Here is a 487,669-nt window from a genome sequence, read left to right as displayed (position 1 = left end):
TCAGTTGTCAAAATGCCGTCCAAGCAAGAAGAGCAGCGCATCAAAATTTTGCTCGCGCATCGCGAAAATCCGAGCTACTCGCACGCAAAGTTGGCAAAATCGCTAAAAGTTGCCAAATCAACCGTTACAAATGTAATTAAAGTGTTTGGGGAACGTTTGTCGACAGCCAGGAAGTCTGGATCGGGGAGAAATCGAAAACCGGAAGCCACTGAGACGACAAAGAGAGTTGCCGGTAGTTTCAAGCGAAACCCTAACCTCTCTCTCCGAGATGCCGCAAATAAGCTGGGTGTATCGTCTACAACCGTGCATCGAGCCAAAAAACGAGCCGGACTATCGACTTACAAGAAGGTAGTGACTCCAAATCGCGATGATAAACAAAATACGACGGCCAAAGCGCGATCCCGGAGGCTGTACACGACGATGCTGACGAAGTTTGACTGCGTGGTAATGGACGACGAAACCTACGTCAAAGCCGACTACAAGCAGATTCCGGGACAGGAGTTTTATACGGCAAAAGGAAGGGGAAAGGTAGCAGATGTTTTCAAGCACATGAAACTGTCAAAGTTCGCAAAGAAATATCTGGTTTGGCAAGCCATCTGTACCTGTGGCTTGAAAAGCAGCATTTTCATAGCTTCCGGGACTGTCAACCAAGAAATTTACGTGAAAGAGTGTTTGAATAAACGTCTGCTGCCTTTCCTGAAGAAACACGGTTGTTCCGTACTGTTTTGGCCGGATTTGGCATCTTGCCATTACGGTAAAAAGGCCATGGAGTGGTACGCCGCCAACAACGTGCAGGTGGTTCCCAAGGACAAGAACCCTCCCAACACGCCAGAGCTCCGCCCAATTGAGAAATACTGGGCTATTGTCAAGCGGAACCTAAAGAAGACCAAAAAAACTGCTAAGGGCGAGCAGCAGTTCAAGGCAAACTGGCTTTCTGCGGCGAAGAAGGTGGACAAGATGGCTGTACAAAATCTGATGGCAGGGGTCAAGCGTAAGCCCCGGCAATTCGGATTTGGAAAAGCGGAAGCCTAACTGAATATTTTTCCTGAATTTTATACTAATTGAACTTGAAAAAGAAATTTAATTTGATTTTTTAAATAAACGATTTCACCGATTTACACGCGTTTTCCCTTGACCAAATTTTGACCGTATCACCCTTTATAATATCTCGAGATCCTGAACAGCGAGAAATTTACTGTATTTGGTAAAGCTGTTAAGGAGATAAAGATCTTTTGGTTGATGAACAGTAGTTCAGATATTTCTCAAAACTTGGCCGTCAATTCTCGCATATAAAATATCATAAAATAAAAATACAATTTACATCAGCCTAAGTGGGATAAGACAAATATATTTTGGATTTATTTTACTAGTGTAGATTTTCATGCAGATTTGTGGATACATAAATTGGTGTGAGTCGTTCCACTTGTATACCTCTGATAAATTAGTGGTAAAACGTATCTCAGATGGAAAACATTATCTTAAAAGATCAATATCGCTGAAACTTCCACAAAATGAATGTTTAGAGTCTCCCTTTCATTTAAAGCTAATTTCAAAATGTCTTATCGGGGGGTCTAGAACAAAAAAAAATCCCTGTATTTACGTGTGCACGGACAACGAGACTAACACAGAGAGTGAGGTACTTTGGCTTAGTTGAATGGAGAAAAAAGTTTAAGGACATGCCCTAAAAACGTCCAATTTTCGTTATTGTTAGAACTTTTTAAAGATTTTGAATAAAAATACGAAGAGGCAAATTACTCAATATCATTTTCAAATTTAGTATACCAAAGGTTCACCCAAAGTTACACTATTTTTCAAAATTTACTCTGAAGCATCATGATTACTTTGACTATATGTTTAGTATTACTTCTGCGTGAAGTCAACGATTTACATAGTTGAAGATGCTAATTTCAAATAACAGAGGCTAAAGTGGTAATTTTTATACAATAGATGAGGAGATGAAAGTATAGAATTGGGTTCTTTAATTTTGAAAAATATATCGGTTTTTATATATCATCTGAAAGAGCTTCATTTTCTGAGCACAGCGATATTTTTTTCGAACCCACACACTTTCATCTCGATTTTTAAATCAAGATTTAAAGCAAAATAATAACTTCACTGTTTGACACTAGACTGACAAGCTGACAGCTCGCTCCCATACAAAGTGACACCGAGGGGCGCTAATAGGGTGATTTTTGCAAATGTAATCGTTCTTATTTGAAATAGTTCCAGTGTACCAAAATTGATGAAATTTTGGGTTTGGGTTCCATTTCTAATGCAGATTACGAATTTGAACTTACCTCAATACCCTTAAAGAACCCAATTGATAGTTCCGTTAGAATACGGCAGTGTGAAAATTGCATATAGAGAGTAGAAAGCGAGCAAGGACATCATTTAGGAAGGTACAAATCGGTTTGATCATCTCTCTTTACCAAACTCTCCCGTTGGAGAGGGATGGTGAGGAGTATTCCCCCCGCCACCACTGGCAAAAAGCGATGATCACCGACTCGCTCATGTACCGACGATGTGTTTGAAACAGTTCTATCGATTTTTACCGCACTCAAGTTGTTATCTGAAGGAAGGCATCCAGTCGTAGGTTTAGAAATTGCAGCTATTGTTACCTCTATCACGGTAGGTGCTCCTGTCATCGTCGACTTATGACATTTACGAATAAAAATTACCACTTTAGTCTGTTATTTGAAATTAACATCTTCAACTATGTTAATCGTTGACTTCACGCAGAAGTAATACTAAACATATAGTCAAATTACATAACTCTGGATGGGAGCATACCATCAATTACTGTCATTTTTTCTTTATGAAATGGAAGCGAAATAATTTATGAAGATCTTAGGTTTTCCACTGAAGTTATCAAAACATTCTTGAAGTTTGGAACTGCCCTTAAATTATCGGAACTAATTCTTCATTATCGTAAAACTTTCCAGAAAGTCTGGATATTCCTGAGGTTTAAGGTGATGAAGGATCTCTGAACTTTCGTAAAGTTCTCTAGAATTCCCTGAATTTCTCAGTATTGTTTTTCAATCTGTAATTTGAGTAGTTCCGCCTATTTTTACGAGTTTCAGTAACCAGTTTAGAAAGGATTTACTGTTCAGGGCATAAAAAGAGCAGTCCCAAACTTTCGAACATCAACCGAACTTCCATTTTTGATCCTTCCAGCCGGATTTCGTGTACCGTGATGTGAATCGAAAATGTGAATTGGTCAGGATTATAACGAATTCTGTTCGGAACTGTGTGGATGGATTTTCTACATCTATATAATAGATTACATGGGATGAATGCACTTTGTATGGTGAAGGAATTTACATACTTACATTATGTTACAGGAGTTAGTTTTTTTTACTAGGTTTTTAATTTACGAAAAAGTCGGTAAAATTCAAATGACCGTTATGCGTAAGGAATCAATGAAATTGATAACTTTTATTTTCTTTCATCAGAACCAGTGCTGAGATTTGTCATTGTCATTGACAGACTTTCACGCGATATTGACAAAATTGTTCGTCACATAGTCACTGACAGACTTGATCCTCAAAAAAACCTTCGTCAAAATCTCATTCATTTTTTCGTCAATGACAAAGATTCACCTGGTAACAAAAACTGTAATTTCGTACATTCTATGCCACATTATTGTTATCCAAGTAGGTCAGGTCATAAATGCTTGTTCACATTAAAGGCTCTATGTTATTGTGTTGCTCAAGTCATTTAATTTCGTTACAAATTTAGTTAATATAAAAATCTACACATGTTCGTCACTGACAGCATTGTCATTGACAATTGACATGATTTGCCTTGACTATGACTGTTAGCTCAAATGAGTGACCGAAGCAGAATTGTCAATATCACCGTATATTGTCGAGATTTTGCAGCACTGAATTCAGAACTAAGTCTGTTCAAATTCGGAATATATTTTCTGATTTTTAAATTTTCCATTTATTTTTATACTTTTACCGAACAGTTCCGCAATTCAAAACCCAGTAAAACCTTACGGACCCGCTTAGGCTGTGAACCATTTGCCGAGTTAAATTTAACTCGTGGTTAAAAGTGACATTTCGAAAGTTATTGTCCATGTTCGAAAAGCCCTGTGCTATCGATCGACCGGTTTTTTAGAAGAACTTAGCCAAGGTTGTCAAAATTTAACTTCTTGTCTGTCAGAAGTAACCACGCTATGAACCTTTTATAGTCTGTTGATACTGAGGGAGAGCCGATTGTAGACCGAACATTAGTAAAATGGCTGTCTGTTTCAAAATGGAAGTTTGGTTAATCTTGAGCAGTTCGGGACTGCTCGATTTATGCTAGATTTACCTCTCATACCCTTCAGCAGCTTTCTAATTGGAGCAGTTGCACGTCAACTGACGAATCTATTTTCCCTCTGAAACTTCACATAAATGCTGACTAAAAGTAAAGTAACGCCTATAGTGTTGGGAATCGAAAATCTTTGACAGTGGAATGTTTACACTTCTATACACTCTTAGCTACGATTACCTAAAATTATCGGTAAAAATTTATCGGTATTTTTTACCGATAAAAATCGTTACTTTTTACTTTAAGGCTGTGAACCATTTGCTGAGTTAAATTTAACTCGTGGTTAAAAGTGACACTTCGAAAGTTATTTTCCATGTTCGAAAATCCCCGTGCTATCGATCGACCGGTTTTCGAGCCACGGTTTCCAAAATTTAACTTCTTGTCTGTCAGAACTAACCATGCTCGGAGAGCAGGGTTAATCGATAACTTTTCATCTGTCAAATTTTAACCAAAAGTTAAAAAATTCGCCAAATGGTTCAGAGCCTAAATAGACTATTTTTTACTATAAATTAGGTAATTTTTAACGTTAATTATTGGTAATCCATGATTACCGATAATTTAGGTATGTGCACTTTCTTCGATTATCGGTAATTTCTACCGATATTTAGGTATTCTTTACCGACTTTAAGGTATGTGCATCTTAGCGTGTAGAGAACAACTGGTGCAAGTTTGATCAAAGTACACGGCGAATGAGAACAACCCAAATTTGAGTTTAGGTCACTCATAATCGCCAAAAGTGCAGGAACTCAGCGATGAGTAAATTTGCCTCATGTTTTCCCGAGGGGGACGACTCTATCTACGATGCAGGAAATATTGTGTTTTGATGTGGCTAGCTGCGCGTATCACGATTTTGAAGATTTCCTGCAAAAAGATGATGCTCGATGCAAGTAGATGCGAGAAATGAAAGAAGATTTTTCGAAGATTTATTCGCTAGTGTAAGATTTTTTGAGCATCTAGAATTGAGATTTAGATGTGTCGCCCCCCTCGTGTTTTCCCAGGTTTTTCAAGGATTTTCCAGGTAAAAATTCCCAAATTTGAGAAAAGTAAAGATTGGATTCACTCAGTCTATTGGTACTACTCCGAGACTGAATAAAATTTTCGTCAATTTCTTCATTTTCCGGCAGATTTTTTAGAATTTCCACAGAAAATCATGAGACAAATTTTACTCATCGCTGAGTTCCTGCACTTTTGGCGATTATGAGTGAACTAAACTCAAATTTGGGTCGTTCTCATTCGCCGTGTAGTAGATTGCGTTCAGAAATAACGTCAAATGGAACTCGAAAGAAGAAAAAATATTGTGCACAAACACCTGGAAAATCCGGAGTGGTCCGGTTCCAAGCTGGCTAAAGCGCTGAAGATGCCGAAAACAACAGTTTTTCGAGTGCTCAAAACCTACAAGGAAACCCTGAGTGTGGAAAGGAATCAGTGGACCTACGAAAAAACTGGAACTAGGGATCGTCAGCTGCGCAGCAAGGTGTTGAGGTGCGTTAAAGTCAACCCCGGTATTTCGATCCGAGATGTGGCCAGAAGGTACAACGCCAATTTTCAAACGGTGCGGAACATCCATGCCAGGGAAGGATATAAAGGCAGTAAACATCCGAACCGGCACATGAAGCAGAATTCCGTGGCCAAAAAGCGTGCAAGGCTCTTGTATGGCTGCAATTTGATCGATGACGAAACATACTTCAAACTCGATTTCAAGCAGCTTCCCGGTCAAAAGTTTTACATCGCGACTGGACGTGCAGTTGTGGCCTGAAAACGGAACCATTCGTCACATCCTCGACGATGACATCCCAAGTTTACATCGAAGAATGCCTGAAAAAGCGTGAATTGCCGTTCATCCGCAAGCAAAGGGGCAAAGTCATCTTTTGGTCCGATTTGGCCAGCAGCCACTACTCCAAGGTGGTTCTGGCAATAAAATCGATTTTGTCCCCAAGCTAATGAATCCTCCGGAATTTCGACAAATAGAAAAATACTGAGCAATTTCAAAGCAGCGACTTCGATGAAGCGGCGGGGCGGTCAAGGACATCCAGCAAATGCGGGCAAAATGGAAGAAATGCGCTGATTCCGTGTCCGTTTCCACTGTGCGGGCGCTGATGGGCTCCATCAAGAGGAAAGTTCGAGATTTCGTTCAAACTGGAGAAATGTAACCATCTAATGCTGTAACTTTGAAGTTTTAATAAAAGCACTGTAAAACAGCCATTAATAGACTTTTTAAACTTATTGTATCACGAATTGTCTTTTTGTGCGTACCAATTTACTTTTCGTCAGCCTTTCATTGTTCACTAACGGCAATGAACCAAGTTTGGGCTGGAATTCCACCATTTTGACTCCCGCCTAGTTTTTAAAATGGTGTATTCGATACTTTTCAATGAGTCATAGCACGAAAACGGCTAATCTAATCGAAATGACGTCTGAATCAAAGTTGTAGGAAACTAGAAAAAGAAATAAGAAATAAACATTGAAAAAAAAAATTATTATCAAAAAATAAAAGAAACTGTTGAAAAAATTTTGATATTGAAAAATGTACATGTTTAAGATTTTTAAGCTGTTTTCAATTCAATTTTCAATTTTATTTAAAAAAATGAATGTTTATCAAAATTGTCCAAAAATGATAAACCAAAACTTTTCGGAAATATTTTGAACCTATATTTTTCATTGTTTTTATTGTTTTTTTATGCAGAAACATATTTTTTATTCTCGCGTGCAAAAAAAATGTCACAAATTTTACAAATAGTGGATGTTGTTAAATTTTGGTCCATTTTGAAGTGTCCGTTGTGTTCATTTAAGAAAATTAAGCATTTTTGATAAACTTTCAAAGGAACATAAGTTAGAAAGTCTTAAAAATGTGCATTTTATGTTATTGCAGTTATTAACAGTGTTATATCCCAATATTTGGCGCAAATTTGTGATTCTCGTTTCGTTGCTTTTTTTTATAAAAAGGCAATCGTGTCAGACATCATTTTGGTTAGATGAGCCGTTTTCGTGCTATGATTTATAGAAAAATATCGAATACGTCATTTAAAAAAAATAGACGTTAGTAAAAATGTCCGAGTGGTTAGTTAACAATAATGCGAAGTTTCAGAGGGAATCATAGAATCGATTAGTCAGTTGGCGTGGAATTGCTCCAATGCGAAAGCGGCTGAAGAAAGTTGTTGAAGTTGAGTGTCAGCCACCCAATTAATAATTCGTGAGACCGTGAACCGTAAAAAAAATACGGTTATAATTTTTTGTTGGTGCATTTTTACATGAAGACAATACACCACACTTTCCCGAAAACAGCGTAGGTCGGTCGGTAGGCGTTGCGTAGGCCGTGTGATATTGTTCTTCCTCTGAATTTTGTTCTTGAACCACGTCATGGTCGTTTAGCATTCATGTTCATTCTTTTCATTGGGATTCGGTGAAATTTCTGATGATCAGAGTTCTAAGAATTTGTTTTTACAAACACTTTGGTAGAAATTAAAATTAAATGATGATATCTGTTCCACATTTCCAGTGGAAAAGGAAGCCACCCTCAATTAATTTATTAGCGCTTTTTCGACTGTATTCCTGGTAAAAACAGAAACTCACGCGGTGCACCGGTGCACCTATCCATGAAAATATCAAAAATGTCAACCACACACCTGTTATACACGTTTGGTTGGAATTATTCGTCAATTGAAAACTTCCGAGTAGCTACGTTCCGTTGCTAGGTGACCATAATAGTTTGATTAAAGGGAGCAGCAGAACTAAATAAACGCAAACAAATACTCCAACACATCCGTCTCCCTGGGCAGGTGAGATGATAGAACAAATGTTTCATCATCCATGACCATTTCGTAATTTGGTTTCGGAGAACATCCCAGCGTGGTTTTCGATTAAGTGAGGCGAGGAGGTGATGTGGAAAGCTTTTATCTGGGTGGACAGTGACAAGCCTCTCCCCGCTTGGTGAGACTTTGGGTTGAGTTTCATTCATAAATTTCTGAAGAGTTAAGGTCGTATAGAAGAGAAAGTAAGACGTTAGTGAGTGAGAGTAAGTGAGATTCAGTGTTTCATTGGAGATGATGATGATAATGATGGTTACTCGTGGTGAGACGCAGGAGAGACACAAACAAGATTGATGCCAGATTTAGCAAATTTTACAAGAAATTAATTTGAAACTTTTAATTAGAATTTAAAGGCCGTTCGGCCTAGTGACCTTCGACCTAATGCCTGGACAATGTAATAACAATGTATTCTATAGGAGGAAACAATAGTTTGCGCCTCAACCATTAGTTTTCGGTAAATAGTTTATTGGGGAGAGTTTTTCCATTAGTTTTAAAGTTGCAGATGCTAATTTCAAATAACAGACTAAAGTGACTGTGAAAATTGCATATAGAGAGTAGAAAGCGAGCAAGGACAACTTTGAGGAAGGTACGAATCGGGTTGATCATCTCTCTTTACCAAACTCCCCAGTTGGAGAGGGATGGTGAGGGATATTCCCCCCCGCCACCACTGGCAAAAAGAGATGATCGCCGACTCACCCATGTACCGACGATGTGTTTGAAACAGTTCTATCGATTAGTTTTAGCCAATTTTTTTATGTGAGTTAAGTTAGAGTGATTTCAATCGTTAGGGAATTCTAAATATAAACTTTTTAATTATTTCAGATAGACCGGCGCAATATTCCACAAAGTTGAAGAACAATTTATTTAAAGCAACTTTGCTGAGGACGTCATTTTTCTATCTCTAAGTCAGCGTGCCCATTGATGTGGTGGAGGTGTGGCATCTTTACCCAACCCTTCTATATTTAAAATTTTACCTAACCCTTTTATATTTTTAACAAATGGCAGTCGACGCTACGAAGTGCGATTCCCATGTAAATATTTGAAAAATCAAAGTAAATTTATTAATATTTTTTCTTGTTGAAATCAGTTGCACTAAAGCAGAACTGTAACTTCACCTATTTACGATTGAACTACGGGACTGATATGCGATTACTTTGCTTGATAGGACAAACTGACGTGACGTTGTTTTCACATTTTTCATGATCAAAGTCCGTAGTTTTATCACATCATATGAAAGTAGATATCAATTGATAGTGGATAGCGTTGTTATCTTAAAATTGATGAAAATCCATATGGGACTCATATGCAGGCCCTACAAGCCACCCTGGGAGGAGTCGGCCTTGGAATTGCAGATCCCACTGCTAGTTTTTTCTTCCGACTCCTGGACCAGTGTTCTCTGCGGAAGTGCGGCAATGCCATTACCATGCACGCCAGCAAACCTTTTGTATCTTTTCGGACTCTGCAAGTGTTCTAACAGTTTTCGAATCCCAGACATCCAGACATCCTGGACAACTGGAAGCTCCGTCGAACACTACCTTCCTATGGATCCCCGGGCATTGTGACATCCGGGGGAATTGTGAAGCAGACCATCTAGCGGCTACGGGTCGATCTGGAAGGCTCGCTACTAAAACCGTACCAGGACCTGATATCAAGACTTGGATGAAGTTCAAACTTCAGAATGCTTGAGCCCAGGAGTGGGCCAGCAAAAGGGAACCGTTCCTCCGTAAAATCAAAGGGGAAACCACCAAGTGGCAAGATTCCCCAAACCATCATGACCAACTGATTCTTTCGCGTCTCCGCTCAGGACATACTCGGACGACCCAAAATATGGGAAGTGCGACTTCGTTCCGAAAACACTGTGATATTTGCACAACGATGACGGCAGAGCACCTCTTAATGAATTGCCCAACTTTCCAGGGAATTAGGGATCTTTATGGGATCCCGACGAACATTAGAAACGCCTTGGCCAATGACCCTTCAACTGAAGCAGCTGTTATATGTTTCATCAAGGACGCCAACATGTATAAGAACATCTGACCTAAGTCACTGACAAGAACCAACCATAACCGAACCACTGCATCGAACCTCTATAACGTACTCTGAATACACCACCATAATTAGCCGAACAAATGCATCAAACCAGGAACATCTACTCACTACGACAGCAACACGACAGCCAACTCTAAAACAAATACTCTTGTCTGGACTGTCCACTCCTCTTAATTAGTGGGTTCCTTCTGGATACCCCACCTCATTAACTCTATAACTAGGGGGTCCCTTCTGGCTCTCCACCGCTATTTCAAACTCTGTCACTAGGGGGGTCCCCGTATGGATTCCCCAATATTCGTCAAGAGATGAACTAGCCTCTGGCTGAAAGTCGCGCTAATAAAGATAACCTAACCTAACCTACAAGCCACCCGTAAAAAACAACATCACAGGTTGCTATCAATGTAACCGGAATATTCGGCACAGACCCAAACAACGAAAACGGACTAACCATTGAAAATCTGGAATATGAAACTGTGAGTCTCTCAATTCCTTGTGAAATATTTTTAAATTAAAATTTTAAATTATAAAATTGGGCTGTAAATACAATGCCATTCCGTTTCTTCATATCATGGGCCATTTGTGAAAAAATTGTTGTGATTTCAAGAAATCTCTAACATATTCAAAAGATTTTAAAATGGCTTTTATGAAGAAAACTTGCAGACGGAATGAATTTAACTGAAGCCATTTTGGTTGATCCCGTTCAGATCTATGGCAGCATTTATGAAGGCAAAGTTGCCTGCAAAAATTTAAAGGTCAAAGTTTATTTATCTTTCGATAATTGCGCTGTACGATCCAGCATTCTTCCAGCCGATTTCCTTCCGATGGATTAGAAGCAGTTAAAGGCTGACGAAAAATATATTGGTACGCACAAAAAGACCTATAATTCGTGATTCAATAAGTTTAAAAAGATCATTAATGGTTGTTTTACAGTACTTTTATTAAAACTTCAAAGTTACAGATCAAATGGTTACATTTCTCCAGTTCGAATGAAATCTCGAACCTTCCCCTTGATGGAGTCCATCAGCGCCCGCACAGTGGAAACGGAAACGGAAATTTTGCCCGCATTCGCTGGATGTCCTTGACTGCCCCGCCGTTTCATCGAAGTCGCTGCTTTGAAATTGCCCAGTATTTTTCGATTGGTCGAAATTCCGGGCAATTCGGAGGATTCATTAGCTTGGGGACAAAATCGATCTTATTGGCAGCATACCACTCCAGAACCACCTTGGAGTAGTGGCAGCAGGCTAAAAGATGACTTTGCTCCTATGCTTGCGGATGAACGGCAATACACGATTTTTCAACGAGGATGTGACGAAAGGTTCCGTTTTCAGGCCACAACTGCAAATCGCTTGCCAAATCATGGTCTTCTTCGTGAACTTGTCGGCAAACACGAACTTGAATCTTCCCGGCACATCCCCACGTCCAGTCGCGATGTAAAACTTTTGACCGGGAAGCTGCTTGAAATCGAGTTTGACGTATGTTTCGTCATCGATCAAAGTGCACCCATTCAAGAGCCTTGCACGCTTTTTGGTCACGGAATTCTGCTTCATGTACCGGTTCGGATGTTTACTGGCTTTGAACGACTTGTATCCTTCCCTGGCAAGGATGTTCCGCACCGTTTGAATGTTGGCGTTGTACCTTCTGGCCACATCTCGGATCGAAATACCGGGGTTGACTTCAACGCACCTCAACACCTTGCTGCGCAGCTGACGATCCCTGGTTCCAGTTTTTTTCGTAGGTCCGCTGATTCCTTTCCACACTCAGTGTTTCCTTGTAGGTTTTAAGCACTCGACAAACTGTTGTTTTCGGCATCTTCAGCACTTTAGCCAGCTTGGAACCGGACCACTCCGGATGTTTCAGGTGTTTGTGCACAATGTTTTTCTTCTTGCGAGTTCCATTTGACGTTATTTCTGAACGCGATCGACTACTTTGATCAAACTTGCACCAGATGTACTCTACACGCTATTCTGGAGCTACTCATTTTTGAGTTGAAAGTCACTCAGTTCGGCCAAAAGGGAAGTTACCCAAAAATGGGTAAACATGTATTTACTGAAATCTGGGTAAACGTGCTTGCGGTGGAAACTGGGTAGAGCTTACTCAGATTTTGACGTTTGCTAACTGGGTAAAGCTTACTCATTTTTATAGAAATTAGTTACACATAAATGCTTACAAATAGTTTTCTTTTTACATGCATATGGATAACAATTGATGCAATCAATCAACATATATTTAAAAAAATAGTACTGTGCATTGAATAAATTAAAATTTTAGCTACTCCTTCACCGATGACTTGTAAGCATTGAAGTACCAATATCGATGAATGAGTCGCTGACTTGGTCGGAGGTCAAAAACTGCACTAGATTCCTGAAAAATTAAGTATTTAGAGGAAGTATAAAGTAAGAAAACTTTCAATATACTTACCAACAAGCTGCTGTCTTGTGTCACAATTCAAAAAGTTCCGTGGTTTCTGTTTTAAGCTGTATCACATCGAAACATTTAATTTTTACTCCGCGTAAAGGACATTTTTTCTTTGGGGCACCATTTTGAATTTTGGGAAACTATTATTATATCCATTTACTCAGAATATGGGTAGCTTTTACTCATCAGAACAAAAGTTATTTACTCAAATTTTGACAACTCCACACATGACGCAAGAATGAGTGGAGTCTACTCAGTTACTGGGTAGACTCAAAATAGCGTGTATAGAAGTTTAAGCAAGGGGCAAGACAGCTGTTCTCAGAGTAAATATATTTGCTGCCAGTAAATTTGTGTTGCTCATATTTACTCAAAAATTAACAAAGTACACACTAAGATTATTTTACCGAAATATGTGAAATTTTACCAAAATCTCAACAGCTGAACGTTCGGTAATCAGTTTGGTGATATTTCACAGAATATCTGTGAAAAATTACTGGAAAAATCACCGAACTGTTGACCGCACGTTTAGCTGTTGAGATTTCGGTAAAATTTCACAGATTTCGGTAAAATAATCTTAGTGTGTAGTCTCGTATTTTTCATCATAAGATGTTCTGGAAACAACCACCGTCTGACAGAATGTTTTGTTTAAATATTTTCAATTAAGAGACAATTTAGCATTTGGCGTCAGATTATCAACTTTAATATAGCATGATGTTCATGAAACGGCAATATTAAGTTATCATGTATTAAAATATCCAAATAACATTGCTGTTGTCAAGGCCAGGGGCCTTTTTTGCTTTCTAGCGATTGATGATCTTTGAAGTTTTTCGTGATGTGGTGGTCAATGGCATGCGCAGCCCTCTTCATTTGTGGGAGGGGGGGGGGGCGCCTACCAAAAGGGGGCGCTTCATAGCTTTGAGGGTGCCAATAATTTTGAAGAGTTAATGTTTACTTACCTACATTTTCCTTGCGCTTTCCAGATTTTCACGATTTTTTTTGAAAAAATTCGAGGTTTAACGAAATTTTTTAAAAATTGTTGTTTGTTAGACACATATCTTATTAAAAAATTAGTTTATGAAGTAAATAATTTAACACTGAGACGAAGATCTCTGTAAAATAATTCACCAACTGAAATATGATTTGAACTCCACGTCCAAGTACAAGAGATTTTAGATGCAGCGTTAAAACTTTCAATGCACCAAAAATTAAAAAAAAAAATCGGTGCATCAGATAGGGAAAATGTTGGCCTCGGCAATACCTTAACCTATTATCGTCAGGGGGGTAAACAAATTCCTAGAGCACTCAAATTTGGCCAATAGTTGCATTAATACATTCATATATTATGAATAGGAAAATTTAAAACATGTATTTCGTGATCTTAGATCGAAAATATCCTGGGTAAAACACATTCACTGTATTTACTTACTTGTGTTCTTCGAAGTATAGCACAATTAAACGCAATCGAATACACTAAACTCAAAACGACTGCTTCACAAAACTCTTGGTGAACAAAATTTATCACAAAGAAAACCATTTCTACTTTACTGCTTTGCTAGCAATCGTGAAAGTATCATTGAAACAGCGGTGCCAGATGTATTGCCTCTAGCAATGAATTTAAGTTTATTAACAATTAATTGCGAAGTCTGCCTCATTAACATAGATGAGTGGATGTATTTAATGGTGGATGAATATCAAAAACTGATTAAATAAAACATAAATGACCATTTTAGACATTTTAACGGTCCAATTAAAAAAGTCACAGAAGATTGAATTCAACACTAACAGGGTTGAAAGGCAGCAGTGCACGTAGCCTGGTATACACTTTCCCGCTCAGGGGTGTAAACAAACTTGCATACAGCGCAGTCTGGCAGTGCGAATGTTTTGTCTGCTACATTCTTATCCTCTAGATAGTGCGACATCACATTTGTTGTTGTATTAAAATGATGGAAGAAAAGAGATGGTTAAGTTTTCCTCTTCATACCAGTTGATATTTAGGAAAAATTGGTAGTTTTGGCGTGGGGAAATGCACTTCCAATGAATTTTACCAATACATCTAGAATATGATGCTCGAAGAATATTTCAAAAAGAAGAAGTAAACAAAATAATTACCCTTTGTAGAACCTTAAAATTAAAATAAGGACCGTTGCATAACCTGTAACAAACTAACCATTCCAATTTCAGGATGCAATCTAAACGCCATCAAAATAAAAACAAATTCATTTAAAGAACCTTGTGCCCCCTATTGTTTAAGTGACATTAAAACCAGCTGTTCCAATTTTATAAAACATAACAAACGCTTTTCAGTTGCATTAGTATCACCAAAGTTAAAGAAAAATATCAAATTCAATTTGCGCCCCCATGTTGCATCAAAGGTATTAAAAGTCACACTTCCAATTTCCTCATTTTCCAACCGCCTTGCAGTTTCATTAGTACATATCATTAAAGTAAAAAATTAAAGGGTTGTGTCCTAGGCACGACCGCAGTATGACGTAGAACCACGAAAAATTGATGTTTATCATGCATTTTTGACTAATATACTTATTATTATGAATGGAGCGGGGCAGAACGTTTCTTTTGTGCAGAATATGGAAAAAAGGATGCACTTTGGATGTTAATCTAATTGCATATATACACACTACTAAAAAGTCATGCTAATTTCGGTTCCCTCAGACCGACACATGTAAGCGGGCCTTTTGACATAAGAATCAGTTGAAAGAAACGTGAAAATCAATTCAATCAAACGTTCTCTTCGTCGACTAGCTGATGTTTCGGTTTGAGAACACATAATTTTACATGAAACGTTTGTTTACGTTCTATGATTTACGTCCAATATGGATAACGTCTCGTGTAAAAGTAGTTATTTCTAAGTGTGTAGAGGTACCTGATATGTTTTACAGTCAGTTGTTGGTAATTCATCGAATGTATGTCTCCTCTTAAGCATTTTTTTGATAATTTTGGATCTGCGTGTAAAAAATTGTTTTTAACTAAAAGGGGCTGTTCATAAACTACGTAGACAGAGTTTAAGAGGGGGGAGAGGGTTGGCAATTATCCACAGCCCATACAAATTAAAAAAAAATGAATGAAGAATTGTCTACGCAGGGGGAGAGGGGGGTCAAGAATCCCAAAAAAACTGTCTACGTAGTTAATAAATTGTGGTTTGCTTAAAATTTATTTCCCGGAAAAAAGTGAACGACAAAGTCCATCTCTTTTTCGGGTTGTTGTTAAGAGGGTGGAGAGGTTGTTGTTAAGAGGGGTAAGGGGTTATACATACATAATTTTCCAAGTCTCATTTCTAATTGTGGTGGTCATGATCACACGTTGTCCACCTTTAGCCGCTGACTTGGTCCTGCTTGCTGCAGGACCTAGTGCCACGTCGTCTGAAGCGGTAATGAGCATAGTAGTAGTAAAGTAGAAAACATTAACGTTTATTTTCTGGGTTTTTTTATGTTTCAACATTTGATTTAACATTTCAATTGGTTAGCCTTTGCCTCTTCATCTTTGTTCTAGTTAATTGGTTATTCTAATGTGATGATTGCGTTTAGCGCTAATTTACAGGATACCGTTTATAGGAAAGTTTGAACATACTGAGAGGTAAGCACATATCATCGGTAAGAGACGTGTGTGTGAGAAAATTTGCGAAAAAATCTAAGGGCACCGGTGGGATTGTTTTGGTTTGAATTTAAAAATTTGATTACCTACCTACTTGAGCACAAGAACCTACCTAACAACTTAAACTAGGTTGCCAAATCACGAATGATCTGGTGGTTTGATCGCAGACAGGCGACTCTGAACCTTTCCAGCGTGGACGTCTTTCGCTCCTCGAGTGTTTGAAGACCGGCCAGGAGGCGAATCTCAGAATTACGAGTTCGCGGTGGACTGTTAAGGATCATTCTGAGGATCTTGTTTTGGATCCTCTGAAGCTTTAGATGGTGGCACTTAGCAACTCTCCCAGATTGGCATACCATACTCAACAGACTTCCTGTTTATCAGAGGGTAGAGCGACCTGATCAAAATGTTACACTTGGTGGATGTCTTGTCTACATGGGATTGGAATAGCAATTTGCTATCGAGGGTGAGACCAAGGTAGACTACTTCACTCGACCATTCAATGGGAGTGCTATCAAGATGGATCTTGACGTTAGCAGGCGGAACAAGCCGTTGTGGATTCGAGTGTGGATACAAAATGGTTTGTGTTTTAGTATCAATGCAACAAATCTTCCAGCTCTTGAAATAGTCGGACAGAACATCCAGGCCTGATTGTAGTTTACTCGCCAGATCACGGATCACTCAACCCTTATAGATAATGGAGGTGTCATCTGCGAACATTGACTGACGTGAAAATGTTGAATAGGATAGGCCCAAGCAGGCTACCCTGAGGGACCCCTGCATCAACGTTAAACGTATCAGAGGGGACATTGTTCAAGTATACCAGGAATGATCTGCCCAACAAGTAGTTTTTGATGATCTTCACGAGGTAGATCGGAAAGTTGTATGGATGTACACTAGGCCATCATGTCAGACATTGTCGAACGCCTTCACGACATCCAACAATGCCATGGCAGATGTATTGGAAACGGACTTGTTCCGCTCAGTGATGCAAAATATCATGACACTCACGTGACACTCGTCTACGCATCAACCGACTATCGCTGCCAGAACGTTTTGTCACGCAGTGAGAGGTAGAGCCATGGCAAACAACAATCACCAGTAATGGTCGCTGCTCACAAGCAAAACGTTACACTCACTGCTGATGATGAAAAGCACAACGAAAACAGTGAAGACTTCCCAACAAACAATTTTAGCTGCAGTTTAGCTTATACAGGCAAAAATTAGCTGCATAAGGCAAATTTTGGCTGTATAAGCTAATCTGCAGCTAAAATTGTTTGTTGGGTTCTGCAGTACGATCATGAGAAAAAGCGAAAAAACAGAAGAAAATGAAAACAATGCCTACGCATTCCAAGTTCGTCTCGGCAGGCGCGACTGTGTGAGTTACAAACAAAGCAGGCAACATTAAACGGAAGCTGTTGGGCTCACTCACCAACACACTCACATAAGCAAGCAAAGCAGCAACTGCTTCAAAACGAGCACAGATGAGTGTCGTGATTGTCGGGAATGACCAGATCGGTGATGGATCACAACAAAAGACGACACTCACCAGTTGCTTTTTACTTCTTTCGTCAACTTGATGGATGCTCATGGAGAGAGCTTCGACGAGCACACTGATAGGAATGTACAAATCGTTACTACCATCAGCTGTTTGGCGATCGTGATTGCGATAGGTCGCAACTCTGGTTCCGCTTGATGATGTTAGTAACCCGTGCGAGTTGGTGGATGGTAGAGTGGCCTTTCCTAAACCAGAATTGCTCTTTGCGAAAGATTTTATTATTATTTGAAAACACCAGCAGACGGCTGAGTATCAATTTTTCGAATAGCTTCGAGATGGAGGACAAGAAGTTGATGGGGCGATAGCTTTTGGCACTGGTAGGATCTTTGCCAGGCTTGTGTATTGGAATCACTTTGGCTAACTTCCAGCATGCAGGGAAGTAGCCAAGCTCCAAACATTTGTTGACGATAACGGTAAGATGGTTGAAGAAGTAAATACTCAAGTTTTTCAACTCGAGGTTGACTACACCATCCATACCCGCAGCCTTCATGTTTTTAGTACTTCTAATTGCTGCTATCACCTCATCAGCCGATATTCTAATAACATCATGCACTACTACGGGGGTGTCAGCGACTCTAGTCTTTGCCTCCTGTACGGCAGGCCCATGGGGGCTCACCATGGTTTGACCAAGATTATGTGAAATTACAAAATGTTGGCCAAGAGCATTGGCCTTTTCAACTGGGGTTATGAGTAGGGATGGATCTAAGTTCAGGTCAACATAGGAAAGGGGAGGGATCGGTCTCGACTTATTTTTCAAAATTTTGGTCATCTTCCAAAATGGTTTTGCACAATCTGGGAGAGAGCGAATCTTGTTGGTAAAGTCGTTATTTGTGAGTTCCACCTGGCCTGGATAATTTGGGTTAGCCTATTGTCATTGGTCTTCAAGTGGGGCAGCCCAAAACGCTGGAACTGCCTACGAATGGTGTTACGGAGTCTGATTAGATCTTTATGGGCAGTCAAGGTTCAGAGTATGACTCACCTGTCTGGATGCTGGTACGTGTTGCTCCCTGGCACGGGATATCGCCTCTTCGATGGCTTGCAGACACTGATCGACTTCTTCGAACCTACTTGGGCCACCACCGGATAGTGGTCCAAGCTCAGTTCCTGATAGGCGATAGGTTGAGAGATGTTATCGCCAATGTTGCTGGTGAAGATGTCGATGGTGGCATGAGCTCCGGATCGACTCAACCGGGTGGGAGTGTCCGGACACAGAATGTTGTAGTGGGCTTCCTGTAGATCGTTGTACAAGATTGTGCCGTTCTGGTTTCGCCGACTATTGCCCCAGGCTTCATGCTTGGCGTTCAGGTCGCCAGCGATGACGAAATTTTGCCGCCGTCGTGTTAGCTTGATGATGTCTCTTTGGAGGTCTGCGGCCGAGCCGTCTCTGATATTGGTTTGCTTGGGGCAGTAGACCGTGATGATGGTGATTGGACCAAGTGATGTGCTCACCTCAACTCCGATGGCTTTGATAATTTTCAGCTGGAAGCTTGGTAGTAGCCGGCAGCTGATGTTCCGGCTCGCAGCAATGGCCACTCCCCCTCCCCTGGAGCTGGTGCGGTCAAGCCTTACGAGCAGATTACGATTTCTAGTTTGTCGTAAACTGTACATATCGTGATCTGTACAAACTACGACCAACGATTAGTCCTCTTCCACCTTGAAAATACATTATTGCGTAAGATAACAAATACATTGTTAGACTGAGTCAAGCTCAGAGAAGTGAGTTACCCTTTTCGCTCATTATATCCACAAATCGCAACATGTGCTTTTTTTCACGAGACGAGAGTGAGTGTCTCTCTGTGAGTAGCATTCTTTGGCAGTTTGGGGTTACAGAGCAATAGCGAATTCGTTTATTCCCAGGTTCGTACCAGTTCCAACCCAGTGCAAGCCCGAACTTTTTTTCAGCGCGAAAGTCGACCCGTGTCAGGTTATAAAAACAAACGATGAATCTGACGTTTGCTAGAAAACAAGCCGACCCTACTAACTTGATACCCAATCCAGGTTGGAACGGTATAGTAAACAAATTCGCTATAAGCAAGCATCAGCAGATAGGTGCTGACCATCGGTAGGGGAGAAAAGTCTATTATGCACCCCCGGGGTAAAATGACGCCGTGCGGGTTTTCGTTGCTTGCTTATTACTAATTCTGGAAATATCATGTGCGATGAACTAGCAATGCTGATTGTTAAATTCACGAATTGACAATCAGAAAGCTATGAAAAACAGCGCAGGGCCATTTTACCCCAGGGGTGCGATTTGATACATCCTACTCTAACTTTTAACACGAAGGCTGAAACGGGGCGATGTGCGGTTTCTATAGGTGAGGAGGATGCAAACAAGTCGACTCTTTCGTTCTCTCGGTTTTGAAAGCAGCAACAGATGTGACGTAACGTCTGTTGCTGTATTAGAACGCGATGAGAATGAAAGAGTTGACTAGTTTCCTTGCACCTCACTTTTGAATAGCGCCTATTTGGCTCTGAAGTTCATCGGATAGTTAAGTCAACACGGTGAACTGTTCCTTTCTTTTTCACTCCACCGAAAGGACCAATGCCACCAACGCAAATACATGCGTCTTTCCTAATTCACAGACTGAAAAGCAAAAAAAAAACAAAAAAAAAAAATCACGATCATTGTGGCAATGATCATGATCTGATCACGGTTGTTCATCAGTTGTACATAATCCGAACAATTTCTTGTCCTCAGCTGTACGCATTGAGATCTTTAGTTTGTAGCGTGCACTCACAACAAGCCTTGCGTAGTATAAGTAATGTATCGTGAGTGCACACAGCAATGATGTTGTTATCGTCTTGCTCTCTTGAGATCTTGGTAACTCACTGTTCGAAATGCTCATTGCGTATTAGTGTTAAGAGTCAGAGTTCATCGTTAGCTTATGATGATGCCAAAAAATCTTGTAGCAGGTGTGTGCGTATTCATTAATCGCTAGAAGCGATTTTTTGACATCACTGTTTACGAGCCGAAAATCGGGAAGGAAGACGTTCAGCTCAGGCTTCAAGTGAGTCTCGGTGATGACGGCTATGTCGATGTGCCGTTCGTTGAGAAAGTCAACAAACTCGATGTTTTTGCTTGTCAAGGAGCAAGCATTTCAATTTACGCTTCACGGTCCATACTTCGTGACAAGGGACAGGGCAGCATGTAGCTGTTCAGATCGAGTCTTGCAGGTGCGCATGATGATGATGACCTCGGCCACGAGCGTCACAAGTTCCTCCGAGGTGAACGGAGAATCGTCGACAGGTTCACCTGAGACAGCACCAGCGTATGATAAACCAGGGGCGGTGGATGAACCTGGAATTGGCTGGGCCGCAGCAGCAGCGAGACGATGCTGAACTGTCCGACTGTTGGGAACCATTTGGATACTCGCAGGGTTGGCTTGTTGGTTGTTCAGCGGAAGCGGGGCTAGGTTCGGAACACGTCGAAAGGGGCTAGAGAGCTGGGTACTGGACTTCCGTGAGTACAGGAGGCGAACGATGTTTACGGAGGCGACCGAGCTGATTGTTGATTGTAGCCTTCCGATGGATATTCATAAACTCCACTCGCTTGGGACATCCGCGATTGGCGGCTTGATGGTTTTCACCGCAGTTGACACACGTTGGCTCTATGTCATCAACTTGCTCACAGGACGCAGTTGAGTGAGTTCCAGCACACTTGCCGCAGTTTGTCTTCATGTGGCAGTTTTTGGTGCCATGGCCATAGGAGAGGCAGTTCATACACTGCGTAACATCACGATGTTGGGGTTTGTAATGCTCCCAACTGATGATAACCTGAAACAGGTCCCGGATTTTGGATCTCAGAGCCGCAAGACTGGTGGATCCCTTCGTGAAGGTCACCAGGAACAACTGCTCACGGAAGCTGGTGTTGTTATTGGAACGCCGCTTCATCGGGTACACTGCCTCAGGCTTGAGCCCAAGCCGCTCCAGCTCGGATTTCACCGCAACCGCCTCGAACGACGGTAATCCACGCAAAACCGCCTTCAGTGGCTTGCTCGATGGCAGCCCAAGTAACATTGCAAGTTTTATGGAGGTTTTAAAGCATACTACAAGTCTAAATCATGGTCTACAGAACCCTCATAAAACCGAAATTGTTACTGCGTGAAGAAGTCCACGTTGTTTTCCTTCAGGAAACATCCTATTTGTTTGTAGTCCTCCAGGTTGGAGCACATGATTTTGGTACCGATGCTGCAAAGCTTGAAATGAGGCAGCAGCTTGTGTTTTGCCAGTTCGGCACCTAGCTTGGCAACATCCTTCACCGGCGTAAAAAGCGGGGGAATTTGCTCTTTTCTTGTAATGGGAGCGGCGTCACCATCGCCATTTTCTTCCTGGAGTACTGCATACTGATTGGCTTGCAGTACTCGTTTTCCGGCGTCATTCTGCGACGCGCTGGGCTTGATTAGCACCTTCTTTGAATGGCCCGCTGCTGACTCATTGACACGTTTACGCACCATTTGGTTCGTGTTTACAAGTTCAATTAAACTTGCCAGAACGCGAGAAGGTGGCGACACTTCCACGGCGCAACGCGACAGCACAAAACGAAACAAAATCGAAACGAGATCTCGAGCGAAAAATACGTACTGAACAGCTCAACAGTCGAGCAAAGAATGATGATTAACAAAACGTCGGAGTGTACGTCAACTTTATTGAAATGTTTTAATTGTTTGAAAACGAATAAAGAACGAAAAATGAACTGGTCAACCATGCCTCATTTAGCTCGGAATGTTTGCTCTATAAAACACTTTTTGATCAGAAGAAAAGCAGCTTGCGTTTCAATAAATAGCAGCCAAGTTCCAGGAATGTGAATCAATTCGAATTTTTATATTTGAATATTGCGGGGTTGTCAACAAACTACGTAGCATTACGTCAGATTGTTGAGGAAAAACGTCCTCTTTTAGTTTTATTATCTGAAACTCATATTGTAGAAACTTAAGCTTTTGGTCAGTATAGTATTCCGGGATATATTGTTGCTGGCGGTGTTGCTATTTATGTCAAAGAATCAGTTCAATTCAACCTTCGTACCAACGAAGTTATTGATGGCAACTGGTTCTTGGGCATTACAGTTGTACGTGGCATGAAGATGGGTAATTATGGTGTTTTGTATCATTCTCCCAGTTCTAGTGACCAGCGTTTTGTTGAAGTTTTAGAGAACTGTCTTGAGGCATTCCTTGATTCTAGTAAATTAAATATATTGGCTGGTGATATTAATATTAATTGGCGTGATAACCATAATTCGAATCATTTGAAGCGTTTAGCTGAGTTTTTTTTTAATTTAAAGCAAACGGTAAATGAGTATACGCGTATTTCCAGGCACAGTAGAACTTTAATTGACAACGTTTATTCCAATTTTGATTCCATTTGTTCAGTTACGGATACTGATTTGAAAATAACCGATCATGAGACCTTAGTGATTAATGTCTTAGACCATGTTAACGATAACGATAATTTTGTAAAATTGAAGTGCTGGAGGAAATATTCGAAGCAAGCTGTTTCGAATCTTGTTGAGAGAAGCCTGGATTTTCCATTCGCGGCCGGTAACTAAGGTGAATCTACAGCTGTTCTTAATAACGCTTTGAAAACGTGTACCAATCAACTAGTTGAGCAAAAGTTTGTTTCTTTGAAAAACTCGAACAGCTGGTACAATTTGGATCTTTTGCGTCTTAAACGGAAAAGGGACAAATGGTACAAAAAGTTTTGTAGATCAAATAATGACAATCATTGGACTAGGTACACAATCGTGCGTAATAAGTATTCACAATCGATGAAGAAAACTCGTTGTGAATATGTGCAAAGGAAGATTGATCAGCATCAAAACAAAAGCAAAGAGTTATGGAAAATTTTGAAATCTTTATTAAAACGTAGTGATTGCAAACCGCGGTCCATAACTTTTAATGGCACATTAGAACAGGCAGAACAAGTTATTGCATCTAAGTTTAATGATTATTTTAACGGGGACCAACGGCTTTACTTCCCATCCGAAGGAAGGCGTGATCAGAGATGTTATGCCTCAGAACATCCCGGCGGCGCCGACTGGGATTGAACCCAGGCCTGCTGGGGTGAGAGGTAATCACGCTTACCACTACACCACCGGCGCCGTTAAAAAGGAATAAATGTTTTCAATTCGATGCCTAGACATATCAAACGTTCAGCAACACTTACAGATTTTAAAAGACACTGCATTTCACACGTTAAAACTGTCTTTTGAACAATTATCCAGTGATTTTTTTTTATGAATTGACAAATTATGTATCTTGACGAAGTTATCTCTAACGGATTATTTTATATGGATAGCTGTCATAACGACTTTTTAATATTATTGTAGCACTGCAAAAACTATTTCTGTTCGCCACGAGGGTGATGATACAAAGGTTTGAGCCTCGCGCCCGTATTACGGATATAGAGGACTGAATTTAACATTTGATAAAAAAATATGCAATTTTGAAGCTTAGTTGAAAGATACCTTGAGTTAGTAGTAAGTTTTCTGGCAAATGTTAGGGGTTCGTGAGCATTCCTTACATTGCTGAACATTATGATAGCATCAGATTGCGGGGTTGCTAGTGTAATAGGATGCTTTGTTGATTGTTCATTAACTCTTGATTGCTTGTAATACTTATGAATATTTTAGGTGGACAAAAAGGCGAACTAAGAGGTAGACTCCCCAGTCCGCATCGTGCTCTCTTGCCGTGCGGATCTATTTGCTTTTTGCTTAAGGAAGTGTTACTACTACCTAAAGCTACAACAAATTTAAACAGCACTTTTCAGTGCTCAACCTGTAAAAATTTTCTACCTTGTTCAACTCCTCTTATTCCTCTTCGATCCTTGTTTGGACCCTACCCGAGGTAATCCTTCTTGGATATCGATTTGGAAAATTCCTCTTCGATCCTTCAGATTCTTATAGTAATCTGCTTGGAAGTCGATTTGGATAAAAAATTTACTGCCGCCATGGCGCCTAAACGCAAAAGAAAGGGGCAAGCTCTTGACCCCCCTTCTGAAGAAATTAATTTGAGTAATCAATTTGATTTGCTCACGGATGATGAGAATGATCCATCATCCAAGAAAAATTCTAGTAAACTTTCCCGGCTTAATGCCAAGAAGGAAAAGATTCCCCCTATTGTGATAACCACTACCGATTTTCATGCTCTTCGCATGGAACTTTTGAATTTCGTGAAAGTTAAGTTTTCACTACAAATTGGACGTCGGGGTGAATGCCGTGTATTGGCTGAAACCTTGGACGGATTTAAATGTCTTCTCAAGTATCTTACTGAGAAGAAGCACAAATTTTTTACTTACGACACCAAAACTGAACGTGTGTTCAAGGTTGTCATGAAAGGACTGCCCAGTGGTGAATCCCTGGATCAGATCAAAGATGAACTGGCAAAATTACTTGGAGTTGTGCCACTCCAAGTAATCAAAATGAAAATGAAATCCCGTCCTGGCGATTCGCGCAACGGGATTTCTAATGATTTTTATTTAGTTCACTTCAAGTCTAGTGAACTAAACAACCTTAAGGCCTTAGAAAAAGCTAGCCTTATGCTCCATGTCCGAGTGAAGTGGGAACACTTCAGGAAGACTGGAGGAAATTTCCAAAACCTCACTCAGTGCCGTAAGTGCCAGGGATGGGGTCACGGAACTAAAAATTGCTACATGCCAGCTAAATGCATGAATTGTGGTGATTCCTCTCACGCAAAGGACGACTGTCCTGTGAAGGAAGATCCTAAGAAATTTAAATGTTCAAATTGTGGTGAAAACCACAAATCCAATTTTTGGGAATGTAAGACTCGCAAAGCGATCCTACAATCTCGTTCTAACCGACAGGTAGGAAACGCTCCACGTTTCCGACCAGGTACAAATTCCTCTGCTGTTAACAACGGTCAGCGAGGAACAAATTCTACATTCGTACCCGTAGGTCCAAATATCACCCCTGCTTCAAATGTTTCATCTGTACCTACTCCCCTCGCTGCTAACAATGTTCAGCGAGTTAATGGAGCTACCTATGCTGCTATTGCAGCGGGTAGAAATCAAAATACTAACCAACGTTCTAACGGAAATTTTGACAATTTTGACTTAGGAAGCATTACTGCCCCTAAAATGGAATTTTTACAGAATTCATTAATTGACATGATTTCTGATATGCTTAAATCTAACTCCATGTTTGATGCTATTCAAACTGGAGTAAAATTTGCTAATAATATTGTCATGACTTTAAAATTCAGTAATGGATTTTAAAGCATTAAACATTTTAAATTGGAATGCTCGATCTCTTAAAGATTATGAAGACGAGCTATTTAATTTTTTGAGAGTTCATAACGTGCATATTGCCGTTATAACTGAAACGTTCCTTAAACCTGACCATAAGGTTAAGAAGGACGCAAATTACTTGATTTATAGAAATGATCATCTTGATGGACCCTGTGGTGGCGTTGCCATCATTATTCATAGACGAATCAAGCATAAAATTCTTTCCTCATTTGAAACCAAAGTTTTTGAAACTTCTGGAGTTTCTGTTGAAACAAAATTTGGACAACTTACGTTTATAGCTGCCTATTTGCCATTCCAATGCGTAGGCCAGCAAAAGAATTTTCTCAAGGGTGACCTCCAGAAACTTACCCGTCATAGGTCTAAATTCTTTATTATTGGTGATTTTAATGCAAAACACCGTTCATGGAATAATGCTCAAAGCAATTCCAATGGTAATATTCTGTTTGATGATTGTTCTGCAGGTTATTACACTATTCAATATCCAAACAGCCCAACATGCTTTTCTTCTGCAAGAAATCCCTCAACTATTGATTTGGTCTTAACTGATTCATGTCATCTTTGTAGCCAATTGGTTACCCATGCTGACTTCGGTTCTGATCACCTTCCAGTAACTTTTGAAATATCCCAAGAAATAATTTCTAATCCCAACAGCTTTACTTTCAATTACCATAGGGCTGATTGGGAGCAATATCGAACATTTATGGAATATAACTTCGATCCAAACATTCCTTTGCAAACCAAAGATGAAATTAATTATGCTCTTGAATCTCTGACTACTTCTATAGTTGAAGCAAGAGCTGCCTCAGTACCAAAATGCGAGGTTAAATTCGATTCAATTATGATAGACGATGATCTTCAGCTCTTGATCCGTCTTAAAAATGTCCGTAGGAGACAATTTCAAAGAACACGCGATCCTGCCATGAAAGTTATCTGGCGGGATATGCAAAAACAAATTAAAAAGCGATTCTCTGCCCTGAGGAACAAAACTTTTGAAAATAATGTTTCTAAATTAGACCCGAGTTCCAAACCCTTTTGGAAACTCACAAAAATTTTGAAAAAACCTCAAAAGCCAATTCCAGCGCTTAAAGAAGGTGATAAAATTTTGATCACAAATTTGGAAAAAGCTCAGAAACTTGCTAAGCAATTCGAGAGTTCCCATAATTTCAGTTTAAGTCTTACTAGTCCTATTGAGAATCAGGTTGCTCGGGATTTTCTGAATATTTTCTCTCGGGAAAATATTTTTGATGATTCCTGGGGGACTGATTTGGACGAAGTAAGGTCTATAACTAAAAAATTTCAAAATATGAAAGCTCCAGGTGATGATGGAATTTTCTATATCCTCATCAAAAAACTCCCAGAGAGTACCTTGTCTTTCCTGGTAAAATTATTTAACAGATGTTTCCATTTGGCATACTTTCCTGATAAATGGAAAAATGCAAAAGTTGTTCCAATTTTGAAGCCGGATAAAAATCCAGCTGAAGTTTCTAGCTACCGTCCAATAAGTTTGCTTTCTTCAATAAGTAAACTTTTTGAAAAGATAATTTTGAACAGAATGATGCTTCACATCAATACGAACTCAATTTTTGCAGATGAGCAGTTTGGATTTCGCCATGGGCATGCAACTACTCATCAACTCTTGAGAGTTACCAATTTAATTCGTTCAAACAAATCTGAAGGCCACTCAACTGGAGTTGCTCTTCTAGACATAGAAAAAGCATTCGACAGTGTTTGGCATGAAGGTTTTATTGCTAAATTGAAAAAGTTTAATTTTCCACTTTACATTATGAAATTAGTTCAAAATTATTTAACTGACAGAACTCTGCAGGTAAATTATCAAAATTCCAAATCTAATCGACTACCTGTTAGAGCAGGAGTTCCTCAGGGTAGCATTCTTGGGCCTATATTGTATAACATTTTCACTTCGGACCTCCCTGATTTGCCTCAGGGTTGCCACAAATCTTTGTTCGCTGATGACACAGGCATTTCCGCTAAAGGAAGAAGTCTTCGTGTTATTTGCAGCAGACTTCAGAAAAGTTTAGATATTTTCTCTTCTTATTTACAAAAATGGAAGATTTCTCCCAACGCTTCCAAAACTCAACTTATAATATTTCCACATAAGCCCAGGGCTTCCTTTTTGAAACCTAGTAGTAGTCACATAGTCACTATGAACGGAGTTCCAATTTCCTGGTCAAACCAAGTGAAATATCTTGGATTAGTACTTGACCATAAATTAACTTTTAAAGATCACATTGAGGGCATTCAAGCCAAATGTAACAAATATATAAAATGTTTGTATCCTCTTATTAACAGGAAATCCAAACTTTGCCTGACGAATAAACTTCTAATATTTAAACAAGTTTTTAGACCGGCCATGCTTTACGCTGTGCCAATATGGTCTAGTTGTTGCACTACCAGGAAAAAAGCACTTCAAAGGATTCAGAACAAAATTCTGAAGATGATTTTGAAGTTGCCTCCCTGGTACAGTACTACCGAAGTACATAGAATTTCGAATGTTGAGACTTTAGCACAAATGTCCAACAAAATAATTAATAATTTCCGGCAAAAATCGTTACAATCCTCAATTGCAACGATTAATTCCCTTTATACTTAGATAAGATTTAGTTTTAGTTATTTAGTTTTAAGCTATCAATTGTTATACTGACATGCAGGTTTAAAAAACCTGTTTAAAATACTGAATGGCCAAGACAGGAACAATGTAAAAACACTTAGATATATATCATAACAATTAAGGCTGGTAAGTTACTGTAGTAACTGGAGCACCTAGGTTAAAAATGAAATGTAATTTATTTTGAATTTGGAACAAATAAAGAGTTAAAAAAAAAAAAAAAAAAAAAAAGAGGTAGACTCCTGAGCTTTTCCACATTTATATCGCTGTGATGCAACTGTAAACTCTAGAGGGAATTTATATCTGTAACTGAAACCAGTTCGATTTTGTTTGCCAACCTGGTTAAAATGTCATATTTAATTATCTTAAAGATAAATCGTCCAGCTCAAATCTTTGTAGGGGTAAGAGGTGGGACCATCATCATCATCATCAACAACATATTGACATCATTTTAATACATAATCTTTTAATAATCCTACTAACCAACACCAAATAACTTATAAAAACGAGACAGTACATTAAATAATTATGCCCAAATTTAAAAATCATACAAATCTTGTAACAAGCGGTTACAATCCACTTTGATGTGATATTAAAATTAATGTTTTACTGTGTATAGAAAGGTAAATGAATTTGGAAGGCATTTACGGTAGAATCACTCCAGTTTTGGGTTCAAATTCGATCGAAATAGAGAGGTTAAATGCGGATTGTGCTTAGTAGAACGGAAATTGGATTAAAAACCCTACTTTTATTTGGCATTGATTGGCAAAGGATTTCAAAATTGACATCATCCCAAAGAGCGTTTCAAAACTTTGCTGTCATCCCTACTCAAACTGTCTCTCGTCGTCCCGTACAGAGCTCTTCTCTCCCGAACGATTAAAAAATCTCTTGCCGAAACGAACGAACACGTGCTACTGTTTTTCCACCTTGCTCTCAATCCCAAACGACACCGAAATGATTTTCCCTCACTTCTCACCTGCTCATTCTCACCAAATTTCCACAACCGGCAACACAGACGAACAATCTCCGGTTAGTTGGTCCTGCGAATCCGTTCCTGACCGCAGCGAGACCAGCAAAGCTAAACAGCGCGCGGCCACGACAGACGGCTAGAGATGTGCATTCACAACTCCGAGGAAATCAGTCGACTGCCGACGCTCGTGGAAAACGGTTTAGCTTTCGCACTTTTCCCGCGCGCTCTTGCATCGGACGATTTGGCGGTTGATCTCGTCGCGAATTCCCGTGGAGTGATGATTTTCTACGTTTAACGAAACATTTAGATAAAGGTGTTCGGCTACGGCTTTGGGGAATCAGATGTTGTGCTGCAGAGTGGTTTTGACGGTGCGTGAATGTTGGAGCTGATCCGTTCTGTTGCTGTGTCGGGTGTAGGAGAGTGCGGGAGATAATCTCGATTGGCGGAGATCAGTTGGGTGGGATAATTTTTTGAACTGGATGTTTTGTGGTGTTCCTGTGCAGTGGAAGGCGAATTTGCGATAGCTAAATGTTTATCTTGCCGTAAGAAGAAACTGCGGGCTATTTTCGGGAAACTATTCGATAAGGATTTTGCCGATCCTTATTCTTTGTGGCAAGACTGGTTTCTGGTTGAGTGAATTTTAATTGGTGGTTAAATGTTTGCTGGTGTTGATTGACGAAAAGAGGCAAACTCGAAGCGAGGGCAGTTAGTTTTTGTTTATTGGGTGCGGAGAAGCCAGGTGTCTTGGAAGAGCGGTTCGCGGAAAGAGCTGTAATTTAATCTCGAATTTGCTAATGGGATTAAGTGAAATGTGAAAAGTGCAATTTAACTTCGAACAGTTACTAGCGGGATGGTTTATCGAGTTCGATTTGTGTAAGTTTCTTCACGATAACCGGGAGCGTGGATTAAAGAATCTACAGACAACACCGCAATTTTTGTAGGTAAGTTCTTCGTTTTAAATAGAACGCAATATTTTCGGAATTTAAACTTTGGTATGCATTTATTTAAAATTAGTTTAGTTTAACATTTATGTACGCGAAGAAATCCGTTTTATTTTTTTTTCTACACCGTGTTAATATTCAAATTTTCGATATCTTTACGCAAAACAAATGGCGTGAACTTCAAATGTAAGTGTGGTTTTCTTACATCCTCTGCATCTTACTACAAATGTAATGACCGTTCTTTCAGCGTACAAGCAAGTTTTTCGGGATGATTTTCTAGCAGCAGTGCATTTGGGGAAACAAACTTGTTCCGAAAAAAAACCACGGCATATAGACGCAGTGTGAAAATGACATAAATAGGTCCAGCCAAAATACATTACCTTATAACAAATTCATAAACAAACGTTTGAGAAGGAATCCGGCTTCAAATGTGCAATGAAATATAAACTGTATTGCGGTACCATTAATTTGATTTTATTTGAACCGCCTTATGCACATGCACTCCTGTATAGACACATGCAAATTTCAATCGGTGCCGTGGAAGATAAAAAATTGCTGCGGGGTCCAAATAAAATCAACTTGATATTACCGCACAACAGCTTACATTTTATGAGCGCAGAACATTTTTAGGGGCTAGTGATAAAAAAAAAAAGTTTGGAAAGATTCCACCGGCAAATGAAAAAGGTTTTGCTCCCATCAAATACTTATTTTAGAAAACTAGTCGAAACTTTTAGAAAAATCCTAAATTCAGCGAAAACGAAAGATTTTTTAACTAGTTCGTTTATTTGGGAGGCTCAATCGCGTTGGCTTTACTGAGCCGATAGTTCATTGATCTTTGTTTGTAACAAAATTCACTTAATTCTATATCTAGTAGGAGTTGGGCCGAATACTCGCGGCTTACTCGAGGTTAGAGAGGTACATTGTCGAAGGATAGGATCAGGGGAGGAGTTTGGGGGTAAGGTTTCGTTGTCTCATCAGAGCGTTGTCGCCAGTATGAATGGTAGTGCGGTTCTAGTTACGTCTGGAGTTCGACCGGCTATGGTGACCAGTGGGCGACGATGAGACTCATCAAGACGGGGGGACAAGACAAACAAAAACTATTAAAGAGAGACAAAAGACAAAGGAATTAAATTCTTATACTAGACATTGGAAGAAACACATAAACCGACTGCATATAGCAGATATCGCGAGTTCCCAACACGTCTCATTATCCGTACATTGCCAAACTGCGTGATCAATGTCATCGTAACCGTTTCCACACCGACAGATGTATCTGTCTACGAGGTTTATTCTATTGAGATGAGCATCTAGCGAGTAGTGGTTGGACATAAGTCTACTCATCACGCGAATGAAGTCACGACTTAAGTCCAAGCCTTTAAACCACGCTCTCGAAGAAACATTAGGAATAATTGAATGTAACCACCGTCCAAGATTTCCATTGTCCCAATCGGTTTGCCAACTTGAAAGGGTACTCTGACGCACTAAATGGTAAAATTCATCGTGTGAAATTTGCCTATCATAAAATTCGCCTTCCTGCACGCCCACCTTTGCGAGAGAGTCCGCCTTCTCATTGCCTGGGATTGAGCAATGTGAGGGGACCCATACAAAGGTAATAATATATGATCTTTCGACCAGCACACGCATCTGCTCCCTTACCTTTGAAAGGAAATAAGATGAGTGCCTACCTTGTTTCATCGACCGAATAGCCTCAATCGAACTGAGACTATCCGAGAAGATGAAGTAATGGTCTGCGGGCATGTTGGAAATCATCCCCAATGCGAAGTTGATTGCTGCCAGCTCAGCAACAAAAACGGAACAAGGTTCCTGGAGTTTGCGGAAGGCGCTAGAGTTTTCATTGAAGACACCGAAGCCAGTGGATCCACTGAGACGAGACCCCTCTGTAAAATATCTGTTCACGCAATTGACGTGTTGGTACTTTTCAGTAAAAATACGCGGGATAATAATAGTTCGAAGTTGATCTGGAATCCCGTTAATCACTTGTTTCATGGACAGATCATATTCAATTGAGGAACTGCGATTGGTGAAGTGAGCACGGTCTGGAGTATAACAAGGAAGACACATATCCGACGATATGTAGTGGTGGTAGATTCTCATAAATCGAGTTTGTGTGTTCAGCCCAAGAATTTCTTCAAAATTTGCAATTATAAGTGTGTTTGTCACTTCGCATTTGATTACAAACCTAAAGATGTCCAGGGGAGTTTAGAGAACCTTTAAACAAATTTCGGAAACATCGCAGAAGTTCCAAGAAAATTTACGGAAGTCCAGAGAAGTTTTGGGATCTTTATTACAATCCCACCAATTTCAGGGCAGTTTCGTGAACATCATCAGGAGAATTGTGAATACTTATGCGTGGCTCCAAAAACTTCACGGAAGCATCTATAGCTTCAAAGCAGTCTTATTAACTTCACGGAAATTTTTAGGAATCCAATAGAAGTTACGAGGATTGAAAGTAAAATCCGAGAATCTCAAAGAAGTTTCATCAACATACTACTGGAACATTGGGGAAGTTCAGAAAATTTGAGGTAGATTGTGGGAAGTTTACAGCCCTTTACGACTAGCTCAGGGTTAAGGCCGGCGCATAATGGATAAGTTTTCAGGTTTTTTGACAGTTATCCCATGCATTATCTGTAAAAAACGGATGGCTGCTTCTATCTCCTGCAATGATGGAGCTTCAGTGTTGACGCGAGTAACGCGCCTCACCCTTGGCGGATCATGCCAAGATGTTGATGGTTGGTTGACCGTTGAAACTTCGAGAAGTTGTTCAAAGAGCTCAAACCAACGTTTCAACTGGTCAGTGGGGTCGATGAGCAACTGTCCAGTCGCGTCTTTCACAGGCATCCTTCGGTTCATCCTTGCCCCGCTCAGGCGTCGTGAAACATCATAGAATAGGTGGATATCGCCAGTTGCTGCGGCTCTCTCCCCTTTATCAACCAGAGAGTCCACCCACGCTCGCTTGTCCCGTATATAGGAACGGTTAACTTTCCTCTCTAGAGCCGAATACCGCTGACGGGCCTCGTTCTTGGCTCCTCGGGTCCTTGCTCGCTCTATCGTGGTTTTTGCTTCTCTCCGCTCCTCGATCTTTCTCCAGGTTTCATCGGTGATCCACACATCGGTTCCAAGCAATGGCAAGCAGGGGCAGACCCGCCGGTCATCACCAGGCTGGTAACCTCCTTGGCGTCCGTTCCTCCACTCCACGACCGTGTGTAGTCACCGAAATGGCGAAGGGGACTCGGCTGACTACCTGCACCTGGGGTTGAATCCGAACGGATGACCAGGAGGGCGTCTATTCCCGCAAAAGGAGGCTTGCTTGACCTTAACCAAGTTCCTGTAGCCCGTCCGTCGATGGTGAGGCTCTTCGAGGTTGGAGTTCCCACGTGGTCCACTCAATGGAACGTCAACGGTCCGACCAAGGGCAACCTTGATCTCGACTTCTCTGGTCGATCTGCTTTCCGTCTGGTACATACGGTTCCGCCACGGTCCAGATAGTCCCACGTGGTCTTTTCGGCCAGACAAAGTTCCGGGCTTCACTGGCTCCTCCCACAGGTTGCTTCGGCCGACAAAGGCTTGCGGCTACACTGGCACTTCCCGCGTGGCAAAACTTCAGCCCAATCTGGGCTTGGCACTCCTCTTCCGGCTCCACGAACTTGGCTCAGCCGTCACGACCCGTTGGCCTTTTTCCGGACACTTCCACCTCAATCGACTCCGATCACACCACCCGGACGTTTGGTTTATTTTTTATTTTTTTTCCACTAATCAAACTTCTCCAAAAAGCGTCTCGTTCGTTTGATCGTCGCGTACTTTCTGCCGACCTCCGCTTTTCCTAGCCCATAGTCCTCTCCAGGCGGGTTTGTATTGGTGCGATTTGCGTGTGTTAGTGAAATGAATTTTTTTGTTAGCTGTGCGAATTTTTTTGTTTGCTGTAAGAACTGTCATTCTAAAGTAAAAATAAACAACAAAACGAAAACAAACCCTACGCTGCACGGTAACAGTCAACTACTATAGTTCGTGTGATCCTGCTTGGAGAACTCAATATCTCCTTCTTTCTGTCGTTTCACTCTCTCTCTCTTTCACTCTCACTTGCTGGTTGACAGGCGGAAATAGACAAACGTTCCGATTTCGCCCGTTGGAGATGTCAACTGTGCTTTGCGTTTGCGCACGGTGGGTTGATTAGTAGTGTTTTTTTGGTTTAAAATTTAGTGCCGACTTTGCCGTCTTTTGTTTTTATTTACAGTGAGCACAAAGGACAAATGACGCAAGCGCGGTTTATGCTTGTCCAATGGCTTTATTTTTGTACTTAATGCTTTTGACTACATGCAAAGCCTTACAAATAATTGTATACATTTGCTGGTCAACTAATTAACTGGGTTTAAATATTTATGTTAAACATAAATTAACAAACAAAAACAAGATAAACTGGCAAAAAGAATATAATACTAAACACAGAAACTTAACTAACCGATGAGCCTACCTTAAAGTTTTGAATTTATAACTAAACTAGCTACCTACAGTTAAATATCATATTCGCAAAAACTGTACATCGCCAATCGACTTCAAAGCCATTGTTGGCGGTGATTGACCGGTAACAGCCTAAGGAACTACCACTCACTGTAGCAAGAAAACTGTCGATAGACTGTGGATCAAGATTAATAACCTCTAATTGTACTCAACCTGCCATAGTATGAAGGGCCATAAACGGTTTGGGTGAATCCGTGCACAACATCGCCCACGTGCAACTACGGGATAGATGAGAATCTCCTTCCAACAACAGGATCATACAACTGGTCAAAAAACAGGCCATCCATCAGGAGGATGTCCCAATGAGTGGGGAGGAGAGTCCGCTCTCTATTCACGAAATGTTAAAGACAGGGAGTTGGCATTTCCACTCTCCCCAACCATTTCGCTTCAATCGGGTGCTTTTGTGGACCCTCTCGTACTCAGCATTTCCAGAACAACATGTGAAAAGGGCATACAAGCTTTTTGTAAACAAACATTTGTAGGCCCTTTTCTCACCAACCGAGGGTCGCCCACGCAAACCAGCAATATCATCGGGAAGGGGAAAGTGTCCCCTACCCGGTGATGTTAAAGGTTTGCGTTGGTGTCATATGGGTGGCGAGAAAAGGGCATAAGAAGGTTTGTTTACAAAAAGCTTGTATGCCCTTTTCACATGTTGTTCTGGATTTATTGTTTTATATTATAATGGAATGCAAGTTAGGAGAAAAAATAAAGGAAAGATCTTAACCGTGTGTGTGTGTGTGTGTGTGTTTAAATGTTGCAAAGGAATCCATGATATCCTGCTGATTTTAACGAGCTCGCCGGTATTTGTTTTACCGTAGATAAAAACAGCTCTCTCGCCGTTCCTTCGTCACACAGCAGTGGAAACCCCCAAACAACAACGAAACACATGTCCACTCTAGTTGCTCCGACTGAGGGATCACAGCAGAGATTACTTTTAATCTCCAATCACTCGCGACACAACGGCTTCAGTTCACCAGTACACCGTCTTGAAGGCACAGCGCCAGCCCCCCACCAGCCGAATCAACTCGCGACCGACGTTGAAAGCGACAACTCCACTGACCGAAAACAAACGCGTCTGTTCAGAGGACTTAGGGATCGTCCATTAATTATGTCACACTTTTAGGGGGAGGGGGGTTTTTGGAAACTGTGACGAGCCTTACAAAAAACAATTAAAGTCCATATAAAAAATGTTACAAAAGGGGGGAGGGGGGGGGGTTTAAAATGGGCAAAATTAGCGTGACATAATTAATGGACCTTCCCCTGTTATAGCACAAAAAATTCTTATTTGGTCGAAGCTTACTTTAGTAGGCTATTTTTTTGGAATTTTCAACATTCTGTGAGGAGTAAAGTGTTTAGGATTAGAGCATAACATTTTGATACTTAAAATTCTAGCTCTGGCAATAAGGGTACGTCTTCTCCAAAGCTCAACTTCACATCTGCATCTCCTGGTGGAAAATCTTGCTACGTCAATAACTTGGTGAATTAATCTAGACTTTCCATATATTATAGCATCAATGTTTACCATTCTGATGATTATGTTTGATAAAAATCTGTACAGCACCCGGTTCAGCAAACTGTGCATAATTTTCCACCAAACACCATATCAAGAGCAAATTTTCATTACGTCGAATGTAACAAAGGTAAACAAAGTCGAGCTATCAGTGTCAATCGATTCTCCTGCTATTACACTATATACTGTCCGAATATAGGATAAAATCCTATTTTTAAATTTATTTGCCAGTCAAATTACTTTTTGACGTAATCACCTTCCGATCAAAATAGTTTTCGATGTTACTTAAGTCACCCAATTTCTATGGAGATGCCGTTTGACTTAAGTAACAGCGCTGAGAAACCCGTGAAAAGTGTACGTTCGTCGTTTCGCTTTCTCATTATTAAAGTGAATAAATCGAACTGTTTGTTGCTAAGATGATTTCGGTAGTCCTAAAATGATGAATGGGCTGCACGTAAGGAGACGTAATTGATAATTCTCCCGAATATCCTGGTAAATACACTTTGACTTAAGTAACAATATGGGCCACCAAACGACGTATAATAACTTTTGACTCAAAAACCAGTATTTTTTAGCATGAAAGCTAGCGATTTGCATTTGTATGATTAAAAACCTGCTAAATATGTTAAACATTGCTATCACTATGAGATTATATGTGTTTACTTGGAAATAGGAATAACTTTTCGGTCATCAAAACAAAACTTTATTTTTCTCGGATTGGTGCGAATGTTACTTACGACATAATGAAAATTTGCTCTTGATATTAACTTCTCTCTCTCATTTCAACGCAATCCAACACCGAATCAACAAGTTCTCAACCCATCCGTGTCGATGAATATTTAATTGAATGGCATCGATTTGCGTATATCACGCTCGTTTCCTCTTCCATACTTTGGCGTCCTCTTTTTGTTGCCATTTCCGGAGATGTCGCTTCAATGTTTGGACTATAACCATAATTACAATTTGCATATAGAATATCCAAGCCACAAACCAACACAAACGCACACACACCCAGCACATGCTCGCACAAACTCGATCTTCGCGAGATTAGAAAATTCAATCACCGACCGCTTAATAATTTATTTCTCATTGAGTTGCATGGCAACAGGTGGAAATTCATTAAACATGTATCTTCCCAACTGCGGTCCTTATGGTTTGTATGAGTCGGATAGAAAACAAAAGACAGGAAATCTAACGCAATCAGCCAACTGTCACGTGCTGTGTGACCATATTTCGTGTTGACCTCACCACCGCACTTTCCCGATCATTCCCATTTTGTGGAGAATCTCGTTGAGCGTGCGGTGAATGTGGTTTGTTTGCACAATATTGCCGAGAGAAAAATATTGCACTTTGTCGGTCACAGCTGGGAGTGGATTTTCAGCGCAAGTGTGTAGATTATGCAAACGGAAAATTTGTTATGTAAACGTCTAGAACTATAGTTAAATTGGCTTCATTTTTCAATTTTAGCTTTTTTTTTCACAAGAGTGTTACATTAAAGTGATAGAGTTGCACACTTTTTCCACTTGAGTATTGAACCAATTGTTTATAACGACATCCCCCAAATAGCTTGTTGTTGAAGTTGATCAATTTTCATCGATAAAGCTGAAGATTTTTTTACCATAAAGGCTGACTAAAAGTAAATTGGTACGCACAAAATGGCCAGTAATTCGTGATTCAATAAATATAAAAGTTCATTAATGGATGCTTTACAGTACTTTTATTGAAACTTCAAAGTTACAGCATTAGAAGATTATATTTCTCCAGTTTGAACGAAATTTCGAAACTTTCTCTTGATGGAGAAAGCACAGTGAAAACGGACACGGAATCAGCGCATTTCTTCCATTTTGCCCGCATTTGTTGGATGTCCTTGACTTCCCCGCCGCTTCTTCAAAGTCGCTGCTTTGAGTTGCCCAGTATTTTTCGATTGGTTGAAATTCCGGGCAATTCGGAGGATTCATTAGCTTGAGGACAAAATTGATCTTGTTGGCAGCATACCACTCCAGAACCACCTTGGAGTAGTGGCAGCTGGCCAAATTGGGCCAAAAGATGACTTTGCCCCTAGGTTTGCGGATGAACGGCACAACACGATTTTTCAGGTATTCTTCGATGTAAACTTGGGATGTCATCACAGCTGTGAAGAATGGTTCCGTTTTCAGGCCATAATTGAAAATCGTTTGCCAAATCATGGCCTTCTTCGCGAACTTGTCGGCGAACACGAACTTGAATCTTCCCTTTTGACCAGGAAGCTGCTTAAAATCGAGTTTGACGTATGTTTCGTCATCGATCAAAGTGCAGCCATACAAGAGCCTAGCACGCTTTTTGGCCATGGAATTCTGCTTCATGTGCCGGTTTGGATGTTTACTGGCTTTGTACGACTTGTACCCTTCCCTGGCAAGGATGTTCCGCACCGTTTGAACGTTGGCGTTGTACCTTCTCGGATCGGAAGACCGGGGTTGGCTTTAACGCACCTCAACACCTTGCTGCGCAGCTGACGATCCCTGGTTCCAGTTTTTTCGTAGGTCCGCTGATTCCTTTCCACACTCAGTGTTTCCTTGTAGGTTTTAAGCACTCGACAAACTGTTGTTTTCGGCATCTTCAGCACTTTAGCCAGCTTGGAACCGGAGCACTCCGGATTTTTTGAGTTGAATGTTTGATGCATATTTGGAATTAAAATTAGATAGGAATATTTAGTTATGCATCTTGAAGAGTTTGTATTTCCTGCTTTTTCCTACGTAAACGAGTTGTTGTGACTGTCAAGCACACATCTGGTGAAAGAACGGTAATTATATCAATAAATTCTCAAGAATTGTGAACGTTTGAATAACAGCTATCAAGTGTTCAATTTATTTTGATTAAGTTTTTGATCTTGGTTTACAGATGCCTATAAATTACCAACTGGAAGTCATGGACCAACCAGCAATTGGAACAGGGCTTTCTTCTTTCTTTGATTTAAACGTCGGTCTTTGTTCCGCAATCTAGTGCCAATCACCGACGGACATCGATTGCCATCCATTGACGGCAATCGAATGTGCAGGAAGGCACCTTCCACACCTGCGTAGGTTATCGCACCCATTCAACACACATGGGCCGGGACCAACGGCTTTACTTCCCTTCCGAAGGAAGACGTGACCAGAGATTTTTATGACTCGAACAGGCTTTGAAATCGGTGAAAAATGGGACGCCTGTGAAATCAGCAGCTCTAAATAACTTAAAGTTAAAGTTAAGTTAAAGTTAAGTTAAAGTTAAGTTAAAGTTAAGTTAAAGTTAAGTTAAAGTTAAGTTAAAGTTAAGTTAAAGTTAAGTTAAAGTTAAGTTAAAGTTAAGTTAAAGTTAAGTTAAAGTTAAGTTAAAGTTAAGTTAAAGTTAAGTTAAAGTTAAGTTAAAGTTAAGTTAAAGTTAAGTTAAAGTTAAGTTAAAGTTAAGTTAAAGTTAAGTTAAAGTTAAGTTAAAGTTAAGTTAAAGTTAAGTTAAAGTTAAGTTAAAGTTAAGTTAAAGTTAAGTTAAAGTTAAGTTAAAGTTAAGTTAAAGTTAAGTTAAAGTTAAGTTAAAGTTAAGTTAAAGTTAAGTTAAAGTTAAGTTAAAGTTAAGTTAAAGTTAAGTTAAAGTTAAGTTAAAGTTAAGTTAAAGTTAAGTTAAAGTTAAGTTAAAGTTAAGTTAAAGTTAAGTTAAAGTTAAGTTAAAGTTAAGTTAAAGTTAAGTTAAAGTTAAGTTAAAGTTAAGTTAAAGTTAAGTTAAAGTTAAGTTAAAGTTAAGTTAAAGTTAAGTTAAAGTTAAGTTAAAGTTAAGTTAAAGTTAAGTTAAAGTTAAGTTAAAGTTAAGTTAAAGTTAAGTTAAAGTTAAGTTAAAGTTAAGTTAAAGTTAAGTTAAAGTTAAGTTAAAGTTAAGTTAAAGTTAAGTTAAAGTTAAGTTAAAGTTAAGTTAAAGTTAAGTTAAAGAGTTCTGCTAAAACAGGAATCTGGCCTTCCAATCGTAATATCTTTGACAACGATGCATTTGCTCTATCTGAGGTAACCGATCAACCTGCTGGTGCTCACGTAGAAGCACTGCCTAATCAGGGTCCAAAGGATGCCGCTTCTCCATCGATCCAGTTTGAAGATAAAGGAGTTCAAGTGGCTCTTGAAGACATCCTGGCCTGTTGTTCTGGAAATGACAATGATTAGCTAAACCGACGTTCAAAGTATTACCAGTAGCGATACTGCCGTTGCCTAAAATGGTAGCCCCGAGGGTCAGCAAACGAATACGTCAAGCAGAGATAGCAGCAGACATAACATCTGATCAATATGCCGTTATATTGAAAAATGCAAAAGCTTCCAAAGGCATCCATTTAAAAAGAGCGAAAGTGATTGTCGAAGATATCCATTCAAAAGCAATGCTGGACCACCAGTTTCTTTAATAGCCTGTGTGACATTTGGGGTTGCCAATTTTAGGATTCGAATGCAGGAACGCGATGGGAAAAGTGTTTGCAATGCTTCTCTTGGTTCCACACGGGATGCCTCGATGCCGCTACTCGAAAAACAAAACATATTCGTGAATGGTAACCGTGAACCATAGTTCATGGTCCGCGCGTAGAAGGAAATGTACACCGTGAATTATAGTTCACGGCTCTCGTTCACACATATGGGAACGGATTTTTTTTGCAAGTAGGGTAGAGAACTACTTCGGCCTAATCGCCCATTTTGGGCCTATCGAGCAGACAATTTCAAATAAATCCATGATTTCAGAGTTAACAAGTCAATTATGCGTTTGGTACGTTAATACACAAGTAACCACCAAGCCCGCTAACTACTCGATAATCGCTCTTTTGCGATATAAGGTAAATATAGGGTTTCCGAACTTTATATCAGTCGTATGGCAGCCTTATATTCCAAAAAGGGCGATAAACGGGCTTGTTGGTTACTTGGGTAGTGTAGTTAATAAGCTACCGAACGAAGTCAATGAGAATGCGTGATATGAAGCAAAAAACAAAAGAAGCGCTCCGACCGAATCAATTTTTATCTTCATCCGATAGTGAATTCATTGGCGTTTCAATGCGTTAGGCCGAGTTTAGAATCCTTAGGCCGAGTTTGGCGTCAAGAAGCAGTGTTAGACTTTTGACAATATCTCAACGATTGGTTTCAGTTTATCAAATCTTACGGTACGTACGAAAAGGTAAATAAATGTTGAAGCCATCAGTAATAATAACATTCCGTTTGGTGCTAAACTGCGCTAGATTAAGGTTGTGCTTAATAGGCCGGCAATAGAGTAGGTACCCTACTACAGTTTGCCGAAAATTGCCATGATTTTCTCATTGGAATATTTGTTTGTCAGATGAATTGCTTGTATATGTATTAAGTTTATGTTCATAAAATAGTTTATCTTAATTTATAAAAAAAAACTCTACTAATTTTATGCATCAATAAACGAGCTACAACTAAATAATGTCAAAATTGCGTCAACTATTTCACTTTCTACATCATTTCTGTGAGTGTCCATCTTATCCTCCAAATTGTCCGTCTTATCCATATCATGTGTCCGTCTTTCCCGAATTTTTCAGAACTGCCCGATAAAAGCATGTTTTTTTTTATTGAGAGCATGAGCATAAGCATGAGCATTGACGACCATACATTTCAGTAGTTGCTGCTCCGTGATTGACCAGATTCAGCGAAATTTGCACTAAGAACCATATGAATGCGGCTTGGGACTAGCAATCCATTCTCAGTGTATAACATCCGGAGAATTCTTATTTTTCAGGTCAATAACGGCGCCGGCCACGTCATTACGGTCATCCGAGAGGGAAAGGATCGTTATTTCAACAACCATTGTTGTTAGACACCGAGTATACCTTTGCATCTCCACGGTTGTCACGGGAAGGACATTTTTGTTAGTGGGAAGGGTAAGTTAGATCTGGATTCACATTGGGAAGTGGTGCGATCTTTTAAAGCCTGTTAAGCAAATGACGTGACCCTATCAACTCAGTAATGTAAAGGAGCTTGGGTTCTAACCCACGATCTTCTGCTCAGTAAGCAAAAACGGTCACTCTAAGGCCACCGTGCTCCTTACATATCAACAAGCTATGAACGACGATCGTTCATTATCGCTCACAAGAAGCTATTACAATGAAATGAAATCCTCCAAAGTAGTTACCAATGTCTTCCGAACCGGATCAGGCGTACGTCACATTAGTCTTAATATACTTATTACTTTTCTGAATCGTTCCTCCAATTTCTGTTACTAACAATTTTCTGCAATAGTAGATCAACTCAGTAATGTAATGAGGCTTGGATTTTAAACCATAAACTCATTCAGCAAAAACGGTTGCTCTATAGCCACCATGCCCCTTACATTACCACAATCTACGACCGACTTAAGTTATTCAAATGAAGCGACGTCTTTGAAAGCAGCCTACAATGTCTTCCAAACTAGATCACGAAAACACCCTTTCCAAAACTCATGGTTTAAAAAATTCAACTATTGGTTATTAACAGCGCTTTATGCTCTCGGAACCCAACAACGGCGATTTATTATGTTGTTGGAGAGCTTGGGATTAAACACATGCTATTCTGCTCATTTTAAGTAAAACCGATAAAGAAATACGCAATAATTCATATCGTTTCAGCGGCTGATGGTTAATTCTAAATATACTAACGGTACTGACTACGGCGACTACGATGGCGATTCCGACAGCGACTACGACGGCGACTACGATGGCACCTACGACGACGACAACAGCGAATTTGTAACTTACCATTTGTCTAGGATATAACACCTTTGCCCGGCACCTCCACTTGAACTTCATATCTGCTATCTGTCACTGTTTGCAAAAATATCTAATAGCAATTACCTTTGTTGTAATACTTCCTTCAACGAAAACAAAAAAATCTTTCATTACCATGATCATCTGGGAGGAGGTTCACGTCTAGTGCTTATCCCAGAAACCGTTCAGGGCCACCAGCTACTGCTCGTCCAGTCTTGGGCGTATCCAGCGAGGCATTCTTCAGCTTGCTCACAATCTCCGACACTGGCGAGAGACCAGCAGACTAGCACTTTTGCAAGTCGTAAACTGGCTGATTCACGACAACGTCGGCCACCAAATCACCACCAAAACTCGTGACGGACACATTATCAGCACTTTCCCCGGGTAATTTGCCGACCGGACCGTGTTCAAACTTGCACACGGTGACGAGACTCGATAGATCTACACGCCGAAACCGTAACATCCGAACACGGTGAACCGGCCTCCCGGGAGGCAATGAAAATCACAAGCAAACTTACACACCGCTGGTTACAAAAAACACTCCCGTGCAAAGAAACGGATCCAATAAACGTTACTCTCGTGAAAGCAAACCCGTCGTCGTCGAAAGGCAAAAAAAAAAAAATTACTCGGTGAGCAATTCTGTGATACGGAATTTCCACTGAAAATCAACCGGGAATGCACGAATTTCACCATACCCAACTGCGAAATACGTTCAAAAGCACTTTTGGTACAGTTTCGATACCAATTTCGGTCGAAAACACTTAATTTTTTTTTTGCAAAAAATAGTTGCGAGTGAACCAACATCAACACCGACCGTGTCGAGCTCTTTCACGCACCTTACAGCGCGTAAATAAACTGAAATTAAAAATTATCATTAGCGATGCCAGAAATGTTTGGTTCGGGAGAAAACAATCAAACAATAACAATTATGAATCACGTTTTCATTCTCGATTCTAAAACTTCCCGGAAAGCGAGAAAACCACCAATCACACACGTATAACCGTCCGGGAGGCAGAGTGCCAGCGCTAATCCGGCAAATGCAGCCGAAAACTATGAAACCGAACGCACGCACAAAACATGGAGCAAACTTAAAGCACAACCGTATCCGAAGGGGCACTCTGCACTCTCCACTCTGCACTCCTTTATTGATGATTAAAATATCAATTTTTTTGGAAACTGCTTTCCCCTAATCAGTATCTAGAGATGATAAAGAATAATATATTTGCATGCTCACTAGCTCCGCCTAGCGGCAGAATTAAGAGTTGATATGTCCACCTTCCAGCATTCTTTGGCCTCCTGGTCAACTTTTCTGAAGACAGTACCCTTCTATATAATCAGGGTCTTGAGATACAACAGCTCACCAGCACCTAGTAGCAAACTTGCTGTTAACCACCCAGCAGCCTGAGCATCTTTGCCGAAGACATAATCCTTCTATATAATCAGAATCTGGTCGTACAGAAGAACAGACTATTTGCATGTACACACCAAATTTAAATCGCTGGAATTCAGCAAAATTTTGCTGATTTTGGACTTGATGAAAGATCAGCAAATATTCCAGCATTCCGTATCGAGCGCTGAGCCAGTTAACAGCGTCCTGGTCTCTTCATACGACACTCGTTTTTTTACCGCGTTTCCATCGCTCTCGTGTTAAAAAAAGTGTTCAGGTGAATCGCGCACGGTTTTCGGAAGCAGCTATCGTAAGCTGAGTCTTACGTATAGACTGTCCATCTTTAACCCAGTGATTGATCATCATAAAATCATCACCATCATCATCGCACCATCTCCGTCAATAGCAGCAATAGTAGCAGCAGCAAACGGAATAAGTAGCTGCACCGGCTGATAGGTTGTTTACAAAACCGGCACAAGTATAGTACAATACATTTTGCAAGTCCATTGCCTCCCTATTGTAGTTTTGTTTTGCCTCGTGGCGCGTGGCTCTGTCTCTCACCCGTGGTAAGGGAGTATGGTTCATAGTGAGACAACTTGTTGCAACTAGATATAAGTTTTTTTTTCTCGATTTTTTTTCTCTTAAATTTGCTTGTACGCCGTGCAAAACATTTAATTAATAGTAATTGAAATTAATCAATTGGAGAAGGTTTTTATTTTTTTCCTTCTTAAGCGGTTGCGCACCGCTTTTGCGCAACACTTATGGCATCTTCCGATGCCAACGTTGCGCGAACCAGGTATTACCAACCACTTTCGAAAGGACCATGGGTTGTCTTTTTTCGGCCTAAAAATAAACCCTTGAAAACTCTCGATATTTCGAGAGACTTGCTGCGTAAGTATCCGGGAATCTTGGTACATAAGGAGAGATTCAACAAACTGCGTGTAGAAGCACCGAATTATGATGTAGCAAATAAAATTGCTGATCACGAGTTGTTTAGTGTTGAGTACAACATCTACATCCCTTCTCGAGATGTGGAGATAGAAGGCGTGGTATCCGACGCGAGTCTGTCTGTCGAGGACTTGAAACGTGCCTCGGGTTGTTTTAAAAACAGAAAAGTCACAAGCGAGCTTGTAAAGATACTGGATGTTAGGCAACTGCATTCAGTGTCTTTACAAGATGGCAAGAAAGTTTATCAGCATTCAGCATTGGATCTTGTGATACAGCAGTTCAGAATATGTGCATGTAGGATGCTCAGCAGCGCTGCCTAGTGACATAATTCCGAAATTTATCTGTTTACCCAACAGCCATTCACCTTCAGATCCACTCTACTTAAGACCTCACCCTTCTGGGGGTTCAAATACCAATGCAATAACTCTTTTAGGTTTTACTTTCTAAAAACCTAAAAGATCACGTTTTGTTCTTTTGTTATTTATTTGATATTTTACAAAATATTCCGCTCACTGAATAATATCGAAACAAGGTTTTATACCACAAGCATACCAAAATATGATACCTAATTTAGATATTCATATGTTATCGCTCAGTTATCCGTTCTTGCTCGGGTGGTACACGTATCGCTCATTACGTTTCCCGCGTTTCACGTCACCATCCATGTTTAGCTGTCGTTCGTACGTGATCCAGTCAGAGTGGTTCAGTTAAATTAGCTGTATATTATTTCCCTAGATTACTCTAATAGAGTTGAACTCCCTTCCGCACCCGAATATATTTAATTGGCACGGCTGACAAGGAAACGATGCCAATAAATTTCTTCGCCTGTTCCGGCGATGCACGGCGGCAGTCAGTGTGAGATATTCCTCTTCGCGACGTGTGTTTGGTACCCATCTGCGGCCACATTCCCACTCACATTTCTATCCGGACTATCTCGCTCGGCACGTTCCTAACGGCTCTAATAGTCGCTGAGAAGGAACCAGCCGTCTAAGTCGTCCAAGCCGACGATCGAATGGTCTCGATATAAACAGGAATTCATGAATGGACTAATCAAAATTCTCACACGCCAACGGCAATGACGCCGTCCGCCCTCGTCCGCCGCCGTCATTCTAACTCACTGAACTCGGAGTTGTGCTTGTTGGTCTGATGGATTATTTTTCCGCCTGTCGGTTTATTTTTATTGCTTTTCAAGAGTGATAACCAATTGGAATCGGTAAAATATACCTACTTGAAGCTAGAAAAAAACCAAACACATTTGTGCTGACCGTGAATAGAAAACTGGCTGATAGCATCATATGCCGCTGCTGCAGCAGGGCACCCCGGTTCCACTTGTTGAGTTGTTTACGGCCCCCGTTCGTCGTGGGCGTTTGTTGTGATTTGTGTCGATATTTTTAGAGTTATACGGTCTTGTGGACTGATTTTTAGTGTTCTGCTCGGTTGGACGAGTGTTTCTCTTTCACCGGCCGATCAAAAATGATGAACTAGGGGAGAACAGTCCATAATGTACCCCTGGTGTAAAATGGCCCCGCGTGGTTTTTTCTTTGCTTTTCCGTTACTAATTCTGGGTCTATAAATATGTGCCTTAACGCTTGTTCAAGTACTGAAATAACAATGCTGCTTGTTCATTTCACGAATTGACAATCTATAGAATGCTATGGAAAACAGCGTGGTGCCATTTTACCCTAAGGGCACAGTGGTTTAAAAGCGCTAAAACGTTCGTTTCCAATCTAATCTAATCTAATCTAATCTAACACCAACACAGCCAGTTCTTGAAAGCATCCTGGAAAATGATTGGTTTACCTCCATCAATTTTCTTATCTATTTGATATATGTTTCACATCGAAGATGCGTCACACATACCAAAACCGCCCAGGTCTACTGTGAAACATTTAAGGGGCAAGTTGGTTCAGAAAACATCGGGCCTGTTTAAATCTAAGATTTAAACACGATGCTTCTCACAGCAAAAAAATAATTTTGATATCACATCAAAGTGGATGCATTTCAATCGGGTCAAAAATATGGTGTTATATTACTTGCCAAAAAGACAAAATTATCATTAATATAGTGCATGCTTTTACTGCATTTGTTTATTTTTGTGGCCATGAAAATTACATGAGATTTTAGACATGATTGAAGTAATATTGTAAGGTACGTTCCGTTTTTGGTACTTATATGATTGGTTAGTCGTTGGAAGCATAGCTTAGGAAAGGTTAAGTGATGCTCCTAGCCTTTTATGGATTATGGCTAGAGCGCCATTACTCGTTTTCTGAAAAGAGAAGAGGGAAAGTAAAAAGGAGAAGGACAAGGACAGATGGGAAAACGAGTATTCATATACCTATACTCTATGGAAATAAACAATATTTTTGATTTTAAATAGACGGCAAGCAGTCCTATTGTTGTAACGCGAGAAGCGTTAGAAGCAAGGGGCTGTTCATAAACTACGTAGACAGTTTAGGGGGGGGGGGGGGTTGAGAATTATCCACGGCCCATACAAATTTTAAATTTTTTGTATGGATAATTGTCTACGCAGGGGGAGGGGGGGGGGTCAAGAATCCCAAAAAAACTGTCTACGTAGTTTATGAACAGACCCCAAGGGGTAATCAGCTCTGCACACTGTGCCGAAACACAGCATGGCACACTATTCGGTTCTTTAGGACAAACGTTGGCAAGTAGGATACAATCAACATAATATAAAACGGCATAATTCAGTGCCAACATTTCAAAGGGGCGTAATAGATTTTGTAAACAATGACTTTAGCCGTCGGTTTCTCGCAAATAAAAGCTCGTCCCTCCAAATCAACAAGCTAGCATTGACGCTAGAGGAAACATTCATCTACCTGTTGGTGTCATTAGTTTTCATGCGTGAGCTTTTATTCGCGAGAAATCGACGGCTGAAGCCATTGTTTACAAATACAATTACGCTCCTTTGAAATGTTGGCACGGAATTGTCGAGAGTTGACGTTTTGCCAATCTTTGCTAAGGATGATTTCCTTGTTTACTCCATTGGGCTTCACATTGGGTTTGGATTCCAAGGAAAAATGCTGTGAGTATTGCTTGCACCTGTCTGCACCATGAAACTACGTTTATCTCATCCGATTCGTAGCGAAAATCCCCGCCGCTCGAGGTTTCGTCCAGAATAGCTTCACGTCAACAGAGTTCTTCCACACCTTGTTCGGTCGAGAGGGTCGATACGACAGTCAAGATGACCAAAATGGGTTCCCTCCAGCAACGGTTGGTCAAATGCCTGTAAGATTGTCCAATACGGCGGTACGGTGCGGAATGTAATCGGTGAACTGAATGGACAGAAATCCTCTGAACGACGACAATATTGTGCTAGCTGCGGAAGAATTTTACAAGGTTGTTATGGAGAACAATCGATAAAGAAAAAAAAAACACATCATAGGGGGTGTTGGTGATGGGTTTTGTATTTCGGCCAGGTTTGAATCCTGGTCTTGCCAAGGGTCTTCCGGGATGAACATTTTATCGTTTTCTCCTTGCCAGTCATTTGTTTCAATTGGTATGGACTTCGATGCGAAATCCACAGGATTTTATAGGGACGTCCATACATGTCCCAGTACTTATTGGGGGTTGTCGATACGTATTAACCCCAAATATTCCATCAGGTTTGGAAGATTGCCTTATCGAAACAGTATAGGAGTTATAGGAAAAGATCAATGCAATCAAAAATGCAATTACATTCTATTCCGTGAGTACACCTCATCATCAATGAACCAATCTGCACTCTTCTGTTGCACTAGTTCGTCTCAAAACGATCCGGTGCGATGGGTGGCCTACCAATCAATCAGTTATAAGGCCTTGCTCAATCTTGAAAGTGCATCACGACACTTAGTAATTTGCAGCTCGGCAAGATCCCATGGGCGTGCAGATGAACAACAACAACCACAGGGTACAGTTGAACTGCAGATGCGAAGTTGATCTGGATCGTGCACCATTTCCGAGGTATGACAGATATGAAGGGGGGGGGGACTTTTGATGGTACATTGGCCATTGGTTTTGATTGGTGTTACCTTGTGAAAATTATCGCATCTGCAAAGGATCGTGAACGTGATAGGCTTGAACGTGTGTAATTGGGTGATGGTAGTAGACATCACAATCTACGATACGACAGGCTTGGATGATGTCTTCGAGGTTGCGTAGTTTTTAGTTGATCAGAACTGTTTCGAGGATGTTGTTTCTAGGGTGGGAGTGAACTTTCGTCCGTTCGAGTTCTGGGTTTGATTTTGTCGGGGAGCATTTTACTGGCAGCTGGTGAAAATGTCGTCCACCGTCCGTTACTTGTGGAAGGGTCGTATAGGTCCACTTCCTCTTCCACTGCCCAATCCGCTCTCATTCTAATGAGAATGAAGCTTAATATTTGCAATGAACCATGGTCATGAATTAGATAAATTTAAAATGTATACACAATCATAAATGTTGCCAAACTCATGGGATATTGACACCTTGATTGATACACTTCCGTCTACTTCGGAATGATCGGCACAATGGTTGGCACAATGGTTGGCACAGCTTTCGGCACTGTCAAAACTCTTGGCACAGATTAAGGTGTATAGAGTTGAAAACCCTTTGGTTAGAAGCCTATTGTTGTGTATGGAGGTCTCTTGATTACTGAAAAATTCTGTTCCCCATATTTGAAGTTGTCAGGACTAGGGTTCGGTGGAAGATCTTATATCAGTAACGCACCACGAAAAGGTAATCTACCAGCGTCACTGATTTGAAAAGATAACAATGGACAAAAAGGAACGAACTCATCAAGTTTATCCAATTGAACCTAAAGGAAGCTTGGAATGTGTTGATGTAGAATTCCAAATTGTAGACGGTCCGCTTGATGAAGACAAACATGACCTAGTCCGGTTTGTGGTAGAGCTTGCTCGGAATGTTTTCCTTCAAATTGAGATAAAAGATGTTCCGATGAAGTAGATATTTTATGTGCCTTGGCAAGCCTTTTCGTGGCCAATAGTCAGGTTCAGCGCTGTGACTCAACGACGAGACGAATGATGGGACGAGTACTGGGACGTCGAAGGTCCCATGGAGGTTCTATTTGGCTTCGGAACAGCTTGTCAACGGCAAATAACAGGGACGCAGAACTAGATAGAATGAAATGCAGCTCTCGCAGGACTTCTTCAGTCTCAGTGAACTCGCTGAGGAACTAGAAATCGAATCCTGGCCCTGGTTTTGACCAAATAAGCAACCGATTATCTAAAAGCGATTTCCAATGCAATTTTCTTATAGTTTTACAATAAGCATATAGGCAAAGAAAACGATTGACTTTATATCGATTGGGCAGTCTACTTTCAAATTCAATTTGTTTGATTTGCCCGTCTTCCAGTTGTTGATGTTAGAAAAATGCTATTTTTGGGTCAAAACCATGAATAGCTGAAAAATATAGAAGATAGACACTTGCCTGCAGGTGCGAAGACAAAATGGCAAATCTTTAATATACAAAAAAAAGTAAAACCGATAACGGGCAGTGCCAAATTTATGGAGGCCCTGGGCTGCTATCCTTGCGCTTGCATTTTTCCAACTACCATCTTGATATGAAAAAAAGAACTGTTTTTAAAAATATCAGATGAAAATCAAATAAAAATATGGAGTTTACATTTCACCACAAAAAAAAAAAACAATGAAAAAAAATTTAACTACTGGACTCTGGAGCAAATTGATCACCGAGACAAAATTGGTTGGGTGGTGATAGATATCAAGCAAAATTTTGGTATCATTTCATTATGAGGCTTCAATGGTAGTTATTTTTAGGGAACGGTTCGGACGTAAAAGTAATGAGTAACACGATTACTTTACTAGAGACGTTTTTATTCATCTATACAAAGAATGTCTCGCGAATGAAGAAGTAGGTAAACAAAGGTTAACGATCGCATTTGACAGCTAGCTCAAGGTTAATCAATTAAACAAGGTTTTCTTACTCTCGCGTGGCAAGTGTTGCCAATTTTATTACTCCTCCTCAACAGTTGCCACCACTGCCACAAACGTCCACTACACAAACTGGTGGTATCATCTTGGAAAATTTCTGGATCTTCGGTGTAGGGAGCGGTTTGTTGCAGGCAGTATATTGACGACGAAAATATTGATGAACATATTGATGCAAAATCAAAAAAGTTTGATTTGTTTCAATATTTCCCCTCCTTTTTACCTTCTGCTTGACTACTGACTTGGAATCCCCTCCGTCGGAATCTCCTTCTTCCGGATCACATGTAAACTTCAAGCATCTGAAAACGTCTGGAACCTCCTCCGTCGGAATCGTGTGGAATCTCTAACTTCAGATTCGCCTGGAAACTCTATGGACAACATCTAAAATCGCCTGGAGCCTCCTTCTTCGGGAACGTCAGCAAACTTCGTCGAAATCACCTGGAATCTTTATCGTATTTGACTGGATCCTTCGTTGGCAGCATCTGACATCTTTCCAGAAATCCGCCAAGAACGTAAGAAAACGCCATCGAAATTTTGATTTTGTTTGTTTGGGGCTTGTTCTTTGGCATTTTTTGACTTCACTCGGAATATGCCAGCAGCTACAACAATTTTAGTGAGGAGCAACTCTGTTTTGGGTACCCCCCGAACATATTGATGGAAATATTGACGAAACTTCTGTCGTGTAGGGCACCATGCTTTCCTGCCCTCCCTCAACGTAGCTAATACATACAAGCTATCTAGCCTTGACGTCCAGCTTTCTTCGCTTTTTATCGGAAACATGCACCTACGATTCGCAGCCAAACACACAAATCATAGAATAATCTGTATGCTTACCACCATCGTTCAAAAGGCGTACACTCAACAACAGACGACGGTGATATAAATATTCAAAAAGTAGTTTGCGGTCGAAACTAACAGATTGCCTCACCCCAAAACTGTTTGCTTAAGGTTCAATTTACTTTGATGCATTTTTTAAAAATTCAAAAGCGTCGAGCATTATTTTAGGTTGCAAAAAGCTCGCGTCATTTTGTGTAAAATATCAAAAGGAATCGAATAGTGCGAGCTTTTTGAAATCTGAAATAATGCGTCGGAAAAAACTGCTTTTGAAATTTTCCAAAAAGCATCAAAGTAAATTGAACCTTAAGCCTGATTCTGCCAGAAGACATCGCAGCATATCTCCAAGAGAACGGTTCTTCCTTTCCACCTTCCCATTCTGCTGGGGACTGCACGGAGCGGTTTGTTGCAGTATTCCGTTGTGAGCCAAAAACTTCTGCAGATGCTTCCCGGAGTATTTTCTTCATGCATCACAGCGTATCAGTTTTGGCGCATGTCTGAACTAGTTCCTCATCCTCCATCATCGACGTGTATTCAGCAATCTTCTCAGTACACTCAGAATTTCCCCGCAAAAGATAAACAACACAGTGCCGGCTGTAGTCATTCAGCAAGGTCATGATGTACCGGCTACCACGCGGCGTTGACACCTTCATCGGCCCGCACAGATCCGTACGGACGAATCTCGTTGTGATTCCCCACAGTCAACAATGCTTTCTGAGTGAACGGTTTCAGGTGATACAAATTTCCAATTCGTTCGCCGGAAAATACCACTACAGTCAAATCTCGTTGGGCTACACCCATAGCCCAATTAGTGAAAGACTTTCGTTAGTTGGGCTGAGCTGTCAAGCTGAAAATTGGATGAGGGATACACCGATTGTTTTTTATTATCACAATCCTTTAGTAACTATCCAAATTTTTCATACATGAGCCCCTCGAAAATGAATAAGTACTGTCAGAAATGACGTTTGACTTCGATTTAGGTTGGCTACAGCCCAACTAACGAGAGCCCAACTAAAACGTAGCCCACTTAAACATAGCCCAACGAGCGAAATTTGTCTGTACATCGTTCTTGCTAATAGTTCAGTCCGAATTGACCACTTTGTCAAGCAGTTTTGGCGTGACTTTTACCAGCGATTTCACAAATATGGACCAAATAATTTCTATTTTTTTTATGAAACGCACAAATGTTGGCTACTTTTCTCGAGGTTCTAGAAGAAAAAATCTCAAAATAATGTTTTATTTCAAAGTTCGAGTGGTAGTAAACGTCATTTTAAGTGCTCGAATAAAGTGGTTAATTGTAAAAATTTACACTGTATCCCTCATCTGTGATCTTACTCACCGATAGCATATTGTTGGTCAACTTTGGGATATGGAATATTTGTGTTATACTCACAGTTACAGTCGTAATTTTGTTCCCATCTGCCAATCCAATGCTCATCGACTTGTGGTCAATGCGATCCAGAAGCGAAGCATCACTGGGCAGATGCAACGTGGCTCCTGAGTGTAGGAAGTACACCACACCTCTTGAACCACAAGCCGCAAGTCAAGCAGCAAGACATACTTCATAACCACTAGATTCGCCTTTTGATTAGCGTTCACTTTCTTCCCGTCACTTCCATTGAAGTTCCCTAAGAACTCAATGAAAGTTCCCTGAGTTCTCGTAAAACGTCCCTCACAGTTCGTAGATTCCCGTCCCCTTCCACGAATTATCCTGAGAGCTACCCTCAAGTTGGTAGAAGTTTGTTGAAATCACCCTCAAATTCACAAAAGTTCCCTGGTGTTCAAACAACTTCCCTACACCTCGTGAAACAGAAACTGGAAGCTGGAACCACCGTTGGAAGTGTCATAATTCTCCGAGCAGCGAATACGGAACATCAGCAAACTTTGTTGAAATTATCTTGAACCTCTGTCGAAACCGTCAGGAATCTCCTCCGTCGGAATCGTCTGGACCAATCATTGGCAGCATTTGAAATCTCCACCAAAATCGTATGGAATCTCTTCGGTCGGGAACGTCGACAAGTTCCATCACAATTGTCTGGAAATCATGTCCAAATAGCTTGAAATCTCCATCTGTTGGAATCGTCTCGAACCTCCGCTGTCGGAATCGTCTGGTGGCCTTCGTTGGCAGCATCTGAAATCCTCCGTCGGGAATGTCAGCAAACTTTGTTAAAATTGTCTGGACTCTCCTCCTTTGGAATCGCATGGAAACTTTATTTTCAGCATTTGAAATCTCCACTGGAACCATGTAGAAATCATCTGGAATCTCCGTCTGTCGGAATCGCCTGGAACCTCAAGTTCGAAGAAGTTTGTTGAATTCACCCTCAAGTTCACAAAAATTCCCTGGAGTTCAAACAACTTCCCTACACCTCGTAAAACAGAAACTGGAAGCTGGAACCACCGTGAAATCGGCTGGAGGCATCTGAAATCCCCACCGCAATCGTCCGGAATATCAGCAAACTTTGTTGAAACCGTCAGGAATCTCCTCCGTCGGAATCGTCTGGACCCATCATTGGCAGTTTGTCCGGAGATGAACTAGCCATAGGCTAAAAATCTCCTTAATAAAGAACTATAAAAAAAACCATCATTGGCAGCATTTGAAATCTCCACCAAAATCGTATGGAATCTCTTCGGTCGGGAACGTCAGCAAACTCCGTTGCAATTGTCTGTAGATCATGTCCAAATCGCCTAGAATATCCGTCTGTTGGAATCGCATCAAACCTCCTCCGTCGGAATCGTCTGGTGACCTTCGTTGGCAGCATCTGAAATCCTCCGTCAGGAACGTCAGCAAACTTAGTTTAGATTGTCTGGAATCTATGTTGAAATTGTCGGAAATCTTCTCCTTTGGAATCGCATGGAAACTTTCTTTTCAGCATCTGAAATCTCCACTGAAATCCTCCATCGTGAACGACAGCAAACTCAGGCGAAATTGCCTGGCATCTTTGTTGCAGTCACCTTCGTCGGAATCGTCGGAACCTCCTCCGTCAGGATCGTCACTAAACTCCGTTGAAATTGACTGGAAACAACATTGGAATCCCCCCCGTCGGAATCTCCTCCTTCGGGATCACATGTAAACTTCAAGCATCTGAAAACGTCTGGAACCTCCTCCGTTGGAATCGTGTGGAATCTCTTCCTTCAGATTCACCTGGAAACTCTATGGACAACATCTGAAATCGCCTGGAGCCTCCTTCTTTGGGAATGTCAGCAAACTTCGTCGAAATCACCTGGAATCTTTGTCGTATTCTACTGAATCCTTCGTTGGCAGCATCTGACATCTTTCCAGCAATCCGACAAGAATGCAAGAAAACGGCATCGAAATTTTGATTTTTTGTTTATGGGCCATACTGTACATAATTCTCGAGAAAGAATCGATCAATGCAGATAGGACCTTTTGAAATGTTTATCTAGAATTGTAATTGTAATTTATTTAGGCTGGGTCCATTTGGTGAATTTTCACTTCAATTTGACACTTCGAAAATGAATTATAATGTTTGAAAATCCCTCTGTTGTTGATCTTCCGATTTTCGAGAAGGTGTTTTTCAAAATTGACTCCTGCACGGCCAATCATACCAATCGGGCACTCGTGTTTCTTTCAGTTACCATGTACGTCCCCATTTGTGATTAGCCCCGGTCCCGGCTTAAAATTTGAAATGACGTTTCACATTCATCTAGTGATGGCCGATTTTCATTCGAATAATCGATTAATCAATTAACGAATCGAAAAGTAAAACATTTGTAATCGGTTATATCATAGAGGTAACTCTAAGACCAGAAGGTCCCGAAATAACGTGCTCAACTTTTTGGCTCAGCTCTGGTACTATCTTCAGTCCCAAGCTAATCGAATCACCCCTCGAAACATAGGAAAAACCAATAACCCCTCATTTTATCTGTCAAACTTTCATAGCGAATCAAAACAAACATTGCATAGTACTAGAATTTCGACTAGAATAGGGTACGTTAATCGTTTGCTTGGGACCAATAGGCTACTAAAGTGGTGAGCCAATTTAAAATCGTTAGTTTCGTATTGATTGTTGGTTATATCATGCTGATAAAAGCATTAACTTCTCCAGAGGATCATCACCCATCGTTTCAAACATGCTGCACTCTCATTGGTGGAAAAATGACAGCACAACGAACAAAAAATAATCGATTAGATGTTAATCGAATAATTAAAAAAAAAACATTGCTGAGCACTCAAGTGACGACGTAACTCTAGCCAACAGTACATACTGCAAGCAGATAGTATTACCATAGAGGTAACTCAAAGACCAGAAGGTTCCGAAGATACGTGCTCAACTTTTTGGTTCAGCTCTGGTACTATCTTCGGTCCCAAGCTAACCTCGAAACATAGGAAAATCCATGAACCCCTCATTTTATCTGTCAAAGTTTCATAACAAATCAAAACAAAAATAGTGTAGTACTAGAATTTCGACTAGAATGGGATACGTTAATCGATTTGCTTGGGACCAATAGGCTAGTCAAGTAGTGAGCCAATTTAAAATCGTTAGTTTCGAATTGATTGTTGGTATTACGTCACTGCCAAGAGCTGTTTCGTGTAAAAAAAAAAACATTGCAATGGAATACGAACACTACTAAACATTTGCACATTTCACTAACACCAATCAGCCCTTTGGCCCAGACCTTGTATAAATGACATTGCTGCTATTGTTACAGACCTATTTCTGACAGACCACACGACCAATCATACCAACTCAGCGACTGAGATTAATTGACTAAGGCTGTGTTCCATTTGGTGAATTTTCACTTAAATTTGCCAGATGGAAAATTTTCTAATACACCTGCTATTGTACCAGACTTATTTCTGACCGACCAGAAATCAACTTTGACAAACACCTTCTCGAAAATAGGGAGATCATTACATCTCTGATTTTGGTGTGCTTGTTTTGATAAAAAAGAGCGCAAAATTTCATCTCTACCGAGGGGGCAGCAAAACCACAAAATTACTTTCCATACGGGGGGTATTCATTGGATGAAAGGGACCGTGAAAGAGGACACTAAAATAGAAAGGTTTTCTTCCGACTGTTTCATCTTAGTATTTTTCTTTGATCATACCAACTCAGCGACTGAGATTAATTGACTCAGAGAATTTTCTTTCAATACGAAATTTACTCAGATTTGGAATAAACTGCAGTTACTCATTGCTTGTGAGTAACTGTAGTTTTTTTTTCCAAATCTGAGTAAATTTCGTATGGAAAGAAAATTTCAAGGGGTGAGACAGCTTTACTCTGAGTTCCGTTTTGGCTGCGAGTAACTCGCGAGTAACTCAATGTACCTCAAAATTAAATCGACGTTCATCGATTTACTGTCTGTTTACTCCTCGGCTTAATCCGTTTACCGCCTTCATAACAAATTTTGTCTATTTGAAATCGTATATAAGTAGCCTGAACGACACGACGAGAGCGCGATTTTTGACTGTGCAGGGAAGATCGGTCACTTGAAGACGGAATAAAGTGATCCGAAGTTGCAATGAATAGATCCGGTCATCCAGTCACGTTTCCGTCCGTACGATCAAATCATATTCAACCTCCGCAACAGTCAAGAAAATCGAATCGATTTTAGTCCTCAGTCCACGCACGTTTTGATTTTTTTTTTTAATTCGTAGGCCTTTCGAAGAGCGAAGAGCTGGAAACCGAAGAAAATTTAGGACCGAAAGTTCAGAATCGCAATCATACTCGCCTGGAGTTGTAGGCCGAAGTCCTCGATTTTTGTTGTTTTTTTGCTTGACAACAGATTTTCGGCTTCGCACCTCCATATGTTGCTGTGATGCGAAAAGTGAGAAAGCAAATGACAGTGATCTTGCTCACTGAGTAATGTGAGTTACTCGAGGTGCCTCAAAAGCAGCTCTGAAATTGCTCATGATTAGGAGCTGTCTTGTCCCTTGGAAAATTCCCTGAGTCTTTCCCATTTGTGGCACAGACCTAACTGGTCCATATTTGATTTTCTGAGGCTGTGTTCCATTTGGTGAATTTACACTTAAATTTGACACTTCGAAAATAAATTAAGATGTTCGAAAATCCCTCTGTTGTTGATCTCCCTATTTTCGAGAAGGTGTTTGTCAAAGTTGATTTCTGGTCGGTCAGAAATAAGTCTGGTACAATAGCAGGTGTATTAGAAAATTTTCCATCTGGCAAATTTAAGTGAAAATTCACGAAATGGAACACAGCCTGAGTCAATTAATCTCAGTCGCTGAGTTGGTATGATTGGTCGTGTGGTCTGTCAGAAATAGGTCTGTAACAATAGCAGCAATGTCATTTATACAAGGTCTGGGCCAAAGGGCTGATTGGTGTTAGTGAAATGTGCAAATGTTTAGTAGTGTTCGTATTCCATTGCAATGTTTTTTTTTTACACGAAACAGCTGTTGGCAGTGACGTAATACCAACAATCAATTCGAAACTAACGATTTTAAATTGGCTCACTACTTGACTAGCCTATTGGTCCCAAGCAAATCGATTAACGTATCCCATTCTAGTCGAAATTCTAGTACTACACTATGTTTGTTTTGATTTGTTATGAAAGTTTGACAGATAAAATGAGGGGTTCATGGATTTTCCTATGTTTCGAGGTTAGCTTGGGACCGAAGATAGTACCAGAGCTGAGCCAAAAAGTTGAGCACGTATCTTCGGAACCTTCTGGTCTTTGAGTTACCTCTATGGTAATACTATCTGCTTGCAGTATGTACTGTTGGCTAGAGTTACGTCGTCACTTGAGTGCTCAGCAATGTTTCAATATTTTTGCTTCTAACACCAGCAAGCTACCAAGCTACCATTGCAATAGTAGGTCTATTTGAAAATTTTCCACACGCAGAAAAAAACATAGGTGAATTAAATAAAGTTCGTTTCACTTCAAACAAAATTTTGAATAGAATATGGATCAATAAAATTGACAGAGTAATTAAACAAAAACATTGAGTTGAAATAATTATACTAACTTTATTGAATTGATCATCGGTTATTATTGATACAAACAAAATGATTGCTTCGATCAAATTGAAGCATTTTTGAAGCAATGTACGTTTTTTGTTGTCTTGAAACATCATTTTAATTATTTAAGAATCGTTTTTATTTTCAATGCCCAGGATGTCTTTATTGAAAAAAATATTGCAAATAACATGTAAAGTAGTAAGAAGTACTAGAAGTATTTGTTCGATTGAGATAATTGAGCAGTTACTGTTTGTCACGTTCGCATAATTAAGTTGGCATACTCGTCATATTCGCAAGAGCCAGAGCCATTCTGGTGTTGATTCTGATGTTGTTGGCGTTAATGTTGACTATTTGTGTTGCTGGAAGCGAGTGCATCTGCTGTAAGTGCAGCGATGGTGGCTGATGGTGACGATGATGGTTCAACAAGAGATGGTTCTCTTAAATCTTCTGAGCCAGACGTTGTGGTTGGAAATTGGATGATTTTGCTCCTGGAAGTTTGGTGGAGCCATATTTTGGAGAAATAGTGAGGGCCACATATTCAACGGTGGAGGAATTTTAATCGGCATCGGTAGCCGTTGTTTGTCTCAGCTCCGATTGCTTGATGGAAGTTGGGCTTGTCCTAAATTTCGATGATGTTACATTACTTTTGAAGGTTCTCTTGCTGAATAGGAGGACTTGGCGTCAGCATCTGGATTGCTACAACTAGGCTTGTTGTTATGGTTTGTGTCCACTGAGCATATCCGCATCTGAAAATGTGAAATAATAGAAGATTCGTAAATGCTTATTTTGACAGTTTCACCTTTCACCTACCTGGTTCTCCTGGTCGAAACACATTTGAAAACATGTGGTGACGATCTTCATGAAATTCATGCCGACACAGACTGACAATTTGACACATGCAGTTCAAACAATTTTATCAGTTTGATTTAAATGGAGTGCTGCATTTATTTAAAACATTTTTATGAATTGAATCAAACATAAATATCGTATTAAAAAATAACAAAATGTTTTGTTAATTTACTCCTGAGTGTTTATTCTGCGTGCATCTGTCAAATTTAAGTGAAAATTCACCAACTGTAACACAGCTTGAGTGTACAAGAAATGATACAAGTGCACTGTGTGTCTAAATTAATCCATTGTCACGTAAATAATAAAACCACTGATCAGGGGTGCGTTTTACACCATCCTACCCCATATATACAAAAAATGTTTTTTTCTTATGCGGCTCTTTTCATCGAGCAATGGGGAAGCTGTAATTGAGCCGAACAAACATGCTTGCAAAATTAAATAAACAATGCGGTTGCGGTTAGGGCGAACATTTGTTTGCTTTCGTTTTGATGTTCTAATGAATCTCTGTTGAACTGGAATTTCATTCGCTTGTTGCGAACTGTGCTGTGAGCACAGTCCGTTTTTTTTTCTAATGTAAATTTATCATAATTTCACGAGTAATATTGACATCTGGTTGGATACGCCTGGCTATGCCTCTAATATACATATTAGAGGGATAGCCAGGCGTATCAAATCGGATGATATTTTTTCTCGTGAAATTATGATAAATTTACATTAGGAAAAACGGACTGTGCTCACCAGTGTCTGTTTTTATCATTTATCATCAGACGCAAGGAGTAGCGCTTGAACCCAATGTAGATGAATTGCGTTTGTGTTAAATATCTTCGCTGTAATGTTCGAGCCAAATGAACTAATGAGTTCATTACACATCAACGAATACGTGTTTGATGATATTCACCAGTGCCAAACCGAAATTGTCCAAATCAGAAGCGATACTGATAAGTAAAATAAGTAAATGATAATTCAGCATGAGAAATTTTCCATCGATCTGTATGTAAAAACCAAAACGACACGTTCTACAGCGCTATATTTCTGTAGAATTAAAATAATCATTTTGCAATTGATTCTCAGAATCATCCCCACCAAGATGAAGACAAATATTAATATTGACAACAACACTGGTGATAATGCAGATCAGGGATCCTTCCATTCATTTTGACTATAAAAATGTTTTATGAAATTATGGAATAATAAGATATTATTATAATATTTTGTTTGTGTAAGCAACAAGAAAAGATTGTGGAGTTTGTGTTTGACACATCATACCAGCCAATGTTGCTGCATGAGAGTGGCAATAAGCGATTTTGTCATTTATCTCACCCACTCTTCGCTCTTCACTCTTCGCGAAGAGGCGATCAGAAAATCGCTCATTGTGGCTCTGTCAAAGCTAAATTTGCAGGTTTTATGTGTCAAACACAAACTTTAAAATCTTTTCTTGTTCCTTACACATACAAAATACCACCATAATATCTTATTATTCCATAATTTTCTAAAACATTTTTTTAGTCAAAATAAATGGAAGGCACCCTGATGCAGATCCAGCCACGAATGGAGAAACATAAATGTTGACTTCCATGCTCAGAGGTTGCCTTGATCAAAAGAATTTTGTTTTGTCAAAATTCAAAGTCATACAGGTAGTTGGTCTATCTGTTATAGTTGTCTTCATTTTCAGCTAGGTTGAGTGTAGTAGATTTTTATCAGCACTGATGCATAGGGTACATGCCGCCGTTATTCAAAACTAATAAGACTAGAGTACCTTTCTATCGTTTGATGTTTCTCGACGGCTCAGCCTTTCTGTCCTCTGCCCTTGCTACAATTAATCTAAACTTTAAGAATTTATAATTGGATCGATTTTTCCGAGCCTCCGAACATTGCTATCTGTTTTGATTAAAAATAATTGCTTCCTTTATCAGCTTTCCCAGACGTTTTCCCATTTTCTATAGCACCCAGTTTCATGTGCAGTGCGAAAGCCAAAAGCCGAAAGCCTCTACCCAGAAAGCCTTGATAAGAGAATGAAAGTTTATGTCTTCCCTGTGATCACCGGCGACGTCAGGTTCGGTCAGTCTTGGAGCAAACTTTCTGCCTCTGTAGCGCAATAAACCCGACCGTCCCGTCTGACGGCTAATAAACTTTCCCACGGAGTGAGGCTAGACTCAGCAATGGCAAAATGAGGTGGTGTTCTGAAAATGAATCGAAGCCAATCTTACCGACAGAAAGAGGATTTTGGCTCGTCGTCCTCCGTTGATCTGACTGACAGTCGAAGCAAATGAAAAAAATAAATAAACGAAATTCAACAGAGTATATCATGGTGGAGTTCAGACCCAAGAGGATTTGAAGCTTTACGAACCGGTTGGAGTGGTTTCCTACCGGGTTTACTCAGCCTTTCTGGACCAAACCGAACTGACGCGGTAATATGGAGGAATATTTTCAAGTGCCAGAGTTTGCCGAAAATATCTCTTCTGGAGATTAGTTTAGTTGTTTTGACTTTTAACGATGTTCACGTGTACTCGTGGCGTAATAAGTTGATGGATTTGGTTGTTTTCGTTGATCGATATAAAATGAGATGAGACGACTTTCAGGTTAATTTTTGATGGTAGTAAAGTGGTTTAAAATAATAATTGTACGGTTCTGATGTGTGCTAACTTTATTTGCGCTATTTATATAAATGATGGCAGTTGAAAATAAGAGTATGAATGCCGAGAAATCCTCTGCATTTCCAAGAGAAATCGCTGGGATTTTGAATTCAAGACGGCGATAGACGGTTCTCAAAAAGGAATTAAAGTGGTGTGTTTAAGTTAAGAAAGAAAGCAACTAAGGACTTTTGAATGTGAAGGGGCCCGAGATTAATCCCAGCAAACATCAACAAGCTGAAGAAATTTTTCAAGATTCGATGGACCGGTTCGGAATTCTCAAGCTTAATGGAAGAAATTACGGAACCTGGAAGATCAAGGTCGAATTTCTGCTGATTCGAGACGGCCTGTGGCGGTATGTGACCGGAAGGAGACCGATGGCGAGCCCTGCGACTTCCGGATCGACTGCTCCAACCGCAGGCGCTACTGCAGCGGAAATCAAAGCGTGGGACACTGGAGACCAGCAAGCGCATTCCTCGATTGGGCTACTTCTGGACGACAGTCAATTGCATCTTATCAAGAAGGCGCTAACTTCCAAAGTATCATTACTGAAACAACTATGCGACAAGCGGCATGCTGATGGTGAGGACATCAGGCAGCACTTGTGCGAGATGGAAGACCTCTTCGAGCGACTGTCGTTGGCTATTTGAAGCTGGAGCTCGGTGGACCTGGCAAACTGCAAGCATACGTAGATGGTGACTGGGCCGGAGATCATTAAGACCGCAAATCAAACTCGGACTTTGTTTTCCATCGGGGCTGACCGATTTCCTGGGCTGCTCGGAAGCAACAGTGTGTGACCCTTTCGTCTACCGAGGCGGAATACGTTGCCATAGCCGAGGCCTGCCGGGAGTTGCTCTGGTTGCAGAAGCTAACGAAGGATGTTGGCTGCCGGGCCGATCGTTGTCCGCGAAGATAATCAGAGCTGCATAGCTATGCTGCGAGCTGAAGTCCTCCAACCAAGCACATGAAGAACCAAGCACATCGACACGCGGTTCAACTTCATCCGAGACTTGGTAAGCAACAACGTAATCCAGGTTATCCATGATCGCCGACGCCTTGACCAAGCCGCTGGCGAGAGTGAATCTAGAGACCTGCCGGAAGGAGATGGGACTTCAATCGACACAGCTTGAGGAGGAGTGAAGGAGTACAAGCATACCATGATTGAAGTTACACCTATCATTCGATCACAGTAGGCTGTATGTAGATAGATAAGAAATATATGTCATTAGTTTTCGCACTCTTGAACATATCGGTTCGTTTTACTGCCCGCTAATAACATGATGATACAGTTGGACATTTAAGATAGGGTCAATTAGAGGACCAATAGGGAGAAACACTGGTTCAAGAAATAACAGTTTGAAAAAAGGCACTTAAATATGAAGCGATTTCCTTAAATTGCTCAAAACTCATCCAGACTCACCCTAGCCAAAATATTTACCGATAAACTTTGAAAACATGATCAACCAGCATCTAAAATATCAGAAAGATGCACATACTGAAAAGTAACAGTAGACTGATTATTACTATTTTTCAACGGTGGCCCAGATTTGTTCCTTTAGGTGAGGCAACCATTCTTTGAAAGTTTCAGCTCATTTGAATGTAACTCGAGCTGGCGCTTTTAGCTTGACGTTTATACGGCAATTTTGGTTAAAATGTATGGAGCAGTTCCACGCCAAATGACGAATCGATCTGATGCAGCTGAGTTCAAGCTCAGCAGGATCGGCACCAAGGTGATGCTCCATACTAAAGCGGAGTATGAAGTGACATCCCCGGTGAGAAGTCCTTCAAGGTAGTTATCAGGAGCCTACCAAACTTTGACCCCAAGATGATCGAAGCCGAAATCAAGGATCGGTAAAAGCTGGCCCCAATCGCTGTCTTCCGGATGACGAGAAGAGACGAACGCGTGAAGGCGTGCCCGGATTGTCTTTTCCTGGTGTACTTCCAGAAAGGGACAGTGACGCTCAATGTGCTTCAAGCCATCTGCTCGATCTACTCCATCATCGTACGGTGGAACCCATATCGTGGCGGTCATCGTGAAGTAAAGCAACACGTCACTTCTGACTGCCGTGCGGATGGAGCCGTGGCGTTAAAATGCGCCAACTGTGATGGTGCTCATCAAAGTTCCCACAATCGCGAGGACTTCAAACGAATCCGAAAGCAGGCGGCAAACATCAATCAACCAGAACGCAAGAAGGATAGAACTCCGGCATTCGGGACGAAGGATTTCCCGCCTTTTCGTGCTCCTCAGTAGAATTCGTGGGTGCATCCCGCCCCCCCTCAAGAAACTTCCGGAAATTCTGCTGGACAAAGATCTTCACCCCCCTATATTCTGGAGACAACCATTCTGGAGCGTAAAACATCAACTCCGATCTGTTCTCAGCTGGATGGAAGCACAAACGAAGTGACAGACGACTAACTGGCGAAGAAATCCATTAAAATAATGTGGTTCACTGTAATAGAATTTTATTGGAAGCTTGTGCCATCATCCACCAGATGGGTTAGTTTTTTTGTTTTGATTTGAACAAAGTTGATTTTGTGTACAATGATTCTTTGACAGTGTGCAAAGAGTGCGTATCATTTTGTCATTTTTTTATGCATTTCAGTTTTGAGTAGAGTGAAAGAGATAGAACCAAAACATTCCAGTACATTTGGTGAAAATGCTAGTTCAATCTAGTAGTAGTGTTGCCATGTGGTACAATCCAGTAGTAGTGGTGTTGCCATGTGATACACTGAAAAATTGAAATAGCAGGTTAGTCACCAAAGTTTTCGAGCCGCTCCGTCTGTCACTTCGTTTGTGATGGAAGTCTTCGTCAACAGAACCGGTGCTTTTCGTAAGTGCCACAATAAGTCCGAGCAGATCCAAGTCCTCGGTAAGTTCCATGATCCAGTATGGCGTCTAAACCGCTAACTATCGTCACCTGGAATGCTTGCCGACATCCTCCACAAGCATAACATCGACGTGGGCCTTCTAACCGAAGCCCACCTAAAGTCCGGTGACAGCTTCTGGTTGCCTGACCACAACATTATCCGGCTTGATCGCACCAGCTTCAGGGGTGGTGGTGTTGCGGTCGTCATCAAGATAGGAATCAAGTTATGCACTCTGCCTCACATCCATACTTCTGTCATAGAGGTAACTCTAAGACTAATAGGTCCCGAAGAAACGTGCTCAACTTTTTGGCTCAGCTCTGGTACTATCTTCGGTCCCAAGCTAGTCGATTCACCCCTCGAAATATAGGAAAATCCAATAACCCCTCATTTCATCTGTCAAAATTTCATAGCAAATCAAAACAAACATTTTGTAGTACTAGAATTTCGACTCGAATGGGGTTCGTTAATCGATTTGCTTGGGACCAATAGGCTAGTCAAGTAGTGAGTCAATTCAAAATCGTTAGTTTCGTATTGATTGTTGCTTCTATCATCGAGGCTCTTAGTACAAACATAGTGACAGACGACTAACAGACGAAGAAATCAATTAAATTAATGCGGTTCGCTGTAATAGATTTTTTAAGAGATTGTGCCATCATCCACCAGATGGGCTAGTATTTTTGATTTGATCTGAATAAAGTTGACTTTGTGTGCAATGATATTTGACATTGTGCAAAGAGTGTACCATTTTGTCATTTTTTATGCATTTCAGTTTTGAGTAGAGTGAAAGAAGTAGAACCAAAACATTCTAGTACATTTGGTGAAAATGCTAGTACATCCAGTAGTAGTGTTGCCATGTCGTCCACTGAAAAATTGCAATAGCAGGTTCATCACCAAAGTTTTCGAGCCGCTCCGTCTGTCACTTCGTTTGTGCTCTTAGGCTCTGAACCATTTGGTGGATTATTTTAACTTGTAGTTAAAATTTGACAGATGGAAAGTTATCGATTAGCCCTGCCGAGTAAAGTTAAACTCGTGGTTAAAAGTGACATTTCGAAAGTTATTTTCTATGTTCGAAAATCCCTGTGCTGTCGATCGACCGGTTTTCGAGAAGAGCTCAGCCACGGTTGTCAAAATTTAACTTCTTGTCTGTCAGAAATAACCACGCTCGGATAGCAGGGTTAATCGATAACTTTCCATCAGTCAAATTTTAACCAAAAGTAAAAAAAATCCACCAAATGGTTCAGAGCCTTAGTGTGGAGCTGGATGTGGTAGATATGGTTTGGATTGACGATGACTGTTAGCTCAAATGCGTGACGAAAGCGGAATTTTGAATATCGTCATGTATTGTCGAGATGTTGCAGCACTGCTCCTGGATATATTTGGGAAACTCTGGGAGAGGATCATCCCAAACAGGCTGACGGATTGTTGGAGAGGCAGTTCGGATTCCGCAAAGGGAGATCAACGGTGGATGCAATTCGAACAGCGGTCGAGAGAGCCGAGAAAGCGTCCAAACAGAAGCGGAGAGGAGATCGATATAGTGATAACGATCGACGTCAAGAATGCGTTCAACAGCGCCAGCTGGGAGGCCATCCCGACTGCATAGAATAAGGGTCCTTGACTACCTGTGCAGGATCCTGAGGAACTACTTCCAGGACCTGGTTCTGGTCTACAAGACAGACATGCCACAGAGATCGATAAGTATCACAGCGGGAGTTCCACAGGGCTCCATCCTTGGTCCATCGCTTTGGAACGGGATGTACAACGGCGTACTAACGCTGAAGCTACCCAAAGGAGTTGAGATCGTTGGCTTTGCGGACGACGTCGTCTTGATGGTAATAGGCGATGTCGTGAACCAACGAAACCTTCGTGGCGGATAACACATCACACTAACGTTCACTTTTCCTTTTCTACACACCACATCACAATAGTAAATTTTGAATATCAATTACCAGACTGATTCAATCGTCCAAAAGGCGAAGCGCACAATCCAAGCTTCGGCTCGTTCCCATGCTTGTGTGAGTGTTGCGCTTTTTTTTTTTTTTTTTTTAACTCTTTATTTGTTCCAAATTCAAAATAAATTACATTTCATTTTAACCTAGGTGCTCCAGTTACTGCAGTAACGTACCAGCCTTAATTGTTATGATATATATCTAAGTGTTTTTACATTGTTCATGTCTTGGCAATTCAGTATTTTAAACAGGTTTTTTAACCTGCATGTCAGTATAACAATTGATATCTTTAAACTAAAAACTAAAACTAAATCTTATCTAAGTATAAAGGGAATTAATCGTTGCAATTGAGGATTGCAACGATTTTTGCCTGAAATTATTAATTATTTTGTTGGACATTTGTGCTAAAGTCTCAACATTCGAAATTCTATGTACTTCGGTTGTACTGTACCAGGGAGGCAACTTCAAAATCATTTTCAGAATTTTGTTCTGAATCCTTTGAAGTGCTTTTTTCCTGGTAGTGCAGCAACTAGACCATATTGGCACAGCGTAAAGCATGGCCGGTCTAAAAACTTGTTTAAATATTAGAAGTTTATTCGTCAGGCAAAGTTTGGATTTCCTGTTTATAAGAGGATACAAACATTTAATATATTTGTTACATTTGGCTTGAATGCCCTCAATGTGATCTTTAAAAGTTAATTTTTGGTCAAGTATTAATCCAAGATATTTCACTTGGTTTGACCAGGAAATTGGAACTCCGTTCATAGTGACTATGTGACTACTACTAGGTTTCAAAAACGAAGCTCTAGGCTTATGTGGAAATATTATAAGTTGAGTTTTGGAAGCGTTGGGAGAAATCTTCCATTTTTGTAAATAAGAAGAGAAAATATCTAAACTTTTCTGCAGTCTGCTGCAAATAACACGAAGACTTCTTCCTTTAGCGGAAATGCCTGTGTCATCAGCGAACAAAGATTTGTGGCAACCCTGAGGCAAATCAGGGAGGTCCGAAGTGAAAATGTTATACAATATAGGCCCAAGAATGCTACCCTGAGGAACTCCTGCCCTAACAGGTAGTCGATTAGATTTGGAATTTTGATAATTTACTTGAAGAGTTCTGTCAGTTAAATAATTTTGAACTAATTTCATAATATAAAGTGGAAAATTAAACTTTTTCAATTTAGCAATCAAACCTTCATGCCAAACACTGTCGAATGCTTTTTCTATGTCTAGAAGAGCAACTCCAGTTGAGTGGCCTTCAGATTTGTTTGAACGAATTAAATTGGTAACTCTCAAGAGTTGATGAGTAGTTGAATGCCCATGGCGAAATCCAAACTGCTCATTTGCAAAAATTGAGTTTGTATTGATGTGAAGCATCATTCTATTCAAAATTATCTTTTCAAAAAGTTTACTTATTGAAGAAAGCAAACTTATTGGACGGTAGCTAGAAGCTTCAGCTGGATTTTTATCCGGCTTCAAAATTGGAACAACTTTTGCATTTTTCCATTTATCAGGAAAGTATGCCAAATGGAAACATCTGTTAAATAATTTTACCAAGAAAGACAAGGTACTCTCTGGGAGTTTTTTGATGAGGATATAGAAAATTCCATCATCACCTGGAGCTTTCATATTTTGAAAATTTTTAGTTATAGACCTTACTTCGTCCAAATCAGTCCCCCAGGAATCATCAAAAATATTTTCCCGAGAGAAAATATTCAGAAAATCCCGAGCAACCTGATTCTCAATAGGACTAGTAAGACCCAAACTGAAATTATGGGAACTCTCGAATTGCTTAGCAAGTTTCTGAGCTTTTTCCAAATTTGTGATCAAAATTTTACCACCTTCTTTAAGCGCTGGAATAGGCTTTTGAGGTTTTTTCAAAATTTTTGTGAGTTTCCAAAAGGGTTTGGAACTCGGGTCTAATTTAGAAATATTATTTTCAAAAGTTTTGTTCCTCAGGACAGAGAATCGCTTTTTAATTTGTTTTTGCAAATCCCGCCAGATAACTTTCATGGCAGGATCGCGTGTTCTTTGATATTGTCTTCTACGGACATTTTTAAGACGGATCAAGAGCTGAAGATCATCGTCTATTATAATTGAATCGAATTTAACCTCGCATTTTGGTACTGAGACAGCTCTTGCTTCAACTATAGAAGTAGTCAGAGATTCAAGAGCATAATTAATTTCATCTTTGGTTTGCAAAGGAATGGTTGGATCGAAGTTATATTCCATAAATGTTCGATACTGCTCCCAATCAGCTCTATGGTAATTGAAAGTAGAGCTGTTGGGATTACAAATTATTTCTTGGGATATTTCAAAAGTTACTGGAAGGTGATCAGAACCGAAGTCAGCATGGGTAACCAATTGGCTACAAAGTTGACATGAATCAGTTAAGACCAAATCAATAGTGGAGGGATTTCTTGCAGAAGAAAAGCATGTTGGGCTGTTTGGATATTGAATAGTGTAATAACCTGCAGAACAATCATCAAACAGAATATTACCATTGGAATTGCTTTGAGCATTATTCCATGAGCGGTGTTTTGAATTAAAATCACCAATAATGAAGAATTTAGACCTATGACGGGTAAGTTTCTGGAGGTCACCCTTGAGAAAATTCTTTTTCTGGCCTACGCATTGGAATGGCAAATAGGCAGCTATAAACGTAAGTTGTCCAAATTTTGTTTCAACAGAAACTCCCAAAGTTTCAAAAACTTTGGTTTCAAATGAAGAAAGAATTTTATGTTTGATTCGTCTATGAATAATGATGGCAACGCCACCACAGGGTCCATCAAGACGATCATTTCTATAAATCAAGTAATTTGCGTCCTTCTTAACCTTATGGTCAGGTTTAAGGAACGTTTCAGTTATAACGGCAATATGCACGTTATGAACTCGCAAAAAGTTAAATAGCTCGTCTTCATTATCTTTAAGAGATCGAGCATTCCAATTTACAATATTTAATGCTTTAAAATCCATTACTGAATTTTAAAGTCATGACAATATTATTTGCAAATTTTACTCCAGTTTGAATAGCATCAAACATGGAGTTAGATTTAAGCATATCAGAAATCATGTCAATTAATGAATTCTGTAAAAATTCCATTTTGGGGGCAGTAATGCTTCCTAAGTCAAAATTGTCAAAATTTCCGTTAGAACGTTGGTTAGTATTTTGATTTCTACCCGCTGCAATAGCAGCATAGGTAGCTCCATTAACTCGCTGAACATTGTTAGCAGCGAGGGGAGTAGGTACAGATGAAACATTTGAAGCAGGGAAGATATTTGTACCTACGGGTACGAATGTAGAATTTGTTCCTCGCTGACCGTTGTTAACAGCAGAGGAATTTGTACCTGGTCGGAAACGTGGAGCGTTTCCTACCTGACGGTTAGAACGAGATTGTAGGATCGCTTTGCGAGTCTTACATTCCCAAAAATTGGATTTGTGGTTTTCACCACAATTTGAACATTTAAATTTCTTAGGATCTTCTTTCACAGGACAGTCGTCCTTTGCGTGAGAGGAATCACCACAATTCATGCATTTAGCTGGCATGTAGCAATTTTTAGTTCCGTGACCCCATCCCTGGCACTTACGGCACTGGGTGAGGTTTTGGAAATTTCCTCCAGTCTTCCTGAAGTGTTCCCACTTCACTCGGACATGGAGCATAAGGCTAGCTTTTTCTAAGGCCTTAAGGTTGTTTAGTTCACTAGACTTGAAGTGAACTAAATAAAAATCATTAGAAATCCCGTTGCGCGAATCGCCAGGACGGGATTTCATTTTCATTTTGATTACTTGGAGTGGCACAACTCCAAGTAATTTTGCCAGTTCATCTTTGATCTGATCCAGGGATTCACCACTGGGCAGTCCTTTCATGACAACCTTGAACACACGTTCAGTTTTGGTGTCGTAAGTAAAAAATTTGTGCTTCTTCTCAGTAAGATACTTGAGAAGACATTTAAATCCGTCCAAGGTTTCAGCCAATACACGGCATTCACCCCGACGTCCAATTTGTAGTGAAAACTTAACTTTCACGAAATTCAAAAGTTCCATGCGAAGAGCATGGAAATCGGTAGTGGTTATCACAATAGGGGGAATCTTTTCCTTCTTGGCATTAAGCCGGGAAAGTTTACTAGAATTTTTCTTGGATAATGGATCATTCTCATCATCCGTGAGCAAATCAAATTGATTACTCAAATTAATTTCATCAGAAGGGGGGTCAAGAGTTTGCCCCTTTCTTTTGCGTTTAGGCGCCATGGCGGCAGTAAATTTTTATCCAAATCGACTTCCAAGCAGATTACTATAAGAATCTGAAGGATCGAAGAGGAATTTTCCAAATCGATATCCAAGAAGGATTACCTCGGGTAGGGTCCAAACAAGGATCGAAGAGGAATAAGAGTTGAACAAGGTAGAAAATTTTTACAGGTTGAGCACTGAAAAGTGCTGTTTAAATTTGTTGTAGCTTTAGGTAGTAGTAACACTTCCTTCAGCAAAAAGCAAATAGATCCGCACGGCAAGAGAGCACGATGCGGACTGTGTGTTGCGCTTTTCATATCCGCCATGTGTGAGTGTACGTTTATTTAGGTCACACAGCACGCTGCTTTCGTTTCACTCAAGTTAGTTGTAGAATAGCTCTATTCACACCAACCATATCTACCACACTGGAGTCGTCAACTGGATACGTCCAGTTCATCGCCGTTTACTGTCCTCGACAGTGTGCCGCCAGCAGTGGACTAGCGGCTAAATTCAAGAATGATCTGTCCACCATCACCCGTACCGGTTCCCGCTTCGTTGTTGGAGGAGATCTGAATGCCATGAGGCCTGGCGGAACTACCAGCAGAACCAGAACGGTCGACTGCTGTTCGACCACTCGCAGCATGGGCTGTACTCGTTCTCGGACGAGCCAACATTCATCTCACCGGTGGGCAACCCATCGACACTAGACCTGTTCCTGACAAATACCGGCTTGTCCAAGCCGGTAGCCTTAAACGAATTCAGCTCCCACCACCAACCGGTGGTGGCTGAACTGGGCTGCAACGTGGCCCCTGCTCCAAACCTGCGCAAGGACTACCACCACGTAAACTGGGCCCAGTTTGGACGCGTGGTAGACCGACACATCATCGACAACCCGCTGCTTGACACCGTGGAGGACATCGACCGAGCGTTGGAGGGACTGCAATAGCCGTGGCTAACGAGGCGTGCGTCAGACAAGTTCCTGTAAGTTTATTGCCATTGCTTCCCTCACCCAACTCTGATTCGCCTGAGAAATATTCGTAGACGCCAGTTTCAAGAACCGGAGATCTAGCGAGGAAACGTGAAATGACCGATCTGAACAAGGAGATTGCTTCCAGAATGGTCTTACTCCGAAACGAAAGTTTCGGGCAGCTCGTTCAGAATCTGAATGACCGCTCCAGACCTTAGTGGAAGGCTGCCAAGGTACTAAAGATGCACCCCAAACCCATTCCTCCACTCAAAGATGAATATGATATGAATCGGCTCATAATCACCCCTCAGGAGAAAGCAAAAGCGATTGGTGAGCATTATTGCCAAATCGCACTTGCTTGGCTCCAACATCCAAAGTCCGCTCGAAATCCAGGTTGTGCAATGCGTACTCAACCTTGATTCCTCCCCTTGTGCTACCCATCCGGAGGATAGGATCTCAGTGGAACAGATTTGCTTAGCGTTGAAATGCACCAAAAACATGAAGGTCCTCGGGTTCGACAGAATATTTAACCTAGTGTTGAAAAACCTCAGCATGAAGGTTTACTCTCTGTTGGCCGCTGTCTTCAACAAATGCTTGGAACTGCACTACTTTCCATGCATCTGGAAGACAGCGAAAATCACTCGAAATGCACTCCACCGTAGATGGTACGCAACACCTTCCGTTCAAAAACACCACGAGCATAGTCCAGATCTCGTGGCCGTAGAGGACCACCGTAGAGGATCAGCGTCTTGTAGACAGTCAACTTCGTGTGGCGGCGAATTTTATTCGACCAGAGCGTCCTCCGGAGTCCAAAGCAGGCACGATTCCCTGCCATAATGCGTCTTTGAATTTCTCTGCTGGTATCATTTTCGGCGGTCACCAGTGAGCCCAAATACACGAACTCATCGACCACCTCGATTTCATCACCGTCAATTTGAACTCGGGGTGGGAGGCTAACAAAGTGAAACAAAGTTTTAAACTGAAAAATTGCAAAATTGGCAACACTGTAGAAAAAAATATGTTCACAAGATTTGATTGTACGATTAAAATGCTTCAAAAAGGATACCCAATGAGTGGGGGCGAAGTCCCCAGAGTCGGAGAGTTGGCCGATTGTTTAGTTTTGGCCTAAAATAAGTAGACCCACCTATTTTGGCTCAAATCGGAGATGGTCGATGCAATTGCTCGGTCTCTTGAGATGGATGATCCATATACATTTTTCAGAGGCATAAAATTCTGATGATCAAAGAAACAACATGCAATCCACTTTCATTTGGGAGGGGCCCACCAATGCTTGACTCAGTTTTCGTTTTTTTTTCTTCAATAAGCTCTTCATCGGAATCATCATCGATAGTGGCACAGTGGAGTGAATCTGGTTCGGGAAAATGGACATGTTTCTAATAGGTTCGGCTAGTATTTTGTCATATTGACATGATAGTCTTTGAATGGATAGTAGGATGAGGGAAATGGGATAAAGGATGAGAAAATAGTTGAGTTTTCGCTCATCTTTCAGTACTATGCAAACTAAATAGACTTTCAAGACTGTTAAAGGGAAAACCCTTGTTGAAAGGATGACGATGAAGTTGGAAGTTGATTACGTTCTTCCGCATAAAAGAACTTCAACAGAAGCATCTGCACCTTCCCACCCTTCTTGGACAGTTTGTCATCCGTAACGATTGAGTCGGCATTCATGCACCTGATATCAAATTAATCGGGAACAAATTTCACGAAACTAATGATGTGATGATTGGAATCCATCTTTGACATAAAGGATGAGACGTAAACAAACATGTCATGTAAAATTAAGTGCTCCGAGACTGAAAAGTTCGACAGTACGTTTGATTGAGCTGAATTTCGCGTCTTTTATGACTCAAGTTTATGTCAAAATTGACGCTTGTATATGTCAGTCTCAGATCACCTCAATTTACATCAATTTTTCTAAGTGTGATAGCTTACCAATGTTTGTGCTCCGGATAATTTTATTATATGAGTTTAGATGCTCGGATTCATATCAAAGAGGTTGGCTAAAATGTGGTGAAATATACGCGCTTACCTGTAGTCTATCTTCTTCACAATGCATTTCGGTGGTATTTAGAGCGAAAGCCAAACGCTTTGCGATTATGGTGAACGTGGCTCAAATCCCACACCAACCACACAGTTTGAATGCGGTGGCTGTTGGTGCTGTTGAATGAGCTAGATCATACGTACTGGCATTTTCGCCGCAGGATGGAAGCTGTTCGGGTTGTGGGAGTTTTCAGTCTGTAGTCGAGGAATCTAATAAACTCTCATCTGCTGCGTTGAGTTGGGTCTGTGGAAATTTCATTAACACGGATTTTGGTGGTGTGGATAATGGTGATGGATATACTTTTTTATCTTCTCTGGTGGTGGATGTGCTTCGCACGAACGATCATCCATTAGTTGGATGTTTTGGTGAGAAAAGTAGAAAGTTTACCGATCATTGTGTCGGTTGCGCTGTGAAATGTGTGTGCAATTCTTAGAATTTGATAATTCTCTTTATTTTCAGTTGAGAAAACAATTTTATAGAGCAGATTGGCAGATTCCATTCCAAAGACTTAATAATGCTCCTTTGAGTTCTGACTAAACTTGATATCATCTCTCGGGGTTTCTATGGAATCGAGCTTACCTTTGTATCTATCCCATTATTTTATTTGCTCACATTCAAGTGATATCAAACCATAAATTCGAGCTGTCCGGATCAAATAGTAAATATATTTTCTTGTTCTTTTCCCGCAATTTATCAGCCATTATAATAAGCTGTTTTTTTTCGTGAACCATCAACAAACGTCCCGATGGTGGATTCTGTATTCCGAAGCGTCGGAGAGAGGAATGACTTCTACTTTCCGTTCAGGAGGATGAGATAGCGGTAAATCCTCTTGTTGTTCGGCATGATTCTAGCAACTGCCATCATGGCCTTCACAGCCTTCTCGAAGAATCTCAGAATGTTGTGAATTTTTTTTCTAACAAGTAGAGTTTATGATTAGGCCAATGCTAATATTTTTCAAAGTTGTTGTTCTCATGTTGGGTCAGAACCCAAGGGGAGGTAAACTAAAAAAAAAAAAAACTCGCAAGATTGTTTTATGGCAGTAACGAGCGCATATTTTATGCAAAACATAACAAACACTCCATTGCTGTACACACAGTAAGATTTAGTTCGTTAACGAGGAAATGCTTTTGCTGAGGCATTTGAAATACTCTGGCTAATATCGTGAAAACTAGTCTGTGACCAGGTCTGAAAATAATGCAAAGATATGGGGTCGTAATAGCTACACTGAGATTATTAATCAAACGAATTTCTTAGAAATATCGTATGATTTTTTGCGACAAGATTTTATGTTGAATTTCATACGACCGAACTATGAACTGTCAGTTTTTGGTCAATCAGCCATCGTATGATTTTTCATGCACATTACTATGAATCTCAATATAAACGAATGATAGCTATCATTTGTCATTTCGTATGAAACTCATAAAGGATATGAATGAGAAATATAGTTTGAGTTGATTAATTACTATATTAGTGATGGTGGTGACTAGTACTGATTTGCTTAGTTTAACGGCTTTCTAAGTCTTAATGTCACTCTAACGACAAAGATTTAATCTGCCCGACGTTTCGGCCATGGACCATGAACTAAAACCTATGACCAAAGCGTCGGGCAGATTAAATCGTAGTCTTTAGAGTGAGATTAAGACTAAGAAAGCCGTTAAACCAAACAATTATTAATTATATTTATTATATTATATATATATATATATATTATATTGAGACTCCGAGGCAGCTCGTGTTTTCTGTAACTGTGGTAACTGTCGTCGACTCTCATGCTATTGGGAAAAGTGAAGCTGCAGCAATAGATACAGTTTTGCTAGCTGGAGTAGCAGCTTTACTTAAACCGTTTTCCAGTACGTCAATTTGTGGTAGCTGAGGATTGAAAATGAAACCGATTAGTTTTTTTTTTTTAGAAATTTTGTTGTTTGTTTTGCCCTACATTTTCCTCGGACTTCAGTGTGTTTTTTTTCTGCAGCACTTTAGCGTTATTTGCTGTCAACCCTGTTGCCTTCAACACAGCTGGAATAGAAGATTCCAGTTGAATTATTGAAGCTGTGGCACGAAGAAAAGCTGATTTGGATATTGGCTGGTGGTTCCAATTTCTGTAAACAAAAATTGTAAAGTTAGGTTAGGTTTTCTTTACTAGCGAGACTTTTAGCTCGGGGCTGGATCACCTTCGGTATTGTAAAAAAATAACGAACAAACTGAGAACTTTACTCGTGTCCAATTCCTGTTCAAAATTTTTTACTGTTGTATTAAATTATCAAAACAAAAACAAAAAATAAATCTCACACTTACCCGTCGGCAGCAGCTTGCTTAACTGTCTACAAATGTAAATAAAGTTGTAAACTACAATGAAACAATGCAAATTAAATTTACTTACAGGTTTACGGAGCCTTGCGCCACGTCTTGAAGCTGGATCCGCCATCTTGTGTTTTATTGTTGTTTTGATTTGCGCTGTCTAAATAAATTTCATACGATCATCGTATGATTTTTTGCCGTAAGCTGATCCAAAATAATTCATACGATGTGTTTATGAAATTTTAATGATTTTCGTACACAATTCCAAAATTTAGAGGGAAATTCCACAATAGAATTTTGCTTTTTACGGATCCCTTGATACTTGGGCTACGGTAATGTGGATACAATATGCGGTCAGCATCCTTATTCTTGGAGCTCAAGCGTCACGGTATCCGAAAAATGAATAGCTACAAAATTTCTATCCATGAATAAGCATTCGTGGCTGCAGGTAGTACTAAAGCCCTACAGTAAAAGTATGGACGTCTGTCAAAAGTTGTTCCAATCGAACCGTCAAAATGCACCGCTTTGCTCGATTGGAACAGTTTTTTTCAGTTTTGTGGTGACAGTCGTCCATACTTTTACTGTAGGGCTTTAGGTAGTACGTGTTCATGCAGATATGAATTCTCACAATAATAATTACTGGTTATGATACGATTGTAGAACGCAGGATAAGACTTTTTCCTTGATACATCACAGCTATCGCCTCATCCGTGATTTTGGAAGAGGAATGACCGTCATAACCGTATTTATGATCGAAATGAGATGACGATCAATTTATATGTCTATTTATTTTTCCTTGGTGATATGATGGTAACACATGGCAGGTGTTAATGATATTGCGAATGAGTGAGAAAAGCAAAACAACGATATCTCACGGTTGTTGTGTCATACTGGTGAGAATTTTTACGGTGAGAGGGTTCTCAGTTCCTTTGATTGTTAACCGTAGGAATCTCTTTTGTCAATCTAAAGGCTGTCAGTACCGTGATGCAACTCAGCACTGGATGCCTCTATCGATTTTTAATGTTTGCCATGCAAGGAGGATGATTGTGTGAAACAAACTATACAAGACTTCTTTTTGCAACAACTATTCAACAGTGCCAACCAAACCAAAAGTCTCGATGAGCTGTGGAAAATGGCTATGAGAATTTTTGAGCGATTGCCCCGGGATCCAGAAGTGATTGTCGATATTGAAAACCTCAAGTGGTGGAATTCGGTTCGAAGCGGTCGTATCACCGCGTCCGTTTTGAAGGACGTTTGTAATACTTCTCTCGTTAAACCATCTTTGCCTCTTGTTAAGAGAGTGTGCTATCTGGAGCAGATGAGTTTTTCTTCACCTTCTGTCTTAGGCATGAAGGAAGTGCAGTTGATAAGTTTTTTTTTTATCAGTTTCAGAAGTGCACCAAAACTTAACAAAGCATAAGACTGGATTGATAATATCACCAGATAATCCACAGTTGGGAGCATCTCCAGATGCTATTTTTCGTTGCTCTTGCCATGGATCCATAACAGTGGAGGTCAAATGTCCTTACTCTGCTAGAAACAACACAGATACGGTAGACGTGTTGCTTAATCGAAATGATCCATATATATTGAAGGATGAAAATTTAAAATATCTGCCTAAACACTAGGCATAAATGTTCATGTGGCATAAGCATCTTTCGGCTATTTTTACATCTGGACTCCAAATCAGACACTCATATTTGAGGTTAAAAGAAATAATGTTTTTTGGAATTACTGTGAAGACAAGGCGAATTTTTTTTTCAAATTTGTTATCATTCCGGAACTTTTGGGAAAGAAGATAACAGGGGGAAAAAATGATTAATCCACATTGCAACAATTGATTATAAAACTTATTTTGTTGTACATTTTTATTAAATAAAACTATTAAATTCTACCTCCGAAAGTGGGGGATACGAAGATTATACCTCCAGAAGGACTAATGCCTATGAGCACTTTGACGGTTTTATGACGTTTATAAAAAGAATAAACGTTCGCGTTTGCTCCCATGGCTTTTGGATCAGGTGATTCCATATACACTACAAATCAGTCGATAATCACTGTTACGTTGTCTTCATACCTTGTTTGAAATGTAAGTGGCGTATGCTTCTTCAAAACATTCCGCGGAGGGAAACGCACCAACTGCTTCATAAAAGGATACATAGCATTTATAGTTGCATTGAATCGCTCAGAAATCGTTGTCTGAGAATATTGATAAATGTAGCCCAGACTAGAGAATGTCTCGTTTAGCCTTAATTTTCGCAATACCATAATAAGTAACAGATCCTTCGGAAATTCGTGAAATTCTGGTAGATCTTGTTGCAGCGCAGATCAAATAAAAGTTTAAATACTCGTCCACAGCTTAGACCGGTATAGTAGCGACATTTCTTATCATCAAGGATCAACGAAGCCGCGGAGAAACGAGTGCCCTCTTTAGCGATGTCTGCATCATTCTGTAACCGTGTCATTTTTTTCAATGAAACTTCGTGCTTTTTCGCGAAATGGCATAGTTTGTGTTTTAAGTCCCGGATCTCTTTTTCAGCGTTACCATTGGCTTGCGTGCACACATCAGAATTTAATATCTGTTCCTTCATCTCAGCATCGAAATTAAATGACTGCTCCTTCATCTCAACATCGACTGCATCACTCGAAATCAAGTTCACGATCACGTTTTCAGCGTTGCCGTTGGTTTGCGTGCACACATCAGAATAAAATAAGTTCTTCTTCGTTTCAGCATCGCCTGACTCACTCGAAACACATCCTACGTAGGAATTGGTATGCTTTGTAATATTATAACCACGGCAGGGGTCTTCAGTAGATCTAGAATAGAATATTGATATTTTGGGTCAATAAATTGAATCAATTATTTTATTTTATTATTTGTCATCCCTGAAAAACATGCAACACTATATTTTCTATTCCATGATACTAGAAATATCCACTTTATCTTTTGGCAATAGTTCCGATCGTCAAGGAAGGATATTCGTTAAGCCTCAGCGGGAGATTTTTCGTTGGTATTCAATCGATGTTTTTGATATCATCTGAATTGGCTGGCTTTCCGGACACAAAGTGGCGGCCGCACACTCGATGATGCTGTCTTGGAACTGCCGGTAGCTGGCAATTTCGAACCCACTGTGAGTGGCGAATTTCCAAAAGGTTTTGGTGTGCCCCGGTGGCACGGACATTAATTTTTGGGATCCTGAAAAGTTGGTGGTTCTTGTTGCTCGCGTAAACAAGAATTCCTATAACGACGATTTTTTAAATGGTTTCGGTGAGTTTTGTCTCGAATGAAACAGACAATACTCGCTTCGTGAATGATCACAACGTTCACTTATTAAAAAAAGTTAAACACTTTGGGTCTTCACTTCGTCAGAGATGTGTTGACGTTGATTGAAAGCATGTTTGTACCCATTCTTTTTTGCAGAAGACATTTACACGGCGAATGAGAACGACTCAAATATTAGTTTAGTTCACTCATAATCGCCAAAAGTGCAGGAACTCAGCGATGAGTTAATTTGCCTCATGTTTTCCCAGGTTTTTCCAGGATTTTCCAGGGAAAAATTCCCGAATTTGAGAAAAGTAAAGATTGGATTCACTCAGTACTACTCCGAGACTGAATAAAATTTTCGTCAATTTCCTCATTTTCCGGCAGATTTTTTAGGTTTTCCACAGGAAACCATGAGACAAATTTTACTCATCGCTGAGTTCCTGCACTTTTGGCGATTATGAGTGAACTAAACTCAAATTTGAGTCGTTCTCATTCGCCGTGTACTCAAATGGGGAAAAAGTACCCGCTTTTCGTTTTTTGAAAATACTCATTTTTTGACAGATTTGAATAACTTCAAAAAATGAGTACAAGATACTCATTTAATGGATACTTTCGAGTTAGCGTGCGTACATTAATGTTTTGGATGGCGCATTCCACGTCTGACGTTGAAAATTCAAGCTCAACATTGCATTAGGTCCTAAGTAACATTGATCGATTCTCTTCATTGACTTTCTCTTTCGTTAATAGCTTGAGCACATAACCGTTTTTTGTTATGTTTGCCGTATTAGATGCTAGATAAAAGCTTCTTTTATCAATCTGTGTGCTGAAAATAGCTGGGAATGTTTTTACATGGCCGTGGGGATGCAAAGAGAAAGTCGACGAAGAGAATCTGTTAATGTTACTTAGGACCTAATGCAATTTTCAGCTTGAATTGTCATTATTTATGTCACATTAGTTTTGTTTTGCTTTTTATTAGCTGTGTTCAATATCAATCATAAAATACATAATATGGTTTATTATTTTATTGGTTCTCATTTTTACATTCTGGGTGCATTTCTCTCGAAAGAGTCCGAAAGGTTGATTAACTGGAATCAACATAAACAATGAAGTGTGAAATAGATTCAGTTGTGATAATTTCACTGATGAAGAGCAGCTACATGAAGCTGAACACGTTACGAACAATTTCATGGTGAACATGCGGATGCTGGATAAATCGAAGGATGCGGGTAACGTGGCTTAATGGTCTTCCTGCTTTCTGGAACACTTCTTTTTAGGCTCTAACTGTATTGTGGGCATATCCACCATCAGCTGTGATAGGCGCGAAATATTAAGCTTTTTTGCCTCTTCACTTCTTCTGCTTTTTTTCTTTTGGTCAACACTTGCTCTAAATCCATCGTTTTTTTTACTGAGTTTGCAGCAGATGAGCATGTTTAAATACGTTTCGGTTACTTTTAAGGTTCAATTTACTTTGATGCATTTTTTAAAAATTCAAAAGCAGTTTTTTTCGACGCATTATTGTAGATTGCAAAAAGCTCGCGTCATTTTGTGTAAAATATCAAAAGAAATCGAATAGTGCGAGCTTTTTGCAATCTGAAATAATGCGTTGGAAAAAACTGCTTTTGAAATTTTCCGAAAAGCATCAAAGTAAATTGAACCTTAATGCACATGGGATGCAGAGTATGTCCATGACGAGTTGCTCATCTACTTCCTGTATTTCTTCAGCTGTGTCATCAGTGGATACGGTGGGTTACTTGAAGAGTATCTGAATAAGGTCCAACAGTTTCTCTTTTACCCCTACTGTATCTGCTCCCAGCAAAATTTCGAAATGTTGTTCAAATACCTTACATACACCTTTACAGTATGTGAATATCTTGTCACCGGGTGTTTGAATTTTAACTCTATCATTGTATTTCTTATAACCAGCCAGAAATGTTTGTTCTTCTGGGATATTTTCACTTCCAGAGGTAATTCTACCGATGCATTCAGCATGATTCAGCTTACTACATGCCCAACCTGTAGTCCAGTGTATGCTTGAAAGTCGGTTCTCGTCGAATGATTCATCCTCAAGATCTTGTAGAGTTTCCACGTGTTTATCACAATCATTACGTGAATGTTGCTTCTGTATAACGTAGCTGTCGTAATTCGTCATTTGCAATGATATATTTGCTTATGTCAGCAAGCACGTTGCCAACCTTTTTAGGTACAAGTAGTTGGTTAATTACGACAGCTTTGTACGTCTAGTCTAGTCTAGTCTACACATACACAGCCAGTACTTGAAAGAATCCTGGAAATGATAGAAATACATCTATCATTTTCTTGTCATTATTAATGCCTGCTGCACATCAAGGATGTGAAACAAACAATAAAGCGGCCAGGCCTACTGTGTAGCGTTTAGTTAATTTTTGTGGAAGTGAATGTTTACCATGTCTACAGTGGTAGACAGTGGTTAACATTTAATCCACAGGTAATCAAAGAGCGGGGACATACCGTACCAACCGCTCCGTATGCAGGATTTGAAAATAGGCTATATAAATCGTTGGGAGTGACAGAGCTAAGAAAGTTAATGTACACTCCTTGGTTGTCCGATCTCCTGGGATGGAACACAGGTATTTACCCCTTGTGTTCGAGCGTACAGTCCTCCCTCCGTACAAGCGTGGACGGCACCGCCCACCCACTGCCATCCCTCAATCGATCCAGCCGACCTCAGTCGAAGGACAACAGAGAGCGGTGTGCGGACGTAACCCATACGGAGGGAATGCTGTATTCGCCTAGGTTATAGCGCCCTTGCTCGCTATTCGTTATTCGCTGTCTACAATGAGAAGAAACAATGCATGAAATTTATAGTGAGTAATTTTATAGAATATATATATATATATATTTGACTTACCCTTATAGAGAATACAATACTGCATTTTAAAGCCATATATAAAAAGAGGAGTACGTTGTGATTCTAGTTAGTGTTAAATTTGTGATAAATGTGTTAATCTTATACGTTTATTTTACAATATGTATAAATGTATAATAGAAGATGTTCATTTTTATAACTTGAGTATTAGTATTAGTTATATGTAAACAAACAAAACAAAAGAAGGGAAGAGGAAAGAAGAGCAGAAAAATAAAAAGGGGATAAAGTAGATAACAAAGAAAAGAAACGTAGGCAGATTATTAGAAAAGGCATTATCCGAGACCTCAATCAAATGTCACTTCTGCCGAGATCTCAGCGAAACCCTCTCCGCCGAGACCCGCACAGCCGAGCTCGGTAGAAAAAACTAAGTGTGTAGATAGATTAGTAGGAAAATAAATAAAACTACTTTATGACTCAAAGTGCAATGAATGAGCGTTAGTTTCGGGATCATTTCAGTGTTAGAGTTATGTTAGTTTTGATCCGTAATCTGCCCTGCCGACCCCTCCAACGTTAGTTGCAGGCAGTGGTTGTTAGATAATGCGGCACTGTAACTACTTCTATTTTAGAGGTATGATTCGTCAAGTTTATACAACTAAATGTTTCAATTGAGGCAAACTATCTATCTTACAATTACAAAAGCAAACCTAAACTTACAATTATATGCAAATGCAAAATGAAACTTGACAAATCATCGTCAATTCCCTTATTCCAGGGCAGGGCCTGACGATTTGAATCTAATTTTGATCAGTGAAAGGGCACCATATGGTACATTTTCTCACCATGAACCTATCATTTCCAGCCTATCTGAACTATTTAATAAATGGAAGCCATAACATGGGTTACGCTCCCCCTAAGCGGGCCCTCCGCATCCTGTCTCTGTCTTATCTCAAATACAAAATGCCAATGGTATGAATGTATCTATATATAACTTGGAAATGACGTACAATCAAATAAACTCGTAACCCACTCACTTGGTCAGGCTTCAGAATCGTCCAGTGGGCAGTGCGCTCTACACTCCAAGTTCTCTTTTTTCAAATTTACCGCAAATTTGATATTTTACCCATTGAGTGTTGATTAGTCACAATGAAACATTGTGACAGAAGTTTAGGTTACTAGTTTATTAAATAATCTAGGTTCTATTTAGGATTATATCTGAAAAATCTAAATCTGGCCAACGCCCATCCTAAACATAAACCTGTTCTAATCCACCTGAAATGACTAACGAATGGAAGACTTTGACTACCCAGCCATGCAATAGTCTCATTCCGTGCCTTATGGCAACTTGATGATTCTATTGCGCTCATCTTCTGGCACCACCCAGGGGAGACTTGGTCCTGTACCCAATGCTTAACTTATCTCCATTCCACTCAGCTACTCGCAATTTCTTGTGATATAGTGGGCGGAATATTATTATATGAGACAATTCAATGCAGACGTCTTTCCAAATTTGGCAGATCGACAGGTAATCGGTGAGTTACCACGATAGTTGCTATTCAACAACTCGACAACGTCCCATCGTCAACGCCTGCTATGAGAATTTCCCATTGCAGACGCCAACGAAATGCTATCGAGCTATCGATCAACTACCCTGGTTATCGCCTGGTACCTTATAGCACTATGCTAGGAGGCGAACCGGAAGAATTGATGAGCTACCTCCCCCATTAATTACGACAGCTTTGTACGTGGATGAAAACTGAGAGGAATCATGTTGTGTTTCCAGTTCCTCCCACAATAGTTTAATTGCTGAAATGTAAGAAAGCCATCCACCAATGAAGAACGGGGTTTTCGAATTCTTTGTTAACGGCGTGAATTTGTTTTCCTGGAAATAGGAGATTGATTTAATATATAATATTTTTAAATTTAAGTAAACATATTGTACCATTGCAAGATCCAAGCAGGCTTTCTCTACGAAGTATAGCTTACGCAGTTTTTCGGATACTGTATCCAAAAACGCCCAGTGTGGAGAGCCCGATTTCAGAGGTCGCTTGAGTTCCTGTTTAGTAAAAATTTAAGTAGGGTAAATGTCGGCTTCGGCACCCATTGACTGTTTTCGGCAACCAAAATTTAAACGTTAATTTCACTATGTTTTACCATCAACACACTTCCCTGAATATATCCAAACGATTCTTTAGTCTTTCAGCTTCAATCTGATTATATTTGTAGGACCGAGCAATCTTGTTTTGCCAGATTTTTCTTCAAATTAAGCATACGTACTACAAAATGGGGCTGATTTCGAGTTGCCGATAATAGAACAGCTGGTTAACACGCAGTTCTAATGGGAAGGTTGCCGAAGAAAAAGAAGCTGACGACAATAGTCACACTCACCTGAGAAGTTTAAAGCGTTGTAAAAACGCTTTCAAACAGTTTTGAAGAATTCTGTCGATTGGAATGGATAGAGAAGCAAGCAGCAGATGTATTGAAACAAACAGACACGTCAAATATGTGCGTGACGCTTTGAAAATGCTATTAGAAGTGCGGACGCTGCTTAGATTGACGAGAATACGTAAATTCCCCTAATTGGTTTTAGCTATAGAAATTGAAAATTTACTTTTTTCTCTTTAAGGCTCGAGCTGTTCGCGATATCGAACAACATATCGAAGTCTTCACAAAATTTAGCTGTGTTCAAAGCACGCTCTGATAGTTTTCCCGTTCGTACATAATCTTTAAGGCCAGCTACGACCGAGTGACTGAGGGCTTGTACAGCCAAGCCAACATTCATTTCGCTGAACTGTGATAGACGTACGTGTTCATACGATAATCCAGGAACGACTCGTGGCACGTGTTTCACATCTTCCCAGTAAAGATCGACAATATCATTGAAGCTACAGAGTTGGCCATCCCAAACCGCGTTGTTTTTAAGCAGGTTATTTCTGCACGACTTAATTAGATGTGGAGCGCCAAACATGCAGTATATGCGGTACGTTCCTTCTCTGACTCGCAACTCAAAATAAGGGGCCTCCATTGTAGCTCCGTATTCCTTAGAAAACATGTTCCGATTGACACTGTTCTGGTCGCATGTTATGACCTTTGGAATGAATCCGGCATCAACGATCAGTTCCAACGCATTGTCTACAATAGATTTCTGCTGGACTGCAGTGAGGCCAGTGCAGAAAAAATAGCCAATTGCCTGTTTGAATCCAGACCGGATGGTTTTTATCATAAGTGTCAGAGCAGATTTTGCTCTGACCTTTGTATTCGTCGTGTCCTGTCCAGGTAATTTTGTTGGAAATCCACTGAAATAGTCCGGTTTTGCTTGATAAAAGTACGTTAAATACTCTTTCAGATATCGCCATTTCATCCAGGAAAAGAGTAACAAGCTTCTCATCGTTTTTCATTGTGGATGCTTTCAGCTTTAGCAACTGGAATACCGCTGTCGAGAAGCCTTCTCGGATGTTTATACGCCCCAACCATTTGCGCACGGTACTCAAACCGGGCAATGCCATAAACTGTCGCATTTGCCGGTACGCCTTCGTTGAGCAGTACTGAAGTACGAGTGCCATGTTCTTCATGGCATCAGAATATCGAGCTCCACGGCACTTTCTATTCCTATTCTTTTGCAACTCAACAAGAATAGGATCCTGAAGTGGGTTGGTAAGAAATGCGGTTAATTTATCCTTAACTTTCTTCAATTCCAACCGTAGTTTGTGGATGACGGCATTCTTCTTGCACGTAGATTGTTTGTTCTTTCGAAGTTCTTGTTTTAGTTTTAAGTTTTCCGCCTCCAGTTCAACTAATCGATCTGCCATGAACACGTATCTTATTGGATCGAAACAATAACCGTGATCAATATGCTCGGAAACATTGCTGGGATTTTCACGGAGTCTGTGTGTCTGCAGATAAGAAAAGCTTATAATATATTATTCAGAATTAATAGACATCAATTATCGCTAACCCCTGAGTTTTGCAAAGCGGATTAATGAAGTCGTTATCCTGGAAGTGATCGCTACAAATAACTGATTCCTTCGAAAATTTCGTGACGTTCAGTTCAGACGTTAATCCATTTCTCCAAGTCTCTTGAGCTGGAACCCAAGATGTGATATTCAATAGTTCATCATAAAACAACAGCTAGAGAAATACCTGTTTTTCACTAGAACCTTGTGAAACGTTTTTGAACTTGGACCGGAAGCAGCACTCATACAATTTTGAAACTCGCACCGTCGAAACCCCCTTTCGGTTTCTGATATGAATCACTGCTGTTTCAGACAGAAATCGGTACTCAAAGTGTTCGTTCACGCAAATGCAGATATGCATGTTAATCACAAATAACTCTGCACGCTATGATTAAATAAGCCATATATAGATTATTTTACTCAAATTGGGCGTAAACTGGACGAACTAACATTTGGGTTTGTTCGCTTTGCGCCAATCAAGATTATTTCTTTGTCCAATCTGGGTAAATTGATCTTAGCGTGCAAAGTTATGAATGCGCAGGGAGAAAAAAATAGTTCACCCGTTGACCGCTATTCTCAGCCAGGCGCCACATTGTTGTTGCAAGTTTCTTTTCCGAAGTGGCAAATCTATGTTTTAATTATCTAAGATTATGAGTAGCTTCCCGGAAAATAAAGTTCTATAAATCCACTGGTCGAGGTGATACCCCTAGCAAGTTAAAATTCGTTTTTGCAAGACAGATTTTCGTGACAAACAAGACTATGGATTCCAAAATATACAAGCTGGTGCCTGCATTCGAATGAATTTTTATTTTTATATTTTTCTAGAATAGCATTTAAGCCCAAAATACTACCTGTTGGTGCAATAAAAAGTTGATCAACGTGTCTATTAATCGAAATAACGTGGTGGTGCGTATTACTCCACCATTTCCCCCTACAATCAGAATTTTTAAAACAATTCCTCCGTCTGCTCGGCCCGGCATGGAGAATCGGAATCCACCGGAGCTGGCAGGAAGCGGTTTGTCCCACCAGAAGGAAGCATGTGTCGGCGAGAGGAAATTGAATTTTCTGTCGAAAGTGCTCTTTGATGACCCCACCGGGAGAGGAGAGCGAATAGTTTTATCTGTCCCTCCCTGATTAATTCCAAATTGAATTTCCAATACAGTCGCATAGGAACACGATCGAATCGGTACGGTTTTCAAGACAAAGCTTTCTCACAAAACAATTGATTTTCTCTTTGTTCTAGTCTACATGTTTAGGTCTCGGCAAGATACCCAGCTACGAGATGAAGAATTGAAGATTAAAATTCAGCTACCAATGCAGCATCAGATGATAATCAGGCTAGAAAGTTTATCAACTGTAGGGTAAAGCACGGCATGGTCAGCATGGTAAGGACGTAAGAAATAAGTTCTATATTCTGACCATAGTTTCACCAGATGACTCATCGGAAAAACTCGACCTTCTCCAATTTGCTTGAAACTTTGCATAATTGATTGATAAGCCCGGAAAAAAATAACCATACAATTATCATAAAATAATATACAATTAACATATTTTTTAACATACCGTTATTACAATCGATTTTTCGTATGGTTAAGATACATAACCACCCCCTTGTTCAATTGTAAATTTCCATTTACCATAGATTCTATTGTGGAAATAATAAATTCTATGGTTATTTTATTGTTATAGACAGTACGATTTATTGTGATTACAATACATTCTATTGTATGGTTACAATACATTCCATTACACCTCTATGGTTCTTTTTTTTTACGGGTGGGCAATGATTTACATTTTTGTAAAATTTCGGCCACTTTGGATCTTGTAAATAATTTCAAAATGGGTCAAAGACGTTCAATAAATTTTAGTACGACAAAAGTGCGTTTGATTGAAATGTGGTCTGACACAAAGTTGTATACACAATAATGTCTTTTTGAGTAACTCTAACAAAACTCTAGCAAAATTATATGAACTACAATCTAGCTCTGTAATCTCCTGGAATCTCCTACAAAATTAAGAAAAGCTCTTGAAACATCAGGAAAGTTTAGCAAACGTTAAGAATGTTTTGCAAACCGCTTGGAAAATTTAGAAATGAATTGTAAACTTTTAGAAATATCTGAGAATTTCATGAAAAAAAAATATCAAATTCAGAGATGTTCTGCAAACTTCAAAGATGTTCTAAGAAGACCAGGAAAGTTTGAAAAACTTCAATTTGATTGTAGCTTCCATGAGCTGTCTTGTCGGATCGTCGGTGCAACAATTCCATGTCAGAGAAAACAGATATGATAGTGAGAATATTTTGCACTATAACTTTCACTTTTACCCTAGCATTATGCACGGTCGTTGAATCTGACCCATATTTGAGTTCCATTCACTCAAATTAGCAAAAACGTATGCCAGCAGGGGGTAAGTCACTCTGCCACTTTGTGTCAACACCCACTTTAGCACAGCAAAAACACACATTGACACACTCAAACACCCTTCTGCCACATGAAAAGATAAACCCCTGCCAGGATTGTTTATGTCTGAAATTTACATCCGTTTGTTGTTTATTAAATATCCGACCGACAACCACCGTTCGTGGTTTGGTGATTGTGGACTGGACTGGACGGGGCGAGCTAAATCGACGGGTTTTGCCAGTTGTGCGTTCGCAGACGATCCGCTCAGCTAGCTGCCGCTTACAAAAGAAGTTCGTTTTATTTTCGAAATTTAGATCCAGAGATAACTTCGAAAGGGGCGCGCTTTGCTCGGCTAGGTTATTTGGGGCTAATTGCGACTGGTGTTCGTTTGGGATATATTCTCTATTCTGACCGAGCATGTCCGTGTTGAAAATGTGATTGGAATAAATTTCGAAAATGCTACAAATTCTGTCATTCACTGCCGGCATACTTCTCGGAAATTTTCCATCGAATCGTTCGATCAACTATTCCAGCAAGTCCTGCATCTAGTCCAACATACTTTGTTCAATCCTGAGGGAGAGTCGCGAAGAGAGAAAAATGGAACGTCAAATACAGCCAGACGGCTGCTGTCACGAACTGTCAGTTGGAGCCAAGCAATTTTATGATGCTTTTCTTACAGTTGAACAAGAATGCACAAGGTGGTATTGAAATCTTGCGTAAAGTAATTTGTGACAAACTGTCGTTTCCAGCTATTTTATTCAATGGGACACCGTTTCTTTTTAATTCATTCAAAATACACACAACTCAATATTGAAAGATACCATTAGCTAAGGTTTTGTCAAAACATCTAGTGGCATAGATAAATACCATACAGCAAAGTACAGTTTCTCACTGCACACTGAACAATCTCAAACAATCACTACACGCTACAGCTGCTCTGGAGTCCTCCACTCATAAAATAAATCACATAACCAGTGGAAAATATCCATGTGAATTTCACATAACTTTCATGTGATCCCACAATTGGAAATTGCACCACTAAATCACATGAACGTTATGTGACAAATGAAATCTATATGATTTCTCATATAGAATTTCTAATGCTATGTGATATTCAGGTAAAAATCATTGTTTTTGTTTTTGGAAAAATGCTATGTGCGTTCCTAATAGAAACTAAGTGAATACTTTTTTCAGTGTCGGACCCGGTAGGCATTCCAGCAACACATCCAACTTGCTTCAAATCGAATCTAGCTGCTCTTTGGAACACTCTGGAGCAGTTCCAACATATCTCAAGTGCACTTCAACAGGGTGCTACGATTTTTCCCCATGGTAGGATACTGAAATGGGACAAGTAAAAATACACATTTTTTCCTCTATGGTTTTGTTACTGTGTCACTGTGAGTGTGGGTGTTTTTATAATTTAGATTTAAATTACAAGTCCAACCGGGATAGTTTTTTTTTAACTTTATTTAGGAGATTTTTAGCCATGGGCTAGTTCATCTCCGAAAGCCAGAATCCCTCTTTTCTCAGACTCAGTTTCGCACACATAAAAACAGGCGCTTGGAAACCGATAGGTTTGTTATGATTGACCTTCTGGAGAGTTCTTCTACAGTTCAAGCAACTATAGCTTTCATACCTTTTGGAAACTCTGTAAATTCGAGTTTGCCTCCCGGTCCGGGCCAGTAGTCATTTGGGAAAACAGATTTCGAAGAGACGTTCTATTCGAGGAAACAGAATTCGGGAAAAATGGCGTACAATCGTTTCGAAAGAGTACAAATCATACATTAACGATGTACTTTTAATGCAAAACAAATACTAAGGCCCTTATTACCGATGTCACTTCACGGTGAAGTGACAACTTATCACTCACGGTGAAGTGATTCCCACTTGATTTACATGGCAATCACTTCACCGTGAGTGACAACTGGTCACTTCACTTCGTTTTCACCGTGTAGTGACACCCGTAATAAGGGCCTGAATCACAGGTAAAAGGTACAATCCACACGGGAACAAATCAAAAGTCAGAAATGAAAAAAATGACTCATGATTTCATGAGTATAACGTATTTTCATGTTATGAAAATACACCAAGAATAATATTCATGATATCATGAGCTATGTTTGCGTAACGCACCCAAGATTCCCGAAATCATGAATCATCCGAGTTAAAATCATGAACTAAATTCATGAGGTCAACCAAAACAAATAAAAAAATTTAATAAAGCAACATACTGGATTCGAACCAAGTACCTTACGATCATTAAACCCATACTTTGACCACTGGACTATAAGTTCTTGTATAAGATGGAAGGCAAAAGGCGTATGAGAGATACCTATATAGTGCGGTGAACACGGGTTTCCAGGTAACGCTTGAAGCGGTCATGATTCCGCTGCATTATGAAATCATGAATTTCCATAACGAAATCAGGAACCATTGTTATGATTTCATGGGATGGCAAGTTTTTTTTTGATTTCATGATGTTTTATTCATGAAAATGAAATCGGATTTTTTTCCCGTGCACACACCAAGGCAGATCCCCATCAAGCTCATCGCGGTGGTAGCTGATATTGCACATGGATTTATTCCGACTGGATTAGCGGCAGCCAAACTGAACGCCGCAAAATTGGCTAAGTCATCGCCAGCGAGATTCGTTGACGGATTTCCTAAATTATATTCGACATATCCAAACTCTTGACCGCCCTTGATGCAACCGGAAGCGTCGGAATCGTGGATTTGGCGTGCCCATGAATTAAAGTCGTTGAAATCGTCCATGGCGGAGGCATCGGCGGACAGGTTCTGAACAGGTCATTCACAATTTCATTGCTTGACGGCTGATTACCGCTGAACGTGCTCTTTTCGGGGTCGGTGTTGCAGTGGGCCGACAAGTTTATGGCCAGATTGGCTGATTTGCTATCCTGATAGCCACCGTACTCACTGGAACCGCCACCATACTGCATTCCACCTGTCACATCCAACTTGTCCTTTCCGCCAGGTTTTCATCGCTTTATCGATCAGCTCACGAATCTTGTGCCACTCTGTGCTTCCTTGGTTTTTGCCGTTTTCATCCAATAAGGTCTAATTCTCCAACGACCGCAGATCGTAGATGTAATCATTTACTTTAATTTACGTTAATGGCTTGCAATAAAAAGTATCATCAATTTTAGTTTATAAACAAATAGGGATGTTATTGTTACCAGTAAGCAATTATTTTCGCTCAACGTTTTGACAGGTAGGTCGACATGCAGAAACACCCAGAAATACCTTCTGATATTGGCGTCTTGCAGTGAAACTTTTCCAAGCCTCCTACATTTCGAAGTGAGAACTACTAGAAGGAGGATAGTTTCCAAATTTTCCAAATAAACAGACGATTTTTGGGGCAAATCGGTCCATAAAGAAAAACTAATAATTTCTCGTGGAAACTTTTGCTTGAATCGTGTAAGAAAACGTGTTTGAAAACTAATTGTTATTATTTCGGTATGGATCGGAGAGGTTTTCATGGAAAATAATGCATAACAAGTTTGCACCCACAGCGAGAGGTTACCTCCTGCGCAGCTGCATTTTTCGGAAAATGGTGAATATGTGCGATTTCCAGTGAAAGTGGAAATTAAGTTAATTTACTTATGAAAGGTTGTATCATGCTGGTAGTAATGGAGAATTGGTTGTATAGGACGCCAATATTAAATAAATGTTCATTTTGGCCTTTTCTAAGCAAACATATTGATACTCACAATTTTCGACGGAAAACGCAACGGAACTGGCTTTACTCAACACGCACCATACTATAAAATGGTGCTAGATGGTCTTCAAAGTGATAACAAGATGACAAATCATCTTTATTTTGACTAATTGAGCAATTTACTTCTGTTTACATCATATTTACGATGCAGCATTGATGGAGCCGCGAAATGAAATGAATATATCTAATGAAAGTTCAACTGGAAAAGTCAAAGATGCACATCAGTCTGATCGTAAAAAAGTTTTCTTCTTCAATTCGAATGTTATATTGGAATATCAACAACCGCGTATTCGTTGATGTATAATGAACTCATTTGCTCGTTTCGCTCGTACTTCACAACGAAGATATTCAATACGAACGCAGTTCATCTACACTGGGTTGAAGCGCTACTCCTTACGTGTGATGCTAAATGATGAAAACAGACCTGCTGTCGAATTACGGATAATTTCCTTATGGTTGAATCCGTCGTCAACTCATGAGCATCCATATGACTGTCCTCCAAATAAAGGATGATATTTATATAAAAATTGGACATCATGGACACAAGAATTACTTCCCTCCACCACGAAATAGACAATAGATGGTCCTTATTATGATGATAAACTTTGCCGAACACACCAAGTCGCGGAAATCCTTCGTTTTGAAATTATTAATTTTTCTCCGCTAGATTGCATTCTTGGCCCAGTGTACAATGTTCGTACCACCTCTGATAGCGATGGCAATGATTCCACCTCGTTTGTCTGCTCAGAGCAGCAAATGACGTTCGATAGAATTATTTACATCATTGTTTTGAATAATTTGCGTTAAGGGACTGAAACAATACCAAATGCATTTCAATTTAAGATGACTAACATTCAGCAGAGAGTATTACCAACAATCAATACGAAACTAACGATTTTCAATTGGCTCACTACTTGACTAGCCTATTGGTCCCAAGCAAACGATTAACGTACCCTATTCTAGTTGAAATTCTATTACTACACTATGTTTGTTTTGATTCGCTACGTAAGTTTGACAGATAAAATGAGGGGTTAGTGGATTTTCGAGGGGTGAATCGATTAGCTTGGGACCGAATAGAGTACCAGAGCTGAGCCAAAAAGTTGAGCACGTTATTTCGGGACCTTCTAGTCTTAGAGTTACCTCTATGGTATTACGCATTCCAACTGAAAGCCCTCCTTCTCATAACAATGTTCATTCTGTATTTGAGAGTAAAATCATCTGATTTTAAAACAACCGTCATCCGGTTGCAGCTATCATTCGAAAAGGCGATTTCGATCTTTAGATTTGGGTATTTTCCATTTTTTTTTAGCTATATCAAGATGCCGCATCTCTATTATTAGGAGTCATCACCATTGTTTGACTAATAGCATTATCCCAGCAAGCCATTACACTTCAAATAAAGTGCACTGCCGTAGTGGGAGTGTTCCGAGTCTTCCTTTTCTATTAGCGAATTCGTTTATTATCGGGGTTGGAACCAGTTCCAACCCAGTGCGAAACCAAACTTTTTGTCAGTGCGAACCTCAACCTGAGCTGGGTTTTAAAAACAAACGATCAAACTGACGTTTGTCAGAAAACAAGCAGACCAAATCTTGATACCCGATCCAGGTTGGAACTGAATAATAAACGAATTCGCTATATGTCACAGAAGCGACAAACATCAACCTGAAGTTTTCTAATCAGCTTCGAGTGATAACGGCTCGGACAATGGCCTGCTATAAGCAAACCCCTGCAATGCGATCCAGTTCTTGAAACTGCCGAAAACATCAGCAGCGCTGGTGATCCATAATATATTTAAGCTCCAACCATGTAACATTAAAAACGGCAAGGTAGCAACAAATGCAAAGCCTTCATAACCATTCTTACTTTCCCGCAATGGATAGTTAAAAAATGATTTAGTTGTTTTCGAATTGACGAGCACAATTTGCGTGAATCCTGCTTTCCTGTAACGTTATCTAGAAAACTCTATCAATTTTCCGCAACGTGGCGCGACATGTACCAAGCTTAATCATAAAGGAAAAGGAGGAGCTTTCAAATTAGCACCAGACCACCACATACATTTGGCTTCACTCGAGTTGTTCGCAGATGACAGGCGTTGCAGTCCTGTGGTTATTAGTTATTGGGGGAAATCAACAAACATATGACCGATTCCACGTGAGTTTGAATATTTACTTCTCATTTCTGAAGAACGCTTGGACTTTTCTCGTGATACCGCCCATTAGATTCTGCACAATTTTCTTCTTAACCATTTGTTTTGCTGCAGACCAAATTTTCTTGAAGCAGTCAACAGAGCTTGCTTCTCTTCCATCTTTCTTAAGATGCTGTTTAATTATTGCCCAGTATCATTCGATAGGACGCAGTTCAAGCATAGAGGGAACTCTAAGGCCACGGCCAGGGTAGACGCGACACGCGACGCGACGCGATGCGACTCACGCAAGGAATAATAATAAATAATAAGATTCTTTTGAATTGGTCGCGTCGCGTCGCGAATCGCGTCTACCCTGGCCGTACCCTAAGACTAGAAGGTCCCGAAGTAACGTGCTCAACTTTTTGACTCTGCTCTGGTACTCTCTTCGGTCCCAAGCTAATCGATTCACCCCTTGAAACATAGGAAAAACCAATAACCCCTCATTTTATCTGTCAAACTTTCATAGCGAATCAAAACAAACATTGCGTAGTACTAGAATTTCGACTAGAATGGGGTACGTTAATCGTTAACTTGGGACCAATAGGCTAGTCAAGTAGTGAGCCAATTTAAAATCGTTAGTTTCGTATTGATTGTTGGTTCAAGGCAGTTTTGGAGGATTTTGGAATTTTTCGACAAAATCGACTTTTTCTTTTTTGAGCATCTCCAACGTAGCAGAAGCATATTGAGCAGATGCCAGATCGCTCATCATCAGGCACATCTGTTCTCTGCTCAGCGTTGAAAAATTGCGGCCCGGGAAGTGTACTGGTGTCCAATTTGACGAACGTCTCGTCGTCCATCAACATGCACCGGTTCGGCTTTTGAAAGAGAACGTCATACAAGATCCGTGACCGTATTTTCGAAGAAGCTTTCTGTGAATCCGTCCTTTTGGGTGCTTTTTGCTTCTTGCAGGTTCTGATATTGTTACGTTTTTTGATATTCTGCACAGTTCCGACGCTAATGTCCAATGTTTTGGCCATTTCACGAACGGACCACGGTTTATGCAATTTCAAAAGGCGTACTGCTGCCAGCTCGTTTTTCCGATCCGATGCCCCCTTTTTGCCCCCAGATTTCGGTAAATCTTTAAGAGAACACGTTTCTTTAAACTTTTTAACAACTCGAAACGACAACTTTGCGGAAAACCATTTGGGCAGAATTAATCTGCGAGGTGATAAGCTGATCCAACTCATCGTTCGAAATGTCTCATTTATTTTTTTTATTTTTCAGGTGTGTTGCCAAAATAAACAATGTTTTTACACACTGAGCGAAAATTCACAATTTTTCGTTACGTTTTAACCCTAAAGCATTGATAAACAGGGTTTCACTTTCTTTAATGAACAGTCCTTATATATGCTAAGATCTTGTTTAGAAAGATCCAGGATTTCGTGGGTCACAGAAATGTTTGGATTAATGAATCGCTTCGACTGCCTAGCAATGGAAGTGTTCTTCCAGTTTTCCTCCACTTTTGAAGAATTCCCACTCTTTTAGCTCCATTCTAAAAGATGTAGCCGATAAGCCACAATAGGGCTATGGCCCTGTGAACTTATGAGAAGATCGGAGTCTTTCATTTCCGTCAATCTCGCAATGACCAGGAACCCAATATAAGTTGTCTTGGTTATGACAAAACAATTTTTGAAGTGATTGAACACACTAGCAGACAAGTTTTGATGTACATGTCGCCGATTTTAAAGCATTTAGAGCAGCGTAACTGTCGGACATTATGCATATATTTGAACTCTTAAGGCCCACGCACGTTAGATCCGGATCGGACGCGTTGCGGCAAAGTGACAGCTTAATCTTTTGTCTAACTGTCAAATTTACGTCAACGCAACGCAAACGGATCTAATGTGGGTGGCCCTTTATAGTTTCTACGCACATATTTAGATAAAACACTCTAAAATTGCTTGGATTTCTGTTTGGAACACAGTCGATTTGAATGGTTTGAGGTTTCATTCGATCAGAGGACGGTGGTTTGGTACAGTGTTTAGCATCGACTGGTTACCGCGTGGTCTGCCAACAGTGAGCTCAGCGCTAGGGATGTCCATGGGTCCCAACATTGATCTATTTGAAAAGTGACGAGAGAGTAGAAGCTGGTTCAATATGCGCCTTGTGGTTTGGTAACTCATAAACAGCCGTTGACGTTTAAATTGCTGTTATGAGTTTCGTAAAACAGGAGCAGGGCCCAGCAAAGTCCCTTCAATCGAAAATCGTCAAGCGTCGACGAAGGTGTTAACCATCACTATCAATTGAAAGTCATTCGGTTTTCTTTTCGAGCAGATTCTCTTCAACATCAACAGAACCACTTTCGATCAGTTTCCATGCTGTTTGTTTTGGCTTTATTCTGTTTTTATCCTTTTGGTTTGTTTTCCGTCGATCTTGTTTTCCGTGCTTAGTACCAATAACTTTAACTTTAACATAACTTTAACTTTAAAATAACTTTACTTTAACATAAATTTAATAATGAATTAATTATAACTGACATTATCATAAAATTAACTTACCTTTAACTTTATAATAACTTTAATTTTAACATAACCTCTTAAGTATATAATATATATGGTATATATGGTATAAACCTTAACTTAACATAATTGAACTAAACATGAACTTAAATTGTTCTTAACTTTAACTCAATTTTAACTTAACTTGAACGATACTTTAATTTTAAATTAATTATAACTTAACATTATCATAACTTTAACGGCGCCGGTGGTGTAGTGGTAAGCGTGATTACCTCTCATCCCAGCAGGCCTGGGTTCAATCCCAGTCGGCGCCGCTCTTGGCTTGACTCGTGTTCATTTCGTCTTTCATTGTCAAACAAACTTGCTTTGGTATTGAAGCGAAGCTGTTCGATCCAATTTCGCACAGTTTTTCTGACTTTTGTTGATTGTTCACTCGGTTCATTTAAACGCATGCGCATAGATATGTGCACGTATATGTCAAATTCATAATTATATGGTGGTTTGTTTACCCATCAATGTGGTTATTTCAAAAGCTTCATCAAAAGGTTCAGTCATAATTTCGAAGACCCATACACTATTAAGCTATTATATACCACATATGTAAGGCCAATTCTGAAATACTGCTACCTAGTATGGAATCCATACATTTCCATACACGAAGAACGCATAGAATCTGTCCAAAAACAATTCCTTTTATATGCTTTACGTAAATTGAATTGGACTGCATTTCCATTACCATCTTATGAAGCGCGCTGCATGCTCATCAATTTACAAACACTTAAGGAGCGCCGCCAATTTGCAATGCTTTTCTTCATCAACGAAATTATTTCAATGCGCATAGATTCGGCAGAAATTCTCGCACAATTAAACTTTTACACACCTTGTCGATATCTTAGAACACGGAATTGATTTTCAGAAAAATCGTACAGAACAAACTATGCAAAAAATAGCCCAATCAATCGAATGATGCACCTATATAATTTGCATTGCGGAACTATTGACATCACTATGTCCAAGCAGCAAATAAAAACTAAGCTAAAACAGAATAGAATTAATGCATAGTATGTAAGTAAACATTGTAATAATCATTGTATGTAGTCTACACTGGCTTGACGAAAATTTTTAGAATCGGAGTTACGTCGTGCGTAATCGGGGTGACGTCTAGAGATTGGAAATAGATATGCGACGCCATTTTGAAATCCAAGATGGTGGCTTCCAGTCCGAGAAAGTGTAGGAAATACTGTCAAATACCCATCAATATGGGTATTTTTGGAATCGGGATGACATCTAGAGGCTGAAAACCAATATTCGACGCCATTTTAAAATTCTTGAAATTTTGAAAAAAGTGTGAAATTCTATCAAATACCCAAACATATGCTTTTTTTAGAATCAGGGTAAGGTCTAGAAGCCGGAAATAGATATCCGATGCCATTGTGAAATCCAAGACGGCGGCTTCGATGTCAGACGTCATATTTAAATCCAAAATGGTGACTTCTGGATTCAGAAAAAGTTGAAATAGTGTCAAAGACCCATCAATGCGAGTATTTTAGAAATTCCAGAAGCGTCTAGAGGCCAGAAACCGATGTTTGACGCCATATCTAAGATGGCGGTTTTTGTGAAATACTGTCAAATACTGATCAATGTGAGTATTTTTAGAATCGGGGTGACATATAGAGGCTGGAAATCAATGTCCAACGCCATCTTGAAATTCAAGATGGTAGCTTTTGATTTTAGAAGAAGTGTCAAATACCCTACAAATGGCCGCCATATTGGATTCCAAAATGGCGTCGGACATCGATTTTCGGCACCTTCGCGTTGTCACCGTTCCTAAAATACCAATGTTGTAGGATATTTGAGACTTTTCCTGAGTCCGATGGTCGCCATCTTGGACTCCAGAATGGCCTCGTTAGTTTAATATTTGTTTAATATAAAATAACATTTTGTTACTACATATAATCCGGATGCCATGCCTTTCGGCAACCGATATTGTGCGGATACTATCCGGTTACTATATGTTGATGCCTGACGACGCGACGTGTGACAAGCTGATTGAACCCCGAATTAAAGTGAAGGTGGCAAAAACGAAGGAAGCAGTCAATTTTTAAACCAATTGAAACAAGTTTTTGCTTCAAATGAAATGAACTGATGCACTTGACGAACGAAACAAGCGATAGTCAAGTTATGTTTGACAGGAGGAATGTTCATCGTGACTCAATAACAAGAAACACAATTAATTGCCCGAAAATGATATTGCTCGAAATGAAGCGATTCTTCTGAGAGTTCATCTTCATTTCTTTGTTTCGAAAATGTAGAACCCTAAACAGGAGTCACATAGTGGGAAGTGTTTATAAATGCAACCTAAATTTATACTCTCCGCAATAATAATGTACGGCTAGCACATAAAGGTATGCAATCTACATAACATCTAGGAAAAAGCATAACACTTGTGAGCTGGTGCATACTACCCTTGCCAGTGGCGTACACAGCAAAAAATAAAAACGTTATTTTGAGAAGATTTTGTGTAAACCTATTTTCTCGGTGATGAATGCATATTTTCGTATGATGTTTTCGGTAACATCATGAAGATTTTTCAGACTAATGCATGCGCTGAAATAGAATGTTTATTTTTGACTAAAATGTAGTGAAAATCTTACATAGGTGGCACGTATTACCCCACGTTCCCCTACCTTCCTACCAATCGAAAGCCATCAGAGTTTCGTAAACTATGTCGACGACTAACATAGTTTCCAACTTTAAGCGGTTGGGAAGTTTGCTGATCTATTTATGCTTTTAGCCGGAAACTCTTGTTCCATTCAGCTCGATTGGCTTTTCCCGTGTTATTAACTTCGTCTCAACTTCATCATCCAAACTTGTCGGTCTAACAAGCATATCAACTGTGGGAGATCATATTATCGGTCGAAGTAAACTTAGCCGCTTATAAAGCTTCGAATAGTTGAAATGCAGTTTTGATAGTTGAAATTTTAAAACCCTTCGCTTTGCATATCCCATCAGCTAAAGTGGTTTCAAACCCTGAAGGGTTGATGGTAATTTGTTTGTACCAATTTTTCACTGAAGCGGAATTTTGTGGTCACATGGAATGTTGAATGTCGAATTTCATCATGCTTTTGAACCATCAATCGGCTGGTTCGATGTTTAGCGCACCATGTTTTCCTTTATTCGCATCAGTTGTTTCGATCAAAAGCCACCACCGTGTCTTTTGAGATGACATCGTCTTGCGTTTAGAAGAAATTCGTTCAATAGAATTGAGTCGACCAACATTTTCCGGCTTCGAAAGAAACAGCTCCGTCCGAGCGAGAGAAAAAAAGCATCGCCTTTTGACTTTCGTTTCGTTTGAAGCGAGAAGATAGATACCGGTTAGAGGTCACGGAAGTGATTTTGAGGATCTCGTTGGTGCGAGGAAATGAGCAAAGTTGGGCCCTCCTAGATTGGAATTCAGGTACCAACGCTGAATATTATGGCTTTTCAAGTGCCTGACGTTGTGATGGGAAAGGCACGAGTGGAAAAGGTTCGACGTCAATCAAGGGAAAAGATGAACATAGATTACAATGCACAGTATTCAATTCTATTTTGGGATCACACGATCAAAACTAGAGGCGAACAAAATGGCATAACAGGAACATTCAATGTCAAATAAAAAAAATGCTTCAAAATGATTACCTTAAGGGATAGAATACCATGTTTCGTCTATGAAGAGCTTTGAGTGTGTTGGTTTATTTCCTTAAAATTCCGTTATAATTGCTAATCTTTTGACAAATACGCGTATTTTAACAGATTCGATTAGCTTGTTTAGATTTGAAATCCATTGGCTTTTGACAGAGTTATAAGTGGTAAAAACCTGACCACTTTTCGTCACGCGGTTGATTTTGGTTTTTTGAAATTACACCCTTAATATGTTGCCGAATGACATAATCCTACGACAAAATCTGGAAATATACGTGGACTGTCTGTGTATCTGGCAAGACGGATGAAAATCTGGAAAATCCAGATAAATCTGGGAATATTGGCAACGCTGGTCACATAATTCTTTAGGGAGTCTGACCACTTGCTCAGGGGTACCTACAACATGTCTGTATGTGAACAATTTAGTTTTGGATACTTACGACTACCATTAATCTTGAGAATTCAATGTGATATATTATAGTCAAGGAACTCGTTTTTGTTCAGTCTTCTGTAATGCACCAGCAAGTACAAGCTAAAATGCCGCCAGTGACTAAAAATACAGTTGCAAACCACCCTCCTGGACGACATGTTCATTATAGCAAGCGTGCCAGTTATGCCATTCCACAATTCACATTATCTAGGCACGTTCCAAAGCGGCAAAGAGTTTTGCACCAAGATTTGCAGCAACACTTTATAGCTGAAGCTATTGGGCTTTTTAATGATCAAAGTTTCCGCGAAGAAAATGTACCCCGAACTGCCGCCAAATGTTCTGGTTCTCACCCGACTTAAATTACATCCAATCTCAAATCTAAATTGAGAATCTTTTGGCGTAGCATTTTTTTTTTCGCTCGTAACCGCTTCGCTAGACACGAAAGTCAGCGTTTCGACGGAAGCTTCCGGTAGATGTAGTTGTGGCGGTGGTTCCGGTAGACATTTAACTGCCTTCCTGCATGTTGTACCAACGAAACTAGAATCCACCACCACTGCCGGTGGGTTCCAAATTTGTTTTCCTCTTTTGATAACATTGAAGAATCCGAGGAAAAATGAAGAACTCCGCCCGTTATTGGGTAGCAGTAATTTAGAATAAACACAAATTGTACCATTTTTGCTCGGGGTTTATAGCTTTCGGTATCTGCTTTGCCTCCCACTTTATTCTCACATCAGAAGTCTAGAAGATTGCTCGGTCCAAGTTGGCCGAATAGTAGCACTCCCTTTGCTGGCTGGTGTCGTGTTCTGCCAACGGAAATATTTATGCTAGTTGTTCTATGAAGCAGACAAGTGCAATTTCTTGTAGTCATCTTCTCGGTTTGATTTGCTTGCGAAAGAACTAAAGGATATACCCCCCCCCCCCCACTTCAACCCTTAGCAAAACTGAATTTCTGCTACAGCTGTGGAAGAGATGATAGCAAATTGCGTATTTTATTTTCACCGGGAATATTTCATCGTCGCATAGGGCATAGATGCTTGCTATGTAGCAGCTTGTCAGAAATGGGGGTGAAATAGTTGATAGAGAAAATGTTGTGAAGCATTGCGGAGCCAGGGAAAATTCCTTTGTGCTCGGAAGTGCGCTGTAGCCGTCTACTGCCAGCGATGACCGAGTTGGTAGAGTACATAACTTGCAAAAGTACAACAATTGATGGCTGTAGTTATTTCCACTACGGAGAGCTTACACCGTTTATCTTTCGGACTAGATCGTGGAACAGCAATCAGACCGCATAATGTTGGGAACCAGAGGCTGCATGATAGTTTCCGAAAACTGTTTGTTGAATGAAACCAATTAATTTTGCCAGAATATTTGGAAATTCGTAACATTTCCTAAAATTGGCTTAGGAGAATTTTATCTGATTTTCATATAGAAAAAATGTTAAGCGATTTCTAGGGATTGTTATTGTGGTTATTTTTAGCATTATTGCTGTAATTTGGTATTTGAACTATTGGTAGCTATTGTTCAAATGATTGTACAATCAATTGAATTTATTAATTGCTTCGAAAATAATTTTGGTAGGCTCAAATAATAATATTTACATTCTCTTTTTTCTTTTTTCATTACAGGTATTCCACATAGACACACATCAGTATGCGGCCTATAAATTTGTACTAAAATAGTATATACATTCTCAAAATGCAAGTATAATGAAAATAAAACATTCAGCTAAATTCGTGAAAAATGACAGGAAACCCGAGCAAAGTCTGAGATCAAATTGAAATCTAAATTTGATGTTGTGATTCTGCTGATAATGATTGCTCAGGTTGCTGCCGTTTTGGTCGTTTTAACGGTTAAAATATCAAAATTGAGAGCAAAAAAATCTTCCTGTGACATCACATTGAAAACTATTTCTGCTATCAGTGAGAGCAAACTGAAAACTCAATTTGATATCATTTTTTCCTGTTGATAACAAAACAAGTATTCAATTTGATGTTATGATAAGGCAATGAAAACAAACTCGCAACAACATATTTTTGACGAGCAAAATGAAAACAAAATTTATCAATTGCATAAACTGAAAACAAATAAGGATTTCAGTTTGATGTTGATATCAACCATATCCAGCATCAAAATGACAGCAAATTGAAATCAAGTTTTGATATCAACATCAAACTGAAATCATAATTTGATTTCAGTTTACGCAATGGACAAATTAGACATCAGCGAAATCACAACATCAAATTTAGATTTCAATTTGATCTCAGACTTTGCTCGGGTAAGGTTTTCAATCTAAAAATACGCAACACTGGCTAATCCAACTCAATGCTTTTAATGTTTGTATGTATTTGGAGGAATGTCGAAGAAAGCTCCTGCAGGAAGCTGATTTAAATATTTACTTATGATTAATCCTGAGGAATGCAATAAAGGCAAATACTACGTGTTGCCAAAATCGACACCTTACAGTAATTCAGAAATCCATTTTTAACTTCCATCGTCGATTTTTCCAAACTTCAACTACTCAATCATTCTTGATCGCAGAGAGCTATATGAGAGGGACTACAATTTCAGCCATTTTGTCAAAAACCGGCGCACGACTACATGATCTTATGGCCAAACGAAGGAGATTTCCAAGAGCATTTTCAATGGAATTCCACTCGTTTGAGCTGTATATCGGTTTTTCGCTGTTGTCAGTTACTTCGGATTCGGAAGTTTAGTGAGATTCAAGGAATCAAAAATATCTCCAAATGACAAAATGACAAGAGATCAACGAACCGAATAATAACGCTATGTCAGAAGTGAAAAGCAATATTGCGCATTTCACACCAAATTGGACTAATAAGCGCGTTTTCACTTATTAAAAAGTGTGATAAAATTGTCTAATCGTCTTGGTGTCTTCGGTGCACTTATTCCTTATGATGCAAGCAATAAGTGCTCCGAAAACATCAAAACGATTTGACGGAAACGTGCACTTTTATCACACTTTTTGCATTTTTGGGACAGTCCAGTTTCAGATGCAATCAGCAATAATGATATAATCTTCTTCGTTCTTTTTCATGACAAGCAGCCCGTGCGACACAACTAACTCGGGGCGGTAGAAGGAAACGAGCAAATTGTTGGCAAGCTGCTTCACGAAGTAAAGCCGAAGATGATACACGTGTGTTAATGGGATTTTTTTTGTTATGTCTTTTCTCGATTCATATCAAGCTGTGTCCTCATCCGTGTATATTGCAACAAAGCAGGCAAGCAATATATCATTATCCTTCTACCACTCGGATCGAGCTATGTTATAGAGCGAGTTTGTCATGGTAGTCGTAGCAACCGTTTTGTCTGTATCGTTGGTTGCTTTATGTGTTTGGATTCGCTGGTGAGATCGTAGTGTGCTGTGCTCGAAGAGCAACTCGGGGGTAACATGAAAACTCCAGTGTACCCCGACAATTTTTTTGGTACAGGTCGTTCTGTCAAATTCACAAATTTCAGAAGTGTTATCTGAATAGGGTGAATTCGGCAATGATGCACATATAGTAAATAATACCAGGATATATTGTAGTATTACGGTTTATTTCCAGATCAAGATTACTCCTCGAGATTTACACAACCATCCTCCTTTCCTACCGTCTTCCTCTTCCTCGTCGTTCTCCGCTCTCCCGCTTTCATTCTTCTGTCATGTGTACGCTCATCTGGAATTATATAAACTATGTTATAATTTACCTAAATTGTTAAATGTAATAATGTGTTATACCCTACATCCCTACCGTTCTTTAAATGAATCGTTCAATACGCCAAATAATCCTTGAGTCGTGAAGGCTCCATCCTAACTCTTTTTGACCTGGGTTCTACGCGAACTTTGTCTTCTTTAGCAGGATCTGCATTTTGTATAACTTCGCTTTCAGAGGTTTCTCCATCTAGATCCCGATTCTGCAGTGAAGCTCCAGCATTTCTCTGGTCTCGGGAAATCACCTTGAGATGAGCTGCGCTTCTGCGGAACTGTTTGCCCGATGAAGTAGAACGTATAGTGACATCGGTTCCTTCTTTTCTGAGTACATCGAACACCTCTGGTGAATAATCTGAGTTCAGTTTATGGTCTTTCTTCGGCATTTTAGCCAAAACCTGATCTCCAGCTTCAATATCGCTTGGCTTAGCTCGACGTTTTTTTATCCGCATAATGCTTACCTTTCTCCTTTTCGACTGTATCTCTATCCTTCACCTCTTCATATTCAGCCGAAATGCTTGGAACTACAGGAAGTTTTGTGCGCATCTTCCTGCCAAACATTAGTTCCATAGGTGCTTTTCCAGTCGTTGAGTGAGCGGCAGCATGATACATCATTAAGTATTTTCGAAGCTCAACCCGCCAATCTTGTCCCAGCTCTTGAGCTATACGTAGCCTTTTCAAAATTGAACGGTTTTGGCGCTCGACTTCACCGTTCATTTGAGGCCAATAAGGTATAGTACTCACTAGATTAATGCCATATTCTGTGCAGAATACTCGAAACTCTTCTGAACTGAATTTAGGGCCGTTGTCAGCACGAAGTGTTTCCGGGACACCATAACGAGAAAATACAGTCAATAACTCTCTAATGGTAGATTGTGTTGTGATGCTGTCCATTTCAACGACTTCTAGGTACCTGGTATAATAATCTACTATTACTAATAGATTTTCTCCTTCCGGTAATGGCCCTAAAAAATCGATTGCGATTTGTTGCCAAGGCTGAGTTGGGAGTTCTTTTCTATACATCGGTTCAGGCGGATTCGGCGCGGACACTAAAATGCAGACAAGCCTTCACGAAATTTTCCACTTGATTGTCCATTTTGGGCCACCAAACATGCGTACGCAAATGAGCTTTCATGATTCTAACTCCTGGATGCCGTTCATGGTCTATCTGAATCACACGATCCTGTAGCGTTTCTGGCACTACGATGCGATCACCTCTGAGTAGAACATCTTCTATTCTGCACAACTCGTTGAACGTGGACCTGTATACTAACGGTAGTTCATCGCTGCATCCAGTTTCGAGAGCATCAATTATGCTCTTTATCTGTTTGTCTCCCCGGCTAGCTGTTTTGAAGTCCTCCCATTTCAAAGCAACTGCAGTTGCAGCAGTCGTTGCGATCTCATGCACCAGTAGCTCCTCGCTTTTATCAAATGATTTGGGCTGGTGAGTTGAGAGTCGCGACAAGACATCAGCTATGTTTAGTTGACCAGATATGAACGCAATCCGGTACTGAAAACTTTGAAGCCGCAGGACCCACCTCTCAATACGGGCACACAGACGTGAAGTTGGCGTAAAAAGATAGGTTAGGGCCTTGCAATCAGTTACAAGATTGAAAACTCGTCCGATCAAGTATACTTGAAAACGTTCCACTCCCCATACTAGAGCTAGTGCTTCTTTTTCGGAGTGACATTACCTTCGCTCAGTATCGGTCAACGATTTAGAAGCAAATCCGATCACGCGTGACTCATTTTGGTTGTTGGTCTGTATGAGAACTGCTCCGAGAGCTAATAGTGAGGTTTTGTCTTCCAATCTGTAGAATCCTAGACAACTCGCTTTTGCTATTCTAGACTTTATCTCCAGAAACGCTGATTGTTCTGATTCTCCCCAAACAAACACGACTCCTTTTTGCGTTAATCTCCTGAGTGGTTAATCAATGGTAGCCAAATTGGGTATGAATTTTCCCATGTAATTGGCTAGCCCTAAAAACGATCGCACTTCGTTCTCGTTCTCAGGTGTTCTAAATCCCATTACTGTGTCTCGTTTTGAATCTGAAGGAAGAATACCTTGCTGGCTGATTTTGTATCCAAGAAAATCTAGCTGAATAACACGAAATTTGCATTTTTCTTGGTTTAAACTCACACCTTTCTCCGTAAATCTTTGTAGTACCTTGTTCAAACGAGCATCGTGCTCTTCATTGGTGCTTCCCTCAACAACCACGTCATCGAGGTACCAGTAACAACCTTCGCAATCTGCGAGGATTACGTCCATTGCTCGCTGAAAAATTTCGGGCGCTGAAACCAAACCGAAGGGCAAACGCTTGAACCGGTATAGGCCACGATGCGTGATGAAAGTCATTAGGTCTCGTGTTTCATCATCCAGCTCCAACAAAAAGAATGCATCCTTAATGTCCAATGCACTCCAGAGCTTCCCTTTACCAATTCTCATCAAAATGTCCTCGATAATGGGCATCGGGTGACGATCCTTGACCACTGCTTGGTTTACGCGTCGCCATTTGTCTTCTTGGCCACCACCAGTGGTGACACCCATGTAGCAGGTCCTTTCTTTGCTTCAATAATGCCCCTTTTCAACAACTCATCCAACTTCTTATTTACAGCAGATTCCATAGGAATAGGAATGCGACGCAACGGTTGAAAACAGGGAGTTATTTCCGGATTCATTTTGATGTGAACTCGTATATCAGCTATTTTCGAAAACGGCAAACTTGTATCGTCGAAATTCATCACCTGATTCACTTCGTTGCCCACCTTCAGAACACCGAGTTGCTTCGAAGTAGCATCACCCAACAAGTTGCGTTGTCCACTCGGTACTACGAAAGACTCCGCTTCGGCTGAACGAGATCCTACTTTTACAATGGCCTTGAACGTCCCCATAATCTCTAACGCAGTATCGCTGCCGTACGCCTTCAATATTCTGGTGCTTCATCTAGTGCATTCTCGAATGATAACTTTATTGTCCTTGAGAACATCCCACGTTTTAACAGTGATTAGATTCGCATCCGATCCCGAATCGACGAACATATCCATAGCAACACCTCCTATCTGACAATTTATCACATTCGTATCGTTTCCGGTGTAAAAGGTATAAATAGTACACCTTTTCCGAACAGTCGGTAGACGAGTCGTCCTCGCCGGGGCTTGATGGAGTGACATCGGTAACAGCTCGGATTTTGTTCGGTATCTGTGTAGTTGGAATGACTTGGCGTTTTCGGCAAAATGATTGGGTCTCTGGCACTTGTGGCAAATCTGTCCCTTTGCCGGACACGAGGAAGCGTTGGAAATATGACCATAACGTCCACAAGCAAAACACATCATGCTGTTTTCTTTACCACCACCGTTCGGGTCGGTCGAGCCAAAACGTTTGATGAAACGACTTTGCTTGCGAATTTTTTTCGCTTGACCTTGATCTCGAATCTTGTGAACTTCCAACGGATTACCTGGACCCGGTTGACTCCCATTATTCAGCTCTTTCTCTTGGCGAACACTTTCCAATAATTCACCCATAACTTCGATCTCTGAGAGGGACTGATCTCGTTCCAGTATCTTCCGGCGAAGCTCCGAAGAAGCGCACCCTTCGACAATTACATCGATTAGCATGGTCTCTTCCATTACCTTTTTAACCTCACTGGAGTATTTCTCCAGGCCACAATCCATCAATTGCTGCCGCAAACGCAAGACAAAATGGGCAAAACGTTCGGTAGCATCTTGCTTTATATTGCGCAATTTGTGTCTCTCGAGCACGTCTTGCTTGCGCGGTTTGAAATATGCGTCCAATCGCTCAACTGCCACATCGTACCAAGGTTTTTCAATTAGAACCATCGGAAACTCCTCCGTACCTTCTAGACTTCTGAAGACCTTCTGAAGTTGTGGTCCGCCTAGGTGCAGCATTTTGGCCCGCATAGTTTTTTGAACGGTAATTTCATACGAATCGAAGTAATACTGAAGAGACCCCTTCTATTCCTGCCATTCTTTAGCCAATTTTGCACTCTCAATCTGTTCACACCTGAACATTGGTAGAGGGCGACTTTCATCCATCTGAAAAACGAGATCATAATCAGATAAATGCCGTCTAAATTACGAAAAACACTGCCATTTTATTTTCTCTTCTTCAATTCCTACTAGGCACTTTAGCACTAGCACTAGCATATGCAATTCGAATCTAGATTCAACTTGTTTCTAACCACTCTAGCTCTAGATGATATTTCATATTTAGGCACTCTAGCACCAAATATTAGAAAGTTTGATTCTATGCGCTCTAGCACTAAAATCTAGCAACGATGATACACAACCAATTTTAAGGCACTCTAGCTCTATTTATTACGGCATATTTACTTAGGCACTCTAGCACTAGATCATATAATCTTGAATTAATGACACAATCTCTTCCTATGAGAAAACCAGCGAATTCACTTTGTTTATGTTTCCATGTGAAAATTTTAATTTCATTCGAGGCCTAACCAGCATAAAACATATAACCTCACAATTTATTCTCACACTCTAGTAGGGTAGGATGGTGCAAAATGCACCCTTTAAGCAAAATCGTCAATGGCTGGTGAATGGAAGCTAAAATCAAGAAGAAAGTAATGGCGTTTGGTTCATTACCATGTTTTCTACAAAGATCGAGTGATTTAGAACTACAAAAGGATGATTTTCCATGACTTTCAAGGTATTTTTTAAATTGCTTCCAAAATGATAGCGGGGTAAAACGCCTGATTCATGATGCAATATGCACCACAACATTGGGGCAAGACGCACGACAACAATGGCCAAAACGCACCACAACATTGGGGTAAAATGCACCCCATGGTAAACAAACCATAACCCCTGCAAGTAGATAATGCAAAGGGAAGCGGTATTTCAAATGATTATTTCTTTATGTTACATCAGAAATAAGGTCTTAAAATCTCAATAGAATGTTAAACTGTGATTCATCAAGTAAAATATCTAAAAAATATACGAAACGTAATTTTTTTAATTTTTTTTTTGTGATACATGATGATAAAAGCTTAATTTACAGTCGATGATTTTAACAACTGTGTCCTGTTTTGCACAAAATGCAATTTTTTTAGGAATCAGTAGGTCAATACATGATTTTATGATCAAGAATTATTTGTTAAACCTCCAGTTGAAAACAATCACAAACCGTTACCCGGAAAATGCATCTGAGGAAAAGTTATCGCTGTTTTTCTATAAGTGGGCATTTTACCCCAGGGGTGCATTATGGGCTGTTCTCCCTTACATACCGTCGATCTTAGTGCAAAGAACAATTAAATTAAATTTCACATTCACCTTCGTTGGTTCCGTTTTTCTCCTCCTCCTCGTCGTCAATTATAGTAAATAACACCGGGATATATTTTAGTATTACGGTTTATTTCCAGATCAAGATTACTCCTCGAGATTTACACAACCATCTTCCTTTCCTACCGTCTTCCTCTTCCTCGTCGTTCTCCGCTCTCCAGCTGTCGTTGTTCCAGTGATGCCAGACGATTTTTTCAAAAGTCTGTATGAGCGTCAAAAAATATGTCTGTATTTGTCTGTATTCTAGAAAAATCACCGAATTGCAGATATCGTATTTCCCACATGTATTTTGGCTATAAAATTACTCGCCACACACTAAACTAAACAAATAAGCATTTTTAAACTTAATAAAGTGCGTTTTTGCGGTTTTTTTTAAATTTTAGTACAAAAATACGAAGTCAAAATTTAAAAAGCATTTTGCTGTTTAAAATCACGAGATTAAAAAAAAAATAAAAATCCCGTTCAAGGTCCATGAACCGAACCATCGGAATTAAGTGTCAACGTAAAAAAGGAACATAGACCAATTTAGCTGACTCTTTGCACAGATGTTTGTTTTTGTGTTATGAACTGAACTAGGGGGTGGCCTATCAAAAATATCAATCTTTTTCCAGAATGAAACACCCTAATCCTCAAGCATGATGCTATTGGATGACAAAACATCATCCAAATGTTTTTGTACGCCAGTACCCATATAAACCTTTTTCACAGTAGTTTCTGGGTTGTAAAATTAACGAACCCAGGTCTTCAAGCTTCGTAATGTAGTCTGGTCTCATGAAATTACCGAGGATTTCCTTGAGCAAATGAACTAGCTCAGAATTTAGTCGGAATATTTAAGGCGCTTCCGATTGGAACAAGCGGTTTAGTTTGTTAACTTTTGGTAGAACAAATTCCAAAAACCTCAAGCAAAGCTCCGTCATGGGGTTCTCCAAGATACCGCTGATTTCTTTCATCTTTTTGGCATCAAGTCCACATTCGAATTAGTATAATGTAAGTATACTCTGAGAGCTGGAAGTCTTTCTAGCATCCGTTTCACCACCTGCTCTAATGACAACCAGCGTGTGGCAGCCGAGTGGAGCATTTTCAATGGTTTCAAGTCCACAATTGCTTGAAGCTGTTCAAATATGTTAAATTTCAGGAACCAATTGGTAAAAATCTATACAAAATCTGTATTAAGTTTCAAATATCTGTATAATGTCTGTAGTCTGTATTGGGTCTGTACGAAACTTCAAATATCTGTATAAATACAGACATATCTGTATATCTGGCACCGCTGCGTTGTTCTGTCAAGTGTACGCTCATCTGGAATTATATAAACTATGTTATAATTTACCTAAATTGTTGAATGTAATAATGTGTTATACCCTACAGTACAGTAAATAAAATTAATATTTAAAATTCATCTTATTGCCGCACACCCACCAAGAAATGTCGTTTTGATTTTCAGTAGTATGCACAATACAAAATTATTTTATGAAACTCTTTTTTTTATTTGGTGTAGCGCACACAACCAAAAGCTTAAACATATGATTTGTAAAACGAAATTATATGATTGTCATCGAATTAATTGGAACAAATGAGAATTGATCCAGGCTACTTTCGGTGTTTTCGATGCTATTATCGTCGATGATGAACAAAGAGAGAATGGTTTTGCAGCGTAGTAGTAGTAAAATTTACGTTTATTTTCTGGTTTTTTATGTTTCAACATTTGGTTTAACATTTCAATTGGTTAGCCTTTGGATCTTCATCTTTGTTCTAGTTAATTGGTTATTCTAATGTGATGATTGCGCTTAGCGCTAATTTACAGGATACCCTTTTATGGCATTGTTTTCGTTTGAATTTAAAAATTTAATAACCTACCTACTTGAGCACAAGAGCCTACCCAACTACTTAAACTAGGTTGCCAAATCACTAATGATCTGGTGGTTTGATCGCAGACAGGTGACTCTGAAGCTTTCCAGCGTGGAAGTTTTTCGCTCCTCGAGTGTTTGAAGACCGGCCAGGTGGTGAATCTCAGAATTACGAGTTCGCGGTGGACTGTGTTATTAACGGCTAGCTCAGTATAATGGGTTTCTGTTCAGGGTCGGCTACATTCACTTGCTTCGGGAGGACATCACATATACAACCAATCAACACGAGAATAATAGCTGGAACAATACAGGACACCAAGACAGTCTCTCAAGAAAAAAAAGGCACAAACACAGAAAATAAGCTTATTCATAATATAATTCTCGTTTTAAAAGATACATCATAAGAGGGTCGTTGCGGCCGATCAGGAAACGGTGGGGCCCATGCGTAGAGGGAGAGAGAGAAAGGGATTTTGTAGTTTGGTTACCTCTGATGATAGGGTGGTCAGCTACTCCAATCGGCACCCATGATCCTGGTCTCCATGGGGAGAACTCCGCCGATATGTTACCGAGGTCGTTGCGTAGATTCGTAGCTCGGCGTACCTTCTCGATGCTCCGACAAAGTAGGGTTTGAATAACCGACGTTCCACGCGCTCGCAGACGGGGCAGTAGCACCTTGGATTTTGGGCACTGGCAAGCGGGGGCGGACCCGCCAGACCTTACCAGACCCGTGTGTCGTAGCAATGGCGGATACTCGCTAGACACCAGCGCGGGACTCGCCGATCCCCAACTCACTTCTTCCTGGATCGTGGTTAGAGCGCACGTGGGAACTATGGTCACCGTCTCCGTTTGCGGGTATTTATAAGTGGGGGTCTCCTTGGTACCACTTTCCACACGGTTTCTCCAAGGCCAACACTCGTCGGAGGTCTCTGTGGGAGGAATTGAACCCAGGCTTCGGTCTTCCAATACTTTCCTTTCGGCCTCAGGTGGACAAGCACTCTCCTCAAACCACTTTTCTACTTCGTTCTTCGTTTTTCTTTCTATACTCTCGATCCAAACTCTTGGACGGTCTACTACTTTCTGCCGGCTTTAGCAAAACTCCTTCATCATCCCCCCTCTCTCTCCCTTTTCTTCCTTTCTCTCTCTCTTTCTTACTCTCCTCTTCTAATTTTCTGGTGATCCGTGATGCCAACATTGGAGATGCACAAATGACATGTAATCGAACGGATAAGGTGTGAGCCGTTGTCGAGGGGTTAGTAGATTTTAAACTAGGTAATATTAATGCGGACTTTGGCGTCTTTTGTTTATTATTTACATTTTTATTGTTTTTATTTATTTATGTATTTATTTATTTACAATTATCTGCATGCAAAGATTTACAAATATTAATATAGTGGGTTGGGTAACTAATTGAACGGTTTATATTTATGTTAGGTATAATTTATTTACAAATGAAAATGTGCCAAGGGAAAATTTGAATTCAAATAATTATTTCTATATAGGGGAATTTACGTATTCTCGTCAATCTAAGCAGCGTCTGCACTTCTACTAGCATTTTCTCAGCGTCACGCACATATATGATCTGTCTGTTTGTTTACATTCATCTGCTGCTTGCTTTTCTATCCATTCCAATCGACAGAATTTTTCAAAACGTTTTGAAAGCGTTTTTACAACGCTCCAAACTTGTCAGGTGAGTGTGACTATTGTCGGCAGCCTCTTTTTCTTCGGCAACCTTCCCATTAGAACTGCGTGTTAACCAGCTGTTCTATTATCGGCAACTCGAAATTAACCCCATTTTGTAGTGCGTATGCTTTATTTGAAGAAAAATGTAGCATTACTGGATTGCTCGATCGTTCAAATATAATCAGATTGAAGCTGAAAGGCTAAACAATCGTTTGGACACATTCAGGGAAGTGCGTTGATGGGAAAACATAGTGAAATTAATGTTTAAATTTTGGTTGCCGAAAACAGTCAATGGGTGCCGAAGCCAACATTAACCCTATATATACTAACAAATCTAAACTAATGAAAAAAAAAGGACCTAACCCTAACCTTAACTAATCTCCTTGTGTGCCTTGCCTTGAACCAGACTATTGTTCCCAAGTTGTTGGTAACAACTGTTAAGGATCATTCTGAGGATCTTGTTTTGGATCCTCTGAAGCTTTAAGTGGTGGTACGTAGCACAACTCTCCCAGATTAGCATACCATACTCAATAGCCGGCAGAATGATCTGCTTGTTTTTGAGGGACAGGGTGGACTTCCTGTTGATCAGAGGGTAGAGCGACCTGATCAAGATGTTACACTTGGTGGATGTCTTGTCCACATGGGATCGGAATAGCAATCTGCTATAGAGGGGGATACCAAGGTAGACTACTTCACTCGACCATTCAATGGGATAGCTATCAAGATGGATCTTGACGTTAGCAGGCGGAACAAGCCGAGGTGAATTCGAGTGTGGATACAAAATGGTTTGTGTTTTAGCTGCATTGATACAAATCTTCCAGCTCTTGAAATAGCTGGACAGAACATCCAGACCTGATTGTAGTTTACTCGCCAGAGCACGGATCACTCGACCCTTATAGATGATGGAGGTGTCATCTGCGAACATTGACAGGATACCATCACCCGGCAGGAGAGGAACGTCTGACGTGAAAATGTTGAATAGGATAGGCCCAAGCAGGCTACCCTGAGGGATCCCTGCATCAACGTTGAACGTATCAGAGGGGACATTGTTCAAGTAGACCTGGAATGATCTGCCCGACAAGTAGTTTTTGATGATCTTCACGAGGTAGATCGGAAAGTTGTATCGATGCCAACAATGCCATGGCAGATGTATTGGAAACGGACTTATTCCGCTTGATGATGTTAGTAGTCCGTGCGAGTTGGTGGATGGTAGAGTGGCCTTTCCTAAAACCCGAATTGCTCTTTGAGAAAGATGTTATTATCATTTGAAAACACCAGCAGACGGCTGAGTATCAACTTTTCAAATAGCTTCGAGATGGAGGACAAGAGGCTGATGGGGCGATAGCTTTTGGCACTGGTAGGATCTTTGCCAGGCTTGTGTATTGGAATCACTTCGGCTAACTTCCAGCATGCAGGGAAGTAGCCAAGCTCCAAACATTTGTTGAAGATAAGGGTAAGATGGTTGAAAAAGTCAATACTCAAGTTTTTCAACTCGAGGTTGACTACACCATCCATACCCGCAGCCTTCATGTTTTTAGTGCTTCTAATAGCTATCACCTCATCAGCCGATATTCTACTATCATTATGCACTACTAAGGAGGTGTCAGCGATTCTAGACATTGCCTCCAGTACGGCAGGCCCATGGGGGCTCACCATGGTTTGGCCATGATTATGTGAAATCACAAAATGTTGGCCAAGAGCATTGGCCTTTTCAACTGGGGTTATGAGTAGGGAGTTATGTCAACTGGGGTTATGAGTCTGATAAGATCTTTGGTTGGGGTGTCAAGGTTCAGATTATGACTCACCTGTCTGGATGCTGGTACGTGTTGCTCCCTGGCACGGGATATCGCCTCTTCGATGGTTTGCAGACACTGATAGACTTCTTCGAACCTACTTGGGCCACCAACGGATAGTGGTCCAAGCTCAGTTCCTGATAGGCGATAGATTGAGAGATGTTGCTGGTGAAGATGTCGATGGTGGCATGAGCTCCGGATCGACTCAACCGGGTGGGAGTGTCCGGACACAGGATGTTGTAGTGGGCTTCCTGCAGATCGTTGTATAAGATTGTGCCGTTCTGGTTTCGCCGACTATTGCCCCAGGCTTGATGCTTGGCGTTCAGGTCACCAGCGATGACGAAATTTTGCCGCCGTCGTGTTAGCTTGATGATGTCTCTTTGGAGGTCTGCGGCCGAGCCGTCCCTGATGTTGGTTTGCTTGGGGCAGTAGACCGCGATGATGGTGATTGGACCAAGCGATGTGCTCACCTCAACTCCGATGGCTTCGATAATTTTCAGCTGGAAGCTTGGTAGTAACCGGAAGCTGATGTTCCGTCTCGCAGCGATGGCCACTCCCCTCCCCCGGAGCTGATGCGGTCAAGCCTTACGAGCCGAAAGTCGGGAAGAAATACGTTCAGCTCGGGCAGGTGAGTCTCGATGATGACGGCTATGTCGATGTGCCGTTCGTTGAGAAAGTCAACAAACTCGATGGTTTTGCTCTTCAAGGAGCAAGCATTCCAATTTACGATCTTGATGGCTTCACGGTCCATACTTCGTGACAAGGGACAGGGCAGCCTGTAGCTGTTCAGATCGAGTCTTGCATGTGCGCATGATGATGATGACCTCGGCCACGAGCATCACAAGTTCCTCCGAGGTGAACGGGGAATCGTCGACAGGCTCACCTGAGACAGCACCAGCGTATGATAAAAAAGGGGGAGTGGATGAACCTGGAATTGGCTGGGCCGCTGCAGCAGCGAGACGATGCTGAACTGTCCGACTGTTGGGAACCATTTGGATACTCGCAGGATTGGCTTGTTGGTTGTTGAGCGGAAGCGGGGCTAGGTTTGGAACATGTCGACGGGGCTGGAGAGCTGGGTACTGGACTTCCGTGAGTACAGGAGGCGAACGATGATTACGGAGGCGACCGACCTGGTTGTTGATTGTAGCCTTCCGACGGATATTAATGAACTCGACTCGCTTGGGACATCCGCGATTGGAGGCTTGGTGGTTTCCACCGCAGTTGACACACGTTGGCTCGATGTCATCAACTTGCTCACAGGACGCAGTTGAGTGAGTTCCAGCACACTTGCCGCAGTTTGTCTTCATATGGCAGTTTTTGGTGCCATGGCCATAAGAGAGGCAGTTCATACACTGCGTAACATCACGATGTTGGGGTTTGTAATGCTCCCAACTGATGATTTTGGATCTCAGAGCCGCAAGACTGGTAGATCCCTTCGTGAAGTGCACCAGGAACAACTGGTCACGGAAGCTGGTATTGTTGTTGGAACGCCGGTTCATCTGGAACACGGCCTCAGGTTTGAGCCCAAGCCGCTCTAGCTCGGATTTCACCGCAGCCGCCTCGAACGACGGTAATCCACGCAAAACCACCTTCAGTGGCTTGCTCGATGGCAGATCATGCGTGAAGGTCCACGTTGTTGTCGTTCAGGAAACATCCTATTTGTTTGTACTCCTCCAGGCTGGAGCACATGATTTTGGTACCGATGCTGTAAAGCTTGAAGCGAGGCAGCAGTTTGTGTTTTGCCAGTTTGGCACCTAGCTTGGCAACATCCTTCACCGTTGTGAAAAGCTGGGGAATCCGCTCATTTCTTGCAATGGGAACAGCGTCACCATCGCCATTTTCTTCCGGGAGTACTGCATACTGGTTGGCTTGCAGTACCCGCTTTCCGGCGTCATCCTGCGACGCGCTGGGCTTGATTAGCACCTTCTTTGAAGGGCCCGCTGCTGTATCATTGGCACGTTTACGCACCATTTGTTTCGTGTTTGCAAGTTTAAGTAAACTTGCCAACGCGAGAAGCTGGCGACACTTCTACGGCGCAACGCGACAGCACAAAACGAAACAAAATCGAAACGAGATCTCGAGCGAAAATACGGACTGAACAGCTCAACAGTCGAGCAAAGAATCTGGTTTTGCAGCGAATAAGAGCGTACTATCATAGAGGTAACTCTAAGACTAGAAGGTCTGGAAGAAACGTGCTCAACTTTTTGGCTCAGCTCTGGTACTCTCTTCGGTCCCAAGCTAATCGCAAAGCAAATCCACGAACCCCTCATTTTATCTGTCAAACTTTTAGCAAATCAAAACAAACATTGTGTAGTACTAGAATTTCGACTAGAATGGGCTACGTTAATCAATTTTTTTGGGACCAATAGGCTAGTCAAGAAGTGAGCCAATTTATAATCGATATTTCGTATTGATTGTTGGGTACTATTTATACGCAGCTAGTACTGCAAAATGTATAATTTGACGTACAAGCTTAAAATAGTACAAGCAACAATCAATACGAAACTAACGATTTTAAATTGGCTCACCACTTTAGTAGCCTATTGGTCCCAAGCAAACGATTAACGTACCCTATTCTAGTTGAAATTCTATTACTACACTATGTTTGTTTTGATTCGCTATGAAAGTTTGACAGATAACATCAGGGGTGTGTGGATTCATGCAGAACATGCAGGGGTGAGTGAAATAGCTTGGGACTGCTTGGGACCGTTGTTCTGGTACTGAGTGAGCCAAAAATAATAATGATTTTCTTCGGGACCCAGTTCCGTCCGCTAGGTTCTTGCCCATCAAACGATAACTACGGGGAGTAGCCTAAGCAAAATCGGAAGTGGTTAAACTTTTCACACCATACTATGGTGCGGACCCGGATCTCGTAGCTTTTCACCTTTTAAATGTAGAACATGTTTATTCCAGAAGATAACAAATCTTCAAGGCTGGATACCATCGAAGCAAGATATCTTCTTGGAACCAAAGGTGGAGCGTGTTTGAAACATTTTTAGTTTTCAGCACAGCTCTCTTTTTAACTTTCCAGGAGGATATGGTTTATATCCTATATCGATTTTGAACTCTATACTCTCGTTGCAAGATCTGGTGATTAACTAATAGTTGGAGTATAATGGTCCAACGATAGCATGTCGGATTTAACTTTAAGGATTTCCTATGTAGAATAGAAACAAGCAATATAATGTTTAATTGTAATAGGTATTAGAATTTTAATAGAACATATTCGTTAATTGAGAAACTCGATAGTTGATAAACTTTATTTTTGCTTTCGATCAGACGTTTTGACCCTCCTGACCCATTCCTCCACTACCCATTCGCTTGGTCATCTTGGTTTCTTTAGGAATATTATGTGACATGATTTTTTCGGCATCTTGAGCTTGCTTTTAGTTCCTCAACTGCACTGCAAAAAAAAAACTACTTAGTCAGATGATTTGCTGCTAGGAAGGTAGGGGTAGTATCCATTTGTGGAAATAAATATTCCTCAGTAGGATCTTTGTCCGCCGAAGGGGTTTATGTAAGCCAATGAACAATCTGTGTTCTCTCGATCATTAGACACCTCATAATTTATACCTGGGTGCATCTCATGCCAACGATTGAAAATCATCGTTTTTTGTAGCTACGTCGATCTTGACCTTTGCATTTTAACATTTTGAATGGTTGAAAAATAGAAATTAGTAATACTATTTTATAGACATAATACAAATATCCACCCATTAACAAGAGTTTTCATATGAATTTGAATAAATACACGACGAACGACTCAATATAACAAAAAAATCAACAACAAACCTCTACACTAGCAACACGTTATAAAAACAAGTGTTACTACGATGAAAATATAATCTTAGTTAAAAATACTTAAAAATACTTACGATACTTACGAAGAATTTAAAAAATATTTAATGAATACTAGGTCTAAAGTTTAGAGTGAGATGCCCCTAGCAATTAACCATGTTTTGTTGTTTTTGACATCATCCACATCCAGAGGGCCAGTCACTTTTGAATGTATGGGAATGGTAGGAAACCATTTGGAAATGCATGAAAATTTTCAGTTTTTATTCATTATCGTCTTTATGAGCAGTCTTAGATGCACAAAAACTGCACGAGTACATTACTATGGTGATAAGGTAAAACCTCGTTAATTGGTTTCCTTCTGTGAGAGCATGTTTAGTCACAAATCGTAGATTTTATGATATTCTCCATACTGCATAAATGATTTTCCTACCAATGAAGGGGCGACATCTCTCGGATCTTCAGTATAGCTACTACTCAAATCATATAATTAATTTTAAGTACTCGCAACAAAGCGCTTGGATGGGTAGAAATTACTTAATGGTTGGAAGGAATTGACCTACGATGGTTTTGACGTATGATAGAGAAAGCTAGTAACTAGAGAAACGTGTAAAAATGGCCTATTTACCGAATGAAAACAATGACTTTAAACGTTGATTTCTCGTGAATATAGACTCAATCTGACAAACCGACACCAGCGAGAGATAATTTGCTCTATCAGATGATATAGTTAGTTTGAGTGGGCATGTTACAATTCTGACGTTTAAATGCATTGCTTAAACGCTGTCCAGACTGGAGAGTTATAACATGTTATAACGGTTGTCAACTAATTGCAACACAGAAACCACCATCAAGATAGCACTATAACATGTTATAACTCTGTAGTCTGAACAAGGCATTACATTTGGCTTGTATGCCTTTGCACATGTTGCTAGGGAACAAGGTACCCAACACGCTAACTTGAAAGTACCCATTAATAACTAAAGAAGTAGTAGTTTTTCACCCATTTATGAGTATCTGTTACCCATTTATAAGAAACTGTTACCCATTAATGGGTAACAGATACTCATTAAAAGGTAAAAAAATTGCTAATTTAATGAATGAAGCCTATTTTCTTTAAAATTGATATTTTTACCCAATAATGGGTACTTTAAAGTTAGTGTAAAAAATTTGTTCACTTTCACACATTATGTGGCTTCCATGAGGCTAGGTAAAATTAAATTGATGATGAAAACTAAATTTTGAAAAATCCTGATCAATTATCCATTGAGTGAAAATTATCTAACGATCAATCTAATGCAATAATGGAGCACCAACGAAGGCGATGGAGCACACACAAATGACAGCATGAAAGGCGCGCTGCTATGATTTTCATCCAAAAATAAGTTAAAAGTTCCCAACGGTGAAAACATGACGGTTGAGTACTTTTAACTGATAATCGAATTGCAACACAGAAACCTATATCAAGAGAGCGCTATAACATGTTATAACTCTGTAGTTTGAACGTACTATTAGCACCGGTTGGAAACTAACGATTTAAAATTGGCTCACTACTTGACTAGCCAATTGGTCCCAAGCAAATCGATAAACGTATCCTATTCTAGTCGAAATTCTAGTACTACACTATGTTTGTTTTGATTTGCCATGAAAGTTTGACAGATAAAATGAGGGGTTCGTGGATTTTCCTATGTTTCAAGGGGTGCATCGATTAGCTTGGGACCGAAGAGAGTACCAGAGCTGAGCCAAAAATTTGAGCACGTTTCTTCGGGACTTTCTAGTCTTAGAGTTATCTCTATTCTATTAAGGCCGGCGCACAATGGATAAGTTTTCAGGTTTTTTTTTACAGTTAGCCCATGCATTATCTGTAAAAAAAAAACCCGGAAACTTATGCATTGTGCGCCAGCCTTTACTTATGCGTCTTTTCAGAAACATATGAGAATTCCGGAAGTGAACCATATTGTTCATTTATAATATTTCAATTTATCTACGACCATTACCCATATGCAAACATCGTCATAACTCAACCACAAACTACCACTTCACTTATGTGATTACTACATTTTTTAGAGTTCTTCATGGTATTTCAGTTGTCATTGTCACTATGCCCATAACTGTGTAACTAAATAATAGAACATACAAACGTATGGACTCATCTGTTTCTTGAGGCTTCAAGTTTCGGCTTCTATTTGCCGTGCCGATCCATAGAATTTGGGACCAGCATCTTGGATTGAAAAGCACTATCTTAATTATTGGTCTGCCATCTTGGATTCCGGAATGTCCCTGATTCCAGATACTATCAGATATGTTCCAACAAAGATATTCAACTTTATATTTTTCCTAGATTTTTCAAATTAACGTGAGTCGTTTGCGCTTTTTTCAAACAGTGTGATTTTTTCAAAGATTTTTAATTACGCTCCCGCATCTGTTATGTAGAGTAATACTCAATGTTGGCTTTAAAATTGTAAATTCAAAGGGCGCTATCTATCTCAACCATAAATGCAAACTTGCCTAGGCGGGTATTAAAAATTTGCGATAGCTGTTTACTTATAAATAAAACAAGTCCATCCAGTAAAGCCCCGAGACAAACTGGATTTTTTTCCCTATAACATGAAAATCCATCCATAATTATTTGACTTTCTTGCGATCTCTATCACAAAACGTTTTCTAAATATATCTCAATAGAATTCCATCTGAGGAATGAAAGAGATAATCACTTTTTAGAGATCTCCACTGTGCCATTTTAGAAGCCATAAATCTATTTGAATGCTATTTGAATATTAATGACCTCCACAATCGTTTGCGTTGTGATATAAATCCTTCCGAATGAGCACTCTAGATAAATTCATTAATGAACAAGACACAGTGGCGCTCCGCTTGTTTAGCCTAAACACCATATCAAGCTGAACATTGCATTAGGTCCTAAGTAACATTGATCGATTCTCTTTGCCATCTTTCTCTTTCGTTAATAGCTTGAGAACATAACCGTTTCTTGTTGTGTTTGTCGAATTAGGTGCTAGATGCTTATTTTATTGATCTGTGTGCTGAAAATACATGGCCGTGGGGATACAAAGAGAAAGTCGACGAAGAGAATCTGTCAATGTTAATTGGGACCTAATGCAATGTTCAGCTTGATATCATACATTCCTAAAATTAGATGCGAATACCATGTTTGGAACCAACTTCATTAGCAATGGCACCACATTCGGCAAACATAATTAAATAGCAAGTCACCCCAGTATATCAACAAACGGGTAAAACTATTGCACTGAAATTAGGAATGCTGTAGGCGGAACTCATCCCTTTGGATTTCCCATACTAACTGTAGAACCACCAGCTCTATTCAATGTTTCGAAACAAAACTATCCCCGAAGGGGTTTGTGTTATGTTGCTATGTTGGCTAAATTCAGGGAGTATTAATGAAAAGAAATGCCCAAATAAATAGCAACTCCCCTGGCAAGTTGCTCTCACAATGGAGCGTATTCTCCGCTTTCTTATGGCCGCAATAACTGTTTGACAGTCGCTTCGGGTTGTCCTTTTTTATTTTCGCAACAATCCCCATGACTCCAAAGTGCTGTTCAACTTCCAATATCCGTATACAAAGACATTCATTCAACGATAGAAACGAGTTTTGCTACCATTCTCTGTCGCCATATTGCCACATCATTAGGGCGGATATTACCGACAGGAGAGTGGCAAATGCTTATTATGTCTAGTTAGTTGTAGCTTGTATTGATAGCGGACGACGAAGCCATCGCCACCGCATTTTGTTCGGTTTGGATGCAGTGGTTTTATTGGACCACCCTCTTACCACCACCATCACCACCAGCCGTCGGCTCCATCAAGGTCAACATATTAAATTGCAAGTTGCACCGGATATGTGCACATTATCAAACGCATCCCTCAAACACATTCAGCCGTCACACCGGATGGACTGTCCATGTGGCCCCCATAGCCGGTATCTGCTTACTAGAGAGTGGGTGCTGATGCATGACAGCTATTACCAGCTTCTGGTCGTTAAAGTTTTACGACCATCTGTTTGCAGAAGATTGGTTCGGAGGCGTGCACAGGCTTGCTCTTCGTGTTAATTGATGAACGCGCCGAGATGGAATGAGGGGAATGCAATTCAAATGTTTCGTTACCAAGTTGTATTGTATACAGATATGTAGGCTACACCGGGTACACAGGTACAATATCCATGGGGTGTGATAAGAGTGATACGGTGTTTGTCCAACAAAGAATCATCCTTGCCTCAGCATGCGTCATCATTACAAATACTTACTGAACAGAGTGGAGGAAAAATCGTCCCTAGCGTTCAGTTTTCTTCATCAACATGCCTGCACCGACTTTTTGAACCGCATGAGCTCTATGAAACTCATTAACATTAGGATCGATTTTGATCCACCAAACTCAATCGATTTCAAATCAGGTCCTTATAATTCTCCCAAAATTTGAGCTCATTTGTATACTGCTGGGATAGGACTACCATATCAAAAACTTGAAAAGGAGGACATTTCATTTGAGGTTTGGAGATAAAGGAGGACAAAGTTTCCTTTTCTTAACATTAAAGGAGGACAATGAGTTTTTATCAAACGTTTTAATAATATGTGCGCTATCACTAAATTAATGAGTTTGAAAAGTTCAATTGAGATAGTTCATAACTTGTAGTCGTTATCAATTCAATCTCGTTATACTTCTAAAAAATGCATCAAACTAGCCTTCATAATTTATTTTTAATGCTAGAAAATGATGTAGTATAGCTGTTTTGCATGAAAACTACAGCTTAACAGCCTTAAAATCATCCCAACTTTTATCATGTGCTAAAATAAGGATACATGTCATCGCTGATTGAAAGCAACATGAAAAAGGAACATCTAAGCAACCTGTTAATTTTCCCATTGATTCAGCATAGGACTCTAAAGCTATACCTAAAATCCCATAGAACCAGAACGTCAAAATCGGACACATGTTGGATTCAATGTAAGTCTGTGTTCCATTTGGTAAATTTTCACTTACATTTTAAATAGAACTGGTGGAGGATCGACTGTATCGTTGAATATTTTATTGAACGGCTACGCAGTCTTTGTTAAATTAAACGAGTTTTTATTTACCCGACGTTTCGACACGGGGATTGTGTCTTCTTCAGGGGGAACTGTAATTTTATGTATCAATATACTATGTTTTCCTTACATATTTATGTTATGGTGACTTGCAATAGTTTTTTCGTTTTTTGTCTTATGTTTTGTCTAACTTTAACTGTCTGGTCTCTAATGTGTTGGTACATGCTGTAAATTGAGTATTTGTTTGTTACTTATTGTTTTTAGTAATTTAAAATAAATTTAAAACTCCTTACACGTCGGATACACTATGCTATGAACTTGTAGTACTGGCAAATGGCGCAAAATTGTTTTTGGCAACCCCCTAATTATGAAACCCATTTTGTTTGGTAGCCGAAATGCCCTATCTTAAAAACCTATCTCTCATTTGTGGTCGATTGCTCTCTTCTGGTTTTGTTGCGTTTATCTGTATTCTTAATATTGTGCAATACTGCTGCGTATGTCGTACTAAGTCTGTCTATGTCTGTTCGTTTTTTTACTGTGTAGTTGGTGTTAGTGATATGGCACATTTCAAGGAATGGAAGTGTTGATGATTTGTAGCTATGGTCTATAATTTGTGTATTATCTAGATTGAATCTGTGGTTGGTTTCTATACAATGTTGGATCAGGGCGGTAGTGGTTTCTATGAGTGTTGCTGTGGCTGCTTCGGTAATGGTGTGGTTATCGTTCATCAGTTTTTTCTAACTTGTTCACATTTTTTCTGTGTCCTGCTAGTCTTCTGCGTAAATTGTTTCTCGTCATTCCTATGTAGCTGCTATCACAATTATTGCACGGAATTTTATAAATTACATTGCTAATTTCCTCTTTACTTACAGGGTATTTAACTTTAGTGTGGAGATCGTTGATAGTGCGGTGCTGTTTTATTGCGACTATTATGTTTGGGTACTCCTTGGACAGGATTTTCGTAATGCGTTGGGAAAGTGCTGGTACATACGGGATTGCTCTGTAAATTTTTCCTTCTCTTCCTATTGTAGGTTGGTCTGGCATCGTTTGGATATTGATCTGTTGGTCTACGTCATTGATGGATTTCTTGGTCGAATGATGATCGGTTATCGTTGGTGCTGCTTGTTGGTGATCGATATTAATTGCATCGTTTGGGTGAAGCATTGGTACGGACTGTATGTGCGGGATGGAAATAGCTGGCACCATGGTCGGCTGGGTGAGGGCTGCAATGATGGTTGGCTTCGCGTACATTCGACTGGGTTAGATCCAAGAGAGAGGCGCCAGCTAGCTCTGAAGCCGATCGCGTAAACGTCAATGCGAACCAGTCATGATCTGTCACTGCGAACCGAAATTTCAATAAAGTGGGGGAAGTATTGTTAATCGGAAAAAAATCTGCATTGTTTTTTTTTTTCAAGATAGTTTTTTTTGAAATGGCAGTTAATGACGGTGCAGAATACAAATGTTTTTGGACGTTCGGCGTTTCTGTTACTTATTGTGAAGCAGGGAGAGGGTGTTATTAGTAGTTTTCACGCAAAGGATTTATTTTCCATTGAAATAGAGACAACTTGTAGGGATTGAAGTGAACAATCGTTACGTAATTAAAAATTGATTATCGTCTTTCCACTAGAAGTATGAAAATCGGAGCAAGCAACAATCATTTTGATGCCGAAAAAGCTAGAAGTCGTACCTAATGCACAATGTTGCTCAAGTATTCGTACGCTACTACTCCGAGCTCCTAAAAAATAACCATTTTTTTGCACAATAAATTGACTATTTGGCGACTACTGTGAAGGAGTGGGTGGTCTTTTTCAGATTTCTGACTAAAATAATTGTTAATTTGTGAAATAAAGACATATTTATTGTGTTATCTCTTGATTCTTATTTGAAGTTTTTGTTTCAATTTAGCATACTTCGACTATCATATTTTCTCTTACGCGATTTCTTCGTACGATTTGACTTTGCTTTGAATCTCAAAAACCTTTTGATAATTTTGGTTTTTAGATTGTGGCAACCAGGAATTTCCAAAGGTAATGATTTTAAAGACTTTTCAAGAGAAGAGAATTGATGCTTGGTTAACTGGAGGTGATTTTCAAAATTCTGGTTGATGCTTTCTTCCATACAAATAAAAAATAAAATATGGATCGTGTAACAAAAACGAATGGCTTCTGACGAGCTCTGACGAGTTCTCCGTGGCGATAATGATTTCTTGATCCGCGTTTTCAATGTCATCAAATTGAAAATCCGGCGGGATTGCTTTGAAATCAGCGTATGTGTGATCCAGAAGCGACGGGCAGGAATAGAGTGGTAAGGATGTCGATAGGATCGCTGGGTACCCGCCGTCTTCGTCGTTTGTCTCGTCATCGTCATTGATCAAATAAGCACACAATGTAGGGATTGCAGTTTTGCTCAATCTGGTGCTTTTGCCAGCCTTAGCATAACAGATCGCATCAAAATGCATCTGCAAAACAGTAAATCATTTCTAATTTTTCACGTTTCATGATTATTTGCATATGTATTCTTTACGTACGTTGCATACTCTCATTGCATCTGTGACAATAAAATCAGCTCCTACATTACAAAACTCAACCCACCGTGCTTGAAGCAATGGATCGTTTGGAAACCGGTGAAACAACACATCCGGGTGGGTTTTCTTGTTCCGGCCGCAACGCTTCACTTGACAACGCATTTTACCTGCTGTGTATCACTTTTAACCTCCTCCTAATCACCAGAATTCACAAAATCAAACCCGTTTAATACGAACCCGATAGCTCTAAGCAATATGCAGTAAGATACTTGCTCACAACATACAGTTCACGACAAGTTTGAACACTCCGAAGGCAAAACTATATCAACAAACCGAGTGACAAACGCGCATCCTCGCTTGAATGATTCTTTCCATCAACAATTTTTTCAACAAAAAGGTAGAAGAAGAAGACAACCAAAACAAAGCATCTGTCATTTGAGCTGGCTCCTCTCTCTTGGGGTTAGATGTGGTTGGGTGCAGTGGGGGTGGGGTGAATGTATTATGGTGTGTTGGTTGGCTGGAATGGATGTTGGACGGATGATCTTGATATTTGTTCTTATGTAGATTTAGTAATCGGTTGACTAGTTGTTTGGGGTAGTTGTTCCTTAGTAGATGTTGGTGGATTGTTTTTGCTATTTCTTCCCTGGGTTTGTTGCGTGTGAGCGAGTGAACTCGGTGGATAAAGTTGGTCGCCACATTTATGTTGTGTTTTGGCTGATGAAATGATTTGTAGTTCAGCATTCTACCTGACGCAATCGGTTTAGCGTACCATTCGGTGGTCAGTGTTTGATCTGGATTCCGTATGACCGTCATGTCAAGGAATGCCAGTCTTCGGTCGTCCTCGATTTCTATAGTGAACTGTATTCTTGGTTCTATTTTGTTGAATGCGTCTAGGACCTGCTGTTCGGTGTTCCGTGGGATAGCCATGAAGATATCGTCCACGTATTTCCAAAATATGGTAGTCCCAAACGGTAGGGAACTCATAGCTGTATTGATGACCGAGTCTAGCACGATGTCCGCTACGATTGGCGATAGCGGGCTACCCATGGCCGTCCCAAATGTCTGTTTGTAGTACTGACCATCAAAACAGAAATAGCTGGCCTCCATACAGTATTCCACAATCTCTAGGAAAATATACAGATTGATTTGTCGATTTGTGTGTTAATTTCATTCCACCGTTGAATGATGTTCCTGATGACCAAGTGTCGTGGTACGTTCATAAACAACGACGTTACATCCAGTGATATCATAATGTAGCCTTCTGGAAGTTTGATGCTATTGACTTCGTTACATAAATTGAACGAGTTGGTTGTGCTGTACGGACTGTGGAGCGAGCTCTGGAGAATGTTGGCGATATACTTTGCTAGCTTGTATGTAGGTGTGGTTATGTTGGGAATGACTGGGCGGAGAGGTAGGTTTTGCTTATGGGCTTTTGGTTGGCCGTAAATCCTGGGACATGTTGCGTTATTCGTGGTTAGTTCGTTGGCTGTTCTATAGTCGATGAGTTTCAAATCTTTGAGTCTCTTGACTATGTTGTTGTTCCCCTTTTGATACCTGGACGTAGGGTCAGCCCGTACTTTTTCGTATGTTGTAGTATCATTCACCAATATTCGCATTTTCATATCGTAGTCGTCCCTCATCATGATAACGGTCCTGTTGCCTTTGTCTGCAGATAATACAGCTATCTCGGGATGTCAGCGTAGGTATCTTTTTGTTGTGTTTGTCGCCGTTTCACAGAATTTAGTTGTGCTGTCATGGGTCTCCACGATCGAATGGAATCCATGAATGAAGTTTTGCGTTACATTCACGATTTTGACCGATTTCTGTCCTGCACTTTTTTGTCTCCGTTAGTGAACAAAATGCGTTCTGTGTCTGCGAGTAGGTGGTAAAATGGGATTTGCGATAGCGAAGTGGTTGGTAGCGCGAATTTCGGACCGAGACTGATGAGCTGTAGGATGTTCGCTGGTATCTCCAAATCGGTTGCATTGAGGATTGCGCGATCGTTGTACGAGGGTTCACTTGCGTCGCTTTTGTTTAATACCTGTACGATGTTAGTGAGTTTTCTCGACGTATGCTTATCCTTCCTGCTTAACCAACTACTGTGTGCCGCTCACTGCGTGGCCACAAACTCTACGATCACGCTCTCGCTGGTCAGAGATCGAATTTTGCACTCCATCTCATTCAATTCCTTGGAGGTCCGTCTTATCTTGAAAAAGGTTTGCTTGATTTTCAGGTTCAAAATAGATCTTTTGAATCTTTTGATGGTTTTATCGATCTTGTTGATGTAGGGCCCATTTTCTGCTAGAAGCTCGTGTACGCATTTGAACGAGTTCACGATGTGTGCGGGAAATATACCTTGTCGTCTACACTTCATGAGAAATGATTTGCGATTTTCTAAACTTGCCAGTTTCATTTCATTTCAGACGTTTTCATTGCGTCTACTGTGTTGTGTCCGTAGTTTTCGTCTATGTACCGGAAGAATGAATGCTGTAAAGCTGCCATTGTGAATAGAACCGGTGGAGGATCGACTGTATCGTTGAATATTTTATTGAACGGCTACGCAGTCTTTGTTAAATTAAACGAGTTTTTATTTACCCGACGCAACAAAACAGCACCGCACTATCAATGATCTCCACACTAAAGTTAAATACCCTGTAAGTAAAGAGGAAATTAGCAATGTAATTTATAAAATTCCGTGCAATAATTGTGATAGCAGCTACATAGGAATGACGAGAAACAATTTACGCAGAAGACTAGCAGGACACAGAAAAAATGTGAACAAGTTAGAAAAACTGATGAACGATAACCACACCATTACCGAAGCAGCCACAGCAACACTCATAGAAACCACTACCGCCCTGATCCAACATTGTAAAGAAACCAACCACAGATTCAATCTAGATAATACACAAATTATAGACCATAGCTACAAATCATCAACACTTCCATTCCTTGAAATGTGCCATATCACTAACACCAACTACACAACAAACAAACGAACAGACATAGACAGACTTAGTACGACATACGCAGCAGTATTGCACAATATTAAGAATACAGATAAACGCAACAAAACCAGAAGAGAGCAATCGACCACAAATGAGAGATAGGTTTTTAAGATAGGGCATTTCGGCTACCAAACAAAATGGGTTTCATAATTAGGGGGTTGCCAAAAACAATTTTGCGCCATTTGCCAGCACTACAAGTTCATTGCATAGTGTATCCGACGTGTAAGGAGTTTTAAATTTATTTTAAATTACTAAAAACAATAAGTAACAAACAAATACTCAATTTACAGCATGTACCAACACATTAGAGACCAGACAGTTAAAGTTAGACAAAACATAAGACAAAAAACGAAAAAACTATTGTGAGTCACCATAACATAAATATGTAAGGAAAACATAGTATATTGATACATAAAATTACAGTTCCCCCTGAAGAAGACACAATCCCCGTGTCGAAACGTCGGGTAAATAAAAACTCGTTTAATTTAACAAAGACTGCGTAGCCGTTCAATAAAATACATTTTAAAAATGGGAAATTTTCAAATAGCCTTGGTATTGCATCAGACTTCTTTCTGACAGACAAGCAATCCATTTTGACAAACTCATTCTCGAAAATCGGCCAATCACATGAGAGGGATTTTCAAACATTTTAATATATCTTAGAGATTTCAACATTAGATGAAAATTCCCCAATTGGAACACAGTCTGCCCTATCAGGTAGAGGCCATTTTCCCATATTTGATGGCAGTGTTAGCATGCGTGGGCGAGCTACCAGTTACGCAATCAAATGCATTGTTTACAAAAGCTGATACGTCGCTTCCAAAACGTAATCGAGATTTGTTGGATTTTCACTTAAATTTGGCACATCGAAAATAAATTATAATGTAAGAAATTCTCTCTGTTGTTGATCATCAGAATTATGAGGAGTTGTTTGTCAAAATTGATCCCTGGTCTGTCAGAAATAAGTTTGGTAGAATAGCAGGTTTATATTAAAATTTTCCATCTGTCAAATTAAAATGAAAATTCACCAAATGAACCACAGCCTAAATGTAGGAGAGTTAACAGCTGTAGTATATTACTGATACAAGGGGTTGGTCATTCCGTACAGTGTGCCAAAAATACAGACGGACACACATGGGCACATTCATTGGCACCCATGGTGAGACATTTTCATGATATTTAAAGTTACTGGCAACACTGTACTATATCTGCGCCTGCTCTGTGCATGTGTCAAAATGATAATCATTGTTGTTGACACAATCCGATTTTTGATTTCACAACTTCAACCGTGAAGTTGCCGATCACAGCGGACATATTGTCAAAACATTAGGATGAGCGTGGTCATCAAAGCGATGACCTTTGCCAAGTACAACAGTAATATGGGGGTCTTACTGGAATTCTTTCGGATGGTGCTGGGGTCGCTAACGGAAGGCTTCGAGATCGGAGAACCTCCACTCAAGACGATCGAACTGTTCGAGGATCTGGTGCGGAAGGCTTTGGTGTTTCAGAACAGTTTGATCGAAGTTGGGAAGGAGGTGGCATCGTTCCGGAAGCTGATTGAAAAGATGACCATGAAGGCACTGCTACTGGTCATAATGCAGATTCAGAATGTGATTAGTGAGTTGGTTAGTAGGGAGAGCGAAACCTTGAAGGAGGAAGTGACAGGAACGTTGAAGATGTTGGTACTGTTGGTAGATCGATTTGTGGCGGGGAGATTTGTGACGGAGCTGAAATCACAGCCGAAGAAGGTTAAGTGGAATTGTAAAATGTTGATTGGTCAGTTGTTGGGCTTGAAGGTGAGCTCCTAAAAGTTGACATCGGTGAGCTTGAAATAGAATATTTAGGCTTGGTGGAAAAGAAGTCCCGGCGAAGTGTAAAGAGACTGGTGTTTTCCATGGTGCCAGCGATTGGAGCAGTTCGGTAAGCATTTCAACAACGCGATGTTTGCAATCATCCTCATAGAACTGATCCGAACGCAGCTTTTCGAACTCTATGAGGTACGAATTGATTATGGAATCCGAGCTGCACAGAAGGTCGTAAGGACAACAAAGACCACCATCTGTTTGTAGTAGTTTTATCAGTGGTCGTTTAGCATGTTTGATTCCGTAAGGCTTCACCACTTCGTTGATCAGCCCGAGGATCAGCCAACCAACATTCAGTTCCATGATTCGTTCCTCATCGTAACTGACATATGTAGATGTATTCGCCTTCGATGATCACCGGTGTTTGCTTTTCTACCATCGACAGCACCCCAACTTACATCATACTTTCCTCCATTTGTCCGATTGTTGGACTATTTAACCGTGTGGAAATATTAAACCCCACCTCCACCAGGGAAGTCTGATTTCGGTTGAAACTCCCACTAGAACGCTGGCGACTCATCTTAGATTGAGTCGATGGCTTTCGGGAGAAACTCCTCCCGGAAGCGTTCATCAGAATCTGAAGAGCATCTGGACCAGTTTCCTCTGATGATGCACGCTCGCTACGTCTACTTACCAGCGTCACCTGTGGTTCATCCGAGTCCTCATCATACTCCAGTCCAGTAGAAGTTATTGTCCTGTCGAAAATTGGAAGTGCCTCCCCCGGAGAACATTATCGCTCCAAGCTTGGATTCGGTGGCTGAGGCCGTTGATTATTAGGTTCAGTGTAGTCCTTTTACGATAGAATTTGGGAGCAACGAATCGAGAGTGACTCGACGACAGTTAGAATTAACCGGGTTGTCAAACATACCACAAACAAAAAAATCAGTCTGATGACACTCTCGGCACTGCCGGAACAGCTGCGGCAGACGTGAGGCATACTGAGAAAAAAGGTTGGTGCAAAATGCGTGTGTAGAGTGACCACCCCTTGTGCTGATCCCACTATCGAATGGCATTTGCTATATATTTAAGATGAGGTTACGACATAATTAAAAAAATATGCTCTGCAAACAACGCTCTTTGAAAACAATTTTATGAATATGTTACTGGAAAAAATGCAATAGGAGGACATTTTCGGGCAAAAGAAGGATGTAGAAAAATTGTTGAAAAAGGAGGACATGTCCTTCTTTAGGATACCATATGGTAACCCTATGCTGGGAGGACATCCCTATCACCTATCTGCGGCGAAACCGAAAGAACCAGTAGGGCTCTCCAGCTGACAGCCGTCAGCATGTGACAGACGTCAACATGGGATTCGGTGAACGACGATTACGTTTGTTGTTCACCGTTCTTAGGCTGTGTTCCATTTGGTGAATTTTCACTTAAATTTCACAGATGGAAAATTTTCAAATAAACCTGCATTGTACCAGACTTATTTCTGACAAACGACGAATGAATTTTGACAAACACCTTCTCGAAAATCAGACGATCATCAACAGAGGGATTTTCGAACATCTTAATTTATTTTCGAAGTGTCTAATTTAAGTGAAAATTTTCCAAGCCTAAGGCTGTGTTCCATTTGGTGAATTTTCACTTAAATTTGACAGATGGAAAATTTTCAAATAAACTTGTTATTCCAGCAAACTTATTTCTGACAGACAAGGAATCAATTTTGACAGACGCTTTCTCGAAAAATGGCCGATCAACAACAGAGCAGGGGGAACGACACTCATTTGGATGTATTTTTTCAGTCACACTTAGATTTTTTTTGCCGAGATGGGCACCACCGAGCAGCTTGGCATTTTATTTTGCTGGATATTAGTGAAAAACTTGCAGAGATGGCGAGGGGTGCGACACATCTAGATTATCTTCTTTCCATCACAAATCTCTAATTTCTTTTATTTATCTATTTACCGTACACTATCTGTTTTATATCTGTGTAATCTACTTTCATCACTCGCATCTACTCGCATCTTCTCGTGATCGAAGCAATCACCGAACGAACGAAAGCAGCGAGCGAGACAGCAAACCAGTGTTTTTGTTTACATTTTGCTGCGAGTTGTAGTTCGGATAGTTAGTTTGTGTGGTCGGAACATATCAATCGAAAAGCAAGAATTGCATATCAGGAGATGGTAAGTATGATAGATTACTTTCAGGAGTTTTTATTTTAACAAACAAATTTGCAATAACAGTGAAAGTGGTAATTCTTATCTTCTTGGCATATGTCGAATTGACGGGTTCACTAAGATGTCCTGCTTCGAGCGCGGGTTACCGGGGACCAATGCTTCATGAAAACCTTGGCTCTGATCAGTTTCTACAACAAGAAAGGTGACAGCAACAGTTCCACCTTGGCCGTCAATTCTGTTCCAGACACTCAGAAGGATTTGGAGGTGGATATTGTCGAACTGGACATCGACGAACTAGTTAAATTGAATCAGAATATGGCGTACTGCCACACAAACTGGATGATATTCTTTAGAAAGGAACGACTAGCAAAGACAGCATCGAGAAAAAAATACATGTTTGTTTAGGTTTTGCCATTCCGAGGGAAACGGTTTCTACTCGTCGAAGTTTGGTTTTGTATTTGTAGCATCGTTCCAATACGGTAATATGTTGTTTTAGTTTCAAACAAAAACAGTTTCTCTACGGTTATCTACCAGGATGACTGGTCAGACCGTGAACCACGTGCACTGTCACGCAAATTGACTATCGAGAACGTGTAGGTGTAAGTTACAACGTGTTATTGATGGCGGAGATGACTATAATACTCAATGCAAAACTGTAAGTTGAAAGTAATGTGTTTTAATGAAAATATTATCAAATTCAAATAAACTTAACATTATTTTAGATATTGACAACCTCAGCGTTCATGGTAACATCTTCTCTTCAGGTCATGCTTGAACTTCGGCTGGATCATCCGACGGTAGAGAAAGTAACATGATTGATTTTGTTCGAGAAATTGTGTCCAAGAATATGCAGTTGAAAATGTGCATTTCCGTACTCCAAGACATTCCAGACGAGTCGGAATCCGTTGACGCCCATATACCGCAGTCTACGGTTCACGAGTTCAAGTTGCCTATATTGGTGGAATTTCAAGCTAACTTTTGTCACCTCACCTCGCTCATGGCGAAGAATAAGGGAAATAATTGTTACTGGAAGAAACGTTCAAATAGTAAATGCTTTAATTAAAAAAAGCAGCTGCCAAATAAAACAGTAATGCACAATTGGACTGGAATTCCGACAACTTATAAACATTCCGATGCAACCGACAGGACATTAATACACATTATTGGGCTCTCACTATGTAAGTGATACTGAGATATGATCACTGCAACGCTAACAATAACAGTTGGTTGGTAATAACTGAACTAAAAAAGAATATAAAATGCGATAAACTTTTATGTTGCCCAAAAACTTTCGCTTATTAAATAATACATGTTTTAGAACATCATAATATTGTTATGACTTGTCCCGGAGGAGATTTGAACTCGTTATTTTGGCGAGAGAGGCATGCATGTTAACCACTATGCAGTGGCCGTCCCCTCATTTTTAATTATACTTTATGAGCTCAAGATAAACTAGATGCATTGATTTGTTTAGGAAACCAGATTAAATTTCATTTTACGTCTAGCTCCATATTATGCAGTTAGATCGTGTAGCAAGTGAGACCCGTCACATATTATTATTATTTTTCGATTAATATTAACATTATATTGGATAGATCAAGATGTAACGGATGAATTTGAGCTCAATTGTAATAAAAATATATGGTAGGTTAATTATATCATGGATTATTTTGGCTTTATAATTATAAGGTCAATATTTAATTGATTTGAAAATTGTTAGAGATGTAAAAGTGAACGATATGAACTTATAGAATATGACTCCTGAGTTAACTGGCTCCAAAAACTAAAAAAATTAAACAACATGAAATTATTTATTAGAGTATGTTCACGAAATTTGCACAGATCATAAGTTACAGAACAGACTACCTAATTGGAACATTATAGTTCAAATCTCATTTGTAGGCGAAATGGTAAGCAATAGTTGGTGGCGAATCTCAATAGTTGGTGGAATCCTTTTCTTCTTCTTCTGGGTCGAAAACAGCGCTGACACGCTAGCTCATGAGCTATAAACTTATCTCTGTAGTGAACATCAAACATTTGCAAAAGACCTAAAAATAATAAGGATTGATTCAACATACCAAATAGTCAAATGATTCTCAACGGGCGAAGTGAAATAGTTCTTAACATTTTCCATAATCTGCGCTGCGTGACCAATTTTGTTGGAATCAGTAGTACCTGTGATTGCAGATTGACTTCAGGCTGGAAAAGAAGCACCACTATCGAAGAGTATGGTCCCGAGCCGAGTTCTTTAGGTGCAGCCTATAAATGAACAAAACCGACGCGCTTCAGAATGAACAAAGGGATTTTAATTGAAACTCTCAGCCAGCAAAAAAAAAACAAAATTCCTTGATCCTTTTTATATAGTTCTAGATGGGGTCATATTATTACCGACTGCTATAGGTTGATTGCGATCTGGGCGACAATGCTGTTTTGGATGCCAACATTGCTCCAGTATTATGATAGCACCAAAACTGTTCGCAACCTAGGTCCAGAGCCTTGAAGAACGGGCAGATGAAGGTAAACATATCGGGAAGGTCCAGTGGGTTATAGTTCTGCAAAATCACTTCCATCTCCTGTTGCACTGAGTAAGATCCGGTTTCTAAAAAGCCAGAAATGCAATTATCAGAACTAAACACAGCATAAACTAGCAGCAACTTACCATTCTGTTTCCATCGGATCGAATATCTGTAGAAAACGATCAAACAGTACTAATCCAGAAAATAATTGCCCGTCTTATGGAAGTTTTGATTCTGCTAGAATAAGTGGAAGTAATAAAAATTTTTAATGATTTAGTTAAATATTCTTAAAAACACTATCACTATTCTCATTTGCAAACCTAAAGCAACGAAATAGCCGAAACAGCACAACACTGTAACCGTCCATCAGGATTTTTAGAAGCTAACATGTTTCACCGCACACTCATTTCCAAATTTATTTAACTCGATTTCGTACCGCTGTTTTGTCATCTACCGCAAAATATTCTCTAATCTTCTGCATCTTTTGCATCATCGAAAAAGTAGATGCAGCGAACGGAGGGTGCAAAATCTAGAAAAAGTACACTTGTCCGAAAAAGCAGCTTCATCTTGTACGCTATCTTCATGCAATTTTAGATGTGTCGCACCCCTCGAGAGATGGATGGATTGAAATTTTGTGCACGTTAAAAATTTGATGAGAGGTTTGGGTAAAAATTGGATAATCCTGAAGTGTCGTTCCCCCTGCAACAGAGGGATTTTCGAACATCTCAATTTATTTTCGTAGTGTCAAATCTTCGTCACAGCCTAAGGCTGTGTGTAAAATTTTCACTTAAATTGGACCCTTCGAAATTAAATTATAATGATGGCAAATCCCTCTGGTTTTGATCTTCCGATTTTCGAGAAAGTGTTTGTCAAAATTGATTCCTGGTCTGTCAGAAATAAATCTGGCACAATAACAGTATTAATAGATAAAAAAAATAAATAGGTCAAATTTAAGTGAACATTCATCAAATAGAATACCGCCTTAGGCTGTGTCCCGGTTGCCAAGTTTAATTTACCTCGTGGTTAAAAGTGACATTTCGAAAGATATTTTCAATGTTCGAAAATCCCGGTTTTCAAACAGAACTCAGCCACGGTTGTCAAAATTTAACTTCAAGTATGTCAGAAATAACCACGCTTGGATAACTTTCCATCTGTCACTTTTAACCACGAGTTAAATTTAACTTGTCAATTGGGACACAGCCTTAATATTCTTGTAATTACGTTTTTATATTGTTGGTTATAGTGAGTCGCGTAATTATAATATCAGGAATTGCAACAGTGGCTGTGAGGCGGTAGTGAAATAGTCCTAAAAAAGCGCGTTCATCCCGGTTAGAGTCGGTGTATAATGAGTGACACCAAGAGAAAAACAGTTGAACTCGCATCACGGTTTTCGAAAGATTCCCTTCCTTTTCACTTGGCAACAGAGGACTTCTACATCAACTTCAAATGACTGCTAGCGAGAAAAGGAAAATAGCGGCTGTAGTAAATCATTATATCAGTGATTTTGTCAAATTATCTTAACAAAAAAATAGTAGAGATTCTCATAACCAAACGTATCCCATGACAATTTAATGCTCACTGCGTGTTTATGATAATTTTTTCGATTATATTTTATATTTTATTGCAATACCTTTCGTGGACCTTTCATAGCATCGTAATGTTTGTTTACTTTGCACGATAGGTAGCCGGTTTGACAGTTCAATAGATAGACTTGGCTTTACTGTTGGCGCGACTCATTATACACCGACTCTAATCCCGGTAAATGCGTTTTTTTTTTCGTGCTGTGACAGCAGGAGGAAAATTTCCGCGATGTCAAGGGGAGGCGGAACATCACTGGCACCGCAGGTGAACAACATCATGGACATTTTTGTACAGATTTTCCGTAACCAGCAAGCGCTTACGGGTCAAATGTCGCAGGCGCCATCACGAATCTGTCCCGCGACCTGATCCCGTACCTCATCCCTTTCGAGTAACATGGTGGAATTTGTATTCAACAAACACATTTGACGCGTGATTTTCGACAGGGATGCCTCCAAACTATATGACGCTGCTAAGGCTGTGAACCTAGCCGGCGCCGGTGGTGTAGTGGTAAGCGTAACTGCTTTCTAACACCTCAATGGGTCTGGGTTCAATCCCAGCCGAGGTCGGTGGGATTTTTCTGAGGCATAAAAATCTCTGGTCACTTCGGAAGGGAGTAAAGCCGTTGGTTCCGGCCCATGTGTATTTGAATGGGTGCGATGTCCTACGCAGGTGTGGAAGCTGCCTTCCTGCACATTCGGTTGCCGTCAATGGATGGCAATCGATGTCCGTCGGTGATTGGCACTAGATTGCGGAACAGAGACCGACGTTAAATAAAGGAAAAGAAGAAGAAGGCTGTGAACCATTTGCTGAGGTACATTTAACTCATGGTTAAAAGTGACATTTCGAGAGTTATTTTTTGTGTTTGACCGGTTTTCAAGAAGAACTAAGCCACAGTTGTCAAATTTAACTTCTTGTCTTTCAGAAGTAACCACGCTCGGATAGCAGGGTTAATCGATAACTTTCCATCTATCAAATTTTAACCAAAAGTTAAAATAATCCACCAAATCAGGCATAACATTTGATAACGGCACAAAAGCATTTGTAAACAAACTTTCTAAGGCCCTTTACACGTGAATCAAAGTACGCCCACGCAAACCAACAACATCATCGGATAGGGGCAGCTATCACCTTTCCGAAAATGGTATTGGTTTGCTTGGGCGTACTTTGGTTCGCGTGTAAAGGGCCTTAGAAAGTTTGTTTACAAATGCTTTTGTGCCGTTTGTTTACAAAATGCTTTTGTTAAGAGAATCGATCAATGCAGATAGGACCTTTTGAAATTTTTATCTAGAAAAAAAATGTGCAGCGTTTTGCAAAGGGTTTCCCAGCGAATCCAAACACATAAAACAACCAACGATACAGACAAAACGCTTGCTACGACCCGAGCGAGCTGTGTTGCAGAAATTGTTTGTCATGTAGAAAAAGGAAGAAGATTATATCATTATTGCTTTCCATTTCAGATATAGCTTTATTGTTCGGCTCGTTGATCGCTTGTCATTTTGTCATTTCGAGATATTTTTGATTCCTTGCTCCTTCGTAAGCAATCCGCCTTGCCGCTAGACTGATGTTATCCTTGCGATTGCAGACCAAAAAGTTCAAGCTGCCAGTAATACCAACAATCAATTCGAAACTAACGATTTTAAATTGGCTCACTACTTGATTAGCCTATTGGTCCCAAACAAATCGATTAACGTACCCCATTCTAGTCGAAATTCTAGTACATATGTTTTGATTCGCTATGAAAGTTTGACAGATAAAATGAGGGGTTCATGGATTTTCCTATGTTTCGAGGGGTGAATCGATTAGCTTGGGACCGAAGAGAGTACCAGAGCTGAGCCAAAAAGTTGAGCACGTTTCTTCGGGACCTTCTAGTCTTAGAGTTACCTCTATGCTACTACTGGATTGTATCACATGGCAACACTAAACGTACTGGAATGTTTTGGTTCTATCTCTTTCATTCTACTCAAAACTGAAATGCATTAAAAAAATGACAAAATCAGGCATAACATTTGATAACGGCACAAAAGCATTTGTAAACAAACTTTCTAAGGCCCTTTACACGCGAACCAAAGTACGCCCAAGCAAACCAATACCATATAGTTGCTCCTATCCGATGATGTTGTTGGTTTGCGTGGGCGTATTTTGGTTCGCGTGTAAAGGGCCTTAGAAAGTTTGTTTACCAATGGTTTTTTGCCGTTATCAAATGTTATGCCTGGAATGATACACTCTTTGCACACTGTTAAAGATTATTACATACAAAATCAACTTTGTTAAAATCAAATCAAAAATACTAGCCCATCTGGTGGCTGATGGCACAAGCTTCTAAGAAAATTCTATTACAGCGAACCACATTATTTCAATTGATTTCTTCGCCAGTTAGTCGTCTGTCACTTCGTTTGTGGTAATACTAGGTAACCAAATATACTATAATATACGTATTTTACAATCGCAGCTTGTTCTACACAGAAAAAAAATTACCCTAAATTTAAGTTCTTTTTACTTAATTTTGGGTAATTTTGAGTTTTGCATCCCACTCTCACTTTTCGTTGTTGTCAAAAACGGAACGAGAGATTCGACTTTCTCATGACTAGCGTTCAATAAGCTACTAGTGAGTTTACGAGATATTCTCAAATTTGAGTAAATTGAACTTAATTTTGGGTAGTAAATACTCACGAGTAAGTAATTATTTTTGCCGTAGTCAAATGTAAACTACTATAAGCGGTTTACTGAAGATTAGCTTATTAAACGGAACATGGGAGAACTTAATTTTGGGTAACTTTTCGGTTCCGTGTATGACCGGCAAAATTGGCACCAGTGCTGTAAATTTTCATATCATTCGATTGACGATGAACCAATACAACCATTCAATCAATTCTGTGTAAACGAATTCTCACATGACCATAATTTGAAGAGCCCCTTTCTCATTCGAAGCTCATTGTCACTGTCAATTGAGTCACTCAGTATCATTTGATATACGACAGTGGAGTATGGAAGAAATCCAGCAAAATGGTCCCGAACAGACAAGTCGACCCGATGTCGGATCAATGTAAGGCTAATTTAAGGTCTATGTCGACTCAATGTCGTGTTCTTGTCGGGTCAATTTTGAGTTTATGTCGGGTCAATGTCGGGTCAACATCGGGTTGGGGTTTGATAGAAGTCAGGTTGGTGTCGGGTTGGCTTCGCTTTTTTGCCGGAATGTCGACCAGAGCTCCGTTTGTGTGTAGGTTACACTCAATTGAATGATATATAGTGTTTCTCAAATGATAATGATCCATGCCTTCGTCAAATGACTAAACAACTGATATCACCCATTTGGAGGAGGTCCCCTTTGATAGCGAATAGCTACTTTTCTCATTTCATCAAAAATGCTCAAATGATTTTGAGAATTTACAGCACTGATTGGCACACCAGTGGCATACTAAGAAAAAAGTTGACCTTAGATTGGTGTGTGGAATAACCTACCCCTTGAGTCAACCCTTCATATAACGATATTGAAATGACTATCGAGATTGGTGAAAATCAATATTCAGATCAATAAATCATCATTCTATTAACATAACGCATTAATAATGTCTGTTTGTTTATAGGCCTAAAAAACTAGGCCTTTCGTGGCCATATTGCATTGTTTTTAATCCTTATCATTACGATGATTGCAAAGATGGCCACTAGAGGCCATGTTTTTTTTGATGATATGATGCTGATTATGATTATGTGGACTGTCCTCGTTGTTCGACCTTAAATTGTACTCAACCTGCCATGGTATGAAGGGCCAACAACTGGATGGGTAAATCCGTGGGCATTATCGCCCACGTGCATCTATGGGATAGTTGAGAATGTCCTTCGAGCAACAGGATCATACAACCGGTGAAGAAACAAGCCATCCAACAGTAGGATGCCGCAATGAGTGGGAGAAGAGCCCGCCCTCCATTCCCGAAATGTTAAAGATAGGAAGTTAGCATTCCCACTCTCCCCATCCATTTAGCTTCAATTGGGACCCCTGGTGGACCCTCCCGTTCTCAGCATTCAATGGTTCATATAATGATGGAATGAAACTTAAGAGAAAAATAAAGGAAAGATTTCACCTGATATGTTGCAAAGAAATTCATAACATCACGATGATTTAGAAGAGATATGCTGCCGCTACTTCTTCAACCGGTGTTATAAATAGCACTCTTGCCTTTCCTTCCTCAAAACGCAGCGGAAACCCCCAACAACCACGAAACACATTCTAGTCTAGAGGGGTCTCATCAGAGAAAAAAAGGACTACAACCATTGTTCATCACCATCCACTCGCTACACAACCAGTACCAACCGCGCACCAACCGAATCAACTCTAGCGACCGAAAACAAACGCGTCTAATAGCGTTCACGGCACACTTTGATTGCATTTTTGCAACACAACCTCAACGCACAAACACGAGGACAACATGATTCGATAAGCGTCTTTCGCCCACGCAGCAAGCAAAGGGAAAAAAGTCACACACAGAGTATGAGCTGAATTCCTAACGTTGAATGCCAAACGCGAACTGGGCCGCGAGAGGCCATGTTTTACAGGCCTTTTCCATGTCCAAAACATGTCTACTTAAAGGCTGACTAAAAGTAAATTGGTACGCCCCTTGCGCGCTGCTAGCACGCCTTTAGTGTTGGGAATCGAAAATCTTTGACAGTGGTTTGTTTACACTTCTGTAGAGAACAACTGGTGCAAGTTTGATCAAAGTAGTCGATCGCGTTTAGAAATAACGTCAAATGGAACTCGAAAGAAGAGGAAATATTGTGCACAAACACCCGGAAATTCCGGATTGGTCCGGTTCCAAGCTGGTTAAAGTGCTGAAGATGCCGAAAACAACAGTTTGTCGAGTGCTCAAAACCTACACGGAAACCCTGAGTGTGAAAAGGAATCAGTGGACCTACGAAAAAACTGGAACCGGGGATCGTCAGCTGCGCAGCAAGGTGTTGAGGTGCGTTAAAGCCAACCCCGGTCTTTCGAGCCAAGATTTGGCCAGAAGATACAACGCCAACTTTAAAACGGTGCGAAACATTCTTGCCAGAGAAGGATACATGTCGTACGAAGCCAGTAAACATCCGAACCGGCACATGAAGCAGAATTCCGTGGTCAAAAAGTGTGCAAGGCTCTTGTACGACCGTGTTTTTGTGGGCAGCAAGCGCGCAGGAACCACAACGACCGAAACGAATAATCGGAGCGAAAAAGGAATCGGAGAACTGAATAAAAAGATGTAGGCGTAGTAAAAACAAAACACGTGTGTTTCGGTTAAAGTACACAGTTCGAAAGAGAAAAGGAAGTAGACACTTGCACGACCGCTGCTCATTCTAGTTCGGTAATGTTAGCAGCAGTTCGATGGTTGCGTTTCGGTAGATGGTGTGTGCGTGCGAGGTAGTCATTTCTAACTCCCCACACTCACTCCTCCTAAATGTATACCGAGTCATTATTTGCTCTATAAACCCAAGCTCTCCGAGAAACCCCAGAACTTCGTAGTGCCCAAGGGCTTCGTGAGCACGTCTGCAGTCATCTTCTCGGAAGGGCAGTACATCAGCTTCACTCCACCTTGATCGCATAGGTCCTTGATAAAATGCTGCTTAGTGTCATTGTGTTTGGACCGCTTGTTAGTTTTCTCCAGGTTCACGAAGCTTAGGCAACTTTGATTGTCTTCGTAAACTATCGTTGCTTCCTGTTGAGGTTCACCGAGATCCGCCATCAATCGACGAAGCCAGATCAACTCCTGGCAAGTCTCGCTCAATGCGAGGTACTCCGCTTCCATGGACGACAAACTCACACTGGTCTGCCGATGACTCACCCAGGCAATAGGACCTCGGCCGAAGAAGAACACAAAACCCGTAGTCGACTTCCTGCTCTCTTGGTCACCTGCCCAGTCCGCATCCGAAAAAGCAACCAATGACCATCCATCACAAGGTCCGAATGATAGCATAAGCTCCTTCGTACCCTTAAGGTACCTGACGGCTCGCTTTGCAGCCGTCCAATCCATCTCACTTGGGCCACTGACTCGGCGACCAAGCAACGACACACTCGCGGCTACGTCAGGCCGAGCGTTGACCGCGATGTAGAGAAGAGATCCTACCAGGCTTCTGTATCTGCTAACATCCTTGAACGGCTTGCTGTCGCCGTTTGACTTTGGGTATCCAAGCTCCATTGGCATCTTAGAAGGATTCCATTCACTAAGGCCAAACTTCTCGATCAGTGACTCGATGAAACAGGTCAATCGTAGACTGTAAACTCCTCCATCGTAGATAATCTCATATCCCCAAAAATTGCTTAACTGTTCCTAGGTCAGTGATATCCAAATCCTTCCGCAGCGCTTCATACACGTTCTTTGCAGTTGCTTCGTTCAAACAAGCGACCAAAATGTCGTCAACATAAACGAGTAGTAGAACTAGACCATCATCGTTACTTCGTACGTAGAGGCAACTATCAGACTTGCACTGCCTGAAGCCCAACTTCGCCAGCACGACATTTAGAGCACGGGTCCAGAAGCGTGCAGACTGCTTAAGCCCGTAAATGCTCTTTCTGATTCTGCAAACCTGTTCCTCATTTCCCCTGTCGACGTATCCTGGAGGTTGGCGCATGTATATTTCCTCCTGAACAGTACCATGCAAATATGCCGTACGGACATCCAGGTGTCGAAGACCAAATCCATGTTTTCCCGCCACTGTTAGCAACGCTCGAAGGGTTTCATGTCGGGTAACCGGTGCAAAACTGTCCAGGTAATCAATCCCGTATCGCTGGTTGAACCCCTGCGCCACCAGGCGCGCCTTATGCTTTACAACGTCTCCGTGCTCATCCCGTTTCAACTTGAAAACCCATCGTGAACCGATGGTTTTCTTCCCCTCCGGCAGTCGAACCAGTTCCCAAGTGGCATTCCTTTCGTGTGAATCCATCTCGGCATCCATAGCTGCCTTCCATGCCGGAACCTTCAGTGCACTACGGTAGTCCGATGGCTCCTCTGCCATTGTATGCACCAAGCCAACGACATAATCGTCGAGCTTCTTCAGATGGATTCCTCTCGTACTCCTTTGCTGCCGCTGCAGCTATGGCTCCTCCGGGTCGGCTACCGCCTCTTCATCCCCTGAGGAATTCTCCAACGCATCGTCCCATCGTCCGAATCAGGGTCTGAATCGACCGAATACAAATCGTCGACACCAGCAGCTTCACCCTGCACCTGCCCCAGGTCTTCATCATCCTTGAAAACAACATCGATCTCGTCGGATGCGCCTTCTACACCGTCAGGCTTCTCCGGTTGTGCAACTTGCTCTGATCCATAGCCAAGCTCGATAAACTTGGCATCCCGGCTGACTGTCACTCGGTTGGTGGAACGATCGAGGAATCGGTAGCCTTTACGATCCTCACAGTAGCCAACAAACGTTAACTTTACTGACTTCTGGTCCAACTTCAAACGCTTGGTTTCCGGAATCTGTCCATAATTCGTAGGGGGTCGTGCTAATCACTCTCGATGGCAACCGATTCTGGAGGTATGCAGCTGTCATTACTGCCTCTCCCAGTACAACTTGTCCATACCGGTGTCAGCCAGCATGCAAATCGCCATTTCTTGCAGCGAGCGATTCTTTCGCTCAACTATCCCGTTCTGTTGGGGTGAGTAGGGTATGGTGTACTGAGCTTTGATACCCTCCAACTTGTAGAAATCACTCAACTCCCGGTTGACGAACTCGCCACCGCCGTCCGAGCGAATCAAGCGTGGCTTTCTCCCGGAAATGTTCTTAACCTAACGAACGTAATCCTTTATTTTCCGCGCTGCCTCGTCCTTGACTATCAGAAGATACACGACTGTGAACCAGCTATAATCGTCTATAATCGTCATCAGATACCGGTTTCCGGAAGGTGTTTTCGTTTCCATTGGCCCACAGAGGTCTGTGTGGACCAAATCAACGGGCCGATCCGCCTTTCTCTCCGTCACCCGGGGGAAAGGCTTTCGCGCCAGCTTCCCTTTTAAACAGCACTCGCAGGTAATACGTGCTCCACAATCATTTAGATTAAATCCAGTTACCAGATCTTCAGTCTCAAGTCGCCGGATTACCTCTGGACCTCGGTGCCCCATACGCCGATGCCACGTATGCTGGCACCGTTCATGATGCTCGCAGCTTGCACGCAGCGACCGCTCCTGCAGCCGCAGCCGGTAAAGGCCACCGACCTTGTCGCCAACAACGACTGTAACACCCGCTGCATTCTTAATGTCACATTTACAGGCACCAAACACTACCACAAATCCTTTTGCAGCCAGCTGGCATACGGGAACCAAACCACCATCGAGCTCTGGCACAAAGAAAAGTACATCTTTCAGCGTAATTTCGACGCGTTTACCAAGTCCGTCTTGCCGGCGCCGGTGGTGTAGTGGTAAGCGTGACTGCTTTCTAACACCCCAATGGGTCTGGGTTCAATCCCAGCTGAGGTCGGTGGGATTTTTCTGAGGCATAAAAATCTCTGGTCACGTCTTCCTTCGGAAGGGAAGTAAAGCCGTTGGTCCCGGCCCATGTATGTTGAATGGGTGCGATATCCTACGCAGGTGTGGAAGCTGCCTTCCTGCACATTCGGTTGCCGTCAATGGATGGCAATCGATGTCCGTCGGTGATTGGCACTAGATTGCGGAACAGAGACCGACGTTAAATAAAGGAAAGAAGAAGACCAAGTCCGTCTTCTCCGAAAATTACACCTTCGCCAGTACCACACACTTTTGTGTTGTTTCCGTCAGCCAGCGTGACTTTCGAATCACCACTCGTATTTACCACCGCGAAAAATGAGCGGTCACTTGTCATGTGACGTGTCGCTCCACTATCGATCACCCAGCTATTCTTCAGCTTATCTCCGGCTACAAAACACACAGCACTGTTGTCACTTTTAGCCTGCTTCGCCTTGGCGTTATCATCTCGTGGCTTCTTCTGTTTCTTTCCATATCCACTTCCGCTTTTTAGCGAGAACCACTTCTTGCACTGCCTTTTAAAGTGTCCTGGTTTGTGACAAAAATAACAAACCGGCTCTTCGCTTTCCCTCTCAATTTCACTGGCGTTCAGTTTCATCGCTTTTACATCCTGGGACATCGATTCGTCCCGTTCTCGGCGCTGGTGATGCTCATCGAGCAGCCGTGTCTTCACCAATGTCACAGTCCAATCCGCATCCGCCCGGCTCTGAAGGCTTTGCACCAAGCTGCGGTACGAAGTTGGCACACTCCGGAAAATCATAGCGATTTGCAGTGATTCTTCCAGATTTTGACCAGCAGCACAGAGCTTATCAATCAGTTCCTCCATGCTGTTGAAATGCGTTTCCATGTTATCACCATCCTGCATTTGCGCACTACACAAGAGGTTCAAATAATGCACTATTGTTGACATCGATGCTTTTTCGTGGTGCTCTTTCAGAGCGTACCACATGCCACGAGCACTGTCCGCGTTTTTCACAAGCTTGAATTAGCTGTCCTCTAAGAAGAGACCAATATTCGCACGCGCTTTACGATCACGAATTTAACTTTCCACTCTTCCGTTACTGGCTCAGGTTTAGCCACACTTATCACTTCCCAGAGGTCTTCCTTTTCGAGCAGCCACTCCATACGCTGCTTCCATCAAGCCCAGTTGGCCTGGCCTAGCTTCGGAAACGAAACTTTTGCACTATCCGCCATCGATCACGTGAAAGCTGTGCATGATTCATGATTCGTCCCGGCACAACGATCAATCCGAAAATTTTCACGTTTTCCGCACTTTCCACTAATTCAGATCTGAGCCCATAACCTGTGGGCAGCAAGCGCGCAGGAGCCACAACGACCGAAACGAATAATCGGAGCGAAAAAGGAATCGGAGAACTGAATAAAAAGATGTAGGCGTAGTAAAAATAAAACAAGTGTATTTCGGTTAAAGTACACAGTTCGAATGAGAAAAGGAAGTAGACACTTGCACGACCACTGCTCGTTCTAGCTCGGTAATGTTGGCAGCAGTTCGATGGTTGCGTTTCGGTAGATGGTGTGTGCGTGCGAGGTAGTCATTTCTAACTCCCTACAGTTTTGACGAAACACAAGGGCTGTGCTTTGATCGATGATGAAACATACGTCAAACTCGATTTTAAGCAACTTCCCGGTCAAAAGTTTTATATCGCGACTGGACGTGGGGATGTGCCGGGGAGATTCAAGTTCGTGTTTGCCGACAAGTTTGCCAAGAAGGCCATGATTTGGTAAGCGATTTGCAGTTGTGGCCTGAAAACAGAACCATTCGTCACATCCTTGACGATGACATCCCAAGTTTACATCGAAGAGTGCCTGAAAAAGCGTGTATTGTCGTTCATCCGCAAGCATAGGGACAAAGTCATCTTTTGGCCCGATTTGGCCAGCTGTCACTATTCCAAGGTGGTTCTGGAGTGGTATGAGGCCAACAAGATCGATGTTGGCAGCATACCAAGCTAATGAATCCTCAGAATTGCCCGGAATTTCGACCAATCGAAAATACTGGGCAATTTCAAAGCAGCGACTTCGACGAAGCGGCGGGGCAATCAAGGACATCCAGAAAATGCGGGCAAAAGGGTAGACATTCGCTGATTCCGTGTCCGTTTCCACTGTGCGGGCGATGATGGGCTCCATCAAGAGGAAGGTTAGAGATTTCACTCGAACTGGAGAAATGTTACCATCTAATGCTGTTACTTTGATGTTTTAATAAAAGTACTGTAAAACAACCATTAATGGACTTTTTAAACTTATTGAATCACGAGTTAAAGGTCTTTTTGTGCGTACCAATTTACTTTTAGTCAGCCTTTACTAGTGGTTTAGCTTTGATTAGTGGCATTATTTGGATAGTGCTTTCTTGGAATCGTGTTCGAATCGTTTGGATGAAGGTCGAAATACACACTTCATTTACATTACAGCTTACTTCACCGGAGTCCTAGACACGCCCCTTTGTTTTGTGTTCAATATATTGACGTAGTCCATGGACGCCTAGGAAGCACTCTGTCATTAAAAAGAACACACATTGAGACTGCATTCCGGTAAATGTATGTAGTTCATTCGATCGAACAACAACAACAACAACGAATGAAACGTTCCATACCCGAACGGTAACGTGCCCGTCCATCCTCTTGACAATGTCAATCTGCCACCATACGGGAAGCCGGGAAGTGTCTCGTACCAATCGACTATTTTTATTACCTTTTGAATCGCTCAAGGCTATTCCATTTTTATTGCTTTATTGTATGAAGTCATTATGGCTTCCATCGCCGCCGTCCACCGGTCGGATTCTGTATGGTGTCCATTGGTGTGGAAAAGTGAAATCGGAATCGGAAACGAACGTTGAATTGATCGGTTGGGTGTGCGAAGGACTCTAACAGCCTGTAAGTATGTCGATGGGAACTTGAGTTGATAATCTCGGATTTATGCGAATAAATCGAATAGGGGGAAAAAAGTTTGACGAGGGTAGACTGGTGGGATGAGGATTACTCGGATAAAATTGCTTCTATTGAATACCATGCGCCTCCATAAATTTTCCTTCCACATCTCACTCACAAAAGAACTCGTCTCATTTGAAAATCCATTTACGGTAATAAAATAAAAGCTATAAAAGTGTCTGGTCCATCTCTTCACTTTGTGCTGCCCATGGCCAAGCTGTTACCGTTTGACTTTTTTACTATCTTGATTTGAGCATCATCTAAAGGCAGAAATAGCAACATGGATAAATCCTGCTCGTCTTTTGTTTTACGTCAGTGTTTTTTTAACCGCATTCCTATCATTTTTACCACTTAATATACGAGGAAAGCTTCTTACCATGACCACACGAATACACGATGATGATGATGCTTGTGAACCATTTTTTATGTGAGATTCGGAAGCTCCACAACATTTTTTTCCAGATGATGAAAATAGCACCCCTCATATCACAATTTGATGGCAGAAATGAACAATGCGATGGCTGCCTTCGTGGTATACACTTCGTTTTTGCTGCAATGGAAATGGAATGCGATTCAGATTGGTATCTGGCTGTGAATGACAGTTATATGACTTGGGTTTTGTGTAGTGGGAGTGTTGTTTAAAATGATCTTTAGATAAAAAATGTCTGATCTGACAACTCGAGTGGTCGTTGACTACTGTTATAACTTATTTTGCATTGTACTGCGAGCTGAATGGTGGGGTGCCGTTCGTAAATTTATAAAGGCTAGATCATTTAGAAATGGGTTACTTCATTTTGGCGATAGCGGCGCTCCCTGTGGTCGGATATGCAGGCTTTTTACAGCGTTTTGTGGTTTGTAAACAGTTCGGTCTATTTTATCACAGTTTTAAACTAACGTGGTTCCAAGATATTCATCATGCAGGGGGAGAAAAGAAAAATAATTGTGCACAGTTACCTCCAAAATTCATCAGCGACAGCTCGAGAGCTGGCAAAACTGCCGGATTATCCTAAAAGTACTGTGGCGCGAGTGATTGAAAAGTACAAGGAAACTCTCTTAATTGCCCGCAAAGTTCAAACCAAGCGCCGGAGTGGAACCGTTTATCGTCAACTGCGGTTGAAGGTCATTCGAAAAATCAAGGCTGATCCCAATTGCTCGGATTATGATTTGGCGAAAAAACTGAATGCTGGCCACTGTACTGTGCGGCGGATCCATCTCCGAGAAGGCTACACATGTTACCGAGCAAGTAAACAACCCGGCCGAAGCCTTCAACAACAAACAGTGTCCAGAACCCTGACCCGTAAGCTGTACGACCAGGTGCTGACGATACTCGATGGATGTGTCTTGATCGACGATGAAACCTATACATTGTATTGGTAATGGCGAACGCTATAGTTTATTTCGCAGTGCTGTGATAAATATTCAATTAATTAAGAGTGAAATTGTGCTTGTGCCGCGGTAGAATTGATTCTATGCGTGCCCCGTAGTGATAATTTATTGGATAAGTAGGAGAACGGTTGCTGCAGCCGCTGGTTCTCGTTAAATTTTTGTTTTTTCCTTCGCCCGGCAAGCTATTTGGTACCCTTTTAGTAAGCTACGGCATTGTAAATTTCTGCTTTCGTTCGTTTTTACTTGTGTCTCTGTAGTGTTGCATGTAAAGTTTATGTGTATGGGGATTTTGGTAAGTGATTTGCCGGTTATCTGTGTGGGTTAGTGTGCTCGTGTATTTCATTGCAAGTGCACTGCACTCACGCGGACTCAGGCAAAGCCTATCACAGATAATGCAAATGTTCTATTCAAGTGTAGTAATTGTCTGTCAGATCAGAGTTGTGACGAGCAGAATGTATCGGTTTCGGATACCAAAATGATGGGGGAAGCAATGAAGCAATTGTCTTCTGTTGCTGACTCTATCACTGGTATACGAAACAACGTTGCTGCTCAGATAGACAACGCGTTGAGAATTGGCATGGAAAAAATGCAACAAAATTTGAACGATTCTTTAAGTTGCTTTGAAAAATTAATTAGTGAGAAATGGAATACGATGACTAGTTCATGTTTTGAAATTAGTACGGAAATTTTTTTAGCTGCAACGAACGGTGCATCTAGGGCGGGTCATTCTGAATCGGACCGAAACCCCAGACGCAAAAAACGTAAATTTCAAAATAGTGACAACGATTCGACTGATGATGTTTTTCAAGAAAATGCGAGTTTTGCGGATGTTGTAAAAAGATCTAGTCGTGCAAGTAAAAGTAAAAATATTAGTAACAGTAACAGTAACATTAACAGTAACAGTAACATTAACAGTAACAGTAACAAACAGAGTAATCGTAGGACTCGTCCAGTCATTGTGATCAAACCAAAAGAGTCCAAACAAGCTTGCGAAGATACTCGTAAGTTTTTGAAAACTCAGTTGGATCCAAAAACCCACAAAATAAGTAATTTTAGGAATGGTAAAGATGGCTCTATTATTGTTGAGTGTGCAACAGGAGCTAATCTAAATGATGTAAAAACTGGTATTGAAAGCAATCTGGGTGAAAAATATAGTGCTGTTGTTCCCACTTCGGTGCCAAGATTGAAAATAGTGGGCATGAGCGATCAGTTTTCCTCCGATGTCTTCATTGACTACTTAAAAAGTCAAAATGAAGACATCGCTATAAATGATGTAAAAGTAGTGAACATGTTTGAAAATCCACGCTTCACTTATAACAAATTTAGTGTTGTAATTGAAGTCGATGTCGATACGTATAAATGTTTGATATGTGCGAAAAAAGTAAATGTAGGGTTTGATCAGTGCTCGATAGTTCCCGCGATTAATGTGTTGAGATGCTTCAAATGTGGAGAATTTGGGCACAAGAGCATGGATTGCAAAAATTGGGGGAGGTAGCTCATCGATTCTTCCGGTTCGCCTCTTAGCATCGTGCTATAAGGTACCAGGCGATAACCAGGGTAGTTGATCGATAGCTCGATGACGTCATTTCGTTGGCGTCTGCAATGGGAAATTCTCATAGCAGGCGTTGACGATGGGACGTTGTCGAGTTGTTGAATAGCAACTATCGTGGTAACTCACCGATTACCTGTCGATCTGCCAAATTTGGAAAGACGTCTGCATTGAATTGTCTCATATAATAATATTCCGCCCACTATATCACAAGAAATTGCGAGTAGCTGAGTGGAATGGAGATAAGTTAAGCATTGGGTACAGGACCAAGTCTCCTCTGGGTGGTGCCAAAAGATGAGCGCAATAGAATCATCAAGTTGCCATAAGGCACGGAATGAGACTATTGCATGGCTGGGTAGTCAAAGTCTTCCATTCGTTAGTCATTTCAGGTGGATTAGAACAGGTTTAGGTGGGCGTTGGCCAGATTTGGATTTTTCAGATGTAATCCTGGATAGGACCCTGTCATTGAACGTCGCGTGAAAGTGGAACTTAATGAAGGCCTAAGTACTTTTTCGTAGTTTTTAGTTTTCGGATTTGAAAGATCGTCGGTTACAGTGGCCTGCTTACTGAGCAGAAAAACGCGGTTCCAGGTCCTTACATATCAAAGAGATTTATGGAAACTCGTTGTTGTCGTTGGTTCCGGGTTTGAATGGATACACAAATTTGAGCAACGGTATTATGTGATATGAGGGGCTCGGTGGCCTTAGAGCAACCGTTTTTGCTTACTGAGCAGAACATCATGAGTCTAATCTCAGGCCCATCCACATTGAATCGTCAATCGTTTTATTTGTTAATATGACTACATGGTAATAACAGCAACTCGGTGATTAAAAAGGTGCTCGTCTGCCTAGTGGCAAACGTTTTTGCTTACTGAGCAGAAGACCGTGGGTTTAGTCCCAAGCTCCTTCGCGTTATATGATCGTTAGGACATCAATTCAGCTTATCGTTTACCAAAACGAACTCTGCTGCAAACCCAACCCTCTTATCCAACATCCCAGTGATTCCTCGTGGAAGTGCAGAGGTGTTCTCGGCTTCCGTCAAAGCGAGTGTCATGTCAACACAATCCTTCCCATTCCTTTCTTGACCTGTGTTCGGGCGCGGCCGGCGCTGGTATTGCCTAATTTAAGATCACCAGTTTTTACACATTGAGGATGATTGCTAGTCCCAAGCATCGTCTATTGGTTCACTGTGTAATTACAGCTGATCTGGCAGTAACAGAGTAGCAACCGTGGGCGGTCAATAAAGCTCAAGCTCAAGCTCACAAGAGCATGGATTGCAAAAATCTTGATAGATGCTCTAGGTGCAGCCAACAACACAAAACGTCGGAGTGTACGTCAACTGTATTGAAATGTATTAATTGTTTGAAAACGAATAAAGAACGAAAAATGAACTTGGACGTCAACAATGCCGCATTTAGCTCGGAATGTTTGCTCTATAAAAGACTTTTTGATCAGAAGAAAAGCAGCTTGCGTTTCAATAAATAGCAGCCAAGTTCCAGGAATGTGAATCAATTCGATTTTTTATACTTGTATATTGCGGGGTTGTCAACAAACTACGTAGCATTACGTCAGATTGTTGAGGAAAAACGTCCTCTTTTAGTTTTATTATCTGAAACTCATATTGTAGAAACTGAAGCTTTTGATCAGTATAGTATTCCGGGATATATTGTTTATCACATTCTAGACACACTGGCGGTGTTGCTATTTATGTTAAAGAATCAGTTCAATTCAACCTTCGTACCAACGAAGTTATTGATGGCAACTGGTTCTTGGGCATTACAGTTGTACGTGGCATGAAGATGGGTAATTATGGTGTTTTGTATCATTCTCCCAGTTCTAGTGACCAGCGTTTTGTTGAAGTTTTAGAGAACTGTCTTGAGGCATTCCTTGATTCTAGTAAATTAAATATATTGGCTGGTGATATTAATATTAATTGGCGTGATAACCATAATTCGAATCATTTGAAGCGTTTAGCTGAGTTTTTTTTTTAATTTAAAGCAAACGGTAAATGAATATACGCGTATTTCCAGGCACAGTAGAACCAACAATCAATACGAAACTAACGATTTTAAATTGGCTCACTACTTGACTAGCCTATTGGTCCCAAGCAAACGATTAATGTATCCCATTCTAGTCGAAATTCTAGTACTACACAATGTTTGTTTTGATTCGCTATGAAAGTTTGACAGATGAAATGAGGGGTTATTCGTTTTTCCTATGTTCCGAGGCGTGAATCGATTAGCTTGGGACCGAAGATAGTACCAGAGCTGAGCCAAAAAGTTGAGCACGTTATTTCGGGACCTTCCAGTCTTAGAGTTACCTCTATGGTAGAACTTTAATTGACCTCGTTTATTCCAATTTTGATTCCATTTGTTCAGTTACGGATACTGATTTGAAAATAACCGATCATGAGACCTTAGTGATTAATGTCTTAGACCATGTTAACGATAACGATAATTTTGTAAAATTGAAGTGCTGGAGGAAATATTCGAAGCAAGCTGTTTCGAATCTTGTTGAGAGGAGCGTGGATTTTCCATTCGCGGCCGGTAACATAGATGAATCTACAGCTGTTCTTAATAACGCTTTGAAAACGTGAACCAATCAACTAGTTGAGCAAAAGTTTGTTTCTTTGAAAAACTCGAACAGCTGGTACAATTTGGATCTTTTGCGTTTTAAACGGTACAAAAAGTTTTGTAGATCAAACAATGACCATCATTGGAATAGGTACACAATCGCGCGTAATAAGTATTCACAATCGATAAAGAAAACTCGTTGTGATTATGTTCAAAGGAAGATTGATCAGCATCAAAACAACAGCATAGAGTTATGGAAAATGTTTAAATCTTTTTTAAAACCTAGTAAGTGCAAACCACGGTCCATACATTTTAATGGCACATTAGAACAGTCCGAACAAGTAATTTCAACTAAGTTTAATGATTATTTTGTAGACAGTGTTTCATTGATTAATCAATCCATTGAATTGATCGATGAACCTGACGAAATAAAACAGCCAGTTAATAGTAGTTGTAGATTTGAAGTTTTTCACCCAATTACATTAGATGAACTTAGAGTTATTTGTTTTTCATTAGGAAAATCGGCTGGAGTAGATAATGTTAATGCTAGAGTTATTCAAGATTGCTTTCATGTCATTGGCCACATCTTGCTGGACCTTATTAATGAATCATTACAAACTGGACATGTGCCACAAATTTGGAAGGAATCCTTAGTGGTTCCTATTCAAAAAGTTGCTGGAACGATTAAAGCCGAAGAGTTTCGTCCCATCAACATGTTGCACACATTAGAGAAAATTTTAGAACTTGTTGTTAAAGGCCAGCTGTTGGAGTATTTAAATAGTAATAGTTAGTTGATACCAGAACAATCGGGATATCGGGAAGGTCATTCTTGTGAAACCGCGTTGAATTTGGTGTTAGCAAAGTGGAAAGACAACTTGGAGCGTTGCTGTTTTTTTGGGATCTGAAACGCGCTTTTGAAACAATTTCTAGGCCCTTACTGTTAAGTACAATCAAGCGCTTTGGAATTACGAGTACTGCATATAAATGGTTTGAAAGCTATTTGTCTGACAGAACTCAACGGACTGTTTTTAATGATTCTTTTTTCAGTCCCGTGGGGAACAACCTTGGAGTGCCCCAGGGAAGTGTATTAGGGCCCCTTCTATTTATTATGTATATTAATGACTTGCGACGTGTTTTACGATTTTGCTACATTCATCTTTTGGCAGATGATACTGTGTTATTCATTGCAGCTAAGGATTTACATGATACCGTTTTAAAGGGTGTCCACGATGAAATTGCCACACTATGAAATTGCTCTAACTTTTTAACCGTTGGGTAGAATTTAATGAAAATTTGGGTGGATTTAGTTCATAGTGCATTATTTACATCCTGCAAGTTTAGAAGTCCTGTGATCAAAACTCGCGGAAATGGAGTCGAAAGAACAGCTCATGCGTGATAAAATCTTGCGCATTCATCACGAGAACAAGGATCTCTCGCATCGTTCCATCGCTAAAACGTTGGGAATCGCGAATTCCATGGTGTCGCGAGTGATTAAGCGGTTCGAAGAACGGTTGACCACCGATCGGAAGCCCAGAAGTGAAGGAAAAAGTATTCCGTACAACACCAAAAATCACAACCGCGTAGTTGGGGCCTTCAACCGAAATCCGAACGCCTCCGTTAGGGATGTGGCTAAGAAGCTGCACCTAAGCCGAAGTTTTGTCCAGAAGGCCAAAACTAAGTCTGGGCTTCGAACGTTCAAGGTACAAAAGGCCCCTAATCGCGACGAGAAGCAGAACAAGTCCGCCAAAACCCGTTCCAGGAAGTTGTACCTCAACATGCTGACGAAAGTTGAATGCTGCATCATGGACGACGAAACATATGTGAAGGCCGACTTCAAACAGATCCCCGGCAACCCGTTTTTCACGGCCAAGGATAAGTTCAGCGTTCCGAAGCATGTCCGCACTCAGAAGATGTCCAAATTTGCGAAGAAATTCCTGGTTTGGCAAGCCATCTGCACGTGCGGGAAGCGGAGTGCACCTTTCGTGACCCAGGACACGATGAACGGACAGGTGTACATAAAAGAGTGCCTCCAGAAGCGGCTGCTTCCTCTCCTGAAGGCCCACAACGTCCCAACAATCTTCTGGCCGGATTTGGCCTCATGCCACTACTCCAAGGACGTGCTGAAGTGGTATGCGGACAATAAGGTCAATTTCGTGCCGAAAATGTTCAACCCTCCCAACACTCCGGAGCTCCGCCCCAACGAGAAGTACTGGGCGATTATGAAGCAGCACCTTCTTAAACGACCTAAGGTAGTGAAGACAGTCGAGGAACTGAAGAAAGTATGGGTTTACATGCAAAAAACGGTTGATTCACAGGTTGTGCAGAATCTTATGGCCGGGGTTAAGGCCAAGGTGCGGGCATTTGCGTATGGACTGTAAATAAAATACGAGTAAAATGGTTAAATGAAGTTTAATAGTTATTTCTCAATCCCTGAAAATTTGATGGCAATCGGATGAAAACTCGAATTTTGCGAATCAATTTTGTGTGTGGCAATTTCATCGTGGACACCCTTTACACTTGAATGGAGATTTGCGTTCTCTAAGTAGATGGTTGAAGTTAAAATTGAATATAAGTAAAACTAAATTTATGGTTATTTCGCGGAATCGAGTAAATGAGAACGTCTCTGTTGTAATTGATGATGAGACTATTGATCGCGTTCGTGAGATTAAATATCTTGGCGTGATTATTGATGACACACTTAAGTTCAACTCTCACATTGACAATGTCATCAAGAAAATTGCCAAGAAGTATAGAATTCTATGTCGACTGAAAAACGATTTAACTATTGCCAGTAAAATACAGCTTTACAAATCAATCATCTCTCCTCATCTAGACTTTTGCCCTTCCATTTTATTTTTGGCCAATGCAACACAAATATCGAGATTACAGCGCTTGCAGAATAAAATAATGCGTTTGATTTTGAGATGTAATAGATTCACTTCCTCAACTTTGATGCTAGACGCCTTACAATGGTTGTCGGTGAAGCAAAGAATTGTATATTTGACTATGGTGTTCATTTTTAAAGTAGTTAACGGTTTGCTGCCTCGATATTTGTGTGATCGAATTGAAAGAGGAAGTGACTTTCATAGATAATACTAGAAACGCGGTTGAAATAAGAACACCACATTTCTTGACTTGTGCTTCACAAAATTCATTATATTAGAAAGGAATAAATGTTTTCAATTCGATGCCTAGACATATCAAACGTTCAGCAACACTTACAGAATTTAAAAGACACTGCATTTCACACGTTAAAACTGTCTTTTGAACAGTTATCCAGTGATTTTTTTTTATGAATTGACAAATTATGTATCTTGACGAAGTTATCTCTAACGGATTATTTTATATGGACAGCTGTCATAACGACTTTTTAATAGTTATTGTAGCACTGCAAAAACTATTTCTGTTCGCCACGAGGGTGATGATGGATTTTTAATATTTGATTTACAAGTCTACAAAGGTTTGAGCCTCGCGCGTGTATTACGGATATAGAGGACTGAATTTATCATTCGATAAAAAAAAATGCAATTTTGAAGCTTATTTGAAAGATACCTTGAGTTAGTAGTAAGTTTTCTGGCAAATGTTAGGGGTTCGTGAGCATTCCTGACATTGCTGAAAATTATGATAGCATCAGATTGCGGGGTTGCTAGTGTAATAGGATGCTTTGTTGATTGTTCATTAACTCTTGATTGCTTGTAATACTTATGAATATTTTAGGTGAACAAAAAGGCGAACTAAGAGGTGGACGCCTGAGCTTTTCCACATTTATATCGCTGTGAAGCAACTGTAAACTCTAGAGGGAATTTATATCTGTAACTGAAACCAGTTCGATTTTGTTTGCCAACCTGGTTAAAATATTAAATTATCTTAAAGATAAATCGTCCAGCTCAAACCTTTGTAGGGGTATGAGGTGGGACCATCATCATCATCATCTATACAAAAGCCGATTTCAAACAAATCCCGTGGCTCAAATTCTACAAGCCTCCTGCTCGCGGCAAGTTTGTTTTGGCGGATAAGCTCGCGAAAAAAAAAAAATGATTTGGCAAGGGATGTTCCTGTGGAAGAAAAACCAGTGACTATGAATTCGGAAGTATATAAAAGAGAGTGCCTCACCAAACGGATTTAACCCTTCATTAAGTCCTATGATGGTCCAGTTACCAATCTAGCCATCTGCCATTACATCAAGGATGTGCTACAGTGGAGTCCGGTTCATCGCAAAAGAGCTGAATCCACCAAATTGTCCCCAGTTCCTTCCAATAGAGAAGTATTGAGCGATAATGAAGCGAAAACTGGAGTCACCAGCGACATTGGTCGGATGAAGAACAATAATTGACAGTGAGCATGCATAAGGGCGTATACGCGATGATCGATTCTCTTCATCGTTTTTCTCTTCGCATTGCTACAGCTAAGCCAAACAATTTTGTAGAATTTGTTCAATGTAGAGTTGTAATAGGTTGTATTGGCTTTCAAAAGCAACAACAAACGCACCGAGAAACGTTAAATCTAGCGAGTTATTAACAAAAGAGAAAATCGAAGAAGAGAATCGATCATCGCGTATACGCCCTTATGAATGCTCACTGTCGAATTATTGGTGGAATCAGCTATAGCCGGCGCACACCTTCTTCAGTCACGATCTTATCTATAGATAAGATCGTGACTGAAGAAGGTGTGTGCCAGCTAGCATTGGGCGATCTTGAGGCAAGAATCGATCTTACACGGTGTTTCGCAAAAACCCATTAATGGGTATAAAAACACCCATTTCCGCTAAAAGTGCCCCTCCTCATTTAATGGGTAAACTATGGTTTACTCATTAATGGGTAAATGGGGGATCTGTCAATAAATGGGTGTTTTTTACCCATCTTCTTAAATTTTGTTTTTCGTAATATGGGTAAAAAAATACCCATTTCTTCAAATGGAGGTTGCTGGTGCTGGGTTATTTGTCCTCGTTGATATAAAAAACTTTCTAATATTTGCATTAAAAATAAATGCAGATGTAGCGAAAAAAAAAATATTACGAGAGATATTATAATACTATTATGAATAAAACTGTATAGACTTATCCGTAAGTCTCTCCAATGTTTCGGAATCTAACCTTTTCCGGAGCTCGTCCATTTTTACTAAAAAAAAAGCGGACAGAAACTGTTTGCATTCCCAATGGTCGGTGACGGAATGAGAAGATAACATTTCCAAGTGTTTTTTCACCCATTAGTGGGTGAAAAATATACCCATTATGCAATTGGAAGATTGCACGAGAAAACGACATCTAGGCGGCGCTGCTGTGCTTGTGATGATCGAATCAAAATTTATGTCAAACCGCGAATAAATTTGTAAACAAGCATAAGAAAAACACTTTTTGGTAGTTAAATAGTGGAAATTGTTGTAAATGTCTTACTGAGAACGGTTAAAAAACGTTTTTTCGAAGCGATGGTAAGTAAATTAGTCAAACAAATGCAGTATAACTTTAATTTATTGGGTGTTATTTTTAGGAAGGATGGAAGCCTACTCGGTGTGCTGTTCCCGGTTGCAGGACACATGATGAGACCAGAATGTTTACTGCTCCCGGAAGGACTCACAAATTTTTTAAGAAGTGGTGCGATCTCATCAATCTCGGAGGGAATCGAGAAGAGAAAATTTGCAAGTTGCACTTCACCGAAAAGGATTTTATCATCAGTAGGTTTTTTCATCTATGAGTATGAATACAAATTGAAGTAATGTTTGTGTTTTAGATACTCGTAGAAGGGTACGCCGCGATGCCGTGCCATCGGTGAATTTACCTGAAGCAGATCCGTACCTAAAATCCGATGGAGTATGCTGTATTTCCACTTGCCGGAACCGGTCAATGAAAATGCTGACGGCTTTTCCTTCGGCCAAGCAGAAAAAGCAACACCAACGATGGAAGAAAGCACTGCGCTTGACAAGCGACGTGCCAAATGCTTGCTTGAGGGTGTGCCCGCGGCATTTTAAACCAAGCGATGTATTGACCGGTAAATATCCTGAACACTGACCAAGAGCTAAGTAATTAACTAGGTATTTTTTCTTGTTCTAGTAACATCACGATATTTAAAAACCAACGCCGTTCCAAACGTTCGAGTCAAGCGACTTGTTCGCTGCCCACGTCGGCAGATTCGAAGTCTGGAGGATACGCCAGAGCATTTGAAGGACCATACTTATTACCGTTCCATATTCAAGCCCCGGAGCAACAGGATTTGTTCTGTTTACGGTTGTTCTCAACGTACTGGAAACAACATACATCTACACAGTTTCCCGAGCAAGCAAGACGTCCGATATAAGGAGTGGATTAGAGTCCTCCGATATGGCAAAAAACTTCCGCTGAATGCTAAAGTCTGCAGCTCGCATTTCGTGACGGCTGATTTTATTAGAGGTACGTTACCAAGGTCTTTGCCCGGGTCTGTTCAATTGTCTCGTATTTGAGGAGGGAGTCTGGTAATTCTCAACGAGGGGATGGGAGCCCGTAACACGGGTAGATCTCCTCTCCATTATGCTCGTTTCAGGATCAGATTGCACCGAGGATAATCTTAAATGAGGGGGTCAAAAGGAAAGGAGTTTAAGTGATAAGGGGCTTTCCATATACCACGTGGATAGCTTAGTGGGGGAGGGGAAGTGGGGTAGGCAAATATCCACGGTCCATACAAAATATAATTATATGAATGCTTTTCCATGCAGGGGGAAGGGAGGGGTCAAAAACCTCTCGAAAACCGTCCACGTGGAATATGGACAGTAGGGTGGGCCTAGGGCCAAAGCACATGGTTAATAACTTTTTGCACAAAAGTCGGATCGGTTTTCAGTCTTCGGCAAAGTTGTTCTGTATAGTTTTCTTAATCTAAATCCCAGGTATGAGCAATATTGAGCAATGTTTGAATCTTTGACATGCGAATGACTAGATTTATTCCGTTCTCCATACATTTTTCCATACCAAATTTGAAATTCTCCCGCAAATCACGAGGTTAACTATATTCGCTCAAATTTTGCACAGTTTTTGGGAACCATTATACACTTCGAAAAAGCAGTAAGGAGCAGGGCAGTGGGTTGCAAAGTTGGCCCATCTTAATGGACAGCCCCTTATATGAGCCGTGTAAATTTAGCAGCATCCCCTCCCCTTTAGAGGTGTCTAAACAATATATGGGCAGCCCTAATTTTACATATTTTCAACAAGTATTTTGTCAATGGTAGGAAAGATACTACAGTTATCCACCATCTTCAGGTGTATTTGAGATAAATTGGTGAACAAACTATTTCAAAAACTTTGACTATATGTTTTAGTATTACTTCTACGTGAAGTCAACGATTTACATAGTTCAAGATGCTAATTTCAAATAACAGACTGTAGTGGTAATTGTTATACGATAGATGGAGTAGATGAAAGCATAGAGTTGATAGTTTCGTTAGAGTACGGCAGTGTGAAGATTGCATATAGATATTAGAATAGCGAGCTAGGACAACTTTTTAAGGAAGGTACAAATCGGTTTTTTCATCTCTCTTTACCAAACTTTGGAATTCCAGGATTCTCCAAGTTAAAATGAAATTCCCTGAGAATTCCCGGTTTTCCAGGGTTTTTTTCAGGTATTAGACGCCCAGTACAGTCAAGATTCCTATAGAACAGATTTGTTAATGCCGGATTCCTATAGCGCGGGTTCCACAAGATTCCGATATGGCGGTAAAACCGACATTAACGAATACACGTATCATATGGGATTTGAGCTAATTGGGGCCCAACTCTGATTATGAAGCAATTGGACTCCTGGTGTCTTTGGGAATGTTGTAGAGCAAGAAGATTGCCACCATCTGGCGAGCTTCCGCAAGGGCACCAGTTGGTCCTCTGAGTATGCCGGAAGATCCAGAACAACCGTAAAAGTGGTCAATTCATAAAATAGGTCCTAGAGACCTGCGGTTTTTTTTTCTTAAGCACTTCTACATGACTCATAAAATAGAATTTGGACTTGTGACCAGAAAATGGACCCTGGTGTCCACAGGGTGTCCTTCCGGAAGATCCGGAACAACCGTAAAAGTGGTCAATTCATAAAATATGTCCTAGAGACCTGCGGTTTTTTTTTCTAAAGTACTTCTTCAGGACTCATCAGATAGAATTTGGACTTGGGATCAGAAAATGGACCCTGGTACTGGGTGTCCTTTCGGAAGATCCGGAACAATCGTAAAAGTGGTCAATTCATGAAATTGGTCCTAGGCTCTGCGGTTTTTTTTCTAAAGCACTTCTACAGGACTCATCAGATAGAATGTGGAATTGTGACCAGAAAATGGACCCTTGTACCACAAACGAAGTGACAGACGACTAACTGGCGAAGAAATCAATTAAAATAATGTGGTTCGCTGTAGTAGAATTTTCTTAGAAGCTTCTGCCATCATCCACCAGATGGGATAGTATTTTTGTTTTGGTTTTGCACAAAGTTGATTTTGTGTACAATGATTCTTTGACAGTGTGCAAAGAGTGCGTATCATTTTGTCATTTTTTTATGCATTTCAGTTTTGAGTAGAGTGAAAGAGATAGAACCAAAACATTCTAGTACATTTGGTGAAAATGCTAGTGCAATCCAGTAGTAGCATAGATGTAACTCTAAGACCACTGGGTCCCGAAGAAAATCATTATTATTTTTGGCTCACTCAGTACCAGAACAACGGTCCCAAGCAGTCCCAAGCTATTTCACTCACCCCTGCATGTTCTGCATGAATCCACACACCCCTGATGTTATCTGTCAAACTTTCATAGCGAATCAAAACAAACATAGTGTAGTAATAGAATTTCAACTAGAATAGGGTACGTTAATCGTTTACTTGGGACCAATAGGCTACTAAAGTGGTGAGCCAATTTAAAATCGTTAGTTTCGTATTGATTGTTGGTAGTAGTGTTGCCATGTGGTACAATCCAGTAGTAGTGGTGTTGCCGTGTGGTACACTGAAAAATTGCAATAGCAGGTTAGTCACCAAAGTTTTCGAGCCGCTCCGTCTGTCACTTCGTTTGTGCTTGTACTAGGTGTCCTTCCGGAAGATCCGGAACAACCGTAAAAGTGGTCAATTCATGAAATTGGTCTTGCTTTGCTTGAAGTGTTTTAGAAAAAAAACCGCAGGTCTCTAGGATCAATTGCATGAATTGACCACTTTTACGGATGTTCCGGATCTTCCGGCACTCCCAGAGAACCAGCTGGTGCCCAAGTGGATGCTTTATGTCGCCAGATGGTGATCATCTTCCTGCTCTACAATTCCTTAAATTTAATTAATTAATTTATCTTTATTAGGGAGGCTTTCAGCCTTGGGCTGGTTCGCCTCCATCAATTCCTTAAAGACCAGGGCATTATCTTGTCAAATTGCTTCATAAACAGGGTTTGGCTCTAATTAACTTAAATCCCTTATGCTACGTGTACTCGTTAATGCCGATTCCTATAGCGCGGTCACTATTACCCGCGCTATTGGAATCTTGACTGTATTCAATTCTTAGTCTTGAAAAATATCCAAAGGAATTTGTGAAGATTTTTGATCAACTAATTGAATCTTTGTAATAACTCCTGGTAAGCGTGATATATTTAGAGACATGACAGATGGAGTTTTTCAGAATATTACCCGATCAACTAGAATAATTCTTGATCAGTCAGTCAGTACGAAATTTTACTTGATCAACTCAAGTATTGAAAAAAAAAATATCCAAGAAAATCTATGCAGATTTTTTATTAACTGATGGTCTTTGGAGTAATTCCTGGGCCTTGAGATATCTTGAGGGAATTTATGAGAGCCCAGAATTAAAATGTTGATGAAGAAATATTCATAGGAATACATCATATCTTAGATCAACTAAAACTCTTTGGAAAAATAAAAGGTCAAAATGATAACCTGCAAGAACATCTAAAAACAACTCTGTTGAAAACGCAAGAATGGCATAACAGAATGACAGAGAGACAAGATTTTAACTGTTGGAAAGTTGAATACAGGGTGCAGAAAAATTCAAGGAACTTCAGGAATCTTCAAAAAATTTCAGAACGGAACTTCATTTGTGTTCTATGGATTTCTCTTCAGTTCCCTAAACTTCTCTGAAGTTTCTTGTAATTTCCTGAAGCTCCTTGAAATTACCTGACGTTCCTTGGAATTCCCTGAAGTTCTTTGAAATCCTCTGATCCTCCTTTGATTTTCTCTAAAGTTCTTGAATTTCTTTGAAGCTCCTTGAACTTCTCTACAGCTCCTTGAAGTTCACTAAAATTCAGAGAAGTTCAGAGAACTTCAGAGATGTTCAGAGAACTTCAGAAAAGTTCAGAGAAATTTAAAGAACTTCAGAAAAGTACAGATAACTTCAGAGATGTTCAGAGAACTTCAGAGAAGTTCAGAGAAATTTAAAGAACTTCAGAAAAGTACAGATAACTTTAGAGAAGTACAGAGAACTTTAGAGAAGTTCAGAGAACTTCAGAAAAGTTCAGAGAACTTTAGGGAAGTTCAAAGAACTTCAGAGAAATTCAGAGAACTTCAGAGAAGTTCAGAGAAGTTCAGCGAAATGCAGAGAACTTCAGAAAAGTACAGATTACTTTAAAGAAGTACAGAGAACTTTAGAGAAGTTCAGAGAACTTCAGAAAAGTTCAGAGAACTTTAGGGAAGTTCAAAGAACTTCAGAGAAATTCAGAGAATTTCAGAGCAGTTCAGAGAAGTTCAGAGAACTTCAGATAAGTTCAGAGAACTTCAGAGAAGTTCAGAGAACTTCAGAGAAGTTCAGAGAACTTCAGAGAACTTCAGAAAAGTACAGATAACTTCAGAGAAGTTCAGAGAACTTCAGAAAAGTACATATAACTTTAGAGAGGTTCAGAGAACTTCAGAGAACTTGTAAGACTTTCCCGAATTTTGTAGAACTTGCATGAAGTTCGAAGGCCTTATCTGAAGGTTTTAGAAATAGAACTTTTTTTATTGAACATGTAAACAGGTACTTCAAAGTAGCTACGCGTCGGCACTGCTTAAATCTGCTATCAATTAAGCACAAATCAAACATGCAATTGATTCAAGAAAAAAATTAATTAAAAATAAATACAAAATATATTTACTAAATTCTCAGGGTAAATTTTGTTCATCAATGTATAGTTGTGTGAAAGATTTAGCTTGAACAAAATAGTTAGTTTTGACCTAAAAACTTCTTATAAAAAGAAACTTTGACATACATAAAATTTAAAACCTATTCAAATTATACAAACAAGAATATTTTCCTGGTAGACTTATGAAATTCCTGGTTTTTCCCGGTTTTTCCTGGTGAAAATAAATTCCCGACTTTTTCCCAGTTTTCCTGGTTCACTTGCCACTCTGAAATTCGTTCTGAAAGGGTTAATTAGCAACACTATTTGTTGGGATGTGTTTACCTGGAGTAGTTGTAGTTTATGTTAAAAATTTAAAATGCATCAAATTATTACCCATTTTTCTGTTTTTTTTTTTTAGGATCCTATCGGCTAAACTGTTTTGCGATACCGTCACAAAATCTTCCGAGAACATCGAACAAAAATGGCAGCGATTTTCTGGATTTTCGAACAGGCTTCATTGACGACAGTTTCGATCTATCATTATCGATGTTTACTGGCGATATTGACGATTCTGATGTAACCCAAGATCAAGACGTACTTGAAGTAGATTTTGGAAAGAAGACTCTGACACAAGACGAAAATAACAACTTACCGTCGGTTTCATTGACAGAATGCATGCCCTGTAATGTTACAAATGATACATCACACATCGAAAGCTGTGGTACTACAGTACTAATAGCAGGACCGAGTAAACCAGATCCACCATTGCCGAAACCTGATCAACCATCAAATGATTTAGAGACACCGTGTGAAAAGAAAAAAGTGCATCTCGTTTTGTCTGATTTGTTAGAGAGTAATGAAGACGTCATTACATGGACTGGAATACAAAGCATGGACTTACTGCAAGAGATATGCCTTGTTGCAAGGAAGCTTGAAAGCTCTGTATATTCAAAGAGCTTCAAAATGCACTGCTCTGATCGTGTTATTCTAGTCCTGGTCAAGTTGAAGCAAAATTTAACTTTTGCAGCACTTGGTACACTGTTCAGGATCAGTGCACCGACAGTTGGACGATATTTTGGATTTATGGTACAAATTCTACGCCAAATTTTGGAGAGATTTGTTTACATGCCACCGAAAGAAGAAATTCGACAGAACATCCCACTTTGCTTTAGAGGGAAATTTTCGAATGTTACTATGGTTTTGGACTGTACAGAGATTCCAGTGGCTACGCTGAAATGTTTAAACTGTCGCATTTCAACCTATTCACACTACAAAAGCAGACGAACCGTAAAATTTTTGATAGGCGTCACGCCAGCTGGATTAATATCTTTCTACAGCAGTGCATATTCTGGTAAAGCTTCTGACAAGTTCATATTTAACTCGGAGAAACTGATCGACCGCTTCGAAGCACATATGGATGAAATAATGGTAGACAAAGGGTTCAACATAGACAACGAAGTTACGGCAAAAGGTATCAAGCTGCATATACCACCGAGGCTTCAAAGCAATCAACTATCACCAGAGGAAGCAGTTTTGAACGAATCGATCGCCAAGGCTCGCGTGCATGTAGAACGCATAATGCAACGCATAAAAATATTTTCGGTGTTTCAGGATAGTATTGATGCCTGCATCCTTGGTCATATCGATGACATCATGGCTATTGTTTGTGGACTGGTAAATTTATCTAATCCAATCCTACGTGACGATAAATTTTAAAAGCTAATAATCTGGTAAGTCTGAATAAAGCAAAGCCCCATTAGATATTGGCCCCGGTGAGTGGTTGACATCCATATTGTCGCTAGAGTTGAAAACCGAAATGACCCACACGCGACAATTGATTTTTCTCTCGTTCTGTACGTTAAACATAACGTCGTATCTAGTGCGCATTATAGCGCATCATTCTACGAATACAGTGTACTAGATGCGACGTTATGGTAAACGTACAGAACGAGAGTAAAATCGATTGTCGCGAGTGGGTTATTTCGGTTTCTAACTCTACAGTCTTGCTACGCAAATAAGACCCCTCCCCCTGCATCCACTTATTAGATATTTCTGGTCTTATATGTGGATCCTGTTGGGGGTCTTATATGTGCTACATAGAACCGACTTTACTTATAATACCTGGGTCTAGTTGGTGGATGGAAAAATGATGTGCTTCATTTAAGACCCCGGGTCTTATTTGCGTAGGAAGAATGTAGTGACAATATCTCTAACGTCAAAGGCACAAGATCAAATACAGTAATGACCCGATTTTTTTACACACACACCCCCCCCCCCTCCCCCATATTTGAAATTCTGCGAAACCTATGCAGTCTTCAGTGTTTTTTTTTAGAAGGATTGGAAATCATGGTTAAGTGTTTTTGTTCGACTCTCTTCATCGACTTTTTCTTTTGATAATTACGGCTTATACAAATTTTGCGCTATTTCTGCCTCAAAGTTTGACAAAGAAGGTTCTCATATAGCATCCATAACGGCAAACGCATCAAGAAATGTGTTTACAGCTGAATTATTAAAGAAAGAGAAAGATGATAAGGATAATCGATCAAAGTCACTTACACCCCTTTCCTTCTAACGCTCTCAAATATGACGCCACCACTTTTCCGAATTTCTCAACACCCTTCCCTCTTGTGTCACACATTTTCCCATACCTGTTACACGTACTGTCACGAATTCTTAGACCCCCTCCCCCTCAACAGTGGACGTCATATTTGAATGACCCCTAAAACACCGATGCGTAATCTGGTCATTACTGTACCATCAAAAAACAGCTAGGAATGGTGGGCAAACTATTTTTCCAAAAACTAATTTAGCTTTATATTGTTGAAATTGTTAGGAAAAATGCTTACGCTTTTTTTTATCTATTTACAGATGATGGCACAGGGCAAAATTGGTCCCACTGCAATCTGCCTAGACAGCTGATACGGAGACGTTTCTTGTTATTTTTTTCCTGCAACAATGAACCATGAATGAATGACCGTTTTATTTAAGTTTTTATTCGTTAACCTTACATTTTTTTGATGATGCTGGCAAATAAATCAATGTTTTAATAATTAATTACTTTTAGGCAACAAATGTATCAGCATTTTAGAAAAATACAATCCTTTTAAACCGTTCACAACATTTTCTACAAACTCCAAGTCATACGAAACTTCAATCAACAAAAAAACGTCATCCTTCATTGAATACAATATAAAGTCACATTTTGGAGCACCTAAAACCCACATACACATTTGTACTTGACAATAATAATGATGTTTCTCGTTTAGTCTCCAAACTCCGCGTTCAGTACAATATTTTATGTATTTTTTCACTGTTCCGCAATTCTGAATATCTTCCACTGAGCCTGTTTCACCAATCGTTGGGCATTTAATCTCAAGTATCACGTTTCCCAATGGGTCGACACCGTCGGGTGATGCTGCAAACCAACACTCCTCTGGTTTAATAATCAAGCCACATTTCTTCACACACGGATTTCGTTTATTTTTATAGCACAGAAACGCTTTTGCTTCAGTAGATTTTCCATACTTAATGGCTGCTGTGTTTATGTTCCGCATACTCCAATATTTTGAAATTTTTCTATTCCAATCAGCATTCTCATTGAATAAATAGGTATACAGTCCATAGCAGCAACTTGCAGTGATACGTACAGTTCTTTGGATTTTCCAGTAGTTAGTGGACTGGTCCTTAGTATCCATGGCGACTTGTAATATCTTGTCCATGTTCATATATACGTTCTCTTTGTAGTACAATTGTTCAGGAAGTGACTCAAAGTCAGCATCAGCTATCACTGTATTTGAAGTTTCTTGCAATAGCATAAATTTGAGCTCATCTTCTGAACAGTATTCTACGGTTTCTCGTTCCAAAGCTCGTGATTGTACTGCTCGATTGATAGACACTATTGAGTCGTTCAGATGACGGCCATTCCTATGCTTACTGATAGCAGAATGGTTAGCAGCTAGAAATAGGAAGAAAGTTTTATCTTTAGATAAACGTTTAAAAAGGTAGGCGAAGTGCACCAGTATTGACCATTTGGCCATCTCAGTATCCAACCAAAAAATCACTGTATAACAGGTTCAATAATATTTATTATTGGCATACCGAGCAAAATCCGGCTGAACGACTCTGCTAATATCTGCTCCCTTGTAGCTTCATCTGTAGGCTCCAATTTTGGTGGATGGCTAACACAACATAGCTCCTTGATTCGTCTAGCTCCCCATGGAGCTTGTTTCTCGGCCTTAGAGATGCCCCATGCCTGGACATTGTCCGTACAAGTGAGATATTCTGCACAGCCAGATCTAAAACAAAAAATAAACATTACGAAATGCAGGACGGATTGAGGAGTATAAATAATACCGATTAAGATGCAATAAACATGCGTCAATGTGTTTACAGCGACCAGTTCCGGCCTTACAAGAACAATCGCATTGCCAGCATGAAACATGAGGTGTAATCTTCAAGTTGATTCGATGTGGAACCTGGCCTGGATGCGAAGATTGACGAACAAATCCGGTGAAACTTATTGCGATATCAGTTTTTTCAGTGTAACCGATGCAAATCACATGTCCGGCATCGAAAACGCAGCTACCCTCGCGGATTGGTCGGACGGAATCAGCTACATAGTCCAGTATGTCCACTAGAGGAATGCTGGTTTTGATTTCCTCCCGGCCATCAGCTGAAATTCAAAACAAACATCACATAACCCCACTTCGACCAGCAAACATTTTTTGAAGTCATTATAAGAAGTAAAATCCTGAGTAAATCGCCTCAACAATGTGTTTCACTTGTGACAATATTGAACTCTTACCTGTGGATGCCATTGTTTTATTCGGGAAATGATTTTAATTTACTGTAAATTCAAGTTTCGTTTTGCGGACCATAGAAACTAATGCGAGAATCGAAGAAACATCCTCTGTTCACTAGTTCTTATTTCCACACACAGAGTTCGCATGAGCTGTCATAGTTTTGCTGCAGGACGCCAATAGTGAACTGATTCTTCAAATGGGCATTCTTTCTCCCATTTTATGATTTCCAAATTCCCCCATTTTTTGACAGCTGCATACATGGTTTGAAAATGGGTATTTTTTTTACCCATAAATGGGTTTTCACGAAACACCGTGTAGTGAATCGATTCATTTTTTTGAAAATAATCGATTCATCGATTTGATCAATCATTTTGAATCGATTCATTTTTCAAAATAGCACAAAAATGTTTCAAATATAACGGAGCATAGGAAAGTTGGTGCAAATTAAGCCAAGTTTAGGCTAGAGTTGATATTACGTTACATAAGCTATCTTGTTATGACATTTCATCTATAATAGTCATTTAGTGTGATGATTGATATCATTTAGGAATAAATTGTGTTGATTTGTGGGATATCTTGTTAATTAGATATCTTTGACTGAACGGTGGCTGGGACCCGCTTGATCTGATGTTGGATTTGTAACGGGAGGGCGCTGGTTTAGTTGAAGCGGTGCTAGGTTCGGGACCATACGACGAGCCGGAAGTACAAGAAACGTGTCCTTGTTGACAATAGGAGCACGATTATTGCGGTGGCGACCAGTTCCTCGTGGAAGCCTGTTGTCGGATCTGGATGAAGGCCGCTCGCTTGGGACATCTCCTATCGCTGCCCAGATGGTTGGAATCACAGTTCACGCACTTATGTAAGTTCAGCTTCTTCTTCCTTCTTGCAGGCGGTAGTATCAACAATCAATACGAAACTAACGATTTTAAATTGGCTCACCACTTTAGTAGCCTATTGGTTCGAAGCAAACGATTAACGTACCCTATTCTAGTTGAAATTCTATTACTACACTATTTTTGTTTTGATTCGCTATGGAAGTTTGGCATATAACATCAGGGGTGTGTGGATTCATGCAGAACATGCAGGGGTGAGTGAAATAGCTTGGGACTGCTTGGGACCGTTGTTCTGGTACTGAGTGAGCCAAAAATAATAATGATTTTCTTCGGGACCCAGTGGTCTTAGAGTTACCTCTATGGTAGTATCATAGAGGTAACTCTAAGACCAGAAGGTTCCGAAGAAACGAGCTCTCACCATTTTCAGTGGTTTTCTTCTAGGGACGTCGTGAGTGTAGAACTCAAACCGGTTCAGCTGAAGAAAAGTGCCAACAGCGTTGTAGTTCGCCAGCGTCAAGCACAAGACTTTGATCCCCGTGCTGCACAGCTTGAACAGCGGATGGATTTGATTTTTAGCCAGCTCATTCCTGAGCAACGCAAGTTTCTTCGTCCAGATGAACAGTAGGGGCACTTTTTCCCGTTTCTCAACTGGATCTACATCTGCTTCTTCGGGGAGTGCCGAGAATGGATTACTATGAAGCAACCTTTCCGTGTGAGCATCTTGATCGAATGCGGTTGCATCCACACTTTGGCGACCCATCACCTTTTGGTTTTTCAACGGGTGAGTGGAGTCATTCAATTGTTGCTCCACTATCGCCGATTTAGCGACTGCCACAAGAGAGGCGAGAACTGACGACACGTTGCTATCCAAAGCGACACCGAACGACTCGAGAGAGCGAACGAAAAGAAATCGAACTGTACAGCTTGATGGTCAAGTAGAGAATGGTGTCTACGACATGTTGGAAGGCTGTAGAATATCAGTGTCCATCCAGCTGAAGCTCGTCTCCTTTTTAGTTTTTCTCATTGAGCTCCTTCTCTTAACAGGTTGGTAAATCTTAGCCTTTGGCCGAGCCTTTAGCAGAAAGACGCTTAATACTTTTTCGGCGAATTTATGATCCTGTTTCAAGTCATATGGTCATATGGTATAGTGACCCTCTTGCAGGTCTTCATTCAGGATGGTGTTGTTTCGATTGCTCCGACCGTTGCCCCAAGCTTGGTGTTTTGCGTTTAGCTCGTCAGCGAAGATGAAGATCCCGCTGCTCCGGGTGAGTTTGATGTTGTCTTTCCGGAGGGCACTTGACAACCCGTCCCTGATGTTGGTTTGCTTGGGGCAGTAGGCCACGATGATGATGATTGGGCCAAGTGATGTGCTCACCTCCACTCCGATGGCTTCAATTGTTTTCAGTTGGAAGCTTGGTAGTAGCCGGCACCTGATGTTCCGTCTTGCAGCGATGGCCACTCCCTCACCCCCGGAGCAGGTGCGGTCAAGTCTGACGAGCCGGAAGTCGGGAAGGAATACGTTCAGTTCGGGCTTCAAGTGCGTCTCGGTGATGATAGCAATGTCGACCTCTTTGGTGTTGAGGAAATCGAGTAGCTCTCTATGCTTGTTCGTCAGTGAGCAGGCGTTCCAATTTGCAATTATTATAGCTTCACGGTCCATACTTGGTGACGAGTGAAAAGGCAGCATGTAGCTGTTCAGATCGAGTCTTGCAGGTTCGCAGGATGACGATCACCTCTGCAACCAGCGTTACTAGTTCTTCCGGTGTGAAAGGAGATTCCTCAACTGAATCGCTTGAGGCAACACGGGCATACGATAGTCCAGGCGCCGAGGCAGAAACATGATCTGGCAGGGCCGCTGCGGCACCCATGCATGGTACTGGTAGTTGGGTTTTTGTCTAAAAATATACCATAGTGTTAGTATCATCATGAAGGTGTCAAACAGGTTCGGTAGCCTTTTTAACATTATTTTTTAGTGTAACAAAAATGGAGAAAAAAGTGGTGGACAGCTACCCAAGAAAACCATAGTTACACCAATTTACGGTACTTTTAACTGGTTTAAATCTTAAAATATACCGTGCATATGATCATATCACCGTTCTAGAAGTGACAAAACATCTTTTGTAGCAGTTTTAGGACTATTTTACGGTGTAACAAAAAGGAGAAAAAAGTGGTGAAAAGTTTCCCTCATAATTCAAAGTTACACCCATTTACGGTACTGGTAATTGGTTTGAAGACTGGAAATTTACCATGTATATGGTTATAGTGCCGTTTTATGGGTTTAAAAATACCCTTCGTAACAGTTTTAGGACTATTTTTCAGTGTAACAAAAAGGAGAAAAAAGTGGTGAAAAGTTTCCCTCATAATTCAAAGTTACACCCATGTACGGTACCGGTAATTGGTTTTAGTCTGAACATATTCCATGCATATGGTCATAGTACCATTATAGAAGTATTAAAATTACATCTGAAATAGTAAACAACGTAAAAATTGTTTTGGCCAGCTAGATTGATCAAATACCCCTCCGTGCGGGGGCTGGTTCGCCTCTGATTTCTGAGCAGTTGCTTCTAGCAACACACTTAGAAATAACTAATTTAACACGTGGCGGAATCCATGTTTTTATGTCAATCAGTTGAGGCGTTATCAAACATGTTTGATGAAACTATGTTTCGCGTCTGTTATGGCTAAAATTTAAGTCAAAATTGACGCTCGCATATGTCACTCTCAGAGCACCTAAATTTACGTGAATTTTCTTCTGGAGATTTCTTCCGATTTCCATTGAAACATTCTTCAGATATCCCCCGGAACTTTCACCCAACTTTTCCTGATAGGTTTTTTCTGACTTCACCTGAATGTGTTTTCCGAAAACTCCTGGATTTTTTGGATGTTTGTTTGTATGGTTTTGAGGTGCTTCTGACTTTCACAGATTTACACCGGAAAATTTCTGCAACTTCTCCTAAAATATTATTCCAGCAATCCCCAGAAGTGCTGCTGGCTTTCTTCTGAAAGTTCTTACTACTTCAGGAAGTGTCATGAGGCATCTCCAGATTTTTTTTCATCTTGCCTTGATTTCTTCTATCTTTTTTTAGGAGTTGCTTCTAACTACCTCCCAATAATTTCATCTGATTTCCATTAAAAAGATCTTCAGACATCCTCCGAAAGTTTCTTCCGACCTCTCTTGAGTGTGTCATCTGACTACTCCCGGAATTATTTTATTGTTTTGTATGACTTTGAGGTTCTTTTGACTTCCACTGGAACTTTCTTCAGATTTCCACCGGAAGATTCCTGTGACTTCTCCTAGAAGATTATTTCATTATTCTCCAGAAGTTCGTCTGGCTTCTTTCTGAAGGTTCTTCGGACTTACTAAATCAGGAAGTGTCATGAGGCATCTCCAAAATGTTTTTTCCCAGCTTTCTCCGATTTCTTCTATCATTTTTAGGAGTTATTATTACTATTGTCTTTATTAAAGACTTTCAGCCGTGGGTTAGTTCATCTCCGGTTTTTCAGGAGTTGCTTCTAACTACCTCTGGAGATTTCTGGAGATTTATACTGAAAAAATTTCCAGACATCCCCCGGAAGTTGCTTCCGACTTCTCCTCAAATGTGTCTTCCGACTACTCCCAGATTTGTTTTGTGTTTGGAAGGACTTTGAGGTTCTTCTGACTTCCACTGGAACTTTCTTCAGATTTCCACCAGAAAATGCCTAAAGCTTCTCCTAGAAGATTATTCCAGCATTCCCCTGCAGTGCTTCTGGCTTCCTTCTGAAGGTTCTTCTGACATCATCTGGGAGTTTAATTTTTGTCGATACTCAATTTATTTCAAAACCTCTCTAAAAGGTTTTCATAAGCTGAAAATATACACACAGCAAATTTACCGGTAAATTCTATCAATAATGTTCATAGTTTAGCTATCTTTCCGCTTAACTTGTTTCTGAAACGAAAACCGATGGGTTGAGGATGGTAAAAAAAAAGTCAAAAACCTGCTCAGCTAGCTATTCACAATTTCCACATTATAGACGCGGTTGAAAAAGGGATTAAATTCCAAAGCTAAATGCTGCTCATTGTCATTGCCATACCATTGATGTGCAAGTTTTCTCCCCGATGGTGGCGCCGAAGGTGATGCTCAAAACAGAATATGAAAAAAATGCTCGGTTCAATTTTCCTCTGCATATTGAGTTTTCTTCTGCTCCTTCGTGGAATTTGAGCTTTTCCCAATCGAGTGCGGTTACGTCGGTGGCGAAGCTTGAAAAAAAAATCGCAAGCTTGGAAAATCGTCAATCCTTTTTGGTTTCTTTTTTTGTGATTTTCAATTTCCGTTTGCTGAGCCGAGTTCAATGCGATCTTGTATGTTTTTCAAACTAAAGCAATAAACAACAAAACTCTCATACAATGGCTGGTTTTGGCAGAGCTTGGGGCCTCGCGTTAGTCTAGTCAGCAAAGGCACACGTCCGGAGGTTGCAGGTTCGATTCCAGATCCGGCCGTCTAGCAAATTCTAGAGCTGGAATTTGTGTCGACTTTCCTGAGTTTGGGGAAAAATGGACTAGGAAAGCCTTCGATTAAACTGCTCAGAGAACACTTAGTTGAGGGCAGACGAAAAGTTTCTGAGTTGGGACGTAATAGCTGTGAAGAAGTAGAACATTTAATTCATATATTTACTCTGTCACGTTGCTGAGCGCCTGTTGATTGTATTTTATTATCATATTTTTCGGGACATGTTCTATTGGAACGGAAAATAAATAAATACTTGTTGCTAGCCTCATCGTGACCGTGAGAAATTATGACAAACAATGATTGTGACCAGAAATTTTCTGCTGGATTGCCTTGAATGTGGGTGAAAATGAATTTGATTGACTAACAGGAGTGGCATGAAAATAATCCGAAATAAAACACCTCCTTTCGACCTGATTCGCTCTGGGCTGTGAAATATGTCCGTTGATCCGAGAATAGATTTATTATTGATTTATTCAAAAGAAGGTGTACCTGAGTGAAAGTTATTTGAATTCATGAATTTCAATCATCTCCATTATTGCCAAAGCGACAGAAAATTTCATTCTGATTTTCCTTTCACTTCGTAGCCTTTTCCAATACACCCACGGAACTGCAAACATCTTTTGAGCTCTCAGATCTCTTACCACGGTGGGTCTGTGCTCAATTCGAACCGAGGGCGTTTGGATTTTCCGAGGTGAGAACTCTCTGGTCACGTCTCTCCCCGGAAGGAAAGTAAAGCCGTTGCTCAAGTGTTGATGTGATCGAATGGTATGGTCCCGGTGTGAAGTTGCTTCCCTGGCACATACCAAACATAGACCGACGGCAGACAAACAAGGAAAACATAGTTCTGTAGCAAATGTAAATACACACGTACCGTACTGCATCAATCCATTTTCCCATCGCCCTACGGCATTTTTCCGAACATAACTCACTGAACTGTTGCTTACCATTGGATTTTTAAAACACCCACGATACTGGCAAAATAAGGTCAGCTTCGAAGAAATTTCATCCCACAGAGCTGGGTTGGAATAGTGGTGACTTACAAAGAGCAAATGAATAAAACATCCAATGCTTAAGGCAAGGCTAATAGAATACAAAAATGGCCGCTGTCATGGCTGATTTGCTTTGTGGCCATTTGTAGCCTCTATCAATCTTTCCCCTTAATGATTTTTCGTAGATGTCAAGCATGCTTTTGTTCTCTGATTAACATTGCAATTCCAGAAGTGATATTATAGCTTCTTATTAGAAGTATTTTGAAACTTTAAGCTCCTTGGGAAAGCAACACCAATCACCTTTGCAGCTCAATTTGAATGGGAGGATACATGCATGCGAAGAAAACTGACATTCAAAGCAGTGATGCAAGGGCGTAGCCTGGTTTTGAAATAGGAGAAGGGCCATTTTTGGTGTAGGATTACGTCTTTCGGCAACATATTGGGAGTGCAATTTCAAAAAAACCAAAATCAACCGCGTTACGGAAAGTGGTTAGTTTTTGACCACTTATAACTCTGTTAATAGCATAGGGATTTTAATTCTTAACAAGCCAATCGATTGGAAATTTTTCTACGGATCACTTTATCAATTTTCGATAGGTCACTATTGAAAATTACACAAATGTCCGACTGTTGCAATGGTGATCAAAATTATCACCGATTACCTGCAAAAAGTGCTTTCCCTAACACAGATTTCAAAATCGAATACCATCGCCGAACGGGTCTTATTCAATTACTTCACCATGTCCGGTGGTGTCCGGTCGGACGTCATCATCAACAGCAGCAGCAGCAGTGCTTTCGGTGCGTGGCGTTGAACTGTGTTTTAAAGAACACAACGAAAGGCTGCCCGCAAGCAGCGAGCTACAGCCCACATGAGCGTCTATTCACCGAAGAAGGAGATCGGATTCAGAAGCTCTTCGTGAGTCGCTGTGGGCCATCTATACCAAGTGCGTCACTCACGTTCCAAACAACATACAGTTCGCCTGTGTTGAACACCCTAATATTTTTTTGTTAATTACTTTATTTGTACTGGCTCAATCGAATAAACTTTACAGAGCCAAGTTATCATTTTCTTTATACATTCTAAATGTCTTAAATCTAAAATTAAAGGATTTGAACCGATTACTCGCGGTCTTCTCGAGGTTAGTGGATGACAATTGTTTGGATCGGGAGAGGGAAAAGGAGATTTGGAATATGATTTATTATTCAAAAATTTCACTATTTCTAAAACATATACTTTATCCCATCGACGTTATATCAACTCTGTAATTATACAATTATTACAGAAACAAATCTACAAAAAAAAAACACACACAAACACACATACAAAATACAAACTAAACACAAGGTTAATCAAACTTACAATCTATGGTTAATATTCTTCAAGAAAACATATATGAGTTGCATAAACTCCAGATCGCGTCTAGCCAAAATATCCCGAACTGGAACATTAGGTTGTCTACCTCGAGCCCGAAGGGAATCGTACAACTCGGATCTGACTCCACGGTGCTCAGCACATGACCAAATAATGTGATCTGCGTCCTGGTAACCTTGTCCACATTCACAGAGATTACTGTCCCCCAGTCCAACACGGAACAAGTGAGCGCTTAGTGAATAGTGATTGGACATGAGGCGAGACATCACACGAATGAAGTCTCGACCCACCTCCAAACCTTTGAACCAAGGACACTTCGACACCTTAGGGATAATTGAATATAACCATCGTCCCAAACTCCCTTCACTCCATTTATTTTGCCAGCTGGCGAGTGACTGTTGACGATAAATGAAGAAAAATTCGTCGTAGGCGATTTGTCGATCGTAAATATCGCCTTCCATAGTGCCCACCTTTGCAAGCGAGTCCGCCTTCTCATTGCCCGGAATCGAGCAATGAGATGGGACCTATGCAAAGGTGATGACAAAAGATCTTAAAGATAAAGCGCTTAGAAGCTCTCGTATTTTCATAAGAAAAAACGAGGAGTGCTTTACCGGCCTCATAGAGCGAATAGCCTCGACAGAACTGAGACTATCCGTAAAAATAAAATAATGATCTGGTGCAAGTGAGGCGATCGTTTCTAGCGTATAGTATATTGCCGCCAGTTCAGCAACATATACGGAACAAGGAGCATGAAGCATTCGAGAGGCGCTATGAAATTCGTTATAAATACCAAAACCAGCGGACGCCTCTATTAGTGATCCATCTGTGAAGAACGATCTTGCGGAATCAACTTGGCCAAACTTTGCAGCGAAAATTGACGGAGCAAACATGGAACGATGATGCTCTGGGATTCCGCGAATCTCTTGCGTCATTTATAAATCAAAATGAACAGAACTGTCGAAGTCGGAGAAGCAAACACAATAGGGATTATGCTGCGAAGGGCTGACATCCTGTGTTATGTACACGTAGTACAATGACATAAAACGAGTTTGAGGGTTTAGCTCAAGAAGCTTCTCAAAGTTTGCAATCACCAGTGGGTTCATAATTTCACAACGGGTGAGGAGCCCGTTCCAGTTTGATGATGTGCGTTTTAGCCGCCGACTGGAAGCAAAAACTACCGTATTCTAAAACCGATGAAATCGTTGTCCGGTACAACGTTAGAAGATCTTGCGGAGGGGCTCCCCACCACGTTCCGGTAATTGTTCGGAGAAAATTGCTCCTTTGTTGGCATTTCCGCTTCAGATACTCAATGTGGGATCTCCAGGTGCATTTTGAATCGAACCAGACCCCAAGATATTTGAAAGACATGGAATGAGTGATCGGCTTACCCAAAAGTTGAAGCTTCGGTTGTGTTGGGCTATGCTTCCTAGAAAAAACGACCAACTCAGTTTTCTCTGTGGAGAATTCGATACCTAGCTGGATAGCCCAAGTAGACAAATTGTCTAAGGTATCCTGTAAGGGTCCTTGCAGGTCGGCCTCTCTGGGCCCTGTCATAGACACTACTCCGTCATCTGCAAGTTGTCTCAACGTGCAGTTGTCACTTAGACAATTGTCAATTTCTCTGACGTAGAAATTATACAGAAGGTGGCTTAAACATGAGCCCCATGTAGCTAAATCGTGAAGCTGTAGAGTTTCCATGAGAAAAGCTCATATGTTTCTCTGAAAGCAAATTGTACAAAAAGTTATTAATTTATGGAGCCCCCTTAATATCCAAGAAGACAGAAGTCATTTGCTCTTTTTTAGCAAAAGCCAACTGAATTTCAGTGGAAAGCAACGCGAGACAGTTGTTCATCCGGAACAATTTTAAGCTCCAGGAACTGACTAAACTAGTTCAACATGCGCCTCTTAGCGACGTCTGGGAGGTTCTTCAACAAGTTGAACTTGATTCTATCAGCCCCCGGAGCCGAATTGCCACACGAAAGGAGCGCGAGTGAGAGCTCCAGCATTGAAAAAGGCTGGCTGATCTCGTCTACCGAATTCGTCGTTTCGCGAGGAATCATCTGTGCCGGCACAGAATCAGGACATACTTTTCGCGCGAACTTGAGAATCCAACTATCCGAGTACTCCTCGCTCTTGTTGTTTGTAGACCGGTTACGCATCCTTCGCGCCGCATTCCAAAGTGTATTCATCGACGTTTCGCGCGATGGCTCTTGAGTTCGCGTTCAAGAGCCGAGTACGCTTCGAAATGTACGGGTGTTCCACGTTTCCGGAAAAGCTTAAACGCGTCGGACTTTTTACGATAAACCTCAGTGCATTGCTGCTCCCACCAAGGGGAAGGAGGTTTCCTACGGAAAGACGTTCCTGGAACCGGCCGAGTTTGAGCTTGAAGCGTGCTGTCCAAGATCGGATTGGAGAGGAAGTTATATTCCTCCAACGGTGGAAGCCCTTCTACCGACGACACGGCTTCCTCTATCGCGGTCTTGAAAGTTGTCCAATCGATATTACGGGTAAGATCGTACGCGACGTTAACTGGCAACTGAAACTTTGATCGGCAAGTGATCACTACCATGGGGATCTTGGATCACATTCCACGTGCAATCCAACGATAATGAGTTAGAGCAAAGTGTGAGGTCTAATCTACTTCCATTCGAGGATGGGCCAGCCAAACGTGTTACTTCTCCATTGTTAAGAATTGTCATATTGAAGCTGTCGCAGAGGTCATATATCAAAGTAGAACGGTTGTCATCATACAGTTCCCCCCAGCCTGTACCGTGGGAATTCAAATCTCCAATAATCAACCGTGGAGCAGGAAGTACCGAACAGATATCTGAAAGTTGTTTGCGATTAATAACGGCTCTAGGAGGAATACAAACAGAAGCAAAACAAAGGCTCTTACCTTTAATATATTATAATATATTATAATATATTATAATAGCCTGACATGCAACAACTTCAATACCTGGAAATTGTGGAAGATTCACTCTATAGAAGGAATGGCACTTTTTGATCCCCAAAAGTACTCCTCCTCCACGCGAATCCTCACGATCCAGTCGAATAATGTTAAAATCATAAAAAGGAAGATCGATATCTGAAGAGAGCCAAGTTTCACAAACAGCAAATGCATCACAATCATTATTGTGAACTAAAAACTTAAAAGAATCTAATTTAGGAATGAGACTTCGACAATTCCACTGTAGAACAGTGATCAAATCCCCGACCTCGTTTGGAAAATTATCCATCGAAGGAAATGATTGCTGCAATGAGGGGCCACTTCAATGTCAATTGCTTCAAGAGGGTCTTCACAGAAGGAAGCATTGCCAGAACAATGCTTTTGAGAGGATCAGAAATATTGAGGTAATTGAGAATATCGTCCACAATTTTATCAAATGAGAACAACCCGGATGAAGAAGGGGCTTCTGTTCTTAAAAATGGGCCATCAGGGTTTTTTGATGTCCCCGGGAGCGATGGAAAATTCTGGTTATAGTCAGTTCTGCGGAAACTAGGAGGAGTTGAAAGTTCCTTTTTTCCATCACTTCTTGATTTGGGCAAGCTGATTTGGGGTTCCTTATCTGCAACTTTCCGCGAACGGATGCGCTTTCGTTTCCGTGCAGAACCTTGCGGAAAACTGAAAGAAACTCCCTCCTCAGCCAAGTCAGAGTCAGACTCGTCATCAGACAAAACAGCAAAGGGATTTTTTTCGTTGGTTGATGGTGTGGCTGTTTTTAGCATTGCTGCAAAAGACTGCCTGGAACGCTCCTTAAGAGAGCGTTCTAGTTTTTCCCCGCGTTGTTTGTACGCCGGGCACGATGAGAGACCATGAGGAGTTCCCTTACAGTACACGCATTTTGGGGCAGTGACTGTGCAGGCGCCACCCTTGTGCTTCTCCCCGCATTTGGAACAGCGTGCCTTACTGCCACAGTGAGAGGCCGTATGTCCCAACTGTTTGCAGTTTTGGCAGTTCATGACCCGAGGAACAAACAAACGCACAGGTAGCCGAAGTTTTCCCAACTCGATGTAGTGAGGAAGGGCTGAACCAGAAAAGGTCATCCGAAACGAGTCTGTGGGGGTAAAGCTCTTTTTACCCTCGCTGAAAGATACTGAGTTCAGCTTCTGGACTTCCAGTATCTCAACCGTGGGAAGCAAGGGGTTCTTGAAACGGCCAACCGCTTGCTTCACCAAGATCTCTGGGGTCAGACTCGCTTCGGTGACCACACCTTCGATCTCCACATTACGAGCTGGGATGTATACTCTATACTCGAGTATAAAGAGCTGGGAGGCAGCAATCTCGTTAGCTTGTTTCAGGTTAGAGACGACAACGAGAAGTTTATTGTACCTCACCTTCGAGATTTCGGTCACGGCCGAGAACCGCTTCGTCAGATCATTAGTAATTTGCATTACATTCAAAGGTTTCTTTTTGGGCTGAAAGTAAACAACCCATGGGCCAGTCGAGTCTTCTGGGTAGGCTCACGATCGGGGGCTTATCTGTCCCTGTCCATTACCAGACTGAGATGATGAAGCAGGGATGGCATCATCTGATTTCTGGGATGACAGACGTTGACCCTTCTTGCTATCGCGTGGCAAAGTGGTGTCATCCTCCGACAAAACGTCCATTTCGTCTTCCGACAAAATGCCCATTTTGCCGTACTAGTGGGAGCGAAAAACGCTCTACCACTGCAACGATAATCAAAATTACTCGGACACAATACACAACAAAAAAATACTAACACAGAAACACAAACTTTAAATTTAACTGATGGGAGTTGCACGGTGTTTCGTGCAGTGAGTCAAACATTATTCCAGATGGAAGCCGAGAGGAGAGTAAAAATTCTGCACACCCACGTTGATAATCCAACGTGGTCCGCAATAAAAATCGCAAAAACGTTGAAAATCGCCAAATCAACCGTGTATGATGTGCTCAAACGTTTCAGGGAGCGAAAGAGCGTGGATCGAGTGCCTCAAGGTAAGCGTCGTGGTGGAACATATGACCGCAAGCTGAACCAGAAGGTGTTGAGAACCGTCAGAGCAAACCCTGGACTATCAGATAATGAAATCGCACAAAAATACGCTGCTGTTCGCAGTACCGTTTGAAGAATTCGTTTGTGAGCAGGATATCGTTCTTATCGAGCCAGCAACCAACCAAACAGAACGTTGAAGCAAAGTTTCGTCATCAAAACTCGAGCTCGGAGATTATACCAGCAGGTTTTGACGAAGTACCAAGGATGCCTGCTCATCGACGATGAAACCTACGTCAAAATGGATTTCGGACAGCTTCCTGGCCAAAAATTCTACATGGCGACGGCACGAAGGGATGTTCGTGACGAATAAGACGATGGACTCGAAGCTGTACAAGGAAGAATGCCTCAAAAACAGCATACTACCTTTCATTAAAGCCCATAAAGATCCCGTGAAGTTTTGGCCAGATTTGGCGAGTTGCCACTACAGCCGGGAAGTCATCCAGTGGTACCGCGATTATAACGTAGATTTCATCGATAAAAACATACCCACCCAACTGCCCGCAGTTCCGGCCCATCGAGAGATTTTGGGCAATAACGACTCGAGACGCGATTCAGATGACCAAAATGTGGAACAAATGTGCCAAGAAAGTTGACGTAGGTGTGCAGCCTTTGATGGGAGGAATAAAGAAGAAAGTGCGAATTTTTATTAGAAACGAAGAGAAATGATTTGTATTGATATTTTTTTTCCCCCTAAAGGTACAGTGAATTACCTTTGTTTTGATGTATTAACCTTATTTGTACGTGAATCCGTTACCGAGATACAGATGATTTTATTATTCCGGATTCTAAATGGACATAGCTTTATCATCGTGGCAGCAGACGCATCAAACACTGGGATAGGTGCCGTCATCTTTCATAAGTTTTCCAATGGCAAAATGACGGCTGTGCAACACGCTTCAAGAGCGCTTGCACCTGCGGAACACAATTATGGACAACCTGAAACACTTGCGTTAGTTTATGCAGTGACGACAAATATTTGCTCGGACGCCATTTCACGCTGCTGAGCGTCCACAAGCTACTACTGTCCATCTTCGGTTCTAAGAAGGGCATACCGCTACACACTGCGAACAGGCTGCAACGCTGGCTCTTACAATGCTTAACTACGACTTCGAGATTCAGCATGTACCTACGAACGATTTCGGATGTGCAGATTTGTTGTCCCGGCTGCTCAACCAAACCAACTAGAGGAAGAGTTTGTAATCGCAGCACTCACCTTGGAAGAAGATTTATCAAGTACTCTTTCCGACACAATAGAAAAGTTTCCAGTTTCTTTTGCAGCACTACAGAAGGCTACATCTACAAACGAAGATGTTGAAGTTTTGTTTACTGGCCTGGTATCGATAACGAAATTAAGGATTACGTCAAACACTGCACACCGTGTTCAACAGCTGGCAGAACACCAACCAAGACGACTTTGGAATCGTGGCCCATTCCTTCTAAACCATGGTCCAGGATTCACATTGACTACGCAGGTCCAGTAGATAGAATCTACTTCCCGGTAATGGTAGACCCCTACTTCAAATGGCCTGAGGTGCACGCAACCAAATCGAAATCCACAATCAAGCTGCTGAATCAATCCTTCACAACGTTCGACGTTCCAGAGGTAATCGTGTCTCACAACGGCACCCAGTTTTCAAGTCATGAATTTCAAGATTTTTGCACCAATCAAGGGATCCGCCATATTTGCATTGCTCGTGGACACATTGAAGAGAAGCCTCCGGAAAATTCGTTCGGTCACACTAAACACTTTCCTGCAAGTATATCGCTCTACACCAAATGGCAATCTGGATGGCAAATCCCCAGCAGAGATGATGTTTAGAAGACCACTTCGTACCATATCATCAATGTTCAAACCGAACAAACATGGCATATCCAGAAACAGGAACAAACCGAATGACGCTTTCAACCAAAAGCACGGCGCAGTCCAGAGAGGCTCGTGTTCTAGAAAGCAGTCCAATAGTTCATCCGACACCGCTTTCGATATTGTTCGATGGCTTCGGCCTAACAACTCCAATAGTAGTTCCAACTTGCGATATACCTCAAGAGGATCCTACAGTTCCACATGACGAAGCACTGCTGTTTGAAGAACCATTTCCGAACAATCCAGATCCAATTAAATCCAATGAAACCTGACGGATGACTTGTCGGAAAATGAAGGTACCAATAATGAGGAATCCGAAGATGAACAGGAACCAATGACAACTGAAGTTGAAGAACCAGTCCAAACGGTTACACCAATCCTAAAAAGAGGTCGACGTATGATCCAACATCCGGCCCGGTTCATGCCTTATTGTATGACGAAATCTTAAGGTGAAAGTTAATGCTTTTCCGTTGAATTCAAAATGCACCAATACCAACAAGCATGGCAAATAAGCAAAATGGGAAGTATTGAAATTTTGACCATATTCGTAAATACATTACCCTAGTAACATTGCAAGTTTTATCGAGGTTTTAAAGCATTCTTCAAGTCTAAATCATGGTCTACAGAACCCTCATAAAACCACAATTGTTACTAGGGTACTATTATATTGTATGATTTTAATAATTCTACTACTGAAATGACAACTTCAATTCCAAGATTCCAAGTTCAGACAAGGCCTGCCGAAGGACAGGGAAATCTTACTGAAGTTCAGGGAAGTCTTGCCGTAGTTAAGGGAAGGCCTGCCAAATATCAGGGAAGTCCTGATGAAGTGCAGGTAAGTCCTGCCGTAAGATCTGCCGAATTTCAGAGAAGTATTGCCAAAGTTCAGGGAAGTCATGAAGAAGTTCAGGAAAGTCCTTCCAAAGTTCAGTGAAGGCTTGCAGATGTTCAGGGAAGTCCTGTTGACCTTCAGGGAAACATTGCTGAAGTTCAGGAAAGTCTTACTGAACTTCAGGGAAGTCCTACTGAAGTTCAAAGAAGTTGTCGAAGTTCAGGGAAGTCCTGACGAAGTCCAGGGAATTTTTTCCGAAGTTCAGGGAAGTTCTGCCGAAGTTCACAGTAGTTTTGCCGAGCTTCAGGCAAGTCCTACCAATATTCAGGGAACGCCTGCCAAACTTCGGGAAAGTCCTGCCGTAGTTCACGAAAGTCCTGCCGTATTTCAGGGAAGTTCAGGGAAGTCCTGCCATTTCAATTCTTGGAAATCAGGGAAAGCTTACCAAAGTTCAGAGAAGGCCTGCCAAACCTCAGGGAAGTCCCGATGAAGATCAGGGAACTCCTGCCGATGTTCAGGAAAGACTTACCGAACCTCAGGAAAGTCCTGACGAAGGTCAATGAAGTCCTACCGAAAGTTCTGTCGAATTTCAGGGAAGTCCAGCCAAAGTTCAGAGAAGTCCTGTCGAAGTTCAGGAAAGTCCTTCCGAAGTTCTTGCTTTGAGGTGTCCAATAATTATCCCTAGATCTCATTTGTAATCAAATTCGAGATTTCTAAAACAATTTCTTAATTCAATCTTTAACTATTTACAATTTGGTCTAATGACCCGTTCAGTCCGATAGCGGTGTCATGTTTTCAAAGCCCTGCAGCAGGAGCTTCGGTCAGCTACTGTATGGACGAAAGCAACAATTAAGGGCATATCAGCTAAAGTTCCTCCTCTTTTAACGATTTTGTCGCTTGTCAATCGGACATGGAAAAATAATTGTTCATCTGCTGTGCATTTCTACACTAAATTATGCGTTGTATAGAAACAGCCGGTAAAATATCAGTTTCCACCCAGCTAAAGCTCCTCCCCTTTTTAGTTTTTCCCGTTAAACTCCTTCTCTCAACAAGTTGGTAAATCTTAGCCTTTAGCAAAAAGACGCTTAACACTTTTTTCGGCGAATGTATGATTCTTTTTCACGTTTGTTCAGATAAATTAATACTCTTCAGTGTTGAAAAATATCAAAAAATCAAATATCACCAATGCCCAAGATCACGCTTGATTTTCGTAGACTTAAATCAAAAATCAAACAACCGTGGTTGATTTTGTAAGCTGTGATATTGCAGCTTGGAATATCAAGCTATCAAAACTCACCAGCTGCAAATTTCACCAAACTGTGGTGAGATTGGGTTTCATGATTTTTGCTTTACACCCGAACGCAGCGGAAACTTCAATATCGGCTGGCAGCAGTCACTTCGTGTCTGCCATCGGTGAACAGTAAAAAGAGATAGCAAACTATACTTTCTCTTTCTAAGAAAACGATGTGCAACGGAATCATTTTTGTGTCAGCTTGATTTTTGCACGTTGTGAATAGTCTCGCAATATCAAAGGAGCTTGTAAAATCAATATCAAGCATGATATTTTGTTCCAATATCACACGTGATATTGAGAGCGTATGAGAGTGGAAAAATTTCGATTGATTGATGATTTTGCCAACACTGGTACTTTTATTTATGTCAGTCCGCTTTGAGAAGCGTCCGAGAACGATTGTGTGTTTTTGCTCCGCTGCGTGCTTTTTTTTTAGAGCTCGGGCTATCTTTGTGCTGCCGTGTAGTTTTTCGGTGCTCGCATTTGAATAGTTTTGTGTCCCGGACGCGATAACTCGATTTAGAATGATTTGTGCTGATGTTTTTCCCCTGTTGCTTTGGTGCCTGGAGTGCTCTCGCTCCCTTTGTTGACGGTGTGACTCGACCGCGCTGATCTATTATTAGGTTTTTGCGGTGTGCATTGCTTTTGTGCACAGAGTGACATGAAGAAGAAAAGTGTTATTTAGTTATTGTGTGGTTGGATTCGCTGGATGAGGAATTGTTTAAAAATGACTAGAGAAAATTAAGCACCGAGAATGCGCTCCCGGATATATTGATTTGGTGAGTACGTTCCAGTTGAAGACTGTTCTCTCTAAATATCCCTTTTTTGAATACATTTCATTTATCAAACATTATTATATGCTGGGTTTAGGGGGGGGGGGGGCAGCCTAAGGGTTTCAAAGGGTTTGTAGACTGGTCAAGGGTTCGTGGATTTGCCAGTCCCTTGTCACGTGTTGATAGACGTACATCTTGTCGTTTGTCTTCCAAAGGTCTTCAATGAAGTTGATTCACCCTGCTGCAACAAACCATCAGGCAGAACTTTACAACCAGTGAAGTATCTGCAGTCATAGGTAATCCTTGCACTGATGGTGGGTTCTATTCACATCACATCACACTGGTACTTTTATTTATGTTAGCGCAGTAAAGGTAAATCAAACGAGTAGAAATAAGAAGGGATGTCGGTTACCCGCTTGAATAATTGAAAATTCAATAATATATACAATAATATTTAAGCGCTCCTTGCCTAAATGATAACTACACATCTCGATTACTTTTTCGAAAGGAACACCACTATATCAGATAGGGGAAAATTTCCTCTATCTGATGGTAGTGTTGGCATGCGTGGGTGTGCTACCAGTTACGCCAAATCGACGATCAACATTCTTACAAAAGCTGATACGTTCCTTCGAAAAAGTAATCGAGAAATTGTTCTTGGGCTGTGTACCAATTGCCGAGTTAAATTTAACTCGTGGTTAAACGTGACATTTCGAAAGTTATTTTCAATGTTCGAAAATGCCGGAAATTGATCAGTTTTCAAACAGAACTCAGCTACGGTTACCAAAATGTAACTTCTTGTCGGTCCGAAATAACCACGCTCGTATAGCAGGGTTATTCGATAACTCATCTGTCACTTTTAACCACGAGTTGAATTTAACTCGTCCATTGGGACACAGCTTGGAATTAAAATTAGGGTCCATCTTTAAATTACGTCCTACCGAACTCATAAGTTAATTCTACTGTATTTTAAATCAATATCTAGAAAAATGCACGAGAATTTCACACACAGCATAATGTAGTCTACGTCAACCATGCGGTTCTCAGAACTCCCGTGGAATGAGGTCCTTAAAAATTATAAAAAATCCCAAGAGCCTTAAAAACTGTACTGTGCTAGGAATTTGACTTTTTACATTATGTGGGAAATATGCATATTTAAAAAAATCATTCGAAGCCCCTGAAATTTTAAAATGTTTTTGATACTGGATATCAATCCATTCTTAATCTGTAAAGTTCAATGTGTGAATGATAATAATTAGGAATATGAAATGTTTTTATTTTAAAATGCATTTGGTTTTGGAGAATTCCCGGTTTTTCATGTTTTTCCAGATAGTAGATACTTGGAGGCATAGCCACTTTCTATTGAATCTTTCCCTTTAAAGGTTCCGATCGTAAATATTTAAGTGTTTATGAGATTCTAATTGAATAAGTCTAAAATATCAAACATTTATTTGGGATGCCATCAGAACGACTAATTTTCTTCCCTTAGGTCACTTTTCAGCCACTTTTTTGCAACTATAGGTCACTATTTGATCACTTATTTCTTCAACATGGTCACTAAAATCACTATTTTGACAGCATTTATTGCTACCAGCCCTCACTGTGAGTGGTCTTGAAAGTATGCAATTTCGAATCTATTTTATATTCAGTTCCCTCAGCTTCATGAAAAAGATCAGTTATGAATAGTTTTCGATAATACATAGGTTATTTTTGTACGATAGATGTACCCTAATATCGCTGATATGTACACAGATTATCCCAATACAACTGGCAGATATCCATCAGAAGAATGCACTTAGAGATGAAACAATATTGATCTTATTTTAGCATGGAAATGGAATCACATCAACTCAAATTCATTATCATTTAGATCGTTTTTTCTATACCGAGGGTAGAAACCATTCTGTCCATTTCCACGCTACCACGTAGGAGGTTGTACTTCCATTGAACTCTTTGAGTTGTGCTCTACCCTTTACCCAAGGATCCTCAATCAAATTCAAGGACAACTAATTGAGACTTTTCCATTTTGACGATGACGCAAGGAGCGATGAAAACTTTTCACGTTTACTTTTTCCCAACTTATAAAAGCATTTAATCACGGTAATGATCGGATGATAGAGTGCAGGCGGTCCGCTGTCAGTGTCAGATGTCACATATTTGAGTGTAGCAAGGATGAGCGCAAATCATATCTGGGGTGTGCAGCCGCAAATTCCATATGTTTGACGACGACATCATTTCCATATTTCACAAGCGTAAACATCGGCAGTCAAGGGCCACCACAATGGGTCCGCCTACGTTTGCGGAAATTTGATAGTTAACCCATGAGTTATCTGTCAAATGTACGTCAATGCAACGCAAACGGATCCATTGTGCGAGGCCCTTCAGGACGATAGAAATTTCTTTGCCGCTATTCAGGCGGTGCTGGAGATTTTTTTTCCGTTGTGGTGTGAGAGCGGAATTTTGCGTGGAAAACCAAATTCAAATTAAGCGTGAAATTCGAGATGCTTCCTTTCGACTCTGCTTAGCTTCAATTTATGCAAATTAACGAACCGTGAGTAATGAGTTGCTCAACGGAAGTCGACAGAGGTTAAGTTATCGCTTGGCTAACTGGTAGATAAAGCACTTTTAAAAGCCAAATAAGTTGTGCTTTGGTGGAAGGCTAAAAGTTTTCAAAATAATTGAAAGCAAATCGATCCACGTCATAAATGCCGACAGCTGCCGTTATAACTCAAATTCAGCTTCACTTTGTGCCCCTGGTGGAATTGCTTCCCAGTTTGACAAATTGAAAAATTCTCTTTCAGCGATGCCAAGTTTCGTGTGAGTGTGAGTAAACTGGATACACACGTTTCACCCGAAGGTAGTAAACAATTTGCCAAATGACCTGGATACGTGCCAACGAATCCCTTGACTCCAATCAACAGGAAGGAATACTTTGTAACCACTTTACTTCTCCTTTAAATTTTCAGACGCGTCGGTTCCAACGATGGAGCTGCGGCGCCTGCTAAACAACGGAAGCGGAACGGAATCGGTTACGGTGGACTTTGAGCAGATTCTGGGCTTCCCGGTGTCGTCGACGGTGGAGGACATTTTCGGAACAAATCGAATACAGAAATCCGTTCGCATGCTGGAATCAACCGAGACCACGCTGCCCTTCGATGTGTCCATTGACCACGTGGACGATTACGAACCGTACGAGGAGCGGTTGGAGACCTACGTGGTCCCGGTGGTGTTTGCCATCATCTTCATCGTGGGAATCCTAGGGAACGGAACGTTGGTGATAATCTTCTTGCGGCACCGAGCCATGCGGAACATTCCAAATACGTAAGTTGAAATTGATTACCGCTGCGTGGATTGGTAGTTAAATTATCGTATCATTCCGGAGGACTTGCTATAGCTTGTTATGTTATGCTTTGTTATGGAGACGGGTGAAATCAAACAGGCTAATTGAATTCCCCCCCCCCCCCAAGAAAAGGTTATCGCTATGACGAGCTCCGCGGATGATGCACACACTGCTGCTTCTAGTGAATGGGAATTCCACTCCAAATGGAGCAACGATTTGTTCCGCACCGGCTTTTAAAAAATAACTTCCACATACCTTCGTTGTCCATGAGGTTGAATGCCTTCCCTCCTCTAATTCGGTAACAAGAGATTCACAATTCACAATTTTAAATTAAAGTTAAAAATCATTAACAATGGAGACCATTTGGGTGTTGATTTGGTCACTAGGCCTATTTTTTTATAGTGAGAGGATGAACTTGGAAACAACATTTGAAATTGTTAAAAAATAAATCTATGTAGAATTATTCTCGGATCTCGGATTAAGACAATTTATGCACATTATTGTTTTCAAGATTCGGAGGTTTAAAAAATTAAGTTTTAGAGACTGAGGCTTTTAAAGTATTTTGAGATTTGTTATTTTTTGTTTGAGTACCTAGACTTACGAAAAAATATGCTTACGAGAATTAATCATTTTGTTCGACCATTTTCCACAGAGATGGCGCTGTTCCTCTGGTAGGAAGTGATAAAAATCCCCATATAGAAATTGAGAGAAGTGGGAATAATTCGCTTTCGGTGCATATTCAGGTGAAAAAAAGTGAACGACAACCTAAAGAAGTTAATCAGGGACTTTGTAGTTCAGTTTTTCCCCGGAAATTATTGTTAAATAAGCTACAATTAATTAAAAATTAATTTACCCTGCTTTACTACCATTTCCCAGAGAGCCAAAAAATTCAAATTTGAGAGAGAAAATTTGCTCTCACAACCTCAATCACTCAACATGCCATGTATTTTGTTGACGCTCGATTTGTGATTTCCCGTTCACAGATTACAAACTAGAGTACCTGCAGACCCCCTTCACTCTTTGGATTTTTTTAGAGACAGATAACAGCGCCAAACGGTTTGTGACGAGACAACGCTGAACTGCAGCGTTGGATGAAAACACGCACACCAACATCTATACATGTACGAACAAACCCACACAACTGAGTGGACGGTACAGCGCAAATCAAAACACGAAGCGGTGTCATCATTCATCGTCTTCATTCAGCTTCTTCTACTTCCGTTTGCGTTTGCTTTCACTTCCTATGTTATAAAATAGGAAACTAATGATTATTCCAATGTAATTTTTGAATAGAATGTGTGCTGCGTTGGCCAAAGAAGACGGCATATTTTATTACGTTTAGCAATGATTTCGATACGTTGCATTTCCAGTGACTGGGGTGTTGGAATAGTTCTTTAGAACGAGTAAATGATTTTCCCATGTTTACTTCTATGCTCCAGCTCCGCAAATCATCAATTACTATTAGAGATTTGCATCTTACTGATACCGGTGGTATATTGGAAACTCTTTCGCTCGAAAGCAAAACATATTACAAGCACATCATGATGCACGCTTGGATGTGTGATTGTTTTCTCAAGTGTTTCTGTTGCATATAAAGTGGTAATGATTGAAAATCGGAACAATCACAAACAAGTAAAAATCTTGCTATCGCAAAATAATGATGATGACTTCGAGAATGATATCGTCCTCTTTCCTCGGCTGATCATCAACGTCCGCATTGACTCCCAACAGTTTCAATGTACACTCAACAGATGGCACTGCGATCACATACGGGTGGTAATTATATGGCTTGTATGAGGAATTGATTAGTGGGATATCTTGTTGATTAGATATCTTTGGTACCTGCCACTACAAAAGATGTCTGGTACCATTTACTTTAACATTTGAAATCCCTCCTTTTTTAAATATTCTGTGCAAAAGATACTTTATGCTCCGCCCCATACATAAAATTCGGCGGGAAATTCTGTGAGGGGTGAGCTATTTTGTGTACAGAATGTGTAAAAAAGGAGGGACTTCGAATAATAATCTAAATGCATATATAGAGGTACCAGACATGTTTTGCACTGCAGTGTCCTCTGTGAACACTTATAGGAAAACAGATTGTGAGTAGTTTCCAATAGATGTCACCGCAAACAACAGCTGTGATATCTGATGGAACATGAATGCAGAAGCTTGACAAAATGATCAATTGATCAAAAATTTGAGAACAGAAATACAGTAAACATTGTGACTAACAGAAATACAGTAAACATGAGGGTGTGAAAATTGTTTGTTGACAATCGTTTACTGTTTTCTGTTCGATACTTTCAAACGTTTTATTGAATATAAATAGTGTTTTTATTCGTGAAACGTGTTTCGTTCATTTGTTTATATGTTCTATTTCATCACACCGTTGGAGTCTCGTCAGTTTTTTTGACTCGGAAGTGTAGAGTTGGGTTTATATGTTGGTGTACTGAATACGTCCCTGGACCTTGATATTATTATGGTAATGGTGAACGATAGACGCACGGGCGTGGTTGAGCGAAAAGTCGTGCACGGCGAATGAGAACGACTCAAATTTGAGTTTAGATCACTCATAATCGCCAAAAGTGCAGGAACGCAGCGATGAGTTAAATTTGTCTCATGGTTTCCTGTGGAAAACCTAAAAAATCTGCCGGAAAATGAGGAAATTGACGAAAATTTTATTCAGTCTCGGAGTAGTACCAATAGACTGAGTGAATCCAATCTTTACTTTTCTCAAATTCGGGATTTTTTCCCTGGAAAAACTTGGGAAAACATGAGGCAAAATTACTCATCGCTGAGTTCCTGCACTTTTGACGATTATGAGTGAACTAAACTCAAATTTGAGTCGTTCTCATTCGCCGTGTGATTAAAGAGGATTCGTGAAGTAACCGGCAATCCGGCAAGGCGAACGCAAGCAAGTGGACTGCAACACCAGGACTCTGGACCCTACAATTGGCGCAGACGGTACGATAATTTTGTTTCTTTTTTGCTTCCTGAAATCTCGTGAGCACAGAGAAGAGACAGTGTGCTTTGCGCTACCTAATTTCGTACCCCTCTCAGTTATGGTGAGCTGTGTGAAGTAAACGAACGAGGCACAAGGGAAATGAGCGAGCCTTGTATCAATACATGCGAGTTTCTGTTGCGACGTGCATAGCGATGTCTCGTCTCTTGCCGGGTCGAGCGGGGAGCATGGGCTGCGTGTACATGAAACAGCTCGTGTGCATTTTCTCGTGAGCTCGTCTCGCGTACTTTTCTCGTGCTGGAAGATTGATTGTTTACGCAGTACGGTGTATTTTTATTAAGAAAGATAGAAGGATTAGTAATGTCAATTTAAAACCACTATCTTATTTGCTTATCCTTGACAGAAGTCTGCACATTGTAGACAAAATACGCGTATCTGTCAAGGATAAGCAAATAAGGTAGTGGAATTAAATGAAAATTACTAATCCTTCCCGCATAAACAATAACCATAAAAAGCGCCTAAACACCAATTCGGGATATCATCCCTAGTTTATTTGGTATGGTCGTACTATTTATGATATCGGTAAAGTATGGTACCCGTTTATTATGGTTCTCTTTTTCTTTATACAGGAATTCCACTAATATGCCCACATTCGGCAAATTTTTTTGTTTTTATTTTATTTTATTTTATTTTTTGGCAGTACGTTTCGCATATGGACAAATTTACTTCACCAAAAACTGTTTTTTTCTGACACATTTTGATTTTTTTTATATTGGAAATCCAAGCGAATCAGTTTTTCCTTATAAGGATTAGATAGATTCCTGAAAAAAAATTACATACACGCACTTAGAGTAAACCACACTATCCCAATCCAACTTTTTTTTTTCATCTTTCATGATGAGATATAAACAATATTTTTGCACACTTAGATTTTTTGCAAAAATGGGCCGAGCAGCTCGGCTTTTTATATTACTGGATCTCAGTGAAAAACTTGCCGAGATTCAGCTAACAAACATAAATGATATCCAGCAAAATAAAATGCCGAGCTGCTCGGCCCATTTTGGCAAAAATTAATTAATTAATTTAGCTTTATTTAGGAGGCTTTCAGCCTTAGGCTGGTTCGCCTCCGAATATTTTGGCAAAAAATCTAAGTGTGCAAAAATATTGTTTATATCTCATCATGAAAGATGAAGAAAAAAAAAGTTGGATTGGGATAATGTGGTTTACTCTTGGGTTTACTTCTTTGCACGTCGATAGAAGCTTTTGGTTTATTATTTGCAAGGTTATTTGTGCGATTTAATTTCAAAATATCATTAAAATAATTTTAAAAGATCGAAAAAAGGAAAACAAACTGTGAAATATTCAGCTTAGTAACAGATTTCCCTATTTTTACACCATGCGTTAACCAACCTGCCACAATACAATTGAAGAGTTGGATTTTTTTTCCCTAATTTCTCAGATCATAATTTTTTTATTCTATTTAGGGAGCTTTAATATATCCGACGAGTTTAATGATTTTCTTGATTATTAAAAACGTTAGTCTGAGATTTTAAAATGTTCTAACCAATCGTTATCTTGATTTTTTGTAAATCACATAATAATGAACTGCTTTATGTCTAGTGTCTGTGACTTGTTACATATTTTCTATATATAGTTTATATAATCACATAAAGCATTGCATTCTAACTAAAAAAGCAACAAACCGAACAATTGTGGTTGCTCAACAAATTTACATTTTGTACAGTAATTTAAATTGGTTACTCTCATTCAACTTTGTGATATTAGTAGGAGAGGTGCATTTATCTAATAAGTGCTCTGAAGACACAAGACGGAAACCGCACCTTTATCACACTTTGTTAAAACGCGCCTATTTGTTTGGTGTGAAATGCGAAATATATGTTCAAACTAGAATATACTCACACTAGCCATTTAGATCTTAGCTAGCGGGTTTTTTTCACATTGACACTTTGCATCAAAAATTCAACAAAAGCAGACCTAAATTTCACCAGCTCAGAAACTATGAAGACTTGAAATCCTCTCTGCAGAAATCATAGACTCTAAAGACATGAAGAACACTGGAACTCTTTTCCTGTCCTTTGTTGGATGAAGAGTGATGTGGCACATATTGAGCGGTCAGATTTGATTTGCAATATCAGAAAATCTTACGTAAGTACTTTTAATACCAAAGAGTTGGAGGTAAAAGCCTTCATGACAAGCATTTGCTGCCCTTAGGTCCGTATTACTGTAGAACCCCACGCACGATTCACTCAGAACCTGTATCTCTGAAGTGCACCAGAAGCCACCATCATAGCGGTAGTCATTTGATGTCTGAAAGCATTACATCAGAATACGTCATCGAACTTTCAACGAGTCATCGAAAGTCTTTGTTAACAAGCTCATAATTTACAACATTGTTGGAGCAACATTAGAGCATTTTAAATCAAACCGTTCTAAAGCCCTTTCCTCACAAATCGAATGCCACCCACGCAAACTATCAGCATCATCGAGTAGGGGAAAGTTTCCCCTTAACGATTATGCTGTTGGTTTGCGTGGGCAGCTTTTGCTTTGTGAAGAAATGGTTTTACAACGGTACTATTGTTGCTCCAGATTGTTAGTATTGGAACCATGAAAATAGATGTGTCTTCCCAAAATTATGCTGGATATATAATTATGTACCGTACTGAATCTAAATCCACACACCTCATATGTTTTCCATAAGTTGTACGGATTTCGGTCCCACACGGTAAGTTGATTCGGCCATGTCCGATTGTCCCTTATGTTTTGCAAATAAATGAAACTGGGTTATCCAATTGAATATTATTCAAGCTTGCCATTTTTGAAAGCAAAATTCATTTATTCATGTTTAGTAGAAAAAGAAACAGTTCTTAAAAAAAAAACTTAAAAATTAAAGAAATCAAGTATAAAATTCACATTTTCTTTTTAGGTCTTATTAAAATCCACTTTCTGCAGAAGCTCCTGGTTAAGACGAATGAACAAGATATTCCGTAGATTTTCCTCGCTTAGTAGTGTCCGGTGTTTAGTAAGAATCAACGCCAATACGCTGAACGAACGTTCCACGCTGACCTGTGTACAAGGTATCGCCAAAAGTGCAGAAACCAAGTTATACAACTCCGGTTTTGTGCTTCTGAAACGATACCACCATTCTAAAATAGAATTCTCTTTATTCTCCGGTAGTTTCAGCCGTGGCATTCTAGAGAGATCGCTGAGCTCATTCATAATGTGTATGTCCTCCAATGTATTGTTCGACTCATCGAGGGTATTGAGATATGCCTCAAAAGGGTCTTCGGGCTGTGTATTTGGTTGCTCATTACCAGTCGAAGACGAAGCAGCAGTGTTACCAATTTGGCAGCGACCTGCAATAGCTTGGATGGTTTCCCACGTTTGCTTGATGAACTCCTGAAAAAGGGAAATTTATTGGTTACATAAACACAACAAACGAAAAAAAAAGGTGGCATTACCAATGCTACGATTCTCTCTTCATCTGTTATGAACGGACTGTTTCGAAAATTGATTCGCTGATCGACAAATATTGCAGCCAAGAAAGATCTGTTACTCATCAGAACGACACGCCTTTTGTCCATCTTTTCAGCGATAACCTTAGATATTTCGTTATTTGCACTTCTCACATGGAATGTACATTTTTCCCAGATTAAGAAAAAGTCGCCAAAAGTTATCTGAGAGTTTTGGAGCTGTAACGTAGCATCTGCTACTGGTTTGAAAGCGTGGATGAAACACTCTAAAAAGTTCCACATATTATCGCCAATGATCTGCTCCTCTCCATCTGCTAACGTCAAAATAAAATCCTTTTCTTTGGTGAGAGATTGTACCATCGTGTATGTACTATTCCATCTCGTAGGACAGTCTAGCTTTGGCTTACTCCGCTTGCTCACAGCAAATAGCTTTTTATACGGTAACTTCCGCAGAGTTTTCACAACTTTCCGAATATCCAGAAGTTGTTCCTTCATTTTAGTCTCCTTTAGAGTATCACTCACGGCTAGCTGTAGTGTATGTTCTGCGCATCGCACTCCTTCAAGAATAGGCTCTATCAGTTGCATTTTCCGATCAACACATTCATCCTCTTGATTTTCCACACCACAATTTTCCTCTTCATCGTCTTCCTCTTCCTCGATGTTTGCGTCATCTAAAAATCCAGAGCCGTTAAGTTCCAGTTCCTGTGTCATCTTCAAACGGTTTATTGTAGCACGCATGTTCTGAGCATTATCTGTCGTAACCGTTAGTAGTCGGCGGATATCGATCCCATACGGCGTCAGGGTTTTAAGCACTTCTTCCGTGAGGTTTGCTGCAGTGTGTCTATCATGAAGCTCAATTATTTTGAGAGTACGTATCCTAATAGTTTTTTTGTCAACAAACTGGATATTTATTCCCAAAAACTCCCGGTCCATTCGGGTAGCTGCATCCATCTTGAGACAAACCATTTTACAGGCAATTTCATTTGTGATCATAAGTTGGATTTGATCTGCCACCTTTGACAATACCTTACGTATTGAATCCGGGTCCAAGTGTTTTGTCAACTTAAGTCCCTCCTCAATTGGCCTTACGATGTTTTGAAACGCAGGATATTTGAGCATATTCAAGGGAAGACCATTTACGGTTACAAGTTCGACCATTGATGAAATATAGGTTTTATGGTCGATTCGTACCTCAATCTTTGAAATTTTTCTCGAAGGACCAGCGTCACCTTGATCGTCATCATCCAGCAGCCCTCGTTGTCGTGCGAAATCTTTGTGAAGAGTTTTGTAGTGTCGATGGTAACTGAATTTCCTCAGGTCAGTTAACTTTTTGTTGCATAACAAACAAATCGCCTCTTTTGCGGCGATATTTATATTGAACAGTTCTTCATCACTGACAATTCTACGCGCCATCTTTCAGAGAAAAAAAACTGACACGAAAAGCACAACTTCTTCCGACAGCACAAAATATTATTTTGTGGCGAAAAGGTACACGAGAAAATCTCACGAGCTCTAACGCGCGAGCTGTCTCAAGTACATGCAGCACAAATACCTCTCTCGTGTCGGAAAGCGACGAGACATTCTCAAACACCTCACAATTATTTACGAATGAGAAGCAAAAGAGCAAAAACCAACTCGTATGTGATATGCCCGGGCGCAACGTTAATAGAGAGAAAAGTGGAGAGAGAGAGTCAAAATGTTCTCGTCACTTGAAACTGATGCGCGTGTGCAGGAAGTCTTTTTTGTATTTTTTGTGCTGAGGAGTGGTGACGAACAATTTGGAAAGAATGAACATCAAACAATTTTTGGACGAGGTAAGTGAAGTTGATATCGATTATAAATACGATTTATATGGCAGAGAAGGTCCCTGAAAAGATGGATAAGCTAGACCAGTCAGCTGAAGCCAGGTGCTAGTCCAGTTACCGGCTGAAGAGCATCTTGAAGAATGGCACCCTGCGAGTTGGACCTGAATTCAGCATTGGAAAATTGGTGTGAGACCGAAAAACAAAATCGAAGGACACACATATATACATGAAATTAGCTAGTCCAGTTGTACAGCTAAAGATAGAGAGAAACATACTCACACAAATGCTAGGCCAGCTTTAAGCTGAAGGGCATTAGAAGACCGAAAATGAAAAATTGAAGCACGCACACATTAACTTGCTAGTCCAGCTGTATAGCTGAAGAGCACGAGAGAGTCCGGTGAAGTGAACCGAAGCTCAGAAATTGAAATGCTGAGTGATGAAGAGGCGAGCCCGGTTGCGTAAACTGAAGCGCACCAATAGAAACGCTAGACCAGCTGCGAGCTGTAGAGCGAGAAACAAGAGCAAGCTCGGTTGGAAACCGAAGTCCACCACTACATGCAGCATTGGTACGCTAGGCCAGCTGAGAGCTGTAGGGCGATATCAAAAAGTGGGACCGGTTAAATACCGAAGCACACACACTGCTGCTGAAGAATGCGATGCGAGCTATACAGGGTTTTAGCCGTCGGGTGTATGAAAAGCAAAGATATTGATTATTAAAAATATTAGCATGCCTGGATTAAAATACGGTAAACGAAGCGCATATGTGCATTTGTTTTAAAAACTAAAATGAGTTATGATTTGCTGTTGACCCCATTTGGCCCATGATCCTCATTTGTTGTAGTTGTGAGTATCGGTTTTGATTGCGGAAGTTTGAAGGCGTCTGTAATATTCATGGCGATGGAATACATTTGGAAGTGACACAGGTCTACGACAATTCCTGATTCAGAAGGAAGGATGGAGGAAGACTAAGTGTATGGCCAAAATACACTGTAACGGTTCTAGTTTCGTTTATACCAGGTTTCAGAATGGTTGAATAAAACAGGGTTTACGTATAGTGTTCAGCAACAGGCATTTTATGTTATTAAGAATTATGCTGTGTATGAAGATTGGAAGGAATGAAGGAAGTTTGTTTCCGATGTTGATGTTGGTGATCGATGTTTGCAGACTTGATTCGCTCACTTGTGCGCTTGCTTGATGAGTTAATTTTATGGCTTGCATGTCCGATGGTAAATGTATGCACTGCATGTCCAGTGGCCATCACAAAGGAGGCACAAATGATGCTATTTCTAAAGTTAACTGATAATTTGGGTTTGTCTGAGAACAGCGTTATCAATGGGATAATGGATGGCGATCAATGAGGATTTGTAGAATTGTAATGTTTTTTTTTTATATAATTACTTTATTTGTACAGGCTCAATCGAATAAACTTTACCGAGCCGAGTTATCCTTTGCGTTATACATTATTACTGTCTTAAATTTAAAGTTAAAGGAACTGGACCGAGTACTCGCGGTTGTCTCGAGGTTAGTGGAGATTTACAATTTTTCGGATGGGAAAAGGGAAGAAGGAGGTTTGAAATGTGGTTTACGATACAACTATTTAATTAATCCTAAAGCATGAAATTATTTCTATTCATCTTGAAAACAAACATTGAAAAAAAAAACCCACACGTACAAAATACAAACTAAGCACAAGGTTAATCAAACTTACAATCTAAGGTTAATATCCTTAAAGTAAACATATATGAGTTTCATAAACTCCAGATCGCGTCTAGCCAAAATATCCCGAACTGGAACATTAGGTTGTCTACCTCGAGCCCGAAGGGAATCATAAAAATGTGATCTGACTCCACGATACTCCGCACAAGACCAAAGGATGTGATCAGCGTCCTGGTAACCTTGTCCACATTCACAGAGATTGCTGTCTCCCAACCCCACACGGAACAAGTGAGCGCTTAGACAATAGTGATTGGACATGAGACGAGACATCACGCGTATGAAGTCTCGACTCAAGTCCAACCCTTTGAACCATGCAAACTTCGACACCTTAGGGATAATTGAATGTAGCCATCGTCCCAAGCTCCCTTCGCTCCATTGATGTTGCCAGCTAACGAGCGACTGCTGACGATAAATAGAGAAAAATTCACTATAGGCGATCTGTCGATCATAAATGTCGCCTTCCATAGCGCCCACCCTCGCAAGTGAATCCGCCTTCTCATTGCCCAAAATTGAGCAATGCGAAGGGACCCACGCGAAGGTGATGATGAAAGAGCGCACGGATAAAGTACTAAGCAGTTCTCGTATTTTCAAGAGAAAATACGAGAAGTGCTTTACCGGCCTAATGGAACGGATAGCCTCGACAGAACTGAGACTATCCGTAAAAATAAAGTAGTGGGCTGGAAGAAGTGAAGCAATAGTTTCCAAAGTGTAGTGAATTGCTGCCAGTTCAGCCACATACACAGAACAAGGAGCTTCAAGTTTTCGAGAGGCGCTATGAAATTCATTAAATACACCAAAACCAGCGGACTCCTCTATTAGAGATCCATCTGTGAAAAACGTTCTTGCAGAATCAACATGGCCAAACTTTGCAGCGTATAATGACGGAGCAATCATAGGACGATGATGCTCTGGAATTCCGCGGATTTCCTGCGTCATAGATAAATCAAAATTCACTGAATTGCCGAAATCGGAGAAGACTACACGATTGGGAATATTTCTTGAAGGGCTGCTGACATCCTGTGTTAAATAAAGGTAGTACAAAGTCATAAAACATGTTTGAGGATTTAGCTCCAGAAGCTTCTCAAAGTTTTCGATCACCAGTGGGTTCATTACTTCGCAACGGGTGAGGAGCCTCAGAGATAACTCTGAAAATCGGACGGATAGTGGCAACATGCCCGCCAGCACTTCGAGACTCATAGTATGAGTCGAGTGCATGCATCCTAACGCGATACGAAGACAACGATACTGGATCCGTTCCAGCTTGATGATGTGCGTTTTAGCTGCCGACTGGAAGCAAAAACTACCGTACTCTAAAACCGATAAAATCGTTGTCCGGTACAACGTCAGATCTTGTGGATGGGCTCCCCACCACGTTCCGGTAATTGATCGAAGGAAATTGATCCTTAGTTGGCATTTTCGTCTCAGATACTCAATGTGGGATCTCCAGGTGCATTTGGAATCGAACCAGACCCCGAGATATTTAAAAGACATGGAATGAGTGATCGGTTTACCCAAAAGTTGAAGCTTCGGTTGTGCTGGGCTATGCTTCCTAGAAAAAACGACCAACTCAGTTTTCTCCGTGGAGAATTCGATACCTAGCTGAATAGCCCAAGTAGACAAATTGTCCAAGGTATCCTGTAAGGGTCCTTGCAGGTCAACCTCTTTTGGCCCTGTGATAGACACTGCGCCATCATCTGCAAGTTGTCTCAACGTGCAATTGTCACTAAGACAATTGTCAATTTCTCTAACGTAGAAATTGTACAAAAGGGGGCTTAAACATGAGCCTTGGGGGAGACCCATGTAGCTAAATCGAAAAGCTGTAGAGTTTCCATGAGAAAAGCTCATATGTTTTTCTGACAGCAAATTGTACAAAAAATTATTCATTAATGGAGACAATCCACAAGCGTGGAGTTTCTCTGAAAGAACTTCAACGGATACTGAATCAAAAGCCCCCTTGATATCCAAGAACACAGAAGCCATTTGCTCTTTCTTAGCAAAAGCCAACTGAATTTCCGAGGAAAGCAACGCGAGACAGTCGTTCGTTCCCTTACCCCTACGGAAACCAAATTGAGTATCTGAAAGAAGGTGGTTCGTCTCAACCCATTTGTCGAGGCGAAAAAGGATCATTTTCTCCATCAATTTTCGAATACACGACAGCATCGCGATGGGCCGATACGAATTGTGATCCGACGCGGGTTTATCAGGCTTTTTAATGGCTATCACCCTTACTCGTCTCCAGTCGTCGGGAACAATATTGAGCTCCAAGAACTGATTGTACAAGTTCAACATGCGCCTCTTAGCGACGTCTGGGAGGTTTTTCAGCAAGTTGAACTTGATTCTATCAGATCCCGGGGCAGAATTGCCACACGAAAGGAGAGCGAGTGAAAGTTCCACCATTGAAAAAGGCTGACTGATTTCGTCTACCGAATTCGCGGTTTCGCGAGGAGTCAACTGCGACGGCACGGAATCCGGACACACTTTTCGCGCGAATTTAAGAATCCATTGATCCGAGCATTCCTCGCTTTCGTTGTTAGTAGACCGGTTACGCATTCTTCGCGCCGTACTCCAAAGCGTATTCATAGACGTTTCGCGTGACAATCCGTCTACAAACTGCCGCCAGTAACCCCGTTTTTTGGCCTTGATGAGGCTCTTGAGTTCGCGTTCGAGAGATGTGTATGCGTTGAAATGCTCGCGTGTTCCACGTTTCCGAAAAAGTTTAAACGCGTCGGACTTTTTACGGTAAACCTCCGTGCATTGTTGATCCCACCAGAGCGATGGTGTTTTCTTACGAATAGACGATCGCGGCACCGGTCGTGTTTGAGCTTGAAGTGCGCTGTCGACGATGAGATTAGAGAGGAAATTATATTCCTCCAACGGCGGAAGCTCTTCCACTGACGATACTGTATCGTCTATCGCGGATTGGAACTTAGTCCAATCGATGTTACGGGTTAGATCATACGCGACGTTAACGGATTCTGACGAGTTGAACCCACTGGCAATCGAAATTTTGATCGGCAAATGATCACTACCGTGCGGATCCTGGATTACATGCCAAGTGCAATCCAACGATAGTGAATTGGAGCAAAAGGTGAGGTCTAATCTGCTACCATTCGAGGATGGACCAGCCAAACGTGTTACTTCTCCATTGTTAAGTATTGTCATGTTGAAGTTGTCGCAGAGATCATAAATCAAAGTAGAACGGTTATCATCGTACAGCTCCCCCCAGCCTGTACCGTGGGAGTTAAAATCTCCCATGATCAACCATGGAGCGGGAAGTACCGCACATATGTCGAAAAGTTGTTTGCGATTAACAGAGACTCTAGGAGCAATATATACAGAAGCAATACAAAGGCTCTTACCTTTAATGGTAGCCTGACATGCGACAACTTCAATACCGGGGAATTCGGGAAGATTCACTCTATAGAAGGAATGGCACTTTTTGATCCCCAAAAGTACCCCTCCTCCACGTGAATCCTCACGATCCAATCGAATAATGTTAAAATCAAAAAAAGGGAGATCAATTTCTGAAGAGAGCCATGTTTCACAGAGGGCAAATGCATCGCAATTATTGTTGTGGACTAAATACTTGAACGAATCTAATTTCGGAATAAGACTTCGACAATTCCACTGTAGAACAGTGATCAAATCCCCGACCTCGTTTGGAAAATTATCCATCGAAGGAGATGATAGCTGCAAGAAGGGGTACCATTTTGAAGTCAATTGCTTCAAGAAGGATTTCACAGTCGGAAGCAATGTGAGGACAATGCTTTTCAGAGGATCAGAAATGTTGAGGTATTTGAGAATACCGTCCACAATGTCATCAAATGAGAACAGCCCAGATGAAGTAGGGGTTTCTGTTCTTAAAATTGGGGCATCAGGGGTTTTGGATGTCCCCGGAAGAGGTGGAAAATCCTGGGTATAATCAGTTCTGCGGAATCCAGGAGGAGTAGAAGTCTCCTTTTTTCCACCACTCCTTGATTTGGGCAAGCTGATTTGGGGTTCTTGATCTGCAACTTTCCGCGAACGGATGCGTTTTCGTTTCCGGGCAGAACCTTCCGGAAAACTGAAAGAAACTCCCTCCTCAGCCAAGTCAGAGCCAGACTCGTCATCTGACAAAAGAGCGAAGGGATTTGTTTCGTTGGTCGATGGCTTGGCTGTCTTAAGCATTTCTGCAAAAGACCGCCTGGAACGTTCCTTAAGGGAGCGTTTCATTTTGTCCCCGAGCTGTTTGTACGCCGGGCACGACGAGAGAGCATGAGGAGGAGTTCCGTTGCAGTACACGCATTTTGGTGCAGTAGCTGCGCAGGCGCCATCCTCATGCTTCTCCCCGCATTTGGAGCAGCGTGCCTTGTTGCCGCAGTGGGAGGCCGTATGTCCCAACCGCTTACAATTCTGGCAGTTCATGACCCGAGGTACAAACAACCGCACAGGAAGACGAAGTTTTCCCAGCTCGATGTATTGAGGAAGGGCAGATCCAGAAAAGGTCACCCGAAACGAGTCTGTGGGGGTAAAACTCTTTTTACCCTCGCTGAGCGATACTGACTTCATTCTATGAACGGCCAGTATCTTTACCGGAGGAAGCAAGGGGTTCTTGAATCGGCCAACCGCTTGCTTCTCCAGTATCTCGGGGTTCAGGCTCGCCTCAGTGACCACGCCTTCGATCTCCACATCAGAGGCTGGAATGTACACCCTATATTCCAGTGTGAAAAACTGGGAAACAGCAATTTCATTAGCCTGTTTCAGGTTAGCGACGGTCACACGAAGTTTGTTGTGCCTAACCTTCGTTATTTCGGTCACGGCAGAGAATCGCTTTGTCAGATCATCAGATATCTGAACAACATTCAAGGGTTTGTTTTTGGGCTGAAAATAGACAACCCATGGGCCAGTCGAGTCATTCGGGTAGGCCCGCAATCTGGAGCTTTTCTCATCCTGCCCATTGACAGACTGAGACGACGAACCAGGGATGACATCATCATTATTCTGAGATGAATGGTCATCCATGTCGTCTTCTGACAAAACATCCATTTTGTTCAACTAGTGGGAGCGCAAAACGCTCTCCCACTGAACGCACAGACACAATACACAGAAAACACTACAAACACAGAAATACAAAATGAAAATTTAACTAATGGGGGAGGAAAAGAAACAAGAAAAAAACAAAAACTTATCTGATAATCCTATACTTCTACCACCGAGCTATATGTGTAGGCGTTTACACAGATGGCTGGAAGAGACGCGCTGCGTGGATGACCTTCGCTGTGGTGCACTTGATCGAGGCTCGGTACTCAGCGCACACAGGCGCACGATGATTGCTGAACGATGTAGATGTAGAAACGGGTGCTCACACTCGATGATGATGATACGTAAGCGGGTATGCGTGAGCGCGTATGCGTGACCACGCAACGATGATGCCCAAATCGGTTTGCGAATTACCAATAGCACGGATTAATCGTTCCGAAAATGACACTTTCTACTACAAAAACAACTCACTTTTCGATCAATTTACCGGGAACTATGCCAGGAGTCACTTAGTGAGAAAAAACTGATAATTTATATCAAGCGAATACCGAGAAAACTTCCAAAACAACGGAGCGCGAAACAAGTCGACCGTACTTCTTGCTAGGACGCAGTGGTATGAATTGTAATGTTGTAAGGTTAATTTTTCAAATCTCGGCTACATCGCTCCACCAGAATTTTGGTAGGTTTATTAGAAGAGAAAATGGGAGAGCGGCAATTACAGATTGCGCAGATAGATTGTCCGGCTGAGAAAGCTCGATTTATATTGATTCAGTTGTTTGTACAAAAGTACACACGGCCAGGCAACTGTGCGTCGCTCATGTAGCGTTAGGTTTACTCGATCCTTATGCGAGATAGCTTTGTGACGTTTTCCTAGACGCGGTTGTTCCTGTCAACATGCAAATTTCGTGCAAAGACGTGTTTTATAAAAATCGGTGAATCAAATTGACGGAATCGGATCTAATACAATACTAGATCATTAAAATGCACATGTTCTGTTTTTTTTGTGATGCAGATTTGAGGTGGGATTGTTCTTGATTAATGAGTAGATGAGCGTGATGTGGACGGTCAACTGTTATGGGATTTACTGTTCTACAATATGAAGTATGAGAGGTACATAATTGAGGTGTGAATGAGCCTCCCTAGGTCCCTGATTTATGTAAACTTATTACAAGCACAATGTGCTACGTGGGTCTCAGATATCCAAGTTATTTAGGCACGGTATTTCAAAGTCGGAGGGTTCGATAACCAGTTCGGCATAGAAATACCTTTGAGATGGACATTTTCTCGACTTTCCTTGACAAATAATATCATTGTGCTTGATCCATTGTTTACAAACACAAAGAAAATACCCTATCAAAGTGTTTCAAAGTACACTAAGTTTAGAGCAGACATAAGCTCATGTAAGAGTGTCAAATCCAAGAGGAAGAGACTCAACACAACATTGTACAAAGACTATCGAGGTACTCGTTCGGGAGAGGACTACTATGAGGGTAGGCTTAGATTCTAGTTTAGTGTAGTCATTTAAGATCAAGGAAATCATACGTAATCATTTTGTATGTTCTTGCTAGGATCATTTGAACAGAGATGGCTTACGGATTTAATAATGACTTTAGATGTAAGCTCCGACAAACGACATGCCACTCTGTTTTCATGTTTGGCAAAAGTTTTGTAGCTATAAATTTGAATTAACAGGATTCACTTCAGGTATTTTGCACATAGTCCATTCTATACGCAAAAGTACTGAAGGTCCGAAAGTGAAGATAACAAACTTCGCAAAGGGATTACCCAATTGAGCATGTTATAAAAGTCGGAAAGGCCAATGACGTGCACCTGATAGGACGGTACCTTGTCTTACATGATTTAAAAATGCAAGTGCATTTGTGTCATACGTTCAATATCCAACTGAAGAAGTGATAAAATCACACTGTTGTTCGAATGAATATTGGTATGTGTTCCAACTAAAACCATAAGAAAGAAGAAAATAAAATAAAATATATGTATAAATTAGGTCCATTCAAAAGACAAATGGGTTCATGAAGGCAACTTAAACAGCTAGTATCAGCTGTTTAAGGCTCGTGGAGTACCAGAGGATTTTAATCAAAGTAGCTTATAAACTATTAAATGTACTTTAAATAAGTGGTAACATTGGTGGATGATGTCTTATGATATTTAATTAGCTACTTGACGTGAAGAAGCACGATACTCTAAGTAGCAGTGTATTTCTAGAAAGTGTTTGTAAGTCTGAAAGTAATTTATTAAGTCAGTTTTGGTGAGACTGTGAGATGGCTAGGTTTGGCAATGATTTTCAATGTTAGCTGAAGAGCACATTTTCAATTTGAAGAAAAAAAAACAAGATTCATGGCATTTTAAAGTTCATGACAGGCTACGGATTCGCAGTATTTTTAATTGTAGCATTTCCGTTTTAACCTCATTTCAATAATCATGTCGACATTCTTGATCGATGGTAGCTTTTAATTTCAACCAATTCAAGTAAACTCAAATTTCAGCACTATTTGATTTATTTCCATGGAGAGAAGAAGGGATGTAGAGTTGGGTTTATATGTTGGTGTACTGAATACGTCCCTGGACATGGATATTATTATGGTATTGGTGAACGATAGACGCACGGACGTGGTTGAGCGAAAAGTCGTGATTAACGAGGATTCGTGAAGTAACCGGCAATCCGGCAAGGCGAACGCAAGCAAGTGGACGACAACCCTACAGGAAGAGTGTCAGTCGTCCTGGCCCTGTGTGTGAGTTGAAAAGTTGGTCTTCCAGTCTGTTACGTCTGACAAGTATGATCTATTTGTCGACCAGTACCACTCCTGATTCGTTCATTGGTTCCAGTGGCGGCTCCAGGGTTCCAGCATTATCAGTCATCAATCATCCGTCACCTACCGGTCGCCTAAGAACTCTGGGACGCATTGAAGTTGGCACTACGGAAGCCCCTTCTTATCCCGCCACAGTCGAGTTAATCCAGTCATCGTCCTACAGTCGTCCTGGACCTGTGTGTGGGCTTGGAGAAGGGGTATTCCAACCCGCAACTCAAGGCAAGTATGTTCGTGTCATCGCTAGTTCCGCTCCAGATTCGTCCGTTGCTTCCAGCGCCTCACCGCTTCAAGAGTAACAACCGGCTGATTTGACTGAACATCGGATCTGGGTGTACTACCAAAATGTACGAGGTATTCGGACAAAAATTGATGATCTATTCTTGGCTGCTGCTGATTGCGAGTATGACGTTATCATCTTGATTGAAACCGGACTTGGCGATAGCATCAATTCGACTCACATTTTTGGACCTGGCTACACTGTGATCGCAACTTAAGCAAGAATGTCAGACACGATACTAGACTGGAACAAGTCTGTGTATCGCTGGACTTACGTGGCTATAGACTATATTTATGCGATGTGTACATCCCACCCGACCGAAGTCGCGACGTCGAAGTTATGGAAGCGCATATTGCCTCAGTCAAAGAGTTGTGCGGCAAGGCATCTTGTGATGATACGATTCTTGTTTGTGGCGATTATAATCAGTCTCGTCTACAGTGGGGAATCGTATTGCTGACCGCTGCAAGTATTTCTCTCGTTAATGGAATGGATTTCGTTAATCTCAGTCAACACAATACAGTCCAAAATGAACTTGGCCGCACGCTGGATTTAATATTTTGCAACGGTGAAAATGATTTCGATATCGACGAATCCGCTGTGCCGCTTTTACCTGTTGATGTTCACCATCCTTTCCACAATTCTGTCGCTACCTGCTCCACTTGACTGGCCATCTCACCCAGCTTGCAACGTGGATGATAGAGCAGGGCTACTATACTTAAAGAAAATTGATTATGTCTCATTAGTGCAGTATCTTTTTGATCAAGACTGGGCCGATGTGTTTGAATGCACTGATGTTGACGAGATGACTGTGCGTTTCTGTAGCATCTCAAAAGACGACCAATTTCCCCACCTTGGAGTACTTCTCGGCTTAGAGTGCTGTAGCGTGAACGTCGTCACAAAACAGCTGACACGAAGCGTGATTTCGAGCGTTCCAGTATCTATTTATTTATTTGTCGTCAATCAGTGTAGACCGTTTTACAATAGTGCTGTTGCCTTACATGCTATTTTAAAACATACGTTTTATTTGAAATTGTCAGCAAATGTAGACTGCATATACAAATATCTAAAAAATAAAAATTGTTTTAAACTTAACGAGATGAAATCCTAGCAGTTAGTGTTCTCCTTACTGTATCTTTAGACATCGTTAGATCTATATGCTCACAATAATTATTATACACTCTCATCATTCTATTAATTGGTCCATTTTTACCATAATTCGTTCTGTGAGGTGACAGTTGAAATACATTTCGAGTTCTTAACATGCGTGATGGTACGTAAAAATTTAATCTTGCTAATATTTTTTCTGAATTTACGCGTTGTGAGATAATATCATTGACAAAGGAAATCATGGAAATTTCTCTTCGTTTCTTAAGTGTTTCAATGTTTATCAACATGCAACGGGACTCATAAGAAGGAAGGGGAAAAGAGGTCCAGCCTAGTTTCCTAAGAGCAAATAACAAAAACTGTTTTTGAACTGATTCCATACGATTTATATAAGTTTCATGGTATGGAGCCCAAACCACACTGCAGTATTCGAGAATTGATCTCACGTAAGCTATATAAAGTGTTTTGATGGTATATGGGTCTTTAAAATGATAACTAAATCTTTTTATGAATCCCAACATATTATTTGCTTTGTGAATTGTGGTATTCACATGATCTACAAATGTCAACTTCGAGTCAAGAATTACTCCTAAGTCCCTAATTTTATCGCACCTTACAACCAGCTGGTTTCCTAGAGTACATGTAAAATCATGTGGAACTCCCGAGGTAACATTAACTGGCGAAGATATTTTTCCTTTAAAGCGGACCATCTGTGTTCTTTCTGTCAAGTATGATCCAATCCATTTTAAAAGTGTACTTGTCATACCTAAACGTTTTAATTTAAAAAGAAGTAAGGGAATGTCTACTCTGTCAAAAGCCTTACTAAAGTCAGTGTATAAGGTTTCAACGGTATTACCTCTATCCATTGCTTCAATAGAAAAGTTTACAAATTCCAACAGATTAGTAGACGTTGACCGACCTTTAAAAAAAACCATGTTGATTATTTGAAATGCGATGCTTAACCTGGTTAAATATTTTCTGGTTAACAATTGCTTCAAACATTTTAGGAATGCATGACATAATTGCAATACCTCTATAGTTTTTAATATCTGACCGTTTGCCAGATTTAAATATTGGAACTAAAAATGATTTCTTCCAAATTTTTGGAAAATCACCTGTTTTGAGAGATAAATTGTAAAGCCAAAACAATGGTTTAACAAAACTTGTTGCTATTTTTTTCAATAAAAATGGAGGTATTTCATCAGGACCAGGTCCTTTGCCAGCATCGAGACTTTCAAAAGTCATAAAAATTTCTTTAACAGTGATATTTTTAACTGATACGTCATTTTCCCCTTCAAGTAGGTAAGAAAAATAGTTCAAATCGAGAGCATTACTGGATTTCTTATATGTGTTTTGGAAAAAACGAGCAAATAGGTTACAAATATCCTCACTATCAGTGCTATCACACTCTTCAAACTGCATGCGTGATGGGAATGTACATGACTTCATTTTTTCATTCGCGAAGTTAAAGAACGTTCTGGGATCTGATTTTATATTGTTCTCTACTCTTGAATTGTAATTCTCATATGCTGACGATATTTCTGCCTCAAGTGCTCCGCAAATTTCAACGTATTTTTCTAAATTTTGTGACGTTTTAAACTTTTTATACGCCTTGTGTGCTTTTTGCTTCCTGTTTTTAATATTTCTGATTTCTTGTGTATACCACACAGGATATTTGGTGCTGTTCACTATTCTCTTTTGTCTTTTAGGAACGAATTCTTCAATAATATTGTATAAGTTAGTATAAAATATGTCAACAGCCTTGTCCATGTTGTTTTCATCTTTTAAAAGGTTTTGCCAACTTATGTTATTCAGTCTGTTGTTAAATTCAGGAACATTTGCATTTTTAAAATCATAAACTAATTCAAAATCAACAACGCTTGGGCGTGACCGATGCGAGTCTGTGAACACTGAGTATTCAATAGCCGTATGAAATTTTTCATTCTTCCATAATGGAACTGCTGCTTCTACAATACAAAAATCTTCTGTACAATTAGTAAACATAAGATCCAAATAGGAATTGAGCTGGTTACGAACATGGTTAATTTGATCAAGTCCCAAGTGGCTGCTTTTATCAAAGATGAATTGCAAAGTATCGTTTTCTCCTACAATTGGTAACAACAGAGAATCATTATCACTATCCTGTATAAAATTAACAGTATTCTGGTTAAAATCTCCATAAATATGAATTTTGGTTCTTGGATCTTCTCTTTGAATTTTCAGTTCTGCAGCAGTGAAAAACTTTTCGTAAGCTGGTTTTTGGCAGACTAGCTTATACAGGCAAACATCAACTGTATAACGGCTGACTAACAGTAAATTGGTACGCACAAAAATACATGTGATCCGTGATTCAATAAGTTTAAAAAGTCCATTAAGGCTTGCTTTACACTACTTTTACTAAAACATCAAAGTTACAGCATTCGATGGTTACATTTCTCCAGCTCGAACGAAATCTCGAACCATCTTCTTGATGGAGCCCATCAGCACCCATTTTGCCCGCATTTGCTGGATGTTCTTGACTGCCCCGCCGCTTCGTCGAAGGCGCTGCTTTGAAATTGCCTAGTATTTTTCGATTGGTCGAAATTCCGGGCGTTTTGGAGGATTTATTAGCTTGGGGACAACATCTATATTGTTGGCAGCATACCACTCCAGAACCACTTTGGAGTAGTGGCAGCTGACCGAATCGGACCAAAAGATGACTTGCCCCTATGCTTGCGGATGAACGGCAATACACGCTTTTCAGGCATTCTTAGATGTCATCGTCAAGGTGTCAAGGTGAAACTTGGGAAGTCATCGTCAAGGTGTGAGAAATGTCGGCCAACACGAACTTTAATCTTCCCGGCACATCCCCACGTCCAGTCGCGATGTGAAATTTTTGACCGGGAAGCCGCTTAAAATCGAGTTTGACGTATGTTTCGTCATCGATCATGTGCAGCCCTTGAGTTCCGTCAAAACACGGTCGTACAAGAGCCTTATACGCTTTTTGGCCACGGAATTCTACTTCATGTGCTGGTTCGGATGTTTACTGGCTTTATACGATTTGTATCCTTCCCTGGCAAGGATGTTCCGCACCGTTTGAAAGTTGGCGTTGTATCTTCTGGCCACATTTCGGATCGAAAGACCGGGGTTGGCATTAACGCACCTCAACACCTTGCTGTGTAGCTGATGATCCCCGGCTTCAGCTTTTTCGTAGGTCCGCTGATTCCTTTCCACACTTAGAATTTCTTTGTTAGTTTTGAGCACTCGACAAACTGTTGTTTTCGGCATATTCAGCACTTTAGCCAGCTTGGAACCGGACCACTCCGGATTTTCTAGGTGTTTGTGCACAATATTTCATCTTCTTTCGAGTTCCATTTGACGTTATTTCTGAACGCGATCGACTACTTTGATCAAACTTGCACCAGTTGTTCTCTATAGAAATGTAAACAAACCACTGTGAAAGGTTTTCGATTCTCAGCACTAGAGGCGTGCTAGTGGCGTGCGAGGGGCGTACCAATTTACTTTTAGTCAATCTTTAAGCCAATTTTTGACTGTATTAAAAATATGTGTTGGGTGTACATCAAAACTTTAGATGATTCGGCATGGATTTCTCCAGACGATTTGAACATGCTCTCTGGTCTATATTTCGCGCACGAGAGCTCATATTTGCCAGGAACCAATACGTAAAGCGAATACACGGCAAATCTGTACAAACACATTTCTAGACGCTGCTTAAATTCTATGTTGGCTCCGATGTTGAAGTTGGAAGTGGAGGATTCGGTTTGATTTTATTTATTTTTGAATAAGCTACTGAAAGGCGTGCAGTGGCTGCTCGTCACGCTGATATGTATAAGTATATACTTAATAAAGTCTGTTTTGGCACATGGCTTTCTCGCTATGCTGTTCCGTCTCAAGGCAAAAATTCTCCCCCAAAGGGTCGTTATACAAAATTGAAATTATGTTGGGTTGATGCGGAACTGCTCTTCCTATCCATTACGATTTATCTTGTTATTAGCCGCTTTTTGCTGGCGTTCATCAGGGGAGAGATTTCACTAATTCACCATTAGACGATCGTTATAGCACTTCCAAATCCATTTTAACTGAGCTTATCTGTGAAGTGCATCTCTGGTAAGAATGGGATGGGGATATTTTGAGAAATGTAAAGTATCGCTTTAAATGTCATGAGTGTTGAAAGCTTGTACAAACGCTAAATTAAGAATTCAGTAGTGAACAACTATAAGATCATACATAATTAGTTTAAATTCCAGAAAAGAAAATAAGTTTAAATTAGCATTTCCACTCTGGTAGCGCAAATATTGTTCGTAGTAATTTTATCCTTCGAGCTTCAAAAGAATATAAACCGCACAAATCTCGTAACAATGTGCAGCATAAGCTCCTTGTCTTGCACTCAATAAACCTTGTTCCAGAGAAAAATCCTCTGGCATCAACTTTGTCCATCCGATTACGGACTAACTCTGTTGAAATGAACATTTTTCTTCCCATCGTACATCCAGACAGGCACGGTCTGAAAGGATGGGATTTTCATGAAGGCAAAAGGCTGCAGTGTCCAACGTGGAATTCACTTTCCCATGATGCCTTGACTTCCATCAAGGAACGAAAAAATGATGCAGGGCATGGAACCTTCCTTTGGAGTCAAATTAAATTCTACTTTACATTTAAAAAGCTTCCTGTGATGCAGTTCTTCATGACTCGGATCCATTGCCATGTATATGCACATCGTGATGCTCGGAGAGTCGGTGTGTTTCCGTAAATAATATGAATAAGTATGACCTATGGTTATGGGAATGGAGCTTGCAAAGTACTGACAATAACAACGTTGTATCTGTCTTCTCTTGCCGAATGAAGCTATGCAACAGCCATTGAACAGGCCTGCATCTATACCTACTTGGAGTTTCCAAATGGCTTCGTCCTTATTGATCATTTCAACTGTTGTTAGTTAGTGGTAACAGCTGCAACTGTAGCATATCTGTAGAGCATCTGTTGTACTGATTTCTTGTCGCGTCCCGTTTGAACTCGTAGATTGTGATTGTGTGATTTTTTTTGTATTATAAGTAATATTATCAATATCTAATATAGGTAGTTTAGAACTTTCAATTTTTCAGTTTTTCTTCGAACTGATTCCTTGATTATAATTTTAAATTTTAGGTTATGTCGTTTTCGTTTTTGCGGTGTAGCACCGGTGTAGTGTAAGCAGGAATAAGCGCGAGTCTTTGACAGCTCAACATCATTTGTTTGTAAACAAAGGTGCATCCTATATCTACACCCTAAAATATTTCGGTGTACGGCAGTGTAGCACCGGTGTAGCTACACCGCAAAAACGAAAACGACATTAGGTAGATACACTTTCGATCATAAGTTTGGGGTCACACTCAAAACAACATGCAAATGAAAAACGCAGTAGGCTCTGCCCATGAACGGTTTGTTTTGTTTTCGCTGTCGCTGATTTCGATTGTTTTCCGCGAATTTTTCAATTGTTCCAAGTAAAAACAATATTCGTTTTTTTGTGTGGATAAGTGTAAATTAAGATCCATTAAGAAGTTTTTTGAGTGGTATTGTAATAAACGGGAAAACTCTGGGACAAGAATGTGTTTCGAGTAGTTGTGTTCCTGTGGCGTTGCGGCGGTCAGTTTTTCTTTTAGCCTCCCTCCCATTCCCAAGAATTTACCGGGTCTTGTTTTGGTTTCTTGGTGCTGGCGTTCTGCCTTCCGGAGGATGTACGCGAATGAGGTGGCAACAATTATGTGCAAATCAAATACTTCGCTTATGATTCAAAATGTTGTGTTCGGTGGTAAAAAAGTGGAAGATTTTTTAGATTACCGCAAGTGAGCAAACCGGTGCTTTTTTGGAGGCAGAATTTGGTGAGCTCTATCTGATTATACATCAATTTCGGTAGATTTCGAAACTTCACGTTTCCGTTTCCGTCCACACCAGGGGGTGAGTCACTCAGCACATTGTGCCGAAATTAGAATCGACACAGTTTGGGCACATCCATCGGCACACTTTCGGCACAATCTCATTGGTATTGTATTGTTGTAATTAAAATGGGAGCATTGCTGGACAACTCCGGAGTGATTTGAGATTTGTGCGTAATTGCATTTGTAAACAATCACGTCAATCACCGATTTCTCGCGAATGAAAGCTCTATCTCAAAAACTAATAACGCTTTCAGGTAGAGGAATGAGCCCTCTATCATTTGGTATTGTTTGTTTGTGAGATTGAGCTTTAATTCAAGAGAAATCGGCAATTGACGTCTTTGTTTACAAAAGCAATTACGCCCAAATCTCAAATCACTCCGGAACTGTCATTGAAGTTGTTCACAACATTACGTGCTGTATATTCAGGAACATCCCCTAGAGCTTTTTGACGTTTAATCGCTACACATATACGGCACACGACGGGAACGGCTTTTACCATTTAAAACAGGTGAAGCGTTGTGGTGAGGTTGGACGATGTAACGAGGGGTGCTTCGCGCACACACTCGCTCGCTCGTAGGCCTAGAGAGAGCCTGATGCCTGAGCAAAATGTTCTATCCAACGTTCTCCGAGACAATAACTTCTACTGGATTGGAGTATGATGAGCAGTGCTGTAAATTCTCAAAATCATTTGAGCATTTTTGATGAAAATGAGAAAAGTAGTTAAGGTTGATGCATATACTACTGTACCATTTAAAGCGAACGAGTACGAGCAAGAGGGAAACAGATTAGTCCATGTGTGCTAGATAGAGAAAGATGATTGAACTTCAAAAAGGTCTCTTATTGAATATACCAGAGGCACTCAGACCACCAGTTCTTTTATGGATCTAACTACGAAATGTAGTGGGCTAAAGAGAAAGAGCAGTTACTCAGACCCATTAGTACCCTTAATTCAAATAATGCTGCAACTCACACAAAAAAAAACAGAAATCTATTCTTCATACTCTATAGTTGGTCTCCAACAATGTTCTCCACCGGTTCCAACTCTTTCCGGCCGCTGATGGACCGTTGCTTTTCACATCACGAAAGGCTACACCCAACCGGGGGATGTAAGATTCGCTTACAATTATGTGTGATTCATCATCAGAGGATCAGTGTTTACTCGGCTGTCGACAAAAGCAGACAACTCTCGATGTGTGCCCCGCGATCGCCTGTTCTCTCGGCAGCAACCATTGTGTGGTCCTCCTCATTGTTCTTCATCAGCAGTTCTGTCGGTCGATGCGCCGTTGACTTTGGAAAGCAACCGTTTCGTGATGAGTGTGTGAGTGTTGACTACGTTTGACTACGAAGTGCTTTGCCCAACGATGGCGTAACTGCCATACAATGAAACCTCTGGAAGCGGCTCCAGTTCTGATGGAGGAGGCTTTTTGGATAGCGGAAGATAAAGTGTTTATTGTGTTGTACCTTTTGACTATAGCTTTAAGATGTATTGTATAGTGACCATGAATCCTCGGCTCTGTTAAGTTAATTCGGTTGAGCCTTATCAAATAAATAAACGAAAAAAAAAAAAAATCATCAGAGGATGTTAGTGGAGACCGCATGAACCGAGGATGCGATATACCTAGCTGCGGTCCGATGTAAGAAAATTGGAGACTGAAAAATGTGGAGTGTATTAGTGAGTGAAATTAATTATGTAGAAAAAAAAAAATAGAAAAAAGGTTGCCGACTGGACTCGAACCACGGACGTTGCGATTATCAGACCTGTGCTTTCTCCACTGCCCTCTCCATGCTTCTGAATATGGTTAGCCTAAAAGCAAACATGAAGCGCTCATTTTCTCGCATGCTCGACTTCGTATGCTTTTTCTGCTGGAGAGATTCGAGACAAGTGTGTGCGTCGTTCTACAATGTTCTACAATGTGCGTCGTTCTACAAGCTTACTGGTATAGTCGAAAACGTACAAGGTGCGTGACGAATTTTTGCAGTAAATTTCAAATAGTAATTTCTCATGCTTGTGCATCATGATTTAGATATATTTGGCAGCACTGGATAGCTTATACTGTTAGGTGTAAGATTTAAACAAACAATGTTGAGTAAACGAAAACATGTCGAAACAAGAGAGCAATCTGTCAGCCGTTGTCGCTTTGTAGCGCGCCGGAGTATGCGTGAAAGAAATAATTCGGTCGGTAAATGTGTCTGAAAGAACAGTGTATAATATTAAAAAAGGCTTGGGAAAGTGATAAGACGGAGCACCTGCTCATACTGCTAATAAAGCACAGAAATGGCTTACGGAAAATATTTCGTAAATTTGGGAGGAAGAAATTTGGCCCCCAAGCAGTCCCGATATCAATCCGTTGGATTATTTTGTATAGGGCGTCGTCCAACGGGAAACCAATAGAACTCCTCGCACCACACTTAAGTCGCTAAAAGCTAAAATCAAGGCAGTGATGACATCTGTGGATCGAAACATTTTAAAACGTGCATACTGCAGTTTCCGGAAGCGTCTAACTACAGTCGTCGAAAGGGAAGGCAATTTTTTGAATAAATTTACTTACAACTTCCATATGTTGCGAAAGAAAATAAATCGCACAAAATTCATTGCTAGAATACCTAACTGGTGTATTTTTTCTCAAATATGCCATTTACTGCAAAAATTCGTCACGCACCCTGTAGATGGAACACAAAATAAAAATAGACAAAAAACCATTACATCGCCTGCATGGTCAATTTCTATCATTCGTTGCGATGTTCATGAACAGAGGATGATAGGAAACGGAACTAACATTCATTGTAATAGATTTTTGGTTTGCGTGTAGGTTTCTGGTCTGCCTTTGAGGGCAATAACCCTTAAACACAGAACTATCCTTTGAACACAAAACTCCAAAATTTCGCGCACCCGCCACTTCCCGCATGATCCTCAATCCGATTTACCCTTGCGATTTCAAACCAAAAAATTCAAGGTGTCAGAAATACCGGGCTGCCGGGATGGGTATTTTACAAAAAAACGCAGCTTGCTCTATGACCGGCACACTGACAAAAAAGATGACCCAAGATTGGTGTGCGGAGTGACCTTCCCCTTGGTCCACACACTTATTTTGCGCCAACTTTTTTCTCAGTGTGCCTTAGCTGTGCCGGCAGTGCCAAGAGTGTCATTAGACTGAATTTTTTGTTTGAATAATGGTATGTTTGGCAACCCGGGGGAGAGGTAGCTCATCGATTCTTCCGGTTCGCCTCCTAGCATCGTGCTATAAGGTACCAGGCGATAACCAGGGTAGTTGATCGATAGCTCGATGACGTCATTTCGTTGGCGTCTGCAATGGGAAATTCTCATAGCAGGCGTTGACGATGGGACGTTGTCGAGTTGTTGAATAGCAACTATCGTGGTAACTCACCGATTACCTGTCGATCTGCCAAATTTGGAAAGACGTCTGCATTGAATTGTCTCATATAATAATATTCCGCCCACTATATCACAAGAAATTGCGAGTAGCTGAGTGGAATGGAGATAAGTTAAGCATTGGGTACAGGACCAAGTCTCCCCTGGGTGGTGCAAAAAGATGAGCGCAATAGAATCATCAAGTTGCCATAAGGCACGGAATGAGACTATTGCATGGCTGGGTAGTCAAAGTCTTCCATTCGGTAGTCATTTCAGGTGGATTAGAACAGGTTTAGGTTTAGGGTGGGCGTTGGCCAGATTTGGATTTTTCAGATGTAATCCTGGATAAGTCCCTGTCATTGAACGCAGCGTGAAAGTGGAACTTAATGAAGGCCTAAGTACTTTTTCGTAGTTTTTAGTTTTCGGATTTGAAAGATCGCCGGTTACAGTGGCCTGCTTACTGACCAGAAAAACGCGGTCCCAGGTCCTTACATATCAAAGAGATTTATGGTAAAATCGCTTGTGTATCGTGTATTTTGCGAAACTCGTTGTTGTCATTGGTTCCGGGCTTGAATGGATACACAAATTTGAGCAACGGTATTATGTGATATGAAGGCTCGGTGGCCTTAGAGCAACCGTTTTTGCTTACTGAGCAGAACATCATGAGTCGATTGTCGGGATTTTTTGCGATAATCTTCTGTCAGCGTTTTGGCTGGTGGCGCTACGCCATCCGGAAGAATTTTCGTTTGAATTATTTCCAAATGTATAGTCCAGTTCAGTTTTTACGTATTTAGTAACCGTGTTGTGCCAGTGTTAGTGATTTAGACCGTGAAATCAGCATGGAAAGAAAAGATTCCCATTGGTTAAACCCTGTTAAGCCGTGCCGTTCTTTTCTGGATACTAATTTGGTGAGCTCGTTCCTTAATTTTTGTGGTAATTCTATCGTAAATATTTTTTTTTAAATCATTAAATACGCGTCAATCAAATTTTGCGCTACTGTTTTATAGAAAGTTTCAGTACATTATCAGCATCGATACTGTACCGGAGCGGGGCTTATTGTAAGCAAAATCTTCGGAAGCATGCGATCTTGAAATGGGCTAATGGGTATACGGTAAAGCTATCACCTTCGAACTCCAGAGTTCAAACTTTTTGCAGTCATAAAAAATGGTTACAGGTAGATTTTATGGCCAATTGTTTTGTTCTTAAGTTTCAATAGTTGGTCTAGGCAATGATCCAATTTTATCAGAACATAGTTTTGTCATAGAAAAAGGTTGTGTTAGATCATGTTCGTAAAACAAATTCATGAAAGAAGGATACATATCTCGATGAACATTTCAAATGGTCCTATCTGCTTTGATCGATTATCTTCATCGACTTTCTCTTTCGTTAATAACTAAGCTGCAAAACCTTTCCCTGTTGTATTTGACGTTTTGTCACTAGATAAGAACCTCCTTTATCAAACTATGTGGTAGAATTAGCGCGAAATCTGTTTGCATGGCAGTGGTTATGAAAAGAGAAAGTCGATGAAGAGAGTCGATCAAGGCAGATGGGACCATTTGAAATGTTCATCGAGATATGTGGTAATATAGTAACAGGTTTCCTAATGACTACTGACTACTGATATTAGGCAGAATATAATTTTTCAACAAACACGTGTCGGTCGAATTAGGATTTATCCCAGGCTACTATTGTAGAAAAACGTAATTGATAGATATTGGGCGGAACGCGTCGGAATGTTTAGAAAAATAGGGCGCACGCTTGATCCGGTTTAAGATACATTGTTGACTGCTTTCGGGAACGTGATTTCATTTTAATAACTTGTTTACTTGTTTAACCATTGAACGTCGCGTGAAAGTGGAACTTAATGAAGGCATCAGTGCTTTTTCGTAACTTTTAGTTTTCGGATTAGAAAAATCATCGGTTGCAGGACAGTGTTACCGATTTATATTGGATAATCCAAAGCTATGTTGATCATTATAACATTAAATTTTGAATAACAAATGATAAGACAATCTTATTCAAAAGTCGTAATAATACCTCTGTCCAAGGAAAAATGATTTATATAGTTTTCATAAAAGTTGACGATACAAATACTAATGAGGAAAGGAATTCCGCATTTCCTTTTCCCAAGTCCTTTTCCTCTCCTTCCCTTCCCTTCTTCTCTTTTCAGAAAGCGAGTAATGGCGCTATAACCATATGCCATATAGGGCTAGGACAAGAGTTAGTGCTCAGGTCCCAACCGCTAGAAGAAAATGGTAGCGAGCAAGGGCGCTATAACCTAGGCGAATACAGCATTCCCTCCGTATAGGTTACGTCCGCACACCGCTCTCTGTTGTCCTTCGACTGAGGTCGGCTGGATCGATTGAGGGATCGCAGTGGGTTGGCGGTGCCGTCCACGCTTGTACGGAGGGAGGACTGTACGCTCGAACACAAGGGGTAAATACCTGTGTTCCATCCCAGGAGATCGGACAACCAAGGAGTGTACATTAACTTTCTTAGCTCTGTCACTCCCAACGATTTATATAGCCTATTTTCAAATCCTGCATACGGAGCGGTTGGTACGGTATGTCCCCGCTCTTTGATTACCTGTGGATTAAATGTTAACCACTGTCTATACTTATTAAGTAGACATGGTAAACATTCACTTCCACAAAAATTAACTAAACGCTACACAGTAGGCCTGGCCGCTTTATTGTTTGTTTCACATCCTTGATGTGCAGCAGGCATTAATAATGACAAGAAAAATGATAGATGTATCATTTTCCAGGATTCTTTCAAGTACTGGCTGTGTATGTGTAGACTAGACTAGACTAGACTAGACTAGAATAATGGTATGTTTGGCAACCCGGTTAATTTGACAGTTCACATGTTTTGTTTTGAAGAAACAAAACAACAATCAGTGGAATCCTATCCCAGATCCTAACTGTCCTGATTATCGGTTCGTTGCTCCACTGAATCTAATAAGCAACGGCCTCGGCCACCGAATCAAAGCTTCGAGCAAGAACGTTCGCCGAAACAATAACTTCTACTGGAATGGAGTATGATGAGGACTCTTATGAATCATAGGTGACGGTGCTCTTCAGATTCTGATGACCGAAAGCCATCGACTCAGTCAAAGATGCGTCACTAGCGTTCTAGTTGGATTTTCAATCGGAATCAGACTTCCCTGGTGGAGGTGGGGTTTAATATGTCCACACGGTCAGAGCCTGCGATGAAACGATATAATCACAGACAAACAGACATAACTTATTGAATATTTCTCACTGTAAAACATCGTCACTAAAAACCATTACCGCCATCTGTTGAGTACACTGTGGTGGGCACTACGGTGAACAGATGGCGGTAGTGTGTAAACGTCAAACACAAGGGAATTGACTATGCGCGCCACAGGTAGCGGTACTACCAACTACGTTACTTTCAAATTGACCGTTAAATGCTTGTTCGATGAACAACTTGCGAGTGTTATGTCTGTTTGTCTGTGATATAATGTTACATTTGTGGATTCTCAACGTTAGCATGTACCGGCTTCACCGATCAGCAAAACTATTCAGCAGCACCCGATACCTTTAATGATCATGTATATTTTAACGTCATCAGCGTAAAACACACGGCAGCCAGATGGTAGTACGGGGGAAAGCTCGTTGATGAAGAGTGAGAATAACAAAGGACCCAGGTTGCTACCCTGTGGAATGCCAGATATGTTTGAAAATTGTTCCGAAGATTCAAATCCGATATTAACGGTGAGGTTCCGATCTGTAAGGTATGATCCAAACTAGATTGGGTATAGTATCTACGAACTGTCAAAGCTAGAGCAAATCGAGCACCGCCTATATTGATTGCATTGGCAGTGTTGCTAAAAACCATATAAGCATAGGTTGCCAAGGCAGTTTGTTTTGACTCTGCTTCTCGCTTATACTAGACCCAGAGACGATGTTATATAAGAGACGAGCGGAGAGAATAAAAGTAAATCTGGTTGCACGGCCAACTAGGTTATTTTTCTCCAAGGTTTGGCCACCCGCAATTTTGTGTTTTTCGAGTGACTTTTAATTTGAGCGACTGTCGTAAGCGTCACAATGAATATGTACTTTTTTAATCGTATCGGTAGTATCGCTATTCAATCGAAGTATTTGAAGGCTCAATTTTGGACAACTCTGAGTGAAACCAACTATACCACATTGTAGGGAATATTTTACAGAGCGTTGCACAATATTATTCAATTTACGATTGTTGCTTCCTATTATGTATAAGTGAAATCTCACTTTTGAAGTATTCCACAAATTTTACTATCTTGATATATTACACCGGAAACGCCTTGATCTTTGTTACAGAGCCTGTGTAGATGTTTTTCGTTGTGCTCGAGCGAATATTTCGTGAGAACATAACGAGAATATAGCTGGCGAATAACAATAATATTCCCTGTCCAATTTAACATTTCATACGCAAACTTAATTATAATTATTTAAATCGCAACAATTAACCAGCGTCTGGCTGAAAATCTTCTTAATAAAGACAAACAACCAACCAACTAACCCCAACAATTAAATTCAACCCCGTTTGACGGTTCGATTTGAACTTTTGGCTTCAGTCTTCGCGCGTCTCTTATTTAACATCGTCTCTGACTAGACCCTCTCTAATCCAAACCGCAAATACACCAATTCTTCCTAGACGTTTCAGTAATCAGCTGATTTGCAAAACGAAGCAAATTGGACGAGATGTGTAGATGTTGATCTTTTGGGGTAGAAACCGTCCTGATCCGTAGAAATGTAATTCTTGCAGGAGTCGAAATGTACATCATTTATTATGATTTCGAAAACCTTTGAACAAGCTCACAACGAAGTTATTCCTCAGTAATTCTCGATGTTCTGTCGATCCCTTTTTTTTAAACACGGAGAACATGACTGGCGTTTTCCAGCTTGTGGGAAAACTACTCTTCCCTATTGATATGTTGAAAAGTGTCATACAACTCATCGCCGCATTTTTTCAGGATGCATGACGGTATGCCATCTGGACTGGACACAGAGTATTTCCATTTGTTTATTGCAGAGTCCACCTGATTTAACGTGATCGCAAAGCTTCTCAGAGAACAGACACCACTAGATGTATCTCTACAAGCTTCTGGGATTTGACGTGCACTGCAGATGACGGAGAATCATTGAATGCTCTTCTAAAGTGAGTAGCAAACAAATTGCACTTTTACGAAGCTGAAGACTTCATTGCTCAGAAACAAAAATGTACAGATAACGGTGACAATTGTTACTAGCACGTGCGAAATGTTGCTTGGCAAAAGGACAACGAGACCGGCAGTAGGAGTTCTTTGATTCGCCCTAAATGTGTATTTCCCCAAGATGGTTCCGAAGATGGACTTCGCAGTGGAACAAAATCAACCAAGTAACTCTTCAACACACAGGTGAAGTACCTGCTGTACAGCAAATTCAAGAAAATTCAGCGGATTCAAGAATGTGCCAGTCAGTGTGGCGAAGCGCTTCAAGTATTCCTTCAAAATCAGCGCGGTGGCCAGTCAAGTCCAGGTTCGTCTGGGAAACTCTCAAATTCAGTAGGCTGTTAGAGACTAATAGTTACTTCAATAGCGGGATGATTGTCATCAAGAATAGAAAGTGGTTCTACAGCTTCTTCAATATGGCATCGAGAGAGCGTTGCTTCATTCACCAAAGCGGAATCCAAGATTCGCATGTTCTGATTAGTAATATAGTTAACTTGAGACATACCATGCAGATTGAAGCCATCTAGTAAAAAGGCGCAAGCAACAGAGATGTGAGAATGCAATGCACCTACGGAAGGACGATCGTTGCTTGGTGTGTTCACCAAGCAGAATAGCATGATCATTATTCCCAAGTTGTGAATGAATGGCTTCTATAGACTCGATATGGTTATTCACGCCAAGTAAATCATTCTTGCGATCAGGTGGAAGGTAAAATACACCAATACTAACAGAACAGTGTTGCAGTTTCATATTAACCCAGAGCTGTTCTAGAGATATATTTTTTTTTTCAATTCAAATGATCTTTATTTCTTGTATTTGTTTGGTTTACATGTATGGATTATCAAGTGACACAGATGCGTCTTTTCAACTTTAGTACATTTGAAATTTTTAATTATTATTTACAGTTCCTAGTCCTATCAGGCCTGTTATTAGAGTATGACCACCTTGGTGGGATTGGTTTGTTTTGAATTTGAAAAAGGAGACTACTTATAACTACTAGTTACAACTACAATTAACCTGTAACTACTATATACACCTAACCTACTATATACAAATTGCTTATCAAAGCATGTTCTGATGTAATGCATTTCTGCATAAACCTAGTCATCAATTTTGAAATCTAATTTTGGAATGTTCGCCTCTTGGTGGAGGTCTGAAATTCTTGTGTCAAAGGGACGATCAAGGATCATCCTAAGCACTCTGTTCTGAGCAACCTGGATTTTGTTCCTGTCAGTCTGAGCACATGATTCCCACACCGGAGCTGCATAGAGGATCGCAGGTGCTATGATTTGTTTGTAGACAGCCAGTTTGTTCACCCTTGAGAGGTGGGATCTACGGCAAATCAGCGGATACAGAGACCTAACCAAGGTGGAACACTTGATTACGGTTTTCTCCACATGCGAGCGGAATAGGAGCTTTTCGTCAAACAACATCCCGAGATAGGTTACTTCGGCGGATCACTCAACCCTTGTGCCATCCATGATTACAGTACAAGAGGGAGCTGGTTTTAGTTTGGGTGATTGCCGATGGAGGAACATTATTGTTTGGGTTTTGGAAGCATTGATTTTGATTTTCCATGTGGTGGCATAATCAGCAAAGGCGTCAAGGCATCGTTGAAGCTTGTTTGTTATTTCACGAGGCATCCTTCCCTTGACGGTTATAGCAGTATCATCTGCGAACAGAAATAACACGCAACCGTTACCCAAGGGAGGAATGTCGGAAGTGTAGATGCTGTATAGCAAAGGGCCCAACAGACTTCCTTGCGGAACACCTGCTGGGATGGAAAATGTCTTGAATTGCAACCGTTCAACAATACCCTGAACGACCTTTGCTGAAGGTAGTTACGGGTGATTTTAACAAGATGCAAAGGAAAGTTGAAGTTAGAAAGCTTGTATACAAGCCCATTGTGCCAGACATTATCAAATCACAGACAAACAGACGTAACTCTTCATTGTGTAGCTTCGTTCATGCATTTAACGGTTGATTTGAATATTATCAGTTCCGCGAACTACTCGCCGCAGCGCTGGCATCGGATCACTTTGACGTTTCTATATATTCTATAGAACTTTTATGCAATATTGTTTACGAGTTAACGAGCAAGCTTGTTTTCCGCGAGAAGCCAGAGAGATGTCGTTACTGAGGTTATATGTTTTGAGATACTATGTTTTCAAGAACAAGTTTTTCAAAGAGTTACGTCTGTTTGTCTGTGATCAAATGCTTTCTCAACGTCTAACAATGCCATGGCTGTAGACTTGGATACAGCCTTGTTACTTCGGATGTTATTCATCACCCGTACTAGCTGATAATTTGTGGAGTGCCCCTTCCTGAACCCGAACTGTTCCGGTAGGAGAATGTTGTGTTCCTCGACAAACTTGAGCAAACGATTGAGAATAAGTTTCTCGAACAATTTGCTCAGCGCTGAAAGGAGGCTGATTGGTCTGTAGCTTGAAGCTAGCGTTGGGTCCTTCCCGGGTTTGCGGATAGGTATGATTTTCGCTGTCTTCCAGATACTTGGAAAGTAGTGCAGTTCCAAGCATCTGTTGAAGACAGCAACCAGCAGAGAGTGAACCTTCATGCTGAGATTTTTCAACACTAGGTTGAATATTCCGTCAAACCCGGGGGCCTTCATGTTTTTGATGCATTTCAGCGTTGAGCAAATCTGTTCCACTGTGATTCTATCCTCGGCAGGGATGGCACAAGGGGAGGAATCAAGGTTGAGTACGCATTGCTCAACCTGAACTTCGAGCGGACTTTGGATGTTGAAGCCAAGCAAGTGCGATTTGGCAATATGCTCACCAATCGCATTTGATTTCTCCTGAGGGGTGATTATGAGCCGATCGTCATCATTTTCATCTTTGAGTGGAGGAATGGGTTTGGGGTGCGTCTTTAGGACCTTAGCTACCTTCCAGAATGGTCTGGAGCGGTCGTGAGACCATTCTGGAAGCAATCTCCTTGTTCAGATCGGCCATTTCACGTCTCCTCGCTAGATCTCCGGTTCTCTAGAACTGGCGTCTACGCACATTTCTCAAGCGAATCAGTAATTGGGTGTGGGAATCAATGGCAATAAACTTACCCCTCACAGGAACTCGTCGGACGCACGCCTCGTCAGCCACGGTTATGGCTTGGTGGAGTCCCTCCAACGCTCGGTCGATGTCCTCCACGGTGTCAAGCGACGGGTTGTCGATGATGTGCCTGTCTACCACGCGTCCAAACTGGGCCCAGTTTACGCGATGGTAGTCCTTGCGCAGGCTTGAAGCAGGAGCCACGTTGCAGCCCAGTTCAGCCACCACCGGTTGGTGGTCGGAGCTGAGTTCGTTCAATGCTACCGGCTTGGACAAGCCGATATTTGTCAGGAACAGGTCTAGCGTCGATGGGTTGCCAGCCGGTGAGATAAATGTTGGCTCATCCGAAAACCAAACGGAGTACAGCCCATGCTGTGAGTGGTCGAACAGCAGACGACCGTTCTGGTTCTGCTGGTAGTTCCGCCAGGCCTCATGGCGAGCGTTTAGATCTCCTCCTACTACGAAGCGGGAACCGTTACAGGTGATGGTGGACAGGTCCTTCTTGAATTTGGCCGCTAGTCCACTGTTGGCGGCACACTGTCGAGGGCAGTAGACGGCGTTGAACTGGACGTATCCAGTCGACGACTCCACCTCCACACCAAGGGCCTCGATGATAGAGGTGCGGATATGAGACAGAGTGTGGTATTTTATTCCTTTCTTGACGACGACCGCAACACCACCCCCCTGGAGCTGGTGCGATCAAGCCCAATAATGTTGTGGTCAGGCAACCAGAAGCTGTCGCCGGACTTTAGATGGGTCTCTGATAGGAGGCCCACGTCGATACTATGCTTGCGGAGGAAGTCAGCAAGCTCGAACTTTTTGGCTCGTACAGAGCAAGCGTTCCACGTCTAGAGATATTTTCACCAGAGTGGGATCAATGTACATCACCACTCCACTAACATTGCTGTGACCTGTTCTGTAAACGGTGTAAGAATCTCCGATAAGCTGTGGCGAAAATATTTTGTCATCATGCCATGTCTCCGTAAGTACTTTAACGTCATAATGACAAGACGAAACAACCAAGAAAACGTCGTCAATTTTCGTGCGCCTCCTCGAACATTCTGGTAGTACACCCTTAACTTGTTGTTAGCATCTGTGACCGGTTCGTTGCAAGCAAGCGTAACTGGAGTTGACACACAAGAATCGTTCTGGAAATTCGATCTACTTGATTGTCGTGTAGTACTTGCCTTGGTGAGCAAGTAGGAAGACACCCTCACCAGCTCCGAACACAGGAACGGAACGCCTTGGATGGCAGGAATAGTCAGAAGAAAAGCAGCGGTGCTCGACTGTGTCGGGTGGCTTACGGGCTTCCATCATGCTGTTTAACGTGCATTCCGTTATCTGCAAACTTTGATGACTAGATGATGGTGAATTGTTTGTTGACGACATTTGGCTATAAACGTATCGAGTATCAGGTACGTAATGGTATGCAAAGGAACTGTACTTGTCTGTAGCGACGGACTGGAAGACCCCGTTTCCATACCCAAACACAGGTCCGGGACGATTGCTGAGCGCTGGCGGGAAAGACACGACTGTGATGGGGGAATAAGGGGCTTCCAAATGGCTTAGGCTGATGCGTCACGGGCTGGAAGAGTATAACTCAAATCCATAACAGGCGTGATTGGGGATGGCAAAGCTTTCAGTGGAACCCGAAATTTTTGAGATTCGTAGTCCTCAAATTCCCGAAACAGCAATCCCTCCGGCCATGTTGATGGGTCCAGTGCTTTTCCTTTAAGCGAGGGGTCGAGCCCAATTTTGAAGGACACGAAAGAAAAGGAATCCAATTCCTTGCCTTTCGGGATGAACTTCACGGCAAGATCACTGTTAAGCTCCAGATTGGCTTTGATCATAGCAGATACGGATTCTACGGTAACATCAGGGCGAATTCTCGACAGGTATAGCCAGAACTTTTAATCTGTGTCATTGCTACAAATTAGAACCGCAACAACGTTTCCAGTGCCTCTTTACTTCCTACTCGGCCCATGCAGCAACCTCGAACTCACGAGGTCGCGTAGTAGCTCTACATTGGTCAACCGCAGGCCAACGAATGTTTGCAGCTGGTGAAAACCGGGCTACGGGCTTTCAGTTCATTTGCTTTATCTTGGGTCGCAGTTCAGTAATCGCAGTAGTAAGCGTGCAAAGAGGAGATTTATCATCGACCTGATACGAGATCGCACGAACGCTCCATCAATTCCATCATTGTCCGATGGGAGCCATACCGTGGTGGCCGTCACGACGTCACCCAGTGTCAGCGTTGCCTGAATTTCGGGCACGGCACCCGAAACTGCTATATCAAGCCGCGCTGTGGCAAATGCGCCCAAAATCATGTCTCCTCCGAGTGCGTTGTCGACGAGTCGGACACGTGCAAATGCGCCAACTGTGGTGGAGCTCATCAAGGGTCCGACAAACAGTGCCCCAAACGCGAGGATTTCAAGCGGATCCGAAAGCAGGCGTCCACAAGAAGTCAACCAGGACGGAAGAAGGAAAACATTCCGGCATTCAGGGTGGAGGACTTCCCACCTCTTCGTGATACGCAACACGGTCAAGCAAATCCACGGGTGCAATCCGGCCCCCGTCAAGAAACGTCTGGTGCCTCAGCTGGACAAAGCTCTCCATCCGCCCCTGGATTCTGGAGACAACCACCAGCACAAAACGCCAATCCTGATCTCTTTTCTGCGGATGAGCTGATGAAGATTTTCGTCGACATGACCGGTGCTCTTCGTCAGTGCCGCAGCAAGCCCGAACAGATCCAAGTGCTCGGTAAGTTTATTATTCAGTATGGTGTCTAAACCGATAACTGTCGTCACATGGAACGCATGCTCTGTAAGAGCAAAAAGACTCGAGCTTGCTGACTTTCTCCGCAAGCAAAGTATCGACGTGGGCCTCCTAACAGAGACCCACCTTAAATCCGGTGACAGTTTTTGGCTACCTGATCACCACATTATCCGGCTTGATCGTATCGACTCCAGGGGGGGGTGGTGTTGCGATCATCATCAAGAAAGGAATAAAGTTCTACACGCTGCCGCATATCCGCACTTCTATCATCGAGGCCCTTAGTGTGGAGGTGGAATCATCAACCGGAAACGTCCGGTTCATCGCCGTATACTGCCCTCGTCAGTGTGCTGCCAGCAGCGGACTAAGGATGAAATTCAAGAACGACCTCACCGCTATCACTCGCACGAGCTCACGATTCGTCATTGGGGGCGATCTAAATGCCCGCCACGAAGCATGGCGGAACTATCAGCGGAATCAGAATGGACGTCTGCTCTTCGACCACTCGCAGCATGGGCTGTATACAGTGCAATTTCCGGATGAACCGACATTCATCTCTCCGGCGGGAAACCCTTCCACGCTGGACTTCTTCCTGACGAACTTCGGGCTATCCAAGCCGGTGGCAATTAACGACTTAAGCTCCGATCACCAACCGGTGGTGGCTGAGGTCGGCATCAACATAGCTCCTGCTCCAATCCTACGAAAAGACTACCACCACGTAAACTGGGTCCAGTTTGGACGTGTGGTAGACCTGAACATCAACGAAAATCCGCCGCTTGACACCGTAGAGGACATCGACCGGGCTCTGGAAGGACTCCACCAGGCCATATCCGTGGCTGACGAGACATGCGTTCGACAAGTTCCTGTGAGGGGTAAGTTTGTTGCTATTGATTCCCACACCCAGTTACTGATTCGCTTGAGAAATGTGCGTAGACGCCAGTTTCAGAGGACTGGAGATCTGAGCAAAAAACATGAAATGGCCGATCTGAACAGGCAGATTGCTTCCAGAATGGACTCACTCCGAAATGAAAGTTTCGGGCGTGTTGTCCAGAATCTGGATGACCGCTTCCGTCCATTCTGGAAGGTAGCCAAGGTGCTGAAAACTCATCCCAAACCCATTCCTCCTCTCAGAGTCGGAAATGATGACAATCGGCTCATTACCCCACAAGAGAAAGCAAATGCGATTGGCAATCATATTGCATCGCATTTGCTTGGCTCAACTATCCAAAGTCCGCTCGAAAATCAGGTGACGCAATGCGTTCAAAACTTGGATGCCTCCGCTTGTGTCGTCCCTCCGGCAGAAAATATTACAGTGGAACAGATTTGCTCAACGCTGAAATGCACCAAAAACATGAAGGCCCCCGGGTTTGACGGAATATTCAACCTAGTATTGAAAAATCTCAGCATGAAGGTTCACTCTCTGCTGGCTGCTGTCTTCAACAGATGCTTGGAACTGCACTACTTTCCAAGTATCTGGAAGACAGCGAAAATCATACCTATCCGCAAACCCGGGAAGGACCCAACGCTAGCTTCAAGCTACAGACCAATCAGCCTCCTTTCAGCGCTGAGCAAATTGTTCGAGAAACTAATTCTCAATCGTTTGCTCAAGTTTGTCGAGGAGAACAACATTCTCCTACCTGAACAGTTTGGGTTTAGGAAAGGGCATTCCACAAATCACCAGCTAGTTCGGGTGATGAATAACATTCGAAGTAACAAAGCTGTATCCAAGTCCACAGCCATGGCATTGCTAGACGTTGAAAAGGCAATTTTTGACAATGTTTGGCATGACGGACTTGTGTACAAGCTTTGTAACTTCAACTTTCCACCACATCTTGTAAAAATCACCCGTAACTACCTCCAGCAAAGGTCGTTTAAGGTATCGTTGAATGGTTGCAATTCAAACACCTTTTCCATCCCAGCAGGTGTTCCGCAAGGCAGCCTGTTGGGCCCTTTGCTATACAGCATATACACTTCCGACATTCCTCCCTTGGGCAACGGTTGCGTGTTCTTCCTGTTCGCAGATGATACCGCTATAACCGTCAAGGGAAGGAGGCCTCGTGAAATAACAAACAAACTTCAACGATGCCTTGACGCCTTTGCTGATTATGCCAACACGTGGAAAATCAAAATCAATGCCTCCAAAACCCAATCAATAATGTTCCTCCATCGACAATCTCCCAAACTAAAACCGGCTCCCTCTTGTACTGTAATAATGGATGGCACAAGGGTTGAGTGGTCCACCGAAGTAACATATCTTGGTATGTTATTTGACGAAAAGCTCCTTTTCCGCTCGCACATAGATAGGGCAGTAGTTAAGTGTTCCAATCTAGTTAGGTGCTTGTATCCACTTATTTGCCGCAGATCTCGTCTCTCTAGGCTGAACAAACTGGCTGTCTACAAACAAATCATTGCGCCTGCGATCTTCTACGCAGCTCCGGTGTGGGAATCATGTGCACAAACTCACAGGAACAAAATACAGGTAGCGCAGATAAGGGTATTGAGGATGATCCTAGATCGTCCTTTCGATACCCGCATTTCCGACCTTCATCAAGAGGCTAACATGCCGAAAGTAGATTTTCAAATTAACGAAACTAGGAACAAATTTGTACAGAAATGCAATACATCAGAACATGCTTTGATAAGCAATTTGTATATAGTAGGTTAGGTGTATATAGTAGTTGTAGATTAGTTGTAGCTGTAAATAGTAGTTTTAAGTAGTCTCCTTTTTCCAATTCAAAACAAACCAATCCCACTAAGGTGGTCATACTTTAACAGGCCTGATAGGACTAGGAACAGTAAATAATAATTAAAAATTTCAAAATAACTAAAGTTGAAAAGACGCATCTGTGTCACTTGAAAATTCATACATGTAAACCAAACAAATACAAGAAATATAGATCATTCAAAGTTTCCAAGAGATCGCACGAAAATGAGAGTTTTCGAATTACTAGCTCATTTGTCGTACATCCAGAAAAGGTTTTTTTTTCTGGTGGACGTGAAGTGATACTCCTGAACAAGCGTTCTCATGAAACTTTGCTCCACATTAGCCACGGCAGACTACGACATTAATGTTGAAATTCAATTTTCATTTATAGTATAGATTCTATTCTTTTACTCGAGTTGTCTCTTTCACAATTCGCAGATTCAATATTCTCTCACTAGAGCCTTTTCGCTCTCGCTAGCTCAGGTCTCTCTTATGTGTTTCCGAAGCTGAATGAGCCTAGCGTAATCTCTCTATTAGTTATCGATAGATCAACTTGTTATCAGATATTTAGGCTGTGAACCATTTGCCGAGTTAAATTTAACTCGCGGTTAAAAGTGGCATTTTGAAATTTATTTCTTATGTTCGAAAATCCCTGTCATTCCGATCGATCGGTTTTCGAGCAGAACACAGCCACGGTTGTCAACATTTAACTTCTTGTCTGTCAGAAACAACCACGCTCGGATAGCAGTGTTAATCGATAACTTTCCATCTGTCAAATTTTAACCAAAAGTTAAATCAATGTACCCTTTATGCAGTACTGAATTCTTATTGAATAAATAGTTTTATTGATGTTCTAAGAATTCTGTGTACGTTTTTGGTTTTTGAGAGGAAATGTTTATCTTCGAAAATTGCATGAGAGAAACCCTTTTTGATTCTTCAGCTGGGTTGAAGGAAGTCTCCGGCTTATCTGACTCTTTCCTCGTCCACTCTGGTTGGCTGTCATGCTTGGAGAAAGTTTTTCCTCAAGTACTTTAACGGCATTCCACTTGCGTTCGAACTTCCAACAATTAATGCCCGTCATTGCATCAGACCACTTAGCGCAGTGTTTCGCCATGGTAATGCGCCTTTGCGTAGACCGTATGATATGCTTGCAAGTTGATCGATGAGATGGTGCTTCAGACGGATAGCGTGACAGTAGTACAGTAGAAACAATCACTATGAGCAAAACAAAAATGTATGACTAAACAATGATAAACTGATTTTCACACGGGATCACAGAATAATAAATTTACGGATGGCTTTTGAGCGAAAAAAGCTGCATGTTTATCAACAATAAAATAAAGCATTCGCGTCAAATTCCCGTTCTCTTTGGCTCATTTGATAGGTATTGAATGGAACTTTCTTCGTAGGTTAACGGCTCAATATAATTTTCAAATTGTGCACACTAAAAGTTTACCCAAAGTTACAAAAGTTTTCAAAATATATTCTGCCAATTGGCCGGGTTGGTCAAATTTTGAAATGAAAGTAGTAGTAGTAATATTTTATACTCAACTGGCCACTTTTGTGAAAATTTGGTGGAAAAACTTATAAAATATTTAATTTATAAGAATATTTATTCAAAAGTTTGAGGTCACCCCACAGTATGGTGTTTCACTGTTGTAAGTTACTTCCAACATATCTAACATTGGACAGAAAATAGCAAAGATATTGTCAAAAAACAATTTCAGGTTTTGTTTTGAGAGTGACACCAAACTTTTCATATCATATATTTTCATGATTCATATATTTTCTAAATTGTTCCACCAAATTGTCTCAAAAGGATCCTATTGGGTATTAAATAAAAGTTCTACCACCAGTTTTATTTCTAAATTTGGCCGTCCCAATTCTAAGAAAAATCAGTCATGATTATTAGATGTAAATTTGTTGTTGTTGTTTATTAATTTATTTGATAAGGCTCAAACGAATTAACTTTACAGAGCGGGATCCGTCAGAACGGGATCCGCTTCCAATGGTTTCATTATATAGCAGTATCGCCAACGGGGGGCAGAGCGCTTCCATTGCAAAACGTGGTCATCACTCACACACTCATCACTAAACGGTCGACCGAAAGAACTGCTGATGAAGAACAATGAGGAGGACCACACAATAGTTGCTGCCGAGAAAACAGACGATCGCGTGGCACACATCAAGAGTGGTCTGCTTTTGTCGACAGCCGAGTGAATCGTATTTTTTTTTAATTTTGTAACTTTAGGTGAATTTTTAGTAAAAAAATCAGAAAAATATAATGAGCCAATGAAGAAAGTTTCATTCAATACTTTTCAAATGACCTAACGAGAACAAAAATTAAACGAAAATTGACAGAGATATGAATATTTGCATGTTTTTTTTGGGGATGACCCCAAACTTATGATCGGGAGTGTATTTCTAAGAAGAAATTCAATGAGTAGATTTTAATCAAATAATCGCTTTAACAATTTACTTACCACAGATTCTTTTAACAACGATTTCAATTTTACAAATCTTTTAGTTTTGAACTCAACCCGAAAGTATCAGCGGAACTTGTTTTCCTGTCCAAATTATTTATAATGGAATTTTCTTCAACTTCGAAATGATATTCCTCAGTCAAACGCAACGACGTGTGATATGTAAAGCATCGGCAAATATGTCACCCACGCTTGCTCCCCCACATTGAAAATCGAATCTTGATATGTTTGCTATAGAGATGACATTTCCTGTGTTCTATGTTGGCATGGTGGATGTATTTTCTCATCCACCTACGTAGTGCATTCCCATTCGTCAACATTCAAAGAAAGCATTGCTCTTCAGTGAGAAAGCAGTCGGAATGATTGATTGAACTTTGACACCAATTGCTGTGTGCTCAGGAGGAAAATGTTGTCGCGTTTAAATAAATTTATGGATTCAAAGCTGTACCCGGCCCTTTAGATCAACACAATTTTGAGTTCAGTTTACAGGGTGATTCAGAATAACTGTCACCGATTTCACAAATGTGCAATTCTCAATGGGTAAAATAGGTATATGTTCAAGTATTGTTGTTTTAAAGTGTGTACAAATATCAGCTTGTATTGATAGCAGGATTTGAAATTTCATTCGTTTTCGATTTCAAGCAGCCACGGACGTTAGAATGAAGCATGTCATAAATCTGTATAAATTCGTGTGCTATCTTTTAGAAACTAAAATCTCTTCGAAAGAGACACACCATTGCCGTTCTCTGGCGGGCAAAGTGCTCTGGTCGATTACCCCGAATCTGTGCGGCAGCGACCACTATCCGGTACAGATTCGGTTATCCTTCACATCGTCCCCAGAGAACACCCGAAGGCCGCGGTGGCGCTACGGGGAAGCTGATTGGGAGGGTTTTCAGCACACGTACCGAGCCCTCGCGCAGAACCAGGAACCCACGAACATCCCAAGCATCACGGAAATCATCTTTAAAGCCGCTAGCATCAGTATACCCAAATCTGGCTGCATCCCCGGGTGGAAGGCACTCCGCTGGTGGAACGACGAAACCAAAAGGGCAGTAAAAGCCAGGCGAAAAGCACTCCGGAAGCTCAAACGCACCTCTCCAAACGCAGCAAGAGAAGAGGTCCTCGCGAACTATCACCAGCAGCACAATAAATGCTGACAGGAGATCCGGACGGCGAAGCAAAGCACGGTAATCGCAAAATACCCAATAATGACTACAAAGTAAGCATTTTCAAGGGAGGCTGGGACTACCCATTCAATGAGTAAATATATTACCTATTTATGAGTATTTGCTACTCAAAAATGAATTCTTACTACATGTTTTGTATTTGTAATTACTCATAAATGGGTAAAATTTTACTCATTTAATGGGTAGTCCCAGTTTCCCTCGAAAATGCTTACTTTGTAGTCATTATTGGGTATTTTGCGGTTACCGTGTGGTCTGACTTCCTGGAGAGTATCAACGCCGAACAATCGTCGCATTAACGCCTTTAGCGGCAAGCGGAGATCATATCCGCTTCAGATTCGAACAGACACCGTCACCATCACTGATCCAACCGTCGTAGCAGACGAACTGGGCAAATACTTCGCCAAACTATCCGGCATCTCGGAGTACAGCGAAAGCTTCCGAAAGCGAGTCGGCCCCTCTCTGTCCTCTGTGTCTGCCTTCGGAATTCCTCCAGACAACGACGACCTACCGATCAACAACCTACTCTCCTGGGCAAGCATTGACGAGTGCACGGATGGATTTTAGTTCACTCACTCGACAAAAAGTGACACATATGACACATATGTGTTCATTTTTAGTAAACAGGGCCCCGCTGTTGTGTCACTTTTTGTCGAGTGAGTGAACTTAAATCCATCCGTGCACTCGTCAATGGGAACATTCATTCACTCGCGCGAGCACCACAGAATCAAAATAGCCATCCTCACCTACAAACAGATTGCCGAACGAGTGTAAATTCTTCCTACCAAGTGACTCTGCAGCTCGACTCAGAACTGACAGCAGTAGAAGGAAAGAATGATAAACGGAAAGGCAGCCGAAAAATTTTCTCTAGCGAGGGAGAACCAGATTGAATAGAGATTTTCACGTCCGGTTGTATTGGTGCGATATGTGAGAGCGTGTTAGTGAATATCCGAGGAAAATACATAACAAATCGATGTCAAACTCATTTTGACAGATCTACTTTAATACATTTTTTAGGTTAGCCAGAGGAAAATAATAAACAACTTTACACGGCGTTGCTCCCGCTAGTGTGCGTGCGTTAAACGTCACTAATCTCTATAGGGGAATTTACGTATTCTCGTCAATCTAAGCAGCTTCCGCACTTCTATTAGCATTTTCTCAGTGTCACGCACACATATGACGTGTCTGTTTGTTTACATTCATCTGCTGCTAGCTATTCTATCCATTCCAATCAACAAAACTGTCCAAAACGGTTTGAAAACGTTTTTAAGGCGCTCCAAACTTCTCAGGTGAGTGTGACTATTGTCGGCAGTCTCTTTTACTTCGGCAACCTTTCCGTTTAAACTGCGTGTAAACCAGCTGTTCTATTTATCGGCAACTCGAAATCAGCCGTATTTTGATGTGCTTATGTTTCTTTTGAAGAAACACCTGGCACAACAGGTTTGCTCAGTCGTAAAAATGTATTAGGATGGAAGTTGAAAGACTAAGGAATCGTTTAAATACATTCAGCGAAGTGTTTTAGTAAGAAAATTACATCGAAATTAACGTTTAAATTGTGGTTGCCGAAAACAGTCGATGGCTGCCGAAGCCATCATTTACCCTACGTAAAATCCGAATGCTAACGATTTATAAAACCGAGTCAGATAGTTTTTGGCTCACTGAATTAAATCAGTTGAATTGGCCACAGCAGTTTTAAGTTATTTGCGTGACGCTTATGTTTATGTGTTACAGTATAACAGTTTTCTCGATATTAATTGCGATTTAAATGTGTTTAAAGCTAGAAAATAAAAAGTGATTCTTTCTGCAAAATTCTCATTCAGCTCACTCAGCAGAATGCAATCGCAAAAAGCTCAGCATGGAAAAAATAATAAGAGAGGAATCATCCACACTACTACCACAAACGAAGTGACAGACGACTAATTGGCGAAGAAATCAATTAAAATAATGTGGTTCGCCGAATAGAATTTTCTTAGAAGCTTGTGCCATCATCCACCAGATGGGATAGTATTTTTGTTTTGGTTTTGCACAAAGTTGATTTTGTGTACAATGATTCTTTGACAGTGTGCAAAGAGTGCGTATCATTTTGTCATTTTTTATGCATTTCAGTTTTGAGTAGAGTGAAAGAGATAGAACCAAAACATTCTAGTACATTTGGTGAAAATGCTAGTTCAATTCAGTAGTAGCATAGAGGTAACTCTTGTTATGTACAACTCTTTATTGATTAGAATGCTTTTAGAGTGTAACGCACTAACGAACGTGCCCCGATCGCTGTCAAGAAACAGAGCGACAACATAGTAGGAAAAAGATACGATGATCGATACTCGAGAGTCGAGAATAAGAAATAAAACTGAGACTGGGTCTGATTATAGTTTTGGACATCGTAGAAACCAGTTGTATTTTATCTGACGGTCAACCTAAGGAAAAACCCCCCCAGCAAACATAAAAGTGACGACGCAGGATTAAAAGGATTTCGCGGAAATCTCGGCTACACGGATTTGAACTAGGATTTTTGCAACAGATTAGGACACGGATTCCGGACTACTCGAACAGGATAATTAACAGTGAAGGTTTGATCGGGAAAAACATATTTTTCCACGGGTAAAGGTAATCTTTCCGTTCAAGCGCGGTGGAGTAAAACCAAGGTGTTAATTTTCATCGTACGTTTGCTTGCAATATCAAGCCTTTCTCTGTACTGGTACCCGGTCGGCGTGGTTCGTTGGAAAAAACAACCGGAAGCGAGTCAGACTCGGGATTAAGAACGCTTTTCTACAAGACGCCGAAAAAGTGACACGCCGCAAACAGGAATTGCACATTGATCGATAATCAAACATTCGGTGTGGTGCACGGAAGGCGCAGCTCCCAAAAACCAGCGACGGCGGTAAACCTTTACTGCTGATTACTTTTTGGAGGTAGCGTGAAGCGGAGACTGGTGAGTCAAAAGTTTTGATTCTTTTTATTCTAACCTAATCGAGATACTTTCGATTTTGTTTCCTGCACACTAATCGAGTCAGTACGGTTTTGCCGAGTTTTTGAATTGCGGAACTGTTCGGTAAAAGTTTAAAAATCTGTGGAAAACTTATTAATGAGAAAATTTGTTCTGAACTTGTACATACTTAGTTCTGTTAACCCCATTTAATGATAGAAAATTAAATTGGTCGATTTCATTAATTCCTTACGGATAACGGTCATTTGAATTTTTACCGACTTTTTCAGTAATTCGAAAACCCAGTAAAAAAATACTGACTCCTGTAAAAAAATCTTAGTGTGTGTGTTATTTTGGATAATTGATTGGGATTTGTGTCAAATATCAATTGGAACGCTAGTTCATACACATCATATTGCTTGTAATTCTTTTCAAACCTATTCTGTACCAATGGCCGGCCCAAGTATGGCGGTTACTATTGAGCCATACCGGAAAGGTGGTTCATTCGCCGATTGGGTGGAACGATTAGAATATTCTTTTGTGATCAATGATGTGTCTGAGGACAACAAAAAACCTTACTTAATTGCTTTAAGTGGGCCTGTAATTTTCTCCGAACTGCGGCTACTATATCCCCGAGAAAGCTTGACCGCTGTTAAATACCCGGATATGGTAGCTAAGTTGAAGGCTCGTTTAGACAAGACCGAATCAGATTTGGTTCAACGCATGAAGTTCAACTGCAGAATACAACAGCCAGACGAAACGGCTGAGGACTTCGTGCTTTCGTTAAAATTACAAGCAGAATTTTGTTCTTTTGGAGAATTTAAACAAGTGGCAATTAGGGACCGTATTTTGGCTGGGTTGAGAGACACAGCTTTAAGGCAACGATTGCTAAATGAAGAAAGTTTAACTTTGCAGAGCGCTGAAAAACTAATTGCTACATGGGAAATGGCAGGGGAAAATGCTAGAAACCTGGGCTCTAATAATAATTATGGATTAATCGCATCACTTAAGGATCGTAGTCCAAATAACACTGGGAAAAGTTTTGATAAATTGGTAAAAGTATACGATGCGGCTAATCGTAATCGTAGATATGATGGTTTTGAAGAGGGAGAACATTCAAATCGCGGACCAGTCAAACATCGACTGGGTTATAGGCATCGGGGACAATTTGATTACAAATTCCGCAATAGAGGTCAACAGGATAATGTGCGTACGAGAGACTGGCGTAGAGACGATGGAAGGCAACCTTCGAGATATGCAGACTTGACTTGTGAATTTTGTGGTATCAAAGGTCACATAAAACGAAAGTGCTTCAAACTGAAACATCTAGCGAGGGGAGATAGACACCTCAGTGAGCTCCTGGATAGAATGAATACTAAGGATTCGGACAGCGATAGTGATGATGAAGGTAATTATGAATGTAAGCTCGTAACGTCCGTTAACAAGATAAGCAATCCCTGTTTGGTAGATGTGACTATAGAGAATACAACTGTAAAAATGGAAATTGACTGCGGTTCATCGGTGTCAGTCATTAATAAGGATCAATACTTTTCTAGATTTGAAAACGAATTAAAAAACTGTTCCAAACAATTAATTGTAGTTAATGGAGCAAAACTTAAAATAGAGGGAGAAGCTGTTGTATTGGTCAAATACAAGGGAGTTGAGAGTAAATGCAAATTACTAGTGTTAAACTGCGACAATCAGTTTACTCCCTTGCTAGGTCGCGACTGGCTTGATATATTTCATCCAAATTGGAGGCACTATTTTACCAATACTCTTATGGTAAACAATTTAATTGATGAACGAAGCATTGGTTATGTGAATGAAGTTAAAGAACGTTTTGCAAAAGTATTCACCAAAGATTTTTCATCTCCCATATTGGGTTATGAAGCCGATTTAGTTTTAAAAAATGACGTGCCGATTTTTAAAAAAGCATATAGTGTTCCTTATCGGTTAAAAGACAGAGTAATTGATTATTTAACGAAATTGGAGAATGAAAATGTCATTACTCCAGTCAAAACGAGTGAGTGGGCATCGCCAGTAATTGTTGTGATAAAAAAAAATGATGAAATACGTTTAGTCATAGACTGTAAAGTTTCTATCAATAAATGTTTAATACCTAATACGTATCCGTTACCTGTGGCCCAGGATCTATTCGCCGGTTTGGCGGGGTCTAAAATATTTTGCGCATTAGATTTGGAGGGTGCCTACACACAGTTAGCTTTATCGGAAAGATCAAAGGAATTCATGGTAATAAACACAATCAAAGGATTGTACAAGTATAACAGATTGCCTCAAGGCGCTTCATCCAGTGCGTCCATTTTTCAACAAGTGATGGACCAAGTTTTAGAAGGTATTGAACATGTATATGTTTATTTGGACGATGTTTTGATTGCTGGAGACGATTTGGATGATTGTAAAAGGAAATTGTTTATTGTTTTAGACAGATTGGATAAAGCTAACATTAAGGTAAACTGGGAAAAGTGTAAATTTTTTGTTGAAGAACTGGTTTATCTGGGTCACGTCATAAGCAATAGGGGTCTTTTGCCTTGTCAGGATAAAATAGATACAATTAAGAATGCGAAAAGTCCTACTAATGTGGCGGAACTTAAATCGTTTTTGGGGTTAATAAATTATTACAATAAATTTATTCCTCATTTATCCTCAAAGTTGTACCACCTATACAATCTGTTGAGGAACAATGTAAAATTTGTGTGGGATATAATCTGTCAGACAGCCTTTGAAAAAAGCAAAAATTCGTTGATTGAAACTGATTTTCTTGAATTTTACGACCCTTGTAAGCCGATTGTGATAGTTAGTGACGCTTCCAGTTATGGCTTAGGTGGAGTGATTGCTCATAACATTGATGGAGTTGAAAAGCCAATAAGTTTCACTTCTTTTACTTTGAATGACGCCCAAAAATCATATCCAATTTTACATCTTGAAGCGTTGGCCTTAGTATGCACTATAAAAAAATTTCACAAGTTTTTGTACGGACAAAAGTTTCAAGTTTTCACCGATCACAAACCATTGGTAGGAATTTTTGGGGGATCCGGTAGGAATTCAATATATGTTACCCGTTTACAAAGATTTGTTCTGGAGTTATCTATATATGATTTTGATATTCAATACAGACCGTCTTCCAAAATGGGCAACGCGGATTTTTGTTCTAGATTTCCGTTGAATGAGGTAATCCCAAATGAATATGATCATGATTTAGTTCGCAGTATTAATTTTGGGAAAGAGTTGCCTATTGACTGTGCGGTGATTGCCGAAACTACTAAGAGTGACAAGTTTCTTCAAGAAATCATAGGATATTTAAAGAATGGCTGGCCTGTCAAGGTGGAAAGAAGCTTTGTTGATGTGTTTTCAAATCAACACGATTTGGACATGGTTGACGGATGCCTTTTGTACCAGGACAGGGTGGTAGTACCACATCAGTTACAAGGGCACATTTTGAAGTTGATGCATGCTAATCACTCGGGAATGGTCAAAATGAAACAGTTGGCAAGGCGATCAGTTTATTGGTTTGGGATAAACTCTGCCATAGAGAAATTTGTTGCTGGATGTGATGTTTGCAGTAGCATGGCGGTAGTAAAGAAACCAAACATTGAGTCAAAATGGATTCCTACCACAAGACCGTTCAGTAGAATCCACATGGCCTTTTTCCATTTTTCTCATCATACCTTTCTATTAATTGTTGACAGTTACTCAAAATGGATAGAAGTGATCTGGATGAAAAAAGGAACGGATGCTGGTCAGGTTTTAAAACAGTTGGTTGCATTTTTTGCTCGATTCGGACTACCAGATGTGGTAGTTTCAGACGGAGGTCCTCCTTTTAATTCATATACCTTTGCAAGTTTCTTAGAAAAACAGGGAATAAAAGTTTTTAAAAGTCCGCCTTATAACCCCTCCAGTAATGGCCAAGCAGAGAGGCTTGTGCGGACGGTAAAAGATGTTCTGAAGAAGTTTTTGATTGACCCAGAAGTGGCATATATGAATTTGGAGGACCAGATTAACCTATTCCTGATAAATTATAGAAATACTTGTGTGACTGGAGATGAAAAATTTCCAACGGAAAAGATTTTTACATATAGGCCAAAAACACTGATTGATCTGATGAATCCTACTAAACATTATAAAAAACAGTTGGTAACCCAATCTAATGAGGAGCATACAGAGCCAAATAGCGTGGGAAGCGTCCCAAAACGATCTTTTGATCCGCTGGATACTCTGACTGAAGGAGATAGCCTGTGGTATAAAAATAATAACCCACATAACCATCTTCGCTGGATCAAAGTATTGTTTATTAAAAAGTATTCTCTAAACACCTTCCAGGTTCAAATTGGAAACGCTGTAATCCTGGCCCATCGCAGCCAGTTGAAAGCATGTAAGAAGGTTGACGAGTTGTCAAGACCCAGCATCCTGCTACGACATCCCATCCCAAACACGAGCAGAAATGTTGAGAGACCACATGACGTCAGGGAGATCGAAGAGGAGGGGATTATACCCCAAGCGAGTCAAGCGAATTCGTCAGATCAAGCAAGCCAATCATACCCCCAAGCGGACCACTCGAATCCGCTATCGAATCAACCAAGAAGTGTGAAAAGGAAACATCAAGAGTCGGCGATGGTGTCGAATCCCCAACTAAGGAGATCGAAACGCATGCGGGTTCAGAAAAAGGATAGCGATTTTGTGTATACGTGAAGAAAATGGAAGCCAGTTTTTCTTATCAAATGTATTATTAGTCACTGAAATTATTGAAAATAAGTTTGCAAAAAACTGTCGAAATTTGTACTTAAAGTTAGGAATTTTTGGATTATATAAATCAATCGATGTTTAATAAGTTATATTACTTGCTTAAGGATGGAGGAGTTGTTATGTACAACTCTTTATTGATTAGAATGCTTTTAGAGTGTAACGCACTAACGAACGTGCCCCGATCGCTGTCAAGAAACAGAGCGACAACATAGTAGGAAAAAGATACGATGATCGATACTCGAGAGTCGAGAATAAGAAATAAAACTGAGACTGGGTCTGATTATAGTTTTGGACATCGTAGAAACCAGTTGTATTTTATCTGACGGTCAACCTAAGGAAAAACCCCCCCAGCAAACATAAAAACTCTAAGACTAGAAGGTCCCGAAATAATGTGCTCAACTTTTTGGCTCAGCTCTGGTACTCTCTTTGGTCCCAAGCTAATCGATTCACCCCTCGAAACATAGGAAAAACCAATAACCCCTCATTTTATCTGTTAAACTTTCAAGGCGAATCATAACAAACATTGCGTTGTACTAGAATTTCGACTAGAAAGGGATACGTTAATCGTTTGCTTGGGACCAATAGGCTAGTCAAGTAGTGAGCCAATTTATAATCGTTAGTTTCGTATTGATTGTTGGTAGTAGTGTTGCCATGTGGTATAATCCAGTAGTAGTGGTGTTGCCATGTGGTACACTGAAAAATTGCAAAAGCAGGTTGATCACCAAAGTCACTTCGTTTATGCTACTACACTCAGAATCATTCATGTTACGCTCAGCTGTCTGTTTTGCTCAATTCTGCGTTCATCGAAGAAAATAGAAGCAATGCGAATACGAACGAAATCAGTGCGGCTCGCACAAGCTGCTGTTCGTTTCTGATGTTGTATGCGTGTGAGTGAGTAGTAAATGCAAAATGGAACGATTTTTCCCATGCTTGCTCCTGGGAAGAACTCGTGTTCACTCTCAGTCGGAGCAACGGGAACTCGGCCGGACCGGACGAAATCGGCTACCCGCTGCTAAAGCACCTTCCACCCGAAGGCAAAACGAAACTTCTTGACCTCTACAACCAACTCTGGACCGCTGCAGAATACCCGGAAAACTGGAGAGAAAACCAATGTCGGGACCAAGTACATCACTGGGTTCCGTCCCATTGCACAGGAGGCTGAAGCAATATTTTGAGGTCAAGGGGCTGCTTGACCATCGGCACCTCTACCTACTTCGCCACTCTTGGGGAAGTCCTGAAGGAGGCACAGGACCAAGGTCATCACGCGGAGATAGTCTCGCTGTACATCTCCAAAGCGTTCAACCGAACATGGGCACCAGCTATATTGAAGAAGTTTGCTGATTGGGGCCTGAAAGGACACATCCTTCACTTCGTCCGGAACTTTCTGACTGACCGATATTTTCGGTATTCGGTCGGAAACGTGCAATCCGGAAGTTTCAATGAGAAAACCGGAGTGCCACAGGGTTCGGTGATCGCGGTACCCTCTCCTGGTGACCATGAATGGGGTCTTTGACCAACTACCCAAGAACGTTTACATCTTCGTCTACGCGGATGACGTCCTCATTGTAACGGTGGGTCCCACCCTGCAGAGGACGAAACTGAGAGCGCAAGCGGCAGTCTCTTCGGTGGTCAGATGGGCTGACTCTGTAGGTTTCCAGCTTTCCGCCGGCAAGAGCGTGCGCTGCCATATATGTACCACCAGGCATCGCAACAACGGACAGCCTATCATGATTAAACAACAAGCAATACCGACCAAAAAACACCGTGAGGGTCTTGGGAGTGCTCCTCGATCGGAATTTATTCAACCTGATTAAGACCATCTCCCGCCCCCACCGATCCAACAATGGTGAAATCCGCTTCCGCGTAGCTCGAGCCATCATCGACAGTCGTTTACTGTACGGTGTAAAGATTACATGCCTTGCCGCCGAGGAAGCCGTCCAGATTCTGGAACCGGTGTACAACGGCTACGTTCGAACAGTCTCCGGTCTCCTGCCCTCTACCCCGGTCGACGCTCCGACCTTTTCGGCTCGTTTTCACCGACGCTACTGCTACCAAAGCCGCTGCCTTTCTGGCTAAAACGTCGGGAAACAACAGGATCGTTCTCCTCGACGAGGCAAACCGACTCCTCCGCACGGCTGCCGACGTCGATCTCCCACCAGTGGCCAGGGTCCACTGGCACGGAGATAAAAGTTGGCAATCGCACAAGTACAACATTGACAGCCGAATCAAGGACCGCTTCAGGGCAGGAGACAACTCGCTGGCTTTACGCCGGAAAGTTGTCGTAACTCTCGGGGCGCACTACCATGGTTATGAAGTTAGGTACACCGACGGCTCTCTCTCCAGGAGCGTAGTGGGAATGGGGGTCTTGTAACCGTCCGTCGAATTCGCTTGAAGAGAAGGTTTTTACAATGCAGTAGCTTATGCGCCACTCTCGAGATCGAGAGACTACTGGTCGTGTTTAATTGCCCGAGAGCAAATATTGAGTTCTCAGGGGAGTCTTCGAACGGTTGATTCTTACGCCGACAGAGCTTTCTAAAATTTAACAAAAAAGTCACGTTTCCAGTCGGTCATACGCCCCTAAAGGTGTGAAGGTACTAGGAGAACGAAAAGCGAGGTGAACGTAAACGAAAGTGAATCGAAGTGAACGGAAAGCTTTTACCTAGGGAATGGTTCGTAACATATATCAGAACAAAAGGTAATTTCATTGGAATGAACTTTAATTCATTTTAATTCATCTTTTCTAATTCGGGTTGAACTCTATGTGTGTGGCGTGTAAATGTTTTAGTGTAATGGCCATATTGATGACGTACCTGCGCAGGGTTTATGCTGGCGTTGACTTCTCGGCAGGTACGGGAACGGTCGAGGGGTCCATCGAACCGCGGCGATGTTTTGCTGACAAGGTGGTGTAGGGTGGGTATTCACCAACCTCGGAGGGCTCGTATGCATTCAAAGAGGGCCGAACTAAAGGTGCGGAGGTGGCGCGGCTGGACGAAAGCTTTCGATTTCCCGCAAGAAGGCCAACGTGCCCCGCCGAGTGACCCTCGCGAACTACCACTACTCGATCACTACGGGACGAAATGAAACCTTCCCACAAGACCCCCAAGCACTCGGACGTTACCTTAAGATGATGGGAAACCAGCACTCCGTTTAACTACCAATCACGGCGGGCCGAAATGAGCATACGAGCGATGACGGTCAACACGTGAGTGTGTGGTGTCGTGCCAGGAATCAAGCCTGTATATTTATAAAGCGCTCGTTGGACGAACGCTGCTTGTCCAACGCGAATCACTAATTTTAGTACAAATAATTTAAAAGAATTCAATGTCTAAAATTACCTTTGTTATTTTCAATACTTACCACTTTACTAAATTTTTAAGTCACACCTTAATTGAAACTAAAACGGAGATCACTAAGAAGAATTTTTCAATTAGACATCTGCTTACCAGCCGCTATGAACTTTAAGTGAACGAGAAGAATCCTAAATGCTACTAAAGACCTCGTTTTTTAGAGGAAATGGCCAATGTCGACTGCTAATGACATTTGACATTTCTATCACATTCTAGAATGTTCGTTTTTGCACTAATGCCATCTTACATTTCGTTCGAAAAACAACATTATTCTATAACTTGGTAACCTAGTGTTAATATATATTTGAAGTTGCATTGGAAAAGTGGCATTGAAATTTAAATATTATACCATTTTATAGCAATTTATTAAATAAACGAACCATGCTATAGATTCAATATATTGCATTGGAGATGGATATACCTTTAATTGGAAACCTATCCTAAACAAATAAACCGCATTCGTATGGAAAACTAATCGAAATAGATGAACAACGTTACAGCCTTCCGACCCAATGCTCGGTGTTCTCAGCTGAGGCAGCGGCCATTCTCCACGCGGTTAAGTTACCGGCCAACCGGCCGATATTAGTCGTAACTGACTCACACAGCGTGATATTGGCCCTAACAACAGAAACACCGAAGCATCCGTGGATCCAAGGGACGGTAAAGCATGCGTCGCCCAACACTTCGGAGGAACACCGTTCTGGAGGACCTGCGACACCAGCGGAGTGTCAATCACCGTGGAGCACATCCTCGTGAACTGCGCGGAGCTGGAGGACCTTCGGCTTGGAGTCAATCAGCATTCAGAACCTGTTGGGCGACGAGTCCCACCATGCGTGGGAAATCCGTTCAATATCAGAGCATCGCCAGGACTCAAAAAGTGCTGGAACTAAAGCGTGCGTGCCAGCTATGGTTCATTTTCGTGACAAATGTTGCTGATAATTAAAGATAAAGGGAGAAAGATTTTAATAATTATTATGTCAGAACGGTGACCAAGGACGATCTACGGAAGGAAATTGCCGGTGAAGTGCGGAATGAAATTACGAAGCGTTAGAGAAAAAAAAAACTAGGGATTCCAGAAGAAGCAATCAATGGCGGCAGACCAGCGGAACATGGTGAGACCGAGCAAGTTATTATTTATAAATTAAACATCAAAATTAAACTAAATACGCGCTAGGTTTGAAAAGAATATTTTCGAACCTGAAAGTGTGTATGTAATACTAATATTCAATTGATAGAGGTAATAAATATATGTGGGGCTTATTGTAAGTGAAAGTAACCTCGGAATGGGCGTGATTCTCCAGGCATTCTGAAATGTGTTGCTGGATCTGGAAAACCTCAAAAATCTTCCGGAAAAATGGGAAAATGACGAACATTTCTGTCAGTCTAGGAGTATTACCAATAGACTGAGCGAATCCAATCTTTACTTTTTTTCATATTCGGGATTTACTCAACGCGATTTATGAGTAAAGTAATCTCAAATTTGGGTTGATCTCATTGGCCGTGTAGAGAGTCATGCGAAATTGGCGTTAACGGCGACTCTTTATCTCTTTACTCCACTTGGAAAATCCATAAGCAAACGTCAGACTGTGCGTGAAACATGGCGGACTTCGTACTATCCTTTCACTCCACTGAAAATTTCCGTATAAAACTGGCAATCTTTGCTAGAAGAAACGATTTTTCGGCGGTGCCGTCAACGCCAATATCTACAACTGGATAAACAACCACAATGTCATGTTCATGAGTTACTGATGAAGTGTGTTTACTTCGTTTGCCTGGCCGATTGTCGATAGCTGATAATGTTAGATGTCCATGAAAAACAAGCGGAGAATAATTCATGGAAAAGAAAGAAACTTTTAATTCGTTTTAATTTGGCTCGGTTCGTTATAATCGGATCAGATGGGATGGAAGAAAGCGGAATGTGAAATGTGAGTTTTCTGGGCAAAATGTGGTTCGTGGTGGGTGGTGCGTGATGAGCAGCTTCTCTAAGGATACCCAACGGAGTAATTTTATCCATCCTCAGTTTGGGCCATTCATTTTATTGCAGCATGTTGACATACGTCAAAGTAAATTGCTATAATTAATAAGCCAAGGGATTTTGGCGGGAGGTCTATCTCTCATTCTAACTAATGTGTTCAACCTTGGGGACGGTCCCGGCGTAGTGGTTAACATCCATACCTCTCACGCCAAAGTCACGAGTTCAAATCTCATCCCCGGACAAGTCACGAATGGACCAAGGGTGTTAAAGTGACTATAATTAAACATTATTGAACCATAGTGTCAGTAGGAAGCCTCACACCGTAATAATGAGCTTTCCACATTGTACCATCTCGAAAAATGATTCCAAATTTATCTCTGTTGCATTTGCGGTCACGTCACGATGTCATGCTACAGGAGATCTTTGGGATTATTCGTGAAAAAGTGAGACCACTTCGAACGAAACCGGAAAGTATCCTACGGATAATGCGATCAAAATGATGTAAAGTGTCACGGCTTACATATACCAGGCTAGCTACTCCACTTCTGTCATTTTGTGTGTGACGTCATCAGAAACGGCGAAGTAATCAAACAAGTTTTTCAATATCAATATGCATTAATTTTCAAACTGTTCCAGTCAAAATCTTTCATTTGTGGTCTAATATTCAGATAAAGTTTATTTTAACAACATTTACCGTAATGTAAACTATAAAATCGATCCACTTTCACTGACAGGGACATCAAAAAGCAACTTTAACATCGATGAAAATTCTGCCTTCAACCGTTTGTGCATTGTTGATTTTCAAAGCCTCTAACAAATTAATCTCGAAAAACAGCTTTCCCACCTCTTTTTCGCACTACCGGCTGGGGCCGGCTCCGAATCTCGATCTTGAGTTCGATGTCAAGGAGCTGCTTCCGGAACAGTTATCAAGTGAGTTATCGGGATCCTCTTCCAATTTTTGAAGTCGGCTAAAGTTCTATGCCACCACATATCATAACCCGTGTCAAATTCAAATCCCTTCGGAAGGGAAGTAAAGCCGTTGGTCTCGGCCCATGTGTGTTAAATGGGTGCGATATCCTAGATTGCGAAACAAAGACCGACGTTAAATAATGGAAAGAAGAAAAAAGAAGAACAATATATACTGATGTTTGACAGGTACTGACCGCCGGAACACTGGCAACACTAGTATCAACGTTCTGCTCGATTGACGGCCTCTTCAGATTCCATCAGTGTCAGAGGCATCGTTGCCAGATATACCGATTTATCGGTATTTGTACTGATCTTCGAACTTGATACCGTTTAACAGGTAAGGTTCCTCAGAATACCGATTTTTGAGAGTTTATACCGATTTATACCGATTTTTAAATAATCGAAATGATAATCATGCATGCTTTCAATGAATACCTAGGATTCCTAGGCTACGAATCGATGAACAGCTAATCGCTCATCCCGGTAATTCCTGGGAATAGGGAAATACTTTTATTTTGTATGTGACTAAAAATGTCCTTCCGTTTGTACATATTTCAACTTTCTTCAAATGTATTTAATAGGATTAAATCAATCGCATGTAACACACATCATGTAATGGTATATAATGCTCTACAAACTATTCTGGAGACACGATCAAGGCTCAATACAGTCTTGAACAATGTTCTGGACACCTTTATGAGTCCGTGAAGCTCAATTATGAGCCTCTTGACAACATGCACATCAGGAAATGGTATCCACAAGATATTATAGGCTTATTAAACTATTCTGTTTTTAAGTTCTTGAAGACCTCCTACCTCAACGCAGTCTGTAGCGATGTCCTGTAAAACGTTATTAGTCATTGAATCACAAGGGAGCCTCATGATAACATGTATATCATGGAATAGTATCAATTCTCTCAGCACAGACAGTCCGGTACTTAGTAGATGACGCCATTTGCCACCAAACAAAACCAAAGGGGCGGAAAATCGCTCTAATGATCCCTTATCTTTGCTTCTTGGAAATTTTCTAAACATGTACAAAACTCTATTAAAGGGTGATACGGTCAAAATTTGGTCAATATCAACTTGACGTATTTCTTTCAATTTTGCATTTAAAAAACCTGAACACCCCTCATTTTGAAGGTGTGTGTGTGTAGAATGTTGCTCCTATTTTGATTTTGGAATTCACTCTTCAGTTGTCAAAATGCCGTCCAAGCAAGAAGAGCAGCGTATCAAAATTTTGCTCGCGCATCGCGAAAATCCGAGCTACTCGCACGCAAAGTTGGCAAAATCGCTAAAAGTTGCCAAATCAACCGTTACAAATGTAATTAAAGTGTTTGGGGAACGTTTGTCGACAGCCAGGAAGTCTGGATCGGGGGGAAATCGAAAACCGGAAGCCGCTGAGACGACAAAGAGAGTTGCCGGTAGTTTCAAGCGAAACCCTAACCTCTCTCTCCGAGATGCCGCAAATAAGCTGGGTGTATCGTCTACAACCATGCATCGAGCCAAAAAACGAGCCGGACTATCGACTTACAAGAAGGTAGTGACTCCAAATCGCGATGATAAACAAAATACGACGGCCAAAGCGCGATCCCGGAGGCTGTACACGACGATGCTGACGAAGTTTGACTGCGTGGTAATGGACGACGAAACCTACGTCAAAGCCGACTACAAGCAGCTTCCGGGACAGGAGTTTTATACGGCAAAAGGAAGGGGAAAGGTAGCAGATGTTTTCAAGCACATGAAACTGTCAAAGTTCGCAAAGAAATATCTGGTTTGGCAAGCCATCTGTACCTGTGGCTTGAAAAGCAGCATTTTCATAGCTTCCGGGACTGTCAACCAAGAAATTTACGTGAAAGAGTGTTTGAATAAACGTCTGCTGCCTTTCCTGAAGAAACACGGTTGTTCCGTACTGTTTTGGCCGGATTTGGCATCTTGCCATTACGGTAAAAAGGCCATGGAGTGGTACGCCGCCAACAATGTGCAGGTGGTTCCCAAGGACAAGAACCCTCCCAACACGCCAGAGCTCCGCCCAATTGAGAAATACTGGGCTATTGTCAAGCGGAACCTAAAGAAGACCAAAAAAACTGCTAAGGGCGAGCAGCAGTTCAAGGCAAACTGGCTTTCTGCGGCGAAGAAGGTGGACAAGGTGGCTGTACAAAATCTGATGGCAGGGGTCAAGCGTAAGGCCCGGCAATTCGGATTTGGAAAAGTGGAAGCCTAACTGAATATTTTTCCTGAATTTTATACTAATTGAACTTGAAAAAGAAATTTAATTTGATTTTTTAAATAAACGATTTCACCGATTTACACGCGTTTTCCCTTGACCAAATTTTGACCGTATCACCCTTTAACTTCTTCCAAGTCTCATTTTTCGCGAGTTCTTTCAATTGGATCAAGATGTCCATGGCCTACCCAAAACTTCAGGAAAGATCTTGAACTTTATCTACAAATTAACTTACACATCTGGGCGAAATAAAGTTCCCAAAACATCCAGTAAGTTGCCAAATAAATCCCTTAAGTTCAAAAAGGTACTTCTACAATATTCTGAGCATCTATGAAATTATCTGAACATCTTCGTACTTCACTGAACTTCTTTAACGTTGACTTAACTTACATGAATTTCCTTGCACTAGTTAAAAAAAATCTCAGCTTTTTTATGAAGTTTTACGAAGTTCCTCGAATTGCTACGTAAGTGGCTTAACTTCTACAAAGTTCTCAGAATTAATATGAAGTTAGTTACCCTTTCTACAAAGTTCCTTGAAGTTTTACAAAGTTTGCTTAATTTCTATGTGATTTCCTTATCTATCCCAAGTTCATTAACGAATTACCCTGAAGCAAAAAAAAGGTGTGAAGTTTCTTAAAATTGAACATATTTTCCTAGACTGCACCGATGTTTCTCAAACTTATGCAAGGTTCAACATTTTAGGGAGTTTTCCCGATTTTTTACAAAGCACCCTGAACTTCTTCGAAATTATACGCGGGGTAAATAAATAAATAAATGAATGAATGAATGACTGAATGAATGCATGAATGAATAATGAATGAATGAATGAATAAATAAATGAATGAATGAATGAATGAATAAATAAATAAATAAATAAATAAATAAATAAATAAATAAATAAATAAATAAATAAATAAATAAATAAAAAAAATAAAAAATAAATAAATCAATAAATCAAGGAATGAATGAGTGAATGAATGAATGAATGAATGAATGAATGAATGAATGAATGAATGAATGAATGAATGAATGAATGAATGAATGAATGAATGAATGAATGAATGAATGAATGAATGAATGAATGAATGAATGAATGAATGAATGAATGAATGAATGAATGAATGAATGAATGAATGAATGAATGAATGAATGAATGAATGAATGAATGAATGAATGAATGAATGAATGAATGAATGAATGAATGAATGAATGAATGAATGAATGAATGAATGAATGAATGAATGAATGAATGAATGAATGAATGAATGAATGAATGAATGAATGAATGAATGAATGAATGAATGAATGAATGAATGAATGAATGAATGAATGAATGAATGAATGAATGAATGAATGAATGAATGAATGAATGAATGAATGAATGAATGAATGAATGAATGAATGAATGAATGAATGAATGAATGAATGAATGAATGAATGAATGAATGAATGAATGAATGAATGAATGAATGAATGAATGAATGAATGAATGAATGAATGAATGAATGAATGAATGAATGAATGAATGAATGAATGAATGAATGAATGAATGAATGAATGAATGAATGAATGAATGAATGAATGAATGAATGAATGAATGAATGAATGAATGAATGAATGAATGAATGAATTAATGAATGAATGAATGAATGAATGAATGAATGAATGAATGAATGAATGAATGAATTAATGAATTAATGAATTAATGAATTAATGAATGAATGAATGAATGAATGAATGAATGAATGAATGAATGATCTAAATAAAATAAATAAATAAATAAATAAATAAATAAATAAATAAATCCCATCCTTCTACTAGAATCTGTTTGTTTTGCCAAAAAATAAACAAATAAATAAAACAATATAAAATAAAAAAAAAATATATGAATTAAACTTTATTTCTTGGCACGCAAAATATACAAAATCACTAAACAAATAATCAGGACACCATTCCAGGGAAATTTACTCTCTGCAGAACTATCAATAAATTAGAAAAAAAAAGGCTGATGGAAACTTTTTAGAGTCGTTGTAAGAAATTTTTGAAGCAAGTCGGAAGAAACTTCAAGACAATGTTTAATGAAACTCCCAGAGGAAGTCGGCAAACACTTCCGGGTAAGTCAGCAGGATTAAGACATGTAAGAAGGGCACCTAAGTTTTCGTTTTTGGGGGATTCTTCAGCGATACTGATTTTTGTATAATAATATTATAGTACCAAAGACACTGTGGGGAATGTCAATAAAAATCTCAATATCAACATCGCGTCTAACAAAGCTAACTTTCCTCTGTTGTGGCTAATTAAGCTGACAATTTGAGATAGAACTACACCAATTTTTAATTATGTGTGTACAAAACATTTAATTTACTCTTACCCCTACAGGGAAGTAAAATACCTAGATTGTTCTCAGAATTGCAAATAATTACGGACAGCTTTACCTCCCGAGGGCAAATTTCCGGTTTAAAGTTGTAGCTTCCCATCGATGAGCAACAAACATTTACCCACCTTCTATTTCTCAAACAAACACCCACTTCTCTACCACCATCGGATGGAAGGAATTCCATTCTTTATAACAAATTTATTTCCCGGAATCTTGCACGCACACACTTACTCATCCCCACGTTAGTAGAAGATTTCCCATCCTTTGCTTTCTATTTCTTTGCAGATACATCTTCTCCCTTGCCCTAGCCGATCTGCTGGTAATCTTCGTCTGCGTCCCACTGGCTTCCATCATCTATACCGTGGAAACGTGGCCGTGGGGCGTAACGCTGTGCCGCGTGACCGAGTGCTTTCGCGAAATCAGCATCGGCGTATCGGTGTTCACCTTGACGGCACTGGCCGCAGATCGATACTGCGCCATCGTTAACCCGCTCCGGAAGCTTCAGGTATGCTCTAGACGCGATTATGCTTTTGATGTGCTGCAACTAGCAATGGATTTTTCCCAACTCTTTCTCGTTAAAGACCCGTCCAATCACGGTTATAGTGGCGGTGCTCATATGGCTGCTTGCGATTGCCTTTGCCATCCCATCGGCGGTCATCTCCGATGTTGTGGTAATCAAACTCGCCAACAAAACCATCGAATATTGCTCACCATGGGGCCAGCGGACCAACGAATCCTTGGTATATTCCCAGTAAGTCTTAATCCAAACATCCACCCCGTAGTAGCTATTGATTGGTGGTCATTAACACGGATTTCCTTTCGTCTCCCCTTTTTGCAGATACAAAACCGTAATCAATTCGGCCATTTACTACTTCCTTCCGCTGGCCGTCATCGGTATCCTGTACATCTTGATGGCGTATCGGTTGCATGCCAGCGCTCGGGATATGCCGGGGGAGAATGCCGGTCCGCAGAGTCGCTCGCAGGCCCGGGCCCGGCGGCACGTGGCACGGATGGTGATTACCTTCGTGGTCGTGTTCATCATCTGCTTCCTGCCGCACCACGTGTTCCAGCTTTGGTTCCACTTGAATCCGAACACCGAGCACGAGTATGACGACTTTTGGCACATTCTGCGGATAACCGGTTTCTGTTTGAGGTAATTGGCAATAATGATCACCTTTTCGGGTGGTGGTTGTGGGTGGAGTCAATTATGGCAAACCGCAACCACGTGGAAGATGAGCAGGATAATAGGAGTTGAGTAAATTTGCCATCGGTCTTTCAAATGAATCGACGACACGGGGTGGGACTGGTGTTATGAATGAAACTCAGTTGCTGGAAATGTTTCGAGAGTTCTATATTTTGTTCAATTGGAAGATAGCGGTTTACAGTTGGTTTCACTGAACATGGCCAATTGGTGATTGTGGGAATAATCGTAGGGTGGAATGTAGATTATTAAACAAATTAAACGGAGTAAACTGAAATGCTAAATATGCTTCTGTGAAGAAGTGATGAACTACTTTAGTATATACTTTGTTGTTTGGATATGCTGTAGTGATTACAGATGAGCACTTGTAGCCTTCGCTCCATTGAATTAGACATAAATAATCCATACGCCAAAATCTATGCCAGTAGCGAAACGACACTAGCTGATTTACGTTAAAATTGGAATGCCTCGAGAGTAACGCCACTCGACCTTGCGTAGTTTCTCCCAAGGCCGAGTCCAGGGAAACCTTCGGGAAAGTTGGGGAAAGAGAGAGTGTGGCTACACCCGACTTTGAACGAAGGGCCAACGATCAGAATAATCTCTCGCATTACCGATCTCATTCGAAGAATGTCGCGGGAAAATCGAACTTCCGTTAAGTTCGGCCGAGGTCACCTTCCCTAATCTGAGGGTCACGGTTACGCTTCACTTTCGTCCGAACCGCAGTTTACAGTGGAAGTGTGTCGTTTTGTTCGCGTTAATGTAACGTGGTTTTACTTGTACTTAAATTCTAATTTATCGTTGATTGTTTAGTTATAGCAAATCAAGCTAAATGTAATGTGCGGCATAGGTTAGATTTTGTGTGCATAGAAACACAATCTACGCCAGGTAGTGTGCTCGTCCAACAACATCTGTGCTTTGTGCTTAATATTAATTTCAACAGCCGACGACTACATCCAACTTCCGACGACATCACCTGCTTTCCCGGGGCGAAAGATCCCGGCAACCGTTACCTTGTTCGGTGGAAAGCGATTCAATTTCTCATCGCGTATCGGGGCTTGGTGGATACCAACTGCCATTGTTGGAGAGATCACCGTCCACCCACGTGGAAATCGTTGGCCGTCCAACGGTCGAACATCACCGTCGCTGCCGATAACAGCAACGCAGCAAATAATAGCAGCAAAAACCAACTGGTGAGTCCGTTCGAATTTCTTTGTTGAGTGTGGCGTCCGGCGAGGGCGCAACGGAGGACCTTTTTTTGCCGACCATAAGGTCGAAGAGCATATTTTGCTAATATGTGGACAAGTCCAATGATTTAATGGTTGGCTGTAGGCATATAAATCGTGCGCACGTATCGTCAAATATGGACGCTCACCCAACCCATTAATAATAGACACCCGGGTGCCAAGCTTCGTCGTTTCCCGCTTGCTGCATCGTCGTGGGATTAACCGAGAAGACAGAGAAGAGCACAGCACATATAGGAGGTAGTTGTACCGAACGCACACAAGTCTAGGGCTAGAAGTATAGAGAAGTAGAATACAAACAATCACACAAATCCGCAAAAGCATGCTTTAGTTTAATACAATAAAAATCAACTTACGTTTTCCGTTCGTAAATAAATGTTTTGATTTGAAATCGATGTAATGTTGTTGATCAGTCCTATCAAATATTAGAATGAGAGGAAGAAAGTTTTGTTCGTTGTTTCGGGTCCGGGTAATTATGTTGTTGTCTTCCGCGTGGTCGGAATTTGACTGTTATGTTGCGTACCTCTTTTGCTGCGGCTGCGCCTCTAGCGGAATTTAAGTGAAGCTACCGATGAGGAGAACTTGACGTGGAACGTTGTTTAGGGTTTATGTATTCTCTTACCGGGAGCTTTTCAGAACTATTTCGATGTTGTGAGAGATTATGCTGTTTCGCAATAGGGGTTTCTACTCGATCAAATTCGGTAGTAGTCAAGCTGGCTCGATCTCTTCTTTCTATGAAGATTTTCAATTGGACTCGCCCTGAGGCAGTCTCATCCGGGCAAACTCAACGTGGCCTGCGGTCTCCTTTACCGGAGTGGCGCTTAAGCCGCAAGCTTCACATAGATCGGCCAGTGTCGGCTACACACTATTGTATGAAAATACCGGAACGAAGCAAATAATCTGCTCGACGTTGGCTGTGTTGATCGCCATTCTGAAAGAAGCCCACTTGTATGACCAAATCTAGCCCCCTCGTCAGTGGCTACACTGATCATGTGTTCCTCACGTTTTTATTTTTTCTGCCGTCGGGGTTTCTCCGCCGGACCGGGCACTGTCTCCTACGGTGGAGTTCTACCTTGATTGCGCACCCAGTCCTCACCACAGCCCCGATCTAATCCTCACCTTACATTAAGTTTTTTAAATGTTGTCTGTCTCATTCGTTGGGTAATCAGAGCCGGTTGTACGTCACGTTCATATCAAATTGAAACCTATTTTTTAGGCATGATCTAGCCTGACCATCTGCTGTATAACATGATGAACTAGCCTCCGGCTAAAAATCACGGTAATGAAGGAAAAAAAAAATGAAGTTGCAGAAGATATGGCTGTTTGGTAGTCCTGCCTGAATCCAGTTCTCTGCCAATTCTTCAACTCTGAAGAAATCCAGAAACCAATTTTTCTTGAAGACAAGCTTTGAACACCTCAGCAAAGCTATCAAGTACCTATAAAGAGCCGCTTAGAGCACCTGCACCAATGCGTTGATAAAGATATTTTAGCAACCTCCACCATAACGCAGCAACTGCCTCTCGGTGAACAGCGGGTTGACAAATATAACAGCGCGATAGCAGGCGACCCAAGCGTTGCTATCTGTGAAATGTCAGTTGTTTTTTTTTCATTTGAAAATAGAGTCTGGAACAAAAATGTAAACCCAAGGGACAGTAGAGCGGTCCTCTTGAAGACCCGGAACATCCGTAAATGTGGGAAATAAGAAAAAAAGAATCTAGATTTTTTGAATCTACTAGTTGGGATGCTGCATGAATGAATATGGATTTGCAACCAGTATGTTCACTCTGGTGGCCACGGGATGGTCCTCTGGAAGATCCGGAACATCCGTACAGGTGGTCAATTCGTAGAAAAGATCCTTGAGCAATTTCATCACTTATTTTGATACTACATTAATGAATTTAGTTCTGGGATCAGCATGCGCACTCTGCTGCCCACGGACCGGTCTTTCGGGAAATCCATGGTCCATGCGTAAAAGTGATCAATTCGTAAAAAAGATCCAAGAGCTCCAAGGTTTTTTTTTAAATCACTTATTTTTAAGCTACATGTATGAATTAGGATCTAGGTCTAGCATAGGCAACCAGGTAGCGGAGTGGTTCTCTGGAAAATCTTGAACATCCACAAAAGTAGTCAATTCCCATAAAAGATTCTAGAGCTCCACGATTTTTATTTAAATCTATAGAAAAACAGATCCAGTTGACAAAGATCACTCACTTTAAACTACGTATGGATGTTAAAGGCTTTTAATATATGATTTTAAAATAAAAATACGAACAGTAGGAATATTACCGGATGAAACCCCTCATTGGAACCGCCCAAAAGATCTCTGTGCTTCCCTTAAGTTTCTAAGTATTTTTTTTTAAACTACCCGCAATTTTACTGAAGTTAATTTAATTACCTTCACTTCGGAAATTATCTAGCCAAAGGCTAAAAATCTCCCTAATAAGGAATTAAAAAAATGAAATAACTTCAAGTTCCTTGATCTTCATTAAGCTCACGGCACTTCGTCAAAAATCTCTCATTCTCCCTGAACTTCTTTGGACTTCCTTGTGGTTTTGAATCTTTCCTGAAGTTCACTAGTTCTTCTATCGTTTCGGAATTTTCAGTCATATTCATAAAATTTCCTGAAGATCTTGCATTGTTCCTGAAGTATCGCAAAATTCGAGAAATTCTTGTGATATTCCATAATTTCTATGAACTCCTTGAAAGATCCTGCATTTTTCCATAAGTTAATGAAACTGATATGAAGATCTCTGATCACATGAGAAGTTCTTAGAGCTCCCAAAATTATAATGAATCTACCAAAAAATCTATGTAACTTCTTTGAAAGTCTCTAGACGTCCTAGAAGATTTCTGATCATTTTAAAAGATGTCGCGATTTCATGAACTTAATCTAATCGTCCCTGAAGCTCCTGCTTTTTTTGCAGTTATTTAAACTGTAATGAAAACCATGGAACTCCTTTACATTTTCCTGACGCTCTTATGTTTCTGACATTTAAATAAAGGTCTTGGTACTTTGATGAAGTTTCGGAAATTCCCTGAGTTTCTCGGAACTTCTTTAACATTGTTTCAATTTTCTTGACAGTAGTTGAACTATCCTTAGTTTCTCTGCTCTTGAAGTTCTGAAGTTCTTGGTACTACCCTAAACTAAATAGAACTGTCCTAAAAATCCTTAAAGTTCATTGAAGTTCCCGAAATATTTCTGAAATTTCCTCAAGTTCTCTGAACTTCCTCAAAATTTTCTGAAACTCTCCACAGAAAAACTCTGAAGTTCTCCTCAGAACTACTCTGAAATTTTCCTCAGAATTAATCTGAAGTTCTCCTCAGAACTACTTTGAAGTTCTCCTCAGAGCTACTTTGAAGTTCTACCGTATGAGTGATAATGTTTGCACCATCTTACAAATAAGGATCCCGTTTCACCTGTGCATACAATGCCTTGATTTTCTTTGCATGCACGTAACTTATAGCTCATACCGTAGTAGGCTGTGTATAAAAGAAAATGATTTACTTAGTTTGACAGTTGTATCATGACGAAGTGGCAGGGTATTCGTGATTTGTCCCACGCGTAAATGTCGCAAAAAGACATATAAATCGCCGTGGGAGTGTCCCGGTGGACCGTCAAAAGGGTTTTAGACCGAGAAAAGAAAGGACAACTATCCGCGAAGGTGGCCACAGGTCGTCCGAGGTCAGCTCGGGTTCCGAGGGCTATCGCTGCTATCAAAAGGAAGATTCGGGTGAATCCAGTGCATTCAATAAGGAAAATGGCAAAGGAATACGGGATAAGTGACTTTACGGCACGGAAGATCGTAAAGGAAGATTGCGGGGCGAAGTCAAGGGCACGGAATAAAACTCACATGATTACCAACCGCATCCGGGAGCTACGAGTCGAACGATGCAAGAAAATCTTGAACTTCCTTTAGCGAAAAAATCCGGTAATCCTGTTCACCGACGAGAGCATGTTTACCGTCGATCCCGTATCAAATTCCAGAACCGACCGGTATATTAGTTCTCTTCCGGTAAAAGACGTGGCCGACGAGCACAAGAACGTGTGTCTGACCTAGCATCCTGCTAGCGTTATGGTGTTTGGATTGGAGTCCTTCCAACGTCCGGTCGATGTCATCTACGGTGTTGAGCAGTGGATTTTCATCAATGTTGCTGTCCACCATTCGTCCGTACTGCACCCAGTTGACATGGTGGTAATCTTTACGCAGGCAGCTTCTAGCAGGAACCACGTTGACACCGACTTCAGTCACCACCGGTTGGTGGTCGGAGCTGAGATCGCCTCCAGCTTGGATAGTCCGATGTTTGACAGGAAAAAGTCCAGCGTGGAGGGATTTCCCGCTGGAGAGATGAAAGTTGGTTCGTCTGGAAATTGCACAGTGTACAGTCCATGTTGTGCGTGGTCGAACAATAGACATCCGTTCCGGTTCCTCTGGTAGTTCCTCCAAGGTTCATGGCGGGCGTTCAGGTCGCCCCCAACGATGAATCGGGAGTAAGTACGGGTGATGGCTGTCAGGTCCTTCTTGAATTGGATTCCTAATCCGTTGCTTGCGGTACACTGGCGTGGGCAGTAAACAGCGATGAACCGGATGTTTCCAGTTGGTGATTCCACCTCCACACTAATGGCCTCGATGATAGAAGTGCGGATGTGGGGCAGAGTGCAAAACTTGATTTCCTTTCTGACGATGACCGCTACACCACCACCCCTGGAGCTGGTGCGATCAAGCCGGATAATGTTGTGGTCTGGCAACCAGATGCTGTCACCGGACTTTAGGTGGGTTTCGGTTAGAAGAACCACATCGATGCTATGCTTGCGGAGGAAGTCGGCAAGCTCAATCTGTTTAGCTCTTACAGAGCAAGCGTTCCAGGTAGCGATGGTTAGCGGTTTAGACACCATATTGGATGATGAACTTACCGAGCACTTGGATCTGTTCGGGCTTATTGCGGCACTTACGTAGAGCACCGGTCATGTTGACGAAAATTTCCATCAGTACATCCGCTGAAAACAGATCGGGGTTGTTGTTTTGCGCTGGTGGTTGTCTCCAGAATCCAGGGGGGGATGGAGAGCTTTGGCCAGCAGAATCACCAGAAGTTGCTTGAGCGGAATGCACCCGCGAATTCGCTTGCCTTTGCTGAGGAGCACGAAGAGGCGGGAAATCCTCCGTCCGAAATACCGGGGCTCCCAGCGAACGATGATGCAATTAATGGAGCGGATGGCTTTCAGCGCGTTGAGCGTCACCGTTCCCTTCTGAAAGTGTACCAGGAAAAGACAATCCGGATACGCCTTCACATTTTCGTCTCTTCTTGTCATCCGATAGACGGCACTTGGGGCCAGCTTGTACCGGTCCCTGATTTCAGCTTCGATAAACTTCGGGTCGAAGTTTGGTAGGCCCCTGATGACGACCTTGAATGGTTTCTCACCGGGAATGTCGTGGGTGAAGAATTCCTCCTTGGAAGTCCTCAGGTGGGTGACGACCAAGTCATACTCCGCTTTGGTACGGAGCACAACCTTGGTGCCGACTCTGCCCAACTTGTATTCGACTTTAACGCCCAGCGTCGCTAGATCCGCGATGAGCTCATTAAGATGAGCATTTTTCACTACCAATGGAGGTAGCTTCACTTTTGCCGCACTCGGGCCAGCAGAATTTTTGTTGTCGATGGCGTCGCCGAAATCACCGATGTCGCTGGCGTTCGTTGCTGTGACGTCATCACGTCCACTCGCACCATTGGACTGGCCTTGGTTTTTCTTCCTCTTCTTGGATCGCTTCACCGTGGCGGAGGTGGTATTTCCAACATCGCTTTCTCACGGAGCCTGCTCCGGGAGCGCAGTCTTCCCATCACACGATGCGACCGACACTACTGACGACGCGAATAAACGTTTGGAATAAACTATCGAACAACTCGACAGAGCGAGCAAATACCGGACTGTACTGCTTGACGAACAAGCAGAGAATGAATGATGAGTTGATGCTAGACAGAAGCGCTTTTTTATAAAGCAGAATGATGTGCAACCAAGTGGTATAAAAGCTACAAAGACTCCTCCCATTATGAGTAGTTTGCTATCAAGTAGCGACACTGGCTCCTTTCCTTTTGCGTAGTTTGCCAATGGCAACACTATGAAAGTTAGCGGCGCCGGTGGTGTAGTGGTAAGCGTGATAACCTCTTACCCCAGCAGGCCTGGGATCAATCTTAGTCAGCGCCACGGGCATGTTCTAAGGCATAACATAATTATCTCGAATTAACATCTCTGATCACGCCTTCCTTCGGGAAGTAAAGCCGTTGGTCCCCGGTTGAGTTGATGGGTCGATAGGTAGGGTCCAGGTGTGGGAGCCACCAAGTTCATTTAAAGAGTTAGAGTAGAATTTTTAAAGAACTACAAAAATAGTTTTCACCATTAAGTCAAGGCTATTTTTTCTCATTGATGGCGCTGTTCCATTGATAGTAAGTTAGAAATTTGGAAAAGTGGATGCATATTATGGTCAAAATAAGTCAAAAGAAATCATTCATTATCGTTCAGTTTTTTCCTAGAAATTTTTGATAAATAGTATTTTCTTGCAGGCTTTCTTATTAAAAGGGAGGGAATTTTTATGTATTTTTTATGCAGAATATGCAAAATGGGAGGGACTTCAAATGTTAATCCTCCCTCCCTCACCAAATGTTACAGAGTGTAATCAAAATACATGGAATGTTGAGATATTGAGATCGTGAGAGTGAATTTTCTCTTTCAAATTTTAATGTTTTGGCTCTCTGGGGAACGGTTAAAAAATGTATGGGAAAAAACCTTTTTTAATTAATTTTAGCTTATTTAACAAAAAATTCCAGGAAAAAACTGAACGACAAAGTCCATAAACGATTTCTTTAGGTTGTCGTCAACTTTTTTTTTGGAAAGCTATGTGAAATTCACATGGATTTCATGCATTACGTATGTGATATATTTTTTGAGTGTATCCCGTGTTTCCAAGTTTGGTTACAATACTACAACTCTGGAGAGCATTTTGTGTGGTCGTTGGGAGCGTGTGGTTCTGAATATGGCGATGAGTGTGCAAAATGTTACGCAATTCCATCCTCCCTATTCGCACACGCCCGAGGATCGGAGGCGAATGCCACTTCGATTTGTTTCGTCTACTTACTACTCTCTGACGACTGTGCTGGGGAAGCAGCATATGCATGTAGGTAATTGGTGGATTTGTTAGTTAATTCGACGCTTTTGGACAATGCTGGATATTTACCAGTTTTTCAATAGTTTCTTGTTGAAAATCAACATTATTGAAATCGGACCAGGGGCAGCTGAGTTATTAACGTTCAAAATCTTTCTTAATTTGTTACATGTTCCATTTTCGGTTTTCACAAAGTGTACCCCCATATAGAAATCAACGTCAAAAACACATAAATAGTTCAAATGTCATATTAATCATAACATAAATCTCGATTACTTTTTCGAAGGGACGTATCAGTTTTAGTAAACAATGCATTTGATCGTCGATTTGGCGTAACTGATAGCCTACGCATTCTAACACCACTGTAAGGAAGGGGGAAATCTCCCCAATCTGATGGTAGTGTTAGCATGCGTGGGCGAGCAACCAGTTACGCCAAATCGACGTTCAAATGCATTGTTTACCAAAACTGATACGTCCCTTCGAAAAAGTAATCGAGAAATAGAACTGTAGAATAATAAAACAACGACTGACACTGGGTTTAATTGGGAAATAAGCAGGGTCTCATTTGAAGCCCTTGAAAAAACACAGCTAATATTTACCTGTAGAAGGAGGCATTTGATTCGCGATTCGTTTCCAGGCAGCATTTAAAGCGTTTAAGTTCGAGTGTAAAGCATGTTGCTTATGCCAAATTAGTTTTTCACTTTTCATCAATTCGGCCAGCCACTGTTTTTCTTCAGTGTGCTTTAATTTCCGCTGTTTCTTTCTTGATTTGTGTTTGGTTGCCGGTGAATCGCGACGTCTTTTGCGGTTTTCTTTACCATTTTGCCCCGAGAGGTCTCCTTCTTCATCGTCCACAAAAGGAACCGATGATTCATCAATTATGAATTGATTGAAATAAATACTATTATCACTATTGAAATCCGTCTCTTCGTCTTCAAAAACTTGGCCGAAATCCATTTTTAAAACATTTGTCGGAACAGATCCACAAATCCAGAAACACTACAACAAATTGAAACCAACTGATATATTCAAACAACCCATATCGAACATGAAACGTCAAATTTTCGCTACCTGGTGCGGTTTTCACTAGTGCGGACCGCGTGAAAAAAGTGCACGTAAGCGAAATAAATAGGATCCACAATCTTTGATTTCGCTGGATGGTGTTTGTTTACAGTTCCAAGCGAAGTGAAATTTTTGTGGATTACATTTTTCGCGCTGGTGAAAAATCGATTATTTTATATGAGATTTCGCTTCGTTTCGATCTCTATACAGGCCTATACTAGAAAAATTAAACCAACAGCCTACATTGATCGGTTGACGTATCATTGCTTCCGGCTTCACCGCAAGCTCCACGTGTCATCGATGGAGCCATTTTTCCCTTCTACAGTGACCTTAATTTAAGGCATCCGTTTAACTGCTTACCTTCTCTTGCCTCTCTCTCCCCCGACCAGCTTTCTCAACTCGTGCATCAACCCAGTGGCCCTGTACTGCGTATCCGGTGTCTTCCGGCAGCATTTTCACCGGTACCTCTGCTGCCGGCAAATGTCCGTTCAGCGACGCATCGGCATGTCCTCGGTTGGGAACGCTTGCGAAACGAGCTTTGTGTCCACGATTCGCCGTTCGCAGCACAACCACAGCATCCGGAAGTCGCTGTCCGTCCACTCGGTGCAGAGTACGAAAAGGTGAGACAGCGTTCGGCTCATGGTCTACTTCCAGGGCAGTGGCCCGCCTGGAGGTGGATTGAACGGAGCTGCTACTGGAAGAGGAGGACCCAAGCGGAAGTAACCAAAGGCGCTGGCGACGGCGACGACGATGACGGTGGTGGTCAATACGGCAGGTAGGGAAACTGGAGCGGATGTAATGTGATTCTGTACAGACAAAGGAAAGTGAAGCTCAAAATTAATGTGTATTAGGTGAGTGTAAGCCGAATCATCTCAAATGAAAATCCCTTTCAATTGTCATGGACAAGAACCAAGTAGGAAATGTAGTGTGTAAATTGCTGTACAATGAATCGAATTTACCTAACAAAGTGGCATAAAATGAAAAGCTTGTACCCTTCGATGATTTATCCCTTCGCATCCATCGATGAAACTCAAACGTGGTGAGATGGAAAACTGAAATTCAATTCACCACTTAATTGAAAAGTCACTTTCAGCGCTTGGACTCCCATTGTTCTGTCTGTATGTTTAAAAAAAAAAGTAAACTTTCGGCAGGTGGGGGAATTGAGTCACATCAATTCAGCCCAATACCGCCGGAGTGAAACGTATTATGTACAAATGGAAAGAATAAAAAGTATTTAAAAGCTATTTATATACCTATCGACTCGCAGAAAAAGACAGCATCACAATTTGGACGGCGATTTATTATACTAGAATCTTAATAGAAAATTAAACCTTCGTAGAGTATTATTGTTAAGCAAGGAGGCGATCGAATCTTCATGTCGACGAAACCGAAAAGATATTTATGGAAACTTTGTAAGTGATCAAAATACAAATATTTTTATTGAATGGAAATAAACAAATTGAAACTAGATTGTCCTGTACACGAAGTGTTGAGGTGGATTTTTAGTTTCAAGGATTTGAAAGAAAATTTCCAAAATGCAATACAGTAATGACCCGATTAAATATCTATCTTGAAATGAATGGGAAAGATTTGGAATTTATGTGAAATTGTTGAAAGGTAAAGGTCTAATGTCCTGACAAAATTGGGTCATTACTGTAATTGAAGTCTCAAACCCAAATTTGATTGAATGGCTGTACCGAGAATCGAACCCCTCACCATTTTTAATAACCATTCGACTATCGGGCACACTGCCGCCCATACATAACAGAAAATGCCCACGCCAGCTGTTCAAGAAACAGCGTAGAAAGAGGAAACGAACAAAAACAACTGCTGCAGCATGTTCCTTCCTTCAGTATCCTTATTAACCCGAATAGACTGGAGAGAGAAAGGTAGGTAAACAGGCAGAATTAAAAAAAACCCGATGAGCCAAATGTGCAAGCTGAAAGAGGCAGATCTTGGACGACGATGATTATGATGGCAATGCCTACCGAAAGCATCAACATCAAGAAGCAATCGAAAATATTGAACACCCGGCGTTTGGAGAGGTTCAAGCTTCGTCGTGAATCGTTTTAGTTTGCAATACGTCAAAAAAAAATGATGCCAACCAAACAATGCGCTACTAGCAATTGATAGTGGAATCAACTCAGGGATTAAAACTCACTGATATTCCTGCCTACGACTGATTGAAGCTATAATAATATGCAAACAACAATCATATGCGAGCAGCTGCTGGTTTTCCATACATTTTCCATTTGCAAAATTGCCTACCCCCATCCACTCGTTCCCGTCGCTCGCTGGATTTGTTCACCGCATCGCATCAATTAAAACACATCGGAGACCGGGCGCGTGTGGCTGGCAGCAGGCTTCGATTTCTCTTTCTCATCGTCCTTTGTGTTGTTATGCTTCCTCGGGTTCGGGCAGTGGCTGCTACTACTAGCATACAACATAGTAGGAGGTGTTGGCAAGGGATAGAATCATACCGGTTGCCATGCGTGCTGCACTCATTTGTATGAATAACCTCTATCTATAGGGGAGGAAGAGGCAAGGCAAAACCGAGAGCATATGTTTATTTCCGATCCGGTTGGCGCGCGCGAGTGCAGGATGGCTAGGCTACCCTGCACGTCTGAACTCATTTCGGTGAGCATGTTGAGCGATCGGAAGTTTGAACCTCTAGGGATTCGGTTGGGTAAGGTGCGACGCGAAGGAGTGGCACCGAGAGGTTCAAATGAAGGTGGTTGCCAGTTTGCAGGAAGATTGTTGGCGGATTTCGCCAATGCAGTGCTACGTTCTCACTACGCTTTATAACAAGTGATATAGCGAGATGATATCTATATCAAGTGGACGTGTTCACATGATGTTTGTGCCAGATCATAAACAAAAACAAACATGCATCAGATTAATTTGAACCAAATGTTTAATTAAATAAATTTAAACTTTTACGTATTAGGCCGGAACAAATATCAAGTTTTTCTTTTGTCATCCCCCCCCCCCCCTTCAAAATTTTAGAATATCACCAAGGGGAAAATAAAATAAAACTTTCAGTGTATATTTATTTTTCGCACATTCATTTGGGTCTGGATACTCGCTTTGCTAGATTTTATTATGTTGTTGTTGTTGTTGTTGAAAACGGATTTTATCGAACTCATTCCTAATCTTGTTTGGCAACTCACTAGGTAAGCCGCCTTCAATCTGATTGATACCCCTTGTTCCCTGCGCACATTTTCGTCTTGTTCCAGTTGGGTCGCTATCAAGAACCATTTTCATTGGATCGTTATCCGACATTGTTACGATGTGCTCAGCCCACCGTAGTCACCCGATTTTCGCATTCGATCTAAATTTTGTAACTTACAAATGTGCTGCAATGCTACTTAATGATTCACTTCTTTTCTACAGTGATTCAACAATTTCCGAGCTAAATTAAATCTTTTTAAAATTGGTTTAAAATTTTTAGAAGTGAGATCAAATCAGAAACAATTAAAGAAATTCTTAATTGAGGTGACATTTTTGAACGTAGATTCAAAACTGAGTCGAATAAGTCATCAGCACTTTTCTAACTGAGTTTAAACTTTTCTGTTATGCGATTCAATCCTTTTTAAAGATGTCAAAGCTTTCTTGAAGTGATCCAACATATCCCGCACCTAGGCTTTAAAGAATTGGTTTCACATATTTTGGAGTGAGGCCACATTAGCTGATTTAATCTCTTTCCTAAATGAATCCAAGGTTTCCTGCATTGATTAAACTTTTTCCGAACTGAAACCAAGCTAGTCAGAACGGGCTTGATATTTTCCTAAGTGAGCTCCAGATTTTTGTTAACTGCTTTGGCATTTGGCAAGGACACAATCTTGCTTAGTGAAAGTGTAGAAAGTGAACCGACAATTTTTTGAGCTTATATTTTCCAAATGGTGTCCAATATTTTCTGAAGTGGTTCAAAACCTTCCTTAGGGAGTCCAAACTTTTCTGTTGAGTGATTGAATTATATTGAATGTTAGTCTGAGCTTTCCTGAAGTGATTTACCTAACTTTTAACGTAGATTCCACTCGCTTAGATCCCTTCCTCGTTCTTGTGAGATTCACATCCTTTGAAAATTAGGCTGAGATTTTAAAGAATGGACCTTCGTGTACACTGCCTCAGGCTTGAGCCCAAGCCGCTCCAGTTCGGATTTCACCGCAACCGCCTCGACGGTAATCCACACAAAACCACGTTCAGTGGCTTGCTCGATGGCAGATCATGCGTGAAGAAGTCCGTGTTGTTATCCTTCAAGAAACATCCTATTTGTTTGAACTCCTCCAGGCTGGAGCACATCCCGAGTAGCACACTTTCATCACAATAAGTTATAGCAACTTGTTTATGACTGAAATAAGTCGTATATAAGTTTCTACCATTGATTTGTGACAAGCGGGCTACAAGGGATGATTTTGGTACCGATACTGCAAAAGCTTGAAGCGAGGCAGCAGCTTGTGTTTTGCCAGCTTGGCAACATCCTTCACCGGCGTGAAAAGCGGGGGAATCTGCTCTCTTCTTGCAATGGGAACGGCGTCACCATCGCCATTTTCTTCCGGGAGTACTGCATACTGGTTGGCTTGCAGTACTCGTTTTCCGGCGTCATCCTGCGACGCGCTGGGCTTCTTTGAGGGGCCCGCTGCTGGCTCATTGGCACGTTTACGCACCATTTTTTTCGTGTTTTCAAGTTCAAGTAAACTTGCCAGAACGCGAGAAGGTGACTACACTTCCACGGCGCAACGCGACAGCACAAAACGAAACAAAATCTGAGTTGAGGCTAGACAGCAGCGTTTTTTTTTATAGCTTTTCAGGTTAAAGCAGAATGATGTGCAACCAAGTGGTACTCGATTATAACGACTGGGTTAGGGAAGAACGTTTATTTCATGAAAACAGTGATAAAATTATCATCTTTTTATTTGTACACTAGCTGAGAGTGCCCGGCCTTGCTCGGGATTCAATATTAGCTTGAGTTTATGCGCCAATTAAAAACAGCATGCTATATTGTACGTAGCCCTCTCCCCTTTATCTAAGGGGCTACCCCCTATGACCTCCACATGCCAGATTTGGTTCCATTTGCTTGATTAGTTCTCGAGTTATGCAGAAATTTCTGTTTCATTTGTATGGGAGCCCCTCTTTACAGAGGAGGGAGGGGTCTCGAACTATCATAAGAACCTTTCCCTGCCCCAAAAACCCCTGCATACAACAGACAGACAGACAGACAGACAGACAGACAGACAGACAGACAGACAGACAGACAGACAGACAGACAGACAGACAGACAGACAGACAGACAGACAGACAGACAGACAGACAGACAGACAGACAGACAGACAGACAGACAGACAGACAGACAGACAGACAGACAGACAGACAGACAGACAGACAGACAGACAGACAGACAGACAGACAGACAGACAGACAGACAGACAGACAGACAGACAGACAGACAGACAGACAGACAGACAGACAGACAGACAGACAGACAGACAGACAGACAGACAGACAGACAGACAGACAGACAGACAGACAGACAGACAGACAGACAGACAGACAGACAGACAGACAGACAGACAGACAGACAGACAGACAGACAGACAGACAGACAGACAGACAGACAGACAGACAGACAGACAGACAGACAGACAGACAGACAGACAGACAGACAGACAGACAGACAGACAGACAGACAGACAGACAGACAGACAGACAGACAGACAGACAGACAGACAGACAGACAGACAGACAGACAGACAGACAGACAGACAGACAGACAGACAGACAGACAGACAGACAGACAGACAGACAGACAGACAGACAGACAGACAGACAGACAGACAGACAGACAGACAGACAGACAGACAGACAGACAGACAGACAGACAGACAGACAGACAGACAGACAGACAGACAGACAGACAGACAGACAGACAGACAGACAGACAGACAGACAGACAGACAGACAGACAGACAGACAGACAGACAGACAGACAGACAGACAGACAGACAGACAGACAGACAGACAGACAGACAGACAGACAGACAGACAGACAGACAGACAGACAGACAGACAGACAGACAGACAGACAGACAGACAGACAGACAGACAGACAGACAGACAGACAGACAGACAGACAGACAGACAGACAGACAGACAGACAGACAGACAGACAGACAGACAGACAGACAGACAGACAGACAGACAGACAGACAGACAGACAGACAGACAGACAGACAGACAGACAGACAGACAGACAGACAGACAGACAGACAGACAGACAGACAGACAGACAGACAGACAGACAGACAGACAGACAGACAGACAGACAGACAGACAGACAGACAGACAGACAGACAGACAGACAGACAGACAGACAGACAGACAGACAGACAGACAGACAGACAGACAGACAGACAGACAGACAGACAGACAGACAGACAGACAGACAGACAGACAGACAGACAGACAGACAGACAGACAGACAGACAGACAGACAGACAGACAGACAGACAGACAGACAGACAGACAGACAGACAGACAGACAGACAGACAGACAGACAGACAGACAGACAGACAGACAGACAGACAGACAGACAGACAGACAGACAGACAGACAGACAGACAGACAGACAGACAGACAGACAGACAGACAGACAGACAGACAGACAGACAGACAGACAGACAGACAGACAGACAGACAGACAGACAGACAGACAGACAGACAGACAGACAGACAGACAGACAGACAGACAGACAGACAGACAGACAGACAGACAGACAGACAGACAGACAGACAGACAGACAGACAGACAGACAGACAGACAGACAGACAGACAGACAGACAGACAGACAGACAGACAGACAGACAGACAGACAGACAGACAGACAGACAGACAGACAGACAGACAGACAGACAGACAGACAGACAGACAGACAGACAGACAGACAGACAGACAGACAGACAGACAGACAGACAGACAGACAGACAGACAGACAGACAGACAGACAGACAGACAGACAGACAGACAGACAGACAGACAGACAGACAGACAGACAGACAGACAGACAGACAGACAGACAGACAGACAGACAGACAGACAGACAGACAGACAGACAGACAGACAGACAGACAGACAGACAGACAGACAGACAGACAGACAGACAGACAGACAGACAGACAGACAGACAGACAGACAGACAGACAGACAGACAGACAGACAGACAGACAGACAGACAGACAGACAGACAGACAGACTCGGCGAGCCGCATGTGGCCCGCGGACCAGTGAATAAGCACCATTGGATTAAACCGAGGGGGGCGACACATCTAAACCTCAATTTTAGATGCTCAAAAAATCTCACACAATCTACTTGCATCGCGCATCATCTTTTTGCAGGAAATCTTCAGAATCGTCATCAATCTTCTTCCTATCTACTCAGCGTGCGAACAGCTAGCCACAGCACAACACAATCTTTCCTGCAGCGTAGATAGAGTCACCCCCCTCGGGTTAAACAAATAAAAAATAATGATGGTTTACTGAAAAACTCTGTTGAAACTTCAATTGCAAGAAATACACATTTTAATACATGTGAGCTTTTAATTTGTGAATACTTATCAAAAATGTTCACTTCTCTGATATTGGACACAATGGACACTTAAAAGTTGACATTAATCGTAGAACATCAACTTTTAGTAAAAGTTTTAACATATTTTTCCCCCAAGGAAGTCGCGAAAATTTCCAACACGAATGATTTTCTAGCTTCATCTTGGCAATAATAGGTCTGTTCCCGTACTTGCTTTTCTGTACCCTCAAAAAATTCCACACGTCATCATTATGTATCTCACACTTAATTTTGCACTTATTGTGAAACACATCCATTTCGTGTGTAAATCTTGGATTAAAATTGTGAAACACTTGGATTCTATGTGCCTCATTTGGTGATATCAACAGCTTTGCACATCATAGTTCAATATTCTACAGTATGCTACTTTATCGACTTCTACTTTACCGACTCTAAAAATTAATCGACAAATATATGAACAAAAATGCCAGAGGCCAGAGCTTTCATTTATAATTTTAATGGGTCTGATTTAGGATTCGATAATGCACTGTTGGGGTGTGCTGCTGCCGGAGTCTTCGTTCGATCTCACTGTGCCACGGTTGTTCTCATATATGAGGCGGGTTGATAGGAAGTCACAAGTTAGTCTTGTTTTCGATGTTTACCTTTCTGAGTAAGCAATTCACATCGCATTGAAATGCAAAACACTTTAAATCCATCTGTTTTGAACAGTAGTGTGATTCAATGTGCAATACACTTGAATAGATAGTGAAAGATTTTCAACATTTCAAAATTTGAAACACTGTAAATTAACGTGTAAATGTGACTGTGCATTTAAAAAATCAATTGTTTAAACACTTCGATCAAACGTGTGGAATTTTTTGAGTGTATACAGAAAATAGCAAAAGCATGCTCCCGTACTTGCTGTACACTCAAAAAATATTATCACATATCGAATGGATGAAAACCATGTGAATTTCACATAGCTTTTATGTGATCACATAGCTAAAAATCCCACCACAAAATCACATGAATATTATGAGGTCAATGAAATTCATATGAAAAATCATATAAAACTAACGTGATCGCATAAATATTATGTGAAATTCAGATGAATTCCATTAATTTTTTTTATGGATGAAAAGCATTTGCGTTTCCAATGGAAGCTACATGAAAACTATTTTCAGTGTACCATATTACGTTCTTATGTACATCAACTTACAGAAAGCTGCAGCAACCTTCAGCAAAAAAGCAAGCTCGGTAATAGACCTAATGACTTTCTACTGACTACACATTTTGAATTGTAATTGTGATGTAAAGATTAATTTCTGTAAACTTGTATTTCATTTCACTCAAACCAGTAGATTGCTTACAAACATGGGCTTTTGTATAGAATATTTGCATGATTTCATGATATGTGACACTCCGAATATTTGCCTGTCAAGTGATAAATTACTACACCATTTTGTATGAATATAGTTTCGTCCAGCTAGCTGGCAGCTCTGCCTCCGCACCTCCCTTATTATGCTCCTGTGGCACCATGCAAGGGACAAAGAAACATATGCTCAATTTTTCCATTCATTCTCTATGCCCTTTCCCCTCCGTTTATCGTAACGCATCGTAGCACCTTGTATCCGTGATCAACATGCATGTTTATATTTTATTCCCTACCCTCCAGCTGAAAAGCAAAACATAAAAACTGAAACGCAAGCCGGAGGACGCCTGGCACACGCCGCCGGAGCTGCTGGGTCGTAAAAACATGCGGCAGGTTTGATTCTCTGCAGCCGGCAGTCGACCGATCATTTCAGGTAGTGCCGTTCGCGAGGCAACACGTGCATTTTTCCTTGTTTCTGATCGAGTATTTCCAAAAAAATAATTAAGAACAATTTGAACTGAGTTTGAGCTGAACAAGCGATCAAAGTGTTGACGGCGACCATGTAACGGTTTTAATCCATTCCAAAGTGCTGGTTACCAAATAAAAATCAAGTTCCAAGTATGCCAAAAACTGTCCCAAAGAGTACGAAGAACAATGATCTCGCAGAGTCTCGCCGCCTCGACCACCAACACCATCACCAAAGGCAACATCCGGGCGGTGGCGGGGGCGAGCGATCCAAAGTGAAACGTAGACATAGTGAGCTGGAACCAAACGAAGATTCTGGTGAGCCTTCCAAGCGACCGAATCGAACAGATCCGGATCAAATAGCGAACCAACTGCCGGAGCAACCGGTACCTGCCTCCCCGGGAGGGTCGGACTTTCTGCTACAAGCCTTGCGGCGCATTCAGGAACTACAGGATGAGATCGATTTCCTGGAGAATGATCCGTACGCGGAGGATGCCGACAGTTCCGAAAATGATGACGACGGATATCCGCCGATGGATGGAGCCGTCGTAGTGGGTCACCAAGCGGAAGCGTTGGGATTTGCCGTTTGTGCTCGGGAAACGATGGCTTTCCTGGAGCGTGAAGGCGTCCCGGTGGATAGTCCGATAATGGTGAGCCTGAGGAGCCGTCTCGTCGGAAGGTGCGAGCAGAATATGTCCTGTTGAAGGGAGCTGTGGGAGAAGTGATTCTAGTCATGAGGGAATTCAGGGTGTATTTTAAGAAGTACTTGCGGTGATGTTTCGTTGCTGTGAGGAATCTTCTAGTCACGTAGGTTTAAGGAGAATTAAAACGATTAGCTTTGTAAGGAACCAAAGTGTATGAATTGAAAGCCAAAAATAAAATCTAAGAATGGATTTGCGGTTAAACCAAGATTGATGTTGAGAAAGCCTGGACTTCCCATCCTTAAACTGTACATAGTGTTGCATATATATGTGCCACCTGCTCCTTTCTGTCTAATGCAGTGCTATAAACAGCAACGGATGTGCGCATAATGTATCATACGGGCAACAACAGCATCATCGTCGCTGTCAAGAAAATGTGGGATTGCCTGCAGTACCGTTGGGAGCACCACATTCTGTCTTTTCCAGGAAACACTACATTTAGGTACGAGACATTTTGTCAAGTCAAAAACGCTTCCGGTTCAATTTTGCAACACGTGAAATATTAATTCCAGTAATCCAATCTGTCACCTGCTCCGATGGCTGGGAGTCCTTATGCACATATCCTTTATGCACGTTGCCAAGCTGAAAAGCGCTTGGGGAAGATAGTGCTAACTTGTGTCTCTAAGCTGGCACCGTCACTGCCGTCTTCCCATATGGGTGTTACAAAACCAACTTTAGGTTGGCTTTTAGCTCTACTGCTGTAATGATACCAAAACGACCGGGTGAAGAAGCGTGTGCGGTTGGATGATGACAAAAGTGAACATGAGAAAGCACCTGCTCGCTAGCGGAAAAAGGATTCGTTAAGTATCCAGAACACACAATGATAATTGAGACTGAAGTGCAATATCTCTGATACAGTTGATGAAAGAGCATTAAGCTTGCGTTAAACTTATGTAGGGGCCCTCCGGGTGCACCAAAGTAGATTTTCTTAGTAATTAATTTAACTCTTTATTTGTGTCTTATGGTTAATATGGCCCAAGACAATTGTTGAAATCTGGATTATATTCATCGAAACGAATTTTTGCATGCTAAAGGCTTCTCTCAGCTTTATTTTTGAGGAACTAATATACTGCCGCTCTTCGCATGTCGGTCCCATAGTCGTTTTTGTCAAAACTGAGTTTTTCAATGCAAATGGTAGCCATACCCATATTTCCATAATACTGGATGAACTAATCAACTTTGTTCTGAAAAGGTTTGGAAAAACAGTTACATTGGTTGTCCCATCACATAAGATGCAATGGTACGAAGCAAACATAAAACGCGATTTTATCGGCTTGTCGATGTTTGCTATGGGACGGACATGTGAAGAGCGGCAGTATAGCCATTAGCAAAACGATATAGTGGTTCTCAGAATTTCGTAAAAAACTGTAGTTTTGTTCCGTATCGCAAAATATTAGATTTTGTTATAAGGGTGACCATTTCCATGTTAGAGTGGTCCAAAAAATCGACATTAAAAATACTTTTTTTTTAATTAATAACTTTTGAGCCATTTCAAAGATCAAAATTATAAGCGACAGCCCAATAGGGTTGTACGAACAGTTGGCGTAGGACTACGCTCACAAATGTTAACTATTTTGAACGAACGTTATTTAAAATTCCCGATATTATTATGACATCCGTGAATTTCTTCCGAAGTGTAGTAATTGGGCAGTGTCCATTTTCCGTTTAATAGTAATAAGATTCTTTTTTCAGTTCATGTGTAATTATTCTTGTGTTAGAAAATATTCCAAACTAACTTTTTCTTTGAAAATTGTGGGGGCCCTGAAAAGGGCCGTTTTGATGGTTTGTGGCTCTGAAAAGAGTCGTTTTGATGTTGCATGGCCCTCAAAAGGACTTTTGACTTTAAATGATCTTTATTTCTTGTGTTTGTGTGATTTACATGTATGAATTTTCAAGTGACACAGATGCGTCTTTTCAGCTTTAGTTCCTTTTTAATTTAAATTATTATTCATTACAGTTCCTAGTCCTATCAGGCCTGTTTTAAGAATGACCACCTTGGTGGGATTGGTTTGTTTAAAATTTGAAAAAAGGAGACTATTTACAACTACAACTAACCTACAACTACTATATACACCTAATCTACTATATACAAATTGCTTATCAAAGCATGTTCTGATAAATTACATTTTTCTGCAAATTTAGTTTTAATTTCGTTAATTCTGGAATCTATTTTCGCAATGCCTGCCTCTTCGTGTAAATTTGTTATTCTAGTGTCGAAAGGACGATCAAGAACCATCCTCAGCACTCTATTCTGTGCGACCTGAATTTTGTTCCTGTGAGTCTGTGCACATGATTCCCACATCGGAGCTGCGTAGAGGACCGCAGGTGCTATGATTTGTTTGTAGACGGCCAGTTTGTTTACCCTTGAGAGGCGAGATCTGCGGCAAATCAGCGGAAACAGACACCTAACCAAGGTAGAACACTTGACTACTGTTTTCTCTACATGCGAACGGAAGAGGAGCTTTTCATCGAACAACATCCCGAGATAGGTTACTTCGGCGGACCACTCAACCCTTGTGCCATCCATGATTACAGTACAAGATGGAGCCGGTTTCAGTTTGGGCGATTGCCGATGTAGGAACATGATCGCTTGTGTTTTGGAGGCATTGATTTTGATTTTCCACGTGGTGGCATAATCAGCAAAGGCGTTAAGGCATCGTTGAAGTTTGTTCGTTATTTCGCGAGGCATCCTTTCTTTGACGGCTATTGCGGTATCATCTGCGAACAGGAAGAACACGCAACCGTCTCCGAGGGGAGGAATGTCGGAAGTGTAAATGCTGTAAAGCAAGGGGCCCAGCAAACTGCCTTGCGGGACACCTGCTGGGATGGAAAACGTGTCTGAAAGACAACCATTCAACGATACCTTAAACGACCTTTGCTGGAGGTAGTTACGGGTGATTTTAATAAGATGTAAAGGAAAGTTGAAGTTACAAAGCTTGTACACAAGTCCATCATGCCAAACATTGTCAAACGCCTTTTCAACGTCTAACAAGGCCATGGCTGTGGACTTGGATACAGCTTTGTTACTTCGGATGTTATTCATCACCCGTACTAGCTGGTGATTGGTGGAGTGCCCCTCTCTGAACCCAAACTGTTCCGGAAGAAGAATGTTATTTTCCTCGACAAACTTGAGCAAATGATTGAGAATGATTTCTCGAACAATTTGCTCAGCGCTGAAAGGAGGCTGATTGGTCTGTAGCTTGAAGACAATGTTGGATCCTTTCCAGGTTTGCGGATTGGTATGATTTTTGCTACTTTCCAGATGCTTGGAAAGTAGTGCAGTTCCAAACATCTGTTGAAGATAGCGGTTACAAGAGACTGCACTTTCATGCTGAGTCTCTTCAAGATCAAGTTGAATATACCGTCAAACCCGGGGGCCTTCATGTTCTTGGTGCATTTCAGCGCTGAGCAAATTTGTTGTACTGTAATCATATCCGCCGGAGGCACGACACAACGGGAGGCATCTAGGTTTTGAACGCTTTGCGCAACCTGATCATCGAGCGGACTTTGGATAGTCGAGCCAAACAAATGCGATGAAGCGACATGCTTGCCGATCGCATTTGCTTTCTCCTGTGGGGTGATTAAAAGCCGATCGTCATCATTATCGACTCTGAGAGGTGGAACGGGTTTGGGATGAGTTTTCAGGACCTTGGATACCTTCCAGAATGGTCTGGAGCGGTCGTCCAGATTCTGGACAACACGCCCGAAACTTTCATTTCGGAGTGAGTCCATTCTGGAAGCAATCTGCCTGTTCAGATCGGCCATTTCACGTTTTTTGCCCAGATCTCCAGTCCTCTGAAACTGGCGTCTACGAACATTTCTCAGGCGAATCAAAAGTTGGGTGTGGGAATCAATGGCAATAAACTTACCCCTCACAGGCACTCGTCGGACGCACGCCTCGTCAGCCACGGTTATGGCTTGGTGGAGTCCCTCCAACACTCGGTCGATGTCCGCCACGGTGTCGAGCAGTGGATTTTCATCGATGTTGCTGTCCACCATTCGTCCGTACTGCACCCAGTTGACATGGTGGTAGTCTTTACGCAGGCAGCTTCTAGCAGGAACCACGTTGACACCGACTTCAGTCACCACCGGTTGGTGGTCGGAGCTGAGATCGTTGTGCGCCTCCGGCTTGGATAGTACGATGTTTGACAGGAAAAAGTCCAGGGTGGACGGATTTCCCGCCGGAGAGATAAAAGTTGGTTCGTCCGGAAACTGCACAGTGTACAGTCTATGTTGTGCGTGGTCTAACAATAGACATCCATTCCGGTTACGCTGGTAGTTCCGCCAAGCTTCATTGTCTCCAGAATCCAGGGGAGATGGAGAGCTTTGGCCAGCAGAATCACCGGAAGCTACTTGAGGTGGGGGGGTGGTTTGCACCCGTGAATTCGCTTGCCTTTGCTGGGGAGCACGAAGAGGCGGAAAATCCTCCGTCCTGAATGCTGGGGTTTTGTCCTTCTTGCGTCCTGGTTGATTGTTGCTTGACGCCTGCTTTCGGATGCGTTTGAAGTCCTCGCGTTTGGAGCACTGTCTGTCGAAACCTTGATGTGCACCACCACAGTTAGCGCATTTTATCGCCACGGCTCCATCCGCAGGGCAGTTGGAAGTGGCGTGTTCGTGAGCGCAGTTGCTGCAGCGTGGCTTGATGTTGCAGTTGCGGGTACCGTGGCCGCCACGGTATGACTCCCACCATACGATGATGGAGTAGATCGATCGGATGGCTTGCTGCGCATTGAGCGTCACCGTCCCTTTCTGGAAGTGTACCAGGAAAAGACAATCCGGGTAAGTCTTCACGTTTTCGCTTCTCCTTGTCATTCGGAAGACAGCGATTGGGGCTAGCTTGTACCGGTTGATTTCGGCTTCGACCATCTTGGGGTCGAAGTTTGGTAGACCCCTGATGACTACCTTGAAGGACTTCTCACCGGGGATGTCGTGCGTGAAGAATTCCGCCTTGGTATCCTTCAGATATTTCACGGCCACTTCGTACTCCGCTTTCGTTCGGAGCATCACCTTGGTGCCGATCCTGCCGAGCTTAAACTCAGCTGCAACGCCCAGCGATGAGAGATCGCCAATCAGCGTGTTGAGTGGGACTTGCTTCACCACCAGTGGAGGAAGCTTCATTTTTGCTGCACTCTGGCTTGGGAAATCACCAATGACGCTGACATTCGTCGCGGTGGCATCGTCCCGTCCACTCGCACCATCGGATTAGCCTTGATTTTTCTTCCTCTTCTTTGACCGCTTCACCGTGGCTGAGGTGGTATTCCCTACATATCGGTGGGAAGATTAGCGTACTTTTTCGAAATAGGTACACTCAAGCTACCCTCACTGCTGTTCTTCTTCTCCGTTTTCTCTCGGAGCCTGCTCCGGGAGCGCTGACTTCTCATCACACAAAGCGACCGACACTACTGACGACGCGATTAAACTGCGAATGTTTGGAACAAACTAGAAACTTTAGAACAACTCGACAGAGCGAGCAAAGACCGAACTGTACTGCTTGACGTTCAAGCAGAGAATCGCCCTCAAAAGGACTTATTTAGTTTAGTTAGTTTAAATGATCTTTATTTCAGTTTAACTTGGATGATTACCATATACATTTTACTAAGTGATTTAATTGCTTTCTTCATCTTTAGGTATGGGCAAAATTCAAAATTTGTTTTACAGAATTAGTCCTAGACTTAGTACACGGTCGACCACCTTGGTGGGATTGGTTTGTTTTGGACAGTTCCGCCCTCAAAAGGACCGTTTCTGGTTCCACTATATATGCATTTCGATCTTCATCCGAAGTCCCTCCTTTTTTACATATTCTGCACAAAGTATGCTGTACAGAATTTGTAAAAAGGAAGGGACTTTGGATGTAGTTTTTGTGCAGAAAATGTAAAAAGGGAGGGACTTCGAATGTTAACCTAAATGCATATATGGAGGTTCCAGACAATTTTTGCAATGCACTGTCCTCTGTGAACTAGGATTGGGCGATCTTCTGAGAAAGATCGATGTTGACGGATCGATCTTATATTTGGCTCTAAAATTCATCCACTGATTTAATCGGTACCAATGAATCGATCTTTGGTAGATCGATCTTTTGATTTTTTCAACACGCTTGTTTACGATGGTAAGAAATTATTTCCTGTATAATTCTCGATGAACATTTCAAATGGTCCTATCTGCTTTGATCGATTCTCTTCATCGACTTTCTCTTTCGTTAATAACTCAGCTGCAAAACCTTTCCCTGTTGTATTTGACGTTTTGGACGCTAGATAAGAACCTCCTTTATCAAACTATGTGGTAGAATTAGCGCGAAATCTGTTTGCATAGCAGTGGTTATGAAAAGAGAAAGTCGATGAAGAGAATCGATCAAAGCAGATAGGACCATTTGAAATGTTCATCGAGAATTGTTCAATTAAATGTTGTCGTATCATTCAAAAATATTACAAAAATAACCTATTTTATTTTTATGTTCTCGGCTTGAACAAAAGGTTTTATTGTATACTAGCTGAGAGTGCCCAGCTTTGCTCGGGATTCAATATTAGCTTGAGTTTATGCGCCAATTCAAAAAAGCATGCTATATTGTACGTAGCCCCCTCCCCTTTATCTAAGGGGCTACCCCCTATGATTATCTCCTTATAGCCCCACACTCGCCCCCACATACCTAATTTGGTTCCATTTGCTTGATTAGTTCTCGAGTTATGCAGAAATTTCTGTTTCATTTGTATGGGAGCCCCCCCTTACAGAAGGGGGAGGGGTCTCGAACCATCATAAGAACCTTCCACGGCCCCAAAAACCTCTGTATACAAATTTTCACGCCAATCGGTTCAGTAGTTTCCGAGTCTATAAGGGTCAGACAGACAGACAGACAGACAGAAATTCATTTTTATATATATAGATAGATAGATTGAAAGCAGTATTTGAGAAATACTCTAGATGGGGCAACAAAACACATTGCAACCTTAAGAAAAAAAATTCTATTATTGCAAAGAGTACTGGACTAATCGAAATTAAATGTAGTACGAAATATTGAAAATGTATGGAATCGAACGAAATTGCATAATAAAACAAACAATCAACAACTGGTACTTGCCAAAACTCGAAACTGATTCATCATTACTTATTCAAAACTACACAAAAATGGTTAAAATTTATTCTTCATTATGAGTTCTTCCGTTTTTCTCGAAAATGATTCAACTTTACTCAATAATGTATCATTCTGTTTCTCTGTGTAGACAAAATGTGACGACAAGGAGCAATGAGCACAGGAGGGAGGTAGCGCAAACCTTCAAATGTTGCTGTATTCGTAAATATCGTGTACTATTTATCTATTTATTTTTTTGAAGATCGAAAAGATCTATTATTTCGATCTTTTTAAGGACCAAAAATCGATCAGAAAAATTAGAAATCGGGATGAAAAAGATCGATCTTCCAAAGATCGATCGAAGATCGCCCAATCCTGCTGTGAACGATTAACGGAGAGAACAATTGCGTAGTTTCAAACAACAGCAGCGACATACACACTTAATCTAGCTCGGTAAAATATCCAACAGCCGATTACCTCGGCATGTACTTTTGCTGATATCTCAGCAAATAGTTATTTGTTAGCTGAGTCTCGGCAATTGTTTTACTGAATCTCAGCAAAATAAATTGCAGAACTACTCGGCTGTTGGAATCTCGGCGAAAAAAAATTAAGTGTGTATGATGGAAAATGAATGCAGAAGCTTGACAAAATGGTTAATTATGAAAATCAACTCTTTGGTGGTAAAATTAATATTGGCGCCCCGAAAAAGACGGTTTTGTCGTCGTCTGTCGAATTGCAAGCAAATTACCCGGCTGTTTGCCGATGAACAACACGCACTACACACTTAAAATTTTTCGCCGAGATTCCAACAGACGACTAATTCTGCAATTTATTTTGCTGAGATCCAGTAAAACAATTGCCGAGACTCAGCTAACAAATAACATTTTGCTGAGACATCAGCTAACAAACAGATATTTGGCAGAGATATCAGCAAAAGTAAATGCCGAGGTAATCAGCTGTTGGAGATTTTACCGAGCTAGATTAAGTGTGTATATCGTGACGCCACTTATCACAGGTTCGTATTCTTCTGGACGCGGCAAGTTTGATGCACATTACCGGGTTGTTCGATCTTTGTCGTGGTTGGAGAATTCTGAGACATCCACGGATACGGTGAGCTAGTTTGAGCTTGGGTGAGCTTCGACAAGACGATAACGTGCTTAATGACGGTGGCCCACAATGCTTTCTCACGATGAGCAACTGTACCCAAACAGTGACAGTGTGGCTTCATCACTGCTACTCTGTCTAGAGCGCTCTTGCAGACTAATGAGGCGAAGCAATCGGTTAAGTTGTGTGAGTAAAACCCCTGTACGATACAAGCAATTAGTGACGTCACTAATTGCGTTTACGTTGATTTTTGACGTAGAACTACGTCTGTGATTTCTATATGGGGGTACACTTTGTGAAAACCGAAAATGGAACATGTAACAAATTAAGAAAGATTTTGAACGTTAATAACTCAGCTGCCCCTGGTCCAATTTCAATAATTTTATCACCAATCGATCAGAAATATGACTACGACATAATGCTTCCGAATGTTGATTTTCAACAAGAAACTATTGAAAAACTAGTCAATGTCCAGCATTGTCCAAAAGCGTCGAATTAACTAACAAATCCACCAATTACCTACATGCATATGCTGCTTCCCCAGCACAGTCGTCAGAGAGTAGTAAGTAGACGAAACAAGTTGAAGTGGCATTCGCCTCCGATAATCGGCCGCGTGCGAATAGGGAGGATGAAATTGCGTAACATTTTGCACACTCATCGCCATATTCAGAACCACACGCTCCCAACGACCACACAAAATGCTCTCCAGAGTTGTAGTATTGTAACCAAACTTGGAAACAGGGGATACACTCAAAAAATATATCACATACGTAATGCATGAAATCCATGTGAATTTCACATAGCTTTCCAAAAAAAAAGTTGACGACAACCTAAAGAAATCGTTTATGGACTTTGTCGTTCAGACTTTTCCAGGAATTTTTTGTTAAATAAGCTAAAATTAATTAAAAAAGGTTTTTTCCCATACATTTTTTAACCGTTCCCCAGAGAGCCAAAACATTCAAATTTGAAAGAGAAAATTCACTCTCACGATCTCAATATCTCAACATTCCATGTATTTTGATGACACTCTGTAACATTTGGTGGGGGAGGGAGGATTAACATTTGAAGTCCCTCCCATTTTGCATATTCTGCATAAAAAATACATAAAAATTCCCTTTCTTTTAACATGTTCTGCAAGAAAATACTATTTAACACAAATTTCTAGGAAAAAAACTGAACGATAATGAATGATTTCTTTTGACTTATTTTGACCATAATATGCATCCATATGCATATGCATTCCATTCACTTTTCCAAATTTCTAACTTACTATCAATGACTTAATGGTGAAAACTATTTTTGTAGTTCTTTAAAAATTCTACTATAACTCGATGAGAGCAGCTCACACAAGTCATAGATGATAGATGATAAAAATAAGAGGACCGAGAACACTGCCTTGTGGTACGCCAGATGGAGTGTCGAAAATCCTGGAGCGTACGGAATTTACCACCACGAAAACATTGCGGTCAGACAGGTACGAGTTGAGCCATTCCGTGATCCAGGTGGGGAATCCAATATTATCCATTTTGCTAATGATGAGGTTGTGCGGAACTGTATTGAAAGCTTTCGCAAAATCGACGTAAACCGAATCCACTTGCTGTTTTGATGCTATATCACGTGATATCGCTGACACGTAACACATTAGGTTTGATGTCGTTGAGCGGTGATTCATAAAACCGTGCTGGCTGTTCGAGATGATCGGGGCAGTAACTCTGCAGAGAGCTGCGTGGATCAGTTTCTTCAACATCTTACTGAGAGTGCAAAGTATGCACACTACTAAAAAGTCATGTAAATTTCGGTTCCCTAAGACCGACACATGTAAGCGAGCCTTTTGACATAAGAATCAGTTGAAAGAAACGTGAAAATCAATTCAATCAAACGTTCTATTCGTCGTTTAGCTGATGTTTCGGTTTGAGAACACTTAATTTTACATGAAATGTTTGTTTACGTTCTATGATTTACGTCCAATATGGATTACGTCTCGTGTATAAGTAGTTATTTCTAAGTGTGTACCTGGCTCTTCATCTTTGTTTAATTTGATATTATAATTTAATATTTGCGTTTTTCAACTAGTTAACAGAATATCCCTTTGGGGATGTGTTTTATTTGAATTGAAAAAAGTGAAAGCCTACCTAACTACGGGTATAACTTAACTTAACGTGCTAAATCACGTATGATCTGATGATTTGATCTCAGACAGGTGTCTCTGAACCTTTCCAAGATGAATACTCTCCGTTCTTCTAATGTCTGAATTACGGCCAGGAAGTGGATCTCAGAATTTCTAGTCCGCAGGGGACTGTTTAGGACCATCCTAAGGATCTTGTTCTGGATCCTTTGGAGTTTGAGGTGATGGCATTTTGCGCAACTCTCCCAGATTGGCATACCGTACTCGATTACAGGAAGGATGATTTGTTTGTAGACAGCAAGCTTATTTTTCATGGACAGGGTTGACTTCCTGTTGATAAGTGGATCAAGATGTTGCACTTGGTTTTTGTTTTGTCAACGTGCTCCCTGAAAAGAAGCTTGCTGTCTAGTGTTAGCCCAAGGTACACGACCTCTTTGGACCATTCCACCACTGTGCCGTTCAGGCAGATCTTGTTATTCTCCGACGGAACAAGTCTAGGAGATTTAGAGTGTGGAAAGATAATGACCTGGGTCTTTGTCGCGTTGATACGGATCTTCCAGCTGTTGAAATATTCAGAACGGACGTCCAGGACTCCATGAAGTTTCACAGTCAGAGCTCCGATGACCCTACCCTTGTAGACGATGGATGTGTCATCTGCGAACAGAGACAACGATCCACCATCAGGGAGAGCCGGCATATCGGAGGTGAACAGGTTGAATAGGATGGGGCCAAGGATGCTTCCTTGTGGAACCCCGGCACCGATGTTGAAAGCATCCGATGTGATGCCATTCAGAGAGACTCGGAACGTCCTGTCTGATAGATAGTTGTTTATTATCTTCACTAGGAAGATTGGAAGACCGTACTGCTGCAATTTGAACACCAGGCCATCATGCCAGACATTGTCGAATGCTTTTTCAACGTCCAACAACGCCATGGCAGATGTTTTCGAAACAGACTTGTTCCGTCTGAGAATGTTTGTTACTCGAGTCAGCTGGTGAACGGTCGAACGACCTTTCCGAAAACCAAACTGTTCCTCGAGTAACAAGTTGTTTTCATCGGCAGATGTTAGGAGCCGGTGGTACAGTGCTCTTTCGAACAGTTTTGATAACCCTGAGAGAAGGCTGATTGGTCGATAACTTGAAGGAGAGGACGGATCCTTCCCAGGTTTCCGGATGGGTATGACTTTAGCTGACTTCCAACACGAGGGGAAGTAGCCAAGTCTGAGGCACTGATTAAAAATCAGTGCCAGATGGTTGTAGAATCTGGAACTCAAGTGTTTGAGTTCCAGATTCAGGATGTTGTCGAAACCTGGGGCCTTCATGTTTTTAGATGATTTGATATAGGCCAACAGTTTGTCAGCCGTAATCTCGGATTCCTCTGGAAAATGTTAGGAATCTGATGAAGATTGGTCGCATTTTCAGCAACCTCAGATTCATGAGGGCTGACGATGTTTTGTCCGAGATTATGGGAGCTGACGAAGTGTTGACCTATCGCGGCAGCCTTCTCTTCAGGAGTTATCAGATGAACCACTGGGTCGCCGAGACGATCCAGCGGGGTCAGTGGGGGAATGGGCCTAGGCTTGTTTTTAAGAATTTTTGTAAGTTTCCAGAAGGGCTTAGCACAATCTGGGAGAGAGCGGATCTTACTAGCAAAATCGTTATTTCTGAGATCCACCATCCTGGCCTGAATGATCTTTGTTAATCGATTACAATTGGTCTTCAAGTTAGGCAGGCCAGTACGCTGGTACTGCCTACGAATGGTGTTACGGAGTCTAATGAGATCTTTAGAAGGGCTGTCAAGGTTCAGAGTATTGCTCACCTGTCTGGATACTGGCACGTGTTGTTCCCTGGCCCGGGAAATCGCCTCCTCGATGGTTTGTAGACACCGGTCAATATCTTCGGACGTCCCCGGTTGGACATCGTAGTCGATGGTTGTGTCGACGCAGTGTTCGTATTGCGCCCAGTTGACTCGATGGTAGTTGCGCCGGGAAGCTTCGAATCGGTTTACCGAGGATCCAACTTCGGCCACCACCGGGTAGTGGTCCGAGCTCAGCTCCTGGAGTGCCACAGGTTGCGAGACGTTGTGTCCCATGTTGCTTACGAAGATGTCGATGGTCGCATGGACCCCAGACCGACAGATCCGGGTGGGAGAGTCCAGGGCCAAGATAGTATAGTGGCCCTCTTGCAGGTCTTCATTGAGGATGATGCCGTTTCTATTGCTCCGACCGTTGCCCCAAGCTTGGTGTTTTGCGTTCAGATCGCCAGCGATAATGAAGTTCCCCCTCCTCCGGGTGAGTTTGATGATGTCTTTGCGGAGGGCCACTGACGACCCGTACCTGATGTTGGTTTGCTTAGGGCAGTAGGCCACGATGATGGTGATTGGGCCAAGTAATATGCTCACCTCCACTCCGATGGCTTCAATTGTTTTCAGCTGGAAGTTTGGTAGCAGCCGGCAACTGATGTTCCGTCTTGCAGCGATGGCCACTCCTCCACCTTCAGAGCAGGTGCGATCAAGTCTGACGAGCCGGAAGTTGTAAGTAGCGGCTAGCTCGAACCGGGTACTCTTACCTCTATCTCAAGGCCGGCTTCCTGTTCGGTGGACTCACAACCCACTTAATAATCGAAGGGGACAACAACAACACAGTCGGTCTACATGCAGGGACTTCCTATTGAGGGATAGTGGCACAAACACAACAAATTAACTCAATTACATTTTTTTTTATTTCTTTAAAGTTACATTTTGTGAAAAGGGGTTCGTTGCGGCCATTGCATGCATGCTGAGAGAGAGAGAGAGAGTGTGTGGTTCGTGGTTACCTTAGGTGCTGTTGGGCTTCAGGACTTTGGGACGGGGAACTGGTCCGATGCTTCCACTGCGGTCGACGTTCCTCGTGCTCGCTGCCGGGGCGGTAGCTCATCGGATATTGGGCACTAGCAAGCGGGGGCGAACCCACCTGACCTCGCTAGACCCTCACCTCCAAGGCTTCGGCTACCACTCACCCGGCGCGTGTGGTACGGCAATGGCACGACGCTCGTCCACCACCAGCACGGGACTCGCCGATTTCTCGTTCCTCCCTTGTCTCCACAGCGGATCGACTTGACTTCGTGGTTAGGGGCTGGTTCAACTCCACGTGGTTTCCGTACCTTCGGTCCGACGTCCCTAGTGCTCGCTAACGGGGCGGTAACGTATCGGATATTGAGTCCGACCAGCGGGGGTGAACCCACACGGACCTGGCCAAACCCTCACCTCCAGAACGTTTGTTACCACTCACCCGTAGCGTGTGGTGCGGCAATGGCACAACGCTCGTCAGCCACCAGCACTGGGCTCGCCGAACAACCGTCGACAATCACTACACCGGGGATCCACTCAACAGGTATGGTTCGATGATGTCCGTAACACACGTCTCGTATAACACGTCTCGAACTGAGAGACCCCGGGCTGACCAATCACTCGCGGGGGAAACCACTTTTCGAAGAAACCGTACTTCCAGTCACTTCTCTTCCTTCTGCTTCAGTCCTTTTTTCTTAATCGTTTTCCTTGTGATCCGTCTTCTGTGGTGGTTGGAAACTGTCTCCTCGTTTTTTCAGCAACTAGCTCTCGTCTCCCTTTTTGTGTTTCACCCTCTCTCTCCCTCGATCTACTTTTCTTCCTTCTCTCTCTCTCTCTTGTCCGGATATTTATATGCCAAAATAAACTGACAGGTCAATTTCGCCTGCTGATGTGTAGGCAGAGATGTAAGCCGTATTTATGGGGTGTTTGTACCTATTTTTGTTTCCTTTCTTTTTACTTTAATTTTAGCTCCTAATCTAATGTGCCACTAGTTTAATTTATTAATAACTAATCTAATATAATTATTTTATTTTATTGAGTTGACTATGTCCACCTGGATGTAGCATTTGACTGCAAGGAAATGTTACCAGTGTATTGGTAACAAAGTCGGGAAGCAATACGTTCAGTTCGGGCTTCAAATGCGTCTCGGTGATGATAGCAATGTCGACCTCCTTGGTGTTGAGGAAATCGAGTAGCTCTCTATGCTTGTTCGTCAGTGAGCAAGCGTTCCAATTTGCAATTTTTATAGCTTCACGGTCCATACTTGGTGAGGAGTGACAAGGCAGCATGAAGCTGTTCAGATCGAGTCTTGCACCTTCGTCAACTGAGTCACCTGAGGCAACACGGGCATACGATAGTTCAGGCGCCGAGACAGAAGCTTGATTTGGCAGAGCTGCAGCAGCAGTGAGGCGATACTGAGCTGAGGGGGTGGCTCGTTGACTGTTGTTGAGAGGTAGCGGTGGAAGATTTGGGACCAGACGACGAGGATGGATTGCCGGGTATTGTTCGTCCGTGATGGCTGGTGGTGCACGTTTATTTCGATGCTGGCCTGGCTGGTTGCTAGTAGCCACCTTCTTCCTCATGGTAATGAATTCCGTTCGCTTGGGACAGTCCCGAGTAGTGGCACGGTGAGTTCCGCCGCAATTCACGCACTTCGGGTCGGTGTCATCAGCTTGAGCACAGGTCGCCGTCAAGTGGGCCATAGCACACTTGTCGCAGCGTGGTTTCTTATGACAGTTCTTCGTGCCATTGCCGAAGGAGAGGCAACTTGTGCATTGGGTCACATCACGGTGTTGCGGCTTGTAGTATTCCCAGTCGATAATGACCTGAAACAGGTCACGTATGTTGATGAGCGGAAGAACGACAGCAGTGCTTTTATATAGCTTCACAGGTTCAATCAAAACGATGCGCAACCGAATTGTACTTGATTATGAGGACTGGGTTTAGGGAGAACGTTTATTTCATGAAAACAGTGATAAAAATATCACTTCTTATATGTCCATTTTTAAAACAATTTTTTTTATGAAAAATTGAAAAAAAGTTTATTTCAACAGCTTATGAAAGGTATTTCCTATCGATTGGTGTATTCGGATTTTAATTTCATCTATAAATGACAAAGCTTATAGCGTTCAAAAAATTACACCTTTTCGTGACGGTCGCAATTTTAGATTTTCGATTTACCCCCAGTACCTTCCCGTAAGACGTAGTCTACGTCAAAAAAAAGTAAGGAACAACTATGTAGAATACACTTTTTGTTAAAAATTTCAATTTCAGACTCAAAACATATCCTTCCAGCTAAATCTGGTTTATCAAAAACAGCACGAATGCTATTTATTCAGATCACACTACGATTGTAACCAAACCAACCAAACAATCTGTGTGACCTAATTCAGTGTCCAAACATTAGCTGGCAGATATGTCGAGTTCAGTTCACAACCCCAATACAATTATGTCCATCCGTATTAAAGCCGAATAATTTGATGAGAGCACATAAATCCGTTTCTGATTAGTATCCGACAGAACCGATCTGCCTAAGCCCTAGACCTATAACAATGATGCTGCTGTTAATACCGTTTTGACGACATCGTCTCCGGATTATGATTATTCAGCCATCAACTCCACCCGACCCCAATGCCATGCCGATTGCGTGATTTATCGTTCATGAATATCGAATTCCAATTCCGAGTACATCAATCACTCTGGGAAAACGATGACGACAACGCCAGGCATTCCGGTTTGGATTGGATTTGGACTGGAATTGGATTCCAGCGTCTCGGACATTTGCGCTTTCATCTCCTCCCGTGTCCGGTAGGCTGCGTGACGACAACAGGATATATCCTAGCCGAGCAACTGATGACAACTGAGAAAATGTGTTGCTCTTGTTTTCAGTGCTTCCTTTTAACGGACCATTAATCCGAATGGAGTCCCCTTGGTTGATGGCTGTTCGAATTGCGAATACCACAAGTCGCTTTTCGACGAGGACGACTTCCGGTTTCCTTCTGATTGATTGCATTTTCCCAAAGGGAATTCGATTAATGCCATTGTTTTCACAAGAATCCTCCTAGTAAAGCTCAGCTCAAGTCCCATGGATTAGCCACGTTTCAAGCCATTTTATTAATGATGTCTACATTTGTCGGATTACGGATAAGTACTCAGAATGAACGTAAAGTGCACATGTGGCACGCTTGTGCATCGTACCCTTTTTCGGGGCAGCGTTTTCCGCACATTTTGCTATATACATATATGAATTCAACGAGCGGTAACAGCACAACATGTTGGTGGAGTATGAAATAGTCATAACATGTACATAAGTGCTGCCTCGCAAGCCGACCGCCAGGATGTTGAGGAGTAGAGCTGCTGTAGACTCTTCAGGAAGCCACGAAAATATAAGTCGATACAAGGAAGAACCCCACCCAGGCGACATATTTTTGGTTCTATGTAGTGTGCAACGGTTTCGGTTGACTGAATTGTAGAATATTATTGCATTAGAGGAAATGGATGTAATGTCGGCCTAAATGCCCCTAATTTGGGTCCATGCATAAATTCAGCAATCGACTAAATTTTCAATAGCGACCAAATATATCCGTTAGTACCATCCCAATGACGCGTTCATCTGGATAAAATTGATAAATAGCAGATTTTTAGAAATGGGCCCAATCTTAGATCCATAGGCCAACATTAGAGCCATTTCCCCTATTGTCTTCATCATCTTTTAGATTTTTCAATCATTTTAAAATACTTTAAAGTTGACCCTACACGATAGCTTTTATTGACAATATTTGCAAAGTGATCACGGACCGTGCAATCGACCTACTGCAATTTTAACCGCAGTAATTGAACTATACTCATTTTGGGCCAAAATATTCAAAATCTATTTGATTGTGTGGTTGGGCTGTTCTGTTGATCAGGCGCCCACCCCATTCAAAAAATGCTTTTTCCAAACGTCGATTTCTTCATGCCACATTGAGCTACAGAAAATCTTAGCGGCTGTTTTTAGCTTGGAGTTTTGCAAGGAATCTTAAAACAAAGTTGTCAATTTTTGGCAGTGTTGCCAAATATGTTATCAAGCTTACCACGTTAACATATTTGGTTGGGAATAAAATTGCATTGTTGCGAAGTGTATCCACCAATAGAAAGATAAAAATAGTCGTCATTTTCATAGTATATATGTACACTACCTGTCATAAGTGACGAATCGCGTGGAAAAGTCGCTTGACTATTGCATCACCCCCAAAAAAGTTTAGCATCACCCAAGAATAGTTTATATTTGAACAAATTAACTGTATCACTGTTAAATTATTGTAGTAAGCAACCAGAAAGCTCATAACCCTGCCATTTTGTTGCTGAGTTACCAATCGATCTGAAACCAACGATTATTCCTAAAAAAAACTTGTTTTGATCTAAACAAGCTAAACTTTTATTACAGTAAACACCTAAAACATGCGGATAATAGGGAAAATGTACATGGAAACCAGGTAAACTGTGACCATACTACGTGGGATTTGACTTAATTGATTACAACATGGAATATATCGAAGTCCTGACCAGGCATGGAAAATCATTTGCATTCATTTCGTGCATTCATTTACATTCATTTGTCCCTAACTTATTTCATCAACAGAATTCCACAAAATGATGTATTGAATTTGTGTAGGCTTTGTTATTGGCTACAACTTTTGTTAACTACTCAAATCCGTATCTCTTATGCATGACGAACCAAAGCGAACAGAAGCCACTACTGTTTTTCAGTGAATGTATTTTACATTCACTGAAAAACAGTAGCAAGTTCTGCTCACTCTAGTTCGTGATGCATAATAGATACAGGTTTGAGTTATTACCAAAAGTTATAGCTAATAACAAAACCTACAAAAACTCTATACATTATTTTGCGGAATGCTGGTGATGAAAAAAGTTAGAGGCAAATGAATGTAAATGAATGCATGAAATGAATGTAAATGATTTTCCATGCCTGGTCCTGACCAGATAGAAAGGTACTGTCTTCGGCATAGTTGTTCAGGAGATCAAGGCTTTTTCGCAGGTGGACAGTAGCTCAGAGTTTTTTTCACTTTCCGGCGCTACTATACATGTGAAACTCTTGCATATAAAATATCTAGAGATTCTGACCAAATATAAAGATACTGTCTTTGGCAAAGTTGTTCAGGAGGTCAAGGTCTTTTGGCTGGAGAACAGTAGTTCAGAATTTTTTGACTGCGCTGCGCTAGTATACACGTGCAATCCTCATATATGCTACAGCTCGAGATCCCGAACAGCTAGAAAATTACTGTCTTCGGCAAAGTTGTTTAGGAGATCAAAGCTTTTTGCTGGTGAACAGTAAATAGTTCAGAATATTTTCGGTATGCGGCGCTAGTGTGCGAGTAAAATATTTGTATATGCTATAGCTTAAGGTCAGGAAGTAACTGTCATCTTCAAAGTTGTACATGCGGCAAAGTTCTTCCAGATGGTGAACATGCAAATGTGTTTTGTTCAAAGCTCTCTCATTTGACGTCCAATTTTTGATCTCCTTAGGTTATTTGAATGGTATGAATGGTATAGCATAAGGGTTCTACTACTACCTTTAATTTCAATTTTTTTTCCAAGAAAATTCTGAGAAAATTAATCATGATTACATAGTTGAATGTAATGGTGAAGTGGTAATTTTTATACGATAGAGTGAGGAGATGAAAGTATAGAATTGATAGTTTCGTTTAGAGTACGGCAGTGTGAAAATTGCATATAGAGGAGTAGACAGCGAGCTAGGACAACTTTTAGGAAGGTACAAATCGGTTTTATCAACTCTCTTTACCAAACTCCCCCTTTCGAGAGGTATGGTGAGGGGTGTCCCCCCTCCCCCGGCACCACTGGAAAAAAGAGATGATCGCCAACCGCTCAAATACCAACGATTTGTTTGAAACAGTTCTACCAATTTTTACCGCACTCCAGTTGTTATTTGAAGGAAGGCATCCAGTCGTAGGTTAAATATGTAAGCCGAATGAAAGACCACTCCCAAACCAACGGTCCAATTAAATATTGTAACCCAGTCACACCAACAACACATAACACAGAACACATAATGGGAAGGAGTAAGGATGAAGGTGGGCGTTGGAAACAGGAGAAGGATATGGACAAGGGGTGGTGGAAAAGTGGGAGGGAGGTGGAAATGGGCTTAGGTCAAGGGGGAAGCTACTGGGTCAAACTGAAGAGAAGGTGCTCTTTCACTTCAGCCATTGCGCGAGATAGTTCGATCTGCCAAGTTTGCTTTAAGTTTTGAAAAATAGTGAAGAGTTACCAACAAATACCGGTTAATACCACCGAATACGAAGCCAGGACCCATTAATTACGGGCTAAACCACGAGGGCGTCCATTAGCACGCCAACACCCGTGTAGCAAGCGTCCATCGGTAATACACCGACCACCACTGGGAGATCACCGTCGATCACCCGATCGAGCCCCAGTGCCACATTCGTCGTGCCACACGGTGACAACCTTTGAGCACCGGCATCCACTGTGAACAGTCCGTTCATCCGCCGCCGAAAAACCCCACCCGCTGCAGAATCCCGTCATCGCTGGCCAGCAATCTACACACCCACACTACAGACAAAACAAGTGAGTGAAAGAATAAAGAGTAAAAGTGATAAAAAGGTGTTTTGTTCTTCTGATCAGTGTCGACAAGCCAGGAGCCGACCTTGAAGCTCTAGGGTTTCAAGCTCGAGCTAGCCAACAAAAGAGGCGAGTGTAGACCACCCCAGACGATGTCCGTGGCTAGACCAGAGGTTAGGGGAATCCCTTTAAACTAGCCCATCTGGCTAGAAATTAACAGCTGCTACTGCTCACCATCCCTCTTCAAAGGGGGAGTTTGGTAAAGAGAGTTGATAAAACCGATTTGTACCTTCCTAAAAGTTGTCGTAGCTCGCTGTCTACTATATGCAATTTTCACACTGCCGTACTCTAAACGGAACTATCAATTCTATACTTTCATCTCCTCACTCTACCGTATAAAAATTACCACTTCAGTCTGTTATTTGAAATTGGCATCTTCAACTATGTAAATCGTTGACTTCACGCAGAAGTAATACTAAACATATAGTCAAAGTAATCATGATTCTTCAGAGTAAATTTTGAAAAATAGAATAACTTTGGGTGAACCTTTGATGTACAAAATTTGAAAATGATATTGAGAAATTTGCCTCTTCGTATTTTTATTTAAAATCTTTAAGAAGTTCTAAAAATAACGAAAATTGGACGATTTTAGGGCGTTTCCTTAAACTTTTGATCGGGAGTGTACGGTTTTATAAATTTCTCCATTCAGCTAAGCAAAAGTGCCTCACTCTCTGTGTTAGTCTCTTTGTCCGTGCACACGTAAATACAAGAATTTTTTTTTGTTCTAGACCCCTCGATAAGACATTTTGAAATTAGCCTTAAATGAAAGGGAGACTCTCGTGCTTTCATCCCACTGCGACCTAGCAAGAAGTACAGTCGACTTGTTTCGCGCTCCGGTATTTCGGAAGTTTTCTCGGTATTCGGTTGGTTTGAATTATCAGTTTTTTCTCGCTTAGTGATTACTGGCATAGTACCCGGCTAAACAATTATCTGAAAGTGAGTTTTTCTGAGAAGAAAGTGTGGTTTTCGGCGTCATCGGAAAGAAAATTGTTCACTTGCAATTGGATATTCGCAAACCAATTTGCGCTTCATCGGTGCGTGATCACGCATACCTGCACACAGATCATCGTCATCGAGTGTCAGCATCTGCCTCCGCATTTATACCGGTCATCCATCATCGTGTGTCCAGCTGAGTGCCGAGCCTCATACAAGCAGACCACTACAAAGATCGCCCGCACACGCGCATCGAAGGTCACCCACTAATCACTCGGTGGTAGTAGTATAGCAGATAAGTTTTTTTTCCTGTTTCTTTCTCTCGCCCATCAGTTAAATTTAATTTTGTGTTTCTGTGTTTGTAGTTTTTTTCTGTTTATTGTGTCTGTGTGGTTTTAAGCATCGTTTCAGTGGTAGAGCGTTTACCGCTCCCACTGGTACGGCAAAATGGACGTCTCGTCAGAAGACGATATGGACATTTTGTCGGAAGATGACACCAGTTTGCCACTCGATGGCAAGAAAAGACGAAAACGTCCTGTCATTCATGGTTCGTCTCAGAAAAGCCCCCGATCGCGAGCCTATCCAGATGATTCGACTGGGCCATGGGTTGTCTACTTTCAGCCCAAAAACAAACCTTTGAACTTGATGCAAATTTCCACTGATCTGACGAAGCGATACTCGGCCGTGACCGAAATCACGAAGGTTAGGCATAATAAACTTCGTGTTGTCGTTTCTAACCTGAAGCAGGCTAACGAGATTGCTGCCTCCCAGCTCTTTACGATTGAGTACAGGGTTTACATACCAGCTCGTGATGTGGAGATCGAAGGTGTGGTCACCGAAGCGAGTCTGACCCCCGAGATCTTGAAGAAGCAGGCGGTTGGCCGTTTCAAGAACCCCTTGCTCCCCCCGGTGAAGATACTGGATGTCCAAAAACTGGGCTCAGTATCTGTCAGCGAGGGTAAAAAGAGTTTTACCCCCACAGACTCGTTTCGCGTGACCTTTTCTGGTTCAGCCCTTCCTCAGAATATCGAGCTGGGAAAACTTCGACTACCCGTGCGCTTGTTCGTTCCCCGGGTCATGAACTGCCAAAACTGTAAGCAGTTGGGACATACGGCGTCCCACTGTGGCAGCAAGACACGCTGTTCCAAATGCGGGGAGAAGCACGAGGATGGCGCCTGCACAGTCACGGCACCAAAATGCGTGTACTGCAAAGGATCTCCTCCTCATGGTCTCTCGTCGTGTCCGGTGTACAAACAACGCGGGGAAAAACTAGAGCGCTCTCTTAAAGAACGTTCCAGGCGGTCTTTTGCAGAAATGCTTAAGACAGCCAAGCCATCGACCAACGAAACAAATCCCTTCGCTCTTTTGTCAGATGACGAGTCTGGCTCTGACTTGGCTGAGGAGGGAGTTTCTTTCAGTTTTCCGGAAGGTTCTGCCCGCAAACAAAAACGCATCCGTTCGCGGAAAGTTGCAGATCAAGAACCCCAAATCAGCTTGCCCAAATCAAGGAGTGGTGGAAAAAAGGAGACTTCTACTTCTCCTGGATTCCGCAGAACTGATTATACCCAGGATTTTCCACCTCTCTCGGGGACATCCAAAACCCCCGATGCCCCAATTTTCAGAACACAAGCCCCTTCTTCATCTGGGTTGTTCTCATTTGATAACATTGTGGACAGTATCCTCAATTACCTCGATATTTCTGATCCTCTGAAAAGCATTGTTCTGGCAATGCTTCCTACTGTGAAAACCCTCTTGAAGCAGTTGACATTGAAGTGGCCCCTCCTTGCAGCAATCATCTCCTTCGATGGATAATTTTCCAAACGAGGTCGGGGATTTGATCACTGTTCTACAGTGCCATTGTCGAAGTCTTATTCCTAAGATAGAATCGTTTAAGTTTTTGGTTCACAATAATGATTGGGATGCATTTGCTCTGTGTGAAACTTAGCTCTCTTCAGATATCGATCTTCCTTTTCATGATTTTAACATTATTCGACTGGATCGTGAGGATTCGCGTGGAGGAGGAGTACTTTTGGGGATCAAAAAGTGCCATTCCTTCTATAGAGTGAATCTTCCACAATTTCCAGGTATTGAAGTTGTCGCATGTCAGGCTTTTGTTAAAGGCAAGAGCCTTTGTATTGCTTCTGTGTATATTCCTCCCCGAGTTTCGATTAGTCAAAAACAACTTTCAGATATCTGTTCAGTTCTTCCTACTCCACGGTTGATTATGGGAGATTTTAATTCCCACGGTACAGGCTGGGGGGAACTGTATGATGACAACCGTTCTACTTTGATATATGACCTCTGTGATAACTTCAATATAACAATTCTTAACAATGGAGAAGTAACACGTCTGGCTGGTCCATCCTCAAATGGAAGTAGATTAGACCTCACACTTTGCTCTAATTCATTATCGTTGGATTGCACGTGGAATGTGATCCAGGATCCCCACGGTAGTGATCACTTGCCGATCGGCATTTCGATTGCCAGTGGGTTCAATTCGTCGGAATCCGTTAACGTCGCGTACGACCTCACCCGTAATATCGATTGGACAACGTTCAAGACCGCGATAGATGAAGCCGTGTCGTCGGTAGAAGAGCTTCCACCGTTGGAGGAATATAACTTCCTCTCCAATCTGATCTTGGACAGCGCGCTTCGAGCTCAAACTCGGCCGGTTCCAGGAACGTCTTTTCGTAGGAAACCTCCTTCCCCTTGGTGGGACCAGCAATGCACTGAGGTTTATCGTAAAAAATCCGACGCGTTTAAGCTTTTCCGGAAACGCGGAACACCCGAGTATTTCGAAGCGTACTCGACTCTTGAACACGAACTCAAGAGCCTCATCAAAGCCAAGAACGCGGATACTGGCGGCAATTCGTGGACGGTTTATCGCGCGAAACGTCGATGAATACGCTTTGGAACACGGCGCGAAGGATGCGTAACCGGTCTTCAAACAACGAGAGCGAGGAGTACTCGGATCGGTGGATTCTCAAGTTCGCGCGAAAAGTATGTCCTGATTCCGTGCCGGCACAGATGATTCCTCGCGAAACGACGAATTCGGTAGACGAGATCAGCCAGCCTTTTTCAATGCTGGAGCTCTCACTCGCGCTCCTTTCGTGTCGCAATTCGGCTCCGGGGGCTGATAGGATCAAGTTCGACTTGTTGAAGAACCTCCCAGACGTCGCTAAGAGGCGCATGTTGAACTTGTTTTGTCAGTTCCTGGAGTTCAATATTGTTCCAGATGATTGGAGGCGAGTGAGAGTTATAGCCATTAAAAAGCCTGGAAAACCCGCGTCAGATCATAACTCGTATCGTCCCATCGCGATGTTATCGTGCATTCGAAAATTGTTGGAGAAAATGATCCTTTTTCGCCTCGACAAATGGGTTGAGACGAACCACCTACTCTCAGATACTCAATTTGGTTTCCGTAGGGGTAAGGGAACGAACGACTGTCTCGCGTTGCTTTCCACAGAAATCCAGTTAGCTTTTGCTAAAAAAGAGCAAATGGCTTCTGTGTTCTTGGATATTAAGGGGGCTTTTGATTCAGTATCGGTTGAAGTCCTTTCAGACAAACTCCACGCTTGTGGCCTTTCCCCATTAATTAATAACTTTTTGTACAATTTGCTGTCAGAGAAACATATGAGCTTTTCTCATGGAAACTCTACAGCTTCTCGATTTAGTTACATGGGTCTCCCCCAGAGCTCATGTTTAAGCCCCCTTTTGTACAATTTCTATGTCAGAGAAATTGACAATTGTCTAAGTGACAACTGCACGTTGAGACAACTTGCAGATGATGGCGTAGTGTCTATGACAGGGCCCAAAGGAGTCAACCTGCAAGGACCCTTACAGGATACCTTAGACAATTTGTCTACTTGGGCTATCCAGCTAGGTATCGAATTCTCCACGGAGAAAACTGAGTTGGTCGTTTTTTCTAGGAAGCATAGCCCAGCACAACCAAAGCTTCAACTTTTGGGTAAACCGATCACTCATTCCATGTCTTTCAAATATCTTGGGGTCTGGTTCGATTCCAAATGCACCTGGAGATCCCACATTGAGTATCTGAGACGAAAATGCCAACAAAGGATCAATTTTCTCCGAACAATTACCGGAACGTGGTGGGGAGCTCATCCGCAAGATCTTCTAACGTTGTACCGGACAACGATTTTATCGGTTTTAGAGTACGGTAGTTTTTGCTTCCAGTCGGCGGCTAAAAGTCACATCATCAAACTGGAACGTATCCAGTATCGTTGTCTTCGTATCGCGTTAGGATGCATGCACTCGACTCATACGATGAGTCTCGAAGTGTTGGCGGGCATGTTGCCACTTTCGGATCGGTTTTCGGAATTGTCCCTCAGGCTCCTCACCCGTTGTGAAGTTATGAACCCACTGGTAATCGAAAACTTTGAGAAGCTTCTTGAGCTAAACCCTCAAACTCGTTTTATGTCATTGTACTACGTGTACATAACTCAGGATGTCAGCCCTTCACAGCATAATCCCCATCGTGTATGCTTCTCCGACCTCGGCAATTCAGTTAGATTTGATTTATCTATGACGCGAGAGATTCGTGGAATCCCAGAACATCATCGTTCCATGATTGTTCCGTCAATTTACGCTGCAAAGTTTGGCCAAGTTGATTCCGCAAGATCGTTCTTCACAGATGGATCACTAATAGAGTCGTCCGCTGGTTTTGGTATTTTTAACGAATTTCATAGCGCCTCTCGAATGCTTCAAGCTCCTTGTTCCGTATATGTTGCTGAACTGGCGGCAATATACTATACGCTAGAAACGATCGCCTCACTTGCACCAGATCACTATTTTATATTTACGGATAGTCTCAGTTCTGTCGAGGCTATTCGCTCTATGAGGCCGGTAAAGCACTCCTCGTATTTTCTCATGAAAATACGAGAGGTTCTAAGTGCTTTATCTTTAAGATCTTTTGTCATCACCTTTGCATGGGTCCCATCTCATTGCTCGATTCCGGGCAATGAGAAGGCGGACTCGCTTGCAAAGGTGGGCGCTATGGAAGGCGATATTTACGATCGACAAATCGCCTACGACGAATTTTTCTTCATTTATCGTCAACAGTCACTCGCCAGCTGGCAAAATAAATGGAGTGAAGGGAGTTTGGGACGATGGTTATATTCAATCATCCCTAAGGTGTCGAAGTGTCCTTGGTTCAAGGGGTTGGATGTGGGTCCAGACTTCATTCGTATGATGTCTCGCCTCATGTCCAATCACTATTCGTTAAACGCTCACTTGTTTCGTGTTGGGCTGGGAGACAGCAATCTCTGTGAATGTGGACAAGGTTACCAAGACGCCGATCACATCCTTTGGTCTTGTGCTGAGCATCGTGGAGTCAGATCTGAGCTGTGCGATTCCCTTCGGGCTCGAGGTAAACAACCTAATGTTCCAGTTCGGGATATTTTGGCTAGATGTGATCTGGAGTTTATGAAACTCATATATGTTTACTTTAAGAATACTAACCTTAGATTGTAAGTTTGATTAACCTTGTGTTTAGTTTGTGTATTGTGCGTGCAGTTTTTTTTTAATGTTTGTTTTCAAGATGAATAGAAATAAGTTCATGTTTTAGGATTAATTAAATATTTGTATAATAAATCATATTTCAAACCTCCTTCTCCCTTTCCCCATCCAAAAAATTGTAAATCTCCACTAACCTCGAGACGACCGCGAGTAATCGGTTCAATTCCTTTAACTCTAGATTTAAGACATTATTCATGTATAATGCAAATGATAACTCGGCTCTGTAAAGTTTATTCGATTTAGCCTGTACAAATAAATTAATATAAAAAAAAAAAGAAAGGGAGACTCTAAACATTCATTTGGTGGTAGTTTCAGCGATATTGATCTTTTAAGATAATGTTTTCCATCTGAGATACTTGTTACCACTAATTTATCAGAGGTGTACAAGTGAAACGACTCACACCAATTTATGTACCCACATATCTGCAGGAAAATCTTCACCAGTAAAAGAAACCCAGAAAATATTTGTCTTATCCCACTTAGGCTGATGTAAACTGTATTGTTATTTTATGATATTTGATATGCGAGAATTGCCCGCCAAGTTTTGAGAAATATCTGAACTACTGTTCATCAGCCAAAAGATCTATATCTCCTTAACAGCTTTGCCAAGTACAGTAAATTTCTAGCTGTTCAGGATCTCGAGATATTATACTTGTGAAGATTTCACGTATATCCTAGCGCCGAGTCGTGAGCAAATTCTGTACTGTCGACCAACGAAAAAGTTTTGATCTCCTGGATAACTTTGCCGATGACAGTTTAGCAGGTCTCGAAATACATCTAATGCGAGAATTGCACGAGTATACAAGCGCAATGATGTGAAAAAAATAATTGAATTTCTGTCCACCAGCCAAAAGGCCTTGGCTCCCTGAACAACTTTGCCGAAGACAGTAACATTCTATTTGGTCAGGATCTCGTGATATTTTATATGTGAAAATTTCATGTGTATACTAGCGCCGCTTAGTAAATTCTTAACTATTGCTTTCCAAGCAATAGGCTTTGACCTCCTCAACAACTTTGTCGAAGGCAGTAACTTTCTATCTGGTCAGGATCTCGCAACAAATCACATGCGAGAATTGCACTACGTAGTGAGGAAATTTTGAACTACTGTCCACTAGTGAAATCTACCTGATCAGAATCTCGAGATATTTTACATGCGAGAATTTCACGTGTATACTAACGCCACGTAGTGTGAAAATTCTGAACTGTTGTGCACCAAGCAATAGGCATTCACCTCATGAACAACTTTTTTTTCGAATTCAGTAATTTTTTACCTGCTCAAAATCTAGAGCTATAGCATACGCGAGAATTGTACACGTTTACCAGCGCTACGTGGTGAAAAAATTCTGATCTACTGTCCACCAGCCAAAAACTCTTGACCTCCTGAACAAGTTTGCCGAAAACAGTAACTTTCTATCTGCTCAGGATCTCGAGCTATTGTATATGCGGGAATTGCATGTGTATACTAGCACCGAGTAGAGAGAAAATTCTGAACAACTGTCCACCAACGAAAAGATTTTGAATTCCTGAACAACTTTGCCAAAGACATTTACTCTCTATCTGGTCAGGATCTAGTGATGTATCACGTGCGAGAACTTAACATGTATACGAGCACTACCTAGTGAGAAGATTCTGAACTACTGCTCACCAGCAAAAAGGCTATAATCTCCTGAACAGCTTTGCGTAAGACAGTAACTTTTTATCTGGTCAGGATCTCGAGATATTTTATATGAGAATTTCACGTTTATACTAGCGCTACGTAGTGAGAAACTTCTGAACTAATATCCACCTGCCAAAAATACTTGACCCTCTGAACAAGTTTGCCGAAGACAGTAACTGTATATGAGAAAATTGCACGTATATTGTACTAGCGCCGCGTAGTGAGAATTTTCTGAACTACTCCACAAACGAAAATATCTGACTTCCTAAAAAACTTTGCCGAAGACAGTAACTTTCTATCTGGTCAGAATCTCGAGATATTTCATATTAGAATTTCACGTGTATACTAGCGCCACGTATTGAGAAAATGTTGAACTGTTGTGCACCAAGAAATAGCTATCTTTTTATCAGGTCATGATCTCGAGATATATCACATGCGATAATTTCACATGTACTCTACCGCCACGTAGTGAGAAAATTCTGAACTACTCTTCATCAGTGAAAAGGTTATGATCTCTAAAACAACTTTGCCCAGGACAGTAATATTCTATCTGGTCAGGATCTCGAGATTTTCCATGTTGTAACCAATTAAGTCAAATCCCACGTAGTAGGGACACCGTTTTACGCGGTTTCCATTCACATTTTCTCTGTTTTCCGCATTTTTTGGGGTTAACTGTGATAAAAGTTTAGCTTGTTTAGTTAAAAACAAGTTTTGAAGGATGTAACGCTGTGCGGTTTTCTTCTTTTTTTTCCTGTAAATATTTTATCGATTAAGTTCAACTAAATTTGAAATAAAATTCATTTCATTATTTAAATTTTCATTTAGATTTCATTCAGTAGTGAAATATTTCGTGCGTTTCATATCGAAGTTACGCGTTATTTATGGTTAGGTGTCCTGGATAAACCTTTTGCTATAAAAAGCTCATCTTTATAGATAGTAGCTTTTTTTGCACATGCTTTCGGAAGGCGCCATGAAATACTTCGCCATTCGATTAGTTTGGCGAAATTTTTGAATAAAAGAATCGTTTTTTAAAAGACAACCTTAATTTCTAAAGAAGAATCTCGTCCTTTTCGCTTTCGAATCGGCTGGTGAACAGAAGTGCGCGAATTAAGTTCTCGTTAAAAGTCGTTTGTGCATTTCGAATTGCCTTAAAAGGTAGTTAAACTTTAGTGAGTGGGTTTTATTTTCAGAAGTTTTACTAAGACGTTTCCTTTCTTTGTACAGTGTAGCTAAGGTAGTTTTAAATTCCGCGTAGTCTGTTCGTTTTGTTTCAGTGAATTTTGTACAAACAAGGTAATAATTGATTTTAGTCTATATTGTAATTATTTAATTAATGTGAGTTCGCGTTGGATTTCCAGCGCTTTTCGCTTTTTTTGTACGGGCTGGATTTTTAACTTTTCCGACGGTCGCAAATCAACCGTCGACGAGGTCGTTTTTCCGCTACAACCCCTTGTGGACCATTCTTTCCGAGAGCGCGGACCGTTTGAGTGCGTAGCCAAGAGCGTACTACGGTCCGGATTCAATCCTTGGAGAAGGGTGGGTTTCATTCCATCCCGGGCGGTCATAGCGGAAGCTTAGTACGCGAAGCCGTGCGGCGTTAAGTTGGCCCTCTTTTCTCTGAGGGGCGAATCTCCCGGGAAAGCACGACTACGGTCGATGCTCAGCTCTCGACGTATTAAATCGGAAGCCTTCCGTCCAGCCGCCACTCTCTCCGCAACTCTAGTTCGGCCATACTGCGCACGGGTCACCTTCATCGCTGCTCGCCATACTGCAGCTCATGTGCGGCGCCATCACGCCTCGCCGCCATCGCCACGCAAACTGGAAGGTCGCCTTCCGTCGCCATCATCGAGCCGTCGTTCTTCGTGTCGAAAAACCTGCGCAGGTATGTTAGAGCATGTTTTTATTCATGGCCATGATTTGCTCTTTTTCCGTACACTCATCCAGAAGTCCAACCCGAATAAACGAACTCAATAATAGTGTTTAATGAAAATTGAAGATTAGTTTTTTATGCTTTAGAATGTTTTTTTCCCTGGAATAAAAGACACTCGCTATCTTACGTTCAGTTTTTCCTTCGATTACCGCTCAGTTGAGCAAGAATTCCTTCTTTCTCTTTCCGTTTCGTTCATGTTCTGGGTAAGTCAGAGTAATTCTTTCGTTCCGATAATATCTGCGGTTCTACAGGACTTGGCGTTTTACTTTTGATATTAAAGCTAGTTGTGCCATTAGTAATCGGAAACCGTTCAAGAGGTTCTCTGAGATAAGGTCTCATAAATCGGGCAAAATTCGAACATGACCAGTGGTCTCTCCTAATCGAGAGTGGCGCTTAAGCCACTGAGTTCTACGAAAACCTCAACGAAAATTCGTGAACGGTTACAAGGAATACCCGTTGGTTTCATCTCGATTGGTAGCTCGGCTGCAAAATGGCAATGGAAAACACAGTACAAAGTATAACGCGCGAGTACTCGTGTTACAAAAGTTGGCGCGAGTAACGGAGGGTTAACAGTGATACAGTAAATTTGTTCAAATTTTAGTGAAAAAACTTTTCTGGGGAATGGAAACCTTATCCTTATGAGTAATCTTAAAAATAATTGCGCATATTTAGTAAAAAAAAGCGTTTTTGTACTAGTTGTACAAAAAAACATAGTTGGCAACACTGCCGAAAATGTACAATTTTTTTTCAGATTTCTTGCAAAACTCCAAGTCAGGGGCCTCCCTTAGCTCAGTCGGTAAAGGCGCAGCTACAAAGCAAGACCATGCTGGAGGTGGCTGGGTTCAATTCCCGGTCCGGTCTAGGAATTTTTCGGGTTGGAAAATTTCTCGACTTCCCTGGGCATAGAGTATGATTGGACTTGCCACACAATTATACTAATGCAAAAATGATACAAGCATCGACAGCTCTCAATTAATAACTGTGGAAGTGCATCTAGAACACTAAGTTGAGAGCACGCAATAAGCTAATATGCGATATGCAATAAGCTTGAAATGCGAATAAGAAGAAGAAGCAAAACTCCAAGTATGTTTTTGAAAATTATGAAAAAGAGGAATGGGGGATCAACTAACCAGCACAATCAAATGATTTTTTTTTTAATATTTTGACACAATATGAGTTTATTCTATTCATTTTGGATCAAATACAAAAACTACCACTACTTCTTCTTCTCATTCTTCTTCTTTGCATTTCAAGCTTATTGCTTATCGCATATTAGCTTATTGCATGCTCTCAACTTAGTGTTCTAGATGCACTTCCACAGTTATTAATTGAGAGCTGTCGATGCTTGTATCATTTTTGCATTAGTATAATTGTGTGGCAAGTACAATCATACTCTATCCTCAGGGAAGACGAGAAATTTTCCAACCCGAAAAAATCCTAGACCGTACCGAGAATCGAACCCAGCCATCTTCAGCATGGTCTTGCTATGAATTCTGTATTCACATCATCAATACTGTTGTCCATAATTCCCCTTCGCGTCAATGCATTGATACGTGTGGGGTTCGCTTAAGGTGACACATTGAAAATGATCTACGTTTACGACAGGTGCATAACGTTCCTCCCACCAAATAATGATGTATATGCAAGTCTTCCACCCTAGTCGAATGCAGCAGGCGCATATCCTAAAGAGCTGAGCATGGCAACGAGTTGATGCTGAGGGAAGCCAACCGGCAGCTGTTTGCGTAAAATGAATCCGCAGTCGCTTTCTCTGGAATTTTGCTTTTATTCGCTGCCGGGTGCTGTAGCACAGTTGCCATAGATATTATCATTTTGAAATACGAACCGGATGGTAAGTTTTACTGAGAACATTTCCAAATGCAGTGTGCTTAATTTTAAAGCTCATGGGGAAAATTAGAATACACTTAAGCGCCCCAACATGTAAGTAGGATGGAAAATTAATTTAATGATAGACCGAGTCCAAATACTACGCCTTCAGACTCAAATGAATTGAAGCGTTCAATTACCTTCCAGGAAGTAAAATCCTCTTGATTCCAGTCCAAACCATTTACTCAAAGTTGCCAGAAATGCAAGGCAGTGAGTGTTTTTTTTGTGATCTGAGTCTTAGGAAGAGGGGCTTGGGCATTTTCAATTACAGTCTGTAAATTTTTGATAACCATAACTAGGGTTGTTTAATCGGCTTTAGCGAATATGGTATTACTGAAACCAGGAGGTGAACCAGCCCCAGACTGAAAGCCTCCCTAATAAAGAAAAATTAACTTAACTTTACTGAAACAAATTTTTCCATGGGTTAAATCTTCCTAAAGCTAGTAATTTTGGTATTTCTTACTGTCCAATGGTTGAAGTTCAATTCAGTGCTGTGTAAGCATTAAAAAAGCTAGTTTATTGCTATTGACTTTATTTTTGACCAATATTTTTGACATTTAATGATCTTTATTTCTTTAATTTATGTGGTTTACATGTATGAATTATTGAGTGACACAGATGCTTTAGTTCATTTGAAATTTATAAATTATTATTTAAAGTTCCTAGTCCTATCAGGCCTGTTTTAAGAATGACCACCTTGGTGGGATTGGTTTGTTTTGAATTTGAAAAAAGGAGACTACCCGAAAAAAAATTACAGTGAAATTTTCAGTGGAAACAATGCTCTAACATTAACATTTATTGTTCACAATCAAAATTATAGTTATAATGTTGTACCCTTCCGAAAACGGCAAAACTGCTACCTAGCTTTACAATGAATGTACATAATAAAATGTTGTTACATCGTATTTTTCATTTATTTTATTGTTAACATGATTCGATCATGAACAATAATGAACAACTATATTACAATGAAAATTGTGGTTACATTAAATATTGGTGTGTTGTCATTGTGGGTTACTTCACGAACAATAAAAATAAATCTGATTGAAGCATGCAGACTATGAGCGGGTCAGCAAAACTGCTAATGTAATCAAGGTAGGCGCTGCTCGTATGGCTCTGGCTTTGACAACCATGCCGTTGGCTCAAAACCAGCCAGTCCACGTCCGCTCATCTCTTATCCTAGACCCTCTCTAAAGCTGGGCTTAGACAGGGCAATTGATCAACTTAGTTGAATTCAACTGACTTGAACGCGAATTGAATGTGTAAACCATGCCATTCAACTGACTTGATCAACTCACTTGAATTGAAAAAAGTTGAACCATGCTCAACTTTTCAAGCCAATTGAATTCAACTGAGTTGATCACTTGACTTGCCTAGTCTAAACCCAGCTTAAAGCTGGGTTAAGATAATTCAGCGTTCAACTCACTTGAACTGCGAAATGAACGTCCAGAAATCTGACCAATATCGGACTTGCTCTATTCGTTGCCAAGTCAATTGAACGCCTACGACCAGATCGGTTTGAGTTGAATTCAACTCACCTGCCTCATCTAAATCCCGCTTAATGCAGACCTTTTCCGTGCAGTCAATAATCATACAATAAAAAAATCCACCACCTGAAGATGTCAGGAAGGAACTCTCAGGTGGAAGCATATTTCATGGGCGATTCTCTCCAGTCGAATGCGTTAACTTACCAACGACGCTCAACCACCAAGGAGACGTGACCTAGGGAGATCGAGTGCAGGCGAGTTGGCCTGCATTTCTCACAAGTTCCGGAGAATCTCAATCCATAACAAGTAAAAAAACCCGAATTTATCCACCTATGGTGTGATCAGACCCTTCTTACTTATTCAAGTTTATTTATTTTATTGTCATTATCAGTGACCAAGCCCCCCACCCCCGTGTCATCCAGTGACGCTACGCCACTGCCTGGGGGTACCCGGAATATATCCGGGTGTAGTCTATTTGGTGAGGCTACCAATCACCTTATCATCGTATTTTAATGTGATTTAATGGGTTTTAATTCAATTCATATTCAAGCAACTTCCCCGGGGTACCCGGAACATGTCCAAGTGTGTCCAATGTGGTCTGGAACACTTAACACGACTTGCATTGATCTTATTTTTGAATTCTGTAGTAATTTGATGTGTCGCATGATGGTTTTGATACGTTTTCCGTTAAATCCAGCGTGAAGGCCCATATTCACCGGATCTTATTCCGGCCATATCTCCAGAACCGGTTCACCGATTCCAAAACCGTTCAATAGCGTTCAATGGGACCCCAAGACCTATCATTTGGCGCCGAGTTTGTCCAAATCGGTTGAGCGGTTGCTGAGAAACGTGAGCGCATTCATTTCGTTACATACACACACACATACACCCATACACAGACATGTTCCGATCTCGTCGAGCTGAGTCGAATGGTATATGACACTCAGCCCTCCGGGCCTCGGATCGATAGTCGGTTTTTCAAGTGATATCTATACCCTTCTTTGTAAGAAGGGTAAAAAGGACTCATCCGTAGCAAGGTTGCAAAGACTCATTTCAGCTAAAATAATGTTTTTCGGAATAATAAAACCAAAAGATGGTATAATGGCATGTTTTACTTGTAACTTACAAGAAGAGGTTACAAAGTATGCGTTGGAAACATAAAACCTGTAAATTTTGCTTTCTATGAGTCACAATCAGCGATTTGCTGATCGCTGAGTGAGTGAGTGAGTTTGTGAAAAATCGCTGATTGTGACTCTCATGAAGTGAAATAAACAGGTTTAATATGTCAAACACATTCTTTGCAACCTTTTCTTGTATCCTACCAATTCAAAATTTGATCATGGCATCCAATTATTTCATAATTTAGAAAAACATTGTTTTAGCTGAAATGAGTCTTTGCAACCTTGATCCGTAGCAGACATATATACCATACCAACCCCTTCCCTTCCGGGGCGACGTATTTTTTTTCGATTTCTTTTTAAAGTCGATAAAGTACCCGAAAAGAAAAAAATAACAACAAAAATACCACTACAGTCTGTTATTTGAAATTAGCATCTTCAACTATGTAAATCGTTGACTTCACGTAGAAGTAATACTAAAAACATATAGTCAAAGTACATAACTCTGGATGGGAGCATACCATCAATTACTGTCAATGGTCGAAAGGTACAGTAGCAGCACCTACCCCACCCGTGTCCCCTCGAGATCGTCAAGTCGACGATGACAGGAGCACATATCGTGGTAGGGGTAAACAATAGTTGCAATTTCCAAACCTACGACTGGATGCCTTCCTTCAAATAACAATTGAAGTGCGGTAAAAATCGGTAGAACTGTTTCAAACACACAGTTGGTACTTGAACGGGTCGGTTTTCATCTCTTTTTGCCAGTGGTGGCGGGGGGGGGGACACCCCTCACCATCCCTCTCCAAAGGGGGAGTTTGGTAAAGAGAGATGAAAAAACCGATTTGTACCTTCCTTAAAAGTTGTCCTAGTTCGCTATTCTAATATCTATATACAATCTTCACACTGCCGTACTCTAACGGAACTATCAACTCTATGCTTTCATCTACTCTATCTATCGTATAAAAATTACCACTACAGTCTGTTATTTGAAATTAGCATCTGCAACTATGTAAATCGTTGACTTCACGTAGAAGTAATACTAAAAACATATAGTCAAAGAACAAAAATAAATTAAAAAACAATGTAACAATGTGCTTGATTCACATCAAGCGTGCGCATTTTACATGTCCATTCGCGAGGAACTGCCAGCTGTCAAATTACCAAACAAGTCACTATTTCTCGATTACTTTTTCGAAAGGACGTATCAGCTTTTGTTAACAATGCATTTGATCGTCAATTTGACGTAGCTGATAGCTCGTTCACGCACACTAACACCACTAGATCAGATAGGGGAAAGTATCCCCTATCTAATGGTAGTGTTAACATGCGTGGGCGGGCTACCAGTTACGTCAAATCGACGATCAAATGCATTGTTTACTGATGTGTATTAGTAACCGGCGCATTTGATATACGAAATGAAATTGTAAGCGTGCGCATTCGATGAGTAAATGGGATCTGTCATCTCTTTGTACGATGTTTTCTACACGATAGGCTTCAAGCCACATACGAATAAACGGATCGAGTGAGTCGAATTCGAGACCTGAAACAGAGCAGTTGAACTTACCTTTTATCTCCCTGTGTCACCGTCATTCTACCGTTATACCTCTATGCAGTTTGGTTTCACCCAGTGTCGGTGATCATAAAAGTGACGGCGTGGAAAAGTTATCGCGTGTAAAAAGTGAAGTAAATCTCCCTCTCGGACTAACCCACAGTAGCATCGCCTTGCAAGGAACTGGCGGCGGCTCGCTTTGTAAGGTATGTACTTGTTGAAGTTTCTGCTCAGTAATTAGTGAGTTGTAAGTAGAGTGGTGCTAAAGTGTGGCTCGAAAACTAGTGTTAGCGGTTAACTACATTTCACTAACTCCAATAACCATTTTAACCGACGGCGTCATTTTTTTTCATCTCGTTTTCTATTGAAAACGAAAAGGGCAGCCATTGCTGTGATAGTGGTTCCCTTTCTTCGCTTTGTTACAGAAGATTGAAATTTGTGCCGAAGTTTTGGATTTTCTTTTACGTTCTTTTATCAAATTATTAAGAGAGTTTTCTTTTCTTCCAACGTAAAAAGCAGATCGGTCGATTATACCTGAGGAATTTTGGAGTGATTTTATCACGCTGTGGTGGCGATTTTCGGCTTGGAGGTCGATTTCTCATAAGACGACGGCTACGTCACCGCGTGGCTAATACCATCTATAGTTGAAATAATAATTCGTAAGCACATTGGAGTGATCCCCTACAAAATCGTTGGCAAAGGTCAAAAGGAGTACTGGTGAGTGAACTATTTCATTTTTCCCTTTATTTTCTCAAACAAAAAGTGAACCTTTTATAATTAAACAATTGATTGTGTCCTTTTTGCCTTGCTTTGTTCTATTTTTTACTTATTCAATTGTGGAATCCATCTTGCTTTGTTGAAAAAATTTGAACTGCCTATTGAAATATTGGTTTTTTATACGTTTGCAACACAATTACATAATTTTATTTCTGGGATCAATATCTGCTAAAGCTGTATTTTGTAAAAACAAAGCTACTGGTGATCAAAATCTGAGACGAAATAAGCATGAGTACGTCCAGCATTGCGTGCACCATGGATCCATACCGTAGAGGTACCAGTTTCAATGACTGGTACACCCGGTTAAAATATTTTTTTCTTAGTTAATAAAGTAAAGGACGAGGACAAAATGGCTTATTTCGTTACCCTCAGTGGGCCTGTCATGTTTGAGGAGATCAAACTATTGTACCCTGCGGGAAATTTTGAAGAAGCGTCTTTTGGCGATTTAATTGCGAAACTGAAAAATAGATTAGACAAGATTGACCCGGACTTAGTCCAGAGCATTTCTAGCTCAAATCGTTAAAAAAAATGTCAATTTTGTCTCGACCCCTTCTGATTTGAATGAAACATTGCTCACGTGTTCGCTGCTACTAATGGTTGCATTTTTCATTTAAATATGATTTTTTCCTCCAGAGTAACTTTTGAAAAGGGCGTATAAAAAATGGATTATTTTTTTTTTCAAAAAATCATAACTTGAAAACTATTGATCTGATCAAAACGGCATATGAGAAGAAGTTTTAGGTAGTTAAATTATCTTTGCGGAAAAAATACACTGAAAGAAAAAACTTCGTAAATTAGAATTTAAAAAACGTAAAACGATGATTATCTCAAAACACCCCCCCTTCGATCTGCATAATTTTTTTTTTCAAGAAATTTGATGGAATACCCTTGAATTTCGTAAAAAGTGTATGCTGGTAACTTCCTTAAAAAGAAATCTATAATTTTTTTAATTTTTGTTGATTTTTACAAGTTGATGAAAATGCATATTTTTTTGAAAAATAATAATTTATTTGGATTTTACGCATAATTTTCGATAACTTTGCATATAAAAACTTTTTTCCTAAGTCCAGCCGTTCTCAAGTTAATGCGAATTAAAAAAAATATAATTATAACAATTTTCAACATTTTAGGCCATTTTCAAATGTTCGTCGAGATGTCTAGCAACGAGATTTTATTTCATGATTGTATATTAAAAAACAAACAATTCATTCTCAGATATGGTAGCTGTCAGACTTACCCGTTTCTATCTAGAGGCAGCGGAAGAGAAGCACGTTGATGTGGTCAAATGAAAGATTTGTTGAGATAAAAAACAGTATATATTTATTATTTTATTTTACAACTCATATTATTTGAATACATTGAATAATTTGGGTGTATCGTTTGAATTAGAGAATATTTTTACTGCAATTTGGTTGTTTGAAACTGGAATATAGCAATGATATTTTCGAGTTCCAGGAATTGGTTTCACTTTCTTAAAAATTGGATCAAATTCCGTGTCAGCCTTTTTGTATTCTTCCGTAGAAACATAACAAAATGACATTTTTGTTTGAAGATCTTCTTTACGACTATTTGCCCAGTCGTACAGTTGTTTAGGGTTCGTTATAGGGTGCTCGTGTTGCTTAGCTAAACTTGCTCTGGTTGCCATTCTCTTAAGGGTACCGCCAATCGCATCACAAGGACCTTTGCAGTGTGAAGTTGCAAAAAAATGCCATTCAATTTCTACATCTACATCTACATCTGACATAAAAATACACTTTTGGACTGTTATTTGCAACTTTAAAAATTCTAATAATTTTGAGATAAACAACTGAACTGCTACTGTGTCATGCTTTGAAATTGATTTAGGTAGAGGTTTACAACACTTGAAATTGTTATCCATCGTAAAAAACTACTTGCTTTTTAACTTGAAACGCTAAGAGAGATGAACTGAATGGAACAGGTGAAGATCGTCCCAATATATATGTATATGTAGCAGAATAATTACAATGTTCACATTATACCTATCTTCATTAGGTACAATTGATTATAGCAAACTTTTTTAGGTGTGAGTGTAAGAAGCCTCCACGGGGTGCTTTTTTATGTAGTTGTGATATCGCGGGATGAGCTCTTAAGGCACAATATGGTATACGTCAGAGAAGTACCTAGATAATTTACCTCAATTACAGGTTTAATAACATATTTGTTTACCTGTTTATGTTTTGAGCCTCTGTTATGACATACACAATTCTATCCAGGTAAACAACTAATAGAGGACAGAAAAAAGGCACATGAGTGGGTTTGTTGATTATTTGGGTATATTTGAGAGTATTTACTTATAAACTTGTTTCTTTTCCGCTGCGTCTAAATAGAAACGGGTAAGTCTGACAGCTACCATATTTGAGAATGAATTGTCTGTTTTTCAATATATATTCATGGAAAAACATCTCGTTGCTGGACATCACGACTAACATTTGAAAATGGCCCAAAATGTAGAAAATTATCATAATTATTTTTTTTAAATTGCATTAACTTGAGAACGGCTGGACTTAAGAAAAAAGTTTCTCTATACAAAGTTTTTAAAAATTATGCGTAGAATCCAAAAAAATTAATATTTTACTAAAAAATATGCAATTTCACCAACTTGTAAAAACCAACAAAAATTTCAAAAATTATAATTTTTTTTTTTAAGAAAGTTACCAGCATACACTCTTTACCAAATATTAGGGCATTTTTTCAGTTTTTTTGAAAAAAAAAATTATGAAGATCGAAGGGGGGGTGTTTTGAGATAATCATCGTTTTACGTTTTTTAAATACTAATTTACTAAGTTTTTCTTTCAGTGTATTTTTTTCCGCAAAGATAATTTAACTACCTAAAACTTTTTCTCATATGCCATTTTGATCAGATCAATAATTTTTCAAGTTATGATTTTTTGAAAAAAAAATAATCAATTTTTTTATACGCCTTTTTCAAAAGTTACTCTGGAGAAAAAAATCTAATTTAAATGAAAAATGCAACCATTAGTAGCAGCGAACACGTGAGAAATGTTTCATTCAAATCGGAAACACTCATGACCAACCGGTTTGCGTTTTGGGCTGGAAATGCTCTCCAACGATATAAATTCAGCACAAGAGTTCAAAACCCCGATGAAACGACGGAGGATTTCATTTTGGCTTTAAAGCTGCAGGCAGAGTTTTGTGCTTTTGCAAACTTTAAAGATGTTGCTATTTTGGACCGCATTATTACGGGTTTACGAGATAAAAATCTAAGACAACGGCTTCTTAGCGAGGAAAAACTTTCCTTGGCCAATGCCGAGAGAATAATTGCAACCTGGGAAGTAGCAAGGGCAAATGCAGGTACAACAAATGAGCAACAAAATGGTAATTCAGGACTAGTAGCCGCAATTGGCAATGGCCCGGGTTCAGCATTGGGAAAGTTGATCAACACATATAAACTAGCTGCGCGTTACCAAGCGGATGCTCGAGCGGATGAGGTCAACACGGAAGCAGGAAGCAGTCGCGGTCCGGTCCAGACCAGGCTAGGTTTTAGGCCCTACGATAGAGAGTATGCTAGCAGGGACGGACAAAGGAGCTACGGAACAAGATCGGTCAACTTTAGACAAGGAAATGGTGGCAGGATGGAGCGTCATAAACCAGATTACTCGCGCATGTTCTGCAACTTCTGTGGTATGAAGGGACATAAAGGGTGATACGGTCAAAATTTGGTCAATATCAACATGACGTATTTCTTTCAATTTTGCATTTAAAAAACCTGAACACCCCTCATTTTGAAGGTGTGTGTGTGTAGAATGTTGCTCCTATTTTGATTTTGGAATTCACTCTTCAGTTGTCAAAATGCCGTCCAAGCAAGAAGAGCAGCGTATCAAAATTTTGCTCGCGCATCGCGAAAATCCGAGCTACTCGCACGCAAAGTTGGCAAAATCGCTAAAAGTTGCCAAATCAACCGTTACAAATGTAATTAAAGTGTTTGGGGAACGTTTGTCGACAGCCAGGAAGTCTGGATCGGGGGGAAATCGAAAACCGGAAGCCGCTGAGACGACAAAGAGAGTTGCCGGTAGTTTCAAGCGAAACCCTAACCTCTCTCTCCGAGATGCCGCAAATAAGCTGGGTGTATCGTCTACAACCGTACATCGAGCCAAAAAACGAGCCGGACTATCGACTTACAAGAAGGTAGTGACTCCAAATCGCGATGATAAACAAAATACGACGGCCAAAGCGCGATCCCGGAGGCTGTACACGACTATGCTGACGAAGTTTGACTGCGTGGTAATGGACGACGAAACCTACGTCAAAGCCGACTACAAGCAGCTTCCGGGACAGGAGTTTTATACGGCAAAAGGAAGGGGAAAGGTAGCAGATGTTTTCAAGCACATGAAACTGTCAAAGTTCGCAAAGAAATATCTGGTTTGGCAAGCCATCTGTACCTGTGGCTTGAAAAGCAGCATTTTCATAGCTTCCGGGACTGTCAACCAAGAAATTTACGTGAAAGAGTGTTTGAATAAACGTCTGCTGCCTTTCCTGAAGAAACACGGTTGTTCCGTACTGTTTTGGCCGGATTTGGCATCTTGCCATTACGGTAAAAAGGCCATGGAGTGGTACGCCGCCAAAAACGTGCAGGTGGTTCCCAAGGACAAGAACCCTCCCAACACGCCAGAGCTCCGCCCAATTGAGAAATACTGGGCTATTGTCAAGCGGAACCTAAAGAAGACTAAAAAAACTGCTAAGGGCGAGCAGCAGTTCAAGGCAAACTGGCTTTCTGCGGCGAAGAAGGTGGACAAGGTGGCTGTACAAAATCTGATGGCAGGGGTCAAGCGTAAGGCCCGGCAATTCTGATTTGGAAAAGCGGAAGCCTAACTGAATATTTTTCCTGAATTTTATACTAATTGAACTTGAAAAAGAAATTTAATTTGATTTTTTAAATAAACGATTTCACCGATTTACACGCGTTTTCCCTTGACCAAATTTTGACCGTATCACCCTTTATTAAAAAGAAATGCTTTAAGCTTAAAAATATGCATCGGGATACAGTAAACTTGGTTGATTCTTACAGACCAGGTCCTTCGGCCGACAGACACATAAATGAGTTGATGGAAAGGATGCGTACCAATGATTCGGAGGAGGAAGATAGTGACTCAGGTGATTTGGAATGTATGTTAGTTGCGTCCATTAATAATATAAGTAATCCCTGCTTGATTCACGTAAATATCAAAGAAAAAATGTTGGAAATGGAGATAGACTGTGGTTCGTCCGTCTCTGTCATTAGTAAAAATAAATATTTGTCTAACTGTGACAACCCTTTGCGAAAATACAGTAAACAATTGATTGTGGTAAATGGGGCAAAATTAAAAATTGAAGGTGAGGCAACGGTCCTAGTAAAATTTAATGGCAAGACGGAACTGATGCAACTTTTAGTGCTTGACTGTGATAATGAATTTTATCCTTTAGTGGGCCGTACTTGGCTAGACGTATTTTATCCTGATTGGAGACAATTTTTTACAAATTCCTTAATAGTGAACAATTTGAAAAATGAGTCCAGCGAAAATGCTGTGGAAAATTAAAAAAAAATGCTACAGCAATGTTTTTAAAAAAGATTTCAGCCAAACAATTTATGGTTTTAAAGCAGAATTAGTTCTGAAAGATGAGACGCCAATATTTAAAAAGGCTTATGATGTTCCGTATAGGTTAAAGGATAAAGTTTTTAACTATTTAGATAAATTGGAAAAGGAAAAGGTAATAACACCAATTGACACGAGTGAATGGGCATCACCAATAATAATTGTGATAAAGAAAAACAATGAAATAAGGCTTGTTATTGATTGCAAAGTTTCGATAAACAAATCAATCATACCCAATACTTACCCTTTACCTACGGCAAATGACATTTTTGCAAATTTAGCGGATTGTAAGGTTTTCTGCGCCCTTGATTTGGAAGGCGCGTACACTCAGTTAGAACTAACAGAAAGGTCTAAAGAGTTTGTGGTTATTAATACCATGAAAGGGTTATACACTTACAACAGACTTCCGCAAGGTGCTTCCTCAAGTGCTGCTATTTTTCAGCAGGTAATGGATAAGGTGTTGGAGGGAATTGCTAATGTTTCATGTTATTTGGATGATGTTTTGATTGCTGGGAAAACCCTAGAAGAGTGCAAGAATAAGCTTTTATTGGTATTAGAAAGGTTAGCCAACGCTAACATTAAAGTTAATTTCGAGAAATGCAAGTTTTTTGTAACAGAGCTGACTTATTTGGGGCATATAATTAATGAGAAGGGGCTGATGCCTTGCCCAGATAAAATTTCGACTATTGAGAGAGCAAATGCTCCGAAAAATGAGTCGGAATTGAAATCATTTTTAGGGTTGATAAATTATTATCATAAATTTATACCACGTTTATCCTCAAAATTATTTCATTTGTATAATTTGCTCAAGAACAATGCGAAATATGTTTGGGACAATAATTGCCAAAGAGCATTTGAAGAGAGCAAACGTTTGCTAATAAACACAAATTTTTTAGAATTTTATGATCCAAAGAAGCCGATAGTTGTTATTTCAGACGCTTCAAGTTATGGTCTTGGTGGTTTAATAGCGCATGTGGTAGATAATGTGGAGAAACCGATAAGTTTTACATCTTTTTCATTGAATTCAGCACAGAGGAAGTATCCAATTTTACATTTAGAAGCTTTAGCACTGGTGTGTACAATCAAGAAATTTCATAAATACCTTTATGGGCAACATTTTACAATTTATACGGATCATAAGCCTTTAGTGGGTATGTTTGGCAAAGAGGGCAAAAACTCAATATTTGTGACGAGACTGCAACGGTTTATTTTAGATTTAGCTATTTATGAGTTTGATATCATTTATAGACCGTCAACTAAACTCGCGAATGCGGATTTTTGTTCAAGATTTCCACTGCAACAGGAGGTGCCTGAAGATTTAGGCGATGAATCCATAAAGAGTATAAATTTTAGCAAAGATTTACCAATTGACTCGAATAGAATTGCTAAAGATACGAAGGATGATGAATTTTTGCAGAAAATCATAGCTTTCATGCGCAGTGGTTGGCCGGAAAGAGTGAGTAAAGACTTTGTTGATGTTTACGCAAACCAGCAGGATCTAGAAATTGTAGACGATTGTCTATTATATAAAAACAGAGTGGTGGTCCCAAGTTCATTAAAAAAGGAGGTTTTGAAGCTTTTGCATGGTAATCATGCAGGAATAGTAAAAATGAAACAATTTGCAAGACACACGGTATACTGGTTTGGGATAAACACGGATATAGAAAAATATGTGACTTTTTGTCAAGCTTGTAATAGTATGATGATTCCTTATAAACCAAAAGAGTTATCCGAATGGACGCCAACAGTTAGGCCGTTTAGTAGAATCCACATCGATTTTTTCTTCTTTGAGCATCGCACCTTTTTGATAATAGTGGACAGTTTCTCCAAATGGATTGAAGTGGAATGGATGAAACAAGGAACAGACGCAACTAAGGTTCTCAAAAAGTTGGTAGAATTTTTTGCACGTTTTGGTTTACCAGATGTTTTAGTGTCGGACAATGGTCCTCCTTTCAACTCTTACCAGTTTGTAAACTTTCTTGAGAGGCAAGGTATTAAGGTACTTAAAAGTCCACCATACAATCCATCTAGCAATGAACAAGCTGAAAGATTAGTCAGAACAGTCAAGGAAGTTTTGAAGAGTTTCCTAATGGAACCAGACATGGCAGAGTTGGATCTGGAAGACCAAATAAATTTGTTCTTATTTAATTTTAGAAATAATAATATGACAGTAGACGGCCATTTTCCGTCAGAAAGGATATTTTCCTACGAACCAAAAACTTTACTAGATTTGATCAACCCAAAAAAAAAATTACAAACATCAATTGATGGAATTACCAGCTAATGAAGACCAGAAAGCACTGGGGGCAGTGGAGAAAACCCCTAGCAAGCAGGAAATTGAAACGCTAGATAATCTGATGGCTGGTGATGAAGTGTGGTATAGGAACCATAACCCTCACCTCCAAGCACGCTGGTTAAGAGCTACCTACTTAAAAAGGTTTTCTAAAAATGTTTTCCAGGTACTTATTGGAAACGCAAGCGCGATGGCGCATAGATCGCAACTGCGAGTGTCGAAGGACCGTCAATGGCAGCCGTTAGTGGTTCTCAACAGGATCGATTCGAAAGTAAGGGAGATTAGGTTGAATGATCGCGCAGAGATGATAGCAATCGAGGATCCATCAAGTGAATTTGTTACAACAAGTAGAAAAAGAAGACATAACGATGTCCAAGGGGACAAAGAAGACTCGGTTTTCGAACCAAGAAGATCGAAACGTGTTAAGAAGATGAATAGACTTGCCGAATTCTACTACGATTAGGTTTGGATAGCTAAATCATTTCGGATTGATATTTATCGTTTTTGAGGTTGATGTTTTGAATTAAAGATATGGTATATTTGTGAATTTTTATAGTTACATTGACAAGGTCAAGATCAGAACTTTCTTTTCAAAAGGGGAAGAATTGATGTGTATTAGTAACCGGCGCATTTGATATACGAAATGAAATTGTAAGCGTGCGCATTCGATGAGTAAATGGGATCTGTCATCTCTTTGTACGATGTTTTCTACACGATAGGCTTCAAGCCACATACGAATAAACGGATCGAGTGAGTCGAATTCGAGACCTGAAACAGAGCAGTTGAACTTACCTTTTATCTCCCTGTGTCACCGTCATTCTACCGTTATACCTCTATGCAGTTTGGTTTCACCCAGTGTCGGTGATCATAAAATTTACAAAAGCTGATACATCCCTACGAAAAAGTAATCGAGATTTATTGATTTCAATCGAAAACACTCCGGCTAAAATGGTCTACAAAAGGTGTGAAGTACGCGAATGTAAAAATGTTTCAACGGGACCATGCTCGAAATCATTTTTCAAAATATTATTGAAAAACAGGTACACTTTGGTTTCGATTACAGAATGAATACGTTTCGAAGATTTTGTCTCTTCCAGCGGCACGCAAACCAACAACATCATCGGGTAGGGTTAATTCTCCCCTTTTAGATAGTGGTGCTGGTTTGTATGGGCGCTCTTCGGTTCGCGTGGAGTTTTACTTACAAAAACTTTTGTGTCGTTTTCAAATGCTACGCTAGACATATCCAATTCTTATCCACGTTGATTTATATTAACTGACTAAAATTTATCCGGTTTATCCACACACATTTGAACGCTATGATAGAACTTAAATCACATGTTGAAAACTCGACTTACGTATTATGACCCTGATAAATATTTGGGAGCTCAAACGCCAATATCAAACAAAACTACCAGTGGGCTCAGTGCTTAATTTTCTTCTCTTGGATCTAAACATCTAGGGCAGGACTCGGCAACTGTTGCTTTCTGGTACTTTGAGAGTGTTCTTCAGTGGTTTATGTTTCAAACGCATACTATGTAACCATGCCATGATACCATCTTTTGGTTTTATTATTCCGAAAAACATTATTTTAGCTGCAATGAGTATTTGCAACCTTGGTCCAAGCTTATCCGGCTTGCAACGCCATTTATTGTTAATAAACTTAAGCATTCGGAATAGCATTAAAAATATAATAACATCACCTAAATGTATCAAACTTTACAACTGTTACAGAAACCAATAGAGAAAGATCACGGACTGATATTACGGCAACGACTTTTAGCGCAAAACAACGGACAAGAATTGGAACATGGAATGTACTAACGCTAGCCCAACAGGGGAAGCTGGCACAACTCGCCAGCGAGGCTCGACGCATGAAGCTCGAAATCCTGGGACTAAGCGAAGTCCGTTGGCCAAACTTTGGAGAACACAAGCTGCCGTCGGGACAGGTACTACTCTATTCTGGTATTCGAGGTGAAAACGCTCCCCGCCACCGTGGAGTTGGTTTCCTGCTTAGCGCCCAAGCAAATGCGGCGCTCATCAAGTGGGAACCTATCAATGAGAGGATAATCGTTGCCAGATTCAGAACGCGGGTTCGTAACCTAACCATAATTCAATGTTATGCGCCAACCGATGCTGCCGAGTTACAGGACAAAGAGAACTTTTACAGTCAACTGAATGCAGTCGTGGATAAAATTCCGAGAGGTGACATCAAGATCTACATCGGCGACTTCAATGCGAAGATCGGCTCCGACAACACGGATTATGAGCGTGTCATGGGGCGCCATGGTCTTGGCGAAATGAGCGAAAACGGTGAGCTGTTGGCAGAGTTTTGTGGCAATAACGACATGGTGATCGGGGGTTCGCTCTTCCCCCATCGACCAGTGCACAAAGTCACGTGGGTTTCCCGTGATGGACATACCGAAAATCAAATCGACCACATCTGCATCAGCCGAAAATGGAGAAGGAGCCTTCTTGACGTTCGGAACAAACGCAGTGCCGACATCGCGTCTGACCACCATCTCCTCGTTGGAGAGATCCGCCTTCGTATCGCGCGGGTCCAGCGGCGGGAGGAGCGGCTCGGACGGCGATTCAACACACGCCGATTGGAAGATCCAGCAGTAAAAAGGTCATTCGTCGAGGAACTGGAGACCAGAGCTGCGGATATTCCTGATGGTGGCAGCGTAGAAGAGCAATGGACGGCGATCAAGGATGCCTTTACTGAAACGAGTGAAAACAACCTGGGCGAGCTGCGCGCTCAGAGAAAGGAGTGGATCACGGATGACACCTGGAGGAAGATAGAGGACCGGAGAAATGCAAAAGCCGCGATAGAGCGGGCGAGAACCAGAGGAGCGAAGAACCAGGCCCGCCAACTGTATTCGGCTCTCGAGAAGGAAGTGAAGCGCTCGTGTAGGCGGGATAAGCGAGCGTGGGTGGACTCCCTAGCCGATGAAGGTGAGAAAGCCGCAGCAACAGGCGATATCCGTCTCCTCTACGATATCTCACGACGCCTGAGTGGAGCAAGGATGAATCCTAGGATGCCAGTGAAGGACGCGACTGGTCAGTTGCTCACCGACCCCACTGATCAGCTGAAACGCTGGTTTGAACACTTCGAACAGCTTCTACAAGTTTCGTCGGTCAACCAGCCATCAACATCTCGGCATGAACCGCCAAGAGTGCGACGCATCACTCGCGTCAATTCTGAGGCGCCATCCCTACCGGAGATCGAAGCTGCTATCCGAACCATGAAATCCAACAAGGCTCCCGGGGTCGATCGCATATCAGCAGAGATGCTCAAAGCTGACCCCATGCTATCTGCACAAATGTTGCATCAACTATTCTGCAATATCTGGGACACCGCGACTTTTCCGGCTGACTGGATGCAGGGCGTCTTAGTGAAGGTCCCAAAGAAGGGGGACCCAACTGTATGCGATAACTGGCGTGGCATTATGTTACTGTGTTGTGTTCTCAAAGTTCTATGCAAAGTTATCCTCAACCGGATACAGGAGAAGATCGACGCGACTCTCCGACGGCAGCAGGCGGGATTCCGTGCTGGAAGATCCTGTGTGGACCATATTGTCTCGCTTCGCATAATCTTGGAGCAGGTCAACGAATTCCAAGAGTCCCTTTACTTGGTTTTCATTGACTACGAAAAAGCTTTCGACCGACTCAACCACGAAAACCTGTGGGGCGCCCTAAGGCGCAAGGGAGTTCCGGATAAAATCGTCAACCTCATCGAAGCTCAGTATGAGGCTTTCACGTGCAGGGTGCTGCACAACGGAGCCCTATCTGACCCTATTCGGGTAGTCGCTGGAGTGAGGCAAGGATGTATTCTATCACCGCTACTGTTCCTCATCGTAATCGACGAGATAATGGTTGGTGCGATCGACCGTGTGCCGAACCGTGGGTTGCTCTGGCAGCCTATTACAATGGAGCATCTAAACGACCTAGATTTGGCGGATGACGTTGCTTTAGTATCACAACGGCGTTCTGACATGCAGAGTAAGCTCGACGATCTCGCCGAACGCTCCTCAGCGGCAGGTCTCAACATCAACGTCAGCAAGACTAAATCGTTGGATATCAACACGGGAAATCCATCCAATTTTACGGTAGCTGGTCAGGAAGTGGAGAAGGTTGAAAGTTTCCAATATCTTGGCAGCCAGATAGCGTCGGACGGCGGAACCAAGAGTGACATAGGTGCACGGATCAAGAAGGCAAGGGCTGCTTTCGCGAGTTTACGAAACATCTGGAAGTCAAATCAGATTAGTCTCCGCACGAAGATCCGAATTTTCAACTCTAACGTGAAATCTGTACTGCTGTACGCTAGCGAAACATGGTGCGTATCAGCGGAGATCACACAGAAGCTGCAGGTGTTCATCAACCGATGCCTGCGGTATATAATTCGTGCTTGGTGGCCTCACAACTGGATTTCGAATGCCGAGCTCCATCGACGGTGTCACCAGAAGCCGATATCGACAGAAATTCGGGAACGTAAGTGGAGGTGGGTTGGCCACACTCTACGGAAGAGCGGAAATGAAATCTGCAAACAAGCGCTGGATTGGAATCCAGCCGGACATCGCAGCAGAGGCAGACCCAGGGGCTCATGGCGGCGAAGCCTAAACAAGGAGATTAAGCAAGTCGACCGGAATTTGACCTGGGCCCAGGTCAAGGCGAAAGCAAACAATCGCCCAGGATGGAGATCTTTCACGTTGGCCCTTTGCGCCAGGGATGGCGCTCAGGACACTTAAGTAAGTAAGTAAATGTATCAATAATTACCATCAACAACCAGTGCCAACATTTAAAAGGGGCGTAATTGCATTAGCTAACAATGGCTTTAGCCGTCGATTTCTCGCAAATAAAAGCTCACTCATGAAATATAATTACACCAACAGGTAGAGGAATGGTTCCTCTACCAGCTAGCATTGTTAATTTGGAGGAGGAAGACAGCGATTGGGGCCAGCTTGTACCGGTCCTTGATATCGGCTTCGATCATCTTGAGGTCGAAGTTTGGTAGACCCCTGATGACCACCTTGAAGGGCTTCTCACTAGGAATGTCAAGCGTGAAGAATTCCGCCTTGGATTCCTTTAAGTAGTTTATGGTCACCTCATAATACGCTTTCGTTCGGAGCATCCTTGGTGCCGATCCTCATCCGAACTCAGCTGCGAAGTCCAGCGATGTGACATCGCCAATGAACGTGTTGAGTGGCACCTTCTTCAGTGGTGGAAGCTTCACTTTTGCCGCACTCGGGCCGGCAGAATTTTCACCGATGTCGCTGGTGTTCGGCGCGGTAAAATTGTCACGACCACTTGCACCATCGTACTGGCGCTGATTTTTCTTCCACTTCTTCGTGACGGAGGTGGAAAGAGGAGTAGCGTACCTATTGGAAATAGGTACACTCGAACTACCCTCACTTTCGACACTACTGACGACGCGATTAATGGGGTGTTTACACTTATGCGGTTTCACTAGCGCTAATGAGCCAGCTGCTAGCAAAAAAGCTCACCAGTATAATGTAAACAGGGCATCAGCGTCTACCAGCATGAGATTTCAGGAGCAAATCCACACAGATGTAAAAACCTCATAAACGTGCAGTGAAGCCATAGAAGTAACTCTAAGACCAGAAGGTCCCGAAGAAACGTGATCAACTTTTTGGCTCATCTCTGGTACTATCTTCGGTCCCAAGCTAATCGATGCACCCCTCAAAACATAGGAAAATCCACGAACCCTTCATTTTATCTGTCAAAATTTCATAGCAAATCAAAACAAATATAGTTTAGTACTATAATTTGGACTGGGACCAACAGGCTAGTCAAGTAGTAAGCCAAATAAAAACCGCTAGTTTCCACTATAGACACTGTATCCATAGAATAGAATCTATCTATACAGTGTCTATAGTTTCCACCGATTGGTAAAGCTGTGAACGTTTGGAACAAACTAGAAATTTTTCGACAACTTGCCAGAGCGAGCAAAAACCGAACTGTACTGCTTGACGGTCAAGCAGGGAATGGATCTCTTTTTCGTTTGCATGTAACAGTATTTGTTATTACTAACCATATCAAATATATGATGCACCGAGCATTCATTCCGGGTGGTTAGTAAACCTGAAGAAGAAGAAGATGACTATACTGTATGAGTGGTACCATAGGGCCCCTTCTCGGAACAAGTGTGTTGTTAATGGACCTGGTCTACGATTCAAGGTTGGTTTCTGTGATGATTGGTATCAATGTCCTTTATACAAGGTCTGAGCCAAAGGGCTTATTGTTGTTGGTGAAATGTGCAAATGTTTAGTGGTGTTTGTATTTCATTGCAATGTTTATCTTTTTACACGAAACAGCTGTTGGCAGTGACGTTATACCAACAATCAATACGAAACTAACGATTTTAAATTGGCTCACTACTTGACTAGCCTATTGGTCCCAAGCAAATCGATTAATATACCCCATTCTAGTCAAAATTCTAGTACTACACAATGTTTATTTTGATTCGCTATGAAAGTTTGACAGATAAAATGAGGGGTTATTGGATTTCCTATGTTTCGAGGGGTGAATAGATTAGCTTGGGACCGAAGAGAGTACCAGAGCTGAGCCAAAAAGTTGAGCAGGTTTCTTCGGGACCTACTAGTCTTAGAGTTACCTCTATGGTAATACTATCTGTTTGCAGTATGTAATGTTGGCTAGAGTGACGTCGTCACTTGAGTGCTCAGCAATGTTTACAATATTTTTGCTGCTAACTAAACTGCCTGTTGTAATTATATTTCCGTCATTGGATTGGTATCACATAAAAAGGTAAAATAGATAGCACCATCTTCATCGAAATGTTTGTGATTGATAATAATCATAACTAGATGAAATGTAAATTTATATGATAGGTAACTGGATCAACGATATTTAAACATGCGCATTCAAGTTCTGCATGTCAACAGCTTTGACTCTCCTTTTTCTTATCCTTGACCTATAAAATCAACTAAAAATCAACTTAACCCTCATTTATTTTCGGCACATTTCAATTGACTCGCATATTTTTTTAGACGTTATGCTTGTGATTATCTGACTATTATATTACATAATACTATATATCAAAAATTCAGGATGAGGAGGGACCATCAGGCATCCCAATTGAAGCGATTTTGATGGGGAGAGTGAAGATGTAAACTCCCTGTTGCTAACATTTCGTAAATATAGGGCGGGCTCTTCTCCCCATTCAGCGGGGCATCTTCCTGTTGGATAGCTCGTTTTCTGACCAATTGGCCATCATTCTCTGCTTGAACGTCAAGCAGTTCAGTTCGGTCTTTGCTCACTTTGTCGAGTTGTTCGATAAATCTATAGTTTGTTACAAACGTTCGCAGATATACTGCACGTCGCGTCGTCAGTAGTGTCGGTCGCATCGCGTGATGGGAAGACAGCGCTCTCGGAGCCGACTTCGTGACCAAGCGGAGAAGAAGAACAGTGGTGAGGGTAGCTCGGTACCTTCCTCAAATAGGTACGCTACTCTGCCCATCGATGTTGGAAATACCAACCCAGTCCCGGTGAAGCGGACGAAAAAGAGGAAGAAGAACCAAGGACAGTCCGATGGTACGAGCGGACGCGACGATGTTACCGCGACGAACGCCAGCAACATCGGTGATTTCGGCGACGCCGTCGAAACCGAGAATTCTGCCGGCCCGAGTGCGGTGAAAGTCAAGCTTCCTCCACTGGTGGTGAAGGTAGTGCCACTCAAGACGCTCATTGGCGATTTCGCATCGCTGGGCATCGCAGCTGAGTACAAGATCAGCAGGATCGGCACTAAGGTGATGCTCCGGACGAAAGCGGAATACGAAATCGCAGTCAAATTCCTGAAGGATTCCAATGCGGAATACTTCACGCACGACATTCCCGGTGAAAAGCCCTTCAAGGTAGTCATCAGGGGTCTACCGGATGTTGATCCCAAGGCGATCGAAGAAGAACTCAAGGACCGGTACAAGCTGGCCCCAATCGCTGTTTTTCGGATGACGAGGCGAGACGAAAACGTGAAGACGTACCCGGATTGTCTTTTCCTGGTGCACTTCCAGAAGGGAACGGTGACGCTGAATGCGCTGCAGGCAATCCGCTCAATCTACTCCATAATCGTACGATGGGAGCCGTACCGTGGAGGCCATCGCGATGTGACCCAGTGCCAACGGTGTCTGAACTTTGGACACGGCACCCGCAACTGCAACATCAAGCCACGCTGCAGCAACTGCGCTCACGAACACGCCACTTCCAACTGCCCTGCGGATGGAGCCGTGGCGATAAAATGCGCTAACTGTGGTGGTGCTCATCAAGGTTCCGACAGACAGTGCTCCAAACGCGAGGACTTCAAACGCATCCGAAAACAGGCGGCAACTAACAACCAACCAGGACGCAAGAAGGACAAAGTCCCGGCATTTCGGACGGAGGATTTCCCGCCCCTTCGTGCTCCTCAGCAAAGGCAAGTGAATTCGCGGGTGCATTCCACTCAAGCAACTTCCGGTGATTCTGCTGGCTAAAGCTCTCCATCCCCCCCGGGATTCTGGAGACAACCAACAGCGCAAAACAACAACCCCGATCTGTTCTCAGCGGATGAACTGATGGAAATCTTCGTCAACATGTCCGGTGCTCTTCGTAAGTGCCGCAATAAGCCCGAACAGATCCAAGTGCTCGGTAAGTTCATCATCCAGTATGGCGTCTAAACCGCTAAGTATCGTCACCTGGAATGCTTGCTCTGTAAGAGCAAAAGAGATTGAGCTTGCCGACTTCCTCCGCAAGCACAGCATCGACGTGGGCCTTCTAACCGAGACCCATCTAAAGTCCGGTGACAGCTTCTGGTTGCCTGACCACAACATTATCCGGCTTGATCGCACCAGCTCCAGGGGGGGTGGTGTTGCGGTCGTCGTCAAGAAAGGAATAAAATACCACACTCTGTCCCATATCCGCACCACTATCATCGAGGCCCTTGGTGTGGAGGTGGAGTCGTCGACTGGATACGTCCAGTTCATCGCTGTCTACTACCCTCGACAGTGTGCCGCCAGCAGTGGACTAGCGGCTAAATTCAAGAAGGACCTTTCCACCATCACCCGTAACGGTTCCCACTTCGTAGTAGGAGGAGATCTAAACGCTCGCCATGAGGCCTGGCTTAACTACAGGCAGAACCAGAACGGTCGTCTGCTGTTCGACCACTCACAGCATGGGCTGTACTCCGTTTGGTTTTCGGATGAGCCAACATTTATCTCACCGGCGGGCAACCCATCGACGCTAGACCTGTTCCTGACAAATATCGGCTTGTCTAAGCCGGTAGCCTTGAACGAACTCAGCTCCGACCACCAACCGGTGGTGTCTGAGCTGGGCTGCAACGTGGCTCCTGCTTCAAGCCTGCGCAAGGACTATCATCGCGTAAACTGGGCCCAGTTTGGACGCGTGGTAGACAGGCACATCATCGACAACCCGCCGCTTGACACCGTGGAGGACATCGACCGTGCGTTGGAGGGACTCCACCAAGCCATAACCGTGGCTGACGAGGCATGCGTCCGACGAGTTCCTGTGAGGGGTAAGTTTATTGCTATTGATTCCCACACCCAACTCTTAATTCGCCTGAGAAATGTTCGTAGACGCCAGTTTCAGAGGACTGGAGATCAAGCGAGGAAACGTGAAATGGCCGATCTGAACAAGGAGATTGCTTCCAGAATGGTCTCACTCCGGAACGAAAGTTTCGGGCGGCTAGTCCAGAATCTGGACGACCGCTAAAGACCATTCTGGAAAGTTGCCAAGGTCTTAAAGATGCACCCTAAACCCATTCCGCCACTAAAAGATGAAAATGATGACGATCGGCTCATAATCAGCCCTCAGGAGAAAGCAAATGCGATTGGTGAGCATATTGCCAAATCGCACTTGCTTGGCTCCAACATCCAAAGTCCGCTCGAAGTTCAGGTTGAGCAATGCGTACTCAACCTTGATTCCTCCCCTTGTGCCATCCCTCTGGAGGATAGAATCACAGTGGAACAGATTTGCTCAGCGCTGAAATGCACCAAAAACATGAAGGCCCCCGGGTTTGACGGAATATTCAACCTAGTGTTGAAAAATCTCAGCATGAAGGTTCACTCTCTGCTGGCTGCTGTCTTCAACAGATGCTTGGAACTGCACTACTTTCCAAGTATCTGGAAGACAGCGAAAATCATACCTATCCGCAAACCCGGGAAGGACCCAACGCTAGCTTCAAGCTACAGACCAATCAGCCTCCTTTCAGCGCTGAGCAAATTGTTCGAGCAACTCATTCTCAATCGTTTGCTCAAGTTTGTCGAGGAAAATAACATTCTCCTTCCGGAACAGTTTGGGTTCAGAAAGGGGCACTCCACCAATCACCAGCTAGTGCGGGTGATGAATAACATCCGAAGTAACGAAGCTGTATCCAAGTCCACAGCCATGGCATTGTTAGACGTTGAGAAAGCGTTTGATAATGTCTGGCACAATGGGCTTGTATACAAGCTTTGTAACTTCAACTTTCCATTACATCTGGTTAAAATCACCCGTAACTACCTTCAGCAAAGGTCGTTTAAGGTATCGTTGAATGGTTGTCTTTCAGACACGTTTTCCATCCCAGTAGGAGTCCCGCAAGGCAGTCTGCTGGGCCCCTTGCTTTACAGCATTTACACTTCCGACATTCCTCCCTTGGGTAACGGTTGCGTGTTATTTCTGTTCGCATATGATACTGCTATAACCGTCAAGGGAAGGATGCCTCGTGAAATAACAAACAAGCTTCAACGATGCCTTAACGCCTTTGCTGATTATGCCACCACGTGGAAAATCAAAATCAATGCTTCCAAAACACAAACAATCATGTTCCTCCATCGGCAATCACCCAAACTAAAACCGGCTCCCTCTTGTACTGTAATAATGAATGACACAAGGGTTGAGTGGTCCGCCGAAGTAACCTATCTCGGGATGTTGTTTGACGAAAAGCTCCTATTCCGCTCGCATGTGGAGAAAACCGTAGTCAAGTGTTCCGCCTTGGTTAGGTGTCTATATCCGCTGATTTGCCGCAGATCTCGCCTCTCAAGGGTGAACAAACTGGCCGTCTACAAACAAATCATAGCACCTGCGATCCTCTACGCAGCTCCGGTGTGGGAATCATGTGCACAGACTCACAGGAACAAAATTCAGGTCGCTCAGAATAGAGTGCTGAGGATGGTTCTTGATCGTCCTTTCGACACTAGAATAACAAATTTACATGAAGAGGCAGGCATTGCCAAAATAGATTCCAAAATTAACGAAATTAAGACTAAATTTGCACAAAAATGTAATTTATCAGAACATGCTTTGATAAGCAATTTGTTTATAGTAGGTTAGGTGTACATAGTAGTTGTAGGTTAGTTGTAGTTGTAAATAGTAGTTATAAGTAGTCTCATTTTTCCAATTCAAATCAAACCAATCCCACCAAGGTGGTCATACTTTAAAATAGGCCTGATAGGACTAGGAACTGTAAATAATAATTAAAATCTCAAATGTACTAAAGTTGAAAAGACGCATCTGTGTCACTTAAAAAATTCATACATGTAAACCACACAATCACAAGAAATAAAGATCATTTAAATGGCAAAAAAAAAATTTCTGACCAATTGGCTGATCAAGTTGTTGGATGGAGATTCTTAACTGTCCCAAGGAAATAAATATGCGAATTGCCTATAATCCATATAAATACAGCGCACACTGGGCAAAAATTGACAAAACCGCTACTAAAATATGGTGTAAATACACCATATACATCCTCAAAGAATCTTTACTGGCCTTTAGGATCCGTAATGACCAATAAAGTGGCCACATTATAAACAATGTGCTAGAACCTTGTGATTCTTTCTATGTTGTTCAGAATCAAAAGGCAAAGCGTATTTAATATGGAAACTATATTTTGGGGTATAGTGGCCATATTCTGGTCCTCCGGATAATCTGGATTGACCGATAAATTGGCCTCATTATAGAAATTGTCCTAGAACCTTGTGTTTATTCTATATTGTTCAGAATCAATTTTTATAATGTGGCCACTTTATCGTTCAACCAGATTATCCGGAGAACCAGAATATGGCCACTATACCCCAACATATATTTTCCATATTAAATACGCTTTGATCTTTTGATTCTGAACAACATAGAAAAAATCACAAGGTTCTAGCACATTTTTTATAATGTGGCCACTTTATTGGTCATTTCGGATCCTCCTTTAGGCCAGTATAGTTTCCCTGAGGGCGTATATGGTGTATTTACATCATATATACAGGGGTTACACTCAAAATAACTAGGATAGGCAAATTTTTGGTCAGCTTTGGAGTATTGTAACTTCGCCAAATATGATCCGATTTTAAATCTTATAAGAGCACTTGACTGGAAAACTAATATTGTTTTACGGTGTAGCCACGAAAATATTTCTGGTCACCGAATACCGGAGATATTCCGGGTTTCCGGAGGGCTTGTCTAACTTGCTAAATTGTTGGTGAAATTTTATTTATGATGCAGGTTAAATATATATATTTTTAGTAAATAAAACGAAAGAAAAACCATTTTTAAAGCGAATCATATGCCAAGAACTAAAATCGCCTTATAATCAACCGAGATATGGCCATTTCCCTGGAATCGGTTCTGGTGGAGGGTTCTGAATGCGGGCAGATCATTTAATCACTCAAAACATGCCGTGCGACAGCTCTTTCTTCATGGTTTCTCGTCAATAGACTTTCGATAAACTTTAAATGCATCATTGACCACATTGGCCACTCTCGGAACATCCAGTATGCTCCCGGGGGAACCTGGAGCAGGGGACAATTGCATTTTTACACCAAAACATGCCGTGTAACAGCTCATTCTTCATGGTTTTTCAAGAATAGGCATTCATTAAACTTCAAATGGATCAGTGACCACATTGGCAGCTCTCGGAATCACGGGATACCCCCGGGGGAACCTGTAGTAGGGGGCAATTGCGTTTTTACTCAAAAACATGCCGTGCGACAGCTCATTCTTCATGGTTTTTTCAAGAATAGGCTTTCCATAAACTTCAAATTAATCATTGACCACATTGGCCGCTCTTGGAATTACGGGATACCCCCGAGGGATCCTGTAGCAGGTGTCAATTGCGTTTTTACACCAGTACATGCCGTGCGACAGCTTTTTCTGCAAGCTTTTAGAACAATATTAGTTTTTCAGTGAAATGCTCTTGGAAGATTTAAAATCGGATCATATTTGACGAAGTTACAACACTCCAAAGTTGACCGAAAATTTGCCTATCCTAGTTATTTTGAGTAACCCTTGTAGTTAGTACTATCAATTTCCAGTAATATACGTTAGGTAAAGTGGAATTTCCTACTTTACCGGGAACTCGAGTTGATCCAGGCCCTCTATCTCGGTACGCAATGAGACCACCACCAATCGATTCAGCAGAGTTTTTCCTTTGAGAATATGTATAACATGTTGCTTGAAACCGTTTGGCAGCCGAGATATTCAATTTAGTCGCGGTTTTGTCAATTTTTGCCCAGTGTGCAATGAGTGGTACACCACTATCCTCATAATCATCATCATCATCATTCATAACGGTGACCCACCCTAATGTTCATGATTGTATGCTATTTAGAAAACAACAGGTCTCTAGTTCTACTTTCAGGAATTGACCGTTTTGCCGGTAATTCCGGATATCCAGACGACAGTTTCCTGGTCACCCGGTAGCAGAATCTATATGGTGATGGCATATTTTCTTCATGCTCATGATTGTATGCGATTTACAGAAAATCGCGGATCTCTGGGTCTACTTTCAGGATTTGACCATTTTCCAGGTGAACTCGAATTTCCGTAGAGCCATGTTTCCCATTCCAACTAGCCAACCGCAAGTCCAATCGGTTCCCTGTCTGTTTCGTTCGAAAGTAGATAGACATAGCTTTCAAAAAGTGACTTAATCTTAAAATTTGGTAACCAAATTGCCGAGAAACACTCTTGTCAACATGAATCGCCACGCATTTTGCTCGGGACTTTTCCGGGTTTTCCGTTTTGACTGGAATACTCGCGGCTTACTCGAGGTTACGGGCCCCAATATATCAACAGGTTAAGAGGGGATCAAGGAAAAGTTAGACAAGGATGCGATTGGTATATTTAGCTCTATTTACATTTATTTGGTTTTCGACTCTTGTTTATAATAAGCTGCTAAAACGTTATTTCGCGTATATTCTCCGACGTTTCGATGGTTTATTCCATCTTCTTCAAGGATTCGGTTAGGTTAGCTAAAGACTGACTAAAGGTAAATCGGTACGCCGCTTGCGCACCGCTAGCACGCCTCTAGTGTTGGGAATCGAAAGTCTTTGACAGTGGTTTGTTTACACTTCTAAAGAGAACAACTGGTGCAAGTTTGATCAAAGTAGTCGATCGCGTTCAGAAATAACGTCAAATGGAACACGACAGAAGAAGAAATATTGTGCACAAACACCTATAAATTCCGGATTGGTCCGGTTTCAACCTGCCTAAAGTGCTGAATATACCAAAAACAACAGCTTGTCAAGTGTTCAATACCTACAAGGAAACCCTGAGTGTGGAAAGGAATCAGCGAACCTACGAAAAAACCAGAACCAGGGATCGTCAGCGGCGCAGCAAAGTGTTGAGGTGCGTTAAAGCCAACACCGGTCTTTCGATCCGAGATGTGGTCAGAAGGTACAATGCCAACTTTAAAACGATGCGAAACATCCTTGCCAGGGAAGGATACAAGTCGTACAAAGCCAGTAAACATCCGAACCGGCACATGAAGCAGAATTCCGTGGCCAAAAAGCGTGCAATTCTCTTGTACGACCGTGTTTTGACGAAACACAATGGCTCCACTTTGATCGATGACGAAACATACGTCAAACTCGATTTTAAGCAGCTTCCCGGTCAAAACTTTTACATCGCGACTGGACGTGGGGATGTGCCGGGAAGTTCGTGTTTGCCGATAAGTTCGCGAAGAAGGCCATGATTTGGCAAGCAATTTGCAGTTGTGGCCTGAAAACGGAACCATTCGTCACATCCTTGACGATGACATCCCAAGCTTACATCGAAGAATGCCTGGAAAAGCGTGTATTGCCGTTCATCCACAAGCATAGGGGCAAAGTCATATTTTGACGCGATTTGGCCAGCTGCCACTACTCTAAGGTGGTTCTGGAGTGGTATGCTGCCAAAAAAGAACGTTTTTATCCCCAAACTAATAAATCTTCCGAATTGCCAGAAATTTCGACCAATACTGGGCAATTTCAAAGCAGCGACTTCGACGAAGCGGCGGGGCAGTCAAGGTCATCCAGCAAATGCGGGCAAAATGGAAGAAATGCGCTGATTCCGTGTCCGTTTCCACTGTGCGGGCGCTGATGGGCTCCATCAAGAGGAAGATTCGAGATTTCGTTCGAACTGGAGAAATGTAACCATCTAATGCTGTAACTTTGAAGTTTTAATAAGAGTTTTGTCACGCAACCATTAATGGACTTTTTAAACTTATTGGATCGCGAATTACAGGTCTCTTTGTGCGTACCAATTTACTTTTAGTCAGCCATTATATTAATGAGATATTCAATACGGGTAACAAATTCTGCCAGGGTGAAGTTGCTTTTTTTAACTTTGTTAGAACGTAAAGTTTTAGGTTATATTTTTATTCGAAAAGGGCAAAGGGACATAGTTTGAATTTTTCCATACTTTCCACACGCTCGGGATCAGAAAAACTTTAAGTTATGATGCTTTCATTTGAAAACTCATAGTTGCTTAATGAATGCTTAATATGAGATAAGATCAGAAAAGTCGATTTGCTTTAATGTTGTTAACCGACTTTGCTCGGGTACCTAATGTCAATAGTTTTGTTCCCGTAGGTACTTGCTTTTTTCCTTTGCTGTAAGTTGCTGTAAGAAAATAATGCAGGCATCCCAGATTTGCACGGTCGGTGGTGCCATCTATCTACCGCTGTTTCTCAGCAATCTTTCAACCAATTGAACTAATTTTTTTGTGTATTATTAGGGCCTGCAACAAACATGCCACTCACAAAAAGTCAGCTCAATTGGTTGAAAGGCCGTTTAGAAATGGCGGTGGGTAGATGGCACCACTCACCGTACAAATCTGCGATGCCTGTATTATTTTCTTACAGCAACTTACAGAAAAAGCAAACCTAATATTGATTTCCATTGTGAAGCATTCAAGAATATGAACAGTCATAGTCAACACCTTTCATAGCTCGACTTCGAGTGTTTGATTTTAAAGCTCTTCCGGATAGGTAACCTCAACCATTAGCCAGTTTTCGGAGATATTCGATCCTGCTGGCGCTTTGTCCGTCTTCCTTCCTGCCTAGCTTAGCATAACTTTTCAGTGCATGTTTGAAATTCGTTGTTGATGTAATTCCTTTCTCCCTCGCAGCTCAAATTCCATCCGAAGTGCACATTACTGTTCACCCTCGTGCATTCGTGCGTTGCGCTCCCTAGGCATATTTTTTTTCTACGTTACCATCGTCGCCATTCGCATTTAAAAGCCTCTATTTCCCATTTCAATCCCTCTGTGCTTCTCTGTTGCCTTGCCACGACCATGTGTCAACAGTATGCTCCGTTCGTTCGGTAGGAGGCTTTTTAGAATTAAAGACTCACATACCTAGAGGGTAAAGGACAGAGAAAAAGGACACACAAAAAATGAACCCATATCGTTCGCCAAGCAACCAAAGAATGCCTCCGACGATGGACGGTCGCTTCGACATTCAACTAACGGTGCCCTTGCCGGCAGTTCTATTTCGGTCCCCAAAGTGATAAAGTCGTTGCACCCAGTCTGGGCGCAGATAATCAGCTGATTCTTAGCAACCAGGAGCAAAAACTTAAAGTTTAACGAGTCGCCCAGCCGAAGGGATTGAATTTCATCATTAATCGTTGTCTATAATCGAAAATTCGCCCATCCAGAATGATACCCCCATCGACGGCGGCTTTCGCTAGTGAACGTGAGCACGATCCCATGTTACTGGCCCATCAGATGTACGACCGACTGCGGCGGATGTCCGACGAACGCAAATTGAATCTTTCGGCGGAGGACGTTTTAATTAGTGCCTATCTCGGGTGCAATTTGGTGTATCGCCGGAACGACACCACCGAAGAACAACCCAACGACGACGAAAGAGATGATAATCACCGACAAGTCAGCCAAGTCGTTACGACTGCCTAACTGTAGGCGGATTGGGAAATGGAGCCCGTCGAGACGTCCGCGTGATCGCTCAGATGTGGTGGCGGTGTTCAATGAAAGGAGAAAAAATTACTAGGAAAAGTGATTTTTTTTTTTTGCTTTTGCACGAGTTTTCTTCTTCGGAACTGTTACGGAATGGGAGAAGTTTCTGTGACAGTTTGTGACACCAAACGGTATGAGATTATTTGTTTCTTCTAGTCAAGGAAGGAGTGGGTTGTCGGCGGAGGAGTGAAATTGATAGAATATGTCATATCAAAACCAAAGAGTCGTGAGCTTGCTTTTTCTATGAAACGAATTGTCTTGAATGTAGATTTTTCGGCAGTCATGGAAACTATACATTTTCTGGAACGAGTTTCAGTTTTAATAGTGCAATTATTTTGCGAGCATTTTTGAAAGTATTTTAACGATATTCATCAATTAATTGACCAAAGTTATTTTTAAGAAATGGAATATTATCTCAAAGGTCTCCTTGCATACAAGAATCACAATAAATAAAAGCTTATTCGAAATAGTATATATTTTAAGTATTTGTTTTTATTCGATCGAAGCATCCTTATTCATTTGCATTCTGACTAATTTACTATGGATATTAAATCCCAATTGAAGCCACGCGCCTGCTCACGTCCTATTTTTTTTTTTTTTTTATAATCCATTTATTTGCCAAGGCTCAAATGCGTTAGCTTTGCGGAGCCGAATATTTTTTACATTATTGTGTGTGAATATTATTTTCTTACATCTAATGTTAGTAGAACGGGGGCCGATTACTCGCGGTTACTCGAGATTAGGGATTACATTTATTGATCATTTGGAGGGAGGACAAGGGAAAGCATTTTGAACTAATTTAAAACTTAAACGTAAAGGATGACTAAAACACAAAACATTAAACACATACATAAGAAAGTCGTAAATTAGCTTCATAATTTCGATATCACGGCAAGCCAAGACGTCTCTAATTGGCTTAAAGGGTTGTTTTCCTCGGACCCTAAGGGAATCACACAGAACGGATCTCGCCTCATGATGCAAAGAGCAGGAACAAACAACATGCTCGATGTCGTGATAACCGTTTCCACAGGTGCACAAGTTGCTGTCGGCAAGCGTAATACGGAAGAGGTGGGCGTTTAACGAACAGTGATTGGACTTGAGCCTGGACATTACACGACTCATATCCAACCCTTTGAACCAGGATTTGATCGACACCTGTGGGACAATAGAATGTAGCCATCTTCCCAGATCACCATCATTCCACTTTTGTTGCCAGTTGGCGAGGTAGGCGTGGTAGGCGATTTGTCGCTCGTAAAAATCGCCTTCCATAGCGCCCACCTTGGCCAACGAGTCCGCTTTCTCATTGCCTGGGATAGAGCAATGAGAAGGGACCCATACCAAGGTGATGATATGCGAGCTGTTTGATAAAGCACTCAATGACGATCGTATTTCCTGGAGGAAATACGCCGAGTGCTTCATCGGCCTCATTGAACGCACAGCCTCCAGCGAGCTTAGGCTATCCGTAAAAATGAAATAATGGTCAGGTGGAAGTGAGGCAATACGCTCTAACGTGTACGATATAGCTGCTAGTTCAGCAATGTATACCGAACACGGCTTTTGAAGCTTGTATGAAGATCGTGGAATACTCCAAAACCAGTGGAAGCATTTATCACCGACCCATCTGTGAAAAATCTCTTCTTGGTGGGGACGTGGCGGTATTTGTTCGCAAAAATAGTTGGGACAATCAGGGAACGGTGAGGCTCTGGAATTCCTTGAATCTCCTGCCTCATTGTGAGATCGAATCTCACGGAAGAACAACTGAAATGATGGGAGACAGCGCGATTGGGGTTGAACGACGAGGGGCCGATGGCCAGAGTCATGTACTCGTAGTACAAGCTCATGAATCGTGTTTGAGGATTCCGCTCTAGCAGCTTCTCAAAGTTTTCGATCACCAGCGGGTTCATGACTTCACAGCGGATGAGGAACCGGAACGATAAATCCGCAAAACGATTTGTTAAGAGGAGGACGGCCGAAGCTGTATACGCTTGCTTATCATGTGAAGTAACTTTTAATTAGACACTTATATACATTTATTAAACGATTATTCAAACTGCGGAAAATTAACACGAAAATGACGCTTCACAGCCCATCCTAACAGCGAATCAATCATTGCAGCATGTTTCTCTTAAGCATCAAAAGAGAAATGACCCTCAAGTGCTATTAGTGCTTTGAAATACATAGATGCGCCTAAATTTATGTTTGTTCATTTTCACCACATGTTCAACCAATTCTGTGGTGAGCAGCTTCGGTTTGTAGGGATGATCAATATTTTGTTAATTTTCGCATAAAATAACTGCTGTTTTCCACGGCACAATTCCACGGCGATCGATGTAACTGCTGTTAGTCGTTCCCTCGCTGGAAGAATGCAGTGGAGCGTCAATTCGGACCTGGTGCAACTCTATGCCGCCGCTATACCGGCAGCAACCCGAGCAAAGCTGAACATCAAATTGAAATCAAAATTTGCTGTTATGATGTAACTTATTTTGAATACTCCAGTTGATCTCATTTTGGTTGACTTAACGGTTAACACAGCAAAAATGAGACCAAAATTTTACACTGTTGAAGCAAACGGAAAACTAATCCTGCTTTCAATGAAATCAATTTGATTACTGATTTTGCATTCATAATGTTTAACTGAATACGGGCCTAGAGTAAATGGTTACCATTCATGTTTCTCAAGCTGAAAGACTTAGGCTCCAATCTCACCGCGGGCAAGTCACGAATGACCTAAAATGTGTTAAACAAATCAGATAAACGATAATCATTAGTTCAAAGATTTTTATTCGTAGGCAAGTATTAACTTCACTGGGAATAGAGGAGAAACTACCGGACCGTATAATGAAAATAGACTAGTTTGCTTTAAGCTCACGAGTCAACTGACCCTTCCGTATATTTTGTTTATCTTTTTATGCTGCCAGCAGTGCTGCCAGTTGGGCGTAAACAAAACATCGCACCGTCACTTGACAGCTTGACGCTGTGCTAAATGCGCCGGTATGCCACAAACGACAGATGAATTTCAATTAAATTTTAAACAAGACGTAAACAGCAGAACTTCAAGTTAAGTTGCTTTCATTTAAAACGTCTTGACTGCATAATGAAAGCACAATATGATATCAGACTTAGGGTTACGGTATGTAATGTGGGTCTAGTCCTTTCATTCGGCCTATCACGCAAATAAATAATTAATTAAGGAATATTACACAAAAAATAAGGAAAATATTGATCACTGATGGTTGATAAATGTGTACCACACACAAATCAATTTATATCACAACATTTCAATACATTTTCAGCTCTCGTAAGTAATAAAACTGGTTGAGAATATCACAATGTTCGGAGTTTTTAGCCGCCATGACTTATAAGGTTAAGATGGGAAGGTTGACTGACGATCATCAAATGGCCTGATTATGGCATTTATTGATTGGAATTACCTGATAATACACACTAGACGTAAAACTTACAGTTGCTGTTTGAATATTTTATGTTTATTTTAATTGTTTAACAACGTTTTCACAAGTAAAACATGGACCCAACTTTAGGGACACATTTCTTTTCTATGTTCCTAACTATGGCCCATGAAATTCATTTGACAGCATATAGCAATAAGAGTAACGTCAACAATGTTGTTTTGCATTTGGATGATAAGGAACGAACAGGAAGGGAGATTTTTTCTGCCAAACCTGTATAATGAACATCACAATGTTCTGATTTAGATATTCTGCGGTCAAAAGACGATAAGCGAAATTTTTAATTTTTAATTTTTAAATTGAGTGATTTAATGTAGTTTTCGTAAAATTTTCTCTAAGAAATGTTTTGAGGAATGAAGAGCATTAAGTTAACAGTGATAGTGATAAAAAAAAATACATCAGAAAACGTTACCAAGAGCGTTTTTTTGAGGATCAAACAAGATAGGACGAAGTTGCATCCATAAATAGACCCAATTTGGGGACAATAGACCCATATTACATACATTTCCCTCGTGAGTTATTGTCTTAAAAAAAGTAAGTTTTTCAACTTTTCGTGGTTTCTGATAGCAAACGACATGATAAGCATATCTAAGCATACCATTTAGCAGTAGAATACCGTTTGCAGGTAAATTCATTGATGAGTTATGATTAAAAACGTAATCGATGGCTGCATATTAGACCGAGGTTAGGGACGTATACCCTATGTCGCAACATTTGAAATCAAAATGAGTTTTCATTATGATAGGAACTGCACACTTTAATATCGATTTGCTTTCATTTTGTTAAACGACTTTGCTCGGGAACGCGGAGACCTCGGTGGCGCTATGACCAAGCCGATTGAGAGAGTTACGGTGAAACCTTCCAGTCGCTCCTTCAACAACGTAACCCTAACAGTATCTAGAATTTCACTGAAGCAATAAACGCGTCAGCAACCATCCCGAAACCTGCACCTATCGAGAACGGCACAACCAGTGTCGCCAATTGGTCCGAGATGCCAAACGATCCAGTTGGACGGACTTCCTCGAAAGCATAAATGTCTAACAGTCTTCGGCGGAGCTCTGGGGTAAGGTCAACGCCCTCAGTAGCAAGCGCCGTACGGCCACACTGCATATACAGGTAGACGGTGATGCAGTCTCCGACCCCGCAATCGTTGCAGATAAGCTTGGTGACTATTTCGCTGACCTCTCTGTGATTTCCAAGTACGAGGCGACCTTTCAACGGCTAGCAAACCCATCGACTTCGTCCGTAAGCAGGTTTCGTGTTTCTCCGGACACGAACAACCTGAGTATCAACCACGATTTCACCTGGCTGGAGCTTCAGTTCGCTCTTAGTAGAAGCAACGGGAAATCAGCCGACCCAGACGAGATTGGCTACCCGCTGCTCAAGAACCTGCCTACCCCGGGTAAAGTAAAAATGCTGGAACTCTTCAACCAGCTTTGAAAGACAGACTCGTATCCAGAGCATTGATTGTCCCCATACCTAAAGCAAACGAGCCGACAAGGGACGTGGCGAAGTTTCGACCCATTGCGCTCACCTACTGCATGGCAAAGTTGTTCGAGCGAATGGTCAACCGACGCCTGAAGCAGTTTCTCGAGTCTGGCGGCCTCCTAGACCATCGCCAACACGTATTCCGGCAAGGCCACGGTACATCCACGTATTTTGCGTCGCTAGGAGAGCTCCTCAAGGATGCGAAAGATAATGGTCTCCATACGGAGTTGTTTTCCCTGGACATTGCGACAGCCTTCAATTGTACATGGACGCCCGAGGTACTGAAGCAACTCGTCAGCTGGGGCCTTAGCGGCCATATCATCCAATTCGTCCAAAATTTCCTGACTGGCAGATCCTTCCGAGTCCCGGAAGGCAAAGGGCGAACACGAAATTATTGCGACACCGAAAATGTCATGCCAATTTTCTTATAATGTTTAGAATCAAACCAAAATTTTAGGGTAGTTTTATACATATATTTACTTCAAAAATCAAAAGAAAAGTTAATCGATGGAGCCTTGAGTGTAAAATTGAACGCATTTTCGCTTGATGCCCTCCATCAAAGTCTTTACAGTGTCATCCGGTACCAGTTTCTCATATTTTTTTTTCCATTTTCTTAACATGTCCTTCTCGTCTTTGACTGTCTTCTTGCTCTTCCGAAGTTCCCGCTTCATTATTTCCCAGTACTGCTCCACCGGGCGCAGCTCCGGACAGTTTGGCGGATTCATGTCCTTTAGAACAAAATGGACAGAATTGGCCTCATACCACTCCAGGACACTTTTAGAATAGTGGCATGATGCCAAATCTGGCCAAAATAGCGGAGCTTCGTCGTGCTGCTGCAAGAACGGCAAAAGGCGCTTCTCGAGGCACTCAGATTTGTAGATCTCGCCATTTACTGTGCCCTTTGTCACGAAAGGCTCAGTCCTCAGTCCGCAAGAGCAGATGGCCTGCCAAATGAGATATTTGGAGGCGAACTTCGACATTTTCTTCTTCTTAAATTTGTCGTCCACATCGAACTTGCTCTTGCCGGTGAAAAACTCCAACCCCGGAATTTGCTTAAAATTGGCTTTTATATACGTTTCGTCGTCCATCACACAACAGCCATATTTTGTCAGCATCTTCTCGTAGAGCTTCCGTTCCCGAGTTTTAGCCGTCGATTGTTGCCGCTCATCGCGGTTTGGGAAGTTCTGTACCTTGTATGTATGTAGTCCAGCTCTCTTCTTTGCATTCTGGACGTAGCTCTGCGACATGCCGATCTTTTTAGCCAAATCACGGGTTGAGACGTTGGGATTTGCTTTAATCATCCGCTTCACCTTTCCCTCCGTCTTTTTGTTCTCCGGTCCCGGTTTTCTTCCAGCTCCTTTGCCGTGGTCCAACGTCAACCGCTCCTGGAACCGCTTCAACACTCTGGAGACGGTTGAATGGTGAATGTTCAACATTTTTCCCAACTGCCGGTGCGACAGGTCAGGAAATTCCAGGTGTTTGGAAAGAATTTGTTCTCTCAACTCGCGTTGGTTCACCTCCATTTTCGTTGAATCGAAAAACACGACTTCGAGTTTGACAGCATGTACACAATACACATCAATGAGAAAGTGTGCAAAATTTGGTTGATTTTTACCCAATGGTAAAAAAGTTATGCCCTGTTGAATGTGTCGCAATAATTTCGTGTTCGCCCTTTAATACCAAACCCCGCACTTTCTGCGAGGAAAGTAGCGTTCCCCAAGGTTCAGTGATCGCTGTCACTTTGTTCCTGGTAGCCATGAACAGTGTCTTCGAGCGGTTACCAGCGAACATCTACATTTCCGTGTACGCAGACGACGTGCTAATCGTAGAACAGGTTAAACTTCGGGACGAACGAGGATTAGAGTCCAAGCAGGTGTTTCCGCCGTAGCCAGATGGGCCGCTCCGAAAGGTTTTCAACTGGAAAGAGCGCTAGGTGCCACGTTTGCCAGTACCGACATCGGGTCTGCGGACCTTCCATAAAGATCGGCAATCAAGCTATCACATTGAAGAAAACTGTGAAACTGCTGGGGGTTGTCATTGACCGGTCGCTGAGTTTTGACCAGCACCTTCAAGGGGTCAAGGCTAGCGATCGCAGCAGGATCAACCTCATCCGCACAATCTCCCGTCCCCACCGGTCCAACAACAGAGAAGTACGTTTCCGTGTTGCCCGGGCCATCGTAGACAGCCGGCTGATGTATGGACTCGAGCAGACCTGCATCGCCACCGACAAGGCAATACATATACTCGCTCCGGTGTACAATAGCTACACGCGCATCATCTCCGGTCTCCTTCCCTCGACGCCAGCCGATGCCAGCTGTGTCGAAGCCGGCACTCTCCCTTTCCGGTACCACATCTACGCAGCCATTGCCAACAAAGCCGCTGCATTTTCTGCAAATACCGCTGCAAACGACAGAATCTGCCTCCTCAGCGAGGGGCAGCTCCCCCAGGGGCCAAGATTCACCGGTACGGAGATAAGAGTTGGCAATCTCCCGCACCAAACATCGACATCCGGATAAAGGAGAAGTTCCATAGCACTTAGGAGATCGGTAGCAGAGCTGACCGGATTGTACCCAAACTACATGCATCGTTACATGGACGGGTCCAGATCGAGAGCTGGAGTCGGAATGGGAATCGCTGGTGACATTTTCCCAACGAGTAGAAGTCTGTCAAAACAATGTTCGGTGTTCTCGGCACAAGCAGCGGCTATTCTTAATGCCGTCATGGTTCCTGCGGATCGCCCAATTCTGATCCTGTCGGACTCCCACAGTGTTATTCAGGCCCTTTCGTCGGAGGTCCCGGTCCACCCCTGGATCCAGGGCATCCTGAAGGTTGAACCACCAAACACTACCTACGCATGGATTCTCGGACACTGCGGGATCCCAGGGAACGTCGAGGCGGACAACTTAGCCAGGTCAGGCCCATCTGGTTCTCGGTACTCGCACAAGGTGCCGTTGCAGGACGTGAAGAGATGGATCACTTGCACAATGCGGACAGCGTGGGCAACGGAATGGTCCAGTGCCAGACTTTCGTTTATTAGAAAATATTAAAGGCGACATCGGAAAGTGGACGGACCTTGCAAACCTGCGATAGGACACTCCCTAATCTCACGGGATTTCAGCGGGTGACCCTTGAGGAAGACCTGTGAATTCTGCAATATTCCTTCGACGGTGGAGCACGTGTTATGCGTATGTCCACAATTGCGTTGTGGTAGCGTTCCGCACGGGCTTCTATGTGCACTCTCACTATCATAGCATGCTGCCTATCTTATCTGCAAGCAGAAGTGCCTTCTACCGTATGCGTGATAATGTTTGCACCATCGTACAAATAAAGTTCCCGTTTCACCTGTGCATACAATGCCTTGGTTTTCTTTGCATGCACGTAACCTATAGCTCATACCTTAGTAGGCTGTGTATAGAAGAAAGTTATTTACTTAGTTTGACAGTTGCACCATGACGAAGTGGCAGTGTATTCGTGATTTGTCCCACACGCAAATGTCGCAAAAAGACATTTCAATTGCCGTGGGAGTATCCCGGTGGACCGTCAAACCGGTGTTCGACCGAGAAAAGAAAAGACAACTATCCGCGAAGGTGGCCACAGGTCGTCCGAGGTCAGCTCGGGTTCCGAGGGTTATCGCTGCTATCAAAAGGAAGATTCGGGTGAATCCAGTGCGTTCAATAAAGAAAATGGCAAAGGAACACGGGATCAGTGACTTTACGGCACGGAAGATCATAAAGGAAGCAGCATGTTTACCGTCGATCCCGTATCAAATTCCAGAACCGACCGGTATATTAGTTCTCTTCGGGTAAAAAACGTGGCCGACGAGCACAAGAACGTGTATCTGACCAAGCATCCTGCTAGCGTTATAGTGTTTGGATTGGTGGCTTCCGATGGCAAAAAAAATGGACCCGGTGTTCATTCCAGAAGGCGACAAGGTCAACACGGAGGTCTACATCGGGATTTTAAGTAAATATGTTCTTCCGTGGATCAAAGAACAGTACGGTCCGAAGCAAAATGTTGTATTTCAACAAGATGGGGCTCCGTGCCACACCTCTAACCGCACTCAGAAGTGGTTGCAGGAACATCTTCCGTTCTGGGCGAAGAATATGTGGCCACCATCCAGCTCCGGTCTTAATCCGCTGAATTACTCAATATGGCGCGTCATGAAGGCCAAGGCCTGTTCTAAACGCCACCAAGCCTCAGACAAACATTGACCCGTACCTGGAGAGAAATGGATCCAGACTACATTATTAGAAGCTGTCGTGCATTCCGAAAGCATGTGGATCGATGATTAACATAGTTTAAGACTATGAGAATAAAAAAATAAAAAAAAAATAAAAAAAACTTGAAAACGAAATTTTTGAGAATTTTTTAAATTTTGACATTGCTCAATGGTGCAAACATTATCACGCATACGGTACCGCTAGTGTTCTCCAATGAAGAGTGGAGCCACTTTCTGATGCGAAGTTCCACTTCTGTTCTGTACTTCGGTGATAGATCCTAATACCAGTAACGCATCACGAAAAGATAATCTACCAAGTGTTACTGGGTTTGTTCAAATCATTTGCGGGACCTCTAAACATTCATCAATCATTACCGTTTTTGGCACAGACTCATATTTTAGGGTTATGAATCAAACTGAAGGGGTGGCTTAACAGCATGCAAATACTTTTCTCAAAATGATGTACCCTACTCACCCTAATTGATGGAATGTATAATTCAAGCATCAATTTCACCGAACAGTCGGATTGTATGTGACTCAGCTATCAATTTTCTTCATTTTGTTCAGGAAATTTAATGATCCGATTGAATCCTACAATCCACTTTACCCAATCATGCGTTCTTCAGTTCGGATAGAACGTGACGTATTAGAATTCTATTTTCAACTCTTTCCGAAATCCAAAAGCTGCTACGAGACGACACAAATGTGAAAAATCACAATTACGTTCACCAGACAGGAACACTATGTTCACACGAACAAGCAGACATCGCATTTGTCATATCGTTCATGAACAGTTCTCCAATTTGCACGAAGCTTTCCATCATTGTTTAATATGGTAAATCTTTCTCATTGATGCCTGTGAATCAGCGACTGCCGGTTCGAATCCCGAAATGCAAAGGTAATTTTTGGACTTATAATAACAATATTAATATATAAAACCAATTAGTCAGCACCTAGTTGCAGTCCCATAAAAATTTATAAGATATGAAGAGGTCTTCCATTTTAATATTTTTCTAAATAAAACTAGAAGGCTTCACAAGGGTTGGAGAAGACTGTTATTTAATGTCTTAAAAAGATTATAATCTATATAACTATTAAGCTTTTGGCAGATTTAGATGTTTAAAAGCTGAACAAAAGTTAACGTGGTCTATGTACATCAATTATTCAATCAAAGGTTGGAATAGAATCAATTGAACAACATTTGTTAATCATCAAATTGTTACCTGAGTTTTTAACACAATGCAGACATAATTGCGCGATTTATTTCGATGCTCATGTGGAAGCTATTTAAGTGTCATAATTGAGTTATATTTTTGGAATTCTGTCTGAAAATTCAGTGCAATATAGCAGTCTAAACACAGAAATACAAATGTTAATACTTCCGACGTCGTCGCAGCCCACTTCTACCTGTAGCTATTCCTAGAAAGCTCCTCTACCTTGTCTCTACTGCTGCCGCTGCTTGAGATTAGAAAGGTAGGCAGTGAATTTAGAAGAACTAAAATGCCGGAACTACCACGAATGACACTAACTACAAGTAACAAATCAGGCTATCAAAATATGTATCAAATGTAGTCAGTTAACCAATTAGGCTATCAAAATATTTGAAGCGCATTGCTGATTTGTGGAGTAGTGTTAAGCTTAAATAAGGCTTGTTCAATCTTTAGATCAGCTAACTTATTGAGGTTGAATTATGGGGATACAAGTAGCTTCATGCACTACTAATCAACTATATATTCAGCCTACTGCTAAAGGGTGATCGGTCAAAATTTGGTCAAGGGAAAACGCGTGTAAATCGGTGAAATCGTTTATTTAAAAAATCAAATTAAATTTCTTTTTCATGTTCAATTAGTATAAAATTCAGGAAAAATATTCAGTTAGGCTTCCGCTTTTCCAAATCCGAATTGCCGGGCCTTACGCTTGACCCCTGCCATCAGATTTTGTACAGCCACCTTGTCCACCTTCTTCGCCGCAGAAAGCCAGTTTGCCTTGAACTGCTGCTCGCCCTTAGCAGTTTTTTTGGTCTTCTTTAGGTTCCGCTTGACAATAGCCCAGTATTTCTCAATTGGGCGGAGCTCTGGCGTGTAGGGAGGGTTCTTGTCCCTGGGAACCACCTGCACGTTGTTGGCGGCGTACCACTCCATGGCCTTTTTACCGTAATGGCAAGATGCCAAATCCGGCCAAAACAGTACGGAACAACCGTGTTTCTTCAGGAAAGGCAGCCGACGTTTATTCAAACACTCTTTCACGTAAATTTCTTGGTTGACAGTCCCGGAAGCTATGAAAATGCTGCTTTTCAAGCCACAGGTACAGATGGCTTGCCAAACCAGATATTTCTTTGCGAACTTTGACAGTTTCATGTGCTTGAAAACATCTGCTACCTTTCCCCTTCCTTTTGCCGTATAAAACTCCTGTCCCGGAAGCTGCTTGTAGTCGGCTTTGACGTAGGTTTCGTCGTCCATTACCACGCAGTCAAACTTCGTCAGCATCGTCGTGTACAGCCTCCGGGATCGCGCTTTGGCCGTCGTATTTTGTTTATCATCGCGATTTGGAGTCACTACCTTCTTGTAAGTCGATAGTCCGGCTCGTTTTTTGGCTCGATGCACGGTTGTAGACGATACACCCAGCTTATTTGCGGCATCTCGGAGAGAGAGGTTAGGGTTTCGCTTGAAACTACCGGCAACTCTCTTTGTCGTCTCAGCGGCTTCCGGTTTTCGATTTCCCCCCGATCCAGACTTCCTGGCTGTCGACAAACGTTCCCCAAACACTTTAATTACATTTGTAACGGTTGATTTGGCAACTTTTAGCGATTTTGCCAACTTTGCGTGCGAGTAGCTCGGATTTTCGCGATGCGCGAGCAAAATTTTGATACGCTGCTCTTCTTGCTTGGACGGCATTTTGACAACTGAAGAGTGAATTCCAAAATCAAAATAGGAGCAACATTCTACACACACACATCTTCAAAATGAGGGGTGTTCAGGTTTTTTAAATGCAAAATTGAAAGAAATACGTCAAGTTGATATTGACCAAATTTTGACCGTATCACCCTTTAATCAGCTTTGTACACCTTAAATCAACCATTAATCAGCTTCTGTTCTTACTGTTCAGCTTGAATTGTTACTTGGGAATCTTCAAGATAAAATCTCAATGCATGATCTGGACCGGGAATTACTTTATAACTTTCCAAAACAGTGACAAAATTATCGTTTTTTATTTACATGTACATTAGGATGGGACATCATTATCATTTTTCAGAACAATGTTTTTTTGGATCCATTTGGGGTCTCAAACAACTGTGCGAAATTTGGGGACGATTCGTTGTAACCCAGCTTTCCACATTGCGTTTGAAATTTGTATGGAAATTAGTATGGGAAAATCTACTATTTTGCATCTTTATTACTAGATACCACAATTTTGCACAAACCACGCATCTAAATACGATAAAGTATAGCCCAGGAGGAGCCTAACAACATTTCTCAAGAATCTATTGAGCTAGAATGCCCCTAAAAAAGTTATAGCTGTTCAAAAATCAATGTTTCGAATTAAATGCCAAAAATCCCTTTTTCTGCCAACACTGCCGGTGTACAAATGAAAGTCAGACTCAGTGTTGGGAAAATATCATATACCAAATATAATTTGGTGCTGGTGGTTCTGTCAAACTCACAGGTTTCAGAAGTGTTATCTGAATAGGGCGAATGCAGAAATGATGTACAGTAAATAAAAGGTTTAAAATTCATCTTATTGTCGCGCGCCCCCCAAACTGGAACGCGCATGTGGTCCACGTTAAGTCCGACGTCAAAACTAACATTAGTGACATAGGAATAGCAGTGATGCCAGCGAGAAATGTCATTTTGATTTTCTCAATTCATAATCAGTTCATGAAACTTTTTTTATGTAGTTTCGTATGTCTTTGAGCAGAACAGAACCAAATGCTTAAACATATGATTTGTAAAACGAAAATATGTGATTGTCATCGAATTAATCGAAACAAATGAGAATTGAGCGCGAATAATTTCGGTGATAGCCATCCTATTGCTATTATTGCTACTGTGGCCAGATTAGTGAAGTTAGGTGAGGTTGATCCGATATTCTGACTGTCCAATCAATACAAAATAATGTTACCAACCTAACACTATAAAAAATCTCCATAAGAGACCGTGATGTCGGAATATCGAGTCGTCGGATTAACGAGACCCGGAGTGGGGGATACTGTGTACGCAACTAGTACTGCAAAATGTACAATTTGAGGTACTTGCTTAAAATAGAACAACGTTAGTACAACCAACAATCAATACGAAACTAACAATTTTAAATTGGCTCACTTCTTGACTAGCCTATTGGTCCCAAGCAAACGATTAACGTACCCCATTCTAGTCGAAATTCTAGTACTACACAATGTTTGTTTTGATTCGCTATGAAAGATTGACAGATACAATGAGGGGTTATTGGTTTTTCCTATGTTTCGAGGGGTGAATCGATTAGCTTGGGACCGAAGAGAGTACCAGAGCTAAGCCAAAAAGTTGAGCACGTTATTTCGGGACCTTCTAGTCTTAGAGTTACCTCTATGGTACAACGGTGTACTTTGTACGTCTATCCAAGACATTAAATGCATTTAAGCTAAAAATGTTGTATTATATTCAATATGACTAATTTTCAATTTCAGCCTCTCAAACTTTTTAATTTATTTACCCCATAAGAAAAACACGGGCAAGTAAACATTCGGTCAGTGGCAAGCCTTCATCGCACAGCTATGCTAGAAGCAATAATCTGAAGGCTGATCAAATTCAAGAGCAAAAAACAACTGAAGAAACCAAAGTATTTGTATTGCCATTCGATGATAAAATAAGATGAATCGGTTTAATCTGTATGGATTTATTTCATTTCACTACGAAAATCATATATTCGCTCTTTTCATATGGCATTCTTGCCTGTTGTATGCCGTCCACACATGGTGAAGCAAAAATTTGGTTTCCCATAGAGAAATACCGTTGCGGTGGTGAAGGACAATCCCTCTGTTTACGTTGTGTGGCGACATCTACGATTTGCAAGTGGGTACGTGAAACTAAGGTTATCTGTCACCTTGCCGGGGACTTGAGTGCCACCAACCCCTGAGTATCTAGACAGAAAACCTTAGTTTCACGTACCCACTTACAAATCAAGAGCAAATTTTCATTACGTCGAAAGTAACAAAGGTAAACAAAGTCGAGCTATCAGTGTCAATCGATTCTCCTGCTATTACACTATATACTGTCCGAATATAGGATCACATCCCATTTTTAAATTTATTTACCAGTCAAATTGCTTTTTGACGTAATCACCTTCCGATCAAAATAGTTTTCGATGTTACTTAAGTCAACCGATTTCTATGGAGATGCCGTTTGACTTAAGTAACAGCGCTGAGAAACCCGTGAAAAGTGTACGTTCGTCGTTTCGCTTTCTCATTATTAAAGTGAATAAATCGAACTGTTTGTTGCTAAGATGATTTCGGTGGTCCTAAAATGATGAATGGGCTGCACGTAAGGAGACGTAATTGATAATACTCCCGAATATCCTGGTAAATACACTTTGACTTAAGTAACAATAGGGGCCACCAAACGACGTATAATAACTTTTGACTCAAAAACCAGTATTTTTAGCATGAAAGCTAGCATTTGTATGATTAAAATCCTGCTAAATATGTTAAACATTGCTATCACTATGAGATTATATGAGTTTAATTGGAAATAGGAATAACTTTTCGGTCATCAAAACAAAACTTTATTTTTCTCGGATTGGTGCGAATGTTACTTACGACATAATGAAAATTTGCTCTTGAATTTTTCTCGGATTGGTGCGAATGTTACTTACGACATAATGAAAATTTGCTCTTGAAATTGTAGATGTCTCCACCGTACGTAAACAATGGGGTCAGCCATCGTTGGTGGCACAACTTTTCTCACATCAGAAAATATGTTTTTGTTTCACTTCATGTGGACGTCGAACTCAAGCCAAGAATAAATTATCAGTGAGACGTATTACTGATGTTGCATTGTTTTCCTCATATAGATCCTTATATAAGATTGCAATTTAATCGATTTGATGAAAATTTGAAAAATTCATTATTTGGCATGATGTCACATGATAGGTTTTATTCCTTACCGGTCAAATTTAGTATCATGGTTCACATTTTCCGGAACATGTTCCTACCACATTTTCGGCACCAGTTGACCAATTCTGAATCTGTTCAATGATGTTCTATAGGTGAGGCTATGGGATCATGATACTTTTCGTTTGGTGGTTGAGGCGAGCAATTCGCATTAGTGGTTACCGATAAATATGACTTAGTTCCCAAAATACATGTTTTTCGGAACTTGTGCCGCCCATATCTCAAAAAATAGTTGACCGATTCTAAATGTGTTAAACATTATTCAATGTGATCATAATACCTTTTATTTGCTGGTTGTTTCGTTTAATTCGGTTATGTGGTTACCGAGAACACCACTTAGATACCGAATTCCGTGGTTTTCGAATCTTTCCGTCCAAATCACCGGAACCAGTTAATCGATTAAAAATCCGTTTATTAAAATTGTATAAAATCATGGTACCTTTCATTTGGTGGTTGTTGCATTCAATTCGGTAGAGTGGTTGCCGAGAAATACGTTTAAGAAAATTATGGTTACGCGCTCTCATACACACATACATAGACAGACACTTTCGGATCCCGTCCAGCTATTAAAATTGGAAGATTATTTAAAAAATATCAATGTTTTTACAAAAGTAGAAAAAACAACAAAAACTAAAAAACGTGAAAAAATGAGTTAATAAAAAATAAGACCAATTGTAAATTTACTCCACCATTATTCGATTTGACAGAACCAGAGTACCAGAATTTTCGGGGTTCATAGACATTAGAGTCGGTGTATAATGAGTCACGCCAAGAGTGAAGCCAAGTCTACCTATTGAACTGTCAAACCGGCTACCTATCGTGCAAAGTAAATAAACATTACGATGCTATGAAAGGTCCACGAAAGGTATTGCAATAAAATATAAAATATAATCGAAGAAATTAGCATAAACACGCAGTGAGCGTTATATTGTCATGGGATACGCCCGGTAATGATTAGTAATGAGAATTTCTACTATTTTTTGTTAAGATAATTTGACAAAATCACTGATGTAATGATTTACTACAGCCGCAATATTTTTTCTCTCGCTAGAAGTCATTTGAAGTTGTTGTAGAAGTTCTCTGTTGCCAAGTGAAAAGAATGGGAATCTTTCGAAAACCGTGATGCGAGTTCAACTGTTTTTCTCTTGGCGTGACTCATTATACACCGACTCTAATAGACATTACACTAGAGCTGTCAAATTGCTCCCGGGGTGAGTGCCACAGGCGGACATAAACGTTCCCCGGAGGAAGCAACCATCTCAGCCGAGTCTGAAGATTGGATTGTCCAACGGTAAAACCATCAACCACCACCTAGACATCGCATCATACGGCATCAAAAGGTCATCACCCGTGTACACCGTACAACGAAGCAGCAGAACTGCAGATACGGTCTATCCAGACCGGACGGTGCCCTTTGTGCTAAGCCACGTGCTGCAACAATAGAGCGATCATCTCTGCTTCATCGCACAGTGGAGTTTGTAAACGCGCCATCCCGGCATATAGAGATAAGTTAATTTTTTTCTCAGCCTATTTTTTGTTTTTTTTTTGTAAATATTTTTTTTTGTTTGGTTTTTGATTTGCTAATATTAAGTAATCCCCCTGCAGCGTTGAATTTCTTTTCTTACTAATTATTATTTTTATTATTATTCATTATCTTATTTAGTTTTTTTTTTGCGCATATTTTATTTTATTTTTATTTTTTTTAACACTGAGCAATTCACTCACAGTGTTGACTTCCTTTTCTTGTTGTTTCCTTTCCAATTTCAATCCATACATTTGAAATTTGTGGAAAATATAAACATTTAATAGCTAAGATTGCAACCAATTCCGTTGCGGTGGTATCTTAAGTCACCGCAATGGATGATACAAATAAAGGCGGGGGTCTGTCGCTTGACATCTCTGATGATGAGTCAATAAAGTCTCCCTCATTTGAAAAGCTTGATAGCTCTGAGGAAATGGATACCCTCGAAGAGCACCTTGATCAAACCACCAGCAAGAACACTGGAGCCTATCCAAAAGTGAAATCTCTACCACAGCCCCCTTCTCCTCCATCGCCGCCTTGTCCTCCATCGCCGCCTTGTCCTTCTGTGCCCCCTACTCCACTCCTTCCCCCGAAAATATCAGCGACCCCCCACCACAAGGCTTACCCTGATGACTCGAAAGGTCCGTGGGTTGTTTTCTTCCGGCCCAAACAAAAACCTTTGAATATTTCTCGGATTTCGAAGGATCTGACAAAACATTTTTCGGCCTTAACCGATATCTTTAAGGTGACGCCAAACAAACTGCGCGTTACCGTTGATAACCTGAAACAGGCAAACCGAATTGTTGCCTGTGAGCTTTTTTCGATCGAATATCGAGTCTACGTCCCCAGTTGTGACGTAGAAATTGAAGGAGTGGTCACCGATTCGAGTCTGACTTGTGAGGATTTCCTGCAAGTCGAATCTTTCGGCATTTTCAAAAACCGTGCCCTCCCGAAAGTCAAGATACTGGACTGCATTCAACTGCAGTCAGTGTCGCACATAGGCACAAATAAAAAGTATACCCTCTCAGATTCGTTTCGTGTGACCTTTTCAGGATCGGCATTACCTGACTACGTCACAATTGGGAAGGTTCGACTACCTGTACGCTTGTTTGTACCGAGGGTAATGAATTGCTTGAAATGCAAACAACTAGGTCACACCGCGGACTTTTGTTCCAACAAACCGCGGTGCGATCAATGTGGGGAGGAGCATACGGAGGGTCCTTGTCATGCTACCCCAAAATGCGTTTACTGTAAGGATGCTCCGCATGCTCTGAGTGATTGCCCGAAGTACAAACAGCAGGGAGAAAAACTAAAGCGGTCCTTGCAAGCTCGCTCTTAGCGCTCGTTAGCAGAAATTTTGAAAACGACCGCTTCATCTTCCCAAACCACCCCAAAAAGCAACAACACATTCCACCTCCTGCCAGATGATGATCAGGGCTCTGACTCAGAGGTTGGTGAGAGTAGTCCTTTTGTCTTTAACGGCAACACGAGGAAGCGGTCGAAAACAAACGTCACCCAAAAACCTCGTAAGGCCTCTCATACGGACTCTCAACCTACCTTGACAAATTTAAGAGGTAGCGGAAATGTAGCAAAACCCCCACCACCGGGATTTAAAGTTTGTAATTTTAACAAAGACTTTCCGCCACTTCCGGGATCATCTAAAACCCCAGATATCCCAGTTTTTCAGCCAGAAAAACAGCTGAATAACCAGCAAGAACATGATGCCATGTTCACGTTTTCTGGAATTGTGGAGAGCATCTTCAATATATTCAACGTCTCTGACTCAACTAGGAACATTATTAATTTAGTGCTTTTATTTGTGAAAACTCTTTTGAAGCAACTAGCTTCTAGGTGGTCCTTCCTTGCATCGATCATATCTTTTGATGGATAATTTTCCGAATGAGGTCGGAGATATGATCTCTCTTCTTCAGTGGAACTGTAGAAGTCTTATACCGAAACTTGACGCATTCAAATTTTTAGTTCACAACTCACTTTGTGACGCATTTGCTCTTTGTGAAACATGGTTTTCTTCAGACACCGATCTCCCTTTCCACGATTTTAACATTATTCGTCTTGATCGAGCAGATTCGTATGGAGGGGTGCTTCTAGGGATTAATAAGCTCCATTCCTTTTATAGAATCGATCTGCCTTCCGTGACAGGCATTGAAGTTGTCGCGTGTCAGGTAAATATTCGAGGTAAACGCCTCAGTATTGCCTCAGTATATTTTCCTCCGAGAACTGCGATTTCTCGCCAAGGTCTCTCAGATATCTGCTCAGTTTTATCTGAGCCTCGGTTGATCTTAGGAGATTTTAACTCTCACGGTACAGGCTGGGGGGAACTGTACGATGACAACCGCTCAACCTTGATATACGACATGTGCGACATCTTCAAAATGACAATTTTGAACACCGGGGAAGCAACACGAGTAGCCAAACCTCCAGCAAGAGTAAGCAGATTAGACCTCTCACTTTGCTCGAGTTCACGATAGTTGGATTGCTCGTGGAAAGTAATCCAAGATCCCTACGGTAGTGATCATTTGCCAATCAAAATTTCTATTACCAATGGTTCATCTTCCACTCGCTCGGTTGACATCGCGTACGACCTCACGAAAAACATCGACTGGAAAAAATTTGCGTCCACGGTTCTCGGTGGCATTGAATCGGTTGAGATACTCCCTCCGCTGGATGAGTACTACTTTTTATCGCGACTTATCGTTGACTGCGCTCTTCAAGCACAGACGAAACGCGTTCCGGGTGTTTCCATTCGCAAACGACCTCTCACTCCGTGGTGGGATAAGGATTGCACCAACGCGAACAGCGAGAAGTCCGCCGCGTTTAAACGCTTCCGCAAACACGGTAAGGTCGGGGATTTCGAGCGGTACACCGACCTCGAGAAAACTTTCAAGGGCTTGATTAAAGCCAAGAAACGCGGTTACTGGCGTCGGTTCGTCGATGGTTTGTCGCGAGAGACTTCCATGAGAACACTCTGGAATGTCGGCAGGAGAATGCGAAACGCGTCATCACCGGTCAACGAAGACAAGGAGTACTCAGACAGTTGGATATTCAGCTTCGCGCGGAAAGTTTGCCCGGATCCGGTGCCGGTTCAAACCAACGTTCGTGATCGTCCGTCGGGTAATAACGAAATAGATTCCCCGTTTTCGATGGTGGAATTCTCACTTGCGCTCCTCTCATGTAACAGCTCAGCTCCAGGAATGGATAGAATCAAGTTTAACTTGCTCAAAAATCTCCCAGACGTCGCACGGAGGGGTATTTGTTCTACGCTAGCTGGCCAAAAGTCGATTTCCCAAAATAAGCCAAAACAGATTCTGAATACATGCATTGTATACTTCAGAGGTAGGGTAACAATGCCCTGTACCCATAATTTCTTTTTCTAAACTTACCGCGTTGTGGCATCAGTTCAAACTAGCCTGTTGTTGAATCGTGTTAGTTTGTTAGAAAAAAACGTTCCGCAGTGCTATTGTTAACGTGTCTCTACTTGTTGTTGGGATAATCACAATAATTTGCAAAAATGAATAGTGATCAAGCAGGTATTGAAATATTAATTCCAGATGACATCAGCTGATTTCACTTAGTTTTGACTTTGTAGAAGCAGTTTATGAAAATCTTGTCTTCAAGTGCTATTTAAACTATAACAAAGATATATCGTGATAAAAAAGTTGACTTATCCTGTAACATCCTGTAAAGCCGTATATGAGGCATTATATGTACATGTGTATAGAAGATTATAGCAAAAAATCAGCTGCGATTATTTGCGATCTTTCGAGAAATTGGAAAATGAAGATGGAGTGTCCATATAGGTGAATTTATCAAAAAATGTACACAAATGCAGTTATTGACATTTTCATTAATTATATGGCAGTAACCTATTAGGACAAGGCCTTGTTTTGGAAGGGGGAAGGGGGGGGGGGGATGGTTTCCTCTCAGGTATATTTTTAAGCACTTTTTTTGTTATGTTTAATAATTCCATCAGGTGCGCATGGATATGGATTCTTCGATACGAGTGTGTTCCAAAGTTCATTTGTACCGTTTGTGGATCCAATGCAAAAATAGTTTGGCAAAACCCAACTCCATCTTCACCTCGCTATTCTCGCCCAATCCGCATTAGGTTTATCAAGGAATCATCTTAGGTAACTAATGAAGAGATGCAATTAATTCGCAACGGCCGACAAAAGTTGCATTAAATGGCAAGCAGATCACTATTAGACATACTTTTAAGCTCACTATGGTTGATGGTAAAGTGTGTAATGCTGCAGCTGAAACGACATCAACGATGAGATGTTTTATATGTGGCGCAATTTCAAAGGAATTTAATAATCTTGGTGTTAAAAAAGAAATCAACGCAGATTCCCTTAAATCCGGATTATCCATTTTTCATGCCAGGATTCGAATTTTACATCTTTCTTACAAGTTGCCGATCAAAAAATGGCGGTTAACTGGCAATGAAAAGCAAATCGTCAAAGAAACAAAAGAACACATTCAAGAAAACTTCGGAAAATTGGGACTCCTTGTGGGTTTTCCAAAACCAGGCTTTAGAAATTCGAAACGCTAGTGAGCATTTCCAGCCCAAAACGCAAACCGGTTGGACATGAGTGTTTTCGATTTGAATGAAACATTTCTCACGTGTTCGCTGCTACTAATGGTTGCATTTTTCATTTAAATATGATTTTTCCTCCAGAGTAACTTTTGAAAAGGGCGTATAAAAAATGGATTATTTTTTTTCAAAAAATCATTGAAAACTATTGATCTGATCAAAATGGCATATAAGCAGAGTTATGCCGGACCAAAGAGATTATGCCTTTGTAGTGACGGGTGGTGTACGCCAGGTAATACAAAAACGTCTACTAACAATGTCGCTCAAAGAAACATACTTGCATTTTACGGAAACCCATAAAGATATCAATATTAGCTTTAGCTCATTTGCATCCTTATGGCCAAGAAATTGTAAACTTCTTAGTAAATCAGGATCTCATAATGTTTGTGTATGTACGATTCACGAAAATGTTAATCTAATGTTGAACAGCCTGAAAAAAGATCGCATATTGTGTGATCGCACTATCTAAATATATGGAACAACTTCTTTGCGATTTACAATCTAGAACAGACTTTTGCCATCTTCGAACGTGCATGAATTGTTACGATACGTCATTATTAGAAATATTGGAAGAGAAACAAATATTAGAAGTGTCATTTGAACAGTGGACTACGACAGATAGGTGTAATATTGAGTTGAAAACTTTGCCTTCCGAAGATTTTTCATTTTTCTTTACGGAAAAGTTTGACAAATTAATATATCACGATTTTATAAAAAATAAGCAGGCAGTATTCTTAAAAACAAAAAAACAAACACTAGAAGATGGCGAAGTCGTTGTTATTTGCAACTTTTCTGAAAACTACACATTTGTTCTGCAAGATGAGGTTCAAAGCTATCATTGGAATAATTCTCAATGTACAATTCATCCATTTGTCGTTTATTTTAATGATAATGGTACACTAAACCATTTAAGTTTTGTGGTTATTTCGGACATTTCAAAGCATGACACAGTAGCAGTTCAGTTGTTTATCTCAAAATTATTAGAATTTTTAAAGTCGCAAATAACAGTCCAAAAGTGTATTTTTATGTCAGATGGAGCAGCATCACAATACAAAAACATAAAAAAAAATTGCTAGCCTTTGTGGATTTAGAGATAACCATAATGTAGAAATTGAATGGCATTTTTTTTGCAACTTCACACGGCAAAGGTCCTTGTGATGCGATTGGCGGTACCCTTAAGAGAATGGCAACCAGAGCAAGTTTAGCTAAGCAACACGAGCACCCTATAACGAACCCTAAACAACTGTACGACTGGGCAAATAGTCGTAAAGAAGATCTTCAAACAAAAATGTCATTTTGTTATGTTTCTACGGAAGAATACAAAAAGGCTGACACGGAATTTGATCCAATTTTTAAGAAAGTGAAACCAATTCCTGGAACTCGAAAATATCATTGCTATATTCCAGTTTCAAACAACCAAATTGCAGTAAAAATATTCTCTAATTCAAACGATACACCCAATGTATTCAAATAATATGAGTTGTAAAATAAAATAATAAATATATACTGTTTCTTATCTCAACAAATCTTTCATTTGACCACATCAACGTGCTTCTCTTCCGCTGCCTCTAGATAGAAACGGGTAAGTCTGACAGCTACCATATCTGAGAATGAATTGTTTGTTTTTTAATATACAATCATGAAAAAAAATCTCGTTGCTGGACATCTCGACGAACATTTGAAAATGGCCTAAAATGTTGAAAATTGTTATAATTATATTTTTTTAAATTCGCATTTACTTGAGAACGGCTGGACTTAAGAAAAAAGTTTCTATAAGCAAAGTTATCGAAAATTATTCGTAAAATCCAAATAAATGATTATTTTACTAAAAAATATGCATTTTCATCAACTTGTAAAAATCAAAAAAAAAAATTTAAAAAATTATAGATTTATTTTTAAGAAAGTTACCAGCATAAATTTTTCACGAAATTTAAGGGTATTCCATCAATTTTCTTGAAAAAAAAAATATAAAGATCGAAAGGTGCGTGTTTTGAGATAATCATCGTTTTACGTTTTTAAATACTAATTCACGAAGTTTTTTCTTTCGGTGTATTTTTTCCGCAAAGATAATTTAATTACCTAAAACTTTTTCTCATATGCCATTTTCATCAGATCAATTGTTTTCAAGTCATGATTTTTTGCAAAAAATTAATCCATTTTTTTATACGCCCTTTTCAAAAGTTACTCAGGAGGAAAAAATCATATTTAAATGAAAAATGCAACCATTAGTACCGTGCGGGACCGAAATCCGTACACCTAAGCACGAGAGAATCATTAACGGTCAATTCTAAATAATGCTATCACATTATGCTCTGTATCACATCTTTTTCCTTTACATTTATCTTTATTTTTCCAATATTTGCAAACACCAGGTCTTAAAATTGCCTTTAATTATTAGAAAAAAGGATTTAAATTGCACATATCTTGAATCAAAATCCGTACAGCGTTTTACGATTGAATCAAAATCCGTACAGTTTTGAATCGAAATCCGTACACTGTGTTGAGGATGAATCAAAATCCGTACAGTCATGAATCAAAATCCGTACATGAATGTAAATCGATCCAAATCAATGAAAAAAAAAACGTGTTGCTATCTTGAATAAAGTATTTTTTTTGTAGTTGCATGGCTAAGAGTCCAAAACAGCTATATTCGTTTAAATCCACTAGTTTACAGCATAGTTGAACTTTGTACGCTGATGATCATTTCCCATGTAAAATCGTGCGCTGAATTCAAAAATGTAGTCCAAAAAAATCTCGGTAGGATAGTTTTGGAGATATAGGGGTAAGAGAGGCATAGTGAACAGGTGGGGCATAGTGAGCATCGCGCGTGCTCCAGCTTGGACTTCCGGCCGTTCAGAACAAATTTGTTGGCTGTAGGATCAATATCTTAATGATGACGTGGATGACGAAAGATCTTCGCTCGTTGAAAAGAACTAAGAAGGCTGCTCTCAGAAGATTTACTAAACTCCGCACACTGCCACTGAAATGCTACTATGTCAGACTCAACCACGAGTATAAGCGGTTAAGTCGTCTCTGTTTTCAACGCTATCAAAGGAGGATTCAACGGCGGCTAAAATCACACCCGAAATCCTTCTGGAACTTCGTAAATGAGCAACGCAGGGAAGTCGGCTTACCCTCTTCCATGATTTTTAATGGTGAAACTGCTGGAAATCAACAAGACATTTGCAACCTGTTCTCAGCCAAATTTGCTAGTGTGTTTGTAGCCGAGCAACTCTCCGCTAATATCATTACTTCCGCGGCCAGTAATGTTCCTTTGATCAACCAAACGCTCAGCATGGTCGAAGCCACTACAGATACGATTTCTAGAGCAGCATCTAAACTTAAGACTTCAACTAAGGCTGGACCCGATGGTGTTCCGTCGATTATTCTTAAAAAGAACATCACTTGTCTTTTAGATCCACTGCGCCGCATATTCCAGCTCTCTCTTTCCAGCGGCATCTTTCCGTCTTGCTGGAAGACTGCGGATATGTTTCCTGTTCATAAAAAGGGAAGCAAACGCGACGTAAACAACTACCGAGGAATCACATCGCTGAGTGCTGTATCAAAACTTTTTGAATTGGTTGTCATAGAGTCCCTAAATGCGCATTGCAGACAATATCTAAGTACAGATCAACACGGATTCATAACTGGGCGTTCCACAACTACGAACCTGCTGTGCCTAACGTCTTACATCACAGACAGTTTGATTGCTCGGACCCAAACGGACGTTATCTACACAGATCTCACGGCAGCCTTCGATAGGCTGAACCACGAAATTGCGATCGCTAAGCTTGATAGGCTAGGGATCGGTGGAAATCTTTTGAGATGGTTTCGTTCATACCTCACGGAGCGCCAATTGACAGTAACTTTGGGTACTTGTCGCTCAGCAAGCTTCTGCGCAAAGTCCGGTATACCTCAGGGCAGCCATCTGGGACCATTGGCATTTCTCCTCTACTTCGACGATGTTCACCATGTTATCACAGAGCCACGATTATCGTTTGCAGACGATCTGAAAGTTTTTCTGCGCATCCGCTCACTCGCCGACTACCGTTCTCTCCAAAATCAGATTGACATCTTTGCTGACTGGTGTAGTCTAAACCGACTGGTGGTCAACCCAGCTAAGTGTACAGTTATTACTTTCTCACGCAAGAAACAACCGATTATGTTCAACTACAAACTACTAGGCACGACTATCGAACGGGTGCACTGCGTGAAAGACTTAGGCGTTTTTCTAGACTCAAAGCTGACATACTCACACCATATATCGTATGTCGTCGACAAAGCGTCCAGAACGCTTGGCTTTGTCTTCAAGATTACTAAGAACTTCACGGACATTTACTGCTTGAAATCGCTCTATTGCTCTCTCGTACGATCTACGTTGGAATACTGCTCTGCTGTCTGGAGCCCGAACTACAATAATGGGGCCGAGCGAATTGAATCTGTTCAACGACGTTTTCTTCGCTTCGCGCTCCGTAAGCTGCCTTGGAGATACCCACTTCGTCTTCCAAGCTACGAGAATCGCTGCCAATTGATCAATATCGAGCCCTTACGTATCCGAAGAGATGTTTTCAGAGCCTTAACCGTCGCCGATACTCTGCAAGGAAGAATTGACTGCGAAGCAATTCTGCAACAAGTGAACATTAATGTTCAACCTCGATCACTACGCAACAGTCTTATGCTGAGACTTCCACTTCTTCGAACTAATTATAGCATAGGGAGCGCTATTTACGGCTTGCAGCTAGTGTTCAACCGAGTAGCGTCGATGTTCGATTTCCACTTGACACGGAATATGCTTCGCCGAAGATTCTCTGCCTTTTTTGCTGACCGAAGGCGCTTGATACCCAACAGCTAAGTGTAAAATTTAAGACTTATAAATTTTTAGTAACTTGACAATGCTTTCCAAGTTATTTTCGTTTGTAACTGTAGTAACTGTAGTATATGTATGTCGTCTGTATAATCTGTACTTTTTTACAACACATCATTGGGACTATTTCTAGTCTGTTGATGCAATCATAACAAATAAACAAATAAACAAATATTGATCCTACTACCAGTTGATTTGTTTCATGCAGTTGGAGATCCAGAGCCAAAGTACGGGATGCTCACTATGCCCCGCCTGTTCACTATGCCCCTCCTTCCCCTAGCTAAAAAATGAAATCTCACGTTAAAAAAACTAAAACACAAATATCTCTGACTGCAATGAAGTGATATTAATTATTTTAACGCCAAATTAAACGTGATAAAATTTTATTTCGATCGTTAGAACACTATTTCTCCGTGAGAGTAATGGTAGAACCACCATAAACATTTTAATTTACATTGCTTAAAAACTTAGCAGAAATTCAATTTTTCTTAGGAAAACTTAAAAAAAAAACAAACTATTAACTAACAACAATAACATCAATCTCACTGACAATTGATGTTCAATTGATCGAACGAAAAAAAATCTTACCTCTAATTTAGCGTTAAAATAATTGATATAATCTCATTACAACCGGAGATATTTGTATTATAGTAATCAAACTTGTTTAAAGTGAATTTTCATTTTCAGCTGTATCTCAAAAACTATCCTACTGACATTTTTTCGACTACATTGTTGAATTCAGTGCACGATTTTACATAGGAATCATTCGTCAAAGGTTCAAGTTCATTTTTTTTACTTTTACTTTTTTTTACTAATGATATCAGCCAATAGATGCTCCAATCGATTCAAAGGAGAGGTAACTGAATTCTTTTTATTTAAGAAGGTAACTGTTCTGGATTTTTATGCTAACTAATATCATGTTTAAGGATTAATTTCTTCCAAATTTTATTCTATACCAGAGCTTTGGGTTAAATATTCTTACTGGAGTTTTCCTCCGATCACAACTTCGAGGTTTTTGAAATTTGACTTGTGATAACGTGCAAGGTGCGCCATACTTTGGAACTCCACCAACCCACTGGCATCAAGCGATAAATTAACCGGTTCCTAAGATGGTAGCCCTATAATGGCGGATAAGTAAAAGAAAAATACAACCATCTTAGAAACCAACAAAAAAAGACAATGAACTGACATCAAGGATTAGTTTTTCGTTTTGTGCATGAAAATTAAAATTGGTAAAATAACGACTATAACTTAATTTAATTTCATACGTCAAGAGAGTAATAATCATAAAAATACAGATCTTTCATTGCTTCTTTTCCACAGCTTTCTTCTGCTTCTTCTCCATTGTTACCATTGCCTTTTCAAGTTATAATGCTTTCTTGCTTCCAACCCTAATAAAAATAACCATAATAGAGAGTTTAACGACGTGTTCGGGGTATCATTCAAACCATTTGTGGGAAAGTTTACCCATCCGTGATAAAGTTCGTTCATGGTATTTGTTTATTAGGGAACTTTCTTTGCTCTTCTTCCTTTTCTTCCTCCTCTTCCTCTCTCGCTCAACCTTTTTCTTTTGTCGTTCCTCAATCCTTTGTTTCTTTGCGTTCTCTTTATCAATTTTCGCCCGCACTACTTTCATGTGTAGTTCCGGTCGTTCCTCGCTGGTAGCTACTGCTGGGAATGCTCTCTGGCCCATTTCTGTCTGCTCTCTGTAAGGGAGCATCCAAAAATGACGTAGCATATTTTTAATCAATTTTATACTCCTCCCCCCCCCCCCTCGTAGCGTATTTGGCTATATCCAATACATGGCCGGTCACAAATTCTGAAACCCTCATCTCCCCCCTCAAATGCTACGTCATTTATGCATGGTCCCTAATTTGTATATGCGTGTTGATGATATCCTGTAGGGGAGCTGCGTTGTTTTACTTTTCGGCTGGTTCTTGACGCTCTTCATTAAAAGATATTAATAATATAACGTTTACAATACGAATAAAATAAGAGAGTAGCGATTCAATACGGCATCTCTTATGGTGGTGAATTTAACGGCAAAATCCCTGGATGCTTCTCGGTAAGATTTCTCTGCATGCATCATTGCCACAGTCTTCTCCAAATCCTCCGACGTGTATTTAGTTTCCATGATCTGCTGAAAAACATTGGATAAAGTAGAATCGTCATTAGTGATGCACAAGTGTACGGATTTAGAATCAGCTGTTATATATGGATCGAAATCCGTACAGTACTAATTTTGATAAATAAATACCATATGAACGATCCATTGCTTAGAATTGAGATATAAAACGATAAACACTAACCTTTTCGATCGACCTCCAGGAAACTACTTGCAAACATCACTGAAATACGCTTAACAAACTGAAGTAAATCCGAGAGATTTTCTTAGAAAATCGTTAAGAACGCAACCGATTGACAGAAATTCCCGACACGTGTTAAGGTTTTTATTTTTCTTATTTTAATTGCATGACATTCTGCTTAATTGTTGACGTAAACATTAAGCTAATGCATGAATGAACATGAATATGTATTCATGTATAATATTAACATTGTTATGATGCATATAAATAAACAAATTCAACAGGGTGTACGGATTTCGGTGCTGTACGGATTTCGGTCCCGCACGGTAGCAGCGAACACGTGAGCAATGTTTCATTCAAATCAGAAGGGGTCGAGACAAAATTGACATTTTTTTTAACGATTTGAGCTGGAAATGCTCTAAGTCAAAGATTCTTTGCTGATCCGAAAACCGCTGCTCAAATAACAAGTGTTGATTTTAATTTGATCTACCGGGTTAAAGTTATATTGGAAACACTAGCTAGGGGTTTTAAAATTGATACGAAAAAGGTTGGGAAATTTACTCAAGAATCAGCGGAGATATACGTTCCACTGTGTCCGTGGAATCCGATGATTCCAACTCTGCGTACAATTTTAATTTACACTACCATTGTTATAGAACATGCACTGCTTTCAATAGGGCAGTTGTAAGAAGAAGCTATAGAATCAAGAAACAAATAGGGGAATTTACGTATTCTCGGCAACCTAAGCATCGACCTTCTTTCTATAGCCTTTTTCTCTAAGGAACGCACACATATGCAGTATTGGTTTGTTTACAATCTTTTGCTGCCAGCTGCTCTAACAATTCCAGTCGAAAGAATTGTCAAAAACTGTTTTGAAACGCTTTTACAAGGCGCTTTTACAATCTTCTCTAGTGAGAGCGAGTATTGTCGGCAACCAGTTTTTCTTCGGCAACCGTTCCATTTGAACTGCATGTAAATCTGCTGTTCTATTATCGGCAACTCGAAATCAGCTACAATTTGTAGTGCGTGTGTTTCATTTCAAGAAAACCTTGCTAGATTGCTTTTTCTCAGTGGTAAAAATATAGTCAAATTGAAGCTGAAAGCATAAAGAATCGTTTGCATGAATTCAGCGAAGCGTTTTCGTAAGAAAATCCAGTGAAAATAGTGTTTCAATTTGGGTTGCCGAAAATAGTCTGGCATGCCGAAGCCGTCATTTCCCCTATTTAAGATTACACCGCCATTTCCAGAAAGTTCTCAAGACAGGCTTGCAACATGGATGTACTGAATAGACTGCTGCTTAGTTCTGATCCTCCACAGGTAAACAGCGTAATGATTATCATACAAGAAAGTAAATAAATATTCTTTTAGGGTTTAGAAAAATCCCGCGAAAAAAGTAAAAGGCATTGACGATAGAAAAATTGTAATTGTTACTCCCACAGGACCTCATCCAAGAAAGCGAAGATCGTCTGGAAAAATTAGAGATGCAAGAAACATATAAAACAGACAAATAACAAAATGTCTTCTCAAATACGGATTGTTTTTTTTCCTTTTAATTTCATTTGTTTGTTTTTTACTTGTTGTTTTGTTTTTGTTTTTGAATTGTTAAATTTGTTGTTGCTGTGTAATACTTGGTGTAATATAATTATTATCTTAAGGTAAAAGTTGATGGAATGCACAAATGGCTGCTATTTTGTTTATTTTTCCTTACCACTTCTAATTCTTGGCGGCACGAATCTTAGAAACTACAAAGTTTCCGTGCATGAAATTGTAATGACATGTATGGTGCAGTGCAGCATAAGATTGATTATAATTTGGCACGCGAAATCCTTTTAGTTTCTAAGAATCGTGCCGCCAAAAATTCGAAGTGGTAAGGAAAAATAAACAAAATAGCAGCCATTTGTGCATTCCATCAACTTTAACCTTAAATATCAAAATCTAAATATAATTATCTTGTTCTCTTTTAGCTGAACTTATTTTACAATGACTACAATCAACGTCAAAAAAATCTTTAATTTTTTACATTCTCATAAATTTTTACACCTGCGGCCAAGAAAATAGCACCATAGGCGGATTTTCATATAAATTAGCCAACTTTTATGTAAATTTGTTTGTTATGATTGACTAATTGAAATTGTTATGCAGAACGAAAGTATTGTGAACTTTGCGTGTACGAAAACAAATTTAAAATAAGTATCTTGAAATATTTGGAATTTCAAAAATGCTTTTATTTTAAACGTTTTTAACCATATCGCCAATTTCCGGCAGGAGTTTCAAAAAGTTTGGCCTTTTGTTCACGCAAAACTCAGCATATTTGTGGTTCAGCAATTGATCATTACAGAACAAATTTACAGCATGTCAAATGTGGCTAGTTTGTAAACCAAATTCGGCTTTTGGTGCTTTTTTATTGACCGCAGGTGTAATTGTATTTTTATATTTTTTATTTAAAGTATTACTAGTTCCCAATATTTCATCCTTTGACGGTAACTATATCCGAAGAATACTTAACGACTTACAAATTAAAAAAAAAACACATCATTATAACATGACCCCCTCCCCCTCCAAATCATGACTACGCCCTTTTTTTTACAATAAAATATTATTATCCTTGAATAATAAGATGTATGTGACAAGTTAGAGTGGTTAAATATTTTTGGCCAGCTAGAATTAATAAATACCCCACTGTGCGTCGCGAAGAGACGCTTGTTGAACTTATTCAATCAATTTCTGGAGCACAACATTGTTCCAGATGACTGGAGGCAAGTAAGAGTTATCGCAGCAAATGGGTTCAGTTTTCTTGGACATTAAGGGGGCTTTTGATTCTGTTTGTATCGATGTCCTTTCGGATAAACTCCACGATAGTGGGCTTTCACCAATTATGAACAACTATTTGAGCAACTTGTTGTCTGAGAAATATATGAGCTTTTCTCATGGAAACTCGACAACTTCACGAATTAGTTACATGGGTCTCCCCCAGGGCTCATGTTTAAGCCCCCTTCTTTATAATTTTTATGTCAAAGACATTGATGGTTGTCTTGATGAAAATTGCTCGCTAAGGCAGCTTGCAGATGACGGCGTTGTGTCCGTTATAGGGCCAACTGCACCGGACCTGCAAGGACCATTGCAAGATACCTTAGACAACTTGTCTACTTGGGCTTTGAAGCTGGGTATCGAATTCTCTTCGGAGAAAACTGAGTTGGTTGTTTTTTCTAGGAAGCACCATCCTGCACAGTTACAGCTTCAGCTAATGGGTGAAACAATCACTCAAAGTATTTCTTTTAAGTATTTAGGTGTCTGGTTCGATTCCAAATGCACATGGGGAAAACATATTGCGTATCTAAAACAAAAATGCCAACAAAGAATCAATTTTCTTCGTACAATTACTGGAGCTTGGTGGGGAGCACACCCGGAAGATCTGATCAGGTTCTATCGAACAACCATCTTGTCGGTTCTAGAGTACGGTAGCTTCTGCTTTCAATCCGCGGCAAAAACACACATTCTGAAGCTACCACGGGTTCAATACCGTTGCCTCCGAATCGCGCTTGGCTGTATGCACTCGACGCATACGATGAGCCTCGAAGTACTCGTGGGTGTTCTCCCACTGACAGATCGTTTCGCGGAGCTGTCCTTCCGGTTTCTTATCCGTTGTGAAGTAATGAACCCATTGGTAATAGAAAATTTTGAGAAGCTACTCGACAGAAATCCTCAAACAAGATTCATGAGTTTGTACTATGAGTACATGACGCTGGAGGTTGGCCCTTCTTCATTAATCTCCAATCGTGATTGCTTTCAAGCCTTCTATAGTTCCTCTGTAAATTTTGATCTGACCATGATGCAAGAAATCCATGGAATACCAGATCACCATCGGTCGATGGTTGTTCCCTCAATTTTTGCAATCAAGTACCACCATGTAAGTAACGATAAAAGATTTTTCACAGATGGGTCAACCATAAATGCTTCCACTGGATTTGGTGTATTTAATCAATTTCATAGCGCCTCTTTTAAACTGCAGAAACCATGCTCAGTATACGTTGCGGAACTCGCAGCTATATTTTACGCAGTAGAGCGAATTGCCTCACTACCTTCTGACCATTATTTCATTTTTACGGATAGTCTTAGCTCATTGGAGGCTATTCGTTCAATGAGGCCGATGAAGCACTCCTCGTATTTCCTGCCTGAAATACGAACTAAACTGAGTGCTTTATCTAAGTGCTCATATACTATCACCTTAGCTTGGGTTGCTCAATTCCGGGTAATGAGAAAGCGGACTCATTGGCTAAGGTGGGCGCTATGGAAGGCGATATTTTTGAGCGACAAATCGCCTTCAACGAATTTTTCTCCATTGCTCGCCAGCAAGTCCTCATCAGTTGGCAACAAAAATGGAATGATGGTGAATTGGGAAGATGGTTACATTCTATTCTCCCACAGGTGTCGAACAAACCATGGTTCAAAGGGTTGGACATGAGCCGCGACTTTATACGCGTTATATCAAGGCTTATATCCAATCACTGCACGTTAGACTCGCATTTCTATCGAATTGGGCTCTCAGGCAGCAATTTATGTGCGTGTGGCAGTGGTTATCACGATATCGAGCACGTTGTTTGGTCATTACCTTACACCGTGTTGCCAGATCTGAGTTATCCATATCCCTCAGGGCCCGAGGAAAACAACCCGCGATACCCGTTAGAGATGTCTTGGCGAGCCGAGACCTCGACTATTTGAATTTAATTTATGTGTTTTTAAAACGGAAACGGTTTTTAAACGGGGCCTCCCTTAGCTCAGTCGGTAGAGACGCAGCTACAAAGCAAGACCATGCTGGAGGTGGCTGGGTTCAATTCCCGGTCCGGTCTAGGAATTTTTCGGGTTGGAAAATTTCTCGACTTCCCTGGGCATAGAAGTATGATTGGACTTGCCACACAATTATACCAATGCAAAAATGGTACAGGCATCGAAAGCTCTTAATTAATAACTGTGGAAGTGCGTCTAGAACACTAAGTTGAGAGAACGCAATAAGCTAATATGCGATATGCAATAAGCTTGAAATGCGAAGAAGAAGAAGAAGAAGATTTGAGGATTTAGTAGTTAGTGTCATCTTGTGTTCTCCCAAGTTGTTAGTTGACCATCGGTGTACCCCCATGTTTGTCTTTTTCATCAGTTGGTCGCTTAGTTCGAGATCAAGAGCACATTGCTCTCCAAACCTTGTGTTCTCAATCCCTACCCTGCCATCCATTTGTTACAATTTGTTACCCCTAACCTCGAGATAGCCGCGAGTAATCGGCCTCCGCTTTACTAACGTTAGTTTTAAGTAATTTTATTATTTAAACAATGAATATCGGCTCCGCAAAGCTACAGCAAATGAGCCTGGAAAAATAAACGAATTATAAAAAAAAAAAAGCGAAATCCGAATTTACCTGTGTCTGAGACGAAACTGGTGAAGACTGTTTTCGTTTTCTCCTGTTGTTGGTTTTTGACGTACGACTACTTCTGTGTTTCCTATATGCGGTAGCGAATGGCAGTTTAATATTTCAAACAAAAGCTTTATAAGGAAATAATATAGCAGTTGGATTAATAATTCAAACAACATCTCCTCACTAACAAATGAACGAACAAGTGGATATTAAATATTTACACTACAACAATTTTCGTTTTAAAACCTGCATATAGTAAGCCCCCACCCCCGCTCTCTAACTACGCTTATAAGATTGAGCAAATGTTTTTGAAGAATTCATCTGAACATACCAAATCGGCAAGATAAGAAACTCCAAAATATTTCATTTGGAATCTGAATCCCATTGGAACACTGGCAGTGTTGGCAGAAAATGGAATTTTTTGTGTTTAATTCAAACCATATATATTTGAATAGTTGTAACTTTTTTTGGATACATTCTAACATTGTACTTTCTTTGGCAAAGTTGTTAGGCACTTCCTGCATTATATTTGTACATACTTGGTTTGGGCAAAATTGTGGTCTCGAGGGATAAAAATGCAAAAAAGTAGGTTTTCCCATACTAATTTCCACACAAATTTCAAACGCAATGCGGAAAGCCGAGTTACAACCAATCGTCTCCAAATTTTGCACAGTTGTTTGAGACCCCAAATCAATCCAAAAAAAAAACATTGTTCTGAAAAAAAAAGATCATGATGACCCATCCTAATGTACATGTAAATAAGAAGCGATAATTTTGTCACTGTTTTGAAAAGTTATAAAGTAATTCCCGGTTCAGATCATGCATTGAGATTTTGTCTTGAAGATTCCCAAGTAACAATTCAAACTGAACAGTAAGAACAAAAGCTGATTATTGGTTGATTTTTGCACAGTTGTTTGGGACTCCAAATGGATCCAGAAAAGGGTTGTTCTCGATTGGTGAGGTAAAGTTTGCGTTTTTCCATATAACGATGACCCATTCTTATGTACATAGGCGAGATGGATGTAATGTCGGCCTAAATGCCCCTAATTTGGGCTCATAAAATAAATTCAGCAATGTACTAAATTTTAAATAGCGACCAAAAATTTCCGTTGGTACCGTCCCAATGACGCGTTCATCTAGATAAAATTGATAAATAGCAGATTCTTAGCGATGGGCCCAATCTTAGATCTATAGACCAACATTAGAGCCATTTCCCCTATTTAAAGTTTTTTTTATGGAAAATCGAAAAAAGTATGTATTTCAGCAGATTTGTAGAGTTATACCAATCAACAATCAACAACAATCAATTATAACAATCAATACGAAACTAACGATTTTAAATTGGCTCACCACTTTAGTAGCCTATTGGTCCCAAGCAAAGGATTAACGTACCCTATTCTAGTTGAAATTCTATTACTACACTATGTTTGTTTTGATTCGCTATGAAAGTTTGACAGATAACATCAGGGGTGTGTGGATTCATGCAGAACATGCAGGGGTGAGTGAAATAGCTTGGGACTGCTTGGGACCGTTGTTCTGGTACTGAGTGAGCCAAAAATAATAATGATTTTCTTCGGGACCCAGTGGTCTTAGAGTTACCTCTATGGTTATACCCTATTGATTAGTGTATTTGGATTTTAATTTATTTTATGGATGACAAAGTTACAAGCGATCAAAACCTAACACCTTTTCATGACGGTTGCAATTCTAGTTTTTTATTAGTCTACATAAAAAAAATCGCAGTCTCATGTCTGTTTGTCTGTGCTATTCGGTTGCGGTGCATTTCAAGAATGCAGTGAAGCTCATAAACGCGGAGGTAATTTTTTGCACTCTTTATCAGCAAATTTTCATTCTAATGAATCTGAACAAAAAATCGAACTCAATTTAATGCCATGCTGCTCGCTCTTCGAGCGAATAGGAATGACACCGGAGCATCCATCCTTCACTCCATGATACCTGGCTGCTACCCGTCCCGTCTATAAATCAAGTCAAGCTCCCGTCAAGGCGGAAATCCAGCCAGTGATAGCGAAAGAATCCGGCTGCTGATTGACAGATTCCATTGTTAACCCGTCGGAGACTGAATGTGTTATCGCCGCGTAAATTCCACTTCGAGGCCCTCTCTAATAACCCATCAGGGCTGTGTGGTCTCCGATGGACAGACACCTATCTCTCGTTCCTCTCGTCGGCGCAAAGTGGATGGTTTATTGCTTGGGTATCTTATCAGTAACTGACTGACTAAAGAACATGATGTTTATGATTGTTAGATGTCTGTTTTTTTCGCGCCGGACCTTATCGGGATTCGACAATGGACAAATAGTCGGTGGTCATTTTGGCATGTTAAAATTTCGAACTGAGACAAGCCGTTGCACCTAAAAGTTTGCTCACAATATTCGACAGTTTACCATTTATCACGTTCGTGAAACTTCCGGTTTCTGTACAGATTGTTCTCCTAAACGAAAACTGAGCGAACATTTTCCCGCAAACAACTCGATAGTAATTCATCTTCCGTGCTGGGATGTGGGATGAAACTTTTAGGTTTTTACCGAAACTCGGTGGTAAGCACACGGAATAAAGTTTATTGTTTCTCAATCAAAATCGCTGGGAGAAATTTTTCTATTATCCAGGAAACTGTTGTAGCCTTGAGGTGCATGTTCAGGTTGGATAATTTAATTTGATTGTTCGGCACGGAATGAAAAGGAAGCAAATCTGTGTTAGCCGGTTTGGGTGTAGGAGAGTAGAGATCTTGAATGAGGAATGGGTTGTTATTTTTTTGGTGTTGCGACCAACTTTTTTAAAGTTTTGATTGAAATTTTGTCGAAAACATATGTCTGAGAATGGAATGGCATATAATGGTTTGGAAAGCAACTGAATGGATTTTGAATCAATAAATTTATTTTTTATTTATTTATTTATTGTTGTTTCGTCTTCGATTGAATCTTACAGACTACTCTAGATATTCTTAATTCTATTTTTAAAAACATTCTTAGAAATAGTAAAATCGTAATGAACACCAACGTCGTTGAAGGCTTTCAAGCAGGAATTTAGTGGATTGTTCTGACCATAGACGGTTCTATGTGCCGGTACAGCAATGAGAGGAGATCTCCTTGAGGACAATCGATGTTTCCGCCAAGTAGGTCGAAAACGAATAGTTGCTGAATCATTTTACGCCTTTCATTTAACGTTTCTAAGTTTATCAATGCACAACGAGCGGTGTAGTCAGGTAGGTGCATGGGATCACGCCATGCCAGATTTCGTAGTGTGAATCTGATGAACAGCCTCTGTATTCGTTCAACTTTTAAAACGAATGAGGTATGGAGCGGAGCCCAGATGGGAGCTGCATATTCTAGGAGGCTCCTTACTAGAGTACAGTACAGCGTCTTCTGGGCGTAGATATCCGTGATCTGCCAAGTGTACCCAGTGATGCAACATTTTTCAATTTTCAATCTGTATTTTCATCGCAAATTTTTTTTTAATCTGTATCTGACTGACAAAAATCTGTAAACAAATCTGTAAACAAATCTGTAAAATTTCAATATTTTGGTCTTAGTGCAGCTTTACGTAAATCTCCATTGAGTTAATTCATAGTTTAGAAGGACTTTGTTCAAAGTTTAGATTCTTGAAAAATTACTAATCACAGTCATGCTTTCTAAAGAATTTGTCTATTTGAAAAATCCCCAAATCCTACAAAATTTTTGTTAAGTGATGTGTATCTTTTCTATAGATTGAAAATATAAAACATTAAGTTCCAGTTGTGAGAGGCGAATCTGTTTCCGGCTGAAGATTTTCTTAATGAAGTAACTACCACAATTTCTAGAATTTTATTTTTTGTATGTCTGTAATTATGACAACCTTTATCTGGACATTTGTTTTTTTTTCAACTCCGTAATTTTTCAATAAGTTTTAACACAAAACTTTTACTGAAAGTTTAGTCGAATTGTATGCAATATTCCAATGGGTGTTCAACTCTGCACACCTTAATTCGTGCAGAGTTATAAGTTGTGTCAAAAGCTGTGCCAAGCGCTCTGCCGCACGTACCTATCAAGGACAATTAAAGTATGCTTATCAAGGTGTTTGGCAACCCTGAAAGTTATGAATTTTATATTTTTGTTAACATTCTCAATTTCTCTGATGGATCATGGTAGACATTCACCTCCATTCTCATTAGATCATTAGCGGGTCGGGAGGTGAAAGAGGAACTGCAAACCATAAAACCAAGCATAGTTAAATCCCACGCTTGGAGCAACATCGTCGAACCAGTTTTAAATCATCTGATCGACTCAGAAGTGCGTGTCCTAAAAGATATAACCCAAGCCTATCGTATCGCTGATTATGATGCTTTCCCCTGAAGAACTGTCATAAGTTGAAATTAGGATTGTCAGCCACCACAGACTTCAGCGGAAGTGCTTTTTCAGGCGCCTTAGATCTGTATAGAACTCGAAAAGATTCCGCCCAATCCAGTCAGCTCCACACAGATGACAAACGTGGGCAATTGGTGATTCAAGAGCATATAGCATTACAGATACACCTTTCAATATTCTATGGACATCGCTTTAAATTCCTGTGGTTGTCCTATCAAAGACCACACCAATAAAGACTAATGACTGACAAGAATACCCGAGGAAAAATTCAGGAGAAAATGTGAAAATTTCCGTCCCGAAGGTACTCGGCAAGACCGGGAGCCAAATCTGGCCGCCCCTAACTTGTTTTCTTCTTTAGTGTTCAATATGTATTACAAAATGGTTGATGTACCTCAACTCTCGCAGAAGATATTGTTCTGATCCTTCGTTGTACGCTTCGAGATTGGATACACACGACAGTTTCAAATGATATGTTCAAAAATAAGAAGTGTGTTCTGGAATAAAGCCTCCAGTGGGACAGCATGTGGGCTAGAATGTGAACAGCATTGGAAAAAATTTCACGATATTTCACGAAGTTCATCAAGGAAATAGTTCGTGAGTCCTAGTGCGTTTTGGTGAACTTTTCCAATAGTGAATATGAAGATTCATCAAACTATAGATGCCCGATGCTCATCGTTCCACAATTAAATCCGATCTTCGCAGGATGCATGGTACTCTTATTTTCATACGAATGACAGAATAGTGCAGGTGTTCTGCCATCCCTGTTGTATAGTTGGGATCCATTTGCATGATATTGATAAAATTGTCGGTGTGGCCGTTCGAATTTATCATCAAAGACAACCATTGGGCATTTTTCACAATGATTTCATCCTCAATCGAAAACGAATGGTCTCTAGAGGAAACCCGTTTCAACCGTCTTGACTGCCATATCGACAAGACGCTCTGGACCGGCCATGGTGTACATAGATGAACTCGACTGAAGTGAGGCCCTGATAAAAGCTGTTCTAGATGAAAACACGATCCACTGTGATTTTTGCTGTGGGAATCGGAAGAGACGGACATAGTTTTGCTAGGTTTGAAGAGATTCACGATTCAGACAATACTTACAGATTTTTTCGAATGATCCCCAACACCAGTGGGTATCCGTTTGTCGTTTACAACTTCTTGATTGAATCCTTGTATCACCAGTTTTATGTATGACATGATCCCACTAGCTTTGTTTGTGAGTAAACAAAGTATTGACCCGAGTAGTAAACCTTAGAAACGATTGACAAAATGTCAACAATCAACAGTGGTGCCGTTTTATATTATATTGTTTGTGTCTTCCTTGTCAAAGTGTTCCTTAATGTGCCGAACAATGTGTCATGCTGTGTTTCGGCACAGTGTGCAGATTTGATTGCCCCTTGCAATATTCTTTATTTCTGCAATTTTGTTAATCAAATATCAATATACCCAGTTGACTCTTCGACAAATAGAAAGAGAAACTACTATTTCTTCCAACGAGAAATCAGAGCATCAGAACATCAGAAGTCCATTCAAAAGATTCCAAGTCCGTTCGAAGCTAAAACAATGATAATTTATTTAATGAAAAAGACGATTTGGGTTTGATGCTCAGATTGAATTCAAGCTCCTCAAAAGTAAGAAAAGATTATTATTCGGAATTAAAAAATATAAAAAATAGTATAACATATTTTCCCCTCATTTGAACAATCTGAAAAATCTGTATATTTTTGAAAAATCTGTATATTTTTGAAAAATCTGTAATCTGTATATACAGATATCTGTATCAAAATAAAGACAAAAATCTGTATGATTACAGATAAATCTGTATATGTGGCATCACTGAATGTACCGCCGAATGAAACGATTCCGAACGAGTAGAGTTAAACGACACGAAAGCATTACGATTCGTCAGGAAAGACCGAATCCAGTCAACCATCCAATCGGAGAGTCCTATAGCTTTCAGATTTTCACAAGCACGCGCGTGTGGTACCGTGTCAGGAGGAGGACAGATCATTCTCTGCTTGATCGTCAAGCGTTCAGTTCGGTGTTAGCTCGCTCTATCGAGTTGTTTGAAAAGTTCGTGGCGATAGTGTTCGCGCTCTCTCTTTCGTGGTTTGTCGTGCGTGTGTGTGTGCCCCGTAATGGGGAAGCTCCGGTGTGCCTACCTCGAACAGGTTTGCTGTTCTCCCATGGATGGGAATATCCAGCCAGCTGTGTTGGAAAAACGCAGCAAGAAGAGGAAGAAGAATCGAAGCCAGTCCGATGGCACGATTTGTCGAGACGATGCCTCTGCGATGAACGGAGATTTCGGTGACGCTGCCGATAAAGAAAATGCTGCCGACATGAGCGCGGCAAGAGTGAAGCTACCTCCGCTGGTAGTGAAAAATGCCCGTCTCAACGAGCTCATCGCGGATCTGGCGTCGCTGGGCGTCAAAGCCGAATTCAAATTGGGCAGAGTCGGCACCAAGGTGGTGCTCCGTACCAAAGCGGAGTATGACTTGGTCATCGCCCACCTGAGGACTTCTAAGATGGAATTCTTCACCCACGACATCCCCGGTGAAAAACCGTTAAAGATCGTCATCAGGGGCCTACCAAATTTCGACCCGAAGTTTTCCGAACATGAAATCAGAGACCGGTACAAGCTGGCCCCAAGTGCCGTGTATCGAATGACAAGAAGAGACGAGAATGTGAAGGCGTATCCGGATAGCCTTTTCCTGGTACACTTCCAGAAGGGAACGGTGACGCTCAACGCACTGAAAGCCATCCGGTCCATCAATTCCATCATCGTTCGCTGGGAGCCATACCGTGGCGGCCATCGCGATGTGACTCAGTGCCAGCGGTGTCTGAACTTCGGACACGGTACCCGCAACTGCAACATTAAGCCACGCTGCGGAAATTGCGCTCAAGACCATGCCACCTCCGAATGTGCTGCGAATGAAGCTGTAGCGTTCAAATGCGCCAACTGTGGTGGTGCTCACCAAGGATCCAACAAGCAATGCCCTAAACGCGAGGATTTCAAGCGCATCCGAAATCAAGCGTCCACCAATAATCAACCAGCACGAAGGAAGGATAAGGCCCCGGCTTTCAGGACGGAGGGCTTTCCGCCTCTTCATGGACAAGCGAATCCAAGGGTGCGATCCGCGCCCCCTCAACAAACGTCTGAATCTTCTGCTGGACAAAGTTCTCCATCCCCCCTGGATTCTGGAGGCAACCAACAGCTCAAACAAATAATCCCGATCTGTTCTCAGCAGATGAACTGATGGAGATTTTTATCAACATGACCGATGTTCTACGTAAGTGCCGCAATAAGCCCGAACAGATCCAAGTGCTCGGTAAGTTCATCATCCAATATGGTATCTAAACCGCTAACCAACGCTACCTGGAACGCTTGCTCTGTAAGAGCAAAACATATTGAGCTTGCCGACTTCCTCCGCAAGCATAGCATCGACGTGGTTCTTCTAACCGATACCCACCTAAAGTCCGGTGACAGCTTCTGGTTGCCTGACCACAACATTATCCGGCTTGATCGCACCAGCTCCAGCTCAAGCATCCGCACTTCTATCATCGAGGCCGTTAGTGTGGAGGTGGAATCACCAACTGGAAACGTCCGGTTTATCGCTGTTTACTGCCCACGCCAGTGCACCGCCAACAATGGACTAGGAATCCAATTCAAAAAGGACCTGACCGCCATCACTCGTACTAGCTCCCGATTCATCGTTGGGGGTGGAACTACCAGCGGAACCGGAACGGATGTCTATTGTTCGACCACGCACAACATGGACTGTACACTGTGCAATTTCCGGACGAACCAACTTTCATCTCTCCGACGGGAAATCCCTCCACGTTGGACTTCTTCCTGTCAAACATCGGACTATCCAAGCCGGAGGCGCACAACGAACTCAGCTCAGACCACCAACCGGTGGTGACTGAAGTCGGTGTCAACGTGGTTCCTGCTAGAAGCTGCCTGCGTAAAGACTACCACCATATCAACTGGGTGCAATACGGACGAATGGTGGACAGCAACATCGATGAAAATCCACTGCTCGACACCGTAGATGACATCGACCGGGCGTTGGAAGGACTCCAACAGGCCATATCCGAGGCTGACGAGACATGCGTTCGACAAGTTCCTGTGAGGGGTGAGTTTGTTGCTATTGATTCCCACACCCAATTATTGATTCGATTGAGAAATGTGCGTAGACGCCAGTTTCAGAGGACTGGAGACCTGGGCAAAAAACGTTATATGGCCGATCTGAACCGGTAGATTTCTTCCAGAATGGACTCACTCCGAAATGAAAGTTTCGGGCGTGTTGTCCAGAATCTGGACGACCGCTCCAGACCATTCTGGAAGGTAGCCAAGGTCCTGAAAACTCATCCCAAACCCGTTCCACCTCTCAGAGTCGAAAATGATGACGATCGGCTTTTAATCACCCCACACGAGAAAGCAAATGCGATTGGCAAGCATGTCGCTTCATCGCATTTGCTTGGCTCGAATATCCAAAGTCCGCTCGAAGATCAGGTTGCGCAATGCGTTCAAAACCTAGATGCCTCCCCTTGTGTCGTGTACAACAAATTTGCTCAGTGCTGAAATGCACCAAGAACATGAAGGCCCCCGGGTTTGACGGTATATTCAACTTGATCTTGAAGAGACTCAGCATGAAAGTGCAGTCTCTCCTAACCGCTATCTTCAACAGATGTTTGGAACTGCACTACTTTCCAAACATCTGGAAAGTAGCAAAAATCATACCAATCCGCAAACCCGGTAAGGATCCAACATTGCCTTCAAGCTACAGACCAATCAGCCTCCTTTCAGCGCTGAGCAAATTGTTCGAGAAACTCATTCTCAATCGATTGCTCAAGTTTGTCGAGGAAAATAGCATTCTCCTTCCGGAACAGTTTGGGTTCAGAAAGGAGCACTCCACCAATCACCAGCTAGTACGGGTGATGAATAACATCTGAAGTAACAAAGCTGTATCCAAGTCCACAGCCATGGCCTTGCTAGACGTTGAAAAGGCGTTTGACAATGTTTGGCATGATGGACTTGTGTACAAGCTTTGTAACTTCAACTTTCCATTACATCTGGTTAAAATCACCCGTAACTACCTCCAGCAAAGGTCGTTTAAGGTATCGTTGAATGGTTGTCTTTCCGACACGTTTTCCATCCCAGCAGGAGTCCCACAAGGCAGTCTGCTGGGCCCCTTGCTTTACAGCATTTATACTTCCGACATTCCTCCCCTTGGAGACGGTTGCGTGTTTTTCCTGTTCGCAGATGATACCGCAATAGCCGTCAAGGAAGGATGCCTCGCGAAACAACGAACAAACTTCAACGATGCCTTAACGCCTTTGCTGATTATGCCACCACGTGGAAAATCAAAATCAATGCCTCCAAAACACAAGCTATCATGTTCCTCCATCGGCAATCGCCGAAACTGAAACCGGCTCCATCTTGTACTGTAATCATGGATGGCACAAGGGTAGAGTGGTCCGCCGAAGTAACCTATCTCGGGATGTTGTTCGATGAAAAGCTCCTCTTCCGTTCGCATGTAGAGAAAACTGTAGTCAAGTGTTCTACCTTGGTTAGGCTGTATCCGCTGATTTGCCGCAGATCCCGCCTCTCAAGGGTGAACAAACTGGCCGTCAACAAACAAATCATAGCACCTGCGATTCTCTACGCAGCTCCGGTGTGGGAATCGTGTGCACAGACTCACAGGAACAAAATTCAGGTAGCTCAGAATAGAGTGCTGAGGATGGTTCTTGATCGTCCTTTCGACACTAGAATAACAAATTTACACGAAGATTGCAGGCATTGCCAAAATAGATTAAAAAATTAACGAAGTTAGCACTAAATTTACACAAAAATGTATTTTATCAGAACATGCATTGATAAGCAATTTGTATATAGTAGATTAGGTGTATATAGTAGTTGTATGTTAGTTGTTGTTGTAAATAGTATTATAACTACTATTTACAAGTCCCCTTTTTCAAATTTAAAGCAAACCAATCCCACCAAGGTGGTCACTCTTAAAACAGGCCTGATAGGACTAGGAACAGTAATTAATAATAATTGAAATATCTAAAGAACTAAAGTTGAAAAGACACATCTGTGTCACTTGATAAGTAATACATGTAAACCACACAAATACAAGAAATAAAGATCATTTAAAGTAAAAAAAAAAAAGTGTCAAACGCTTTTGAAAAATCAATGTAGACCGAGTCAATCTGATTGCGAAGTTCGACCTCGCGGAACCGTGTGTTAGTATAGCACATCAGATTCGTGGATGTAGAACGATGTTGAACAAACCCATGTTGATACTCCGATAATAAAGGCTGAACAACACTGTAAAGTGCTCCGTGCACTAGGGTTTCGAAAGTCTTGCTAATGCAGCATAGAAGCGAAATACCACGATAATTGTCAATGAGGTTACGGCTACCGGATTTGTGTATTGGTACGATAGCAGCAGTTTTCCATAAGCTGAGGAACGTCCTCTCGGACAGCGAACGGTTGAATATACAGCAAATCGGTAAAGCCAGCGAGCAAGCGCAGTATTTCAGGAAATTCGGAGGAATTCCGTCATATCCGGGGCTTTTTGATGCATTAAGATTGGTCAAAACTGTATGGACATCATCTGGCGTGAAGCGTAGTAAGGGGAAATTTAAGTCATATTCATGTCGATCGTTGACGCTGTAAGCGGGGAGGCAAGCTTGCATTGCATCATAAACACATTGAAAAAACGTAGCGGTTACGCTGTCTAGAACAACTGTGTTGGGTAGGTTTTGTCTCAGGTTTGACTGTGTTCGTTGAACATGTTCTTCGTAGCTAGCGGCGAAGAGTATTTCGGTTGTCCTCGGATTTAGAGATGAAAAACCGTTTGCGGACCTTGCGGAGGTTACGCAGCTCTGTATTCCACCAGGGTTTCCACGCAGAGTAGCCGGAGAAAGGTCTACGAAGAGGAACACACTCGTGGTGCAGTGCAGTTTTTCGTAGAACTGGTTTGTTATGACGTCAACTGAATCACCGTTCAGAACAAGGGACCAATTAACTGCTGTAAGTATGTGATCTAGGGTGGTTAGGTCACAGTTTTTAAGATCAATTACTGCTGGGGCATCATGACGATCAGGTAGATTGAAGTGCGCATCGAGGTTCAGAATGAATGGCCTGTGATGGATGTCAACATTAAGCTGTGGAACCGCTGGTTCAAGGAGATCAAAAACGTCTGGATTGGTAGTGAATGCCAAATCAAGCAGCTTTCCATTTGTGTTTATAAATGGGTTAACCTGAATTAGACCATTAGCAAGCATTTCTTCGGTAAGAGCCACTTCCTACTCCGTCGATGAGTTTGAAGGCAGATACCCGTTCATGTCCTCGTCGAAATTCCAGAGTAAATGAGGGAGATTATAATCACCCAGCACCATGATGATATCATCGCTCAAGGACGTCTCTGTAATATTCCGTATAGCTACGGCATGTAACTTGTAGAGCTCAGGACCTGACAAAGGGCGAACGTAGATTCCGGAGATGAACAGTGAGCGGTTCTCCAAACTAATTCGGACAATGACCTGCTCGAGCTGGTTATCGGTAGCATTTGAAGATGTGTGGATTTCTTTATTGAATCAGTTTTTATATTCAGAGCACGGATCTCAAGATACACAATGTTTGAGTATGACACTACAGTGAACATTTTTTTTAGATTGCAATTCTTTTTTTTTTATACATTGCTGAAGGTACCAACCATTGGACAAACATTTTTAGAGTAACAGTTTTCTGTCGAGTCTTAATTTTGAAAAGGGCCTATAGAAAAATGATAAGCTATGCTTATCCTTTTTCTATAGGCCCTTTTCAAAATTAAGACTCGATTTAATATGGTGATCTGAAGATGTGTCCGTTACCAAGTGGTGTAGTGGTAAACGTGATTGCCTCTCACCGCAAGGGCATGGGTTCAATTTATGACCTTGGGAAGGGCAGTAAAGCCGTTGGTCCCCGGTGCATGAGGCAAGAAAAACTATTAAATCAAAATCTTCGTGTGTTTGGTGAGCGATATGTATTTCACGGAATGCTGTTGATGAAAAAAATTAGAGGCAAATGAATGTAAATGAATGCATGAAATGAATGTAAATGATTTTCCATGCCTGGTTAGGGTGTCTATTAAAAAACACTTGTTTTGCTCTAGCTTTCTTATTTCAAATTTCTCAGCAAAGAAGTCTGACTAGTTTTGCTGCACAAAGCTTGTCAATATCTTTCGCCGATTAAGAGTTATTGACGTTTTTCTACTAAAAATATGCCCTTTTCAAATGTTAATATCTCTGGCTGGGGCAAACAAAATAAAAGTTTTTTTACGGCATTTGAAAGGGCGTATGTTATTTTCAATAATATGAAAAAAATGGAGGTCTGTTATTATTTGTACTCGTAAAAATCAATTTGAATTTATTCATATTTTTTACCTATATTTGGGTATATATTTTTTATTAGAAGAGCATTTTGTGTAGCAAAAATGTTCGCCTTCTAAAGATCTAAAAGTTATTTGAAGACACCTTTGCTGAGAAATTTTAAATAATAAAACTAGAGCAAAACAACTGTTTTTTAGAGACACCCTAACTCAATTCAAGAAAATAGCTTAAATCGGTCAATTTAAAAGATATAAAATAGTTTTTTTTACAAAGGTGCTTCAAAAATAGCTCAGCTATAATTTTGCGCAAAACAAAAAAGATAGATTTTTTATTTAAATGATAATAAGAACCACCCTAGAATTCATCGTCATAAAAATGAGGGCCTCACTATAAGAAACAACTTTGTAGAAGAGGCTTTTTGTCTAAAGTTTCAATTTCAGGCTCAAAACATATCATTCCACCTAAATCTGCATTCTGGACCACTGTGCAATGACACAGGCTTGTTGGTCTAACCCAGTAGAACAACTTTGTCGAAAACAGTATAACAGTCTTCCTTTTCAAATTCTACCTTGTAAATAAGCTCTCTGAACGTAAAAAAAATTGAGGTTAAATCATTCCGTGCAATGATCTATTAGGGATGAACGCTAGAATTGTCGATTCAGACCAGGGTTGTTAATGACGTTATTAACAACCCTGATTCAAACCATAGTGCATTGTCCATCGTAAGGGTGCGTATCAGCTGCATACGAAGATTCCGTTGATTTTGATGATCACGATCACGTTTTCGCTGGATCCCACTTCTTGCATGGAATAAGTATCAATATCCATAATTCCTGCCATCCGGATTTTGACTATTTTTCTGTTGGACACGTGTCTTGAGAGCAGAAATGGCTGACCCATTATGTGGCACCACAAATCACACGAACCATTCAATGACAGCGTTATCAAGTGCACAGAATTACATTGGTCACTCCCATATATGTTCCGGTTGCTACCTGGGAAAATGTTCAGAGTTGAACTTGAGCCACAAGCAGATATCCAAGCTCACATTGTCATTTTTCTGAATCCAAAATGAGTGTCTTTTCTTCCTGAACATGGTCCACAGTGATTTAGGGGCTGTTAATAAACTATGTAGACAGTTTTTTGGGATTCTTGACCCCCCCCCTGCGTAGACAATTGTCCATACAAAAAAAAAATTGTATGGGCCGTGGATAATTGCCAACCCCCCCCCCCCCCTAAACTGTCTACGTAGTTTATGGACAGCCCCTTATTTCCTCGTTCAGGTTTAGAATACACTTTTGCCTAACTTTGTGTGTTCTTTCATCAAAGCAAACTGCAACACAACCACCAAGATAGGAAACACGCGGTCCGACCTTGAAAGCATCCACCACTTTTCCGATTTTATTCCGCTAGGAAGAGGGACGACGGCGATTATGCATCCAATTTGGCCGTGCTTTGAAGCATGATATCACATTCCTCGCCGATAGCTTGAAGTAGCCGGACGTAGTTTGTTCGTGTCTCCGTTGCGGGTATTGGTTTCGTAGCCGGTGGAGTTTTTTTTTCCCACCATAGTGGTTTTTTTATATCGCACGTTTTACCTACCGTGGACGAAGTTCAGTGCCCAAGGCAACCGCAGTCAGCAGAGGAAGTAGCCACCTTTAGCGACGCTATAGGTGGACTATCATCTCACCGTCATCGTCTCATCACCACTCCAAAGCAGCAAGCAACAACAACAAAGCAGCAAACGGAGTGGCTGCACCAGCTCACACAGCCGGCACCGGCCGGTGTTAAGTATACCATACAATAGTCTTCTCTAGCCCATTGCCGCGCTTTTGTTATAGAATTTTGCGCGTGGCTTTGCCCTCTCCCCTGATAGGGTTGTGAGGGCTATAGTGGTGCAACCTCTTGCAACAAGTAAAAAGTTTTTTTTTTTTTGATAATTTTGTTTTTGTTTTGCTTGGTTGTTCATACACTGGGCAACAAAATATCAACAACTAGTAGTTAAGTAGATTAATTGGTGAAGGTTTTTTGAAGTATTTTTTTTTTCCTTTTTAAGCGGTTGTGCACCGCGTTTGCGCAACACTTATGGCGTCTTCAGATACCTACGTTGCGCGAACTAGATACTATCAACCGTCTTCAAAAGGACCATGGGTTGTCTTTTTTCGGCCTAAAAATAAACCTTTGAAAACTCTCGACATTTCGAGAGACTTGCTGCGTAAGTATCCGGGAATCTTGGTACATAAAGAGAGATTCAATAAACTGCGTGTAGAAGCACCGACTTATGATGTGGCAAATAAAATTGCTGAACATGAGCTGTTTAGTGTTGAGTACAACATCTACATCCCTTCTCGAGATGTGGAGATAGAAGGTGTGGTCTCCGACGCGAGTCTGAGTGTCGCGGACTTAAAACGAGCATCGGGTTGCTTCAAAAACTCGAAAATCGGAGATCAGGTACAGATACTGGATGTCAGGCAACTGCATTCAGTATCTTTGCAAGATGGCAAAAAAGTTTATCAGCATTCAGACTCGTTTCGGGTGACTTTCGCTGGTTCAGTTCTCCCAAACTTTGTTAAAGTTGATGGTGCTTTTTTTCCGGTGCGGTTGTTTGTACAGAGGGTATATAATTGTACCAACTGCAAAAGGCTGGGACACTCGGCCAGCCATTGCGGCAACACAACTCGTTGTGGCAAATGTGGTGAAAACCACAAAGAGGATTCTTGCCACAAAGAATCAGTAAAATGCGCTTATTGTGGCGAGAATCCTCACCCCTTGCAGGAGTGCCCGATGTACAAGCAGCACTCCGATAAAGTGCAGCGTTCAATCTCTGGACGCTCCAAGCAGTCATATGCACAAATGGTGAAGGCTGCATCAGCCGTCCAAGATGAAAATCAATTTTCGATTTTGTCAGCTGAAGAATCGGACTCTGACTCATCCGATGAGGGTGACTCTACGGTGGTACACGCACCTTTGAAAACGAACGGATCCTCAAAACGAAAATGCTCCTCCCCGAAAGTACGCCGTAAGAAAACTAAAGTCACTCCCAGAGGATTGCAAAATTCCCAGAGTAATGGGGATGAAAAAATTAAATCGAAGGCTCCTACTGCTCCACTTCCTGGCTGCAGTAAGGATTTTCCGCCATTACCCAACAAAGAAAAGAAAAACAAAAAAGCTGCTCCTCAAACTTCTCAAAAGAAATCCAAGTCCGAACGAGGTTTGCTAGCTTTTTCGGACATTGTGGAATTCATATTAAATATGTTCAACATACAAGACCCTCTTAGAAGCTTAGTTTCTGCCTTGCTTCCAACACTAGAATCATATCTTAAGCAATTGACTGTTTCATGGCCCCTCCTTGCATCTATCATATCTTTCGATGGATAATTCGTCGAACGAGGTTGAAGATATGATCACTGTGCTACAGTGGAACTGCCGTAGTCTAGTGCCTAAACTAGACTCGTTCAAATTTTTACTTCACAATTCTGATTATGATATATTTGCTCTCTGTGAAACATGGCTTTCTTCCGATAAAGAACTAAACTTCCACGATTTTAACATTATTCGAGTGGATAGAGACGATTCTTATGGAGGAGTACTTTTAGGGATCAAAAAGTGCTACCCTTTCTACAAAATTTCCCTTCCTGCTCTATCAGGCGTCGAAATCGTCGCTTGCCAAATAAATGTGAAAAACAAAAATCTTTGCATAGCTTCAGTATATGTTCCACCAAGAACCTCCGTTAGCCGTAGTCAACTCTGGAATCTAGTTTCGATTCTTCCATCCCCAGTATTATTTCTGGGTGATATGAACTCCCATGGTACTGGGTGGGGCGATCTATATGATGACAATAGAGCGGATATTTTTTACGATTTATGCGACGATTTCAACTTGACTATTTTGAACACTGGTGAAGCGACACGTATAGCAAAACCTCCGGCTCGAGAAAGCCGACTCGACTTATCTTTGTGTTCAAGATCGCTATCATTGGATTGTCTGTGGAAGGTTATCAATGATCCCCATGGTAGCGATCATTTGCCAATCATCATTTCAATTAAGTGTGCCCCTCACTCTGCAGAACCATCTCGAGTTCCATTTGATCTTACAAGGAACATAGATTGGTATAAATATGCAACGGCGGTGACAATCGGTGCCGAATCAATAGATACGCTTCCACCATTGGAAGAATATCGATTCCTCGCCGATTTGATATACAAAAGCTCACTGGAAGCACAAAAAAGAAAAGTTCCAAGTGCGCCCTTCAAAAGGAGACCAGCCACACCTGGATGGGACGAAGAATGCACAAAATTGTATGTAGAAAAATCTGATGCCCTCAAAGCTTTTCGTAGACACAAAACCTCCACATACTTCGAGGAATATTCAAAGCTTGAGACAAAGCTGAAACAATTAGTCAAAGAAAAGAAACGCAGTTATTGGCGCAATTTCGTCGAGGGACTCTCACGAGAAACCTCAATGAACACCTTGTGGAGGGTGGCTCGGAACATGCATAACCGCTCATCTTCTAATGAGAGTGAAGAATACTCCAACCGATGGATATTCGATTTCGCTAAAAAGGTCTGTCCGGACTCAGCTCCAGCACAACACATTCTTCGAGAAGCGTCTCCGAGCGGCAGCTCACTGGATAGACCATTCACAATGCTGGAATTCTCTATGGCTCTTCTTTCATCGAACAACTCCTCACCGGGAAGCGATATGATTAAATTCAATCTTCTGAAAAATCTCCCAGATATCGCTAAAAGACGCTTGCTAGACTTATTCAATTCCTTACTAGAAAACAACATTATACCGCCTGAATGGAGACAGGTCAAAGTAATAGCCATTCGAAAACCTGGCAAACCAGCGTCTGACCATAACTCATACCGTCCGATTGCGATGCTTTCGTGCATTAGGAAATTGTTGGAGAAAATGATCCTTCGGAGACTCGATCACTGGGTCGTATCAAATAACTTGCTATCAAATACACAGTTTGGGTTCCGCAAGAGCAAAGGAACAAACGATTGTCTAGCGCTGCTTTCCACAGATATTCAACTGGCCTTTGCACACAAGGAGCAATTGGCTTCAGTATTCTTGGACATTAAGGGGGCTTTTGATTCAGTTTCCATTGAAATTCTGTAAGACAATCTGCACAGATGTGGACTTTCTGGAATTTTAAATAATTTCTTGTACAATTTGTTGTCAGAAAAGCAAATGAACTTTTCCCTTGGACAACTGACAACTTCCAGAATTAGCTACATGGGTCTGCCCCAAGGCTCATGTCTCAGCCCTCTTCTTTATAACTTTTATGTCAAAGATATCGACAACTGTTTGGCAGAACAATGCACGCTAAGACAACTTGCAGATGACGGTGTGGTTTCCGTAAGAGGTCCACATGCCGTGGACTTGCAAGGACCATTGAAAAGTTCCTTAGATAACTTGTCTTCTTGGGCTAGGAATCTAGGGATCAAATTCTCGCCGCAGAAAACTGAACTGGTAGTGTTTACTCGAAAGCGGTACCCAGCCCAAATGCAGCTTAATCTTTTGGGCAGAAACATTACTCAATCATTGTCTTTCAAGTACCTTGGGGTCTGGTTTGATTCAAAGTGCTCTTGGAATACCCATATTACGTATTTGAAGCAAAAATGTCAGCAGAGGATCAACTTTCTCCGTTCAATTTGCGGCACATGGTGGGGTGCTCATCCGGGAGACCTCATAACGCTTTATAAAACAACAATTCTCTCTGTTCTAGAGTACGGCTCTTTCTGTTTTCTCTCGGCAAGAAAAAGTCACCTAATAAAATTGGAACGAATTCAATATCGTTGTCTGCGTATTGCTCTTGGCTGTATGCACTCAACGCATAACATGAGTCTCGAGGTTCTGGCAGGAGTAAAACCCCTCCAGAACCGTTTCTGGGAGCTCTCTCTCAGAATACTAATCAAATGCCATTTTTTGCCATTTAAATGATCTTTATTTCTTGTGATTGTGTGGTTTACATGTATGAATTTGTTAAGTGACACAGATGCGTCTTTTCAACTTTAGTACATTTGAGATTTTAATTATTATTTACAGTTCCTAGTCCTATCAGGCCTATTTTAAAGTATGACCACCTTGGTGGGATTGGTTTGATTTGAATTGGAAAAAGGAGACTACTTATAACTACTATTTACAACTACAACTAACCTACAACTACTATATACACCTAACCTACTATATACAAATTGCTTATCAAAGCATGTTCTGATAAATTACATTTTTGTGTAAATTTAGTCTTAATTTCGTTAATTTTGGAATCTATTTTGGCAATGCCTGCCTCTTCATGTAAATTTGTTATTCTAGTGTCGAAAGGACGATCAAGAACCATCCTCAGCACTCTATTCTGAGCGACCTGAATTTTGTTCCTGTGAGTCTGTGCACATGATTCCCACACCGGAGCTGCGTAGAGGATCGCAGGTGCTATGATTTGTTTGCAGACGGCCAGTTTGTTCACCCTTGAGAGGCGGGATCTGCGGCAAATCAGCGGATACAGACACCTAACCAAGGCGGAACACTTGACTACGGTTTTCTCCACATGCGAGCGGAATAGGAGCTTTTCGTCAAACAACATCCCGAGATAGGTTACTTCGGCGGACCACTCAACCCTTGTGCCATCCATGATTACAGTACAAGAGGGAGCCGGTTTCAGTTTGGGCGATTGCCGATGGAGGAACATGATTGTTTGTGTTTTGGAAGCATTGATTTTGATTTTCCACGTGGTGGCATAATCAGTAAAGGCGTTAAGGCATCGTTGAAGTTTGTTCGTTATTTCGCGAGGCATCCTTCCTTTGACGGCTATTGCGGTATCATCTGCGAACAGGAAAAACACGCAACCGTCTCCAAGGGGAGGAATGTCGGAAGTGTAAATGCTGTAAAGCAAGGGTCCCAGCAGACTGCCTTGCGGGACTCCTGCTGGGATGGAAAACGTGTCGGAAAGACAACCATTCAACGATACCTTAAACGACCTTTGCTGGAGGTAGCTACGGATGATTTTAACCAGATGTAATGGAAAGTTGAAGTTACAAAGCTTGAATACAAGCCCATTGTGCCAGACATTATCAAACGCTTTCTCAACGTCTAACAAGGCCATGGCTGTGGACTTGGATACAGCTTTGTTACTTCGGATGTTATTCATCACCCGCACTAGCTGGTGATTGGTGGAGTGCTCCTTTCTGAACCCAAACTGTTCCGGAAGGAGAATGTTATTTTCCTCTACAAACTTGAGCAAACGATTGAGAATGAGTTTCTCGAACAATTTGCTCAGCGCTGAAAGGAGGCTGATTGGTCTGTAGCTTGAAGCTAGCGTTGGGTCCTTCCCGGGTTTGCGGATAGGTATGATTTTCGCTGTCTTCCAGATACTTGGAAAGTAGTGCAGTTCCAAGCATCTGTTGAAGACAGCAGCCAGCAGAGAGTGAACCTTCATGCTGAGATTTTTCAACACTGGGTTGAATATTCCGTCAAACCCGGGGGCCTTCATGTTTTTGGTGCATTTCAGCGCTGAGCAAATCTGTTCCACTGTGATTCTATCCTCCTGAGGGATGGCACAAGGAGAGGAATCAAGGTTGAGTACGCATTGCTCAACCTGAACTTCGAGCGGACTTTGGATGTTGGAGCCAAGTAAGTGCGATTTGGCAATATGCTCACCAATCGCATTTGCTTTCTCCTGAGGGGTGATTATGAGCCGATCGTCATCATTTTCATCTTTGAGTGGTGGAATGGGTTTAGGGTGCGTCTTTAAGACCTTGGCAACTTTCCAGAATGGTCTGGAGCGGTCGTCCAGATTCTGGACAAGCCGCCCGAAACTTTCGTTCCGGAGTGAGACCATTCTGTTCAGATTGGCCATTTCACGTTTCCTCGCTAGATCTCCAGTCCTCTGAAACTGGCGTCTACGAACATTTCTCAGGCGAATTAAGAGTTGGGTGTGGGAATCAATGGCAATAAACTTACCCCTTACAGGAACTCGTTGGACGCACGCCTCGTCAGCAACGGTTATGGCTTGGTGGAGTCCTTCCAACGCTCGGTCGATGTCCTCCACGGTATCAAGCGACGGGTTGTCGATGATGTGCCTGTCTACCACGCGTCCAAACTGGGCCCAGTTTACGCGATGGTAGTCCTTGCGCAGGCTTGGAGCAGGAGCTACGTTGTATCTCAGTTCAGCCACCACCGGTTGATGGTCGGAGCTGAGTTCGTTTAAGGCTACCGGCTTGGACAAGCCGGTATTTGAAAGAAACAGGTCTAGCGTCGATGGGTTGCCTGTCGGTGAGATGAATGTTGGCTCGTCCGAGAACCAAACGGAGTACATCCCATGCTGCGAATGGTCGAACAGCAGACGACCGTTCTGGTTCTGCTGGTAGTTCCGCCAGGCCTCATGGCGAGAATTCAGATCTCCTCCAACAACGAAGTGGGAACCGGTACGGGTGATGGTGGACAGGTCTTTCTTGAATTTAGCCGCTAGTCCGCTGCTGGCGGCACACTGTCGAGGGCAGTAGACGGCGATGAACTGGACGTATCCAGTCGACGACTCTACCTCCACACCAAGGGCCTCGATGATAGAGGTGCGGATATGGGACAGAGTGTGGTATTTTATTCCTTTCTTGACGACGACCGCAACACCACCCCCCCTGGAGCTGGTGCGATCAAGCCGAATAATGTTGTGGTCAGGCAACCAGAAGCTGTCGCCGGACTTTAGATGGGTCTCGGTTAGAAGGCCCACGTCGATGCTGTGCTTGCGGAGGAAGTCGGCAAGCTCAATCTCTTTTGCTCTTACAGAGCAAGCATTCCAGGTGACGATAGTTAGCGGTTTAGACGCCATACTGGATGATGAACTTACCGAGCACCTGGATCTGTTCGGGCTTATTGCGGCACTTACGAAGAGCACCGGACATGTTGACGAAAATTTCCATCAGTTCATCCGCTGAGAACAGATCGGGGTTGTTGTTTTGCGCTGTTGGTTGTCTCCAGAATCCAGGGGGGGATGGAGAGCTTTGGCCAGCAGAATCACCGGAAGCTTCTTGAGGGGGGCGGGTTGCACCCGCGAATTCGCTTGCCTTTGCTGAGGAGCACGAAGAGGCGGAAAATCCTCCGTCCTGAATGCTGGGGTTTTGTCCTTCTTGCGTCCTGGTTGATTGTTGCTTGACGCCTGCTTTCGGATGCGTTTGAAGTCCTCGCGTTTGGAGCACTGTCTGTCGGAACCTTGATGTGCACCACCACAGTTAGCGCATTTTATCGCCACGGCTCCATCCGCAGGGCAGTTGGAAGTGGCGTGTTCTTGAGCGCAGTTGCTGCAGCGTGGCTTGATGTTGCAGTTGCGGGTACCGTGTCCAAAATTGAGGCACCTCATGCACTGCGTTACGTCACGATGGCCGCCACGGTATGGCTCCCACCGTACGATGATGGAGTAGATCGATCGGATGGCTTGTAGCGCATTGAGCGTCACCGTCCCTTTCTGGAAGTGCACCAGGAAAAGACAATCCGGGTACGTCTTCACGTTTTCGTCTCTCCTTGTCATTCGGAAGACAGCGATTGGGGCAAGCTTGTACCGGTTGATTTCAGCTTCGACCATCTTGGGGTCGAAGTTTGGTAGACCCCTGATGACTACCTTGAAGGGCTTCTCACCGGGGATGTCGTGCGTGAAGAATTCCGCCTTGGTATCCTTCAGATATTTCACGGCCACTTCGTACTCCGCTTTTGTTCGGAGCATCACCTTGGTGCCGATCCTGCCGAGCTTAAACTCAGCTGCAACGCCCAGCGATGAAAGATCGCCAATCAGCGTGTTGAGTGGGACTTGCTTCACCACCAGTGGAGGAAGCTTCATTTTTGCTGCACTCGGGCTGGCAGCAGTTTCGTTGTCGACGGCGTCGCCGAAATCACCAATGATGCTGACGTTCGTCGCGGTGGCATCGTCCCGTCCACTCGCACCATCGGACTGGGCTTGATTTTTCTTCCTCTTCTTTGACTGCTTCACCGTGGCTGAGGTGGTATTCCCTACATCGGTGGGAAGAGTAGCGTACCTATTCGAAATAGGTACACTCAAGCTACCCTCACCGCTGTTCTTCTTCTCCGTTTTCTCTTGGAGTCTGCTCCGGGAGCGCTGTCTTCCCATCACAAGAAGCGACCGACACTACTGACGACGCGATTAAACTGCGAATGTTTGGAACAAACTAGAAACTTTAGAACAACTCGACAGAGCGAGCAAAGACCGAACTGTACTGCTTGCTACTAATCAAATGCGGAGTGACGAACACACTTATAATTGCAAATTTTGAAGAAATTCTTGGGCTGAACACACAATCTCGATTTATGAGAATCTACCACCACTACATATCCTCGGATATGTGTCTTCCTTGTTATACTCCAGACCGTGCTCACTTCACCAATCGCAGTTCCTCGATTGAATATGATCTGTCCATGAAACAAGTGATTCACGGGATTGCAGATCAACTTCGAACTATTATTATCCCACGTATTTTTACTGAAAAGTACCAACACGTCAATTGCGTGAAAATATATTTTACAGACGGGTCACGTCTCAATGGATCCACTGGCTTCGGTGTCTTCAATGAAAACTCTAGCGCCTTCCGCAAACTTCAGGAACCTTGTTCCGTTTATGTTGCTGAGCTGGCAGCAATCAACTTCGCTTTGGGGATGATTTCCAACATGCCCGCAGACCATTACTTCATCTTCTCGGATAGTCTCAGTTCTATTGAGGCTATTCGGTCGATGAAACCAAGTAGGCACTCATCTTATTTCCTTTCAAAGGTAAGGGAGCAGATGAGTGTGCTGGTCGAAAGATCATATATGATTACCTTTGTATGGGTCCCCTCACATTGCTCAATCCCAGGCAATGAGAAGGCGGACTCTCTCGCAAAGGTGGGCGCGCAGGAAGGCGAATTTTATGACAGGCAAATTTCACACGATGAATTTTACCATTTACCATTTACCTTTCGAGTTGGCAAACCGATTGGGACAATGGAAATCTTGGACGGTGGTTACATTCAATTATTCCTAATGTTTCTTCGAGAGCGTGGTTTAAAGGCTTGGGCTTAAGTCGTGACTTTATTCGCGTGATGAGTAGACTTATGTCCAACCACTACTCGCTAGATGGGCATCTCAATAGAATAAACCTCGTGGACAGCAACATATGTCGGTGTGGAAACGGTTACGACGACATCGATCACGTAGTTTGGCAATGTACGGATAATGACGCCGCCAGAGAGCGACTTTTGAATACCCTCGAGGCCCAAGGAAGACAACCCTATATTCCTATCAGAGACGTGTTGGGTACCCGCGATCTCTGCTATATGCAGTCGATTTATGTGTTTCTGCAAATGTCTAGTATAAGAATTTAATTCGTTTGTCTTTTGTATCTCTTTATTAGTTTTTGTTTGTCTTGTCCCCCGTCTCGATGAGTCTCATCGTCGCCCACTGGTCACCATAGCCGGTCGAACTCCAGACGAATCTAGAACCACACTACCGTTCATACTGGCGACATCACTCTGATGAGACAACGAAACCCTACCCAAGCTCCTCCCATTTTCCTATCCTTCGACAATGTACCCCTCTAACCTCGAGTAAGCCGCGAGTAATCGGCCCGACTCCTACTAGACATAGAATTAAGTGAATTTTGTTACAAACAAAGAACAATGAATTATCGGCTCCGTAAAGCTAACGCGATTGAGCCTTACAAATAAACGAACTAGATAAAAAAAAAGAAGCATGATATCCCGAACCGGTTGGGTGGTTGTATTTCTTCAAGCTAAGCAAAAAAGAACAAACCATCGACGTGGGCCACGTTCAAACAGATACAGATCATCACTCTGCTAGCACCAACCAACTGTCGGTACCTACCTACTATCAGTCTCCGCCGAAGCCCACTGAAAATGTTCATGCTGATGCTGGCTAGCTCGAATTGCCTCCGACCAGACTCGACTCGGTAGTATCGTTTGAAGCGCGATCGCGTCCACATTCCTCCTCATCGTCGTCCGGTGCAGTGTGGTTCGGACTTGACTGGTGGCAGTCGGACAGGTGGTTATTTTCGGGTGGAAGGAGTTTGCTTTTTTTTTTCGCGCGTTCAACGCATTCGCCAAAACGTGACATAAGTTCTAGTTCCCGACGACCGTGAATGTACACGTCGGTCGCTGTTTGTTGCCGATACTCGCATGTTGTTGTAAGTGTGTCACATTTCTGCTGAGATAGATCAAGGGTGGCTATCACTGATGCGGCTCAATTGGGCTTTATTGTCCGGTGAAAGATGCGGCTTTTGCTTTCAACTCGTAAAGTGAACTGTACCTCTCTGCTCTGTAACCGCGGTGAAGTGTATGAACTGTTTTTGAACTCGACAAAAGTGTCTTTGTTGTTGTTTTTTTTTCTACTGTACACATACCACCATTCAGGAAGGTGGATTATTGAAGCCTTCATCATTTTGTTTGCGTTGCTGCAACACGAACGGGTGCAATTACGATAAGTGGCGCGTTTTGAAACAATTTTATGTTCGTCTGGCAAAGATGGATCAATATGCACCTTTGCAATGCAATAATCTAAACAGTTGTTATCCCAATCATTACTGTTTCCTAAAAACAATAACGTCATTTTTCAGTTTAAAAAAAAATAGCATGTCACCTTCCTTTCCTCTGGAGCAAAAAGCGAGGGAAATTCCAGTGAGATAATAAAACATTGTTGTGCTCAGTTCATCTGTCTAGTTGGAGCGCGTGAGCACGTGGTTATCAACCTTTTTTTTTGTGTGACGACGATCATTGGATGGTAATTAACTTGCATGCGGTCTCTACACAGTGACTCTGATGGGCATCATGTGTTATGAGTGCGAGGGAATAGTAGTAAGCAATTCAATGGCTTACGCTAAGTGGGTTGGAATCCGAAAATATAAAGGGGACGACGGGGTGGACGGCCACCCTTTGCATTATTGGAACAGTCAACGTTTGAAAAAATAAAAATTATGTGGAGGTTAGTTCTGTGCGCTGCCGGCACTTTTTCACACGCCGCTAACGCCGAGGATTTTTAGTCGGCGCACCGCCGTGATTTTTTTTTTACTTTTTATTTGTTTCAAATTCAAAATAAATTACATTTCATTTTAACCTAGGTGCTCCAGTTACTACAGTAATTTACCAGCCTTAATTTTTTTTTATTTCCATTTCGTCAAGCCAGTGTAGACTACATACAATGATTATTACAATGTTTACTTACATACTATGCATTAATTCTATTCTGTTTTAGCTTAGTTTGTATTTGCTGCTTGGACATAGTGATGTCAATAGATCCGCAATGCAAATTATATAGGCGCATCATTCGATTGATTGGGCTATTTTTTGCATAGTTTGTTCTGTACGATGTTTCTGAAAATAAATTCCGTGTTCTAAGATATCGACAAGGTGTGTAAAAATTTAATTGTGCGAGAATTTCTGCCGAATCTATGCGCATTGAAATAATGTCGTTGATGAAGAAAAGCATTGCAAATTGGCGGCGCTCCTTAAGTGTTTGTATATTGATGAGCATGCAGCGCGCTTTATAAGATGGTAATGGAAATGCAGTCCAATTCAATTTACGTAAAGCATATAAAAGGTAGAGTCGGTGTATAATGAGTCACGCCAAGAGAAAAACAGTTGAACTCGCATCACGGTTTTCGAAAGATTCCCTTTCTTTTCACTTGGCAACAGAGGACTTTTACATCAACTTCAAATGACTTCTAGCGAGAAAAAAAAAATAGCGGCTGTAGTAAATCCTTATATCAGTAATTTTGTCAAATTATCTTATCAAAAAATAGTAGAAATTCTCATTACTGATCATTGCCAAACATATCCCATGACAATTTAATGCTCAGTGCGTAATTATGATAATTTTTCCAATTATATTTTATATTTTATTGCATTACCTTTCGTGGACCTTTCATAGCATCGTAATGTTTGTTTTCTTTGCACGATAGGTAGCCGGTTTGACAGTTCAATAGGTAGACTTGGCTTCACTCTTGGCGTGACTCATTACACACCGACTCTAATAAAAGGAATTGTTTTTGGACAGATTCTAAGCGTTCTTCGTGTATGGAAATGTATGGATTCCATACTAGGTGGCAGTATTCCAGAATTGGCCTTACATATGTGGTATATAATAGCTTAATAGTGTTTGGGTCTTCGAAATTATGACTGAACCTTTTGATGAAGCCTAGCATTCTGTTTGCTTTACTAATGATAGTATTATAATGTTCTATAAAAGTTAGTTTGGAGTCTAGGATTACACCTAGATCTCTTACAATTTTGCTTTTTTCTACTATTTGGTTGCCTAATGATATTTCAATATGCGGTGTTTCAATTTTTCTGCTAAATGCTATTGCAGTACATTTTTTTACGTTCAGTTGAAGTAGACTTTTACTACACCAGGTGTGGAATATATTGATTTCATTCTGGAATTCTTCTGCATCGCTAGAATTACTTATTTCCATAAAGAGCTTCATGTCGTCTGCAATTTTATTTTTTTAAGTATGTAGGAAATGTCGTTTATGTACAAAATAAAAAGAAGTGGGCCTAAATGAGAACCCTGGGGTACCCCAGAGGTGACTGAAATTGGTTCTGAAAGTTTATTTTGAAAGCGAACTATTTTTTTACGATGTGTTAGGTATGATTGAAGCCAATTCAAAAGTCCAGGCTCCATTCCTATTTTCTGCAATTTGAGGATTAATAATGGTATGTCGATGCGGTCAAATGCTTTACTGAAGTCGGTGTATAGCGCTTCAACGTGCTTGCCACTGTCCAACGCTTTAATAATGAAAGAAACATATTCTAGAAGATTAGAGGTAGTTGAGCGACCTTTAAAAAAGCCGTGCTGTTTACTTGTAATTAGATTTTTCACCTGCTGAAAAATATTGCCGTTTACGATTGATTCAAAAAGTTTTGGAATGCAAGAAATAATAGCAATTCCACGATAATTTCGAATGTCTGATTTTGCACCTGATTTGAAAATAGGTACCAAATAAGATGATTTCCAAATTTCAGGGAATTTTCCATTTTTCAGAGACATGTTGAAAAGACGCTCTAGAGGAAATGCGAGTTCTTCAGAAAGGTTTTTCAAAAATATGGGTGCGATGCCGTCAGGTCCAGACCCTTTCGACGCGTTTAAGTTTTTAAGTGCATTGAGGACTTCATGTTGAGAAAGTTGGTTGACAGAGATGTTTTTAGAAATTTCAGGAATGAATGAAAAGAAATCACGGTCACGATCTTCTTCGGAAAATGTGGTGTATACTTCTTGGAAGAAATTCGCAAAGAGATTGCAAATTTCAGAAGAATTCTCACCTACATTTGCATCCAAATTCATTCGCGAAGGAAAATTGCTGCTTTTTAATTTCGTGTTTACATAATTAAAAAAGTTCTTAGGACATGATTTGAATTCATTTTCGACTTTGCGGTTATAGTCCTCATATGCAGAGTTGATGGCTGTATTTAATTGGTTGCATAAGTTGTGGTAGTTTCGCAAATTGGTTTCAGTTTTTTCTTTTTTGTATAGTTTATGAGCTTTCTGTTTTTTATTCTTTACATTTTTCAGTTGTGGATTGAACCATGCGGGTAGTTTATTGTTTTGTGTTCGTCTTCTTTTTTTGATGGTACAGTTTCTAAAATTAGGCTTTGAAGAATTGAGTGAAATTTTTCTACTTCAGTATCGACATTTCCTTCAATACTTATTAAATTTTGCCAATTTATTGTACATAGTCTACGTTTGGCTTCTTCGTAATTTACTTTATGGTAATTGTTATGATATATAGCTAAGTGTTTTTACATTGTTCCTGTCTTGGCAATTCAGTATTTTAAACAGGTTTTTTAAACCTGCATGTCAGTATTACAATTGATATCTTAAAACTAAAAACTAAAACTAAATCTTATCTAAGTATAAAGGGAATTAATCGTTGCAATTGAGGATTGCAACGATTTTTGCCTGACATTATTATTTATTTTGTTGGACATTTGTTCTAAAGTCTCAACATTCGAAATTCTATGTACTTCGGTAGTACTGTACTAGGGAGGCAACTTCAAAATCATTTTCAGAACTTTGTTCTGAATCCTTTGAAGTGCTATTTTCCTGGTAGTGCAACAACAAGACCATATTGGCACAGCGTAAAGCATGGCCGGTCTAAAAACTTGTTTAAATATTAGAAGTTTATTCGTCAGGCAAAGTTTGGATTTCCTGTTTATAAGAGGATACAAACATTTTATGTATTTATTACATTTGGCTTGAATGCCCTCAATGTGATCTTTAAAAGTTAAGTTTTGGTCAAGTATTAATCCAAGATCATCAGCGAACAAAGATTTGTGGCAACCCTGAGGCAAATCAGGGAGGTCCGAAGTGAAAATGTTATACAATACAGACCCAAGAATGCTACCCTGAAGAACTCCTGCTCTAACAGGTAGTCGATTTGATTTGGAATTTTGATAGTTTACCTGCAGAGTTCTGTCAGTTAAATAATTTTGAACTAATTTCATAATATAAAGTGGAAAATTAAACTTTTTCAATTTAGCAATCAAACCTTCATGCCAAACACTGTCGAATGCTTTTTCTATGTCTAGAAGAGCAACTCCAGTTGAGTGGCCTTCAGATTTGTTTGAACGAATTAAATTGGTAACTCTTAAGAGTTGATGAGTAGTTGAATGTCCATGGCGAAATCCAAACTGCTCATCTGCAAAAATTGAGTTCGTATTGATGTGAAGCATCATTCTATTCAAAATTATCTTTTCAAAAAGTTTACTTATTGAAGGAAGCAAACTTATTGGACGGTAGCTAGAAGCTTCTGCTGGATTTTTATCCGGCTTCAAAATTGGAACAACTTTAGCATTTTTCCATTTATCAGGAAAGTATGCCAAATGGAAACATCTGTTAAATAATTTTACCAAGAAAGACAAGGTACTCTCTGGGAGTTTTTTGATGAGGATATAGAAAATTCCATCATCACCTGGAGCTTTCAAATTTTGAAAAATTTTAGTTATAGACCTTACTTCGTCCAAATCAGTCCCCCAGGAATCATCAAAAATATTTTCCCGAGAGAAAATATTCAGAAAATCCCGAGCAACCTGATTCTCAATAGGACTAGTAAGACCCAAACTGAAATTATGGGAACTCTCGAATTGCTTAGCAAGTTTCTGAGCTTTTTCCAAATTTGTGATCAAAATTTTACCACCTTTTTTAAGCGCTGGAATAGGCTTTTGAGGTTTTTTCAAAATTTTTGTGAGTTTCCAAAAGGGTTTGGAACTCGGGTCTAATTTAGAAACATTATTTTCAAAAGTTTTGTTCCTCAGGGCAGAGAATCGCTTTTTAATTTGTTTTTGCAAATCCCGCCAGATAACTTTCATGGCAGGATCGCGTGTTCTTTGATATTGTCTCCTACGGACATTTTTAAGACGGATCAAGAGCTGAAGATCATCGTCTATTATAATTGAATCGAATTTAACCTCGCATTTTGGTACTGAGGCAGCTCTTGCTTCAACTATAGAAGTAGTCAGAGATTCAAGAGCATAATTAATTTCATCTTTGGTTTGCAAAGGAATGTTTGGATCGAAGTTATATTCCATAAATGTTCGATATTGCTCCCAATCAGCTCTATGGTAATTGAAAGTAGAGCTGTTGGGATTACAAATTATTTCTTGGGATATTTCAAAAGTTACTGGAAGGTGATCAGAACCGAAGTCAGCATGAGTAACCAATTGGCTACAAAGTCGACGTGAATCAGTTAAGACCAAATCAATAGTGGAGGCATTTCTTACAGAAGAAAAGCATGTTGGGCTGTTTGGATATTGAATAGTGTAATAACCTGCAGAACAATCATCAAACAGAATATTACCATTGGAATTGCTTTGAGCATTATTCCATGAGCGGTGTTTTGCATTAAAATCACCAATAATAAAGAATTTAGACCTATGACGGGTAAGTTTCTGAAGGTCACCCTTGAGAAAATTCTTTTGCTGGCCTACGCATTGGAATGGCAAATAGGCAGCTATAAAGTTGTCCAAATTTTGTTTCAACAGAAACACCCAAAGTTTCAAAAGCTTTGGTTTCAAATAAAGAAAGAATTTTATGTTTGATTCGTCTATGAACAATGATGGCAACGCAACCACTGGGTCCATCAAGACGATCATTTCTATAAATCAAATAATTTGCGTCCTTCTTAACGTTATGGTCAGGTTTAAGGAACGTTTCAGTTATAACGGAAATATGCACGTTATGAACTCTCAAAAAGTTAAATAGCTCGTCTTCATTATCTTTAAGAGATCGAGCATTCCAATTTAAAATATTTAATACTTTAAAATCCATTACTGAATTTTAAACTCATGACAATATTATTTGCAAATTTTACCCCAGTTTGAATAGCATCAAACATGGAGTTAGATTTAAGCATATCAGAAATCACGTCAATTAATGATTTCTGTAAAAATTCCATTTTGGGGCAGTAATGCTTCCTAAGTCAAAATTGTCAAAAATTTCCGTTAGAACGTTGGTTAGTATTTTGATTTCTACCCGCTGCTATTGCAGCATAGGTAGCTCCATTAGCTCGCTGAACAGTGTTAGCAGCGAGGGGAGTGTTCCCACTTCACTTGGACATGGAGCATAAGGCTAGCTTTTTCTAAGGCCTTAAGGTTGTTTAATTCACTAGACTTGAAGTGAACTAAATAAAAATCATTAGAAATCCCGTTGCGCGAATCGCCAGGACGGGATTTCATTTTTATTTTGATTACTTGGAGTACTGGGCAGTCCTTTCATGACAACCTTGTTTTGGTGTCGTAAGTAAAAAATTTATGCTGCTTCTCAGTAAGATACTTGAGAAGACATTTAAATCCGTCCAAGGTTTCAGCCAATACACGGCATTCACCCCGACGTCCAATTTGTAGTGAAAACTTAAATTTCACGAAATTCAAAAGTTCCATGCGAAGAGCATGGAAATCGGAAGTGGTTATCACAATAGGGGGAATCTTTTCCTTCTTGGCATTAAGCCGGGAAAGTTTACTAGAATTTTTCTTGGATGATGGATCATTCTCACCATCCGTGAGCAAATCAAATTGATTACTCAAATTAATTTCATCAGAAGGGGGGTCAAGAGTTTGCCCCTTTCTTTTGCGTTTAGGTGCTATGGCGGCAGTAAATTTTTACCCAAATCGACTTCTAAGCAGATTACTATAAGAATCTGAAGGATCGAAGAGGAATTTTCCAAATCGATATCAAAGAAACATTACCTCGGGTAGGCTCCAAACAAGGATCGAAGAGGAATAAGAGTTGAACAAGGTAGAAATTTTTTTACAGGTTGAGCACTGAAAAGTGCTGTTTAAATTTGTTGTAGCTTTAGGTAGTAGTAACACTTCCTTCAGCAAAAAGTAAATAGATCCGCATGGCAAGAGAGCACGATGCGGACTGTGCCGCCGTGATAAGTATTGATACGCTGCCATTATAATTTTTGAGACGCCGTCAATTTAATATTTTTGAAACTTTTAAAATTTGAAAGAAGTGTTTCTCGCCAACCGTTGCACTTAATGATACACAAAAAGGTCAAAGTTTCAAAAAATAATACCATGCACTTCCAATAATCTGACGTCGTGCAAATTAAAAAATAGCTTAAACGACATTTGGTAGAAAGAATGGAGAAAAGCGAAATGAAACAATGTGAACGCCAAATCAAAACAAAACAGCAATTAAGCCTACCAGAAACTCCCTTTTCTGATGGTATTAGGGCTACTGGAACTTCAAATTAAAATTGATCTCCGGTAATATATACGAAGTGTCGTTCATGTTAACGGAAGTCCACGGTACATGAAAAGGACATACAATGAAATATATTGAGTAAATACAATAGAGTTTATTGTATTTACAATAAATCGTTTTCTACACAACGAAAAAAATAACAAAAGAATGTATTGTTTCCTCAATAGAATCTATGTTAAATGGGGAAATATACAATAGAACAAGGGAGTTGATTTGTATCTTAACCATACGAAAAATCAGTATTTCCCGAACAAACTTGAGTCATTTACCATTAATTGTATTGTAGTTCTATTGTTGAAAACTCTTACTATATGGGATGTATTGTATATCTATTGTAATAACAATGTGTTAAAATTTCTTATACAAGAAAGCCGATTGTTGTGAATAGATTTGGATGTAATTGTATTTTATTTTATGGTGATTGTATGGTTATTGTTTTTCTGAAAACCCGTTCCTGATTATCTAAAGTTCAATGAATACATATCATACATTGTTAGATTTATGTTTTTTTGCAGACACATGATTTATTTTATCTGTTGAAGAAATTTACCAAAAAGCTTGTTTTGATGCTCAAAATCAATCAATCAATCATTCATATCGTCCAACCTTTTTCCACAGAGATGGCGCTGTTCCGCTGGTAGGAAGTGATAAAAATTCGTATATAGAAATTGAGATAAGTGGGAATAATTCGCTTTCGGTGCATATACAGGTCGAAAAAAGTGAACGACAACCTAAATAAATTAGTGAGGTGCTTTGTCGTACAGTTTTTTCCCGGAAATTATTGTTAAACAAGCTACAATTAAATAAAGGTGATTTTTCCTCATACAGTTTAACCTGCTTTACTACCAGTACCCAGAGAGCCGAAAATTCAAATTTGAGAGAAAAAAATTCCCTCTCACCAGCTCAATCTCTCAACATGCCATGTATTGTATAGCCGGCGCCGGTGGTGTAGTGGTAAGCGGGACTGCTTTCTAACACCCCAATGAGTCTGGGTTCAATCCCAGCCGAGGTCGGTGGGATTTTTCTGAGGCAAAAAAATCTCTGGTCACGTCTTCCTTCGGAAGGGAAGTAAAGCCGTTGGTCCCGGCCCATGTGTGTTTGAATGGGTGTGTTATCCTACGCAGGTGTGGAAGCTGCCTTCCTGCACATTCGATTGCCGTCAATGGATGGCAATCGATGTCCGTCGGTGATTGGCACTAGATTGCGGAACACACGCTATTTCGGGGCTACTCATTTTTGAGTCAAAAACCACTCAGTCCAGTCAAAAGGGAAGTTACCCAAAAATGAGTAAACATGCTTTTACTCAAATCTGAGTAAACGTGCCTATGGAGAAAACTGAGTAACGTTTACTCAGATGATGACATTTGTCAACTGAGTAAACGTTACCCATTTCTACAGAAGCGAATGAATGCGCCATTAATGCCTTATATTTAAATTATTTCATCCAGGAATAATATAAAAAAGAATACGAGAACGATAATTCTGTATTTATTGATACCGCAACACCAAATCATTTCGTAATAAAAAAAAATCAGAAAATACATATAATCAAATTGATTCTGCCTGAATGGCCTCCATCAAATTTGAACAGACATCGTTCACACATTTTCGTGAACTATTTGTTAGTGTTCTATAAATCAAAATGTAAAAAACGTCTTGATACATCTGCAGCTTGCTTGGGACTTTTTGACCGAAGACATGGAAACTCTTCCAAAATAGATCTAGCGTATCGATAAAAGAGTCGCTGGTCCAAAGTACCACCTCGTTGAACACAATGTTGTAGGATCCCGATTTGAATGTGTCCGCTACACAGACGATATGTGGTTCATCGTTCGAGACTTCAATGTGATGTTTGAGGCCCTTTAAATTTAAATAATTGATTTTCGGATGAATTGAAAACAAACAAAAATATTTTAATTACCAATGGTGCAACCAAAATTTCCTCTGGAAGCATTGAACTACTGGGACCTGCATGATTTGTTGTCGCATTTTGCACACCTTTTCTGTGTAATTTCGCAAAAATCCGTAAAGCTCCTTTGACATGCACTAAATAATGAGAAGAAAAAAAAAACAAGATCTGAACAACTGCTTCTTTAAATTAAGATTTTAATTATTACCATCATCTACTTCCTTGAGAATTCCTGGTGCCAACAGAAGTCCCCTTCCCAAAATTGATGTAATCTCGAACTGCTGTGGTACTTGGAGATTTAGGTGATAAAATGCGTCATGTATCTGTAATTGAAAAGTGAACAATGTGAATTAATGTTACTACATGTAAAACCAGTATAACATTGTAGTAATTTTCAGTTTTACCATTGCGCCGTTATATGATGCCAAATGTGGAAGTGTGAGAAGCATTTCTTTCACTCTTTTTTTCTCTCTTAACAGGAGTTGGTGGATAGGGAAACATTCTTCCATTTCTAACATAATTTCGGTAATGTTGTCTGAATTCGCAATTAGTTCTGCCAGATCTGCAGCTCGTTTTACAAGTGAAGAAGGAATAGAATGACGTAGGGGAAATGACGGCTTCGGCATGCCAGACTATTTTCGGCAACCCAAATTGAAACACTATTTTCACTGGATTTTCTTACGAAAACACTTCGCTGAATGCATGCAAACGATTCTTTATGCTTTCAGCTTCAATTTGACTATATTTTTACCACTGAGAAAAAGCAATCTAGCAAGGTTTTCTTGAAATGAAACACACGCACTACAAATTGTAGCTGATTTCGAGTTGCCGATAATAGAACAGCAGATTTACATGCAGTTCAAATGGAACGGTTGCCGAAGAAAAATTGGTTGCCGACAATACTCGCTCTCACTAGAGAAGATTGGAGCTTTGTAAAAGCGTTTGAAAACAGTTTCTGACAATTCTTTCGACTGAAATTGTTAGAGCAGCTGGCAGCAAAAGATTGTAAACAAACCAATACTGCATATGTGTGCGTTCCTTATAGAAAAAGGCTATAGAAAGAAGGTCGCTGCTTAGGTTGCCGAGAATACGTAAATTCCCCTACTTTGTTGATAAGATCAGGTCGACTGTACTTTTTGATTTCTTTGGGCAAACCTTTTATGATGTTACGCACTTTATGATAGATATAACCGCCGTGATCACCCTTAGAATTTCCGTTGTGCCACCAGAAAAATGCCGACTGCAAAATTAAACAAAAACATAAAATGTGATTCTCTCACCCAATTAATCAACTTGAGCTATTAGTTTACCTCTTCTGGTGCATTTTCGTTCGCCCGTGTGCTTTTCAACTAAGGAAATGTTCGAATAATATGTTTCGCCAATATCCTTTGATCATTGGAGGAAGGATAGCTGAAATAAATTAAGGAATATTAAACAGGACGTTTTACGATGTTTGGCGTGATTTGAAATGCGATAATTTACCCTTTATTGTCGTAAATCGATTTTTCGAACTGATGACGACACAAGATACTACACATCTCACGCAGATGTTTTTCACTGGGTACTTTGTTCTGATCCAGCTCATTGTAAACAACAAATCGGAACTTTGCGTCGTCGAGAAGGACAGCTCTCAGCTTCTAAAATAATAAAATGAATCAAAAAACCATTAAACTTGTCGTGCATGTACAGATGTAAGTTCCTCTTCAGGAGTTTTTTCGATTTCAACCGGGGGCGGCTGTGAAGCACGGAGATTTACAATTGAAGAATTGGCTGTGATTCCTATATCGATTAGATCTGCGTCCTCAAACATCAGTAGAGCCCGATCGGTTACCTTGTTAGCTGGAAGCAAAATATGTATGTACTAAGTGTCTTTAATGCATCAAGTTTAAAAACAATCTTTTAGAAGCTGTTCATAAACCACGTCGACCGTTTTTTTCTCTGCGTGAAAAAACGCACCGTGCACTTGTCGAACAACGTAGGGGTAAGAGGAGCGTAATGAGCATCACGTACTCCAGCTTCCAACCGTTCAAAACAAATTAATTGGTAGAAGGTTCAATGTCATAATGATTTTAAACCTACTGTACGAATTACAGCTACCTACTATCAATTTATTTGTTTCGAACTACTAGCAATCCAAATCCAAAGTACAGGATGCTCACTATACCCCACCTGTTTACTATGCAATTTACATCCACAATCCACATTGACTGTTTACTATGCCTCTCTTTCTCCTACATCGTGGTTTCGTGGTTTAGGGACAGATTAAATAGTCAAAAAAAATATGTTTTACATTATTGCGTATTCACGAACACCCATGCATTTGCTATACCATTAACTAACCTGTTCTATGTTTCTTTGAATTGAAGTGATTTGATGTTCACTTTTTAATCGTCGTAATATTTTAGACTAATGTATAAGCAAAGTTCATCTACTCCTGATCGTTTCCATAAACTGTAGGACTTTCGCGAACAAATCTTTAAGCTTGAAACTCTGGCTAATTCATTGCTGCGTTTTACTTCCAAGCTGTACATATCCTTACTAAATTTGGACACGATTAGCTTTTGAATTACAAATGTAAATTCTTCGCCACGGCCTACTATTAATTCTATAATACCGTATTGTTTGTTATCACACACTTCATATTTTACTATCATTCCTGGACGAAAACTAGTGCTGTCGATTATTAAATGGTTGATGCTAGTGATGCTGGGAGGAAAATCAAAAAGGATTATTGAAAATTGCAAACAAGACTTCTCTATTTCTTGAGTCTTCATGACGGTGTGAACTTTTGAAGCATAATTATGCTTAATAATAGAGTGGGTTTGTTTTAGATTCATTCTGGTCGCGATGCTGTAAGTAAGATTTTTAAAATTGTTACAAGTTTTGCTTTGTCCTTTGGAAATTTTAAATTTGGCCTCAAATGCAAAACAATTGGGTAATGATCCGTTCATTAGGATAAGCTCAGGGTAATGCGATAAATGGTGTATTTTATTTATTGGATTTTTATCAGGGAAGCATACTTTGAACAACTGATGGAATTGATGAATTGCAAGCTCGAATTCGTGAATCTGGTCTAAACGAAATTTGTTAGAAAATGAGTAAAAGTTGATCTTGAGTAGAACACCTATTATTTTTACAACATTTTGATCGATAGAAATGAATGTATGAAACATGTACGGGAAAGCACGCAACAGAAGCCAACATTGTGATGCTGATTGAGGAATTGAGTTAGCTCGGGACTTGAGGATAGTTACAGAAAAATTTGCTGAAGGTTTGTTCTCTATTTCACATAAGCCATAATCAAAATCTTCAATAGTTTGATTAACTTGTTCAGATGTTAGAATTTTTCGAACAGTTACCAGATTTCGCAGTATTAGCTTGATGATCATCATATTAACACCTTCACATAAGTCGTGCATAGGGTCCATAGACCTGTCCTTACCATAATTGAAATAGCCTATAGTATTCAAACAGCATTCCTCAATCAGTCCACATTGACTTTTTGTTTTGCTGAAATCACGAATTGATTGCAAATCAGTGTGAATAGATTCTGGTGTTCTATGAGGAAAACAATCTCCAAAATGTCCATCCCTGAAATCATCACGAGAAATATAGCAAACCCTACAAAATAATTTAGATTGAGGGCCCATAATGTTAAAAATTTCGTGCAAAGCAGCAGTATCACCGACCACATTTACCAATACAGCGTGTAAATTGTAGTAAATCCCACCTATCTTTAATTGAATGCCTGTCTCTAGAGCTTTGAGATCATCAAGTAAAGGTTGTAAAACTTGAGAATACCCATACTTTTTCAATACACTAGATTGAACAGTGAGAGTTAAATATACACGATCAAGATTAGAGTTCACAATATGATCAAAGTTCTGAATTTTAAAGCTTATATTTGTCAATTTCTTTTTTCCTTTTCGTGAGGCCAACGGGTTCAAATACTCATCTTCATCTGAATGCAATAATAGTCTCAGCACACATGGATAGTCTTTAAATATATCATGACTCTTAAAAAGCGAACCATCTTTGAAACCACTTATCAATTCATCATGTGCCGTTTCTGCTAGCACACAAGCTCTTGCTTCCGGACTTCTCATAACAAGCTCAAGGATCTTGTTAACCGGTATGTAATGTGCTACATCCTTTACATTTCTTGATTTACGTATCAATGTCGTCCGCCCATACTTCAAATGAGCTGAGCGATGAGGAACTAGTTTAGTAACCTTTCGGCTGCCAAACACGATCTCTCGGACTGTTGGTACCGAACCATTCGACTTATAGGCCAAGTAGGACAAATTGTTTTGTGGTGTTCTGACATCAGCAAACGGGTCCTCGAGTCTCAACGAATTTACAAGATCAACTAAATCTTCGTCTTTTTCATTGATATCCTTCTTTATCGTAAACTGCTTCAAATTAGCCAGTACGAAACGTTGGTAAGTATTGAGAAAACTTGTCGTTGCATCCATCATAGTTGCCAGCTTGCTCTCCGGTAAACTAACGTCGCAGCGTAACTTCGTTATCAGTTCAACAGCCTGATTTTTTATTTCGGTTATTTCTACGGCATCGCAGAAATACATGGAATTAACAATATCCCCGACTATGTTTTGTGCATCATCATCTGTTTCTGAGGCGATGTTCAACTGAACTGGACCGGACTCCACATCCGCTGCAGCTTCTTCTTTTATCATAACCTCACCAGTCGCTGTTAGTTCTTGATGTTTTTTTAATGATATGTTTCCGATAATTTGTATAAAAATAAAACACAGCATGGCAATTCTCACAGGCAATGGGGATGTTATTTTTTTTACTGCACCGTATATTGTGATGCGATTTTAAATGTTTTTTGTAAATTTGTTCGTCACCAACAACAAACACTTGACAGCCCGGAATGCGGCATTGAATGCCTGAATAATTCAAAGTTGAGACTAAATTCAAAATCAAGAAACATACAAAATACTTACCAACTAGCTGGTGATAACTTTCGCCATCCAGACTGCTACGTAGTTGCTCCATGTTTCTGCTTAACTTCGTATAACTTATTTTTGACTAACTGCATGCACAAAAGTCTTCTGTTCACTTTGAAGTTGTGCGCCATTTTGAACATTGGAAAAATTGCTATCAGAATCATTTACCCAGAATCTGGGTGGATTCCACTCATCGGATCAAAACCAGTTTACCCATTTTTTGACAACTCCATACATTATGCAAAAATGAGTGCGATCTACCCAGTCACTGAGTAGCCTCAAAATAGCGTGCAGAGACCGACGTTAGATAAAGGAATGAAGATGCCATGTATTGACGCTCGATTTGTGATTTTCCTTTCACAGATTACAATATACCCAACAAACAATTGAGAGCTCTTATAAAACACCTGAGTTGATCAAACGTTGAATAATAGCTTCCAGAGTTGAACAAGAATGTAGTTGTATTGCCATTTGATTAAAAGTTTTAAAAGCTGTTGGAGCACTCTTAAATGATTGTTTACGTTCGGTTTAACTAAATGCTTTATAAGACCTACGATAACTTTTATAGCACCTTAGTTAAACTGATTCACAAGAGCTATACAGAACGTGGAATAAACGCATCAAAACAAACAATTGGGAGCTCTTATAAAACACCTGAGTTGATCAAACGTTGAATAATAGCTTCCAAAGTTGTACTAGAATGTAGTTGTATTGCCTTTTTGGTTAAACGCTTCAAAAGATGCTTGGAGCACTCTTAAATGATTGTTTACGTTCGGTTTACCTATATGCTTTATAAGACCTACGATAACTTTTATAGCACCTTAGTTAAACCGATTGACAAGAGCTATATAGAACGTGAAATAAACGCATCAAAACAAACCATTGGCAGCTCTTATACAACACCTGAGTTGATCAAACGTTGAATAATAGCTTCCAGAGTTGTACAAGAATGTAGTTGTATTACCATTTGGTTAAAAGCTTCAAAAACTGCTTGGAGCACTCTTAAATGATTGTTTACGTTCGGTTAAACTGTTTGACAGGAGCCATATAGGATGTGGAATAAACGCATCAAAACAAACCATTGGGAGCTCTTATATAACACCTGAGTTGACCAAACGTTGAATAATAGCTTCCAGAGTTGTACAAGAATGTAGTTGTATTGCCATTTGGTTAAAAGCTTCAAAAACTGCTTGGAGCACTCTTAAATGATTGTTTACGTTCGACCAACCACAATTTTGTTGCTAAAAATAGCACAAGTGATAGGCATGTTTATATAATCATAAGGCAATGATTATTCGACTGCAAGAGAAGTTACTCAAGAGGAGCTTGATATACTTCTCTCATATGATCAAAATATGTATTCAAGAATAGAGCAGATGGAAACAGAAGCAGCTGGCAATCCGGGATCATGAGTTCGAATCTTGCTTCGAGAAACCTTTGGTGGAGTAGAGGTAAATTATATATAGGTGTTATTAATAAATGCAAACATTAATTTAAGACATATATCATATAATCAACGATAACATTTCTAGATAAATTCTCTCAATTAATGATTAGAGAGATTAATTGAAAGAATATCAATCAAAGATTAAACAGATGCTTGTTACTACTTCCTCCATGATCACAGAATGTGAATTATGGCATAATTACATATTTTTTCAATGTGCACAAATAAATTAAATTAATAAAAACTGTACAAGCAATTATTTTGGCGTACCACGACAATTGTTAAACTAATTTTAATCTGTGAATATTGTGAGTACTTACACAACGGTTATTAAGGAGTCATTAAAAAGTGCTATAAACGCTTTTCACCGCTTGCTGTTCAATTAATATTTAGGAGTCATAAAAGAGTGTAACAAACGCCTCTCAGGTTCAATCTCTAATACATTTCAATGCAGCTGTCAAGAAGTGTCTACAAACGTTGTATACGAGCTTTCACCAAAATAATAAAGCTTGAGTTTAAATATGTATCTATAAACGTTGTATAAAAGTTGCTTCTATCCGGTTGTTAAGGAGTCATTGAAAAGTGTTATAAACGCTTTTCACCGCTTGCTGTTCAATTAATATTTAGGAGTCATAAAAGAGTGTAACAAACGCCTCTCAGGTTTCCTCTCTACTAAATTTCAAAGCAGCTGTCAGGAAGTGTCTACAAACGTTGTATAAGAGCTTTCACCAAAACAATAAAGCTTGACTTTAAATATGTATCTATAAACGTTGTATAAAAGTTGCTTCTATCCGGTTGTTAAGGAGTCATTGAAAAGTGTTATAAACGCTTTTCACCGCTTGCTGTTCAATTAATATTTAGGAGTCATAAAAGAGTGTAACAAACGCCTCTCAGGTTTCCTCTCTACTAAATTTCAAAGCAGCTGTCAGGAAGTGTCTACAAACGTTGTATAAGAGCTTTCACCAAAACAATAAAGCTTGACTTTAAATATGTATCTATAAACGTTGTATAAAAGTTGCTTCTACTCCTATACCGCGTATACATATAATGCTGTAGTTGAACAGGTTCTCCAAACCAGTGTAAACAAGAGTTTTACAGAAGTTGTAATAAACAAATTGTACAGTTATTATTCAGCATGCAGTTGAATAAAATCACAATGGAAGCGTTTCTTAAACAAGAAATTGATTTTGGATAAACGTTTTACTGAATACGTTAGACAACACCTTTGTGTTGCAGTTGTATAGGTTCTCCAAACCAGTGTAAACAAGGGTTTTATAAAAGTTGTGGTGAACACATTGTGCAATTATTATTCAACATGCAGCTGAACAAAATCAAAACGAAAGCGTTTCTTCAACTGGAAATTGTTACTTGGGTAGAGTACCGTTCACTACAAAACATGTCTAGTACCTCTATATATGCATTTAGTTTAACATTTGAAGTCCCTCCATTTTTAGATATTCTACACAAAAGATACTTTCTGCCCAGCCCCATACATAAAAATCTGCGGGAAATTATGTGAGGGGTGAGCTATTTTGTGTGCAGAATATTGGTTGGTTGAATAAATCGCCGATTCAGTTGAGATGGATCGGGATGGTTATAATTACTGAAAATATCACCTTAGGAAGTAGTTCCGATACTGTACCTAAATTTTTTGATGATGTTTTTGGTAACAAATTCAAAATGGCGTTATCTGTTGCAATTCAAATATACTACAAAATGCTGAATATCACTAGCCAGCTGATTTCAGTATCAGTTCACACAGTTAGAATATCAATTTCATTCGCTTCAATGTCAGTGCGCAAATAACATTGACATCGTAAAGGGGCCACTGATATTCAAAGTTCAGCCGCAAATGTTTCTTACATACGATCGAGTACCGATCTTCACAAAAATCATCAATAATATATTAAAAAAATGCAACAATTATACAAAAAAGGTAGGTTTATTGAGATAAAAGTGAGATTTTCAGTTTTTCCCAAGTGATATTCATATGGATATCATGCTCACTAAATATCAGTGTGGAAGTGAAATACAGTGCTAGACCAATATCTTACGTCAATTGACATTGATGGCAGCACGCAGCACCAGGCATGGAAAATCATTTGCATTCATTTCGTACATTCATTTACATTCATTTGCCTCTAACTTTTTTCATCAACAGAAGCCACTACTGTTTTTCAGTGAATGTATTTTACAATCACTGAGAAACAGTAACGACTTCTGCCCGCTCTAATTCGTGATGCATAAGAGATACAGATTTGAGTTTTTTACAAAAGTTGTAGCTAATAACAAAACCCACAAAAACTCCATGCATCATTTTGCGGAATGCTGCTGATAAAAAAAGTTAGAGGCAAATGAATGTAAATGCATGCATGAAATGAATGTAAATGATTTTCCATGCCTGCGCCTGCCATGCAACGCCTGACATAAGAAGTGATACGCCGATAAGGCATAAACTGTTTCCATGCCGCCGCCGCCGATGAAAGGACATCAGGTCTAGTAGAGTTCTTTTTTATAGTAAAGTTGATGTTCTAAAACACAAAAGGTAAAACGTCAAAATGCACAACAAAAACAACCATTGTGTATGGCGGCGGCTGGCACTTGCTCTTTTGTGCTTGCGAAATTAAATGTTTTAGAGCTATTATATCATTGATCATGTAACTATTAGGAAAATAGAAGTGTGCTCGATATTCTAACAGAGAAAAAATAGATAGTTTAGAAAAAATAAATCCATGAAAGCTTTAAAACGCAGGATCACAAGGAAATGCCAAAGGATAGTAGAGGAATAATTCTAGCGATGCTGTCGAGGGAAGGGAAATGGAATCCAATTCCAGAACTTCTTGAGGGGCCCAGTAGCTCCGAATGAACCGGTTTACAATGACAGCACAGCTGACTGAAAAGAGTGAAGTAAATTCAGTTCACGAAACGCTGGACGCCGTCAAATTAGATCCTTAAAATTGATGGAACTACCCAAAATATTGTCAATGGCGTTTGCGTCACGTTCTGAATAAAAACAGACCAGTCTTCTCCACAAATTGCGTTTCGATGATGATCCAAATAACATGCATCAGTGCCAAGCAGGGACTGCGGAAAACTGCTAACAGGAAGCTTCAGAAACTGTCAGTCAACTGGCTATTGGCTAACTTCCTAACCATAGCAGCGGTTTGATTCGGCGAAAGGGTCAACTGTTCCAAAAAAAATCCAAGCAAGCGCACATAAACTTCATCGCATCATCGGGAGAAAGAAAACTTTTCGGGAACGGTTGTGCTTCCACCTGTTCCAAGTTATGTAGATACACTTCCTGATAAACTGCTTCCAATGGATGTTAATCGCCCTTATCGAGGATGCCACGCAACTTGTTGATCCAACGCTGGAGTAGAAGCTCGATGCAATGATCGAACAACAAAACTATCGAAAGATAAAGTCTGTCCAAAAGAGTTGCGAACAGATAGGAACCACCAATGAACCGACATGCCACTGGAACTTTTCGTTTACCCGCAATTCAATTTGTCAACAATCATCCAATTTGATTACTTGGACTGGCTCAACTCCCAAACATGTTGTCCATTCATCTTTGATCTGATCCAGGGATTCACCACTGGGCAGACCTTTCAAGACAACCTTGAACAGACGTTCAGATTTGGTGTCGCAAATGAAAAATATGTCTTCCCAGCAGTGTTGGGAAAATATCGAAAAATCAAATCTCACCAACGCCCAAGATCACGCTTGATTTTCGTAGAAAAAATCAACAAGCAAACTACTGCGGTTGATTTTGCAAGCTGTGATATTGCAGCTCGGAATATCAAGCTAACAAACCTCACCAGCTGCAAATCTCACCAAACTGTGGTGAGATTGAGTTTAATGATTTTTGCTTTAGGTACACCCGAATGCAACCGAAACTTCCATAATGGCTTGCAGCAGTCCCTTCGCGTCTGCCATAGGTGAAGATTAAAAAGAGATAGCAAACTATGCTTGCTCTTTCTAAAAAAACGATGTGCAACGGATTTTTATGTCGAGTCAACTCTCAGCTTGATTTTTGCACGTTGTGAATAGCCTCGCAATATCAAATGAGCTTGTAAAATCAATCTAAAGCATGATATTTTGTTCCAATATCACGCGTGATATTGCGGAAAAATATCAATTGATTTCTGATTTTGCCGACATTGCTTCCCAGTAAAATGATTGAGAAGACGTTTGAATCCGTTCAAGGTTTCAGCCTATCCACGGCATTCACCACGGCGGCCAATTTGACGTAAAAACTTGAATTTAAAGAAGTTCAAAAGTTCCGTGCGCAGAGCATGGACATCGGAAGTGGTTTCCACAATAGGGCGGACCTTTTCCATCTTGGCATTAAGCCGGGAAAGTTTACTGGAATTTTGCCTAGATGATGGATCAAGCATATCATATTCATTGCTCAATCAAATTTCATCAGAAGGGGGAGATTGCCCTTTTCTTTTGCGTTTAGGCATCATGGCGGCAGTAAAACGTTTCTCCAATTCGACTTCCAAGCAAATTACTATAAGAATCGACGGAGAATTTTAAAATCCAAGCAGGATTATAACGGGTAGAGTCCAAACAAATATCGAAGAGGAATAAGAGTCGAACAAGGTAGCCAATTTGCAGGTAATATTGAGCACTGAGAAGTGCTGTTTAAATTTGTTGTAGCTTTAGGTAGCACTAACACTTTCTTCAACAAAAAGCAAATAGATCCGCGGACTCGTAGTCCTATTTAACTCTCCGTTACTCGCACCAGCTTCTGTAACACGTGTACTCGCGCGTTGTACTTTGTACAACAGTGTGAGTTTTCCATTGCCATTTTGCAGCCAAGCTACCAATCGATATGAAACCAACGGGTGTTCCTTAAAAAACTTGTTTTTAACTAAACAAGCTATACTTTTGTCACAGTTAACCGCCAAAAAAATGCAGATAATAGAGCAAATTTGAATGGAAACCGCGTAAACGGTGTCCGTACTACGTGGGATTTGACTTCATTGGTTACAACATGGAAAATCTCGAGATCCTTACCAGACAGAAAGTTACTGTCTTCGGCAAAGTTGTTCTAGAGATCATAACCTTTTTTGCTGGTAGAGAGTAGTTCAGAATTGTCTCACTACGTAGCGCTATACATGTGAAATTATCGATATACATGTAAAATGATCGCATGTGATATATCTCGAGATCATGACCAGATAGAAAGTTACTGTTGTCGACAAAGTTGTTGATGAGATCAAAGCCTATTTCTTGGTGCACAGCAGTTCAAAATTTTCTAAATACGCGGCGCTAGAATACACGTGAAAATCTCATAAAAAATATCTCGAGATTCTGACCAGATAGAAACTTACTGTCTTCGGCAAAGTTTTTCAGAAAGTCAAGATCTTTTCGTTGGTGGAGTAGTTCAGAAAATAATCACTACGTGGCGCTAGTATAAACGTGCAATTTTTGAATATACAATAACTCGAGATCCTGAGCAGATAGAAACTTACTGTCTTCGGCAAACCTGTTCAGGGGGTCAAGTATTTTTGGCTGGTGGACAGTAGTTCAGAATTTTCTCACTTTACGGTGCTAGTATACACGTGAAATTCTCACATAAAATATCTCGAGATCCTGACCAGATAAAAAGTTACTGTCTTAGCCAAAGCTGTTCAGGAGATTATAGCCTTTTTGCTGGTGAGCAGTAGTTCAGAATCTTCTCACTAGGTAGTGCTCGTATACATGTTAAGTTCTCGCATGTGATACATCACTAGATCCTGACCAGATAGAGAGTAAATGTCTTTGGCAAAGTTGTTCAGGAATTCAAGATCTTTTCGTTGGTGGACAGTTGTTCAGAATTTTCTCTCTACTCGGTGCTAGTATACACATGCAATTCCCGCATATACAATAGCTCGAGATCCTGAGCAGATAGAAAGTTACTGTTTTCGGCAAACTTGTTCAGGGGGTCAAGACTTTTTGGCTGGTGGACAGAAGCCCAGAATTTTCTCATCACGTGGCGCTGGTAAACGTGTACAATTCTCGCGTATGCTATAGCTCGAGATTCTGAACAGGTAGAAAAATACTGTCTACGAAAAAGTTGTTCATGTGGTCAATGTCTATTGCTTGGTGCAGAACAGTTCAGAATTTTCACACTACGTGGCGTTAGTATACACGCAAAATTCTCGCATGTAAAATATCTCGAGATTCTGATCAGATAGATTTCGCTAGTCGACAGTAGTTCAACATTTTTCTCACTACGTAGCGCTAGAATACACGTGAAATTCTCGCATGTGGTTTGTTTCGAGATCCTGACCAGATAGAAAGTTACTGCCTTCGACAAAGTTGTTCAGGAGGTCAAAGCCTATTGCTTGGTTTACAATAGTTGAAAATTTCCTAAGCATCACGCTAATATTCACGTGAACTATTCACATATAAAATATCACGAGATTCTGACCAAATAGAATGTTACTGTCTTCGGCAAAGTTGTTCAGGGAGCCAAGGCCTTTTGGCTGGTGGACAGAAATTCCATTTTTTTTTCACATCATTGCGCTTGTATACTCGTGCAATTCTCGCATTAGATGTATTTCGAGACCTGCTAAACTGTCATCGGCAAAGTTTTCCAGGAGATCAAAACTTTTTCGTTGGTCGACAGTACAGAATTTTCTCACTACGCGGCGCTAGGATATACGTGAAATCTTCGCATATATAATATATTGAGATCCTGAACAGCTAGAAATTTACTGTATTTGGCAATACTGTTAAGGAGATAAAGATCTTTTGGTTGATGAACAGTAGTTCAGATATTTCTCAAAACTTGGCCGTCAATTATCGCATATCAAATATCATAAAATAGAAATACAATTTACATCAGCCTAAGTGGGATAAGACAAATATATTTTGGATTTATTTTACTGGTGAAGATTTTCATGCAGATTTGTGGATACATAAGTTTGGGAGAGTCGTTCCACTTGTATACCTCTGATAAATTAGTGGTAACACGTATCTCAGATGAAAAACATTATCTTTAAAGATCAATATCGCTGAAACTTCCACCTAATAAAGGATTAGAGTCTCCCTTTCATTTTAGGCTAATTTTAAAATGTCTTATCGAGGGGTCTAGAACAACAACAAAAATCCCTGTATTTACGTGTGCACGGACAACGAGACTAACTCAGAATGTGAGGCACTCAGTTGAATGTAGAAATCATAAGTTTAATGACATCCCTAAAAACGTCAAATTTTCGATCTTTTTAGAATATTTGTATCGGGGGCGACCCCGGCGTAGTGGCATCCATACCTCTCACGCCAAAGTCAAGAGTTCAAATTTCACCCCCGAACAAGTCACGAATGACCCAAGAGTGTTAAAGTGACTATAATAAAAAAAAAAAAAAAAAAAAAAAAAAAGAATATTTGTAATATTTTGAATGGAAATACTAAGAGGCAAATTGCTCAATGCTCACCATCTGGAAGAACTTTGCCGCATGTACAACTTTGAAGATGACAGTTACTTCCTGACCTTAAGCTATAGCATATACAAATATTTTACTCGCACACTAGCGCCGCGTACCGAAAACATTCTGAACTATTTACTGTTCACCAGCAAAAAGCTTTGATCTCCTAAACAACTTTGCCGAAAACAATAATTTTCTAGCTGTTCGGGATCTCGAGCTGTAGCATATATGAGGATTGTACGTGTATACTAGCGCACCGCAGTGAGAAAATTCTGAACTACTGTTCACCAGCCAAAAGACCTTGACCTTCTGAACAACTTTGCCGAAGACAGTAACTTTCTATTTGGTCAGGATCTAGAGATATTTTATACGTGAAAATTTCAGGTGTATACTGCAACATTGTGCATCAAAAAATAAGCGTTAACCTCCTGAACAACTTTGTTCAAGACAGTAACTTTCTATCTGGTCAGGATCTTGAGATTTATCACAGGCGAAAATATCACATTTGACTAGCGTGGTGTCTCATAGCCTAGTCAGTAAAGGCACGGTATTACCAAGCCAGAGGCGGTGGGTTCGATTCCCGGTCCGGTCGAGGGAATCTATCGGGTTGAAAATTTTCTCGACTTCCCTGGGCATAGAGTATCTTTGTGCTTGCCACACAATATACAAATTCAAGCATTGGTAATGCATTGAGGCGAATCTAGGAACCTAATTAAACGTGCCACACAAGGAAGAAGTGTAAGTTTGTGATGTCCGTGCGAGAGAATATAGATTCATCCCATGCGTTCGTGATTCTGATTAGTACGCGACATATTCATATTTTATTTGTTAAATTTCTTAATTGTTCAATTGTTCTATTTTCACTATTTGTACTATACATACATCAAAAAACTACAAGGGACAGCCCTATGGGGTTGTACGCAATGGTGACGTAGAACTACGTGGTCTTATATGAAAAATCTTATTTGTTAACTGCAGAAGGAGATTTTTAACAAATTTATGGTGGTCCAGAAAAGGACCGTTTTGTCGTGATGGTTGAGTAATGCTGAGCTACTATTAGGGTGTTCAACACTGATGAAGCTAACGAGCTGTATGTTGTTTGGAACGAGGTTGACGCACTTGGCATAGATGTCCCACAGCGGCTCACGACGCGCAACTGAATCCGATCAGCAGCGGTGCAGCTTCTTCCTCTTTCTTCGGTAAATCCAGGGCTCTTGTGGGCAGCCTTGATAGCTAGCTGCTTGCGGGCAGCCTTTCATTATGTACTGGAAAACGCCACGCGCCGAAAGCACTGCTGCTGCTAATGACGATCGGACACCACCATTCACCACGCACAGTGATTGAGTAAACACCGTTCAGCGAGACAGAAGGGAATTCGATTTTTAAATCTGTGTTAAGGAATGCGCTTTTTGCAGGCAATCGGTGATAATTTTGATCACCATCGCAACAGTTGCACATTCGTGCAATTTTCAATAGTGACCTTCTGTAAATTGATAGTCTTATTCTCATTTGTAGAAAAATTTACAATCGATTGGCGTTTACGAATTAAAATCCATCATCTCTGGATCAAAATCAAATAACTTTCATGCCACGACCAACTTTGGTTTTTGTTATTGTGGGTTGTCTTAAAAATACATGGTATGTTAGATTGAAACTTATGGGAACTGATATCCGATTAATGACCTTGAGAAATGTCCAGAAAAAAAACTTTTTAACAAATTTATGGTGGTCCTGAAAAGGAACGTTTTGTCGTAATGGTTGAGTAATGCTGAGCTACTATTAGGGTGTTCAATACAGATAAAGCTGGTGAGCTGTATGTTGTTTGGAACGAGGGTGATGCACTTGAAATAGATGGCCCACTGTGGCGCACGACGCGCAACTGAATCCGATCAGTAGCGGTGCGGCTTCGTCCTCTTTCTTCGTAGAATCGAATGCTGAATCGAGAGCTGCATGCCGGCAGGTTTTCATTATGTACTGGAGAACGCCAAGCGCCGAAAGCACAGCTGCTGCTGCTGATGACGACCGAACACCACCACTCACCACACGCATTGATTGAATAAACACCGTTTGGCAAGACCGGAGTGAAATCAATTTTTAAATCTGTGTTAGGAAAAGCGCTTTTCACTGGCAATCGGTGATATTTTAAATTATGATAGCAACAGTTGCACATTCGTGCAATTTTCAATTGTGACCTATTGACAATTGATAAAGTGTGCATTTTAACAGATTTGTAGATGACTTTCCAATCGATTGGCTTGTTTAGAATTAAAATCCATCCGATATGGACAGAGGTATAACTGTTCAAAATCTTTCATAATTTTGTTACATGTTCCATTTTGGGTTTTCACAATAGAGATCACAGACGTAGTCCTACGTCAAAATTGCTGGATGTTTTTTTCCGTCGAATGAAATATTTCCCAGTATGTATTGGTTTATTTCTCCATTTATAAACTTTTCGTTACATGCCTCCCATGCCTGAAATAATAAAAATCTGAGATAGAGGAGATAGCTTTGCTATCGATCACGCAAACGTCATCGAGATCCAGTCATGAACTGTCACTGCAAACTAGGCCCAACATTAGAAATGGGGCTATCATCCTTTTGAAAACAACTGTTTTCGTGCGGGCTCAGGCTTGCCTTCGCAAACCAACAACACGATTGGGTAGGGGAGAAAAAAAGAAGACAAAGAAAACAAACCATCCGTCATTGAGCTGGCTTCGCTCTCTAGGATAAAAATGATGTTTATTCAAGAAGTCGGCTATGGCGTATTCGGCCCCAACCTAGATACCAGAAGAGGCCTTCCTAAGCCTACATCGACCTTCTCGGCTGAGGCAGCTGCCATCTTCTCAGCCGCTACGGAGTCCAGTTTTTCCTGGAAAGCCATCATTACCGATTCGGCCAGTGTGCTGAAGGCCCTTGAGAGTCCGAAGATCCGACACCCGTTGGTGCAAGCAATAAGAATGGCTTCGAACAGTAACACCGTATATGTCTGGGTTCCCAGCCACTGCAACATCAGTGGAAACGAGGTTGCGGACAAGCTGGCAGCGATCGGCGGATCGAAAACCCCAGTGGAACCGGAAGTCCCTGCAGCGGACTTAAAAATCTGGATCAAAACGATCATCGCTTCGGCATGGGACAAGGAATGGGCTAATACCCGAGACCCTTTCTTACGCAAAATAAAAGGAGATACGAAATGCTGGTCCGACACCAAAAACTGGAAGGACCAGAGAGTACTGTCCAGATTACACTGCGGCTACAACAGATTCTCACACGATCTCGGATCCCGTGATGGATTCCACAAACAATATATGGGGTGCTCAACCAAAATGTCAGTTGAGCATCTCATAATAAATTGCCCTGCACATCAAAACCTCCGAGACCAATGCGGAAACGGTCTCAGCATCAGAGACGCATTATCCAATGACCCAGACAGGGAAAGATCACTTCTCAACTTCACAGGCTATTATCAATATACGTAGAACCCCGCAACGAACAATGACACGACAACGGACGAACGACGGCACTTGGACAACACCAGCTCTCTAAATGACATGTCAAACGGAAGAACAACGATGACAACCCCGCAGGCTACGGACATTGACTCTCTCTCTCGGAAATTAACCACAACTTCGTTCACCTTCCTTACTGTTAAAATAATCGACACAGAACTCTGAGATACTTAAACTCTGTAACAAACACTATGTAATTTATTTATTTTCTCTCTCCGGGACCCCCTCAGGAGCCCCAATCCTTCAATGAGACGAACCAATTACAGGCTGAAAGTCTCTATAATAAAGCAAAAAATAAAATCCTGATGAATGTGGGCGTCTTAGTGGAATACCTGTATAATGAGAGAGAGAAGGATTAGTATTTTCCATTTAATTCCACTACTTTATTTGCTTATCCTTGACAGATACGCGTATTTCGTCTACAATGTGCAGACTTCTTCAGTGTCTTGTACTAATACTCGAAGTCGAGTATTAGTACAAGACACTGAAGAAGTCTGCACATTGTAGACGAAATACGCGTATCTGTGAAGGATAAGCAAATAAAGTAGTGGAATTAAATGGAAAATACTAATCCTTCTATATAATATATATACATACATATATATAAAGAATCTTCCAACCGGGGATCATTACGTAACTACTACAATGATGTCCATTATGCTAATTTCAGTTTATACCTTCGGCCATTTTTTACCTATCCAATCCCAGAAATCCTTACGTGCTCCAGTTTTACATCTGCTTCTTGAGCTACAACCGAAAGATCTTATTCTTAGCCCATCCACCCACCTAGTCTCATCAATCTATCATTTGCGGCATTCCCCGATCGGTAAATGACATACCAGTTTCAACGTCACAATGATGATGCCACCACGCACAGACATCCGGCAACCCATTGTCACATGATATGACGACGACGACGACGACGTCGAACATGCCTCTTTCCTTTCCTTTCACCGGGTGGGTTGGAGCGGTTGCGAACTATTGCTGAATTACAGCGAGATGCCGTTGTTTGCGGATGGAGTTTTGGTCGGTTTTCTTTTTTTTCTGGATTCCTTGATACCTGGATTCTGGTAATAAAGGTACCATTTGCGGTCAGTATTCTTACTACTAAATATCGGGCAGCTAGGAATTACGAAAAAGGCTAAAACTCCATCCGCAAGCAAAGGTACCTCTCTGTAGATGGCAATTCCTAAATGAGTTTTATTTATAGTCGATCCACTTTCATTGTTTTCCGACCGACGCACACTGGGGCAGATCAGTGATTTTCTCGGAAAAAATTAATAACTTTTGAACAAAGCATCCAATCAGAATACTGTCTTCGGTAAAGTTGTTTGTATTAGTTAAGCGCTTCTTTTGAATAAATTTATTAGTTCGCAACTTGGTCGTAGAGATGGCGCGCGAATCTAACTTTTGAATAAAGCATCCTAGACGTATGGTGTTTTCAACAAAGTTTTTTATCTATTAAAATGAAGGAAAGTTGCAAAAGACATAAAACTTCCATAACCTTTAGTTTCGGAGATATAGGGTGTATTGAAAAATATGATGCCAAAATTCTTATTTGTAATTTTTTTGTATATTTTCATATGTTTGCTCTGGTTTCTACATTTATTCCAACGAAAACAAACTAGGTGCAAGTTTTCATCGCACTATTTGTGGAATTTATAGTGGTTTTAGTGAAATATTCTCGAAAAACATGATATTTTGCCTCTATTTTAGGTGGGTGGGATTCTCGTAGGGGCAGCTAAGGGCAGCTGGACTTTGTCTCTTTTGCTAGCTCATGTCATTGTCTAACATATACCAGAAAACTGAAGACATGATATTCGATGATTTTTTTTAATTTCACCTTTTGTAAACCGTTACAAGTATCTCTACGAATAAGGAAACCTGTCAGTTATGTATAATTTTTATTCGTTAAACTTTTTAAATTGCAGAAGCAGTAATGGTTTAAAGATTAAACTATCTCTTAAGTTGAAGTATTTAGAAATCAGTTGTCCTTAATTGTCACTATTTGTCAAATGAATCCGATGGTTGTAATAATGCCAATACCTCGCTTTTTTTTTTTTTATTAATTGGGCTGAATTTTTCTTTGGTTTTTTTCGCAGACTTGTAATTAATGGATCTGGTTGTAAAAATAGTTTGATGTGCTTGTGTGATCTATTATCTTTACTAAAATTAATTTTGAGACACCACTAAACGAAATGCATGTTGAGCATATGGCATAGAATAAACAACTGTTGAAAATTTACATTGAAGGTTAATCCATTATAGCAACTTTGTGGATTATTGCTTAACACCGGAAATTGATCACTGAACTGAGACGAGAAAAAAAATTCACGCTTATGGATACCAACTACTGAAACATTGACGCACATTAATAATTTTCATGAATCTCGAAGACATGTATCAGCTTTGTAAACAATGCATTTGATCGTCGGTTTGGCGTAACTGGTAGCTCGCTCACGTATACTAACACTACCATCAGATAGGGGAAATTTTCTCCTGCATGATAGTGGTGTTAGTATGCGTGGATGAGCTACCAGTTACACCAAACCGACGATCAAATGCATTGTTTACAAAAGCTGATACGTCTCTTCGAAAAAGTAATCGATAATTGTACGTTGTACACGATCACGTTGGCACGGCAGCACACAGCTTGTACGATGATGTCACATATACAACTTTTGCCAGAGTCAAAAGCAGATGATAGCATCAAAAACATGGCCGCCAGCCAGGCCCCTGGTTTGCTGGCAGCTCATAATAAGTAAACAATCTCAAAATTCAGCACAGCATTAAAAAATGGTGACATGTCAAAAATTTATATAATGATTTTCATTATGTGAAACCGTTCATTTCAATGTAAAGGATGTTTTTATCGGTATATATAAAGTGAAATTAAAAAAAAACATCGAATATCATGTCTTCAGTTTTCTGGTATATGTTAGACAATGATATGAGCTAGCAAAAGAGACAAAGTCCAGCTGCCCTTAGCTGCCCTTTCGAGAATCCCACCCACCTAAAATAGAGGCAGAATATCATGTTTTTCGAGAATATTTCACTAAAACCACTATAAATTCCACAAATAGTGCAATGAAAATTTGCACCTAGTTTGTTTTCGTTGGAATAAATGCAGAAACCAGAGCAAACATATGAAAATATACAAAAAAAAAATTACAAATAAGAATTTTGGCATCATATTTTCCAATACACCCTATATCTCCGAAACTAAAGGTTATGGAAGTTTTATGTCTTCTACAACTTTCCTTCATTTTAATAGATAAAAAACTTTGTTGAAAACACCATACGTCTAGGGTGCTTTATTCAAAAGTTAGATTCGCGCGCCATCTCTACGACCAAGTTGCGAACTAATTAATTTATTCAGAAGAAGCGCTTAACTAATACAAACAACTTTACCCAAGACAGTATTCTGATTGGATGCTTTGTTCAAAAGTTATTAATTTTTTCCGAGAAAATCACTGATCTGCCCCAGTGTGCGACGACAACGGCGGAGGTGTCTCTGACAAGTCTGGCCTGATGACTAAAGTGGTGGCGTGCGCTCTGGGAATTGACGGTCGACTATTTTCGGTTGCATTACAACTGCCATCGGGGCGGGCTGCTTGGAATTTCGTTTACCGCTCGTCGGTGAGTGGGTTGGAATGGAAGAACGTTTTCTTTTTCTTTTTCAAGGAACAAAGTTTGAGAAAGGGCCATCAGTTTTCTGATAAGCGACTTTTTATGTTCTTTCGGAGGAATGAAGCAGATGAAGGAAGGGTTGACGTTTGCGGTGATAGCGGTGCGAGGCTTGAAGTGACACATTTTTGAGATAGTTTCAACAGCTTGAAGAATGTTAATGCAGTTGAGTAGTGAAGAGCGGTAGGTTCAATTAGCAGTTGCCGAAGAGAGCTGATTTACTACTGGTCTCAAAGGGAGCTCAACTTGCAGTAAGTGTAATGTGACGCCGGTGGGTTGGATTCTCGGTTTAGTGTAGAGGATATTTTTGAGTGAAAATATCTTTAAACGCTGGGAATGTTGAGGAAACTCCAGGCGAAATTCCTAAGTTGAAACTCGTTAAGCTCGTCCCTTACAAGCAAAACAAATGGCTGATGCAAAATTTAAAATCTAATTAGCCTTTCAATATTTAAACTAGTCTGATGAGGAACTGACTGTGTAGAAACCAGTTGAAATTTGTATGGGAATTACTATGGGAAAAGCAATCATTTTGATCCTTGCCTTCTACCCCTTTTCTTCGCCGTAATGGGCTATGCCGGTGTTTTCGGTGATTTCAGGGCTATTCTATCATTAAACATCGTGATTTTTTCAGGCCGCATTGGGGATTTAAAAGATATTTTTTGCATTTTGGAATTGGAATTTACTGGGCGGTTTTTAGAACCATTTAGACCACCCGCATGTAAGGTGCTATTTAGGCTGGTAGTTTGACAACTTTAGCCGTTGCTATTTTAGTTCGCTGTTCCTGGTCCCAGATTCAAACTTATGCATTTATCATTGCAAGTGATTCTAACAATTTTCAAACGAAAATGAAATTTCGCAAATAGCAACGCTTGAGTCAGTCGCTATCGCGTTACCAAATGTGATAACTCGTTGTTCATCGAGAGGCAGATTGTTATTTTCCGCACTTGAATAGCAACCCCCTGTGCGTTTGCTGCGTTATGGTGGAGGTTGCTAAAATAGCTTTAGCAACGCATCGGTGCGTGTAGTCTTAGAGCTATTTTAGCAACCTCCACCATAACGCAGTAACCTGCTGAACAGTTGATTGATTATAATCATAAGACACCAGTGACTTGAATCAATAATAATTTTCGTTCCTTACATTTGATCGAAAAGTGTTCTTCAACAAAGTTGTATCTGAGAAAATTTTCAACAAGCTAAGCTAATTTATGGTTTCCCCATAGTAATTTCCATATAAACTTCAAATGGCTTGTGCCAAGTCAGGTTCACACTAAAGGAGTTCAAATTTTGGGAGGATAATAAGGACACAATTCGGAACAGTTTGAGCACTGTGGTGCGAAAATTTCAATTTTTGCATCAGTCTAATGCGCATTCTGCTGGCCACGAACCGGTCTTTGGGGAGGTCCGGACCATGCGTAAAGGGTGTCCACGATGAAATTGCGACACACAAAATTGATTCGCAAAATTCGAGTTTTCATCCGATTGCCATCAAATTTTCAGGGATTGAGAAATAACTATTAAACTTCATTTTACCATTTTACTCGTATTTTATTTACAGTCCATACGCAAATGCCCGCACCTTGGCCTTAACCCCGGCCATAAGATTCTGCACAACCTGTGAATCAACCGTTTTTTGCATGTAAACCCATACTTTCTTCAGTTCCTCGACTGTCTTCACTACCTTAGGTCGTTTAAGAAGGTGCTGCTTCATAATCGCCCAGTACTTCTCGATGGGGCGGAGCTCCGGAGTGTTGGGAGGGTTGAACATTTTCGGCACGAAATTGACCTTATTGTCCGCATACCACTTCAGCACGTCCTTGGAGTAGTGGCATGAGGCCAAATCCGGCCAGAAGATTGTTGGGACGTTGTGGGCCTTCAGGAGAGGAAGCAGCCGCTTCTGGAGGCACTCTTTTATGTACACCTGTCCGTTCATCGTGTCCTGGGTCACGAAAGGTGCACTCCGCTTCCCGCACGTGCAGATGGCTTGCTAAACCAGGAATTTCTTCGCAAATTTGGACATCTTCTGAGTGCGGACATGCTCCGGAACGCTGAACTTATCCTTGGCCATGAAAAACAGGTTGCCGGGGATCTGTTTGAAGTCGGCCTTCACATATGTTTCGTCGTCCATGATGCAGCATTCAACTTTCGTCAGCATATTGAGGTACAACTTCCTGGCACGGGTTTTGGCGGACTTGTTCTGCTTCTCGTCGCGATTAGGGGCCTTTTGTACCTTGAACGTTCGAAGCCCAGCCTTAGTTTTGGCCTTCTGGACAAAACTTCGGCTTAGGTGCAGCTTCTTAGCCACATCCCTAACGGAGGCGTTCGGATTTCGGTTGAAGGCCCCAACTACGCGGTTGTGATTTTTGGTGTTGTACGGAATACTTTTTCCTTCACTTCTGGGCTTCCGATCGGTGGTCAACCGTTCCTCGAACCGGTTAATCACTCGCGACACCGTGGAATTCGCGATTCCCAACGTTTTAGCGATGGAACGATGCGAGAGATCCTTGTTCTCGTGATGAATGCGCAAGATTTTATCACGCACGAGCTGTTCTTTCGACTCCATTTCCGCGAGTTTTGATCACAGGACTTTAAAACTTGCAGGATGTAAATAATGCACTATGAACTAAATCCACCCAAATTTTCATTAAATTCTACCCAACGGTTAAAAAGTTAGAGCAATTTCATAGTGTGGCAATTTCATCGTGGACACCCTTTAAAAGTGATCAATTCGTGAAAAATGATTCAAGAGCTCCCCGTTGTAGGCTTTTTAAAGTTTCTAATTATCTTTTTTAACCTTCCCGCAATTATACTGAAGTTAATTGAAATACCGTGAAGTTCATTGATCTTCCTTTAGGTTCCTAAAATTTTCCTGAAGTTTTTAAAACTTCATTCAATCTCACGGCACTTCGTCAATAATCTCTCTCTCATTCTCCCTGAACTTCTTTGGACTTCTCTGAGGTTTTGAATCTTTCCTGAAGTTCACTAATTTTTCTATTGTTCTGAAGCATTGCAAATTTCATGAAATTCTTGAAATATCCCATAATGCCTTTGAACTCCTTGAAACATTCTACAAATTCCCTTGAATAAAGGAAACTGATATGAGGATCTCTAATCATCTACGAAGTTCCGAGAACTTCCCAAAATATAATGAAACTATCAAAAAACTATATACTTCTCTGATGGTCTCATTGGTCTCTAGACGTTCTTGAAGATTTCTGAACATTTAAAAAGATCTCGCGATTTTCTTGAACATCATCTGATCGTTGCTGAAGTTTCTGATTTTTTTGCAGTTCTGCACCATGGAACTTCCTTAAAATGGTCTCACATTTTCCTGATGCTCATGTAACATTTCTTATGTTTCTGAAATTTAAATAAAGGTCTTGGTACTTTGATGAAGTTTCGGATATTCCCTGAGTTTCTTGGAACTTCTTAAACATTCTTCAATTTCCTTGAAATTAGTTGAACTGCTCTTAGTTTCTCAGATCATTCCTTCTGCTCTCGAAGCATTCCTGAAGTACTCTCAATTCTATTGAAGTTCTTGGTACTACCCTACTACCCTAAAAAAAATTCTCGCATACAAATCTTCAAACTTCCCTGAAAGTCTGGAACTTCTTGAATTTCTCGAAGCTATGAAGTTATTGGAAGTGCCGGACTTAAGCGAAGGGACTTCCCGGATACGTTTAAAAAAAAAGAAAGAACCGCACTGGTTAATTGCTTGAAGAGAACTGATTAAAATTTTATTTCATATGTAATACAGAGGCCTCACACTCCTAACTGAACTCCTGACTAAGCATTATATTGTTACTAAGTGGATGCCACTACTCGTGTCGGTGCCGGTGCTTGTTGACTCTGCATTCTTGGTGCCGGTGCTGACGATGGTAATGCATTCCAGGTTGGGTGTGTTTTATGTCCGTTAAGCTGTTGCCAAAACGTTTGTGCTGACTGACTCTAATGATGCCAATGCTGCTGCTACTTGTTGTTGTTGTTGTTGTTGTACTACTTCGAGTCTTTTGTCGCTGGTGAAGAAAGATGTTTGACTCCGGTAATATCTCGAAAATTCCCTAAAGCTCTCTAGTCTAACTTCTGTTAAGAACATGGAAGTTCTTTAAAATTTCAATTTTCTCAAGTTATCTCAACATCTCCACATCTCTGAAATTATTTTGACTTCCCTTATGTTCTCTAGATATCCCTGAATTGCTCAGATTTTCTTAAAAATTCCTGCAGTTTCCTGGAGCTTTTAACTTTGAAATTCCTGAAGTTTGCCTGAAGTTCACAAAAATTTCCAGAAGTTTTCGGAACTTCCCTTTTGCTCCCGCAGTTTGCCTATGAAACTTCCCTGAAATTCTCAGTACTTCTTTTCATTCCTCAGACTCTTCTGAAGATCTCTAATGCTTCCTAAAGTTTAGGAACTTCCCTTATGTTCGTCTGGTTGTTCTGATGATGTTCCTGGAGTAATCCAGAAATTAATGGAACTGCCCAGAAGATCTTTAAACTTCCCTTTAAACATGGAACTTCTGTGTAGCTTTCTTATATTTTTTTAAGTTTATTCCCTGAAGTTTTTTACTATCCTTAAATGTTCGGAACTTCTTGATGGTTCCCTCTATTTGCTGAAATAAATGGAACTTCCATAAAGTTGTCGAAACTAATCTAATTTTTTAGGAACGTCCCTAAATTTCTCACAGTTTTTCTGATATTCATGGAACTGCCCTAACATATTCAGAACTTACCCGAAGTTCACGTAACTTACTCATTAAATTTTCCTGAATTTAATGGAACTGTCCTGAATCGCTTGATCTTCACTGAAGTAAATTTTCTGAAATTTCCTGATTGCCTTGGAGCTGTCGAAACTTACTCTTAAAGATCTTTTAACTTCTCCAAATTTCAATCAATCAGAACTTCTTGAAGGTTCCAACATTTTTTCTGATGTTAATAAATCTTCCGTATTTAATTAGACCAACCGAGATTTATACGTTCACAAGCTAAAATATGTAATCTAGTGGTGCGCAACTTTTAAAAGAGGAGCATACGAAGATTGATATTTTAATTATTTTTACGAATTGACCACTGTTATGGATGTTCCGGATCTTTCAGAGGACAGTTCTGTGACCACCAGTGTGCGCAGATTCAAATTAATGATTGTGCATCACAACAAGCGATTTAACAAAAAATCGCTGGGCTATGGATCTTTTTTTTTTTTGCGAATTGATAACCTTTACGGACGTTTCGGATCTTCCGGAGGGCCGTTTCTTGAGTATTTGTGTCTGTAGTTGGATCTTAACCCTCAATATTCAGTGTTCATGGTTAGTTATATCAATATCATAAAAAAAAACAATCACGAAACTCTGTGATCAATGTCAGTTCGAAAATCGACGATAAGTTTAGCAACTATCGGTGCGAAAGCCGAAAAAGTAAATTCACAATCGTGATGGTAACGACCGGTGCGTGAACAAGTTGCTAACTAAAATAGCAATGGCTTAAGTTGTCAAACTAGCAGCCCGAATAGCAACGCATTGGTGCGAGACCGCCAGTTTGAAAATGAGCTAAATGCTGAAAATAAAACATAGTGTGCATTGACAAACTTGAAGGACTTTTGCTGGTGGTTCATTGAAGCCTTGTTTATTTAACAGCTGCGGTGTATCTTCTAAAATCCCTGTCACAAAACAAATTGCCCCCTGGCTACACATATGTAAACATATGACATTTCCTCGTTTTAAAATACAGTAAGCATAGAAATGAAATGCCTTCTGGCATTGAATTGAAATTAAATTAACAAATTTGATTCCACAACATTGGTTCGCATGCATTACACGACGACGCCATGGTGCAAATTACTCCTATTCAAAGGATGCAATTCCAATTCCCAAAAACCCCATCATTAGGGCTTGATGACGCTTGCAATCAGTAGATAGAGTGCCATCGAAAAGGGTTCCCACTGCTCTTTCGACATCCACAGAATATAAATCCCCTGAAACCACAATTCACTGGTCTGTCACGGCCCTTAATTAGAATTTGTAATGCCTGTGTTCAGTGGCATAATTTAAGTTGATTACATAGCAATTAGCAGGTAAGGCTTTGTTCCTCCGCCGCTACAATTTGTGTAAATTAACTGATCAACATCATTGTAGTGAGAGATTGAGAGAGAGAGAGAGAGAGAGAGATGAAGCTATACCAACCAAATGGAAGATGACATTCGCCTAAATCGTACAATTCTATAAAATCTCCTCCAGCATTCTTATCAGAGTGATAACAGTTATCCATTGTATTCTGGTTAAGCTGTCTAAGCGCGATAAAAGCAACAATTTAATCATCTGACCATCACTTTGCCATCATTCGTTTGAGTGAGCTTTCTGCGAACGTGTCATGGATATGGGTGCTGATGTGCTCGTTATCAGCATCAGGCGGTTCAAGAGTGGCTATCTGCAGATTTACTTGAGGATGGGATCGGGAGCGATGGTTGAAGAGGGTTAATTGCATTGGAATTAAATTGTATTGAAACCACCGACAAACCGACATGACACTTTATTCTGACTTATGCTCGAAAATCGTAAACGGCCGATTTCAATGTGTAGTGATCCGACCTGTAAAAAACTAGAAATAGTAAGAGGGAGAGATGGGCGGAGAGAATGTTTTGAGCCAAATGAACTGTCAAAATCTGAGCCAATCGAACATTCCAATTAGATTTTTTCCGAGGATTTCTTATTCTTACTAGAATAAATTTGAGAGTAATGCAATCGAACAGAAATTCAATCACCTTTATGTTTTGTGTGCTTCTCAAATTCAACCGAGGGGGGCGACACATCTAAATCTCAATACTAGATGCTCAAAAAAATTTACATTAGCGAATCAATTTTCGAAAACTCTTCTTTCAGTTCTCGCATCTACTTGCATCTTTTTGCAGGAAATCTTCAGAATCGTCATTATTCTTCTTTCTATCTATTCAGCGTGCACGCAACTAGCCACAGCAAAACACAATCTTTCCTGCAACGTAGATAGAGTCGTCCCCCTCGAATTCAACTAGTTTTTGGAACCAAAAACAATATTCTAATTCTATTGACTAATTGATCTTCGTTGGTTAATAAATGGCACCAAGAAATGTGCAAAATATTGCAATGCAATCAATTATTATTTTTCACGTAAAACGAATCAAAAATAAAAGTAATTTGAAATGCTAGCTTCTAGCAAGGGTTGCAAGATAATTAAGGAACAAATCCCTGCTGCCGAATTGTATTTTGTTTTCTCCGCCTATCTCTCCCTCGGAGTATTTCTAGTCAAAACCATAGGATTTTTTATCTAGAAAAAAATAATGTGTTCAGAATAGATCAGACACGAACCAATTTATAACTTTTACTTGCGGGTTCATGGCTTAACTAAATATTTCCCGTTAACACGGAGCCAGATGTCAGTAGTGTGCTTTCTAATCTAATCTAATCTAATCTAACACCAACACAGCCAGTTCATGAAAGCATCCTGGAAAATGATAGATTTACCTCCATCCTTTTTCTTGTCTATTTGGTATATTGTGTGTGGCAGGATAATTTCTCAAAATGGGTTTATACCATCTGTTCTTTTCTTTTATGGCCGTACGACTGCGCCCATTGATTTAACATACGGCGGCTCTTTATCCAGGATTCACTCCTCAAGCCGCTGCCATAAAATACTATCTAAGTTATACACCTGTGTAGAATCCTAATGAGCGGGGTTACAGCCAAGGGGGGGAGGTGGCTGTCAAATACGAACAATCTTCGCCTACCTCGCATAACTGGTTCCAAACGTAAACAAGCCATAAGAAACCTACAGCGTTTGTTTACGTTTGGAACCAGTTTCATACAAGATGATCAGTAGGCTGATTTGACAGCACGTCCCCCCCCCCAGGTTACAGCGCGCTTCGACCGTCATCGAATGAGAATTTAACATACACCGATACACCTCTATTCCCGTTTTCGTTCGAATCGTTCGTTCGTACGAACGACTCGATTCGAACGAGTTCGAAAACGGCATTCTGGTTTTCGTACGAACCCGTTCGAACGAAAGCTTTTTCGAAAATAAACAGTGTTAGTGGTACCAGATGCACTTTGACATTTCCTAACAATTCTAAGCATAGACCGCGCACGAAATTGACATTATTCGGTCAAGTGGACTGTCAAACGATGTCAACAAAACAATAACATTGTTGAAATTTTTTAGTTGAACATTTGAAAATCTTACTGATTTGAAAAGATAACTTCCTGATGTCTTCTGAGAAGTTGTTAAGCAGAAAGTTGGCCACCTTTTGGGACGATTCAGTTTCCGGTAGGATACAAGTCTGATCCTGTGGATGATCCGGAATATCCTTAAAAGTGGTCAATTCATGAATCTGATCCTAGAACTCCGCGTTTTTTAGAAACCACTCATAAACGTCTTATCAGAATGAATTCGGAGTTGTGACCGAAATATGGACACTGGAGACTACAGGATGGTCCACTAAAAGAACCGGAACATCCGTAAAAGTGGTCAATTCATGAAACTGATCCTAGAGCTCCGCGGTTTTTTCAAACCACTTATAGACGTCTTATCAGAATGTATTCGGAGTTGTGACCTTAATTTGGACTCTGGGGACTACAGAATGGTCCACCGAAAGATCCGGAACATCCCTAAAAGTGCTCAATTCATGAAATTGATCCTTGAGCTCCACGATTTTTTAGAAAGCACTCATAGACATCTTATCACAATAAAAACGGAGTTTTGACCAGACAGTTTATACTGGGGACCACGAGATGGTCCATTAAAAGATCCGGAAGATCATTGCAAGTGTTTAATTCATGAAACTGATCCTAGAGCTCCACGGTTGTTTTTTTTTCAAAACCACTCATAAATTAATATTAATAATAACTCAATAAGACGATGTTTTCAAATGGCTTATTGAACAAATTTTGATATGATGAATTAAAAATATAAACTTTGAAGCTAGTCCCTCGTTATCTTGTAACTCCAATGAAACATCTCCAAGAAGTCAAAGGAAATAAGTCCATGAAATCCAAGGAATAATATTCAAAAATTCCGATAAAAGTGACTAAAAGTTATTAATTATTTAAATACCACTTAGAAATCATCCATGATAATAAATAAAAAAAATGTGTCTATGAGCAGTTCTAAAAAACCATAGAGTGCTTAGATCAGTTTTCTTGACTTTAATGGATGTTCCGGATATTCCGAAGGACCATCCAATGGACCCTGGGGTCCATTTTCCAGTCACAACTCCGAGTTCATTCTGATGAGTTGTCTATTATTTTCCAGAGAAGCGTTCATGGTCTCCAGGGTCTGTTTTCCGATCATAACTCCGAATTCATAATTATAAGACGTCTATGAGAGTATACGAAAAAAAAAACGGAGTTCTTGGATCAGTTCCATGGATTGAGCCTTTTTACGGATGTTTCGGATCTTTCGGAGGACCATCCACTGCACAATGGTCCTCGCAATGGTCCCAAAGCCGTATTTAGGAAGACAAAAATGTTTGCGCCCATACCGTCAGTTTTAGGTATATAGTGTCTTCGGGAAAGATTCTTCATATTGTTTGGCCGATCTTTTTATGTTAGTGAAATTAGGGTGGTCCACAAAATTGGAGATTTTAAAATACATACTTTTTTTAATTATTTGCGATAGACCAATGCAATTTTCTAAAAGTTGTAGAACAATCAATTCGAAGCAATTTTGCTCAAGACACCACATTTTTATCTCTTAAGGTTCATGAGTTATGATTTTTTAAACAAGCAGGTTAGAATGGCCCATAAAAAAACAGATTTCTTCGAATATCTTTTCATAAGTTCATTTCTCGTAAAAACCTTGTTTCGGTTACATTTAGAACTTATGATGACGCATATTTTTGCTGAAGCAACCAGGCTGCTATCTTTTTTTATTATTAGAAAATTAATGAAGATTTTCTTCGAAAAAATGATTCTATTAAAATGACAATGTCTCTAAACGGAGCAAACCGATTTTCAAACTTTCGATTTCATTTAAAAGATCGTGTTTTTTCAGTATTTGTGGGAAAACTGTGAGAGCATTTTTTGTTTAAAGTATTAAATTTTATTTAAAAAAAATCTTTTTTTTTTATCGAAAACTAGCCATAAATTAACCATAATGAGATTCAAATTAGTGACTTCTGCAAAAATATGCGTCATAAAAAGTTCTAAAAGTATTTGGAATAATGTTTTTACGAGAGGTTAGGGTGGCCCCTAGAAAATCGGGTTTCTTTAAATATTGTTTATACGTTGATCACCAATAAAAATATTTAAAGAAAGATTTTCTAGGGGCCACTCCAACCTACTTGTTTAAAATAACCATAAGTCATGAACCATAAGAGCTAAAAATGTGATGCCATGAGCAAAGTTGGTTCAAATTGATTGTTCTACAACTTTAAAAAAAAAACTGCATTAGTCTATCTCAAGTAATAAAAAAGGTTGAATTTTCAATTCACCAATTTTAAGCACCACCCTAATTTCAAATCGGCTAAAAAATACGAATAAGCTTTCCCGAAGACACCATATACCTAAAAGTTATGGTTTTGGTGCTAATATTTTTGTCTTCATAAATACGGCTTTTTATGGATGTTCAGGATCTTTCTGGTGAACCATCTCGTGGTCCCAAAGGTCCATTTTCCGTCTAAGCGTTCATATTCCGGTCACAACTCCAAATTCATTCTGATAAAACGTTTATGAGTGGTTTCGCAAACTCATGGAGCTCTAGGATCAGTCTCATGAATTTACAACTTTTGCGGATGTTCCGGATCTTTCGGTGGATCATCCTGTAGTCCCCAGAGTCCAAATTCTAGTCAAAACTCCGAATTAATTGTAGTAAGACGTTTATGAAAGGTTTAAACAAAAACATGGAGCTCTAGGATCAGTTGCATGAGTTGACCACTTTTACGGATGTTCCGGATCTTCTTTTGAACCATCCTGTGGTCCCCACAATCAAATATTCAGGTAACAACTCTGAATTCATTCTGATAAGACGTGTATGAGTGTTTTCGGAAAGTTCACGGAGTTCTAGGATCAGTTTCATAACTTAACCACTTTTACGGATGTTTCGGATCTTCCCGTGGACCATCTTGTAGTCCCCAGAGTCCATATTCCAGTCAAAACTCCGAATTAATTGTGATAAGACGTCTATGAGCGGTTTCGAAAAAAAACACGAAGCTCTAGGATCAGTTTCATGAATTAACCACTTTTCAGGATGTTCCGGATCTTCCGGTGAACCATTCCATGGTCCCCAGAGTACATTTTCCGAACACAACTCCGAATTTATTGTGATAAGACGTCTATGAGTGGTTTCAAAAAATCCGTGGAGCTCTAGGCTCAGTGTCATGAATTGACCACTTTAACGGATGTTCTGGATATTATAATGGATCATTCCGTAGTCCCCAGGGTCAATTTTTTGGTCATGACTCCGAACTCATTCTGATAAGACGTCTATGAGTGGTTTCAAAAAATCCGCGGAGCTCTAGGATCAGTTTCGTGAATTGACCACATTTACGGATGTTCCGGATCTTCCGGTGAACTATCCCGTGGTCCCCAGGGCCCATATTCCGGTCACAACTCCAAATTCATTCTAATAAGACGTTTATGAGTGGTTTCGAAAAATCCGCGGAGCTCTAGGATCAGTTTCATGAATTGGCCACTTTTACGGATATTCCGGATCTTCCACAGGATCAGACTTGTGTCCTACCGGAAACTGAATCGTCCCAAAAGGTGGCCAACTTTCTGCTTAACAACTTCTCAAAAGACATCAGGAAGTTATCTCTTCAAATTGCCGTACAATCAGTGTTTGGTCCCAATTAGCTCTAATCCCATATGGGGCTGTTCATAAACAACGTAGACAGTTTAGGGGGAGGGGGGTTGACAATTATCCATGGCCCATACAAATTTAAAAACATTTGTATGGAAAATTGTCTACGCAGGGGGAGGGGGGGGGGGGGTCAAGAATTTCAAAAAAAAACTGTCTACGTAGTTTATGAACAGCCCCTATGCTACGTGTATTCGTTAATGCCGGATCGACCGTACTATAGGAATCCAGTAGATTCAGTACTATAGCAATCCGGCAAGAACGAATCCGCACTATAGGAATCTTGACTGTATATGGCTATGGCAATGTTTTGGAGTCATAATTAAATAGGGTATACGTCCCTAACCTCGGTCTAATATGCAGCCATAGATTACGTTTTTAATCATAACTCATCAATTAATTTACCTGCAAACGATATTCTACTGCTAAATGGTATGCTTAGATATGCTTATCATGTCGTTTGCTATCAGGAACCGCAAAAAGTTGAAAAACTTACTTTTTTTAAGACAAAAACTCACCAGGGAAATGTATGTAATATCGGTCTATTGTCCCCAAATTGGGTCTATTTATGGATGCAACTTCGTCCTATCCTGTTTGATTCTCAAAAAAAACGCTCTTGGTAACGTTTTCTTATGTATTTTTTTTTATCACTATCACTGTTAACTTAATACTCTTCATTCCTCAAAACATTTCTTAGAGAAAATTTTACGAAAACTACATTAAATCACTCAAGTTAAAAATTAAAAATTAAAAATTTCGCTTATCGTCTTTCGACCGCAGAATATCTAAATCAAAACATTGTGATGTTCATTATACAGATTTGGCAGAAAAAATCTCCCTTCCTGTTCGTTCCTTATCATCCAAATGCAAACCACATTGTTGACGTTACTCTTATTGCTATATGCTGTCAAATGAATTTCATGGGCCAAAGTTAGGAACATAGAAAAGAAATGTGTCCTTAAAGTTGGGTCCATGATTTACTTGTGAAAACGTTGTTAAACAATTAAAATAAACATAAAATATTCAAACAGTAACTGTGAGTTTTACGTCTAGTGTGTATTATCAGGTAATTCCATTCAATAAATGCCATAATCAGGCCATTTGATGATCGTCAGTGCAACCTTCCCATCTTAACCTTAGAAGTCATGGCGGCTAAAAACTCCGAACAGAGTGATATTCTCAACCAGTTTTATTACTTACGAGAGCTGAAAATGTATTGAAATGTTGTGATATAAATTGATTTGTGTGTGGTACACATTTATCAACCATCAGTGATCAATATTTTCCTTATTTTTTGTGTAATATTCCTTAATTAATTATTTATTTGCGTGATAGGCCGAATGAAAGGACTAGACCCACATTACATACCGTAACCCTACATAAATATTTGTTATGTAAGCTGTTACAGAAATGCCTTTGTCCAAAATTTTCTAGTTGTTTCGATCCTTTTTTTAATCTAAAATCTATATTTTTATTGCATGATTTTTCAATCAATTTCCATATGAGATCTTTAACTTCACGTAATTTTAAGTAAAATTATTACTATCGAACACCAACAATTTGGTTGTAGATTTGTTTGTACACTCAGGCCATCTTTTATAAAAAATACCATACACGAACGATAACCCAAATGATTGAACTATTCCACAAATAGTTTGGATGATACCCCGAACACGTTGGAGGCGAACCAGCCTCAGGCTGAAAGTCTCATTAATAAAGATAAATCAATCAATCAACCCCGAACACGTCGTTAAGCAAATTAACCATAACATTTATATTAGGGATTACAAAAAAAATTCAAAGTTTTTATCCCTTGGCTGTCTCGCGATTCGCGAGTTTGGAGTGACGTTTGGAAAGCGGACAAAAAAACGCATTCGTACGAAAATGGGAATAGCAACATCGTTCGAACGAACGATGTTCGAAAGTTAGAATTGCTTCGAACGAAAACGGGAATGGGAAATTGCTTTTGTTTCGAACGAATCCTGTTCGTACGAAAACGGGAATAGAGGTGATAAGCGCGACAATATTTTATACATCAGAGATGCGCAAAATATATCAAAACCGAGGGGGGCGACACATCTAAATCTCGATTCTAGATGCTCGAAAAATCATCTTTCATTTCTCGCATCTACTTGCATCGCGCTTCATCTTTTTGCAGGAAATCTTCAAAATCGACATAAATCTTCCTTCTATCTACTCAGCGCGCGTGCAGCTAGCCATAGCAAAACACAATCTTTTCTGAATCGTAGATAGAGTCGTCCCCCTCGATCAAAACGGCCAGGCCAACTGTGCAGCATTTAAGGGGCAAGATGATTCAGAAACATCAGGCCTGTTTAAATCAACATCCTCGAAACACGATGCTTCAGAATCCAATAAATGGATGAAACGTGGACATCTCGTACCGTACGTTCCGTTGTTATAAATGATTGGTCGTTGGGAGCATCTAATCTAACAAAGTTAAATGATGATGATACATTTTCCTCGAGTGGCTGGGACATGAGCACTAACTCTTGTCTTAGCCCTATATGGCTTATGGTTATAGCGCCATTACTCGCTTTCTGAAAAGAAAATGTGTATAAACTAAAAAAAAACGGGTCTCTAATCAATCTACATGAAAAGTTCGCTAAAACTCACAATGACTCGCAAAATTTTTTCTTTTGTGTGTCTATATTTACCGTAACTAGGGATAGGAAAGTAAATGTTGATGTAGTACTTACTCAACGAGAGGCCACCGAACTATTGACACCCTCATAAGTACTACGGAGTTGGGGTACGGTATTAGGTCAGGATACGCCTCAACCAGGCGATACAACCAAAAGCATATGATTGTTTTTTTTTTAGGAATTTGCTAATAAACCCACGATCTTATGCACAGTAAGCAAACGCAGCAGCTGCTAAGCTAGCCGAGTTCTTGAATTTGTTTTCTTAGTACTGTATTAGTGAAATGTATATGGAACATAATGTTACGAGCTAAATAAATAAAAAGGAAGGATCTCACCCGAATAATCCTTGAAGCTCCCGAATACAGTTCAGAAAAGTTTCTTGGATCTTGATTTTGGAAAACCACTACTCGTTGCCAGCCCTCGGAAAGAGATGCATCAAATGCAACAGTCTGGCATCTCTCGGTATCACTAAAAGCCTGCTGGATGCTGGGATATTCGTTACCTATCAGCTAAGACAGCTCCCAACAAACATCGCTCCTGGATCTTCCTTTTTCACTTATCACCCGCCATGGTCTGATCTATTTCGATCCCTTCCATGAGATTTTGAACAATTGAACAATCGGAAGTTTTTTAACATGATTAAAATGGTTAAAATTACCAAATGAGAATCAGCAGCAAAATGTGTCAACATTCCAGCGCGACCTACTTCGATCATCTTTATAGTCTCCTATTTGGGAGTAGCGACAATCTAAAGATCCAGATGTCAGTAGTGTGCTTTGGTTTGAAATTTTTGTCGGTATGTCGGTGTTGAAACTTCCTAGCGGATTTATTTAACTTATTCGGCACCCCCAACTTGAAGAACTTCATTATCTTTAGTTCCAGTTATAAAAAGTTCCATTTATAAAAACTTCTCATATTTATTTGATACGAATTTGACTGATACCTGAAATGTATTGCTGAAATTCTGCAAGCCGATGTATTGCATCTTGTGACACAATTCTTAAACTTAAAGTTTTATAGGTAGAGTGAAGTAGTAGGTATGTAAACAAATGACAAACGATTTTGAGGATTGAAGAAAATTTTAACAAGGCTGTTGACGTCTTCTACATAGTATTATTTGAAGTAATGCTTGATGAAGTACCATTAAAAAGAAGAAGGCATCAGGGCAACTCAAAGCATCCAGTTTGGTTCAATAGACACTTCAAAAATTTAATAAACCAAAAACAGAAAGCACATAAAATTTAAAAAAGGTATAATAACAATAATAATCAACTAAACATGGCATGATGGCATGATCAATAGAAAATTGATATTTTTCCACTCTCCACTATGATGCTTGCTATTGATTTTACAAGCTCCTTTGATATTGCGGGACTATTCACAACGTGTAATGTAGAAGCCTCGATTGAAGCTGAGAGCTATCGCTTTTGACGTAGGATTACGTCTTTCGGCAACATATTGGGGGTGCAATTTCAAAAAAACCAAAATGGACCGCGGGACGAAAATAGGTCAGGTTTTGACCACATATACCTCTGTCAATAGCAAATTAATTTTAATTCTAAACAAGCCAAAGAATTGGGAATTTATCTACCAATCTGCTAAATTGAACACTTTATTAATTTTCAATAGGTCACTATTGAAAAATACACAAATGTCCAACTGTTGCAATGGTGATCAAAATTATCACCGATTACCTGCAAACAGCGCAGTCCCTAACACAGATTTAAAAATCAACTGAACGGTGCTCATTCAATCACCGTGTGTGGTGGTGACCGGTCGTTAACGTCAGCAGCAGCAGCATCAGCAGCAGCAGTGATTAGCGTGTGGCGTTAACATTGGTTTCCAGTACCTCACGAAAGGCAGCCTGCAAGCAGTGAGCTGCAGAGCCCACATGAGCACCCATAGAAGGAGGAAGAAGCCGCGCGCTGGATCGAAATCAGTTTCCTCATGAGTAGCTGTGGGTCATCTATGCCAAGCGTGTCAACCTTGCTCCAAAAAATCAACAGCTCGCCAACCACACCCCAAAAGCTCAGCATTACTCAACCATCACGACTAAACGGTCCTTTTCAGGACCACCACAAATTTGTTAAAGAGTATGTTTTGGATATTGTAAAGGTTATCAATCGGAGTTCCCGCAAGCAGCTAACTATCAAAGCTCAACCTGGTCTATAGAAGGTGTGGAATTATAGGCCTGAATGTATTGGTGCAATTCGTTTTTCACTCGGTTTTCATTTCGATTCGCACGATTCGTTTACTCAGTCACCCTTGTAGTGACGTCATAATGTTTGTTTCGATCGGCATAGGAAATTAATATGAATTATAGAATTTGTGTATGTTACCAAAATTTATGAATGGTCTGCCACTGAATGCTTAGATAATTAATTGATTATTGAATATCACACTGTGTATACCATGAAAAAGCAGCCTGTTTGTGAGTTCCATATAACATTCAGCTCGCCAGCCTTATCCGTGTTGAACACCCTAATAGATCAGCATTGCTCAACCATCACGAGAAAACGGTCCATTTCAGGACCATCATAAATTTGGTAAACAGTATTTTTTTTACGTAGGATTAGAAAATCAAATTCGACGCATTACGAAAAGAGGTCAGGTGTTGATCACATACATATAACTCTGTCAACAGCAGATGGATTTTAATTCTAAACAAGTCTAACGATTGGAAATTTATCTGGCAAATTGCTACAATGAACACTTTATTAATATTCAATAAGTCACTATTGAAAAATACACAATGTCCAACTGTTGCAATGGTGATAAAAATTATCACCGATTACCTGCAAACAGCGCATTCCCTAACACAGATTTAAAAATCGAATTCGATCCTGTCTCACTAACGGTGCTCATTTAATCACCGTGTGTGGTGGTGTCCAGTCGACGGTGTCCACAGCAGCAGCAGCAGTGCTTTCGGCGTGTGGCGTTGAACATCGTTATCCAGTACACCACGAAAGGCATCCTGAAAGCAGCGAGCATCCATAGAAGGAAGAAGAAGCCGAACCGCGATCGAAGTCAGTTTCCTCGTGAGTAGCTGTGGGTCATTAATGCCTAGCGCGTCAACCTTGCTCCAAACAATTAACAGATCGCCACGGTTGAGGTTGAACACCCTAATAGCTCAGCATTACTCAACCATCACGACTAAACGGTCCTTTTCAGGACCACCACAAATTTGTTAAAGAGTATTATTTGGACATTGGTCAAGCTCATCAGTTCCCGCAACCAGCTAGCTATCAAGGCTCAACCTGTCTATAGAAGGTGTGGAATTGTAGGTATTGGTATTGGTGAGATTAATCATATCGTCCGGCCATTTTCCAGAGACGGCGCTGTTCCGCTGGTAGGAAGTGATAAAAATCCACATATAGAATTTGAAAGAAGTGGAAATAATTCGTAAAAAAGTGAACGACAAGTTAAATTAATTAGTCAGGGACAATCATTTGTTTTCCCGGAAAAGACTGTTTAATATAAATGATTTTTCTTCATACAATTTAACCTGCTTTACTACCAATCCTTAGAAAGCTAAAAAAAATCAAATTTGTGAGAAAATTAGCTCTTACGAGCTCAATCTCTCACCTAACACCCAATTTGTGATTTCCTTTCATAGATTACAAAATAGAGTTGGGCCTATCGAGCAGAAAACTTCAAATAAATCCATGATTTCAGAGTTAACAAGTCAATTAGGCGTTTTGTACGATAATTTAGTTAATAAGCTACCGAATAAAGTCAATGAAAACGCGTGATATGAAGGTTTGCACCCATAATTCCCACAAACAAAACAAGTTCTCCGACCGATTCAATTTTTTTCTTTATCCGATAGGCCGAAGTGAATTCATTGGCGGTTTCAATGTGTAAGGCCGAGTTTAGAATCCGTAGGCCGAGTTTGTCGTCAACAAGCAGTGTTAGACTTATAACAATATCTAAACAATTTGTTTCTCTATATCAAATCTTACGGTACGTACAGAAAGGTAAATAAATTTGAAAGCCATTAGTAATAATAACATTCCGTTTGGTGCTAAACTGCGCTAGATTAAGAAAGACTAAGTGCGGGTTGTGCTTAATAAGCCGGAAATGGGGTAGTTAACCCTATCTGACTGTACAAAACATGTCTGGTACCGCATTTAGATTAACATTCTAAGTCCCTCCTTTTTTACATATTCTGCTCAAACGATACTTTCTGCCCCGCCCCATTCATACAATTCGGAAGGAAATCCTGTGAGGGGTGAACTATTTTGAGTGCAGAATGTGTAAAGAAGGAGGGACTTCAGTTGTTAATCTAAATGCATATATAGAGGTACCAGACATGTTTTGCACTGCAGTGTCCTCTGTGAACAGTTATTGGAAAACAAATTATGTGTAGTTTCCGATCGATGCCACCGCCAACAACAGCAGTGACATCTGATGGAACATGAAAGCAGAAGCTTGACAAAATGATTAATCCGTTTTTCCCTCTGCTTTCATTCCGCTTTGCACGATTCGTTTTTTACTCAATCAACCTTGTAGTGACGTCAAAATGTTTGTTTCGATCGGCGCTTACATAGGAAATTTAATATGGATTATAGAATTTTTTGTAGGGGAATTGGCTCTAATGTTGGCCTATGGATCTAAGATTGGGCTCATCGCCAAAAATCTGCTACTTATCAATTTTATCCAGATAAACGCGTCATTGGGACGGTACTAATGGATATTTTTGGTTGCTTTTTAAAATTTTGTCGATTGCTGAATTTATGTATGAGCCAAAATTAGGGGCATAATGTTGAGGTAATTAATTGATTATTGAATTAGCACTCTATATACCATGAAAAAGCAGCCTGTTTGTGAGTTTTTGCCTGTTTTCAAGTAAGGAGTTATCATAAAAAAAGCAATTCGCCAGCTGGTATTTCCCTGCAACTTTACAAATAAATACAATCAAACAAAATCATCATGCAGAACTAGAATTTGTTTCACTTCATATTTCACAAAATTGCTTTCGAGTGTTATGACATCGTCTCCCGCAAAGTTTACATTTTGACATAGGATTATATGGGGGATGCAATTAAAAAAACAAAATCGACCATGTTACCAAAAGTGGTCAGGTTTTGACCACTTATAACTCTGTCAATAGTAGATGGATTTTAATACTAAACCAATCGATTGGTAATTTTTCTTCAAAGATGTTAAATTGAATACTTCATCAATTTTCAATAGGTCACTATTGAAAATTACACAAATGTCCAACTGTTGAAATGTTTATCAAAATTATCACCGATTGTCTGCAAAAAGTGGTTTCCCTAACATAGTCGCCAAATATTGATACCGAGCACGTAATCCTACGTCAAATCTACGGTCGAGTCTTGGATACAACCTCTTACTTTTTATTACTTGAGATAGACTAATTATGGACGAGCTGTTTTCCCGCTATGGAGCACCAGTCACTGTTGCATCAGATAACGGTCCGCAATTCACGGCTGCGGAGTTCAGAGTGTTTTTGTAGAAAAGTGAAGTCAAGTACCCTAAGCTATCGGCACACTACCATCCTGCAACGAACGGCCAAGCGGTACGTTCAGACAACGAAGGATGCACTGAAGGCAATGGGAACCACAGTGTCGACGTTACATTCAAACCTGAATGATTTCTTGCAGTAGTATCGCTTAGCTCCACATGCAACCACCGGAGAATCGCCGTCCAAATTGTTCCTTGGACGGAACCTCAGAACACGTTTAGATCTCCTCAAGCCTGAAAACGTTCACCTGTGAATTCAGCTCGGGACAACATATCTATTTCCTCTCCGGTAATTCCCGTATGGACAAGTGGATTCCTGGTGTAATTGCAGCTCGACTTGGATATCTCCACTACGAAATCGACTACGTTGGAAAACGGTTCAAGCGTCACGTCGATGAAATTCGTTCGAGGCTCGGTACGAACGATCACCGAACTGTGCAGTTCTACGACAACGGTGTGACAGTTCCTAGAGTACCATCAACTCTCGTGAACCTTGACGGGATGATCTAGCCTACGGTTAAAAATCACGGTAATAAAGAATCAAAAACTCTCGTGAACCCTAGAGGGTTTCCTAATGAACTAGCTTCTCCAGAGTTCCATACGCCATCTGCTAGCCCGGTTCTTCAGAATGCGAATCTCTGTCCATTCATCGTGCGTCGTTCAACAAGAGAACGCCGCCCTCCCCGCAAGTACTCTCCGTAGACGATTCATTCCGAAAGGAAAGAAGAAATGTTTTGTATGTAAAATTATTTACTTTCTGGCATCACTGCCGTTCAGTTATCTAATGTAAAATTAAAATATAGTATCGCTTTTTCGTCGGTAATAGTTTTATTCGTTTTAGTCGGTTCCCCGGGGCACCGGAACATGCCTGGCAAAGCTAGTGTTACCGTGGACTCTCAATAAGGTAATTTCCGGCCAAAATTTGTAAAATCATGAAGTTTGATATGTTACACGATGGGTTTTGGTTCTTGTCGCGAATTGGCCACTTCCCCGGGGGCACCGGAACATGCCCGGAAGGGATAATGTGATCGTGGACCATCGGTATAGCTGCCATTGGTCCAATTACATCATTTGAGAGAAAAAAAAAACATGATGTTAATCGTGTGTATACTTATTACAGAACAGTAAAGCCGAATGCCGACTAAAAGTGACCCCAATGGGAACAAGAATAGCTCCGGAACTATGTATTGATCCACATGATCAGATGAATTCAAAAACTTCAATAGATTCCCGACAAAATGCAATTTGTTGTAAAGAAAAAGATTGAGAAATTATGTTTTTGAATTTTGAAATCTATGCAAATTTAGACGTTAAGCACGCAAAGGCTAAAACCACAGACAAACAGACATACATTATGTCTGTTTGTCTGTGCTAAAACCATTCTTCTTTGCTTTAGACTAGTGAAACTAGAAGATTTAAGTCTGCTCTAACCAAAACACATCTCACAACGCACGCTATGTCTGAAGGCACTTTTTTTTGCAACATTCATGTACCTCAGATTTTCCTTCACAGGATGTTAGTATTGATCCTAACAGTCAAATCTGTGATGGTTTTAAAATATTTCCCCTTGGGTTTTTTGAGAAAAAGTGTTTTGAAGTTTGCAAAGCCGATTATGAAGGCGTATATGGACTATTGACAATACAAAACTATCACGAATTGAACAAATGCAGTTAAACAAGGTTCAAAAGTTGATTGAATAAATCCAAATGGCATTAAAGAGTTCTTTTTGACTCTCAAGTAAAATCCGTATTGATTAAGTCGACTTTGTGCAAAATCAATCAACATTTGTTGCTAGAACAACTTATTATTTAATTTCTCTTCCCTCATAAGAGTGTAAGAGACAGAAACGAGCAGGGCAGTCCGAGACAGCTACGTAATCATAGTAGGCATTGATTTTTGTCCTATTTCGAGTGTTTTTTTATTGGAAGTATCGTGAAAAAAGAGAGTATCTTGTGCTCTGAAAAAGCGACTCTGTAAAAAAAATCAAGCTACTTTAGTAGCGACGATTGTTGAAAGATTTTTACCGGAGTTCAATCAAAGAGATAGTAGGAACCGAAAGTTTTGTGTAACGTACTCAGCAGGTGGCAAGGGTGGCATTTGCCACCAAAACATCCTGAGGCTTGAAAAATGTGCTTGGATTAAAAAAAATTGATATGTTTGACTCAACGGCGAGATCGAAAATAAATTCTGGCAACCATGACGAATTGGTTTGAAAATCGTTTAACCGATAATGCCTTTTAATACAGGAATGAAACTCACATGAGGTTAGCTACTCTTGCCCAGTGAGTTCAGGTAGTCCTCACCTTGAATTACTACAGAATTGATAGAGCTTCATTGCAATTCCCATATTTTGTCTAAGGAAATTTTCAGGAAGGTTCAGCGACTTTCTAGGAAATTCTGCGAACTATAGGGAACTGTAGTGAATTTTAGGAAAGTTCTGCAAACTTTAAATAAGTTTCTCCTAAGAAGAAGATAAATTCAACAACTTTCAGAGAAGTTTATTGAGCTTCAGGGAAGTTCTACAAACTTCAGGGAAGTTCTACAAACTTCAGGGAAGTTCAACAAACTTTAAAGATGTGCGTCGATCTTCAGAGAAGTTCTCTAAACTTCAGGAAAATTCTGCCAACTTCAGGGACATTTTGTGAGCTAAAGAGGTGTTCAATGTCCTCCTGGTAAGGGGCTGTTCATAAACTACGTATACTTTGGGGGGGGGGGTTGACAAATGTCTACGGTTCATACAAATTTCCAAAAAAATTGTAGAGAGTTCTGTGAAAAATACCAACATTATATGAATTTCAATGATACTCTGCAAAAAGTTCTTTAAACGTGAGGAAATTTTTGCAAACTTTATGATAGTCTGTAAAATTTAATAACATTAGGAAAGTACTGTGAACTTTAAAAAAATAACTAAGATTTTCGGGAAAACAATGCCAAACTCAGAAGAATTTCATCGAAGTTCAACGAAATCAAGGAAAAATGTATGAACAGGGATTTGAATTTGAATGTTACTTCTATAAGCTGTCTCATCGGGTTGTTGGTGGAACAACTCCCACTCCATGTCTTAGAAAACAGGTATACACTGAAACCTCCGTTTACGAAGTCTTTTTTTACGCAGTATTCAATTTACGTCCCTCTTTTTACGAAGTAAATCCCAAATAACGAGGTTTCGTTTTACGAAGTAAATCCCAAATAACGAGGTTTTTTTTTACGAAGTAAATCCCAAATAACGAGTTTTCTTTTTACGAAGTAAATTCCAAATAACGAGTTTGTTTTGCGATTATGGGAATCTGGGAAAAACTATGAAATATCCCACATTATGGGTATCTTTGGAATCGGAGTGAGATGTAGGAACCGGAAACTCATGTCTGACGCCATTTGGAAATCCAAGATGGCGGCATCCGGTTCATGAAAAACTGAAAGATACTTTCAATACCCCACAATATGGGTATATTTGGAATCAGGGTGACGTGTAGGAACTGGAATTCTATGTTTGACGTCATCTTGAAATCCAAGATGGTGGCTTCCGGTTACAGAAAAACTTGGAAATTCTGTCATATACCCAACAATATGGGTATTTTGGAATCGGAGTGACGTGTAGGGACCGGAAATCGATATCTGACGCCATTTTGAAATCCAAGATGGCGACTTCCGGTTACAGAAAAACTTGGAAATTCTGCCAAATACCCCACAATATGGGTATTTTTGGAATCGGAGTGACGTGTAGGGACCGGAAATCGATGTCTAACGCCATTTTGAAATCCAAGATGGTGGCTTCCGCTAACAAAAATACTTCGAATTTCCCTGTGTTTCTGTAACCGGATGTCACCATCTTGGATTTCTAAATGGCGTCAGACATGGATTCTCGGTTCTCACTGGTTACTCCGATTCTAAAAATATACATTTTGTTGTGTATTTAACGGTATTTTTCTGTTTTCTTGTAACCGGAAGCCGCCATCTTGGATTAAAAAATTGCGTCGCACATTGATTTCCGGTCCCTACACGTCACTTCGATTCCAAAAATACCCATGTTGTGGGCTATTTGACAGAATTTCCAAGTTTTTCTGTAATCGGAAGTCGCCATCTTGGATTTAGAAATGGCGTCAGACATCGATATCCGGTCCCTACACGTCACTCCGATTCCAAAAATACACATATTGTGGGGTATTTGACAGAATTCCCAAGTTTTTATGTAACCGGAAGCCACCATCTTGGATTTCAAAATGAAGTCAGACATAGATTTCTGGTTCCTGCACATCACCCTGATTCCAAGAATACCCATATTGTGGTGTATATGACAGAATTTCCAAGTTTTTCTGTAACCGGAAGCCGCCATCTTGGATTTCAAAATGGAGTCAGACATAGATTTCTGGTCCCTGCACATCACCCTGATTCCAAAAATACCCATATTGTGGGGTATTTGGCAGAATTTCCAAGTTTTTCTGTAATCGGAAGTCGCCATCTTGGATTTCAAAATGGCGTCAGACATCGATATCCGGTCCCTACACGTCACTCCGATTCCAAAAATACCCATATTGTGGAGTATTTGGCAGAATTTCCAAGTTTTTCTGTAACCGGAAGCCCTCATCTTGGATTTTAAAATGGCGTCAGACATCGATTTCCGGTCCCTACACGTTACTCCGATTCCAAAAATACCCATATAGTGGAGTATTTGGCAGAATTTCCAAGTTTTTCTGTAACCGGAAGCCGCCATCTTGGATTTCAAAATGGCGTCAGACATCGATTTCCGGTCCCTACACGTCATTCCGATTCCAAAAATACCCATATTGTGGGGTATTTGACAATATTTTCAAAAACCTCTTTTTACGAAGTAAATCCCAAATAACGAGTTTTCTTTTTACGAAGTAAATCCCAAATAACGAGGTTTTTTTTTACGAACTAATTCGATTTACGAACCCCCGTTTTGGTTCGTAAATGGAGGTTCCAGTGTAATAGTAAGAATTTGTTGCGATATCTCTTTCTCATTTCTCATTCGAGTTCGGGACATCGTTGTTGTCTATAGCAACCGCGTACGCGCTCGGAATATTGTTGTGTTTTGGTGGTATTTCGCGATCGATTGATTCAAAAACGCCACCCGCAGCTAGTGGCTAGTGTTAACTAGTGACAAACATTCAAATCCGATCATTATCGGTGAAAATTTGGGTGATAATAGTGCGATAAAAGTGTCTCACCGCGTGGTTACAGTGGAAACAACAAACGGCCATCGACGGTTGTGTAGTGTGGTCCATTGAGGTTTCTTTGCTGTGTGACCCGAGTGGCAAGAGGTACACAAGAGTGAACAAATCGATTTTTTCGGTTTTTGGTGAAAAGTTTTTCACTGAAAAGGGAAGTGACGGGAGTCACTTTTTTTATGATTTCGCTTTGTAGGCGTAACATTGAAGGAGCGTAAGGTAGGAAAATCTTATGTTTTTCTTTATTTTACCGTCTCTGGGGTAAACAACGGGTGACCGTTGTTACTTTTTACCTTTTTCCAACGTCCGCCGTGTAAGCGCGAGAAAGTGGTAGAGTAGTGTAAGGCGGTAATGACGGCCGCTAGTAGCGGCGACCCTGGAGGGTCAAGGGAACAATGGCCAAGGTTAGGAAATTCAACGCGGTTCACTGTCATACCTTCTGTTAACCAGTAAGGATACAGAAAAACCTTTAAAGTCGGATCCTTTAATTGTTGGAAAGTCGGTAGAAGATGCTGCAGGAGGGTCAATTGAAGGAGCATCGACAGAAGCTCAAGGAACTCGATACACGCTCAGAGTAAGAAATCAAGTCCAGGTTAATAAGCTACTTAAGTAGTCCACTCTTTTGGATGGTACTGAGGTCGTCGTTCAGCTGCATCCCAACTTGAATGAGAGCCGTTGCGTTATTTCGTGCTTTGAGGCGATCCGCATGGAGGAGAAGGACGTCCTACTTGGTCTCATTAGCCAGGGGGTCATCCGAGTCCAGCGAATCACTCGCAAAGAGCACGGTAAACCAGTCAACACGTCAGCCCTGATCCTTACGTTTAACAGGAGCAACTTCCCGTCGCATGTTAAAATTGGTGTCCTCCGTGTCGCTACCCGTCCGTACTACCCTAATCCTCTCTTGTGCTATGGTTGTGTCCGATACGGCCATCCCCGTGTCCGATGTCCTGGTCCGAAACGTTGCCTTAACTGTTCTGCCGATCATGAACTGGCGGAGGATGAACAGTGTGCAGCAGCTGCCCACTGCATCAATTGTGGTGGACCTCATCGTCCGAACAACCGTCAATGCCCGGTTTATAAGAAGGAAGTGGAAGTGATCCGTCTAAAAGTGGATCATAATCTGACGTACCCTGAAGCACGCAAGCGAGTCGAAACAGGGACAGGAAGTTACGCCGCAGCTGCAGCCCAGCAGACTGCTGACCGGAAAAAATTGGAGGAACTGGAGAAGAAAATGGAGGAGAAAGACGCCCAAATTGCTCAACTTCTTGAAGTGATGAAGAAGAAGGACGAAAAGATCGACAAATTAATGGGACACATTAAACTGATTCGAACACCGCAAGTTCAACAAACCCCGCTAGCTCAGCCGAGTAAACCGATCCATCCTTCTGAAAGTCAATCGAACCAAGCAATCGATTCGAACCTGCATTCTCAACTCATGAGAAAATCCGGAGAATCGCAGATAGGCACACCGTCGATGCATCTCAGAAGTAGATCGCCAGCGACAACGTAATCTAAACACAACAAGAAGAAGAAAAGGCATGACAGGAGCAACAACACCTCACCCGGCCGACAAAGCCCACCGCTGAAGAAGCCCGTTGAAAAAACACCGACATCCAACCAGGAAACGATAAGCGTCGACGAGGATGAGATCGAAGAGACGCCCCCTAGTCAGCATCTTCGATAAGATTCATTCCTCCAAACGTTTACCGACCAGCAATACTTACCGGACAAGCGAAACGGACAACGACATCGATCGACTTGAAGGGAGGGAAAGTGTAGTACCCCCTTCACTCTCACAGGAGAGAGCGCAGCAGGCTGGAGGATCCATCCGGGACGTCTTACCCCAACCCGTTGATGGAGAATCCCCCTCTGCGGTCGATTATGAAACATTAGAGCAACATACCACTTACCTACCTACCATAATACCACCTCGATATCACTCGCTTACATCCAATACACCCATATGGCCATTTTCCAACGAAAGCAGCCGTCGGCATGTAGTGCCAATCAAAAATCCACCGTCAGCCAACACTAGCTACCACAACAATGTGAGTGCCACCGGCACTATTATTCCTAGTAACCGGTTCAGGAATTTTTCCGCCGGTGAAGTTCGTCGTCAACAGCAAAGTCGAGATTCATCTCCACCGTCAGCATTACTGCAACAGACAGTATTCCGAAATCGGTGTGGGGAGGGAGAGCGTGAAGCAACCTCCCCCCTTCCCAGGAGGGAAGTGGATGTTCAGGGGGACGAGAGTGGGACCAGTCACGAGTGTCTTGCCCCCTCTGTTTCCTCCTGGAATCCGGCCGATATGTCAAGTCCAACGCGTAGACCGTCAGCATCATCTTCGTCATCAGCAACAGTCAGCAGTAGTCATCCCATGAAATGTATTGCCCTCCAGTGGAACATACGTGGTCTACGTGCCAACATCAGCGAGCTCAAATTGCTCATCAGCCAGCATGAACCGTCCGTTATAGCGCTGCAAGAGACGAAAGTGGATAATCGTGTGGTCGCGCCAGACTTTGCCGGCAAGAACTACACCCTGCTTCTTCAAACCGGTAGTCGTCGATACTGGCAGCAAGGAGTGGGCCTTGCCATCCGTGAAGGGGTTCCATTCGAGCCCATCGATATCAATTGTGATATTCAAGCCATTGCAGTTCGCATCCATCTTCCGACTCCAATGACGGTAGTGTCGATCTACATATCTCCGAACTCCCAGCAACAGTGCCAAACAGAACTAAATGATTTCTTGGAGCGTCTGCCCCCGCCAATTTTGGTACTTGGCGACTTCAATGCGCACCATCCCGCCTGGGGTTCTACGGCATCGAATGCGCTTGGCCGCTACATCGCTGAAAAGACACTGACGGAGCATCTGATAATCCTGAATGACGGATCACACACGCGGGTGGATCCAGCAAACGGTTCGTTTTCTGCCATAGATCTTTCGATCTGTTCAGAGGTGCTATCTCCCAGATTTATCTGGTGAACACTTCCGGATACCCACAGCAGCGACCACTTTCCAATCACCGTCTCTTCACCTGAATTCTCACAGATCGCCACGAAGCGAAGAAGATGGCTCTACGACCAAGCAGATTGGACATTGTTCGAACGACTGACTTCCAGCAGCATCAAACCGGATGACGAGATTGGCGTTGATGAGTTCGTAGATCGGATATTATCAGCAGCAACCGCTAGCATTCCTCGAACATCAGGACGAGTTGGTTCCAAATCGGTACTATGGTGGTGCCCGGAAGTGAAAACGACGATTAAGCAGCGTCGAAAACTTCTGAGAGCACTGAAGCGCAGCAGAATAGCAGGATCAGACACAACGGATGTTTTGAAGCAGTTCCAGGAAGCGAAGGCAGCGGCTAAGAAGGCAGTGAAGGAAGCTAAGGAACATTCGTGGGAGGACTTTGTCAGAAAAAATATCACCTAGCAGCACAACGGCAGAAATGTGGCGGACGATGAACACCCTGAGAGGCAAACGACAATACAGCAAGGCGGTACTGTGAGAGATCAGCGACCTCAAGCTATCCCCAACTGTTTCAAACAGCGAAGGAAAGAGCGGAACGGGATCGCGTGGATTTTCTTCCGGACAACGACGAGATATATAACGCGGACTTCACCCTGGATGAGCTTCTGTGGGCACTCGACAAAGGACGTAGTGTCTCTACAGGTCCTGACTCGGTAGGGTATCCGATGATCTGACGTCTGCCTGTATCCGTCAAAATCGCGCTGTTGCAGCTTCTAAACAGAATCTGGCGTAGTGGCGTTTACCCTATCAGCTAGCGAACCGGAATAATAGTGCCGATTCCGAAGCCAAACTGTTCTGAATCTGGACCTGCTGCTTTCCGACCTATCACTTTGACCAACGGCATCGCAAAGGTGTTCGAACGTATCGTGAACCGCAGATTGACGACTGAGTTGGAGTCGAATGGACGACTGGATAAGAGGCAGCACGCCTTTAGAGCTGGAAGAGGCGTCGACACATACTTGGCGGAGTTGGATAGGTCATTGCCAAATCGGGACGAACACTGCTTGATTGCATCGCTTGATTTGTCGAAAGCGTATGACACCACTTGGCGGTACGGTATCTTGCGTACTCTGCGTAAGTGGCAGATGGGTGGGCGCATGTTCAACGTACTGAACAGTTTCCTCACCGACAGATCTTTCCGGGTGAACGTGGAAGAACATTTATCGGATGAAATGCCATTGGAGAACGGAGTCCCCCAAGGATCAGTGTTGTCTGTCACGTTATTCCTTATAGCGATGCAGCCGATTTTCAGAGTGGTGCCGCATACTGTTGCCGTGCTTCTCTATGCGGACGATATTTTGCTGGTGGTACGGAGGAGTAAGGAGCGTCCTCTGTATAGAGATCTACAGGCTGCAGTGAAAGCTGTCGACAAATGGGCGAAAAGCGTCGGCTTCACAATTTCCGCGACAAAATCAAAAAATTTCTACGGCAGTCCCAACGCCCGTCGAGAACCCAGCAACGATATATTCATCGACCGTACAGCTGTACCGAGGACGAATCAACTGAAAGTTGTTGGCGTCAACCTTGACCGGTCGCTGTCCTTCAAACACCATTGCAAGGTAGTCAAAAACACGTGCGACTCTAGACTGCGGATCTTGAAGATGATCGGGGCTAAACTTCCGCGAGGGCAACGCGATTCTCTGTTGGGTATCGGATCAGTAATCGTCACGTCGCGACTTATCTACGGTATCGGGCTCGTCAGTAGAGCGAAGGATTCGGTGGTGCAGACTCTTGCACCCATCTACAACCGGATGGTCCGGTTCGCCTCAGGGGCGTACGTCACCAGTCCGATTCCAGCGATTATGGCTGAAGCAGGCACTTTGCCATTCGATTTAATGATTATGCAAGCCATAATTCGGGCTGCAATTCGTTTGATGGAGAAGGATTCCAGGAATATCGATCTTCCAGTTGTGGAACGAGCGTCCGATCGCCTGGCGACGATTGATGTAGAGCTTCCAAACATCGCTGTACGAACACGTCTAGCCAACCGAGAGTGGTATGAACCCAAGCCGCATATTGTTTGGGATGTGAAACGGAAGGTGAAAGCTGGGGACCCCCCGAATACAGTGCGTCCCATCGTGCAGGAGTTGCTGGCTAACCGGTTTAGCCGTGCTTTGGCTATTTATACGGATGGTTCTAAATGCGAGAACATAGTTGGAGCAGGTGTATTTAGTAGCAGCATTCAGCAAGCAATAGGTCTTCCGTCACAATGTAGCATTTTTTCCGGCGGAGGCCTTTGCAATCAAGTCGGCCGTCATCGCTGCAAGAGCATCAACCGAATGTGTTATAATTCTGTCTGATTCGGCCAGCTGTCTTTCGGCCATAGAGAGTGGTAGATCGCAGCATCCGTGGATCCAGGAAATCGAGCGCTTACTACGTGGACGGCCGATCCACCTTTGTTGGATCCCTGGTCATGCCGGAATTCACGGTAACGAAGAAGCAGACCGTCTAGCCAGTGAAGCACGAAACAGTCCACCAATCAACGTTGCCGTACCAAGAATTGATTCCATCAAGAACATTAACCAAGTCTTTCGTCAGCTATGGGAAACACGTTGGGCACAATTGACAGATGTGAAGCTGAAGGAGGTCAAAAGGGAAACGAAGAAGTAGATCGATCAGTACAGCTCTGCCGATCAACGCATACTCACTCGTCTGCGCATTGGTCATACTAGGGTTACGCATGAATTTTTGCTGAAGAAAACAGCTCCGCCAGCATGTGAATGCTGTGGGACCGTTGTTGACGTTCGTCACATTATTCTGCACTGCAGAAAATTTGAAGCGGCCAGGACGAAATACGGAATCGATTCCACAAGCCTTTTACGGCGTTACGCAACGACGATGATTATGAGAAGCGGTTGCTGAAGTTTCTGCATGAAACCAAACTTTATCGGAAGCTTTGAAGGGCGAAGATAGAATGGAAAGGAAAATGCAGGATATAGGAAGAAAACGAAGCGGAGGATGAAGAACAAGCAAGCGATGCAGAAGAAAAATGAAGTCTGAATGGAAGAAGATGTCGGACAGGAAATGGAAGAAGATGCAGTGGAAGAATGTTACCGATGAATGTTGGAAGCAAATGAGTTCATGAAGAAGATGCTGAATGGAAATCGAAGAAGATAAAGTGAAAAAGGATGAAGATGAAGCAGAAAACGAAAGTACTACAGAATACATGAATGATTATGAAGATGCAGAAGAATGAAGATAAATATGAAGCGCAAGGAAGGAACGGAGAAATCGAAAAATAATGTGGAAAAGATATATGGAAGATCATGAAGAATGAAGATGGTGAATAGAAGAAGTAAAGAAGAAATTTATGGAGAAGAAGTGTAAACCATGAGATGAGCATGCAGACGATGAACCAGGAAACGAGCAAACGATAAGAAAGCTAAGTGAATTTTGAATTGTATCGTAAACACTAACACTCACCCTCACATCACTATGAACACACCCACACACTGTTTACACAAAAATCAATTGAACTGACATGAATGCATCCGCAGGATGTAAAATGTCAATAATAAACAACAACAAAAACAAATCTTTCTCATTTTCGCTTCCCTTATGAAATGTGATCGAGGGCATGAGCATGGTGGAAGGGCGTAAAATGAGAATTTGCCAGCTAATAATGTAACGTGAGTACGGCTCATGTTACATTGCCCTTTACCGGTTTAAAAAAGGGAGCAGTTTATGAAAATTTAGGTTTAAAAATATCCACAAGAAAGATGTTAACAATAAGTTCAAACCAAAGTCAACAGTCAAAGTTGTGCGGGTGTGTATATTTGTAAGAAGAAAAAAACACCGCAGAAAAAAAGTTCATAAAAATTTGCAAATTATGTCTGACACAGGTTTCTCCTGGGAAACGTCATGCATGTAGTGAACAGAAACTTCAGAATCTCTTCAAATTGGCAGATGAAAGTAAGAATCACTTTGTTTCTAAAAGCATTAGAGAGTTAGTCAGGAAAAAAATCTAAGATTTCTCACGAAGATTTACTCAGCTTTAAGAAAGATCTTAATCTGAGTGTTAATAAGGTCGGTATGTAACTGTTTTCTTTATAACCATATATTTTACATAACATTAAACTGAACTTTTTTATATTACAGACGCTAAAATTTGCTAAATGTTTGAGACATACCGGCCGTCAAACTATCCAGCCCGGCCTCAACTCAGCTATGAAGAAAGACAACGCGGCCAAGAATGATCCCAATAACCCAATATGGTGGCTACCGAAAATGCGACGACAGTTTTTGAAGGATGAAATTTTGATCATCAGCTAATGAAAACAACACATCGCTGATTTTTTGATATGCTGTGTAAAAAAGCCTAAATTTTTTAAATATAAAAACACATTGCGCTCTCTATCTACAAACTATGAAAATCATTTATTAAATGCAATCAATGTTTTTCAATACAAAATCCCATTTTAATAATATCATTATATTATATTAAGAATGTTTAATTACCTTTCATTTTATATTTTGGTCTTTGAAATGGGCCCAGCGGTTCAAAAGTTATAAATTTTTGAAAAAAATATTTTGAAAAAAATAAAAAAATAAAACTATTTTTTGGACTAACCTAACGTTGAAATGGTCACCCTTATGACAAAATAAAGAAAATATTTTGCGATAAAGAACAAAACTACATTTTTTTTTACCAAATTCTGAGAACCACTTTGCAATGGGTACACGACGTTAGGCATACGGTCGTTAGGCATACGGACGTTAGGCATAATGTACGATAGGCATAATGGACGTTAGGCATAATGGACGTTAGGCATAATCTACCCGATGAATTCCAGCAGGATGATAATCGGGACCGTCTATTGATTGCTGACTTCGGTGACAATAATGAAAGAGCCTTAATTTTTGGAACTCATGAAAACTTGCGACGTCTTGGGCAGTTAAAGTATTGGGTTACAGATGGTACGTTTGCCACAGTTCCTTGTTTGTTTCGGCATCTCGTCACTGTTCATGGAAGTATCGCTCACATCACATCATCAGCAGACGGTTCCGCTAGTTTTCATTCTGATGACAACAAAAACAGAACCGTTGTATCGAAAAGTATAGCAGCAGCTGGTATGTTTTTTGTTATTGAATGAAAAACCACAGAATTCACCATTCTTCATTTCATGAGCTGTTCTTTTGCATCATATTTTATTCAACCTTAGCTGTTTTTTGTTATTGAATGAAAAATCACAGAATTCACCTTTCTTCATTTCATGAGCTGTTCTTTGAGGAAAATCTTTTCTCCTTTGACAATTGTAATATGTGTGTAAGAATATATTACATCAAATGTGTGATTTTTTTTTTTATTTCTAGATGCGATTGATTTCAAGTTATAGTTCAAAACTATTCTGAGTTTTCATTGCCAGATTACTTAACCGCTATCGCTACTAATCTTGGATCTAAGTAAATATATAGCTACGTCACTTATGATATGATAAATAATGAATTCCATACTGTGCTTATTAATGAAACTATGCTTGTTTAACTCGTATCATTTTTTATTCAACGCTTAGCCTTATTTAAGCATTGTTCACCATGCTCGAAACAGGTTTCTAGAGTTGCACAGCAGCAAGGTATTATATGCCTAACGTCCATTATGCCTAACGTATATTATGCCTAACGTCCATTATGCCTAATGACTTTATGCCTAACGTCCATTATGCCTAGCGTCCGTATGCCTAACGTCCGTATGCTTAACGTATTTATGCCTAATGGGGTACACTCCTTTGCAATGGAATGTCTCAATAATATTAAATTTAGGACAATAGTTGGTTTAATTATTTTATTAATTTAAACATTATGAGATCATGACAAAGTTACGATATCTGACGGTACTGAAGAGTGAATCTTACTATAGCATTGAAACTTAGTATTTGGGCAACTTCAATCCCCTCTTGAATCATTTTCAGCTGAATTTGTTTCGATCCTTAACAGTTTTGTATCATCAATAGTCCGTATACGCCTTTGTAAACATCTAAGTAAACTTCAAAACACTTTTTCTCAAAAATCCCAAGATGAAATATTTTAAAACCATCACAAATTTGATTGTTGAAATCAATACTAACCTCCTGTGAAGAAAAAACTGAGGTACATGAAAGTTGCAAAAAAAGTGCCTTGAGACAAAGCGAGCCGCTCCGATCGTCCTGATTCTGGTAACTTGAATGTTTTGATTTTTATAATTGAAAATTTATAACCACGGCTGCCACCCACATTAGATCCGTTTGCATTGCGTTGACATAAATTTGACAGTTAGCCCTAAAGAGTGAGCCCAGGTGTGTCCAACTGTGTGGAGTGACCAACCGCTTGGTAAATTCACAGAATCTATCCGAGAAGTCCAAGAACTCATCCCAGCTCGTTTTGATTGCATCAAACAAATCTTTTTCTCCAGTTTATTTGTTCCGAAACAAATTTCTGGGGAACATGTCTGACATCCGGCAAGGGACTATAAATAGTACAGTTCGATTACTTATATAAAATTGTTGTGAAATAATATGCCGTATCACATCTATTTTTTCCTCTACTGGACTTGATTCAGAACTGATTCTGAAGGTACATACTTGTTCGGGAGTTTACAAACAATAACCAAAAGATCTGCAGTGGGCATCGTTCGCATTTTAATCAAACATACATTCGAGTTGATGTCTCACATCACACAAATTGGCTATTCCAGTGGTTAAGTACGATCACAGCAAGCGACGATTATGTGATGTTGTTTGCTACTCAACAACTTCAAGAGTATCAAATAAATTATTTCAAGCTTACCTAAAGGGTGATACGGTCAAAATTTGGTCAAGGGAAAACGCGTGTAAATCGGTGAAATCGTTTATTTAAAAAATCAAATTGAATTTCTTTTTCAAGTTCAATTAGTATAAAATTCAGGAAAAATATTCAGTTAGGCTTCCGCTTTTCCAAATCCGAATTGCCGGGCCTTACGCTTGACCCCTGCCATCAGATTTTGTACAGCCACCTTGTCCACCTTCTTCGCCGCAGAAAGCCAGTTTGCCTTGAACTGCTGCTCGCCCTTAGCAGTTTTTTTGGTCTTCTTTAGGTTCCGCTTGACAATAGCCCAGTATTTCTCAATTGGGCGGAGCTCTGGCGTGTTGGGAGGGTTCTTGTCCTTGGGAACCACCTGCACGTTGTTGGCGGCGTACCACTCCATGGCCTTTTTACCGTAATGGCAAGATGCCAAATCCGGCCAAAACAGTACGGAACAACCGTGTTTCTTCAGGAAAGGAAGCAGACGTTTATTCAAACACTCTTTCACGTAAATTTCTTGGTTGACAGTCCCGGAAGCTATGAAAATGCTGCTTTTCAAGCCACAGGTACAGATGGCTTGCCAAACCAGATATTTCTTTGCGAACTTTGACAGTTTCATGTGCTTGAAAACATCTGCTACCTTTCCCCTTCCTTTTGCCGTATAAAACTCCTGTCCCGGAAGCTGCTTGTAGTCGGCTTTGACGTAGGTTTCGTCGTCCATTACCACGCAGTCAAACTTCGTCAGCATCGTCGTGTACAGCCTCCGGGATCGCGCTTTGGCCGTCGTATTTTGTTTATCATCGCGATTTGGAGTCACTACCTTTATGTAAGTCGATAGTCCGGCTCGTTTTTTGGCTCGATGCACGGTTGTAGACGATACACCCAGCTTATTTGCGGCATCTCGGAGAGAGAGGTTAGGGTTTCGCTTGAAACTACCGGCAACTCTCTTTGTCGTCTCAGCGGCTTCCGGTTTTCGATTTCCCCCCGATCCAGACTTCCTGGCTGTCGACAAACGTTCCCCAAACACTTTAATTACATTTGTAACGGTTGATTTGGCAACTTTTAGCGAATTTGCCAACTTTGCGTGCGAGTAGCTCGGATTTTCGCGATGCGCGAGCAAAATTTTGATACGCTACTCTTCTTGCTTGGACGGCATTTTGACAACTGAAGAGTGAATTCCAAAATCAAAATAGGAGCAACATTCTACACACACACACCTTCAAAATGAGGGGTGTTCAGGTTTTTTAAATGCAAAATTGAAAGAAATACGTCAAGTTGATATTGACCAAATTTTGACCGTATCACCCTTTATTCCAATCGACGTATCTGCTTTTGTAAACAATCACTTCAATCGACGATTTTTCGAAACTGGGGAATCTTTCCTCTACTAGCTGTTGTTGTTAGTTTCTGTGAGTGAGCTAGCAATTGCCGCAAATTTTTGTTATTGAATAGTTACGCTTGATTTGGCTGTTTTCAGCAAACATGTTTGGCAAAACATAAAAAGGCCATCACACTATTTGACGAGTTGAGTTGAATGGAATGACAAATACAAACCAAATATTTGCCATTGCAATATTTGGTCAAATATATTTGGTCTTTACACCTTGGAACGCCAATAGATATTTTTGAATAAATAAACAAATATGATTGAATTATATATTGTTTAAATAAACATACTTTTGAATTTAAGTGAAACAACTAGTACTTATTGTTGTTTTGAATATGTTTTCAATTTACTTTGAATAATTCATATGCTAAGAGAATAAACATTTATATTTTTAATTTGAATGAACAAAATTCGTATTCGTGAATATACAAATTCATGCATTGTTTGGTATAGAAAGCTTTCAATTAATAACTGTGGAATTACTTCAAATAACGCTAAGTTGAGAGCAGGCGAAAGCTCGTGCCATATCTTTCTTAACCCGGTGCTTTCAGCCGCTTCCGCCATCCGCCTGGGAGTAGCCATCTATCGAGTGGTCTATAAATCACCTAGGTCTCCACTCATTCGGACGTCAACGTGATCAGAGATTAGCGCTCGTGTATATTGTGTAGCCTACTTGTTCAAAATAGTCGTCATAATAAATTTTGACACTAAACTCGTGCCCCCGGGCCCGGCTTGTTTGGCAGCCAACTCTGATAACGAGTTATTGAAGTGCGCTTGGTGTGGGTGGCTGTTATCAGAAGTGGGGTTTCAACGCGAGTATACTATATATGGCATCTTTTCTCGCCCGATTAGACACAGAAAATGATTGATTGATAGACCGATTGATGATTGATTGGATGTTTGCGAGTGTTAACATACCATTCAGGTGGGCAGATAAACAACCAATTTGCGTTGGTAGGATGTTTTGCTCATCAAACAAAATCAGTTGAGAATCAATTACCGGTGGGTGATGAATGTGTTGCTATAATTAATTGACTCGACCCGAGAGTGTAAAGTGCTAAAATCACCCACAAAACCGGATTTAAATTCAAGGTGATACTGTTAATTAAATTTTGCACCACTAATGACCGCTGCAAATGCGGGGTGATCAATTTAATTATATCAAATATTATACTTTCCCTGAAAATAATCATAAACCAATAATTTGAGCACACAATTCACTAATCGTTTTACACGTTAAAATAGGTAGAGAGAGAGAGTAAAGATTTCCATCTAACAAATCATCCTTCCATTTTTCCAGGTACCATTAGCATCCTCCGGAGGAACGAGTCAAATTCGGCCGTACAGAGATTAAGAACTCGATTGTGCTCGGAAGCTACAGGCGAACCCAAAAACCAAAGATGATAATCCGGTCGGTGCTGATTTCGATGCTGCTGCTGGTGGGGGTTGCTCGGAGTGCTCCAAAGGCTAATCCCAACTTTGAGCTGATTATCCTGCATAACAATGATATGCATGCACGATTCGAGCAAACCGGTGCTTATGGAAACGATTGCCAAGCGGCGGATGTGGCTAGCAATCGGTGCTATGGAGGATTCGCTCGGGTGGCGCATAAGTGAGTATTCTGGAGAATCAATTCGTCGATTGGCAAATTGGCAGATTGGTCAATTTGGAGATGAATTGGCCCGTGGCATAAAATCTCCCTAATAAAGCTTTGAAAAAAAAAAATGATTTGTCAATTGGTAATAGAGCCAATCCAGCCCAAATAGCAAAAAACAATTAACAATCGACCATCTCCAACTTTGCATACCGTGCCGATTCAAATTTCGGACACTTAAACTCGAATTTCAGACACTTTTAAAAGTTGATTATCTCGGTCGAATATGATCCACATGTCTTGTAAATTTTAAATTTTTTTGACTAGTGCCCTCCACGATCATCTAACATTATTACTTTGTTTCTAACTGGATGTAATATTTAATTAAAAATGAAAGTGTCCGAAATTTGAATCGTCCGAAATTTGAATCGGAACGGTAATTGTTTGTTATTGAGCTGAAATTCGGTATTTTTCAACAAATCATAACTCGAAAACGTCACTCCCAATTGAAATTACGTCTGAGATGAAGTTGTTGAAAAAAATAATTGCTTTTCAGAAAAAAATACACACTTAAAAGATTCAAGTATTGTTCAAGTGTTGTTGAATGATTTCTGATAATTATTAAGAATCCAGCTTGAAAATTTCACAGAAGGTACCAGACCCTTAATAAGCTTTTTATAAAGAAAATATTGAAGAAATATTCAAGAGGGTAATATATTATTATTAACGTTTTGATTTTTTGTCCAAAGTGACTTGAACTGTTTTACCGTGTATAGGAATTAATTTACCTACAGCTTTGTCAAAGACATCATTTCGATTGGAATTGACGTTTTCGAGTTATGAATTATTAAAAATGATCGAATACGTCATTATGAACGAGATTATCACAAGGAGAGGATCTTCTAAATTCTTTGACGACAGATTTCTTCTGAGCTCGTGACTCTCCTTACGAAATTATCCTGAACATCTTGACGGAATTCTCCTGAATCTCTTGACCGGAATCTTCTGGAGGGGTTCTTCTGAATCCTTCGCTGAGATTCTCCTGTATCACTAAGCGGAGTTCTTCAAAATCACTTGATGACGGATTTTTTTTTTCTAAGTTCATCGTCAGGATTCTTCTAAATTAGTTGGTAGGATTCTCGTGAAACGCTTGAAAGGATAGTCGTGTATATGTTGACGGGATTCTTCTGCACCCCTTATTGGGAAGCTTATTAATGCTTGTCGGGGTTCCCTTGGTGGGATTCTTCTGAATCAACGTACGGGATTCTCTTAAATTAAGGGATTGTTTTACTGTATCCATCGTTGTGATTCTCCTGATTACGTTAGATGGGTTCCCTTGAATTTCCTTGATGGAGTTCTCCAGAATCATTTGACGCTATTCTTCTGAAACCCTTGACGAGGTTCTTCTGAATCTGTTGATAGGATCCGTCTGAATCAGCTGATATGATTATCTTAATTACCTGGATTTCTTTTGAATCTATCGTCGTGAATCTTCTAAATCCATTGGTGAAATTTTCCTAAATTGAGAGATTCTTTACAGAATACTCCAGAACTTTTCACAGCGATCTCCACAATTCTTTGTAGAGTTCTCTAGAATTCTTTACAGAATTCTCAAGAATTTTAGAGAATTCTGGAGAGTTATGTATAAAATTATGAGGAATTATGCCAAGATTTGTAGAGAATTCTGTCAAGAATTCTGGACAAAATTCCAAAATTCTGAACAGAAATCTTCTCCAGAATTATAGAAATTATTCTGCAGAATTATTGACAGAATTTTACCCAAATCTTAACACAATTCTTCAGAATTTTCCAGATTTATTAAAAGAATTCCCCTGAGTTCTTGGCAAAATTCTTCAGAATTCGTGACAGATTTCTCCAAGACCCTTGAGAATTCTGTAACGAATTCTGATGAATCTTGTCAATAATTCGGAGGAATAGAAAAGAGAATTCTTTCAAATAATCTGGAAAATTCTGAAGAATTGTGTTAAGATTTCGGAAAAATTCTGTCAGGTATTCTGGAGAAAAATGTCTATAGTTCTGGAGAATTCTGTCAATAATTCTGGAGAATTCTGTCTAAAATTCAAGACAGAATTCTCTGCAAATCTTGACTAAACTCTATACATAATTCTCCAGAATTCTCAACAATTCTTGAGAATTCCATAAAAAATTCTTGAGAATTATGCAAATAATTGTGGACAATTTTGTAAATAATTGTGGAGATTTCTATAAAAAATTCTGTCAAAAATTCTAGATAATTCGGAAAAGAATTTTGGAGAATTCTGTCTATAATTCCGGAGAATTCTATGAAGAATTCTGGAGAAATTAGTAACGACCTCTGGAGAAGTTTGTTAATTATTATGGATAATTCTGTAAACAAATCTGAAGGAAGCTGTAAAGATTGCTGGACAATTCTGAAAAATTCTGTTAAGAATCCTAGAAAATTCTGTTTTGTATTCTGGAGAATACTGTTAGGAATTCTGGAGAACTCTGTTACGGACTCTAGCAAATGATGTTAGTAAATCAAGAGAATTCTGTTAAGAATTCAGGAGAGGCTCGGAGAATTCTGGAGAATTATGTGATGAATTCTTGAAAATTCTGTGAAGTATTCTGGAGACAACTGTAACGATTTCTGGAGAAGTCTGTCAACAATTTTGGAGAATTCGGTTAAGAATTCTGTAAAGAATTCTGTTAAGAATTCTGTAAAGAATGCTGTCAAGAATTCTGAAGAAATCAGGATATCTGGAGAATTCTGCAAAGCATTGTGGAAGATTTTGTAAATAATTGTGGAGAATTCTGTAAAGAATTCTGGATAATTCCGTAAAGAACTATGGAGAATTCTGTAAAGCATTCTGGAGCATTTTTCCTATAAATTAGGAGAATTCTGTTAAGAATTCAGGAAAATTCTGGAGAATTTTTCGAAGAATTCTAGAGAAATCTGTAACGACTTTTGGAGAAATCTGAAACGATTTCTGGAGAATTCTATCAATAATTCTATGAAGATTTCTGTGGAAAATTCTGTAACGGCTTCTGGAAAATTCTATAAAGAATTCTGGAGGATTCCGCCATGGATTCAGGAAAACTCTGGAAAATTGCTGAGAATCCTGCAAATAATGCGGAATTTTTTTGTAGAGACTGCTGGAGAATTCTGTCATGAATTAAAGAGAATGAATGAAGAATTTTAGATAGAAATTCTTAATAGTTCTCCAGAATTCCTGACAGAATTGTTCAGAACTATTTAGAATTTCTATCTATAATTCTGGATAATTCTGTCATGAGGTCAAGGAAATTTTGTCCTGAATTCTGGAGAAATCTATGAAGAATTCTGGAGAAATCTGTAAAGATTTGTAGAGAAGTATGTTTATAATTAAAGAGAATTCTATGAAGAATTCCATAGAAATCTGTAATGACTTCTGGAGAAGTTTGTTAATAATTATGGAGAATTCTGTCAAGAATTCCGGAAAGAATGTCGAAGAAATCTGTTAATAATTATGAAGAAATCTGTAAAGAATACTGGAGAATTCTGTTAAGAATTCTCGAGAATTCTGTTAAGAATTCTAGAGAATTCTGTTAAAAATTCTGGAAAATTATTTAATTCATTCAAAAATTCTGGAAAATTATGTCTAATTATGTCTGAAAAATTCCGTCAAGAATTCTGCAGAATTCTGTCCACAATTTTGGAGAATTTTGTTTAGAATTTTGAAGAATTCTGTCTTTAATTCTGGAGAATTCTGTCAAGAATTCTGTGGCAGTATGTCTTGAATTCTGGAGAATTCTTTGAAGAATTCTGGAGAAATCTGTAACGATTTATGGATAAGTCTGTTAATGATTATGTTTGGCTGTTAGTAATAATTACATAAATAATTAATAATTAATCTGTCTAGAATTCCGTAAAGTATTCTAAAGAAATATGTATAGAATGCTGAAGAATTCTTGAAAAGTTGGCTAGGAATTCTGGAGAATTCTGTTAAGAATTCGGTAGAGTTCTGAGAAATTTTGTTAAGAATTCTGGAGAATTTTGTAGAGAATTAAGGAGAATTCTTTTAAGATTTCTGGAGACTTTGGTCAATAATACTGGAGAATTCTGTTCTATTGATAGAAGTCTCCAGAAATCTTGACAGAAGTCTCCACAAATCTTAAAAGAATTCTCCTTAATTCTCTACATAATACTCCAGAATTCTTAACAGAATTTCTCAAAGATCTCCCGAATTCTTAACAGAATTCTCCAGAATTCCTTCACAAATTCTCAAGAATTCTTAACAGAAATCTGCAGCATTCTTTACAGATTACTTAAGAATACTTGGCGGAATTCTTGAAAGAATTCCCCATAATTATTAACTGGTTTCTCCAGAAGTCGTTACAGATTTCTCCAAAATTCTTCAAAAAGTTCTCCAGAATGCAAGACATATTTCCCATAAATTCATGACAAAACTCTCCAGAAATAATGACAGAATTCTTCAAAATTTTCTACAGAATTCTACAGAATTCTTGACAGAATTCTACAGAATTCTACAGAATTCTACAGAATTCTTAACAGAATTTTTCGTTACAGATTTCACTACAATTTTTCAAAGATGCTCCAGAATTTTCCTGAATTCTATACAGAATTCTTCTGAATTATTGGCAAAATGTTCCTGAATTATTTAAAAAATTATCCACAATGCTTTGCAGAGCTCTACGGATTTCCTGATTTTTTCAGAATTCCTCACCGAGTTCTTGACGGAGTTCTCCATTATTATTGACAGACTTCTCAAGAAATCGCTACAAATTTCTCCAGAATGCTACACAGAATTATCAATAATTCATGACAAAAGTCCCCAGAATTATTGACAGAATTCTCCAGAATAATAGACAGAATTCTCCAAAATTGTTGTCAGAATTCTTCTGAATTCTTGAATGAATACTCCAGAATTCTTGACAGACTTTTTTTCTAAATTATTTCAGTCTCCATAATTCTACTGAAGTCTTTATTAAATGATCCAGAGTTCTTGACAGATGTCTCCTCCATTCTCAACAGAATTCTCCAGAGTTTTCCAGAATTCTCCTGAATCTATGGCGGAGTTCTCCTGAATATTTGACGGAATTCTCCTGAATTATTGACAGAATTGTACTAAATCTCTTGATGGGAATCTTCTGAATTCTTGTCGGGATTTTTCTGAGTCCCTTGATGGGATCCTTCTACACCCCGCAATGAAATTCTTTTGAATACTTTGCTGGGACTCGTCTGAATCCATAGTCGTGTCTTTTCTGAATATCATGAATCCCTTGGTAGAATTCTGCTTAATCCATTACATGGGTTAAAGTGAATCCGTTAGAGGGATACTCTTTATCTTTTATAGGGAATCAAGTTGAATCTCTTGAATCGGGTTCTTTTGAATCTCCTGATGACATTCTTCTGAATCCCTTGACAGGATGTTCCTGGCTTAGTTGTAGGAATTATCTGAAATCCTCTTGACTTTCTTTTAAGTTCCTCTGTGAAAATTTTCTAAATCCTATAAGGATTCTTCAAAATTCTTAGATGGGATTCTCCTAAGCCCCTTGACGAAGTTCTTTTGAATTATTTGTTAAGATTCTCTTTAATCTATAGATGATATTATTTTGAATCCCTCGGTAGGGTTTTCATAAACTCATTGATGAGGATCGTTTAAATACACTGAAAAATATACTTCTGAATCCATGATCGTGAATCTCCTGATTCCATTAACAGGATTCTCCTGATTTCATTTGTGTGACTATTCTGAATCACTTGGCGAGATTCTCCTAAATCCTTTAGAGGAATTATCTAGAATATTATATGGGAATCCTCTTGAATCCCTTGATGGAATTTTGTAGAATCCCTTGACGGGATTCTTCTGAATCCTTTGTAGGGAAGCTTTTTATTCATTGACGGGATTATTCTGAGTCCTTTGCGAGGTTTTTCGAAATGCCTTGATGGAATTCTTCTAAATCACTTTCCGGGCATCTCCTTAATCCCCCACAACATTTGTCTAGATCCCTTGACAGGATTTTCTTTAATTTACTGTCAAATATTTTCTGAATCCATGGTCACAATTCTTCGCAACCCTTGACATGATACTTCTTGCAAGATTTTCCTGAATCGTTTGGTGGGATTTCAGAAATCTCAGGGCTGGAATCTCCTGAATCCATTAGAGGTATTTTCATGAATGTCTTGAAGGGATTGTTTTGAATTCATTGGAGAGATTCTTCTGAATCCCTAGATAGAATTAGCCAGAATCCCTTTTCACATCCTGGAAGGAACTCTTTTGGAATTCCGGAAAACTTCCGAATCCTGGCGGGATTCTTTTGAATCCTGCGCCGAGTTTCTCCAGAGTCTTGAGACGGGATTTTTAAGAGTTCTGCTGAATTCCCTGTCCTGAATCAGTTGACAAAAATCTTTCAAATCCACTGACGAATATCTTCGGTTATATCGTCGTGATTCTCCTTAATCTTTTGATAGGATTTTTTTAAATCCGTATGTGGAATGTTTCTGTATCACTTGGCAGGATTCTCCTGAATACGTTCGAGGGATTACCTTGTTGAAATTCTCCTAAATCTCTAATGGGATTAGTTAGAAACCCCGTGCGGGATTCTCTATAATTCAGTTGATGCACTTCTTCATTCTAATAAATGTGGAAGTGTATATATAAGCTTATAAGTATACGATAAGCAATAATCTTGAAATGTGAAGAAGAAGAAGAAGGCTTCTCCTGAATCTCTAAACAAGATTCTCCTGCATGCCTCGTACGCCCGCCTTTCCAAGTTAATCACCTAACGAAATTCTTTCCGTTGCAGAGTTCGTGAATACCGGTCAAAAGAATCGGCTGGCGGACCTCCCGTCCTGTATCTAAACGCTGGTGACACATACACTGGCACCCCGTGGTTCACCGTCTACACGGACAACATCACCGCTGCTTTCCTCAACATCCTTAAGCCAGATGCAATTGTAAGTTTTCCCACAATGCCACCTCTAGAACAGCTAAATGACATTTCTCTTTCCCTTCAGTCCCTCGGTAACCACGAGTTTGACCTGGGCGTCGAAGGGCTGGTCCCGTTCCTGAACGAAGTGGACTTCCCCGTCCTAACGGCCAATCTGGACCTCTCCAAGACCCCCTCGATGCAAAACACAAAATCACTGCGCCCCTCGACGGTGTTCAGCAAGGAAGGGGTCAAAATTGGAGTCATCGGTTACCTGACACCGGAGACGAAGCAGCTGACCTCGGCCAGTACGGTAGATTTCTTGGATGAAATTCAGGCCATCAAGTATGATAACCACTGCGATTTTAAAATTCCTTCAATAATCAACAATTGATATTCCAGCAAGGAAGCTGCCACTCTAAAAGCGGAAGGTGTCCACATCCTGATAGCCCTGGGTCACAGTGGTTTGCCGCAGGATCGGGAAATCGCAGCCAGTTGTCCGGACATCGACATCGTCATCGGTGGACATTCGCATACGTTCCTGTACAGTGGAACCGTACCTGACATTGACCAACCGGAAGGTCCCTATCCGGTGATGGTGCAAAACAGTGCCGGCCGAGATGTCCCGGTAGTTCAGGCATACGCCTACACCAAGTATTTGGGCTACATGAAGGTCGAATTTGATGCCGATGGTAATCTGGTGTCGTTTGATGGAAGTCCGATCCTGCTGAATGGAGCAGTCGATCGAGACTCGGATGTTCTGCAACTATTGGACGTGTACCGTCCGGGGATTCTGGAGCTGGATGAAGTCATTGGACAAACTCGGGTTCTTCTGGATGCTACCAGGTGCCGTTTCGAGGAGTGCAATATCGGAAATATGATCGCAGATTCAATGGTTATGACCTATACGATGTCCCGGGATGAGTCCAGCCAGTATTGGACCGATGCATCGATTGCATTCATTCAGGGTGGAGGGATACGGGCTTCGATCGAGGTTGGTCAGGATGGGAACATCACAAAGAAGGATTTGAAGACAGTGCTGCCATTCGGGAATGCCATTATTCTGGCCGAAGTAACGGGAGAAACGATCAAGCAAATGTTGGAGCGTAGTGTGTATCGGTACGATGGTAAGAATGGCTACGGAGAGTTTCTGCAGATGGCTGGAGTGCACGTAGTGTACGATTTGAGTAAGCCTCCGGGACATCGAGTTGTTTCGGCTGAAGTACGATGCGCACGGTGCACGACCCCTTCCTATGGTGCCCTGTATGACTACGATAGGTACAAGATCATCATCAGCCAATTCCTGTGGGAAGGAGGTGACGGGTACAGTATGTTCAGTGGTCGTAACTTCGACGTGCTCGTCTGGAGTGAGTATGAGATCACCGAAGAATACCTGAAGAAGTTCTCTCCAATCTACCCGGCGATCGAGTGGAGAGTTGCACTACAGGGACAGGTCAACCCGGATCACATGACTACGACGACGACGACGACAACGCAACGGCCCACTACCGACAGCGGCACGACGCAGGATGGCGATGGAGGAGCGGGGGGTCTTAAAGCTGCCACGATGACCATCGTGTCGTTTGCATTTGTTTGTGTTTTGCAAAGATTTTTATTGTGATAGGATGCGTAGTTTAGGTGTTGAATGTTACGACTCAGGTTTCAAAGATGTTGCACTTGTTGTGAAAAGTATTCCTATAGGCCTAAGTACAAAGTATAAGAATGTGTTGAATAGCTTGGCGAAAGTTTTTTGTTTGTTTTCATTATGACAACGAACCAAGAACGAATTTACGGAAGGTAGAAAAAGTGTCATCGGCAAGTCAAAACCTTATTCGACCCTTGGGAAATCGTTCTTTCTCACATTCATCTCAACAAAACCAGTTCAGTCTTATTTTTTACAAAATTTTTCACATCTTTATTTCTGTTTTCATAAAACGGTTCCTTCTCCGTATCACTGCCCAAGGGTTTCTCAAAGTTTTATTCAACTCTCTTTCTTCGCCTACAAACTAAACTTCAGTACAGTCTAATCATTCTCTTGGATTGATCGCCTTTTTTGTATTTATTTTATTTTTGTTTGTTTATTATTTACTTAGTAAACTTGAGTTCTTTAAGGGGGGGGGGAAGAAATCATTTCCCTTTCTTGCCCGTCAAAGAATTAAACATGGTAAAACTAATTATCTTCTTCTTCCCGCTCCGTCTGTTTGTCAGATTTGTTCCTCTCTCACTTACAATTTTGTCATGTTTGAAATGTTTCACTGATGGGAATGATTTACTCAATTTGATGGAATGTTGATGATGAAATGAGAAATCCGAATGAGATTAATGAGAGAAACGCACTCCCCGGTCAACGAGCACCCAAGGCATTCCAAGGATCGGTGTTTTCGGGAAGTCCACGTGGCTACTTTTACCCTCGTCAACTGCGTATCGATTGTCGTCGATATGAGGGGTGGCTCGACGAGAGAAGGATGAGCTTTCGGGTGGAAATTTCATCCGTCTATCGCCGTGTGTACATGAGTCGACAAAGCAAAGTCCCAGGTGTTGTCCCACGCAAAACACCCCGAACCGAGGGGTGATTCAGTGAGTGGCGGAGTGCTTTGTTCCGATGATTAACGCTAAACGATAGCCTACTACGATGAATGATGATCATGATGAATGTTCTGTATGAGTGTGGATGCGCGTGGTGCAGATGCTAACCTACTTAATGATTATGGATGAGTTAGTGTGGTGTATGTGTGTGAGTGGATGGGATGTTGGTACGATGACATGGGGGTTGATGAGAGGTGATTTTCGTTCAGACTTTGACCGATCGACTTTCGCCATGGGCGATAGATTCTCCGAGGACGCGCATCGTGTTCGAGTAGGACGAATCGATCTGCGGGATGACCTTCTCCGCCGGACGGATGTTCTTGATCAGATCGGAAAGCGACAGGAAGCTCTGGCGTCCGTTGTCGACGTCCCGATCGGAGTGGGTCATCTCTTCGATTTCGCGCGTGATCTGTTTGAGTTTCTGTTCGACCGGGATGTCATGCTCCGGGATGGGTTCCTCCTCTTCCTGTAGTTGTTGATGATCTTCCTGCCCTTCGGAGTCGTCATCCTGCTGGGATCGTCCCTCGGACTCGTCTTCGTCTTCGATTTCGTGCTCATCGTCGTCGTGTTCCTCTTCTTCTTCGTCCAGCAAGGCTTCCTCGTCGCTGCGGGACTCCAAGCTGCTGTCGGCTTCCGGTGACGCCTGGATGGGGTTAACGTTCAGCAGTGCTGCCAGCGGGGAAGTTTCCTCCAGAAGAGGCGCCAGCGTGGTAGACGAGAAGGTCACCGGGATCGGAGTTGTCGGAACGCGGGCGGGTGACGGGGTGGTTGATGTGGTGGTAATGGGACGGCTGAAATAGGTTCAAGAATCGCCATTAGATTGTCTGCCTGATGATGTAAATTACAGGTAGAATTATCAACAACTAATATGTAAAAAAAGGGGACAGCGAAAGGAAAAAAAGCGACACCTACAAGCCGAGAGAATTACTACGGATTGCTTCTTTTATTTGCGTTGCCTCTTCACGGTTGTGTGATTGGAACCTCTACAGGGTGAGTGTTCGTTTGGGTTTTATTCGAGGACTTTTGGGGCCGGTGGGAGGGAACGTTTGGGCCGAATCATCTGCGTTTCATGTTCCGATTCTGGTCCCAAATGCTCCCTTCCGAAGCGCCTATAGCTTTAGCTGTTACGAGCCTACGGTACGAGTATCGCAATATGTATAGAGTTCTGTTTGTATAATCGGTTTGATATTTGTTTAATATCGTGTATATAATGAACTAACTCCAAACCCACCAACCAGATGTTAATGCGCGGACGGTATTAGACTGACTGTGTGTGAGTGAGTGTGTTTTGTGACTAAAAGACCTGGTTAGTATGTACGAGGTCGTCCTTTTTCCTGTGCGTGTGCAGAGTTAAGTATTTGCGTTTCGTAAGAAGTGTAATGGCTGAGCTGAGCAGAGCATGGTAAAATCCCCGAATAAACGGGTAGCAGTGTGAGGCCTAAACTGTACAGCATAGCAATGAGTATTTCTACAATGGTTTAGGCTGAAGATGGGCAAAGCTATTTGGAAAAGGAATCATCCGTAGACTGTGTGAAGGGGAAGAATAGGGTAGGTAGGACGTGTTAGGTCGAGAAAAAGGATGATAGTTTAAATTACACAGATTTATGCGACCCTGCTGAAGCGATTTACATGTAAGCGTAGCAAAAGTAACAAAGTTTTTCTCTTAGTCGTTAGAATGCTGACGACGACAACGACCCCACGAAACAAACGGACGACGGCGGATGGAAATTATGGTTTGCAAATTGGTCCCCGGGGCATGATTTGTATTTTTTCATCTTCAATCATGAGTTTGTGACATCGGAACAAATTGTTTTATATTTAAATTTGAAAAAAAGTTGATAAACCTGTTACCAGAGCATTACATTTTTGAAGCTCTCAAATGAACTCGAGTATTGTCTCTTGCAACGCATCATTTATATCAGCACGAAACGATAATGAAAAAGAAGAACGCTTCGAACGAAAGGCTGGCTGTTGATTTTCTTCATCGCTTCCAATGAAAGTAACGTCGATTATCGATTTGAAACGAAACCTCATTATGGTTTTCAATCTCTTTCACTGAACCCTATCACCGCTCTTGCAATTTGTTTAAGAGAAAGTTTACCGCCCTAAAAATAAAAAATAAATTTCGGCACGTTTTGTTTTTCTAAAAATATTGAGAAAAATTATAAAAAATCCAAGAAAATCAATCGATTCCTCAGAAAATTTATATGTAAACAAATTTTTTTCTATATCATCATAAAAAAATTGGACCCTTAGCAAAACCGAAAGGTCACCGTTTTGTGGTTTTTAAGTCCAAATTTAGGCCATGATGACTTACAAAAAATGTTTTGGCACGTGATTTTTTTTTTAATTAGAAAAAAATTAGTTTATTTTAGATATTTGAAATTTTTTTCCAATATTTTAATAATAATCAAAACGTTTTTTTTAAGCTGTAAACTTTCCCTTAATATGCGTTATGTTCCGTTTTCGTTACTTTTCAGTAGATAAATATGTGGTTGGAAGAAAAATTGAACATACTACGTGAAATCTTCAAGCGTTTTCACGTGAGAAATGCTTTGAATAAATATATTTACATTTCCTGTCATATACGTCCTAGAACCTCTGTTGATTTATTTCATGAACGACGAAACTATCAAAGTCAAGCGCTCTTTCACCCGTCCGCTTCACCGAAGATTGAAAGACCATTGAAAGAGAGACAAGCGATTGAACATTTCAAGCTGAACATTGCATTAGGTTCTAAGTTACATTGACAGATTCTCTTCGTCGACTCCTGTTCGATGCAATGTTCAGTTTGATTTGTTTGTAGACGCCGACTGAGGTTTTAGAATGCTGCGAAGCTTCGTCGTATCGATTTTGTCGATTGAAGTTAGTATTGTAACGCCCGACCTGTTACAGCACTGAACATCGAACAGATTCGTAACTTTTCTGGATGAGCATTAAATTTTGTGAAATTTTGACTTCTAAATGGTTTAATTCTCAAAGTCAAATTTTGAGCGGAAGTGTTGGAAGTCTGTGCTTTTTTTGCTAAAATATAAACGCAACGTAAACACGACCATTCGCTCAACGAATTGCACAATTATTGATTCTAGGGGTGTCCGATAACTTCTCGATGCATCGAACTAGGCGATAACCAATGCAAATATTTTTTTTTAACGCGACAAAAATATATCTCGATTATTCGATAAAGTACCCGTTCGATTTTGGCCCCATGCCAAAATGTTTCCGGTTTCCGTTGGGGTCACTCTGGAACGGCATTGAGCACCCCGGCAAAGTTCGGGTGTCCCCGGGGAAGTGAACAATCCCCAACAAGAATCAAACGCCGTCGTGTGACATATCAAACTTCATGTTGTGGCAAAACTTTGCCGGTAATGGCCTTATTGACAGTCCACGGTCACACTAGCCACTGAAAAAGAACCAAAACCCATTGTGCGACATATCAAACTTCATGTGTTTTCAAACTTCGACCGATAGGACTCGGGGAAGTGACCAATTCTCGATATGAATTGAAACTTGTCGTGCGACGCATCAAAGTTCATGATTTTACAAAACCCGACCGGTAATGGCGTTATTGACAGTCCACGGTTACACAAGCCCTCCAGAGCATGTTCTGGCGCCCCCATAAATGTTCCGGTGCCTCTGGTAACGTGGCCAATTCACAACCAGTACCAAAACTTGGTCTGCAATGGCTTTATCAAGATCTCACGGTCACATTGGCCATCCTGGAAGTGTTCCGCTGCCCTCGGGGATGTGGCCAATTCTCAACAAGACATATCAAACTCCATAATTTTACAAAACTCGGCTGGTAATAACCTTATTGAAGGTTCACGGTTACACTAGCCCTCCCGGCCATGTTCTAGTGCCCTCGAGGAAAAGACCGATTCTCGACAAGAACCTAAACCCGTCGTCGACATATCAAACTTCATGATTTTGGAGAACTCAGCCAGTATTGAGATAGTTGAAGATGCTAAGCGTCAAATAACAGACTTAAAGTGGTTATTTGTATACGATAGATGAGGATATGAAAGTATAGAGTTGATAGTTCCGTTAGAGTACGGCAGTGTAAAAATTGTATATAGAGAGTAGAAAGCGAGCAAGGACAACTTTGAGGAAGGTACGAATCGGGTTGATCATCTCTCTTTACCAAACTCGCCACTTCGAAAGGGATGGTGAGGGGTGTCCCCCACCACCACCACTGGCGAAAAGAGATGATCGCCGATTTGCTCATGTACCTACGATGTGTGGAAACAGTTCTATCGATTGTTCCGCACTCAAGTCGTTATCTGAAGGGAAGAATCTAGTCGTAGGTTGGTAAATTGCAGCTATTGTTACCTCTACCACGGTATGTGCTCCTGTCATCGTCGACTATTGTATTGAGAGACCACATTTCTCTAAAACCACTGAACTTAATTGGACCGGTTACTAAAGGGTGAAACGGTCAAAAATTGCCGTCCTCTTTTCTCCTTTCTGCATAAGGGCCAATGTGACCGTGGACTCGTGAACTGAAGCCATGAAGATTGATATGTCTCACGACGAGTTTTGGTTCTTGTCGAAAAATGACCACTTTGTCGGGGGCATCGGAACTTGCTCGGGAGGGATAATATGACCGTGGACTGTCATTAAGGTCATTACCGGCAAAGTTTTGTAACAGCATAAAGTTTGATATGTCAATTCAGAGTAGTTCTGATGAGAACTTCAGAGAAGTTCTGGGAAGATCTTCAGAGTAGTTCTGAGAAGAACTTCAGAGTTGTTCTGTGGAGAACCTCAGAGTAGTTCTGAGTAGTACTCCAGAGTAGTTCTGAGGAGAACTTCAGAGTAGTTCTGAGGAGAACTTCAGAGCAGTTGTCAGGAGAACTTCAGACTAGTCTGGAGGAAAACTTCAGAGTAGTTTGAAGAAGTACTTCAGAGTTGTTCTGAGGAGAACTTCAGAGTAGTTCTGAGGCGATTTGCAGAGCAGTTCTGAGGCGATCTGCAGAGTTGTTCTAAGGAAAACTTCAGAGCAGTTCTGAGTAGCACTCTAGAGTAGTTCTAAGGAGTACTCCAAAGTAGTTCTGATGGGCACTTCAGAGCAGTTCTAAGAAGAACTTTAAAGTAGTTTGTAGGAGAACTTCAGAGTAGTTCTGAGGAGAACTTCAGAGTAGTTCTGAGGAGAACTTCAGTGTAGTTTTGTTAAGATCTTCAGAGTAGTTCTTAGGAGAGCTTAGAGTAGTTCTGAGGAAAACTTCAGAGTAGTTATGAGGAGAACCTCATAGTAGTTCTAAGGAGAACGTCAGAGTAGTTCTGAAGAGTACTCCAAAGTAGTTCTGAGTAGCACTTCAGAGCAGTTTTGAGGCGAACTTCAGACTAGTTCGGAGGAGAACTTCAGAGTAGTTCTAAGGAGAACCTCAGAGTAGTGGTATGGAGATCTTCAGAGTAGTTCGGAGGAGAACTTCAGAGTAGTTCTGAGGAGAACTTCAGAGTAGTTCTGGGGATAATTCCAGTTTAGATCTGAGTAGAACTGCAGCGTAGTTCGGAGGAAAACTTTAGAGTAGTTCTGAAGAGAACTTCAGAGTTATTCTGAGGAGAACTTCAGTTTACTTCTGAGTAGAACTTCAATGTAGTTTTGAGTAGAACTTCAGAGTAATTCTGAGGAGAACTTCAGAGTAGTTCTGAAAAGAGCTACAGAGTAGTTCTGAGAGAACTCCAGAGTAGTTCTGAAGATAACTTCAGAGTAGTTCTGAGGAGAACTTCAGAGTAGTTCTGAGGTGAAATTCAGACTAGTTCGGACGAGAACTTCAGAGTAGTTCTGAGGAGAACCTCAGAGTAGTTGTATGGAGATCTTCATACTAGTTCGGAGGAGAACTTCAGAGTAGTTCTGAGGAGAACGTCAGAGTAGTTCTGGGGAGAACGTCAGAGTAGTTCTGGGGATAATTCCAGTTTAGATCTGAGTAGAACTTCAGAGTACTTCGGAGGAAAACTTCAGAGTAGTTCTGAAGAGAACTTTAGAGTAATTCTGAGGAGAACTTCAGTTTACTTCTGAGTAGAACTTCAATGTAGTTTTGAGAAGAACTTCAGAGTAATTCTGAGGAGAACTTCAGAGGAGTTCTGAAAAGAGCTACAGAGTAGTTTTGGGACAACTTCAGAGTAGTTATGAGGAGAACATCAGAGTAGTTCTGAGGAGAACTTCAGAGTTGTTCTGAGGATAACTTCAGAGTAGTTCTGAGTAGCAGTCCAGAGTAGTTCTAAGAAGTACTCCAAAGTAGTTCTGATGAGCACTTCAGAGTAGTTCTGAGGAGAACTTCAGAGTAGTTCTGAGGAGAACCTCAGACTAGTTCTAAGGAGCACTTCAGAGTAGTTCTGAGGAGAACTTCAGAGTAGTTCTGAGGAGAACCTCAGACTAGTTCTAAGGAGATCTTCAGAGTAGTTCGGAGGAGAACTTTAGAGTAGTTCTGAGGAGAACTTCAGAGTAGTTCTGAGGAGAACTTCAGAGTAGTTCTGAGGAAAACTTCAGAGTAGTTCTGAGGAGAACTTCAGTGTAGTTCTGAGGAGAACTGCAAAGTAGTTCTGAGGAGAACTTCAGAGTAGTTCTGAGGAGAACTTCAGAGTAGTTCTGAGGAGAACTTTAAAGTAGTTCTGAGGAGAACTTCAGAGTAGTTCTGAGGAGAACTTCAGAGTAGTTCTGAGTAGCACCCCAGAGTAGTTCTGATGAGTACTTCAGAGTAGTTCTGAGGAGAACTTCAGACTAGTTCGGAAGAGTACTTCAGACTACTTCTGAGGATAATTTCAAAGTAGTTCTGCGGAGAACTTCAGAGTTGTTCGGAGGAGAACTTCAGCCTCTTTCTGAAAAGAAGTTCAGAGTAGTTCTAAGGAGAACTTCAGAGAAGTTTCATTGACCTATGGAAAATTTCGGGAAATTTATTAAACTCCTCAGGTAGACCCGTAACATGTCCTGGTCTGGCCAACCTGCTTCTGAGTAGGCATGGAAAATCATTTACATTCATTTCGGGAATTCATTCACAATTTGCCTCTAACTTGTTTCAACATTAGAATTCCGTAAAATGAAAAATGAAGCTTTTGTAGGTTTTATGATTAACTACAACTTTTGTCAATAATTCAAATCAGTTTCTCTTATGCATGGTAAACCAGAGCGAACAGAGCCCACCATTGTTTTTCAGTGAATATAAATTACATTCACTGAACAACAATAACAAGTTCCGCCCGCTTTAGTTCGTTATGCATAAGAGATACAGATTTGAGTGTTTCACAAAAGTTGTAGTTAGTCATAAAACCTAGAAAAGCTACATATATTATTTCACGGAATTCTGTTGATGACAAAAGATTGAGGCAAATGAATGCAAATGAATGCACGAAATGAATGTAAATGATTTTCCATGCCTGCTCCTGAGTACGAATTTGGCCACCAGTGATTCGAATTCTCATGAAATTTGATGTGTCGCATGAGTTTGTGGTTTTAAGAAGAATCTGCCCACTTCCCCGGGGATAACCGGAATATGTCCATTTCTGGAGAGCGTGGTCCTGAGTACTTAATATGGCCACCAATGATCTTATTTTTAAATCCCCATGTAATTTGATGTGTTGCATGACAGTTTAGTTTCCAGAAGAACCTGGCAACTCCCCGGACCGAAAAATATCCAGATTTGGTCAACGAAAATGAACGTATGAAAAGATATTCAAAGAACCTAACCTGCTTGTTCAAAAAACCATGAACCATAAGAGAAAGAAATTTGTTGCCTTCAGCAATGTTACTTCAAACTGATTGTTCTACAACTTTTTAGAACACTGCATTATCTCAAATAATGAAAAAGTTTGTATTTTCAATTCATAAATTTTATGGACCATCCTAATTTCACTAACATAAAAAGATTGGCCAAAAAATATGAAGAAACGTTCCGAATACACCATATACCTAGAACTGACAGTTTGTGCGCAAACATTTTGTCTTCCTAAACACGGCTTTGGGACCATTGTGCATTGTTTTTAGCCCTTAACAACATCAGGCTTGTTGTTTATTGACATAGCAACCTCATATTAATGTTTTCAAGTATTTGGACAACAACTAGAACCAGCAAATCCAAACATATAAAGTAACCAACAATAGAGACAAAACGCTTGCTACCGCTACCGCTACCGCTTGCTACTGCAGTGTTTGTTTTTATCGTTTACCATCACACGCAAGCAGTAGCGCTTTAACCCAGTGTGGATGAATTACGTTCGTTTTGAATATCTTCGCATTCACGTACGAGCAAAATGAACAAATGAAGTCATTATACATCAAAGATTACGCGTTTGTTGATATTCACCACTGCTTGATTATACAATCCAAAGTTGTCAATATCAGAAGCGATCCTTAAAAGCAAAATAATCAAATTCATTTTGGGCAAAATGATTATTTTGAATATTGTTGACTCCAGAGCCTAAAACGAACCGGTGAAAACTAACGATTTTAAATTGGCTCACTATTTGACTAGCCTATTGGTCCCAAGCAAATCGATTAACGTACCCCATTCTAGTCGAAATTCTAGCACTACATTATGTGTGTTTTGATTCGCTATAAAAGTTTGACAGATAAAATGAGGGGTTCGTGGATTTTCCTATGTTTCGAGGGGTGCATCGATTAGCTTGGGACCGAAGATAGTACCAGAGCTGAGCCAAAAAGTTGACCACGTTTCTTCGGGACCTACTAGTCTTAGAGTTACCTCTATGCTAAAACCTCAATAATTCAGCATGATGCAATAATTTTGAATCAATTTGTGTATAAAAACCAACACAACGTGTTCTACAGCTCTATATTTGTGTAATATGAAAATAATCATTATGCATTTGATCCTCAAAATCATCCCCATCAAGATGAAGATGAATATTGATATTGACAACAACACAGGCGATAATAAACATCGAGGCTTGAATGACCAAAAACCAATGTTTACTTCAATACTCAGAGGTTGCCTTGATCAAAAGAATGTGTTTATGTCAAAATTCAAATTCATGCGGGTAGTTGGTTGTCTACATTTTCAGCCAAGTTGAGTGTAGAAGGAATGATTTTTATCAGCACTGCTTGCTACTACTGCTACTACTACCACGATAAAGTCTCTCTGCAATAAACAGTCACCGCCAGAAAAAGGTCTCATCAACACATTTTATCTTTGAAGTTATCTAATTAAATCATATTCATATTAAGCTTGATAATATTAATGATAAACATTTTGGACGAATTATTGAACTAACCGATAAGTGGTGTGAATTTGGTGTGTCATAATATAGTGGCCACTTGGAAATATGTTATGTTTATGTAATTTTTACATCCAAACACCCCTCGTTTTCGATTGTGTTGACATTTCCGAGTGTTTGTTGATCTTCTTACGTATGAATACAGCAGAGCATCGGTTACCGAACTTTGAGCAAAATACAAAACATATGATCCAAAAGCTGATCGTCCAGGAAGGGGAAGGAAACGTAGAACAGATTCCAGAACAGATGCCAGAATGATTCGAGTAATTCAGAACAACCCGAAGGTTACCCTCAGGAAGATCAAGAAAGCAATTCAGCAACCGATCTAAGACAGCACTCTACGCAAAAGGATTGTCGAACACGATATGCAGAGCTGGTGGTGAAAGAAGTTGCCATTTATTAGCAAAGTCAACAAAGCGAATCGACGAAAAATTTTATCGGGAACATGCTGATAAGCCTTTAGAATCTTGGAAGACTGTTTTGTGGACTGAGGTGTTTAAATTCAAGTTGTCCAGCAGCAGAAAGCGGGCTCGTGTATGGCGTAGAACTGGAGAGGTGCTTCAAAATCGGCATTTCCAGGGAACAGTTTAACATGGCGGCAGGAATGTGAGGGTTTGGGGGTGTTTGTCTTCCACGGGTGCTTTGGTAAAAATTGATGGTATTATTACAGACAAACAGACATAACTCTTAGAAGAAAATTCTTCAAAAAATATCGTCAAGCGTATTTTGTATGCACACTAACACCCTCAATCGTGCACATTCCAAAGCATTGTTTAGCAACCGGAGCACCCCTCGTTCATGCAATTTTTTCACTAGTTGCTTTTCCCTTGTTCTGTCAACGCGTCAGCTGTGATGAATAAAAACAAAACAGATGGAAGTCAGTGATGCCGGTTGCACGAAATTTTCCGTAAATCTATAGAATTGATTGAATTTTGCAGAAATACGGATCCGTAGGAGAAATTCACAGAAGGTTATTCTTTTTTAGGGATTTGTTTTGTGATTTTTTTGTTGGCAACAAGTTTTTTAATGTATTGATGCATCACTCATCACTTTAATGTGTACAAAACAAACAAAATGTATTGGCGAGATGGACCAACCATGGTCAGTCGAAGACAAAAAAAAACAATATGTATCAATCAGTGTTATTCATGATGTATTGAACACCTAGTTGTTAAGTGGATACAATATTACACTCATAAAAATGATTTGTTCATAAATTCTGTGTACATCGTACAGCGTAATATTACACAACAAGCGGAATGAGCAATCGATTGTTTGGGTATAATATTAAACAACTTTTTTTCTGTATTCGTCAGTGTAGTATGTGGTCCGATTTTGTCAACCCCTCCACGCATAAGATTTTTATCATTAAATAATTTCATAAAATCGAAATTCCAAATCATTCTCATGTATCTTCAAGATGCGTGTTTAAGGTATACTTTGGTCCAATAAGAGCACTGCAAAATCGGATGGGTTAAGTAGAACATTAGAAAATATTTTCAAAAAGTCAATACTGTATATGTCTCCGGTGGGATCCCTTGGCCCCCATATCAAGAGCTGACATATACTAAAGTGACCTGAAATATAACTGGCATCACTGATAAGTTTGAAATTTAGTGGCTTGCTAAACGCTGCAGTGGCAACACCATGAAAAATGCAAGCACATTCCCTACACCTTTATTTGCGAAGAATATGATGGTGAGTGTTATGTATGTTTGTCTGTGGTATTATGATAGCAGATTCCTACATTGACCGATTGCGTGAGAATTTTCTGGTTTTGTTGGTTAAAACTGCACGGGAATACAAATTGGCGTTCCAGCAAGATAACGACCCGAAAAATACCGCGAAGAAGACGAAGGTATTATTCCGTTCCTGCCGTATTTAACCTATTGAATGGCCCCCACAGAGTCCAGATCTGAACCCAATAGAGAATCTGTGGGCCATCTTGGATTCACAAATTAATAAGGCAGAAGTTAGCAGTTCTGAAATAGGCAAGTCATACTTGATTTTGTTAGAA

The 487,669-nt window shown here is 40.8% G+C and overlaps 4 protein-coding genes and 1 pseudogene across 5 annotated transcripts; 3 read left to right on the top strand and 2 right to left on the bottom strand.

Annotated features, from left to right (window-relative positions):
* Nucleotides 1–30,520: 30,520 nt before the first annotated feature.
* Nucleotides 30,521–269,125, top strand: LOC135702502 (neuropeptide CCHamide-2 receptor-like). The gene is made up of 6 exons (XM_065223573.1): nt 30,521–30,547; nt 192,127–192,481; nt 257,283–257,502; nt 257,579–257,748; nt 257,836–258,150; nt 268,045–269,125. The coding sequence occupies exons 2-6, from the start codon at nt 192,144–192,146 to the stop codon at nt 268,277–268,279; spliced, it is 1,278 nt and encodes a 425-aa protein (XP_065079645.1). The 5' UTR covers nt 30,521–30,547; nt 192,127–192,143; the 3' UTR covers nt 268,280–269,125.
* Nucleotides 269,126–277,009: 7,884 nt separating this feature from the next.
* On the top strand, nt 277,010–277,940 carry insb (insensible). Its single transcript, XM_065223450.1, has one exon. The coding sequence runs from the start codon at nt 277,207–277,209 to the stop codon at nt 277,753–277,755; it is 549 nt and encodes a 182-aa protein (XP_065079522.1). The 5' UTR covers nt 277,010–277,206; the 3' UTR covers nt 277,756–277,940.
* A 120,276-nt stretch (nt 277,941–398,216) lies between these two features.
* On the bottom strand, nt 398,217–412,989 carry LOC135702549 (uncharacterized; annotated as a pseudogene).
* LOC135702490 (protein 5NUC-like) lies at nt 398,342–475,575 on the top strand. Of its 2 annotated transcripts, none has more exons than XM_065223539.1 (5): nt 398,342–398,484; nt 466,636–466,947; nt 473,719–473,869; nt 473,930–474,186; nt 474,244–475,575. In XM_065223539.1, exons 2-5 carry the CDS (start codon nt 466,736–466,738, stop codon nt 475,460–475,462), a joined length of 1,839 nt encoding a protein of 612 aa, XP_065079611.1. In that variant the 5' UTR covers nt 398,342–398,484; nt 466,636–466,735; the 3' UTR covers nt 475,463–475,575. The 2 variants fall into 2 exon arrangements, with proteins under 2 accessions (XP_065079611.1, XP_065079612.1); XM_065223540.1 differs by lacking the exon at nt 398,342–398,484 and adding an exon at nt 466,317–466,427.
* A 152-nt stretch (nt 475,576–475,727) lies between these two features.
* Nucleotides 475,728–478,461, bottom strand: LOC135702548 (uncharacterized). Its single transcript, XM_065223621.1, has 2 exons — nt 478,457–478,461; nt 475,728–477,218 (listed from the first exon to the last, which is right to left on the bottom strand). The coding sequence occupies exons 1-2, from the start codon at nt 478,459–478,461 to the stop codon at nt 476,633–476,635; spliced, it is 591 nt and encodes a 196-aa protein (XP_065079693.1). The 3' UTR covers nt 475,728–476,632.
* Nucleotides 478,462–487,669: the final 9,208 nt, after the last annotated feature.

This window comes from Ochlerotatus camptorhynchus, unplaced genomic scaffold (genome assembly GCF_037179485.1).
Source record: "Ochlerotatus camptorhynchus isolate MF236.1 unplaced genomic scaffold, CSIRO-AGI_Acam_v1.1 ptg000193l, whole genome shotgun sequence".
NCBI lineage: Eukaryota > Metazoa > Arthropoda > Insecta > Diptera > Culicidae > Ochlerotatus > Ochlerotatus camptorhynchus.
This window is presented reverse-complemented; position numbering and strand designations above follow the sequence as displayed.

Bases quoted from the DNA above. Each gene is read 5' to 3' on its own strand.
- LOC135702502 (XM_065223573.1), top strand. From the start codon at position 192,144: ATGGAGCTGCGGCGCCTGCTAAACAACGGAAGCGGAACGGAATCGGTT. The intron at 257,503-257,578 runs GTATGCTCTAGA...TTCTCGTTAAAG, and splicing joins ACCCGCTCCGGAAGCTTCAG to ACCCGTCCAATCACGGTTAT. The intron at 258,151-268,044 runs GTAATTGGCAAT...TCCCCCGACCAG, and splicing joins ATAACCGGTTTCTGTTTGAG to CTTTCTCAACTCGTGCATCA.
- insb (XM_065223450.1), top strand. From the start codon at position 277,207: ATGCCAAAAACTGTCCCAAAGAGTACGAAGAACAATGATCTCGCAGAG.
- LOC135702490 (XM_065223539.1), top strand. From the start codon at position 466,736: ATGATAATCCGGTCGGTGCTGATTTCGATGCTGCTGCTGGTGGGGGTT. The intron at 473,870-473,929 runs GTAAGTTTTCCC...CTTTCCCTTCAG, and splicing joins TCCTTAAGCCAGATGCAATT to TCCCTCGGTAACCACGAGTT. The intron at 474,187-474,243 runs GTATGATAACCA...TTGATATTCCAG, and splicing joins GATGAAATTCAGGCCATCAA to CAAGGAAGCTGCCACTCTAA.